General features: G+C 45.3%; 1 protein-coding gene, 1 long non-coding RNA gene and 2 other non-coding genes across 6 annotated transcripts; 1 reads left to right on the top strand and 3 right to left on the bottom strand.

Moving 5' to 3' along the window:
* Window positions 1–352: 352 nt before the first annotated feature.
* LOC144791305 (uncharacterized) lies at window positions 353–120,498 on the top strand. The gene is made up of 10 exons (XR_013602356.1): window positions 353–386; window positions 497–545; window positions 829–962; window positions 1,080–1,169; window positions 11,048–11,153; window positions 73,064–73,170; window positions 98,720–98,806; window positions 107,093–107,214; window positions 119,562–119,645; window positions 120,421–120,498. It is a non-coding gene; the product is annotated as an uncharacterized LOC144791305 (long non-coding RNA).
* Window positions 53,484–363,518, bottom strand: LOC144791304 (diacylglycerol O-acyltransferase 2-like). Of its 3 annotated transcripts, none has more exons than XM_078665970.1 (9): window positions 363,384–363,518; window positions 252,355–252,439; window positions 238,100–238,190; window positions 225,801–225,908; window positions 196,426–196,496; window positions 147,737–147,941; window positions 141,766–141,940; window positions 124,412–124,614; window positions 53,484–53,832 (listed from the first exon to the last, which is right to left on the bottom strand). In XM_078665970.1, the coding sequence occupies exons 2-9, from the start codon at window positions 252,367–252,369 to the stop codon at window positions 53,678–53,680; spliced, it is 1,023 nt and encodes a 340-aa protein (XP_078522096.1). In that variant the 5' UTR covers window positions 252,370–252,439; window positions 363,384–363,518; the 3' UTR covers window positions 53,484–53,677. The 3 variants fall into 3 exon arrangements, with proteins under 3 accessions (XP_078522096.1, XP_078522098.1, XP_078522097.1); XM_078665972.1 differs by having other exon boundaries at window positions 363,379–363,518; XM_078665971.1 differs by having other exon boundaries at window positions 363,361–363,518.
* Window positions 282,932–283,004, bottom strand: TRNAA-AGC (transfer RNA alanine (anticodon AGC)). Its single transcript has one exon. It is a non-coding gene; the product is annotated as a tRNA-Ala (tRNA).
* On the bottom strand, window positions 291,965–292,037 carry TRNAA-AGC (transfer RNA alanine (anticodon AGC)). The gene has a single exon. It is a non-coding gene; the product is annotated as a tRNA-Ala (tRNA).
* Window positions 363,519–407,954: the final 44,436 nt, after the last annotated feature.

The raw sequence follows: 407,954 nt of genomic DNA on the forward strand, positions 1-407,954 counted from the left end.
TGTCTTGGTGCGACAATGGCTCCGTAATGATAAAAAACACATTTTTTGAGACAGGCCTCTTGTCCAGACTGACTGGTTTTCTCAAAATTTGCTCCCCTCTCCAATCCTGAATCCACACTAGTAAAAAGATATGCCACGAGAACGTCTTTTTTAACTCCCTCTCCCTTCATTTTGTTGCGCTCAAGTAATGAATGTATTTTTGGAGCTCAATTAGAAAACATGATTTGTTTTTTGCTTTTTGTGCACCTGTAGTAAAAGGTAGATTTTTGTACAACTACGTATCCCACAATCCTTTGAGGCTTTAACTCGCTAAAAATAGCGCCAATCTCGAGCGGCCGCCATCTTGGATTAACCGGGCGGTAGACTGTGGCGTTTTCGAGAAAGAGGTAAGCCTTTGGCTCTCTTTTTGTCAAAATTGCACGTAGATATAATATGGGGCAGGGACAACAATTGTCAATAAATTGTTTATAAAGAGTCGTTCCTGTTCATCCAACAGGATTGAAAACTCGAGACTTGTGTAGAAAAAGACGGACAAAGAGTTTAAGGTATGCCTAAGTTTTCGTTTTAAACAATTATTACGCTCAGCAGTGTAACAGCGCGTGCTGCGCTTGGATAAAACTAGTTACATGTGTCCTTATGACTTTTGTAGACATTATTTAGCGATGTTGAACACCGTGGGAAGTAGATCATTTGTCTACTAAAAAAGAAAAAAGAGGATATCATCGGACCTTTGGCAATAATACACACAAAGTATGTGATAGTAGTAGGGCCCCTTTGTTTGTCGACCTTGAGCGAGCGAATAATGATAGTTTCACATTTTTTGGTCAGGTCGAGTGTGGCATAACAGTTTGGAATAGGAGCTCACGATTTAGATGAGAGACTGAAGTGCACGGAGAGAATCCACGCCAGTTTTGTAAATAAAGGAAGCTTCCTCACAGCTCCCCTTTCCTTGAAATGATCTGGTAGGTCTACCTGCAGATTGACAGATATAATGTCTAAGTGCATTATTGCAACTGAAATTGAGAGGTGTCCTGACTGTTGTAAATTAAACTTTATTGTTTTCTTTACATCCCATGTAGATAATGACAAAGCCCTGATGAGATTCCGGGATCTGGTTTCCTGGGATCGAAACGCATCGGCAAACTTGAAGGAGCAAATAGTCAACCACAGTATTAATTAACAACATCTGATTCTCAGATATATTGGTTTCATTAATTGAACTCCTCATTGGCTCACTTTGTCTATTCATTTATGGAATTTAAGTGTACATAATGTGTTGTTTTGTTTAAATTGTTTTTGTTTGGGATGAATGATATTGACAAATTAATTTTGATTTAGTTTGTTATATGTATATCTCTAATGGTAATGTACAGTATTGTAAATAGATCAATGTACAGTGGTCTTGTTTTGCATTTATGAATTCTGAAAAAATAATCTCTAAAAATACAAAATTGGATGGTATAAATAAAAATACCGTGTCAAACTAAACAAGTCGTAGTTTTACCTTTTGAAAGAAGGTGTAGTAAAAATAAGGGTGGAGGAGGCATTTTCGTTTTTTCCTGATAATATAAGGTCCAGCCTACCCCATGCCCCTAAGGACCTAACTCCATAGTTTAATAAAGTCCCCTTTGTTTTAAGGCACGCCTCCCTGTCCAGGTGAAAATTTATCGGCCATGTTACTTTTTTTAGGCTAGCTTTTAATTGTGATGCTGTTTATGTGAGAACCAAATTGGGATCTAATTGGAGCTTATAAACAGCATAAAAAAATTTCTGTAGACTAATGACTTTTCTTTTTTGCATACCAGAATTTCTTTCTTCATAAGAGATCTTAATGTATGGGTTTCTCACAAACATTTACCCGGGGCCATCAAGTACGGTCTGTGGTGTAACCGAGGGCTGCACTAATGCCAGCAGGGTGGCGGTATGGGTTCTGGGTGGGTCAGAGATTGTGTAAGGAGGTCTAAAACAATTTTAAATAACCGGGCAAGCACTTCTTTTCAGGTTAGTAAATGCTTGCTCGTTTATTTAACAAAAAATTCTGGATAGTAGTGCTCAACAACTAAACAGCAGCTTCGCCAGAGGGGCCGCATGTAAAGGTCAAGAGGGCCGCAAGCGGCCTCCGGGCCGTACTTTGATTATCAGTGCCTTAATGGGTTTTTTTCACTCCTTGATAAGCATGCGACCTAGTGTACAAACCCTGCCAAGCCCTGGACAAAAACCACTTCCCAAGCACATTTCCAACCTTAAGGCAGCCACTAAAATTGCATAGTTACCAGAGGTGATATTTCTTAACACTCACCCTTGCACCCTTGCATTAACTTTTGGAGGCCCAATTTAACTACTCCAATCGGCTCCAATCCATAGAGCACCGAGGCAGGGATTTTCGCTCAGTAAACCTCTAAGAGGCAGGAGAAGTGTCTTCTGCCAATTGCCCTGTAGAGAGTGCCCAATCCTTTGCCCTGAGACTGAGCTTTGCTCGTGCTATTCCCAATATGGGCCTTATCACTAAGGTTACCACACATTCTCTTCCCCAGAAAGGTATAGAATTTTACTATTTCTTGCTTTTGAGAACCCAGGGACCAAGAAAAGTTAGAATATTCTTCTTACCATGAAAACACATGATTTTGCTCTTAGAGATGTTAATCTTTCAATGATGAGTATCGGCAAATTATTGGAATGCGTGCAGCCGACTATTTAGACCTTTAGGAGTAAGGTCCAGAAATGATACTTCACCCGCATTTAGTAAATAGGCTATTGCTTTCCTGCCAATTCTCAGAGCTGTACCCTCACTCTGTGATCGACGGACATGGAGGTCTGGAATGTACAGAGAAAAGGGTAACTGGGCTAGGAGGCACCCTTGTTTTAAACCATTTTGGGTGTATATTTCCTTAGAAAGGCCAAATTTCCGCCTAGCAGTACTCTGCATCAGGTAGAGAGTGGAGTGCAATGACTAGATCTAACAGGGTGCATGGCATATCCAGCTTTAAGAACTTTCTCCACAGCTGCGATCGATCTTCTTTATCAAATGCTACGGAGAATTCTATAAAGGCTGCATAGTTCACTCCTCCTCTAAGCGGCGTTACATATTTCTCACTGATCAGCTGGAAAGCTGCTATATTATCAATAGTTCCATGATTTCTCCTGAACCCAGTTTGCTCCATAGGTATGATTTTCTTATCTACTGCCCATTCGCTTACCTGGGTCAATAAGCATTTTGAGAAAACTTTGCCCACTGCATCTAAAAGAGCAACCTGATGATAATTCCCTGGCAGGTTTTGATCTCCCTTCTTAAAAAGTGGGACTATAATGCTGCCAGTCCAGGAGGGGGAAACTCTCCTATTCTTATCGCAGCTTTTGAAAACCGGGAACAATGTTTTGCTCCAAATGGTTGCTTCTTGTTTTATAATAGAGATTGGAACTTCATGTGGACACATTGCAGCAGAGGTATGCATTCCTCAGATCGCCATCTCGATTTCCTTTACTGATCGAAGGTAGTGGGTATGTATATCCACTTCTGGTTTGGAAAAATCATCTTCCTCTCCATTTGCCGCATACAGGTTAGAGATAAGTCAATCAACCTAAGTTCCTCAATGGCAGGGAGAAAAGATCATACTTGACCCACAGCGTCTATTACTAAAGTCCAAAAGGACCTTGTCTGTCCCTTAAAAACTGCCTCTCTTAGATCAACCTAGAGCTGGTCGCACACCTCTCTTTTTAGGCTGGCCTTTAGCCGGCTCCTTTGCCACTTTAATAGAGACACAATAGAATCCCTCTCAGGTCAATATAACGCATATTGTTTTCTTACTAGGGCATTTATTTCTCTATTCAGGAAGAGAATCAGGAATGAGATAGACTTAGAATTGCCCTTGTGTGATTTTCAATTTGCACTTACTACTACCTGCTTCAATAAACATACTGAAACTATTCACTTCATCTTCCACCTAGGCATCACATTTGCAAGTGTAATTTCTAATTTACTCTTTAGACCAGTGATCATCCTATGGACCCACTGTGTTCTCTCTGTTTTAAAAAAAATCAAATTTAGATGTAGTCCCATAATACCTCCACAAGCAAATAAGAGTGATGCTTAAGCCCAGGGAAAAGATCAACATACAATGGTTACTGATGGGCGTTTCCATTACCTTTAAGTCGCCCAACAGATAAAATGAAGTACAACCGACCACCACATAATCCAAAATTGCCCCTCCCTTTGGAGATTAATGCATGTATTGTGCAGGTGAGTCCGAGGATAGTCTCACATGTGCAATAATACAATCATTGCTTTTCAGTTGGTCAGTAGGCTGGTACATCACATAGTTGATTCAAGGCAGTCTTAGATATCCTGCAATTTAGATCCCCTATCAGTATTACATGAGGAACCAGTTACTCATCCAAGTCTTTGCTAAAGGAAAAGGCCTTATGCAAAAGTGCATCATATGTTTCATAGGGCGGAATATAAGTATTTACCAGTGTAGTGACAGAGGTATTTGTAATGATTGGGTCTGATTATGACCATTGCCCACCACCATCTCAGCATATTGTAGACACTTAGACATCACTGACTATTGCCTTTGACATGCTTTGCAATTCACATCATCACATAATATAGGGATGTGTAGGCTTGAAGTTCTTAGTGGCAGGGTTTGCCTATTGGCTTTGGCATGATTTTATGCCTTATTTCTATGGTCTTTGCTCTTTTTCGGGCCTAGAGAAATGCCATGTTCTTTTCTGACATGATCTCTCTGGGCAGCTTGTAGGTGAAGGGCTGTGTTTTGGTTTCAACGTGTTGTTCGCTAGCTATGAACCAGAGAGGACCGGTTTCTTATTGGAGGAATGTACTTTTCTTGTGCTGCAGACGCATCAACAGTTCGGCCGGCTGGGGGTGTGTCTTTAGCACAGGGGGTGGTGCAGGAATCTGGTGGGAGGCTGGACGCTTGCTAGAAACTTCTCTGGAAAACCTGCATTCTATATTAGCAAAAGAGTTAGAGGGCAGGATGCCAGTTGCCGGTTACAAGTTGGAGAGGCCAGTTGCCGGTTACAAGTTGGAGAGGCCAGTTGTTGGAGGAGCCATTTGCCATTTGCTATTTGCCATTTGTCAGGAGCCATTCAGCCAGTTGCAAGTTGGAAACAGATGGGAAGGGCCAGTTGGAAGCTAGTTTGTTCAGGTGGAAAGGCCATGGGTAACATCAGATGCTACAGATGCTGATCTGTTGGTGATGGTGGTCTGGTGATAACAGAGAATCCTGATCGAACCAGAGAGATGGGCCCCCTTGAAAGCCAGATATATGGAGACATGGTGAGGTGGTCTAAGAATGTTTTTGTTATAAATGTTTATGTCTAACCATCTTTATTTTTCAGCTTTTATGTGTGTGAATGTTTTGGTGATTGTGATAATGTTTAGTTATTTCTTTCCTTGTCATTCTATCATTGTGTAAATAAAAGACCCCAGATCATAATTTGTCTATATTCTTTGGAATGGGAGGTTAGAATCTTTCTTGTACCAAGTGCTGTCGCATAGAAGGATGGTAAGTTGCCCTTCTTGCAGGTAATTGTTGAAGTGGAAGGTTGTAACATCACCAGACCGGGAAATATAAAATGTAATCCTAATTGGCTATATTCCTTGTGGGAGAAGGTCGGCCCCTTTTTATCCAGTGTCCGTGGAGGGATGGGTGATTCCCCTCTACCGGGTAGTTGTTGATGCGAGAGGGAAACCGGCTCCCAGCAGGGAACAACATTCTGATTCTTGTACCCCAGCCTAGTTTCGAAGGTGAGCATTGATCCTGTACCAGGGTACAGGAAGATATCTATAGAGAGATATCACCCGACAAGGTTGAAGAACTGCACCAGGGTGCAGTAGGGAATCCCAAGGAGAGATTCTCGCCCGACAAGGTTGACCCCACACCAGGTTGAGGGGAAGATGTCTATAGAGAGACATCGCCCGACAAGGTTGATCCTGTGCCAGGGCACAGGAAGATATCTACAGAGAGATATCACCCGACAAGGTTGAATAACTGCACCAGGGTGCAGTAGGGAATCCCAAGGAGAGATTCTCGCCCGACAAGGTTGACCCCACACCAGGGTGTGGGGAAGGTGTCTAGAGAGAGAGACATTGCGCGACAAGGTTGATTTGCTCGCAGGATTGCGTTGTTTCGTGCTGAGTGCGCGTTTTGTCACCGGAAGGTGTTGATTTGCTCGCAGGATTGCGTTGTTTTCGTGCTGAGTGCGCGTTGTGTCACCGGAAGGTGTTGATTTGCCCGCTTGTTGCATTATTGAACATATCCCCCAAGACTATGGCTCCAGATTTTCAGTACTTTTAGTTGTATGCGTGTGGTCATTTGTATTATTCCTTTCTCAGGTTGGTATTTTATGTGTCTATGTGTGGTGTTTTTATGAGTCCTGAGGAGGGCTGTGGTAAATAGTGGCTTGGGACATGATATGTTATTGCTTAGTGAGTAGTATGAGTTCCAAATTGTGCCAGAACCCAATTCACTACAACCAGTAAAAGAGGTGGTACCCCCAAGCTCCCCACCAGGATGGAACAGAGTTACAGCCATAACTCTCATAAGTCATACTCTTAAGTCAGTGGAATCTCTATGACAAACATACTTCAACTTGAATCTATTGGACAAGAGAAATGCTACTCCCCACTTTGAGTGTCCCCTCTTAGAGGGCCTAGCTTTACAATCAAGAATGTAATTGTCTTGGCACTGAAACTCCTCATCACACCATGTCTCCTCGAGACAAATCACATCCACCTTTAGCGAACTTAAGAATTGCAACTTTCCCCTGTTATTCTTTATTCCCACCATGTTCCAGGAGATAACCTTTAGCTCATTGCTAATTACGGGGCAGCAGAGAACAACTGGTCATACCTGCACTATTAGGCAACAAATTCCAACTCTGCATTTTGTCGTTTGCACATTGATCAGAGATTTTTAAGAGTTCCCTGAATGACACCTGTCTACCATTTTTTCTTAGGTGGACTTTCAGCCCCTGGGAAACGGGTAACAGATCGCCAGTAGAGGGCAAAGGAGGGAATCCCCCCTTTCCCCTCTCACCACTCTGGCGTGAGTCCATGCAAACATCCTGTCCACCACTCTCTTCCAACATTGAAAAAACATTGAAAGCCCTGCATTGCAAACTTTAAGAATTTTATAATATCATATTTACAATGATTTTGTGAGAGGTCTGTCCCCTCACTGAATCACAGTTTTCTACGTCCCCGCTTTGTGATTCTGCGATTGGATCTTTCTTCCCTCTCCATTTTTTGTCTCACCCAGAGGCTTTAACTCTGGGTGTGGGTCTTGGCTCACCCACATTTGTATCTTGGCTGGAGCAAGATTTAAAGATAGGGAATACTTCCTGTTCTTTATACTAGAATTTCTAAGCTGAATCCCTAACTGTGGGAATAGCCATATCAGTATCACAGATGTATCTTATAGTATAAATTGGACTTTCAACAGTGGGGGCTTCTTTAGGGGTGGCTTTGCATTGCGGATTTCCTGTTTGGGAATCGAAATCACTTTGTGTATGTGCCTCTTTATGTTCACCCTTTCTGATTGTCACTGAAATCACCTCCGTCGAGGCCATTTGGACAGAGCCATATTTCTTGTCTTTCTTTCCATTGATCAGTTCCTTCAAAAGTTCCGTCATTGTGCCAAGAATAGAGTCCAACCCCTCTACAAATTTTTCCAGCTGATTTAAAATGGAAGATAAGAATCTCTCTAAACAGAGTAGTGAAGCGGAGACGTTTACCTCCTGATCCGGGGGGAGACACAGCTGCTTGTAAATTACATCCAAATCTGGCGTCGTGGATCATTGCGATAGTAAAGCAGAGTGATATGTGTGTGTAGAATAACAACTAAAATAGTTCACTTATTTGTCATAAACGCCTGTTAGTTGGATTAAATCAAAATATCTAAATTTAACTTAGAGACTGCCTTTTCACTTTGAGGTTCCCATTAGCAATCCTTCTAAATGAAGAAAACTGAAGAAATAAGGTGCAGCACCTAGACTTAAAGACAGCGCATAGACTTAAGGCTACGCGCTCCATCGATTTAAAAGGACTGCACGCTCAGGTAGGAGTTCAGGCAGTCCAGACAATCACCACCTGTCTGCATGATCAGATGCCATGTTGATTAAAAAACACTCTTAAAATGACCCTCCTTTCACTTAGGAGGTTAGGGTAAATACAGACTTAGGGCCTGATTTAGATCTCGTCGGACAGGTTACTCCGTCACAACGGTGACGGATAACCCATCCGCCGAAATATAAATCCCATGGAATTTATATTTCGGCGAATGGGATATCCATCACCGTTGTGACGGAGTAACCCGTCCGCCGGGATCTAAATCAGGCCCTACGTGTAGAATGTCCTCCTCTTCCGTATAACATAGCCTGCAGGTGTGTGGATCCACACTCTGAAACCCGGGCAAGGTATGCGCTAGTCCAGGAAAATGACCGAAGCGGAACCTCATAAACTGCTTTTTTAACTGCATGGACCATCCAGCCTCCCAGTAAGCTTGTGGTTTAAGCGATTTATAGCCAGTCAGAATCATCCAACCATGTGATCTACTTGATAAAACCACCTTATCACTGGCTGCCGAACCTTTATTCATTACGTGGTTTATTGATTTTTTTAAAAGACCCATGTAAGGATGTTAGGTTCCATAATGTTCGTATATCCAAGGCATCAATGGCAGAGTCTAGGTACAGTCAGGCAGGAGTATTTTGGCTTTTAAAGATTTAACACCAAAGACCCTTGTTGAGAGCATTGGCTATTGAGGGCTTTATTTTCTGCCAGGTTTAAAGTAAGCTCCCTTTCTGGCAATTGATTGATTACCCAGTGCAAACTCCAGCCTATCTGAGCAGCCGGTTAGTGGTTCGCCAACCTCTAATATCCCTTTTAACACATTTACAACCTGAATCTGAATCTGGATGTACCAACAGTCAGAGGGGACAAAATACCACTTTTTCTGTTTGCAGATGATGCTGTGCAATTGGCCTGTACTAAATTATCTATGCACAAGCTACTTAGAGGCTTCGAAAACTATTGCATGTCAAACAATCTGGTGAGCAACACCAAAAAAGCAACATTGAGAAGTACATATTCAAAATATATGGCAAGGCCCTCGGTCATTTTGACAATTACGATTATCTGGAGATTCGATTTTATGAGAAGTTGTTCTTAGCCAACCAGCTTTTAAAAGCAAAGCAATCATGAGTCAATATGTAAATCTGTTTTAACTATTTCCAACAAATGGGGACAAAAATCCACGGAACCCGCCCTCCACGTGTACCAAATGAAAGCTTTAGCTGCAGGCTCTTATGAGACAGAGCCAAGAGAGTGTAAACGGACTGAAGAAAACCAAGAACCAATTCCTACAAAGTTTGTTACATTTGGGTCCCGGGACCCCTATGGCTTCATTAAGGCTGGAATTGGATGAAGAGTCCACCGAATAAGCTGGCCGCCTAGCTCTGAAGCTCCTCACGTCGACCGACGAACAGAGCAGACTGGAGAAGATTATTTGATCAGTTTACTCCACAGGCGGTCAATATGAGCGTCGGAAGGGAGGGTGAGACACTATTTATGCTGAACTGGCCTTTTGGTGCTTGTTGTGACATTTACTAGGTCTTTTTCTTTTTTTCCTCATTGTGGAGGCCTTTTTAGATGCATTTGGCTTCGGTTTGAAGAGGTTACTTTTTGTCTTGCATTTTCTGCTGTATTTATCCAAAAGGCTCATTGACTTGTTCTGCCATATCCATGGATTTCTTCTGATGCCGTGCACGCCTTTGACTTCCCTGCTGTACTTTGCATTGCTTATTTGAGGCTCACCATGCTACGGTAATTTTTCCCTTGTAACTCTTCTGCAACGCTGTATTTTTCCAGCATTAGAAGCAGGGGTCTGTTGTCCCAACCAGTTATTCTTTTCTATTATTTGAGAATGCTTTCTTGCACGCTTTATAGCCAGAATGAAGACACTCAAGGCATTTCCTCTTCACGCAGTCTCCTGTTCCCGGAAACTTTTGTCATTTTTAAAGTCTGCCAGTTGTCCATTGAGGTGCACTTAATCTATAGCCAACATGTCATCCTCATCCTCTTCTTCTGCTAAAATCAATCCGGCTGCATCCTCGTCTACCCACAATAGAGTTAAACAGGACGCTCCCTCTCCTGCAAAATCTTCTTCTCCTATTTCTCTTGGTCTGGTGCTTGAGGAAATTTGAGCGCTCCGTCCTTTCGTAGAGGAAACCAATATGCGCATTCAGAACTTGAATGACAATTGGTCTCAAATGAAAACCAGAGTCACGTGTTAGTGATGTGCATGATGAGTCTTTAAAAATTGCAGTTTTGGAGAAAGAGGTGACGATATTGAAGGCTTACTCTGAAGATTTAGAAAATAGAAATAGAAGGAATAACCTGTGGCTCTATGGTCTTCAGGAACGATTAGAGGGAATGGATCCTATTTCCTTTTTTACTTCTTTTTTGCCTCAGTTGGTGGGCTTACCTTCCTCCACATACTTGAATATTCAGAGAGGTTATTGTCTAGGTCCTCGCTCTCTTTCATCCTCCTCGTCATCCAAGCCCAGAGGTGTTATCATCTTTTTTTCTGGAATTTACTGATTTACTGAAGGTCCTCAATGCAGCGAAATCTAAAAGGCAACTTTTATGCTTGGGAAGTAAAATGTTTATTTCACAGCTGCCAGGTGGAAGGAGTTCCTGGATCTCCGTCCTTAATTATACTCTTTGGGTGCCTGCTTTGGCCTGTTTCACCTTTGTCTCTTCAATGTGACATTCCACAATAAAACTTCCTCCTTCACTGCTCCTGCAGACCTGCGAGAATTTCTTAATCTTCATTCTTCCAGGTCCATCGAGACTTCTGCTTCTTTGCCAAGATGAATGCTCTTTGTGTTGGAGGGCTCCTCATGCATAATATCCCAGTTTTTGATGTTGTTTTTCATATGCAGTTTTATGCTCACTCTTTTATGCTTCTTCTATGAATATTGTGTTTCTTCGCGGTTGCTGACTAACCTTCCTTTTCTTTTTCAGGTTCCTTGATGTTTTTATCCAGTCATTTACCTTGTCATGTTCCGTTTGTTTGTCGACACGTCTACCCAGTGCTGTCGACTCTTCCCCCTGTGTTCATCCTCATCAGGTATGTTTCTGCAGTCGTTATTTTTGACTGTCTCTCTTTTTTGACCTTCTATTTCCTCCCTTTGATCTCTTTTTTCTTTCTTTTCTTTCTGTTATCTCTTTCGATGTCTTCCTCTTTGATGTATTTTCTGTCTTAAAAGACCGACTTAGTGTATATATATTAACATGTGTTACTTCATTCAGAGCTATTTCTTAGAACATTAAAGGAGTAATTAATCCTATAAAGAGGCAGAGAATTTTATCTCATTTCGCAAAATATTCTCCTGACCTCGTTCCCCTCCAAAAGACTCACCTTTCTGAGCTTAAGGCTTTGAAATTTAAAAGACGTTGGGTGGGTTCTGTTTTTGTTTCTCGTTCCTTAAATAAGAAAAATTGTGTTATTCTTTTTTGCCACAATAATTTAAAATTAGTAACTGGTTCGCTAGACTTTGATTCTGAAGAGAGATGGCTTTTTGTTAAGTTAATTGTTAATGTTATCCCCTTAACTATTTGTAAAATTTTGGGTCCTACCCAAGTTGACTTTTTTATTATGGGCGGTGACTGTAATCAAGTAATGGACCCCTTTATTGAGCGACAATCCCCAGTTAAGTTTATTCCCAAAACATGTGCAAACATTTTTAATCTTTTAAATCTCAACGGCTTTTGGTGGACTCATGGAAATTCTGCAATCCATCTAGTAAAGAATTTTCTTCTTTCTTCTCCCCTCCTTATGATTCCCTATCCAGATTGGATCATATCTTTGCATCTAAACTGCTCTCTCAAAATCTCATTGGTTCTTCTATTGAACCAATTGTGATTTCTGATCATGCCCCTATCATTACAGATCTTGATCTGCTCCCGTTGCATTCCAAATCCATAGATGGAGAGTCAATCATTCTCTTTTACTCAACCCTGATTTTACTTTTTCTCTTTTGGATTTTTCTGAGAAATGTTTGGGTGTCTCTCCTCAATTACTTTAGGACACTTTTAAAGCTTCTGCTCAAGGTCATATCATTGATTTTTGTATCTCGGAAAGAATCCCTTTTACTTGATATCAAACGGTTGGAACATCAATACTATTCTTCATCTACTCCATCTAATTTGCAAGAGCATATTCATACACAATTACAGTTTATTATTCCTCGCGCTTTTTTTTTTCTCGACCGCTACACCGGCCCGAAACACGATCAGGAGACGGATGTATTACCCGATAAAGGAACCTTTTCGCATTGGACTGTGACACATATCATAGTGTTCACTAGATACTGGAAGCTATCATTGAGAATCCGCTGAGGCACTCGTTAAGTTATGTTTGGTATATACTGCTGTTATCTGAATACATTTGAATGTCTTCTCGCCTAGAGGATACAAGAAGTTCTCAGACATTTCAACTCTTGATTAGCCCTGAGGAAGCCCAATTTTGGGCGAAACGCGTTGGCTGTTTTCATCTGTTTCAAGATACTTTTTGAAGATTAAAATAAAATCATCGTATGAACATCATTGAAGGACTACTTCTTGTTTATGGACAGATATTGTGTCTAATACTTTTTTGTACAGTTGTTATTTATGTTGCCTCTCTTCTACTTTTACAGTTTATTAAGATATCTAGAGATAAAACCTCCTCAATTTTACTTCGTAGTAGTGCTTGTTATTAAAATGGTCTTAATAAAATGGGTAAGCTTTCGGCGAATTATTTGAGAATCCATAAGCAGGGTCACATGTTAGATTCAGTAAAGAACGATATAGGGCTTCTTGTTTTTAAAGATTCTGAGATTCTTACACAATTTGTTAAATATTATTGGTCTCTTTATATGCCAGAATCTCCACCCTTGCCTTCTCAGATAGAGGCCTATTTACAAAATTCTTTGAATTCCCATTGGGGAACATAGAGACATCTCATCCTTAAGAGCTGACATTTCCTTACCAGAGATCTTTCATGCACTTCAATCTCTTAAGAAGAACAAATACCCTGGTCCGGACGGCTTCACGGTCAAATTGTTTCTTCACTTTTCTAATCTGCTCCTTCCTAGGCTGTTACAACTCTTTCAGTTTTTCTCTTCATCTGGTTCCACCGGGGGCTCCTTCTAAGGGGCTATTATTTTTCTTTATCCATAAGAATGGTAAGGACCCGGCCCTCTGTAAAAACTACAGGCCTATTTCGTTAGTCAACGTGGATTATAAAATGTCCGCCAAAATTCAAGATCTACGTCTTGAACTCTTCCTTCCTTCAATGATTGGTAAGGAGCAGACATGTTTTTATTAAAGATAGATTTACCTCTGATAATTCTTTAAAAAATATATATGTTTTAAACAAGGCATCTTCTCTTTCTCATCCTCTAGCATCTATCTAAATTGACCGGTCCTTCTTGCTTATATCCCTTGCCTGGCATGTGTTAGATCTCCATTTTTTCCCCTTTATTATTTATACTTGCTATGGAAACTTTCCTGTCCCGTATCAGAAATAACGCCAAAATCAGTGGATTTCAAAATGGAGCCGATCATTTAGCTTATGCTGACAACATACTTCTTTTCATTTCCACTCCTGAGCAATCTGTTCTTCCTCTTCTTCAGGAAATTGATATTTTTTCCTCTGTTTCTGGACACAGAATTAATTCTGCCAAAACTGAATTCATGCCTCTTACTAAGTTTACTTTTAGTCATTCTTCTGTTGCCACAGGGTTTCATTGGAATACCTCCAAAACTAAGTATTTGGGCATCTGGTTTGCCCCTTCCATTAATGATTCGGTTTCGGCAAATGTCAATGATTGTTTAGATAAAGTAGTCAAACTTCTTTCCTCCTTTAAGCCCCTCTTTTTTTTGTTGGGATCGTATTGACTCTATCAAAATGATAATTTCACCTGTAATTCTATTTACCCTTTCAATGATCCCAGTTAATATTCCTGCTGCGTTCTTTAAGAAATTAGATTCTAAACTCTCGAAATTCCTTTGGGTCAAAGATTTATTTTCTAATGACGATCCTCTCTCCTTTTCACAATTTCAACACTTATTTAAGTGCCCTTGCTCCTTTTTACCTAAATATCTCCTTCTGATAAATATTCTTCTCAATGTTCTTCATTCTTTACTAAGTACCTCTCTTTCTTCCTCTTCCCAATCCCCCTGGTTCAGTTCTTACTTCTGTTCCTAAAGCTTCATCTATGTATAGACTTCTTTGCTCTGTATCAAATGTCAGATCCAAAACTAAATTGGAGCTGCTGTGGGAATTGGATTTGGGATGTACTTGGACTCTCCCATTTTGGAATACGGTTTGGGATAAACTCTACAAAACCTCCTGAACAGCCTCTACTTCTCAGTCTTTTTTCTTTCTCTATCATAGACTATAACTTACCCCTTCCTTACTACCTAGATTCTCCATGGACTCCTCTCCTTATTGTTGATCCTGTGGCCACCAATTTAGTGCCAATATGCATATGTTGTTTTTATTGTCCCCCTACAGCTTCATTCTGGGAAAAGGTCAGGTCTCAGTTTTCTATAGTATTTCATTTAAATTATCCACTAACTCCCCAGCTACTCTTTTTGGGTACTCTTTCTGAAAATATCCACTTGACAAGTAGTAGCTTACGGTTGTTAGATCTCATGCTAGCTCTTGCCTTTAAGCAAATTTCTATTAATTGGAAATGTGCATCAAATGTTCCAATATTTTCTATTCCAGTAACTTCTGATATCTAAACTAACTAACATTGTGCCCCATGTGAGAGGCAACATCATTCGAAAGAGGCAATAATTATTGCACACAATATATTCTGTACAACCCGGTGTTGGTTTTTAATTTGTGCATTAATTATCAAACATAAAACCGCGGCACTTGTAATTATGGCCTTAATCAAAAAAACATCCCGAATGCAGTACACTAAAACCCTACATGGCATGTGTGTATTGTCACAACCACCAGGCACCGCCCGGTGGTGACGACATGCCCCGGAACTGCACCTAATGCATCCTCTGGCCAGGCGTTGCCAGAGGCTATATATAAGAAACGGGCTGGGACCGCACTTGGTCTTCTGGCTCACACTATAACTCTGTGTGTGTGTGTGTCATTGCTGTAGTGCTGCCTGCTCAGGCCTAGTACCCAAAGTGAGGGGCCCGTTACACTGGCGATGAGGGTAGGCTAAATCCCACCGGCGACAAGGGCCACACTGCCGCTACTGCACCAGCTCATTAGGCACTGCATTGCCAACTCCCGCTGGCCGCCATTGACCAGTTCAGTGATGGAGTCTGCATAGCCTGCATCGACTCCTAGTCAACCTATGCCGGCGGTGTGCATTGCACGCCTAGCAGAAACTGCATCACCTGGCTCCTGCCATGACGGGCCGCCGACTGGTTACCTGCGTGGGCACAGAGGTTAGAGCTGCACCCTGACCATCGCCAATACTCAGCACTGCTTCTATCCTGCAACTGGCTGTGCAGCCCTCTTCTCCCGGCCTCCTCGCTACTTCACCCACCTCATGTGGAGCGCAGCGGAGCACAACCTTCGGCTGATCTCTTGTAAGCTGCCTGGCCCAGCGTGGTCGCAGAGAACGCTCAGCAGCCCTCTCTTATTTGCACCCCGTGAACCAGGGATGTCATGTTGAGAAGGTCCGATCCCTCCCTTTGCATCTCAACGCCTGATCGCTTCCTCATTAGGCTCCCGGTGGGGCAATCTGTGAGGCAGGCTAAAGTCCGGCTCGGCTGAAACACCACCGACCTCAAGAAAAAAAAAAGAAATAAAAATATAATATCAGAAAGAAATACAAAAACAAAGTATAGGAAAGTGAGAGGGCATGCCAGAAGACGATACCATGTCAAATCCAGATAATGCTAATGCCGCACCTCTGCCAAGATCCTCACAAGACCTGCCTGCTCCACAGCATGCCATAGTTGCCACACTGCCACCCTTCAGTGAGCTAGTGGATCCAGCTACAGCCTCACAGCGCTGAAAAATGTGGATTGGAAGGTTAGATAACTATTTCATAGCTACCAGTGAGTCCGATGGGGCCATAAAGCAGTCTTACCTACTCGATTATGCTAACAAAGAGATATATAAACTGTTTGATCACCTCCCTAACACAGGTGCTGCCATAGACTATGAGGCTGTGTTAGACCTGTCAGCCCTAGGGTGGTCTTTCCCTGTTTTTTTTGCCCTTGCCTCATTTTTTTCCACCTTCTTTTTGTTGGCCCTTAGGTCTTCGGGCACCTTTTCATGGCTAATCTATGTTAGGGTGCAGGTGCTCTCTACTACAAACATGGCTGCCACTGGCCCCTGCTACTGCGGCGTGCTCTTCTAGTGTAGCACCCTAGCTGTCAGGAGCTGGCTGGATCCCCATACAATGTTGCAATGCCAGCCTCCCACCCCCTGTCCATAGGTAGAGTGGGGAAGCTCCTGGAACCTTCCAGAAGAAAGGCAGACCCTATTGTTGCCGCCTTAGAGAGTGGTCACCTGACCTGGGTATACTTAAGCAAGGGAGGGAACTTTTTTTAGTCAGTTGGGGCATCACTGACCTGGGGAACCCATGCAGGAGATTTAGGCGGGAGGGCCTAGTCAGGAACTTATGCCACTGAGAGTGACAGGATTTAGGTGCTGCCTCTTAAGCTGAGTGAGGTATCCTAGACAAGCCCCCTGATCTGGCCCAGCGGTAGGGAACCCCAGGGTCCATCTGCAGTGACTGAGGAAAACTCATCCAGCCTCCAACTCAAACCCCCCCCCTTATCTTCAAGAAACCAACACCTAAGGGCGCAGAACCATCCAAGCGCCAAGAAGACTACTTGCCTTTGACCAGAGACTGCTGGGGGATCGACCAGGTACTGGACTGTGCTGCCCTGCGCACTCCCTGCCTTCATCTGGGCCCATCTTGCCCTACCTGTCTCCCCCTGACTGAACTGCTCTGCTTTCCATTCTGCCTGCAGTCACTGCTGAACTGTGTGAAAAGCGCTATATCCTGCTCCCCTTGTCCAGCGCTGTATCTGAGACTGCCTGTCCTGTCGGGGATCACTGGCCCGGCACCCGGGGAAGCACCGTCTCCCCGCAGAGGGGGCGGAGGACCTGAGGAGCCCCCCTCCGCTCCGCCGCACACCGCGCCTGACACCCTGCGGGCGCCCAAGAACCACCACTGCCCCGTTGCCGCCGCGGGCCGAGTGAGGCCCCCGGGAGGATCAGAAACCCTCCCGCCTACGCCGAGACCAGCGCAAGGGCCCGTGGAAGGGCCGAAGCTACCAGGTAATCCCGGGGAGAAGGGCGGAAGGCCGGGAAAGGCCCCGAGTTCGCCCCTCCCCCGGGAAGGCCCCATTGAGCCCCGAGAGACCGTGTGACCGGGCTTGAGCACCATACCGGGGCTGAATGACTGTGTAGGCCCGAGAGAACAGTCTTAGACGGGATTAATTGACCATGCCCAGTAGGCCGCTTGGGGTTGGATTAACTCCTCGGTCCCCTTGACTGTGCAGGCCTTAACACCACCTTATGCTACGTTAACTGCTCATGCCTGCTTACATGTTTTCAAGCCTGCTGATGAAGTGGTGACATTTCCTTGTACTGAATTTCCTTGCAGGGGCGGGCTTCCACGACTCCTGATGGGGTTAAACTCTGATCCTTAGTGATTTATTCCAGTACTATTTTGATGATCTGACTTTGGTTCTTGAACTCTTGTTATTTACAAGAGGAAATGTTTATATCTGCTTCTTGAATGCTAGTCCATGGTTTATGAAAGCACCCCCTTAGCCTGCTGAAGAGTATAATGCGACAGGCTGTGTTATTTGATGTTTCACTGCTTAAATGAGAATCCTTTAATGAAACGCTTTACTGAAAATGCTTGAATGAACTGCTTTACCACTTTAAAGAAACTGCCTAATGAAATGCTTATATGAAATGCTGATGAATTAATGGCCCTGACTTTGATCCTATATAAAAGCTTCTGATTTTCAATCAAAAGAACTGGTGTGGTCTCCATTATTGCGCCACTTCTTGTCTCAGTGGGTGAGTGTGTTGAGTAGCTGCTTTACACCTAAGCCCCTGGCTGCCTTCCTGCTCGAGCCAAGCTACCCCCCTTGGAGAACTGGCGGTCCCAGTTCTTACATTGGTGGCAGCGGTGGGATCCAGGACCTATAGCTACCTAACACCCTCCAGTGGGACAGAGTGCGCTGCAATTAATTGGACACCTGTGGTGCCTACAAGCTAACTCAATTGCCCACCACTGTCTAGCCTGCAAAGTGTGTAGGGACCTGTGTTGACCCAGCATTGTTGCCTACGCCCTAGTATCTTTCTTCCAAGTTACCTGGGTCCCCACCTGACAAAATGGAGTTCCAGCTGGCTGACCTTGATAGGTACACGGTAGTGCAGTTAAGGGAGTTTTGTCAGGGGATGGGGGTGCCGGTGGGGTCGAGAGCTGTGAAAGAAGAGCTCCGCACCGCCTTGAGGGCATGGGTAAGGGCCCACCCAAGGGAGAGAGAGGATGAGAAACAGGTCACACAAGGAGAGGCGGACACTCAAGAAGACCCAGGCCTGCTCAACATTGATATGTCTGACAATGTATTGCCAGGAAGACGTTCCGGGGCAGGGAGTAGTGTATCCAGGGGGAGTGTGTCGTCGCAGGAGTACGAGGACAGGAGGGAGGAGAGGCGATTGAAGTGGGAGCTTGCCAAGTTAGAGCACGAGAGGGAGAGAGAAAGGGAAGATAAGCAGTTTGCTATGGAGGAAAGGAAGTTGGCGCACGAGCTCCAGCTCAAAGAAATGGAGCTGAGAGCATTACAGTTGGGTGCGCCAGGAAGTCCGAATGGTGGCAGCGTACCAGAGGCTCAGCAGGAGCCCAGATTCTGGTTACCTAATGAGGTGATAGCGAGCTACAGCAAGGGGGATGACATTGCAAGGTGGTTGGAGGCGTATGAAGTGGCCTTGACTGCCCATGGGGTGCCAGAGAAACATTGGGGAGGTGGTTTGTACCGGTATATACCTCCTGACGTCAGGGACACCCTCCTGTATTTGGATAAGGCAGACCAGTTTAGGTATTCCCCCATGAAGGAGGCGCTCATTAAACATTTTGGCCTCAACCCTGAAAGGTATCGCCAGAGGTTCCGTGGCAGCCATAAGCTGTCCACGCAGAATTGGGTGTTTTTTTTTTAGTATGCCCGTAAGGCTCTGGATGGTTGGGTGCGTGGCAGCGAGGTGCGTGATTTTGAGGGCCTGTATAACCTTTTTTTGAGAGAGCACCTCCTGGATAAGTGTCTTCCGGAGCTGCGCCAACATCTGGTGGACCGCAAGCTTACTGACCCCCGTGAGCTTGCGGAGGAGGCGGATACCTGGGTTAGCACCCGGGTGTCACACAAGGGCCCCGGGGGAGATGGCCCGAAAGGCGGACAGGGCGCCCCCCACAAGAAAGAGGGTGGAGATAAAAGAACGGAGTTCTCACGAGGCCCACAAACTAGACAGTTTGGGAGAGGAGTAGGTACCCCACCTCAGACCCGTTCCCCAAAACCCATTTACCCTGATAAGAGTCAGCAGCCAAAAGTGGTCCTGTGCTATGAGTGCGGAGAGGTCGGACACTACAAGGGAGATGCCCAGTGTCGCAAACGACCCCCAGTCCCCACTGGTGGCAAGAGTCCCGGGGTGGCTAGTGTAGCGCTTGGGTTGGAGCTGCCCCTAGATAGGGAAGGGGAGTGGACAGGCCTGACCCTGGTTTCACTTGGGGATAGAGAGATGGTCCCAGTGACGCCCTTACCATCAAATACTGCTAAGTACCAGCAGAGGGTGAAGGTCAATGGGGAGGAGGTGGACGCTCTGAGGGACATAGGAGCCAGCATGACCACCGTAGTGAGGCGACTAGTGTCCCCTGAGCAGGTAGTACCTGATGTGTTCCATCCGGCCGTGTTGGCTGACGGCAGTATGAGCTACTATCCTGTGGCTCAAGTTCCCTTTGAGTGGGGAGGAGTGTCAGGCCCGTTGAGAGTTGCGATCAGCCCTGCCTTGCCTGTGGACTGTCTGCTCGGTAATGACCTAGAACATACCGCCTGGAAGGAAGTGGAGTTTAAGGCCCACACTGAGATGCTGGGGTTACCAGGGTGGACTTGCGTAGTCACGCGGTCCATGGCTGCCCGGCAAGAAGCTCAACCCGGGTTGGAGTCTGAGACAACGGCCCAACCCAGTGCCGGTCCAGAGGAGAGTGTTGTGGAGGACACACCCCGTGTGATGGATGGGGAGACCGCGGAGGTAACCCCGGAGTCCGTGGAGGTAACCCCGGAGTCCGTGGAGGTGGATGTCGTTCCCGTGGGGGACTTGCCAACCCTTGCCGAGTGGCATGTTGAAGGAGGACCTACCCGGGAGGAATTCTGTCGGGCGCAGAAGGAGTGCCCCACGCTTGAAGGCATGCGGCGACAGGCCAAAGCCCAAGCGGTCAACCAAGAGACCGGCAGTTATCACGTGTATTGGGAGGATGGCCTCCTGTACAGTGAGCCTAGGGTTCCAGTGCATGGATCCTCGAGGGCCTTAGTGGTCCCCCAGTGTTACCGGGCCTTTTTGTTGGAACTGGCGCAAGCGATACCATTAGCCGGACACTTGGGCCAGGACAAGACCTTTGCGAGGCTAGTCCCACATTTTTATTGGCCCAGGATGAGAGTTGCCTCTGACACTTATTGCAAGACCTGCAAGACTTTCCAGGCCAGTGGCAAGACGGGGACCAAAGTGAAGGCCCCATTGGAACCACTCCCAGTGGTCTGGACCCCTTTTGAACGAGTCGGCATTGACATCATTGGGCCGTTGGACCCTCCGACCTCTGCGGGACACCGGTTCATCTTGGTGTTGGTGGACCACGCCACTCGGTACCCGGAGGCAATCCCTCTGAGGACCGTTACTGCACCTGTGGTGGCGCGGGCCCTGATGGGGATATTTACCCGAGTGGGATTCCCCAAGGTCCTGGTGTCGGACAGGGGCACAAATTTCATGTCGGCCTACATGCAGGCCATGTGGAAGGAGTGCGGAGTGACCTATCGGTTCTCCACTCCTTACCACCCCCAGACTAACGGGCTCGTAGAGCGCTTCAACAAGACCTTGAAGGGGATGATCCGGAGCCTGCCAGAAGACTTGAGGCGGAAATGGGACATCCTCCTCCCTTGGTTGCTGTTCTCGTACCGCGAGGTACCCCAGAAGGGAGTCGGGTTCAGCCCCTTCGAACTGCTCTATGGCCATCCCGTTAGGGGACCCCTCAGCCTGGTCAAAGAGGGGTGGGAGAAGACTTCGAAGAAGCTTCCCCGTGATGTTGTCAGCTACATGCTGGCGTTCTGCAGCCAGATGGCAAGCTGTGGAAGGAAGCCTCAGACAACTGCTAGCTAGCCAAGCCGTCATGAAGGAGTGGTATGACCGCAACGCTCGGACGGTAGAGTTGGACGCTGGACAGAAGGTGTGGGTCATGGAGCCTGGGGAGCTTAGTGCCCTCTAGGACCGCTGGACTGGTCCGTACGAGATTGTGGAGCGTCGAGGCCAGACCACCTACGTCGTTGACTTGAAGACCCCCCGTCAGCCCCATCGGGTGCTCCACGTCAACCGCCTGAAGCCTCACCATGAGCGATCGGAGCTTGCTCTCCTCATGGTGACGGATGGGAGCGAGGAGGAGGAAAGTGAGCCTCTTCCTGACCTTCTAGCGGCTCAGGAGAAGGATGGTTCAGTGGAGGGAGATGTCCTCTCCCCATCCTTGACCCCAGAGCAACAGAGAGACTGCCGCCAGGTATTGGCGCTGCACGCCTCGTTGTTCTCCCTCACGCCTGGAATTACACATCTGTGTACCCATGATGTGGACACCGGGGACAGTCCGCCAGTGAAAACCAAGTCTTACCGGCTGTCCGAGAAAGTGAAGAACAGCATCCAGGGTGAGGTGACCAAAATGCTGGAGCTGGGAGTGATCGACCCCTCCAGCAGCCCGTGGGCTAGTCCGGTCGTGCTGGTGCCGAAAGCAGCTCCGCCGGGCACCACACCAGAACTTCGGTTCTGTGTGGACTATCGGGGCTTGAACTCTGTCACCAAGACAGATGCTCACCCGATACCACGGGCAGACGAGCTGATTGACCGGCTGGGAGCAGCCAAGTACCTCAGCACCATCAACTTGACATCAGGGTACTGGCAGATTGCCATGGCCGATGGAACGAAGGAGAAAACAGCGTTCTCCACCCCCGAGGGCCACTTCCAATTTCGAGTGATGCCCTTCGGGCTCAAGAATGCTCCGGCCACCTTCCAGCGGTTGGTGAACCAGGTGCTATCTGGCCTGGAGTCCTTCTCAGCGGCGTATCTGGATGACATAGCTGTCTTCAGTAGCACCTGGGAGGACCATCTGCAGCATCTCCAGGAGGTGCTGCGTGCGTTGCAACGCGCTGGCCTCACCATCAAGGCTAGCAAGTGCCAGATTGGACAGGGATCTGTCATGTACCTGGAACACCTGGTGGGCGGGGGTAAGGTGCAAACCCTCCAGGCCAAAATTGAGACCATCATGGCCTGGGAGCCCCCCAAAACTCAGACTGAGGTCCGAGCTTTCCTCGGCCTCACTGGCTACTACTGCAGGTTCGTCAAGGGTTATGGCACCATCGTGGCCCCCTTGACCGAGTTGATGTCCAAAAAGCAGCCACGCAAGGTGATCTGGACGGCTGCTTGCCAGGAGGCATTTGAAACACTGAAGCGCGCGATGTGCACCGCTCCGATGCTGGCCACTCCGGACTTCCAAAAAGAATTCATCGTGCAGACAGATGCCTCAGAGCATAGCGTAGGCGCCGTGCTGTCGCAACTCAACGATGACGGCCAAAACCAACCTGTGGCCTTCATCTCCAGAAGACTCCTCCCTCGGGAACAGCCATGGAGTACCATCGAGCGAGAAGCCTTCGCTGTGGTCTGGGCTTTGAAGAAGTTGAGGCCATACTTTTTTGGCTCTCACTTCCTGATTCAAACCGACCACCGACCCCTTCGCTGGCTCATGCAGATGAGAGGCGAAAATCCCAAGTTGCTAAGGTGGTCCATTTCCCTACAGGGGATGGACTTTAGGGTGGAACATCGGCCCGAAGCTGACCACGCCAATGCTGACGGTCTCTCCCGGTTTTTCCGCCTTAGCGACGAGAACTCCCGAGAGGTTGGGTAGTTCTCCCCTCTTTCGGCTGGGGGGGACGCATGTTAGACCTGTCAGCCCTAGGGTGGTCTTTCCCTGGTTTTTTTTTTGCCCTTGCCTCATTTTTTCCCACCTTCTTTTTGTTGGCCCTTAGGTCTTCGGGCACCTTTTCATAGCTAATCTATGTTAGGGTGCAGGTGCTCTCTACTATAAACATGGCTGCCACTGGCCCCTGCTACTGCGGCGTGGTCTTCTAGTGTAGCACCCTAGCTGCCAGGAGCTGGCTAGATCCCCATGCAATGTTGCAATGCCAGCCTCCCATCCCCTGTCCATAGGTAGAGTGGGGAAGCTCCTGGAACCTTCCAGAAGAAAGGCGGACCCTATTTTTGCCGCCTTAGAGAGTGGTCACCTGACCTGGGCATACTTAAGCAAGGGAGGGAACTTTTTTTAGTCAGTTGGGGGATCACTGACCTGGGGAACCCACGCAGGAGATTTAGGCGGGAGGGCCTAGTCAGGAACTTATGCCACTGGGAGTGACAGGATTTAGGTGCTGCCTCTTAAGCTGAGTGAGGTATCCTAGACAAGCCCCCTGATCTGGCCCAGCGGTAGGGAACCCCAGGGTCCATCTGCAGTGACTGAGGAAAACTCATCCAGCCTCCAACTCAAACCCCCCCCCTTATCTTCAAGAAACCAACACCTAAGGGCGCAGAACCATCCAAGCGCCAAGAAGACTACTTGCCTTTGACCAGAGACTGCTGGGGGATAGACCAGGTACTGGACTGTGCTGCCCTGCGCACTCCCTGCCTTCATCTGGGCCCATCTTGCCCTACCTGTCTCCCCCTGACTGAACTGCTCTGCTTTCCATTCTGCCTGCAGTCCCTGCTGAACTGTGTGAAAAGCGCTATATCCTGCTCCCCTTGTCCAGTGCTGTATCTGAGACTGCCTGTCCTGTCAGGGATCACTGAAATTGCCCCCTCGCCCTGCCTACGTCTAGCGCTGCAAGGCACCTCCCAAGCGCTGGATTGCCCCGGTGCCAAGCGCTGTACCTTGCCCCCTGAGGCGCCTGAGGAGACCCCCTCTGTCATCGCGGCTTCGGCGCCGCACACGCGACATCTTTGAGGCTCCCGGCCTGTCACGTGGCCGCCTGCTGTCGCGCTGTGTCCAGCGCCGTTATTGACCCCCCTCGGCGGCCCCCGATGCCAGGAGAGGGCCGCCGCATTGAGTCTGTCAGGCCGCACTAGGCCACAAGCCTGTCTGGGCCGGTATCACGTGACGGGGGAGCGCCGCCGCGTCATCGGCCGTGCCCCCGCCCAGCCGCGCAGCCATTGGCTGCCAGGAACCAGCCCCTGCTCTCGAGGCCCGGCACCCGGGGAAGCACCGTCTTCCCGCGGAGGGGGCGGAGGACCTGAGGAGCCCCCCTCTGCTCCACCGCACACCGCGCCTGAGCCCCTGCGGGCGCCCAAGAACCACCACTGCCCCGTTGCCGCCGCGGGCCGAGTGAGGCCCCCGGGAGGGTCGGAAACCCTCCCGCCTACGCCGAGACCAGCGCAAGGGCCCGAGGAAGGGCCGAAGCTACCAGGTAATCCCGGGGAGGAGGGCGGATGGCCGGGGATAGGCCCCGAGTTCGCCCCTCCCCCGGGGAAGGCTCCATTGAGCCCCGAGAGACCGTGTGACCGGGCTTGAGCACCATACCGGGGCTGAATGACTGTGTAGGCCCGAGAGAACAGTCTTAGAAGGGATTAATTGACCATGCCCAGTAGACCGCTTGGGGTTGGATTAACTTCTCGGTCCCCTTGACTGTGCAGGCCTTAACACCACCTTATGCTACATTAACTGCTCATGCCTGCTTACATGTTTTCAAGCCTGCTGATGCAGTGGTGACATTTCCTTGTACTGAATTTCCTTGCAGGGGTGGGCTTCCACGACTCCTGATGGGGTTAAACTCTGATCCTTAGTGATATATTCCAGTACTATTTTGATGATCTGACTTTGGTTCTTGAACTGTTGTTATTTACAAGAGGAAATGTTTATATCTGCTTCTTGAATGCTAGTCCATGGTTTATGAAAGCACCCCCTTAGCCTGCTGAAGAGTATAATGCGACAGGCTGTGTTATTTGATGTTTCACTGCTTAAATGAGAATCCTTTAATGAAACGCTTTACTGAAAATGCGTGAATGAACTACTTTACCACTTTAAAGAAACTGCCTAATGAAATGCTTACATGAAATGCTGATGAATTAATGGCCCTGACTTTGATCCTATATAAAAGCTTCTGATTTTCAATCAAAAGAACTGGTGTGGTCTCCATTATTGCGCCACTTCTTGTCTCAGTGGGTGAGTGTGTTGAGTAGCTGCTTTACACCTAAGCCCCTGGCTGCCTTCCTGCTCGAGCCAAGCTACCTCCCTTGGAGAACTGGCGGTCCCAGTTCTTACAGGCTGCAGTAAGGGCACTCAATGTTTGGGCTCACAGTTTAACCCAGAATTTAATCATTTCAAGCTCTACCAAGCTCACCAGACGAACGGTGAGTCAATAGACACTTTCAATGCATGACTGCATTAGCTAGCCAGTACTTGTACAGCTGACAATCAGCCAAAAGAAGTGCTGTCCCAATTAATCCAGGACTGAAGGAACAAGGTATTGAGAGGACTTATCCTAAGACAACCCAATATCAGCCTGGATGATATCCTGATTTTGCAAGGGCTGCTGAAATGTACATTGCGATCACGCAACAACCAGAACGCATGCTCACAGTGAAAATGGAACGCGCTGTTGCTGTGCATACTAGTGGCAAGGCAAGAAAAACAAAGACGTTGGTGCCCCATCAGCCAGGATCCAGCTATGGACACTGCAGCTGCAGTGAACATCCCCTAGACAAATACCTAGCCCAAGGTCGCATATGTTCCAAATGCAGCAAGCGGAACCATTTTGCCACAATCAGTACCTTAAAAGAAGGGACACATGAGTGAGCAAGACCCAGCCCAAGTCAGTCCGACACCTATCCACGAATGACCATGCATCCTTGGGTGCCGCCCAGGTACCTCCCCACCAACAACACCAGCTGGAAGACTCCTCACCCAAAAATGAAAAGGAAGTATTCCTTATCTTATTTACAAATGAACTTAAGCGACACAGACAACCACAACCCACCTGCCTGGTTGACGTCACAGGGTCCCACACCAAGGCACTCATTGACATCGGCGCTTCAGTGAATGTTATGGGAATGCAACAATATCAGCATCTTCAACCAAGACCGCCATTGGTCTATACTGACACCAAATATTCACTTATGGAAGTCAGTCTCTCTTCCGTTAAAAGGAAAGATAATGGTACATTACAAAAAGACAAACTCATAAGCCAGTTCCCTAAATTATTCCAAGGGCTCGGATGCCTAAAAGTCCCACCAGTCAAGTTACACATCGACAAGACTGTTAAGCCAGTCACTCTTTATCACAGACGTGTGCCTTTCCATCTGATACCAATGGTAGAGCGAGAGCTAAGCAACTGGAAAGCCTAAGGGTGATTGAAAAGGTATCCGGTCCAACCCTGTGGGTGTCCCTGATGGTCATTGTTGAGAAGCCAAAGCAGCCTGGCAAAATACGGCTCTGCATTGATATGTGACTTCCCAACCAAGCCATAAAGCGGAAACAACATATCACACCACAATGGATGGCATCATTACTGACCTGAATGGGTCATGGGGGTTCACTAAGCTAGACCTCAGCACAGGATACCACCAGCTACTGCTAGCAGAGGAGAGTTGCTACATCACCACCTTCTTAACGCATCTAGGATTACGCAGATATAAGAGGTTGTACTTCGGGATATTGTCAGCGGCGGAGGTTTTCCAAAATGCCATCAAAGAAACGCTGTCAGGCCTACCGGGGGTCATGAATGTAAGTGAAGATATCCTGATCCATTCTGCAACCACTGAGGAACACCATAGACACCTCCAAGCAGCACTGAACAGACTATCACAGCACCCTCCACTGGAAGAAATGCTCTTTCTTTCAGAACTCTATTGAGTTCTTCAGATACGTCTTCAACCAGGATGGAGTCCACTCAAGTCACATGCTATCAAACAGGCCCCAGCGCCAACAACGGTTTCTAAAGTTTGAAGCTTGAAGGGCATGGCCACCTATTGTGGCCGGTTTATTCCAAACCTAGCGACCATTGCTGACCCTCTATGCACCCTGACAAAGACCGATGCCCCCATGCAGTAGGGCCAGAAGGAGGAGAAGGCATTCCAAAAAGTGAAGGGCACCTTACTGAGCAAGAAAACAAAGGCCAATTTCATTCTCAAGAGACAAACTGAACTCATGGTCGATACCAGCCCAGCAGGCCTAGGAGCCGTCATCATGCAAGAAGTGGAGCCAGTGAAATGGGCACCACTCGCATTTGCTAGCAAAGCCCTCACACCAGCAGAGACCCGATACTCCCAAATAGAGAGAGAAGCATTAGCCATCAAATTGATGTATAGCCATTTCCATCTGTACCTCAGTGGTAGGCCATTCCATGTGGTAACTGACCATCAGGTGCTTGCCCCTCAGCTCTACATCCACCTCCGTGGATCGAGTGCTGGGTCATCCAACTGCAACATTACCACATGGAAATAATTTTCCAACCTGGGGCCAAGAACACGGCTGATTCTCTCACTCAACCCCTGCCTACTCAAGAGCCACCAGTGTCCATCATCACTGAGGAACTGAGCACCACCCCGTGGTCTCAGGTGAGCCTAGCATTTGGGAGGTTCCCAGATGGACACATTACAGCCATAATGGTCAGCAGCTACTTTAAGTTTCCCATCGTTGAGGTGGTAAACTCCACAGCCTTCCCAAACATAGCACCGGTGCTGCGAGAACATTTGCACTGTTTGGCCTTTCACACAAAATAAAGACAGACAATAGACCGACAGTCCAGGGATCAGAGTTCAAAGAACTACTCGACAACCTGAGGATCAAACACCCCCGGATTACCTCCCAATGGCCGCAAGCCAACAGCGAAGTTGAGTGCTTCTTGCACACCCTGAACAAGATACTCAGAATGGCTGTCGCAGAAGGCTCTAATCCAGAACTGAGCTTGCACAGGTTCTTAAGGCAGTAACAAGGGACACCTCACTGCCCCACACAATGGTTCCCATGGTCCCTCATGCTCAATGAAAACAGGCGAGACACCATCCCAGTCTCCGCAGGTTGGACTCTACCTCCATATGGTCCAGCAAATACACAGGCTGGGCAGACTCAAACCAACTCACACACATGTGTACATCGAAGAGTCTGAGTGATATCCTCTGGGGACAAAGAATTGATAGAAGACAGAAGACCAGAGTGGAAGGTTCAAACTCCATTTGAACCCAGAGCCTGAACAGTCATCCGCTCAGATGGTAATATAATCACCGCCTAAAACGGCCAAGAGACAGTAACCAAAAATGTGCCATGGTTCAGAAGAGTGGACTTCCCAACACAGCCAGTCAGAGACAGAGGAACCAGAGAATGAGTGGGAGAGCTCATACTGGCAGCCAGGCTCCGGAGAAACCCGGGCCAGCAGCTCTATCCCTGAGCCAAGTACCTCGAGAGACAATGTTCTCAACATCTGCCAGGGCAGGCAGGAGCCTGAGGATGGTGACAACTGCCCCTCTGGTGTGCGGTATAACCTCAGGCCCAATCCACGTCAAGCCAGAGACTCGGAGACTTTGCATGCCAAGCATGACAGCAAAGTTCAACGCCAAGGTGGGGAGGGATGTAACAACCACCAGGCACTGCCCCCACACTCGTGGTCTCCTGGCTCACACTATAACTGTGTGTGTGTGTGTGTGTGTGTGTGATTGCAGCAGTGTAACACACTCAGGCCTAGCTCCCGAAGTGAGGGGCCCCTTTACATGTACTTTAGTTACCTGATGTGTTACTTTAATAGCTTTACTTTTATTTTGAACACTTATAATTTCACTTCATTGATTTTAAATGTGTGATACTACTTTCTGTGATGTCATCATTATACTAATTAGCTCTCAATCTTGAAAACCCTATTTCTCAACCTATACATCTAACAAGATATCCTCTACATCCACTCTCTCATTTATCCCAAACCCCATACCACTACTATGATCCCCAAAATAAACCTTTCTAGACTCTCCCCTACTCTACCCCTCCTTGCAACATCTGACACCTCTTTTACTATACTGATCCCCCAAAACAAACCTTTCTAAACTCTTTCCTCTGGCTCTTCCCATCTACAATCCCTTTTTACTCACCCAAGAGCCTCCTCCTACTGCTATGACCTCCCCCCAAATTATATATATATATAAAATATTACCTACTGGCGGTCGCCAGTAGGTAGTTATAGTTAGGACCTAGTTACCATAGGAAATTGCGAACATTTCATTGGGAATAACTTTGGCGCCGATTGAGGGATCTGCCGGTAATTTTCCTTAAATTTGCCTCGCTGCGCTCCGCTCCTTCCCTGAAAGTTTTGGGGGGATTCGTGAAGTGGGGGCTGAGAAAAAGGGTCGTCCCAAAACGTGTTTTCCCCATGTTAATTTCCATAGGACGGTCTGACAAGTCTATAGCCCGAACCGCTAAACGGAATTACGCCAAACTTGGCAAAATTGTAGGGACTGGTACGCAGATGTGCCTTTGCTATATTTGGTGAAAATTGCTCCAGTGGTTTTTTTGAAAATTAACTTCAAAAACACATATATATCTATAAGCGCTCTCCGAGCGCTCACAGGTGCGGGTACCGGGGAGCGAACCCGGCGCGCTACGGGAGTGCACGAGCGGAAAGCTGATTGGCTGTTGGGTGTCTGTCAACATTCTAAACAGTCCGGAGAGTCCGCCATCTTGTGTCTCGGTAGAATCAAGACACAAGAGGTGAAAAAGAAAGGGGGATATAATTAAAAGGGGGCAGAGTAGACACCTCCTGACCCCCTAGGTTTTCTGAGGGGGGCCTAGAAGGACCCTGAAGGGCAAAAAAACGTTTTGGTTTTTTTTGGAAATTTTCGCGGGGTAAGCGCTGGGTGCGTTCCCAGATGCGCGCTCCGGTACGCGCACCCTGAGCGCACCACAGGGAAAAACAGTGTAAAAAATTATAGTAAAAAAATAATTTAGAGTGCTTAGAGGTAGGGTAGCTCTGAAAAGAGCTGTTGTGTTATGTGGGTGTTTTTTGTACCTACAAGTAGGTACCAATGTAGAGTCTTATATTCAAGAGGAAAACTCTATTCCCCTCATCTGTAAAATGCACACCATCTCTCCTATAGATGTCTTGCATGTTGTAACGCAAGTTGTTGTGGTAAATGGAACCCATACCATAGTCTCTGAGGAAAGCAGAAACAGATTTATTCACATGTTTCCTTGCTTTCTCAATCTGTGGACAAAATTGGTTGGACCAGTTCCATTTTTGCCTTTGGCATATATTAGAAAATACCAAGGCAGTTTTTGGAAAACGTGACATCAATTGCCCAAAGATGTCCTTTAAAAGCATTTCCAGACCTACCCCAGTCAAAGTGCACAGGTCATTGCCACCACAGTGCACAATTATGAGGTCAGGGTGTGGTAGATGCATAAAGGATTTTACCAATGGTATCGATTGGTGACTTCTCAATCCTCTCTGTCCAATCCATACAATGTCCACATTTGGTAAATCAAGCTTGTAAATATCTCTGTTAGCTGCGTATTTTTGACTCCAGTGGACAAAGCAATGACCCACAAACCAGACGTTTGGCATCTTGAAGGTAGATGTGCTTGTATTCAGATGAGTTGTGGAAATGAAATGGCAGTTTGAAAGTAGGAGTTATGTAAAAAAAAGTGGTTGAGATTCAGTGCACTTGAAAAACAAAAAATGATTGGTGCTTTCGTAACATTATGCACTGAAAACTAGGGTGCATCCTTTTGTTTTTTTAAAGAAGTCATTTCAATGGTTGAGGAAAAGTAATTTCAAGAAACATTGCACATGATTAGCTGGTACATTGAGTGGTCAAACACCCTTGCTGCTTTTTTTTGCAACATAGTATGATGAACTTCTGAACTGTGTGCTGGGTGAGGAGGGAGTTACCATGGTAACAGGGGAATGAGCACTGGGGGGATGGGTGAATGTTATGTGACTTTCAAAGTGTTCAAAAGTACAACCAATTAAAATGTGCTGTTTCTTACTCCACTTCATTAACTCCTTCTCTTTCTTCCTTTGTCCTCTTACTTCTACACTCCCCTTCCCTCATTCTCTCTCTGTTACCCTAATTCTCTCCGTCCTCTTAGTCTTTCACTCCTCTTCTGTCACGCTCACTCCCTATAACTCAGCCATACTCCTACACTCACCTTTTTTGAAACCTTCTCCTTTACTTCCCTTCCTCTCTCTTCCCATCCTTCGCTCGTTCACTGTTTTCCCTTCCACTACTCTCCTTACTCCACTTCACTAATTCCTTGTCTTACTCTCTCTGTCCTCTTACTTCTACACTCCCCTTACCTCATTCTCTCTCTGTTAGCCTCATTCTCTCCGTCCCTTTAGTCTCTCACTCCTCTTCTGTCACGCTCACTCCCTATAACTCAGCCATACTCCCACACTCACCTTCTTTGAAACCTTCTCCTTTACTGCCCTTCCTCTCTCTTCCCATCCTTCGCTCTTCCACTTCAGTAACTGCTTCTGTCAACCCCTCTGTCCTCTAACTTACTCACTCCCCTTCTCTCACTCTCTCTCTGTTGCCCCCATTCTCTCCGTCCTCTTAGTCTCTCACTCCTCTTCTGTCACGCTCACTCCCTATAACTCAGCCATACTCCCACACTCACCTTCTTTCCGACCTTCTCCTTCACTTTCCTTCCTCTCACTTCTCTTTCTTTACACCTTCACTGTTTTCCCTTCCCTCTCCTTACTCCACTTCACTAACTCCTTCTCTTACTCCCTCTGTCCTCTTAGTTCTACACTCCCCTTCCCTCTTTCTCTCTCTGTTAGCCTCATTATCTCTGACCCCTTAGTCTGTCACTCCTCTTCTATCATGCTCACTCCCTATAACACAGCCACACTCCCTCACTTATGTTTCTTTCCTCCCTCATTCAGGGCCTCATTTATGAGAAATTACGCATCGCTGCGTGAAAGCAGCGATGCGTCATTTCTCAGTGCGCTCTCCTTGCGACATTCCTGATTCGTCATATTTAATGTATGACGTATCATGTCGCAAGGAGTTACAGATACGTCAGTATTTCGGACTTATTTGTAAGCGCAAAAGTGACGCATTGCTGGAGTGTGTCACAAAAGTGACGCAACTCCAGCAATGCATCCTTTCACATGGGGCAAGCCCCATGTGAAAGGGCCTGCGTCAGTCTTACGCCTGCTGTGAGGCAGGCGCAAGATTTTGACGCAACGGCGTCCTAAAAGTGACGCAGTGAAATCTCATAGATTTCACTGCGTCACTTCTACGACCCTTCCTTGCGTCAATATGCACCCCTTGCATACATTATACCTGGCGCAGGTATAATGTGGCGCAGGGGTTTACAAAGTGACGCATCTACCTAGATGCGTCACTTTGTAAATATGACTCAACAAGGCGCATTTTTTACACCACTGGTGTGTCACAAAAAGTGACGCACCGGCGGCGTAAAAGTGACGCATGGCCTCATAAATGAGGCCCTCAGTCTTCTACTCTCACTTTTTCTTTCACTTTCTCTGTCTCTTCACTCCCTTACTCACCTTGTCTCACACTCACTTGCCTTTATCCAGTCTGTATCTCCACTCTTTCCTCAACATCACTGCTCTTTTCTTACCCTTCCACACCCCGTTCCTTTACTACATTTTCTTCACTTATCCTCATTCCCCATGTTCACTCTCCTTCTCCTCACTCACCTCCCACACTCACCTTCTTTCAGTCCCCCTACTTCACTTCACTTCCCTTCCCCTCTCGTCCCTTTCTTTACTTTCTCACTCATTTTCCTCTCCTCACTCACTGCACTCCACTTCAGTTACTCTTTTTGATTTTTTTAATATAGCTCTTTTTTTTGAGAATTGTAGGTAGTTCTAAAAAGAACTTTTTTTTCCTTCTTTTTTCGTTTTTTTCTCAACAAAAACGAAAACAGGGAATGGCAAACTGCTCAACAGGAGCAAAAAAAAAGAATCAAAATTAGGGGTGGGGACGGCAGCTGTGATTTTCTCTGGTACGGACAATGTTCATAATACTTTGTTCACCATAACAAAGTAATTCATCACAATCTTTGCATTTGATTGTGATTCCGTCGAAAACAGGCTGAATATTTGGAATCAGCTGTTCTGGTTGCCCCCTCACCGATACAGTTGCTCCTCCAGTTGAAGTAGAGGCACCATCCCTTGGAGCCTCTCGTGCCAGAGCCCTGACACTCTCCCGGGCATACTTCTGAGGATGCCTGCGTTGAACGTGGCGAATCATAGTGGAGTTTCCGAAACTGTACTTCCTTGTGGGGTCTCCTCGGGAAAGTACAGTATTGCAAATTTTGCACTCCACCTTTGGAGCATTTACTTTCTTTTTATCAGCAGGTATTGAGAAACATTTCCATATGAAGTGCTCCTTTACTCTAGGCTGAGGAGCCTCTTCTTCAATGAACCCATCTGAGTCCTCACTGCTACTGGTGGGTCTAGCAGCCATGATAATTCCAAAAAGGGTGAGCAGCTAAAAACAGGTCTTTCAGTCACAAAAGTGAAAGAAGAAGTGAAGGAAATGGGTGAGGTTTTCATTCTTTGTAAAAAAAACTGTTAGCAACCAATGAAAAGTGTTAATTTAAGGTCACATGACTTGACGCGCTTACGCTGCGCGCACCGGATCGCTTTCGGGGGCGCTTACGCGGCGCGCCTGAGTGACGTTTTGGTAGCTTTACGGAAATGCAAAATCATTTTCATTCGGAAAATCAAAAATACTACTTTTATAAACATGGTACTGAATGTCTTACATTACTATTTACTTTTCATACATATTTTTTTACGAACGCAGAAATAGCGCTCTCGCTGCGCTCTCGGGAGAGCTTACCGGTGCGCGCACCCTGAGCGCCCCAAGTCAAAATGATACGGGTAAGCTTACCGGTGCGCGCACCCTGAGCGCACCAGGAAAAAATTATTAAAAAAAAGAAAATACATTGAAAAAATTATTTTAAAAAAATTAATAATAATTAATACTTATACAAAACAGCTAATAAAAAAAACACTAAAAATCGTAGGTTACAAACTCGCTATATAAAGGAATTCGTTTTTAAAAAATCTTTGAAATTCACTGAAAAAAACAGAGGTTTCACAATCGTTATAGTTAGGAATTAGCTTTTAAAAAACCTTTGAAATTCACTGAAAAAACCATAGGTTTCACACTCGTTATAGTTAGGAATTAGCATTTAAAAAACCTTTGAAATTCACTGAAAAAACCATAGGTTTCACACCAGTTATAGTTAGCTGAACATTTTACTCATACAAAACCATTGAAATTCTCACGTTATAGTTAGTTGGACTCACTATAACTTGCGCGCCCGCAATCCACTGCTGATGATGTCACATATTACATCATTCATGACATGGTCAGTGACATCACTGATGACATCTCAAATGACATCACTGATGACATCACTGATGACATCATCCAGTGAATGTGTGTTTCTGAAAAGTAAAAATATGTTTTATATACTGAAGAATGAGTGGATGTATGAGTGACAGGATGAAGGATTTAGTAGGTGCGTGACTGACTGTACTCACTCAAATTACTTTATATTTCACTATCTAATTTTCAACACGAATCCTTTATAGGTTCCGGAGTAGCGTGCCATTCGCCAGAAAAGCGCTTCAATACCCATCAGGGGTAATAGGTGCTAAATTAATGCAAACTTTTCTTCCCCTTCTAACCCTCCGCTATCCTTCTCACTCCAAATAACTGACTAATATCCACAACTCAAATTACTTTTATATTTCACCATACTAATTAACCACTAATCCTTTATGGTTTTCCATAGTAGCATGCTACTCGCCAAAAAAAGCGCTTCAACACCCCATCAGGGATAACAAACGCCTTATAAATACAAACCTTTTTTCCTCTTCTATCTTGCTGTTATACTTCCGAATCCAAATAACTGACTAACCTATCCACCACTTAAATTACTTTCATATTTCACTATACTAATTCAACACTAATCCTTTATGGGTCCCGGAGTAGCATGCTACTCGCCGAAAAAGCGCTTCGGCGCCTCATCAGGGGTAGTAAGTGCTAAATAAATGAAATTACATTTCAATAGCACATATTTCAACTACTTATTCAAAGTTCTTGTAACAGCAGACTGTTACAAGGACTTTGTGGCTGTGGCGATTGTTGCATAAATATAGATTTGCCACATTTGCCACATAATCCATCATCTGCTGAAAAACCTGCTGATTTTGTAAAAAGAAAAATTTCTATCTCAAACGGCTCAAAATGTACTAAAAACGCAGCGGTTTGAGTTTATCTGAGATTATTTGGTGTAAATGGTAATTTTTGGTAGTATGTGTGAATATTGTAAGTAGTTTTAAAGTTATCATTTTTAAGATGTTTAGTTATATTTTGTACTGCGGTATACCATTTTAAGTTCACAGTATACTATGGAACATGCGCATGACAAGACATTCATCATGTGATTGGTTAATGGCTTTGTTTAAAAAAAAAAAAAGGCAGCCATGTCAATTTCAGCACATTTTGTCTACGTTCTGCGTTTCACTGCTTTCTGGGTTAGGGTCTCAGATCTAGGTATGTATTTGGTTGTATTGTTGTTCCCTACCTATTACCACTTTATTAAAGTGTTAATGGTAGAGAAATGTATTTAAAATTGTCTTTACAGCAATTATGGGAGAATTACACATTTAAAAAATATTTTCTTTAAGTAGCACTGAAATTTGTAGGTATTATCGTGATACTCCATAGGCTTTTTTAAAATGTGTTAAAAATAGAAAATACACTGCAGCACACAATAGCTGTAAAATATAGTGTACTAAAGTGTATTTTTTAATTAATGAGCATATTTACTTTTTTAATTACTTTTGGTATGGCAATACTCCAGAGGCAGTATTTTGGTACACCATACTTTTTAAATATTATATAGAAACTTATAAAAAAAAAATCCTTACTATTACCATTTTCATAAAGTGGTAATAGGTAGAGGAAAAATATAAAACCTAATATTTACCTGCAGCTAAGGGCGAAACGAGACACAGCAAACTGTACCTGAAAGCAAAATGGCTGCCTTTAACTTTTTTTAAAGGCAGCCATTAGCCAATTACATAATCACTTATCATTTCTATGTACTGCGGCACTTCCATGAAATACAGTAACATTTTGCAAAAATACTCCGACAGCATATATCACTAAGTTACAATCCATTATACCTTAAAAAACACTTATCCTGCTAACCTCTAACACCCAAACGGATCACCTGCACAGCATAATGTCTCACCCTGCCAAATTTCATGGAAATCAGTTGAGCCGTTTTCACACTACTGCCAATGTAAAAGCCTATGTAAATCTTATTGGTGGAAAAATGTGTTTTGGGACCCCCCTTTTACCTTTCACTCTGTTGAAAAATCACCACAAAACTTTGTATCGTTTGTCAATGTAGAAAGAAGAATAGGCCTGCAAAGTTTCACGGAGATCCGTCAAACAGGCACAGAGTTATTAATCATAAATAATCTGGTAACCCTAATTATAGCTATACTACATATATATCAAGGCAATACCCTTTCAGGCTGAGAGTGCTGTAAAATTATGCAAAAAATAGCAAGGAACTCTGAAGAGTTCCCAAGTTTAGGCGGAGAGCATCTCCTTTAAATGGAGCACTATAAAACACCCCGACACTCTGAATCTGCTCACCTCAAATGTCTGTTTATCTAGCAGAGCTTTTAGGTATAGGATTAGCGAAGTGTCATCCATTCTAAGCTAGAGAGGGACAAAGCTTATTGCCATTTTTACAGCAAAGTCTTTAAACATAGGGTTAGCAAGTACCATCCATGGTTGGCTGAAAATGCCAAAAACCTTTAGCCACTCCAGGCACAGTATTACAGTTTTGAATTGATAGAATGCTATCCTAGCCAACCTGGAATGAATTAAAGCAACACCTGACACATATTTCACTGTAGTTAGTGCTCATCAGAGAGGCACAGCTTTGTCCAGGCATGAGGGAGCACCCATTATAATTCAAGAAAATCCTCTTTCAGCTTTAGAGTTCCTCATAAATTATGTGATCATTTGTCGAGCTTAGAATAGTAAATGGCCTCCATCTGTGCAATTACTATCTTGATATTTTGGTTTCAACATTTAAGTCAATTCATTGTGGGCACTTGATATTCCTTCTGCTATGTTCTGTTCCAGACTACACCCATCTGCAGTTAATCCTGTGATCTGTCAGCCTATCCACCAAGAGGGCGGCTATCACAGCTATCAGAGAAACCTACTTTTTGAAGGCGCTTGGAATATTGGAAGACTTCAGATGAAAAAGTGATGGAATTAATTGAGCAGGTTGTGAAGCTTCACCCACAGTCACACTCACCAACCCCTCTTCACTTTTGTACCCGAGATCTGTGACACAATTAGCTGCTGCTTCCACCTGAGTAATCATTGGGCTCTATACTTTCCCGCTGGGACACAATTCCTTGAAAAATATAGAGTGAGGACTAATTAGCATACACAGTGTGCAGTGACATCACCTGGGATGACATCACCCCCTCTCATACCCCTTCACTTTAATGGAATGTTATAGTCAACACTGAACTGCTAATAGATCTTTGTTAGTGCTATAAAATGACACCCTGGCTGTATGAGCTTTATATACAAAAGGAACAAATAAAATCTAAAGGAGCATTGTAGAATAACATTTTATTTCAATACGTTACTCATGTTTTATGTATTTAACCCCTTGCGTGCTGCCGTCGGCCGACGCAGCCCCGCCCACTCTTCAGAACGCCCGCCCCGCGGTGGAAAAACCGCAGCGGTTAAGGCGCTATATCAGTAACAGTACTTGAAAATGGCTGTAAACTGCAACATTTTGAGCAAGCTGCTATAGGTTACTATATACGACACCTTTAGTGCTAAGCACTAAAAGTGTGAATGGTAAACAGTTCCTTTATAGAATTCTCCTTCTATGCAATTCTCACTGAAAAGAAGACACTGACTCTCTTAGAAGGGTTTAAAAACACCTTGAGGCCACATTATAAATATGTGTGACTGCACTCAGCGATTGAATGAATATGCAAACAGACTTAGTGATGTGTCACATGTTGATGACACCACCCGGCCTCTGGCAAGGAGGAAGAGCGTCTCCTCTCTAAACATAGTGTGGGGGACTCCGTCCACCAGCTTCTACGCCTAGCTTGAGCCCTCCTAAACACTAATCACAGCTGGGATGGGTATTGGAAAGTTTCCTATTCCTCAAGTGAAACAATTAATTTTGCAATTTTTGTGTCTTCTTACCCTTTTTAATAATTTCAGTGCTCTGGTATGGAGACAGTAAAGTTATTTGTTCTTTTGCAAATTACTTCTTCTCTTCTAGCTGGACATTGCAGGTCAATGGGCATCTCTGGAACTCAGAGATTTTCTGACACTGCCCCCACTTAGTTCTGTTGTTGCGATTTCAGTCCCTTTATCGGTGAACAGTTAATATCTTTACGTTCTCTTTAGAATAATAAATATTGGGATCAGCTGAATGCATAAAACAACAATAAACTTTACAGGATCCAATCGCACTGGGGCCAGTAACACAAGTTCTTGGCTCCATCAGGATTACTAGATCTGTGATAAACCTGTGGATGTGGGGTGTTTCACCCTGACACTTGTGTTCAAGAAGTGAAATACAAGGTGAAACAATGTAAAAAAGTATAGAATTATCAGGAGAATTTAGTGCAATATCCCTCTGTGTAGCAAATCTACATTACCCCAGATCTTTTGCTTTTGCCGGACCCTATTTTTGAAGGCTTTGGAACTCTGTGTATTTTACCCATGCGAACCCGGAGCAGAAATACCTGTGCCCGTTTAAACATGTTTGAATTAGCCCATTCCTAATTGTTACATTTAACATGCCTGTAAGCCCCTAGTATATGGTGTAGAAAGTGAACCCTGGGCCTGGACATTAAACACCACTTGTGGACTATTGTCCCATCTACTACAGTGGCATGGCAAAAATATCTTCTGACCTATGTTGTGTAGCCTGACTGCTGTAGTGTGAAACCTGCGGTGCGACCAGTTAAAATAACCCTTTTTGACAAGTAAAAACCTCCCTTTTAAATATTAGCAAGTCACCCCAAAGTAAGCCTCGTACCACAAAATGTAGAGTGTATGGTTTTTAAAAGTTTGGCAAGGGGCAAAAAGCTATTTTCTCTGTGGCAGGCCAAGCTGTCCTATGTAGATAACCAGAGTACAAGGTAAAATACTAATACAGTATCTCAGGAATGAGACCAGCAAGAAAAATAATTATCAACTATTTTTAAAAGTTAATAAAAATCAAATTAAATGGTGAAGGTGGATTTTTAATAAATATTGAAGAAAATCAACTTTTAAAAAGTCTCCTTTCTCTGAAGATTCTGGAGTCTAATTTGCATTAACTCTCCATCTCAGACCTCAAGAAATCTCTTGACCCACTCGCTATGGTGAATCAGATTTTAGCAGGGCAAACTATTTTTAGGGTTTACTGGCCCGTTCTAGCGAGAGAGCTGGAACTGGCAAAGAACTGGGGTTCTGTTCATACAGAAAGTGAATAAGCAATAAAGCAGTCTTTACATTTAATTTTTATTTTGTCACATTTGCTGTGTGTTCAAATATCAGCTTTTGTCTTCTTATAAATGGCTGCTTATTTTATCCTGGTGATTGGTGTTTACTTTTCTTTCTCTGACCTCAAAGTTAGAACATTTCATAAAACCTCCCTTTTAAATATTAGCAAGTCACCCCAAAGTAAGCCTTGAACCACACAATTTAGGATGTATGGTTTTTAAATGTGTGGCATGTAAAACATTTAATATTACCATGTCCCTATGGTGACAAGGGGCAGTAAGCTATTTTCACTGTGGCAGGTCTAGCTGTTCTATGTTGAAGACCAGAGTACAAGGTAAAATACTAATACAGTATCTCACGAAGGAGACCAGCAAGAAAAATTATTATCAACTATTTTTAATTGTTAATAAAAATCAAAGTAAATGGTGAAGGTGGATTTCTAATAAATATTGAGGAAATTCAACTTTAAAAAAGTCTCCTTTCTCTGTCTGAAGTTTCTGGAGACTAATTTGCCTTGGCTCTCCATTACAGGCCTCAAGAAATCTACGCACCCACTCGCTAAAGGCGAATCAGACTTTATCAGGGCAAGCTATTTTTAGGGCCTACTGGCCCGTTCTGGCGAGAAAGCTGGAGCTGGCAAAGAACAGGTGTTCTGTTCATTCAGAAAGTGAATAAGCAATAAAGCAGCCTTTAAATTTCATTTTTATTTTGTCACATTTGCTGTGTGTTCAAGGAAAGAGGTAACATGGCAGCTTGTGTCTTCTTACAAATGGCTGCTTATTTTATCCTGGTGATTGGTGTTTACTTTTCTTTCTCTGACCTCAAAGTTAGAGGATTTCGTAAAGTGAACTGTCTGACAATCATGTAGGGCACACATCATTTAAATAGCTTGTAAAGAAACTGCAGAGATATTTCTAAATGCATTAAAAAAGTTAGGAAAACACCTTTTTTGTTATTCTGTAGTGAGATGAGAGCAAACTTTAATAGGCTTGAAACAAATCAGAATACTTTACTTGGTGATGGCAAATTATAAATACTTACTAAGAGCCGTTTTCCATACATTGTTTGTAAGCTATATAGTTTTATAAACAAATGCATGTCAGTGGGAAAGTGTGTGACCTTTTTTAATGGAGGAAGTCTGTTTGTAAATATCAGTGCACTACCACATGATACTTTAGTAATATATTTATTGAAAGTCAAAGTTTTTAAATATGAACTGAGAAACACCCCTTTCTCTGCCTTTATGACAATGCTATTAGTGAACTAAAAGGCAAGTCAAGGGCCATGTGTACCCTGTGTTGGACATGGCCCTTCTTAGGGGATTTGCCTAAAACTTTTTGGGGTTTTTCCTCCTGACTTTTGCTGATTCTCCTTTCGTGGCCATAGGACTCTGGGCACCTTCCCACTGTAACGCAGTGTGAAAGCGAGCACACCCTTCCTACACATGCTAGGAAGTGGGGCTTACTTGATTGGTTTAGGTGTTGTACCAGTGATTACCCTGTAAAAAAGTACACCACATACCCACGGCAAGCACTGCACTGGCTAATACTGGTACGCAACACTGATTGTGCCACCCACCGGAATAGTGTGCCAAACATGTATCAGGCCTGCCATTGCAGGCCTGGGGGTGCGCAGTTGAGCTTATGCTCAGGTTGGCTTTTCTCACTCATTAGCCAACCCCTGAGAGGACCTTTCACTACCACTAGAGCACCCCTAGGATAAGCCCTGAGGGGTGGATAAAGTGGTAGGCGAAAGGCAGGGCAGATACATATGGATCTTCCATGCCCAGGTAGTGAAGAACCGTCATGTGGGTTTTCCCTCCGTAGGAGGTCGACTCTTCCCATGGGACACCACTGGGGTTTTGCTGATTGTGGCCTAAGGGCGCTGGGCACTTTCCCACTGTAAATGCAGTGTGAAAGTGTGCACCTCCTTCCTACACATGTTAGGAAGTGGTGCTTACCTGATGTTTTTACACATGTCTCAAGCCTTCCGTTACAGGCCTGTGTGTGCGCACTTGCACCTATGATGTGTTTAAACATGTGTCAAGCTTGCCATTGCAGGAGTGTGCCTGTGCAATTGCACTTATGCTCAGGTTGGCCTTTCTAAATCACTGGAAAATCCTGAGGGGACCTTTCGCTACCACTAGGGCACCTCTGGGGTAAGTCTTATGGGGTGGAGCAAGTGGTAGGTGAAAGGCATGACATGTACACGTGTATGTTCCCTGCCAAGGTAGTGAAGAATACCCTTTTTTTGTAGACAAAGTTTATTGATTTGCAATAAAACAGTGACAACCGCCCGCAGGGTGTTGCAGGAAAGGCATGACATCCATCTGAAGATTCAACACAGTGAGATATAAAAGTGCAAAATAATCCTTCCGGTTCGATTGTTATTCCACCTGTTGGGGAAATATGATAATGCACATCTTAAGCCAATGCCCGCCCTCTTCTCGGGATCCGGTAGTGCTTGTTAATGCACGCTATGTGTCCTAAATCCCACTTTATAACCCTGTGGGATTAACAACCAACGACCCCCCTCCTGCCTTCCCAGCCACCTCTAAACTCCCTCCAAACCCCCTCCCTCCCCACCCCCCAGGCATGTCGCTAATACGTCAAAGCATCTGTACTCGAACCTTGGACAATTCAGTCATGTATTAGGGGTGCTGCATCCCATGTTTCCGGTTATTGGTGCCATTGGATGGGATGATGACCATGTCAGCCCGACCCAGGGATGCCCGCAAGGCAACAAGGCAACCCCTGGATCATTCCCCTGCTACAAGGTCCACCTTCCCCGGGTCATCGAGAGTGTCGTCAGTCAGGTGTTTCAACAGATCCACCAATGCCACCCATGCCTGTGCCATCTCCAGCGTTCTGTCATTACCAGTGTGGTTGGCCATCTACAGTCGGAAGGTCCCCTCACAATCTGCCCACTTCACCATCTCCCTATTCCAGCGTGCTGCACTTTGGCAGTTTTTCGTTTTTCAATGATTAGTGAGTTCCCTTTTAGCCAACACCAATCCCAGATCTATGAACTTACTAATAACTTTATTCCTAGCACTGTGGGGGAACAAGTGCAGCAAACAACAACCTGGTATCACTGCTATGTCCCTCTCCGTCACAGCCGCCATCCCATTTATCATCCCCTTCCAGAACTCTCCCAAATGTGGACCATCCCAGAACATGTGGAGAAACCCCAAACCCTCTAGATTGCATCTCGGGGCACGCAGTCCTGGCCCCAAAGTATTCATTGATCTTGCCTGGGGTAAGGTACGCCCTGTGCAGTACATAGAAGTGAATCAATTGGAAGTGTGCATTCCTAGAGCTTTTCCAGGCCCGTTCCACAACTTTCCCCCATGGTTTCTCATCAATGGCCTCACCCAGGTCCTCCTCCCATTTGAGGCGCAGTGCTGTTAGGGGCCGACGCAGTCCCTGTGTGACACGCCTGTAGAGGCAAGTAACCGCCTTGATAGTGCCCGCCGCAATCACCACATACTGACAGGCCAGGAAGGTCTGGGGTTCCACCATCCCCTCACGCCAATGTTTTCTGATAGCTGCCTTCAGAGCGGCATGTAGGAGGAAATCACCTCTAGGGAGGTCGTACCGCTCCCGAAGATCATTTAATGGGAGCAAGGTATTGTCTTTGAATAAATCTCCTACAGTGGAGATCCCAACCTCATTCCATGAACGCAACCTGCTCCAGTCCCCTACATGTGGCAATGCCTCACAAACAACCAACGGGATCTCAGGCACATATGGGGTCCGCACCTGCGCTCGTCTAGCTAGTCTGTTCCAACACTGGCGCACCGTTTGTAAGTCCGAGGGGATCACCCCCACCGGCAGACGCAGCAGCACTCAAGATAGGAAGTTCAGGCCTGGGTCCGGACCACCAGGGTCTTCCGTATTTTTTAACCGACCTGCCATCCATTTCGTGTACCACTGCAGCTGCGCTGCATGATAATAGGCCTCAAAATCCGGCACCGCGAAATCCCATTCCGCCCTGGGTCTCATCATAGTGGTGAGAGCCACTCTCCGCCTCCCAGTAACCTAGAGGAAATCCGTGAGCATTGTGTTGAGTTGAGCAAATAGTGACGAATACCCTTGTGCGTTTTCAAATTCCTATGAGGTTGGCTCTTCCCATAGGTTAACATTGGGGAATGGTTGAAATTAATTCAAGCTGCATTAGTGGTTTGCAGTGGAGCCGCCTCATAGTGTTTCATATCATTGGATTCACAATGACAAACCCTCTTGTGGTATAATGGTGGATTTGTCATTAATAGCTGAGCTGAGAAAGGCCACTTCTAGAAAGTAGGCAATTCTCTGCTCCAAAACGCTTTGTGTGCCTTTTAGCTTGACTCCAGTCCACACTGGAGGCTGGGGGAGCACAACTGTGCATTCCCCAGTGACAGCTATAAAACATTGGGCATACAACTGGAACGACTGACCTCTGCCATTTGAGGGCCCGGCTGGATAGATTGGAGGGAGAGGTTGTAACACTTGGCCTCTGGGACGCCAGATCATGGCCCCACTAAAGATTAAGATCTGCATTCCTCAGCCCAATGACAGACAAGACTGAAATTTAGGGGAGACATCTATAGTTCGAAGGAAGACCACCTGAAACCCCCCCCCCACTTCCAAGGCACACTTCAGTATAACTATTGGTGCCATACTTCAGCAGGGTAGAGATATACTTTTGGGGACGTGGGACCAGACGTCTTGGAACTGCCTGGTGCACACTGCCAGAGGAATCTGTTGTGCACAAGGAGGATTACTTACATTGGAAGGGACCGTGCACCTTTACTGAATAGTGGCTGACCTGGGCTCACTACCTGCTGCTCTGTGGCACCCTGAAGTGTACTCTCCAAGTTCTTGTTGGCTTGCCCCCTGTTCTCTTGTGGAGGTCTCAGGGACATCAAAAACCTCCCAAGAGGGACCCCTACGGTCTACATGTGACACCTGGAGGGCGTTGCCCTCTTAAGTGCCCACATCGTCTGCAGTATCCCAACTGGTAGCGTGGTGTGAGCGTATAACTAAGTATTGGGCCTGGAAATCGGATTGCTTGTGCAGAACCCCAAAAGTACTGCCCTCATCTAAGGAGTGGGGCCCCTGCATCATTTGGGCCTCCACATACATAAGCGACTTGTTGATGATGATCTTATTAACTGATTGCGGGATCCAGCATGGCCCCCTTCGTCGATTGTGCAGCCTCTCTCTCATACAACATGTCAACTGCATGGTCATTGTGTGCGGTGTCCGATTCACAGGTTGCGACACTCGTAGGGAGGGAGTACTGTAGTAGTGCCTCATTCTATTCTACCTCGTGCGGCACTGCTAAACTTGCGCCTATGTGTGACTGGAATTGTCTGATGCGACCTGCATCAACGTGCACCAGGTGTTGTGCCTCATTTCCAGGGAGGTACAGAATTTGCAATTCTTCTGTGTGTGTGAGCGGAATTGTCTGAAGTGATCCGTATTAACACGCACCAGACGTCATGCCTCATTTCCAGGAAGGTACGGAATTTGCGACTCTTTATTGTGTGTGAGCGGAATGTCTGGTGCGACCGTATCAAAGGGCTGTGTAAACAACAAGGACCCCCTGAAAACTAAAATAGTTCTTGGGACAGGGATAAAAAGCACAATTGAAAATATCTTTCCCAAGTAACTTTACATAAGTTTTAAAATGTATGTGAGACTGTCAAACAATTAAAAGAGTTCAAAAGAAAAAATGAAACAATATGTACAAAAATTATTTTATTAATATTAAATAAAAGTCATAATCATGAATCAAAAACATATTTCAATTATAAAACACAATTCATTTTTCTTCGAAATTACATGTGTGGCAATAAAAATTTGACGCGCGTTTCGACACACAACGGTGTCTTCTTCAGGAAATGCCAACAATTTTCCTAAAAGACCAAAATTACAAAACATTTCCGGGGAGGTGCGGAGGAGCAGATTCATGTTCTGTTGTGCCCGGATTGCCCGGGTGATACTTTGATCGACGTGTGTCTGTCTTCTCTTTCCAAGAGGCTCCCCTGCTTCACCCCTTTCATAAATTGTTCCTTTTGTGCCCTCAGTGCGGCGGAACAACTGCCCTCTCCTCAACCAGCTCGACAACTTTGTATTGCCTGGTAGTATTGCCCGGATTGGACCTTGGTGGTAAGAGTAATTTACTGGGCTGAGGAGCGCATCCGAAAGCTGAGTGAGTGTGTGGGAGTGACTGCATGAGCACCGCCTGTTATTAATTTCACAGCACTGCAGTGTTGCTTCACACGTTGATTCCTTGCCAAAAGAGTACTACGTTAACATTGGTATTTACCTGTGCGGCCTTGGCCCACGATGCCGTTTAAAAGTGTTGTAATTATCTGTGTGTTCACATTTTTTATATTGTTGTGATCTGGGGTGCATTGAATTGTAATAATTGCCAGGGTGGGCCTAGTTCCCACAACATTTAGCACTGCATAAGGGTGCTGTAGGGTAAAGTAGGATCTTTCCCAAGTGTGCATACTACTGATGTCATTTTAACACGGTTGGGCCTAGTACTGCTAGTGATATTTCCAAATGTGATTTGTGCCCAGAAATACATGATGTTCATGTTGTGTTAATTAATGCATGTGTTGAATACAAACTTTATTTACATACACAACATGTGAAGTCTCTTTTGTGATGCTCAGTGTATTTACACATTTACACATTGCCTCTGTGATAAGCCTTTCTACTCAGTGCTAAGCTATCCAAGGGTGAGCGCAGGTTATACAGTGAGTGTACTCACCCAACCCTAATGGGAGTGGTAGGTCCTGCCTGGCAAGGACACAACCTCAGCCATCCAGAAGGGCCAGTACCAACACACTATATGTGACTACATTTTTATTTCTACATGTAGTGAATGTTTAGTCTATTAAATCAAACAAAATAGCAGAAATGCTGAACGCACATATTTAAAGGTGCTCTCGTATGTGATAATGAAGAAAAAGTTGACTCAGTGAAATAAAATATTTTCCTATGATCATACAATTTGAGAGGAGTTTCTGGGTTAATTACATGTAGATTGTTCAAGTCACTGGACTTGCAGGACTGTTAACAAGTTTCTGATTTTTCGAGACCTATAGCTTCTCCCAGCCTATGCTCAGCCTTGAATAGGTGTGAACAGGGTGTGAAATTTCTCCCAGGAGCAAAGAATAGGATGACTTAAATGGGCAGAGATGCTCCTCTGAACTCTACAGAATAATCAGAGTGGGGGCTATGGGCATCCCGTGACACCACGCTGTCCAAAGCCACTGACCAGTCTAGTGAGCCCTATGTAACACTTGGGAGGCACTTGAAAGGGAGAGTACAGGGTGCCAAGAAGTTCTTGTGGATCCCTTGTGTGGATGCTGTAGGATCCTGCTTTTGCCTAACCAGACTTATGTCTCGTGTTTGTTGTGGATACCTTGCCTGCTTCAAACTGGATTTTAGTGTTTGATGTAGGAGAACACTGGTGATTTCAGGATGACACTCATACACAGATCCCCAGCCCTCAGAGCTGATGTTTAGTGTATCAGAAGACTTTCACCATCTTGAAAATGCTCTAACATATAGCGTTTTGGGCTTTTTTGCAATAATGCAAACAGGAACTACTTAAAAAGTGGGTAGGGTTGGTATTGGGAATTTTGACCTGATTGGTCTTGAGTCACCCTCACCTCTGGCTGGTGCAAGGCATAAATAGGTCACCTCCAGGCACCAACTTCAGAATACTTTCTGGACCTACAAAAGAGGACTGGACCTGCTGTTTGTGACCTAATAGGAGTCCTAAAGGACTGGAACGCGCCCCTTTGTACCTAGAGCAAAGAAAATGGCTGACCTCCTGTGTGGCTATGGGAACATCACAAGCCACAGGAGGCCTTTTCCCTAAACTACCCACCTGACTAGAGGCAGCTGAACTTGGACTGGACTTTGCTGTCAGAATCTGACTGTTATCATGAGAGTCTCTAAGTACCCTTCACTGAGGTCCTTGGATTCCTTAGCAGTGTACTCCTGTGGTTGAATGGGACTTACAAAAGTAAGTCAGAAGATACAGTCTTTGACCAGGACCAACCTGGTTGGTATATCTGACTCACACTCCATCGCAGTCTGCCTGAGATCATGCCTAGGACCTGGTCTACCGCAACCATTACCTTGCATCGGTGCTTTGTTCTTTTTAGTGCTATTTTCCTTTAAATCTTTAAAAATTCACGTCTTGGGTTCCCCTTATTAAATTTGTGTATACCGGTCATTACTTTGCTACATTTCTCAAACAAACCAATATAATTCCTACAATGTTAATTAAAGAAATGTTGCCCAGAATGTCCAGAGTCTGTCACGGGTTTCATAGGCATTGGAGGCTGCACTGGCGAGTATGAAAATTTAGGCCTTATCAGTAAATTGTTTCAGAATCACTCACTGGCTGTTTTCGGGAAGCAGCCATAACAACACATGCCTCACATCGCATGCCTTTACACTGCGTTGTTACAACGCGAACCATTACATCGCAAGAGGTTTAAACGACTTGCTGTAGGGGGCGCACTGGTTTTGGGTTTAGAATCCAACGCCTTCCCTGCTGTTGCACAAACTGGAGTAGGAATAGTAATTTAAACTATTCTTAAGACCAACGCGCCCCCTACAGCAAGTCGTTGAAATGACTTGCGATGTAATAGTTTGCGGTGTAACAATACGATCGTTGTAACAACCGCGTTGTAAAGGCATGCAACGTAATGCATGCGAAGTAAAAGTATATATTCGCTGTTTTCCATTGATCATTTAATGTAGAGTTCAGCATCAGGACATGTAGACACTATGACAACTATATATGTTACCCTATAGAAACACCTTTCACGCCCTGATTAATTGGGAGTATTTACATTTTTCTTTTTTTCAAGAAGTATTAGAAAGTATAATTTCTATCCTGAGTCCCAAAGAAACATATTAAATGGCAGCGTGACCCACAGCGGCCGTGACACCGGTATTTTATCTGGTGCCTGGACCTCGGCCCTTTTCCTCGGCACCCGGGTGTAAATTTATAGGCCATTCCATAAGAACAACGTTGGCTCATTGTTTTTGAGACCTTGAACCCATTTACAAGAACACTTAGCTCTTGTGCCCGTGTGCAAGATAAGCTGTTTGTTTACAAATTCGTTTCATGATTTACTTAATGGGTCTGGAAAATGATGCAGCCAAGGAAATCCTCAGAGCTTTTGTGTTTTATAAGGCTGTTGTAAAACATATCACTAATAACTAATTGTATGCTACGACTTTACAGAGTACCAGTTGTACCACCACTCATATGGGACAGCCGCTCCCTCATCCTTCTAACTCGGGCTACAGCATGAATTTTCAAGTCAATAATAATCGGAGTCATTTGCCTCATAGAGGCACATTCACACGAGGCCAGGGCAAACATTTCTTTACCTGAGCATAACCCTGCATAATGTGCGGCATTTTACATTATGCTTCTTACGAAAAAATGCCCAAAATTACACGATTATGCCATGTTGTGTAATTTTTCATCTATCGGGGAAAATCCTATCGCAGGAGAATGAGAGTAATGTAAATGTCTAAAATTGGTGCACGGATGAATTTTGCATTAAAAAAAATAGCGCTTAATGCTGGGTTTACAGGTCACTACGGGGCATATTACCAAGGGTGGTGATAGGCAATTATAGCCGGTTTAGCAGCCGTTTTCGGCCGCTAAGAGACGATAATTCTATCGCTCTATTAGCAAGCTGTCGCTAACTGATGTTAGCGACAGCTTTTAGGCGATAGCGAGCGGTTTGGGGCCCGCTTTGCATGTCAGCGATATTTATCGCTAATGACATGCAAAGTGGGCGTACCCAACCTGTTAGCGACTGAAAGCAGTCGCTAACGTTGCTATCGCCTATTAGCAAGGCAGGCGTAGCGATGGAAATATTCCCGCTATTGCCAAAAACCAACGCCTGCTCAGACCAGTTCTTAGCCATGTTATCCAATGGGAGGTGGATAACATGGCTAAGAGCATTTCGTCGCTAATGCGTGAATATCGCTGTATTCTCAGCGATATTCACGCATTTCGCTGCTATCGCTGGATATTTTAGCACAATGGAGAAAAACGTTGCTAATAGCATGTTTTCTCCGCTAACATATCCAGCGATAAAAAAATCATCGCTAAGCCTATTTAGCGATAATTATCGCTACTTGTTGGTAATATGCCCCATAATTTAGACAAGTCTTTGCTAGGTCTTAGGATCAGATGGTCAATGATATCCTTGATGAAATTAGACACTATAGTTGTATTTATAATAGCGGTGAGCAACGATCTGAATGATTGCATAGAACCCCCACTAGTGTTAAAAAAATAATAGGGCCTGATGTATTAAAGAGTTTACCCATTCTGTGTCTAAGGCAAAATGTGTTAATAGATATGGGCCTTAATGAATACTCTCCCAGACCTGAAGCTTTATCAACTTGGACATTTATTTATATATTACAAAATCTCTTTGGCTAAGAGCTTCAAAGTCCTCCCTCAGTGGCTGTGTCAACGAGTAGAGCAAAACACCTCTTAAAAAGTATGTTGAAATGTGTACCGATCCTGTTAAAGCCCTATGTGCCTCATTTACAAAGGTAATCTTACACTTCTGTGTAAGTTTATGATTTTTTGCAATTCACAAAGCAACTTTACAAGTAGTTTCTTTACGACTGCCCGTCTTTATATGTGCAGCGTCTCTGCTCTGAATACAGAGACTCCGTAGTTGTAAAGATACTGCTCGTAAAATTCCTTTGCGAATTGAAAAAATCACAAACCCATACAAAAGTGTAAGTTTACCTTTGTGAATCAGGCCCTGAATGTTTGCCAACTTCTGGTTCCCTCTCACCAATTTAAATCAATGGCTCTTTTGTTATCTCAGGAACATAATCGAGAGTTTCCAGGTCAGTGCTCTAAAAGCTAGAAGCCTATCTGGCTTGTTGCCTGTTTCATATTAGGAGCACCGAGTACTCTTGACCTGATTTTAAGATGCTAATCTAACTTTGCACTGAAGTGCTTCAAGATTACTTTGGTGACATCAAGGCCCTCATTAGAACTAAAGGGCTAATTCCATTTTGGTTGCAAACTCCCATTAGCAACTGAAATGAGATTACAAGTTGAGGCGGGGGAGTATTTACCCATGCACTAATAACTGAAGATGTGTTATTTGCCCAACGGAAATTAAGTAGCATGGGCCACGTGGCCAAGAATGTTTAGAAGGGTAAAATCTGGCAAGTATCTGCATGGCAAATAGTACAACATTGTAATTTACACACCCGGGAATGTGTTCTAGGAGGCTGGAATGTATTCCAGGGTGCACAAATCGGAATTTCACACTATTTGCAAAGAATATATGCTCATGTTGGTATGTGAGCAAATAGATTGTGGTCCGCAATTTGAACATGGGCAAATTGCACATGTACATTTTGTTTCAGATGCAAAAATTAGTTTGTACTCAAAATGGAATTTCCCGCATAGTTGTAATCAAGGCCATTGTCTCCCTCTTTGAGTTTCCACTGTCAACGGAAATATATCAGGATCCTGTTTGTCGTTGATTGTGTATCAACCCCTCTAAGGTGCTCCGAAAAGACTGCCTTAAGAGCATTCTAGGTAATTGACCGATTCATTCAGCAGCCTTGTCCATCAATAGAGCAGCTCTATTGGATTTCCTAACAGGACTTTCCAAGTCTTCATGCCCTCTCTCTGCTTCTTGGGGAATATCAGCGCTTAATCAATACATGGGTTCCATGTATTGCCCGTCTTTGATATGGGTCCTAGATTCTCAGTGCCCAACCGCTAGTCAATCTTGAAATAGAATCCAAGGTCCACACATTCACTTACCTCAGCAGGGGGGGCTTTAGTCAGTACCTCCCACTGGCAGAGGCGGAGAGATAGGTCTTTACAGAACCACCTCAATCATGTTGCCCATCTTATCACATGAAAGGTGAGGTTCTGGCTACGCCAACCAACTCTGTTTACAGTGTGAGGTCCTCATCCCATATGATCAGCTCTTGCAGAAGAGGAATGAAACCTAGCAACGAATCTGATTGGCTGAAGGACGTTCTGTTTTGACTGCACTAAACTGACTTTTTTGGGGATATCGGATTTCGTGACATCACCAGGAGCGCTAGGACTCTCTGACGGCATTTAGCCAGAGTCATTGTACCTTTATATGGTTACCATGCTCCTTACTGGATAGCTTTGTACAACAGGGAGATAGGTCCTGGGACGTAGGGTCAGCTGGACCATATGTAATATTTTGAGAAAAATAGGGCTGACCATACACAGAGCTTATGCCTTCTCCTTATTTGGAGTAACAAATCCACTTTGATTCAAGATTTGTCTGGTATTATTTATTTATACCTTTTTATTTTTGGATTTTAAGGTTAGAAAATTGATTTGTACGAAAAAGACATACCATATATATTTGACATACACTTATTCAAACAACATATACTTGATCACAAAAACATCGTATATAGACAACAAAACATGAATCAGAACATATCAAATATACATTCGCACAATAATTTGTGCAACAACACAAATATTCATTATTTGCACTATCTTTCTTTAAATGAAATGTATTCAACATTTTTTTCTTTTGGCGCCCCTATGGGTCCTGTGTGCCTGCTTTGCCCACTCGGCGGTGTTCGTTATAGCTTCTGAAGGCGGGGTGGTGCGCTCGATGTTAGTAAGAGCGGTCCGTTACCCGATACCTGCTGCTCAAAACTGCACTTCTCACTTGCAGTGGATTTCCATCATTGCGCCATGATGCAAAGCAGGCACACAGGACCCGTAGGGGCGCCAAAAGAAAGAAATGTTGGATGCTGACTGAACTTCGAGTTAAAAGAAGGGATTACACGAATAAGAAACTACGGCAGGGACCCCCGTATAGAATAACTGAACCCTACTAAACTGCGATGACCCTTTGAAGGAAAAAGTCATAAAGCCCTGAGGAGAACACGCAAATTAAAATAGCGAGTTCGAAACGCGTCGGCCAAATGGAGACAAGTATTGGATAAACAGCTAGGAACAATTCGCTCCTTGAATGACTGAAATATTGATTAAGTCTTTTTAGTTTCATTTGCATTGTTTATGATATTGATTTTCTCTCCATCTGATTTTTTCTCCATTGTGAATACATTTCATTTAAAGAAAGATAGTGCAAATAATGAATATTTGTGTTGTTGCACAAATTATTGTGCGAATGTATATATGATATGTTCTGATTCATGTTTTGTTGTCTATATACGATGTTTTTGTGATCAAGTATATGTTGTTTGAATAAGTGTATGTCAAATATATATGGTATGTATTTTTCGTACAAATCAATTTTCTAACCTTAAAATCCAAAAATAAAAAGGTATAAATAAATAATACCAGACAAATCTTGAATCAAAGTGGATTTGTTACTCCAAATAAGGAGAAGGCATAAGCTCTGTGTATGGTCAGCACTATTTTTCTCAAAAACCTTACTGGATAGCAACATCCTTATAAAGTAACCTTGAATATACGTTATTGAACAAATACATTTAGAATACACCCAATCACTGAAAAAAAGGAAAATCAAGATGAGGTCCAAAATATTTTATTTACGCATGCTAAAAACTTGCTATATAAAGCTGAATTATACTGCAAGACATGTCAGCATTTTTCAAACCAGTTCAAATGATGCAGGGATGTTCTGTGTTATTTTTGGCAAGCTAATATTGTCCACAGCATGAGTCTGGGTTCTTTCATAGGTTGGTAATAAATGATGCATCGCATCAAGTTATGGTTAGGGTGTCGATTTCTGATAAACCATATTCCAGCTTGTGTTGTTCAAAGAGCTCGGTCAGCGAATTGATGTACATTTGGTGGTACATTTCAATCTCCTGATCAGAAGGGTCCTCTGTCTTCGGTACGAGTATGGGCTTGCCAACTGCAAAAATAAAGTGCATCGCTATTAATTTCAGTTTCTAATTTAAACATCGATTTATCCATTTTAAAAGAAAAAGAACATTAGCCAAATTGATGAATATCAAATAATTAGATAATTAAATATAGGACTTTTCTGTAGGATCTTATCGGATGCATGTCAGGCGCAAGCATGGTGTATCAGTAAGAACACAACTTTTAGTCTTCTATATGCCTGTCTAGTACTTCTGCTCCTGGTGGAGCTTTTCCCACACAATGTTGACCCTCCCCTAGCCTTAAATCCCCTGTGTTCCCTCACTACCTGTCTTCATCACCCCAACACAGCGAGTGTCATCCAATTGGTCAGCTGGTGTGTCCAGGGCCATAGCAGCCCCTGGTGTCCTCCGCTGTACAATCCTTGACATCACATGTTCGACTACAAAGATACATGCACAGAATTGTTGAGATCTTTGGCGCCTTCAACAATTGAGAAGGAGAATTTGGAGTTTTAAGACTGAAACTGATGTCAGTTTCACGGGAAATCTAAGGATCACCATCGAGATGAATGTTGCTGGTGTTTGCATGCTCGGCATGTAATGTACTGAGATCCCTTTAACACACTGATGACAATCTCCCGCCCTCCTGGTTGTGGAGTATGGAAAGAGACTTTTAGGCTTCATGACGCCTGAAATGGTGGCTTTGGTCTGGATGAAACCTAGGCTGACCAACTACCTATAGTAACTTATGCTTCACTTGTTAAAAAAATATAGTACAAGGGACAAAGTTTTTCTCAGAGTTGCCGAATACCACTGCTGCCTACTCTTGATTACACCTCCTACTTGTTTCTTCCACCACCCTGTACTTCTCTTTCACCACCCTATACTTGCTATCGCTTACTCTCAGTATTGTGTTCTATTTGATGCCTACATTCGCCCCTTGTCACTTCTCAGTCTTCTTCCATCTTTCTCCTTACTCTGGTTTTCTCTCCTTTGCTCTGGGTCAAAACCGGATGATGAAAAATAAGTCCAGATCACGAAAAGTGTCCTGCTGCCCACCATCAAGTCTAAACTGATCTGCCCTTTAAGTGTGGGCTAAGGTGCAGAGCGCCAGGACACTCTGTGGAGAAATAGAGCGCTTCATAAATGCCCATTCATTCAGTCATTCATTCATCAGCAACCACGCACAATCACTAGCACAAGTTGAGCACTGAGAAGCAAACGCAGCAGGGGTAGATGCTCCCTCCTGTATATTTAGTCTCAACCTTTACAAACATATTAATAATGCTGTGAACTCAGTGTCAAGTCCACTTTTAACTGAGTGATGGATGATAAAAAATACTCTCCAAAGGTGTCACCAAGAACATGAATAATTAGGGCGTGTTCTGTTTTCTTACCCAGACTCTGACCCCTTAATATTTCTTTAATGAGCTGTCTTAAACTTCATAGCTTTTCTTAGCAGGCTGTGCTGTGACAATCATTCCACAATAAGGTGTTGACATGCTTTCACAATTATTGCAAGAAAGAGTTCTTGTTTAACAATTGGATAGTGTAAACAAAATATTGCATTACCTCAGCTAGTCTGTAATCAGCTGCTCACAAATAGGTTGCAAAACCTGTATTTCGCCCATCATTTGACTAAACAAATCTTTAAAAAAAACATTTAACACAATTTGCAATCAAAACATATTTGCTGAAGCAACAGCTATGTGAGGCAACAGAATTTTCGGAGCTTTTTCGTGAGGCAACAAGTGAAGAGTCACTTGTGAAACCAAACACTGCATTACCTTATGCAACAATATGGAAAGGGTTTTTTAGATTTTATCTATGGTGTATGAGTGTTACACATAATTTGTTGAGGCTTGCCATACACCATTTTTCATATTCCATGAAAAGAGACATTCACTCGATTTTAAAAGTACTCTGGGGCTTCAAAACCTATACATATCCACTGATTTAAATGGAGATAAAGTGCTTAGTTTGTGCTGGTGTTTGCCGGTGCTCGGGACCAGAACTTAGGTGCTCATTACGATGACAACATCGGCGGACGGACCCACAGGGATTAGAGGGAAGACTGCCATTTCTGCCACGATCAGTGATCCCGATGGGGTAGCGGTCAGAATTGTTATTCCGAATGGAGGCGGTGCCGAGGCAGGCACTGCCGTCGGGATTACGATGCGCCTTACTGACAGCCTTATTATGTCGAAAAGGCTGCCAATGAAAAAACTGTTGGAAACAGGGTCCCCATCTGTCATGGGCCACTGTAAAGTGGGCCCGGGGCACATGTAGTGCTTCAACCCACCTCCATACACCGTGTGCCATGCACCAGATGGTGCATAGCACACGGTGCATGGACATGCAGTAAGTGCTCCTTTTCACGGAAGCTTGTGCTGCCGCCCTTTTCCTGGGCTGCAGCACTAGCTGCCATAAAAAGGAGTATTTTGTGGCTGGCAGGCAGCGGTCACATTGTAATGCGGCCGTCGGACCGCCTCCTGCTTGTCGGGCAGTCTCCTGACTGCCGCGATAGCGGGCAGAAGTCCAACCGCCCGCTATCGGAGTGAGGGCCTTAATTCTTAATACCAGTGTTACAAATGGGGGTCTCTAGTTGTCAGTGGTTTGCACCCTGTCCAAGTAGGGAAACTACCTTCTAACGAGGGTAAGGGAGTTACACACTCAAGAAAAACCCAGCTCACCCCCTTGGTATCTTGACACGAGCAGTCAGGACTATCTAAGAGGCAATGTGTAAAGCATTTGTTCATAACACACACAGTAACACAGTGACAATACTACAAATGGACAACACACCAGTTTAGAAAATAACCAATCGTTATCTAAACAAACAAGACCAAAATGATAAAAGTCCAACATCCATAACTCAACATATCACTTTTAAAAGTTTTAAGCAATTCTGTCCATAGAACTCTTTGGGTGCAGTTGTTTTACACAAAGTACTTGGGGTGCATCAAAATTCATACGGAAAAACAGCTGCAGAGGAGGGAAGCTTTGGAAAACACAGTGATGTGTCGGTTCCTGAGTCCCTAGGGAATTGGTGTGTCAGTTCTGCTGCAAGCAGAAGTGTTGCATCAGTTCTGGACTGTAAGGGGAAGCGATGCATCGGAATCTGAAGACGGTCTGGTGTGCGGGTCATACAGTGGAAAACTTGGTGCACAAGTGTGATGCGTGGAAATATGGACACGCTGGAGATCGAGGCAGCAGCGGCAAACAGGTGTTGCGTCAATTCTTTCAGCCGCGGAGCAGTGATGTGTCGATTCTTTCAGCTGCAAAGAAGGGCCTGCATTGGAGTCAGTGCTGAGGTCTCGGATGTCGCTGGGGTCAGGCTGCAGCGGTTCTTCGGGCCACAAAGAGGTGCTGCATCGATTTCCTCGGCTGCATAGCAACACTGCATTGAAACTTCTCCAGCACTACAGTGATGCGTCAGAAAAACAGGCGCTGGAAGGGCGATGCATCGATTTTGCAGTTTTTGGCAGCAGGAACAACCTTAAAGGGTCCAGAACTGGAATTGGCACCACTTGGCAGGTCAGAGCTCCCAGCAGTGGAGTTCAAGGATGCTCCAGGTGAAGTCTTTGATGGTCCTGAGACTTCCAACAGGAGGCTAGCACACACAAGCCCTTGAATAATCTTCTCAAGCAGGACACAAAGCAAAGTCTATTCCTTTTTCTCTCCAAGACAGAAACAGCAACTGCAGGCCAACCCAGCCAAGCAACAGAGCAAAGGGGAAGTACTCTTCCTAACAGCTCTCCAGCTCTTCCTCGTGGAAGTCTTCTCTTGATCCAGAAGGGTTCTCTCCATTTGGGGTTACAGATCCAATACTTATATCCCTTTTGGCCTTTAAAGTAGGCATACTTCAAAGTAAAGCTTTTGTTATCCACAAGATCCTGCCTTACCCTGCCTTGGCTCCAGACACACTACAGGGGTGCGGAAACAGCAGTGTGAGAGGCCAGACACAGCCCTATTCAGGTGTCAATGACAACTCCTCTTACCATTCTAGCTGAGGAAGGCTCATCAGCCTGGTGATGGGCCATCAGGATATGCAGAGCACACCATAGCTCCCTCTGTGTGAATGCACAAACAACCCAGTTGTCGGTCTAAACCAAACGTTAATTCCACAGGCAGGCAGAGGCACCGGATGATAAAGCAAGAAAATGCCCACTTTCTAAAAGTGCCATTTTCAAACACCCAACTTAAAAACCACCTTTCCTAAACGATGAGTTTTTAAATCCTGAGCTCAGAGAGCCTAAACTCCAAATCTCTATCTCTTCCCAATTGAAAGTTACAATGTTACATGGCAGCTCTAATTATCACCTATGGGAGATTTAGTCCTTACAATAGTGAAAAACGAAATTGGCAGTATTTCACTACCAGGACATGTAAAACACACCAACACAAGTCCCACATTTCACATATACTGCACCCTGCCCATGGACCTACCTTCGGGGTGCCATACATGTAAGAAAAGTGAAGGTTTAGGCCTGGCAAGTGGGCGCACTTGCCAGGTTGACATGGCAGTTTAAAACTGCACTCACAGACACTGCAATGGCAGGGCTGAGACATGTTTACAGGGCTACTTATGTGGGTGGCACAACCAGTGTTGCAGGCCCACTAGTAGCATTTGATTTACAGGCCCTAGGCACACGCAGTGCACTTTAATAAGGACTTGCCAGTTGTAGGAAAGGAGGATCTGCTTTCGTGGTCACCCACACTTTTTGCTGGTGTCATTATGTTTTACTGACTAGTCTGACTGGGATCCTGCTAATCAGGACCCCCGTCTCTGTGCTTCTTCCCTGAATGGGACATGGTGAGTACCTAGGTACACTCTAGCTTGGCTACTGGTGTACCCTGATAAGTCCCTAGTACATTGTACTAAGGTATCCAGGGCATAGGTACACCAGGGGTCTCCCATGGGCTGAAGCATGTATGATGCCACTCGTGAGAGACCACTCAAATTGTGACTACAGACCTGCCATAGCAACCTGTGTAAGCCGGTGCTAGCACCACTTACGACAGATATAAGATTCTTTCTATCTGGGGTCACTGCACTTAACACCTATAAGTCACCCCTAAGGCAGGGCTTTCAATCCTGAAGGCAGGGTGCTCGGTTCTAAGTGCGAGGGTGCCCCTGCATGAGCAGGACACCCCCTACAACCTTCGGAGTCCATTCTCCCGGGTTGTAAGTGCATCGGCCAGTAATATACATAGAGTGGCCATGTGTCATTACACAATGACCATCTCTAAACTGGCTGTAACAAACCCTGTTGTGTTTGGTATCAAACATGTTGGAATCATACCTCCCACACCGTAAATGGCGTGGGAGGTATAATTCCATGCACTGTAAAGCTCCTGCGGGAGGCCCTCAGTGCTCCAGCTAACAGACTTCTAGACCTGGACAGCAAACTGTGGCCGCTGCTGACCAGAGACACAATTCTGCCCTCCTACTCCTGAGCCAAGCTCGAGCAGAGGAAGGCAAGACAATAGGTATCCTGGCACAGGGAGTAGTGACCACCTCCCAGACAGGACTTAGTGTATTGGGACAGGGTGGGGGCGCTTGCCAGTGCCAATCAGACTGCTTGAAGGGCACATTTGGGGGCACATGCATCATTGAGATATTTTGCACTTCTTAATTTGCGAAAAATAACGAATCGCAAATTAAGAATTCCAAAATGCTGTGCATCATTATTTTCGGTATTCATTTGTGATTCGGTAAAAATCGCAATTTTTACCGAATCCCAAATAAATACTGAATTCTTAAGTTAATTTTCGCAATTCCCATTGATTCCTATGGGCCAAAAGGCCCATAGGAGTCAATTGGAAGGCATTAGCAAATTGCGAGTGGCACTTTGAAAATTTCATGGGTGCAGGGGGGGGTCCAAAGGACCCCACCATGCACCCCTGAAATGTATTTTTCGCATCATGTTTCACACACACATGTCCTAAGGACATGTGTGTCCGTAACATGATTGTTGAAAAAAAAGCATTTTCAGCATTTTAAACACTTTTTCCAAATTTACCGAGTGGTTCAATCACTCGGTAAATTTGACACCCTAATTGCAATTTCACACTTTTAAAAGTATTGATGCATTGCTTTCAAGAAATCGCACATCTGCGACTTCTTAAAAGCAATCGCAATTTTAGAACTCGCAAAAATGTTACGAATTCTAAAATTGCTTCATGCATCCCAAAAAGCACTTTTGGAATCGCAAACGGCCGATTTTAAGGAATCGCACCGTTTGCGACTCCAAAAATGCTTGATGCATGTGGGCCTTGGTGCCCTCCTTGCATACTCCAGTCCAAACCAGTTTAGGGAGCCATTGGCTCCCGCTCTGTCGCAAAACTGCACAAAGGACATGGGAGTATCCCCCCACTATCCAGCCCCTCCTCTGGGAGGGACCCCTGAATCATTCCAACGCTTTCCATAGGGTACTTAAGGGCTTACCTGTGAGTGGGTCACTAGATTCGTCGTGGGACAAGATTCAGATCAAATACCAACTCAACTTCAAGTGTCTGGGCACTCTGGACCAAACTGGATTTCGCATTGGGAACCTAGACTGCAACTGGGAAGGCTCCTGGTGTTTCTGGTCTCGTCGTCCTGCAAGTCTCCTGCAACGTCTGTGCTTCATACATGTTCTTCACAAGGCCTATGGACATCCAAGACACCCGAAGAAATCTCCTTTGGAGTGAAGGAGTCACTCCCCTGCATCTGCAGGCATCACAACACAGCTAACCAGTCTTCTGATCCTGGGCTCCCACGGACTCCGAAATGCTCAGCAACACAGGTGGTGGTTCTGCAACTCCCTCGAGGCCTTCACTGTCTTCTCACCGAGGATGAGGCAAGTATCCCTCGTCAGAACCGCCGGAACAGCACCCCGGTACACTGCATCAACTTGCCAAGGCTTTTTGACTCTCTCCTCTAGAGGTCTTTGGGCTCCAAGAAGCTCCAACCTCAAGCATCTCTGACAGCCTAGATCTCCGGCATACAATAAAAAATACAGGGGGTACAGGCAATAAGACAGGGGAAACCACATCAATGATGCAAGGTCTACCAACTGGCACTTGTTTATGACAGTTCATCACATGGTGGCACTATCTCACTATTTTGAGCATAAGTTATAAGCACAGGACCTATCAATTCAATATACATTAAATGTTCCTACAACTTTAGGTGACCTGGGTTTGTCCAGCAGGTGTGATGGCATTAGGCAGTGCTGGCAGGGGCAATGGATGGTTTATTCTGCAATGGCCTCATGTAATATACCCTGGGCTCTGGCACTTATTATTATTATTATTTACAGATCAAGCAGTACCTTGTATATAAACACAAAGACAGAACTTTCAAGTTTCCTACATCTATGAGAGAATAGCTAATCAAGTCCAGATTTTTGTTTAGGATTGTGGGTCCTTCTGATTTTATAATATGACCAACTTGAAATCCGGGGGCATACCTTGCTAGTCCCACTGTAGGGACCACCGACGCTGATTCGCTCCCCTCCGCCGCCGCAAAAGCTACACCAGCGGCCGCAGCGGGAGGGGCACGCTCGCAACGGGACTCCATTTCCCAGGAGCCCTAGCGGCGGAGCACGCCGCCACACCTCAGTCCTGCGCCAGGAGGCGCTACTAAAGGAGGCCAGCCCCGGTGGAGCGGGGGGACCAACTTGAAATCCGGGGGCATACCTTGCTAGTCCCACTGTAGGGACCACCGACGCTGATTCGCTCCCCTCCGCCGCCGCAAAAGCTACACCAGCGGCCGCAGCGGGAGGGGCGCGCTCGCATTGGGACTCCATTTCACAGGAGCCCTAGCAGCGGAGCACGCCGCCACACCTCAGTCCTGCGCCAGGAGGCGCTACTAAAGGAGGCCAGCCCCCGCGTCGCGGGATCGCGCACGGGTTGGCGCCGGGCAAAGGGTGGGCCCTCTGTGGCCCTCAGAGGCCTGAGGCCGACGGGATGGGCCTACCCCCTTGGCTCTCTGTTAAGAAGAGGTAAAGAAAGACTTTTTGCTTTCTTTTTGGTTTTCGGCATACTGACTTTGCCTTTCTCCAAGGACATTTTTCCCTCCCGATGCGTATGATTTGTCGATAACTATTTTGCTTTACCCAAATTACACTATGACTCGCAAGGGGGACAATACAAACAGTACAACGTTGTCCATTGCTGGAGAAGTCGATAAAGGCGTATCTCCCCAGCCCACACAAATAGTAGACTCAGAGCACGCTTTTGCGTGGTTAGACGATCTAAATACCCTGTGTAAATCTAAACATGTTTTAGTGCAATCACCGCTTCCTGCCGAAAGTTCCTGTGTACTACCCGATACAGTTAGCCCCCTGCAACCCCTTCCATTACCTAAAACAGCCAACATTGAAAACACCCAAAGGATTGCATCTCCCCAGTTTTCATCTGCTAAAAGGAAATGTAGTATGGATAATCAGATTGGGAACCAATCAAAATTGCAAAAATTGTGCCCAAGGCCCACAGCTCCACTTAGTAATTCTCCCATGACTCCTGAGGCTGCCGAGAAATCAGCCGTTCTTGCATCTCCAACACAGCTGGATCTATTATCTCTTATTGAACAACTGGTCAGCTCCATTATGTCACCACTAATAGAAAAAATAAACACACTAGGGGACAGGCTGACTGGAATGGAGGAAACCATCAAGTCGAACTTGCTAGCCAATAAATGCTTTAAAACATCTAATTGTTCCCACCCACCTTCTACTCCCAAAGTCCCCAAGCCAATTACGCAAGACAAAAGGGCTCCAACTCAACCAAGAGCCCCTAACGCACCAGCCTCAATAGCCCGCAGAACTTATTCTAAACCAATTTTGCCGCGGTTTACTGTTCCTAGAGCACAGTATAATAAAGTTACTCCTATCCAACTCCCAACTGGAGGCAGCTCCTTTTGTATGTGTCCTTGCGGGAGTACCATCACTTACACCTGGGAAAACCGAGAGACAACATGACCTGCTGAACAAGGTTAAATTTTGGCTGACACAAAACAGACCCCTGCCACCTAACCTCGAGGGTACAATACTGAGTGTCAGAAGGGTGGGTTGGCTGGGTTCCCTCCCAAAAGACATCGATGGTGACCTAGTACTCGTCAGATTTAGGCAGATACACATTGTCCCATATCTGCGTACTTGTGCACCCCAAGTGGGAAACGGCCCAATTTCTGTCTGGGATTTGTATGATTTTTACCCGAGAATGCCGTGCTCTCCCACATCCAGTCTAAAGGCAGGTTGCAACACGCTAATGGGCAGAGGACTCTATGTATCGAGCGGCCGTAGCCTTCCCACCTATATCCATCAGGAATCATTGTTTTATAGTCCTAAGTATTGCAACCCCTATTAATTAATGTTTGATTTAAGCTTAACCTATGAAAAGTACGCTATAATTAATATACTTATCCCCACAGGTCGGGCAAAAGTTTTAACTTGTAGATATTATATGTTATTGCATGTATGTTTTTATCTTTAACTGATTTTAACTGTATGCTTTTATGATTTTAAACCAAAATCGAATAAAGCTATAATGAACTGAACTGATAAACAGCAATGTTGGGCTTGGTTTTTCGGCCGGTTGGCACGCTGGCACTGCCAGATGGGCCAGCTTGAAGAGGCCAGAGCGGGTTGTTAGGGCTCGGCTGAACGCGCGGAAGCGCGTCTCTGCCGAAGCTCTTTTGTCGGCGTGTGTGCTTCCCAGGAGACAATCCTGGCCGCGCGCATCGCCCTGAGGCGATTTCAAAGTGACACGCGCACGCGAACGAGCGCTGCGGCCAGGCGCTGTCTCCTGAGAAGCACACACGCATGCGCATACACACACACACAAGCGCCCACGCACGCACGCACATACATACAGAGACACACACGCGCGCACACACACAGGAGTGCACCCCCCCTCTCCCCCACCGTCGCACACATGCACTATCTTCTTTCTGGCTCCTCAGGTGTGGAGGGGTGTCCGAGATCTGGCTCGGTCAGCGCGCCCCGTTCCTCTCTCCACACACCTCCTCCCCCCGCTGCCGCAATCTCGGGCCATGCAGTAAATCCTGTTGCTGGGTGCGCCTAGGGACGTCCTGCATTGCCCCAGTCCAACCTCTAACCTTGTTGTCTTCACGGGCGCTGCGGCCTCACTCTCTGGCCTTCATCGCTCTCAGGGCTCGTCCTCCCGCTTGCTCCCTTCAAGAGACTTCACCGCCCTCAGGCCACAATTGGGCCCACACATTGCACAGTTTTGGAGCCCCAGGGATCCCGTCAACATCGATCCCCTGGGAGTCGGCCCAGTAACATTTAAGCCGCGGGAGACTGCTGGTCGCCGAGCAGGCTCACCGATATCCTGCATCCCGACTGGCAGATCAGTCCAGCCTCTGCTTTCGGTTTCCGCTCACTCTTTTCCGTCTTGCAGGTCTCACACGGCCTCAGCTCCCGCCTCCATTCCTCAAATTTCACTGTGATTTCGGCCTCTCCGATCTTTCCTTCAGGGTTTAGCATGCTTCCCTGCTCTGATTTTCACTTCCAGTTATGGACTTAAATACGAATGTTGGGCTTTCAGCACTAACGAGCCCGGAGCTCCTCTAGTGTGCAGCCATTACTGTTGGCTCCAGGCCACGCCCCTCCCCGATTTTCAGTTTTTTTGCAGAGAGGAATGATAGCTCCCCTAGGTTACTATTTATTCCTCTCACTGCTCTGAGACCCTAGTCCACCCCCAACCTCTCATCTTAAAAAAACATTTTCAGATGCATTTTCTATAATAGGACCAGGGATCTCTGCCAACGCTTCAGAGTGAAAAGACTACTGACAAAAAGCTAATTTATAGCCTTCCATACTTTCTGTTCTTTGAATATCAAACTCATGCAAAGGCTTACAGAAAAGAACACAACAGCAGAAAATACCTACAGTTAAATACATCCCAGAATAGATAGTATTTTTATAATTCTGGAGTAACAATACATTTGGTTCTATTGCTCACATTTTATTTAGTTTGCCTTACTAGCGTTGCCATCTGAACCTCAGTCACCAGCATAGCATAACAAAACATAGCATAACAACACACAGCATAGCATAACAAAACACAGCACAGCATAATAAAAAAGCACAGGATAGCAAAAGATAGCATAGCATAATTATTCCCAACTCTCCTTATTATTGAGCAACATATGACAGTTTGCAAATCATCTTTATACACCAATTCAGAGTTTTCGGAAAATTTATGCAACTCATTGTCATACACAATGCCAATAACTCAAACTTTAATGCTGCGAGCCCTATTGCATTGTAAATGCTTGTTTTTTTAGTCTTGTCATGGCCCACTTGGCACAAAATATCTGCCCACACTCTAGAATAAGGTTCTCAAACCTTTTCTAAAGAGCTACTTATGTTAAATAAATATCATACAGAGCTACTAATATTATTAGTGCTATAATAGTGACCATGTCACACAAGATTACCAGCAGTGACTATCTCAGAGCAATAGGCAAGTTTGACAACAGTAATGTCAAAATGGCTTTATCAACAGGGTTAATACATAACAGCTATAGCTGCAATGCTCTGGCACCATGGATTTTTAGTAGTAATAAGTCTCAGCAACGCCTCATGATTTACCCTACAAATATCAGCTTTAAGTATATTTTAGGAACTCAGCCATTGTTTTATGAGTTCTGAAAATACACACTTGTCTCAAATACATTCTTTTCAATTTTGGAATACATATATTAAATCAACCAAGCAAAATCATTTACTTTAGTAGGCTAGGTTGCACACTGGCGAGCTACTTACAGATAGCTGGCGAACTATTAGTAGCTCATGAGCTACTCGTTGGAGCCTGGTCTAGAGGAAATGCACAAAGTGTAGCTGTCCCCCAGCCCAGATGTGTATAGAAGACCGGCAGCAGGCACACAGAGAAAAACTAGGAGCAGAGAAATGTCCACTTTCTAAAACTGGCATTTCAAAAATGGTAGTGTCAAATCCAACTTTACCAATAAAGAGGCTTTATAATTGCCATTCCAAAGATATTAAACATGAATTAGCTACTCCTTTCCAATCAGGAATTACAATTTAAAAGGTTTTTCAAGGAATCCCCAATGCTGTCCTGTGGAAGGAATAGGCCTCACAGCAGTGAAAACGAATTTAGCTGTTTGTCACTGCCAGGGCATGTAAAAATTGAAAGTACATGTCCTACCTAATTTTAGTTACACAGCCCCCTGCCCTTACGGTCACTTAGGGCCTACGTTATGGGTGACTTGTGTGTAATAGAAGGGGAGCTTGGCAAGAGGGTTTAAATGCCAAGTTGAATGAGCAGTAAACAGCACACACAGGCCCTGCAATGGCAGGCCTGAGACAGGTTTGAAAGGCTATATGTGCGGTGGCACAATCAGTGCTGCAGGCCTACAAGTATCATTTAGATTAAAGGCCCTGGGTATATGGTATACCACTTTACATCGGACTCACAGGTAAATTTAATATGCCAGTTACGTATACACCAAGGTCAACATGTTTAGGGGAACAGCACATGCACTTTAGCACTAATTAGCAGTGATAAAGGTCTCAGAGATCTAAGATAAACAAAAAGAGTTCAGCAAAAAGAGGAGGAGGAAGGCAAAATGTTTGAGGTGACCCTGCAGAAAGTGACATTTCTGACACCCTGCCACCAAGTGATGAACTTGGGCATATTACCAGCATCCGTGGCATTATTGTTGCTGTTCCAGTAATAGTAGTGGCACCCACTGGCATATTGTTGCCTTAGTCATACAATGGCAACCCATGGAGTTTAATGGATGTTTCCAACAAAATATGGCCTTTGGCACTCAATCATTATTAGAAGATGAGCTCTCCCTGGCATTTAGACAATCCTGTCTTGTGAGTCACTAGCATAAGTGAGCAATTGGTAAAAACGACAAGGCATCGTTTTGGGACCTTATACCTAGATTTACTAAAACTGACAGCTTTCATCTGTGGTATAAATAGAGTTAAAATGTATGCTTTTCTTTGGAGAAATTGACTTTTGATTACCCACAATGGAAAAATGTGCTTTAGGAACTGAATGTGTGTACTAAAGCAAAAAAAGGCATAGTGATATTTGGGGACAAAACAAATGCATTTCCATAGTATATCCAAAGCTAATATTTCAACAATAATTTGTGCTGGTTGTGAGCCGGATGTTGCTGATGGCTTTTCATAGGTGCCAGAAGAACGTGCAGCAGTTAATGATATTTCATTGCCGATGTTGAAACCATATATCATCCATATTTATAAACCTTTTTATGATATTATCATCATGACCACTGTCTGATGCCAGAGCCTGTAAGGAGGGAATTGGAGGCTGTATTTCCCTCATGTCTGCTCTGTTGACCATCTAGGAAAGGGACAGCATCCACACCTGCTTTAGTCCTCAAAGGGAATGCCCTCCATTTTTTGCAATCACCATCCTTTCCGGCACCACAAAGCTCCACTCTCAGCAGGGAAAGGAGTTCCTGCTGAACCTTGCCTCCCAGACCATCCCATCACCGCCAGGTTCAACAGAAATCACAAGGTCACGTGGACGCTTATACTGCTGAGAGCATTTTTACAAGATCAGAGAAAGGTTGCAGTGCAGGAACTAATCTCCAAGAAGGAGGTCCTGGGTTCCACATGATCTGACTTGGCATTAAAGTTACCAAAAACCAGATATCGATGTAGCGTAGGCAATTAACAACCTCAGTTTATAAATCACGCAGAAAGCACGGAGCAGTCTTTTGTTGATACTAAACACTAGAGTTGTGGACATCACTGGTACAGAAACACGTGGACGCTGAAATGTATCCTGTCATGTTGATGCTGCATGTTCATCTTTTTGGCATCTATTTGATTTGATTGGCTAGGAGAAGATTGGGAGTCCCATTTTATTAGAAATATCTCTCTCTCTCTCCAGTTTTTCTCTTTGAGGCACTATTTCTTCCAGACTCTCAGCAGAGAGTAGTTATTTTCTACCAGGCTCTCTTTGCCATTCAAGGATCCATTTTTTCACCCATGAATCTCCAGTACTGCTACCCCCATCTTTGTAAGGTGTGAGGAGAAAATGGCCTTGGAAGTCATCTGGACCCTATGGGTCTTTAAAAGCGGGGTTGAAACATGTGGACTAAAAAGAGGGAATAGGGCCATCATACTCCTCCATACACCACCATTTTTTTTTTATCCATACCATTAGCATCCACTATTTAAAGTGATACCTGGGTATTTTAAGGTATGTTTAACTCTTAGAAGATCCCGGCACATATACTATCCAAAGTTCTCCCTGGAATATGGTGAACCCCATTCTGGATTTCGGGACCAGGATGAGATCCGATGATGAAGCATGCTATTAATAGAGAGGGTGATCGGTCTAACAAAAAAGCGTAGGGTTTCGCGAGGTGGGGAAATCATTCCTTTCAGTTTAGATTGTGGGATACCCTTTGTGTTTCAGCATTACAGAAAGGGCTAAGTCATATGTAAATCAGCCTTGATCCTGCCCCAACAGGAACAGTCCAGACCAAACAGCTAGGCATGTCCCCTCTGAACAGAAGGTGGACCAACAAAGCTGAAACATGTCTGGGGTTGCTTATGTTCACATTCAAATGGGACATAGCTTAATACATTAGGCTGCACTGTCCCTGTTGAGGTGTGGCCAAGACTAATTTGCATATAATTGTTCCTTGCCCACAGTGGCACAGCGAAGATAATCAATACAACGGAATGCTGCACAAGGTAATTACGGGTGACTTAGAATTATCCAAATATTACATCCATCGCGTTTTTGATGTTTTCTTCCTGGAACAGGCTCTTACCAATGTGGATGGCGGTTTGAAGAATGACGTTTGTATGAAGGTTTTAGGTTAGCTAAATTGACTGCATGCACAATTTGTATGTTCAATAACTCTGAATTTGCTGAGTTGTGTGGTCTGTGTGGGTTGAGTGGAATGTTGAAGATTACCTGGATTGCTCCTTAGGAGCTAGATTGGTGAGGAGTAGTGAGCCGGGCGATCATCTTACTTCTACCACGCTATTGCAAGTCTTAGATGGTATGTAGTGGGGTGGGACTTCCTGCTTACAGGTTTAGGTGCCGATAGGAAAAATTCCTTCCTCTGTCACTTACTTTTAGATACAGCTCTGAAGAGTGGGCAAAGAAGCCATGCAACTTCTACATTTCTACTGTTGGTCTCAGCCCAAGGCAAGTAGGGCTGAACTTGTTCTCAGGTCTTGTTTTGGCAGGATGGCGTCCTCGGTGGCTAGTTGGCTGGGGATCCTAATAGTAAATGGGAGGTCAACTTGAGCTTTACCACTCTTTTTGACTCTGACTACTCATGTGTTTGTAGTCTTATTGAGAGTAAAGTGGGAATGTAAAATTGTTCAGATGATTAATATACTAGATTTATTTTGAAAAGAGGGACCCGGTATTTTCTGTACTTTTCTATAGTTTAGATTTGGACGCCTGACAGTGGGATAGGCTACTTCAGGTGAACGTAAGGTGTAAAGGCTAACGGGTACTACAGAGCAAATTTGAAGTGATGCTCTCCAAAGAGAGGATGTTGCCTTACGGCTAGGGCGGTCCATTTCGAAGCTAAAGAACCGCGTTCGAGTCTCGGCAATGACGCTCAACATCCTGTAATTCTGGGCAAATCACTTAACCCCTTCCCTGCGGGGGTAATTCCCCCGCTGTGCTGGGGGGCGTGCACAGCGCCCCGGTGCTGATGATGAGCTGAGCTCGTCATCAGCAACGGTGCTCGTGTGCTGATGATGAGCTGAGCTCGTCACCGCCACGCCCGTTCCTTAGAACGCTCAACACAGCAGGGGAATTATCCCCGCGTGTGGGCGTTCTAACGGCCATGACGAGCTCAGCTCGTCATCAGCATACGAGCACCGTGGCTGATGACGAGCTGAGCTCGTCATCAGCATGGGAGGGGTTAATCTCCCCGTGCCCAACAAAAATGAATGTGTCTGTCTGTAACGCAACTGGTGCTCATGTAAAGCGCACTGATACCTGATATCTTCGGGTCTAGTTCGTGCTATATAATACTCTAAAACATTTTTTTTAAAAACATTTTACAGTGCTCTACTTTGCAAATTCCTGGTCATTTGCTGAAGGATTGTGAAGCAAAAAAAAGGTGACTGGTTTGATAAATCTTCAAATGTGCATACATTCACTGGTATTTTGATAATTTGCATTCTTTTTTCATTTAGATTTACTATGTGCATTTTAAATTGGGTGTCACTGCCAATTTAGCAAAAGGACGGTTAACCATACTAAATCATTAAAATCTTGTTTTACTTCTTAAAATAAAGAATAGTTAATAATATCCTATTCAGACTTGAGTCTGATATATTTTAAGTAGCACTTCCACGGGGAAACGAGCACAGAAATCTGTTTTTTGTCCAAACTCATCAAAGAACGAGAGCAGCACAATGGGTGTTCACGGTTTTTGATAAGACGGTAGTTCATCATCCAACGAACTGACAATATTGTATACTTTAAAAAAATGAGGTAACATCCGTGGTGTTGAAATTGTCGAAATAATTTGCCTTTTCTTGCCGAAATGTCAACTAGGCCATCAAAATGGAACAAGGCGCTTGAATGTATTGTTGGTCCTGCACAGAAAATGCAGAGACACGTAAGGATGTGCTTGTAGGTTCTATGAGCAGAACGCCAGCGTTAGATGGAACATCGGACTGGCACCTTCTAGATATGCCAAGCTGGTAGCCCGCTGTACATTCCGACGGAGGTGGGGCAACCTGCCTCAGACAGAAAAGCTCTGTCGTTACAATCCAGACAATGCTTTTGTCTTCCAATTCACTGAAGCAAGTCTAATATTGAAAGTGATCTATTAATATTTTTGTCAGTTGATTTTGTCAGGCACTTGTCGCCTCTTTTTCCAAGGAAGCAGAAGCCGCCAACCATATGGTCATCATAGAAGGGAAGTAAGTACTTCCTGGGTCAAAGAACACTGAGGCAATGAAAACAACATGAGAACTGTCGCTCAGCCCATCCCTTTCAAAGCCTTGGATAACATGTTTTTGATCTGCGAAAAGCCTTTACAAAGCTGTAGCACTTTCTTCAATAGAAGGTTTGCATCTATAAAGGAAACATCTCAGTCGCCACTATAGTACATCAGTATATAGTGCCTGGCTCCATCAGCCACATGCATCAAGCGATTTTGGAGTCGCAAACGGTGCGAATCGCAAAATTCGGCCGTTTGCGATTCCAAAATCACTTTTTTGGATGCATTAAACAATTTTTTAGAAATCGAAATTTTTTGCGATTTCTAAAAATGCGATTGCATTTAAGGAATCGCATTTTTGCGATTCCTTAAATGCAATGCATGAATGTTTAAAAAAATGCGAATTCGCAAATAGGAGGAGCAAATTAACACGAGGTTGACCCTCGTGTTAATTTGCGAAATCTTTCAAAAATGCTCAAAAAAGCATTTTTGAAAGTGTCATGTTACACACACACATGTCCTTTGGACATGTGTGTGTGAAACTTGCACTTAAAAAAACATTTCAGGGGTGAAGGGGGGGGGGGTCCTTTGGACCCCCCTCAGCACCCTTGAAATGCATTAACAAATTGCGATTCGCAAAATGAAAATCGCAAAATGTTAATGCCTTCCCGTTGATTCCTATGGGCCTCTAGGCCTATAGGAATCAATGTAATGCCATTCCTTAATTGCGATTCGCAATTAAGGAATCACAAATACAGAAAATTAAGAAATCGCAAAAACTTTTGAGATTTCTTGATGCATAGGAATTTGCGATCCCTAAATTGCGATTCCTTAATTTTCGCAATTTAGGAATCGCAAATTCCTACAATGATGCATGTGGGTACATATCCCTCTCCAAGTATGAACAGGGCCACTGGAAATGTGCAGCGGGGAGGAAACAAAATATGCAACAGGGATTACTAAATTATGCGGCAAACAAATGCAAATTATGCGGCAGAATGCAGCACATTTTGTTGTAGTAGAAGATCATTCTTTTTCATTTTTACACGTTAGCACTGTTAGGACAAAGGTTTCACCTTAATAGTACTAGTTTAACACCCAAATACAGAAATATGCAACTGAAAGGTGAACAGTCAACCTTTGTAAGCTGCCTTCCGCTTCACAGCAACAGGTGTAGCCTCATTTCTTAGTAACTTTTGATCTGTTTGAGCTAGAAATATATATTTTGTATAATCTGCAAATTATTCAGCATTTAATGGATTATATTGAAAAGGCAGCAAATCCATAATTATGCGAAAATGCATTGGCTGCAGAATCGCATAATTCCAGTGTCCCGGAGTATGAGGTACCTACTGTCAAGAACCTCACCTGATTTTCTGCAGAAATGAGCGGACAAAGCAAGGTTATGTCCCAACTTCTGCAAAAGACAAGTGAACCCAACGAATAGTTGATGCTATTCTTGTCCAACGGGAGGGGGGAATGGACAGAGAAACAAATGCAGCCTCTGGTAATTGCAATTTCTTGGGGGGCGTCCTTTCACTCGTAAATTGTCTCCAGATTTTACACTTAGAACATAATTACAAGAGATTACCAAAGATTCCATTATAAGTTCCAATCACACTAGATATACCCTAAGTATAAAACAAATGTACCTGACGAATCACCTCTCCCTTCTATGGAGAATTGTAGGGAATTGAGAACGATGGAACCTCAATAAAGAGCAGTAGTGGAGACTTCTGGAATTGATCAAGTACACTCCTACCCTCGATAGGCCACAAACATGGCGAAAGAGAAGTTTCCTGAAATGTAACTAGCAGATTATATCAGCATATCATATAAATAGGGCTCCCGGTTTTATGGTATCTATTGCATTAACATTTTCGAATTTTAAAACTAAATACAGACAGGAAACACATTGTTTTATGTCTGTATTTGTGTGTAAGACTCAGGAAAAACGGAAATCTAGGAGCCTTACATATAATACACATGCAAAGGACTCTGAGCCTTTTGTATGTAATCGTAGCAAAGAGTTAGGAAGATAAACAGTAAAGCAATACATCATGCTTGAATGATAAATGCAAAATAATTATGTAGCCCCATTTGTAATATGTCAAAGTCCTCTACAAAGTTCACAAGAGATGTCCTTTGAATTAATATTACAAGTAATCCTTGGAAATAGGAGATTTCAAGTGCCCATCAGAGTTCAATGAGTATCCAGAAACAAGATAAGTAGGAAATGCACTACACGCGCAGCACGTTACCCAACAGGTGGACTCACTGCCTTTTTCTTGTTTTTATGTCCTTTGCAGGTTTCCTAAACGAAGCACGGGAACCCTCCCGCCGAGCAGGAGCCGACTAAGGCGCTGAACCGAAATCACTGACACGCCAAGGGAATGTAGAAGGATGCGATTCCAAGGTAAGTGACTAAACAGGTAGTTGCAACTGGTGCACAAAAACTGGAATGGAAAGCAACTTCCTGTTGTGCGGCACTCAGCTTTATAACTGCTGAGTGCCTCCTGCAATATGGCCGCAGGACTCGTGGGTGTGCCGCAGGTACGACTGACACCTACAGTGGGATTTTGTAAGCAGCCATGCGACCCCTATTGAACCTGTGACTAATACACTGTTTTAGTAAATTGCAATATTCTGACTCTTTACTTCTCAAGAGGCACCTGTTTTCTCTTCAGCTCTGCTCACATTGTGCACATCATGGTATTGCTGAAGATGTTGGCTTCTCCTCAAATTAACAACTGTGACCATCAACTATTCTGCAGAGAAACACCAAGGCATGATTCAGCTCAACCAATTTAAAATGGAGGACATTCGTCTAGTCACAGGCAATCATTAAAGTTTATGATTCATTAGAGCATGACCAGCTAGGGGAATGGAATAGATATCTTACTCTGGTACACCTCCAAACTGCAATGAAATGCAACTAAACTCTACGGCTGCATGTCCATACACCTTAGATTTGTCCATACAGCACCAGTGTGGAGGAACCATCTATTTACAGTGAAGCTGGCGCATTACATTCAGGGGGGCAAACATGCACTAGGTCATGAAACAGGGGCCTGGAGTTTGGTACACCCACATGCAATGTCTTTTGGCAGGATTTGTGAAGTGGATGTGCTGCCCTCAGTTTGAGGAAGAAAGGCAGACTGGGACAAGACGTTGAGGTGAGGCTAGAAGCTGGGCCTGCTACATAAAACATGACAAAGAAGATTCCACAGATCTTAGACCCACAATTTCCAGGATAAAAGACTAGATAAGGGCAAATGGTTCTCAGGGGGCCTTAGGGCATATAGCAGTAGTGAACAGACCAACAGTTCAGAAATCAGTCCAGAAATCCAGATAAACAACATCATACATTGGGGAACCCTTTGGAGTGCTGTGTGGCAGAAGTGAGGGTAACATATGTGATTTCACCAGTAACTGTTTGTGCTAAACTGAGACCATTATATTGGGGAGAGGGCAGACTGATATGGCTTTGTGGAAAACAGTGTCACAAAGCCTCATCATTTCACTAACCCAAAGCACTCAGTGGCACCTACAAGAACTCACTGCGAGGGACACTGATTTTAGCCACGGATGTACTTAGAAGATCCTTTTCAGAAACAGAGCAAGATTCGAAATGGAAAATGATAAAGGTGAGGAGCAAAGAACTAAGGCTGATTCCTCAAGAAAATGTGTATTCTCCTTGTCTGTTCAGATGGCGAATATCAGAGGGAGACGCGAACCCTCAGTGAATGAACTTCTTACCAATAAACAAAAAAGTAAGACAGAGACCCTCAAAAGACCTTAGCATATCAAGTTGTTGTATATGAATGTGGGACCCTAGTGTAATTTTCCCAATTCATGCCCATATATAGGTATAAATCACCCTATCCCTATATAGGCATAGAAATCATAACCATATTTAGACTTAACCTATGCAGTCCAAATCCGGCATGGCTACTTCCACTAGTTCCGAAAATTCACAACGATTTCTTGGAAAAATCCGCCTTCAGCAGACAGGGACTTCCCCTTGCTTGAATATTGATTTATCCAAGAACTCATGGAGTTTTCAAAGAACTGAGTCTTTGATGACGTTATTATGTCCAACCTTACGTCAAACCAGGCACCTTCAAGGTATAAATATGCCCACACTTGCCCAGTCAAACACACAGTGGTTTGGAGCAGTTCGACTATCTACCTACACGACACAGCTTGCCGCAGCAAGTGCCGAAGGAAGCCGACCCTCCAGCAGACGCACTGAGAGAGACGCTGCCTTTTTTCTTGCCGAGAAATCCAGCTCCAGTGTTTCCAAGCTACCCTTGCGGGTTGTTGGGAAATCGAGTCCTGAGAGAGAGATACCAGACCTCCTTCATACTAAAACCAAGGTATGGAGCTGATTAGACCCTTAGAGAAATCTTGGATAGGTTCCTAACAAAAGAATACTGAAACTAAGCTACACCTCACTTACTTCTTCCCTTGTACTTGACCTAGGTTAGGTACACCGGGGTAGGCGTATTTTAGAAGCACCAGTTGAGTACTTTTAGTCTTTATTTATTAATGTATGTATTTTATGTATCTTATGGCTTAGAAACCATATCATGCTTTTACAGTATTATTTTATAATACTCTTCGTACTGTACGCATTGTACTTTGCAACCAGTATTACGATTGTAGCAGTTCATTTCCTCTGCATGAGAAAGAAGACTGTTCAATAAATACTTTTATTGAAAACGCCCCTCTCTCTATTTCTCTGCACCTCTGGTGAAACAAAGCATGCACGATTGACTGAGTGAAATAACTATCTATTGTTTCCGCGACTCTGAAGATACGTTCTTACCTCTGGAAACAAAGTTGTCATGTTTTAAGCAGTTGTCAGAAACGAATCCCTTCTTGTTTATTCAAGAAACTTTCTAGTGACCTCTGAGCTAGCTGGCACTCGCAATTAAGTCTAATATATTTGATAGAGACCTAGTCGACCTCAGTCCTACGTCTAATCTATAGTATATGTTATTTCAATGCGCAGAGCCTATTGGGAATATAGGAACTACACTATAAGCTGCCCAACGTTTGGTAAGGCGATAATTTAACGCTAGATACTAGAGTAACTCAGTCGTGCTTTTCACACAGACCCCTTTTTCCTGTAAAATACTCCAATAGACGTCTGGAGTGGGTAAAAGGATAATATCCACCAAAACTGAGTAGGACGAAAATCCTATGTATTAGTTTTTGGTTTGTTCAACGTTGAAGGATACAGTGTTCCAAAAATATTGTGCACCTTATCTTTGTTTCCTTGAAACTTGCTCTGCAAACTTTCGGTCAACAAAATGTCAGAGAGTGACGACGAAATGGAGAGAGCTGCAGCAGCAGCTCAGGCAGTTTTAGACGACACAAGTCTCCAACAAAATGACCCGGATGCTATACTCACCCGGTAAATATAAGGAAAACAATCAGTATAAAGCTTATAAATAATGGAGTATCATCGAGAGGTGGTAAAGTAATATCTGTTATAGAGGCACATGAATATCGGCAGACAGAGGTATTCTATTCATGGATTCTGTTTCCTGCAGCAAATCCAGTAGCACACAAGTTCCACCACTACAAAGTAGAGGAACCTCCAGTGGAATACGTTCCTTTTCGAGGACGTTGAAATTCCACTAACTTACTAAGAGCATCAGCTCTGGTTTAAAGGCGCCCTACAACATCAAAATCACATTACCAGGCTCGGTCCACTAGGTAGACCAGGAGCAACTTGGCCGGTATTAGCCAACTATACACCACATCCTGCCATTGAACAAATGACAGGTCCAGAACTGTTAGCTCAGCTAAAACAATTAATTAAAATACATAGACAGTTGGTTCAATATGTCATGCGGACTTTAACAGTCCAACCTGCTATAAAGATTCCACAGCACATCCCTCATCAGGGGAACACAAACAAAATTACACCACAGACTATACAATCAGTCATTGGTAAATTACCTGCAAAATGGGAACAAATCCCGTTCTGGTTAGCTCAAAAATGTACTCAAATAGAGGCAGTATTTCCCGATAGTACACCTCATGAGAAACACAGGATTCTAACAATCTGTTTACCAATGGGGATCGCACCACATGTGGAGGACTGTGACACTTGGGGTACAGTCTTTGCTTCAATCTACACAAAAACTCATGGTGTTCCGTCTATGGCGGTAATACCAGATGTCCTAAGACAGATTTAAAATGAATACGGACCAGAACCTGCCTTAAATCTTGGTATGAAGTTACTAAAAGATTTCAAACAGGTCTTGGCTATACTATTAGCTAACATCAAAGGTGAAGCAGCATCCGTGGCAATCCGCCAAAAACTTAAAGAAACTGATATAACAGAGCAACCTTATGAACTTGCAAGAGTTATTTAAAAATCCTATGACGAACTAGGAAGAGATAGTTTGGGGGGGGGAACCAGTAAAACCAGAACTAACAGAAAATCATGAAAAGGTTTTTACAAAAAATAATCTCACTACTCCTAAAAAGAAGTGGGAAAATAGTAAACAGACGCTTCCTTAAGAGAAACGCTCTCAGTCCAGAGGTAGGTCTCCTCAAAAGGACCCCTCTGAAAAGAGGTAAAACCTCAGAAATAGGGATAATTTGAGAAAACCTGATAGATATCAAGATATTGATACATGTTCCTCTCGTACCTTTCAGACTTCCTCACAGAAATCCGAAAGAAGAGGACAAACAGAACAAAAGGAAGAACGCGTGAAGTTCAAAGACGAACAGCACGTTCCAAAAAATGAGAAAACTCAATTCACCAAGAAGAAGGTAGCAAGTCTAAAGATCAGACATGCAGAAGATCTTGAGGACACAACTCAAGAACGGAGAGTGGGCCCAGACAATGCTAGACAGCGCAGCAGAAGTCACCATAGCTCGCAAGATCCTGATGGATCATCTGGAGACAGTGGACTTGAATGATGTATTCAAGTTGAAACTGCCGACACCAGGGTTAGTGTACCCCATAAGTTATATGAAGTAACACTCCGGATGGAGGGGGACATAAATAGAAAAATAAAAGCACTCTTTTGGGAGAAGCTATCTAAGGGTTATGACATTCTTCTAGCTGAACAAGACTGGCCACCTGAATTTGTCAGGGAGTGCCCACATGGCGAAGAGATAATTATGCCAGCCTTCTCTAATCACATTCCGATGCATAAAAAATACTCCTATGCCAGAAAATGGGCTGTAGCCCAGGCTCCAGCATTATACAAGAATCATGTAGGATGGGATGAGGATTCTCCTCACCATAAAATCCAGTTAAAAACTCAACCAACAATGCAAAGGCAATATCCTGTTAAACAGGAAGCTAAAAAAACAGGTCAGGGAGATTTTAAAACAACTTGAATACCAAGGGGTGATTGAAACATGCACCTCATCTATGAACAATCCTTTGTTTCCTGTCTCCAAGCCAGACAATACATATCGTCTAGTTTTGGACTACAGACACTTAAACTCTTGTTGCAAAACTTTTGCAGTACAAAATGCACACAGTGCAGCACTGATGAATAACATTGTGCGGAAAAAATATAAAACCACATTAGATATTTCTAACGGTTTCTTCTGTCAAAACATTGCACCAGAAAGCAGGTACTTGACAGATTTCTCAATTATGGGGACACAAGACAATTTTGCCGTCTACCCCAGGGATTCAAGAATAGTCCAGGGTTATTTTCAGCCAGAGTAACAGAGTTACTACAAACGTATGATGAAGAGTTATTATCTTATGTCGATGACATCTATCTTACAGACGATGATTTATACATGCACTTGAAAAGAGTGAATACCATAATACTTAAGTTCGCCTCTGAAGGGTACACATTCAATTTTAAGAAATCACGAATTGCCCACCTCAACGTCCTATTTTTAGGATACAAACTTTCAAGTGAAGGCAAAAGCCTAGCAGCAAACTTTCTAGAGAAATGTGCGCTGCTCCAACCTCCAGAAACGCTGAAAAACTTACAGTCAATTCTAGATTTCCTGAATTTTGGAAGAACTTGTGTTCTAAATTATGCAGAAAGGGTTAAACTTCTCTACGAACTAATAAAACCTGATTTCAAACCAACTAATTGGATTCAAAAACACACAGAAATTTTGCGTTCAGTTCAAACAGACATGTTAGCAAAAACACAGTTACAGACACGCGACAACATGCGCAATCTTGTGATCCGAATCATCCCAGGGAGATCCGGATTCACATACCTAACCTTTAATGAAGGTGAAAAGGTACCAATAGCTTACAAATCACACTTGTACACACAAGCTGAAATGAAATTCACTTCAACAGAAAAGATTCTGACAGCGGTTCAAACTGCAGTAGCAATAGAGAGAGCCCTCGCGCAGGGTAAACGCATAATGATTGTTACACCTGTACAGGCCTTAGAGGCTGTGACAAAAGCGAGCATTCCAAATGCTAAGGCTTTACATCCGAGATGGATACAATAAGTTAATTCTCTTGCTGCAACAGACGTTGAATACATTTTTGACCCCTACTTAAAAAAACAAGAATTTCTACAATACGAACACGAATGTCCTCTGCCCACTGAGATTCTGCCTCTAGAACATTACGGATGTATAATCTATACAGACGGATCAGCACAGCCCGCAATTGGGGGCAAACAAGCTTAAAGTGCTGCGTGCGTGATTGTTAAAGGTCGCTGGCGCGAAGGTAAATTTCGACCTATGGTCACAAAAACTCAATCACTCGGAGACTGTACAGCTCAGTGAGCTGAACTACAGGCTTTCAAGATGGCGCTTGAAAATACAGATCGCGAATTCCCCACACTCATAGTGTGCGATTCGTATTACTGCGTCCAATCTTACAATGAATATCTGCAGAACAGGGCTCAAAACGGTTTCAAAGTCGTAAAAGGTGGCACAATTAAGCATAAACTGCTTTGGGAACAAGTAGTTCTATTACAGAAAGAACTACAAAAGACTCATGTGATCCATGCAGTGTGATGGCGTTCACGTTGCAGGGAATTCATTGGCTGATGAAACTGCGAAGGCAGCTGTGCAAACGGCTTCCGTAGCTGCAATCACTCGTTCAAAAACAAAAATAGACGGTGAAACAATATTAGCTGTCAATGCCACAAGCAAAAGCAGCGGAGCTGCGTTACCTCTTAACTATCCACTCGAGTATACATACATAATTGATGCCAACTCCGTTCCTTTTACTCGAATCCCTGGAGTGGGGGATAGGGTAATTCCAAACAGGAATCGGAGAGGTGCTTTGATTCAAGAAGCACATATGGGAGAGGGTCTGACACATCAAGGGATCTCAAAATCTCTAATAGAACTGAAAGAGATGTACTGGTGGCCAGGGATGAATGCCCACATTTACGAATTGGTAATTAACTGTGATACCTGTTACAGAGATCATAGCTTTGAAAGCCACCAGATAACTGACTAAAGTGTAGCCAGCCCAGTACAGACATCACTGTTAGACAGCATTAGACTATCTACACGCAGTCGTCGCAATGGACGAATGCGGTTCCACAACTATTGGCACGATTCATTTGGATGTGGCCTCAGCACTCGGCTGACGCCTGAACTGTTATAAAAGACTTGTGAGTCTTTATCGGCACATACGCAATCGGCACGCTACATTCTGAAAAGGGTCCTGCGTTTAGCTCTCTAGCTTACAAAGAGGCCATGGCCAGCTCGGGCGTTGCATTGCGGTACTTAAGTCCATTCCATCCTGAGGGAAATGCAGTAGTGGAAAGAAAAAAACGTGACATAAAGCAATCTATAACAGCTAGGGTATTAGGCTCGGGTGATGGGTGGGTCAAACATCTAATAAGTGTCCAACGTAGTCTTAATAATCTGCCAAGAAATTCTCTGAGTTGAATCACTCCATATGAATTACTGTTTGGTACTAGAAGGATCATCCAGGATCTTGATCGTCACACTTCAGTGGTGGAACAAAAACCTTTTGATATCAAAGACTGTTTGGCTGTTTTACAGGACTTAAATGAAACAAGAAGAAGTCTGAGTAACACAACACAAAGCCCAACGACCACTGAAGAAAAACCACCTGTCCCAGCAAGACCTGTCTGGATTCCAAAGATTGGAGATCTAGTCAGGGAAAAGGTCGCAGTGAGGAAGGAATTTGGGCCTTCTTACAGAAAACCAGTATCTGTCTTAGCAATCCACGGAACATGATCAGTGTTACTACCGCCACTTGCTGGAAAAAGGGAGAACAGAGTCGTGTTCATCGACCTCGTCAAACCACATCATGTGGGCGATAATAAGTAGTAGGCCCAGTGGACTCCCAAGATGTAGCAGACAACCAAATCTTGCTACAATCCAAGAGGTTCAAACTGAAAGACTTATCACCTTTGATAAACCTGCAGTGAGAACAGAAGGACTATGCAACAAAGCAATGGAACTTGTACCTCTTGAGACCCAAATAACAGTTTGTCAAGAAACACCTGTCTACAATGATATATCCTCTGACTATACTAATATGACAAATGAAGAAACAGCTCCAGCGATTCCAAACAATCCTGATGCTATTTCAACAATTGACAGAACTGCCTCTGGCTATTTCATCAACTTTGATACATTTTCTGAGGATCCCAGTGAACCTGAAACCACGCCAGCTAATAAAACTTTCAAAGAAAAAATATCAGAACTCTTTCATCAACTTGAAAAAACATACCTGGTTTCATCATGGGTTGGATTTTGGATTGTGTTAGGTGTACTATTTCTCCTACTTTCGCTCATTCTTGTTTTATGTTTGTTTGGGAAAGATGATCGATGGAAAATACAGTACAATGGACACAGCAAGTATGAATACTAACTTGCTCCTAAAACCTCACAAATCATCTCATCATGAGCGAAGAGGCCTGTCATCAGTGAACATCACAGCCGTTCCTATACCTAGTGGTATAGCATGGGACACAACTGATTATGACATTTATGGCCCGGGCGAATTTTTGAAGATTCCACACTAATTTAAGGTTTCTTTGAGTGACTTTGTTACACCCAGCACATTTTCTGATGATTGGGACTTTGAGACTGTTAATAACATGATGACAGATTTAGAAATGTCAGCTAAATTCACAAAACATGAATACTTAGAAGGTTCATCAAATTATGAACAAATGTTTTAATCATTATGGTCACCATTATTTGCACAAATCTGAAAACCCTAGAAATGTTTTTACTTATAATCAATGGGAACATTGTCCAACACCGCCAAAAGGCAGTTCAAAAACATTTTATGAAAAGTTCCATACTTCTCAGGGTTTAATGTCACAAATCCAGACACGTTTTATTTCAAAAATATGAGTAAGACAGGAATGAAAAACATGTTGACTAATACTAAACTAATTTATTCTGCGAACTTTTATGCCCAGCTGTCTACATTAGGTTTTAACTTTTGGAAAGACAACATTGAGACAAAAACTGTCTGGGGCACAAAACACTGGCAGGTGCAAGGTTTAGAAGCCTTATTCAGAGCCTGCATTATCCCAGAACAAATAATGTTTTTAAATGACACTGTTCAACAAACATCTTGTCTTCGCTTGGCTAAGATAAAAGATTTAAACAAACCGTCCATACCTAAACCCACACCTGATAGTAATGGAACTAGAGATGAGGAGGTAGATGTAACTAAATTTTACAACAGAACAGAACTAATCCTGATTGGAAAAAATGGTTAATCTGGCCCACAGACACGAATAAATGTCAAGATAGATTCCTGAACAAAACACAAGGGTTCACAGTAACTAGGCCAGATCCAAGATATTCCCAGAGAAAACATCCAGGGATAGTTACAACATACAGTGTAGGAAAACTATGCCTTGAGTGGCTACAGAAATCCACACTTCCAGAAATTAAACAACACTTAACTTTACTTAAAGAAGGAGTTGATTTACGAGACTTCTTACTTGGACCTTGTAAACCACGTCAAAAACGTTTCATATACGCCGGTATATACTCTGCTTACAATGAAGCATGGAAAATCTCGCAATTGGAAACTGCAGAAAGAATACGAGAAATTGATCGTGTTAATTTAGAGAAAGCTCTCTCTGTAGTGGACAATGGGTTAACGACTCTGTCCTCCAGAATCTATTCTTTGGATAGCATTGTATCATCTGCAATTGACATAATAGAGCAGGACTTGCTAATGTTACAACATGGTAAGTCTCAATTGCGTTCTATAATGTTGCTAGGCTGGACGTTACAAAATCTCCGTTCAGGCTACGTGCCATGGCGTCTAATCAACACCACGTCGTTGTTTACTGTATTTAACCTTACAGATAAACAAATCTCTTTGACACAAAGAGGAGCAGGCTATACGGTGCTGAGCATAGAAAAACTGGACAGATTACCATTAACTGTTTCTGAGAAGCCAGTCGTGGAATGGATAATACATGGCACCATCACGATACCAGTGATGATTTTCCAGTTTCAGTATTGCTTAAGACACATACCAGCGGGCCTGTATGAAAGGTTGGGTAAAGAGTACATTAAGTCGACCTGGAATTTACCATACACACACAAATGTTGGAGTGGGGGAAAGGAGGTATTTCTTAGTGGAAAAAATTGTAAGAACTCGCTAAGCGGTATGCTTTTATGTCAAGGTATTAATTTACACGGAGCCTGCGAGGGTTCTTCAAATAACCTTTCTTGCCACCTGCACGGTTCTCCGGCAGCAGTGATAGACTCAGTTTTTAGGCAGATATCCAATGGTAGCTACATAATGTTGAGTGATCACAGCTGTAGTGGAATGATGCCAGGTATAGCCTATCTAGTTAGTGTGTCAGCCAGGTTCACTTGTTGTATGCAAGTATTGTTTCCTAAAAGCAAGACAGACGGGGAGTCGCCGCTATGGCCTTCACTAAATATCTCTTCTATACGAATTGATACTTTAAGCAGAATGAAAGCCATTCTTTTGCAAAAAACTGTGCCACTGACCTCGTCCAGAGAAACGTATGATCTGCAAGTCGCAAGGACTTCTGCGGAGATACATGCCCTATTATCAACGAACTGTCCAATACATTTAGCAGAAATGTTAGGTCGTATCTTAAACATGTCTGATACGAGTGGTATTGTACATGTATTTAAGACAGTTTTTTCGGGACTGTTGGCACCCTTTGAAGCAGTCCTAGGCATTTTTCCAAATTTCGTGCACTCTGTGTTCGGCGGCCTGCCTCTCATTTTGGGACTCGTAGCAGGAATTCTATTTTTGTTTCTTCTGCTCCTATATGGCAAGTCCAGTCACCAACGATACCCAGACTACCATGGAGAATGCTCTCCTAGCCATGCGGTACCGTGATAGAATTACACAGATTCTTGGCTTGGCTCGTTTAAGAGATCTGAATACCACATGGTTTCTTTCGTTCAGACCAATCTGGCAAGATTGCATCTTACCTGTTCTACGATGCCTGCTTTGCGGAGAAGAATGCGTGTTGGACCTTTGTCTTACACTTCCATCAGCACTGCTTACGATGTTGACGCTTTGCTAGGTCCGGTAACGGCTCATGCATCGTTTTGCCCCCAACGGCTACCTATCCTGATGACGCCCTTCGTAGAGATCTCACCAGCAACTACAGCTAATGTTGAGGTACGTGGAACAACAGGCACACAGGTACCATCTACTCCGAACATTGCTAATGCGAATGACGCTGACGGCGATGCTTCTCATCTGTGCACAATTGATCTACTTAATGAAGTAGTTCCACTTTCACCTATTGTGGTAGACAATTTCTTTGCCAGCTTAGACGATTTGATGTTTTCTCCTGACACCGAGAATAACTTTTGAAATTAGCACACAGCGTTCCATGAACTCTGAATTCGCCCTTCGCTCGTCAAAACAAAACGTATAATTCTGGAACTCTATTTTCTCTACTATTTTTTATATGATTTTTTTCCAAAATTGAACTTTTTTTTTGGCACTACTTTTTTTTTTGCACTAAGTAATCTGCTTAAAGTAGGACTATTCAAAGAGAACAAGAAGTCTTTTAATACTTCCTAGAGACAATATTTGACCTTATCCTCAAAAGCAAAACAGTATATTACTTCTGTTATGGGATGGTCTCGAATTTTCTTTTTTTTCTGTAACAAGAGCCATTTCATAAATGTACATTTCGTTATTCATTTAGTTAGTATTAATACTTTGATGCTATATACTTCGTATGAAAACACTATTCTTAAAAGCGTACAGTCACATGCTCATTTATCGTATGCAACCTTATCAAATGCATTTTGTGTATTTTGGGTGGGATTGTAAACACATGCTTTAGATATGTTTTAGTGCTTCTAATTTAGTAATGTTAAACATAATAAAGTGTTGTATATGAATTTAGGACCCTAGTGTAATTTTCCCGATTCATGCCCATATATAGGTATAAATCACCCTATCCCTATATAAGCATAGAAATCATAACCATATTTAGACTTAGCCTATGCGGTCCAAATACGGCATGGCTACTTCCACTAGTTCCGAAAATCCACAGCGATTTCTTGGAAAAACCCACCTTCAGCAGATAGGGACTTCCCCTTGCTTGAATATTGATTTATCATGGAGTTTTCAAAGAACTGAGTCTTTGATGACGTTATTTTCATCATCAAAGCTTTATTTCGATATACAGAATATCATAAAAGCACATAAAAATATAAAATCACAATTCATTAGTAATACATTTAAAAAAGATTACAATAAAAATCATTTATGTTACAATAAATAATTTTAAAAATGTATTAAACTTTAGCAACTTTGTGAAGATTTGTAAATGTAAAAGATTCAGCTAAAACTTAGATCATCTAGTAGCCTTCAGCCTAATCAACCAGGCCCAACTAAGAAATTTGGCCACCCCACACACTAAGGTTGTGCTAGCATCAGCCTTAAGAATTCTGAGTGCAGCGGAGTGGTCCCTGGTTCCAAGCAATAGGCACACAGGTTTAAGCAATTTCTGTCTAGGTTTAGCGTAGGCTGGGCATACAAAAAAGACACGAGGGATATTTTCAATGATACCTTCACAGAAAGGGCAGTCAGGAGAGGTTTGGTGCGGGGGCTTCCACTTACTGGTATAGTCACGAAGGGGGAGTGTTCCCAACCTAAACTGGATGAAAATGGATCTATCTCTTGGTTTCTTAATAAAATCTAGGTAGGACTCCAGACGAGGCTTTAATTTATGCTGTCGAAACACCTCAGTCAGCCTACCTAGGTTTGGGTCCCTCTGTTCTTGATCGTCAACCCATGACCAATAGGCTCGCTTGGTTTCAGCCTTGGATAACGATACCCCAGGCTCCCAATCAGTTGGCAGGCCCGTTACGAGCAGGAGCTTCTTTATGTTACTAATCCAACTAATTTTGTGGGCACCATAGAGGTTCATGACTTCTTTTAAACCATCTACATACCTTGAGAGCTCCGGGGTCCGCCATAGCCCGGCCCAATATAAAAGAGGGCGTAGAGTGGCTAAATCCTTAATAGGTACAAAAGGGGGTGGTGATGGACGGAGCATCTGAACCAATCAAACACTCCCACCCAGTCAAAAGATCTGGGTTTGATCCATCACCGTTCTTTAGCCCACTCTGCCACCCCAGTTCAGACATGGCTATATGCAAATCAGTCTGACCCTGTGCCTCATGGGAACAGTCCAGCCCGAACTGCCAAGCCATGCCTTCCCTGGACCGGAAACAAGCTTCCGAGGACCGGTTTCTGGCATTACAGCCGTCTTCAGCCCGGCTTGCTTGAATCCAGTGGCAAAGTGAGCAAGGGACTCACGTCTGAGCATACCCTGCCACACTTATGGCGGCCAAAGCGGTACTAAAGGGGGTGGTGATGGACGGAGCATCTGAACCAATCAAACACTCACACCCAGTCAAAAGATCTGGGTTTGATCCATCACCGTTCTTTAGCCCACTCTGCCACCCCAGTTCAGACATGGCTATATGCAAATCAGTCTGACCCTGTGCATCATGGGAACAGTCCAGCCTGAACTGCCAAGCCATGCCTTCCCTGGACCGGAAACAAGCTTACGTGGACCGGTTTCTGGCATTACAGCCGTCTTCAGCCCGGCTTGCTTGAATCCAGTGGCAAAGTGAGCAAGGGACTCACGTCTGAGCATACCCTGCCACACTTATGGCGGCCAAAGCGGTACAAAAGGGGGTGGTGATGGACGGAGCATCTGAACCAATCAAACACTCACACCCAGTCAAAAGATCTGGGTTTGATCCATCACCGTTCTTTAGCCCACTCTGCCACCCCAGTTCAATCCTTAATAGAGCGGCGACCCAGATCACTCAAGAGTGGTTTAGTACCCCTCAGGAGCGATACCAGCTCCTTAAAAAACTTATTCTCTGCAGTGACTAGGGCATCAACACAGTCAAAGCCCCAAAGCTCTGCGCCGTAGAGGGCGCAGCCTACAGCTTTCACTGCGTAGATATCCAGAGCAGGAGCAATGGGCTTGGAGGTGGATGCACAATGTTCCCTCCCTAACACTCCAACTACCCTTTTGTGGCTTAGGGCATCAACACAGTCAAAGCCCCAAAGCTCTGCGCCGTAGAGGGCGCAGCCTACAGCTTTCACTGCGTAGATATCCAGAGCAGGAGCAATGGGCTTGGAGGTGGATGCACAATGTTCCCTCCCTAACACTCCAACTACCCTTTTGTGGCTTAATGCCATTTTATCTATGTGTGGCTGCCATTTCATTTTATCCGAAATTCTAATTCCCAAGTAGTCGAATTCTTTTACACGTTCCAATGGCACCCCGTCCAAGGAAAGGGTGGATCTTGACGACCTACTCGGGTTGAAATAGAGGAGCTTGGTTTTTGAAGTGTTTTATTACAAGGCCCCTAAGCTTACAAAACAGGCAGAAACGGTCCAGCAGCTTCTGCAACCCTGCGGGAGTTTTTGATACCAACAGCGTATCGTCCGCAAAGAGAAGTGCGGGGACTTTATCACCCGCCAAAACCGGGGCATCAGCATTGATTTCGAGCAGGAAAGAGACTACGCCATTCACGAATAACGTGAAGAGTGTTGGGGCTAATACGCAGCCCTGGCGTACCCCACGGTTCACAGGGATTTTGTCAGTTTTTTTGCTCCTGTGTTCCCCATCTAATACGGGCATAGGTGCCGTCATGCATGCGTGCCAGAAGATTCACAATGGGTAAAGGAATCCCCATCTCCTCCAGGATCAGCCATAGGCGGTCTCAGGGGACCAGGTCAAAGGCGGTCTTTAAGTCAATAAATGCCAAATAAAGACCGCCTTTGCCAATGGTGACCACCTTCCAGTGTAGGAGTACCAGCCTAAAAGCCTGGTCTATCGTGCCTGTGCAGGCCCTAAAGCCCGCCTGAAGGGTGAGATGATGTTGTTCTTGTCAGCCCAGGAAAAAATCCTCTCCAAGAGTACCCTGCCAACCAATTTCTGCCCCGCATCTATAAGACTAATTGGACGATAGTTGGCAGGGTCCTCCCTGAGGCCCTTCTTGTAGATAGGGATCACTTCGGCCGCCTTCCATGAATTCTGGACAGGTGAACATTCCAACAGAGCATTCGTAAGGCTTACAAAATAAGAGGCCCAGCCTTCAGGATTGGATTTAAAAAGGTCGCCCGGTACACCATCCTGCCCTGGAGCTTTAGCAGGTACTATCTTAGTTATTGCCACCAGCACCTCTTTCTTATCAACTCTAATTAGGGGAACCCCTCTGGAACCAATAGCCAGGGCACCGCTCAAATGCCCTGGTGCTCCGGGCAGTTCAACGCCCCCATAGAGTTTACTGAAGTGCTCAAATCATTCAGTATCTGTAATATGGTTGGGGATTTGGTCCGGGTCACAGCCGTTCGATCTTCTGACTAGGGCCCAAAATAGCTCACCATTCTTGGTTTTACTTGCAGCTCTGAGGTTTTCCCAGTGAGATTCTTCCCACTCTCTTTTAGCTGTTATCATGGCTTGTTTATAGTGCAGTCTGGCCAACCGAAAAGCAACTGGATTGCTAGATTTAATAGCAAGAATCAAGTTGTTTTTCCTCATTCTGCAATTACTGTCAAACCATTTCTGCACTGGCTTGATAGTTATCGGGCTCTTCTTACCTGAAACTACGAACAGTTTGCCAATCTGATCTATAGTATCAGTATAAATGGTATCTACCTCCGCAGGCCCAGCCGCGCCATTACATGCTGCTGAAAGCCTTAAGGACTGCTCACTAAGGATTCCATCCAGTGCACTTAATCTAGTTTCGTCTATGCTAAACTTGGGCCACTTGAGGAATCTATTGCAGTTAGATGGTACAACTCTCTTAGTTACTAACCTCGCACTATCTGACGCGGTATGCTCATTTCTCTGCCATACATCCACTAATGTGAGGGATAAGGGGTTATGGTCACTCTCCTCTGACGGTATAATAACCATGTCCACCACTAACTTCCATGCTCTCCTGTCCACCATTATATAATCAATTCTACTTTCATGCGATACTCTGTTATATGTATTGCCCCCTGAGCATCGGAGATGGTGCGACCATTTAGAGCTCTTAGTCCTGTTTCTATCATGAGGGCGTTCAATTGGATGACAACTGGGGACCATCTCCTCACAGGCGTGAGCAAGAGTGGTGGGATGCCCCATCGAGCATCATCTTCATGCACTCCAAGGATGTCATCTGCTGCCAAAGGCTCAAACGAACAATTAAAGTCCCCAGCAACCAGAACTAAGGAGTCAGGAGAACACAATTTAAGCAAATCAGATAGAATAGCAATGGTGGACGATTTGGCCCCCCCTTGAGTGCCTCTAGCATATACATTAAAGAATTCTCAAGTGCCAGCACCATTCGGGCCCCTAATGGAGAGTCTCATAATATCCAGAGATGAGTAAATATAATGAGTGATTTTAAGGTTAAGGTCAACCCTTACCCATGCCATAAGCCCTCCAGAGGGACGTCCTCGCCCAACCGTGGTAGCAGGTACATAAAAACAAGAGAATCCCTGTTTGTGTAAGGGTTCAAGGCACCATGTCTCCTGGAACATACATATGTCATACCCATCAATAAAATTATTCCAATCCGGTAGTGAAAGCTTGTTTCACAGACCTGCAAAATTCCACGAAACAAGTTTAAGGTTATTAATATGAGCATTAGCGGTGATCGGGACACATGAATTAACACTTAAGTCTTGACTGGTAACAATATTAGTAATCCTCATAGGTTCCAGGGCTAAAGTTGAGGGCTCAGGGCTTAGTGGTAACACAGATGAGTAGGCAGAGCAACCACCCAGAGAGGAAGAGGGACTATTCAACACTCTTACTTCAGCATCGAGTCAATCAACCGCCTCCAAACAGTCAAACCGGTTGTGGTTGGAGATAGGGTCCAAGTGAAGGGTGGGCATAAGCCATCCCCCCGGTGGTGGTCCCCTCCTATTCCCCTGCACCAGTGACCAACCATCTATCTGTGAGGCAAAATGACCAGGGGGATAAAAAAAAGTCAGTGGGAGAGAATGAATAGATGCACCTGCACTGGGGTAACTCCAATTACAAATATGATCAACAATTCTAGGGTTGTTAAAATTGATCAAAATACAGTCGCCCTTTATATTTTTGGCCAGGTGTCCGACCCATGGAACCCTCCGGGTCATAAGTATTTTGCCAACAAGGTGGGGGGGCAGTGGTCTGTTCGAATTTAACCAATGTACAACCCTATTGCGTAATTTAGTGGGGGTTTCCACCTCGCGTTTGCCCAACTCTGGAACCCCAGCTAAGATTACCACAAGTGGACAAACCTCCGGACGTAAATTTAAGATGTTTTCCCTATATTTGGATGGGCAATTGGGATCTCACCACCTATGCTATCTTGTGGTATATTATGTTTTTGTGGTCTATTTATATTAACAGATGCTATGTCCTTAATGGGAGGTGCAACTGAAAGTGCGGGCAAGACCTTGTGGGCTGTGTTTGATACTACTACGTCCTTCTGGACGGCTACAGCCGGAGCCTTATTCCCACGGGTTTTGACTAATAAATTAGTAACTGGGGGTGTATTATCCCTTAAAGGGGGTTCTACTATTCCCTTGAGGTCACGTTCAATCCTTTTTAAATGGACCTCAATGTTAGTCAATCTAACCTCTAATGGAGCTAGAAGAACTCTAAGGGTCTCGTAAATGGCATTTGGCTCATTCGCCGTCACCCCTTCCCGGTTGCCTTGAATCGGCACACCACCTGTTAACTGGTGCACCCCGCAAGGCATTGGAGGATCAACTAAACCCTGGGCGGGGTTTACGAAGGGCTGCTCAAGAGTGATTGGGATTTCTTTCATACTTTTTGAGGCTTTCTTTTTCCTCCCACCAGTGTTATTTGCTAGCCCTTGCTTATTTTTTGGAATTGCCCCCGGGTCTTTCCCACGCTGTTGTCTAGTATTATGCACCTTCACTACCTTAGGCACAATGGGCAACTTTTGGGGGGATAACAACAAAGATTCAGAGGCCGTGGACCGACTATCAAGTGAGGCCTGTGATAAGTCGCAAGAAGGGAGCTGTGGAATGGGGAGTTCTAAGATTGGTGAAGCATCTATACCAACATTTACACCTAAATTAACAGGAGCCCGCACATTCGCAATGTGTCCCATTGAAGACCTTCTTGCAATGGCCAATTCCTGAGAAACACGTCGCTCCATTATTGTGATCCCCTCATCAACAACACAGTTCATCCTTGTTATGAATTGGTCCATGGCTCCCGTGAAATTAGCAGTATCCACTCTCCTCTTAGCCTCCTTAGGGGGCATTGCAGAAAACCCAATGAGTTATAATAATAACCATAAACAGAGTACTCACAGGGGTAGGCCGCATGATGAATGTCAGGGGGGTGGCCCGACCCGGCCTAGTCCGGTCTTGAACGGGCCCACCCTTGGCCCGGGCTTCGCCCGGGCGCTCCCGTGCGCGACTCGCGGGGCGAGAGGCGTTCCTCTCTTTTAACGCACCTCCGGGCGCTCTGCTGGCGTCACTCTCGCGCCACAACCGCCGGGGCACCTGGGAGTTGGAGTCCCTGCGGCGGCGATGGTGCTGGTGCGGCGCGACGAGCGGCGAGCCGTTCCCCTCACGGCAAAATGGTGATAGCCCAAATGAAGAAAGATGAGCCGTTCCCCTCACGGCAAACGGGCAAGTCCTCGCTGTCTCTGTAAACGCTCCCAATGAGCGCTCGGCGCTCCTCTCTTTTAACGCGCCTCCGGGCGCTCTGCTGGCGTCACTCTCGCGCCACAACTGCCGGGGCACCTGGGAGTTGGAGTCCCTGCGGCGGCGATGGTGCTGGTGCGGCGCGACGAGCGGCGAGCCGTTCCCCTCACGGAAAAATGGTGATAGCCCAAATGAAGAAAGATGAGCCGTTCCCCTCACGGCAAACGGGCAAGTCCTCACTGTCTCTGTAAATGCTCCCAATGAGCGCTCGGCGCTCCTCTCTTTTAACGCGCCTCCGGGCGCTCTGCTGGCGTCACTCTCCCGCCACAACCGCCGGGGCACCTGGGAGTTGGAGTCCCTGCGGCGGCGATGGTGCTGGTGCAGCGCGACGAGCGGGGAGCCGTTCCCCTCACGGCAAAATGGTGATAGCCCAAATGAAGAAAGATGAGCCGTTCCCCTCTCGGCAAACGGGCAAGTCCTCACTGTCTCTGTAAACGCTCCCAATGAGCGCTCGGCGCTCCTCTCTTTTAACTCGCCTCCGGGAGCTCTGCTGGCGTCACTCTCGCGCCACAACCGCCGGGGCACCTGGGAGTTGGAGTCCCTTCGGCGGCGATGGTGCTGGTGCAGCGCGACGAGCGGCGAGCCGTTCCCCTCATGGCAAAATGGTGATAGCCCAAATGAAGAAAGATGAGCCGTTCCCCTCACGGCAAACGGGCAAGTCCTCACTGTCTCTGTACACGCTCCCAATGAGCGCTCGGCGCTCCTCTCTTTTAACGCGCCTCCAGGCGCTCTGCTGGCGTCACTCTCACGCCACAACCGCCGGGGAACCTGGGAGTTGGAGTCCCTGCGGCGGCGATGGTGCTGGTGCAGCACGACGAGCGGCGAGCCGTTCCCCTCACGGCAAAATGGTGATAGCCCAAATGAAGAAAGATGAGCCGTTCCCCTCACGGCAAACGGGCAAGTCCTCACTGTCTCTGTACACGCTCCCAATGAGCGCTCGGCGCTCCTCTCTTTTAAAGCCCCTCCGGGCGCTCTGCTGGCGTCACTCTCGCGCCACAACCGCCGGGGCACCTGGGAGTTGGAGTCCCTGCGGCGGCGATGGTGCTGGTGCGGCGCGACGAGCGGCGAGCCGTTCCCCTCACGGCAAAATGGTGATAGCCCAAATGAAGAAAGATGAGCCGTTTCCCTCACGGCAAACGGGCAAGCCCTCACTGTCTCTGTAAACGCTCCCAATGAGCGCTCGGCGCTCCTCTCTTTTAACGCGCCTCCAGGCACTCTGCTGGCGTCACTCTCGCGCCACAACTGCCGGGGCACCTGGGAGTTGGAGTCCCTGCGGAGGCGATGGTGCTGGTGCGGCGCGACGAGCGGCGAGCCGTTCCCCTCACGGCAAAATGGTGATAGCCCAAATGAAGAAAGATGAGCCGTTCCCCTCACGGCAAACGGGCAAGTCCTCACTATCTCTGTAAATGCTCCCAATGAGCGCTCGGCGCTCCTCTCTTTTAACGCGCCTCTGGGCGCTCTGCTGGCGTCACTCTCGCGCCATAACCGCCGGGGCACCTGGGAGTTGGAGTCCCTGCGGCGGCGATAGTGCTGGTGCGGCGCGACGAGCGGGGAGCCGTTCCCCTCACGGCAAAATGGTGATAGCCCAAATGAAGAAAGATGAGCCGTTCCCCTCTCGGCAAACGGGCAAGTCCTCACTGTCTCTGTAAACGCTCCCAATGAGCGCTCGGCGCTCCTCTCTTTTAACTCGCCTCCGGGCGCTCTGCTGGCGTCACTCTCGCGCCACAACCGCCGGGGCACCTGGGAGTTGAAGTCCCTGCGGCGGCGATGGTGCTGGTGCAGTGCGACGAGCGGCGAGCCGTTCCCCTCACGGCAAAATGGTGATAGCCCAAATGAAGAAAGATGAGCCGTTCCCCTCACGGCAAACGGGCAAGTCCTCACTGTCTCTGTAAACGCTCCCAATGAGCGCTCGGCGCTCCTCTCTTTTAACGCGCCTCCAGGCGCTCTGCTGGCGTCACTCTCACGCCACACCCGCCCGGGAACCTGGGAGTTGGAGTCCCTGCGGCGGCGATGGTGCTGGTGCAGCACGACGAGCAGCGAGCCGTTCCCCTCACGGCAAAATGGTGATAGCCCAAATGAAGAAAGATGAGCCGTTCCCCTCACGGCAAACGGGCAAGTCCTCACTGTCTCTGCAAATGCTCCCAATGAGCGCTCGGCGCTCCTCTCTTTTAACGCGCCTCCGGGCGCTCTGCTGGCGTCCCTCTCGCGCCACAACCGCCGGGGCACCTGGGAGTTGGAGTCCCTGCGGCGGCGATGGTGCTGGTGCGGCGCGGCGAGCCGTTCCCCTCACGGCAAAATGATGATAGCCCAAATGAAGAAAGATGAGCCGTTCCCCTCACGGCAAACGGGCAAGTCCTCACTGTCTCTGTCCAACCTTACGTCAAACTAGGCACCTTCAATGTATAAATATGCCCACACTTGCCAAGTCAAACACACGGTGGTTTGGAGCAGTTCGACTATCTACCTACACGACACAGCTCGCCGCAGCAAGTGCCGAAGGAAGCTGACCCTCCAGCAGACGCACTGAGAGAGACGCTGTCTTGTCTCTTGCTGAGAAATCCAGCTCCAGTGTTTCCAAGCTACCCTTGCGGGTTGTTGGGAAATCGAGTCCTGAGAGAGAGATACCAGACCTCCTTCATTCTAAAACCAAGGTACGGAGCTGAATAGACCCTTAGAGAAATCTTGGCTAGGTTCTTGGCAAAAGAATACTGAAACTAAGCTACACCTCACTTACTTCTTCCCTTGTACTAGACCTAGATTAGGTACACCGGGGTAGGCGTATTTTAGAAGCATCAGTTGAGTACTTTTAGTCTTTATTTATTAATGTATGCGTTCTATGTATCTTATGGCTTAGAAACCATATCATGCTTTTAACAGTATTATTTTATAATACTCTTCGTACTGTACGCATTGTACTTTGCAACCAGTATTATGATTGTAGCAGTTCATTTCCTCTGCATGAGAAAGAAGACTGTTCAATAAATAGTTTTATTAAAAATGCCCGTCTCTCTATTTCTCTGCACCTCTGGTGAAACGAAGCATGCACGATTGACTGAGTGAAATAACTATCTATTGTTTCCGCGACTCTGAAGATACGTTTTTATCTCGGGAAACAAAGTTGTCATGTTTTAAGCGGTTGTCAGAAACGAATCCCTTCTTGTTTATTCGAGAAAGTTTCTAGTGACCTCGGAGCTAGCTGTCACTCACAATTAAGTCTAATATATTCGATAGAGACCGAGTCGACCTCAGTCCTACGTCTAATCTATAGTATATGTTATTCCAATGCGCAGAGCCTATTGGGAATATAGGAACTACACTACAAAGTTTCCCCTGAAAAACAAATACCAGATCCAGATAAACTCAACATCATGCCAAACCTTTTACAACAATTCCTTAAAGAGATCAAGATGTAAGTTGGCACTATATATCAAGATTTCAAAGCTTGTTTCAAGGCATTAAAATGGGCTATAGACTCACTGGGCACCCATGTGGACAATCTGAAAAACACAGTACATGATTCCTCAGAAGAACAACATCACATGCGATGGATAATACAAGAGCTATTACATCGAAATACAGAGTTGCAACTGGATTTGGATGATTTAGAAAACAAACCGGGAAAGAACAACATTAACACAAGGTCTACTGAAGGGAGTTGAAGGGCAATGCATCAAGGATATATATATATATATATGTGTCCTCTTTACACTCAGAAACAGACTGGGTGATAACCTCCCCCCACCCACTTATAATGGGTCATGCACACAGGCTTGGAACTGGACACAGCAGTGCCAAGAGTAATGCAGACATTTACACAAGAATACACTTCCCTGAAGAGAAGGAAGAAAGTATGGTGATAATCAGAGCTAAAGGATAAAAAGCAGTGCAAGATCACAAAGTTAACCCCTACCAGCATCTGCCCCACCACAGTGAAACAACCAAGGGAATTTAAACCTAATACTGCTTGATATTCAGATGAAAAGACAGTAAGATAATCATGAAATCCCTCAAAGAAGCTTTGATATGACTTTTATGTAGTGAGCAACGCGGGCAAGTTTAATGGACAAACGTGGGGTCAGGCTGGATCCTCCTCCAGAAGAAAACATTTATTAAAAGATCTGTCCATCTTCAACCACCTCTCTTTTGTCTTCAGCATCCTCTTTTCACTATTTCCTGAATGCACTTTCTTGCATCTCCCTCACTTCACCACGTGCAAACCTGCACTCATATTTAAGCAATAACAGTCAGTATGCTGACAGCGTCACTGGCCTATAGAGAATACTGCCATAGACTACAATGGCAATGATTAATTATGAAGGGCTTTAGAATAGTAAACCCTGCATCGTGTGTCCCAGTTCAGAAAGTTGATTTACTGCCTGGCTGCCGTCTCCTGATTCAGAGCGAGACGGGTCAGGCAACCTGGGATACACAGCCCAGACTTAAATACATCAATTTGTTTAGAGATACGATCGTATCTCTAAATAAATTGATCTATTTAATATTTGTACAGGATTGTGAAGGAACCATTTCAGGGGGGCACAGCCCCAGAGCCCCTGGCTAGCAAGTCTATATCATGCAGCGCAATAAGATATCATGAGAGAAGTCATCTCAGTCATTCACCAAACATCGTTGCCCTTCTAACACCAACACCCAACATACGTCCACCTTTATTCTTCCTTTCATAGTTAGAACCACACTGACTGTCACATTGGACCTCATCTCCAGGGCCCACCCATTAAATTGTAGCCCTTGGCGTCCTACTTGCCGATAATGACATCAGCAGCCACTAAAATGTGTAATACACCAACACTGCATTCACCCACTACGTTGACCTACTGGAGGGTTACCTCACTACCTTTTAAACCTAGATGCGGAAGGCATCTCTCTGATTAAACTCAACCAAGACAGTCTTTGTTTTAATTGTTAATGCAAGTAAGCAACATCAGGTACCAGAATGGCTCCATTAGAGCAACTGGGGCAACTTCCCAACATATATCATTCACATAACTATCTCCCTGGTATTTCACATCTATACCATCCTGAGTTTTGAAACCCATTATTAACAAGAGCAAGATTGCCTGTAAACATCCGTACCTTCTGTGCAGGGTGCAACTATTCTTTCGAAACAATAATTTCACTATATGTGTTCTACTAGGTGTTATCCTAGAGGTTCACCCGACATTCCTTTTGAACATTCTCCATGGTGCAAATGTCTTTGTGAGTTTGATAGAATGACTACACCATTCAGAGATCTGTGTTGGCTCTCTTCAGCTCACCTGTATCTTTTAAAAAAGACCTGCAGCATTGTCTACAAGGCTGTTAACATTGGCACCTGACATACCTGCCATCCAAGATCCAGACTTCTGGGGCCATATTGTAGATATTGGCGCACTCGCCTTGTTAGCACCGAGCGCACGTTTCAAAAGGTGTGCTAGGCACTAACAAGGATAGTGCACCATATTATGTGGAATGCGCTGCTCCAAGGGCTGCCACAAACTCGTGCTGCACCCAGGGCAGGACATTCAAGTGAAAAACTGCGAGACTTTGAAGCAACCGCTCCATATTTCACTGTGCAGTCAGTAACCCGCCTGCACTTTTAAGGGGGATTAGAGATCGTCTTACAGGCGGGTGCAGTGAGTGACTGCACCCACCTGCAAGAGAGTGTCTGGGTGGTTCATAGGACCCCCTTTCCCTCCTCTAGACGGCTGACATCCAGGGGAGTACTGACTGCACTGTCAGTGCGACTCCTGACAGCTTCTTTGCCTCTGCGCCTACGTCTATAATAAAACGTGGGCGCAGAGGCCAAGGGATTCCCTCATTTGCATGCCGCCACGCCCCCATGAAAATTAAGGAACAGCCTCTAGTGATAGCGCTATATGTGCGCCAGCACTTTCTGTATTACAGAAAGGGCCACACAAGCGTCTACGGCCCTTTCTGTAATACTAAAGTGCCCCGGGACGCGCAAAACGGGCGTACATGCCTGTTGCACCTCTGGAACACTCTGTATAATATGGCCTCTGGAGTCCTTTGCAAAACAGACAGGAGCAGCCTCACCATAATATGTGCCAATGGGTGCAGGAAGAATACCAAATTCCAAGATTTCTCCCACAAATGCCAAATGTGTGGACCTCATTTGGAAGATGCTATGTATTTCTTCTTAGATCCTGCATAGTGTCACTCTGTGATGGAGGGGGCATTAAGGCTTTTTTTTGTTGTATTATGACATTGTTAAATCTGATGCATGCCTACAGATTGCTGTTTAGCTAACGTAATGCCGCTGCACTGTTCAGTGTTTATAGTATTATTTAGCTTGAAGAGAATTCAATGGGACATTTATGTTTTTGGGATATTGGGGGTATATTTCACCTGATTTGGATTGTAGTAGAGGAGAATATCGAACACCGTATATTGAAGGGGCAGAATACTGTTACAACAATACAGAGGGACAAACTATTGAAAGATAATTGCACCGAGGTAGGTAAAGATTTACTACTCTTAACCCCACATCGATGTACCTTGTATTTATGTATATCACCAAAGGACATATATATTGAGTTAGATATAGATAATATATAGAAACATATCTTTTGCTATTTTGTACTCCGATATTATTGATATTATTTTAACAATATTCCGTCTCTTTGATATGTAGGACTCAATATTACTAGCCTATGCCATAGATTTGTATTGTTGTTTGATATTTATACAACCAGTTTTCTATGCCCTTGATTTGTTTCGTTGTTTGAGATTTATACAACAAGTTTTCTTCTAGGTATTCTCCATCCAGCATAGTGGTGTACTGTGACTTATGCTGCATCAAGAGGCCTTTTTGCAGTGTCTTATAAAGTTGTTATTTCAGGTACTTGCATAGAGATGGATGATTAGTTAAAGTGATGCTGGTACACTGTACAATGTTTTTAGCGTATTTGAATCTGCAGAATTCATAGTGACATTTGCCTTTTTTACCAACTGGAAATTCATTTCTCCCGAGTTTTTTGATGTTTGAAATATATATATATTCACTGAAAAAACCATAGGTTTCACATCAGTTATAGTTAGGAATTAGCATTTAAAAAACCTATTAAATTCATTGAAAAAACCATAGGTTTGACACCAGTTATAGTTAGGTGGAAATTTTACTCGCACAAAACCATTGAAATTCCCACGTTATAGTTAGTTGGACTTACTATAACTTGCGCTTGCAATGCACTGCTGATGACGTCACATATTACATCACTCATGACATGGTCAGTGACATCACTCATGACATCACTGATGACATCTCAAATGACATCACTGATGACAACATCCTTGTGACAAAGTGGCAGACCTCCTATCAGCATAAAATAACCTTTGACACACACATTCAAAAATAGAAACTAACATTTTCTTAAAAAAGGAGAAACCAATACCAATTACAACAACTTATTAGATAATTCCAACATCTACATACACATCCACTCATTCACCAACAGTTCTATATAGTCACTCATGCATGTACTTACTAATCATATGTACTCATACACCTATACATCCTGTTACACACTAATACTCATCCATATAGTTACTCACACACAAATTCACACATGCAAATAAACTATCAAAAAACCATTTACTTGATTATACTGCTATATACACACCACTACACATACTTCTACAGAAACGGAAACATATTTACTCTCTTAAACAATCAATTATAAAAACACATACTCACTAACCCACCCATACACACAATCATCCACCCATGCAGTCTTGCACACATGCTGTCTTCAAAATACATACAAATAGTGAGTCACTCATTCATGCATCTGTGCTCTAAGTAATATCCCCCACCGAACCATACAGACACTGATACTGATACTCAAAAAAACAACTAATAACCCATATACACACTCATGTAGCTACTCACCAACCCATGCAGCCACTTATACACAAAGTGAGACACAGATACAGATATTTAAATATTTAAACATTACTCGCTAATATATGTATTCACTAAGATACATTTAATAAGTCAGTTAACCAATCAATTTTACACACAAAAAACATCCATTTAGAAATGTATTTGCCCATTTATTCTTCCATCAACCTTTAGATATACATATATAAAAAATATTTATTTTTCAGAAAGATACACATTCACTGGATGATGTCATCAGTGATGTCATTTGCGATGTCATCAGTGATGTCATGAGTGATGTCACTGACCATGTCATGAGTGATGTAATATGTGACGTCATCAGCAGTGCATTGCACGCGCAAGTTACAGTGAGTCCAACTAACTATAACGTGGGAATTTCAATGGTTTTGTGCGAGTAAAATTTCCACCTAACTATAACTGGTGTGAAACCTATGGTTTTTTCAGTGAATTTAATAGGTTTTTTAAATGCTAATTCCTAACTATAACTGGTGTGAAACCTATGGTTTTTTCAGTGAATATATATATATATATATATATATATATATATATATATATATATATATATATATATATATATATATATATATATATATATATATATATATATATATATATATATATATATATATATATATATATATATATATAAGCTCCAGATTGTCCCAAAAGATTCCCAGCCGGGTTATTCAGAACAAATAAGCACTCCCAAGCGTGACAGTTGCTTTAAGCAGGGGTTGGTTTTATTTTCGCTAGACGCGTTTCTGGAGATAGCACTCCCTTCGTCAGTATTTCTTACAAAGCGAACAACAACTGAGTCCTTATCTATGTTTACCCATGAATCATGGACACAAACGACGGACCAAGCACAGGCGCCCTTTGCGCGCCATATTGAAATGTGTAAATACATCAAACAATTAAACATTGCTTTTAACAAATGTCACACCACATTTAAAGCCGTGTATCGGCAAATTCATCATCCCTGTTTTCACCCGCATGATTTCAAAGCAGACTAATAAATAATGTCTGTGTTGCGGTACCAAGATGATTGTTTGTCAATCGGTCCATCACTCTATTCATCATTGATGGACAGATATTTGAAAAATCTCGCCGTGGATCGGCCTTGGCAGCCCAAAAGGACTGCCCACTTATGGTGGAACTAAGTGCTAAGCAATGTACTGTACAAATATTAACAGTAGTTAATGATAGCGGCATCATATACCCAGAACCTCAACCTAATATCTCATAAAACCCATCACATATTGAATCAGTCTTCATTACATCAATTAATATTTTCAAATTCATTACACTGTTTCCTTTCCATATGATTGTCAACCCAAATGTGAGGCCAGTTCTTCCCCCATGTTCAGACCCTTCGGTGCCTTTGTCTCTAAGTCTATAATGTAACGTGACTCAAGTCTTCTTAAGGCAAGTAATCGATTCCCCCCTCTGGGATTTGCTTCTACTCTGTCCAGGCAGAAGTACCTCAGTAGGTTCCTATCACTATTGTGTTTGATCGAGAAGTGGCGTGCCACAGGATAGGTGAAGTCTTTATTGGCTATTGCCCGCATGTGTTCCAAAATCCTCAATTTAACGGGATTGATGGTACTTCCCACATACTTGAGCATGCAGGGACATACCAGGCAATAGACCGCATGGTCAGAATGACAAGACATAAACTTGTTGATTCTTTTCCCTCCGCTATGACCTGGGACTTCATAACTCAAGGTTCTCTTGCTTGCGGAGCAGGCCTTGCACTTCCCACACGGGAAGAAGCCCTGGGCTTCCTTTAGTGTGCCTTGTCGTTTCTCGATAGGTCTTAAAAAACTGTGGACCACTTGGTCACGTAGTGATCTTGCCTTCCTGTATGTTAATAATGGTACATTAGGCATGTCAGGTCCAATAATTGGATCCGATTTTAAGATATGCCAATGTTTAGCCAATGTCTCACGCAATTTATGGGAATCCGCAGAATAGGAAGTAATCATGCGAAATTTACCCTCCATTGTAGAGACTGGTTTCTTATTAAAAAGACTTGAACGGGGAACATTTCTGACTTTTTTTAGGGTTTCTTTTAGAACATGGGGACTGTACCCTCTTGTCTCAAATCTCTCCACACATTCGCTGGCAGCTTCCTCAAAGAATGCATCCTGGCTACAATTGGACATAACGAGTTTGTATACTTGTATAGAGCATGACCAGGGTCTCCGTGCTATTGAGTACTTTCTCAATAAGAGAGAATTGAAATTTGCGATGCATAATAAGATGCTATTAGAGCTAACAGCATTCTGTTTACGCAATAACATTTTTCTGTTTCAGAATGTCATCTACCGGCAGTTGACTGGTACGGCGATGGGTTCCTGCTTCGCCCCCAGCTACGCAAATTTATTTGTGGGCTGGTGGGAGGAGCAGGTAGCCTGGGCCCCCAGACTGTCCACCTGGAGTTCAAAGGTGGTACTATGGAGCAGGTATATTGACGACCTGTTCCTGGTATGGGATGGTACCGTTGAGGAAGCAAAACAATATATTGATGTACTCAATGATAATGAATTCCATCTAAAATTCACTGGTGACATCAACAGAGAAAGGGTTAATTATCTGGACCTGGAGGTGAGCATCAGGGATGGGCACATCTGTACCAATCTGTACCGGAAACCGACTGCTGGGAACAGCGTCTTACACGCGTCCAGTAGCCATCCAGGCAAATTGATTAACAACATCCCATATGGGGAACTCTTGCGGTTAAAACGCAATTGTAGCCAGGATGCATTCTTTGAGGAAGCTGCCAGCGAATGTGTGGAGAGATTTGAGACAAGAGGGTACAGTCCCCATGTTCTAAAAGAAACCCTAAAAAAAGTCAGAAATGTTCCCCGTTCAAGTCTTTTTAATAAGAAACCAGTCTCTACAATGGAGGGTAAATTTCGCATGATTACTTCCTATTCTGCGGATTCCCATAAATTGCGTGAGACATTGGCTAAACATTGGCATATCTTAAAATCGGATCCAATTATTGGACCTGACATGCCTAATGTACCATTATTAACATACAGGAAGGCAAGATCACTACGTGACCAAGTGGTCCACAGTTTTTTAAGACCTATCGAGAAACGACAAGGCACACTAAAGGAAGCCCAGGGCTTCTTCCCGTGTGGGAAGTGCAAGGCCTGCTCCGCAAGCAAGAGAACCTTGAGTTATGAAGTCCCAGGTCATAGCGGAGGGAAAAGAATCAACAAGTTTATGTCTTGTCATTCTGACCATGCGGTCTATTGCCTGGTATGTCCCTGCATGCTCAAGTATGTGGGAAGTATCATCAATCCCGTTAAATTGAGGATTTTGGAACACATGCGGGCAATAGCCAATAAAGACTTCACCTATCCTGTGGCACGCCACTTCTCGATCAAACACAATAGTGATAGGAACCTACTGAGGTACTTCTGCCTGGACAGAGTAGAAGCAAATCCCAGAGGGGGGAATCGATTACTTGCCTTAAGAAGACTTGAGTCACGTTACATTATAGACTTAGAGACAAAGGCACCGAAGGGTCTGAACATGGGGGAAGAACTGGCCTCACATTTGGGTTGACAATCATATGGAAAGGAAACAGTGTAATGAATTTGAAAATATTAATTGATGTAATGAAGACTGATTCAATATGTGATGGGTTTTATGAGATATTAGGTTGAGGTTCTGGGTATATGATGCCGCTATCATTAACTACTGTTAATATTTGTACAGTACATTGCTTAGCACTTAGTTCCACCATAAGTGGGCAGTCCTTTTGGGCTGCCAAGGCCGATCCACGGCGAGATTTTTCAAATATCTGTCCATCAATGATGAATAGAGTGATGGACCGATTGACAAACAATCATCTTGGTACCGCAACACAGACATTATTTATTAGTCTGCTTTGAAATCATGCGGGTGAAAACAGGGATGATGAATTTGCCGATACACGGCTTTAAATGTGGTGTGACATTTGTTAAAAGCAATGTTTAATTGTTTGATGTATTTACACATTTCAATATGGCGCGCAAAGGGCGCCTGTGCTTGGTCCGTCGTTTGTGTCCATGATTCATGGGTAAACATAGATAAGGACTCAGTTGTTGTTCGCTTTGTAAGAAATACTGACGAAGGGAGTGCTATCTCCAGAAACGCGTCTAGCGAAAATAAAACCAACCCCTGCTTAAAGCAACTGTCACGCTTGGGAGTGCTTATTTGTTCTGAATAACCCGGCTGGGAATCTTTTGGGACAATCTGGAGCTTCTGTATTCTACCGCGGACACCAACGCGGTTTAAAGCACCCGCTGAGATGAGTGACTCGTTTTCCTTGGTGTGAAACGGAGCGTGCATATATATATATATATATATATATATATATATATATATATATAATTTCTATGGCAGAATGAAACCCCTCATTTTGTTCCTTTTCAAATTAAATGTATTAAGTGTTACCACTTTATTCCAATCAAGATGACTTCAGGTGTGCCATACTTTTATCATAAGTAAGACTGTTAGCGTTCTAGTTGTTCTTTAGAACACTCTGGTACATTCTGTCATTGGGCTATAGTTGGGCTACATCTGGCTGATATTTGGGCTACATTTGGGCTCTTTTGTCTCTGGTGGCCATTTTGGGAGACTGCATATCAGATTTTTTTAAATGAAATATAAGAGGATTTGAGCAGTCACTCAAAATGTGCCCTAATTTTTCTTTCTTCAGCACTAATCATAATTTCTATGGCAAAATGAACCCCCTCATTTTGTTCCTTTGCAAATTAAATGTTTTAAGTGTTAACACTTTATTCCAATCAAGATGACTTCAGGTGTGCCATACTTTTGTCATAAGTAAGACTGTTAGCGCTCTAGTTGTTCTTTATAACACTCTGGGACATTCTGTCATTGGGCTATAGTTGGGCTACATCTGGCTGATATTTGGGCTACATTTGTTTTTTTGTCTCTGGTGGCCATCTTTGGGCTACATTGGGCTACATTGGGCTACATTTGGGCTCTAACATATATATAGCCCAATGTAGCCCAATATATATTTTTTCAAAGTTAATTTTCGTAAAAACCACTGGAGCATATATCTTGAGACATAGCAAAGGCACATCGGGGTACCAGTCCCTACAATTTTGCCAAGTTTGGTGGAAATCCATTCAGCCGTTCGGGCTAAAAGTGAGTCCAACCGCCCTATGGAAATTAACATGGGGAAAACACGTTTTGGGACCCCCCTTTTATCGCGGCCCCCGCTTGACGGATCCCCCCGAAACGTTCAGGGAAGGAGCGGAGCGCAGCGAGGCAAAGTTAAGGAAAATTACAGGCAGATCCCTCATTCGGAGCCAAAGTTATTCCCAATAGAATGTTGCGGATTTCCTATGGAAAACGATCCTAACTATAACTACCTACTGGCGACCGCCAGTAGGTAATATATATATATATATATATATATATATATATATATATATATATATATGTATATATATATGAGAAGAACTCCGTTTAGTCCCAAATGCCGCTTCGGAACAAAAACGAAACCGGACCCAGATGGAAAGTTGCAAAAGTTTATTTATTCAATCCCCGTGCAAAAACACACGCCGCCATGATATATATATATATCAATGCTCGAAGGTGTCCACCTTTGAGTAGCACGCGAACAGCAGATTGGTTTATGTATAGGTGAGGACGGGGATCCACTCGTAGACGCCGCTCCGTACGGGATCTGCCCGACGCGTTTCGAAGCTCCATATGCTTCTCTTCAGGGGCTTTAACAGAAGCGGTGTGCGCAACCGCCGACCCACTTCCCCATTTTATATATAACACACCCACCGATGGGAGGCTCAAATGAGACTGTGCATTCTGGGAAGTGTGGTCCGGGAAGCACACAATCAAGTCCTGTATGGACTCCACAAGTGGGCCCGTCCTCGATTCCAAGTACGACTGCTGCTTCACTTTAGTGACCCCCCAGGGTACCGGGGTGGTGCATACTCCGCGGCTGGATGGCCGCGTATAAATCAATGTTCGAAGGTGTCCACCTTTGAGTAGCACGCGAACAGCAGCTTGGTTTATGTATAGGTGAGCCCCTGAAGAGAAGCAAATGGAGCTTCGAAACGCGTCGGGCAGATCCCGTACGGAGCGGCGTCTACGAGTGGATCCCCGTCCTCACCTATACATAAACCAAGCTGCTGTTCGCGTGCTACTCAAAGGTGGACACCTTCGAGCATTGATATATATATATATATTTCTCCAAAATGCCCCAGATCATGAAGACGCTACTCCACAAAGGACAGTTTCACAAAACCCTTTATTGCAAACCTTGCAGGAAATCCCTCCATTTCTGTTCCCGACGCGTTTCCGTGTTAACAAACACCTTCTTCATAGGGGGAGGGGGAACTTGGCAAGACACGGACTGTCCTTCAACAATCATTGGAGTGCGATTTAAATAACTATAAATTTGGGGATTTACATAAATATGGCACGAAAACGGAACCTACTGGAAGGCTTAATTGGGACTTCAACACCCAGCATGCCACTTACTGGGAAGTGACTGCGTTTGGAGAAAATGATTGTTGAAGGACAGTCCTCGGATGCTTGATTCCGGTCTGGGAAAGATATGGCTGTTGTAGTTCGGACTGGACTGTTCCCATGGGGCAACAGGGTCAGAGCTGATTTGCATAAAGCCATTATCTGACCCAGGGTGGTGTGGAGTGCAAAAAAACGATGGATTTGGGCCCAGATCTTTTGACTGGGGGAGTGTGTGACATTGATCCACATTCAGTCCATCACTTGTTGTTTTTTGCAATTGCCGCCCTAAGTGCGCTGGGGATGCCCAGACGTGGGTCCCAGGCACTCCACACCACTTGGAGTCAAGCTAGCCGGGCTGAAGAGAGGTGTTACCTCGAAACCGGTCCGGTCCTCGGATGCTTGATTCCGGTCTGGGAAAGATATGGCTGTTGTAGTTCGGACTGGACTGTTCCCATGGGGCAACAGGGTCAGAGCTGATTTGCATAAAGCCATTATCTGACCCAGGGTGGTGTGGAGTGCAAAAAAACGATGGATTTGGGCCCAGATCTTTTGACTGGGGGAGTGTGTGACATTGATCCACATTCAGTCCATCACTTGTTGTTTTTTTTAGATATTATATGGCATCTCTCTCTGGTCTATCATGGGAGAGGTCCCAGGTTCCTGATACCATAAAATGTTTTGAGTGACCCACTTTCTTTGTTTCAGGTTGAAAAGAAGATTCCATGGTAACTAGTACCCAGGAGAACCAACAGGATTCCCTGCATTGGCAACACTGAGGCAACAGAGTGTCACTTTTTTTAATCCCCAATCTGATAGACAACGCCTAGGTAATACTGAGAGAATACGATGCATTGAAAGATTGTGGAGTATCTGCAGTAAGTGCATAGCTTATGAAAGTGAGAGAATTGGAGAAGCGTAGATCATCCATAAAAAGTATATTTTACTCGTAGGTAGTTCATGTAAAGAACAACAGTCAATGCAGTTTGGAGGCCATGAACCTGAACCGATGGAGGGATTCTAATTATACCTTATTGTATTGTACAGTTTGCCTACTTTGCATGAAATAAAGGGTAGAATGCACTACACCAGCTTCAGTGGTGGACAATGTTTATTATTTTGCCGCAAGGCCCTGCATGTATGCTTGCAATGATGTCTTGGACCACATTGCTGAAATAAACAAGATATTTTACGTACAGGGAAAGCAGAGGCACTATTACAGAAAACAAAAGCCTCCCTTGCAATGGTGTTCTGGAATAGTTTTACATGTATTCAAATGTTGACACTCACATTGAGGGTGCGAGTAAGGAAAAAGAGGGCTTTTCTTAACATGTTCTTAAATACATCAATTGCTGATATTATCGAAAGTTGGTGTTGTCCATGCGCAGCCATACCATGAGGATTTGTCCTCATTTTTTGAAAAAATGATAGCAGTGATCCAGCCTAGCCGACGGACTACCTGTCTTAGTCTGGGCTTCTCGGCTCCTGTGCCCTCTTCTCCACCATCATCCTGGGCTTTCACCTTTGAGGAATTCTCTCCTCCTTCGGGAGATGATATTTTAGCAGTCCTAAAATCTCTGAAATCAGGATCACCTATTGACCCCTGTCCAGCGCGTGTTCTTGGGGGGATGGCAGAGGTGGTGAGGCAGGAGGTTACCGAGATCGTTAGCCTCTCCTTCAGGTCGGCGACTGTTCCGGATGACTGGAAGCAGGCCAAACTCTTGCCACTGCTGAAAAAGGTGGGTTCGGACCCGGCAATCCCAGCTAACTACCGGCCAATCTCTTTATTGCCAGGGATGGCTAAGGTCTGTGAAAAAATTGCCTTCCGTCAATTAAACACATTTGTGGAAACATCTCACGCTCTCCACCCTGCCCAGTCGGGATTACGCGCTGCTCACAGCACGGAATCGGCATTGTTGGAAATTTCGGAGGCTATTAGGGACTGTTTGGACGCAGACGGCAGAGTGGCTCTAATATTGTTGGACCTCTCTGCCGCGTTCGATACGGTTCCTCACGAACTCCTTCTGTCCCGTTTATCAGCCATTGGGGTCACTGGTTTGGCTCTAGAGTGGCTGACTTCTTTTCTTTCTCTCCGGACTCAGCAGGTCTGCTACCCCCTTTTTCATCATCAACTTAGCTTCTTTCTACTGGGGTGCCTCAAGGGTCAACTTTGAGCCCATTGCTATTTAATATATACATGACCCTTCTGATTGCTTTGGCCGAACAACTGGGTGCTAAAATAATAGCTTATGCCGACTACACACAGCTGTTGTTCACCTGACCTGCTACGGACTTGGACACTGCTGCCCTCCAGACCTGTCTCTCCTCCGTTTTAAATTGGTTGGCTTCTGCCCAGCTAAAATGTAATGAACATAAAACTGAAATTCTTCTTTATGGGCAGTTTCCACCATATTTTAGAGAATCTTTATGGCCTGCTGTCTTCCCATCCCCGAGTTCTGTGAACATCCCGGCTAAAAATCTGGGGGGGTGGTTTGGGGAAGACCTAAAATTTGAGGCTCACATTAAGAAACTCACCTGTGGCTGCTTTGGCACTCTTAAGGCTTGATGAAAATTCTTTCCCTTTCTTCCCAGAACGGCGAGAGAAACAGTGGCTAGAGCACTTATTCTCTCCCGCCTCGATTATGCTAATGCTCTGTTCAGTGGCTCTCCGGCATACCTGACCAATCGTCTTCAGATAATTCAAAATGCGACTGCCAGACTCCTTTTTAACATCTCTAGGCGGACTAGCGTCCGACACCATCTGCGCAGTCTGCACTGGCTTCCGGTCGCACAACGAATTATATTTAAGACGCTTACTTTTGCCCACAGGGCCATCTACGATCAGGGCCCTTTTTATTTGAGGAAACGGTTCTCTTTTTATCTCCCCAATCGTTCCCTGCGCTCCGCCACTCAACATCAGTTGGCGGTTCCCCGCTTCAAGCGTTCCCGTTTCGGTGGTCAATCCATTTTGGTTAAAGCAGCAATTGCTTGGAACTCCCTTCCTTTGGTACCCCATTCCAATCCGAATTTAGTGCTTTTTAAAAAAGCACTTAAGACCCATCTGTTTATGTTTCTGCTCTCCTCCTTTAACTTCTGCCTCTAGCATTGCTCCCTTCGCGCCAGGATACTCTAGTAGTAATTGAGCGCGCTGTAAAATCCCATATAACATATAACATTTATTATCACTGGGGCTGCACCTGACCTCCCAATGTGTGTGCATCAATTCCCAGGACCAGGGGACACTCTGTAATGTGTTGCTCTAAATGTAGTAGTTTTTTGTTCCACTAAGTTATAGTTCCCTGGTTTCTCCCTTGCCTCACCGCACAGATGTCTGAGCATCAAGCTCAACTGGCCACACTTGCAGTTACAGTATGATTCTCCCAGTTCTCTCTGGGCCCTTACCTTTCCAGTGGACTTGTCAGTAAAAACAATGCAGAGGACATCCAGAAGGGTTAGAGGACACAGCACGGCCTTTCAAATTTAATGTTTGTGTTATGTGCTGTATTCCATTCTAGATTGGAATCTCCAAAGACGTGTGGAGTGTTATGTGGAAGCACAGAACACTGCAGGCTGAGGAACCATTTGAGCTGCCTTCCACAATCACTTAAGAGTAAAGCAGAATATCATAACTAGTGTAGTGTGTTTTGTGCACAATAATTTGGCGATGAGCTACTGTTCATCAGTCTATGAGCTCCCCAGATTGAGTTCTAGACTTCGACATTCACGCTCTTTAAAACCACCAATGAGCAACTCTCTTATTCCCAACGAGAGAATCAGTGGCAATTGATTTTGTCAGGCCTATAGGAGAGTTGCAGAAGTATATTATTGCTCTAATCGACCTTTTCTCAAGATGGCCTTTGGTGGACTTTGTTGACAAAGCAGATACGGATTCTATTTTATGATTTTTGGATAAAGTTTTTATGTCTGAGGGTACTTTGAGAATGGTCTTGATAGACTCAGAACCACATCCCTTTACAACCCTCGCGGAAATGGTATGGTTAAGATATTTAACTGTGTGATTAAAGGAGTTATTCAATCAGCAATTGTCGGTGACTGTGTTTGGGAGATAAAATTGTGGAAGGCTGTGTGGACTTATAGGGTGGAAAACAACAATGAAGCCACAGGGTTGTCGCCTTTTTTAGTCAGTAATCCCAGAACAAAGTTTAACCTAGATGTGCTATGTGGCGCTGGTGTTGAGTAGTGGTCACCAGAGTTGGTATGGAAAGAACTGATGGAAGTAGCCAGGAAAAGTATGTCATATTGTGATAGAAAGCATGGTGTTAAACCAGACGTTTGACCGTATTAATGCTATAAAATATAAACCCAAAAAGAGGCATCCTACAGTGATATCACATGGCTTCCTTCATGCCCCACGGGGTGCTACAAATGTGGGACTTGTAGCTGTCGTAGGTTTGTTGTTGATGCATCAGGAACTTTAATATTTGGGATAGGAGCAGAATATTTGAAAGAAGATCCATCATTAATTGTAACACCAAATATTGCATTTATTTGATTATATGCCTATGTGGATTGAGCTATGTAGGATCAACCAAACGAAAACTAAAAGAACAATAGCATGAACATATAAGAGCATTTACGAATAGGGTTAATCAATATCTGCTGGTCACCCACTTGAATAAATATCATGATCTATTAGCTAAAGACAAGTTAAGATTTGTGGGTATTGAAACTATAAAATTGAATCAGAGAGGAGGGGACATCGAACATCCATTGAGAACCGAAGAAACATTTTGGATAGATAGGTTGAAAATTGTATTGAAAGGTTTAAATACTGATGGGAATTATTTATCCTCCTATAAAAAGGAATTGGTATGCACTGAAAAGGTCAGCATATATTATTTATTTATTTTTTAAATTTATACAGCGCATAGCTGCCCCAGTGACGAGGCGTCCCAGCGCTACCCAAACAAATGACACTGGACCACTCCAATCCAAGGAGGTAGCCTACGCAGGGAAAAGCCAGGTCTTTATGGCCTTCCAAAATGCCAAATCGTTCTGAAGTCCTATAATTGAGATCGTAAGGAAATTCCAGAGGTGCGCTGCCTGGACCTTGAAAGAACGGCCACCAGCTCTGGCTCTTAGGAATCGAGGAATACAAACTGAGCCAGAGTTCGCAGAGCGCAGGGGGGCGATTAGGCACATATTGGACCATGAGATCCGCTAAGATCGGTGGTCCTTGATGTGTCAGAATTTTGTGGGCTACACACAGAGCTTTAAAGTGAATTCTTATAGCTATCGGCAGCCAATGAAATAACATCCAAATGTGGGTTTGTAATTGGATAGAGTATGACAATATAATAGAACTATGATTATGGGAGTGAACTTTTAGTAAGGAATCTATAACCTTAGAAACTGACAATTAACCACATTGAATAGATCAGCTCACCAATTACCGGGAAAGCAGAGGTGAGTTGATGTAGTGTGCTTGCCTGAGGTGTCCTGAAGTTCGATTCTGACTTAGGATTTTGGAAGCAGTGTTTCTTGGTAATACTATAATTTTTTTTGACAGTATTCTTTTTTTTATTTATTTTTTATTTTTAGAGGACCTTTATTGTACATATCTGAGCTTACGCAGCATGTGGCCTACAACCCCGGAGACCGGCCGCGACAATAAAATCCAATGCTGGACAACATTTTGAATTAACACAGCCCTTTAGCCGACAACCCGGGGGTCCGGCGGCCCAGCATAGTAATTAACGTACATCTCTCACACCATTACACCGCAAATCTCTTAGGTCCGTATTTTCAAAAGTGACGAATTTGCTACAGTAAATAAACCAACTAACATAAAGCAAACCATAAGGCAGACACAATGGTTGGAGCACCTCACCCGTCCTGTCTTACTGTAATGGAAGGTCTCTGTGGGCGAACAGGAGATATTGAGTTGTATTCAACACACTCAAGGGGACTTAGCCCCCCGACTATAATGTGGAGTCTAAGAGACATGCCTCGCCACCCCGCCCCATCTGTGTAGCGTGTCTGTAGTGGCTGTCAATCACTCGATGCCCACCAGCTAGCTCCACTCCAGTCTCACCCCTCCTCCTCCTCCTCCCCCGACGACAATGGCTCATCCTCCTGTAGGGGTTCACAGATCTCCCCCCTGAACACGTCCAATTGAGTCCATATTTTGTTCCATTTGCGTGGGCAGGCCCTCGCTGCGTAAACTGCCCTCTCCGTGATCATCACTCTATCCATGTTCGTACACCAGTGTGCCAGCGTGGGTGCCTCAGCCGCTCCCCATTTCTGAGCTATATCTCGTTTTGCTACTAACATACCTATCGTGGCCCACTTTTGCCCTGGTCTGGTTAGATCGTTCGGTTCCCACACATTCAGCAGGCATTTACGTGGCTCAGGTACGATGGACTGCCCCAGTGACTGGGAAATGGTGCGCATTATTCGCCTCCAAAATTCCATTATATGGGGACACTCCCAAATGGTGTGCAAAAAATGTCCCCCCTCTCCACAGCCACGCAGACAGTATGGATGTTGAGCCCGCTTTATGGTGTGTAGTGTCGTTCTTGTGTAGTATACCCTGTGGAGGATTTTAAGCTGTACTAGACGGAATTTAGCCGATATGCCCACCTCTTTCAGAGAGGCCAATGCCTCATTCCATTCGGACTCGTCCATCTCCCCCACCTCCGCCACCCATTTTTCTCTGAGTTTTGCTGTAGGGTCCGGTAGGTTGTTTAGCAACTTTCGATAAGTGAATGATGTTGCCCTCTGTTGCATGTATTCTGTGAGGAGGCGGTCTTCCAGGGTAGAAGCCTCTGGGACCTCCGTGTCGGGTGGTATGGCTGTAAGCAGTGCGTGTCGAATCTGAACATATCTGTACGACTCTGTCACCCCTAACTCATACTGTTGTCGTAACTGCGTGAAGGGTATCATTGTGCCTTTGTCCCACAGATCTCCCACCGTGGAGATCCCAATGTCATCCCACTGTGTGAAACCCTTACATTGTCTCAGACTCCCCAATGCTTTAGTGTCCCACAGTGGGGTGAGCTTAGTGATTTTCCCTATCCACCCTAGTTTAGATTGTGCTGTGTGCCACAGTGTGGTCGTGAGCCTGGTGGGCCCCACCAACTTGTTGACAAGGCTTTTATCGTAAAGGGGAGCCAGCATACTATTGGTACCCAGCTGCATCCTGTCGGCCTTGTAAGCCGGGTCATCTTGGGAGACATGCAGCCACTGATTGATGGGTCTCAGTTGGGCTGCCCAGTAATATAGCTGCAGGTTCGGCAACGCTATCCCCCCATCGTACCAACTCCTGTTCAATTTGGCCTGCGCTATGCGTGCAGGGAGATTACTCCATAGCAGGTTGGACACCAGCGCCGATACCCGCCGAATGTATCCGGGTGGCACCGGATAAGGTGTATTGTCAAGGACATAGAGAAATCTTGGCAGCGACATCATTTTGTAGAGCGCCACCCTGCCCAATAACGTCAAAGGTAGAGTCACCCAATAATTAACATCATGTTTCAGTCGATCCGACGGTGGTTCCAAGTTTTTCTCAAAGAATTCCGCCGGGTCGCGCGAAACATGAATGCCAAGGTATTTGAAGGAGGATCCTGCGATTCCCAGGGGACAACCGGCCGCAAGTATAGGAGGTGGTCCTTGTAATACATACAGTTCGGACTTTGCCCAATTTATAGTGTAGCCTGAGACCTTCCCGTGTGCGTCACACAATGCCAATAGTTCCGGGATGCCAGGGTCCGGATCTGTAAGGTAGACAAGCATGGCGTCAGCGTAGAGCGAGAAGCGGTCCTCCCACCCCTCCATCCAGGTAATCCCTCTCAGCCGTGGAGTCGAGCGTATTAAAGTTGCCAGAGGTTCAAGCGCTATTGCAAAGAGTAGCGGAGACAGGGGGCACCCCTGCCGGGTGCCCCGCGCTAAGGGAAAGACAGGGGAAAGGTGACCGTTTGCCACGACCTGCGCCACCGGGTTGGTATACAACAGCCGGACCCAAGCTATGAATTTAGGACCAAACCCCATATGTGACAGAACCTCGAAGAGGTATTGCCATTCCACCAAGTCAAATGCCATCTTAGCGTTGAGTGTCAATAGGACCGCTGGGTCGGTGTGCGACTGTGCTTTGGCCAACACCCCATGCACCCGTCGCAGATTAAGGGCTGTGTTTCTGTGGGGCATAAAGCCTGACTGGTCTGGGTGTATCAGCTGTGTGAGGTGGGGGAGGAGCCTAGCGGCTAGGAGTTTCGCCAGAATTTTTATCTCCGCATTGAGAAGGGAGATGGGCCGGTAGGACGCACATTCCGCAGGTGGCTTTCCGGGCTTGGGGATCGCTACGATAGTGGCAGTCTGTTGATCTAACGGGAGTTCAGCCCTGCACAAACTCTCAGTGAACATGGCCAATAGGGGCCCACTAAGATGGTCAGACATAGCTTGGTACCATTCAATTGGGATGCCATTAGGTCCCGGTGTTTTTCCTGACTTCACCGGGTGTATAGCTTGTCTGACTTCTTCGACCGTAACATCCGCCTCCAACTCTGTGGCTGCCTCCGGCATCAGTGTTTGTGTAACGACGTGACTGAGTGACGCTTGCGCCGTTTCCGTCGACACTGCTCTATCCGGAGTATATACCTCTCTGAAATGTTCTGCCAGGGCCCTCACTATCCCCTCTGGGCGTGTCTGTGCCAATCCCTCCTTATTGTATATCTGTTGTATCCCTTTAGTGCTTCCTCCTCTCTTGTCCAGCCAGGCCAACATCCTCCCTGCCTTATCGCCTATGTCATACACTCTATGTGCCGTAGCAGTGATTCGCTCGGCAGTCTGGTGTTGCAAGTGTTCCTTATACTGTTGTTGACGTAGAAGCAACATGTGCGACGTTGCTGGCGTCGGGTCTGCCGTATGGGCCTTGTTTGCTTCCTGCAATGCTAGTTCTAACCGGGACAGTTCTAGTTGTCTCTCACGTCTATATCATGTAATAGATGCTATTGCCTGTCCCCTCAACACCGTCTTGTACGCCTCCCATATAACAGCAGAGGACTGTACTGATGCCGAATTTTCTTCAAAATAGTAGTTTGTCGCGTTCTTAAGAGCCTTTTTGACCTTCGGGACCTTGAGATATGATGCGTGTATTGGATAGATCCGTTTACGAGATTTCTCCTGTGGGGATAGGGTCATAATCACAGGAGAATGGTCGGATATTCCCCTAGGATGGATCTCAATAGTATCTACTTGTTGTAGGCCATTACCCAACGTCAGCAAACAATCAATCCTTGACAAACTATTATGGACCGTGGAGTGGAAGGTGTATTGCTTTGCAGTGGGATGTGTGTGTCTCCACACGTCTACTAACCCCATGGCCTCCAGAAAGTTGCGGAAGCGAGAGGGTCCGGGGGCTTGGGACCTGACCGGGAATCTATCTGCTAAAGCGTCAACTGTTGCGTTAAAGTCCCCTCCAATAATTATGTCGCCCTCAGGTAGGGATAGAAGGAAGTCACCCAATTCTGGCAGCTTAACCGAGTGGAGTGCCGGAGGGACATACACCGAAACTACGTTCAAGAGCCTCCCCTCCCACTGTCCCTGTATTGCTGCAAAACAGCCCTGATCGTCGACTTTGGTACTTAGTATTATGAAGGGGAACGATTTCTTAATTAGAATGCCCGTTCCCCTGGAGCCTGAGGTGAAGTCTGAGTGTGCCGCCATCGTGTAGCCTCTCCTATCTAGAGCTTTAGACGCCCCTCCGGTGAGGTGCGTTTCTTGCAGAAGTGCCAGTGCAGGGCCCTGCCTCTTCACTGCATGCATTACTAAACCCCGCTTAATTTTGTCCCCTAACCCTCTCACATTCCAAGTCATAATCCGAAGTGGGGTGACTGTTGAACTAGGCAACTCCCCCTCAGAGGTGCCGGAGTGTGTGTCGTGTGTGTTCGCCATCATGACCATCTGGGTACCTGACATGTCCCACCGCCCATTTGTGTCACCCGTCCCCAAAAGTCGACCTGAGTGTGTGCCGCCCCGTGTGTCTGTTTCTAGCCAGCAAAACATGAAGAACAACTAAACTTCCCCCCCCATACCACCCCCCTCCCTGCCTCCCTACTTAGCGGACCTGAAACCGCCCGCCCCCCCAACTTAGCAGAGTGCTTCCCCCTTCCCTTTAACAGTGTACTTGCTTGCTGGCGTGAAGGGTCCTCCGGTGCAGGCGTCTCCCCTGCCCTCTTTGGAGTCCCCTAGGTCAGTGTCCAAGCGTGATCCCACCAGTCTTGTCGCTGTTACATAACTCATGAGTCCTTGCCTCCATCCGCTTCGAGTTGGTCCTGAGTTGGCGACCGCGCCGCGCCTTCCCCGCCTGATGCCTGCGACCCCGCTTGGCTGTCTCCTCGTTGGTTCCGATTAGTCCTGTCGGGGCGGCGGGCCGACCCACCGCTCTCCAGCCTTCCAGCCAGTCGCGGGCCGCCCCTGGGGTGTCGAAGATCCATACTTTATTATCCGCCACCACTCTCAACCGCGCCGGGAACAACATGGAGTAGGGTAGTTCTTTTGCTCTTAATTCTTTCTTGACCTCCAGGAAGGTTCTCCTCCGACGAGCGACCTCCGCAGTGTAGTCCGGGAAGAAAGCGAGTGTGGAGTTTTGAATCTGGATCGGCGGAGATACCCTCGCCGCCTGCAAGATGGCGTCCCGGTCGCGAAAGTTAAATAGTCGTGCAAGGATTGGTCTCGGCGGGGCCCCCGGTTTTGGCTTTCCACCGGGCACCCTGTGTGCCCGCTCTACCGAGAAAAAGCGCGAGAGTCCCTTGGGCTTAAGCGACGTCTTAATCAACTCTTCCACGTAAAGGTCAGTAGCGCGTGTACCTTCTGATTCTGGAACCCCAGCTTCTCCTTGAGCATTTTGTTCTCTGCCTCCACTCGCCCCATCGCTATTTGGAGTTCTGAGACGTCCTCAACCAAGGATTTTGCGACCACCTCCACCTGTTTCACCCTTTCACTCATCTTGTGAAAATACGCGCGTAGTAGGGTGAGCTCCGTAGCTGTAGACCCCATCGTTGCTTGCACCTGCGCCAGCGCTTTCATTACGTCTTCAAGCGTCGGCTTCTTGGGGCCTTCTCCGTTAGGTGTTTTTCCCGTGGAAGTACGAGGCTCCGCCTGTGGAGGATTGTGTTCATCGTAGGCGAATGTATCCAACTTGGATTGCGTTGAGCTGCATTTTGCGCCTCTGCCTGCCATGGTGCCCCTCCGCTGGTGCCCTTTCGCCACCGCTTTGTTGTCCGGACCTCTGGGATGCACTCCTTCAGTTTGATTTAAGAAGTGCCTTTAAATCCTGGCGCCCCTCTCCTCCCTGGTTTTCGTAACACTGAGTTCTCGGGGAAGCTGCGCAATAATGTATCACAGCTCCAGCCCCCCATTGGTGCGTATTGTACCGGTAGCCGTCGTCGCACAGGAGGTCTCCATAAACGCCCCTCACTTCCACGGAGCCGGTAACGCACGTGGCGTGAGGTAATCTCTCCTTGCTGTCATGTAATTACTGCCAGACGGGACTGTGGGTCCATCAGCTACGTCCAGTCGCTATCGGCTCACACCACTCCACTGGGGGACCTGCGCATCACCTCTGATGCTGTCTCATTGGTAGCCAATATGTGGCCGACTTGTAGTCAGCAGTCCGCCTCACGCTTTGCCCCGGTCTATGTGGGTTACTGTGGGTCAGCCCCACCAGCAGTGGGCAAGAGCAATCGCCAGGTTGGGGACTTCAGCTCCTCCCAGTCCCCCACAGTCACCGTAGCAGAGATGTGCACATCCCAGTCTTTGTTCCCTCGCCGCCGCAAGCCCTAGATCAAGTCATGTGGGCCGTTATTTACTTTGGTATTCTCCTGAAGGAATTTCTGCCGGTTTTAACCTCCGGGTCGCGCTGCGTACAGCTTCAGTCGGGGTGCTTCCGCTGTGCGTGTTGGCCGGGCGCTCCTGCTTCTTTCCGACCGGGGCTGTTTCGGTAGCCTCACTGCAGCACTCTCCGTTGTCACCGTACACGCCGACGTCCAACAGTCGGAGGAGTCACTCGGCAGGGTAGGGATTCCCTGTCGCTTCTTCTTCTGTTGCGGTGCAAGTATGCTAATTGACAGGCACTTCCGGCGGGTCCCCGTCGCGTCTCTCTCGCTTCCGCCCGGTCCCAGGGATCACCACCACTCGGTGCTTCTCGCGGCGGCCAGGCCCTCATACGTCGGATCTTTGTTCGCTGTGTCCCAGCTCACAGGAGGGACCGAATTTTCTTTGGTCGGACTCCGCTCTGTCCTGGACCCAGGTTTCTCCCGTTTGAGGCTTCAGGGTGTCGGATAATTAATCGGATTGTAGTGGGAAGCCGCCTCACACCCGGAGCCTCCCGACTATGCTGCCGCCATACTCTGCTGCTAGCCACGCCCCCTCGACAGTATTCTTTTTTGACAGTATAAATTATTTTGCAGTTTAAGGAATGATTCTACTTATATTTTTTGGGTCCACAAAGAGTAGTGGCACCCTCGAATGGAGAGCTTTTTTGTCTATGTCTATTTCTACATTTCTACATTATGATTATAGCATTGAATCACGATGTGATATCCTTGCAGTTGATATATTGTGTGCAATATATCTTTTGAAATTTATTGGTGAATGTAGAAATATATTCTTTCTGAGAATTCTATTAAAACCGACAGAAAGATCGTCGGTGTAGTGTGATAGAAATTATTTCGTCAATTTCTTCTATTGAAGCATTTCGCTTCTGGGTTGGACCGTATGTTGCTGGGAGTTTCTTCAGAGTATAAAAAGAGAGCAAGATGGCATAACCCACATACACGAGTGGGAGCAAGAAGTTAAGATTGCTGATACGCCAATGTGTGGATTGTTTCTAAGAGGACAAATTGCTGTGGTTCTTTTTGAATGGATTGGTTAGCTTTTGGATATTGTATATTGGACAGCTTTCCTTCTAAAAAATGTATCATTGCAAGCAATGTACTTTTTTAAGGGTGATGTTTTGATGTTTTTGTTCTTTTTGAGAGGCGGGTAAAATCAGGCATTTATATAATTGACATAAGACAGAAACAGAAATGTCATATGTTTTTAATCCATTTCAGCCTGAAGAGAACCAATTGAAATTCGTAGTATCACTATCACTTAGATCAGAACATCATGAAGGATTGGATGACAATCTATAAAAAGTGTTATCATTTCCTTACAGACACCGGAATGGGGCAATCCGTGATCTTTAGTTAAGAATGTCTTCTGCTACACAATGGATGTAATTAACAATAAATTATACCAGGTATGACATAAAATCATGATGACAGTTAATTTAAGGGTCAAGTTTCTCTTGAAAACTATGTCTCAACATATATATTTTTTCAGTCCAAGGAAGTTTTGCTTTAGAATTAATTTGAGATAGAGGGCCTGATTACGAGTTTGGTGGATGGGCTACTCTGTCACAAATGTGATGGCAATCCCGTCAACCATATTACAAGTTCTGTAGGATATAATGGGATTGTAATACAGCGGACGGGATATCCATAACGTTTGTGACAGAGTAACCCTTTCCGCCAAACTTGTAAACAGGCCCATAATGAGGATTACGTTGAAAGCCAACAATAGGGATGCATTAGAGTAGTTGTCTTTCTGCAAATTTGAAATATGACTGGGACTTTGATTTAAATGTGCCTAATAATGTAAGACATTTGGAATTTAATTGATACACTTAATCTCTATGATATTTGTGGGAATTAAGAGAATGATATTTGATCATCAGGGACGTATAAAGATGAATAATTATAATACATCACCATCTTTATTTGCAGTTCATGATTTTTTTAATAGGTATTATGGATATGGAATCAAATGTTAAATCATAGGAAATAACCATTATTCTTGTTCTGAATTTCTTTCTACTTGCGTCGGACTTTGGAAACGTTATATTGTGCTGTTTCTAGTGGAAAATCTTAGAGAACCTGAGACATGAACCGTGATGTTAACTTGATGTTTTTCTATTATAAATCTGACCTTCAACATTATGATTTTAATATACTATTGTTCAATTAATTTTACAGCACTGAAGCAGAGGGTCATGCCGCAAAACACATTTTGGCTGCCTGTATAACAATTCAAATAAAGTTTGATTTTATTTAAATTACATAACCAGGATCAGAGTGGATTATTTTCGCATGATGAGACGCGTCAGTATTATTGCAAACTTCAAAAATAATTGAGATTATCTTCTACCTCCAACAAAGTTGACGTTATGTACAAAGACCGTGGGGGTAGGTCTTGGAGGAAAAAACGCCAGGCCTATCTCTTAACCCCAATCAGTCACTTGGCATCGTATGAAACCAATCAGTGTTAAAGTTGGTGATGGGGGGTCGCACTAAGAAACCTACTAAAGTTTCCAAAAGTGAAAGCCAGTTTTTCCCACCAGAGGAAGCTGTGGAGGTTTTACAAAATGCTGACAGGGTAAGGAGTGGCGAAGTCTTTATAGAATGAGTAGGATTGTGTTCAGAATAGTTATGGAAAGGCTTTAAATATGATTTGAGAGTTGATTTCCAATGGTTGAAAGATGGCACAGGTGTGCAGGCTGAGAAACCATTTGAACCTGCCTTCCATGACTACTGCACTTACATTTTCACACCTGCCAGATATTTCTGCACAATACCTAAGACGTCAAAAACATTCATGGCACCCACAATAACTGCCTTGGGCGTGCAGCTGTAAGTTTTCAACCTATGTGGACCCAAAGAATGAGGAAGGGTCCTCTTCTTTTGCTCTGCCGGCATTTTACTAGATGCATCAATACAGTTTACAAAATATTCCTTCCATGCCAACAACTTTAAGGAAGGTTTTTAACTCCAAGACCAACAGACATGAAGTGGCCTAATCATGACGTTCTGTTGTGCTATGACTGGCACAATGAAACTGTGTAGCACCGCCTTCTGGTTAAATGATCATAAGAAGGTTATAAAAACAGTATTTCTGTTTTTTCCCCCCAAAAAATCCCAACTTATACGTTTACAGACCTCACCTTCCATGACCAAAACAAGAATATTCTCTCTGATCCTGCTGAGGCACTGAAAATATCTGCGTCAATCCGTAATTATCAGTCTTATTAGTAGCACATGCACACACTGATTCAAAATGGCACTTGCGTATGGTCACGCTGTGTGACCCAACATGCACACGTAATGACGCGTTAGCGTCAAAATGCTTCACCCTGCGATTGCAAAATTACTAATGACCCCAAAACCTTCAGAGAAAAGCCCCTCTGTTTTGCAAGATTGTTTTTGAAAATCAAAAAAGTTTGGTGAGCGGCTACCTGAAAACATGGCGGCTGTCAACAAACTTTCAGCATCATCACCGTAGCCACCATGAGACAGCTCCTGTGAACATACAGAGAACCCCACAGGGATGGTCCTCTATCCATGAGAGTAGAGAACGAAATGTCCTCCGCCAACTTGATTTTTTTTTTTTTTTTGTAAACACATTTTATTCACATTTTCAATCACCTGTGTTATTACACCTCAGGTACATATTATACTCAGGCATCTACTGCTTAATGTATGTCAAAAATACAATAATATAATAATAACATAATATGTCCTCCGCCACCTTGATGGACAGAGTAAATACGGTCATACTCTAAATCAGACTTTTAATATTATTTATGGTGGCACCTCCATAAAACCACTTTTTAAGGCTCATAAGGTCCTATTGCTTTTTACTGATCTACAGCTCTCATCTCCCAGCAAGTGGAGGAAATCCCTCTGCAATGTTGTAAAATCTTGGTTGAGGAGAGAAAGGAGACCTTGCTCTCATTGAATAGATCTTTAAGAGAAGCAAATTGGGAGCTTCAAGAGAAGTAAATGAGGAGTGGGTTCCTCCTCTATTTTTCATATTGGGCCTAGTTATGATTTGCATGGTATTTGCTGCTTGGATCCCAGCATCTATTAACGGGCTATGAAAGTTACAGATTCTGGAATGCAGAATAAAATGTGTACCAGGTACTAACCAGGCCTACTGCCTCCTGTTTCACCAAGTTACAGACCCATAATGGGCCCTTTTTCAATCCCACTTACCACCTGCTCAGAGTAGGTTCTAAAAGGAGCAGGGTTTAGCTGCAGGTCATGAGGCGGGTAGGGTGGTGGGGGAGGCGTTGGTGGTCTTTGGAGACATTTGTGAGGCAGGGGTGAGCCTTGCCTCCTCCGCCTGTGGTGCAGATGTAGCTGGGTAAAGGCCATAGCCCTTAGCTCTATTCAACAATGGATTTACCAGGTGCAGTGCTTCACCCATAAAATTAGGTCTATCGACCCACTAACTTCGATCTGGTAACTCCCAACATCTCGTAGTATGGCAGAGAGGTATGCATCTACCACCCCCTAGGGATACGACTTTCACCTCCTTGTACTGAAGTCCACTGAGTTTTAGTAACTACAGAGACTTGATAGCATCTTTGCCACTAGATGAATCCTGTGGAATTGTATCTCAAGTGGTGGACACAACAATTGGCTCTTGAACCCGGTGGTCTTTGATTTAAAGACTGGTGGGCCTATTTCATTAGTGACTTTGTCGTCCAGTGAGTATTTTAGCAAAACGTTGAAGAGTGTCCTCCTAAAAGATGCTGTCAACCAGAATTTTGCAAATGGCAATAACACAGAAGAAGAAGTTGAAGAGTGAAGCCAATCTACAATAAAGCATTTCTAAATGCAATGCTCAGACTAGAGGTAACAATGAATCCCACAGGGCCTACCAACGAAGACAGCAAGAATGTCTATAGAATACGGCAAAATTCACAGTGGAAAAACATGTAAACAAAGGGACAAAGAGCATACTGGAAGAAAGGTACCTAGAAGCATTGTGACACACAATAGTGTTGTCAGCAGCACCTTATGCACCCAATGAGGTGGATAAAATGAAACCATGTGCCCATGAAGTGGAGAAATCCATGACAGAAATATTAATTCCCATAGAGCTGCATGAGAAAGTGGCAATGATGGATTAGGGCCTGAAAAAAGAAAGCGCCTCTCCCAACATTGCACCATTGAAATCCACATAAGCACCAACCTCAGCTATGGTGTTTCCACATGCCTCCTCCTTCTACCGCCACTGACCTGCAGGAGCACCCTCCATGCCCAAACACTGTGGTAGAAGAGAGCAGCACCACACCACCCGCCTGTCGGTGAGCGCTGGAATTTGCACCACAGCGTTCATAGAAGCTGCAGAAATTCTCACAGTGACAAACTTCAGGTACACACTCAGCTGCACGCCCAGATCCTTCTGGCTAGAGGTTCAATTGCAGACTCAGGACATAAAAGGACCCCAATATTGTGAGATCATCTCTCATTTTTTATGAAATGCCCTAAAATACCAGGTTTCTGGGGAAGAAATTTTGAAGACATCTTTAGAGCATTTGAGGGAGAAAAAACCCAATATACCACTTAAAGGGTTTGATGCAGCTAATGATAAACTTAAAATCCCACGGGAAATGGAAAACATGTCATTGAATAGAAGCAGAAGGTTTGTTCTTTGAACCTGCAAGGAGGATTTACATAGTACAGCGACTTGATGTTCAAAGGGCCCAGAAACGAGTAGCTCCTTGAAAAGGTATGAGAGATCAAGCAACACACTAGAAGCTTTTTATTGCCAACTGATTTCTCTGGACATGCCTACATCTTCTACTATTTTGTCTTTAGGCAAGGTTAACTTATACTTCTAAAAGCAAAATGCAAATTAACTTCTATTTAATTTGGTAATCTTACTTTCTGGCATAACTTTATTTTGACAAAACGTATGCAAGTATAGGTGATGAAACAAAAAGAGGCAGAGGAGTGAAGTTTAGCAGACAATCGGATTTAAGGAATATTAGGACATGAAAGGGCAAAGAAGGGGAAAAAAAGTTTAACGCTCTTTGAACTGTACTTATTATCAATCTATTTGAACATTTAAACCTAAAAAAAAATCAATGGATATTCGATACAAATACAAAAATCCACTTCTGACTCTCCTGTGCCTCCCATCTCTCCCCACCAGTAGTAACTGAAAATGAATACAAACCGACAGTAGTGATCGGCCTTCGAAATGGTAAGATGCCTTTGGAAGTGCTTGAGAAGATCCCACGGCCGATGAAGACACACGGAGCAAACCCAATCCATTTCTTAAAGAGACTCTGAACAGTTCTTTTCCAGCTGCCATCTTGAAATAGACACTGATTATAGATTTCATTCTCCCCAAAAGAATACACGGGCACAAGGGCAGTCCTAAAAAATGAGAAAATACTTTATGTTATACAGTGAGAAGCAAATAGAGTATCTTAAAAATGAATGTGTCTCCTTTGCCATTTTGACTAAATGTAAACTACAATAAATTAACACAGTTTTGAAAGTCTAATGCATTTTTGTTGATATGGGATAATAATATGAACAAAAATGCATACAATATCTTTCTCGCTTTGTTTAGGCAAAAACATTTATAACCATTCTTGTGAAAATCTTTGTAAAATCAGCTTGGCTGATACAGATTTCTGTACAAATACACGATTAGATGTATTCCGCCATCGTTTTTGGAGATCTCATTGCGTGAATACTCTTTGTATGCCAGTGGCAGCTCCTCCGCTAAGGCGGAGGAGCGTTGCCCCACTGCGCAAAAAGGAAAAATAAAATCACAATAGCGTATCGTTATTGTCATTTTATTTTTTCCTATTGCATGCAGTCAACTGCCTGCGTGGGACGGGGCTGGCCAGAGCAGGGGAGGAGGAGTGGTTTGCACTCCCAAAGTGCGCATGAACTGTTTGGCCAGCCCTCTTGGGCAGACCAAACAGACATGCGCACTTTGCATATTCCTACCAGGCTGCATTACACCGCCTGGTCAGGAACATGCACAGGCTCCCTGTTACACTCTGAGCGCTGATCCATGGCACTCAGACCAATCGGCTCAGGGCAGCCTGTGTGCCGGGTACTTACTTCCTTCTGCTGCTAGACTGCAGAAAGGAAGAGGAGACAGAGGAGGCTGCGACCAGCCGTTCTGAGGTAAGCATATTTTTTGTTAATTAACCCCCCTCCCCCACCTCGTCCCACCACCCCCATCCGGTGGCAGCTGCTACTGTTGTATGCTTCAAAAAGCTATCCTCTTGTCCCATGAAGGAAGGGAGATTCTTCTCTCATCTAATTTAAGCATGTGATAAGCATGGGTTTCTAAGGGGTAGCGCACAATCTGTATCTAACATTCCTTTGAGAGTCTGTGAGCTATGTGGCTGTCGCCCTGTCTATTCTCAGCACTCCATCACGTGCGAGTCCTCCTAGTTCTCAGCACTGTTGCCAGACGCAGACTCCAAGGGTTGCATGCCGCTTTCATCTGCACTGCGAACTATGTAACTTTCAACCCTACTCTGTTGGAGTATTCTTTTAATGGTCAGCTACGAGTAACCCTCATTTGTTCATCCTTATTGCCTGTCAAATCCCATATGACTGCAGATCATATTTTCACCACCATATGCATATGTCACTTTTTGCAGATCTCATATGCTCCTGGGTTAATTGAAATATTCTAACACTTGCTTGACTAATCTCTTCAGTGAATTCGTAGGATCTTTAATAAAAACAACTTTGTTGCTTCTGTTCCAAATAATAGTGTCGCGATGATAACTATTAATTCAATAATATGTTGAAGTGCTGTTGACAGCATGGGCAATTAAAATAGGATTTTTATGTTTAGATCCTACCGGGCACATGGACACAATCAAATTGGCCTTACTCTGCTCTTTTGCTAACTTTCTTGTAGTGCTTAATTTGAGCTGGTGGTTTCTGGTGCTCGGCACAGTTACTTAATTGTCAACACCGGCACTTTCACAGTTTGCCACATGGTGGTGCTGTTGTCAATTTTGAGATGAGCACAACAATAGTTGTTTGGTAAATCAATATACATTAAAAATGACTAATACCTGCCACTCAACTATTCTTATAGCTTTGAGTGGCCTGGATAGTCTGAATTGTCACACTTGCAGTAGGTGTGTTGGTACTGTGATTAGCAGCGTTGGCAGGGGCAATGGGTGATCTAACATGCAGTGGCTGCCTGAAGAGGGCTCTGGAACTTATTTTATTTTACAAATTAACCACTGCTTTCTTGAATATACACATCTTTACCTTCTAAATGTTTCTACTGTGTGAGTACTTGGTCAGATAGCACATATTGATACCTGTTTCGTATTGTTTTTGCTAAAACTTCAAAATGAATTTAAAATTCCTATCTGAATAAAATATACTGCTTTTATAAGAACATGCCGCATTTTTCAAGAATTGGCTGTACAGTTTTTAACATGAATCAGATGAAATGAATGTCTAAAAAATATACCACAGTGAACTATAGATATTTACATTCAATGCTGTTGCCAGCCTCTTCGTTAACTCTGTGGCTCTTGTGTGAATCCTATGAATACACATTATAGCGTTGTAGAGTGTTGCTATAATGTCGCACACCTCTTGAGGCAATGTCATCTTCTGACTTTAGTTACTTTCCAATCTGTAGGTTTTTATTCAGATTTATGCAGATAGAGGCCAAATATATATGCAAATCAGTCTTAGACCTACCACATAATGAATATTCACTGCTAAACCATGTCCCATCAGCATAGGAACACAAGCAACGTCAAATATGTTTCAACTTTGTTAGGCCTCATAAGTGAGTTGCAACATGAGTGCTACGGCACAGTGAGCTTTGGGACCCATGTATGAACATACACATACCACCTAGAGGCATAGCTTACTCAGTGCAATTCGGGGGCGGGGTGAATCTAAAATGTCCCAACTAAAAAAGCACAGTGAGCTGCAGGGAGGGCGGTATAGCGGTGAGATGACCAGGGTTTGGGATGGACTGTTTCAATGGGGAAATGCGTCAATAAATATTTGCATTAGGTGGGCCTCGGTCTAGAGTGACACATTGGGTGAAAAATTATGGATTGAAATGCTACCACAAGTGAATGCCACTGATTAGACTATTTGAAAACATTCATCCGATCACTTTTTGGATGCTTGATTGGCAGTAGTATGCTTGGAAATCCGAGACGTCCAAGAATACTGTTGCCAATGTTTGTGAATTCCAAAAAGTGGATTTGCCCACACTCACAAAGTTCTTATATGGGTGCAGATTTACTACTTTTTGGTAAATCAGTAATTATATATATTTAAGTTTATGATCCAAAACATGAACAAGTTAAGGTAAAACCTCTTAGTAAGATCAGAACAACAAGAAAAACAGATACAAACATAGCAGATCCAACTCAGGGCCCCACACCCAACTACAAAGCCAAGAATGCATTTTGGCAGTGTCACACCCCAAACACCCCCTGAAGCTGCAAGATTTGGACAGTCCATTATAAAGGCAGTAAGAGTCTTGTTTTCTCTTGTTTCTTTGTATAATTGTGTCTCTAACATCTGTAGTGTTTCTTCTTGTGGAATACTGGCATATAGAGATTTCACATCAAGTGTTACTAGATGAGACTATATAGTAACCTTCAATGTGGAATCTCTACATACATTCTTTATAACGGACTGTGCACATCTTCCCATGATTTTGTTTTTCTTTTTCAAGATTAACTATACTGGAAAGTTATAGCACTTCGATGGGCAGTACATTTGCCCCAGGCATGACAAATCTGTACATGCATAGTTTTGAGTGTGTCCACATATGTCCGATTGACAATTTATAGCAGGCTAATCTTAAATTTTGGGAGACAATAAATCGATTATATCATTATCTAGGAAGGTGACTCAGAATTGCTTCTTCAGTTTACACATAAACACCAGGAATGAGTATATACACATTTTACCTGTGAATATAGCAAGACTCATTTACCATTCCCTGATTTGCTGCTATATCCAGAAGTTGGGTACATTCATTCTGAACTATAAAGAAAACCAACGGCATGAAATTTCCCATTTTTATATGACAGCTTCCATCCGAGAGGGCTACTGAACAATCTACCAGTTGGTCAATTTCCAATTTTTGAAAGAAAGTTGAAATTGTTCTGAGATTGAAAAGTATTAAGGACACGCCAATGAATTGAGCAATAATCTGATACAGAGAGATTAGCTAGCTCACCTTGTCCGCAAAGCAGCTAAGAGAGACAGGAACAACCACAGAGACTCACTACTCGAAAACAACCCCAAACCTACAGCTGACAGAATGGTATTTATGAATACCTTCAGCCATATAAAGAGTACCATCATAAAGGTGGCAATGAAGTATTGATGTATTCTCAATATGGGTGAGAAGGTTCTGGATAAACCAATGTTTGCCTTCAAACTTAGTAGACATCTAAAGGACATGTTGGTACATACTAGACCGTGTGCACTACACAAAGACCATTAAAATACTTACTGGGCCCTTCCAAAAGTGAGAGGTCACTTTCTATGTGGGTCAAGTTCAGTGTATCATCTTACCTGACAAACAATGGAGATTGACTTAGGGCTGACCATACCCCAGATCCTCAAAACCCACACTTACTGTAATGTGAGAGGTATTATATATCTGATTCAATGCCCGTGTAACCTATACTATATAGGGATGACCACCTGAACAATAAAGATGAGTATAACAGAACACTTTAGCACAATAAGATGTAAATGATCAGGCACTAAATTGATTAAACACTTAATTCACAGCACAATGAGAATGATCTACAGTGGAAAGGAATTGATAAAGCTACCTTTAACTTGGTGTCCTATGGTTTGGAAAGCCTGCTGTTTCAAAGGGAACAACGCTGGGTATGTCTTTAGAAAAGGCATATTACAGGATAAAATGATGGCTTACTTTGGAATGCACTATCATAGTTACATATTCAGAGAATTGTTATCTACCCGAAGTTGCCTTCTTCATAAACCTGTATCCTGCTTCTGAATGGAAATTTGTAGAGCATTATGCTTACTTATATTATCTCAATCTCACCTTTCTCTTTTGTTTCACCCATCCAATATGGCAATTACACAAAGACTCTAACATCAAAATATTACAACTGTCATTTCATTGAAAGTGATTAAGAATTTTGATATTCTGGTCAGGAATACGTTCGTTTTTAGAGAGTTCCACAAAACACTCTCTACAATAAACACAAGGCTGTCTTTAACCAACTCAGACGTAATTGAAATACATCACCCTTTGTACTATATTTCCAATTAAGCACCATCTTCTCTCTTTCTCCGACCCTTCTTTGTTTCACTTATCTAATATAGCAATCACACAAAGCCTCTATCATTCAAATATCACAATCGTCATTTAATCACAGGTGGTTAAGAAGTTGACATTCCTGCTCTTTAAAAGTATTTTTCATGTCATTTTTCAGAAAACTTAAGACAAGACTTTTTATAAAATAAATACATTGCTGTCTGAAACTAACATGGATGCATTTACAACACATTGTGTCTTGGACGACATTTCCCATGAAGCACTAGATGTTCTTACGTATATGTGCGTTGGTATGTCTATTACGAGGATACCTGACCTCCTCAAAATGGAGGCTCACTGCTTCCTCGTTGGGCACTCCAACTATGGAACAGTATCGGTCTTTGATGGGTGAATAATAAGAACCCCCGGCCGCACCCCTCCTTTGTGCCTGCGATGGATGATTCTACTTGTATGACATAAGTAGCTAGGAGTCTCTCATCTAATCTGATGAAAGAGAATGTTGTACCCATTAAAAGTTGAAAACAAATTTGTCATTTGACATTACACTTGTAATTGACTTACACAACAAACTCTCACTACTTAAATCGATCAATATATTGCTTGTTAAACGAAGATGAGACAATAACTTTGGTTATTTTTGTTTCTTTTTACATTTTTGTATTTGTAGCCCTACTGTTATAGATTTGCCTTGAAAGTTAGCTCGAGTTGAAGTACAAAACCAAACAATTGTGGCTAAGCAGACATTCTAAAATGTTATGCCGGTGCTTCATGTTTTTTTCTATTTGATCTTTACACCTGTGGTGCTTAGGATCACATATGCATGATCACGGATACGCACTACCAAGGAAGTGTGGTTGTATGGTGTATACCATATTGTTCATGCGTAAAATGTATCTCTGTGTGGTTTTTCATGGTTACGACGCGATGGTGGACCACTTCACTCCTGATATGTGTGTGGGACACGGTCTAGTATCTGCTGAATAGGACTCTATAGATATACTTATTCCTTCCGCTTTGTAGAGTGATATATGATTTAGGTACCAAAGAATGCCAAGATGCTCTTGATAGGATCACGAGTATGACAGAAACATGTTGATCTCTCTCATACTGGGTTGAAGTTTCTCACTTCCCTTTACGTTTTTAATCTATCCCTTGAAGGCACCAGAATAAAGATTCTTTTGAGTGGGACGATGCGTGACGGATGCTCCCAGGTAGTCTAGGCCGAGGGGGCACAACCACCCCGCCGCTTGGGAGCTGGTCCCGAGGCCTGCTACTCGCCGATTTTGAAAGCATCCTGTGGTGTGCCGATGCCCACATAGGCCCTAAATAGGCTCACCCTCCGCAAAGGAGGGGGTAGGGCGTATCTATCAAATGCCCCCTCATTGCGGAATGGACCCCCTATAGGTTCCAAAAGCCTGAAGTATGCCGAGAGTGGGGGGGGGGGGGCCCACCCCCCAGAAACAGCCTCGGCAATGTCGCCTGGGCGATATGGGACCTACCCTGCAAGTGAGCCTACGACCTTGCCACAAACAAGAGGCAGCTGCTGCCCGCGGGACCTCATCCTTCAATCCCCGGCCCCCGTCCTGCTCCCTAACCTCCGAACCCCCAAGGCCTTCACTACTTGCAATTGCGCGAGGCCGGGGCAGGAGCTGGGACGGTGACCCCCACGGGCCAGTGAGGAGACCCCTACTAGGTCGGGGAAGGAGGGGGAATAAAACAAGGGCCGCACTGACTGACCTCGTGGTCAAACGACCTCGTTGCAGAAGCAGCAGCAAACGGCGTCAGGGTGAGGGGACAGCGGACAAAGCGGCCGCTCGGTGGGCGGGGGAGGAATATATACTCTCCCTCGCCCACACCAGGCCGTAATTGACGCGCGGGACCCTCCGGGGTCTCAAAGCGCTAGGCTGCCCCGTGTGCCATCTTGTGGCACTACGGTGGCCGCCCTCTTACTTGTGTCCCCTTGCGGGGATATGTTGGTCGGCCTGCAGAATAAAGATTCTTTTCGCCTAGCACTCTGCACTCCTCACTCACACAAAATACATCCCTAAGGACCATACCCTCAAAAAACACTCCTCAAGAGCTTTTCCCCTAATGGAGGAGTTGCATCCGACACTAGATACCTTTGGTTCTGGTGTGAGGAGGGACGCAACGATGAAGCACGCCACCTTTGGGTGGGTGAGGGTCATCGTCCTAAAAAAAGAAATTGCTTACAGTACAGGGACACACACTTTCATAGTCCCATACATACCTTGCTATGTTTAGTTATACAGGACTCCCCACCAGGTACATTATAAGCAGGTCATTGGAAATATTCCACTGTGCTGCCACAGCATTTTTTAGCAAAATATTGTGTTTGCCGCTTTTGCCACAACATTTTGTTTCTTGCTCAAACTGTTCAAAAGTTACTGAAAATGAAGCAGCATGCCTTGCCCAAAGCACAGGTTGATTGGTCACCTTTCTGTTGCTTATTGCTAATATTTGGACGTTAAACTGGTGCTAATGATGTACAACCTATGTCCAGACAGTGCTACCAAGTGTAGAAATGGGAAAGTAATTCTATCACAGAATGCTTCACATTACGCTACATAATTTGCCTTTCCTTGTTGCATAATTTAGTCAACCCTGCCTCATAATTTGACCTTACCCTGCCGCATAATTGCAGTGGCCCTGATTATGAGTCTATATCAACCTATTTCGGAGTGCTTGCCCTTAGGGAAGCATCTGACCTCTCTATTTTCGTGTAACTCATCGGTGACTTGCAGTATAGTTTCAAGTACATTTGGGGTTGCTTTATCCCATGTATTTTGTCAGTGGTATGGCTAACAAACACTAAATTCATCATTATTGCAAATAACATGGAAACAGAAGTATACTTCATTGTATAACAGATCAATAACACTAAAAGGAAGCATTGATTTCAAGGTCAGAGTGGGGTGTTTCTGACATATGTGCCCAAACTCACACAATAAGTGAATGTGCGATAAGGCCTGTAAAGATATGTGTGTCTAACATTGGGCTAAGAAGGCTGGATACATGCCAGATTTTCAGCATACTGTCCTTCATTTAGATGTATTGCGTGTAGATTTGTAATAAGCGGATATGCTAAATGTCTGGCATGGATCTAGCCACTCTACATGTTGAACCCTTTGGTCTATGGCATGGGAAAACCAGTGCATGATTTGTAAAAGAATAAGTGCTGCGGCTTAAATTTTCTAAGAAACCCGCCAGTGCCACATGTTGGGGTAGCTGAATACCAAGGCTTTCTACACTTTGTCTCACGTCACAATCTTTTTCATTCACAGACATACTCTCCCTGTCCCTATATTACACTCTTGTTTGTTCCTTTTCATCTGAGGTTTATCCTTTTGCCACTGTTTTCACATCTTTCACATCCTGCTTCCATGGATGTCATTTAGGGGTCACCAGAGGTCGCAATTGCGACCCCTTGCTTGCCCCTGCTTACCCTTGGCACTGCCTTTGCGCCCCTGGCCTCCGAGGTGGCAACATCAGGGCGATAAACGTAGGGGTGTCTCGCATTATCAGAGTCAGGCTCTAACCTCGTTTTCTGCTTATTTTTATTACAATAATAGTGAATACTTGGTTTATTATTCACTACTAGTGTAATAAAAACTGGAGCAGCAAGATCTGGATCTTCACTGGCACCTTAGATGAGAAAAATAAAATGGTTTTAATGTATGTTGTGTGGGTGAAAGTGAGTGGTGAGAGTGAGTTTGGCTGGCAGAGCGTCTATATGTGTGAGCATGTATGTTTATATAAGAGATCAAAATGAGTGAGTAAGTATAAGTGAGTCAGAGTAAGAGTGAATTGAAGAATGTGAATGAGTGATTCAGGGCGAGAGTGAGTGCACAAGAGTGGGTGAAAATGAATGAGCGCAAGTCAGTGCTAATAATTGAATGGGCGTGAATAAGTGAATGTAAGTGAGCATGTGTTATGCTTGAAGATCGCTGTTGGAGCTTGCATGCTTCTTGACTTATCGAAGCACCCTTTACAGAATGTTGATACTAGAATATTGGAGGCAATGCTTGCATATGGGATACCCTTGACAAAATGCTACTGCTGGCACTCTGTAGGTAAATTGTGGCATGGAAACCCCATGAAAAAATGCCAGTGCTGGCCTCCTGGAGGAAATTCTTGGCATAGTTGGCCCCTGTGGCAAATTGCTTGTGATGGCACATTGGAGGAAATTGTTGGCATATGGGAAGACAGCTGTGGTAAGGTCATGGGGCTGTCCATGACAAAATGTGGTCCCGGACATATTAGAGATTAACCTTTGACATAAAGGACCTCCATAGTGCAAGAGAAGCAGTATTAGGAATATTCTGGTACTGGCATATTGTATGTAATGTTTGGGGAAAAGGGGCCACCATGACAAAATGCTGGTCCTAGCAATGGAGGTATTTTTTTACATAAGGGGGCACCCATAGGATATTTAAAAAACACAATTGGGTATTGAAGGGTTAAAATAATTCAGAATGATGGGAATGCTCAAAGCTTGGTGCCTGACCGGGACAGCATTATTACTGATGCACATGTTTGAGGAAGCGTAAGGGACATTTTCTCAGTTTTCACAAAAAAACCACTGATGCACTGAGCTACCCAATTTCCCCAACCCTCTGTAAAAGCAGGCATGCCGGAATAGACAGGCACGCAGAGAGGAGTGCATGCATTCAGATGCACCTAGACACATACGGGAGGGACAGGCACACTGGTATACAGGTATAAATACACATACATGCACACAATGACGGACGTACGCTCAAAGGTACGTGAAAATGTGCGTGTGTCTTCATGTATCTGCAAACAGACATCCGCCAGAGTTCAGTTACACAGCTCTCCCTGCCTAAGCATTTACAATGCAACGGTCTCGCCTTTGCCAAAGTTAGAGCTATTGGCATTGTAAATGACAACATTTTTATTTATGTGTTGCTTTTGAAAACAGATAAATAAATGGCATTTACATTTACAATGTCAATAGCTTAATGGTGGTGGATGTGGATGTGGTGGTGGGTGTGCTGGTGGTGGATGTGGTGGTGGTGGTGCATGTGGTGGATGTGGTGGTGGATGTGGAGGATGTGGTGGTGGATGTGGTGGTGGTGGATGTGGTGGTGGATGTGGTGGTGGTGGATGTGGTGGTGGTGGATGTGGTGGTGGATGTGGATGTGGATGTGGTTGTGGTGGATGCGCCTCAAAGCCACCTCTCGCTCCCCGCAGCGCTGTGCCGGAGGTCGATGGGCACGGAAGCAGGAGCTGGGCGAGAGTGCGAAACTCAGAAGTAAAAGCATCCGCCCCCCCAAGGTGCCCTGCCCAGGAAGGAGGAGCTGTGGCCGCCTAGCCATGAGCAAAGCAGAAACTTCGATGTTGAGAGTGTGTGGGGGGGGGGCAAAAGCCAATCAGTGAACCCCTGAAGCCCAATGCTACTTAAATAAAGTATTTCCTTTGATATTAACTAAAGGTCACTGATAACTTGTCCCCTTAACGCAACAGTTTCTCGCGTATAAGCACATCAGACAGCAGGAGTTACTTCGGCATAATGACATCGGAAGGATGACAGGCCGAGTTGGCCTTTCTTGAATTCGAAGGTGTAAGTGCAGATCACATGTAAATCAGGAGCATGAGTTTACTCAATCACCCACTTTATTTAAATAACTGACAAATCGGCAGCTCTTTGCCAGCTGTCCCTCAGAGGAGGTAATTGGCATCAGCAAAAGGCTTCAGGGAAAAATATCCAGCGATTTAACGTTCCGAATAATGGTGGGGGGGGGGAGAAAAACGCACACGATTATTTCAGGTGCATCACCGTTATGCGCAAACATTTTCATGTTAATTTCAAACTAAGCAACGTTTAACAGCAGTACGTAGCTCACAAACTTCGTGCGAAACTGGTTTCTAAGTGCTCTCTGCATTCTCCCTTCAATAGGCAATAAAACTGCTGATGGCACCACTATTAATTGACAGGAATCACACAATGTGCCAAGAATCCAAGACAAAAACTGAGATCTCCCTTGTCGCATTTATAGATACCCAGAAAGCCCATTGCCGACGACACCCTAAAACAGTTTTCTTGAAGGGGGGGTGAGAACAAAATTACCAAAGAAATCTCACCGGCACTTTGGACGGGGTTACCGTTCGTTCAGTGTGAGGTGCAGCTAGCAGGGAGCTGTAATGTACGTGCGTGGGGGCAGTAGGGGGGCCGGGGGCTTTGGCGTCGACCTGTCGTGCCTTGAGGTGCAGCCCCGTGTTCATCTGTGCAGTTTAAAACTGTGGCAAGGTCCCGTGGCTCGCCACAACTTTGTACAGGAGCAAAGGGGTACAGTTATCTAATATCAACAAACACCTCACAGGGTGGGCTTAGAATAGGAACAAGAAACCGAGCAGAGCGGGGAGTGTGGAGACAGAAGACAGAGGAAGACGCCGAGAACAGAAGAGGGTCAGCAAAAAATAAACAAAATTTACCAGCAAGGAGGGTGCAGAAAGCGACAGTTTTGAACAAACACACAATTTATTAGTGTGTTTTTCTACAAGAGGGGCCCGTTGCCTCTCCCGACGTCAGAGAGATTCACAATTAGAGACGGTTCTTGAACACACAGGTTGCCAAATAACTTCAACAGTAATGAAATTCCCTGGGAGGCTGCGCTGCACTGTCCTTCCTGCCTCCGGCGGGCGCTCCGTCCACACACTTCGGTCAAGATGACGGACTAGCGGCTTCAAATAAAGAGTTAGAGACAGAGGCTATCTTAGCCCAGGGGCGGCTCTGAAGTTTGTCGTCACGGTGGGAGACTGGAAGGGGGGGGAGGGCTGGGGTTGCTGGGGACGCTGAGGCTGCGACAGGAGACAAAAGGGTGAAGTTCTGGTATTTTAAGTTGCAATTTGAAAATCAAGGCAGTCTCTTGCTCGTTCCGAGTATGCTGGTGCATGTTTGATGCAGAACAAAGGAACCACCGTCAGCACCGACAAAACCGATAGAGAGGCATAAAAAAAAAGCCGATAATTCTGCTTTCTGGAGAGCGCGGAATGGGGGCACCATGTACACGCAAATAGAATAAACAAGCGAAAGCACAGCGCCCTGTATTTGAGTGGAAGGGTGGAAGCATTGACGAGCGCAGAGCCACCATTTAAAAATAAAGAGAGGAGCGCTCCACACCACCACGTTTCTCCGAGAAAAAGCAGAAATGCCTCGGAGAAACGCCCCGACATTTCCGGACTGGGGGGCGTGTTTTTCTTTCTCTCCTCTTCCCATTGGCTGGAATGTAAAATTCCAGCCAATGGGAAGAGGAGAGAAAGAAACTAAAAAACACACCCCCGAATCCCAAAAAGACGGGGCTTGAACGGAGTGATGCCCCTCTCCTCCAATGGCTGGCCTCCGTTTAGGAAGCCAGCCAATGGAGAAGAGGGGCGGGTTCAAGCCCCACTCTCTGAAACATCAGTTTTCTCCCAGCGAGAGCTGCGCAAGCGCAGCCTTCGCTAGGCGAAACGTAAAAATGCAGTCCCTCCTCTCGCTTTACTGCTCTGACATTTCCTGAGAAAAGAAGGAGTCAGATATCTGGGCTCCTTTCATGTCTTCACACTGTCTCCACAACTAGGCCACAGAGTTCTCCAGGGATCCAACAGGAGGGCAATATTTCTAACCTACACAAATATTACAAAGGGAAGAAAACATTTACTATTCTTACTCCACACCAACTTCCGTTGTCAATAAATTGATATTCGACATTGCGCATACAGTGTTGATGCAGTTTGACATTTCAGCCACAATATTGTGATTCTCACCAACATTAATTACGCAAATGAGGCTACTCAGAAGTGAGGTTACCATGGTAGCTCTTTTCTGGCCAAACCTTCACCCCCCTATTGGGGCTCAAAACATAAGCAGTAAGAGGAATTTTTAAGAGGGGCCATTTTTGAAATACGCATAACTATGCATTTTGTCTAGTTTTTTAAATAAAGGACAGTCAGAAGGTATGGCTTTCTAATACGTGGAGGAATATGGAATATTTCAATGTAGGGCAATAGTTATGTTTGTCAACTTTTTGATGTGGTCACTATCATATACAAGTAATAGGTACTACCCTATCAGTGCAATATTTGTGAGTAAGCAATTACTTAATCTCAAAACTCACTTGGTTCACAATGCGCGTGAGTTTTTTGTCTTTATATATATACATACAGTCTCTTTGTTGTACAGGCATTATAATAATAATGATAAAGCTTCCTTCAGTCAGACCTAAAAATTTAACCAGAGCAATTACGACACACAGAAGCAGCATCTGACTGGAAATCGGGGTAGCAAAGCTGGAAAAGATTGCCAGCCATTCTCCTCTTAGGATCCCCAGAAGATATAGCCGTGGACACTGGGCGGCATGTCGCAAAGGATAGGCTGAACATAAGAAGATTTCTATATTGTGGTGAATTGGGAGCTGCAAACCGCTGTATCAGACTGTACCCCACACGGAGAAGACCGCGACCCGAGGTAAATGAAATGGCGGACTTGAGCAATGTACGCGGAGCGGCGGGGATAATAAACAAGGTGGACAACTGCGCTGGCTGGCGATGATGCGAGATGAGGGGTTATTCATGAGAGAATCCGTCAATATGCGGTGGAATACGAACATGTAAACTGACGAAGTGCCCAATGTCCGCAATATGAGATGTATAAAAGACACACTGTAACAGATGCCTGCAGTTAAAATGCCCGCGCGTTTGTACTCGGGCTGCCGCTTGTAAATCTCGGGGAGAAGTTACTAAGAAGCCCCAGGAGACGTCAAAAAGTTGGCGGACCGACTCGTGAGTGAGAATAGATACCCTTGAGGCTTCGCTCCCTGACTGGATTTGACGAGAGCATACGGCATCCTCCATAATGCTCTGTGAGCGCGCCGGTCTGCGGGGACTCTCTGCAGGGGTGCCGCAATCACTGCTCTGGGCCGTGCATTAACAGATTGCGTCTGCTGAGGTGAAAACTTGCAGAAGCGGAGTGAGCTCGGAGGCGACCTGTGGTGCAGCCGGCGGTCGGCGTTCATGCGGCTCTACCGAAGTTCTGCCCCCATACAACAGATCACATGCTGCAGGACCTGTGAGGCAGATGCTGTGCTTGCCTTGCAAGGAGGCCTAAGAGGAGGTCTTGAAGCTCCCCCCAACGAGATGCTCAAACCAGCAGCGAAAACTCCCTCAACTCCTGAGTTGAAGGCACAGCAGGTGAGCAGACTAGAAGCAAAGACAAACTGCACAGAACCCCTGTCCTCTCACTTAAGACATCCTGGTGTACAAGTGACCCACGGGGACTATGTGCTTGTGCATGGCTGTGCGTGTGATGGTGTGGACATGTACTTGGGTGTTTTCGCATTAGAGCATGTGATTCTATGTATGCTTGTGTTGATGCGCGCAGATGTTTCTGTATGTGTGCTTATGTCTGTGCGTGTGATGGTGTGTGCATGTACTTGAGTGTTTTTGTACTAGAGCATGGGATTGTTTGTGTGCTTGTTCGTTTGGATGTTTCTGTATGTATGCTTGTGTGCACCTTCTGTTCGCGTATGAGAGTGTGTGCGCACATTTGTGTGTGCTTGTGCATGTCTGTGTGTGTGATGGTGTGTGTGTGTGCATGTACCTGTGTGTACGTCCTTGGGTATTTTTGTTCTGGAGCATGTGATTGTATGTGTTCTTGTGTTTTTGGTAGTTTCTGTATGTGTGCTTGTGTGTGTGTGCGTCTGTGCGTGTATAAGAGTGTGAGCGCATTTGTGTGTGCTTGTGCATGTCTTTGCATGTGATGGTGTTTGCATGTGCATGTACTTGGGTGTTTTTGTACTAGAGCATGGGATTTTATGTGTGCTTGTGTTTTTGGATGTTTCTGTTTATGTGTTTGTGTGTGTGCGTATGTGCGCATATGAGAGTGTGTGCTCACATTTGTATGTGCTTGTGCATGTCTGTGTGTGTGATGGTGTGTGCACGCTGGATTTGTTATTCTCTGGCAGCCACTGTCCTGGATATTGACTCTAACTGCCAGATGCCTGACCTTAAGATGGCCACCAGTGTACAGCAGAGTCCCCTGCCTGACCCCAAGATGGCTTCCATAGTGGTCCCCTCCACGTTGTTTTACTTCCCTGGGACAACAATTGGACATTGACCAGACCTTGAACCTATCCTCTAACCTGCTTACACATCAGGACTTAGAACCTGCAGAACTTACCCCAGACTGTAGAGACCTAGCGATTTGGCTGATGCCCGGTGGAGCTACCATATAGCTAAAGAGGAGATGGGTTGTGGACTCCCCCCCCCTGCCATCACCTACCAAGCCGGACCTTGGGCAGATTTTCCCCTCGTCTCTACGTCCTATCTTCCTCCTACCCCTTTACCCTATCCCTTGACGCTTCCTTGCGCCATTCAACTTGTCCCCTATGTTCTTTAAATGTTTTTCTTGATACTTATGTAACTTTTAACTGATGTAAATTGCAACATTATTGTTCCTCAAGTAAAGTGCTCTGTTTCCTTCGGGTCTAGCCAGGCTATATAATAACTCATTAATTAAATATGTTCCCATTTAGTACTCTTTCTCTACTTCCCTAGCTCCTATCCCCTCTCCCCTGAATCTCTCACCTTGCCTGCTAGTCTGCCTAGCCCCCTGTCCTTTGTGCCCTTTGACTAAGCACTCCTTCTCCCCTTGTTGGGGAAAGATCCAATATTTATACTCTGGAGTCTCAGCGAACCAGCTGAGAGAGTCCACTGCGCCAAGGGAGCCACTCACAGCTGAGGAATGGTATGACACCCCTTGCCAAAGCACTCCCTCTCCCCCCTTTTGGGGGAAGGATCCAGAATGTAGGCCTTGGAGTCTCAGAGACCCCTCTGAGAGAGTCCACTGCTTAAAGGGAGCCTCCCGCAACAGAGATAGAGAAGTGATACCACTTCCCCTGGGATCACAGCTTACTGGACTTTGGACGTTGCTTTGACTCGTCTACTGGTTTGTGTCCCCGTCGCCCTTCCCCTCCTCTTTCCATGCTGTGTCCTTTACCCTCCGCTTCTCTTTCCCGCCTTCATTACTTGTCTACTTCCCCAGCTCCTACCCCCTCTCCTGATTCTTTCCCTTGGCCTGCTTTTCCCCTTACGTATTTGTGCTTATTGTCTTATCTCGACCTTACAAGTAACTATGTTGCCATGCTCTAATAAATGTGTAACCTTTGTGACGATGTAACCTGTAACTATGATCTGATGCTCATGTAAAGCGCTCTGATACCTCCGGGTCTAGCCAGCGCTATATAAAACCTTTAAAATAAAAAAAATAATAAAAAATAAACAAGGCTCCACCCCTTCACTCCTTCCCACTCCGCACCCGCTCAAGCACTGCCACTCCATTCCACTACTGCAGCTCTGCCTTTAAGCTTCAAATCATTCTCCACAATAAAACCATTCCCTAGATCAGGGTTCTCCAAAGTCACTCCTGGAAGGCCAAATCCATGCCAAATTTGCAGCGTATCCCCATTTAAATAAATGTAGTTTTCTTAAAAATCTGGCATAGATCTGGCCATCCAGGACCAACTTTGGAGAACCCTGCCCCAGTGGCGGCTGGCACGGATCGGGGGTGACAGGGCAGGGGTGGGGTGAGTTAAAGGAAAGAAAATTAAGCTTACCTCCTAGTCGCGTCTTGTCTCTCCTCCATATTCTCTCCGCGTCGTCCCTCTACTGGGCCGGAACAGGAAGCACACAGTCTCCTCTGACCACTCACAATACTGCAATGCAGCGCTGTGATTGGTCTGAGCACTGTGGTTCGGCTCTCAGCCAGGGAATGGGAACCTGGGCATGTTCTCCACCCAGGCTCTAGTGAAGCCTGGTCGGAGAATATGCAAAGTGCGCAAGACTGTTTGCCAGCCAGAGCGGGCTGGCCAAACAGTGCCATTGTGCACTTACAGAGTGCCTACCACTGCTCCCCCTGCTCCCCCTGCTCTGAGAGCAGAGCAGCCCGCCCCACAAATACGCAGCAGCAGGAACAAATAAAAAGATAATAACGAGTTATTACCATTTTATTTTTCCTTTACTTACACTGCTGAAAGCAGTGGGGCGACCCTCTACCGCCTTAGCGGATCAGCCGCCACTGCCCTGCCCTAGATGCTAAATCACTGTTCCCCTCACCTTTCCCACTGCTCTTGCACTTACCACTGAAAATCTTCATTCTGAACAGCACTTTCTTGTTTGGCATAATAGCCAGCACTATGTAAGTCATGCATACATACCCATGTGTCAGAGCCTTTTTAATGAATCCTTTTCGATTCTTCAGTGTCAGTATATGTTCTTTGCTAGTGCAATTTAAGGCTTCTGCTGCACCCCCTACTACTATGACTACGGCGTTTCCTGTTCCGTTTCTTGATAGAAGGTAGTCAATTGATGAGTTGTTCACAGAACATATACCTGGAAGCAGACAAACAGACAATAATATCTCACACTTAAAGTTCATATGGAGAAACATTGAATTTCAGTGAGTTGTAAATAACATATGATACATACTGTGCATAGCGATACAAAAGGGGATGATGGACGGAGCGCTTTAGCAAATCAAACACTCACCCCCAGTCAACTGATCTGGGTTTAATCCATCACCATTCTTTAGCCCACTCAGCCACCCCAGTTCAGACATGGCTATATGCAAATCAGTCTGACCCTGTGCCTCATGGGAACAGTCCAGCCCGAACTGCCAAGCCATGTCTGCCCTGGACCGGAAACAGGCATCCTGGGACCGGTTTCGGATTCATAATCCTCATCAGCCAGGCTATCTTGAATCCAGTGGCCAAGTGAGCAAGGGACTCACGTCTGAGCATACCCTGCCACACTTAGGGCGAACAAAGCGATACAAAAGGGGATGATGGACGGAGCGCTTGAGCAAATCAAACACTCACCCCCAGTCAACTGATCTGGGTTTAATCCATCACCATTCTTTAGCCCACTCAGCCACCCCAGTTCAGACATGGCTATATGCACGCAGGCCCATGATCCAGGCGTTGATTCTGTCCCGGTTGGATTATGGGAACTCCCTCTACCTTGGAGCCCCATTATCCACAATAAAAAAACTTCAAGTGGTACAGAAGAGCGCTGCAAGATTACTCCTGCAAGTCCCGAGGAGGCAATCCGCTAGGCCCGCCCTTCATCAACTGCACTGGCTTCCTATGGGAGCCAGGATCCAGTTTAAGGCACTATGTATAGCCCATAAGGCCATCTGGAAGACAGGCCCTACCATCCTTCACTCAATGGTAGTACTTTATCAACCTTCCAGATCCCTTCGTTCTAGTAACCAAATCCTAGCCACAACCAGGAAGATAAAAAAAGCTAGGTGGGGTGGCCGCTCTTTTTCATACTCAGCGGCCAAACTATGGAATGCCCTCCCTCAATTAATAAGAGAAACCCGCAGTTTAATTGCCTTTCGCAAACTTTTGAAAACCCACCTATTCGAGCGATAGCCTTGTTACATCTTGGGACCGCTACTTCTTGGATCTGAAGCGCTGCGAGGCCTCCGGGTAGCATGGGCGCTATATAAATATTCTTTCAATTCTTTCAATTCAATATGCAAATCAGTCTGACCCTGTGCCTCATGGGAACAGTCCAGCCCGAACTGCCAAGCCATGTCTCCCTGGACCGGAAACAAGCATCCTGGGACCGGTTTCGATTCATAATCCTCATCAGCCAGGCTATCTTGAATCCAGTGGCCAAGTGAGCAAGGGACTCACATCTGAGCATACCCTGCCACACTTAGGGCAAACAAAGCGATACAAAAGGGGATGATGGACGGAGCGCTTGAGCAAATCAAACACTCACCCCCAGTCAACTGATCTGGGTTTAATCCATCTCCATTCTTTAGCCCACTCAGCCACCCCAGTTCAGACATGGCTATATGCAAATCAGTCTGACCCTGTGCCTCATGGGAACAGTCCAGCCCGAACTGCCAAGCCATGTCTTCCCTGGACCGGAAACAAGCATTCAGGTACCGGTTTCGGATTCATAATCCTCATCAGCCAGGCTATCTTGAATCCAGTGGACAAGTGAACAAGGGACTCACGTCTGAGCATACCCTGCCACACTTAGGGCGAACAAAGCGATACAAAAGGGGTTGATGGACGGAGCGTTTGAACAAATCAAACACTCACCCCCAGTCAACTGATCTGGGTTTAATCCATCACCATTCTTTAGTTCACTCAGCCACCCCAGTTCAGACATGGCTATATGCAAATCAGTCTGACCCTGTGCCTCATGGGAACAGTCCAGCCCGAACTGCCAAGCCATGCCTTCCCTGGACCGGAAACAAGCTTCCGAGGACCGGTTTCTGGCATTCCAGCCGTCTTCAGCCCGGCTTGCTTGAATCCAGTGGCAAAGTGAGCAAGGGACTCACGTCTGAGCATACCCTGCCACACTTATGGCGGCCAAAAGCGGTACAAAAGGGGGTGGCGATGGACGGTGCATCTGAATCAATCAAAGACTCACACCCAGTCAAAAGATCTGGGTTTAATCCATCACCGTTCTTTAGCCCACTCTGCCACCCCAGTTCAGACATGGCTATATGCAAATCAGTCTGACCCTGTGCCTCATGGAAACAGTCCAGCCCGAACTGCCAAGCCATGCCTTCCCTGGACCGGAAACAAGCTTCCGATCTGCCAGCTTGGCAGTTCGGGCTGGACTGTTCCCATGAGGCACAGGGTCAGACTGATTTGCATATAGCCATGTCTGAACTGGGGTGGCAGAGTGGGCTAAAGAACGGTGATGGATTAAACCCAGATCTTTTAACTGGGTGTGAGTCTTTGATTGATTCAGATGCTCCGTCCATCGCCACCCCCTTTTGTACCACATACTGTGCATGGCATACTAAATAGAAGGAGTAAAAGTGCAATCAAAATCACCTTACGTGCTGACACACACACACGAGAGAGAAAACATGACTCAACTATAAAATGTAATATTATATCAGTTAAAAAAAATATCAAAAATATCAAAACATAGAGGAAAAGGAAGGAACTGGAGTGGCTACCGAAATTGGGAGACTGGTTGTGACAATAAACATTTTTTATTTAAAGTTAATTAGCGTACGTTCATTAGCTTTGAATGCGTTTTATGACAGGTAAAATTAGTCATGGTGTGAAGAGATAATGCTGAAGTTTGAATGCTATGTTGAGCTGATCCAGCATGTAGCTGTTTTGGGGTTGTGGCATATGGGTGACATTGAGTTTCAAACTGTACAAAGGACAGGCCATAATTACATTTAAAATGAACTGAAGTAATTAGTGTTTAGGCAGTAGATGGCAAAACCTGAATTTCATAAATACTATAACTTGATAAAGATATGATTTCCCACAACAATACATATTTTGAGTATTTTGTTTTATAAATATGATTATACTTTTGAACGGTTGTGTGACGGAACCACGCATGCATTTACTACGCATACCGTTTCCACATGGTCTTAACCATGCAAGTCTTAACCCCGCATATGCCTTTACCACGCATGCCTTTACAATGAAATATGAGTTGTTAAGGTAATTACATATACGTGGTTAAGACTTATCAGGAAAGTCTTACTCTCCCTGAATCCCTGCCCCCCACTCTGAAACCTAAAACTACCCCTCTCCTTCCTGAAAACCAACCCCCTCCCCAGCTCTAAAAACTTCCCTGCTCACCAAGCTCTAAAAAACTACCCCACCCTCTGCTAAGCCCTAAATACTACCCAACGCCGCCCCAGCCCTAGAAACTTCCACGACCCCTTAGCGCTGAAAACAACCCCGACTCCCCCAGCCCTGAAAACGACCACAACCCTTAAAAGCTACCCCCAGCCACCCCACTTACCCTGCCGCGTCCTCTCCCGATCCTCCCTGTTTCCTCCCAGCAGCAGCTAGACCGTGCACTGCCTTAACCACGGATATGCTTGGTTGAGGCATATGAGTGGTTAAGGCAAGCGTGGTAGCGCTTGCGTTGTTGGAACACGCATGGCTCTGCCCGCATTGTTCCGACTGTTTCCCTTCTTTTGAAGATACCCCCTGCACCCCACATTAACACTTAGATGCTGCTGTGTATCAGGTGTGTCCAGGGATCCATGTGCAAATGAAGAACGCTATAATAAAGCATTTTACAACACTAATCCCATAATGAAGAAACCATACACATTATTTTTCCATTTTGCATTAGGCCAACCATAACAAAGGACTCACAATGAAGAATGCCATTATGTCAAAACTTGGCATCAAACTTAACCGTAAATAATACTCATACCCTGTGCTTCTCTAATCCTAACTCTCTTTCACTTACGCTAACTTAACAACTCACTTAACCTCTTCGCTGCGGCGGCGATTCCGCCGCAGCGCTAAGGGGCGGGGGGGCCGCGCGGCACGCCCATGCTGGTGACGGAACCGCTCCGTCACCAGCCTCGGTTGAGCTGTGCTGATGACGGAGCGGTTCCGTCATAGCCCCGCCCGCTCAATAGAACGCGCCGCGCAGGCCGAAATCAGCGCCGCGCAGGCGTGTCAGAGCCGCTCCGTCATCAGCACAGCGCTACCGCGGCTGATGATGGAGCGGTTCCGTCATCAGCACGGAAAGAGTTAATAATGAACCCTAAACCCTTACCCTTACTGTTATCCCTTTGCTGACTCTTAACCCAATCCTAACACTAAACCTTACTCTTTAGCTAACCCTAGCTCTGACCAATCATTTTACCTAATGAAAACCATATCACACTAATTGCGGCTCACGCATGGAAACACTTCCCACATTGGATCAAAATACAGACAGCACACTTCCAACCACACACCCTCCAAGGTGTTGCATGCTGCTCATGTAGGCAAGCAGTTCAGCTCCCTACATTGGGATAGTGAGAGCTATATAAACGTTGCAGTACAATACAATACCTGCAAATATAGTTTTATGGTTTGAGGCTGGTCTAGATTCACATGCTGCACATTATTCCGCTATCTAGCCGTTGAGTCCACAATATTCTTTGTAAAAAATATTTTTTTACTGTGGGTGCTGCCCATAGGAGGAGTCAGTATGACTCAATGTAAAGATGACTGTGAGCCCACAATACACTAGTATATGACCACCATCTTTGGATTCTTTTTTTCCCATTGTGATTCGATGAGTCACTTCTGTCTCATATATTGTCTTATTGCTGTCTTCATTTGGACTATTCGTCCTCACCTGGGAGGAGGTAGGATAACAAGTGTATCTGGAATATCTGCAATCTGCAAATCTACTGTCATAGGTAAGTAGCTAGTTTCTTTTGAAACCTGAACTGTTGCAGACGCACATGCTTGTGCATCAATTATGCAGCGGTTTATAAGGAGGTATTTGCAAATAAATGTTCATTTTCCCACTGTGTAGTGTTCTGTAAAAGTGTTGATTCATTACCATGTAGCTGCACTATAGATATCATTTAAAGATACTTTTCTTATGTATACTAATGAAATTGATGAAGCAAAGTTATTCCTTGTAAATTGTGCACTTCATTTTGCTTGTAACGTTTTTCCAGTTAATGAGGAACATATCTGAATTGTGGCCATAACCTTTCTAGTGATTGTACCCCTTGTTGCAGACTTCCCAAATAAGTGTGAGGCATGTGATTTAAAAATTGCCTGACTGAATTTGTTTTTATAAATAAAACACAGGACTGTACTTCTAAAATCTAGCATATTATAAGGCTTTTGTGCTGCAGGCAATGGAATTTTAAAGAAAGTCGGCAATCAGTTAGTCTGATTAATATGAAAATATAAAACTAAACTTTGGTAAAAACAAATTTGGATATGTCCTCATTACCACTTTGTCTATATGTATCTATCTGTATTTGAAGTCCTTCTACCTGAGATACAAACTAACATAACCTGCTTTTATTCCAGCAAAAAAGTGTTGTCCTTTATTGCTACTGGAAAACAATTCTAGTGTTTAATGTTCCCCTGGGTCCCCTTCAGAGGCCTAAATAATAAGCATAATAAATGTATGTAAAAAATGTATAAAAGATAATTATTCAAAAGTAACATACATTTTATGCAAAATTGAAAAAATATTGACAACATTCTTAACATAAGTATTTATAGATAAGCCCTTTAACGAGTTTTGTGTTTTCTATTAGGATTACTCATAACTCATGCAATAGTAACCAGTATTTTGTAAAAGAAATTTAAATCAACGTGAATTTTTCACGATAAAAACTGTTCTTTAATTCATTATTTAAACACTTACCTGCTGCCATCAAATAATCCCTGAACAACGGTACGCGGAAATTGCCATTTAATGTTGTCAGAAATGTTTTTATTCCTGGAAAAGCTTTGGAAAATCGAGTTGCCTCCGTTCCAAAATTACAGAAAGCGCCAATGCTCATAATGCCATGGGGATGGCAGGCAAATATATAATTTTGACTTGGGTCGAGGTCCGAAGTTTTCAAAAGCTGGGAGAACAGAGAAATTAAATGCAAAAAAAAAAACAATGTTTACTAAGAGTGAGAAGCACAATTTAATATAAAATGTGCACAATATTTGCAAACAAATATCACCCACCCCCATGACCTGTGCTATATGACTTGCGGTAAGGTGTGCTATCCCATTGTTCCACTTCCTCTTACCAATCCGTAATTTGGACACCAATCCCTAAAATTCTGCCAATCGTTACAGCCGCCTCCATAATGAGGCATACGTAATTCCTCCCCTCACTTTCTTTTTGTCTCAGTTTACTTACTTCATGGTAAGCGACAGTGTCTTTGGCTGGCCACAGGGATTACCTAATTGATGCGCCAAGGCAACTGGAGAATGAGAGCGCACTGTCTTCCGCTTCTTCTGCTGACATACTTGAATCTGAGTTCCCATAGTACCAAATGAGAAGAGACGCCAAAATACCTTCAAGATATATATTCAATCCTCAGCCAAATGAGTCAGATTGATTTCATAAAGAGCCAGCATGGCATTACAGAGTTTACTATGGTCCTGCTGGGGTGTTTTATGGTTTCAGTAGCTCTTCAGAAAGCTTACTCCATATCCCATTTAACCTGATGAAAGATTTTCAGTGAGTGGTCCGAATAATCTGTCCTGTCTGCCTCCATTCTGCTTCACGGCACTACCTATAAATGCCACGACTACCTGCTACCACACCCATATTTAGATAAATAGTTGGTCTGATATCAGTCTGTAAGTAGTCAGCGACGTAACTACCATTCGTGTAGCAGGTACAGTAGCACTCAGGCCCATAGCCCCGTGGGGCCATTGAACACTGACAACATTGTAGTTTACTAACTCAAAAGCAGTCAAAGGGTCAATGTTCCTTGCTCGCATCAGGTTCAAAGGCATCCTTGCTATGCTTGGTATACACCCATGTGTGAATGATTGGATTTCTCATGAACTACTGCCCTATGGAGTCAGCTCTTGTCTATTGAGGAGTTAGCCAACCCATCCAATTGTAGAGAATTGATTGCTGCTTTAAAGGGCCTACAGCATGTTGTTCGACTGCTGATAGTCATGGCATTTCTTCTCAGGATAAACATTGTGGTGAGACTTTATATTCTACGAATCGACAATTCCTGGACACAGTTTCTCATCTGGAATTAGGTGTATTGACACACAAACTATCCCAGGGTTTCTTAATGCATTTATGGCCAATTAGGTATAGTCCCAGGATATTATTGTAGATCTGGTGCCAGGCTTAAATTGAAAAGATAGATTTTGGAGATTGAATTTCCTCTGTATGGCCCTCCTATACTCTGTATACCTCCTATAATTTGTATATCAGTAACTAGCAGTCTTTGTTGGTCGTTGCGAATGCAGATGTTTCAGAAGATTTTATTTTAAGCTCATTTAAGAAATTTAGTGGGTATACCAGACCCCACACAACATTGTCATGGTCTATTGCAAACTGGCTTTAACAGACAACTTCTTTCAATACAGAGATACCATCTACCTGCAAAAGCAAGCATGGTACCATCATGGGCAGTTGAGTTAGAACACCTAATGCTGGATTGTGCTCTAATACTTGTTTTTCACTTTTCCTGCGGTCATCTCTCAGTATCTCTGTGTCCCCTGGCATGTAAGCATGCATAACAGATGTGCAATATTGCATTTTGTCAAGGATCTCTGTACTCATGGTCCTTGTAATCTTAGATCTAGGTCTTTGAATGGGTTGATGTGTTTCGATATGTTGCAGTTATCACAGATCTAATGTCCTGTAGACTTTGAAGAGATCCACAGCGTATTTTGTCTTTTGTTGTTTTGCTTTGTACATGTATGGACTGCTTGGTCCTGGATATTGGATCCTCTTTTGATGTGAAAAGAGGTCTTAAAAATGTGGGTTATAAGTTGGGGAGCAGCTGAGTCCTTCTCAAGTAATACATTTACAACTTTGCGTCTACTAAGAACCACATATCTGGTTGTAGTTAGCTCTTGACTCTCTCAGGGCATCAAGGGAGAGCAATCCAAGACCTACTCAGAGGAGGTGGTGTGGGCTAGTACACCAGATTGCAGGCATGCAACAAACAACTCCCAATAAATCATTGTTCAGTGAGTAAAAAGGAAAGGTACTTTATCACGAACACACTACTCATGGCTGCACATTAATTTACAAATAATACATGATGGCAAGTGGTAATACCTATGATGACACCTTCCTAAGAGTTCACATCTCCAGCGACCTTTGAATCCTATAATCACAATACCGCCTGTTATGTTATGTGAGTTAGCTATCAAAAAGCAGGTCTACTATTTTGTCCAGGTGTCACCAAATTAATAAAAGCAGAACTATGCCATAAAAAACCTTTGCAACACTTTTAAAATCACTCTACCATCTTACAATAACAATCATTAGGGCATGAAATGACTATCCTTTAACTTTATGATTATCAATGAAGTATTGTAATGACCTTCATTTGTAAATATAATGATTCATTGTTATTGTTATCATTATCAATAAAGTATTTTTATTTCCTCCTAAAAACATGTAATGATTCCTGGTAACTTTGTCAGTGGAGCATCTCAATTTGCAATAAAGTACGTGCCTGAGTTTTATTTCTAATTTTATAATTTTATACATGCCGCAAGCATAGCATTTGGACCCACCAGCAGAAGTCTCCACACTTCCAAGAGCTCCAAGAGTGCTTGAAACAGAACATCCTTTTCACAGGGTCATCAATGTAACCCCTGGGAGATTTAGGGCAACATATAGCCAAATCATGAGGTACTCTTGAGGTCTGTTGCATCTCTGGTGACCCTGCCCCAAGCCTATAGGTGAATCATTGGTGGTGCCACATACTGTCTAATGCATCACAAAAAGCCAATATGCAGATGTACAGCCTGTAGGAGAGTAAGATCTGCTTCCATGGTTACCTCCACTTTTTGCTTGATGTGATGCTGTTTTTGACTAGTCTGACTGGGAACCTTCTAATCAGGACCCGTCTATCTGATTTCTCCCTAAATTGTTGTGTTCAGTACTTAGGTACATCCCAGATAGGATACTGGGGTACCCTTATCCCTAGTACATGGTACTAAGGTACCCAGGGCATAGGTACCCCAGGGGCCTCCCATGTGCAGAAGCATGTATTATGTCACTCATGAGAGACAATGCAAAAGGGAACTACAGGCCTGCCATTACCGCCAATGTAAGTTGGTGCATGCACCACTTACTAAAGAGTTAACAATCCTGAAGGCAGGTTGTTTGGTTCTAAGTGAGAGGGAGGTCCTTCATGAGCAGGATACCCCTGCAGCCTACGGAGTCTATTCTCATGGGTTGTCAGTGAAGCAGCCATATATCCTACAGAAAGGACACAGCGTAATTACGCGATGACCATCTTGAAAACGGCTGCAACAAATCCTATCATGCTTGGTATCAAACATGTTGGAATCATACCTCCACACCGTAAACAGTGTGGGAGGTATGATTCCAAGCACTGGAAGAGCCCTCAGTTAGGCTCTCAGTGTTGCTGGTGCCAACCTTCTAGACCCGGACAGCACAAAATGGTTGCTGCCAATCAGAAACTCTGCCCTCCTGCTGCTCAAGTTCAAGCAGAGGAAGGTGGAACAATAGACATCCTGTCACAGAGAGGTGTGAACACCTCCTAGACAGGATTTAGTGTATTGGGACCAGGTGGGTGTGCTTGCCAGTGCCAGAAAGTCTGCATGAGGGGCACATTTGGTGTCCCCATGCATAGCCCAGTTCAAACCAGTTCTTGAAGCCATTGGCTCCCGCACTGGTCAAAACTGGACAAAGGACATGGGAGTAACCTCCCCCTGTCCAAACCCTTCCCTGGGAGGGTCCCCTGAATCTTCCCAACCGTTTCCTTAGGGTACTTGAGGGCTTACCTATGTGTAGGTCTCTAGATTCATTGTGGGATAAGAATCAGATCAGACACCACTTCTACTTCTAGCATCTGGGCACTATGGACTTCGCTGGACTTTGTTTGGGCCTGACTTCATCTCCCTTCCAGTCTTCTGCATTGTGTGTGCCTGTGCATCATACAGGAACCTTCCAAGGCATGTGAAGCATCAAAGACACCTGAAGAAATCTTCATTGGAGTGAAGAAGTCACTACCCTGCATTTGTAGGAACCGCAACTAAGTCGACCAGTCTGTTGATCCTGAGCTCCTCCGGACTACGTAAGCTTCTGCAACACAGGTGGTGGTTTTCCACAGCTCCCAAGGCCAGTCCTGTCCTCTCACCAAGTTTGAGGCCAGTATCCCTCGTGGGGGTTGCAATAACGAAACCCCTGTGCACCGCGTCAACTTGTAGTTGCAAAGGCTTGTTGGCTTCTTTCCAAGATGATCTTTGGGCTCCAGTGTCCCCAACCTCGAGCACCTCCAGTGGCCTGAATCTTCAGTCACACCGCATTGTGTGCATCATGGCCTGCATATTTTGGTGAGCTGCTTGAGGTCTTCTTGCGACTCCAGTGCCTCCGGCTTGTGGGTCCACTTGACGGTCACACTTATTTCTTTTGGGCTCCCCTGATTGCTTGGGCCTGCCCTGACTCCCCTGCTTGTGGTGCATCCCCTGGACCTTGCTGGTCCCAACAATGCTCCTTCTTCACTGCCTGCATTGGTTGCATTTGCCAAGGCTTGTTGATGCTCTCGCCAGACACTGCCCCTCAGCGCTCGACATCCTTCGTGGGACAGCTTGTGCATGGTTCTTGGTCCTCCTCAGTGTTGCCTGGTCCTCATAGCTGCAGAGTCAAGGTCATCGTAACCCATCCTGCAAACACGCACCTCTGGAGCGCATTCATCTTCCAGGTCTTCTGGTAACCCCTGAGTCACATAGACTCTAACCCGACTGTTTGCAGGTACCTCTCATCTAGAATCCATCCTTGGATTCCGACACCACATCACAAGTATGCACCTGGCTTCCCTGGTGTAGGTAACTTGGGTACTAGGGTATCTACTGGTGGGGTGGCTCTCTAACCTTCTGTCTTCCAAGGGGGTTCCTCCAGGGTTCACTGGGAAGGGTCCTTAATCTTAAAAATCCAACTGCGACTTGCACATAGACTTGAACGGAGCACGCGGTCATGTTCACACACTGCACATGCTCTCCGTGGGGTCCATATCTACTTACCTTGGGAGGCTCTGTGGGTCCTCAGCAATTCTACGTCCTCTCGACATCGTCCTGACTCGAGTTGTTGTTGTTATGCCACTTTCTTAATATATGGTTCATCCCCCCCTGGGCCCCCTGTGTATTTCGTGCTATTTACTGTATTTCTTGCTAAAGTATTGTGTGCATTATGTTTATTTCTGTGTGGAGATACTTGAACGTATTAGATAGTATCATATAATAAATACCTATTTTTATATCTATACTGTGTGGTTATTTTTCACTTAATCTATACCTATAAGATTATATTCTGGTGAAACAAGCTGCTTTATACTCCTGCTGGACTAAGCCTGAAGGCTGCTCTCCACAGCTCCCACTTAGTAAGCTTTCTAAGGTTGTCTAAGACCTCTTAAATCACCATAAGGATTGTCTGGACAGGAGCAAGGTGCCCACTTGCATAAGTGTACATCATACACCAGGCCAGCTTCTCACACAGCCCCTCACAAGGACTTACGAAGTACTCCTTGGCCCAAGGCATTCATATTTTATTAGCGGCCTTGCACTGCAACAATGGCTCTCTCCTTTTTTTGTTTGAATATTTTTATTAAGGTATATACTTTTGTATGGAAGCAATGCAGATGTCAAGGATCATAGCAGTTAGTTGGTTATAAGACAACAGTAATGAGCTATGAGCAACTGACGATATCTATATTGTACATCGATTACTGTATCAGTTAACCATTCGTCACCCATACAATACAGCCAGCGCCAGGGCTTGGTGTCATACAAAGCAGCCCACTGCTCAACAGGTAACGATCCCCAGAATGGGTTTAAGCTCTGCCCGGTTGTTCCCAGGTTATAGTACAGTATGACTTATTATCCTACATAAACATAGTTGACAATGGGGTCATATTCAAGCATTATATTAACCCAGCAACAAGAAACCGAAACACCAAAGAACTGTGTGCATCCCTGTGGATTTTCACCCTTACATTCTCAAGTTAATTTAAACCTACCCATCAATGGAGAGGAAAACTTGTGTTGCAGCCTCTCATCTCTCGCCATAACCATCCCATGATCTCACAGGTATCTTTGAACTCATCTGATATGGAATATCTCAAGAAGGAGTTACGGCAAGATGTGGAAGGACGGGGATACTCTAGAGTGTGCTATTAATACGACATGTCGTTACCCCTTTGCGAGAGATGGGTTGGCAAAGGTGGGGCATCCTCAAACATAAAATTGGTGAGGGCGATATATCAATTCTCTCAATAACACCACAGGGAGCTAGAGGCAGAGGGGAAAGGATGTGGGACAAATCATAAATAACAGGGCACACTTGACCTGTCTGCTACCACCTCGGCCCCATCCCACATGAACAGGTAGCCACCTCCCACCAAGGGTGGCCAATAAGAGCACGTATCTAGTGGTGTGCATAAGGCATTGGACTCCTAGAGTGGTGCATAGCAGGAGCAGTGTTTTCTGAAGAGGAGAGGGGCCTCCATTGGTACAACCATCTTCCCTTGCTGGTGGGTTTCCATTTTGCAGGGGAATATCTATTGCCAGGGATCCCTCTTGAAAATCATGGAGTATTGCATCCAAGTAAGTCAAAATGGGGATTGTTTGTAGTCCTAGTGTGTCCTCCGTGCGCAGAGCAATGCTTTCAGACTTTTGGCCCATACCAGCAATAAACGTTGCCAGGCTAGCCGAGAAGGGGGGTCAGGAGCTTTTCACAGTCTTGTGATCAGGTGCTTAGCCACTAGAAAGATCTAGGAAAGATGTGCTCACCCTCTGTCGGAGAACAGGTGTAATATGCATTCCTCCCAAGTGTACGCGAGAACTCGCTCCGTGCAGGTGGCCAGGGAGGTCGTAATGGATCGCCTGTATGAAGCAAGGCCGGAGCAGGACCACCGGTGCAGCAGGTCTGCATTCACCGCATGACATCGGGGCAGGCTGCATCGGTGTAATGGAAATATCGGTTAATCTTATCCGGGGTTAGATATGCTCTCTGTATAATGTAGTGTTGGATTAGGCAGAACCATGCTTTACGGGGAACCCTGATGTGGCTTTTTAGTATTGCAACCCATTCCCTATCTGAACAAGGATGGGATAGGGATGCCTTCATCGCTGTCTCGAGGCAGAAGAGGCGTCATCGTGTGTTGCCACAGCGAGGCCGCAAACCATCTGGTGAGGTGTCTATCCATTCACATCACATGTAAATTTTGCAGTGCGAGATGAATCTGGTGTTCGCTCGACATGTCCCCCATCGGCTTCACAGGTTGCAAATTACCACTGCATATAAAAAAAACTGTCCGGGATGTAGCCCATCCTCATCTACCAAAGGGGGTGGTGATGGACGGAGCATCTGAATCAATCAAACACTCACACCCAGTCAAAAGATCTGGGTTTAATCCATCACCGTTCTTTAGCCCACTCTGCCACCCCAGTTCAGACATGGCTATATGCAAATCAGTCTGACCCTGTGCCTCATGGGAACAGTCCAGCCCGAACTGCCAAGCCATGTCTTCCCTGGACCGGAAACAAGCTTCCGAGGACCGGTGTCTGGCCGCCATAAGTGTGGCAGGGTATGCTCAGACGTGAGTCCCTTGCTCACTTTGCCACTGGATTCAAGCAAGCCGGGCTGAAGACGGCTGGAATGCCAGAAACCGGTCCTCGGAAGCTTGTTTCCGGTCCAGGGAAGACATGGCTTGGCAGTTCGGGCTGGACTGTCCCCATGAGGCACAGGGTCAGACTGATTTGCATATAGCCATGTGTGAACTGGGGTGGCAGAGTGGGCTAAAGAACAGTGATGGATTAAACCCTGATCTATTGACTGGGTGTGAGTGTTTGATTGATTCAGATGCTCCGTCCATCACCACCCCCTTTTGTACCGCTTTTGGCCGCCATAAGTGTGGCAGGGTATGCTCAGACGTGAGTCCCTTGCTCACTTTGCCACTGGATTCAAGCAAGCCGGGCTGAAGACGGCTGGAATGCCAGAAACCGGTCCTCGGAAGCTTGTTTCTGGTCCAGGGAAGACATGGCTTGGCAGTTCGGGCTGGACTGTTCCCATGAGGCACAGGGTCAGACTGATTTGCATATAGCCATGTCTGAACTGGGGTGGCAGAGTGGGATAAAGAACGGTGATGGATTAAACCCTGATCTTTTGACTGGGTGTGAGTGTTTGATTGATTCAGATGCTCCGTCCATCACCACCCCCTTTTGTACCGCTTTTGGCCACCATAAGTGTGGCAGGGTATGCTCAGACGTGAGTCCCTTGCTCACTTTGCCACTGGATTCAAGCAAGCCGGGCTGAAGACGGCTGGAATGCCAGAAACCGGTCCTCGGAAGCTTGTTTCCGATCCAGGGAAGACATGGCTTGGCAGTTCGGGCTGGACTGTTCCCATGAGGCACAGGGTCAGACGGATTTGCATATAGCCATGTATGAACTGGGGTGGCAGAGTGGGCTAAAGAACGGTGATGGATTAAACCCTGATCTTTTGACTGGGTGTGAGTGTTTGATTGATTCAGATGCTCCGTCCATCACCACCCCCTTTTGTACCGCTTTTGGCCGCCATAAGTGTGGCAGGGTATGCTCAGACGTGAGTCCCTTGCTCACTTTGCCACTGGATTCAAGCAAGCGGGGCTGAAGACGGCTGGAATGCCAGAAAACGGTCCTCGGAAGCTTGTTTCCGGTCCAGGGAAGACATGGCTTGGCAGTTCGGGCTGGACTGTTCCCATGAGGCACAGGGTCAGACTGATTTGCATATAGCCATGTCTGAACTAGGGTGGCAGAGTGGGCTAAAGAACGGTGATGGATTAAACCCTGATCTTTTGACTGGGTGTGAGTGTTTGATTGATTCAGATGCTCCGTCCATCACCACCCCCTTTTGTGCCGCTTTTGGCCGCCATAAGTGTGGCAGGGTATGCTCAGACGTGAGTCCTTTGCTCACTTTGCCACTGGATTCAAGCAAGCCGGGCTGAAGACGGCTGGAATGCCAGAAACCGTTCCTCGGAAGCTTGTTTCCCGTCCAGGGAAGACATGGCTTGGCAGTTCGGGCTGGACTGTTCCCATGAGGCACAGGGCAGACTGATTTGCATATAGCCATGTCTGAACTGGGGTGGCAGAGTGGGCTAAAGAACAGTGATGGATTAAACCCAGATCTTTTGACTGGGTGTGAGTGTTTGATTGATTCAGATGCTCCATCCATCACCACCTCCTTTTGTACCGCTTTTGGCCGCCATAAGTGTGGCAGGGTATGCTCAGACGTGAGTCCCTTGCTCACTTTGCCACTGGATTCAAGCAAGCTGGGCTGAAGACGGCTGGAATGCCAGAATCCGGTCCTCGGAAGCTTGTTTCCGGTCCAGGGAAGACATGGCTTGGCAGTTCGGGCTGGACTGTTCCCATGAGGCACAGGGTCAGACTGATTTGCATATAGCCATGTCTGAACTGGGGTGGCAGAGTGGGCTAAAGAACAGTGATGGATTAAACCCTGATCTTTTGACTGGGTGTGAGTGTTTGATTGATTCAGATGCTCCGTCCATCACCACCCCCTTTTGTACCGCTTTTGGCCGCCATAAGTGTGGCAGGGTATGCTCAGACATGAGTCCCTTGCTCACTTTGCCACTGGATTCAAGCAAGCCGGGCTGAAGACGGCTGGAATGCCAGAAACCGGTCCTCGGAAGCTTGTTTCCGGTCCAGGGAAGACATGGCTTGGCAGTTCGGGCTGGACTGTTCCCATGAGGCACAGGGTCAGACTGATTTGCATATAGCCATGTCTGAACTGGGGTGGCAGAGTGGGCTAAAGAACGGTGATGGATTAAACCCTGATCTTTTGACTGGGTGTGAGTGTTTGATTGATTCAGATGCTCCGTCCATCACCACCCCCTTTTGTACCGCATCCTCATCTACCAGCACATCAAATGGCATCAGGACTTCATCCCTGGAGAGATTGCCTAGTGTGTGAAGCCTGCTGCCCACCACATGGATAGCTTAGTAGATGACGAGGCAACCGGCCCGCAAGGGGTACCTAACAAAGGTAATGCTAGGGCGCAAAGGGTGGTCAGTCTTGTGAGATACAAGCTTCTACAATATGAACAAACCACAACTTCAAGCATTATGGAGTCCCGCAGGCGACTACGAGCGCAAGGATGAAACAGTCTATTCAACTCCTAATGAGGCAGCCATCTAGCCACCCATTGTAGCTGGGAGGCAAGGTAGTAGTTCTCCATATTGGGGATAGCTAATACCTCTTGATCTGTGGGCAGATGTAATGTAGAAAGTGCTACACGTCAGCATTACCTATTCCAGACGAAGTCTCTCATATAACATTCAATTGCCTGAAAAAAGGGGTGAGCAATGTAATGCGACAGTTTAGTGAAATAATATAACAACTACGGGAGGACCACCATTTTCAATAGTGCTACCCGACACATGACGATAAGGGGAGCATGCGCCAGAACAACATATGAGACCAAATAGCTGCTGTGGCCCTGCCAAGGTTCCCGTACAAAACATCTGCAGGTTTTGGGTAAATTCTGATCCTGAGGTAGCGAAAGGTATCAGGCTGCCGCACAATGGAAAAGCTGCAGAGTGTCAGGTTAGTTTCAGAGCAAGTGGAAGCGAATGGAAACACACAAGACTTCGCCCAGTTCACCCTCAGGTAGGAGATGGATGCAAAGTTGGACACCACGCATGCCAGGTCAGGCGGAAAAGAGACCCAAGCTTGCGGAGGTAATGGAGAAGATTATCCGCGAAGATGGATACGACATGGGTTTCATCTTCCGGGGGTATACCCCAATCAGTCTTTAATGCCCGAAAGGCAGCTGCTAAGGGCTCTATGGCCAGGGAAAACGGGAGAGGGGACAGCGGGCTTTCCTGGTGGGTACTTCGGCACCCCTGAATGGGATCAGATATGTAAGATCCGTCCTTCACCCTGGCCATTGGTGCAGTGTATAGCAACCGCACCAGGCGAATAAACCTAGGCCCAAGTCCATAATGGGGCAGCATGGCGAAGAGAAATTACCATTCCAGTGAATCGAACGCCTTCTCCAGGTCATGTACCAGACAACCAGATGAGGGCCAGCGGAGTATGGAGTAGGTGGCAATACAGAAATAACGCCGCAAGTTAAGGGAGCTGTTTCGGGCTGGAACAAATCCATTTTGGTCAGAGTGCACCAATGATGAAACCAGCAGCGCCAGCCTTTCCATGTGGATTTCCCCCAGGATTTTAAAGTCTGTGTTTAGTAAGGCTAAAGAAGGGTAAGTAACCTGGGTGATGGGATCCCTGTCTGGCTTAGGAAGGGATATGAGAAGCGCTTCTCTCAGGGAGGGTGGAAGAGAAGAGGCTGACAGTGCTTCTGTGAATAGAACATGAAGATGGGGAACCAGGGTCACGGCGTATTTTTTGTAATTTTCAGCAGGAAGGCCATCCGGTCCTGTGGCTTTTCCAGATGCAAAGGATTTATTGGCTTCGTGGATCTCAAAACAAGAAATACACTCCTCAAGATCAGTGCGCTGATTGGGAGAGAGAGCCGGTAGGCTTATATGGGAGAAGAAGTCAGGAGAGAACTCTGGGCGGAATGTGACTGTGGACTTATATAATGAGGAAGAATGGCGTGTCAATTTGGCATGTATTTCGTGTTGCGTGCAAAGGAGCCGACTGTCCAAGGCACATATGGAGAGGATGGGGTGTCGGGGTGTTCCTGACGTATCAGTCACTCTATCAGATGCCCGGCCTGGTCTAATGTGTTGACACTGAGTGTACAGAATAATTAAGGCAGTGCAGGTGCTCCAGGAGTGCGGCATGCTCGCTATAATAATAATAATCCACATTTGTATAGCGCACAATCCCCCGTTAGGGTCTCTAGGCGCTGGGGGCCGTCGGGAAGATTAAGCAAGCTATTGCCCAGAGTCGCATGGTGTTGGGCTAATCTGCGGCCGGAGCCTGGGATCGAACCCTGATCCCCAGATTCCAGCGTCAGTCGCCCTGGCCGCGGCGCCACACCTCTCCCTCTATGAGCTTTCTCCAGCAGGAGTGCAGAGTCTGGTACAAAGAGAGAGTGGTCCCAGGATGTATACAGAGAGTATAGTTGGGAATGGAAAAATATAAGAACAAATAGAAACAATAATGGAAAGTACGTTATTTAATCACAAACTACTGCATGTTAAATTTTGCACACATAGCACAAATGCACAGATCAACATATCGTGGTGCCCAAGGCAAGGGGGGGGAGGTGAGGTGAGGGTGTAGGTGATGGGAAGTGGTGCAAAGTAGAATATATTTATATACAATACAGGTCACAAGTACTTTTTCAGAAAATATTGAGAGACTGGCTATGATTGGCGCCAGAAATGAAAAGCGCATGAGTGACAATATTTAGGCTATGGCCATGCTTCTAAAGAGAAAGCAGTATTATTTCAAGCTCGGGATAGAAGCTGGTGCGGGATCCGGTTGTCGACGTTTCGACCCCACAAACAGGTAGGGGTGGGTTGGCCCTTACGGGAGGGTCTTCATCAGGACACGTGGGGGTGGGGTTGGGCAGAAGATCTAAAGTGAAAATATTGGAGTTATTAAATGAAGAAGCCCCCAAGGGCTCAAACATATATGGTCACAAAGGTTCATGGTGGGAGAAAAAGAGTCTGGGCATGTCATGGATCAGGTCTCAAGATGCATCATCTTGCGCTCAGTCGTGGCAATAGTGTCATCTAGTTGTTTACAGACGTTCCATATAATGCCCAAGCTGTGCCCCGCATGGCGGCCGTGAAGGCATCCCATTCGATAAGCCCTGCTGGACACGGTACCCGCATTAAGGTCAAAATATCCTAATGCGGCGACCCTCAAGGACTAACAAAACGACAGGCCCTCAAGATCCGCTGGCTGGAGACTCCGTGTGGGGAAGACAGGACCGTCCTTCTCCCAAGCGAGTGTTAATAGCTGAGGGATGTGATCTGAGTGTCTGGGGACTAAGTAAACAATGTGTCATATCGTAGGGAGCAGAGCGGTTGACCCTACTACACAGTCAAGTTGTATGTGTAAGCTGTGAGGGGAGGAATAAAAGGAATAGACCCTCAGGGTTGAGTTGAGGTTTCACCAGAGGTCCACTAGGGGCCAATGTTGCAGCCAGTCTTGTAGTGCATGTGCGTTAGATATAGCCGCCGTGCATAAGAGCGGTGGGAAGGAGCGATCTAAAGTGGTTTGAGAACAGCGTTGAAGTCGCCACCAATGAGCCAGGGGATCCCACTCTAGCGAGAGAGGACACCGGACAGCATGTGTAAGTAGCCAGCCTGATCTGTGTTAGGGGCATATATATCGCACCCAGAAAGACCTGCCTTCCGTCTAGTTGGCCCCAAATGAGCACGTATCAGCCCTCTGCATCAGTCACCACCTCTTCCACTGTGAATGGAGTCCCCTGTTTAACCCATTAGAGCAGCCCCCTGGCGTGTGAGGCGTAGTCCATGACAAACACCTGGCCTCGTCAAGAGCAATCAGCTTTGGCAGCAGCCGTGGCCCGTGCAGGTAAGAGTGATAGGGCAGTGGGGCTGGGTGAGAAGGGTTTCAACATACGACGACGTATAATTCAATTTCCCTCGCCGCTGTTTGTTGAAATCCCCCCAACCCTGCTCCACCGCCCCACAGCTCTTACCTGCACAGGCCGCAATTTGGTAGATACCAAGTGTGTCTCTTATAGGAATGCTATGTGAGCAGAACTGTGTCTGAGATAGGAGTACACCGCATAGTGGCACGAGGGTTTCTGCATATCCCACACATTTATAGGTGAATATATTAGTATTGGTTATAGGGATGGTGCAGTGAGAGAGCAAACCCATGCTGCAGGGACAAGTATGTGTGGGCAGCAGAACAGGACCTGAAAAAGATAAGAATAAATGGGGAATTATATCTTAACATGGAAAAACATTATCAAAGCCGTAGCGCCAGGAGCAACCACCCAAACCCTCTAATTGTTTGTAACAGCCAAGAAGTGTGCCAGCTAAAACATGGGGTGGGGGAGTGTATAGGTTCCATCAAGTATTGCCCTGCCATGCTAATATGCACTGACAGACAACACACATCAAAGGCCTAGTCATTGCAGCAAAGCAGTATATCAGAGAGCCTCCGCCCGGCCCCACTTCCAGAGGAGAGCGCAGGCTTAAGCCAGGCACCCATTCCCTACGGATTCAACCATAGCAAGTTAAGCACCCATATATTCCATAATCAGATGACAAACATTGCTAAAGGACCATATCACAAATAGTGGCAAGCTTAGCACAGTGTTTATATGACGTCATCTGCTGTTTGTGGGGTGACAACCGGGGGGGTGAGCACATCAGGCCGCGACGGCCAGGTGGCAGTGGAGCCATCATCACTGAGGGATTTCGATGACTCTGCATCTCCCTCCACGCTTGAGACGCGGTCTCTTATTGCCGTGGTCATATGTAGGGCTTGCCGGCGCTCCGTCAGTATCTGTTCCAGATCCGGGACTGTCTTGGAGTGAGGGGGGCCGCCCTGTTTGACCTCTCCTGCACTCATGAAGACTGCTCCCCCGCAGTCCTCGCTGACTGGGGCCTCAAAGCAGCCAAGCCATTCTCCTTCGTCCCACACCTCCTCGTGCGAGTCAAAGGAATGCGCATGCCCCTCAAAGTCAGTCAGGAAATAGCAGTGAGTATCGCAGGTCCAGTTTGCGAACTCACCTCTTGACTGCTTGAAAGGTGCTCCTCTGCTTTTGTACTGCAACTCTGTAGTTTGGCAAAATATTTACAGAGGAATTTTTTACCCTGATCTCTGGAAGTCTATGTGCTTCGCGCAGGATGGTGTCCCATTCTCTGTAATTCAGGAGGTGAAATAAGAAGGGCTGCGGCCCAGCACCAGGCGGTGGCCTCCTCGTCGGGACCCGGTGTGCCCGCTATAAAGAAAAGAAGGGTGTAAACTCTGCAGCAGGTAGCAGTGCACAGATCCACCTCTCAGTGTAGGAGACAGCATCCAATCCCTCCTCTCCCTCTGGCAGCCCTACCACTCGCACATTGTTCCTGCAGAAATGTCCCTCAGCGTCCTCCATCTTAAGCTCCAGGGTTCAGACTCGGTCCATCAGGGCCTGGATCTCCATTGTGTGTTTTCGGGCAAGCGGTTGGAGTTCAGATAGTGTAATTTCAGTGTCTTGTACCTTCTCTGTGAGCTTGCAATGGTGTCCATGGAGAAGGTTAAAATCAGCTGTGAGCTTGTCGATCCGTCCCTCCAAGGATGTGCGTGTCAACTCAAGTGGGTCACCTATATCTCAACTGCCTGCAACACCGAGTCCAGTTTAGCGCCCAGTGACATTTCTGCAAAGGGGTCTCCGACCCCTGGCACATCTCCAGTGGGCAGTGCAGGGTAGCCCCATCAGGGATGGAAGCCAGAAGTCCCGCATAGCATAGCAAATGTTTTTTCCAGGCCGCTCAGGCTGCCCGGCCGCCAGTGACCATCTGCAGTCAGCCAGTGCAGTACTCCGCAACGTGACCGTGTAGTGGGCGCATGTATGTCCCAGGGGCCTAGGTCCGAGCCCACCCTTGCACCCCCGTTCACCTAACAGGCAGGAACCTGACCCCACAGGTCTTTGTGTACCTTCACCTGTGGCTCACCAACATTGCGGGGGGAGTGTAGGAAGATACGATGATGCATGGGGAGGGGGGTCCCCCACCGTTGGCCACCTCCACTGTGTGTCCCACTCCGACACGGCCCCAGGGTCTCAAGGTGCTATTGCAAGCGGGGGGCCTGGGCCCGATCACGCCCTTGTGCCCCTCCATATTTCCCGAGTGGCCATTGCTCAGTGTAGGCCACGGTGACGCCCTGCACCGCTACGACAAACAGGCCAGCCCGGGGCCCCGGCCTCCTCATCACAACTGCACATCACAGCTGCTTCCACCACTGCTGTGCCGACCCCATCCTCATGCCCCTGCGCTCTTACCGGTCAACACTTCAGGCAAGGTCAGGCCACAGCATCACACTGCAACGTCTGATGCGGTCTCAGCCAGGGGTGAAGGGGAGGTCCAGAGAGACACCGATCAGCGTGGACCTCTCCAGCCACCTCTCGCATCCGCCATAACCTAGGCCCAATACGCCCCATGGATCACTCCAGCACAGGCTGTCTCAGGAGAGGATTGAGCCTCCCTGCACCACTCCTCCTCTCTCCGTCTACATGTCTGCGGGCTGCGTCAGCAGCCCTCCCTGGGCCCGACCAGGGTGGGGCCGGCATGTGGCTCCGCTGTATGTGAATTGGCAGTTGGACTTCCCACTGGTGGCCGCAACTAGGTCCGCGATTGTCCACCAAGGACCCAGACTCAATACAGCAACAGACAGCCGCTCCTTATTGCAAGGATGAGCTAGTCCTGCATGTCTGCCATTACAAGCCGGAGCAACCACGCGGCAGGCCGGGCTCCTCAGTGCTTCTGCCTCCTAATCCCCATGTCCGGAGGGCCAGCAGGGCAACTAAGAGCAGATGCAGCAGCTGTGCTCCTCAGGGATCAGGTTCGGCTGACCAGAGCTATCAATGTTGTTGTCAGTGCAGGATTACAGGAGAATAATAGGGCATTCTAATGGAGCTGTGTTAGATCACGTCCAACATCTTGGCTGGCTAGCCACGCCCTCCCAACAATGGCTCTCTCCTTCATTTTTTTACTACTTGTGTCCTTGTGCCTCCTCTTTTATTTTTTTTTATCAATTTTGGTGGGTCCGCCTACCCCTTCTATGTGGCACAAGTCTTCTCTCTATGGTGGGGACCACGTGAGAGCCCAAACCCATGGAGACCAGCCAGCTATACCACACACCGATTCACACCCTCTTCTACATTGGCATTGGAAATTGCCCGCAGAACCTATACTCAAACCCACTGTCCATTGTCAAAGGCTCCAGATGCTTCGCGGAGGCTGAACTGCTGCTAATCCCAAACTCCCACTCACTGGTGTTGCAGCGAATTTATCTACATGACCAGCGAGGGGGGGAAAGGGGAAGTGGAGTGAAAAAGAAGAGACACTCTGTTGCTGGCACCCCGGTCAGATTCTGGAATCTTGTACTGCTTCTCCTGACGTCTTAAGGGGGTGTCTAATGCACATAAAAGAGGGGTGGGGGTTTTGAGAACACTACACTCAGAATCATTTTAACATTCAATATTCTACATAGCTTTTATCCTACCAGCTCACTGCAGAGTCTTCGCCTCTCTTCTATATAGAATAAGTAATGGAGTTTGGAGAATCTATCTAAAAGAGAAACAAGCTACATTTAATACATTCTCCTAATCAGCAGAGGAGTTCTAGGAATGCTCAGCTCAGAACTATCCTACCTGTTGAATCTCCAGTGTGAGCTTTCTATTGTCTGTACCTTGATAGGCTTTTATTCTGCTGCAAGTATGTTCAAGCTGTGCAGGCTTCTGAATATCCGTAGCGCGCAAAAAGGAATAAGGAAGGTAAGAAGGGAAGGGAAAAAACATGGGTAAGCGCAATGAAGGGAGGTTTAGCACAGGTAACAGTACCTTACTTCGTAAAGTCTGAAGTCTTCAACTCTCCGGGGTTTCTGAATGGCCTCCAATGCCTCCAGACAGCTTGTACTGACGTAAGTCTCAGAACTGGCTCAAGTAAACCAATTACTGCCACGGAGGTATCCTCAAACTGTCTTCAAGGCGGTTGTTATCTTACAAGTCATTATAGGCTTAGAGGCAGCAAGAGCAATACTGCCTCTGACTGAAATTCCGCTTCTGCTCACTAGCTGCTCTTACGGAAAGACTCGGAAATGTTCGTCTAGGAAATTCCGTTCTACACAGAACGGACCAGGAACTCTCTCTGACTTCTCTCTCTGGAACTACAGGACTAGAGAGGCTTCTCTACCTCCCGACTGATAACTACTCTGGATTTCCGATTCCGTTTCCTCCCGCTACGAAAACAAACGCGGAGGAACGGGCACAGACTTCTCCTCAGGGAACAGTTCAAATTGAAGTGCGCAGCTCGCCAGGCTCGCGCGCCCCACATAAACTAAACCGCCTAGCCAAGCAACTACTAACAACTAACTGGCGACTTTGGCTGCAATCTTAGGAAGGACAGTTAATATTACTGATACTGCCATACGTTGACAGTTCTAGGTTTGATCAGGAATCGAGAGTGCCCAACCCTTCTAGAATTCCCAACTGCAGCCACGACATGTCTCCTGACAGTACCCCCTCTCAACGACCGATTCATCGGTCCTGGCTTGGATGGTTTCTGTGCATGAAATCTTTTAATCAGGGATGGGGCATGAATATTGTCTACTGGCTCCCACGATCTGTCTGCAGGACCATACCCCTTCCAGTCCACTAAATAGTGTAATTTCCCTCTTCGAAACTTAGAGTCCAAAATATCCTTCACCACATGTTCCGGATGACCTGAAACAAGTATAGGATCAGGTGGCTTAGACAATCGTAGCTGAGGAGCAATCGGTTTTAGAAGAGAGACATGGAACACCGGGTGAATACCTAACTTGGCCGGTAATTTTAATCTGACAGTGACTGGGCCCAATACCTCATCAATGACATAAGGACCTACAAATCTTGGTTGAAATTTCCTGTTACCTTTCAAATGTAGATTCTTTGAAGATAACCAAACCTGATCTCCTGCTCTGTATGGTGGAGCTAGTTTTCTATGTTTATCTGCACCTTTCTTGTAAGACTGTTTAGCTCTGATCAGATTGGTCTTTGCTGATTTATGTAAGGAATCCATGTCTTTCATTAAGGTTCCCACTGCAGGAACATCTGAATCAGCATTAATCAAAAATGGATTAGGATGACGATCAAAATTCAAATAAAACAGAGAGTACCCAGTAGAAGCGCTCTTCGCATTATTGTTAGCGAATTCTGCCATCCACAGCATGTCCGCCCAATCACCTCCCACATCTACCAGAAACAAGCGCAGATATTGCTCCAGTTCCTGATTTATGCGCTCTGTCTGCCCATCTGCTTCGGGATGATAGCTAGTGGTCAATCTTCTCTCCACTCCCAACCCCTGTAAAAAAGCCTTCCAAAAATGTGACACAAATTGAGGACCCCTATCGGAGACTACTACTTTTGGAATCCCATGAATCTTGACAATATGTTCACCAAACACTCTGGCTAACTCTGGGGCAGAAGGAGAACCTTTCAAAGGAATGAAGTGACTCATCTTAGTGAAGGTATCCACAACAACCAAAATGGTATTGTAACCCTTACTCCTAGGGAGTTCCACAATAAAATCCATTGAAATAGTATGCCAGGGATGAGTGGGAGTGGGCAAAGGCTGTAACAACCCGGATGGCGCCTGTCTGCTAGGTTTACTTCGAGCACATAACTCACAGGATAAGACGTAACTTTTGACATGAGAGGATAACCCAGGCCACCAGAAGTACCGCTGCACCAAATCCAAAGTCTTAGCGATTCCTTTGTGACCAGCTAACGGATGGTCGTGACATTTCTGAAGAGCCTTCAATTGTAAAGCGGTAGTCGGTAGATACAAGGATTCTTTGTGATACGGCAATTGCTGATGTACTCTTCGATCACTATCCTGAGCTGCCCAATCCTGAATTTCTTCGACGGACAAGCTCTTCCCGACTTCCTCTTGGAAATTGTCAATGGCAATGGTACAAATAATTTTTGAGGCGGGAATGATAGGCTGAGATTCCACAAGATGTTCACTTTCTTGCGTGTCAATGCGTGACAAAGCATCCGCTTTTCCATTCTTGGGACCAGGACGGTAGGTGATCACAAAGTTGAAATCAGCAAAATAAAGTGACCACAGTAACTGTCGAGGAGTCAAAGTTTTGGCGGATTTGAGGAATTGCAAATTCTTATGATCTGAATACACCGTAACAGTGTGTTTAGCCCCTAACAGATAGTGTCTCCAGTCCTCAAAGGAATCCTTCACCGCCAATAATTCCTTTTCAGCAATCGTATAATTTAACTCTGCTGGACTTAACTTCCGTGAGCGTTAGGCCACAGGATGAAGTTGCCCAGTGCTCCGATGCCTTTGAGAAAGTACTCCTCCAATCGCCTGATCCGAAGCATCCGCTTCCACGTAAAAAGGTTCAGAAGGGTCAGCGTGAAGGAGAATAGGAGCTGAAGTAAATTTTTCCTATAACAGATGAAAGGCTTGCTCAGCATCAGTTGTCCATTCAAATCTCACTCCTTTCTTGAGTAGACGGGTAATGGGTACAATGAGTTGAGAAAATCCTTGAATGAAGCGTCGATAAAAATTAGCAAAACCCAGAAATCTCTGAATTTCCTTCACATCATGGGGTGACGGCCAATCTTCCACAGCGCGCACTTTCCTAGGATCCATGACCACACCTGAGGGAGACAAGATGAATCCCAAGAACTCAACTCGTGTGGTATTGAAGACACACTTTTCCAACTTAACATACAGGCGATGTTGTTGTAAACGTTCCAAAACTCTTCGTACGTGTTCGGGATGATCTTGGGGATCCTTAGAAAATACCAATATATCATCCAGATAAATGATGGCAATGTTATCAATGAGATCTCCCATCACATCATTGATAAAATGTTGAAATACTGCTGGAGCGTTGCAAAGACCAAAGGGCATTACACTATATTCAAATAGACCAAATTTGGTACGAAAAGCTGTCTTCCATTCGTGTCCCTCCTTCATACGAACCAGATGATAGGCCCCTCGTAAATCCAGTTTCGTAAAGATCTGCGCCTCCTTTACCTGGTCTAAGAGAACCGAAATCAAAGGTAAAGGGTAACGATTCTTGATGGTTACCTGGTTTAAGGCGCGATAATCAATACACATCCTTAATTTTCCTTCTTCCTTCTTTGGAATGAAAAACAAAGGAGAGGACACAGGAGACTGTGAAGGTCTAATAAATCCGTTTGCAAGATAGCGATCTAGATACTCCTTCAAGTGTTGATTTTCTGCTTCCGTTAACGCATAGATCCTGCTGCAAGGAAGAACTGCTCCAGGTTCCAGTTCTATGGTAGAGTCATACGGGCGATGGGGAGGCAAGTGTTCAGCTTCCACCTCACTGAAGACGTCTTGAAACTCTTGGTATTCCACTGGGATATCAACAGAATTGATAACTCCAATTGACTGCCCTCCAAAAGATAACAGACTGGCTAGCGAGGGAACCTCCGTCCTTTTTGAATCCTGGTAACAATGTTCCTGACAAAAGGAAGACTGCTTCCTCACCGTCCGATTTTCCCAATCGATAGTCGGATTATGCGAGGACAGCCATGGCAAACCTAAAATGAATTGAAATTGCGGGGCATCAGTAAGGTTAAATTGGAGGATTTCTCGATGCCCATCAGCTTGAATTAACTCCAGACATTCATTGTGACTTATAATAGGACCAGATGACAAGTTAGTACCATCCACCGCTCGTACTGGTTCACTTTTCTCTTTTTGAATAGCCCGAATACCCATCCTTTGAGCATACTTTAGGTCACAAAAATTGCCTGTTGCACCAGAGTCCAACATAATAGCCACACTAGGAAACTCATATTCTCTGAATTTCATGGTCATATGAAGAATAACATGTGGTGACATAGTCTGCAAAGTATTCATGATCAAATAAACTTCAGGAGTCGTCTTAACTTCCTCGACCACCAGAGCGACTCCGTCTACTGATGGCTGGAGTCGTTTCCCTTCAGGGGAGTCTTGGGACGCTTGGTACATTCTCTTACGAAATGTCCCGGACTTCCACAATAAAGGCATAATTTCTTCTGCCGTTTTTGCTCTTTTTCTTCTTTATTCAAAGGGCCACGGACAGCTCCAATCTGCATTGGCTCTGCTTCATTACTACCTTTTCCACTGTCCATTTTCATTCTATCCAAACGAGGAAAACTCATTCTCCAATCCTTCCTCTTTTCTCCTTTCCTTTCGGAATTTCGGAAGTCTAATTCTAAAACAAGATCCACTAAAGCAGATAATTCTTTAGGCCGATTGGGTATCTGCGACAGAATGTCTTTGAGCTCATCCCGCAATCCTCTGTAGAACAAAGCTGCTCGTTTCTCTTCAGGCCAATTGGTCTCAATAATCAGCTTATTAAACTGTGTTAGGTAAGTCAGCAAATCCTTAGTTCCTTGACGCAACTCCAGCAGTTCATTGTCGGTGGCCTGAGAAACCCGTCTCCTGTCAAAAATCCTCAAAAACTCCCTCTCAAACTGAACAAAATCATAAAGAAAGGGGTCGTCTCGGGATACCAAAGGCATAGCCCAATTAGCCGCATCTCCGCCCAAATATGAAAGAACAAAAGCTACCTTGGATTTAGCATCAGAAAATAAGTTTGGGCGGCACATGAAATGTAAAGAACATTGGGTCAAAAATAACTGAGCCTTTTGGGGATCCCCCTGAAACCTTTCTGGGGCCGCTAAAGGAATAAGAGGAGAGACTGAATGGATAACCTGAGCCACTGTTTTAGGGTCCGTACTATGAGCGGGAACATGTGTGGAAGAGGACCCACCTGCAGGATTCCCCATGGCCAACCCATCCACCTTCTGAGCTAATACTTGAGTCTCCTGTCTGGACGCCCCTAATTCTTGTTTTAAAATCTTATTTTCCTCACGGACTGCTCTTATCTCTTGCTGGATTCCCTCCCAACATCTCTCCCAAGGCCTTCAAATCAAATCCCTCAGCCATTCTGCCCAGGCGAAGCAAACTTCTTGGGCACTTCAATCTGTCATCTGTCAAAGGCTCCAGATGCTTCGCGGAGGCTGAACTGCTGCTAATCCCAAACTCCCACTTACTGGTGTCGCAGCGAATTTATCTACTTGACCAGCGAGGGGGGGAAAGGGGAAGTGGAGTGAAAAAGAAGAGACACTCTGTTGCTGGCACCCCGGTCAGATTCTGGAATCTTCTACTGCTTCTCCTGACGTCTTAAGGGGGTGTCTAATGCACATAAAAGAGGGGTGGGGGTTTTGAGAACACTACACTCAGAATCATTTAAACATTCAATATTCTACATAGCTTTTATCCTACCAGCTCACTGCAGAGTCTTCGCCTCTCTTCTATATAGAATAAGTAATGGAGTTTGGAGATTCTATCTAAAAGAGAAACAAGCTACATTTAATACATTCTCCTAATCAGCAGAGGAGTTCTAGGAATGCTCAGCTCAGAACTATCCTACCTGTTGAATCTCCAGTGTGAGCTTTCTATTGTCTGTACCTTGATAGGCTTTTATTCTGCTGGAAGTATGTACAAGCTGTGCAGGCTTCTGAATATCCGTAGCGCGCAAAAAGGAATAAGGAAGGTAAGAAGGGAAGGGAAAAAACAAGGGTAAGCGCAATGAAGGGAGGTTTAGCACAGCTAACAGTACCTTACTTCGTAAAGTCTGAAGTCTTCAACTCTCCGGGGTTTCTGAATGGCCTCCAATGCCTCCAGACAGCTTGTACTGACGTAAGTCTCGGAACTGGCTCAAGTAAACCAATTACTGCCACGGAGGTATCCTCAAACTGTCTTCAAGGTGGTTGTTATCTTACAAGTCATTATAGGCTTAGAGGCAGCAAGAGCAATTCTGCCTCTGACTGAAATTCCGCTTCTGCTCACTAGCTGCTCTTACGGAAAGACTCGGAAATGTTCGTCTAGGAAATTCCGTTCTACACAGAACGGACCAGGAACTCTCTATGACTTCTCTCTCTGGAACTACAGGACTAGAGAGGCTTCTCTACCTCCCGACTGATAACTACTCTGGATTTCCGATTCCGTTTCCTCCCGCTACGAAAACAAACGCGGAGGAACGGGCACAGACTTCTCCTCAGGGAACAGTTCAAATTGAAGTGCGCAGCTCGCCAGGCTCGCGTGCCCCACATAAACTAAACCGCCTAGCCAAGCAACTACTAACAACTAACTGGCGACTTTTGCGGCAATCTTAGGAAGGACATTTAATATTACTGATACTGCCATACGTTGACAGTTCTAGGTTTGATCAGGAATCGAGAGTGCCCAACCCTTCTAGAATTACCAACTGCAGCCACGACATGTCTCCTGACAGTACCCCCTCTCAACGACCGATTCATCGGTCCTGGCTTGGATGGTTTCTGTGCATGAAATCTTTTAATCAGGGATGGGGCATGAATATTGTCTACTGGCTCCCACGATCTGTCTGCAGGACCATACCCCTTCCAGTCCACTAAATAGTGTAATTTCCCTCTTCGAAACTTAGAGTCCAAAATATCCTTCACCACATGTTCCGGATGACCTGAAACAAGTATAGGATCAGGTGGCTTAGACAATCGCAGCTGAGGAGCAATCGGTTTTAGAAGAGAGACATGGAACACCGGGTGAATACCTAACTTGGCCGGTAATTTTAATCTGACAGTGACTGGGCCCAATACCTCATCAATGACATAAGGACCTACAAATCTTGGTTGAAATTTCCTGTTACCTTTCAAATGTAGATTCTTTGAAGATAACCAAACCTGATCTCCTGCTCTGTATGGTGGAGCTAGTTTTCTATGTTTATCTGCACCTTTCTTGTAAGACTGTTTAGCTCTGATCAGATTAGTCTTTGCTGATTTATGTAAGGAATCCATGTCTTTCATTAAGGTTCCCACTGCAGGAACATCTGAATCAGCATTAATCAAAAATGGATTAGGATGACAACCAAAATTCAAATAAAACGGAGAGTACCCAGTAGAAGCGCTCTTCGCATTATTGTTAGCGAATTCTGCCATCCACAGCATGTCCGCCCAATCACCTCCCACATCTACCAGAAACAAGCGCAGATATTGCTCCAGTTCCTGATTTATGCGCTCTGTCTGCCCATCTGCTTCGGGATGATAGCTAGTGGTCAATCTTCTCTCCACTCCCAACCCCTGTAAAAAAGCCTTCCAAAAATGTGACACAAATTGAGGACCCCTATCGGAGACTACTACTTTTGGAATCCCATGAATCTTGACAATATGTTCACCAAACACTCTGGCTAACTCTGGGGCAGAAGGAGAACCTTTCAAAGGAATGAAGTGACTCATCTTAGTGAAGGTATCCACCACAACCAAAATGGTATCGTAACCCTTACTCTTAGGGAGTTCCACAATAAAATCGATTGAAATAGTATGCCAGGGATGAGTGGGAGTGGGCAAAGGCTGTAACAACCCGGATGGCGCCTGTCTGCTAGGTTTACTTCGAGCACATAACTCACAGGATAAGACGTAACTTTTGACATGAGAGGATAACCCAGGCCACCAGAAGTACCGCTGCACCAAATCCAAAGTCTTAGCGATTCCTTTGTGACCAGCTAACGGATGGTCGTGACATTTCTGAAGAGCCTTCAATTGTAAAGCGGTAGTCGGTAGATACAAGGATTCTTTGTGATACGGCAATTGCTGATGTACTCTTCGATCACTATCCCGAGCTGCCCAATCCTGAATTTCTTCGACGGACAAGCTCTTCCCGACTTCCTCTTGGAAATTGTCAATGGCAATGGTACAAATTATTTTTGAGGCGGGAATGATAGGCTGAGATTCCACAAGATGTTCACTTTCTTGCGTGTCAATGCGTGACAAAGCATCCGCTTTTCCATTCTTGGGACCAGGACGGTAGGTGATCACAAAGTTGAAATCAGCAAAATAAAGTGACCACCGTAACTGTCGAGGAGTCAAAGTTTTGGCGGATTTGAGGAATTGCAAATTCTTATGATCTGAATACACCGTAACAGTGTGTTTAGCCCCTAACAGATAGTGTCTCCAGTCCTCAAAGGAATCCTTCACCGCCAATAATTCCTTTTCAGCAATCGTATAATTTAACTCTGCTGGACTTAACTTCCGTGAGCGTTAGGCCACAGGATGAAGTTGCCCAGTGCTCCGATGCCTTTGAGAAAGTACTCCTCCAATCGCCTGATCCGAAGCATCCGCTTCCACGTAAAAAGGTTCAGAAGGGTCAGCGTGAAGGAGAATAGGAGCTGAAGTAAATTTTTCCTTTAACAGATGAAAGGCTTGCTCAGCATCAGTTGTCCATTCAAATCTCACTCCTTTCTTGAGTAGACGGGTAATGGGTACAATGAGTTGAGAAAATCCTTGAATGAAGCGTCGATAAAAATGAGCAAAACCCAGAAATCTCTGAATTTCCTTCACATCATGGGGTGACGGCCAATCTTCCACAGCGCGCACTTTCCTAGGATCCATGACCACACCTGAGGGAGACAAGATGAATCCCAAGAACTCAACTCGTGTGGTATTGAAGACACACTTTTCCAACTTAACATACAGGCGATGTTGTTGTAAACGTTCCAAAACTCTTCGTACGTGTTCGGGATGATCTTGGGGATCCTTAGAAAATACCAATATATCATCCAGATAAATGATGGCAATGTTATCAATGAGATCTCCCATCACATCATTGATAAATTGTTGGAATACTGCTGGAGCGTTGCAAAGACCAAAGGGCATTACACTATATTCAAATAGACCAAATTCGGTACGAAAAGCTGTCTTCCATTCGTGTCCCTCCTTCATACGAACCAGATGATAGGCCCCTCGTAAATCCAGTTTCGTAAAGATCTGCGCCTCCTTTACCTGGTCTAAGAGAACCGAAATCAAAGGTAAAGGGTAACGATTCTTGATGGTTACCTGGTTTAAGGCGCGATAATCAATACACATCCTTAATTTTCCTTCTTCCTTCTTTGGAATGAAAAACAAAGGAGAGGACACAGGAGACTGTGAAGGTCTAATAAATCCGTTTGCAAGATAGCGATCTAGATACTCCTTCAAGTGTTGATTTTCTGCTTCCGTTAACGCATAGATCCTGCTGCAAGGAAGAACTGCTCCAGGTTCCAGTTCTATGGTAGAGTCATACGGGCGATGGGGAGGCAAGTGTTCAGCTTCCACCTCACTGAAGACGTCTTGAAACTCTTGGTATTCCACTGGGATATCAACAGAATTGATAACTCCAATTGACTGTCCTCCAAAAGATAACAGACTGGCTAGCGAGGGAACCTCCGTCCTTTTTGAATCCTGGTAACAATGTTCCTGACAAAAGGAAGACTGCTTCCTCACCGTCCGATTTTCCCAATCGATAGTCGGATTATGCGGGGACAGCCATGGCAAACCTAAAATGAATTGAAATTGCGGGGCATCAGTAAGGTTAAATTGGAGGATTTCTCGATGCCCATCAGCTTGAATTAACTCCAGACATTCATTGTGACTTATAATAGGACCAGATGACAAGTTAGTACCATCCACCGCTCGTACTGGTTCACTTTTCTCTTTTCGAATAGCCCGAATACCCATCCTTTGAGCATACTTTAGGTCACAAAAATTGCCTGTTGCACCAGAGTCCAACATAATAGCCACACTAGGAAACTCATATTCTCTGAATTTCAAGGTCATATGAAGAATAACATGTGGTGACATAGTCTGCAAAGTATTCATGATCAAACGAACTTCAGGAGTCGTCTTAACTTCCTCGACCACCAGAGCGACTCCGTCTACTGATGGCTGGAGTCGTTTCCCTTCAGGGGAGTCTTGGGACGCTTGGTACATTCTCTTACGAAATGTCCCGGACTTCCACAATAAAGGCATAATTTCTTCTGCCGTTTTTGCTCTTTTTCTTCTTTACTCAAAGGGCCACGGACAGCTCCAATCTGCATTGGCTCTGCTTCATTACTACCTTTTCCACTGTCCATTTTCATTCTATCCAAACGATGAAAACTCATTCTCCAATCCTTCCTCTTTTCTCCTTTCCTTTCGGAATTTCGGAAGTCTAATTCTAAAACAAGATCCACTAAAGCAGATAATTCTTTAGGCCGATTGGGTATCTGCGACAGAATGTCTTTGAGCTCATCCCGCAATCCTCTGTAGAACAAAGCTGCTCGTTTCTCTTCAGGCCAATTGGTCTCAATAATCAGCTTATTAAACTGTGTTAGGTAAGTCAGCAAATCCTTAGTTCCTTGACGCAACTCCAACAGTTCATTGTCGGTGGCCTGAGAAACCCGTCTCCTGTCAAAAATCCTCAAAAACTCCCTCTCAAACTGAACAAAATCATAAAGAAAGGGGTCGTCTCGGGATACCAAAGGCATAGCCCAATTAGCCGCATCTCCGCCCAAATATGAAAGAACAAAAGCTACCTTGGATTTAGCATCAGGAAATAAGTTTGGGCGGCACATGAAATGTAAAGAACATTGGGTCAAAAATAACTGAGCCTTTTGGGGTTCCCCCTGAAACCTTTCTGGGGCCGCTAAAGGAATAAGAGGAGAGACTGAATGGATAACCTGAGCCACTGTTTTAGGGTCCGTACTATGAGCGGGAACATGTGTGGAAGAGGACCCACCTGCAGGATTCCCCATGGCCAACCCATCCACCTTCTGAGCTAATACTTGAGTCTCCTGTCTGGACGCCCCTTATTCTTGTTTTATAATCTTATTTTCCTCACGGACTGCTCTTATCTCTTGCTGGATTCCCCCCCAACATCTCTCCCAAGGCCTTCAAATCAAATCCCTCAGCCATTCTGCCCAGGCGAAGCAAACTTCTTGGGCACTTCAATCTGTCATCTGTCAAAGGCTCCAGATGCTTCGCGGAGGCTGAACTGCTGCTAATCCCAAACTCCCACTCACTGGTGTCGCAGCGAATTTATCTACTTGACCAGCGAGGGGGGGAAAGGGGAAGTGGAGTGAAAAAGAAGAGACACTCTGTTGCTGGCACCCCGGTCAGATTCTGGAATCTTCTACTGCTTCTCCTGACGTCTTAAGGGGGTGTCTAATGCACATAAAAGAGGGGTGGGGGTTTTGAGAACACTACACTCAGAATCATTTAAACATTCAATATTCTACATAGCTTTTATACTACCAGCTCACTGCAGAGTCTTCGCCTCTCTTCTATATAGAATAAGTAATGGAGTTTGGAGATTCTATCTAAAAGAGAAACAAGCTACATTTAATACATTCTCCTAATCAGCAGAGGAGTTCTAGGAATGCTCAGCTCAGAACTATCCTACCTGTTGAATCTCCAGTGTGAGCTTTCTATTGTCTGTACCTTGATAGGCTTTTATTCTGCTGGAAGTATGTACAAGCTGTGCAGGCTTCTGAATATCCATAGCGCGCAAAAAGGAATAAGGAAGGTAAGAAGGGAAGGGAAAAAACAAGGGTAAGCGCAATGAAGGGAGGTTTAGCACAGCTAACAGTACCTTACTTCGTAAAGTCTGAAGTCTTCAACTCTCCGGGGTTTCTGAATGGCCTTCAATGCCTCCAGACAGCTTGTACTGACGTAAGTCTCGGAACTGGCTCAAGTAAACCAATTACTGCCACGGAGGTATCCTCAAACTGTCTTCAAGGCGGTTGTTATCTTACAAGTCATTATAGGCTTAGAGGCAGCAAGAGCAATACTGCCTCTGACTGAAATTCCGCTTCTGCTCACTAGCTGCTCTTACGGAAAGACTCGGAAATGTTCGTCTAGGAAATTCCGTTCTACACAGAACGGACCAGGAACTCTCTCTGACTTCTCTCTCTGGAACTACAGGACTAGAGAGGCTTCTCTACCTCCCGACTGATAACTACTCTGGATTTCCGATTCCGTTTCCTCCCGCTACGAAAACAAACGCGGAGGAACGGGCACAGACTTCTCCTCAGGGAACAGTTCAAATTGAAGTGCGCAGCTCGCCAGGCTCGCGCGCCCCATATAAACTAAACCGCCTAGCCAAGCAACTACTAACAACTAACTGGCGACTTTGGCGGCCATCTTAGGAAGGACAGTTAATATTACAGATACTGCCATACGTTGACAGTTCTAGGTTTGATCAGGAATCGAGAGTGCCCAACCCTTCTAGAATTGCCAACTGCAGCCACGACATGTCTCCTGACATCCATTCAGGCTGGCACATTCCCCTGGTGCCCTCATCCCCCCAGACACGCACATGGTGGCGGGGACTGCATCTGTTACCGCACCTGTGATCCCCAGGCACTCTAGCTGGTGAGCAGAGTAATTACATTGGCCTAACTGGTTGATTCAAAGGCCAGAATCAAATTAGATGCTGAGCCATAGAAAAATGATAAATCTTGAAGTGCCACAAGGAGTGAAGCTATATGTAAAAATGAATGTCAGATCTGCATTTGGTATCATGATTTACCACTGGATTAGTGCATCATGCTCCTTTTTAGGTCTCGTTGGAGACCTATTGCAGTTTAGTCGGCTCTCAACGGAGACAGGCCTGGGGACGAGCGCTGATTGCACCTCGGGGACGAGCGCCGATTGCACCTCGTGGACGCGCCCCCCCCCTGCACATCTCTTGCTCCACATTCACAGCGGCAGCCTCTCACAATCACACGCGCACCCACACTCACGGAAGCACACACCCACAGCCACACTCACGGAAGCACACACACACACACACACAAACCCCTCCCCCGTAATTACCTGACGATAGTTAGATCTTACCTATTCAGGACTGCAATGGAAGTCCAGAGTGCAATCCCTGAGTGTAGCTTCTCGTTTTTTGTAGCCCCATGCATCCAGAGTAGACTCCTATAGTCTCCTAGGGAACTCCGGGGTGAAATCTGGAGCTCCTTACTGGTTTCGGTTGAGCTAGCGCTGGCAATTCCTGTTGGGGTGGGGTGTAAAAAAAGGCGTCAGGAGCTGGCCGCGCGCGTGAGCGCGTACGGCGCCGGCGTCAGCTTCCCTCGCGTTAGCACAGGACCTGTGCACGAGCCAGCCGACAAGCGCTGTGAACGCATGCGGCGGCGTGCGCTTGTTTTACTATCTGCGTGCCTTTCACTTTCCTTTTTGTTTAACAATGGCGGCCACCACATCATTCATGGGACGCTGCCCTTGAGGTAAGTGACTATTTCTTCGTTGCATTGAGAGTATTTTCACCAGGCCTCTCCCTTGGCCACTTCTCTCGTAGTCTCAGGGTGCCAGGCGGGAGAGTGTTATCTAGGGTCTCTCTCTCCCCCGCTTACTCTCACGCTGTCTCTTGGTACAGAACGGTGAATGTTTCCCCAGGTCTCCCTCTCTCGTCCATGTCTCTTAGTCCTGAGCGGGAGAGTGTTTCTAGAGGTCTTGTTCTCTTGATGTCGGCCGCTCCGTTTCTTCCCTGGCCGCTCTGCTCCCCCTTTCTCCAAGTAGTGGGACTGTGCAGCGACTTGAAGACCGTGGGAGCGCAAACAGAAGAAGCCGCAGTTCTGGAAGCACTGGCCGCTGCAGCTTCCTGAGGCTCTGGAGTCCGGAGCACACAACGCAGTAGCTAGTCCCTTAGAGCCTATGATGCCTAGAGGGCACAGGTATCCTTTAATGTCTGGTGAACACAGGCCTTTTTAGCACCTCGAAGCTATCGCTAAGCAGGGAGCACATGCCACTGTGTTCCTTGAAGCTGCTTTAAGCAAGGAGCACAAACCTTGGACAGCTCATTGAAACCCTTGCTGACCATAAAATATACACCGCTGGAGCACAGGCCCCTTAACCCTTGCGCCAGCCCGGGAGCACAAGCCGCTGCAGGCTCCTTGAAGCTCTTGCTTCCTGGAGAGCGCAAACCACGCAGCTTCTTAAAACCCATGCTGCAGAAAGAGCATAGGCTGCTGTGGCTCTTTGAAGATCGTGCTACCTAGAGAGCACAGGCTGTGCAGCTCGCTCATGCAGACTTCAGGTCCCAGGCTACACAGCTTCTTGAAGGCCGCGCACCTGCGTGAAGTCACGCAGAGAACATAGCCAGCTGCAACTAATTGAAACCATTGCTGCCAAGAAATGACCCTCCGTGGCCAGGCAGCACAGGCCAGTGAAGCCTTTGCTGCCAGGAGAGTACCAAACATTTGCAATGCATTAGGTCTCGCATTTGCAAGAGTTTGAGCTATTGGCATTGTAAATGACAATGCCTTTTATTTATGTGTTTTGAAAACCTGCTAGTAGTGTGTAAATACGCACTTAAACACATAAATAAAAGGTATTGTCATTTACAGTGCCAACAGCTTAAACTCTCACAAATGCGAGACCTGTTGCATATGCTTGATGTTATTTTGGCATAATGCAGTCGCCTAAAGCATGCATGTCCTAGAACACTACTCTTTTCTGGGGATCCTGATCTTGAATAAAGAAGTACATAATAACATGTTTCAATATGGTTTACTTTGCAACACAGGGGCTCCAATAAGAGGTTCGTTTTTGCAACTTTCAACCAAAAGCATAAGAGTTATTCAGTATCTATTGTTTTGTGTGGGTTGCGAGTGGGTGTGTACATGTTCTTGTCCTACAGGAGAAGACAGATGAAGTGTCCACGTCGTTGCCGGTCTGTACATTCTTCATCTCAGTGTCTATGTAATCAGTTTCAAGAAAATCCCTATCCCTGTAAGCATGATACTTTGTCTAAGTACTTACTGCCCTGGTGTTTGTGGATTCCATGTCTTAGTGCAACATCACATCTACTAGCATTCCTGTCCCCATCTCTGTCCCCCTGTGTAAAATGACCAAGATGTTTTGTCTTTGGAACACCACGTCATTGATCTAAGTAAATCCATGTTGGCACTCCTTTGCTCCATTTCCTGCGTCTCCATCTCAAAGGCAGTTACCCACAATCCTAAATAAAGTACATGCCCTCCCCGTCACAGTGTACAAGTGCACTATCCTAAACTGTTCCCAATCGTAGTGTAAGAGTGACTGATATTTAGAAGGTATATTTATGAAGTAGAATGGGAGGCTGCCTGTGTCCGGAGACTGATTAAAGGGCACTGTTTATTTTAAGGGGAGTACGGATACCTGAATGCATGTAGACAACCAAAATAGGTGTTAGCCAGGTTTGCATCAAGTGCATGCTGCCACTTAGATAATCGTGCAGTGCGTCCAGGTACTGGCTGGAGATGAGCCAGCAATCTAGACCGCAAGTGGTACAGGAAGTAACTTACCTGACAAATGAGGCGATATCGGCACCACTGAGGAAAATGCAGACATTTGAAGAACAATCCCTTCATTCCAATGAACCTGCATCAGAACCTTAGGGAACAAGGTGGGAATAGGTCCGTGGGACCACAGTGTCCTGATGGAATACAGTGAATGGTTCTGAAATGCAAAGGCCTTGCAGTTTGCTTATGCATCCATTTGGCATACCAAAAACTTAAGAAAGAAGGCTTCTAGGAAAGCAGCTTCTGAAGAGGAGTGTGTAAGAAAAAAAAACATTGTAAGACTACTCTTGGCTAGAGGCAAGTTTACAAAGTTAAACATGAGAAAACTAAGAAAGGTCAAGATTTATTTTACAAACATGGAAGGGATGGAAGTACCATCCATGGCATGTTCATATGTGGCACAAACCTTTGAAGAAGCTATTTTTCAAGCACTTTCCAATACCGTCACTAGGTGGCAGGATACACGAAGAACGACAAAGCCAGGGCAAGGAACCAACGAGAATTTTAATGAACAGTGTAATATCAGAACTACAGGCATAGCCGTGATCTTCCTGCCTCCAGTTTTGCAGTACTCCAGGACAAGTAACTGAGTTTTTTCGCAGATAACAATTAGTGCTACTAATAGTCTACATTTTTTAGCAGTATTGATTTTAAGTCTGTTCTTCTGATACACTAGCATAATCCTGGTTATGTGAATGCCTAGTGTTCAACGAATCAATCCTTGAACTGTAAAAATGCATTCCCTCACAAAGTGAACAAGTAAATGTCAGAATAGCGGAGCACTGGCACAGCACCAGTTCCCAGGATGGGGAGCGCAGATGCGGAGCAGCTGTGTTATGTTCTGCTTGACTTGGTGGAGGGTTTACGTCAGGGACTTATTACAGAGAGACGATCCGGGGCCAGATTTGGCCAAGCTCTTAAGTCCCAGGGGCCTTATTTATGAAGGCCCTGCGCCGCCGGTGCGTCACTTTTAACATGGGAAAAAGTGACGCATCAGTGGCGCAAGCCTTTCATAAATGAGGCGCCAGTGATCTAAAGCAAGAGAACAAATCTCGTCCTCAAAGTAAACAGCTGCTCTTCAGAGACCAAGAGCCTTAGGCCCTTATTTAATACAGGTTTGCAGTTAGCAAAAACCAATAGAAAGTGTAATACATTGTCTAAATTGCAGAAACTTTTAATTATAAGGGTTGGGCTTTGTAAAAACAAATGCACTTGAGCTGCTTGCTAAACATATTTTTAAACTAATATACGGCAAGATTGTTTTGACAGAATAGTTTAAAATCCTTACAAATGTAGGCTTCGTAGCTTAAAGCATTGTGCGCTCTCTCCTCCTTACTGGCAAGAGCAGTGACTCTAAAACAGGGTTTCCTTGCCCAGAGCCCCGCTTTCTCTACAGCACACAAATGGCCCTCAAGACAATGTGCAGCAGGGCCCTGCCGTGCACAAACTAAACTGATTGGACATGCCCCATGATGAGCTCCTGGTAACACGCCTCCTACCCAATGCTTCAAGTTCCAGAGACCACTGCAATTTGATGTTTAAATGAGTTGAAATCTTCCGACCTTTAATTTCCTTAGTAGTTATTTACTTTTAAAGGCAATGAGTGTGTGGCACAGATGTTAGGAGGTTCGCTTCTTTCATAAAATGCAGCTAATGATGTACAGCAGGTACCCTGAATGCCAGCACGGAGCCCGAAAACACCTGTTAATAAATACCTTAGACTGGTAAAAAACCCTGACCTAAGCCACACACCTGTAAAGGGCTTCATATTAAATGCTGAGGGTGCATTTTAACATTAACCAAGCTAATACAGGATCAACTTTTTCTTAGCTGATTCCTTCAAGACTGGCTCCAAGACAGCTTAGAAAGGCAAATAGCAAGCACAGAAATCAGAGCAACCTATTTGCATACACTTGAAGTAGGGACCACTGAACCAAAGCCTAGCAGATGAAAATCAACTAGTTGGCCTGTGAAGCTTACAGATTGTGAGGAAATCTGAACTCTTTTCTTGGAACTAGGACCCTCTTGGAACGCACAAACCCTTCTAGAGGTTTCGCCCTAAAAGGCCCAATGGTAACTCTTTTTCGATTTTATGCGGAGCTGCATTCCTTTGTGCCAAGGACTCTTGGTTTATTACAAAATATGCCCCACCTTGTCCCGCCAAACACTCCACTCCCACTGTAGGTGTTCTAACACCATAGCAGAAGCCACAGTAAAGTTGTTGAGCAGCCTTTCAATTGGGATAAGAGTTAACCCATGGGATCTTAAAGCAAAACTGGGGGGGAGCCTTGCTAAGCAAACCAGTCTGACTCAATTTTGAGCTCTCATTTCTTCAGATTTCTTAAAGCACTTTATTTGGGGTGCGCAGGGAGTTATGTTTGAATTTGCAGATACCAGGTAGGTGTGTGCATGCTTTCTTATTATAGGATCAAACGCACCTTTTTTCCTCTGCCACTTCATGGAATCTTTTGGCTTCACGACTCTCAGTTTTTCAATAATTAACACAAAAATGTCTACAAAAACCACTCTTAGTCTTCTCGTTCATCTCCTCTCTTGGCACCACCACCCCACTTCCCTCCATTCCCTAAGCCAACTACTCGGCTTCGAGGGTCTGGGATCCATTGCTTTTCTGCAGTCAGCAACTCGATCAATCTTCTGCCAGAACCTTATCTCGCCTCAGTAGTCAAAATTTCCCCTGGAGGTAAATCCCGCTAACTTTGGCAGCCAAGGAAGTGCCTAGGCAATACTGGCGAGTAGCTCTCCATTACCATCCAAGGACTCTCCATCGCTTCCTTCAGTCGAGGATCGGGGGGCCAGCTGCGCCCAGGCTCTCTGACTGCAGTACTTCAATCACTTCTGGTAACCACAAAGGTATCCTTTGTATAGTGGGAGAAAGGTGCCTTGAATGGCACCACAGCTCTGCGAGGACGCTCTTCCCCAAACTGGGGCACCGTGTGTGGGTTGAGGGCAGATATCAGGGTCTGGGTCAGGCATAATGATGCTAGCAGCTCCTTGTTAGAGTCTAACCTCCCCATAACCAGTGTCGTATCCACATCCCTTCCCCCGCATCTTTCCTTTTCATGTCAAGTGCCGTGCCCACCCCAGCGACTCAAGACTACCCCCATGTTAGACTGTACCCAATTGCTAGTAATGGACTCCCACTGGCGCTTAATAGGTCGAAAAACTGACCTACTGATGACCCCAGTTACTCGTTGGTGCGAGAAAGTGACCCTAAGACACACCAAATTGCTGGCACTGGCAAGACCTGCAACCGTAGGCCTGCCCAACCCAGCAAAATGGCCTCGGCTGATCACAGCAGCACTTTGCACACTGTTTTTAGTCACGTCACTACTGTATTTCGTGAAATTCGAAATTACATCAATGGAAACAAGCACCCCACCCCCTTCATACTGAACTGAAATAACCTGCTCATCAAGTACCCAACATTTATTTTCTACTTGTTTTGTGTTGTGGTCAAAGGGTTTAGTCACATTATAATGGGCTAGATTCTGCTGGTTTCCTCCCAGCACCAAGACGTGATTTTCTCACATTTTAACAGAGATATCTCATTTGTGGTTGAGGCTTTTGGTGATATTTGGCTACCCCAGTTGTCGTTTAGATGGTTGTGAGTCTGTGTCCCAGCGGTCTAATGCACACCTTCAATAGTGGTGGTGTAAGGGAGGATTCGAGCGCCTGGATACCCTCTCGGGTGACAAGCAGCGCTCTATAAATGCTTCTTGAGTGATTGACCTCCACGTGTCCCCTTATTAGAGAGTGATCCCAGAGATCTAACTATACACCTGTGTGCTTCGGTCAGAGTAGAAGAACTAGATATCTTTTTAAAGGCAATTTCAAATAACCGTGCCCATTCTCTATCTTAAGATGAACAGTGGTCTGCTGCATCGTATGTTTAGACGTCAGTGGCAGTGTCTGCAGCAAAGCCTGTGCTTGCTTCACATGATGGTGCAGACTAGTTCTGTGCTGCATAGTTCACTCGGCAGCATGTTGCTACGTTATCACGTGCTTAATGCCAACATCTGCACTGTCATCTGTCAATTTGGTCCACCCAAATGGGTTAATTTCTGTACTGGGTGTTCATTCCTTCTCATTTTGTGTAGTCGTTCATCTCCTCTCTTGGCACCACCACCCCACTTCCCTCCATTCCCTAAGCCAACTACTCGGCTTCGAGGGTCTGGGATCCATTGCTTTTCTGCAGTCAGCAACTCGATCAATCTTCTGCCAGAACCTTATCTCGCCTCAGTAGTCAAAATTTCCCCTGGAGGTAAATCCCGCTAACTTTGGCAGCCAAGGAAGTGCCTAGGCAATACTGGCGAGTAGCTCTCCATTACCATCCAAGGACTCTCCATCGCTTCCTTCAGTCGAGGATCGGGGGGCCAGCTGCGCCCAGGCTCTCTGACTGCAGTACTTCAATCACTTCTGGTAACCACAAAGGTATCCTTTGTATAGTGGGAGAAAGGTGCCTTGAATGGCACCACAGCTCTGCGAGGACGCTCTTCCCCAAACTGGGGCACCGTGTGTGGGTTGAGGGCAGATATCAGGGTCTGGGTCAGGCATAATGATGCTAGCAGCTCCTTGTTAGAGTCTAACCTCCCCATAACCAGTGTCGTATCCACATCCCTTCCCCCGCATCTTTCCTTTTCATGTCAAGTGCCGTGCCCACCCCAGCGACTCAAGACTACCCCCATGTTAGACTGTACCCAATTGCTAGTAATGGACTCCCACTGGCGCTTAATAGGTCGAAAAACTGACCTACTGATGACCCCAGTTACTCGTTGGTGCGAGAAAGTGACCCTAAGACACACCAAATTGCTGGCACTGGCAAGACCTGCAACCGTAGGCCTGCCCAACCCAGCAAAATGGCCTCGGCTGATCACAGCAGCACTTTGCACACTGTTTTTAGTCACGTCACTACTGTATTTCGTGAAATTCGAAATTACATCAATGGAAACAAGCACCCCACCCCCTTCATACTGAACTGAAATAACCTGCTCATCAAGTACCCAACATTTATTTTCTACTTGTTTTGTGTTGTGGTCAAAGGGTTTAGTCACATTATAATGGGCTAGATTCTGCTGGTTTCCTCCCAGCACCAAGACGTGATTTTCTCACATTTTAACAGAGATATCTCATTTGTGGTTGAGGCTTTTGGTGATATTTGGCTACCCCAGTTGTCGTTTAGATGGTTGTGAGTCTGTGTCCCAGCGGTCTAATGCACACCTTCAATAGTGGTGGTGTAAGGGAGGATTCGAGCGCCTGGATACCCTCTCGGGTGACAAGCAGCGCTCTATAAATGCTTCTTGAGTGATTGACCTCCACGTGTCCCCTTATTAGAGAGTGATCCCAGAGATCTAACTATACACCTGTGTGCTTCGGTCAGAGTAGAAGAACTAGATATCTTTTTAAAGGCAATTTCAAATAACCGTGCCCATTCTCTATCTTAAGATGAACAGTGGTCTGCTGCATCGTATGTTTAGACGTCAGTGGCAGTGTCTGCAGCAAAGCCTGTGCTTGCTTCACATGATGGTGCAGACTAGTTCTGTGCTGCATAGTTCACTCGGCAGCATGTTGCTACGTTATCACGTGCTTAATGCCAACATCTGCACTGTCATCTGTCAATTTGGTCCACCCAAATGGGTTAATTTCTGTACTGGGTGTTCATTCCTTCTCATTTTGTGTAGTGATCTTAACGCTTCATTGTTTGTGGGGGTGTTTTTCATTTTTAGCTTTGGCATTAAACAAGACATTTTGGTAATTTATCCATTGGTCTATTAATGTGTGGTTGACGTTTTTTTCCACCCACCACATCATACAGCGTAGGGCACAGTCCGCTCACATCAGCCATTGGCTTTTTAGGTCTCGACCTAGCGTACACTGCGCAGCAGTGTTGGCGCAGGCTGAGATTTTATGTTATCTCAGTACTGTGTACTTTAACCCGCCCCTTCTTCCATTGGCTAGCTCCATAAATGGAGGCTAGCCATTGGAAGAGATGGGTGTCAATTACTCTTTCCCCCGGCTGGATGCGATTCGTGGGTGTTTCGGTGTCTTTTTTTAAGTCCCGCTCCTTTTTTCGTCATGGCATTCTGTGGGCGTTTGTAAGCTTCTTAATCCCGCTGTGGGCAGGCCCTGCATGGCCGCTCCCCCCCCCCCACTCGCCTCCCGATTGGTGACACCGCCCGGGCGAGTGGCACAGCCCGCACCGGCCCGAGCCCTGCTCTGATAACATGAACAAATCGGCATTTAGTTTGTTTTTGAGCTCGCGGTGCTCTCAGGATCACGCAATGTGTAGAAGTGGGGGAGCCGAGATTTTACACCGGCTGGATCCGATTCGTGTGCGTTTCTGTGTCTTATTTAGGTCCCGCCCCTTTTTTCGTCATGGCATTCTGTGGTTATTATTCAGTGAATGTGTTCATGTATTTATTGGTGCCTAATTGAAGATGCTGTGGGGTTGTGCTGCATCCTCAGCTCTGAGCTGTGACCGGGCAGTGCAGAAGATTTGAGACCAAGACTTATGCTGGAGCGGAGCCCCTCCAACACACAGTGCCAAAAACTGAGCGAGAGTCAAAAATACCATATGTACTAATCGCTATAAACATGGCTGCCACATTGAAATAGTCTTTCTTGGGTGTCGCTAATTCGAAACATGATAACGCTTATTCAAATCATATGCCCATTAGGGATTTATGTGATCTTTTTTTATTATTTTTCAGCCCCGTGGCAGTACGAAGAAGAAATGCACCATTGTTTCGTTCTTGCAGTTCACATGCCTCTTTTATCATCTAAAATACATTAGTGTTCTTACGTTGCCACTTTAAACATAAACATTATGCCATATTGTACTCTAGTAGAAAGTTCCTTCCTCGTAGCCACTGCCCTCGGTTAACGTACACACATTTATGTTTTGAAAAGATGTGGATGCAGCACCATTTTGTTATTTAATTTGAGAGGTGGCAGTGCTAGCATATCTCTTCAAGTGTAGTCCTGTAAGATATTAGAAAGTCACTGAAATGTGGTATCAGCATTTTCAGCACGTGCTGCAGGCAGAGAGCTGGAGTAGACTGGCTGCTCCCCGGCATAGTTATTCCTCGTAGACTAGAGAAGAACGTGTTAATAAAATCAAGCATTGGCAAAGCCCATAGGTCTGGCGTTGCTTCCAACCTTTTGTTTTTGCGAATGCTTACTTTTTTTGTTGGGTTTTGTAAAACTTTATTTAGATAACCCTTTTTGCTTCATCGATCTTGTTAATAAAAAGCCTACACCGAGCCACTAGTTGCTGAGATTACAGGACCTTACTTTTTCTAAATTAGTGCACATCGTGCAGGAGCTCTCAGTGAAGTTAGCCAATGGCTGAAGTGGGCTAACACGTTGCACTATGCTGTACCAGTAGTGAATGAAAGAAAAATGGGAATGACACAAAATTAGATCAATGCACGAAGGTGACTGGTTTAAGGCACCACTAAGCAAGGCCTCCTTGAATTATGTGGCGGAGGAGGACCAAATTATGCGAGATAGTTGACTAAGTTAGGCAGCCAGAAAAGCTATTGGCAATGTAAATGACAAAGCCATTTATTTATCTGTTTTCAAAACCAACACATACATAAAAAATGTGTCATTTACAATGCCAATAGCTCTAACTTTTGCAAAGGCGAGACCGTTGCATTGTAAATGCTTGTTAGACCTAACAATGGCGAAACTGTGCTTTGGTGTTGATTTTGCCCATAATCTTAACACTGGAAAACCCTCTACATACTTCAGTGAAGTGTTACAGATGTACTTACTCACACTATTAATGCCCACTCATATTATAAGGCCTGAACAATGAAGCTCCAATCCCAGAAGGGTCTCCTTACTGTGATAGACTGCCTGTATGCAGATACTGGGCTGAGTTAGATAGATGTCTTACACACATGTGTACACCAATGTGTAAGCGTGTTAACGTGCAACCAGCCTAGATCCTCCTAACTTAGCTGCACGGCAGGGGACCTTATCGCAGACGTGGTCTCTGGTGGTTATTACTTTCTGTCCATTTCAACAGGGCTTACACTGAGTGAGACCCAGGTAGTAAGAATCACTCACAGCAGATTGATTAAATTGGGTGGAACCCATTTCTCACAAGGCCTTTCAAGTTTTCACTCAAAAGGTGTCAGTATTGTACACCATTTTGTTATGGACTGTGTCAGTTTATTGTTAAGTGTGGAAACACTGGAACCAAAAGTATTTCAGTTGCAAGGGATTTTTTCATACATTTTGAGACATCAATCCCTCAAATTATTTCTTGGGCGCCTGACATTTATGCTCATCTAGATGGATCATAGAAGGAATTGTCGTCACATCTGCTCACAATTATTAGTTGCTGCCTTAACAATAATAAATCTATCATCCCAGTGTAGGTTTAGAATACTTCTCAGTATTCATTAGTTAGGAGGGAGGAGATGCCCCTGTCGTAACTTGTGAAGAGAACTATGCACTCATGATTTGTTAGACACATGCACTTGAGTGTGCGAGGTGCAAAGTGTTCCCAAAGTGAGTGTGGATGTTCCTTCCCAAGGGTAGTCATTTAGTATATCTATGTTGCCCTGCTGAGTCAGAGACTTGTAAATAAACTTTCAGAAAATGGCACTCAGCCAGCTTTGTATATATGATTAGTTCTCAGCGTGAGGCTCACATGGAAGGTTTTGTGGACCTGTTGCCAGTGCTTAATTTGTGCCAGTCATTTCCAGGTTCTCGGCACCAGCCCTTAATTGTCAGCATTGGCTCTAGTGACAGTCCACCACATGGTGGCACTGTCTTTTTAATTTTGAGATGAGCAAAACAACCTTGTTTATTAAGTCAATATACACAGAAAATGAATAATACCAGCCTCGTATGCCATTAGTATAGCTTTGTGTGACCTAAAATAGCCTGAATTGTCCCATTTTTAGGAGTTCGATGGTTGGGTGTTATGGCAGCGCTGGCAGAGTATGACTGATGCAGGCTGCAGTGGCTTTCTAAAAAGGGCCATGGCACTTAATTCTTTTACAAATTAAACACTGCCTGTTGCCCGGGAAGGGGTACTATGAATGTTTGAATATGAGAATACTTAATGGCAGTATACTACATATGCACGCACATTCGGCCTTCACTCATTTCCTGTCGAATATATGACGTTACAACGCATACATTTACAATGCATGCCTTTACAATGCAGTTTTTACATTGCAACATCCTTTACAAAGTATTATTTTACATAGCATGCCATTACATCGCATTTTTAGAAACTACCTTTACAACGCATTCCATTGCATCGCATTATACCTTTACAACGCATACCATTACAATGCATACCATTACATTGCATTTAAGGTAAGTGTTGGATAGTATAAGGGAAAATTACTATTTTAACCCCAGTGAGTGCAACAGTAGGGTAAGTGTTGGATAGTGTATGTGCAAAAATGACTTTTCTAACTCCAGTGAGTGCAACAGTAGGATAAGTGTTGGATAGTGTAGGGGTAAAAAATAGTATTGTAACTCCAGTGAGTGCAACAATAGGGTAAGTGTTGGTTAGTGTAAGGGTACTTTGCATTGTAATGGTATGCGTTGCAATGACTTGCGATGTAATGCCTGCGTTGTAGTGACATTCATTATAATGACATGCGTTGTAGTGACATGCAATGTAATGGCTGCACTGTAATGACATGCAATGTAAAGGATGTTGCGACTGTAATGACTGCTATGTAAAGATAGTGTGATGTAATGACTGCGTTGTTAAGGTTGTTTCCCTATGCGGTACAAAAGGGTGACCAACCGTTCGTAAATTCATTTCACGGTTTGCCTGTTATTTGGGCATCTTGCCCGTTGTCCGTGAGGATTTCTTTCACTGATGCCTTTTCTCCGTAATTATGGGGCTGGCAGCAAGCTGTGCTGTTCCTCTGCGACAATCGATGGTCGGGGCCAGCTCGTACTTCTCTTTGAACTCTAGAGGTTGCAGCAGCCCCTCTCCGACCTCCCTCAATGGACTGGCCCATTGTCATTCTGACTGTGGATGATTATCACATAAACATTGACCATTGGTCAAAGGTGTAGTGAAGCTCCCGCTATATCTCCTTAAGTGGAGGTTTCAGGGCGGGGTCAGATAAAAGTGTTTCTTGGCCCTCTCTGACTTTGATCTTTGGCTCTCAGTGCAGCATAAGACAGAATAACAAATAAACACAGCAGAATAATCACCGTGATGCAGATGTTGGAAGGGGGCTAAAGGGTGCTAGAGTAGCCAAGAAAGGCAACAGAAAGGCAAGTGCACGATTGTCTCAACCTAATATTACCTTATTGTGATGTGTACTTTTGTTGGCTGTCTATTTACTTACTTATGTACTATTGTGTGATCTCCTCTGATGTGTCTGTAAAACGTTCCTCTTGTCCCGAATTTTTATATTGAATTGTGACCTTCTGTCCTGAATTTCTGTCCTGAATTTTGACCCTTTGTCCAGAATATTTACATACACTGTCCTGAATTTGCATCTAAGCCAGTTGCTCACCCTACTGTACAGTTTGGCACAAAACAGTTAGAACAATAGAGGTAAGGAGTCGTGGCGGTGAGTAGAAGGTGCATAAATGGGGGAAATGTGGTTATATAATCATCACACTCCTGAGTACACAAATGTGGAATTGGGCTTTTGGCTTTCCTATAGGCAGGTCATCTCTTTTACTTGCATTTTCCACACACGAATAAGTGCTTTAAAACAAGCTTTGGCAAAGTGACTACATCTGACTCGTGTTTTGAGTAATAAGTCAGACCCACAGGCTTTGTCAGTGATTTCTTTTCATCCTACTGCTGGGTGCGCTGATAAGCAGCAGCTCAGTGGTAGAATGAAGAGAAGTCAATGGGAAGGGTCGGTCATGCTAAATGATGGATGGTCTGATTCAATACTGCATGTCTGACATCTTGTGATATTGCCCCCTTTTTTGAAAAATTCCTTATTGATTTGAATCAATCAACATTCAGATACAATGAATAACCTGTTGCATAGAATGGCCATTACATACAGCGACGGCTTGTCTGCAATGGCGGAGGAACATCGCCCCACTGCCTGGCTCAGAGCTGGCAAATCTGAAATAAAACGATGTTCTTGCAGGGCCAAGGCATGGGAAGGGGAGGAGGAATGCTAGTGCACTCCACTCTCTAAGTGCTCATGTGTGTATGGCCGTCCGTCTCACTGCCGACCAAAACACACATGCACATTAGGTTTTCTCCAGCCCAGCTGCATTGAGCATCTGGGCTGCGGAAACACCACAGACTCCCTGGTCTGAGCAGGCCATCTTTCCTTCCTGCTCAGACCAATCCGTGTGGGGATTGGATAGGGAGTCTGTCCTAGGGGCTGCTGGGACCCATAAAGGAGAGGAGAGGTGGCGATGCTGGAGGATGCCGGCGGCAAAAGGTATGTTTATTTATTTATTTTTGTATATTTTAACCCCCCCCGAGCGACGCCGCCAAGCGACACCACCCGCCTTACCACCCTTTTTTAATTGCGACTGCCACTGATCACATATGCAGTGCAAACAATTCAATTTATCCCTCCTCCATTCGCTCGTCCTCCCTGAGTTTAAATGCCATTTAAACTACATAAGAATGAATAAAACCCTTCATCCATCATTGCACAATAGGATTCGATTAACATTGGCAGATCATTGCATAAGTTCTGAAACATTACATGGGGTCAGTTCAATTAATTTGATATCCGGAGTATATATCAGATATTCAGATAGTAAAAAGGGGGAAACGGCCACTACAACGCGGCCGTTTCAACGAAAAGCTTAACCACGCATGCATTACAACGCATGCGTGGTTACAACGAAATCCTTTACCACGCATACGTTTACTACGAGGTACGTAGTAAAGGCATGTGTGGTAAAGGGTACAATTAAAAAATGGGGGGTGAGGGGGGGTTTCCCCCCCTCAAAAAAAAACCACTAACCTTAGTTAGAGAAGTGCAGGGAATCGGCATAGTAGAGGAAGGAAACTGCCGTTTTTTTTAATTACGTAACACGTCACCACAGAAAAAACGTGGAGAAGGTTATGCGTGAAAATAGTATTCCGTTGTAACGCATGCGTGGTAAAGGCATGCGTTACAACGGAGTTCGTTGTAATAACATATAACCGTAAAAAGGTAACAGAAGGGACTAAATGTCAGTCGTTTCCAGGGATTAGCGCAAATCTCAATCTGCTAATTCCCCCTCAATTTTGTTCATCTGATCAAGCAACAGCAGATTTTTACACAGCAGGGCCCAAATATCTCGAGGCCTAGACCGAGGAGGTGACAATTCAGCATATATGGACAATTGTTCATTGCAGTCGATTAGGTCGGATAGCCAGTCTTTGAATTTCTGCGCTCTTCCATGCTCCTAACGGCAGGCGACTCTACGCTTAGCCAATAGTAGCGCCAGGTCCACATATTTTTGGAAACCCACTTTGATCTCCCCTGTCTGGCCCTTAAGTGCCAAGAGAGGAGTAAGCGTCATAGGCGCAACTAGAGCCAAATTTCGGGGGGAGGGGACAAATTCTTCCAGCAATAGGCAGAGTGGCGATGCAGGGGCTCTAAGAAGGGGTGAAAAAACAGCAAAGCCTTGGTAACAAGTAAATGGTCTTTTAAAGACCTGTGAAGTACTAGGGTGCGGCTGCGATAAGACGGACGCCAGACCGCCCAGCCTATCGCAGCTCAAAAAGTGTCTGTGTGTGTGCCCGGGAAGCTGTCTCAGCCCAGCTGACATACACAACAGGGGAGGCTAAAGCCCTTTGAGCCCTTTGGGCATTGCGCGTCTGGTAAGCGTCAAGTCCTGTCCTACCATATCACTTAGTACAATGGAAACCTCACCCAGAAAGCCTGAATAGGCCCACACATCCATGCAAGATGGAAAAAGTCTACCCCATCCATTCCACATCTGGCTCACCTGTCATCTGGGTGCAGATGATAGCAATGACGTCTAATGGGAGTATAGAAGATTCTGTGAAGAAATGTGCACATGAAATAACCGGGGCGCATTGGCATCACTGATAAGCTTCCAGCTACGCTCACACATGCGCATTTTCAAATTTATCAACATCAAAATGAGAAGCCCAGAGTGCGCACCTACCAGCAACTTCAATTTCCACTAGTAATAATGAAATGAGCAGCAGTTTGTTGCCAGCCTCTGCAACAATCGACATCTGTCAACAGGCTGCTGTGAACAACACAGACAAATGGCTGTCAGAGAAGACGGCAGGAAGCAAATGGGCGGGGAAAAAGACCCAATTAAAATACCAACATAATGTTGGAAAAAAAATACGTTCATGCATCCACCTCATCAAATGAACGCCTATCCAATATTTCAAATAAAATGTCACACTTACTGTTACTCTAAATGCAAACTTAATATCATACTGAATACTAAATGCGAGAGGATGTGGCATAATGGTCAGAGCTGGCGAATTTGGAACGGGGAAAGCAATATTGAGTCCCGACGTTGGCTCAGCAGTCTGTGATTTCAGACAAATCACTTCATCTACCTGAACCTAAAAATGAGGAAGGTCACCTTGTGTGATGAAGTTGGTGATCCTGTAGAGCCTCCAATACCTCAGGTCGAGTTGTCCCCAGGGGCAGTTACTCCGCTATGGTGGAGGAGCATCGCTCGCCCCACTGCTTTTAAGCAGTGGGAAGCAGAAACCTAAAATGATAATAACTTTGCATTATTATCATTTTAGGCTACATCTTGCTGCTCTGCGGGCGGATGAGTGGGCGGGCTGCTCTGCTCTTGGAGCAGGAAGGCGAGGAGTGGTCTGCCCACTCCTAAGTGCGCAATTCGTGTTTGGTCGGCCCTCTGGGGCCTCCTAAACCAGTCATGCGCACTTTCCCTGTTCTCCATGCAGGCTGCATTACTGCATGCAGCTGGCGGTAAGGTTAGTTTATTAAAAAATACATATGTGACCACCCCCACTGCGACCCCCTCCCGCGTGATCCCCAATCCCCTGCATGATTCCCCCGTGCCCAGCCCACCACCCGCAAGCAATGCCGGCTGCCCCTGGTTGTCCCTATACAAGATTGCAAACAAAAAGAAGTGAAGAAGCTGGGGATAAGAAGGAGGAGGAATATGGAAAGGAGTGAGGGAGCAATATGGGTACGGGTTGCAACGAAACCCTAGGGCCTAAAGTCTCACACAGAATTATTTAATAGTTGGTGCCATTTAAAAAAGAAAAAGTGACATCCAGCAAAGTGAAAGGTTCAACAAAAGAATGGCGTGCAGGGAAAAAATTGCTGCTCTTAAAAAAGGTTAAAAAAAACTCCACTGCCTTAATAATTGTGTCGTTGAGGTAAGTCACTTAGAACAAACTTACAGTTTGGAAAAAAAATGCCAATCTGAAAAACATGCAGATCTGAAATAAATGTTGCAAAAAAGAGTTCTCAGAACCACACCTCAAATAGCCAAGGCAAGGGACACAAATTGAACTAAATTAATTCGTACTTTGTCCATGCACCGGAAAAATAGAAGGAAGTGATATCAGTCATATGATGGCCAATTAAGAGGCAGCGACAAAGAGTGACAATCGAGCTTGCAAATGGTAAGTGATAGCGGGGCTCCAAGCCACTGCATACAATACCCCTCGCAGCAACAGCACATGTGCGCTGTTAGACGAGACCTAAAAATGAATGCTAGACTGAAGATAAAAAAGGACTGCCTTATGAACAAAATGCAGGTGTCAGATACATAACTGAAAGTGATAAATGTGTGCTTAGTGACTGGACTTTTCAAATGTGCAATGACCCATCATGCAGAAGAATGATACTTCAGAACAGCCAATAGAAGATGGTGAGAACCTTCTTTGGGCTGATCCAAGATATGATTGACAATGTTTCAAGCCAATGGCTGAAAGGACTTGAGCCAAAGAAGTTGGGAGAGCCTTACCTAGAGGCCCTGATAAGTCTATATTACATTATATCTGTTTAAAAAAACTGTTAGCCTTTACCAGGCCCATTAAAAAAACATGAATCCAAAAATGACACGTTGATCTTGTATTAAAGCTTGCTTTTGAGTATTAATTTTGAAACACCAAAAACAAATCATAAATGTTGTTAAGTGGTCTATCTATCTCCGACTTGGAGCAGCAAGGTAATTCTCTAAGAGAAAACATTTTTACAGGTTTAAGGAATATAAGAAGGCACAATGCAAACATATTCCAGTAATTTAGCTGTACCTTTAAAGTCACAGTGCGGACGAAGCTCTTTACATCAGATTTACTCTTCGGACATGAACGTCATTTTACCAGAGTGGGATGTTTGTGGCAGTGTATAGATGGGTACAGTCATGGCAGAATAACCCAGCTTAGCACGGTTCTTTTTTACATGGCATTCTATGACCCTGGATACAGGCAGGTAGCTGAAGCAGGTTAGGGAATACTTACCATGTAAATATAAAGATTGTGGGCGCAAGTCTCTGGTTGTACTATGCTGACTTCTAGTGTCAGGCCACCTTCATGACACTGTTTAGTTAACTGCATTTAGTACATGTTTTTATTATTATTTAGTGTTCAATCAAAAAAATTTAAAATAAACGATTTTACCTTTACAGGAAAGTAATCCCGAAAATGCTTCCAAAGTGCCCACTTGCTCATCCATTGTGATTTCCTTCCACCTGTAGGGGCACATCAAATACTATAGTTCAGATGTTATTGCACTACTGAATGACATCACACAAATCACCAGAAAGAGATTAGACCAGCTGAGACATTCAGAATGTAGGGCTGAAGAAATCTTAAATAGCTTTAAAAAGTATGCAGTCAGTAACTGTATTCCATATCCTATAAGGAACTACTCCAAAACCCTTGCTGGAAAAGCGTCCTTAACATATGGAATCCATAACTTAGCTAGGACGTTAAATCTTTCTTCTGTTGTTTTTCAGTATTATTCCATATGAATAGTACAAAGACAGAGCTCTGCTGATATATGGTCCTTTTCAATGTAGCCTAATGATGGAATTGATAACAAAAAATAAACTATAATATATATAGAGATACATTTTATGTGAATCTAATTTTATATTTTCCACTTCCTGAGGAAGGATGCTGATAGTGAGCATTGTAGATGAATGTATGCAGCCGTATTTATTAAATTATGTATTTAAACAGTTTTTCGCAAAAAACAGTGGTGATATCGGTAGTGAGTTATTACGCCAGACCAAAATGATTAACCCGCAGATTCTCCTTAATGTATTGTCTCTAGTGTACCTGCATACATTATTTACCCTACTGTTTTCAAAAAGTGCATGCTTGATTTTGAACTACTCATCTTTACAAATCGAGTAGAACCAGAGGCCATGGGGCACATGCATCATTGAGACATTTTGCACTTCTTAATTTGCGAAAAATACCGAATTGCAAATTAAGAATTGCAAAATGCTATGCATCATTTTTTTCGGTATTTATTTGTGATTCGGTAAAAATCGCCATTTTTACCGAATCCCAAATAAATACCGAATTCTTAAGTGCATTTTCGCAATTCCCATTGATTCCTATGGGCCAAAAGGCCCATAGGAGTCAATGGGAAGGCATTTACAAATTCGCAATTTGTTGATGCATTCCAAGGGTGCAGGGGGGGGTCCAAAGGACCCCCCCTGCACCCCTGAAATACATTTGAAAGTGCATGTTTCACACACACATGTCCTAAGGACATGTGTGTCTGTAACATGACAGTTTAAAAAATGCATTTTTTTGCTTTTTGACAGATTTTTGCAAATTACCACGAGGGTCAACCTCGTGGTAATTTGCACTTCCAATTTCAAAATTCGCATTTTTTTTTAAATTGATGCATTGCATTTAAGGAATCGCACAAATGCGATTCCTTAAATGCATTTGCATTTTTAAGAAATGCAAAAAAATACGAATATTGAAAATGAGTTTGATGCATCCCAAAAACGTATTTAGGAAGTGCAAACGGACGAATTTACCGATTCGCACCGTTTGCACTTCCTAAATAGGTTGATGCATGTGCCCCCATATGTACAGTATATTAGCGAATCGGTATTCTTTACAAACTGAATACCGGTCGCTAAATCATATAAATGGAATTTATGGGACCTAATTGGAGTCCTCAAGTTAAATTTGCGAATGGTTTCTAAATCAGTAATTTAGCAACTCCAAATAGTGAATTACAAATAAGAAATCATTATTTGCGATTCGCTATGTTCATCACAGTCACAAATGACGAAGAGTCACAGAAACAGCAAATTGCAAATGCAATTGGCCACCACCTCAATCCAGGTGGTAATCATGTGCAGGCAATAACAAGTGCCCCAGAATGCATCAGAGTGTTTCCAACATGGTTGCTCTGTATGTCATGACAATGAAGTTTTTGGTTGGATTGCAGAAAAGGCGGAGAAGACAGGAGAGGATTTTCATTTCAGACTAAGGGTCACACTGTTTGAACAAACTGAGGAGATATACAACAAGTATAGGTTAAGTAGTGAAGTAATCATAGATCTAATTGCTGATTTCAAGCCTCAGCTTGACAGACACACTTTATGTCACAGCTTTCCAAACTTTTCATGTTGGTGACACACTTTTTGGAGATGCATCATGTTGGGACACAGTAAGGCAGTGTAGCGAGCGAGCCCGAACCACCTTAAGGGAGTTGGGGGGGGGGGTTCTCACTCACTCTGTCTCTCTCTCTCTCTCTCTCTCACTGTCTCCCTCTCTCTGTCTCCCTCCCTCTCTCTCCCTCTGTCTCCCTCCCTCTCTCTCTCTCTCTGTCTGTCTCCATCTGTCTCCCTCTGTCTGTCTCCCTCCCTCTGACGCTCTCTGTCTGTCTCGCACCCTCTGTCTTGCTCCCTGTCGCCCTTCTCCCTCTGTCACCTGCTCTCTGTCTCCCTCTCTATGTCTCCCTTTGTTTCCGTCCCTCTGTCTCCCTCCCTCTGTCTCTGTTCCTCTGTCTTCCTCCCTCTGTCACCCTCCCTCTCCCTCTCCCTCTCTCTCTCTCTCTCTCCCTCTGTCTCTCCTTCTCCCTCTCGCTCTGTCTCCCTCTCGCTCTGTTTCCCTCTCCTTCTGTCTCCCTCTGTCTCCCTCTCTGTCTCCCTCTCTCTCTGTCTCTCTCTGTCTCCCTCTGTCTCCCTCCCTCTCCTTCCCTCTGTCTCCCCCTGACTGTCTCCCACTGCCTCTCTACCTCTGTCTGAGTCCCTCTGTCTTCCTCTGTCTGTCTCCCTCTGTCTGTCTACTTCCCTCTGTCTCTCTCTGTCTGGCTCACTCCCTCTGTTTCCCTCTGTCTCCCTCTCTGTCTCCCTCTCTCTCTGTCTCTCTCTGTCTCCCTCCCTCTCCTTCCCTCTGTCTCCCCCCGGCTGTCTCCCACTGCCTCTCTACCTCTGTCTGAGTCCCTCTGTCTCCCTCTGTCTGTCTCCCTCTGTCTGTCTACTTCCCTCTGTCTCTCTCTGTCTGGCTCGCTCCCTCTGTCTCCCTCTGTCTCCCTCCCTCTAGCGCCCTCCTCCCTCTGTCTCCCTCCCTCTGTTTGTTGCCCTCTTTCCCCCTGACTGTCTCCCACCGCCTCTCTCCCTCTGTCTCCGTCCCTCTGTCTCCCTCTGTCTGTCTACCTCCCTCTGTCTCTTTCTGTCTGTCTCGCTCCCTCTGTCCCCCTCCCTCTGTCTCCCTCCCTCTGTCTCCGTCCCTCTGTCTCCCTCTCCCTCTGTCTCCCTCTCCCTCTGTCTCCCTCTCCCTCTGTCTCCCTCTCCCTCTGTCTGTCTCCCTCTGTCTGTCTCCCTCTGTCTCCCTCCCTCTATCTCCCTCCCTCTGCCTCCCTCTCCCTCTGTCTCTCTCTTTCTCTGTCTCCCTGTCTGTCTCCCTCTCCTTCCCGCTGTCCCCCCTGACTGTCTCCCTCTGCCTCCCTCTGATTCTGTCTCCCTCTCTCTCTGTCTCCCTCTGTCTCCCTCCCTCAGTCACCCTCTGTCTTCCTCTGTCTCCCTCTCCGTCTCCCTCTCTGTCTCTCAGCCTCTCTGTCTCAGTCTTTGCCTCTGTCTGTCCCTGTCTCTGCCTCTATCTGTCTGTCTGTCCCTGTCTCTGTCTGTCCCTGTCTCCCTCTCTGTCTGTCTGTGCCTCTATCTCTCTGTTTCGGTCTCTGTCTGTCCCTGTCTCTGTCTCTATCTCTGTCTGTCTCTGTCTCCCTACCTCTCTCTGCCTCTCTCTCTATCTCTCTCCCTCTCTGTCTCTGTCTCCCTACCTCTCTCTGCCTCTCTCTCTGTCTCCCTTCCTCTCTCTCTCTGTCTCCCTCCCTCTCTCTCCCTCTGTCTCCCTCCCTCTCTCTCTCTCTCTGGCTGTCTCCATCTGTCTCCCTCTGTCTGTCTACCTCCCTCTGACACTCTCTGTCTGTCTCGCACCCTCTGTCTTGCTCCCTGTCGCCCTTCTCCCTCTGTCTCCTGCTCTCTGTCTCCCTCTCTATGTCTCCCTTTGTTTCCGTCCCTCTGTCTCCCTCCCTCTGTCTCTGTTCCTCTGTCTTCCTCCCTCTGTCACCCTCCCTCTCCCTCTTCCTCTCTCTCTCTCTCCCTCTGTCTCTCCTTCTCCCTCTCGCTCTGTCTCCCTCTCGCTCTGTCTCCCTCTCTTTCTGTCTCCCTCCCTCCGTCTGTCTCCCTCTGTCTCCCTCTCTGTCTCCCTCTCTCTCTGTCTCTCTCTGTCTCCCTATGTCTCCCTCCCTCTCCTTCCCTCTGTCTCCCCCTGACTGTCTCCCACTGCCTCTCTCCCTCTGTCTGAGTCCCTCTGTCTCTCTCCCTGTCTGTCTCGCTCCCTCTGTCTCCCTCTGTCTCCCTCCCTCTATTGCCCTCCTCCCTCTGTCTCCCTCCCTCTGTTTGTTGCCCTCTTTCCCCCTGACTGTCTCCCACTGCCTCTCTCCCTCTGTCTCCGTCCCTCTGTCTCCCTCTGTCTGTCTACCTCCCTCTGTCTCTTTCTGTCTGTCTCGCTCCCTCTGTCTCCCTCCCTCTGTCTCCCTCCCTCTGTCTCCCTCCCTCTGGCTCTGTTCCTCTGTCTCCCTATGTCTCCCTCCCTCTCCCTCTCTCTCCCTCTGTCTCCCTCTCCCTCTGTCTCCCTCTCCCTCTGTCTGTCTCCCTCTGTCTCCCTCCCTCTATCTCCCTCCCTCTGTCTCCCTCTCCCTCTCCCTCTCTCTTTCTCTTTCTCCCTCTGTCTGTCTCCCTCTCCTTCCCGCTGTCCGCCCTGACTGTCTCCCTCTGTCTCCCTCTGATTCTGGCTCCCTCTCTCTCTGTCTCCCTCCCTCAGTCACCCTCTGTCTTCCTCTCTCTCCCTCTGTCTCCCTCTCTGTCTCACTGCCTCTCTGTCTCAGTCTCTGCCTCTGTCTGTCCCTGTCTCTGCCTCTATTTGTCTGTCTGTCCCTGTCTCTGTCTGTCCCTGTCTGTCTGTGCCTCTATCTCTCTGTTTCTGTCTCTGTCTGTCCCTGTCTCCGTCTCTATCTCTGTCTGTCTCTGTCTCCCTACCTCTCTCTGCCTCTCTCTCTGTCTCCCTTCCTCTCTGTCTCTGTCTCCCTCCCTCTCTCTATCTCTCTCGCCCTCTGTCTGTCTCCCTCTGTCTCCCTCTCTCTCTGTCTCCCTCTCTCTCTGTCTTCTTCCCTCTGTCTCCCTCTCTCTCTGTCTCCCTCTCTCTCTGTCTGTCGCCCTGTCTCTTTCACTGTCTCCCCCTTTCTCCGTCCCTCTGTCCCTCTCTCTGTCCCTCTCTCTGTCTCCCTCTATATCCCTCCCTCTGTCTTCCTCCCTCTATCTCCCTCTGTCTGTCTCCCCCTGTCTGTCACCCTCTGTCTCCTCACCCTGTGTGTGTTTCAGCCTGGGCAGAGACAGCTTCCTGGACACACACACAGCTGCACCCCAGTACTTCGCAGGTCTTTAAAAGACCATTTACAGCTTTGTTGTGAATCTCCCGGTCCCCATAGAGCAGAGTGTCAGGGAGCCTGCGTTGCTGCAGCGGTGTTTGCTGACACTCTTTCAAAGGAATGCATCTTAATTAGCAGCAGTTATGTGCTAAGTGCCCATTAATACCGGTGTCATCCCGCGACACACCCACCCTTTGCAGGCGACACAGTACTGTGTCGGGACACACAGTTTGGAAAGCTCTGCCTTATGTAGTAAGGCCATCCCAACCCGTGTGCAGGTGCTATGCAGTGTGCTTCTATTAGCGTCTGGTAGCTATTTAGATGTGATTGCAGCAGCTGGTGGTGTGTCCCAGAGTTCACTATTGCAATATTTCTGTGCATTCCTTGATTCTATGTTAATGCAAATCAATACCCACATATATTTGCCTAGAAATGGCCATGAACTGCATATTACCATGCTTCAATTTTACAGGGTAGCAACATTCTCAAATGTCATTGGATGTGTAGATGGTGCATATGTGTCAGTTGGCCCACCCTCCACCATAGAGTATTATTCCTCCACAGGAAAAATAATCATTCTATGATTATACAAGTTCTGTGTGATGCAAAACGTGATCACAGACATAGCACATTTACCTGAGAGCACCCATGAGACTACAAAGTGAAGAGTTCGATGATGCATACATTTTGGGCAATAAGTCTTATGTTATTTTTTTTACATAACATAACCATCTTTTTAAATGTGATGTGTATCAATATACATTACTATTTCAGGTGATAGTGCATATGGCATACGCCCCAAGATAATTACTCTATATATGAATTCAGCCACATGCTGTCAGCGTTGCAACAATCTGGCACATAGGAAAACCAGAAGTGTTATTGGGTGCACATTTGGAATCCTGGAAAGTAAATTTAGATGCCTGCAGAAGTGTGGTGATGCCCTTCAGAACTCTCCCGACTTCTGCTGCAAGATTGTTGCAACATGTGCAATTCTTCAAAATGAAGCCCCAGGCAGAGGTTTAACTGTTACTGTATCTGACTCTGAAATTGATGAGGATGAAGAACAGCTACCACCAGGTCTGCAACATAATGAATTGGGAGCAGCAGAGGGTCAAAGGTGGTATGCTAACATTACTGAGAAATGTTGTTCTGGGTGAGTGAAATCTTGAAAACTAATACTAAATAAAACTCAAAACCATTTTGTGCAGGTAATAAAACATCACATTGTAATTCTTCTTTTTTCAAGGACTGTAAGCATACAAAATTACATTACTTTATGCCACCAGTAGTATATAAACATAACTTGAAATATGGGTTATGACAAACAGGACAATCAACATAAGCACCAGGATATCATCGTATGACTTCCATTTGGTGCAACCAGAAGAGCTGGTACCCATATTTTCACCTCCAGCAGTGCCACGCCTGGTTCCATGCTCACTCATAGTGTCGCTGACAGACATACTACTCACACTAGAGTGGTTCACGCTCTCAGGACGTACTACTTGATTGACACCTACTATCTGAGTGGTTTGTCATCTCTCAGCAGCATTTGTGATCTGGGGCAGTCCACGGGCCACATCCTCGCTGTAGTGTCCCATTTCAACCTAAAGGTTGACATTATGTCTTGATAACACAGATGTTGCATGTGCAAGTTTGTTTATTTCTGTAATCAAGCCTTCCATGTGAGACATTCCCTATCTCTGTGTTGTACATGGTCTGCATTGATATTTAGACATTGGGTCTTCACAGCGTCTGTCAGATTATCAATCTAACATTCATGTGCTGTTGATTATCAGCAAGGATTGTTGCAAAAGTTTTCAGTCCTGCTGTCATGCTATTATCAATATTAGTAAATTTGTAATTAATCTGCTTTATTTCTCTCTGTTGTAGGCGCTGAACTTACAGCATCAATGACACTAATCCATCAAGCACCGTAACATTTTGTGCGATGTCACCATTTTCAAGGTTTGCGGGAGATGGATTGGGGGCACACAGTGATTGCGACGTCTAAGTTGACCCCATTGTTCTTGTGGCCTGGCTACAGGTTTCTAGCTCAGTCTCAGATTACTTCCTGCATCTAAAACATTGGATGACTGTGATTGTACTTGCACTGTTGTGCTCATTGGTGTAAATTGTGGTATTGTGTCTTCACTTTCATCAACAAGTGGCTATTCTTTCTGCATTGGAATATCCACAAAGGCCTCACCTTCAGACACATCAGTCCGATGAGAATGGATATCTGTTTAAAAATGGAATAAGTATTATTCATTGTATTATGGCCTTGTTATACGAGTTTAATTGCATTATGTTGATATAATAACATTTTTGAACTATCATGTGCAAAATGTCATTTGCTTAATATGTATTTGGGTGGTGATTAGAATCTTGTAGTACAGGAGAGGTACCAGCAGTTCAGAAGTGTCAATATTCAGTGGATTCTCAGCCAATCTTCCAACAGTAATCACTTCCTGGATGCGATATCAAACTGGGGCATATGTAGCACTCACTATTTGCGAGACTATTTGCTATTTAGGTATTGCTATTCCCTAAATAGCGTTCCGTGTAAATAACGAATAACTAATATGATCTAGGCCAGGGGTGAGGTTACTGAGTCATTTGCCGTGAACAGAGGAGTGCGCCAGGGTTGCGTGCTCGCACCTACCCTGTTTTCACTCTTCGTAAACGGGGTGGCCGATTTCCTCTCGGCGGTCCCCTCCGACGCCCCTATGCTGGCGGAAGAACATATACCTATCCTCATGTTCGCGGACGATACTCTGATCATCTCCAAAACTCCCAGCATTCTGCAAAAAGCCCTAAGTAGGTTTGAGGACTTCTACACCATTCGGGGCCTTGTAATTAACACGAAAAAGACAAAGTTCATGTCATTTAACGAGCATAGATCATTCCGGGGCAAGGTATACATGAATAATGCTCCTCTTGAAAAAGTCGAAGCCTTCACCTATCTGGGAGTTACGTTACAAGCAGATATGGGGTGGTCTAACCAAATGAATGTGGCCACACTAAAGCAAGCACAACCAACAGGCCGGGATTCTTGCAGCTAAATTTAAATCCTCTTTCTCTAAACCAATTAGCCCACTGATGGAGCTTTATGTTATGAAAATCCTAAACTCGACTCTGTATGGAGCAGAGCTCTGGGGGTTCACAAACCTACCCACCCTAATTGCAGCTGAGAACTCTTTTCTGCGAAAGGTTACCAGTGTCCCAAAAAGTACACCTATGTGCCCATTATTGCTAGACCTGGGAAGGAAAGCAGTAATGGACTTGGCGAAACTTCGCCCCCTTTTACATTGGCGAAGATTGTGGTGCACGGTAGAACTCGCACATTATGCAAAGGGGCTCAAAGATGTAATGGATGCAGATCGTTTCCATAAGGTTAAATGGTTGAGAGAGATTAGGTCGTTGTTGGTGAATTTAGGCCTGAGAGAACTATGGGATGACCCCCACAACGCTCCTTTTCCGTCAAAGAAGATTTTGAAGGAGATTTACTGGGATATGGTTATGGTAACAGTATGTTCTAGTGGTTCAGTAAAGGATTTGTCAGGCTGGTTCCCAGAATTTAAGATAAGGCCGGCATTAGAACAGTACTGTGACATCATTGAGAAACCCCTTGATAGGAAGTTGTACTTTCAGCTGAGGGTGGGTACCCTACCTGTTAGGACATTCACCAGCAAATGGACAGGGACTACTGAGAAAGCATGTCCAAGGTGTCAAGAGAGAGAAGAAACGGTCAGTCACCTGTTGTTTTTTTGCCCACTATATAAGAAACCTCGTGCTATGTGGGTCATACCTATCTGCAAGCTATTAGGCTTTAGAAGGCATGAAGAGGCTGAGAGTCCTTACTACGGATCCAACGCCACCAATAGCAATTGCAGTGGCCAAGTTCTTAGGTTGGGCCTGGTCTATCTGATCTAGGGTGTCTTCCTAGGTCCATCAAATTGATTTTAACTTTAATGTTACCCCGTACCACAAGTTATGAATAGGAAGCATGAAATGCCTGGGGCTTAATGTGATTGTATAACATTGTTTTAAAAAAAATATATATATAATAATATTTTTTTAGATCCACTTGATTTGGCAGTTTTTCAATGTTTAATATCTTTGTAAAATGTTTTTAGGTTCAGAATATTTATACATTTTAAACTGTATGTTGTACTGTATATGTTGTGCTTTTATGACACGTTTGTGGAATAAAGCTATTGAATCAAATTGATCTAACCAATTTCTTACATTCAATATTGGGATTACCTGTTTGCGAGTCACAGACACTTGCATACAGATAATCGCTATTCCACTATTTCATACATATGCCCCCATGTTATGCTAGTTTGAACTAACAATTCTTTTGAGGTCTTGCTACAGACAGCTGAAACTGTCTGCCAAATCTCATCTCATCAATATACACAGGGAGGGGCTGCATGTTAGTCTCATTCAGCCATTATCTTACTTGGGTCAATCTTCTTCAGATACTGTTTAAAAAAACAAGCACGTGTAAAGCTAATACATCTTGGCAGGTAAACCCTATGCCTTGGCCACTGCTTTTTGTGAGTTAGAAAGTGAACACATGCTTCTGCTGTGGCTATCTTGGAATGGGATTTATTAAAATATTATGAATGCATTCAAAGATGGCCACCGTGGATGTTGCAAATCCACAGAGGCTATCTTCGAATAATTTGTAATGTTTAGAGAAATGTTGTTCAAAGATCGCCGCCCTGTATGCCGGGGCACTCATGGCATCCACCTTTGAATGTATTTGTAACATTTTAATAAATACAGTTCAAAGATGGACGTGGTGCACTTGTTTGCATCCTTGGTAGTCCCATTTGAATGGGTTTGCTAAAACAATAGAACCCCCATTTCTAGGTGCCTGCAGTGCATACATGCACACTCACTTGTATGCATCTTGAAATTGTAAAAAAAAACATTTTAAGACAGACACCCGCTGTAGGAAATTTCCACTTTTTCACATGGTCACCCCCACTTTTTGTTCACTGGTACTGATGTTGTTGATTGGTAGTGCACTGGAACTCTGCAAATGAGGCCCTAGTGCCAGTGCTCTTTCCCTAAAACAAAGACAAATGCTTTATTGTAACCCAATTGGCAAAGACTTCAGCACCCCTGTAAGTCCCTGGTAAATGGTACCTCTGGTACCCAGGGCATGGGTACCTGAGGTCTGCGCCATGTATTATGCCATCCTAAGTGACCACACACAAACTGCATGCAGACTGCCATTGTGGGTTGCGTGAAATGGTGAAAGCTATTCCAAAAACACAACATTGCTCACTCACTGAGGACAATGACCAAGTACACTGCATGTACTGTATTTAAGTCACCCCTACAGCAGGCCTTAAAGCCCTAAGGCAGGGTGCATTGTATTACATGTGAGGGCACATCTGTATGAGCAGATATGCCCCTGTGATGTCTAGTTCCATTGGTAGACTTTGCAAGTGATCAGGAACCCTTGTTAAAGGTATGTGCTGGACACTGGCCATTACGAGTTACCCACCTACATAATTGATTCACTGAAAATACTGTTGTTTAGTATCAAACATCTTGTCCTAAAAAATCTGTACTGATGCCCATACAGGATATATGATGAAATGCACCCAGAGGGCACCTTAGAGGTGCCCCTGTACATCTACTTGTCTCTTAGTGCACTGGCTGACTGGTATCGACAAGCCTGGCCCACAGATGAGTTTTTGACCCCCTGCAGGTGAGAGTCCATGCTCGCAGAGGCCTGGAATAATGCCTCTCCGGAGGAAGGTGATCATACCTCCTCCAGCAGGATGTGTTGTGAATTTAGAATATCAAGCCCAGAGGCTTCAAAGCCTCTGCCACCTTTGATATGCAAACCTTGCATCCCTCAGTCCTGGGGAATGCCACCCCCTGCCCTGAGTCCCATTTGGCACCAGAGCAGGTGGGAAATTAAATAGTCAAAAGGCATCATACTTACAGGCTAGGCAAACCCCAAGGTGGGCACCTGTAGTGAACAGTCGAAGAAGGATTTCACCATCTTGTTTTTGGTGAAACTAGGAACTCTGGGTCAGGATTATGACCACTCCTCACAGGTAGTGGTCATATAGGGATTGTAGACACGCCAGGGGTAGGTGCTCTACACTCCCTTAAAAGTCCTTCAGTTCAGTATTTAGGGGTCCCCCCGATACCAGAGTGACATATCCGCCTACCTGAGAACAGAAGAAAGCCAAAGAAGAGCCATCACCACAAGAACTGAAGACTAATCCCAGCCTTCATGCCAAACCTTGCCTGACTGCTGGGACCTCAACAATTACAAAGGTCTGACTTGTCCAAAAGTTGTGCATCGACCCCAAATCTGTTCAGCACTTCAACTACCACTTAGCATCTCCCTTGGGGTGGAGGAGCCATCACCCTGCATCTGCAGGCACCAACCACACTTGTCTGGTACATCATTTTGTTGACCATTGGGTTCACTGAGGGAGAATAACGCCAGAAGGCTGATTTTGTGGTCCTAGGAGGTCAGCTCTGCCCCTTCACTGAGTTTCGAGACACTAGACCCTCTAGGGGCTGCACTGTACCAATACACTGAGTACCGTAACACTTGCAGCAACCAAGACTTGCTAGTGTCCAGTCGGAACACCACCATCTCCAAAACAGACCCGCATATCGAGGGACTTCAGGACCAATGAGTCTTACCTCAAGAGTGGCCCTGCTGTGTTGTTTCAATCCCCTCTACAGGCCAATCGACAACTGTAGACCCTCCAACGCAAGTGACCTGCCGGCCAAAACCCTCTGTCTAAAAAGTTAAGTTTGAAAGTACTTACCTGACTCCGATGATCTTGGTGTCTAAAATTATATAATACAAATCTGTGTTATTTTACTAAATTGGTCTCGGATTTCTTCTTTAGTGGGTGTCTCATTTGAGACTGTGTGTGTACAGCTTAAAACTCCTCTATGATACGCCTGAGCAACTTGACCACACTACTACAAATAGAGCAGTTAGGATTATTTTAGGAAGCCCTGTAAAGCAATGAGTTCTTTTTCCATTGTGTGCCCTTACATTGGCACTACCACATGAAAAACCAGCTTCCTACATTGGCGGCAGGGGTGGGATACAAGACTTTGCATTTGCTGATACCACTTGGTCAATAGGTGATTCCACAAAGAAATCCTCAGCTGACATTAGTTCAAACGTATTTTGAGAATTTGTTGATTTTTTAATTTTGTTAAAAATGTTCTAATCTCAACTGTTGGGGCCTTGTGTTAAGTCCCCTAGGCCATTGTTTTAGAAAATTAAAAAGTGTACTTGTCGGTTAGGCCATAAAAGTCTTTACAATTTATTACCGATTTTCTAAAAAGGTCCCAACTATGCTAAACATGTCTAGCTCAGAGGAGATAGTGCAGGAAATCAACTCACCCTTATCTACAGCTTAGTATGCAGCAGTTAAGGATCCTTTGTAAAGCCAATACAATTACAATTGGCTCAAACCCTACAAAAGCAAGACCCCATGAGCTCCTTGCAGAATTTGATGCAGCCCAGTTGGAAAAAAGGCCTGTCATCCCTGAGGCGGATGTGGACAGTGACAATGAGACTGTAGTTAGTAGTCCAGGGGGTAGCCCCCATCAGAACAAGAGAGGATTAGGACAAAGACAGAAACCTCTGTCCTAAACATGTACCTAGGTATATAGAAAAACTAGGTAATCAAGGTGGATATCTTGAAAGACTAGCCATAAAGGAGCCCTGGAAGCCAAACTCCTGGATTATAGAGAAAGAAAGGGCTGAGATGGGTCTTGAACCCATAAGTGGTGGAAGCAACAAAGTAAATAGGGAGAGAGAGGAAACGTTTGATATCAAAATCCCCAAAGGGATTATCCCCAAATATGTTGAGGGTGATACCATTACCAAATAGTTTACAACCTTTGAGAGGGCTTGTAAAATAAGTAGGTTACACCAGAAACACTGGGCCTCTCTACTGTGGGAGTAAGTCTCAGTAAAGTGCAGGGATAGACTCCTGACACTGGAAGAGGAAGAAGCTAAGACGTATGACCTCATGAAGGATACACTGATTGAGGGTTTTGGCCTCACCACTGGGAGTACAGGATTAAGTTCAGGGAGACTGACAAAATTTCAAGTCAGTCCTGGGTAGATTTCGTAGACTTCACTGTCAAAACACTGGGTGGCTGGTTGGAGTTTCTGGAACTCCCAAGGTTACACTCGAAACATGGGTTGGAGTTTCTGATACTCCAAAGGTTAAATTCAAAACACGGGTTGGAGTTTCTGGCACTCCCAAGGTATACTAGGAACACGGATTGGATAATGAAACTCCCATGGTAAACTAGGACCACGGCTTGGAGTATGACACACCTGCCAAGGTATACAGGCACACTGATTTTGATACAAGGATCACACATGAATTGAACGCTCAAAGGAGAATTCTCTAGGCACTACTGTTCATCAGAGAAAAACAGAGCAATGCCTCTAGTCCTTGTAGAAACATAGTTCAAAGGCCAATATTGACGGAAAGGTCTGGAGCAAGAACAATCAAGTTGAACTAAAGGGACGTCACTGAGAGGAAACTTGAAGACGAGTCTATAGGCTGAGGATGACAATACTCCGGCCTGCTTACTACTGTAAAAGGATACTATGCACTAACAAGATATCAAGTACTTAGCCTAGTATTTTAACTTGTCCTAAGTTTGATGAAGGTCTCTAGGTCTTGACTCAGGGAGAGGAACTGGAGTAGCTGAGCAGGAGGTGGATAGGAAGGATGCGTCGAGGGAGCTGGAGCCAAGGGAATCACCAGAGGGCTTGAACTGCAGCCGGCAACATCACTGCCCTGATCTGGTTGATTCTTCAGGTGAGTGGCAAAGCAGGAAGCTTGCTCCTCTGGTAGCATAGGCCAAGCAAGAGGCTCAGATTTGGGTGTGGTTTATATACAGGTTCAGGGTCCAATGGAAACAACAGGATCACGTGTGTCACATGGTACATGTGGCAATCTAGAAGGTTCTCCAAGACTCCTGAAGAAAACAAGTGTTAGTACACTGGCTTAACCTTACAGGAAGAGCAGGTGCAAACTAACAGATGGAAGCGCAAGGGAAAACACTCCAAGACCCCAGCAACATCGGGAGCATGGTAAGTGTAGGAGAGTAGGGTCTGCTTTCCTATGGTCACCCCAATTTTTGGTTTTTGCTTCACTGGTTTTCGACTTAATGTGGCTGTGGGCCTGCTAATCAGACCCACAGCCTGCTGTTCTCTCTCTAAATTCATATCCATGTACTATTGGTACATCACCAATTTGGTACTGGACACCTTATCAGCCCCTGTACAGTGCACTATAGGTGCCCACGGCATAGGTGCATCCAAGGCCTACCAGGGGCTGCAGCATATCTTTTGCCACCCCTGGCTGGCCATTCAAATCGACACAACTGGCTGTTCACACAGCTGGGGCAAGGTGGTGTACTCACCCCTTGCTTAGATATAGTATAGCTATGTCTAAACCTATATCTGGACACATAGGCGCCTATAAGTCACTCCTATGGCAGGCCTTAACAATTCTGGAGGCAGAGTGCTTGGTTTTATGTGAGATGGTGCTCTAGCATGAGCTGAGCCTGTCTGCAGAGTTCGGAACCATTTCCTTACTGCTGTTCCAGGGTATTGCCATACCATATACTCTTGAGTGCATTATAATCCTCGTGGTTATTGCTAACTTTGGTTTGGCTTTATCAAAACATGTTGTGTAAGGTGTCATACACTTTGGAATACTACCCCCTCGCCAGTTCTGGCGACGGGGGTGCCAATCCACCCTTCTAGAGGGAAAGCACATGTTACTTTACTTAAAACGCGGTTAATCCTAACCAGAGCCTCAGCATCACAAAATGGATGCTGCTGCCCCGACACAAGTCTGGCCTCCTGCTGCTGACCGAAACTTGGCAGGGGAGGACTGGACAAAGGGTTTCCTGTCACATGGAGGTGCTACACCACCCCAGACAGGAGATAGTGGATTGGAGCAGGGAGGGTTGAAAGAAACTAGACACTGCCTGGGGCACACAAGGTGTCCCATGCAAAATCCAGTCAAACCGGTTCTGGGGCACTCCAGCCCCAGCTCTGGCGCGAAACTGGACAAAGGGAAATGGGTGTAACCACCCCCTTCCTGGGTCCCACCCATAGGAGGGACCTAGCAGGAAATCCAGCCCCTTGATTTGGAATAAAGGTAGGAGCTGTGCCAGTGCCTATCAGATTATCCTGACAGAAACTTATGAAACGAAACTCTGGACCCTTCGACATCCTACTCGACGTAGAAGACTGAAGAATCTCCCTTGTGGTCAAGGAGTGACCACCCTGTGCAAACAGGCACCATCCAGCGCCCAACGGTTTGCTTTGTTGCAGTTCCCGCCGGAACTCGAGCAACAGAGACCAACAAGACCCAGCTTTCCCGACTTCCAGCAGCCCAATCCACAGTCCCAGTGAATCTGAGACCCGTGGAGGCGACGTGAAGCGTGGAGCCGGCCATCTTGGAAAAACTACGAAGTGCTGACCGTGCAGCTCCCGAGGCTCCCTCGAAGCTGTGCATTGGGGTTTGAGAAGATCTTCCCTCCACACTCACAGAGTGCTGCGTGAGGCCCTTTTGCATTTTTCTGCTTGATGCGTTGGTTCGGTCGCTTGCCCGTTGGCTAGTGGCCCCAGTACCGACGAACCTTTACATTTGCTCTGCTAGTCTGGTTGCTCCAGACTGGCCCTCGCTCCCCTGAAAAGGAGCAACCGATCTGACCTTGCTGGTCCGATCAAGAAGCGATCTTCTAATCCTGCGTGGGTTGCCCTTGCCAAGGCTTGTGAACTCCGATCTGGAAGCCGACACCGCCAACAGGGAGAGCCTTTGTGGGACAGCCCGTGATTCACTCCAGGTCATCCTCGGTGCCCCAGAGTCCACGTGGCAGCGGAGACAAGCTTCGCGACAAGCACCTGATTGCGCCCGACATCGCCTGGTTCCTTCCTGGTTCCATCCTGGTCACTGGCTTGTGACCCAAACTCTGTCCCCTCTGCTTTCAGGTACTCTACATCTTCGATCCACCCTTGGATCCAACCGGACTCTTCTCTCCTGGCCGCCTGCAGCATCTTCATCTCCAGGCTCCATAGATCTACACGATGAAACCCGACAAACTTTGGCACCTATGCACCCGCTTCCTGTGGGTGAGGTAACGATCTAACACCGGTGCTCCTGTAGTGGTTTACACCTCTAGTGTCTAAGTTTAAAGTGTGGTAATTCTATTCCAGTCGGAAGACTCTTAAAACTGTAACTCGATAACTTTTACGCACCATTGACTTTGCATTGGTGCATGCGTGTGCTTTTAGCGCTGCACCCGAGTCCCGCGGGCTACTCCCGTCCTAACTGCTGTTAGTCCAGTGTAGTCCTAGCAATTCCCAAGGCCCCAGGCCTTACCACTGTTCGTAAAGTGATACTATACCACTTTTTTGATATATGGTTTGAGTGGCCACCGGCCTCATCCATAAACATGCAACTTTCATATGTTAAACTGTGCTTTTGTTTAAACGCTTGTGCTTCTATACTCATAAAGAGTACAGGGGATTATTCTAGTAATAAATACATATATTTTTATAATATATAACTTGTGTGGTGTCCTTTCATTTGATATTACAGGATTGCATATTGTAAAACAGCTGGCTTCACATGCCCTCTTGAGTTTAGCCTGAAGGCTGCTTAGTCCATGCTACCTCTAGGATAGCTTGTCTATAAGGTTGACTTACAACCACCACTATAAGGGATTGTTTGGACTGATACAAGGTGCCCCCAGAATTGGAGACATCATACATCAGGCCAACTTCTCACATTGGTGTGCAGCGGTTGGGATTTGAGCTTGCTGTTGTTTTACCATTGCAATCTTTTTATTAAATTGAAAGATCACATTAAGTACCATAGGTACATATAAACAAAGCTTACATATTTAAGTTCTACTGAACTTAGTAGTTGTAGATAAAAGGGCATAGCACACCCTGCCTACAACTCACTAGCAAGGTACAGTAGGAAAACACTTAGTGTAGGTAAGTGCACCACTTACACCTCACTAGAGTCATGCCTGGCACAAGTGAGCAACCCATTGCTCTGCCTGTGGAAGGTGACCTTACCAAGGCACCCTCCAGCTATGACAAACTCAGCCATAGGGACTTGAGTGCCTTGTGCACTGCAAGGAGGCTGAAAAGGGTCACAACCCTACCATTCCTGTCCTGATAGCCATCCTGGAGAAGGATGATCTTGAGAAAGCTAGTGCAGTTCCCTCAGGGTCAGGAGAAGGAGTGAATCCTCAGATATTGAGAACACCACCCCAGAAGCAGAAGATGAGGTGGTAGACCCTGAATCAGAAGGTGAAGAGTCAGATCATGATCAAGGGGATAACCAGGTACCAGTTGGGAGGCTTAGCCAGATCAACTTGGACCTACATGTAAATGGAGAGGGCCAGCACCTCCCCAGATTACATAACAGAATACTCCCAGGCAATAGAATGGAGAGATCTCCTTCCAGGGAATCTCACCTTTCTAGTGCCTCAAGGGAATCTCAAAGGGGAATGACTTCCCCCCAGAGAAAAGAGCATAAGGCCAGGATGAGAGCTGTCAAACTCCATATAGAGAGGGAAGAGATAGTCCTGGCCCAAGCTAAACTTGCTTTAGCAAGGGAACAAAAATTGAGTGGGTTAGAACCCACTGGTGGCAGCATAATTCCTAAAGAGAAAGACAGGTCATATGATAATAGAAACTTGACAAAGATTGTGCCCCCCTACAAGGAAGGACATGACATCCACAAATGGATGACTGCTCTGGAGAGAGCCTGCATGGTACAGCAGGTTCCTCAAGAACAGTGGGCAGCTATCTTATGGTACTCCTTTTCTGAGAAAGGGAGAGACAAGATCCTCACTGTTAGACCTGAGGATGCTAAAAACTACTCTGTCCTGAAGAGTGCTCTTATTGATGGGTTTGGCCTAACCACTGAGCAATACAGGTTGTTGTTCAGAGATACCCAAAAAGCTCAGACTCAGGACTGGACTGATTTTGTTGATTGTGCCACTAAGGCTCTGGAGGGTTGGCTGCAGGGAAGTAAAGTCTCAGACTATACAGGATTGTACAATCTTATAATGAGAGAGCAGATCCTTAATAACTGTCAGAACCAGCTATTGCATCAACACCTTATTGACTCAGATCTGACCTCTACCCAAGAATTGGGAAAGAAGGCAGACAAGTGGGTCAGAACAAGGGTTAAGCAGAAACGCCAGAACCATGGAGGTGATCAAAAGAAAGCAGACCAGAAGGGTGGGGATAAGAAAGAAAAAGACCAGAAGTCTTCTTTAGGCCCCCAAAATAATTCTAATAAGGAGGGTGGTTCCCAAAATGGAAACAAAAAGAAGAAGAATGATGGCCAAAGAAACCTTGGTGCAATAACTGTAAGTCCACTTCTCACTGGGGAAGTGAGTGCACTAAGAAAAATCCAGTACCTGCCACTGCAGCCCCTAAGGCACCTGCACCCACTAGTACAGTTAGCAGTGGTAGTACACAACCCAAGGGATTAGTGGGGTTAACCCTGGGTACTGAGATGGAGTCTTGCCTTGTCAGATTCCCTACTCAGGCAGTTCTGCTATATGATGTGGACATGTCTGTGACCACTCCTATGAGTCCCAATACTTTGGGCAAATATAGGCAGACGCCTTTAATCAATGAGAAACTGGCTCAGGCCTACAGGGACACATGTGCAAGTGTCACTATGGTGACACCTAACTTTGTGGACCCTGGACAAATCATACTAGGTGAGAACTACCTAGTGACCAATGCTAGCAATGCCGCTACTACACATAGTGTGACTGTTGTTAAATTCTCCTGGGGAGGGGTAACTGGCCTCAAGAAAGTTGTTGTGAGTGCAGACCTCCCAGTTGACTGTCTTTTGGGCAATGATCTTGAGGAATCCTTATGGTCAGAAGTGGAGTATAGGACTCATGCAGAAATGCTAGGGATTTCAGCACATGTCCTTGCTGTAACCAGGTCCCAGGCCAAGAAGTGCCTACCTGAACCTGTGGTGGATCTTAGAACAATAGACCAACCACAACCCAAGAGGAAGAGCAAGAGGGTTAAGGCAGTGCCTTCCCACTTGCCCCAGGTTGAGGATCAGACCTCACAGGAGGATGATTCTGTGATCCAAGAGGAGACTGTCCTGGAAGAACTTGAACCTGATCAGGTTGAGTTTCTGGGGACAGGGGGACCCTCAAGGGCAGACCTGGGGCAGGCTCAGTTAACTTGCCCTTCTCTTGAACCCCTCAGACATCAGGCTGCTGCTGAGGCTGCTGGGAATGCTCAAGGTACCCATAGAGTGTATTGGGATGATGGGCTCCTTTATTTAGAGGCTAGAGACCCCACGCCTGGTGCTACCAGGAGGTTGGTTATACCTCTGCAATTTAGGGGCTTCCTTCTCACCTTGGCCCATGATATTCCCCTTGCAGGACACTTAGGCCAGAACAAGACTTGGGACAGGCTTGTCCCTCACTTTCACTGGCCTCACATGTCAGAAGATACCAAGGAGTTCTGTCGCTCCTGTGACACCTGCCAAGCCAGTGGCAAATCAGGTGGCACCACAAAGGCCCTCCTTATACCTCTACCTGTGGTGGGGGTGCCCTTTGAGAGAGTTGGGATAGATATTGCTGGTCCAATGGATCCCCCAACAGCATCTGGGCACAGATTTATCCTGATGGTAGTGGATCATGCCACCAGGTACCCAGAGGCAATTCCCCTGAGGACCACAACAGCTCCTGTTGTGGCAAGGGCCCTACTTGGAGTATTCTTCAGAGTGGGCTTTCCAAAGGAGGTCCTTTCAGACAGAGGTACCAACTTTATGTCTGGATACTTAAAAGCAATGTGGAAAGAGTGTGGAGTAAACTATAAGTTTACCACACCCTACCATCCACAGTGCAATGGGCTTGTTGAAAGGTTCAACAAGACCCTAAAGGGAATGATAAAAGGGTTACCTGAAAAGCTTAGGCGAAGATGGGACATCCTTTTACCCTGCCTGCTCTTTGCTTACAGAGAGGTCCCACAGAAGGGGGTTGGCTACAGCCCTTTTGAACTTTTGTTTGGCCACCCTGTGAGGGGTCCATAGGGCCCGATTCACAGAACTAACTTAAGACAAAATCCTAAACTTACTACTTTTGGTATTCACAGAAGTTAGGATTTTGTCTTAAGTTTGTCTTAAGACAGACTTAAGACAAAATCCTAACTTAAGTCTGTCTTAAGTCTGTCTTAAGTCTGTCTTAAGACAAACTTAAGACACAATCCTAACTTCTGTGAATACCAATAGTAGTAAGTTTAGGATTTTGTCTTAAATTAGTTCTGTGAATCGGCCCCATTGTGTCTAGTGAAGGAAGGATGGGAGTTACCTCTCAAAAAGCCTAAACTTGATATTGTGGACTATGTACTTGGTCTCCGCTCCAGGATGGCTGAGTACATGGAGAGAGCAACCAAAAACCTGGAGGCCAGCCAAGCATTACAGAAAGCTTGGCATGACCAAAAGGCTGTTCTGACTGAGTACCAGCCAGGGCAGAAGGTGTGGGTGTTGGAGCCAGTGGCCCCAGCAGCCCTCCAAAACAAATGGTCTGGACCCCACACCATACTTGAGAAAAAGCGAGAGGTCACCTACTTGGCGGACCTTGGCACCCCTAGGAGCCCCCACAGGGTGCTCCATGTAAACAGATTGAAAGCATATGTAGACAGGGCAGACATGGGTTTACTCATGGCTACAGATGGGGACCAGGAGGAAGAGAGTGACCCTCTCCCAGACCTGTTATCCCAACACCCTGATGATGGCTCAGTGGAAGGTGTAGCCTTGGCAGACAGCCTCACTGACCAGCAGCAATGGGACTGCAGACAAGTGTTGCAGGCTCATAGACATATGTTTTCTCTTACACCCAGTCAAACTAACTGGTGCACCCATGAGGTGGACACTGGTGACAATCTGCCTGTGAAGAATAAAATCTACAGGCAACCTGACCATGTCGGGGATTGTATAAAGGCTGAGGTGCAGAAAATGCTTGAACTTGGAGTTATTGAGCCATCAGAGAGCCCCTGGGCCAGCCCAGTAGTCCTTGTGCCAAAACCTCATACCAAAGATGGAAAGAGAGAAATGAGATTTTGTGTGGACTATAGAGGTCTCAATGCTGTCACTAGGACAGATGCTCATCCTATTCCAAGAGCAGATGAGCTCATATATAAGTTGGCTTCTGCCAAATTTCTGAGCACATTTGATTTTACAGCTGGTTATTGGCAAATCAGGTTAGCTGAGGAGTCCAATGCCAAAACAGCATTCTCAACCCCCAGTGGACATTATCAGTTTGTGGTAATGCCCTTTGGTTTGAAGAATGCACCTGCCACCTTCCAAAGGTTGGTGAATCAAGTCCTTGCTGGGTTGGATGACTTTTGTGCAGCATATCTAGATAATATTGCTGTCTTCAGCTCCACCTGGGAGGATCACCTGATCCACCTGAAGAAGGTTCTGGAGGCCCTGCAAAAGGCAGGCCTGACTATCAAGGCTACCAAGTGCCAGATAGGGCAGAGCAAGGTTGTGTACCTGGGCCACCTAGTAGGTGGGGGTCAGGTTCAACTATTGGAGAGCAAGATACAGGCCATACAGGACTGGGCTCCTCCAACTTCCCAGACACAAGTCAGAGCCTTCTTGGGCCTGTCTGGGTATTACAGGAAATTTGCGAAGAACTATGGGTCTATTGTGACACTTTTGAATGATCTCACATCCAGGAAGATGCCTAAAAAGGTTCAGTGGACAGTTAGCTGTCAAAAGGCATTTGATGACCTGAAGAAAGCCATGAGCTCTGCACCTATCCTGAAGAGTCCTGACTACTCCAAACAGTTCATTGTCCAGACAGATGCTTCTGAGTGTGGGGTGGGAGCTGTGCTTTCACAACTTAATGTAGATGGTCAAGACCCGCCCATTGCTTTTATTAGCAGAAGACTGACCCCTAGAGAGAAACGTTGGTCAGCCATTGAGAGGGAGGCCTTTGCTGTGGTTTGGGCCCTGAAGAAGTTGAGACCATACTTGTTTGGCACTCACTTCCTAATTCAGACAGACCATAAGCCCCTCTTGTGGCTTAATCAGATGAAGTGTGAAAATCCCAAACTGCTCAGGTGGTCCATTTCCCTACAGGGGATGGACTTTACAGTGGAGCACCGACCAGGGACTGACCATGGCAATGCAGATGGTCTCTCCATGTACTTCCACTTAGAACATGAAGACTTATCTGGTCAAGGTTAAGTTTAATGTCCCTGCGTTTGGGGGGGGGGGTTATGTAGGAGAGTAGGGTCTGCTTTCCTATGGTCACCCCAATTTTTGCTTTTTGCTTCACTGGTTTTTGACTTAATGTGGCTGTGAGCCTGCTAATCAGACCCACAGCCTGCTGTTCTCTCTCTAAATTCATATCCATGTACTATAGGTACGTCACCAATTTGGTACAGGACACCTTATCAGCCCCTGTACAGTGCACTATAGGTGCCCAGGGCATAGGTGCATCCAAGGCCTACCAGGGGCTGCAGCATATCTTTTGCCACCCCTGGCTGGCCATTCAAATCGACACAACTGGCTGTTCACACAGCTGGGGCAAGGTGGTGTACTCACCCCTTGCTTAGATATAGTATACCTATGTCTAAACCTATATCTGGACACATATGCACCTATAAGTCACTACTATGGCAGGCCTTAACAATTCTGGAGGCAGAGTGCTTGGTTTTATGTGATATGGTGCTCTAGCATGAGCTGAGCCTGTCTGCAGAGTTCGGAACCATTTCCTTACTGCTGTTCCAGGGTATTGCCATACCATATACTCTTAAGTGAATTATAATCCTCGCGGTTATTGCTAACTTTGGTTTGGCTTTAGCAAAACATGTCGTGTAAGGTGTCATACACTTTGGAATACTACCCCCTCGCCAGTTCTGGCGACGGGGTAGCATTCCACCCTTCTAGAGGGAAAGCACATGTTACTTTACTTAAAACGCGGTTAATCCTAACCAGAGCCTCAGCATCACAAAATGGATGCTGCTGCCCCGACACAAGTCTGACCTCCTGCTGCTGACCGAAACTTGGCTGGGGAGGCCTGGACAAAGGGTTTCCTGTCACAGGGAGGTGCTACACCACCCCAGACAGGAGATAGTGGATTGGAGCAGGGAGGGTTGAAAGAAACTAGACACTGCCTGGGGCACACAAGGTGTCCCATGCAAAATCCAGTCAAACCGGTTCTGGGGCACTCCAGCCCCAGCTCTGGCGCAAAACTGGACAAAGGGAAAGGGGTGTAACCACCCCCTTCCTGGGTCCCACCCATAGGAGGGACCTAGCAGGTAATCCAGCCCCTTGATTTGGAATAAAGGTAGGAGCTGTGCCAGTGCACATCAGATTATCCTGACTGAAACTTATGAAACGAAACTCTGGACCCTTCGACATCCTACTCGACGTAGAAGACTGAAGAATCTCCCTTGTGGTCAAGGAGTGACCACCCTTTGCAAACAGGCACCATCCAGCGCCCAACAGTTTGCTTTGTTGCAGTTCCCGCCGGAACTCGAGCGACAGAGATCGACAAGACCCAGCTTCCCTGACTTCCAGCCGCCGGATCCACAGTCCCAGCGAATCTGAGACCCATGGAGGCGACGTGAAGCGTGGAGCCGGCCATCTTGGAAAAACTACGAAGTGCTGACCGTGCAGCTCCCGAGGCTCTCTTGAAGCTGTGCATTGGGGTTTGAGAAGCCCCAGCCCCGAGCAGCTTTTGCACCGAAGATCTCCCCTCCACACTCACCGTGTGCTGCGTGGGGCCCTTTTGCATTTTTCTGCTCGACGCGTTGGTCCGGTCGCTTTCCCGTTAGCTAGTGGCCCCAGTACCAACGAACCTTTGAATTTGCTCTACTAGTCTGGTTGCTCTAGACTGGCCCTCGTTCCCCTGAAAAGGAGCAACCAATCTGACCTTGCTGGTCCGATCAAGAAGCGATCTTCCAATCCTGCGTGGGTTGCCCTTGCCAAGGCTTGTTAACTCCGATCCGGAAGCCAACATGGCTGACAGCGAGAGCCTTTGTGGGACAGCTCGTGATTCACTCCAGGTCATCCTCGGTGCCCCAGAGTCCATGTGGCAGCGGAGACAAGCTTTGCAACAAGCACCTGATTGCGCCCGACATCGCCTGGTTCCTTCCTGGTTCCATCCTGGTCACTGTCTAGTGACCCAGACTCTGTCCCCTCTGCTTTCAGGTACACTACATCTTCGTTCCACCCTTGGATCCAACCGGACTCTTCTCTCCTGGCCGCCTGCAGCATCTTCATCTCCAGGCTCCATAGATCTACACGACGAAACCCGACACACTTTGGCACCTATGCACCCACTTCCTGTGGGTGAGGTAACGATCTAACACCGGTGCTCCTGTAGTGGTTTACACCTCTAGTGTCTAAGTGTAAAGTGTGGTAATTCTATTCCAGTCGGAAGACTCTTAAAACTGTAACTCGATAACTTTTATGCACCATTGACTTTGCATTGGTGCATGCGTGTGCTTTTAGCGCTGCACCCGAGTCCCGCGGGCTACTCCCGTCCTAACTGCTGTTAGTCCGGTGTAGTCCCAGCAATTCCCAAGGCCCCAGGCCTTACCACTGTTGGTAAAGTGATACTTAAACCACTTTTTTGATATATGGTTTGAGTGGCCACCGGCCTCATCCATAAACGTGCAACTTTCATATGTTAAACTGTGCTTTTGTTTAAACGCTTGTGCTTCTATACTCATAAAGAGTACAGGGGATTATTCTAGTAATAAATACATATATTTTTATAATATATAACTTGTGTGGTGTCCTTTCATTTGATATTACAGGATTGCATATGGTAAAACAGCTGGCTTCACATGCCCTCTTGAGTTTAGCCTGAAGGCTGCTTGGTCCATGCTACCTCTAGGATAGCTTGTCTATAAGGTTGACTTACAACTACCACCATAAGGGATTGTTTGGACTGATACAAGGTGCCCCCAGAATTGGAGACATCATACATCAGACCAACTTCTCACAGTAAGCCATTGGTTCACGTGTTCAGGGAGTGCTTGCAAGTTCAGGTGTATTGAAATCAGGGGGAGAGGGGAAACTCGGGCATGGAATCACAGCGTGCCATAAGGTGCCACCAGGGGTAGGGTAACATGAGCCCTGTATGTTAGGCCCATTACACAGAGGGGGTTATGACAAAAATAAACATCTTCTAACGTCCTCTCAAACAACCATCAAGATGGGTCTGTTGGAAGGCGCCGGAGGAAGATCGTTCTCTTACCTGGCTGCCAAGACATGGAACTCCCTCCCCATCCACCTTCGGCTGACCCAGGACCATCTCGCCTTCAGGAAACAACTCAAGACCTGGCTGTTCGAGCAGTAGCATACGCCTTCCCCCAAGCGCCTTGAGACCCTCCCGGGTGAGTAGTGCGCTATACAAATGGTATGATTGATTGATTGATTGTTGAAGGAGTTGTCTTGTGTGACACCCTCGCTGCCCAACAGAAAACTGACTTCAGGCAATTCCTGGCACAGTATGCTGAGCTTTTTTCCCTAACCCCTGGTTAGACAACCTGGTGCACACATGATGTGGACACTGGGAAGAGCATACCTGTAAAAAATAAAATCTACAGGCAGTCTGACCAAGTTAAGGAAAGCATCGGAGCTGAAGTCAGCAAGATGCTGGAGTTAGGGGTCATCGAACCCTCTGAGAATCCCTGGGCCAGCCCTGTGGTCTTAGTCCCCATATCTCATTCCAAAGGAGGTAAACCAGAGCTGAGGTTTTGTGTGGACTACAGGGGTCTCAATGCAGTGACCAAGACTGATGCTCAACCTATTCCAGGAGCAGATGAACTGATTGACAGGTTGGGTGCAGCCAAGTTTCTCAGTACCTTTGACTTAATATCAGGGTACTGGCGGGTAGGTCTCGCCCCAGGAGCCAGAGACAAATCTGCGTTTATGACCCCAGATGGGCATTACCAGTTCACTGTGATGCCATTTGGTCTAAAGAATGCCCCAAAAACCTTCCAGAGGCTACTAAACAAAGTCCTGGCTGGACTGGAGTCTTTTAGTGCAGCATATCTTGGTGATATTGATGTCTATTGCTTCACTTGACAGGGGAGCCCACGCTCTCAGAGACCGGAACAATGCCTGTCCGGAGGAAGGTGATTACACCTCCTCCTGCAGGATGGCTAGTGAATTTAGGATATCAATTTCAGAGGCTTCAAACCTCTGCTGCCTTTCATATGCAACTCTGGCTTCCCCCAGTCCTGGGGAACGCCACCCCCTGCCCTGAGGGCCATTTGGCACCAGAGCTCACTACCAGATCTAGCACTATGACAGAAATTTTCTGTATCCAAAGCAAGAAGGGGTTGACTTTAAAGTCACTTTCTAAATGCCAGTTTCTGCCTTTGTGGTACCAATGCAACAAGCAATGCACTTGGCGCCTGAGCCTGTGTAATACAACTTTCTTTGCTACTGTTTCTCGAAAGGAGTGGGGCATATCTAGCCCCCAAAATTGCATCTACTGACACTCAGAAGTACAAGCTCCAATCATCAGTGCTGCTGCTCTCCTTTTAAGGAGTTGCACTGGCCAACACCAAACTCCACAACAGCATCAGGTGACGCCCCCTCGCCAAATTTTTTTGTTAGACAGCTAATCCGTATAATCACCTAAAAGATGTGCTTCCTGATGCCAATCTACTAACTAGGTATTGCAATATGTAATCCCCATGAAATAAAGCTTCTGAGAAGGTGTGGACAAGAGGGGTTCCATCTCACTGGCCCTCAGAGTACTCTCATACAGTGAGGGACATTTCATCTTGGCACAAAAAGTAACCCTGGTGGTATTCCTCCTGTCATTGGATTTGATATGGGCATTTACACAGAGAGAAACACTGCTTTAAATAGGCTTTGCATCTTCTGTGGCACAAATGCTGCCTGCTTGGAATCCATACTTTTTCTTTGTCTCAGACACACTACCTCTTGGAAGGCACATACATGATAATCTACTATGGTGAAATATTGCTCGTGTGGAAGATATTGAAATAATCCAATATGTCTTCCGTTCTTCTTCAGAACTCCGTGTACATGCATGAATTTTACCAATATACTCGAAAAACTGTGCTTTAATGTTGGAGCCATTAGTTCTCACAATTCCACTTCAGGAGCTAGTTTGGGCACATAGTAACTGTATTCTTGTTTAGTAATGTTGCTTGTGTTGTTGTTAGGACATTTTGTATTCTAGTTTTCTTTTGTGAGTCAAAATGTGTGTTGATCTTGCTTGTGTTCCATCAAGTCCATCTCATTGCATCAAAAAATGCAAGAGGTACGATAATGACTACGATACGCATAATTCTTATTAATGCTAAATTTAATAAGTGATGTCTAATCAAAGCCTTTTTGTCGGAAAGAGTGTTTGTTTTTTCTTTGTACAAAGGGCCTGATTGCAAGTTGTGCAGAATAGGGTGAGACATTTACCTTACCCCGTAAATACCATTGCCCCAGAGTGAGGTGAATATTGAATGTGGTGAACACTTCCAATTTCTAGGTTGCTATATGGAAATGAAGCATAAGGTATTAACACAAACTAATTCCACATGTTTTGCCTTTCTTCAGTTGCTTTTCCCCAGAGAAATTTCGGCAGGGTTGACAATTTTCCAGAATCTATCAGTGGAAAACTGCAAAAATATGATTATTATCACTCAACTCCGGTGGAGGCTCCTCCGTTAAGGCAGAGCCACGTCACCCCACAACTCTCAGCAGTGCAAACAGGAAAAATAACATGATAATAAAAATATGTTATTATTATTTTATTATTCAGCACTGAGGCAGTCTAGGGTGGGGCAGAGCAGGGCTAAGCTATTGTGAAGGAGCAGGGAGGAGGAGTGATGAGCACCATAAGTGTGCATGATAGTTTGGCTGGCCATCTTACGACAGCTAAACCGACATGCACACTTAGCATTTCTCCAACCGGCTGTGTTGCACAGGTCCCAGGCTGCCAGGCACTGTCTGAGCTGCAAACCAGGACCCTCAAACCAATCACGACACTGCTGTCATGCTGGTAATACTACTGGCTTAGGGGAGTCTGGCAGCTTGCATGCTGCTAGGAGTTGACAAGAACAGAAGAGGATGGAAGTGGCGGCTGGCAGGAAATTCATGTTTTTTTAATTCTCTTGTGCTGCCCCACCACTTATGTTCCGCAACAGCCACCATTGCTCAACTCATAATTCCAATGGTGTGCAAACTCCTGTTTACACAGTAATAAGAATTTAGCCCTGAACGTAGAGCTAAAGATGGCTAATTGAAAACGAGAACCTGTACTTATGAACCAGAATTGTAGAAATAGGTACGTTAGCAACACAAGTATTAAAGCTTGAAACCTCATTTTCAGGGTACCGGATACAGAAGAGTGCTCAGGCATCCTATGCACATTCGAAACTGAATTCGTTTCTAGAACCTTGAAATTAGACAAAAGTAATATGTTTCAAAAGGAATGTGATTACTGATTTGCATCGGAGAGTCTACATAGTGGAGAAGTGTGGTTCACTGGTTAGAGGAGGCAGACCTGGAAGCAGAAGTCAGCCCAGGACCGGGGTTCAATTCCCGGCTCGGCGGGGTCTTGAGTCCTAAAATGTCCATGGACTTGACAATTCTCCCTCCGGTGCCTACTCGATTTACGGGTTCACATTCTGCGACTCTGGGCAATAGCTTGCTTAATCTCCACAACGGCCCCTCGCGGCGGGATGCCTGGCTTTCACCTTGCGGATACCCTGCCGGGTTTATCTCACAGGGGAATACCAGGACGGGTTCCCTAAGCAACCGCTTGGTGATTTGCGCTATATAAATTCCTGTACATTTACATATCGGAAGATAATTCTATATTTGGACTTGATATACATTTCCACACAAAACAGATTGCTTTAAGCCATCATCATGTTAATATTGTAAATCCACCCCCAAAATTTTTTTGCATGCATAACAAAAGAAGGGTTGCAAATAAAGGTGCAGTAAATCTCATCACTAGATCGTACCTCTCTCAGGTGTTTTCCAATCTGTGATCCACCACAAGCAGTACACAACTGGCAGCGACCAAAGAGGCGTGAACAAGAGGCAGGTCATCAGCAAAACACAGGATGGTGCTTTAGATACAAAAATACTCTTTTAAGCAGAGTGGTTATCACATAAACAACAGTTGTACTATTATTTAATTTTTAAATATGTGAGTTTTATATTTTCTAATTGTGGACAAATAGCACAGTTCTTAGTAAAACATCAAAATTGTTTTCATCCTTTTCAATACTGAAATTGATGAGATTTGTTTTTCAACAGAAAATATTTTCACAACATACAATCTTGGCCTTTCCTGTCTAAAATGACTAATTATTGATGTATTCCTCACCTTAGAATTACCCCCAGGCGTCAGATTTGATCCAGAAAAATAGCAGAGGTGTCAATACAAAAGATACTATTTGTAGGTGTCTCTTTAACAATGTTCATTATCAAGGACTTCCACCAAGTGGACTCTAACTGGTTTGCCAGTAGTTCATCAATTAGACCTAAGCCAAACCTGGTGATTTAAAAATCAAAGATATGCTATCCCGATTCAAAGATCATGAAATATTTCAAACACAATAGTATTAGATGCTATTCATATTAGGACCTACTTATTAAGAGTGAGATACTTTCTTCCCCGTTTCTATAAGGAACCCGATACAAAGGACTGCAAGTTGACAGTGGGTGGGGAAATTGACTCATACAATCTAAATCAGCAGAGGATAAGAGTGTGACAAGATCAGAAAAGACAAGCATTGGGTAAAAAGAGAAGGTGGAGGCTGGACCTGTGGAGACAGGGGGGATAGCTCAGGAGGCGGGACTTCTGGGTCATGAGCTGATGTAAGACGAATGGAATAGGAAGGGAGGGATGGTCAGACGGAAACCTCTGATGTCGGCCAGAAAGCCATTTGACTGCTCATCATAATAAGGCTCATTGTGTTTACTCCCATTTTGCGAGCTATTAAAAAAAAAATCCACCGAATGGGAACAAACACAAGTTTCCTTGCCCACACCGGTGCGAGCAGGCAAACTACTTGTTAGAAATGGGGGTCTCTGGTTGGCAGAGGTAGGTACCTTTGTCCAATCAGGGACCCTTGCTTCTAGTCAGGGTAAGGGGAATACACACTTTAGATAACCCTGACTCAACCCCTTGGTAGCTTGGCACGAGCAGACAGTCCTAGGAAGGGTCTCACCTCTGTCTGGGTCTTGGGGGACTCCCAAGCCAGAATGGTGTTGATCTTAGGTTGTAGGGGCGAAACCTGGCCGCTTCCTACCTGGTGCCCATGTACACCGCAGAACCCTGCCCTATCTGGCACTTGCTGGCCTTGATAGTGAGGCCTGCCTTCTGCAGAGCCTTCAACACTTCAGAGAGGTGTTGCAAGTGTTCCTCCCAGCTGGAGCTGATAACAGCAATGGCATCCAGGTAAGCAGCACTGAATTCCTCCAGCCCGGGCAATACCTGGTTGACCACTCTCTGGAAGTTGGCTGGGGCGTTTTTCAACCCAAAGGGCATAACACAGAACTGGTAGTGCCCCTCTGGTTTTGAAAAAGCAGACCTCTATCTTGTCCCATCAGTCAAGGCAATCTGCCAGTACCCAGATGTTAGATCAAACGTGCTAAGGTACCAGGGATCTCCGAGCCCATGAACAAGCTCATTAGCTCTGGGGATGGGGTGCACGTCAGTCCTGGTGACGGCATTGAGCCCACGGTAGTCCACGCAGAACCGGAGTTCAGGAGTGGCACCGGGTGCAGCAGCTTTTGGAACAAAGACCACTGGGCTAGCCCAGGGCTGCTGGAGGGCTTAATCGCCCCTAACGCCAACATTTTGGAAACTTCTTCCTTAATGCTGGCCCTGACCCTGTCAGTTACCCTGTACATGTTATGCTCCACAGTTAAACTATCCCCAGTGTCCATATCATGGACGCACCAATTGGTGACTCCTGGAGTCAGGAAGAACAGGGAGGCAAACTGTCCCAGCACCTGGCGACAGTCCCTCTGCTGCTCTGGGGTCAGGGTGGGAGAGACGCTCCCTCCATCCACTGACTCATCATGTTCCTTGGCTGACAGGAGGTCAGGAAGAGGCTCGCTCTCCTAATTCATTCCATCGTCTGTAGCCAGGAGTATTGTAACTTCAGAACTCTCAAAGTTAGGTTTGAGGCAGCTCACGTGCAGGACCCTCAAAGGGTTCCTAGGAGTCTGCCAGTTAACCAGGTAGGTTACATCGCTCTTGCGCTCCACCACCTTGAATGGGCCAGTCCGCCTGTCTTGGAGCGCACAAGGCTCCACTGGTGCCATCACCCACACTTTTTGGCCAGGTTGAAACTCAAGCAGAGTGGTATTCTGGTCATACCATCGTTTCATCTCCTCCTGGCTGGCTTCCAGGTTCGCCTGAGCAAGTTTCCTGAAGCGTTGAGTCTGGTTTCTGAAAGCCAGCATGTAGCTAAACACATTTTAACTAACATGGTTTTAATTGTTGTTTTATGTAATGCTTTTATGATATTTTATTGTTGAAATAAAGCTGATTGACTGACTGGCTAAACACATCTTATGGGGTTTTACCAGGAGTTTTCTCCCAGCCCTCCTTCACCAGACTCAGAGGTCCTCTCACAGGGTGCCCATACAGCAATTCAAAGGGAATGAACCCTAAGGATTTCTGGGGGACCTCCCTGTAGGCAAACAACAGGCATGGTAAAAAGACGTCCCACTTACATCTCATGGGTTCTACAAGACCCTTTATCATGCCTTTCAGGGTTCGGCTGAATCTCTCAACCAACCCAATCCCTTGGGGATGGTAAGGAGTGGTGAATTTATACATTACACCAAACTCCTCCCACAGTGACTTCATATACCTGGAAATGAAGTTTGTACCACGGTCAGACCCTACCTCTCTGGGGAACCCCACATGGGTGAAAATCCCTATACATGCACGGCTCACCACAGGAGCCATAATTGTCCTGGGAGGGACAGCTTCGGGGTACCGGGTGGCATGGTCCACCAAGACCAAGATAAACTTGTTGCCTAAGGCTTTCTTGGGTTCCAGGGGCCCCATAATGTTGAAGCCCACCCGCTCGAAAGGGATGCTCACCACAGGAAAGGGTTTGTTGTATGGCATTTTAGGATCCGAGCAAACTTTCCCGATTTATGCCCTAATATAGGTACAATTAACATTGCCCTAATATAGGCATAGAAATCATACCCATATTCAGACATAGCCCATGCAGTCCAAATACAGGCAAGGCTACTTCCACCCGTACCAAAAGGTCACAACGATTTCTTGGAAAATCAGTTTAAGCAGTCAGGGACCTCCCCGTGCTTGAATATTGATTTGTCCAAGAACTCATGGAGTTTACAAAGAACTATCATTCCCTTGGGGTTCTTTACTGACGTTATTATGCCCGACTTTACGTCAAACTAGGCACCTTCAAGGTATAAATATGCCTTCACTTGCTCTAGCAAGACATTGTGGTTCAGAGCAGTTCGACTATCTACTTGACCGACACAGCTCGCTACAGCTAGTGCCGAAGGAAGACAACCCTCCAGCTGACGCACTGATCGAGAAGCTGTCCTTTCTCTCGCTGAGAATCCAGCTCCAGTGTTTTCAAGCTCCCCTCGCGGGGTGTTGGAAAATCGAGTCCCGAGACAGAGATACCAGACCTCCTTCATTCTAAACTACGGTATGGAGCTGATTAGACTCTAAGAGACATCTTGGATAGATTCTTGGCAAAGAAACTAAAACTATGTTACACCACACTTACTTCTTCCCTAGTACTAAGACTTAGGTTAGGTACATTGGGATAGGCGTAATTTAGAAGCACCAGTTGAGTACTTTTAGCCTTCGTTACTTATGTATCTATTTATCTATGGTTTAGAAACCATACAATGCTTTTACAGTATTATTTTATAATACTCTTCTCGCTGTACGCATTATACTTTGCAGCCTGCATTACGATTGTAGCAGTTCACTTTACTTGCATAAGAAAGAAGACTGTTCAATAAATCCTTTTAATGAAAACGCCCATCTCTCTATTTTTTCTGCACCTCTGATGAAACGAAGCATGCACGATTGACTGTCGCATACCAAATGTCCTTCCAAAGGTACGTCATGAGCCAGACCCAGTAGGAATGTCCTGTAGCACGCGGGTACCACCAGCACACGGGCTGCCCCGGGCTCAGCAATCTTAGGCTCACTGTAAAGAAGACCATTTTCCGAATAAATCAAATGTGATCGGACCACCTGCTGCCTGGTCTGCAGCCTGCTGCCGTATACCAACCAGAATAGGGCATTCCATCTGTGCCTTGCAGAAATCCTCCCTGTAGGGACCCCCTTTCTGCTGCCGAAGGGTCAGTTCAGGCAGATCTCCAAGTTTGGCCACTTGTTCCCCTGTAGGTTCCAGGGCATCTCCCTCAGGTTCTGCCTCCTCCTGGACCGTGGGAACTTCGGGGGCTGGTTTCGCACGTCCCCTGCCCTTCCTCTTTCGGCAGGCACCTGGCCACTCTTTCAGGCTCCAGGTCCTCTTGATCACCCTTACTGGCTGCCATTGACCAAGTGGTCACACAGGCCCACTCAGGCAGTCCCAACATCTGTAAATAAGCCTGGCGCTCCACCTCCTCCCACGTTGAGCACTACAGGCCAAGCAGACAGTCAACAGGCATGGACAGACTTACAACGACTTTCAAGGAACTTGAGACCCCTCCCCACTCAAAGGGAACCTGAACCACCTTACACAGGTGCTCAGAGTTGTCTGCAGCAACTACAGGGTGAAGTACATTGCGGATGACCTGCTCTTCAGACACCCATTGACACCTGACAGATGTCACACTGGCTCTTGTGTCTCTCAGAGCCTCCAACCTCCCATTGATGGTCACCCACTGCAGGTACTTTTTAGTGTTATCTGGCAAGCTGGATTCCTAGGACCTTCTCTCTGTCTCCTAACGAGGCTAGGGTCATCACAGCTGGCTCCCCTCCCTCACTAGGAACCCACTCTTCCCCAGCACTACACTAACTAACCCTGGTGACGGTGCACCAGTGGGTGCTGGTGGTGCTTTGGGGCACCTGGGATCCTTCGCAATGTGTCCCTCCTGACCACATTGATAATACCTGCCGGGACCCTGGTTGTCTTGCCTTTCCTTAAGGGGCCATGGCTTCTTAGAACTGGGGGGCTGGGGACCCTTACCCTGGGAACTGTTTTGGGGCCCTTTAGAAAACTCCCTTTGGTTACCCTTGTCCCCCCCATTGTTCTGCTGGGGATCCTGCCCACCTTTGGCTGGGTTTCCCACAATCCCCTTGTGGACCCTGATGCTAGTCCAGAGGTCCACCTCCTTAGCAAGCTCCCTGGGATCAGAGAGCTTACTATCCAATAGATGCTGGTGCAGCTCTGGAACAAACACAGAAACTACTCAAGTGCTTCCAACCAATCAAGTTGTACACCCTCTGGTAATCGGCTACTTTGCTGCCCTTTATCCAACCATCTATTGCACGGTTACACATATTCACACATTCAACCCAAGTATGAGATTCAAACTTTTTAAAGGTCCTAAACCTTTCCCTGTACTGCTCAGGTATGAGCCCATACCTGAGGCATAAAGCCTCCTTCATCTTGGGATAGGTACCCACCTCCTCCAGGGGTGTCAGGGCATCTCTCCCCGTGGCCTCAAAGTGTTTGTACAGGCCCGCCCCCCCAATGCTTCTCAGGGACCTTATGCATATGCAATGCAACTTCATATGCTGCAAACCAAGCATACACATCTCCCCCTTCTGGAAATTCTGTACCACATCCTTGGGTATGTAAACCTTTTAGCCTTTCACAGGCTGTGCGCTGCCACCATTTGTACTGGACTCTACCTGCTTAGTTTTAATGTCCAGTTCCCTCATGCTTAACTCATGGGCCAAGATCAACCTTATCTCTTCTAAAGCAAGAGCATTCTTAAGCTCCTCTGCCTTTAGTCTCATGACCTCTAACTCATGATCTCTGGCCCTGCGCCTTTCCTCTATTTCTTATGGCACCCAATTTCTAGAAGAATGACTGCTGCCAGCCCTAGAGGCTGCTCTCCCACCAAGCAGATCTTGTGATCTGAAGCCATTCTCTGGGGTACGCCCATCCACTTCTGCATCATCTGTCTTCCCGGCTTATCTGGTTCCCACCAGGCCCCTAAGGCCTTCCGTAGCTCCTTTTTCCTAAAGTGGCTTTTTATGGGACAACCAAAGTTTTTGCAGAATTGCCTGAGTTGCTCTACTCTGTAACTGCTTAACAATTCAAAGTCAAACTCCAAATCTGCAACCTCACTTGCTGCTTTACTATTCCGAGACATGATGCTTGGATAAATCAAGGCTCAGAACAAAAATAGAACCAAAATAAAACACAGTATGTGGTTGTGTAGTGGTCTGCACTAAACTACTGATGTACACCAATCACTGTGGGTCAAGTACAAATACAAGTTCAAATCGCTGATCACCAATGTTAGAAATGGGGGTCTCTCATTAGCAGAGGTAGGTAACTTCGTCTAAATAGAGACCCTTGCTTCTAGTCAGGGTAAGGGGAATACACACTTTAGATAACCCCTGCTCAGCCCCTTGGTAGCTTGGCACGAGCAGACAGGCTTATCCCAAAGGCAATGTGTAAAGTATTTGTACTCAGAACACACAGTAATACAGTGATAACACCACGAATTGACACCACACCAGTTTAGAAAAATAAAGTATCTTTATCTAAGCTTAACAAGACCAAAACGACAAAATTCCAACATACAAGTAATAAGAAAAATGACTTTCAAAAGGTTTTAGCAACTGAGCCCATAGAAAACTATGGATTTGTGGTTTCTTGCAAAGTACCTGTTGTTGCGACAAAATTCACCAAGCTAAACAGCCGCAGCGATGGGAAGCTTTGAAAAACAAAGATATGCATCGATTCCTCAGACCTTCGTGGATACGATGCGACAGTTCCGCTGGGCACAGGGAAATGGTGTGTCAGGTCCAGTCTGTAGGGGGAAGCGATGCGTCGATTCTGAGACGACTTCAATCCGCGGGTGATGCGTCGGGGAAAACTTGCCACCAAGGGACGATCATGGAAATCCGGGATGCGTTGGTGAACTATGCGGTGGCGTCAAGCGGAGCTGCGGCAATTTCTTCAGCCCGCACGATGAACACCATCCACTCCGGATCCCCAACCGACCCCTGCCCCCACCACGTCTTCAACAAGGCCGACTCCATCATCGCACCCCAACTCCGGGACGTCATCAACTCATCCTTCAACACCGCCACCTTCCCGGAGAGCTGGAAGCATGCCGAGCTCAGCGCCTTACTGAAGAAACCAACAGCGGACCCCACCGACCTCAATAACTTCCGCCCCATCTCGCTCCTCCCTTTTCCTGCCAAAGTCATCGAGAAGACCGTCAACAGACAGCTTGCAGCCTTCCTCGAGACGAACGGATCCCTCAACCCCTCGCAGTCCGGTTTCCGAGCCAACCACAGCACCGAGACCGCCCTCATCGCAGCCACCGACGACATCCGAGCCCTGCTCGACAACGGGGAAACAGCGGCCCTCATCCTCCTGGACCTCTCTGCAGCGTTCGACACCGTCTGCCACCGCACCCTAGTGCAACGCCTCAGCAACATCGGTATCCAAGAAAAGGCACTGGAGTGGATCATCTCGTTCCTCGCCGGAAGAACACAAAGAGTCCGCCTCCCCCCGTTCCGATCCGAGGCCACCAAAGTCATCTGCGGCGTACCACAAGGATCATCGCTCAGCCCAACCCTCTTCAACGTCTACATGAGACCTCTTGCAGCCATCGCACGCCAACACAACCTCAACATCATCTCCTACGCCGACGACACCCAACTGATCCTCTCCCTCACCAGAGACCCCGCCACCGCCAGAATGAGCCTACACAAAGGGATGAAAGACGTCGCCGAGTGGATGAAGAACAGCCGCCTGAAACTGAACTCAGACAAGACGGAAGTCTTCATCCTGGGACCATCGCCCTCCGCCTGGGACGACTCCTGGTGGCCTCCCGCCCTGGGCACCGCTCCCAAGCCAACAGACCACGCACGCAACCTGGGCTTCATCCTGGACTCTTCCCTCTCGATGACCAGACAAGTCAAAGCCGTCTCCTCATCGTGCTTCAACACCCTGCGTATGCTCCGAAAAATCTTCCGCTGGATCCCGACCGAAACCAGGAAGACGGTCACCCAGGCACTCGTCACCAGCCGTCTGGACTACGGGAACACCCTCTACGCGGGAACCACAGCCAAACTACAGAAAAGACTCCAGCGCATACAGAACGCCTCCGCCCGACTCATCTTGGACATCCCCCGACGCAGCCACATCTTCGGCCACCTGAGGGACCTGCACTGGCTCCCTGTCAGCAAAAGGATCACGTTCAGGCTCCTTACCCACGCACACAAGTCTCTCCACGACCTGGGCCCCAAGTACCTCAACGACCGCCTGACCTTCTACACACCCACCCGCCAGCTACGTTCTACAAGCCTCGTCCTCGCCGCCGTACCACGCATCCGAAGAGCCACCGCCGAAGGAAGATCCTTCTCCTACCTGGCAGCCAAGACATGGAACTCCCTCCCCATCCACCTCCGGCTGACACAGGACCATCTTGTCTTCAGGAAACAACTCAAGACCTGGCTGTTCGAGCAGGAGCGGTCCCTCCCCCAAGCGCCTTGAGACCCTTCCGGGTGAGTAGCGCGCGATACCAATGCTATGATTGATTGATTGATTGATTCAGCTGCGATCCCTTGATGTGTCGATTCTTGCAGCGGCGACAGGAGCGGCATCAGATTCAGCAGCAGCACAGCAATGCGTGGAGATTCCTCTCGCACCACGGCATTGCGTCGGGAAACTGTCGCAAGAAGAGTGATGCGTCGATTTTCTTGTTGTTGTGTTGCTTTCCAGCTCCCAGCAGCAGAAATAACCTCCAGAAGCCCCGCACAGTCACAGGCACTCATGGCAGGTCAGCACTGTCAGCTAGGAATATCTGGGGAGCTGGGGTGAAGTCTTTGTGTTCCTAAAACTTCAAAACAGGAGGCAAGTTCTACTCAAGCCCTTGGAGACTTTCCTCAAGCAGGGGACACAGCACACAGCAAAGTCCTTCTCCTTTCCTTGGCAGAAACAGCAACTACAGGCCAACCACAGATACACAGCAAGGGCAGTACTTCTCCTCAGTTTCTCCAGCTCTTCTCCTTGGCAAAGGTTCTTCTTGATTCCAGAAGTAGTGTAAAGTCTGGGGTTTTGGGTCTGATACTTTTACTCCAAATTGTCTTTGTTCTCTTTGTGCAAGGGCTCTGAGTCCAGTTCAAACCAGTTCTGGGGGCACTCTGCCAGTGCACAACAACATCCTTTGTTAGTATGGGCTTTGGTCCCAGACACACCACGGGGGCGGAGCCAGCATTGTGGAAGGCAGGCACAGCCCTATTCAGGTACAGGTGCTATCACCACTCCAAATGTTGATCAGGCCTATTCAACCTAATGCAGACTCAGCAAGACTCCTGGAGCCACTGCACTTGCCCAGCCCCTGTCACTTCAAAAGCCAGACAGTCAATCCACAAACAGGCAGAGGCACACAGGACGAAAAGTGGTATTTTCAAACTCAGAATGTAAAAATCACCTTTTCTAAAAGATGCATCTTTAGATTCTAAGTTCAGGCATACTAAACTTTATTTTCCTATCTGGTCCCAATGGTAAGTTATATTGATAAGATGTTATAAATTAACTCCCATGCTCTCCTATGGGGACAGATAGCTTTACACAATTGTGAAAAACGAAATTGGCAGTATTTCACTACCAGGACATGCCACACACATCAGGACATGTTCTACCTTTCACATACACCGCACCCTGCCCACAGGGGTAACTAGGGCCTACCTTAGGAGGGGGGGGGATAACATGTAAGAAACTGGAAGGTTAGGGCCTGGCAAGTGGGTGCACTTGCCAAGTCGACATGGCAGTTAACAACTGCGTACAGACACCGCAGTGGCAAGTCTGAGTTACCGTTTCAGGACTGCTCATGTGGGTGGCACAATCAGTGCTGCAGGCCCACTAGTAGTATTTGATTTACCAGCCCTGGCACACTCAGTGCACTCTACTTCGGACTGACTAGTAAATCAAATATGGCAATCAGGGAGAACCAATTATAATAATAATTTAGACAGGGAGCACTTGCACTTTGACACTGATCAGCAGTAGCAAATTGCCCAAGGCATCTAAGCCAGCAAAAACAAAATCCAGCACAGCATTAAAAATACAGGAGGTAGAGACAAAAAAGTCAGGGGAAACCATGCCAAGGATGCCAAGTCTAACTCTATTACGCCCTGGGAATGGACTTCCTGGGACACAGAGTGTGAGCCGGTCCCAGGGGATGGAGGACCCAGGGCCATTTAAGGCTCAGGGAAGGTGGTTATGTAGCCCCTCTATCTTTTTCAAAAAGTGATTGCCCTGGCAGACGGGGTCCCCAAGGCCTTTTAAAGGGGGTCACTGACTCCTTAAAAATATATTGGGCCCAGGGGTATGGGGTACCTGGTGCTGAATACAGCTCTGGAAGGGGGGCTGTGTGACCCCTCCCCATATTTATTAAAGTGGGCCCTGGAGATGGGGTCCTTGGGGCCAAAAATGCCCCCCACCCCCTAGGAGGGGGGTTATGCCATCCAACCATTAATTAAACAAGGCAGCCCCAGGCCGTCATTTTTTATTTTTTTTGCCCTGACCCCTCGGTACTCCCATGGCTCGTTGCCAAAATATCTAATTGTTTTTACATTTTGGCTTCAGGAGGGGTCCTTCTGTATCTCCCCCATGGGGCCTAAGGGGAAAGGTTTACCTACCCTGCCCCCTTATATGTTTTATTTTTTTTAAGTTCAGTATAGGGGACTAAGTACCTGAGTGCTGTAATTGCGGTCAACAACCTTTTATTCAAGTTGCTGGCAATCAATCAGAAAGCTCGCTCCTGCAGGAGACTGACTCCCAAGGGAGCGAGATCACCAAAGGGAAACAACCTCCCTGGGCTAATCAGAACACCCGTTTTTTTAAAATTGGATTTGAGGGACTCTCGCGAGAGTCCCTCATAGCCAACCCTCCAAATATATAAATGTTTTTGAACCTTAAATTCTCAAAAACTACTGAACTGATTTACATCGAATCACAAAAAGCACAATTTATAGACTACGATCTAGCTTCCTGCCAAATTTTGTGTAATTCTGTTACGCAGTTTTTGCGGTAGCGCTTCATAAAGAAGTATGGAAAGTACATGGGGATTTTGTGTTTTGGGGGCCCCATTTTTCCCGGCCCCGGCTTGACAAATCACCTCGAAACTTTTAAGTGCACAAACTAGTCAAAAAGTAGCCCTTTTTTGGAAATTTTCATGGAGATTTGTCAAACAGAGCCAAAGTTATTAGCAACACAAAAAAAGCGTTCCCTATTGAACTGCTGTCCTAACTAACTACCTACCCAGTGGAGACCATCACTGGGAAATACATGTATATCATTGGGTAATACATAAGTAACAAGACACTTGGAAGATTTGAACACATTTTTTTTTTTAATACAAGTCCGGGAAAAAAAGAAAATTGCCCAGCGCTACTTGCCCTCTAGGGATTGTATATTTTCAACAACAAAAGATTCCAAAACTGAGTGGAGAAGACAAGATATATTTAACCATAAACTGTATCACTGACAACAAAATTTATTATAGAATGATAGGTCATCATAATTCATCAAAAGAATCAGACATCAAACATTTGACAATATCATAAACGTTTTCCAAATTTGTGATTTTTACAACATATAGATCTCTATGACATCCACACAGAAAAATCCCATCTGGTTATAGACTTCCAGTCTTCTGAGCCAACTTGTGCTGAGGGAGTTCGCCTATTGTGTGCATAAATCAAATTTCTTCTGCAGTATTCTTCAATATCTAACAATGATTCATCTTAAATAAGGATTTGTTCCAAATTCATTAAATTAGACGTGTTTGGCTAGCGCTGCTCTGAGAATCAGCCTTTCCGCTTGATCTTCACAGACAGAGGTCATAAGCCTGCTTTTCTGACCTGTGCAAGCCAAGGACATGTCTGATTAAATGGATCTGGAACGAATTCAAAGGTTTCCATAGAGGAACTTTGATTGTAAAATAACAGTCACTAAACTAAAGGAACAAGACAATCAATGTGCAGCAAAAAAAAGTGCCCAAAAATAAAAAGGAATATATGTTAGAGATATTTATAGAGATATTGATTGATGTCTGATAATAAAATAAGTCAATTGGACAGTAGATCACTTACCTAAAAAAAGAAATGTAAGAGCCCAATGCAGCGCGCTCAGCAGCTTCAGCTGCTCGGTCCACATGCCCCATTCTTCCTCTACTTTGGATCCCTGTTTTTAGAAAAAAGAATGTACAAATTAATTTTAAAAAGGAAAGTATGACACGCTATGCAGTACCCACCGTGCCACTGTGGCCTCAACAGTAGGACAGTGGACAATTATTGACCACATTTGAATGGAAATAATATCTGTTATCCCTTCGCAGCCATGAGCACCTCGAAACTGCCTTGATGCTGGATGCTTATTTATCTCTGGGTGCTAAATCCTGAATTGTACCACAAAGGGGTCATTTTTACATTTAGGAGACGCAGCGTTGCCCTAAGATTTAAAATTCAAGTGCACAATGATGCAGTCAAATACATGAAACCCGCCCCCGGACGGAGCTATCGACATCAAGGAACTATTTTATCGTTTTTGGTCTTGTCTTAAGTATATACAAATATTGGATATTTTTCTAAACAGGTGTGGTATCCTTTTGTAGTGCTTACACTGTATTACTGTTGGTTATGTGCAAATGCTTTACACACTGCCTCTAACATAAGCCTGACTGCTCGTGCCAAGCTACCAAGGGGTGAGAAGGGGTTATTTTAGGAGTGTAACTCCCTTATCCTGACTAGGAAGAAGTGTCCTATTTGGACAAAGGTGCAAACCCTTGCCTACTAGAGACCCCCATTTCTAACACCCACTCAGATAAAATGTCAGTAATTTACCAGCTTCCTTGTAGAAAAATGTGCTAAATCACATTGTGAATATGCCACACATATGCTTGAACAAATCCACCCCTAAATGGGAAGAATTAAACCACCCTTCCCTCGTTGTCCAACAACAACCGGCACCAGCTCTAAAACCCTCTAGGTTAAAAGCAGACCCAATATCAGCACATAGGATTGTCTTCCAAGGGCTAGGTCCCTAATAATTCAAAGTCCTTGACTTATCTTTACAAAAAAAGCTCCTATATGGTCCAAAGACTGGACATGTTACACCCATTCTCAGTAGACCTCTTACTCCCTACCACCAAAAACAGGCATCTCTTTCCTGGCAAAAACAATCAGAAGCTGTACAGCCAAGCACGTCTCCAAATTTGTAGAGGAAAAAAACTAGTGGGAAATTACCAGTTGGGCGTTAGACCTTGCACAGACATTACTAGCCCACAAAGTGTAGGTGAGATACTACACAGCTTAGACAAAACAAAACCTCTTTATTCATTCTCTTGGACCTCTGGGCAGCGTCTGATTACATCGCGCTATATAAAACTCCGTTAAATAAATAAAATAAATTGTTCGTGAGCTACTCATCGTCATCTTAAGTCAGCTCACAAGGGTTGACGTCAAAGACGTAACTAAGCTGGTTCTAAACATTTGGTCTTCCACAAGGGATACTCCTCTCCTCTTTCCCTTAAAGGCAATTAGTTTGTACCCTGAACAAAAGCTAAACAAGAGGGGATGACATTCTACTAAAGCAGAACCCACAAACTACTGAGATCCGACTGAAGGCACTTCCTTGTTTCTGGTTCCCTACAGGAAAGAAGGTCTCCCATGAAAGTCAATGGAATATCCCCAGCACTGGTCTCAAACACCAAAACTCTGCGATGTTATAGAATGCTACTTAATTCTAGACCTTCAAAATAAAGTGAACAGTTGCAATACTAGCTGTGTCTACTGAGAATCAGAGAATAATTCATGCCTAATGCCAGCCTCCACTTCACAATGCAAGGCTTATCCCTATTCAGAATATACTACTCAAAGTACTTGGCCGACAGTCTGATAGGTCTTCATAAATGCAGAATGCTCAGAGATGCTTGGGCATGCAGAATTATATCAGGGACTCCCTTCATTCACCATTTCACCCAATCAGAATCTTGTTGGTCTGGCTCGAGGTACAGACAATCTTCAAGAAGTTGTGCCTCACCTACAGAGGAGCCCACCACAACACACCTTTATACCTTGTTGCCAAACGATGCATCTCAGGTTGCTTTCGAGATACACAATACTAAAGTGCCGCTCGCAAGCAGTGTGCTTGTGTGGATTTTGTGCTGCCATTCGTGAGGGGCTCACCAGGACTGTGAGGACCAGCAGCCCAGATCCAGCCACAGCTGCGGCCTCTTCCCGGTCGGACACGCCCCCCTGCCTCCTGCTCTTCACTGCTCGCGGCCCCCGCTTTGCGGGAGCTGCTCGCAAGCAGTGTGCTTGTGTGGATTTTGTGCTGCCATTCGTGAGGGGCTCACCGGGACTGCCAGAACCAGCAGCCCGGATCCAGCCACAGCTGCGGCCTCTTCCCGGCCGGACACGCCCCCTGCCTCCTGCTCTTCACTGCTTCGCGGGAGCCGCTCGCAAGCAGTGTGCTTGTGTGGATTTTGTGCTGCCATTCATGAGGGGCTCACCAGGACTGCGAGGACCAGCAGCCCAGATCCAGCCACAGCTGCGGCCTCTTCCCGGCCAGACACGCCCCCTGCCTCCTGCTCTTCACTGCTCGCCGGCCCCCGCTTCGCGGGAGCCGCTCGCAAGCAGTTTGCTTGTATGGATTTTGTGCTGCCATTCCTGAGGGGCTCACCGGGACTGCGAGGACCAGCAGCCCGGATCCAGCCACAGCTGCGGCCTCTTCCCGGCCGAACACGCCCACCTACTTCTGCCCACTTAGCAGTTGATTGCTCCCGCGTCGCGGGACGCGCGCGGGCGTGCGCCGGACGAAGCCCGGCCCAAGGGCGGGCCCGTTTAAGCCCGTTAGAGACCGGACCGGGCCACCTCTCTAACTTTATTGGTTACATAATATATGAGTTTGATGTACTGTGTATTGTTTGTAACTATTTAGTGACTTATTCCGCCCCCCAAAAGATCCATCCTTTGAGTTCACTGGGTGTTTTATCATTTACCATGTCTACACGGGGAAGTCGGAGTAAAACAGCGGCAGTTGGGGGTCAGTTAATAGGTCCCATAGACAGCTTTATTACAAGGGCAAATTAATTCATAGACCAGGAAATCTCGTTGATGGAAAGTAGAGTGTCTCAAGACTTAGCGTTAGCAAAGAGATCCTCCTTGGGCCACTTGGCTTCTGCTAGAACTCCCGAGAAAAGTGATGGGAAAGAGCGGACAGAAATACATGCTGATAGGCATAGCCTTCCTAATGTGGTTGATTTATCAGCTTCTCAACTATCTTCAAACTATTTAACAGAGTCCGATTTGGAAAAGACCCCCGTCTTGGAATTAATTCCCACCCCAGAGGTCATAAGAAGGCAGAGGGGGAGGAGGGAGGGCGCGGTATGGAAAAAAAAGGGAGAATACCAAGTTAATAAAGGTTAATGCCCCTCCAGAGGTAGCAAATAAGCAGAGTGCAAATACGAAGAAAGCCCCTCTGGGAGGCCAGAATAAGCGACGTGCAGAATCGGTAAACAACCCTAGGAAAGACATTCTGGATAAAAGAGATCTGGCATTCACGAGTAATGAGCCAGGGGATCTAAATAACATCGAAAAACTGGGAGAGATTCTTAAATCATACTTTCTCCCGCTAGAAGCCAGACTCCTTTCTATCGAAAATAAAGTGGTCGAAATGAGCACTCTTATTAAGAATCAAGCTCAGGATGGTAGCGTCAAGACTGTGGGAACTACAGCCCCAGTAACAAGCCCGAACTTGTCCAAGGTAAAAAAACACCTATTGTAGGAGCAAACACAAAGTCAAAAAACCTCATATTAACGCAGAGATCTAGTGCTGCAAAACCAAAAGAACCCACAGTCCAGACAAGCCAGGAGAATGTTAGTGTTAGGGCTCCTGCCCCGAGTTGGAATGAAACAAGGAGAAACAGAGACGAAGTTGAAAGACTGGCTGTCCACCTCCCTCCTGAGGCTAGTCCCTTTGTGGTGGTGATGACTGGTGTCCCGGAGTTGTCAGGAACCACAAAGGAACACAGCGGGTCCCTAAAAACAAAGTCCAACACTGGCTTAATATTAACCGACCGTTACCATCGTACCAGTCCAGTAAAATCCTGATGACACGCAGGGCTCCATGGGTGGGTCATGGTAAGAAATCAACACAGGGCGATTGTGTTTTGATTAATTTCGACGATCCAAGAACCGTGGAACATATTTGTTCCTGGCCTACCACAAACAAGAACGTAGGCATTGAAACTAGGCCTCTCTCCTTTTTCTATCCCCCAAGGAATTGTCTTCCCCAAGTCCATGAAGGGAACTGGCACGGTGCAGGCCAGCGAAGTCAGATCGGATTTTGTGAGACACAGAGAGGTAATGTGATCGGAAATCCTACCTGGGATCCATCTTACACAGACGGCTGGAGAGGAATTCCGATCACAAATAGATTTAATTGCCTGGAAATGGTCGATTGACCATCACCGACAAAGAGCACCCTGGACAGCCGCAAAGTGATACCTGATTCTGCTCCACCTGTGGCCACCCGGACAGTGAGTGATCCTCCACTTACAAAGATCAAATTTGTTTTTTGGAATGTGGCAGGCCTCCGCTCTAAGGTGGAGGACTGTAGGGCCCTAAGTCTTTTGGAGAACTACAATATTATCTGTCTCCAGGAGACTTGGGCCACAACTGAACTCCACCTAAATGGATATAAAACATATTTTGTTGCAGCTAGTGCGGGTCCTATGGGAAGGCCTAAGGGTGGTCTAACTATTTTCATTGGGACTACTCTGCGAGGGTTAGAAATATCTGTTCTCTTTTTTGACACAAATTATCAGCTCCTCAGGCTCTCCTTTAATAAGAAAGACATCATCCTCCTACTGAATTTCTATAATAATCTTTCGGAGGAGGAGGTGGTGAGGGTCTTACGTGACCTGTGCGATAAGCTTTTACAACTTACGCTGGACCTTGGCGCTAGAGCTAACGTTAGCATTATCTGGGGGGGATTTTAATCTCCATCCGTGTCCACGTAATGATAGTAACATCTGTGGCCTAGTGGATGAAGATGATGTCCCTATTCCCCATTACATTCATTCTAACATGGGGCAGTGCTTAAACAAACTTTTGTCAGTCTTGGGTCTTACGATAGCGAACAAAGTTGATCCAAATTCATTTCAGTTTGATCCAACTTATTTGGGGCGGGGACACGAAACAACGGTTGACTATGTCCTAATATCAACTGTCTTGGATAACCGAGTCGGGGGCTTTAACACGATAGTTAACACTCTAAGCGATCACTCTGCCCTCAGCCTAGACCTGGTCGTTTCATATCCTCACCCTTCTGTAAAGGCAATTGCAGGTGTATTAAGACAGAACACATTGCATATAAACAAGACCAACGGTTACTCCCTAAGATGGGAGAAGGTTGTCCCCGGGGACATGACTAAAAAGGTCATAGAAGCAGCATATTTCTCATTTGTTAAATGCTTAGACCTGACAGCCACAGATGAGGAGGTTCTAAGCAACTTTGCAGTAATCCTACAAAAAATTAAAGAACTACTTACAATTAAGACTCAAAGTAACCGACACACGAAACCAGGATGGTTTAACCATAGTTGTACTGCGGCCTGTAAAAGGCTAAAGGCTGCGCTTAATAAACCTATTAGAGATCAACCTGAAATAAGTAGGCTTAGAAAGGAATACAAGATCGAATGCTCAAAGAGGAAGGTAGAGCTAAAGCAAGAACTGTGGGAGCAACTCCACAGTAGCTCCATGGAAAAAAATAGCGAGGCGTTCTGGAAGATGGTCAAATCTCCGTTCCTAGTAAAGGATAGTACCCTTCCAAGTATTGAAGTAGCCATAGAGGAATCAGCTTGGGTGGCTCACTTCTCAAAAATATTTCAGATAAATAGCACCGCATCAGAAAACTCGGTAGAGCCTAACCCTAGCTCAGGCAGGGTCATTTATCCTATCTTGCTAGATTTCGAGATTCTTGAGGTACTTCAGGCTCTAAACGCCAGTAAAGATGGGAAAGCCCCGGGACCCGACGGGGTTCCTGTAGATATATTTAAGCATAACATGGACCTGTGGGCACGGTGCTGACCAGGGTGTTTGGGGCTGTAGCAGTGAAGGGCCTGCCGGATTCTTGGTCCAAGTCCATCATGGTGCCAATATTTAAAAAAGGAGACCGGAAGGATGTATCTTGCTACCGACCAATATCCCTATTGGACTCTTTGGGCAAGGTGGTGGGAAGGATAGTACTCGAGCGCTTGCAGCAATGGGTGAATGATGGTGGTGTTCTTTCCGATCTTCAATTCGGGTTTCGGGAGCGTCTAGGGACCACCGAACAGGCCTTAAATGTATCAATGATTATGGGGAAATATGTTTGTGCAAAAAAGGATAAGCTGTACATGATATACATTGATTTGTCTGCGGCTTTCGATTGCGTGTGTCATGCAAAGCTTTGGGCTGTCCTTTCCCAAATGGGGGTCGACGCCTCATTGATAGATTTTTTAAGGGAGCTATATTCAAAGGCCTCTGCTAGGGTGCGATTTGGTGTGAGGGGTGAATTGTCGGCGTCAATTGGAGTGGAGAGTGGTGTGAGGCAGGGGTGTGTCCTGGCCCCCTTTCTGTTCTCGCTGTACACCAATGGATTGGAGGCGGCGATGCTGGTGGGAGGTCAGGACTTACCCCGAGTGAAAGAGCGGCCAATACCCGCTCTGCTCTACTCGGATGATGCAGTCATCCTTGCGCGCACTCCACGTGAACTACAGAGGGCCTTGAATAGATATGTGCATTTTATGGGGAGCTTAGACCTGCACATAAATATAAAAAAGACCTTTGTAATGGTGACAGGATCAGGGAAAAAATGTCCTAAAGACATTATTCTCAAAAATCAAAAACTTGAAACTACGGCACAGTACCCCTACTTGGGAATTTTAATTGATGCAATAATGAATTTGAAAGCTGCAGTTGAGACAAGAAAACATCTCTTCATGAGAGCCATTGTAGCTTTAATTCATTTTTCCCAGAAGTTGGGCAAAAGGCCCCCAGCAGAACTCCTGAGAATTTATAGTGCAAAATGTCAGGCAATAGCATTGTATGGGGCGGGAGTTTGGGCCCATGTTAATATTAGCTCCCTACAAGTGGCAGAGAAAATATTCTTACGTTTTTTGTTAGCGGCACCCAAATGTGTTTCTTCCTTTGTATGCCATACCGAGCTGGGAATTCATTATCTAGAAGATGTGGCAAAAATCCAGCCACTCTTGTTATGGCGACGTATTTGGTCGTCGGAAAAAAATATTTTAACAAGGCAGATTTTTTTGGACTGCATGTCCTTAGATTATGCTATGAAAATTAGTTGGCTTTCCTATGTTAAAAAGTTTATGACCGACATAGGGCTAAGGAAATACTATACCGCCCCAGAAACAAGCAGTGAACTCCCGAAGAAGGACTTGAAAGCAAGGGCATTAGCACACCTGGAAGAAATCCGCCTCGTTAAAGAAGCGAATAAAGTCTCGGTGCAACACATATTGGCGGTACAGATTTCTCCGTCAATTCAACCCTACCTGCTACACGATCTTAAAGTTTTTGAACGTCTTCTTTTGACGAGGTTCAGGCTAAACATATTCCATTGTTTAGTTGCCTTTCCCGTAAAAAACTGTTGGGACAAAAACTTCCCCTTTGTCCTCGTGATGATATGTCAGAGCAGACAACGATTCATACAGTACTGTTCTGTAAATTTTATCATGATCATCGCAAGCTGTGGCTGTTACCACTCTTAAAAACGTGGGGTATCAGACAATGTCGCCCAGCAATGTTGCGTCTGCAGTTCTTAGACTCAGAATATATTTGCTATCATGCGGCTAATTTCCTGAAATGCATTTTCAAACACAGAACAAACCTGTGATAAGTGGAACTGTTCTTAAAATTATTGATTGTTAGCATCACCTGTATAGAATCCATTACTGGCCCTTTTGGAAATCTGTCAACTATGAATTTGTACTGACATATGATTCTTATGATGTATAAAATTGTGTTTTATGTCTGTCACTTTTATGGTTTTTAAAATTTTTTAAAAACCGAATAAAGAAAGAATATATATATAAAGTGCTACATATCAGAAGTAGTCTAAGATTGGATTTTGGCTCATTCTGGCAGGGTGATGTAAGATAGGCCAGCTCAGAAGGGCCAAAGTGTGGGTTGCTTTTTGGTCCTGTCATAGCCCACGCGACCAAAACACTGGCCCACACAAGTTGGCATATCTGGCTGTGCCAGGCTGGCAGACTCCCTGTAAGGCCGGTCCAACACTGATTGAAACTTCAGAAGCCCTAAAACACAAAGTTATGGTAAATGCACATCGGATATGGAATTCTCACCCGCCCTCCATGCGGTAGGTATGGAAAGTGGCTGTCCAATGTGAGTAGGGGGCATATGTATCAACATCCGTGTTTGCAATTCTCAAATAGCGATTTTTGTGGGAATCGCTATTTGGGAATTGCAAAACGGGATGTATTAAAAAAATCGCAAACATTTAGCGATTTCTTAGTATTCCTTAATTGCGATGAGCAAATTCGGAAATCGCAATTAAGGAATACCTTCCTATTCATTCCTATGGGCCAGGAGGCCCATAGGAATGAATAGGAAATAATTCACAATTTGCGGTTTGCAATTTGAGAATTGCAAATTGAGAATAATTTCAAGGGGGCAAGGGTGTCATAAGGATACCCTGATGCACCCCTTAAATGAGCATGTGTATGCGCACATACATGCCCTAAAGGCATGTGTGTGCGCCACATGGCACATTGAAACATGCTAAAAAGTGCATTATTGACAGAAATTGCAAATTACCACCAACTTGAAATTGGTGGTAATTTGCGATTTCTTAAGAAGAAATCGCACAACTTGGGTGATTGATACATAGCATTTAAGGAATCGCAATTTGCGATTCCTTAAATGCTTATGCAAAATTAAGGAATCTCAAATTTTGCGATTCCTTAATTTTGCGATGCGATTTTCCTTATACATCGCGTTTTGTGAATTTTTAGTCGAAAACGCTGCTCTTTTGCGAATCGCAGCGTTTGCGACTAAAAATCCGTTTCATACATATGCCCCTAGGTGTTTTATGCTGGTGAATGTTTTCGCAAATGGAGATGCTGGCAAAAAAATCCAAAATGCAGTAGTCTGGGTACAATTCCCTACTAATCATGTTGGGTTGGGTGCAATAAACAAGAGAGGATGTGAAATCCTCTTCATCTTAAAGAAATGTTGTCTTCTGACCAAATGACTTGACACTCTTCAGTCCTACAGACTACTTTGGTGTTGTTAACTCTCTAGATGCCGATCTGAGAGCCAAACACCGGCTTTGGGAGGAAGGACAACGTGCAGAAGATTTAGCAGCAATAGTAACACAACATTGGGGTCTGCCATTGCTATCTGCTCATTGGAGGTTGTAGTGGGTTGCTGATGATGTGTGATACATTTAAGTTGCTTTAGAAAGCGTTGGTTTCTCTAAGAGAGGGGGTTTCAAGGGTAAAACCCCTTTGGTTTCCTTCCACTTCTGTATGGTTGGTAGTGCAGGACAGGCCCTTTAGCATGAAACCTACAAAGAGAAAGTGGTAATGTGGCAATTGGATCACATTAGCTGTAGGTGATTAGGTCAGAAACATAATGGTTTATGTTTTAGCTCATTTCACGGAATTTGTGTGTCCGTTACGGATATTTGGATGGTGGGTGACTGTATGATGTGATAAGCGGGCAGCATGCATTTGAGCCGTGAAAACAGCCACTTCACTTATATTTTCATAATTATTTTTTTCGATTTACATATAAAATAATGTATTACCATGCAAATGGCCTCTTGTTATTCCAGCATGAAATCTTACATTTTTCAAGCATGAAATTTCTTTTCAAAAGCCTCATTATATTGAATCGTCTTTTATTACAGCGAGCATTCATCAAAAAATGCTGCTTCTTATCATTTCCACTCCATATTGTATGAGCAAGATTCAACACCTGGTGTCAAACAAGCACAGTAAAAATCAATAGGTCTGGCTTTGCAAGTTGGTGGGGTGCTTTTTTATTTTTTATTGCAAGTACATGTCACAAAAATAAAAATAAAGAAAACTGCTACCACCTACCAACAAATTATTTTCGGTTAAATAATGACCAGAATATGTGCTTTTAATAGAACAGTTTGGTTGCTTTCTTGTCGACAGTAGTTCCTACAGCTGGTGTAGAAACCTTTTTGAGTTTGAATGCGCACACAGGAAATTATGATTCATATTGGTTTAACGGAAATGTAAAATTGGCTTTGAATCAGGTCGGGGCTGCAGGTTTTTCCACCAGGCATATTCAACTTTTTTTTCCTAAACCAAGCTCACTTAGCCTGCCTCATTGGAGACAGGAGGGAGTATCTTATTCCAAATCACAGGCACTAGAACCAGTTCCACAACCTGTGCTGAGAATGTGTCCTTGGACAGTCATATGAACAATGTCTTAAACATAGTCAGGTATGACATCCTTCCTCCAGTCTTGCCATGAGGGAAACATTGAGCCTCTTTGTCAACAAGTACAGCACAGTTGTGATAGTCACAGACTATTAGGAAACGTAGGAGACAGCGAGAGACTACATTAAGCGGTTTATTCACATAAGCATCAATTTGACTGCCGGCCATGTTGGAGGAAGGGCTCCTTTAAGGGGTATTGAGCAGTGGAGGCCAGCACAGTTAAGGGTGGTGGGGCTCTGGGGAAGTTAGGCGGTTGGGCGGGGCAGGTTGGGGGTCGGGGTAGTTGACAGACGACGGCATAGTAACATTAAATGAAAAAAAAAACACTTACCTTGCACTCGCCGCACCATCGATGGTGGTTTTATATTTTTTTAAAATTTATATTATTTATCCCATTGTCTCCCTACTTCTCTGATCCCTACCCTCTTACCTGTGTCGGCCGCTACAGATATTGAGCCCCAGAATTGCACATCACATAGAACCTCAAACTTATCAATGTTCCATTTAAGGTTAAGGGTCCGAACTACAGTTCACTTACAGCATTGGAAAGTCGAGCTCCACTGAAGACAAAGGAGCAGCAGTAGCCAATAAAAGCTGGTATAAGCCCCCTGCTTCTCCAGGATTGGTGGATTGGGCAGGGAAAAGAGAGAGACATAGGCTGTGGATCAGGGCGCACAGGAGCATCCCCACCCCCTCCTTCCATGGGTCACATAGGGCACACTATCACTGGAGCCTCAAAGGTGGGAAGGGGGAATTCTGCTCAGCTCCTGGGTCTCCCTGGCTCAGCTGGAGGATGAAAAACAGTTTAGCCAAGCCCAGGGAAGAATTAGAGGAGGACTTCAGATTTCTTACACAGCTGTTGCTGGGTATGTTTAACAGCTAACAGCCATGGCCCTGCACACACATTGAATTGTTGCCCAATCACAGCAAGAGCTGTGAAACAAAGGGTTCAGAGCTGCACTGGGTCTCAACCCGCTCTGTTTCCTGAGAGGCCTTATTTTCTAGTTAGCACATTCTTCCCTCTTGGGGTGAAATGTTCTAATTGGACATTAACAGCCTGCTCCCTTGTTATAGGCGCTCAGCAAACACTGGAGCGAACATTTAATGGCCAGTATCAGTGTTTAATTTGAGCCGGCATTTGGCCGGTGCACTGTATTGGCTCTTCCGACAGCCCACCACATGGTGGGGCTGTATGTATATGTTTGAAGTGAGCATTTTAAGAGAGTGTTTCACAATTCAATAGACATTAACAATTTTTTACTCCAGTTGTCCAGGCCATTTTTAAGCTTTGGGTGGCTGAGAATAGCCAGAATTGTCCCACTTATTGGAGTGTGATGGTTAGTAGTTGTGTTGGTACTGGCGTTGGCAGTGCTAGTAGGCACAATAAATGGTGCAAGCGGCAGTGGTTTCCTTAGATGGGCCCTGGCATATCTTTATAAATGAATCCCTGGCCAATATAGCTCTCTAAAGCAGACTATAAGCCTATATTGAGATTTCTGCAACATATTTTCACCCATATTAAGATGTGAAGGGTGCTTTGGTAAAACATATTACAGTTTGCAGAAACTGAGTATAATAGAAAGGACTTTGTGTTCGGCGCAGCTGGAAGTCATAGACAAACCTGAATGAAGAACATGTGACTGGCAGCCTTACATAGAGAAAGGGTATACTGTTCATACATGAACCTGCTCAGACTACATAGAACCCTACAAAGATTACATACATTTTACCCTTACAGCACATTAAAATAAATGAGGAACACAAAGATCTAAACCAGTTTTTGAGAAAACAAACACAACCAGTAAAAGGTCCCAAAAAAGCAAAAGATTAGATAAGGATTTCAAAAATTAATAAAGAATATGTAACAATTTTGGAAAGGCATTTTATTATGTCTATAGCAAGTAAAGAAATCCTGAGTTTGCTGCCCTCTTGTTGACAAATAAAAAGTGTTTATAAAAAAAAAAGTAAGTAAAGAAATCCTGAACAAAATTAAAAATAGAGGGTCTACCAGGAACTAGAGACCATGCAAGGCTGACCAACAAGAGCTCAGCGTCAGCCTAAAGTTGGAGGTTTGGGCTGGTCGAAGTTTTCATGCTTTACTAGAAGTTGAATCAGTTCAAAGGTTGATCTCCACATGACCCCAAAAAATGAATACCCATGATTTATTGACCTGATGAACCCATATTGTGGGGACAAAAAAGTACAGCGCTGTACAAGGCTGTCCTTGTATTCAGCGAGGTTGCACCTGTGTCAAATGGATGCACCTAGTTCTCACTCCAATGAAATTTACAAAGATTCTCTTTTTTTAAATAAGTCAAGTTTTTCACAACAAATTCCTTCAACTTTTCTTGAAGATGGGGAGCAGGAAATGTTCCTCTTAAAGCAAAAGCAGACATTCTATCTTCTTCCTCTCAGGCTTGTCCTGAGAAGCAGTGGGTGTAACATGGGTTCAGAAAGGGTATAAGTAAATATGTCATTGGTGGGTACTCCCAGGCCAATCCCTAACTATTCCTCATGTGTCCCACTGCCCCTTCACAGCAATCTGATGTCATCCAAGCAATGTGAGATATGCTATTGGCTGGGGTAAACAGACAGACATTTCCGGGGAAACCCATGAAGGTAAACAACCTTCTTGGAGAGTAGCAGCTCTGCAGACCCTACCTAAAAAGTACTATAGCTCCCTTGTGCAAGAAGGGCCTTCCTCACTCTTAGACTAAACATCACAAGGTGGCTTCCCGGGGCACACGGAGACAGAGTCATGGATGTGCCTAGGGCTCAACAAGGCCAAGTGAGAAATGTGTACAACTCAGTCCCAGCTCCAGGAAGTTTCCATCCCATCGCCTTCCCTTGTTGTCCACAGGGGTGTAACACAGGCCCCTGCAACCCCTGCGGGTAAGGGGGTCCTCCAAACCTTCAGGGGACCACAATTGAGCCCAAGATCAATGAATATCTGTGAGACTGAGGGACTCAGAGGCATCTCATCACATTATGCAGGGGGGGCACCATTTTGCATGCCGCCACTGATTGTGCAGAAAGTATCTGCATAATCGAGCTGCAGAACAACTCTGTTGGTTCATCTGTGTATCTTAATTAGTTCCTTTTGCAGCCCAGAGGTCCACCATGCTTCCAATTAACCTGTGATTGGCTATGGTATAAAATATTACATCTCTTACATTTTGGAACGAAGTGAGGTATTTAAAATAGGCTTTATAATTTGGGAGTGTTGTCGCAAATCAAAGATACCTACAAATGTATCCCAACAATGGCTGCCAATTCCTTAAATACATAGCATTTTGCGATTACCAAATAGCGTAAAAATCACTATTTGGTAATCGCATAATGCTTTTTTGATGGATGTGGTCCTGTGATAGCTCAGTGGGTCAATTGGAATGTCTTACTCTCGACAAGTACAAATAGTCAATATGCTTTCAGGAAGGAACGTTTTAATTTCAATTTTAAACAAAGGCTCACAACAGGTCTCCACTGTAAAAACAGTTTCCTAAGAATTATTAAGGTAGTAGATAAATCCACATTGGATAGCTTGAGTCGTTAGAATCGACTAAGATTAAGCGCGAGCAACCCCAGAAAAAGTTGTTTAAATTAAATTTAAAAATACTATCTGAAACCCGATCAACATAATGTGCCACCAAATTTTTAATACCGGTCCTATTTTCTTATTACCATGATAAGTTAAAACATTTTAAATAAAGTGCTTTTTCTATTTAGGTTCGCCTACTTGCTCCTGAATGTTTCCATTCTTTTCATAGCTTCAATAATTAACGCGGATTTAACCCTTACATTGCTGTGAAAGGCCTTAACTCATAGACAGCTTGAGTACCAGTCACTTACCGCTGTGGAGTTCATCTCCTGCTCGTCTGAACATTAGTCTCTTATATGGTCCTTAATCCAGAAGGTTGATTGCTGAATATTGTGCCTGGTGAAATAGAATAGGTACTCAATTTAATTGCTAGCCATCAACAATCCTTGCAAACTCTCCCCTTAAGATTTACAATCAGCATAACATAACACAGCTATTTAAAAAGAAACATATTTTTGATTAATGATAACATTTTAAGTCATGGCATCACTTCATACGACAATGCAAATTACAGACACTTTGATGAAATTCAAGAGTGCACCGGATGCCAATTAATTAAAAGTCCAGAACTGGAAACAATGTCTTGCATGAAGTAGTCCGGTGACCTCTCTACTAAGGTCACGAGCGAGGCAGATTGAGGGCGTAATGTGTCCCCTAAGTAAAGATGGTGACCTCTTTTATTTGTCAGCAGTCAGGTGTGCGTACAAACACTCGCCTCTAATAAGAAAATGTGACAGTCCTAAGATCTCTTAGGCCTGGGCAGAGTTCTACACTGAACTCCACGAAGTGACCAAAAATCTCTGCCGCGCAACGCGGAGTTTCACAAGCGGAGGAGTGTGTTTGGACATCCAGTTCACGTTGATTTTCAGCGCCGGGTTTTTGTCCGGTGCTGTAAAATCAGCACGAACTGCACCATGTGCAGAGCAAGAGGGTGCTGCTTCTTTTCTTGCCGCTTGAGTAGATTTTCTACCTGAGCTGCAGTTTTCTCAAAGCGAACAGAAGGTTTCTCAACGCGAGCACTTGCGAACATCCGCGCTCACCCACATTGAGAAATCTCACCGCCCGTGTTGAGAAATCTCGCCGGGAGGTGGATTTTCCAGCGGGGAAAAAACTCAGCGGAGTGAGGAAAACTCTGCAAATTCAGCGAACGGAGTGGCGTTCACCACGCCGGCCTAAGTAGCAACAGGTTGTAGTCCTATTTATTGCCAGGGATCCTCAGGAAGCCAGAGCAACTGAAGCTTTCCAGGTATGAGCACAGACAAGAAGCCATGCAGCCTTCTCAAAGTGAGAACCTCATTTTGAGTTCAGTGCACGAGTTACAGACGTGACGGATAACCCACGTTTAAAGAACAAAATGCACTTATAATATTGCAGACGGCATATTCGCCACACTTGTGAAGGAGTCACCAATCTGCCAAACTCTAAATTAGACCCTCTGTTCTTACACCAGCACCAGTACTTACTTTGTGCTGGTGACTGCAGGTGGTGGACACCGACAATCCTTTTGGGGACCAGAACCTATTTTACATCATCAACTTAACAACCAGAGCGAAAGAGGGAAAGGTAAGACATGCAGAAAGAAGAGGGGAAGAAAGATAGGAAAACAGTGACAAAGGGAAAATGAAGGGATGGCAAAGTACCTGGAAAAGTGAGTGAAAGAGTCACTAAATGGAGGGTTGTAGATCACAAAAGCATGTGGAAGAATTAGGACTAGGGAACCTTGACATGTGGCAGCCGACTTCTAAGAAAAACTTTGGCCATCCGCACAATTTGTTTTTACAATTGAAGTTTCAGACACTTGCAATTACTGTATACAGCCAAAACCACATCCTTGCAGCTCAACAAGCTCAATTTGAACCGCAACTACTTTTTAATTCAGTCGAAGCCTGGTAGATTTTTTAAAGGATAAAAATCATTCACAACTAATTGACAGCCAGTGCTTAATTTGTGCCGGTGTTTTCAGGCAGTGGGCACCAACACTCATGTTTAGGTCTCGCCTAGCGACGCAGTGCATGCGTTGTTCTCCTTGGCAAGACTTATTGTTGTCGGTTTCGTTGCCGAAGGGAGACAGGAGATGTGCACGTGCCTGTCCACTGGGACAGGCAATGCAGAAGATGTGCGTGCGCCGGGGCAGTCGATGTGCACATGTGCTACTCGGCTGTGGTATTCTCTCATCCCCAATTCCGCTCCCCTTGCTTTCCGCTATGCCCTTTCCCTCACTCATGGAGCGCAGCCAGGCACGCGCATGGCGTCTCTGTAGTACTATGTATGAGGCACAATGCGCGCATGGCTCGCTTTCACTTTTTTATCTGTGGTATTCGCTCATCCCCAGTCTCGCGCCCCTTGCTTTCTACTATGTCCTTCCCCTCACTTATGTGGCACCTTAAGACAAAGATTCTTTTTGCTGCTGCTGAAGAAACACTAACGCACCATCCCCTCTTTCAGATGCGGAGCCCGTTCTCCACCCACTTACGCCTTCCCTCCCTTCGTCGGGCCCCTCTTCCCTCCATTGTGTGCTGGTGCTGGCCAGAGCCCACTTCACTGTTTCACTCTTCCCTTTTCCTGCTCGCCTTGACTTTGTGTTATCCCTCCTTCTCCAGGCGCCCTTTCTCTTCCTTTCTTCTCACCTCTCCTTCCTAACCGGTTCCTCATCTGTTTGCCCAGCTCCCTTCCCCCTCTCGTATCTTTGCTGCTGCCCATTGGTTTCTTGCTGTCACCTCTCACGTGCTTCCCTCTCATTGAACACAGACCACGAGGGCTTCAAAAGGTATCCTGCCCTCGAGTCAGACAATGGCTGGTGACGATGACCTCTGCGCACTGACAGGGTGTTTGGTTAAAGCACTGTTCAGTGACCTGTCTTCGGGGGCGGTTGGGGACAGATGTGATCCAATATGGTTGAATACTAATCGAGTGGGCAGTAGCCTCTTGTTTTTTTTTTTACCACGCTGAGCTGTTGAACATAGAAAGAGTGGTGCAGAAGTTTCTGGTAGGGGACGAATTTGTAGATATGTCTATGTCCATATGAAAACTCAGCGTTATCTGGCATTTTTTGTAAAGATTTTTTAGGCTAATGCAAAGTTTGCTGCCAGTGGCTTGTCGGTTTAATTCATATGACCAATTTTCAAATGAGCCACCTGGACTGAGTCACTTGTAGATCAGTGAGGTAACTAGTATCGGTGACATCGGTCAAATGTCTCTCCTACCACCTGTTTAGTAAGGAAATACTGCCATACTTCGAGGGAAGTTGGGCCTTACTCTACTAGACCACAGTGCCGTGGCACCATTGACAGTTACGCTCATGCCATGAATATATACGGGTGTCTCAGTCACAATTTATTTTGTGGTCCTAATTTAAAATTACCCAAAAAGTAGGATTTTTGGGTCTGCGCTTCCAAATTCAGTTTCACTGATTCAATATTTAATTAATTTCCCCTTCCTGAATTCCAGCCAGGACTACAGAAATGGGATCAGTGTACCTCGGGAACCCTTACATTGTGGGGTCTAGTGGGATGGCAGCACAGAGGGAGCGAGCCATTAAGAGCAGTGTCATAAGGGATGGTATGGATGACAAACAGTTTTATATATATATATATATATATATATATATATATATATATATATATATATATATATATATATATATATATTTTTTTTTAATTGTGCCGCAGGGAAAAATGCAACAAGGACAAGTGTGATAGGCCAGATACTCTGTAGCCTATTAAATAGTCATAATCAAACTTGTAGTTGAAAATGTCCTGTGGGGTTAAGGCATCTCGCTGCAGAGATCTTTGGTGAATATAGCAAGTCTCAAGGTATAATGGTGGTAAAATAATTCTAGTAGTTAAAACGTTTGCTGGAAAGATCTCCGTGCAATGTGGTTATAGATTTCTCTTATTAAACAGAATGTTGGGCCAATGTGCTTGATGTGGAAAACAGTGTGAAACTTTCAGGTTACGGACCTATACTTCATGTAAGACAGCTCAGTGTTTGTGTTGCAGAGATCCTTCTGTTATACACAATTACACACAGGCAGATTCACTTGACATTTTTACATGACTGTGCATAGACCAACACCTCATAAATAGTTTGAAAAATCTCTCTTCCAAATCTCTGTCTATTTTTAGCAATTTGAGAAGTGCCATGCTAGTTGTCATTGTGGGCTCTGATGGGTGTCTGTCTGAAGCAAAGTGAAAGGTTCCAACCGTGATGCTCTGATCTCCAAGACAGGATAGAGGAAGTACAAAATATGTTGGTGATGGGCCTGTAAGTGAGGGATTTGTGTTGTCTCCCTTCCACCTTGCAGGCTGTTTCTGAAAGTGTAGGTGTCGCTGTAAGTGATAGGTGTAACGAAACAGCAACAGGGCGCACTTAGTACAAGTTGCTGGGCCAGCCTGGATGCCAGATCGGGCACAGTAATAGTTGCTGTACACCCTTTTCTTCTACCACTGCCTTAGTGCCCAGTTTGTTAACGTGTGTTTCAAGAGTTGGGGAATTGGGAATAGGAATGTGGGAAATACCTACACACCCATAATTAAGGTATCTACAGATATCACACCCAATTTATACACCTAGCTTTAGTGGCAAAAGCTGCTCATCTAAGTGTGCAAACTAGGTGTCAAAGTACACCCTAATTTTCCAGACATGTCAGGCAATACATTTCTTGACGTACCAAAAGAAGAGTTAAGGTGCATTTTCAGCTTAACCCTATCCCAAAATCAACCAATATCAGCGTAAAATCTACCGGTTTAAATGCACATATGGAAATCAATGATTTTTTTTAGATTTACCTACGCTAAGAGAGTTTTTTTAGGAATCCGGAAAATGAATAGCTTTTCAACAATCCAGCCAGTGTAGCATGTAGGCTCACATTCTAAATATTAATAGAGCATATGTCAAAAGGCGGTCTAGGAACTAATGTAAAAAAGGGTGATGTAACCTCGCACAATGGGAGTTAACTAATTGACACATAGGACTCGCCTCATCGGCACACAATCTCACACTTTCTCAGGGTAGCCTCCAGCTAGCAGCCTGCTAGTCCAGAACAATATTCCACCTAAACAATATAAAAAAGCATTTGCAATGCAATAGGTCTCGCATTTACGCGCAATAACTTAAGCTCACGTAAATACGAGACCTATTGCATTGTAAATGCTTGTTATGGACTGGGAGTTATTTCTCATCATGAGACTTTGACCCAGAGCAATAGAGAAAAGGCATTCAAGGTAGAAAGAAGAACGAGGAAAGAGACATGAGGTGGAGTCAAGTCTAGGCAGCCTTGGTATTAAGCTATCCCAGCATTTCTCAACACCCGTGGCAGGAATTAATAAAAAAAAAATCATGGGCTCCATTCTGTTTTTTTTGTTTGTTTACAAATTAAACACTGAAAGAGATACGTGGCTTAGTAAAGAAAATGGCTTTTCCTTTTAATTAAAAAGAAGCCTTGACATTTCCCCAGCTAAGCAGCCTACCACTTCATTGTGAATCAAATCAAAAAAGGAAACAGATCATAAGGTGGGGATGGGTGTTCAGTGTCGGGACAGTTTCATATCAATCAGTTGAAAAACAAAAACATCATTTAACTGGGTCCAGGAAACCCGGCCAGAGAGTGAGCACGTGAAACCCCGCGTTATTGCAAAGAGCCATAATCCTGTATTTGTTTAATCTGGGAGGCTGTTGGATGCGGTGACTCGTTTAATCCGAATATTGCTTCTCATGCCGGATTTAAAAGGGCAAAGGGCTTGCAATCACCTACTTTGTAATGTCCTCATAACAGAGAACACACTAGTGCACACGCACCCAAAAATGTTTTTTAATTTAATTTTATTTAATCAAAGAATGAAGTAACATTAGAAGCAGATATGCACATAAGAACAAGAGCATCCATCCATTGGACATTAGAAGGAGGGAGCGCGAAACAGACAGAACCCAACGAGGTTATAAATGGCAAGGGTACACAGGCAAGCACAGCAAGGACAGACAGACAGACATCCTAATGGAATCTTCAATAGCGCAAACTGAAAGGTGTCACCACAGATGAGGCAGCATTTTAGCATGAGATGTGCCTATATAGCTATTTTGGTACCAAGTCAATATATTGATATCTTGAGTACCCTCCAGGGTAAAATTTCTCTTTATTCCCTTCAAGCTTCAAGAGATGTTTTTTTTAGATTTGTTTGTAGTGTTGGGCACAAGCAGGGGTTTTATAATACACAGTGACCAATGAGAGAGTGTGCTTGTTGTGTGCACCCTTGGAGCCCTGTGGCATTACAGAAGATGTTGCAGATGCTTGCGTGGCGCCTTCTGGAATACAATTAGCGTCGGGGCACATACAGCACCGGCACTATTTTAAGTGGGCGTTCCTGCATTAGAATGAGGATATGGCCCAATGCTAAGCAGTCGCGGCCGGCATTAATCGCAAGTGGGGGTCACGTGGGGAGGGTGGTTTAATTTAATAATAAATAAATAAAAAACGTACCTGTCTGTCAGCTCGGTCCCGCGTCTTTGCTTCTACTCCTGCTCTCCTGCCTCCGGCAGGAACAGGAAGCAGGCAGCCTCCCTCCCCTCCCCTAAGCCAATCACAACGCTGGAATGGCAGTGTTGTGATTGGATGGGACGGCGCCCAGCCAGGAGCTTATGGGGAGGCCATGTTCTCCATGCAGGATGCACAGTTTCTAGGCTCCTTCTCATAAATCATTTAACCCTGGAGACGGTTAGTGGCATTATAATGGGCTGCTTAAACCCATGCATGATGATTGGCTCAGATATGTACAGGTTACATTCATAGATTATGAAGCCTAACTGATAAAATTGCTCCACACACCTTTTCAGCTCGTGACAATGACTGTGTGTTTACAGTCTGCTGGGCCGAACATCTTTTTTTCCAGGATTGGTAAGCTGTTTCTTTTTTCTCGGCACACATATAAACAAACACATAATAGGCAGACACAATAACGATAAAGACGCCTACAATCAGACACAGACACATTAGGTCACAAACATACAACAAAATACACACACATACTGACCCAGAAACAGGAACACACACAGACACACATAGGCTTACTAGGAGGAAAACGCTAAACAAGTGCCTGAACAGTTCATGCCCACACACACAGACAAGTACACAGGTTCCCATATAATAGGCAACACACAGACTCATCCACATTATTACATGCAATGACAGATCAGGAAACGGATAGACACAAAACGCATGTAAACATATACCAATAAAACCCAGCTACATAAACACACACCTAATTACTGACAGAAAGACTCTCATAGGCACACATATCATGACGCCTATACACAAACACAGATAGATTCAAGCACATATAGACACATGTGGGCTCAGAGAGAAATCAAGAAAGATCCACACATAAATACACAACAACAAAACGAAGCAGAGAACTCTGGGTAGTTCTCAAGTTTAGGTGGAAAGCAGCTCCAGTATAAAGCACTCTCAACGCTAGCGACACTTTAAATTTGCTCACCTCAAATGTCTGCTTTTCTATCAAAGACTTTAAGGGTAGGATTAGCACAGTGCCATCCACGCTGAGATAGAGAGGGACAAAGGGTCAGATGCATCAAGCATTTTTCTCCACGCAAACGGGCCGATTCTACTAAACGGCCCGTTTGCGATTGCAAAAAATGCTTTTGCGATGTATCAAACCCAATTTTGCGATTCGCAAAATGGGTTTGCGATTTGCTATGTGGAAGGGCGTGTTAAGAGCGTCCCTGACAAATAGAGAATCCTAACAGTATGCATGAATGTTTTGTGACCGTGAATACGGTCGCAAAACATTCGCATATTACCACCTACTTCAAGTAAGTGGTAAAACATTCCCAAATAGGAAAGGGTCCCCAAGGGACCCCTTCCCCTTTGTGAATGTTTGTAAAAGCATTTTTAAGAGCAGGCAGTGGTATCATGGACCACTGCCTGCTCTTAAAAAATGAAAAGAACACTTTTTCTTTTTGTAAAGCATCTCGTTTTCCTTTAAGGAAAACAGGCTGCTTTACAAAAAACATTATTGCTTTATTTAAAACTAGCAGCCCGTCCCGACGTTGTCCGGGTATGAAATAGAATGTGTGTAATGTGTGTATTCAGATACGGTCATTCGCGTGTTACCCCGCTTGAGGCCCAGCTGCAGCCCTGGTTGATGTTAGCAGGCGCGTGTCCCCCCGCTTGAGGCCCAGCTACAGCCCTGGTTCATGTTAGCAGGCGCATGTAATTAGTGTAGTGATCCGCCGCCTGAGCCCGGCTACAGCCCTGGCTGATGTTAGCAGGCGCGTGTAATTTGGTTTAATGTGATAGTTCAGTAACAGCGCGCATGAGAGGCTGCAGTAATTGTCCCCGCAGACACGTTCAGTCGCGTGTGCCCCCGCTTGAGGGCCAGCGGCGACCGTCTAACAATTAGAATTGTGTGAGTCTTGAATGATTGTTTCCAGCTGTTCTTATTTTTTTATGACCCACACCAACACTCTTCGGCCCGAGTGCTTTTTAGACGCACCCAGGCCAAGCCACACACTGCGTTTGGCCCTTTCAGACGCACCCAGGCCAAGGCACACACTGCATTCGGCACCCCCAGTATGTGTGAGACAACGGGCAGTCCCCCAAGGGAGTCTTGCGAATGGTTACTTACCACGCTTCGAGGTGAACGCCTTTGTGACACCCCCAGCACACGGCCACAGCAGACAATCTGATTAATGTACGACCCAGATGGCATGAAGTGCGGAACGTACCACACACCCCCAGCATTTGTCACGCCCCCAGCGTGCCCCTTGATGCGGCGCAGTTGCGTAATTGTCGGTTCACATGTCATGAAGGGCGGACACATGCCCACAGCGCGGACTCACGCCCACAGTGTTTGTCACGGCCCCAGCGTGCCCCTTGATGCGGCACAATTACGACTCACATGGCATGAAGGGCGGAACGTACCACCAGCAGCGGTGCGTCCATTGGGGCGTAGGGGCGTAGCCCCACTAAGCCCTGGACGCACCGTGGCACTGCTAAACAAACACATACCACGACGAATTCCTCAAATTAGCGCAGCACGGGAGGGATCACAGATGGTCATGTTGATGCCTGTAATTGGGCGGTCCGGAGTGCGCAGGGGGTGGGGGGTGGGGGGGGCGGGTCTGCTGGTCTGCTGCAGCATGCGCCTTTGCGCGAAAAACACTTTTCCATAGAGAAGGGGCCGGGGGTGCGGCTTCAGCCCGGCCGGGTCTCCAAGGCTGCCCAGGGAGAGTACACAGGGTGACCCCCTAGCCAATCCTGGTGCTGCATGCAGCGCCAGGATTGGCTGGTCCACCGTGCATCCAATAATGGATGTTGCGCGGTGGATCAGCCAATCCTGGCGCTGCATGCAGCACCAGGATTGGCTAGGGGGGCGCGGCGTGGGTGGGGTCAGAGTGGCACGACCCCGGGCAGGAGCAGAAGCAGACGGCGGTGAGACTAGAGCCCCTCATGTGGTCCTGGTCCATGGTAAGGTAAGGTCATGCAGATTATTTATTACCTACCTCTGCAAGTAGCACATGTTACCTCCCTGCATGGTGGAGGCGGTGGGAAGGAGTGTCACTTCACCTAGGGCGGTGGCGATATTCCTTGGGCTCTCAGTAACTCGAGGAGGTGGGAGAGGCGGGCTGCACAGACATGTCTGGCATCTGGAGGACTCCGTGTTTTTAAAACCGACTGAACACGCCGCTTCTTCTGCAGATAATGTGCACTCAGCCTCGCTGCTCTCCTGTTGTCATTTCTCTGTGATTGGCCCGCCCCTCGCTGTTCTGCTTCTTTCTTCTCCCTTCCCTTTCATGCACTCACTTCTCCTCTCCTGTCCACTTACCTCTCCATCACCTGCCTTGTTGATTACCATCTTTTCTCCATTTGCCACTTCTCCTATACCTGAGTGTCGACTTACCTTCTGTATCTGTTTAGTTCAATGTATTTGAGTTGCTTAACGTAGCGTCCGAAGACCTGTTCTAGGCACTACGGCGCTTCAGATCAAGCCGACTTGTCCACCAAGTGGCAGAATGGCCATTTCAAACTAATTAAAGTGTCTGCAGGAGCACTGGGACGAGGAGGGCAAAGTGCAGGGGAGAAGTGTTGAAATGCGAGGACATGGTAATGATATAGTGGACTAAGTCCAAAAGCTAAGCCCCATTTTTCTAATCTTAGAGAGTTCCACCCCTTCTCGTCGTTCATGCTAAGACACATCGCCTCCCCAACATTCTGTACAAGGCAGAGAGATTTTCATTGAAGACATAAACACACACACACAACTGCACACTTTAGTGATCCTCACACACTCCACATGTCTGAAGGGCTGTCCATCACTCACACTGCACACCCACAGAGCTCTCCACCCCCTACATACTGCACATGTCCAAAGAGCTCTGCGCTCGTCAAGAGAGCTCTCAACCCTCACACACTACATATGTTCATTTTTTCGTCCACCACACACTGCACATGTTCAGAGCTCCCCATCCCACACACTGCACTTCTTCACATAGATATCCACCCCCACACACAGGTAATGTCAATAGAGCTACCCAAATATCAAAATAACTCACCCCTCACTGCACATTGCAATAGATCTCTCCTTCTCCACCACACTGCGCATGTCCACAGAACCTACATACTACATATGTTCACAGAGCTCACAATCCCATACACTGCACATGTTTGCAGAGCTCTGTACCCCCACACAATGCAGATGTTCATAGATATCACCATCTCTCACAGAGTGCACAGGTCCACAAAGCTCTCTACTATATGCACTATCTATGCACTATACATATCAACATACCTGTTCAACCCTCACACTCAGTACATGTCCCATGAGCTTTCCATTCCTCGCAAACTGCACATGATCACAAAGCTCTCCATCGGTCATGAAGTGCACGTGATCACGAAGCTCTTTATCTCTCACACACTGCACATGTTCAAAGAGCTCTCCATACTCCACAGAGCACACATGTTAACAGGGCACTCCATTCCCTAGACACTGCACGTGTTCATAGAGCTCTCCATCCATCACACATTGCACATGATCACAGACCTCTCCAACCATCACATACTACACAGGACCACAGAGCTCTCCACGAGTCAGCAGAACTACCCACCCCTAGACATTGCACGTATCCACAGAACTCTCCATCTCACACACACTGCACATGTCACAGAACCCTCCCCCACACTGCACATGTCCACAGAGCTTTCTCCCACACTGCACATGTCCACAGAGCTCTCCCCCACACTGCACATGTCCACAGAGCTCTCCACATCTCATAGACCTTCATCGCCCACACTCCGCATGTGCGGTTTGATATGGAACCCCAGGCCCTGCATATATCCAAACAGAGCTTCCACCCCCACACCCGGCGTATATGCCTAAATATCTCCTATGCATCAGGCTTTTCCAACAAGTAGCTCACAAGCTACCGGTAGCTCTCTAACTACCAGTAACTATCCTGTGCGCAGCCAGAGAACAAAATTAGACACTTCTGCTTGGTTGAAATAATATATGTATGCCAAAACTGAAAAAATATTCAAGATGAAAATCCGAAATAATAAGTTGATGTTTGGGGAAAAATGGTTCTCTTTCCAATATATTTTCCATGCTGATATTTGAGTATTAGAAACCAAACGGTGTTGGGTAGATGTATTACTAATATTACTGACTGGGTGCTAGGAGCATTCAGATAAGGCTGTTATATGTTACCAATACACACGCTCTCTGCATCCCCACATCCTGCACATTTCCAAAGTCCACACAGTGTGTATGTTCCCAGAGATGTAAAATGTACACCTACAGTGCACAGGCTGACATATCTTGAACCCCCGGACACTAGACATGTGCTCACTGCTCAGGGTTGCAGGACCCACGCACTGCACATGGCATCACACTTCTCCATGAGCCATAGGAACACAGCACATGTGCTCATAGATGATCTCCCCAGCACCCTGCACATGTTTGAAGAAATTGATCACACATTGCCCACATACTGCATATGTATTCTGATCTCCATCACTTACTCACACTACTCATGGATCACATATCTCCATGCACCACACACACTGCACACAGGTCACATGCCTGTCCTCTGCTGCTGGCCACAGCATGTAGCAAACATTGGCTCATTTTGGGATCCAGATTTGGGGCTTCTATTAAACCTGACTTTATGGGAAGTAGAGAATGCCATGGAGGCTTGGCAGGCAGCCTCCACTGCTTGAAACTGAGAGGAAAAATCAATTCAGCTGAAAACCTTCTGCCAACTCAAATACAAACTGATAAAAAAAAGAATAAAACGCTGGCAACACCAACCCACACCCTATCCCAATTCTGATTGTGCATAGAAGCATCTAACTAGTACTATTAGAATGATTCAAAACAACAAAATGAAATATATAGGCCATATTCACGTATATGATGTACCTGACCTCAACAGGATCAAATTTCGAAATCCAGAAGTCCTTTCGGAATCTTTACACCACTTACAAAATTCAAGTTCTAAATTGAGTTAAAATGCCTGAATCTTCGTGCCGCAATACCCAACATTCATAGGGCTGATAAGAAGTCATGTGTTTGTTTCTAAAGCTAAACTAAGCTCTACTGCAAACAAACATCTTATAGAAAGTAACTCCCTCAAACCACGCTTGAGGTGCTCTTCATCCGGACTGTGTCAGTCAGACCCGTCCTCGTGCCCGTGGAGTTCCCTTTTGCGGTCTGCCTCCCACATATGAGGAAGTCCTGCAGCTCACACGTGATTGGCAGGCGGTGGCACTGCGCGAGCCATAGAGTAGCGTACCACACCACACGGTGCCCTTCGCATCACTGCAGTGCAGCGTCCGCGGGTACGAGCACAGCAGCCCCCTCTGCACAGCATGGAGAGAGAACCGAAGAAAATACGGGAGGGATACCTTGTCAAAAAGGTAGGCCGGCGTCAGCACGCTTTCTCCATTGTGGCAGCTGGCAGGCAGAATGCAACAGGTGAGACCTGCAGCATTGAAAACACACTGAAGCACACTCTTAAAACATTACAGACATCTCATGACCACTCATAGTTTCCAGAAAAAGCTGAACATTGTAGTTGACCATCTCCACTGGCATTTGTTTGTAGCTAAACCGACCTACTTTAAGGTAGAGGTGGATTGTAATTTAATTATAGCATTACCGAGACAGAGAATAAGCGCTGCCTGTCACGTATTTACTTTTAGATGTCCTGTAGTGGTTCCTAGTTTTGGGGAGAAAGTCTCTACGCACATGTGTGTCTATACTGAGCAAAAGCAGAACTGATTAAGTCCCATTCACAGCCATACAGTAAATCAGCGGTAATGTATTTGTGACGCAAATCCACGTGGTAACCATAATTATAGTATTCCTGGCATTTTAGGCAACAATATAGTTCACCGTTGCATGGAGAAATGTGTGTGTTTTAAAGATGCCATGACGGGCAGAGATTTCACAATCTGCTGTACGTGTACATGTCTATATATTTACACACACACGTGTCCTTTAACACAAATGTCCTTTAACACAAACCTGAACTTTACACGCATGGTGCCTGATAACTTTAAGATTGCCCGATTTATTGCTGAAGAGGGAAGGCTGTGTCCTTCTTAGAAGGGGATTCCTAGCACGAGGGATGAGACCCCCCACGGGCGCCCTTGGTTTTATTGGCTCTCCCACCTCAATACCATGCTCCTGGGCTGATGCCACAACAGGTATACCCCAGGACTCGGCTGCCCGTACATGCCACCTCATCGCACAGACAATACCACTGACTGAATAGGAGCCCAGTGGCCGCGTCCTGCTCATGTTTTTCGCTTAGGTTATTGCTAAACAGTTTCTTTCATCCCACATCTACTCCTGGTGATTTCCTAGATTCAGTTCATGTACTTTGTTCACATGAACTGATGCTGCCTTATAATGCACTTAATTGCTGATCGACCTCTTTGCTCTGTATAAATTATGCTTACTTATGCCACTTTCTGTTGCAGAGTTACCACGTACTGCTTTTCTTTGCTATTTGCTCACATTGTGCGAAACACTTCCTAATGGGCTCATTGGAGATATACCGAAAATTTCAATAAAATATGTGTTAAAAAACTTGCCATTCCAGCTTGACTGCTAAATTTCTGCAGCCCGGTGATCCTTTAATTGTGTCAGGACCCTGGTTAAATACTCAGAGTATTTTTTGGCAAATGATTCTTTTTCTATTTTGCCAATTAATTGAATTCATTGCTTTCTCCTCAACCAATTGCTCTTGCATTCAACAAGCCCTTCTCTAGTCCTGATGACTCTGACATTATATGAGGTTGAAATGTCGTCGACGATCATGAACATAAAATCTCATTCAGAGCTCATCACTTCTTCCACCCATTGTATATCTAGGCTACAATGTGCTGAGGGAAATTGAGACAGGCCCTTTGAGGTCTTCCTAAACCATAGTATCACCAGAGTAGAATCCTCCTTAGATGCCTTTTGCCCGTGGAATCGTTTAATGAAGAACAGCCATGTAACTGTATCTATTGTTTGTGCATTCTTGTGAAAACGTATTCCAAGAAGCACTCCAACTTGTGTCGTACCAAACCTCTCTCCGATACAACAATTAGGAGCCGAATCAATCACCCGTACAAGTATGTCATTGGGAGGACTCATAGGCTTTTAAGATTGTAAGTAAAGAAACACTGCATCAACAGGTAGCCATTCAAGCATTCGCAAAGGAAATAAATGGGTCCGTATATTTGTTGTGAATAGCAGTTGGAGAACTGCCAGGGCCCTCGGCTCAGTTGGGAATTGTAGGCATAGTGTGCAGAGTGCTGCAAGTAGTCTGCTGTACGTGAAGTGAAGCATGGGGGAGATAGTGTCCACTGTATGGAGTGCAGAGGTACATGTGCAGTTTGTGTGCGAGCAGGGTGCTTAGATATATCAAAGTCAAAGACCTGGTAAAATAAAGTGACATGTCACACATATATTCCTCATTGCTTCCCCTGACTTCCCAGCCAAAAGACAACTGGATCCCCTTCCAGCAGTATCTGAGTCTGAAATGTGTCTCTGTTATGTAATGCTCGCCTTAAATTTAGCCTTTACTACTCACATCAGTGGCACCTCCTGTTGTGGTTGTGGGCAAAGTTTTCATAATTGGGTAGCTCATGACTAATAGGTGGGACAGATGCTAGTCTGCATGTGCCATTGTTGCTTGCTTGGCATCAGTCATGGGTCATTGACATCCCATTCTAGTTGCTAAATATTCTAATTTAAAGCTGTGAAAACACAAGGAATCTATTTACTCCACATCAAAAACTGTTTATTGGTAATGGGGTAACAGGCAGTACCATTCAGGACTGTTCAGGAAAATGCAGTTGGCTTGTCAGCACTTGTCCGTCACCAATGCTTTGTGAAGCCTGTTTCCCAACTGCTGTGCAACTTCTTCTACTCTTAGAGCTGAGATTTTCATGAAAGTCTTATAGTCTGAATTCAGCACCTGAGCGTAATAGGACGGAATGTATGAAGCTCTGTGGTTATACTGAATAAGCAGCTACCTATGTTATGCCATCTATTAATGTAATAACTGCACTTTCCCAATTGCTTTATTAACCTTCCTGCTTTCTCAAATTTGCTTGAAAATGCACGAGTTTTCTTCAACATTTTCTTGGGGGGGTAATCCCCCCAAACCCCCCTTTTGGGGTTTGGGCTCGCTCGCTGCGCACGCTCGCTACGCTGCTGTATGGAAATCACTTTGCGCCCCACCACTTTCAAATGTCACCCACCGCCCCTATGTACCACACGCCCCCAGCGTTTGTCACGCCCCCAGCACACGCCCACAGCAGAACGCAGACACGCCCACAAGGGACTACTTTGCTGGCACGGTTCTTTTACCTTTTAAATGTATATGGTGGCTGTCTGCATAGCCTATGTCCTACTGCTGCAACTGCCCTTTCCAACGCTGTATTGGGTGTTGTGATTGGTGCTGTGGCTACTGAGATTACCCGCCTCAAAGGTTTGGGCTCTCTCTTTATAATATTAGTATGGATATGGAGATATATATATATATATATATATATATATATATATATATGTATTTATATATATCCCAAAAACATCCTACACCTGAAGAGAGTGGAGACCACAGCAGGGGAACGAAATGGAAGCTCTTTATTCACACACTTCAGCAAATGCATTTCGGCATTTATTAGCCTTCATCAGCGCCACAAGTGTCCGGGGAAATTCCATCCATGCAACAATACTGTCCTGCTGCTTAATGTAGCCATGTGACCATTACTACGCCTCCAATGTTGGAGACCCGCCCGTTGCAGTTCCAGGCGTCGTCAGGAACCGCAACTCCCAGAATGCAACAGTTTGCCTCCAGGTAGCTAGTGTGCTTGGAATGACAACCTTGTGGTCAGGCGGAAAGCAGGATAGCATGAATGAGACCCCAGACCCTGCTTTCAGTGCGAACAAAGATGCTTCCTTAAGTCCCCTACCGCTCCAGCCCCGAAATCACAGTTCAATTTTTCACGGGGGCCGCAATGTCTGTGCACGCTGCCCAACACGGGAACAGTGTCCTCGCTACCGCTGCAAACTTGCCTGGACTTGATGGCGGACCCAGGCAAAACCAATACCTTGGTGTCGAGAAAAGCCGAAGCAGAAGCCAGAAGAGTCCGGGTCCAATTGTAGAGCGGGGGTCTCCAAACTGCGTTTCTGGCATGTATGCAGATAATATCCAAAAACCTCCTACACCTGAAGAGAGTGGAGACCACACCAGGGGAACGAAATGGAAGCTCTTTATTAACAAACTTCAGCGAATGCATTTCTGCATTTATTAGCCTTCATTAGCGCCACAAGTGTCCGGGGAAATTCAATCCATGCAACAATACTGTCCTGCTGCTTAATGTAGCCATGTGACCATTACTCCGTCTCCGATGTTGAAGACCCGCCCGTTGCAGTTCCAGGCGTCGTCAGGAACCGCAACTCCCAGAATGCAACAGTTTGACTCCAGATAGGTAGTGTGCTTGGAATGACAACCTTGTGGTCAGGCGGAAAGCAGGATAGCATGAATGAGACCCCAGACCCTGCTTTCATTGCGAACAAAGATGCTTCCTTAAGTCCCCTACCGCTCCAGCCCCGAAATCACAGTTCAATTTTTCACGGGGGCCGCAATGTCTGTGCACGCTGCCCAACACGGGAACAGTGTCCTCGCTACCGCTGCAAACTTGCCTGGACGTCTTGGCGGACCCAGGCAAAACCAATACCTTGGTGTCGAGAAAAGCCGAAGCAGAAGCCAGAAGAGTCCGGGTCCAATTGTAGAGCGGGGGTCTCCAAACTGCGTTTCTGGCATGTACGCAGATAATATCCAAAAAACCTCCTACACCTGAAGAGAGTGGAGACCACACCAGGGGAACGAAATGGAACCTCTTTATTCACACACTTCAGCGAATGCATTTCGGCATTTATTAGCCTTCATCAGCGCCACAAGTGTCCGGGGAAATTCCATCCATGCAACAATACTGTCCTGCTGTTTAATGTAGCCATGTGACCATTACTCCGCCTCCGATGTTGAAGACCCGCCCGTTGCAGTTCCAGGCGTCGTCAGGAACCGCAACTCCCAGAATGCAACAGTTTGCCTCCAGGTAGGTAGTGTGCTTGGAATGACAACCTTGTGGTCAGGCGGAAAGCAGGATAGCATGAATGAGACCCCAGACCCTGCTTTCAATGCGAACAAAGATGCTTCCTTAAGTCCTCTACCGCTCCAGCCCCGAAATCACAGTTCAATTTTTCACGGGGGCCGTAATGTCTGTGCACGCTGCCCAACACGGGAACAGTGTCCTCGTCCTCGCTACCGCTGCAAACTTGCCTAGACTTCTTGGCGGACCCAGGCAAAACCAATACCTTGGTGTCGAGAAAAGCCGAAGCAGAAGCCAGAAGAGTCTGGGTCCAATTGTAGAGCGGGGGTCTCCAAACTGCGTTTCTGGCATGTACGCAGATAATATCCAAAAAACCTCCTACACCTGAAGAGAGTGGAGACCACACCAGGGGAACGAAATGGAATCTCTTTATTCACACACTTCAGCGAATGCATTTCGGCATTTATTAGCCTTCATCAGCGCCACAAGTGTCCGGGGAAATTCCATCCATGCAACAATACTGTCCTGCTGCTTATATATATTGCTACCCCTCGGTTCCTTTTTGCCAGAATTTGCAGTGCTCTCTCGCCGGTTCATAAATCCCCGCGGCAGAACGACGCTGCATTTAAATCTACAACCAATTCCCCCAGCTGGGAGAAAAACGGGACGAACTCGCGTTTGTCTTCACTTATGTGCTTTTTTTATTTAATCCTCACAGCATGGAGTTTATCAAGCAGGCAGGCACAAATCTACGCGTTTCGGGATAGCATATCCCTTGTTCACGATCAATTTGGCTCCAGGCTCTCAGTCTCAATATAGTGAATCACATTATTACATCATTTCCTGTTTGATGTTATTTTGGCCCTCGGCCTTCTGGATGATGTAGTTTTTTGCAATTTTTTTAATACTTTTTTTATCCGTCTGCATAGCCTATGTCCTTCTAATGCAACTGCCCTTTCCAACGCTGTATTGGGTGTTGTGATTGGTGCTGTGGTTACTGAGATTACCCGCCTCAAAGGTTTGGGCTCTCTCTTTATAATATTAGAATGGATCAATCACAGGCATGGTGGTCTGCTGATCTCAGCAGGCCAGCATCGCTGGGATTTTTGCGATTCCTAAGGGGTAGCAAATTGCGACCTACCTCATTTATATTCATGAGGTAGGTCATTTGCGACGCAGAAAGTATACTGCACACTTTCATGCATGCCGTTTTGCGATACCCTGATTGCGAATCGCAAAGATTTGTAATTAGGGAATCGCAAAACTTTTTTGGATGCATTTGGCCCTAAGGTGTTCAAGGTCACCTTTCTACTGCAAAAAGCTTTTTTACTCCAGTATAGAGGAAAGGAGTGCCCAAGGAAGAGCACATTTGGCTGCTTCTCCTTCAGGACTACGGACCATACTCCAGTACTGTGAATGTAAGGCCTGCAGAGCATGAATCTGAGGAGATGGAGGTAGCCTGCCTGATGAGGTGAGAACTTCCTGGATTCAACTGAAGGATCATGGAGGCCCAGTTTTAGCAAGCACTGTTTCAAGGGCAGCTGCCTAAAAACAAAGTCTGCCAGAGACTAGAGTGTTGCTACGCTCCCCAGCCTGACCCCAGAGCTTTTTGAGAGAGAAAGAGGTAACCCCATCTTGTGGAACTGTGTTCACAGGGTGCCAGATAAAGAAAGGCGACCCACTAAAGGCTCAGTTCTTGTTCATGCCATATATCTGGATGTAGCTATCCCAAGGTCCTCAAGCACTCATGACGCGGTTTCTTTCAGCTCTAGCCTAGCCTGTCTCCCGCTCAAGAAGGCATGTTGCATTTGGTCACCCTCTATGGAGCAAAGGGGAAGGACTTCAACACCTCTGCACATGAATATTTTCCAGGTGGAGCAGAATGGTGCACTGCAGCAACACACACCAGCTCTGGCGACTCTCGTCATTTTGAACAGGTACAGCACCGAGCGTGGGCTTGCACAACACCTGGGGCAAGTGCATGCAAACCTCTTTTTAAGAGGTTGGTACCTGTGTGCCTTTCTAGAACATAGTTTAGGCTGAGTCTGGGCTGCTTCAAATAATAATTCCCTGAAAGGGAATGGCTACTTTTCAAACCATGCAAAACGAAAACATCAACACACATGCCATTATTTTGTCAATGGCCCCTTACTTTATTTCTTCTCGTTTACCAACTAACTATCCATGGTACATCTTGAAAGCATCACTACGTTGATTTAAGTCTGCAATCTGGACTAGGATTTTCTTTTCAGACCTCATCAGCAGGGCATCAAAGTAAAACAAAAAAGTTCAAAAGTATTTTATGGATTTGGACTTCAAACGAGATCAACAATTATAAAAACAATTAAACATGTTTATATCACATATGGAAAAAATTGAAAAAAGTTTCTAGATAAAAGATTAAAAAAACTTTAGGACATACAAATTCATTCTCCAGAATCATTTGTAGACTAATTAGTTAATCGGTTTCCTATTCTAAAATGATCAAACCATTTCACTTCACATTGAGGGCCTGATTACAACTTTGGAGGTGTGGGAGTGGGGCGCCATGCCACGCCACCTCCCTGCTCCAACACCGCCAAAGCCACCTGCCTGCCAGATTACAAATTTTTTCGTGGTCTGACGGGTGGGCGGTGATATGGTCCCCCGGTGGTGCCTATAAGAAAGGCACTGCGATGGGATCGCCAAAGGCCGTTCCTGCATGGCATGGACTGTGCAGTCCATGCTGTGCAGGAAAGGCAGTGCATCCCCACACGGGGCTCAACATGTGCCCCCCTGCATGCATCCCCATGCACAGGGGCAATAGAGGGGCCTTTACGGCCATTTTTGTTTCCACAAAGTCAGCATTTTCACTGTGGGCTCACCGCCATGGAAAGGCTGGTGATGAGGAAACACGTAATATGCTTGGCGGTACCGCAGTGACACCGCCATGTATATTGCTTCCCTAGACTGCGGCACCACTGTTGGGGATCGCAAATCCCTATCAGTTTCAATGGTTCTCTAGAGGTCTGACCGCCATGCTGGTAATACGCCGGTCGGAGCACTGTTGCGGCGGTCACCAACCATCACTGCACCTCCACCACAAGTTTCGTGGTCCTATGGACTGCCAAACTCGTAATTTTCTTCCCCTAAAGGGAAAAACATTCGTTTTAGAGATGTTGATTGCTTTTTGTAAACCTTCGCTTAATCGTGTAGAGGCTTTAAATTGGTTGGAGGCCTATTGGGTTGAGATCAAATAGCACCATGTCATCTAAAACAATAATAAATGCAAACTAAATGCTATTTGCTGAGGAAAATTCTTGGCATTGGCAAATTGGGTCGATAGAACTTATAGATACAGGGGAAAAGTAACAGAGATAACAGACACCCCTGTGTTAAGTCATTCGGGGTGGATATTATTGGTGTAAGGCTCCTATTTCCTCCCATCAAAACCTTACACCATGAAGTGTCGGGCAATTTGTAGGGCAATGACCAAATCAAGGAGTCCAATGTCAGTAATTTTCTACATAGGACTCATCTGTCGACTTTATCAAATGCTGTTGAAAAATCTATAAAGACAGTATACAGGGTTGGAATTTTATAACTATATACTTACCTATCAGGGTCTGGACAATTGCGGTGTTATCTGCTACAGCGTGTTTGAGTCTGAAACCAGCTTATTCATGGGGGACTATCCCTCTTGTAAAAGTTCAGCCCTGCAATTGCTCCAAGATGCTATGTTGATTTTGCCAAATTGTGGAACACAGCTTTGTTTACTCCAGCATGATTTTCAAAAATGGCCATTCAACATTCAAACTCGTGATAGGAAACATAGGGAACAGAAAAACACAGCCATCGTTGAGTGTCTGCTTCTGTGTAAGGGAGAGTGAAAAAGTGAAAGTGCTTGTGAGAAACAGGAGCTGATAGAGAGAATGAAATGAACAAGAGACGGCTGTGTAAGGGATGATACATGTATGGGAATGTCAAATAGATGTGTGGGAAAGACAAAAAAGGGGTTTGTGAGGGAAAGGACGTGTAAGCGGGAGTGAAATGTGAGCATGTGTTTGTGAGAGGAGCATTTCATTGAGAGGTGAGGGTGTGAAAGTGGGTGTGAGTGAAAATGGGATGGTAGGAGGAGTGTGTGGGACAGGAAATAGGGTCTTTGTGAGAATGGTGAGAGAAGATTTGACTTAAAGAAAAGTGAAAGGAAGGTGTGAGAAAGAAATGTGTGAGATATTGTAGTGAGATGACTGTCAGAAAAAGTAGTGTGTGTGCTGGGGGAGGGAAGTGAGAAGGATAGAGGAAGCAATGTATCAGGATGAACAGAAATGGGTGTGCAAATACAAGTGTAAAAGAGGATGGTATGTGAGACAGAAAGAAAGGTGGAGGGTTGAGAAGAGAAAGTATGAGTCTCATGCAAGAGTTCAGGAGAGCATCTGTAATAAGAGAAGACAGTGTGAGACACGTAAGAGCAGGGCCAATTTTTGGGATACAGAATACTAGGTGGAGGCCTAAACTGCCACCAGTAGGGGGTGCCATATTTCCAGGGAACAAACAGCAAATGTGGTGCCCATGATCAAAGGTGTGGTGCAGAAAACATACTTTGAATGAGAATTGGCTTAAATTCTTGTGCTGGTCCTACATTGTGCAAAGTGAGATATAAGTAGTGGAGTCAAGTAAGAAAGAGATGGCGTATGTGGCAGATAGATGGAGTGAGAGAGTGTAGAAAAGAAGAATAGTGTGACAGGCATGTATAATAGATTAAATTGGGATAGAAGAGGCTAAGAGAGAGTGGCAGCTGTGAGCGAAGAGTGGAGGGCATTGTGTGTAAGAGAACATCGTGAAAAGACAAATGGACAGGGACCAAGAGTAAATGAGAAGAGACTGAGAGGAAAGATAAATGTAAGCCAAAGAGGTACACATAAATGAGACAGAGGGAAAGGGAATAAGAAATAGGGGAAATGTAGGAAAGGAGAGTATGGATTGAGGTAGAGACGAGATGAGATTGAGTGAAAGAAAGAAATAAATATTGTATAGAGAGAGGGGGGTTGAACAGAAAGAAGGGGTAATGGTGGGCTCGAGAAGAAAAGAGAAGTATAGATGTGTATTTTTTTTGTTTTTGCCATTTTGTCTTTTAATGGGCCATACAGGGGCACATGTTGCTCCCTCCATCCCATTTCACACTGCCAGTAGGGAAGGTCACTATCTTTGATGTAACAAGGGCTCACCCTTTGAGGCTGAAGGTTCAATAACAAGTGTACATGTAAATGGCAGCAATTGGATCTAAAGGACGTGACAGCAGCAAGACTGCAGGATGTGACACCAGGAGTTACAGCAGTGACAGCAGGTTTCTGAGTGACATCATCACGACTTAAAGGATGCACACGTGGAATATCACCTACGTGATAATGGTGTCAGAACTCACATGTTCAGTCACTCATCTTCTATACATTCTTCTCAATGATTTACGTATAGGCTCCAGAGATCTGTCTATAACGTCATGTCACTCATGCTTTAACTGCATGTTTTCTGAGTTATGAAAGCTTGTTGTACTAGTTTACAATTTACACTCAATCTGTTTTGAGGTAATGGAGGATTGCACTTTCTGCCTTCTGTGAGAGGGATGCTTGCTTGCTACTGCCATGTGAACCTGTTCTGTGTGGAAGCATGGCTTGCTGTGCTTCTGCACAATTCATATGTATCCTATGATGAGGAATGTTTGCTGTGCTGCTGCCCTAGCAGCACATGTCTTCTGAAGGACTGAAGCTTACACCGTTTCCTCCCAAGATATACCTGTCCTATGAAGAAGGGTTGACTCCACTCTTATTGCCTCATCTTATAAAAAAATAAAGGACATATTGGATGGTATTGGAAAACATGACCAATAAATTGTGGACTGTTTCATGATATTCGATGTCCAATACCAAAACCTACAGTCTTGATGAAGGCGCCTGACTCCATAAGGGAAATATTCGAGCATCGAAACATAGTCACAGAAAAGAGAAAAGGCGGCATCCATTGCTTGCCTCACGTTATTTAGTCTGGTAGTAAAATACACCAACCAAAACAATTTTAGCTCACCTACACACATATGTAACAAAAGGAGAATATAAATGTCAACTTATGGGACGTAACCAGTAAACAATCATACACTTGTTTGCTTCCGAGTGCAAGAGGTTGAAACCACTGTTGAAACATACGACACTAGAAAGCTGAGGGTCATTCGTCCTATGGGTGTACCTGGTTGTTTATTATTCCCATAGGAGGTTTTGCTGGTTCTTCCAGGACTATTGTACATCCTCTATGGTGAGCATAAAACAGACCTTTATTATAGCCTTATAGCCCGCCGTAGAGGGCTATACCGGCTATTAAAGGCCCTCTGCAGCGTTAAAGGCCCCGAGCCGAAGGCGAGGGCCTTTAACAAGGGAGAGGGACTTTAATAGTGGTATAGCCCATCTACGAAGGGCTATAAGGCTATTAGAACATTCTGTCACTAGAGGACAGAATGTTCTAACAAAAAAAACAAAGCCTTTTGGAAGAGTGAGGGGATGGAATCCCCTCAGGCTCCCTGAAGCCTTTGTTCACAGCCAGAGCTGTGAGCAAAGAAACATTGGAATGTTGGAGCTCCAGGCATATACCAGCCATTATAAGCACAGAGCAGTCCATTGTTTTCAATGGAGCTCCCAACATTCCAATGTTCTAATACTTCTCACTCCGCCTTTAGTATGTTAGCCGTCCGTTTTGCACATCAGAGAAAAATGTGTGATATTCCTTTTGATTTTGCCTCCTGTCTTTTATTTATTATGTGTGTTAGGGAAGGTTTGTTGCTGCTTCCCAAGATGTGCCTTTTTGTGTTGTGAATCTCTAAACTTTGCACCGCAGAAAAGACAAATATCGCTGGACATCTTTGGTAATAGTCCAAAGTGGGGTTAGTGACTTTTTCCATATAATATTTGTAAGGAATGCCTATCTTGCATGTCATTAGCGATAAATATCGCTGACATGCAAGGCGATAGAAAAACCGGTTGCTATTGCACGAAAACTAGCGCTAGCATCGGTTAGCGCGAGCTTGATAAAATCGCGATTTTAAAAAACTGAGTTAGCGGCACAAAAGTGACGCTAACGCGGCGATAACTTGCTTGATAATATGCCCCGTAATGTGATCACATCAACACTCCTTTGATAAGCAAATGTGCGCACTTAAATGCAAGAGGTAGATAACACAGTGCTTAATTTGTGCCAGTGGTTTCCGGTGCTCAGCACTGGCACGTATTAGACACGGCCGGTACTATCGATTTCTATCATGGGGAAGTGGAGTTGCAGATAATTTTTTCAAACATGAATACAGGTGGCTGGGTAATGTATTCTTCCTAAGCCATCTTCAGAGCTGCCGCTATTTGTCACTACACCTGCGCCCTGCCAGAGCCTCCCCATCGGATATTATAGCTGGGGGCAGGATCATGGTTGAGCTGCGGCGAGGGTAGGATTACAGCTACTTAGGTCCTGATGAAGAGCCATATGACTCATTGGGAGCGATAAGGGCACGAAACATGTCGACCCATCACACAGCGATAGCCCTCTAGGAACATTGCATCCACGTAGGGCGTCCACATACTTTTTAACTACGCTGGAACTACCTGAACCATGAAAATTGTTTCTGAACAGGACTGCTCCACACTTATTTTAATATCCACTACCTGTGCACTACACTATCTTTGCCCTCTTACCCGCACGCACCCCACGGCTTCTTCAAAAGATCTCTGCCAAAGAGCCCCGTTTACGGTGAGCCCGTCTGGCATTGCAGCGCCGGCCCGACGAGGAGCAAAGCCCAATGATAAAGCATGACATCCTTGGGGGTGTGGGAGGGCATCACGAAGAAAGACCTGTCCTTCCCCTGTCCCCTTTAGGAACTGCATATCCTTTGTAGCTACATTATGATGAGTCAGAACTGCCACTGAACATAACTTGATCTGTCCTCAGCAGGAACTTTAATCACCAGCTTGCGTCACATTTTTACTGCTGTCTGAGGTCGCTGTGATGGGCAATTTATGGGGCAACATCCCAACTGAAATACATCTTGGAAGGATATCCTCATACTCGATGTCCTGTTGAAGTGTTTTCAGTTACGCTGATTGCAGCATTTTATGTTATTGCAATTTCCTTCGCTGTCAGCTCTCTTCAAAAGAAATGTGCTTTGAATGTGATTTAAGTCGCAAATGAGTATAATATACTAGAAACACCTGTTTAGAGACAAACAGTGCCATGCTGAAGTAGGAGGGATCCTCATATTGTGCGGGCCAGGATGCTGCAGGTCATTGAGGGAGACGTTCCTGCTGCTAATTATATATCTGTTATATGTGAGCGAAGCTTGCCCCTCTGCTGACCATGCCGGGTCTGGTGGCTCAGTGGACTAATGCGTCCACTGCACAGGCAAGTGTTTGGCCTCATGGTCACAGGTTCAAATTCTGGCTGGTCCACTCAGCCTTTCATCCATCTGAAGTCGATAAAATGAGTACCATTGAGTTGGGTAACAATAAACATCTGTTATTCAGCGCCAAGATACCTACGGGTGAACGTGCTCTTTACAAATACTTATGTTATGATGTATCTGTTATGTATGTGAGAGACGCTTGCCCTTCTGCTGACCATGATGTATCTGTTATATGTGAGCGAAGCTTTCTCCTCTGCAGACCATGATGTATCTGTTATGTATGTGAGAGACGCTTGCCCTGCTGCTGACCATGATGTATCTGTTATGTATGTGAGAGACGCTTGCCCTTCCGCAGACCATGATGTATCTGTTATGTATGTGAGAGACTCTTGCCCTTCTGCTGACCATGATGTATCTGTTATATGTGATCGAAGCTTGCCCCTCTGCTGACCATGATGTAAATGTTATGTATGTGAAAGAAGCTTGCCCTTCCGCAGACCATGATGTATCTGTTATGTATGTGAGAGACGCTTGCCCTGCTGCTGACCATGATGTATCTGTTATGTATGTGAGAGACGCTTGCCCTTCCGCAGACCATGATGTATCTGTCATGTATGTGAGAGACTCTTGCCCTGCTGCTGACCATGATGTATCTGTAATGTATGTGAGAGACGCTTGCCCTTCCGCAGACCATGATGTATCTGTTATGTATGTGAGAGACGCTTGCCCTTCTGCTGACCATGGTGTATCTGTTATATGTGATCGAAGCTTGCTCCTCTGCTGACCATGATGTATATGTTATGTATGTGAGAGACGCTTGCCCTTCCGCAGACTATGATGTATCTGTTATGTATGTGAGAGACGCTTGCCCTGCTGCTGACCATGATGTATCTGTTATGTATGTGAGAGACGCTTGCCCTTCCGCAGACCATGATGTATCTGTCATGTATGTGAGAGACGCTTGCCCTGCTGCTGACCATGATGTATCTGTTATGTATGTGAGAGACGCTTGCCCTACCGCAGACCATGATGTATCTGTTATGTATGTGAGAGACGCTTGCCCTTCTGCTGACCATAGTGTATCTGTTATATGTGATTGAAGCTTGCTCCTCTGCTGACCATGATGTATATGTTATGTATGTGAGAGACGCTTGACCTTCCGCAGACCATGATGTATCTGTTATATGTGAGCGAAGCCTGACCTTCGGCTGACCATGATGTATCTGTTATGTATGTGAGAGACGTTTGCCCCCTTGCTGACCATGATGTATCTGTTATGTATGAGAGAAGCTTGTCCTTCCGCAGACCGTGATGTATCTGTTATTTATGTGGGAGAAGCTGTGGGAGAAAATTCGTAATTGTGAAGACCAGAAGCTGGGACATTTATACTTTGACTCCGATTGCCTCTGTGGCTGAATACCATATGAACAAGCATTGGCATAGCCAATAGGTCTCGCTTTTGGGACCTTATAAGTATTTAGTTTTGCAGCAAAATATCCTTGTTGCAACAACAGCAACTGTTGCATGACTAAACACGTAAAAGGTCCCAAAGGTGCGACCTATTGGCTATGCAAATGCTTTTTCATATGGTATTCAGCCGCAGAGGCAATCGGTGTCAAAGTCTAAATATCCCAGCTTCTGGTCTTCACAATTACGAATTTCAGGAGTCCCAAACTTCACCATTAGACCCTAGTAAATCATTTTTCTGGTATTTCTGCCATGCATTATGATTAGAAGCAGAAGTAACAGATTGCGACCTAGGACTGGATGTGTTACTTGTATCCAACATGATCACTATAATTCTTTTGATATTAAAATAACAAATGTGATCACTGTCATCTTTACATCATAACACTGCGGAATATTGTGTCTACAGTAATGCTCTGTCAGGGAAAGCATTTCAAGCGGGGATCATTAAAACCAGCCTTGTTGGCAGACCCCAGGTGTACCAAGTGGGGACAATGCAGAGCTAGCTCTATCTGTATTGTTATCCGAATGTCTGCAACAGCAGCTACTTTCACACAGCCTGTCTTGGTCTCTGTTACTAGGCGCATAGGGCAAGTGACTGTGGGACTGAAGAATATAACCACAGGGCTGTTCTTTTGTAGGATAAAGTAATCAACGTTTATGTCATGAAAGTAGCTATAGGATAACGGCCTTACTATCTGCATTCTCGAGTTTCACAACAGGAATACTAAGTTTACTCCAAATTACACCAAAATCTTATAAATGGTGCAAGATTAATTGAGTTTGTCACTAAATATCTGTTTCCTGCCGAGAAGCAATGATCACCCACTTTTAAAATATGTCAGCCCTGCAAACAGTTTAATTGACAAATTAAACGTACTGTAGTATTGTAGGTCCAATTAAAGCTGTGGCAGTTTTTTTGGACTATTTGCTCTGTTTGACTCAGCAAAAATATAGTTGTCATTTGTCGGTACACCCAATACAAGTACTGCAACCATGATAGGTCTGTCACCCCTGTTTCACATTACTAAGCCCCGCAGATCAGTGCTGCACAGAGCGTTTACAAGCCCTGCCTACAATACAGCATAAAATACGTCAGCTACTCACTGAACCCTCAGGAATCAGCATAAGGACAGAGCACTTAAGGGGCGCGCAGCGTTTGTTCCTTGGCAGGGCTGCCATAAGCAAAAGTGCTAACCTTTAGTGAAACAGCAGATAGGAAAGTAATCAAGGAATGAGACTATCCAGGCTCAGGAAGCTCACGCCTCAAAAGCAGCATCATTAGACGTGTGCGTTTCAAAAGTCACCCTTCCGGCTCTCAAATGTCTGACATGACACACAGTCACACGCGCGCATACAGACAGACACACACAAAAGTACCATAATATGAGACCGGCTGACCAGGCTCAAAATTAGAGTCCATGTGACGTAACACTTGGAACAACATTTAAAACAAGGTCTCTCTCGGCTACTCTACAGGGAGGCACCAAATAAACAATTGGTCATGTACAATTATTTCTAAAAGCAGAGAAAAGAGGGAAGCGCCGACAGTCTCATTTACTGACATCCTAATCGTCATACTTGTAAAAGCAGGAACTGCTAGGTATGCTGCCAGACAATTTCAGAGCGTCTTCTAGAACTCTCCTAGGATTCTGTCAATAGTTTAGAATGGAGATCATTTAAAAAAAACTAACAAATAGGTTTACCTAAGCATGTCGACTTGTGGAGCATTCGGATGTCAAATAATACCACTATATGAAGCTATATTAAGAACCCGAAAAAATATTTAACCGGATGAGCATCAGCTCCGATTTTGAGGCTTGCATTGGGCTTTAGGAATCATTAGCAAGATCAAAAAGTTATGCATTTCCTCTCTAAGGGAACAAGATACCCGGCACTACAAAATAACAAGACGTAATATGTGGTGGGCGGTGGAGTTGTGTGTGGGCACGCGTGCTAACTCCGGCTCACATAATACTTTTTTTTTTTAAAAGCCCAGGAGTTGTGTGTGCGTGCGCGCGCTACAAGGCAAAAGTGAAAGCAGGCTGGCAAATGGTGTGCGATGTGCTCGCACCATGACGAGAGAGGGAAGCCATATGGCGCCTCTGCTTGTCATTGTGCGCGTAACCGCACACTCGATGCCAGCCAAAAAGCAGTGGTAGCACTTTTAAAAGCCCACAGACAAAATGTCTCTCCAGGACAGCGCATTCGCTGGATCAGGCGAGACCTAAAAAGCAGGCCTTCCAGCATACTGTTAGAAGCTGTCTGCCTTTTCCTTGGGAAGAGATCTTATCTGGACAGTGAATGGGGCTTAAACAGTGTGAACAGCTTTAGTAGAAGTATCGTAAATGCGTGCAGCCTGGGGAAGTTAACAAAAAAACTAAGTTCCACACAAAAGCAAATGAATACAGTAATTCGGCCCTGGGAACTGATAAGGGTCCCCATTAAAGATACACTAAATACAAGAGATTTCACAAGTACAGCACAAGCAAAACCTAAATATGGCACGTGTTTCAGGCACCTACTGCATAACGAGTATGTGCGCACTTTATATTTTATTTTTCACTTTTACTTTTGTTCGTGCTGTACAGCCAGTGCTATATAGCTCAAATGGGATTGCCATTGGGTCTCAAAGGCAAGAACTATTGGCTTTGCCTATGCTTTTTTATATTACAGTTGAAAGCGGGGTCAAGGGAGCAGGTCAAGCAAGCAGGTGAAGTAAACACCCATTGTCTCATACCTGCCAACTCACAAGGTGCCACAGTGTGACACACTATATCAGCTCCCTTCACATGGTCACACTGTAAGGAGCTGATATCACACTGTGGGGCGGCTTTGAACTGCCAACGTTTGTTAAGGGGTGTGAAAACACCCCAGGACATCGGCACCAGCCTCAGCGAGCTTTTTTTAGAGGGGGGGATGGAGCTTGGGGGAGGGGTGTGGTGGGTTCAAAAGTGCCTCTTGGGTACTTCTTGGCAGTAGGCCCCGCCCCCTTCATGGCCCCTCCCGCCTCACACTATGAGATTGTTCTTCAGGTTGGCAGGTATGTTGTCTGTTGATAACCTTGCTTTTATGATCTCGTAGTGAGCTCAGGCTGGTGTTTTAGGAATGCCTCGAAATGTTTAGGTACATGATGCTTTGCTTCTACTCGCACCTACAAGCCACGACTCGCCGCCCATGTTGCACAGTACGAGGCTTCGATTGCTTTCTAAATGACGTAAACATTTAAACTGAAACTCCCAAAGAACTTGCATGTTAACAGTGGCAGATCAATAATTCATTTTCATTCAATAATTCATTTTCATTCAATATTAAAAGAAATGCCTTCTGGAGAATGCGGGCATCGATCCCGCTACCTCTCGCATGCTAAGCGAGCGCTCTACCATTTGAGCTAATTCCCCGCCTGGAACTCGTGCGTCCTGCATAGTTCTCTCTGACGGTATCAGCTGCTGCGATCAGGTTTCAGTGAAGTGTCTCCCATTCTTACAAGTAGGCGATCATCTGTCAACCAGCAGAGCATGCTTTCACAGAAAGTGAAATACAACAGAGAAACTGTGCTAGACTTTTACTCTCAATCAAAACAAGGGCCAACTATACCGTCTAAAAGCGCAGATGTCAGTTGTGTTGGCTCGGTTTTAGGACGAAGAAAGTATTGTATAGTGGCATTATTGTTTCGCCCTGAAGCGCATCAAAGCCTCGTCAAGCGTAATAAGCGCTATGTGTAGAGGGCTCCGGAGAAAATATTTCAGCATCAAGCAGTTAGGTGTTGCTGTTTTAAAAAAATAAATATATATCTATACTACTATTATAAAGAGAGAACACGCACCTTTGAGCCAGGTAAACGCGGGAACCACAGCACCAATCCACACACCCGATACATTGTAGAAATTGTCAGGGTGTGCAGATGGACATAGGCTATAAAAAATAAAAATAAAACGTACATTAAAAAATATAACTTTAAAAAAAAGTAGTGCCCTGGAAGTAGCGCCGGCCGCGACGCTGCTCTGGCCGTGACGTAGCGCTGGCCGACGTGCGTGATGAGGACGTGCGTGATGACGAGGAGGAGAGACATGGAGCTGCAGTATGAAGTGAGGAGCGCGGGCACGTCATGGCGAAGAGGAGCGGCGGTGAAGTGAAGATCGCAGCTCAGGTAAGGAGGCGGGAGGCGGGAGGCGGGCGGGAGGCGGGCGGGCAGGCGGGCGGCGGGAGCGAGTGTGCACAGAGGGACAGGCGGGAGGAGTGGGGGCGGGAGGGAGTCGGGGCGGGAAGGAGTCGGGACGGGAGGGGGTCGGGGCGGGAGCGGGTGTACTGCCCCCAGCCCCTTTCTGCCCCAGGCAACGCTGGGGCGGGCTGCTAGTATATATATATATATATATATGCCTAAGAGCCAAAGCACGAACGCATTACAATATTTGACAGGTAAATTGTCGAACAAACGCTGAGTAAAAATATGAAAAAGGCTTTAAATTACAAAAAGTGTGGTTTTCAACATTTTGAAGTGTGTCAATTTAGCAAAACAGATAACATCACTGAATTGGGTGATATTTACAACAGAGTAGTGTTTGTAAATATGACCTTAAAAACATTCCTCGCTCGCTCCCCCTCATAACAAAGTTATAAGTGGACCAATAGACAAGTCATTTGTTATCTGGTCCTTACATATGGTCAATACTGCTGTTATAAATAATTCTAGAGTGCTTAATTTGTGGTGGTGGGTACAGGTGGGCCCCGCTTGCGTTTATTTTTAGAAACTGAGGGGCATATTACCAAGAATAAGCGATAATTATCGCTAAGCTTGGTTAGAGGCAATAATTTTATCGCCGTGCTTCGCCTATTTTTATCGCTTAGAAACCTTGCAAATATCAAGGTTTATCTCCTAAGCGATAAAAATCGTCCGAAATGCATGAATATCGCTGTAAAGTCAGCGATATTCATGTATTATCGAGCAAATGCTCTTAGCCATGTTATCCACCTACCATTGGATAATATGGCTAAGAACTGCTCTGGGCAGGCGTTAGCTTTTGGAGATAATCATGCTTAGCGCGATTATTTCCAAAAGTAGGTAATAGGAGATAGCGATGTTAGCGACTGTTTCCAGTCGCTAACATCTTGGCACGCCCACTTTGCATGTCATTAGCGATAAATATCGCTGACATGCAAAGTGGGCCCCAATATGATCGCTATCTCCTACTAGCTGTCGCTAACTGGTGTTAGCGACAGCTAGGTAATAGGGCGATAAAATTATCGCCGCTTTAGCGGGAAAAAGTCCCCATAAAGCGGCGATAAGGCCCTTGGTAATATGCCCCGAGACTGTTTTCGACCGCCTATACTATGCTTTGTCTTTCAAGCCCTTAACTTTACAAGCAAACACAGTGATTTTTTTCTCAACATTGTGTGCAGGAACCCTTAAGGTAATCCATGTCAGTGACGCCTTCACTGTTACATTTCACTCATTTTACTTGATGTTGCTTGGTGTGTCCCTGTTTCCTAAAGGTGTTTTCTTTTCCTAGAAGTTGTGTTTCTGCACTTGTGTTTTTCATGTAACAACCAAGCCTTGTAGAGTGCTTACTGCGAACTGAGTTGCCTCTAGGAGGCAGATTTATGGGATTTTGGTGCACGGCAGCGTCACCTTGCTGCACTACCCTGCGTCACAGGGAAAGGGCAGGAATGTGCCATATCTATGGCATATGGCGCATGCCTGTCCTTTCTCCCTGTGCTGGCGCCGGTTCGGAAGCCTAGCACCAACGCAGGCACCCTTGCACCATGTGCCTGTGTTGTATGCAGGATTGTTTTAGTGCATGAAGGGGCACCTTCCTGCACAAAACCAGTCCTGGAAGGATTGTTCCTTTTTCTACACATATAAAGAGGGGGAAAAAAGGGTGTACCTGGAATCAGTCTACTCACCCAGAGTTTATGTTGTCCACAAAAGTGCAGGTTGTACAGATTAGTGGAAAATACACAACAGTATTACACATTTCTGACAATGCTTCCCATTGTGCCTAAAATGTGTTCATGCAACATGCTGATCTAATCCTTGGACTTTCTACAGAGCACACTGAGTAATGGTAACCTATTTGTCAATTTTAATTATGATTCTATGGGAAGTGTTTGAAGGAATTACACAGGTTTTGAAATATGAAAAAGGGATAAGGGAAACGTTCTAGGAGAGTGAACCCCACCCGTGGCAATTCTCACTCGCTTCTCTTGATCTCTCCTATACAGCTTTTGCATTCTCTATATAGGCACTAGTCTGTGCAAGTGAAAAAAGTGGGCAGAGCCTGAGGGGGAAAGTGGGTGGCAGCTTCCTAAGAAATGAATTGGGCACCTACACTTACGTTCTTTGCAAATTAAACTCTGGAGTTAGAGTAATGTTACAGAACAATTTAATAACCAATACACAAGAGAGTTTATTGAATAGGGCACAGTTTGAACTGAATTTGCATTCCAATATGATGATCAAGAAAATTGAGGCATAGTGAAGTAAGCTAATTTTTTTAAGGTTGCAAACATTGGTCAAGGAGGAAAGTCGGGATTTCAACAGCGCTTACTGGTTACACATTGGGCAATATTGCCACTGGAGTGATATCTTTTACTCTCTCTCATTTAACACCAAATGTATTTTGGAGGCATTTTTACAAGGAAATGACGGAGCGCAGAGCTGCAGCAAATTTCGCAGCACCATTTCCAAAACGCAGGGATGTGCCATCTTTACAATAATATGGCACACCACTGTGTTTTTCATAGCGCCGGCGCTAAAATTAGCTGCCTAGTGCCAACACAGACAAACTTGCACCATAGTGCCCAGATGCCAGCTTTGAAGGGAATGATTATTTGTGTACAGGAAGGGACACCTTTCTCCACATAAACAATCCACAATGGTGATTTGCTTCTTCTATGTGTGCTGCATTCTGCAGCACACACAGAAGTAGCAAATCGCCATTATGTAATGATTGTGTATGTGCAGGAAAGGACATGGAATGGGAATGGTATTTTGCTCTTGCCATGTGTGCTGCAGAATGCAGCACACATAGAAAAAGTAAATACAAGGAGACATAAAAAACATTATAACGTCTTTTATTGCATGGCGTTAGCTTTTGGCACTGCCTCAGATTTACAACCCCTTGTAAATCTGGGGCATCTTCCAAAATCAATGGGTGTTGCAGTGGAACACCCACAGCAACACTCATCGCATGTCCCTTTCACACAGATACCTGTGTGAAAAGGTACCATATTTACAAAGCGACGTTAAGCCACAAAAAGTGTACATATGGTGCAAAAAAAGTGACATTCCAGTGGCGCAATCCCCTTGTAAATATACCCCATGATTCGTTAAGGCGCTAAATAGAATGCTGCGTTACATAAATACGCCACTCATCAGACGTGAAAAGTCTTTCTTAAAAAACTGTATGAAGTTTAGTTACAGGAATACAGGAGACTATGGGGCATATTTATAAGTGGCCATTGCCACCGGAGCGTCACTTTTTTACGCTCTGGTGGTGTACTCGATTTTCAATATTTACACGGTGGTGCTAGGCCACTTAGCATGGCCTAACGTCACCTTGTAAATGTGCCCCTATATATATATATTAATATCAATGACTTCCACTAGAACATGTTTTCAAGAAAGGCAAAACACAAAACAAAGAGGTGTCAGAGATCACACAGCGCTTGGATAGCCCCAGGATGATAAGCAGTCCTATATAAATACTGATTGGTGGATGACTAACACAAAGTTGGCTCTCCTGGTACAAGTCTTCATTGCAACACATCGAAGTGCAGAGTTTGACTGCAGACAGTTCCACAAACAATTTCGCATTTGAACAGCATTAAAAAAATTGAGGTTGAAAGGAACCTTTTTCGATTCTATTTTTGCGCTCATCTTCCACACACTTAGGAATTTTTGTGGTAAAACTCAGTATTGGGGAGGGATTGGGGAAATGCCCAGGCTTCCAACCTGGCTTTTGTTTTGATGAGCCAGTCTCCATGTTTAGATACTGATCAAAACTGACATTAGGCACAATCCAAGCTGCCATTGCCTGGCTGATGAAGGGTAATACACAGAAACCGGTCACAGGATGCTTGTTTCAGGTCCAGGGAGGACCTGGCTTGGCAGTTCAGTCTGGACTGTTCCCATGAGGCACAGGGTCAAGACTAATTTGCATATGGCTGGGTCATCTTTCAATCATCTTTCTTTTCGCAAGAAAATAAAAACATGGCTTTCCCCCGGAAACGAACTAATAACTGAACCCCTTCTTTCACTCTCAGACCTTCTGTGCCGTAGCTTTAAGCGCTGGGATGCCTCCGGGTAGCCATGCGCTATAAAAGAATCATTTTCATTTCATTTCATGCTTGTTTCCGGTCCAGGGAAAACCTGGCTTGGCAGTTCAGGCTGGACTGTTCCCATGAGGCACAGGGTCAAGAATGATTTGCATATAGCAGTGTCTGAACTGGGATGGCGAAGTGTGCTAACGAACAATGATGAATTCTACCCAGATCTGTGACTGGGGGTAAGTGTCTGAAAAGTTTCAGCGATCTGTCCATCATCTCCTTATGTTTACAGTTACTTGCAGTATCATTCCGGGGGTCCCCTTTAGGAGTTAAGGTGCTAGTGGCCCATGGTCCACAATACCACCAGAAGTACAAGTTTATCTGCCTTGGAGTGTCCGGGTGCAGAGGTGAAGGACGGGTTTGTAGTCCTGCGTGCTACACCTTAAGCAAAGAGGGGAGTGGCACCTGGACACAGAATGCAGAGGGGGACTTGGGTATAAGTCTGGGAGCTTCCAATTAGGGCTTAGTTCATGGGTCCTGGGAGCAGGGGGGCACAGTTGGTTGTCGTGGATCCGTGCCAGTGAGTTAGAGTGCAACAGAGTTTAGTCGGCTGGTCCGTGCGTCAAAGGCACTCACAGATCTTGGTTGGGTCACAAAAAAGGTGGAAAAACCGGACAGCTAGGTCACTCTTTGTGCTGGTCTCTGCTGTGCTGACATCTTTGATTGGCTACTTAGTCGTTTTGGCGCTAAAGTCTGGATTGGACTCAAACAAGCTTTAGTTCCTCAAAGCAGCTCAAGTTGGTCCTGGCGTCTTCACACTTGGTGGGGAGATGGCTCTGACATCCTGAATCATGGTGACCTCCTGCTGGGTGGCTGCTGCTTTCGATGGATCCAGTGAACAGCAGAACAGTGAAACAGACTTTGTGGTCAGTGCCTGTAGGCAAGTGGCTCCTCCATTTCAAGGGCAAAGTGCTGGAGGTCCTCCAAGGCTTTTGGAGGATGCACAACAGCAGGACAAGTCAGGTTGTCACAATTGTCAGGACAGGAACAGGTAGGCAGGCAGGGTTTGATGCCAAGGTCCACCGGTAATCCTCAGTTCTTGCTTCTTTGACTATTCTTTGTGCTCTCCTTTCATCAGTCAGACGAATCTAAGTGCCTGGTGTCAATGGGCCACTAAATACTGAATTTAGGGGTGTTAAGGGAAGGGAAGGGTAATAGCCAATGGGCTACTTACCCTTGGGGTCACTCCACCCCTTATATATGACCACTTCCTGAGGAAAGTGGGAAAAACCCTGTGCCAGAGTTCCTAATTCCACCAAAATCAAGATGGTGGAATCCTTCATTCGTGGGGCACATCAGGCAGCTCACCTTAGGGGTATGACTGGCCTGAGAGTGTACCACACCTCCTAATATAGCTAATTTCCCACCTGTCCTGGAGCCAAATGGACCTCAGGACATGGGGTGGCATCTCCCAGTCTAGGGGACGCTGGGATCGCATATCAAAGGCAGCAGGGACTTAGAAGTCCCTGGTTTTAGTTTGCAGATTAATTAGCCAAGTTTTTAGAAGAGCGGTAAACAAATCTATCAGGCTGCAAAGTTGGCTGGATGATAAAGAAATGCTGTCTATGTCATCAGGCGGATGAAACTCTGCATCATATCATCTGTATTTGCCCTGCTCTAGGTCACCAGTGAAGAGGCATGTTGAAAAGGGAATTTAATGCATTACGGATTAAGTCTTGTAGATCAGCACTAATTGAGCCCTTAGATCCAAGAAATACAATGCTTAACATTTGATTGGTACAATTCTAGGACACGTTTAAATCCCTTGCCAAAATAAACCCTCAGACCTATGCGCTGGTCAAGGTGGACGGTTAAGAAAGGTCTTGTTAAGAATCCTTGAAACCCATCTATACCATGGCGGGCTGCTAGGGACAACCTGTGCTTATCAGTCCCTACCCTGTCAGGCTGGATATTTGCGGTGGCGAATGCTGGCAACATAAAGTGGCGGGGCAGTGCGGGGGGAAATAATAATAAAAAAAACTCTTACCTGCCACTGCTGCTGCAGGATGCCTCAGTGCTCCTCTTCTCCTGGCTGCTACACTGCACAGGCTCCCAGACTCCCCACCCAATCCAGACACTGCTCTCATGCTATTACCCAGCATTTACCCAGCATGAAAGAAGCACCACGATGTGGGTTATGTTGGATCTACACATTGTACAGGACTTTTAAAATGTGCCAGTATGTATGATGGATCATAAGTGGCATTGGAGGCTAATATACCACCAGCGTTGTCTGTTACATGAAAATCTAGAGTACATTTTGGGTTTGCAATTCATTCAATTTTGAAATCTTTCTTTCTCTCACACTTCAGTATACAGGTTTAAATTCTTTCAAAAATGTAATATTTGCACCAGTGGGTTTACTTCTTCGATTGGGTGCAGATTTACATGTTTTTTCAAATCCACAATGGTTTCCAGAGCACTCCTGTAAACCTGTGCCAGTCACAGGTTTACAAAAGCTTTTCTGGAAAAGGGTTATGAATTCCAGGGAACAGTATGTAAATACAATTCCATATTTGCACTGTACATATGATACAATTGTATACATGTGAAAATGCCTTGGCATTAGTGCAGTTGCAGTTTTATATTGTTCTTCCCCATAGCAACATTATATGTTCCTGTCTATAAACTTATTTTCCTGTACACCCACTTCATTTTGTGGGTACTCCTTTCCCATCCCACACAGAAATAGATTCACTCCTACGATGGATTTGAGAAAATCTCAAAAGGGCAGAAATCTGAAATGAAAAAAAGTTTGTGAATAACAACAAACTCATATGGTTATGTTTGCTCTTAAATATCAGGGCATCCCCGCCCTGGAACGGCCACTCTTCACCCCTGGGAGAAGGTTTACGCATGTGCAACGTTACATCATGATTGGGCGTTATTGTGAATGGTTAAGTATTTTTATGATTGCAAATTCACTTTTTCTGAATTTCAAAAGTGAATTTGCACTTGAAAACCAAACAATTTGTGTGTATAATTTTCACTTGGATCTGAAAATAGCTTGGTGAATCGTGCCCAAACATCCAATAATATTATCTCATGTGTATTTCAGATGCCTTTTGGAATAATTAAAAATATTTGTAATGGTTATTTTGTAAAGCTGTTTTATGAATAAATGTGTTGCTAAATATGTGCCATGCTATAGCCTTCTCCTATCATACAGTCTTATACATCCCCATTATGTGAAAATTAGAACATTTCGTCAATTTGAAGTCACAAAATCTAAAATAAAAGAGAGGCTAAGACAAACAGCCAATGTTGCTAGAAGAAAAACATTTGAGGGCTCCTTTACCGTTCATCCTCCATCTCAAGTCTCAATTTTTATGGGGCTGCTGCAGCACCTCACACACGCCTATTAACGCAGCTCTAGAATTCCTTTAAATGTGCTTTCTATTTTCTTTTCAAGTATGTACAGATAGGGGCTAGACATACGGCTTTGGGCGATTTTGTTTGTTTGTATCGGCTTGGACCGTCATTCTGAAAGATATGATGTTTAGGTAATTTCTTTAACTTTTTTCTGCCTAAATGTAATGGTTTATAAACCATAATAATAATAAATAATCATTTAAACGGTGGTTCAGTTATGTCTGCGCCATGGACTCCGAAGTCCCCAAGGTGCCTTTGAATGCACTGAAGCGCGCTCGCGCTAGACGCAGCTGCTAAAAGAAGCACGCGCACGCGGGTTTTCAGCTTACGGGCTGTTTTACAGTCTTCCGTTGAAATGGGATGATAGGTCTCCTCTCTTTCCATTCTAGAATTGACCAGAACCTTTGTTTGAATGTTAGATGGACTAGGAAAAAGAACAGATAGCAAATACTTTCGCTGAAAAGTTCAATTTTCGAAGTGATATAAACCATGTACACAGGTCAACGCTCTCTACAGTGAAAGTAGGTCGGTATTTTATCAACATTTTCTAAATGTTGAGGAATTATGGTTTTTTTTTTACTTGGGTATTACTTGTGCAATCCTTATCACATTTCTAAATTAATACACATTTTTAAAGTCAAAGTATTTAAAATGAAGCTTCTGGAGAATGCGGGCATCGATCCCGCTACCTCTCGCATGCTAAGCGAGCGCTCTACCATTTGAGCTAATTCCCCGTCCCATACCAAGCTACTTGTGCCAAGATTCCTTGCAGCGCAACAAAGTCTCCACTAGTGTGGGAAGGAGATAGTGTTTCAATTCTCTATTACAGACACTAAATTGCCCATTAAGATTCATTCTGTCTCCCGGTAAGGCTATGAAACGTTACATTGCGGAAGCTGTGTTTATTTAAATAGCTATTGCACTTGTAAGCATACAGTGCTTACAATTCGTGATGAGGCGTTGAAGGGCATTATGTTCAGTAGCACTACTCTGTGGCAAACAAGGCCATATTTTTTTAAAATATGTCTTAAAAGGCAGCAGTTATGAAAAATAAAAGCAGAGCAACACACAGATGTCAATTAGGCTTGTGTAATGAAACTCACGTTCAATCAGTCCTGCGTTTTTCCCAGTCGCGCTAAGGATGGTGAGGCCTATACACTTTAATTTAGAAACTATACACCCTAGCAGTACTTAAGCAAATGGCTTTAACTTAATCAAAGGCGAGACCTATTGCATTTTCAATGCTTGTTTTTCTGGGAGATGCATGGGGTTGGGGGCGGAGGGGGGCTTGGTGAGGGGCATAGTGCCTCTTAGATAGCTCTCAGCATGAGGTCCTGCCCCCTCCTCACACTGTGGCATTCATTTGTAAGTTGGCAGGTATGCAACAGACAGGCAAGACCTAAAAAAAAAGTGAATACATGGTTATTTCAACTGAACTACTTCTCCCCATTCTGTTGCTTCTCCATCGCACCAGGACACCCTTCTTCAGTAACAGCTAAACTTTATAAAAGTCAAATCAAATTGTATCAGAATGTCCACGGCGCTGGCGCTGTCCCTAAGAACTGACTATGTCCCTTGAGAAGAGTACCTTTTACACTCCTGAGCTGGGTATGCCCCTCGGGACCTTGGTGACATGGCAGTGTCCACCTATTACTTAACCACATCACCCTGTTGTCGTTTTTTATAAAATTAATTTTATATTTAATGCATCGCAAATAAAAGCTTGAATAATCCAAATGCTGTTTCTGAGGTGCAAAAAAAAATCCACATTTGACCATAATCGGCTTACGAAAACTCTGATTGTTGAGCAAAGTAAGGGCTGACTGAAACTGCAATTATGGCAGGGCGATCTGATAAAGTTGATAAACTTTATAAAATCACGAAATTGCACTGTGTCACTTTCCCACTGTTTCACCTGCGGGCAAAATTTGCCTCTAAAATTCGTCTCATGCTTATCAAAACTCCGCCTTCATGCATGCAGCGCCCCTTCTGAAGGGGGAAGGATGAGTGCGGGCACTTTTTATGGCTCATCACAGAAAGGCTCCTATAGCTCACACGTGACGTCTAAATTTGACTCCTCCTTCGAATGAGAGCAGTACCTCTCAGATGCGGTCATTTTGTCCAGATTACATTTTTCCCCTTTGCATTTTGGTACTTGTAGTCCTGTAGTGTGTAACGGTAGCAACTAAAGAAGGATGGGATAAAGAGCTTTGCTGAATGGTGCTTGCCACTGGTGTAAAACCGGTCTGCAAAGCAGATGAGTGTACACCCCCCACCCTCCTCCATTCACATGGCTGCGGATGTCTCTATGCCACCGGCGCAACTATGTTTCAGTCCTAGGTGGCGTGCATTTTGCAAACTTTTGCAAAGTTGTACATTTCTGGTTGCACTACAAATTAAACAGAATTCTTCAGCAGTTAAGTAGTCCTGTGCCTTGCGTGAAACTTTCAGCCTGTGCTGACATTTACCTCACACGTCCAATGTTAGGATGCAAACTACACAACCCAAAATGCAAAGTCGTTGATTAAATAACAAGACCTAGCTGATGGCATCAACGCCCTCGCCCCGCCCCCCCCCCAGGATGAGACTACAGCTCCCAGAATCCAACAGAAGGGACTTAAAATTCCAGGTCTAGGACATAATATTCCAGTGAAATTAACTCTATCGTCTGGTTACCACTCCCAATAACGACTAGTGAGGTGTTACAATAGTGCAGCCAATACCCCTCCCGAGTCCCCCCAAATCTTCCATCCCCATCACATCTCCTACCCCCAGCAAAATTAACAGCTGAGCTACATGTGGCTCATCGAGAATGTGGCATAACAGCCAAAGCTGCCATCTTTGGTACCGCAAAAGGAGGTTCCAGTCTCTGCGTCGGCTCAATATCCTATGATTCTGGGCAAATCACTTAATGTCCAGGTGCCAATGTCCACAAAATCGAACGTGTCCTTGTGTAATGTAACTGACGCTCATGTAAAGCGCTCCAATACTTTAGGTTCGAGTTTGCGCTCTATTAAGCTGCAAAAGTAAAACAAGCATCAGACCTGTGTATAATTTACAACATCAGTAAGCGCCTAGAATCCCTGCTGTGTCTGCCACGGAGCTATCCAAGCAGTTGTGAGGCATGCACCCCCTCGCATAAACAGTGATAAACAGAGGCGCTTGCCGGAAGGTGCCTCGGCTCTGTCAGCACGTCAGACGCATCTCATTGCCACCCTAGGACCCCCACAGATGACACAGAGTGTCCCCAGAATAAATGAAGCTCGGCTGACTCTAATAAGTGACATTGCGCCTCGAATCAAAAGACGTCATCTGGGCACAGACGTGCTGCAGAGAGTTACCGTGTGTTTAGGCGGTGGCCAATGGGTGTGTTATTGTGTTGGGGGGAGTCTCGGGTGATGGATCCTGTCAGAAATGAGGCCAGACACGCTGTGATATATGTATTTCATTCGCAGCCAGAGCTCTTTACTGTATTATGTTCATTGCTTGCGCCTCGTCCATGTGCCGCGAAGCTCGACGCTAGGCGCGAGATCTGGGGCTCACATCCAGTGTGTGATGTTCCTTCTCTTTTCGCCAGGCTCAAGCTGTTGAGATGGGCTGCCGGCTGAGCAAGCCCCCCAAGCAGGAGGCCCCTGCCCGGGGAACATCTACTCCACCATGAAGAGGACTCAGGTGGAAACAAAGACCGACGTGGCCTGCGAGTACTGCTTCATGAACTTCACGACACTAGACACAGGTGAGTGAGGGGGCCGGGGGGGGGGGGGCAGGGTGGGCTGCATGGTGCACTCTTGGCTTCAGAAGTATTGGGCGACAGCCGACAGGAGTAAAGCACAATTCAGAAGTAAGGGGATGATGCAAATAGGTTTCTTCCAAAGATGGGCTCTTGAAACCCTTGAATAGAGTAGTAAGTCCAGGGAGACCACCATTTGCAACAAGAAGTACACACATGAATACCAGTGGCAATCCCCCCGCCCCCATGTCCTTGGCCCCATTTGCGCTCACTCTCCCCAGCTGTAAATAAAGCCCGCTAACGGTAATGGGTGGAGTCTGGGGGCCGAAGTGAGCTTTTTTTTTTTCAAGAGTTCACCCTACTCTGGTGACCCTGCACCCCAAGGACTGGCTCAGAATGGCGAAAGAAAACAACCAGGAGCTTAGTGGCCAAATGCCCGCCCGGGAGATTAAACAAGTGCGTCCCTCCCGAAAACGAAACAAATGAAGAGGATTGCATGACAGAGGATCGCGCCGGAGCTTATCTTTATTGGGCCATGTGTTTGAAACACATGACCCCATGAAGATAACAAATGGCTTACGACAGCCGTAATGCAGGCGAGGCCATCCAAGTGGTACAGCCAAAAAAAGAGAAAAGTGTTCGTCACACTAACCTCTTTCCCAATGGCCGGCACCCGTTTAGCATAAACAGTGACGCTGGCCAATGGGAAAGAGGGGCAGGGCTTAAAGCCCGCTAGTGAAAGCTCCTCAGATCATAAGATCTCGCCAGCGAGACTGCGTATGTGCGCAGTCTTACGCTAGGCTTCGACCTAAAAAAAAGAGTGACGTGGGAGCCAAACAATGATAAGTAAAGCTAAGTAATGGGTGGGCTTTAAGCCCCTGTAAGATTTTTTCTTTTTTTAGAAAACTAGCTTTTGTAGAGAACGCATGCACGCTGTAAAAATATGGGTTCTGCCCCAGCGCATGCCACGTGAGTTTTCAGTTCTAAGTCTTCGTACAGTTCAGCTATGACGACAATTAGCTCAGACTGGCGCCAGGACTTTTCTTTTCCTCTTTTCACTCTAGAATCGGTCTACAAATTATTGCGTAGAGGGAAGCTGGACTATAAAAGAGAATAGCAGAGGCATGGTCGAGGTCCTCGAAGGAAACCCCTATTGCTGAATAATTGTATTTTAACTGGTTTGAAATGTTGGAAGTTTCATGCTCTCTCTGCAGCGCGATTAAAACAGCTATTTGTGTTCAAGTTTGGGAACAGTTTCCTAATTTATTTTATATTCTGTAATGAAGAACTCCAGTGTACATCTTTGAGAATTCAAATAATTTGTAATGTAAACAGTTTTGAAACTGGTATATGTATTCAAAATGTATGGATTGGAGAATGCTGGAGTCGATCCTGCTACCTCTCGCGTGCAAAGGGAGAGGTCTACCATCTGAGCTAATTCCCCGCCTAAATCACGGTTGTGCCAAAGCGAACACATTCAAGCTCAATATAGACTCCAATTTCATAGGAGATTTTGTTCTTTGCGACCCCTTCCTTCTTTCCACCTCGTCAGAATAAACAATTCCTCGTCAGACCAGAGATAGTCCTACCTCATTATATCCAACAGAAAAACTATGCTCGCATTTCTACTTGCAAAACAAAAATAAAATCAAAAGAAGTAACATTGCACATTAACACCAATTCATCTCATGTTAAGACAAAGAACATGTGTTATCCTGTGGCAGCTTTTTATAGCTCATCAGAAACTAACAGATTTCTTTCAGCTCATCAAAACCTTAATCAGAAAAGCGCTACTCGAAGGAATGCGCCTACAGCGCATGCGCCCTAAACAGGCCACGCTTCATGGCTTCAACCTCGTCAATATAGAGAATTGAGCATCTGTGCTCGTTATACGAGGCCTATCTTGTAGTGTAGTTCCTATATTCCCAATAGGCTCTGCGCATTGGAATAACATAAACAGCAGTTTAGACGTAGGACTGAGGTCATCTAGGTCTCTACTGACTATGTTAGACTTAATTAGTTTTGCCAGCTAGCTCAGAGGTCACTAGAAACTTTCTCGAATGTTCAGGAAGGAGTTAACTTTCCTGATTAGACAAGAAGGGATTCGTTTCTGACAACCGCATAAACATGACAACTTTGCTCCATAAGAATAAAGAGTATATCTCTAGAGTCGTGTGAAAACAATAGACAGATATTTCACTCAGTCAATCGTGCATGCTTGATTTCACCAGGAGTGCAGAGAAATAGAGAGACGGGCGTTTTCAATAAAAGGTGTTATTTATTGAGCAGTCTTATTTCTCATGCAAGAGAAAAGAATTGCCACAGATGCAATACTTATCATGAAGTAAAGTGCGTACAGTAAAAGGAGTATTATGAAATAATACTGTAAAAGCACTGATATGGTTTCTGAGCCATATGATACTTTAAAACAGATAAAATATATACATACATAAAATCATTGACTAAACGTACTCAACTGGTGCTTCTAAGGTACGCCTACGCCAGTGTACCTGACCTAAGCCTAATACGTGGGAAGGAGTAAGTAAGTTGCAGTTTAAGTTAAGTTGGTTTTTGCCAAGAATCTGAATCAAGAATTCTCTCAAGGTTTTAATCAGCTCCGTACCTTGGTTCTAGAATGAAGGAGGTCTTGTATCTCTCTCTCGGGACTCGATCTCCCAGCAACCCGCAAGGGTGACTGGAAACACTGGAGCTGGAATTTCTCGGCTGGAGAAAAGACAGCGTCTTTCTCAGTGCGTCAAATGGGAGGGTCAGCTTCCTTCGGCACTCGCATCAGCTGGGCGTCGGGCAAGTAGATAGCCGCTCTGCTCCAAACCACCGTGTGTTTGCTTAAGGCAACATTGGTATATTTATACCTGGAAGGTGCCGGGTTTGACGTAAGGTTGGACATAAGACGTCACTAAGAACTAACAGTTCTTTCTGGACTCCAGGAGTTCTTGTTCAAATCAAAACAAAAGCAGGGGGATTTCCCGGGCTGCTGGAGGCTTGGTTTGTTTAAAGAACGCGTTGTACTTTCTAAGAGTCTATGGGAGTAGCCTTGCCGTATTTGGACTGCAATGGCTGTTACTAAATATGGACATGATTCTTATGCCTTTATAAGGATATGTTCTGTTATAACCACATAAGGACATGAATCGGGGATATCTAATTAGGGTCCTAGATAGATTCACAACAATCTCACCACCGTACATTGAACGAGTGGTCAGGGACATGTTCAGTTCTTCAGGGTCGGATTGGTAAGGGGGCACTCGGGCAATGACAGAGGGGCCGCTTTCGAAGTTCCAGCTGTGGGCTGCTTTTTTGGCAGCCTGGGGGTCGATTTGGGCTGTGTCTGGTTTGTTCAGATGTCACCAGCATCCCAGTGGAGCCCTGAATGGCCTTTCTGGAGGCAGATGGGCGTCAATTACCTCCCTTTTATCAAGGGGCAGAGGTGTCACTCCCTTTCTCTCGCTGGGCCGGCAGGCCAATTAATGTGTGCATACTGAGCGGGGGCCGGGGGCCTGAGCAAAAATGGCCTCACATGTTTTCAGGTGTTTATAATACTTCACCGAATCATTGTTTTGAGGAAAGGCAATTTGCAAATGTGGGCCAATTTTTTTTGGGGTGCCCGGGCCGATTTCTAATCCCAATCCAACCCTGCAGCTCTTCCATTCACAGATAAAGAACACAGTCTCCCTTTAAGAATTTTCCATCGATTTGAAATATTTTCCAGTTGACAGCAATTACAAAAAGAATGAATGCTTAAATGCGTAGGTATCAAACCACGTCTTAAGGCTGGCTTGCTTCCAAATCCTAGTTACTCAATGGCACTCGGGGTGTTGCAACTTGTAGGTCCATATACACTTCCCCCCACTATTGGTATGATCCATACCGATAGTGTGGAAAGTGAAACTTAAGGTCATTGGCATCTAGCCTGGTGCTGGCTGAAAAAACACATCTGGCAGAAACTCAACTTGCTGATTTATGGCCAGTTGGAAGCTGACAGCAGATATATGTCTTTCCTGGTTTACAGCCACCAGATCTACTTTTTAAGACACTGAGGAAATATGCCCAGTTTAAAGCATCTTTAAAAAGTTGCAAACCATTGGTAATATTAGAACTAATTAATAATGTGGGCCACTCCACATGTATATACATATATATTGAGAGGGCCATTGTTCCAGCGTCCTGCTCTTACCCTTTTTTGGTGCTGTCACGTCTTTAGGAAGGAGTATTAGCCACACTGCCCTGTGCCTACTTGGACTAGCTGGTACTTGGCATGGTCACAAAATCTACAGCAGACGGGGTTCAGGATACATGGTTTGTGAAGGGCTTGAGAAGTGATTTTGAGGTGAGGCATTGCATAGCTAACAACATCTACCAAAATTCTTAGTTTTCTGGGTCATAACCAGGGCATTAAGTGGGCCGTGGTCCAGCGGGTGCTGAGCACCAGAAATTCTAAAAAGCAGATGCTGAGACGTGTCCCTATTGGGCTTTCCGTTCTTGCCCTCACCCCCAGGGTGACCAAAAAAAATCTTAACTCTGCAGCAGTACCACCCATCACTGCCTTTGATGTAACTTCAGAGAGATAGTACTTTCAGTCTCATCATTTCAGAACGGAAGCATTTTTAATATTATATACAACAAAGCCATAGTTGTTGCTTATTTTTCTTATGCAACTAACAACCATTGATAAAGCCAATTGTCCTGGCTTCTTGTTGGTGTAATGTCACTTGTGTTATATACCTGGATGCAATGACAGAAGCAGCACAATACTAGTTGGGCTGCACACTATGCTAAGCACAGATTTTTAGCTTATGTGTTTATAAACCACGCCCTTAATTAAATCGGCCACGCCCCTTTGAGAGAACCCCCAGTTTTTTTCATTCCACTTAAAGCCATGGTCATAACCATAATATTATTTTCATTTTTTTTATTAAAGGTAAGAAGTGTATGCGTTTGTTTATTATGTATAATACACAGTGATGGTCTCCAATAGGTAGTTATGGTTCAGCCTCACTTTCCATTGAAAAGGCATTTTTTGAGTTACCTATAACTTTTGACCCCATGGAAGGATTACCACGAAACCTGTCAGTCTACTAACTGTCAGCTAAGCTTCTGCGTGCTATGATTCATAAACATCTGTCCACAGGTAAAAAAAAGTTAAGGAGGGGCAAAAAAAACAAGTGTCCCACTGGAAGTTTTCGGAAATGTCTAGGTTTAGTGAATGCGAGATAGGTCTGTTTCCCTTGGGAGCAGCGTCCCTTCAATGCACTGAATGGAACAATTTCTTTGGATTTATTCAATAAAAATTTCTTCAGTTTGATTCATACGTTGTATGTTTTATTCTTTGTGAGTGATTTTCATGCTTCACATTATTACTTCATAACATCCCGCGAGGAGAGCACTGAACGAAGCACTATCGTCAAACGGCGATGGTAGTTCTGATACTTTTGCACCTCCGAAAACGAACTTTCACGCATTTGTGACAGGAACAAGTCCCATGATGAAGGGCAAATGCCCGAAATGCATTGGGCAGATAAAGAAAATAAACTCGATCATGTTATGAAGTAATAATGTGAAGCATGAAAATCACTCACAAAGAATAAAACATACAACGTATTAATCAAACTGAAGACATTTTTATTGAATAAATCCAAAGAAATTGTTCCATTGAGTGCATTGAAGGGACGCTGCTCCCAAGGGAAACAGCGCTATCTCGCATTTTTCACCCTGAGCACAGGGGGTTTTACTTCAAAGCACCACCCACCATAGAAACGTACTTCATCCTAATCAAACTTGAGTGCGATTTCCACATTCCACTTGTTAGGTTTAGTGAATCTCTCATGGGAGGGCTTCGCGTGGAAGGAATTTTGCATCCGTCTTTGCAAGATGCACAGGACCCACTGAGGAACAGGAAACTTGACACAGCTTTATATATACTTTTGACGATGATTCATCGGATGAACTGAATAAAACCCTGATGAAATCCATTTTCGGGGCGAAACACATTGGCTGGCCTGATGTTGGAGTATTACTGAATGATTCTATAAAAGAAAACTTTGGTTGGAAACAGAGACGTTTTAAGGCATGGGCAAAGTGGGCTCTGGTCCAGGGCCCCAGCCTTTCAGGGGGCCCCTGATAGAGCCAGCTCTGTTCTGCGGAGAGTCTTGCCCTGATGACCTTGAATAATTATTAAACAGATTTTTGTAAATAGCGTTTTCCTTTAATTTATTTTTGTATTCAAGTCTTTTTATTTCAGCCCCGCAAGCGGGGTTATCTTAATAGTGACATGAACACAGCGGTAAGCCTACAACCCTGCTAGGGCCGGCCGCGTCAAACAAAATGCATGGAGGCAAAGCAGGAATGTACAGTTATGTTTAATTTATTTTTAATGTGGGTAATGTGTGAGAGTCTATCACAGACATTTTGCAGACAAATGTTTTGTTTATATTTCATGCAACATCCATAAAAAAGTTTATTTTAGATCAATACCGGAGCGCGCATTATTGAAATGGGAGGGTGTCACAGAGATTATTTACAGTAATGTTACTGAGCTGCTGCTGTGTTATAATATTGAAAACAGGTCACTATCCCTGAATATTAGATGTAAACACATTTAGAATTTGGACCAATGTGGCTGTGTACTGTCAGTGACCTGGCCAAAGAGAGCATAAAAGAACTGAAACGGGATCATAAAATCAAAGCTGTTCTGGACAGGGGCCCCCAAAATACATTTTGCCCAGGGCCCCAAAAATCTTTAAAATGTCCCTGGTTGGAAACACAATTTCATGGCTCCTACTTTATAGATTGTTTGAAGCATTGTGTTTTACATGGAAACATTTTATTAAGTAAATGCTTCAATATCAACACCTTGAACCTTCTACAAAAATATTTTTGGGACTCCTTGAACACTCCCTTTTAGTACAACATTTGTTTATTAAGTATTGTTTCGGAGCAGTAAGGCCGGTAAGGTAAGCAGTAAGGTTGAGTGCAGTATTTGTTGACAATGTACAATAACACCTGTGCGGCTGTCCTTTTTTCTTCTCATATGGCCATAAAAATGCTGGCGATATGAGTAAAATACTGGCCAGGTGGCAATCCTACCAAGAGCCCCCTGGCATTACAGAAGTACTCCATGACTGGTGAAAATAATTTTAAAACTCTCCGAAAACTTCTTTTTCTAGTCTTTTTTCCATTAAATTGTAGTTTTAACACTTGATATGTGTAAATGTTTTAACTAGGGAGCCTAAAATTATAGCTGTGTCCAGGGGCCGAAAAATCTTTAAGATCGTTTTTGGCTTCTGCCTTAACCGCCCCCCCGCCCCCCCCCCCCCCCCCCCTCCCCCCTTACACATGGCACGTGGGTTGCAGCCCCGCTTTGATGGAGACTAACAGACCTGCGACAGAACTTCCCTCGTTTCATTCTGTAACTGTTCTAAAATGTTTGTGTACATGGAAGCTGGACTACGAAAGAGAATAGCCGAGACAGGGTCGTGGTTATGCAAATAAAATCCTAGTGCTGAAAATGTAAATTGAAACTGATATAAACATTTACAGAGCTTCGTACCCTTGCTTTTGTTTGCTTCTAACTGTACATGTCCAAGAAATCAAATGCTTCCTAAATTATATTTTTTTTAAATGGAAACGCTTTCAAAATAATTCATGTGGAGAATGCGGGCATCGATTCCGCTACCTCTCGCATGCTAAGCGAGCGCTCTACCATCTGAGCTAATTCCCCGCCTGCATTTCTATTTCAGAAAGCTCAATGCAGGTGCTAATATTTTGGTGATTGTATTTGGCGTTTTTTGTCACGTTTTCCCTCTTTTCCGTGATGATAAACAGATCATCACCCGCCACCAGGCATCTTTTACACCTCCTGTAGCCCAACAGAAAACTATGCTGTCGCTTAATCCAGAACAAAAGTAAAGAAGTAAAAGTGCCAACTTGCATCAATTCTGACACCTGTTAAGACAAAGAACGTATACTGCCCTCGGTAGCTCTGTAGAATGATCACAAACTAACACATTTAATTTTCAACTAATCAAAACCTTAACCAGCGTCCAGCGGCTCGAAGGATGGGCACCTGCTACAGCGCATGCGCATTAGGCAGACGCTAAATCCAGTGACGAGCCTGAAGCCATGAAACACGGTCTGCCTAATGTGCATGCGCTGTAGCAGGTGCCCATCCTTCGAGCCGCTGGACGCTGGTTAAGGTTTTGATTAGTTGAAAATTAAATGTGTTAGTTTGTGATCATTCTACAGAGCTACCGAGGGCAGTATACGTTCTTTGTCTTAACAGGTGTCAGAATTGATGCAAGTTGGCACTTTTACTTCTTTACTTTTGTTCTGGATTAAGCGACAGCATAGTTTTCTGTTGGGCTACAGGAGGTGTAAAAGATGCCTGGTGGCGGGTGATGATCTGTTTATCATCACGGAAAAGAGGGAAAACGTGCTTAGCTCAGTATTCGAGCCTGTATCACCCGTATGTTGAGCGAGTGTCTTCAGAGACAATAACTTTTATTCGCAGAGAAGGAACAACTGTCTCCTTTCAAGAATTTTAGATCGATTGTAAAGATTTCTCATGTAACAACAATCACAACAAGAACTAACAAAGCTAATAGGTCTCGCCTTTGAGACTGATTAGCTTTACTAGTCGGATTTAGCTATGCTGCACATCAATAATTAAAAAAATAAAGAAATATATAAAAGTATTCGGCGGCCGTGCACATTATATTGCATGGCTGTGAATGAAGCAGGCACATGTTAATAAATACAAGTATTTGGCAGCCGTGCACATTATAGGTATTGCATGGCTGTGATTGAAGCAGGCACAAGTTAATAAATACAAGTATATGGCAGCCGTGCACATTATAGGTATGGCTGTGAATGGAGCAGGCGCCATGTTCACCTCTTCCATGCTCATGACGAGTTGAGATCGTCATGAGCCACGGCGCTCCGGTGCCCATGACGAGCTCAGCTCGTCATGAGCCGTGAAACGCTCGCATGCGGGGATAATTCCCCTGCTGTGCTGACCGTTCCACGGCAGGTAATGAACCTGTGACGAGCTGAGCTCGTCATGAGCACAGGAGCGCCGTGCCTCACGACGAGCTCAGCTCGTCATGAGCATGCGGGCGCTGTGCGCGTCCTTCCCCCCAGCACAGCGGGAAAATAACCCCCGCAGCGAAGGGGTTAATAAATACAAGTATTCGGCGGTCGTGCATATTATGGGTATTACACAGCTGTACATGAATCAGGCGTCATGTTAATAAGTAAGTAGTCCACAAGTGTAAGGAAACTGTAGTTGGCCAGTGCTCCAGGCCTAAAGACGCAAGTGATGTATCGGGAGCACTGGCCAATAAAAAGCCAAGAAATAAAAGTGATGTGCAAGTGATCCAATGGCAAGAGGCAGGCGGGATTACACTCAGTACAAATGATTAATGCAGGTTTTGCAGACAGCGCATACGCACTGATGCTCAACCTAAAAAAACCCCCACTAGGGATGGACACAGAAGCAAAATGGGGGAGACCGGCGGGTGGGTGGGGAAGCACGATGTGAAATGAGGGCGGGGGATGCAACAAGGTAGACAGAACCAACACGGGAGGGGAAGAGAAGAGAAGCAGACTGCGAGACAAAGCAACACATAGGGGAAGAGAATCACACAAACCCCTACCTCCTCAGACTGCAGGGGCCCGTGTCGTAAGCATGCCGGAACCCCCGCCCCCATCTTCCTAAGACATCCATCGATACATGCACCCGGGCAGTGAAAAGTACAGTCCCCGATCATTGAACATGCCCCGCTAGACACCTGAAGGGGGAGCACCCCGCACCGTGCCCAGCCCCAAATAAAACACACAAATACACAAAAAGCACACAACAAAACATTGTCTTAATATTATACGTGCCCCAGCTTCAGCGGCCCGCTACTATGCAGGCCGCCCGGCCGAGCTCCTCTACCATAATGGGGGAAGCAGGCACGAAGGGGGAAAACAGCTCACCTCAGATTCAGACGATCCTGGGCACGACCAACATCGAGGGAAGAAGGACGACAAAGAGGCCGCCTAGAGGGAGGGGGAAGCCTAAGTACCCCGACCCCCCCCCACACCCGGCCGAAAGTGACGAGCCTGCAGCTAGGAGCTGGCGACCTATAGGGCTGCTGCGCTTGCCATCTTGTGGCACTACGGGGTCCGCCCTCTTATGAGGGTCCCCTGAGGAGACGAGTCGGTCGGCCCGCATAGAGGTGAGCGAGTCAAAAAATGACACTTATCAGCCACTAAATGGGTATCAATTTGTCTTTCCTTTATAACCTCAAATGTTAATTCTTTGAGCACGAGGGTAGAGCGAGGGTAGTAGGCAGACGCCATATAACTGCTTGGCTCGTTTTGGGTTTGAGGTTCCAAGAGAACCTCAAGATGAGCCCGAGCCTGATATCTGTCTCGAACCTGGCTCAAGATTTAAGTGACTCACCTACCTCTAGTGGGGCAGAGAATCACCTGACGAGAATGAGGAATACGTGGAAAAATGTGTCACAGAAGCGCACAAGGGAGACAGTTGTACTAAAAGGAAAAAAGTAACACCAAAAAATAAGAGAAATATAAGGACACAGAAATGTGCCATACTTCTAGGGAGGGACGGGAAAGTAAAGCCTACACAAGTCATCAATTAAGAAGCAAGCAAACAAAAGTGACAGGTACAACCGCTTCTTAAGTCTGACTTGCTAACAGTCCTGTGTTATAGCCAACAGCACTAGGCAGGTTGAGACTTGTAGTACCATATAGATAGTGGAAAAAGTGAAACTACAGGTCACAGCATGTAGACTGCATTGAATAACATGTATTGGCAAAAACAATAGGTCTCAGCAGTGCCCGCACTATCACAATTGTTAATGTGAATGTCTTTTAGATAATTTCCTGTAGTAGCCTGTAGGGTTTGTGAGGCAAGCTCCAATGTGGCAGGTAGCTTACAAAATGTAGTGGCCACCCGTGATAGGAAGGATTTTCCATTCATCTGAAATAACAACGTGATTGACAAGCAAAGATACTAACCAGAACAACTTTTTGCAGTAATAAAAAAAAATACAGTAATAATCATATATCATAGCTGAGAGATAGAACATTCCAATGAACAGTGTCAAGCAGTGGGGGCAAGTGGGAGAAGGAAAGAAGCATTAGTCCATACAGAATCAACTGCAGAGGCAGCAAATGGCAAGTGTATGGGTGGGCTGAAGCCCACAAAGTACACACAACATGTCTTTTTTTGAGACAGTGCATTCGCGCCGTCTAGAGCTGAGACCTAAAAATGGGGGTATCTGTACATCCCATGAAATTCAAAACATCCACATATTGCTAAGGGTTGCAGGTGTCACACTTAGCTTCTCAAACCCCAAGGGATATATCTGCTTCACTGCTTGCAGAGCTGTAGTTTCATACTAGCAACCTCTTGCTCTCTGGATAAAAGCAGTGAGGTGGATAACTTTTAAAAGATTGCCCTGTAGAGCAAACCTGATTCCGTCTGACAACCTCAGGTGTCCAATCAAATCAAACCGCTTACCAAACCACTTTTATCTAGAAAGAATCTAAAAACGTGGCTTTTTAATCAATAATTGGCTCCTCCACTCCACTCCCTCCGCTATCTATGCGCCAGGACACTCTAGTTTGAGTAGCTGTGCGCTTTATTAAATACAGTATTTCATTTCATTTCAAAGGCTCATGGGCATGCAATCTAAAAAGACTGCAGCTAGCCTTGATGACCATGTTGCTGGAGGCTCTGGGACCAACCTACAGGGAGCAGTGAGACGTCCCACGTACTAAACTGATGCTAGGTTATTAAAGTTCTAGCAGGCAATTGTAAATCCCAGGTGACTTTTCTAACTGCAGAAAAATGCATACAAAGTATTACGATGAAGTTGAACAATATTGGCATCATGTTTTAAAGAGAGCAGGGAGCTCTGTCCGTAGGTCTGTACTAATCATTATCCAAGTGCTGGAGAGATGATGTAACGTAATGCCTAGAGCTGCCGACTTTGGAGCTGGGGAAACAGGTTTCAATCTCGGCGTCGGCTCAACATCTTGTGTTTCTGGTCAAATCACTTACTCTCCCCGGGGCTACCAAGAAAGGTATGTATCCTTGTGTAATGTAACTGGTGCTCATGTAAAGAACTGCAATCCCTTTGGGTTGAGTTAGTGCTTTAAAAAAACTGCACAAAAAAACCTAGCGAAAGACCGAGAGAGGATGTAACAATAGACAGTGAAAGAACAAGTGAGAGAGCAACATAGAGGGATTGCAAGAGACATAGAGAAATACCGAGGCCGCACGTGCAGAAAACAAAGAACAGTGCGAATAAAAACAGTAGCACTCGTGAAAAGTGACCTTCAAGTAATGAAAAAGTAGTCCCGAAATAAATGCCTTACAATGGTCCCTGTGTATGTTTAGCAGTAATTGGTCACTGCTCTCAGGGAGGGCTAAAGACAGGAAGAGGCATGAGGCATGCATGCCATGGGCAAAGGGGGAGATTAAATAATGGCGTGACGAGGGAGCCAGCAAATGGCAAGCCTAAGGGCGGGCTAAAGCCCACAAAGAACATACAACGGGTCTCTTTTCGAGACAGCACATACACGCCGTTTTAAGGTGAGGTCTAAAAAAACACATCTGGCAGAAACTCATCCTGAAGACCTGTGGTGAGTTGACAGCTGATAACACACAGAAATCATTCACATATATGTATATTCACTTGAAAAAACACAGTTAAAGTGGCATAATAATTAGGTGATGGAATGAGATAACAACAATAACAACTACTGAAATATGCCAGTTATAGCTTAGTGAACGAACGATAACTTGCAAACACATTATGCGTTGCTTATGACTGAGTGGTTTATAGATTGTAACCAGAACCTTGTGATGGCAATATCGGACCATATTATATATGTTGGTTTCTATGTATTTTTTTTATCTTATGTTTATTTTGGGGCAGATAGCTTGAATAAATTCATTTTTCTGAAACAGGGAAATGCTGATTGAAAATAGCAAGAGGAATACTAGGCTCTAATCTCTGTAGAGCGACGTGATCTTTTTAAGATACTTTAAGCTGTTGGTGCAACTAACAATGGAAAATAAATAGAATTACAATGCTTACAATTTTGCTTACAAATTTGCTTGCTTTTCATGAATAGAAAGTTGATTTAAGAAATGACAATGGTAAAACGGCGCAGAGAGGGATGGAGAAAGTGGATATGGAAAATATTTTCTATATTTCACAGATATCCATGAAATATTTCCATATTTCAAAAATCCCCGAAGAGCCGAACAATTTAATAAATAATAAACATGAAATCAGGCAATATATGCATCTCTAATTTTGTTATTACATTCTAATGTTAATATCCCTAACACTCTGTAAGAAGACAGTGAAATGAATGCTCTAATAGGTAACTACAGGTGAGCTGTGATGTTATGAAGCAGCCCCTCCCCCGTCCAAGTGCCATTAGACCCTCACGGGTGAGTAGCCGCGCTTTACAAACCCTGATTGATTGATGATGCTTACTGCCAGTGCCAACAGACAGGGTGAAAAACAGGTCACGGTGTACAATTACAACTTCTGCTTAAACAGTTAAAGAAAAGTAATCTGTTGAGAAAATAAAGAAAAAAGAGGAGACATCTATGTCACCAATTTTGATTTTTGAACAACTAGCATTTATTACACCAAACCAGGACTCTCTCTGTATGCTTCAATGGCTGCAGTACTACAACCATTTTAACCCCTTCACTGCTGGGGCTATTCCCCTGCTGTGCTGGGGGGCGGGGGCGCGTACAGCGCCCCGGTGCTCATGACGAGCTCAGCTCGTCATGAGCTACGGCGCTCCTGTGCTCATGACGAGCTGAGCTCGTCATGACCGTGCCTGTTTCAATGGAACGTTCAGCACAGCAGGGGAATCAGCCCAGCATGCGAGCGTTCCATTGAACGGGCGCGGTCATGACGAGCTCAGCTCGTCATGAGCACCGGAGCGCCGTAGCTCATGACGAGCTGAGCTCATCATGAGCACCTAAGGGGTTAAGGTGGCTTACATTAATCTGTCTATAACACGTTCTTGCAAAAAATTACTAGTTGGATTTTGGTTTATTTTCTCATTATAGGTTTCACATTTCTTCTAAATATCTGCAACAAAAGCAGTGGGGCAGCAAGAGGGGCGGGGGTCGATCCACCCCTGGCTGACCGAGTTTTGGGGGCGGTGGCCTACCCCGGCTCTTAACTGCACCCGTTGCAGGGTCGGTAAGCGCAGGAATTGCCAGCACCCCCCTCCCCCCTTATATTCGGCCACCGTGGGCAACAAATGCATGGACCACCATGGGCGGCAAGAGGCCTAGCTACGCCACTGAACAAAAGTACTTCAAATGAAAAAGGAAGGGCCAATGTGTCTTGGCTAAATGGTAATGGTGTGACCATGTTGTGCAAGTAATAAAATATCCTCTACTATACTACTATACAATAAAAGGATCTAGTAAATCTCCTCACCTCCAAATGCCAGTGTACAGCAAACCGGAAGTTCACAGCATCATTGTGTTGGGGCTTAGATGTTCCAGAAAACGTAAGACTTTGGTGGTTTATAAGTGGACAGAAATCTTCTGTGACAGGTTTCTATTAAGTGTACTCCTGTATCTGTACATACACAGTGGCACGTTCTAGATGGATATAGCTATGCGGGTTTTACTTTAGTCTGTTAGAGGACTCTGTGAGCCCCGTGTCTGGTACACGCTGGCATTTTTTGAGGTCCTGCATGAGTCAGAGAAGTCATGTATTCACAACCCATTTGAATATTTTTTATCTAAGATTAAAATACACATTTCAAGTGTCCTGAAGATGGCGGTTTCCATTACAGTTAATCCATCAGAATGTCTCAACAAGCATAACAAGGCTCATTTCTTGTCTCACCTGGTATTAGAAATCTGTGTGGCCTGGATACCCGATGTTTGTGAGGCAGTTGCAAATATGTGTATTTTTATACAAAACCGTTAAGACTCATAATTATTGGGGTTCTTTTGTGTGTGTCTTATGTCTTAAATAATTATGTGAGCTTATCATTTATGAGTCCTATGTGCACTTGAGTCAGTCCTAAATTTGCCCAGGGGAATTCTATTGTCTTTTCAATCATGCAATCAATCATAGTACTTGTAGAGCGCGCTACACACCAGTGAGGGTCTCAAGGCGCAGAGGGGAGGGGGGTGCTACTACTGCTCAAAGAGCCCGGTCTTGAGGAGTCTTCTGCAGGTGAGTAGGTCTTGGGTCTGCCGTATGTGGGTAGGGAGGGTGTTCCAGGTTTTGGCGGCGAGGCTGGAGAAGGATCTGCCGCCGGAGGTCGTTCGTTGGATGCGGGGGACAGCGGCGAGGGTAAGGACACCTATTCTCCAGACCCCACACAGGCACACTAGTCAGCCTGTGTGCACACAAGCACACCAGTCACTGTTCACTCAGAAAAGCACACCACTCACTGTGCACTCCCAAGGGCATACCACTCTCCCTACAACAACCCTACAAGCTCTCTCTCTACTCAAGGCACACTGCTCCCCGAACACTAATGGATACATCCATCCCTCTGAACTCACACTGCTATACCCCTCCTGCTGCAATCAATAAGATGCACCCTTCCCCTGCACTCACAAAGGCACACTGTCCACCCTATATGCACCGTCACCCTATACCGTACAAACACACAGCTCTACTCTCACTCCAACATGTTCATCCCTCCTTGCTGAACTTACATAGACACACCGTACCCACTGTACGTAGATAGCCTCACTCCTCCTAAGTAGATCACACAGCCACACCCCTCCTTGTTCAGTCACAAAGGTACCACCCTTCTCTTGCTTCTTAGACGCAGCACACCCCTCACCCTTCACTAAAAGATACCGCTCATCATGCTCTTACACAGACTCACAACTCAGCCTGTACTTACACAGGGACATACATACAGGTAGGCCCCTCGCCTTACACTCACAAAGGCACACCCCTTAGACTGCACACACACAGCCACACTCTTTCTCCAGCATTCATGCAGGCATACTGTTCACCCTGCGGTCACACAAGCACGCTATCGCTGTATACTCAAAAAGGCACACTGTGCACCCTGTAACCATCTCCTCACCCTGTACCCCCACTGGCATACTGTACTCCTTGGTTGTATGTCAGAACCATGCAAGGCATTACCATGCACGGCCTTACAACGCATTTTTACAACAACCAGTCTTTACCACTGCATTCCTTTACCACGCAAGTCTTTACAATGAACAAGTACTTTGCCTTTGGGGAAAGCGCTGGATCTTGCAGAGGTATAAATTACTAAAGAAAAAAGCTTAGACAGTGGAACTCTATATATATAGGTATAAATTACTATTCCAACTCCAGTCCGCGCAACAGTAGGGAATGCGTTGGCCTTCAAAGTCCAACCGCGCTTCCCCTATGGCAAGCCGTTGTAAAGGCTTGCGTGGTAAAGGAATGCAGTGGTAAAGACGGGTCATTGTAATGACCGCGTGGTAAAGGAATGCAGTGGTGAAGACGGGTCATTGTAATGACCGCGTGGTAAAGGAATGCAGTGGTAAAGACGGGTCATTGTAATGACCGCGTGGTAAAGGAATGCAGTGGTAAAGACGGGTCATTGTAATGACCGCGTGGTAAAGGAATGCAGTGGTGAAGACGGGTCATTGTAATGACCACGTTGCAAAAGCAGTATGTGGTTTAGACTTCGTTGTAAATGCTGTTTCCCGTACTCCTTGCCCTCAAACAGGCACACTGCTAAGCCTAAACTCATGCAGGTACCTTGCTGAACATAAATTCACATGGGCACAACTCTTACCCAGGGTCGGACTGGCCTATAAGGCTATCAGGCAGTGCCCGATGGGCTGATCTGACGGACTAGTGTGTAGGACATTTTTCTTTTTTAACATTTTTGGGCCGGTCTTATGGCCAGGTGGGCCGTTTTTTATTAGGTCTCGCCTGTCGATGCGCATGCGCATCGAGCTTGCGAGCCTATTGCGGCTTAAACAACCTTTAACTAAGAAGCAAGGAATCGTGGCGATTCCTTGCAGTGCCCGTGACTTTTAAGCTCAATGCGCATGTGCATTGAGCTTAAAAGCGCGTGCACAGCCGCAATCGCCGTCTGTTCCCTCAGCCGCATTCCTCCGACACCTTTTGAAGTGAAGCTTAGCTTCACTTCAAAGGCCCGGCTTCTTAACACCCACATGCCGCTCTCCCCGCTCCGCCCCCTCCCCTGCCCGCCTTGTGCATGTTGCATCATCACACAACTTCTCTTCATGCCGTTCCTGCTTGCAGCTACCCACCCCCTCCCCTGCCCGCCTTTTGCTTCTTAACACCCACATGCCGCTCTCCCCGCTCCGCCCCCTCCCCTGCCCGCCTTGTGCATGTTGCATCATCACACAACTTCTCTTCACGCCGTTCCTGCTTGCAGCTACCCACCCCCTCCCCTGCCCGCCTTGTGCATGTTGCATCATCACACAACTTCTCTTCACGCCGTTCCTGCTTGCAGCTACCCATCTTTCGCTCTTTAATTACCTCTGCTTTTAAGGTCTCACCCCAGCATAGACGAAGATAAGATAAGTAAGCCACTGTAAGCTACCGGTTTACCGCTGCTTGCACCCGGTTCACTGCTGGTGGCATCCGAGCAGGGCGACACTCGCCATTCATTGACGGTGCTCCCTCTCTGCGGTACCTACCCGACTCTGCTTAGCCAGGGCAGAGTTAAAGGCTTGCGCTTGACAGGGCACATTTGCCCTGTGCGTTCTTCAATGCCCGGGGCTTTCTTCAAGGGGTCTGCAGTACACAGTGCTCAGAAAAAAAACTGCTGTGTGGTGTGCTTTATGCAAATTACATGTTTGCAATGCACACATTGTCTTTACAAATATCTTTCTAGTTTCTGGCTTGTTTTCGTTGCTGTGGAGTCTACACGGTGTGAGATTGTGACTAGTGGTCATGCAGCAGAAAGCAGGACAATTTTCACTGAGTGCCAGTCTCCGCAGTCCATCTCGGCGCTCGTAAGTGACCTCATGTGTCCTTGCTTGAGGAGTTTTGTGATGGTAGTCTCTCAGTGACATGCGTTTGATGGTCTCTTCTTCCTGTCTCGCTTCTGTGTATATCTTTCCCGATGTCTGATGGCTCAGTGGCCTAATTTTCAAACTCAGGAATGTTTTTCCCAGTGCCACAGATTCACGTCTTAGTCAGATCGCTGACTCTTTAATTCTTATACCTCAATGTTCCTTTTTTTTAATCAACCTTATGTTTCATTGAACACCTATATTTTAAGCACCAAGATACCACAAAGGGGGGACATGTGCTTTACAATTACACATCACGTTGGCGTGTACAATTTTTTTCTCTCCACACTTCTCTTTTCTTCTCAGACTTTGCAGTCTCCTGCCTGTCCCAGATCCGTACCCTGCATCTGCCCCACTTTCTTTCTTGCTTGCATTTATTGCAGCTCTCTCCGCCCGTCCTTTCTTTACTCATTCGTTACTACCGTGATCTCTTGCTCTCCACCGCCTTTCACCCCCCACTCTAGTAATATCTACTTCTGTTCTCATTCTGTCTATGCTCCAGCACTCACTCACCCCCTCTCCCCATTCCTGCTCTAATTCTTCCTTCCCCCATTTCACTTTCGCTGCTCCCCTCTTCTCTTCCTTTCTCTCCTTTCCTCTTCCTCCTCTTGCCCACCTTCCTCTCCCTAATGCTTCTCCTCTTCTCCTCTTCTGCTCCTTTCTCTCTTGTCCTCTTCCTCCCCCCCCATCTTCCTTTTCTCTCTCCCACCGCCTTTCCTAGTTCCTCTTCCTGTGAATTCTTTGCATTCCTTCCCTGACTGTGCCGTCTGTCCTTGGACATTGTAGTTCTCTCAGCAGATGGACAACCAGTTTTGCAGTCCCCCAGCCCCAATACCAGAATCCTGTGGGGGAAATCCACACTAGGCTGCGTGATGTGGCTGATGCCCAGAGCCCTACCGGGGATTCAACCTGCCCCAGGATTTCCTCAGGAGTCTGAAGGGGACAATGCAGCGGCAGAGCTATTGCATTATTGATTGAGTGGTGATTCAGCCTTGTTTTTCCCTGTTGCCCAGATGTATATAATACACACAGGCATCTGTGAAATGCTGCCTTTCTCCCACGCTGCAGCTGTCTTTTATACAGTTATTATCGCATTGACCACAAGTGACCAGATCATTGCACTCCACAACACAATTCCCTTACACACCACAATTCCCCTATATACCACATACAGCCAGTCCCAGCCTCTTTCACTCTCTCTTCCAACTCTCTCCCCCCTCTCCATTTACTTACACAAATCTCGCAGATACCCCAAGCAGCAGTGCCCGCACTACCAATCCTTCTGTTATGCCACATCTCCCAGCTTACAGATTCGCACTTTCTTTTCCTATCAACGTTTCTGCCTCTTTCACTCTCTCTTACAACTCTCTCCCCCCTCTCCATTTACTTACACAAATCTCGCAGATACCACAAGCAGCAGTGCCCGCACTACCAAGCCTTCTGTTATCCCACATCTCTCAGCTTACATAGTCCTTCGCTCTTTCTTTTACTCTCCACGTTTCTGCCTCTTTCACTCTCTTCCAACTCTCTCCCCCCTCTCCATTTACTTACACAAATCTCGCAGATACCCCAAGCAGCAGTGCCCGCACTACCAATCCTTCTGTTATGCCACATCTCTCAGCTTACATATTCCTTCGCTCTTTCTTTTACTCTCCACGTTTCTGCCTCTTTCACTCTCTCTTCCAACTCTCTCCCCCCTCTCCATTTACTTACACAAATCTCGCAGATACCCCAAGCAGCAGTGCCCGCACTACCAATCCTTCTGTTATGCCACATCTCTCAGCTTACATATTCCTTCGCTCTTTCTTTTACTCTCCAAGTTTCTGCCTCTTTCACTCTCTCTTCCAACTCTCTCCCCCCTCTCCATTTTCTTACACAAATCTCGCAGATACCCCAAGCAGCAGTGCCCGCACTACCAATCCTTCTGTTATGCCACATCTCTCAGCTTACAGATTCCTTCGCTCTTTCTTTTACTCTCCACGTTTCTGCCTCTTTCACTCTCTCTTCCAACTCTCTCCCTCCTCTCCATTTACTTACACAAATCTCGCAGATACCCCAAGCAGCAGTGCCCGCACTACCAATCCTTCTGTTATGCCACATCTCTTAGCTTACAGATTCCTTCGCTCTTTCTTTTACTCTCCACGTTTCTGCCTCTTTCACTCTCTCTTCCAACTCTCTCCCCCCTCTCCATTTACTTACACAAATCTCGCAGATACCCCAAGCTGCCTCACTACCAATCCTTCTGTTATGCCACATCTCTCAGCTTACATATTCCTTCGCTCTTTCTTTTACTCTCCACGTTTCTGCCTCTTTCACTCTCTCTTCCAACTCTCTCCCCCCTCTCCATTTACTTACACAAATCTCGCAGAAACCCTAAGCAGCAGTGCCCGCACTACCAATCCTTCTGTTATGCCACATCTCTCAGCTTACATATTCCTTCGCTCTTTCTTTTACTCTCCACGTTTCTGCCTCTTTCACTCTCTCTTCCAACTCTCTCCCCCTCTCCATTTACTTACACAAATCTCGCAGATACCCCAAGCAGCAGTGCCCGCACTACCAATCCTTCTGTTATGCCACATCTCTCAGCTTACATATTCCTTCGCTCTTTCTTTTACTCTCCACGTTTCTGCCTCTTTCACTCTCTCTTCCAACTCTCTCCCCCCTCTCCATTTACTTACACAAATCTCGCAGATACCTCAAGCAGCAGTGCCCGCACTACCAATCCTTCTGTTATGCCACATCTCTCAGCTTACATATTCCTTCGCTCTTTCTTTTACTCTCCACGTTTCTGCCTCTTTCACTCTCTCTTCCAACTCTCTCCCCCCTCTCCATTTACTTACACAAATCTCGCAGAAACCCTAAGCAGCAGTGCCCGCACTACCAATCCTTCTGTTATGCCACATCTCTCAGCTTACATATTCCTTCGCTCTTTCTTTTACTCTCCACGTTTCTGCCTCTTTCACTCTCTCTTCCAACTCTCTCCCCCCTCTCCATTTACTTACACAAATCTCGCAGATACCCCAAGCAGCAGTGCCCGCACTACCAATCCTTCTGTTATGCCACATCTCTCAGCTTACAGATTCCTTCGCTCTTTCTTTTACTCTCCACGTTTCTGCCTCTTTCACTCTCTTCCAACTCTCTCCCCCCTCTCCATTTACTTACACAAATCTCGCAGATACCCCAAGCAGCAGTGCCCGCACTACCAATCCTTCTGTTATGCCACATCTCTCAGCTTACATATTCCTTCGCTCTTTCTTTTACTCTCCACGTTTCTGCCTCTTTCACTCTCTCTTCCAACTCTCTCCCCCCTCTCCATTTACTTACACAAATCTCGCAGATACCCCAAGCAGCAGTGCCCGCACTACCAATCCTTCTGTTATGCCACATCTCTCAGCTTACAGATTCGCACTTTCTTTTCCTCTCAACGATTCTGCCTCTTTCACTCTCTCTTACAACTCTCTCCCCCCTCTCCATTTACTTACACAAATCTCGCAGATACCCCAAGCAGCAGTGCCCGCACTACCAATCCTTCACACACGCAATGCCACTCACACACGCAACGCCACTCACACACGCTACGCCACTCACATACGCAACGCCACTCACACACGCAACGCCACTCACACACGCAACGCCACTCTTCCATTTGCAAAAAGAAAAATGTCTAACTATTCTATTGCGAGACCTATTGCATTTCCAATGCTTGTTGCTCTTTATTTCATATATATTACCATTTTTTTAGCTACCTGCTTCGTTAATGAGGGCCACTTTTATTTTGGTGCTCAGCCCTATTTTTTGTCCCGTTCGACCCTGCTTTTACCCTACCGGACAAGGGAAGGGTCCAGAATACAGAGTCCTCTGCATATGAGGCAGCTTGGGGTGGAATTGTTTTGACAGGGGAGAAAATGAATGAGAACATGAAGTATTCAAGAGTCCTATGTCACGTGAGAGTTAAGGTTGAGTGAGAGCAGAGAACAGAGTGGGCACAGTACAAGCTAAAACGCTACTTGGGAAAACATTGACTGCAGAAGAACACAGGAAGGAAGAGCACCGGATATGACGGAGAAGGCTGGGGCAGAGCTTGGAGAAGGCGGAACACTGGAAGGGACAACACAAGGCTTGAGAAAGCACAAGATGAGAAAGCACAAGATGGGAGAACACATGAGAGGAGAGAGCACATTAGAGGAGCACTAAGGGTGAAGAATTATTAAGGCTGTGAGAGATCACAGAATCGGTGAACACAGGAGAGGATAGAACAAAGGATGAGGAGAATACAGGAATGGAAGTGTCTTGTTAGATGGATCCCTTGCCTTCAGGTTTTCTTGGCAGTTGTGGCGTGGTACCCAAAGAGGAAAGGTTGGCGGATGATCAACGGAGGACTGCTTTGGGGATGGGTACAGGAAGGGAGAGCACGCCACAAAAAGAAGCAGTGGCGCAGCACAGGCCCCGCAGCACCCGCTGTGCGGGGGGCCGAGCTGCAGGGCCCCCCCCTCAGCACAGTACTCAGTCCTGAGAACTCCGGATTAAATCAGGAGCGGGGACCCCTCTATGTACCTTGCAGGGGGGCAACCTCAACTTTCGCTAAGCCACTGGAAAGAAGGGACAGTAGCAGCTGCTGCGCCGGTGTAGTGGTGAGGTGGGGTGGGGACTGGGGGGACGAGGGATGTCAGGGAGGTGGGGAGGAAGGAGGGGAAACGGATGCCAAAAGAAAAAGAAAAAAACGTAACATCCGCCTGCCGCCCAACGCTCTTCTCTGCCTCCTCTTCTCGCTGCAGCACAGCCTCCCCTCCAGACAATCCTGATGCTGCTTTCATGTTAGAAAGCAGTGTCCGGATTGGCATGACAGACTGGTAGCCTGTGCTTTGCTGTCTCAGCTAAGTGCGCATGTGGGTTTGGCCGGCCTGAGATGGTCAGCCAAACCCACATGCGCACTGATAGCAGTGCTGCCCACCACTCCCCCTCCTGACTGCCCCGCATAGTCCCGCCCCCAGGACACCGCACACACAAGTTGAAAAATAAAACGATAATAAGCTTGTTTTATTATCGATTTTTATTTCAACTTTTGAGGGTGGGGGGACGCTTGAGAGCAGTAGATAGTTGTGAGTCAAGGGTTGGAGAGCACATGGGAAAGGAAAGCACACGGTGAGTTCAAAGGATAGAAGAAAACAAATAGAGAGCAAAGGAAAGGAGAGAGTAAACAAGAAAACACTTGGTGAAAGGGCATATTACTGAGAGTGTGGACTTGGACAGGACAGGATGGAGCACATTGGCTAGGAGAGGGAGGGCTTGTTCGCAGGATGGAAAAGTGGAGAGGGGTGTGGCTTGAGCACAGAATGGGAGCAGGGTGGTGTAGAGCACATGATGGAAGAGCTATGAATGGAAGAGAGCACAGAGTGAGCGATCGTGGACTGGGGACCACAGGATAATCAAATATAAGAAGGAGAGCAGGGTCGGAGAGCGCGCGGTCAGATTGCACAGGGTGCAAGAGCACACAATGAGAGAGCAATGATGGGAGAACATGATGGGAGAGCACATGATGGGAGAGCACATGATGGTAGAGTACATGATGGTAGAGCACATGATGGGAGAGCACATGATGTGAGAGCACATGATATGAGATCATATAATGGGAGAGCCTATGATGGGAGAACATGATGGGAGAGCACATGATGGGAGAGCACATGATGGGAGAGCACATGATGGTAGAGTACATGATGGTAGAGCACATGATGGGAGAGCACATGATGTGAGAGCACATGATATGAGATCATATAATGGGAGAGCCTATGATGGGAGAGTAATGATGGGAGAGCACATGATGGGAGAGCGCATGATGGGAAAGCACATGATTGTGGAGTGCAGAGCAAATTGAAGATTGGCAAGCACCAAGATGAAGATTAGAGAATAGAGGAGTACAGATTGAGACAGTACAGGAGAGGAGTGCACTGGCAGGGACACAAGAGCCTTGGAATGGCAACAGAACCAGATGGAAGAGCATGTGATGGGTGAACACAAAATGGAAGAGGCAGGATGCAAGAAAAGACCCTGGTAGGTCAAGGGATGGGAAACACAGGGAATATGAGAGCACAGGAGAGGAGTGCATGGCATGGAAGTGCACTGGATGGGAGAGTTTATGAATAGTGAGCACAGGGCTAAGAGAGCACGGCAATGACGTTGGTGCAGGAAATATGGAAGAGCGGAGAATGAAGAGCACATGAAGAGGCAGTACAAAATGGAAGAGGACAGGAGGAAAGAGTAGAAATGGGAGGGCACATGTTTAAAGAGCACGAGACAGGAGAGTGCTTGTTGGGGACAGCACAGAATGGGACAGGAGCGGATAGGAGATCACCGATGAAAGTGACCCCAATTGGATAGAGTGCTCTATGGGTAAATAAAAAATAGCAAAATACCAGTGGTTGTCCGTCCTTAAGGGGCGGAGAAGCCACGTCCCCCAGACAGCTAGGGGTTATTCATGTGCTGAATGCACAGGCGCCAGGCTGCCTGAGCTAAACTTTGCCAGGCTGAAGATCTCACAGCCCTGATAGCAAGAAGTCCTCAGTCCGGCAAAGTGCTAGGAGGGCTTCCCCTCATGATGAGAGAGCACGTGAAAGATAGATTCAGACCTAGGCACTTTTAAGCCCTGAAGTGCCAAAGGCCAACAGTGATGCTAGTCACACAGTGGAGTGGTGTCAGCAGTCTCACTGACCCCCAGCCCACTCAGTTATGAGCAAGAGTCTGCAGCCTTCTCTCATTTGCTGACCCGTTACAAGGTCAGCCAATGAGAGGAGACGGCAGTCCCTATCCAGCAAGAACCACCAAGAATTTCCTCCCACCACCAGAGATCACCGCTGCGGTCGGTAAGTTTAAAAAATTTTTTGGTGCATGCGTGTGTGTCTCTACTAATGTATGTGCATTTCTGCAAGCAAGCTGTGAATGGGTGTGTGCATGTGTTTGTGCTTGTGAATGGTGGGTGTTGTAGTATCCTCCCCATCCCGGCAGCATGTAAATGAATCACGGCAAACACGGAACTTGGTCTTGCACGTCTTCATTCTCTAGAGTGTGACTGTTAACTGAAACATACAGAGTTATGAATTTATTAACCACACCCAATCACTTGCATGAATGAATGAGAGAATCTTATATAGATAGCACATGGCTACTCCTGGAGTGTTCCGGATCTTAGGCAATTAAAGACTGAAGTAGAAGCAGGGAACATTGGGAGTCGGTCTCTCCGGAAAGTTTGAATAAATAGGTTTTCAGCTCTGTCCAACATTTAATTTCCTCTGTGATAGATCTCAGGTGCCCAGGCATCTGGTTCCACATGCTGGCCACCTTGACCATAAAGGAGTCTGCACTGCTTTTTAGAATGCGGGACAGAGAGTAGACTGGCGTTACTGGAGTGCAGAGGTCTCCTTGGTCTATATTCCTTTATCCTCTCATTAAGATACACAAGCCCATTGTTGTGGAGGACTTGATGTGTCAGTGTCAGGGCCTTATACATAATGCGTTGCCGGATCGGTAGCCAATGCAATTCCTCGTGTAGCCAAGATACCAAAGCGTGCTTGAGAAGTTTATAAAGTAGGCAGACTTCAATGTTATGAACTACTTGTAAATGCTGAACCAAATATTCAAGAAGACTCAAGTACACGACATTGGCATAGTCCAGCCCAGAGAGAATTAATGCCCTGATCACAGTAATTTGCACCTCATGAGGCAGGAAGTCGAGAAATTTCCTCAACATACAGCAGATCCTAAAGCAGGATTTTACAACTACTGACACCTGGGCAGTGAAATAGAGTTGGGAGTCAAACATAATGCCCAGATTTCTGGCTACTGTTGTTGGAGGGGGCAGGGGAATGCTGTTGGGCCATGCATTCAGCCCAAAGAATAAAATCTCAATTTCGTCTAGGTTGCACTGCAATTTGCTGGTTCTAATTCATTCGAGTAATGCCTTCATGCACTTACAAATTCCCCATCGTAAGTGAGCAGCAGCACTGTATCATCCGGGTATGAAATGACCTTGATTTCAAAGTACTCAACCAAATATGCCAACGGGTCATATAATTGTTAAAGAGAGTAGGACTCAGGGAGGTTCCCTGAGGCACCCCCAATTCAACAACTTTGCTCCTGAGGCATCAGGCTTCATGCAAACCACCTGCTCTTGTCTCTCAAGAAAGGAACCAAGGCAGCCTAAAGCTGAGCCCTTCGACCCAAGATGTTCCAACCTGGGCAGCAAGGTGGTATAGTTCACTGTATCAAATGCTGCTGACAGATCTAACAACACCAGAGCGACATTAAGTCCAGAATTGAAACTGATTTTAATAGATTCTGAGATCTCCAATAACGTCATTTTGTGCAGTGCGAGCTCTAAAGCCAGATTGGGACGGATGTAAACATTTGTTCTCAGTTAGAAAGGAGGTAGGCTGTTGATTTACCACCTTTTCCAGAATGCTACAGAGGCTCGCTAAAGAGGAGGATGTAATCAAGAAAAGAAAAACTTTTAAATTCCAGAGGGACAAACTTGATTACCAGAATGGTCGCATATTTACGTTTTCTAAGAAATACGATCAACCTGAGGGAACGGCCATACCTCCAACAACAGGGACCGGACAGAGCGGACAGATTGGTAATAGTCCCTCAACGTCGGATTCTAATCTAAGCTCGGTACCGGGCAGTGAGTCGGAGAGTGAACAGAGAAATGGTGGCGATGCGATGGGGTTTACCAAGCGGTCGTTGGGTCAGGAAGTGGAATGCCTGCGAAACGACCGCAGACAGACCCTAAGATCTCACACAAGAACAAGCAAAAGCACAACCTCAAGCGCAAGTGGCGGAGGCGGAGTCGGGCAGCAAAGCGGCACAGGGAAGCCACCCCAGAGGGGTCGGGGTCGCAAACGATGGAATCGCCGATGAACACACAAGTAAGCAGCAAAATGTCTATTATCAATCTGTTTAATATCCACTTAACTGCCAGTGAAACCAAAACACTTTCACTGGGTTTGACTTATTGCCCACCCTGCACGTTTAACTATGCGCGCACTAGAATGGACTTTTTTAAATATATCAGGAAACTGAAACTTAAGAAGCTGTTCTTGCTTAACAAATTTAAAGCGCGCACACCATCGCAGGTTGGCACTTTGACTGATTTGGATGGAGTCCCTTGTTTGGCAGGAGAGGTGGGCCTGTATGGGGCTTTGGAAGAACTCAATAGAGAAGGGGGAACTTTGGATGATACCGATACAGAACAACAGTTGATAACAAATGCCCCCGCGTTAACAGATTTTAAAGCTAAATCAACTTTTAACCCGGTGTTAACCTTTGATAACATAGAGGTATTCAATAATCTGGTAACATCTGACTTGAAGAAACTGCATCAGGTGTCCTTGGCTAAGGATGCCAGGAGCAGAAAGTGCAACAGTGCATATGGCAGCCTGATGAAAAAACAACAGGGAGACAACAATGTAATTGTCAAGCAGTCAGATAAAGGGGACAACATTGTCCTATGGCCCAAAAAAATGTACATGGAGGAAGCTCTACATCAACTCAATGACAGGAACTGTTATTGTAGGAGTGATTGGAAGACAGCTAGAGCGGCCTGGGACGGTTTCCACACCAGATTATACTCTTGGAAAGGCATGGGGTTGCTGAGTGGGGATGAACAGAAGTTCTTGAAGTCAAATTATCCAGTAATCCCTGTCTTTTATATGATTCCAAAGGTCCATAAGGATTTATCAAACCCACCGGGCAGGCCAATAATTTCAGCCCGACAAGGTACATTTGAAAACACCTCCCTATACATCGATCATTTCCTGCAGGAACATGTGAGGTCTTTGCCCTCGTATATTAGAGACACTGGGGACTTTTTGGACAAAATTGGATCTGTGGTGTGGCAGGAAGATTACTTGCTGATAACATTAGATGTAACTTCTTTGTACACAAGTATAAATCATGTTGATGGCTGCGGGCGGTGGAACATTATCTGAAGAGAAGGCCGGCCTGTATGCTACAACATAACAGTATGATCAGTGAAATGACAGAAATCTGCCTCAAAAGCAACTTTTTCCTGTTTCAAAAGCAGGTGTTTCAACAACTGAGGGGAGTTGCGATGGGGGCCTGCTTCTCCCCAAGCTACGCGTGCTTGCACATGGGGCTTTGGGAGGAGCAGGTCCTTGGGGGGACCTATGAAAAGACAATGGCTAGTAATATCATAGCCTGGTATAGGTTCATAGACGACCTCTTCATCATTTGGAGAGGGTCAGAGGTTGATGCATCCCTGTTCATCTCGGATATCAACAAGAACGATTTGAACCTAAGATTCACTGGTCAAATTAGCAGTACAAAAGTTACCTTTTTGGATGTGGAGGTTAGCATTGCTAACGGTAGGATAGTCACAGATCTACATCGTAAAGAGACAGCGGGCAACACGGTTTTGCACGCCACCAGTCATCACCCAGCCCACCTGATTCGGAGCATCCCCTACGGGGAGATGCTAAGGATCAGGAGGATTTGCAGTACGGAAGAGAACTGTACTAGAGCCCAAAGTGCAAGTAGGGAAAGGTTTGTGGAGAGAGGGTACTCTAAAGAAATGGTTGAGCAAGCAATGAGACGAGCCAACAAACCACCTGCGCAAGAAGGGAGTTCTAATGATGAATCAACACAAGCACGGGAAGACAAGGAGTCAGGGCAGCCTAGGTTGATAATAGCTTATAGCCGACAGCACAAAGAGATACACAACATAATGCGCAAGAACTGGCAGGTCATCAAGGGAGATCCGGTGATTGGGGGGATCCTAGCTGATAGGCCAGCGTTAACATATAGTCGGGCCAGATCTATGAGCGACATGTTGGTGAGCAGTAGTCCTGAGGTGGCTGAGGATAACTGGCTGGGGAAGAGCAAAGGCTTTATCAAATGTGCTGTCTGCAAGGCATGCAAAATAGGGAAAAGTCGTACTTCCTACACTACGCCTTTCAGTGATGAGGTGAGGAGTATCAAAAAGAAAATCACCTGCAAATCAGATTTTGTAGTTTACGTGTTGGAATGCGCTTGTGGTCTGCGATACGTGGGCAGCACGAAACTGCAGGTCCACAAGCGCATCCTACAGCATCTAAGGGCAATCAATAACAGGGATGATACTTACCCTGTTGCTAGACACGTAAATTCATGCCATGGTGGCGACATTGGGTGTCTCTAATATTATGCTATAGATATGGTTCCACCCCTTTGAAGAGGAGGCGATAGGGAGGCTCGGCTGAGAGTACTGGAGACTCGTTACATCTTAGAGCTCAATTCAAAGACTCCTAACGGTCTGAACCAAACTGAAGACCTACACTCATGCCTGTATTAAAACATGAAATTTTAGGGGGTTGTGCTGATCAGCAAAAATATCTGAACTGTAATGAAGTTTGAGTGTACGATATATACATGGAATAATGATGAACATCTGATGGTCTTTTTAACAGATAATTTTTATGGTGATGGGTTGAGTGTGACTTTTTAACTTCTGGTAAGCAATGGTAACTCATTGGGACTAAAGGAAGAAGTTAAAGGGGTTTAAAGTGCATTAGAAGCTGTCCCTTGGGAAACAGCAGTGTGGACGCAGTGGTGATAGGAGTTGATATGCCCACTTGGGCTTCACTTTTGAGCAATGGTCCTTTAACATGTATTCCTCATCAAAATACTTCTTGGTTTTTCCCATTTGCAAAATTTGCACAGTATATAGCGAATTTGCACAGAATTTATGAAATGTATATTTTATAGTCATGATTTTAACATGCATTATACAAGATTAATTTATTCTCTTAATTGATTTTATATTTGAATCAATTTAATTAATGGGAATACACCGAAGGACGATAGGAGGTTTAAGAGTCAACACGTATTGAAAAAGCAACACATTTTTCTAAGTGTTTGAACTCTTATCTATACGTGTTATCAATCAGCACAGATGGACTATGACTGATGATTGTATGCGCTGAAATTTTACATGTAATGTATAGTGCATTTCTTCCTAAAACCAGGCTGAAGTCTGTTTTTTATATCCACAGGCTGAGGGGTCAGCAGATGACGCACTTGCACTTTAAATTGATTGGTGGAATGCCAGACCATGTCATGTGATCAAGGGGCTGAGGTCCCGAAACGCGTCATGGCGGCGTGTGTTTCTGCACAAGGATTAAATAAATAAAATTTTGCAATTTTCCATCTGGGCCCGGTTTTCGTTTTTGTTCCGAAGCGGCATTTGGGGCACAACGGAGTTCTTCTCATATATATATATATATATATATATATATATATATATATATATATATATATATATATATTGATTCAAAGTTGGCAGCATATTACGCTGTATAATTTCTACCAGCTCTGTTTGTGTTACTTATAAAATGAATGTTTTTGTATTAAAAGAAATATTTTCTGATAAAAAAATGTTTCTCTTGTTTCTAAAGGTCACTTAGTTTTGTGGACTTTAAAATACCCTTTGTTTCTACATTTGTTGTTTCTAGTTTTAGTCGAATTCAGCCGAAACTATCCCAAGTGAAGCATAGTTATTTGCTGACATGTGAGTACCCTGGCTCTTAGGGTTACAGGGTTAACACCGTAGGTTGACATTAATTCCTAAAGAGCAGCGGGAAGCGTGAGAAGTGCGGACTGTTAGCGGTACTTTAAAACTAGGGGGCCCATTAGGATGACGGGCGGACTTTGTCCGCCCGCCATCCCATCGTAGAAAGTGACCTCCCGCCATAAGGGCGGGGGTCCCATGCCTGCAATTAGGATGCGCCCGCCACAGTGGTGGGAGCATCCAGCATTCCTGACATTGTGGGCCCGCCACAATGCCAGGAAGGCATGCTGTGCACTTCCATGCACAACATGGCAGGCACCGCGCAGTGCCTGCCATGTTGTGCATGTAACTGCTGGGGGGTACCATAGGTACCCCCCATGTGGACCCCCCACTCCCCCAGAGTCCCTGGGGGCCCACAACGGGCCCCCCAATGCAAACTCTGCATGCCTGCCGCCACGGAAAGGCATTTTAAAATGCCCATTCTAATATGGCTGGTGGTGTCTGATAGACACCGCCACCATATAGAACCCTTTTCTGCCCGGTCGACATGTCGACCGGGCCGAAATGCGGCGGACGGTCTTTCCGTCCGCCGCGGACCCGCAGCCATAATAATATGGCGGGGGGTCATTCCGGCACGGATGGCGGGCAGATCACCCCACGTCAGGCCGGTGGTGGCTATCGCTGGCCTGGCGGGGGCGATCTGCCCGCCATCCTAATGGGGCCCTAAATATTTTGTAAAATAACCAACATTTTTTAAGAGCTTCAAAACACAGAGAGAGGGTGCGTGCGTTTTAGTCTGTGGGTGCACGTAAAAAATCCCAGGTGAAATCCGATTGACAAGTCACCAAGCCAGGCTGAAAGCACCTGTTCCCAACTACTTACTAACGAATACATTTATTAGGGGGTGGGTGTAACACCCCAAAGACCCCTATGAAGCTATGCCCTTGGGTGTGAGTGAGTGTGCATGTAGATGGAAGTGTGAGTATGTTTGTGCATGTGCGGCCCAACCGGCTCCCGCCCCTCGTATCGGCCGCCACTACTCTCTGTTTTCAGATACACTACATCAGGGAAGTTTGCAGGATGCCTAGAACCATTAGCATAGCCCCCTTTCTGCCCATATGCCTCCCACCTGCAAAGTGTGAGGCAGCGTCCTCTTCACTCTTTATCTGGGGACTCTAATAGCCCTCTACACGCGCCCACCCATAAATGCACCCCACACCAAATGTGTCAATATTAACTGGAGTAAGCAGGGCTCGACACAACCATCTTTTGAATGTGCATGACTGACTTGGGGCTCTATTAATAGTCAAAGACGAAGGACTGCTAGCCTGCTCTAATGAAGGGACTGCTAACAGGAACCTCAAACAAATAACTAATTCGAAGAGGGAACTAATGCTCTGGCCGAGTGTACCGTGTACTGATTTGCCAATGTCACTCCCTGCCAATAATGATGTCCAAAATTGAGGGCTACCCCTTGGGGAAAAAATAAATTTGAATACGACTGCTATCTTAGGTGGGGGGACACAGCTCTTCAGCCAACTAACTAACAAGATTAAAATACAAAGCTCTGTTGATCAACTGGTCACAAGCTCAACAGTGCCTACCCAGTTTCTTGTGTAGGGGAAAGCCCCTATCAGCCGACAGTATGACAAGATTTTCACCTGCATGTAACTAGGTCATTACCTTTGAATGGGTGGTCATCTTATGTGAGGGGAATCCCCCCCACCTTGCCAGTAGGGCCATAATACAAGCACTTCTTCGGTTGTGCCTGTTCAAGATGCATAAGGAAGAAGATCAACAAAGCCTCCCTCTCAATAGTGCTTGTTGAGCCTTTTGTGTGATTACTTGAGAACTAGAAGTAGCTACGCTGCCAAGCCAACCTTAAAACATTTGCAAACCAGACCTAAAAACAATTGGAAGCTAGACAAAAAAATTGCTAGCCAAACCTAAAAACAATTGCAGATAAACATTTCTTTGGTATGGCTTGCAGTAGTTGTTTGCCTTGCTTTAATATTATTTTTTTCCATATAATTCTGATTTTGTATATCTCAACCTACCAATAACTTTGAATATCAAGCAAGTCAAACAGTCCTCCTGTACACGGACCAGAGTACACTAAATATACCACAGGAAGTTCCAGCCGCCAGCCTGCGATTGAAATGCTGCCATAGCATCAAAGGCGTCAGTGACACCAGCCCCGCTCTAAGAGGCCACGAGAATTATAGCCTGTGCACTATGCCATGTCTGGGCATACCCTGCCAACTTAGGGCGAACAAAGCAGACACAAGGAGATGATGGACGGAGCACTGAAACTTTTCAAACACTCACCCCCAGTCACAATCTGGGTTGAATCCATCATTGTTCTTTAGCTCACTTTGCCACCCAGTTCAGACCCAGCCATATGCAAACCAGTCTTGACCCTATTTCTCATGGGAACAGTCCAGTACGAACTGCCAAGCCAGGTTTTACCTGGACCGGAAACAAGCATCCTGGGTCCAGTTTCGGGGTAACACCCCTCATCAGCTGGGCAGATTCCATTCCACAGTTTTTTTGCTTGTGTGACCTTATAGAAGCAATCATATACAAATAAGTCTTGGCCCTACTTAAAGGCTTGAGCGAAGAATACATGCATCCTAGACCTGCGTTGTTCTTATTTGGCCTAATGCCCGAGGTGCAGCCTGAGTCAGTAGATTAAGGTGACCAGTCGTCTCGGAGTTGCCCGGACAGTCCCAGTTTTTCACCAGCTGTCCCGGCAGGTTTCGGCAATTTTACCTCATGTCCCGGTTTTTAGGGGGGTTGACTGAAAAAAGTGAGAGGCACTTTTTGGGTTGTTCTAAAACTGTGCTAGTTTTCAGCTGTTAAAAGTAAGCATTTTAATTAATAGGTATGATGTTGCTTGTAGAAAATACATTGTATTTATTTTCTTAATGCGTCTTCTCTTATTCTATGTTGATGAGAGCTGTCATTCTAACCTGTTCCGTGGATGAAAAATTGTAGCCGTTCTTCTCTTTTTCCAAAATGTCTCGGTTTTTGGTTCTCAAGATCTGGTCACCCTACAGTAAATGGAGTGAGTTACAACTTACTCCCTATTCCTTCCAGCGGCCATGATGGGTATGCTGGATTTTCAAATGGCAGCTTATTCCTGAAGTTAGTTCTTCCTCTATATGCCAAAGCGGTCATAATAAAATTAAATTAAGTTCTGTGGGTCAACGACCGTGCTGTAACCAGAAAGTTGCGTTTGATTGGACTTTTACAGAGTTGACAGACCTTTCACCTTTCTAGAGTGTGTTGAGTGCAGTGAAGTGTGTGGAAATAGTAACATTGTTACCTACAGTGCTACAAAGTCTCAAAGCAGTTTCTACAAGCACTGTAACCAAAAGAAATTAAAAAAACGGAAGGACTTTCAGGAAGTATTTTTGTCACTCAACAGTGAAACTCTGGGTATCTCTATTTTGAGAAATGCTCATTGCTAAATAGTGCAGTTGCCATGTTAGTACTAGGGATGCTTGAAATATGCAAAGTGGTTTTAACTTTATGAATATTGTTAATGGTCGAAATGTCTAAAAAAGGGAATTAAAAACTTCCGCCGAAAGTAGGCTTTTTAAGGGTGAGAGGGGCCCTTCCGAAATTACTATTTTCATAACAATTCTCTTGCAAAAACTTTGTGTCGGAAAAAACACCCCCAGACTCTTTTACGGCGAAGTGCTGGGAACGTGACCAATTTAGCACTTTCATGAAGTTGAGAAGCTTGTCAACTTCGCAGCCATGATAATGATTTAGCAAAACTCTAGGCAGCGCCGCGTTTGCACTACAATCGGCACTGGTGGTGGGTTGATAGAGGGCGCAGCAGCACCTTTTTGACACCAGCCTGTTATCGGTAACAGTCAGCCACGTGCCATCTGTCGCTGATAAATGCCTTAGTAGTTCGAGTCCAAGCTAAGTTAAATTTAAAAGGACAGGATTTCTCGGTAAATTCTGGTTCAAGGCGGCGCACCCATTTTGTGCAGACACTTTCTTCTAACAAAGGATGGTCGTAAATGTTGCACATTCCTTTGGTTTATCGTCGTAGTTAGTTGCACTCCTGCCAGAGGCGCACCTAGAGGCAATTTTCGGGAGGGGAAAAGAACAAAAATGTGTGGGGGGGGTAATTCTTCCAACAGGGGCGGCTCTAGGGTCATGGCGGCCCTGGGCAGGGAGCGTAGGTAGAGGGCCCCGGAAGAGGGGTCCGGGCGGGGCGGAGCGCAGTGGGCAGTGAAGAGGGGGTGGGGGGGGGGGGGGGGGGGGTCAGGGTGTTTGGAAGTGGAACAGAGCCGGAGACCGCCAAATACCTGCCAGGGGCCGCCACACAAATATGTATCCATCTTCATAGGATTATTATATTAAGGATATATATTGGCGTGGTGGCCCCTGGGGTTTGGTGGCCATGTGCAGGTGCAGAGCTTGCACATGCCTAAGGCCGCCCCTGCTTCCAACAATAGGTAGAGTGGAGATGCAGGGGCTCTAAGAAGGGGTGAAAACCGCCTCGTTAAACAGTAAATGGTCTTTTAACGACCTGGGAAGTGCTCGGGTGTGGCTGTGTGTGTGCCCCGGAAGCTGTCTCAGCCCGGGCTGACTCACACGACAGGGGGAGGGCTGAAGCCCTTTCAGCCCAATGGGCGTTGCGCGCCTGACTCCTGCTGTACCCATCACCTTCGCGGTCTTGTATTGAAGGAGCTGGTCTGCACCAAATGCCGCCCTTTCCTGCATGCCTGTGGAGGTTTGGCAGTGGGCCCTGCACCCTCCTGCTGTTCTAGCAGTGCCAATGCACAGATACCTGAACTTGGCTGATCTTATTCCGATAGCTACAGTTATGTTATGTTATGTTAAAATTGACTTATAAAGCGCACGTTCACCAAACGGTTTCTTGGCGCTGCAGGCAGGACGGTAGTAGTACCAAACCGTGAGTGAATATCAATTGCAAGCATGGGAGAAAAGCCAGGTTTTGAGTAGTTTCCTAAATTGAGTATAGGAGTCCACCATGCGCAAGTAGAGGGGGAGGGCGTTCCAAAATTGGGGGGCCAGGGTCGTGTATCTGAGGCCGCCATGTTTCTTCCGTTTGAAGGAGTGGGGGACCAGCAGGTTCTTGTTAGAGGAGCGTAGGTCATGGGAGGGAAAATACAGCTGAGTGTTTAGAGCAATGAAGGCAGGACCACGTCCTGACAGGGCTTTGTGGATGGTACAGCCCAACTTAAACAGACAGCATTGGGGTATGGGGAGCCAGGGAAGGCTTTTCAACAGTGGTTTCACATGAGAATGCTTTGGGTGCCCAAGGATAAGTCTGGCTGCCTGGTTCTGGACCCGTTGCAAGCAATGTAATTGGTACACAGGTATACCAACGTACAGGGAGTTAGCGTAGCCAATACGCGAGATTACCACGGCGAGAACAACTTGGGTCAGAGCTTCGATGGAGAGGAATCTGCTAATTTTTTTAATTCTTCGAAGATGGAAAAAGTATGCTGAGACCACTGAGCTGAAATGGGCCTTCATGGTAAGATCATTGCTGATCATAATTCCCAGACTTTTTACCGAAGAGGCCAGGGCTGGGGGGCTCCCTAATGATGGGGGCCAGAAGTTAGAATTCCACGGATTGACCGGACCACCAGTGAGAATCAACTCTGTTTTGTCTGGGTTTAGTTTAAGTTGATTAGCATTCATCCAATCACTGATAAAATTAATTATGGATTGAAGGTTTGTGATAGATGAGGCTGATAAATCGATGTTAAAGATCAGCTGAAGGTCGTTAGCATAATTGAAAATGACGACCTTTCTCTTTCGCAAGGCCAAGATCAGGGGGAGAATGTACAAATTGAAAAGCCGGGGTGCAAGGGAGGAACCCTGTGGGACCCCACAGGTTAGTTTTCTTTGTTCTGCCCTGAAACTAGCAAGGCGAACAGATTGAGAGCAGTTACTAAGAAAGGAGGTGATCCATTTCAATGGCAGGCCTTGTAGCCCAGCGCTGCCGACACGGTCGACCAAAAGCTGACGATCGACAGTGCCGAAGGCAGCTGACAAGTCGGGGAGAACCAGGGCCTGGGTAGTGCCCTGGTCCAACCCCCTTCTTAAGTCGTCCAGGACTGCTAGGACGACGGACTTGGTGGAATGTTCAGGTCTAAAACCTGCTTGATGAGAGTCCAAATAGTGAGTCCATTCTACAAAAGCGCTGAGGCAGTTAGCAACATGAGCTTCTAGAACTTTGCTCAGGTACGGTAGCAAGGAAATGGGGCGGTAATTACCAGGTACTTGCGGGTCTAGGTAGGGTTTTTTAAGAATAGGGATGACTTCTGCCATCTTAAATAAATCTGGGACAATCCCTTGAGCAAGGGAATTGTTGATGAGCAATAAAGTGGGATCCGGACAACGTAGGAAAACTTCCCAAAGGATTCGAGGGGGGAAGCTATCCGTAGGGGAGCCAGCTCCGACTTTCTTAAGTAGGCCAAAGAAAGCATCTTTAGTGACAAGAGGGAAGTGATCTAGAGAAACAGTGTTTGTGCCACAATATAAAAGCGGCAAAGGGTCTGTGGATTTAGGGATACTAGCCTTAATAGTGACAATTTTCTCAATAAAAAAGTGGTTAAGTGAATCGCATATAGATTGAGAGGGGATGGGTTTTGCAATAACTCAATCTAATTTGGAGAGTTCATCCACTATTGAAAAGATATCCTTGGCTTCATTAGCTGAATTTAGTATTTTAGAAGAAAAGTATTCAGCCTTGGTCAGAAGAATGGTTGGTTTGTAGTCTCTAAGTAGAGACATGAAGATGACCTTAGAAGTGGAGCAATAATTGCGTCGCCAATTGCGTTCCACTTGCCTCAGGGATAGCTTCTTTGCCTTCAGCTCTGTTGAAAACCAGCAATGGGCGTCATGGGGCCTCTTTATTTTAACTTTCTTCAGGGGTGCTATACTATCTCTGGCCAGGTCCAACCAGGAATTCATATTTTTCACTTGAATATGAAGGGATTCCTCCGAGGCAATAGGGGCCGAGGCTGTTAGCGAGGGACAAAAGTCCTCCATATCCACTCGTCTCCAGTTACTAGCTAAAAAAGTTGCCTAACGGAGGGGTGATGTTGAGACGAGCAGTGGGGATGAGGAAGGTGACAAGGTGGTTATCCAACTATTTACACGGGGCAACTTGTAGATGGGAAATTTCCAAGTTGGCAGTCCAAACCTGGTCTAGGTTATGCCCTTTAACATGGGTGGCAACCTTTATATGTTGAGTACAATTCATTCCAACTAAAAGTTCTGTAAATTCGAAAGAGCAGGGGCTTTCATGTGCATCATTGGGCCAATAGTTAAACTCCCCAACAATTTAGACTCTGGAATTATTAACCAATATCTCGGCTATCCTATCAGCCACCAGCTGGGGAAATGTGGGCATGTGGTGTGGGGTCCTGTAAAGTAAAGCACAGATGAATGAAAGGTCATGAGACTCAAATTTTAATTGAAGGCTATCCACTAGGGGGATGCCTAAGGAGACCAAAGAAGTGAATTTGTGTTTCTGGTTGATTATGGCTGCCACCCCTTCTCCAACCTTTCCCGCAGGTCTGTCGGCCTGAAGGATATGGCAATTGTCTGGGAGTGCCGCAAGAATGTCAGGGGCCGACTCCTCAGTCAGCCATGTTTCAGAGAGGAGGAGGATGTCTGGCTTAGCAGCATCCAGAAGGTAAAATATCTCGAGCTGGTGTTTTACCATTGAGCGTGTGTTCAAATAACACACTAGGAGTTCCTCCTGTGCCCGATGTGCAGGACTAGTTGGAGCTGTTTGACATTTATTGTTTAAAGGAGGATTTTGATCGGTGACTTTCAGTGGATTTACAAGACGGAGGTTCCCCTGAGAAAAGATCCCAAGTGAGCTTAATTTATCCTTAGTGCGAGGGCTAGTGGCCACGGCTCCTTGCAGTCGCTTTAATTCTGACTTGGAATAAGTTAAAAAACGGGCATGATGTGTGACTCCTGGCCCCGGTCGGGCTGGGACGGGCGCAGACAGTCATGCCTTTGGCGCACCCGCTGCGAGCGTCCGCTGCGCGAAAGGGAAAGCATATGTTCAAATAGGAGTGCTGGGACTTCGCCCTCTCCGGTCTCCAACCTGGAGGAGGGGAATTATTCAGTAATGGAAGACTACATTATATGGTAGGATTCACCAAATTATGTGGAAAGAAAGGGCAAATTATATGGCAATGTAGCAGATTCAGTAACTATTGTGTCATTTGAACACCTCATAATACTGGTTCTATAAACGTTTCAGCTAATCGGAACGAGTTTAGCACCGGAACACGACAATCACCAATTGAAATGTGACCAGTTAACCTTTTCAAAGGGTCAATCTTTGAAATGTTTAGTATCTGGAAACCTGAAAAATTAGATCCAGAGATGGTGGCTTCTGCGTGAAGGCTGCTAAGTAGTAGGATGAATTACTGAAACAGCTTTATTTATTTATTTATTCAGTGTTTTATATAGCGTGGACCCTTAGAAGGGTATCAGAACGCTTCATCTATACATAGCTTTGAACTTAGGACAGTAGGTTGACATGAACATAGTTAAAAATAAGCGTACCATAAATAGCAGAGTCAATTGAGCTACGAGATCAAATGAAAAAAATACATCAATTTGACAGAGGAACAATTACGTATTCATACTCATATATACAATTCCAAATAACTACCAGAGGTCAATTTATATTACTGGTGTGTGACAGGAAATTAACCTAACAGTGTCTAGGCTACTGTTATTATGGGAGGAATTTGCGCATAAAAAAGGACTTGGCTTCTTTTTTTAATGCAAACATGGACGATATTCTTCTAATGTTCGCGTCAACTCTATACTCACATTAGGTTCATGAAATATACACTCACCTACTCCTTAATCTATCTCATTTACATAGAACCATGTCTTATAGTGCCAGAAAACTACTTGTGGTAAATAGTCCTCCTGTAGGACTAAAAGGCATCACATATCACTTCTGACCCTGAAGGTCACAGGAAGCTATCCCAAGCTACGGCCACTGAGAGTGGGACGTGAATGTCTGAAGCAAAAAAAAAACATTTTGAGGTGATGGCACAGGCTCTGCACTAGCCTGAGTCTCCCAGACCCAGGGCTTTAAGTGGGCCGGGTCTCAAGGGGTCTGAGCACCGGCAGTTTTTTAATGGGGGGCTCGAAACGGGTCAGAACTATCTTTATAGTATATGCTTATAGAAAGTTTATATATATTTTGGTTGCACCATTCTTTATGCCACTCTTGTAGCTGACTCCTGCTTGACCAATTTGGGGTTTATTTGAGAAGCGAAGGAGCATGGCCTTTAATTTCTACTACGTCCAAATGTTGTTGTCATGTGATATTGTGCTCAGAGGTATCCCCCAGGCAGGAAGCCACTCTCTCAAAGGCATCTCAAAGGGTTTCTGGATTTTAATTTTTGTAGTTATGGAGCATGAAAGGCAAGCCGCAGAAGGTGAGTGGGATATGTATGTCCTGTTGAAAGGATTTAAACATAACATTTATAGGAAAAACGGGGAGGGGTTTAAATAATGTATTTTTCTTTTTTTTTGCGTTTGCAGGGTTGAGAAGCTGGCTAACCCATCTTTCAAACTTTTGATATTTGGTAACCTAAATTGTTTGACGTGGTAGTTTACCCATATGGTGAGAGGAGTTGGCCTAACTGCTAGGGTGCTCGACCTCGGACCTGGGGATCAGGGTTCGAATCTTGGTAACGACGCCAAAACCTCCTGTGATTCTGGGCAAATTACTTAATCTCCCCGTGCCTAAAATGAATGTGTGTATCTAGTCCGCACTCCATTGCGGTCGGACTGAACTTTTGGATTTGTCCCGGTGAAGCGCGACCAGATAGCCCCAGTTGGTGCTATTCATTTCTAAGCAGTGCATTCTAATTTAATCTTGCAAAATTCATATCTTATCTTGTGTATGTTGAATTTTTGTCATTTTGGTATTGTTTTAATCAGATTATTGGCTCCTTGCACCATATGACACCTCTTTTACTATACTGATCTCCCTAAACAAGCCTTTCTAAACTCTTCTCTCTGACTCTTCCCCTCCACACCCCTTTTCACTCATCCCAAGCCTCCCACTACTGCTATGACGTCCCAACCCCCCCCAAAAAATCTAAATCCTTCACACGGTTCTTAGGGACTGACCTTTTACCTAGATATGAAACTACATTCAGAACGCGGGATTTTCCCTGGTAAAAACCTCATACATTATGCATGAGGATTCTTGGAAGCACAGCAGGGCTAACATCTCTTATATATTATCTATGTACAAAGTTCAATCCCAACATCATCCTACGTCCGACAAAGTAATACAGCGAGGTAGAGCCCCCGGCGAGACCGATGGGTATATATACATCACATCTTGCTAAGATAGGCAGAGGAGACCAGGACTTCCCGGCTGACACACTGACGAAAGACGCTGAAGTTCCTACATGCAGATACTCCAGCTTGCAGTGGTCTAACATCCCTTGCAAGGTGTCCAACCCCAGACCAGGACCGGGTCCCACAGTCTCTCAATCCAGGTAATAGGGTTGGCTTTATCATAGAGGGATTATTGGCATAACACCTACACGCATGCTAGGTACACTTAGGTAAATCTAGTCAGGAAGGCATCGTAGAAGTACGCTCTTTTATTATCATGTATTTTATAAACTCGTATGTTTTCATGATTCTTGCAAGATGGTAGAAATCTACCATCCTTTTACTTTCATGGTGCTTCTAATAATTTATATCTGTTACTGTCTTGTGGTTGTTGCAGCTCATCTATTTTACACTAGAATAACGACTGTTCAATGAATGCTTATTGAAAAACATCCAAACCGTTTATTCTGTGTATCTCTCTGAGACTTAGTGACTGACTGAAAAGTAGTACACTGTCTCCACGGTCCTGAGGGATCAGGGTTGTCACTGTCAAAGGTTATCAAGAACTATACTCACCTTGGTAAGAGGAGATTCTAGTGGCACTGTGAGCTAGCTGATACAGAAAGGCCAACATACCCAGTGGGGGTGTTTAGAATCAGTATGACAGCAATCCTCCAGTGTATGTCATCCAAGCGCGCTGATCCTGTATAGGTTTTACAGGAACTACAAGACAATGCCGCACCTCACCTATTTGGATGCCTCAGTCCCGAAGTTCTCCACATGCCCATATTGTCAGCGGCTCTATCGCAAGTGCGAACAGGAGCGGGATTAGTGGGCATCCTTGCGGTGTTCCCTGGCCAAGTGTCTATGCCTCCATCCAACAACGCCCCACCGGCACCACACTCGCTGCCGTATAGAGGAGCCGGACCCATCTGTAGAACCTTGGGACAAAACCTATGCCTGCAGTACCTGGATCAAGAACCCCAGTCCATGGTATTGAAAGGTTTTTCCAGATTGATTGCCACATGGGCCTGCTCCTCATTTCAATGTTTGGTCTCGTTTAGGACATGCATCAGATGCCTAAGGTTCATACCAGTATTTCTTTCTGATTTGAAACCACGCTGATCTTCATGGACCAGGTTTGACATGTTAGGCGACAAACAAATGGCCAGAGCCTTTCTAAGTCCCTTCATGTCGGTGTTTATCATGATGAGGGGCCTATATGCCGTTGGGTCAGCAGCATCCCCTTCCGGTTTAAGGAGCATAGAGATCTCACCCTCCCGCATAGTCGGGGGCAAGACACCCTTTTCTGAAGCCTCAAGGAGTCCTTGCATTAATGTAGCCAAAAATGCCTGGTAAAATTCAGGCGGGAAGCCATCACTACCTGGTGTCTTGGCACACAGGAGCATACCATCTCCTCCGATGCTGCTGTCCCATGTTTGGGGATGTCTAGCCCCTCCAAGAAAAGGGAGTAGGTGTAGATGCTGACATTCGGGTCTGCTATATACACGTGCTGTAGGTGTGCGCAGAACACACCCACAATGTCTGCTCTGAAAGTGACTCTGGTGCCGCCGGGGAAGCTATACACATCGTGAGCGGGAGGTAGTGCTCCCTACGCAAAACCCAGGCTAAAAGGCACCCAGACTTGTCGCCTTTGCGGTGTAGCCACTGGCGTTATTGGATACCCATGCGTATGATGTGCTCTTCCCTTAGTGAGACTATGCTAGGTGGGTGCGCTGTCTGAGCATGTGCCAGCAGTTGCTCCTCCTTACCCAGTTCTGCCTGGAGCTGGCTAAGAACCCCACAAGTCAGTTCCATACAGATGCCCCTCAGCACTGCCTTAGGTGTCTCCCATTCTGTGGATCTACTCCCACTCAAAATAATCTGACAGAGATAGTACCAGTGCCTCACGCCCAGTAGGGTACTTCAATATGTGCGCGGGCATCCGCTAAGATCACGATCCCAGTGCTGTGTCCCCCAGCGCGACAGTACAACAAACCGGAGTGTGCTCAGATAGGAAGCGTGCCAGATGCATTATATGAATGCCATTCACTTACTTGCTGGCGGATTCGGGATTCCTTGTTGCAGCTGCCCAAGAGGTGACTCCTGTGGATATAGGGAGACTATTAGGGACCAAGGGAGACTGCCGGAACGAGTGCGGTCACACCGGGAATCAACCTGCTCGCCCCTGGACTACATTTCCCAATGTCCTCGTGGGCGCAGGTATTGCGCATCATCGGGAGCGTCGTGAGGTGCTTAACAACACCTGAGCCCTCACGCAGCGCGGGACGCGTGCGGGCGAAGCCCGGGTCAAGGGCGGGCCCGTCCACACCCGTCGTAGCCAGGAGGAGGCAGGGCGGGGCTACCCCCTTTCCATCTATTTCACCAGCGCTCCACAAGGAACTTGGTTAGTGACTTTTGAAATAATTCCCGGTGCTCTTCTGGACAAATATTGTGACTTTTATTCCATTCAGTATATTTCTCTCCCTCAGGGATTGTATGCATAGTTATTATCCTGTGTCTATATTTTATTACAGTGCTAGGAAAATCCCTGACTTTATTCGAGGGTTGGAATTATGGGGAGGCGTAGGGCATTGGCAACTCAGGCCGGGGCTTTGGGCAATGCGAAAGGTACTGTAACTACCATGGAGGCTTTTCTGTCCAGACTGCATCATTGATAGATAGGGAGATCGACATGGTTCATAAACGGCTATCCAGATCCCCTACCAGTGGCCCCCTATTGCTGCCTAAGGCAATAAATACCCTGCTTATTAATTGCCCTGATAAGTCTGGAGGCCCCGAATATCGATTAGATGGAGGAAACAATACTCAAGAATTAGTTATATTCTCCCCTATTGGGGGGGTCTCAGCGAAACACTCCGGTAATGCCCCTGTCTCCCACTGTAATTGTGGTTAATAGGCAGGAGGCTGCTACCTCACAGATACATAATAGAGATGAAAGCAATAAGGCCAGGAAGCAAAGGGCGGCCCCTCCCACACTGAGTGAGGCCACCAGTGACTGTATTTCGACATCTCAATAGGGGGGAGTTCGCCTATCAAGTGGGAGCATTAAAAGAAAAGGTAACTGTTGGACCTGGGCCTCTTGGCAGGGTCATCCCTAAACTTTTTGCCTTCCTCCAATACTCTCTCTGACCTGTTTTTGTTGGTTTAATGACTCTGGGCACTTTGCCACTGCTGACCAGTGCCAAAATGCATATGCTCTCCCTGTGAAAAGTGTACATGTGATTGATGTCCATGATTGGTTCATTGGATTTACTGTTAGTCCCTAGTAAAGTGCACTAGGAGTGCCAGGGCTTGTGAATGCCAATACTGCTAGTGGGCCTGCAGCGCTGGTTGCGCCACCCACAGAAGCAGCCTTAAAATGTGTCTAGGGTCTGCCATTGCAGAACCTGCGTGCAGTCTGGTACTGTCACCCTGGCTGGGCAAGTGCACACACTTGCCAGCCCCTGAACCTTCCCTTAACTTCATATTAGTCACCCCTATAGTAGGCCTGAGGGCAGGGTGCATTGTAGTGTAAGGTAGAACATGCCCTGATGTGTGTGGCATGTTCTAATAGTGAATTACTGCCAAATTCGTTTTTCACTATTGTAAGGCTACCTGTTCCCTTCTAGGCCAGATGGGCTGCTGGAATTATTACACTCTATAATCCCAGCAGGCCCAGGGAACATGGTAGAAATTCGTGTTTAGTATGCCTGGACTCAGAATAATAAAATACTTCTTTTAGTAAAGTTTATTTTAATATCCTGGGTTTGCAAATGCTACTTTTAGAAAGTTAGCATTTGCTTGCCTAACCATTTCAGCCCGCCTCTGCTTGGATGTGGATCTGACTGTCTGGTGTGTGTGAGTGACAGGGCTGGGAGTTGACAGGTAGTGATTAGCAGGAGGACCCCTTAATGGGTGGTGGGAGTTTCCCCTGAATGATGCATCAGGCTGTGCCCCTGCCTCCACAATGCTGGCTCCGCCCTCCTGGGGAGCGACTGATGACTCAGCCTGCACCTGGCCCAGGAAGGACCGAAGCTTGTCAACAAAGTACTCAGGCCACTCCTGCCCTCTCAATGCCGGCTCCGCCCCCCTGGGGAGCGGCTGATGTGCCTGCCCTCACACTGAATGCAGAAGTCATAAGTACCCACAACAAGTACTCAGAGACTGGAGCAGTTATGCAGAGGCCCCCCTGGCTTGCTAGAACAAAAGAAACTGGGTATAAAAGTAGGAGCCCTGCTCCTTGTAAATTAGATCCTGTTTGTGCCACAAGAGAAACTCTGCCCGAAGAGAAGGACCTGGAAGGACTACAAGGAGGAGTGCTGACTCTGGCCTGTGTCTGGTGCCTTGCTGCCAAAGGAGAGGAAGACAAAAGACTTTTGCTTTTATTTTGAACTTTGTGCCAAACTCTGCTGAAAGATCTCCAAGGGCTTGCTGTTGAACTTGCCCCCTGACCAGCGCTCCAGGAACAGTGAGCGCTACCCCCTGACAAAGGAACCACTGTGGGGAGTTGCTTTCCCTCTGCCCGCCTCACCAGGAAAAGCGGAGCGCGCTGTGACCATCGCGCTCTTCAGCAACGCTCTGGGTGTTGCTATCTCTCCAAGCCCCGTGACTGCTGCCTGCCTGGCCCAGAAGCACCGTGAAGGTCAGCCCAGCTGACCCAAACATCGTGACTGACCCCGAGCCGCAGCTCGCAACGCAAAGAGGAGGTGGTGCCCGTTGCCTGCTTGCACCCGCCGTGTCTGGTGCCCCTGAACGCGCCGCCGCTGTCCGAGAAACAGCTGTTGCGTGGGGTGCCTGAACGTCGCCTGGATCGAGAGAGGCGTGCTTTGCCGATCGCTATCCCTTTTTCGTGTGCCCCCCTGTGCCAGGAAACCTTGAGGCGCTTCCTCAGCCCGGCCCGCGCCGCAACGCCAACCCCCGAGCCAGAGCCGAGCCGCCGCTCGCTCCAACGTCGGAAGGAAGACACCGCGACGCGGATCACCGCGCTGAACTGTGCCCAGGCTGCTTCCACAAGAAAAGGTACTGTGTCCTGCCCCGCGGTGCGAGCATCTGTCTTGCTTCGCTCGCACCGCCCGCTGCCTCGCCTCGCCCCAGGAGCCGCGTGCTGAGCGCTCCCAGGGCCCCCGCTCTCTCCCCCGCCAGCCGCGCACAGCCGTGCGGCGCGCAGAGAGAGGCGGACTTTGATTCCCCGGCCGCCGGCCCCGCCAGAAGCGTGAGGGTGGGTAGACCGGGCCCGCTTTTCCAGCGCGGAGGAGCCGAGGGGCGCAGAGAGGCCCACGGACAGCCCGGGGTGACCCTGGCTGACAAGGAACAGCGCCTGCAGAACCACCACGATACCTTGAAGAGCCTGAACCCCCCTTTTTGTTGTGTGAAAGGGACTTAAAGAACTGTTTGGGAATAACCCTAAACAAAGATTGCTTATTACTGAGAAAGAACTGTGGCAACTTAACCTAAAGAGTAACTGGAATCTGCATTTGAAATAACCAAGACTGTATTTACAAGCCTGCTTGAAATTTATATAAAGAGAATATATTTTTACAAATACAGTTTGGTGTCATTGTGTGGTGGGTTGGTTGTGACGGTGTAATATTGCAAATGTTTAACCCTACATGCCCCAGAGATTAGCCTAAGACTGCTTAAGCCACACTACCTAGAGGGTAAGCAGAGGTTGTCTTGAAGGTAACCCTCAGCCCTGACGAGGAAGAGAGAGGCCCTGATTGTCGCCAGTGTTGCACTGCGCCAACCAGAGACTCCCCCTTCCTACAGTAACACATTAGGCAGTCAAGCCCAAAAAAGTAAATCTAATGCACCAGCAGTTTTATCAACAGTTAAAGGCGCATCACAGATATTGGACACGGCAGTGACAGAACCCCCATTGATAGAAGTCTTAAAATCTGTATTATGCAGTATCCTGGAAGATAAACTTCGCCCAATTCTGACAAAGTTACACAACATTGAACAAAGTATAGCAGATCAGCAGACGGCCATACAATTTATACAAACCAGAAATAGCTCTGGACCAGTTCATCATAACTCACATAAAGAGCCGACAAGGCACACATAGACGAGATACCAGTAAATCGCCAAATTATTTGTGCACCCTCTACTGGCTCTCTTGGAGGGCAGAACGACAGAATACCTGCTGTCCGGACCCCAGGTGGGGTTCAGGTAGTAACTCAAAAAGGTGTAGCATCTAGTGTAGGGGGAACGACTAGAGGCGAGATACAGGGAAACATCACTGACGATCAGCAGAAACTAGCAGTAATTGATTTACCGCCGCAGTCAACACCGCTGGTAGTTGTCCTGGGAAATGTGCCACCTCTCCCTAAGGGCACAAAGGAAAATTTCACACAACTTAAAAATAAGGTCACCCATTGGTTGTCAGGCAACACAGATGTGGGGGCTGCGATCGTGCGTAATGTTATCAAGGTTCGTAGAGTTGCCTGGTTGGGAAACTCGAAGAAATCAAGGGAGGGCAACTGTATCGTTGTGAATTTTAATAACCCTATGTCCATCGAGAGAATTTTTCGGGGGGTAAACACTAACCCAGTAAAGATGGATCATGGTATAGAGATATTACCTCTAGGATATTTTTATAAACCTCTGAATTTAAGCCAGATCAAGCCCAATGGAGCTCAATTTGCCTGGTCGTATAAGCCAGTGAGGTTCCCTAGAATGGGTTTGCTTAATCACCAGGTATCCAGGCACCACATCAGGAACGATGGTTACTTTTCTCCCTTAGTACAGGATTCAAATAGATTCGCAGCTCTGTCAGGGTTAAACGAATGTGACTGACTGAGTGTCAACCCAGAGCCTGCAGATACCTTGGTTTATACACCATTACTGGCTGACATTATTCCCTCCGCTGTTGAAAGTCTGGTTCATGTACCCCTAGAGACACCACTTGTTGAGTCACCTGAGGCTATTACTGAAATAGATTTTATCACCCAGGAGCAGTCAGTATCTCTTTACCCTGTGTTGATGGAGGATCCACCTACTCCTTTGTTGGGGAACAGATCCAGATTAGTAGATTATAACATATTATCCTGGAATATTGCTGGACTGGTGAATAAGATCGACGATCCGATATGGTTGCAGTTCACCAGACACTTCTCTGTGATTTGTCTTCAGGAGACCTGGCTGGTGGACTGCAATCTTTCCCTGGAGGGGTATAGGGCTTTTTTCGTCCCAGCCACTCCAGCAACCAGTGGGAGAGCGATGGGTGGTTTAGCTATATTTACATCTCTGTCCCTGAAATGTAGAATCGAGGACCTTCCTCCCACCCACAGCGACTTCCAGGCAGTTGTTCTAAGGCAAGGTAACTCAAGCCTATGTGTGATTAATTTTTACAACGCAGTACATAGACAGGGGATCTGTAGATTATCTCTGTTACATAATTTTGTTAAGAAGTACTGCACTGCCTTCAGTAATTGCCTTATGATAGCTGGTGATTTTAATGTTCATCTCTGTGGGGACCCAGAATTAACCAATATAGGCGATATGGGGTGTGCAAGTATAGATGGTCTCCATTTTAAGCACTCATGAGGTGGGGAATTATTAAATGACCTATTAGATGATTATGATTTATTTCCCGCTATGCGTTTTGTAACCTCACCTGGTAAACAGTTGGTCCCGACTTTTAAAAGGCGTAATGGTGGCTCATTTATTGATCATATCCTGTTATCATCAAGTATCCAGTCATTATTATTAGGATTCAGAATTCAAGAGAGTATTTTCATTGATCATAATCCTATATGTTTGAAACTTGGAGGAAACTTAATGAAAAAGAGGGACAGGGTGGTAGAACCAGGTACCCTGATACCAACAGATGGAAAGCGCCGACTTAAATGGAACCAAATGACCCCGTCGCTTTTCCATGAAAAAGTCCATGAAGAATGTGCAGTAGAATTTCTCCATTGCGTGGACCCAGATTCCACAGCTAAGGGTATTTTAAATGCTTGTAAGGGGATTGTTTTTAAGGTGGGGGCATTGCTATCAGCTCCGACACAAAAAAGAATAGCTACTAACCCAAAATGGTTTGACCTAACGTGCTCCAAAGCTGCCAGAGAACTAAAAGTTGCTCTGAAAGCACTACCCAGGAATTATCCCCAGATAAGAAGTATCCGCAATATCTATAAAAAAACACTGGCCAAACTTAAGTCAGATTTGAAGGAGGCTACCTGGAGGGAACTTCTAGATCCTCCCATACTACGTAGCAGCTCTAGATTTTGGAGCATTGTTAATCGACCTCTCTTTGAAAGGGAAAGAGCTGAGGATCAAGGTTCTAATATTACAGAAGGGGAATGGGTGTCCCATTTCAGCAATATCTTCTCAAGTATCTCATCCCCACCTCGGTTGCAGCCAAGAGCCCAAGGAAATGTTGTAATCTCATTTTCTAAAAGGGAAGTGGAGGAAGGTATTGCAGGTCTTACTTGCAACAAGGCGCCTGGCCCAGAAGGCATTCCGCCGGACCTTTTTAAATCTAATCCCTCACTTTGGGCATCGATCTTGGTTGCTGTGATTAATGCGGCGGTGAAGGAGGGGTGCCCTGAGTCGTGGGGAATATCAACAATTGTTCCGGTCTATAAAAAGGGAGACCAAAACATTACCATGAGTTATATACCTATATCCCCTATCGACTCTGTAGTTAAGGTTGTTGGAGGGGTCATTTTAAACAGATTAGTGGCATGGGCAGACGAAAACATGACCCTGTCTGACATACAATATGGGGTTCGCCCCGGCCACTCTACCTTGGTGCAGTGCCTCAACCTTTACTTGATCCTCGGAAAATATACTGTGGCACGCCAGGGGACCATCTACATGGCCTTCATGGATCTTTCCTCCGCTTTTGACTGTGTCAATCGGGGGAAGATGTGGCAATCCATGAGGGCCATGGGGGTGGAGGCAAATCTGGTGGATTTCCTGATGGATATGCATAAAGACACCAGGGCAAACATCAGATATGCCCAGGATCTGAGGGTCTCTAGAAATTTTAGAACAGAAAGGGGTGTTCGTCAGGGATGCATCCTAGCCCCATTTCTTTTTAATTTATATATTAACGATTTGGACAAGATCCTGAAAGACACTGGGGCTGATTTTCCATCTGTAGGCCGAAGGGGACTGCCCATTCTGCTCTATGCAGACGATGCTGTTCTTCTAGCTCGTACCCCAAAAAGCTTGCAGATTCTACTTGATACCTTTCGCAGCTTCATGGCTGAACGGGATCTGGCTATAAATAACTCAAAATCCTTTGTAATGGAAGTGGGGTTGCGCCCAAATAAGCAGTTTCCATTTATGGTGAATGGAGAGAAAGTACCTTTAACATCAACTTTCTCCTACCTAGGTGTCTTATTGGACGCCCGTTTGAACTGGGGTCCTTTACTCAGAAAAAAAAGGGGGGAGGTATCTAGGACTAACGCCGCGATTTTTAACTTCGCTAGAAAAATGGGTAAGCGACCCATAGCGGCAATGCTAAAAATCTATCAAGCTAAGAGTATTGCCATCGCTAGTTATGGCAGCGAACTGTGGGGATACACAGGTTTAGAGGGTATCCAAGTGTTAGAAAACTCCTTTCTAAAACAGCTGCTTGGGGTCCCCAAAGGTACTTCGAATCTGGTAATACACGAAGAGACTGGCCTAACTTTTATTAGTGACATTTTGGCCATGCGCCCTCTGCTTTTCTGGCTCAAATGTTGGCTTAATGAAGATCTTGGCCTAACACAGGAGATAGTAAAAGAAACCATGAGCCTGGATCACATGATTCGGATACCCTGGTTACAGTATCTAAAGGTCAGTTTTGAGAAATTGGGACGTCCGGACCTCTTTTTAAGTCCGAAAAATATTACCAGTCAGGATGTGGCTTTTGTGAAGCACTCTTACATTTTGCGTAAAAAATTAGACAGGGACGAAATGAAATTGTCTAAAAAAGCGTCCGCAAGTATTTAATGCTCAAGTCCACCCCAGATATGGAGCCATACCTGCATGGCCCTTGTCGGCTCACAAGCGGTTTTTAGGGCTCGGCCTCCGCCCACTGAAAGTGGGAGGAGTTTCGAGATCCTAATGTTAAAGGAAAAAAAAAAGTATCTCCTAGGGCTTTGGCGAGACACATTCCACACATTCCTTAGTCTGGTATCTCATCTGGCCAGTGATTCGTCTTCGTTGTGGTGTCGTTTTAATAGGCTTGAAGTGATAGGGTAAATGTAGTTATCCTCCGCCATGTTGGGCATTTTTCGTTCGTGTGCGCGCAAAGAAGTACATTAATTATAATTAGGAGCTGTCAGGGTGCCTCCGTAAGTGAATCCAGATGGCCGGGCGCGTTCACCATTCAGCAGCGCTCAGCGCGCAGCTGCTCCATGCCAGGCCGGGAAAGGGCTTCATTAGTTCAAGAACAAGAGTCTGACGTTCTGTCATGGGCTGTTCTTTTAATCTCAGTTTCATTTTTTTTCTGGAATGGTCCGTGGCCGGTGTGAATGGAATTGTTCTCTCGAGTTTATTATGTGTTTCTTTGCAGCAGCTTTTGTTTTCGGAGCTGAGGTAATGAATAGCAAGCTGGCAGGCAGCGCCTTTTAGAACTGTTTGCTTTCTGTTTGAGACTCCTGACAATGTTTTACAAAATCTTTTTTCTAAAAGCAAGCATCTATCGGAAGTGGGAGATAGGAACCTTTTGACTGGTTTCATATAGTTCAGAGATTCACTTTCATTCCTCTTTAAATATCACTCTTTAGGTGTTCAAGGTTTGTGTATTTTTTTTGTACATATCTTAAGACAATCTAAAAGTATTTTTTCAAGATGAAATGCCAAAGCAGCACTATGCAGAGCAATGACATACTACAAGTGGCATACTATAATATTTTTTTAATAAGGGGCAAGACGTTGAAAGCCTAATAGCATTCTCAAAGTTTATGTGTAGTGTTCATAAAAGCAGCAAATCTGGGATAAGCTGGGGGGAACTGTCTTTCGCTCTAAAGGCTGTCTGTCAACAGGTTTCCGCTTTCAGAAGTCTAACTGGAATTCTTCAGGACTGTTTATATGGAGTAGTTGCACTATTGTAGCAAACAGTAAAGCATCTGATTACAGTGGTCTTGGGGGCAGAAAACATGACCGCCTTGCTCCTGTCACACTCACATACGTGTATATGACAATTGTGAGAGTGCAGTTTGAGAGTTGAGAGTGCAGATTGAGAGTGCAGATTGAGAGTGCAGTTTGAGAGTGCAGTTTGAGAGTGTAGTTTGAGAGTGCAGTTTGAGAGTGCAGTATGAGAGTGCAGTATGAGAGTGCAGTATGAGAGTGGTGTTTGAGAGTGCAGAGTGGAGATTGAGAGTTGAGAGTGCAGTTTGAGAGTGCAGTTTGAGAGTGCAGAGTGGCGGTGCAGAGTGCAGAGTGGCAGTGCAGAGTGCAGAGTGGCGGTGCAGAGTGGCGGTGCAGAGTGCAGAGTGGCGGTGCAGAGTGGCGGTGCAGAGTGGCGGTGCAGAGTGCAGAGTGGCGGTGCAGAGTGGCGGTGCAGAGTGCAGAGTGGCGGTGCAGAGTGGCGGTGCAGAGTGGTGGTGCAGAGTGGCGGTGCAGAGTGGCGGTGCAGAGTGGCGGTGCAGAGTGGCGGTGCAGAGTGGCGGTGAAGAGTGGCGGTGCAGAGTGCAGAGTGGCGGTGCAGAGTGGCGGTGCAGAGTGGCGGTGCAGAGTGGCGGTGCAGAGTGGCGGTGCAGAGTGGCGGCGCCGAGTGGCGGTGCAGAGTGGCGGTGCAGAGTGGCGGTGCAGAGTGGCGGTGCAGAGTGGCGGTGCGGCGGTGCAGAGTGGCGGTGCAGAGTGGCGGTGCAGAGTGGCGGTGCAGAGTGGCGGTGCAGAGTGGCGGTGCAGAGTGGCGGTGCGGCGGTGCAGAGTGGTGCAGAGTGGCGGTGCAGAGTGGCGGTGCAGAGTGGCGGTGCAGAGTGGCGGTGCAGAGTGGCGGTGCAGAGTGGCGTTGCGGCGGTGCAGAGTGGCGGTGCAGAGTGGCGGTGCAGAGTGGCGGTGCGGCGGTGCAGAGTGGCGGTGCAGAGTGCAGAGTGGCGGTGCAGAGTGGCGGTGCAGAGTGGCGGTGCAGAGTGCAGAGTGGCGGTGCAGAGTGCAGAGTGGCGGTGCAGAGTGGCGGTGCAGAGTGCAGAGTGGCGGTGCAAAGTGGCGGTGCAGAGTGGCGGTGCAGAGTGCAGAGTGGCGGTGCAGAGTGGCGGTGCAGAGTGGCGGTGCAGAGTGGCGGTGCAGAGTGGCGGTGCAGAGTGGCGGTGCGGCGGTGCAGAGTGGCGGTGCAGAGTGGCGGTGCAGAGTGCAGAGTGGCGGTGCAGGGTGGCGGTGCAGAGTGGCGGTGCAGAGTGGTGGTGCAGAGTGGCGGTGCAGAGTGGCGGTGCAGAGTGGCGGTGCAGAGTGCAGAGTGGCGGTGCAGAGTGCAGAGTGGCGGTGCAGAGTGGCGGTGCAGAGTGCAGAGTGGGGGTGCAGAGTGGGGGTGCAGAGTGGCGGTGCAGAGTGCAGAGTGGCGGTGCAGAGTGGCGGTGCAGAGTGGCGGTGCGGCGGTGCAGAGTGGCGGTGCAGAGTAGCGGTGCAGAGTGCAGAGTGGCGGTGCAGAGTGGCGGTGCAGAGTGCAGAGTGGTGGTGCAGAGTGGCGGTGCAGAGTGCAGAGTGGCGGTGCAGAGTGGCGGTGCAGAGTGGCGGTGCAGAGTGGTGGTGCAGAGTGGCGGTGCAGAGTGGCGGTGCAGAGTGGCGGTGCAGAGTGGCGGCGCAGAGTGGCGGTGCAGAGTGGCGGTGCAGAGTGGCAGTGCAGAGTGGCGGTGCGGCGGTGCAGAGTGGCGGTGCAGAGTGGCGGTGCAGAGTGCAGAGTGGCGGTGCAGAGTGGCGTTGCAGAGTGGCGGTGCAGAGTGGCGGTGCAGAGTGGCGGTGCAGAGTGGCGGTGCAGAGTGGCGGTGCAGAGTGGCTGTGCAGAGTGCAGAGTGGCGGTGCAGAGTGGCGGTGCAGAGTGCAGAGTGGCGGTGCAGAGTGGCGGTGCAGAGTGCAGAGTGGCGGTGCAGAGTGGCGGTGCAAAGTGGCGGTGCAGAGTGGCGGTGCAGAGTGCAGAGTGGCGGTGCAGAGTGCAGAGTGGCGGTGCAGAGTGGCGGTGCAGAGTGGCGGTGCAGAGTGGCGGTGCAGAGTGGCAGTGCAGAGTGGCGGTGCAGAGTGGCGGTGCAGAGTGGCGGTGCAGAGTGGCGGTGCAGAGTGCAGAGTGGCGGTGCAGAGTGGCGGTGCAGAGTGCAGAGTGGGGGTGCAGAGTGGGGGTGCAGAGTGGGGGTGCAGAGTGGCGGTGCAGAGTGCAGAGTGGCGGTGCAGAGTGGCGGTGCAGAGTGCAGAGTGGCGGTGCAGAGTGGCGGTGCAAAGTGGCGGTGCAGAGTGGCGGTGCAGAGTGCAGATTGGCGGTGCAGAGTGGCGGTGCAGAGTGGCGGTGCAGAGTGGCGGTGCAGAGTGGCGGTGCGGCGGTGCAGAGTGGCGGTGCAGAGTGGCGGTGCAGAGTGCAGAGTGGCGGTGCAGAGTGGCGGTGCAGAGTGGCGGTGCAGAGTGGCGGTGCAGAGTGCAGAGTGGCGGTGCAGAGTGCAGAGTGGCGGTGCAGAGTGCAGAGTGGCGGTGCAGAGTGGCGGTGCAGAGTGGCGGTGCAGAGTGGCGGTGCAGAGTGGCGGTGAGTGCAGAGTGACGGTGAGTGCAGAGTGACAGTGAGTGCAGAGTGACAGTGAGTGCAGAGTGACAGTGAGTGCAGAGTGACAGTGAGTGCAGAGTGACAGTGAGTGCAGAGTGACAGCAGAGTGACAGTGAGTGCAGAGTGACAGCAGAGTGACAGTGAGTGCAGAGTGACAGCAGAGTGACAGTGAGTGCAGAGTGACAGCAGAGTGACAGTGAGTGCAGAGTGACAGTGAGTACAGAGTGACTGTAGAGTGCAGAGTGACTGTAGAGTGCAGAGTGACTGTAGAGTGCAGAGTGACTGTAGAGTGCAGAGTGACTATAGAGTGCAGAGTGACTGTAGAGTGCAGAGTGACTGTAGAGTGCAGAGTGACTGTAGAGTGCAGAGTGACTGTAGAGTGCAGAGTGACAGCAGAGTGCAGAGTGACAGCAGAGTGCAGAGTGACAGCAGAGTGCAGAGTGACAGTGAGTGCAGAGTGACAGTGAGTGCAGAGTGACAGTGAGTGCAGAGTGACAGTGAGTGCAGAGTGACAGTGAGTGCAGAGTGACAGTGAGTGCAGAGTGACTGCAGAGACAGTGTGTCAGGGTGCACATTGTGTGAGTGTGCAGAATGAGTGTGCAGGGTAAACAGTGTGTGACTATGCAGGGTGACATTAGGAGTGTGCGGGTGAGCAGTGTGTGAATGTTACGGGGCAGTGTGTGAGTGTGCAGAAAACACCACACACACATACACCACACACAAATAACGCACACACAAACCACACACCTCAGTCTCTCAACACCACACACTTGTCACCACTCAACACAACCCACTCACCACCACACTCACTCCCCAGGCTCACCCCCACAGACTCACCACCACACACTGACCAGCACACAGAAAACAACACACACAACAACACACCCCCAGCCGTCAATGAATGCTTTCACCATGCACAAACACCAACAACCATCATCCATCTGTGCACGCTTTTACCAAGCACACACCCACCAGCCGTCAGTGCACCCTTCCACCAGGCACACACACCTCCAGCCGGCAGTGCACTTTTCCACCAAGCAATCGCAGTATGGTACACTTTACTTTTAAACATATTCATATAAAGCACAGCATGCCACCATTGGTAAAATTACAATTCAACAAACATTCTTCCACTACACACCACATGCACACACTCCATAACACATGGCAAAAAGACATTGGCATTTACAATGCCATTAGCTCAAACTCAAATAAATCCGAGCCCGATTGCATTTCTAATGCTTGTTATTAAATAGTCTCCGACTGGAATATTTTCATCTTTTATTAGCCGTCCCGAGGGGGTGTCACAAAGGACAAGTGTTAGCACCCTGTGGCTGCGACAACTTGTCTCCTCAGGACCTGCTGCACTTCGTGTTTTTATGCAGTTTTTATGATGCCCCACGGAGGGTTTTTTTAAAACCACTTTTAAAAAAGTTAAAATTTAGACAGGCACGTCCAGCACTTTATTTTTTACAACTTTTAAATCCAGATTGTATATCATTTGTGGCTGCTTTTTTTTAAATACTGTTATAGGTACAGAAATTACGTGGACCCTTAAAATCTGGTTAATTTTATTCACCATGAGACCCCTAAACCCCTGATGAGCTTATATGAATTGAATTTTGTTTTAAACTTTTTAAAAAAAAGAATCAGTGTTTATTACATGAATTGGGAGATCTGTACATAATGTATTGATAAGTGTGGTTCCTATATTTTTAAGTATGTACTTCAAACTTTTATGGTTTTCAAATATGCAATTCGAATAAAGTATATTTTGATTTGATTTGATTTGAATGCCATTCAGCCTTGGGAACCCCGCTACTAGCGCTCTGTCCAATCTGCTGTAAGTATTGAATGTGGCAGAGTGATGTGTATATGCTGCAGTCTGGATGTTTCAGATGCCACACATTCATCAACCCTATGTTGGACATGAATGCTCAGAGTGCAGTCACCATGTGTGGCTTTGTGCCTGGTCTAGCCATTGCCCTGTCCAAATAAGGGGCCAGGATACAATTAAGGTCACCCAGCCACAGCAATGGTAAATCAACATCCTGAGTGAGCAGGTGTTGCACTGTGAGGAAGAAGGCAGGGTCGTTGGGGTTAGGGTATGTCCTGCAGAACTTGCAATGCCCTCTCCCGACCTCGATCCTTAAGCGGCTCAACTCCATTCTTATCTCACTCCTGTCGGTGGGTCAGAGCAGCAGGGTGGCACTGGCGACATGGACCAAAAGATTAGAAGATGGGGTGCTTGAAGTACCTCATCTAGACCTATATTACTATGCCGCACACCTTCAACATGCAGCCAGATGCTAGACACAGGTGAGAAGTGGGAGAAACGGTTACTGTTGGATAGGATCGTGGTGGATCACTTGCCAGAGCTATATCTGGCAGCGGTTTGCCCAGACCATGCTGAAGAGGGCCCCATTTTACAGGGAACTTGGGGTATGGATCCTAAAACCGGTCAGGCAATTAATGGACAATATGTCCTTCCAGGGTTGGAGGGAGGGTGTGCCCTTCTTGGGGACTTATATCACGTGGTGACATTCATCTCCTTTGAGGAGGTACTTCAAGAATTTGCACTTGGCCCTGGTCACTTCTTGCACCATGCTGTCCTGGACAAAATAACTAAGGTCATTGGCATTCTAATATTGCAGCCCCTACTACCTCACAAACGCTTGGGGTCTTATTGACCTGCAGCTCGGGACGCTACCTAATAACACTGCTATGCAGGGCTATGCGTGCAGATGTAGCTGGGCAACCACCTTGTGTGTGCATTACATGGGATGTAGAACTGGACACACCACTGACTGATGGGGTCGGGGCACAGGTGAGTGAACTAACACACTCCATCTCGGGCAATGCCCACATTCAGTTGATACACTACAACTTCCTTCATATAACTTACCACACTCCTAAGGACATGCACCGCATGATCTCGACCAGCGCAAACAGCTGCCCTCGCTGCGTAGTCAGTGTTGCTGACTTCCTGCACTTAGCCTGGCACTGCAGCCTGGTTCAAGACTTCTGGTGACAGATGGTCACTGACATAACCAGGACCACACACCTGCATTTAGGCCTTTATCCCCAGTGTTTACTCTTAGGCAGTGTTAAACCACCAAAAGGTAAGAAAATGCTATATCAATTTTACAGCTGGTGTTGCCCAGGCACAGGGTTCCTATCACCTGGATAGGACAATGGGCACCAGAGATAGCGCGATGGCATAAAGATATATTGGAGTGGTCGCTAGTGGATGAAACCCATATGAAGCTTAGTAGGGAAGACAACAGGGTGGCAGATGACCTGTTGGACTGAAGAGACTTGTGCCACGCAATCCTAGATCCAGTGTCGAATGGCGCTTCAACGGACAGCGACGGTGATGATGACGGGGGTAAACACATTGGTGAGGGGCTCCATCTTGGACAAGCTGAAGGGGGAGCAGTTCTGCAGTGTGATTCTGGTTATTATTATGTGGGGCAGGGTGTGCCCAGAATTGCAAACTGTCAAGTCATAATCGATCTATGTGTACTTCGTTTACTACCGTATGCACCACTGTTTGCTGATTGATTTCTATGAATTGTTGTACAAAATTGAAAAATAAAGGTTTACAAAAAAAAAACTTTCTGAGGCAGGTACAAATGTGCCCGTTATCACAACCTAGTTCTGCTGCTGCCAGCCTCTGCCTACCTGATAACAAAATGCCCTTTAAATCGAATATAGGTTAGTGATCACTGGGCTGAAACTTTATTTTGCTGCTCCTTGGCCACCCTGGACCAATTAGGATGGAATACCATACTTGATTAGGTGATTTAGGGAGACCACTTATTATATGGCATACCATTCCCTCAACTGTGCATGCAAAAGTATGTTGCCAGTCACCTAGGACTTCCATTTCATTCTGAAAGAACGTAGGACCAGATGTACAAATATTAAGAATAGTGATTCACAAATAGTGATTTTTATCAAATCACTGTTTGGTAATCACTATCCTTAATGTGCTAAACTTCAAATTATAACATAGCGATTCCTAGTGGGTTGCAAATCGACCTACCTCAAGAAGATTAGCTCACTGTTCGAGACCCATTAGGAATAACTGTACAAGATATACTATTTAGTTAAATAAAGATTTTTGTAATAAAAAAAACACATACAGACAGTCCAGAATTGGCCATCAACAGCTGAAAAGCAAACAAAAGAATGTGTTGAAGCAGAACAGGGAAAAGACAGGCCCAACCCAAGAAATGTAACCGGCGTTTCAGAAGAGCAAGATTCCAGAGTTTCAAGGCCATGAGGAGCATGGGCACAGCAGAGATGAAAGTGCTGTTTGTTACTTTCATTGTAGCAATGGTCATCGTGAAGGTTGACGTCCACAGAGTAGGTGGAGAAGAAAGAATATAGTGAGATATAAATATTTTGTCCTAAACATTGTTTACAAATAAATAGCCCCATTTCAGAAAATAATAGAAAATCTACACCCATTGGATAGTATCCTTGTAAACAATTTCAGGACTCCATATGTCTGTAAGACGATATTGTTGCTATTGCTAACACGAATCTCACGCACAACCACACGTAGCTGCCACACACATTTTTGTTTGGATTGAAGAGGTCATCATTTGAAGCCCCAGCCTCATTCTAAAAATATTTTGAACCAAACCCCCTTATCCTTCTCTGATCATCCAAAAATATACAGTCCTCTGCATTTTAATAGAAAGTTCAGTTTTTGAAAGATTCTCATTTTAACATGTTGAAAGAAAACAATATGTGACTGCCATAATTCTGGAGTCAAACTGGACATAGTAAAACAACATTAAACATTTATGATGTGACTAGATATTTTGCAGTAAACCAGGACAGCATATGTTATATAACCACAGAGAAGTATAACACTAGGTAAATAATCTTTTTTAAACAGTGCGCTTAAGAAAATGGTTTCTACTTGCTGCAAATCACATGTAAAACTAATAATCAATATAAAGGAACTCAATGTATTAGCCACAGAATGGTGAAAGTCTGAGTTGATGTTACTTGGATTGGACCCCATGACCTGCACGAGACACAGAAATGAATCTATGACAAAATATCGACTACAAAAATATCTACCTACCAAAATATCGCAACAAAAATATCGATGACAATAATATCGAGATCCTATCTCTAACAAGGTAAGTAAAAAAATATCGAAAAAAATATATTGATGTCAAAAATATAGTTTTTTAGAAAATATCGTTTTATTTTAATAAAAAAACAATGTAATATAAACAAAATAATACTTATAAATGTAATAAACATAGTAAAAAATGTATTATAATATTTAATATTAATAAATAATGTAATAAAAACTACTAATAATAAAGATATAATACATAGTATATACTTCATTAATAATAACTCTAAAATAATTATTTTAATAACTTATAAATAAATGAAAATATAATAAATTACAAATAAATTTATATACATAAAATAATAATATAAATACCAATTAATAACAATGTAAAACTATTAAAAAAAATTAAATACATTTTGGATAGCGTAGGGGTAAAAATTACTATTCCCACTCCAGAGAGTGCAACAGTAAGGAAAGTGTTGGATAGCGTAGGGGTAACAATTACTATTCCAACTCCAGAGAGTGCAACAGTAGGGAAAGTGTTGGATAGCGTAGGGGTAAAAATGACTATTCCCACTCCAGAGAGTGCAACAGTAGGGAAAGTGTTGGATAGCGTAGGGGTAAAAATTACTATTCCCACTCCAGAGAGTGCAACAGTAGAGAAAGTGTTGGATAGCGTAGAGGTAAAAATTACTATTCCCACTCTGGAGAGTGCAACAATAGGGAAAGTGTTGGATAGCGTAGGGGTAACAATTACTATTCCAACTCCAGAGAGTGCAACAATAGGGAAAGTGTTGGATAGCGTAGGGGTAACAATTACTATTCCAACTCCAGAGAGTGCAACAGTAGGGAAAGTGTTGGATAGCGTAGGGGTAAAAATAACAAACTTATAAATAAATGTATTTTTTTAAATAACAAAAATGTTAACTATTAAATAAATATAAACCATTTACAAATACCAATACATAATTATTAAAAACATGATTAGCAAAATATTTTTAACCCAAAAAATTAATAAAAAATACCATATAATAATATTTAATTACCAATTAATAATTAATTAACAATTATATAATTAACAAAACAAGTAATTAAAGAACATTATTACTTAATTACATTTAAATTACTTCCCACCCTATTCCCCTATAAACCCACAACCCGCTACAGAACATAATTATCAATTAATCAATTATTTAAAATTAATTACCAATTAATTAAAAATAAATATCAATTAATTAAAATTAATTTATAATTCTTACTAATTAATAATTAATTTAACATAATTAAATTACTTCCCACCCTATCCCCCTATAAACCCACAACCCGCTACAGAACATATTTATCAATTCATCAACTAATTAAAATTAATTACCAATTAATTAAAAATAATTACCAATTAATTAAAATTAATTTATAATTCCTACTAATTAATAATTAATTCAACATAATTAAATTACTTCCCACCCTATTCCCCTATAAACTCACAACCCGCTACAGAACATATTTATCAATTAATAAATTAATTACAATTAATTACCAATGAATTAAAATTAATTACCAATGAATTAAAATTAATTACCAATGAATTAAAATTAATTTATAATTCCTACTAATTAATAATTAATTTAACATAATTAAATTACTTTCCACCCTATTCCCCTATAACCCACAACCCGCTACAGTACTAAAATACACATTTTAATTAAATTACATGAAAATAAATTAAATACATAATAAATACATAATGATATACACAAAAATAATTTAAAAATCGATATTAGTAACATCGAAATTATTAACATCGATATTACTGACATCGATATTTCTGACATCGATATTTCAAACTTCGATATTACTAATATCGATATTAAATCTATCGATATTACTTACCTTCTATATTATGTCCCTTCGATATTTAAACTTCGATATAATTGTATATCGATATTTAAATATCGATATTTTGTCTGCATACCACAGAAATCACCTGCAATCACTTGAGGTGTCAATTCCTGCATGTGAAACACAATGCATTATAAGGAATAAAGTACTCCCAAAGTAATGTAATGGTGATACAATAAGTTACCCCATATGTCTACAAACTTAAAAGGCACTCAACTTGCAGCATCATGTCTCTATGTGGTAGGGTGATTGAAAATGACTTGAAATATTTTAATTGAGGAAGCTGGAGTACTTAACCCTCCATATACCACACAAATAGAGAGAGAACTGTCTCCAAACACTGATGATCAACCAATATGCTCATCATTTCTGTATAATGGAGTAAACTATATGTTCTGTTAGAAGTTGTAGACCATGAAGGTCCATATCAGGAAAAGGCCTGTTAAAAGAGTGGCAATGCAAAGCTGTACACAAATTTACAAAGTCAATCAGCTGGATTTTCACAGTGAAATACAGGATGAAGATGTGCTGTGTATGCATCGTTTTCTACAAGGGTAAAGAGAATACAGAAACTCATCGAAAGTCTTACAGAGGGAAAGGATATACGTGCTATGGGACTGGGCTACTGACCAGGTAAAAGTGAGAAATATCATGAGGAGTTAAAATTGCCTATTTTTGAATGGCACAGTGCCAGCTCTTACCAGCAGATGTGCCGTAATTAAAAAAAATAGTACCAGCATTTCTCAGCTTCTTTATATGAGGTGTCACATTCTACAAAGAGAACAAGGTGATGAATAAAATGCTTGAATCAATCTCAGCCAATGGCAATCGCTTGAGCCGCATCCCAATCCATTGTTTTTCACCCATCACATTTTGGACCCAGTCATTTGCAAACCAGCCTTGTCCCTGCTCGAATCAGAACATATCAGCCCGAACTGCCAGGCCAGGTCCTCACTAAAACTAAAAAACACTAACCCAGCCCTTATTATAGTCTCATCTGCAAGGTATAGCTTGATTCCAGTGGCACAGTGAGCATAGGACCCATGTCTGGGCATACCTGTCACACTTAGGGTGGCAACTGCAACAATAGGGTGATGGGTGGAATGCTTGAATTATTTATTGGGCTTGTGCAACAGAGCATTGCTTGCAGTCACCTTTCCAAGGGACCAGCATGGTAAATGGGCAAGCAGTCATGAATCTAAGACACTAATGCTTGAGTGTGGTGCACCATGTGGATGATGTGCAGCACTGTTGGACTACAAAAATACGTCCAGCCAACTCCTTCTAGCATTGTGCGCGTTAAGTTAGTATTTGCGGCACAATTTTGTTTTAGCCGCCATTTTGTACTGTGATCGAAATAAGCTTCTATCTCATAGACTGTCTGTCTCAGCAAAAGCTGCTTCAAGTTACTTCTTTTTATCGTATTCAAGGTTGGATTCTAATGTACTAATGAATAGCTTACTCTGTGTTTGCATGCCTTTCCTCTCTCGTAGCCCTGCTCCCACACTTGGGGGCGCTGAGCTCGAACAAGACGACCTTGAGAGTGTGATAATATGTACCCATTCTGCAGGTGGTAGCTCATCCTTCTGTACCTCCTTTGTTCACCAGTGCCTGAGTTGGAAAATTCCAGCCTGGACGGGGCTTTAGTGTGTTGTAAGATGCCTATTATGTTTTACGAAATGTTCTGAGGTCAGTCCCTTGGCAGCTATCTCATCTGGCTGGTCAGACTGGGTCCGCTGTCGCGCATTACTAATAAAATCACTTGGTTTGTACTCTCTGCTGTGTTCTTGACTCTTCATTTCTTGGAAGGCAGAGAAGTGGTCGCAAGTGGCCCGGGTGGCCTGATTTGGGTCACTTCCTTCAGCACCCACCCTTAACAAAACTAGGTGTGCCTGATCCCCCCTACATCTTTTCAGTCCTAATGGTTACCTGCTGTTTGGGCCACCTACCGCTCCTATACCTGGGTCCTTAGCCGTGTGTCACCTGCGATGTTCCAGGATGTTTTGTCCACAGAAATAGGAAGAGTGATCTGGCCAACAAAGGTATAAACAGCTTACAGGGCAAAGTGATATTCCTACCCACCCTCCTATACTACTGTATTCTTCTCACGTACTGTCCCACCTTAGAGACCCTTCCTAAGCAAGGCCTTTCCCAGAGCTGCATCCCACAGGATACTGTGGGACAATATTTGTCAACCTACAAATTGAGGCACTTTTATTTTCATGACATTCTGGCTTAGGCAGGATTCAGGCAATACCATCCACCCAGATTGCAGATCATTTGCACACACCAGGTAGATTGGCAGCCATACTGCTATTTAATGGGCCTGATTAATGAAAGCATTTTCAGATGTAAAAGTTACTTTCATGACTTAAAATGGTTGACTCTGCACTTGCAAAGCATTCCCAATATATGACCTTACAGACTTAGATCTATTTACACATGCAGAATATTACCCTGTGGTCGTGTAATGTCATGCGGAAGTAACACCCGCGTAAGGGTGGTGAGTGGTCAATCAAGAAGTTATTTGTGAATGTTTATTTATGACCAGTCTCTGACCAGTCCCCTCTCTGGAAATGGGCGTAGATTTACAGCAGTCAAGGGCTGGAATACATACCCTTTAAGGATGTAAAGGGGAACGAACCGCCGTAAACTTCATGTGGGTGTGGGGAAACGGGAAAACGTTATTAGCATTGAGAAAAATAACAGAAAAAGCAGAAAATGTGCAACCGTTGAGTGAATCTCCCTTTCTTCGGTGCAGAATTATGCACCACAAACAATTTTACATTGTGGAAATGTTAACAGAAGAAAATGTCACATGACATTCCAGGAGTCCGCTTGGAATCCTGCAGCTGGCATAGCTCTGCAAATGTAGTCCTGGAAAGGTGTGTGAAAAAAACAATGATACGTTCAAGCAGGTTCTTTTATTTTTTTCTTGTGAACGAGTCAACATTTTTAGGTTTGGTGTTTGCCAAAAACTTCTGATGTTTCTAAAATATAAACATACTAATAGGTGTATTCAGTACACCCTCTTCATCCATTGGTTTGTTGTTGCGTCACTCACATTTTTCTTCCACCCACTACAGCATGCAACTTTGGGAATGGGTCAGCCCACATCAGCCATTGACTATCTTCACTGTGAATGACAACATTCTGCTCTTTCACAAGAAGCACTTTTGCACACGAAGCAATCCACCCTAGTGGTAACTTAGATTTACTAAAAAGTAAGATTTGGGCCTGGCAAAAGGCTTATTTTAAGAAAACAAAAGAGGGAGCTAGGACTCTTGGACAGTCGTCCTCGTCCCAAACAATAATACAAAAAAACAATAAAAAAGGCTTTTTTTGCCAGGTTGAAATGTCAGTTTAAAACTGCAATGGCAGACCTGAGACATGTTGGATGGGCTACTTTTTTTTTTTAACTTTATTTTGCAGTTTTTAGAAATACAAGCGAGGCACAGAGTTATTGATACTTCACAATAGATACATCTCGACCATGGCGGCTCCATATATTCTCCGCTACAACAAATAACAGCATAGTCTCGACACAGTTCGACAATTGCATTTCAATTAGGATATGGGCATTAAACATAACCAGCGTTCGATCAAGATAGCTTCATTAAATTCTCAAAAGTCCGTTAAGTTTCATATGCAATTATAATATTTCGTGTCCGAATGCCCCTTATGTACACAAGCATAATCATGATACACAATAACCCTCTCAGCCTATCCCCGCTGGCTCTTTGCCCTGGCTCTGTTGTGTGGGCAGGGGTTCTTGTTGTGGGGACAGGAAGGCTCGTAATGGGCCCCAAATATCTCTGGGCCTGGAAGACATCGGCACAGTACTAGCATACATATCGCTGTGTGTTGAGCAGGTGGCCATACTTTGCAACCATCCCTTCTTTGTTGGCGCTCTTCGACCCCCCCAAGCTATCACAACTTCCCTCTTGGCCAGGAGAAGGGAGATTGCGACAAATCTGCAGACTTTTAAGGGGAATTGCACTACGTAACCCAATAACGCAATCTCTGGCAGCGGTTCCTAGGGGATGTGAATCATTTTCCTAAGGAGTTTATGGATTTCCACCCAAAAATCGTGAACTCGCGCAGCCCAAGCCAGGAGCGCAAAGTCAGCGTGGGGTGCCTGGCAACGCTGACATGTGTGTGGTTAGGAGGGGTCTATCCTGTGCGTTCTTGGAAGGGCTACTTAAGTGGTTTGCAAACTCAGTGCTGCAGGCCCACTTGTGGCATTTAATTTACAAGCCCTGGGCACAGGTAGTGCCATTTTACTAGGGTCTTACAAGTAAATTAATGTGCCTATCGGGTATAAGTCAAGTCTACCATCTTTTAAGGAGAGAGCACAAGAACTTTAGCACTGGGTTGCAGTGGTAAAGTGCACAGAGTCCTAAGGCTAACAAAAACTAATACAGCAAAAAGGGGAGGGTAAAGGCAAATGTTTTGGGGGTGACCCTGCAGAGAGGCCCTGGTCCAACCATGACAGATTGTACCCCTACCACTAAAAGCACCTCCACCGTGTTTTTAATTCAATTGTATTAATTTGGGGGGTGTTTTGGGTCGGCGCCACAGTTTTGGCAAAACCCATTGAGTTATCTTGGTGCTGGGCTGTAGTGTTAATAATAGGAAGGAAAAGTAGGCTCTGATGCAACTGCTGAAATTTCCCTCAATTCCATTTGATCGGCAAGTTTACTCCTAGAAGTGTGTCAAGCTTCCAATGATCCAGGGAAGGAGGAGATTGCAAAGTTTTTACTGTCACCTCTCCAAAGACTTATAGACAATGGATAAAAACTCGAATTCCTCCAGAGTCTCAATTTTTAAAAATAAGACCAGAAAACTAGAAGTTTGGGAAAAAAACTGAAACTTAAAAAAAACACAAAAGAAAGAAAAAAGAGGAATTCTGGCACCATTTAGAAAACAAAAGCTTTTTCAAATGGATGAGGAAGATGGTTAACTTTAGGGTAAGGCTAATTGTTAGGGAGTGTGTGAGCATTAGGCTAAGAGTAATGATAGGATATACTGGTGGGGTTGTGGATCGGTTCATGGTGTGGGTTGGTCTTGGTTGAGGATAGGCTCAAGCTTAACGATGAAGAGTAATAGACAGGGTTAGGGTTCTGAGTTGGGGTAAGGAAATAAAACCGTACTATTTAAGCAATAGGGGTAGCTCTAAGTTTAAAAGTAGGAATTAGGGTGAGGTTACCTTGATGGAAGAGTTAGATCCTCTAAAAAATAAGATTACCAAATACATAAACAGCTTTACATTTTGATGTTTTGGTTTCTTACTTTCTACCTTTCTGTATCAAAAGTTCAACCTAAATTCTATTTCTTTCACATATTAAAAGTTCCTGATTTTTAACTCTGGTTAGACAAAGACTTAATTTGGGAGATTACTGTGTAGCCCTGGACTGAGCCCCTTGCTATACCAGGAGTAAACCTGTGCACAGAGATTTGATCCCACTTCAACGATTTACGTCATTTTTCAAAAAGTGCACAATTTAATATCCATTCAGCAACACTGTTTGAAGTATTAACAAACAGTTAAGTGTGTTTAATCCTAAATGTACTTCACCCCTTTTTTGCTCCACAAAATGTAAGCCTTTATTTCTACAGTTCTTACTGATTCTAAATTGCTTGGTGATCCCTCCCCGCACGATAATAAAGAATTCAGTGTGTCACATGGTTGCGAGCATGGCACTTTGAACTTTGTTGCTAGCACATAATGTAAGCAGCTTGCCATAAGACACTTTCTAAACCTGTTGAATTTCAGATTGTGTGGTGACATGCAGAAATACTGTTTTCTTGAGATGAGCTCCATCACTGCATTAAACTAATACTCTGCCCCATATTAGCCGATAACCACATTTTTAGTTTGAAATGGTTCAATAAAAAGAGAGCTAGAGAGCTTAGCATACCTTAAACTGCGCATGCAGAAGTTATAACTCTGCTCGGTGACCTGCCTTTCACACTGTCTGATGGTTCTGGTTGAAGGCATTGTGATCTCACAACTTAACTGTAATAAACTATTACAGTAGAGTAGTGTTGTAATCTTCTGATTATAGGCGAGGAGTGAGGGCACAACTGTATTCTAACAACGAAATAAGATGCACAGCAACATTCAGTTATTGCAGACTTCCAAGTATACATTTGCCGCCCTAAACGAGCAGAGGATGAGAAAAGGGGGGCACATGACAGGGACCCCTGGATTAGAGGGGTGTACTACCGCTTTCCTGGCAATCTACTGCATCCTATTAAAACAGGCTAATCCATTAGGAAATACACAGCTAGTGCGTGCAGCGAAATGAACACACTGTTACATGTAAAATATTAGGACGCATCTCTGCAGTATTATGAATAGAATATTATTTATACCGTGCAAGCGTTACGTGCATTTTGTTGCACTTCCTCAAATGCGCATTTTGTTTACATGCATCTGACATTTTTCTCTGTGTTTTGGGCTCTACTTATTCCATCAATTAACTCAGTGTAACGTATCGGCTACTAATAGCCCCCCCCCCCCACACACACACATACGCACATTCTTCTTCTGCCCTTCATCAGTCATCCCACATACCATCATTAAATGGCTGACCTGACCTTTCCATCCCATCCGAAGGCAGGTGCTGGCAGTGGACTATGGCAGTGTGAATTTCCTGTGCTAGTGCTTATATCGTTTTCTGCAGCCGGTGGCTGAAGCGAGCCGGTGCATGCAGCATTGTGGCTGAAAAAACATAGAGGATTTCACAGCAAAGCAGCAGCAGCTGGATGCTACGGTCGGAAGATGTAATCCAGCTTCTGATTGGACAGGCTAGATATCCTTTTAGTGGCTGAATTCATGGCTTGGCAGTGTTTTCATCTTATCAATCTCTCTCTCTCTCTCTCTCTCTCCCCTATTCCACTCTATTTATTGAGGAGAAAAGAAATCTGCTGCTGAACTAAATGCTGACAGTGCACTGCAGTCAGTACGGAAAGGAATAATGCTATCGTTTCTTGCGAAACTAAAATGTCTCCTAATTGGGTTCATTGGGTAGGAAAGGTACATTTTTTCCATCTGAAAAATCCATTCTAAATCATAAGGATTCCCGGCTTTATGGTACTTATTTTTTGACATTTTTGTTTTTCTATATTTAGTTTTTGTATGAAAAAAAGTTACAAATAGTATAGTTCCACATTTATCTAACTGTATACTCAATTTTTTATGTCTGCATAATTTTATTGCACTAAAGACCAATCAAGTGCCAGAATGCCCTTGCAGTTGATAGGGTGTTTTACAAATACCCATAACCAGTGGTTGAAGTGGTGGAATCTGAGAAAAACAGTTTCCCTACGTTTTGTGAAAAGCCAAGTTAATTCCAAGAGCTGATATGATTCAATGAAGCATAAGACAGGGGTCTCCTGTGCTGTGAAACCGAAGGAGGGGGCAGACAGATAAACAAGCCTTCCTGCCAGGGTGCCTGCTTCCCTGAAAGAAATGTAAATGTGCGCAATTGGCCAATCTGCAAATATAAAGGGTGCTTGGAAGCCGGTAATGGCTTTAATTGATGGAATCACTTGAAAATTCTTGATGACACACATTTATTCTTTTTGAAAGGTAATGTAAGGGAGCTACGAGCTAAGCTGTGAAGTGTGTGCTTTTGCTAATGTCTCACTCCTTCCCCGGACTGCATAAAAGCTGTTCAGGTTTACACCATCCTAAAAAAAGAACAGCAGATCAAACTGACAACTTCCAACCTAGCTCCAATATTTCTACCCTGGTGAAGCGCCTTGAAAAATGTGTTCACATCCAACTCTGTAACGACATCGAACAACTCCAACTATTAGACCACTGAACCGGATATGGCACACATAGTGGACGATGCACTAGAAATGCTGGATCAGAGCCAATCATGTCTCCTATTCCTGCAATACCTATTGTCGGCATTCAATACAATTAAGCATGGAAATCTACTAGACCTCTTGGAACACCACATGGGGTTATCAAGAACAGTCCTTAACTGGTTCACCTCCAATCTCCAAAACAGGATCCAAAGAGTCAAGGTTAATCACTCATTTTCACAGACCACTGCAGTCACATTAGGCATCCCGAGGGCTCCTCAATCTCACCCACTCTCTTCAACCTGTTTATGGAGCCTTTTACAGAACTTCGGAGCTCAGTCAACATCCACTATTGCATGTATGCCGACGATACCCAACTTTACATAAAAGTTACCTCTCCAGAAGACATATGCTCCCTCAACACAGCTTTACAGAAAACTCTAAATTGGCTAAATTGGCTAACATCCAATCACCTCAAACTAAATACTCAGTTTGAATACCTACCCCTTGACCCCGGTAGCGACCGTCATTGCTTAGGGGGATACCCATTAATAGCTACCAGCCAAATAGGCACAGATTGTTTAAGCATGAGGAAAGGGGTTAAGACGAGTAGGATGCCCACTTTAAGGTCCAATAAAAGGCAGAAAGCTGACACAGCACAGCCACTACCGTCCCTAACTGCAATTGATAAGATGTTGCAGCAGACGATAGGGGCAGTGGCGTCCGCTATTGTCAACACTGAAAGACGGCTTTCTATTGTACCAACAATAGCGATCCATGACTCTGAGGATGGCCCCGTGGTGGTAATACCAGATGAACCAGATACTAGTTTCTCCCTAACCTCCTCATACGTTGAGTTACCGTGCGCACAGGCAGTTATAAACACACCTAGAGACTCACAGATACCACTTCCAGATGTGTCCTCCTCCCCTAATCTAGAAAAGTCGAATCCAGGCAATTCTACCACTGGAAGGAGGAAAGACACACATGGAAACAAGCCCAACAAAAAGGGGGGGGCCCACCATAAACCTAATCACAACTTGGTAACACCAACAGACAACACCTCGCCCGGCATACCCTGTTGGATAGCTAACATGGTAGCAGATCTCAAGGCAGGCTTGGAAGAGTCCATCATTACCCACATTAAACCCTTAATGTCTTAAATCGACAGACTCACTTCTTTAATAAATAGTAGAGGGACAGGACTAGCTAAACCAGTGACCACCCCAGTCCCACAGGCCCAGACAACGGGAAGACCAAACACATCAACTATCACACACATCGGCAAAGCAGCATCAGATACTAACCCACCAAAACATAAGAACAGGGCAGCACCTCAAGTAACCACTACGTCTAAACCAATATCTTCCCCACAACCATGCCCCAGTAAGAATACTATGCAGACACAAGCAAGCCAAGGACAAGGAATTAACAGTTTGACCGCACGCAAAGACACCATAGGCACTATCCAGAAGGAGAATACCAATTCAGCAAAGAATAACCTCCCCAAAAACCCAGAGGGGAAAAAAAGCCCAATATGCTTTCAAACAATAAATCTACCACCGCAGGCACTACCTTATGTAACAGTTTTAACAGGGGTTCCCCCGCTCAAGGAAGGCAAAAAAGAAAATGACACAGAGTTAATAAATAAATGAGTGCAATGGTTAAGAATAAATAGACCCTTACCACCTCACATCTCCGGGGAAATACTCTCTGTGAGAAGAGGGGATTGAATAGGGAAGGGGATAAAAACCATAGCTGGAGATATTATAGGAATACATTTTAGGGACACCTCAGCTGTGAACCATATTTGTAACATCCCAATGCACGGCTCAACCACTAACATCCACCCATTACATCTATCTTATTTTCATCCCTAGGCACCACAGAGACCAAAACACATAAATAGGGCTCAGAGGAGTAGAGCCCCCCCACTTTGGACAACAAAATAGGTGGGAACAGTGGCAAGCACCATGGCAGGCTCTTTCCTCATACGATCCAGCCATTGCAATGCACGTACATTGGAATAGGTTTTGTGCACTGGACGAGGTGGATTGACTCGCCCAGGATGAAACAAACCCATCTCAACCCGATAGTGGCTCCTTAGAGAAAGGACACCCACAATTAGGGAGTACCACACTTACCCCAGTAGCAGAGATCAGCAGTAATAGGGGTCTCACCTCAAATTCTATATTAATTGAACAGGTAGACCTAAAGGGAAATGAAATCCGGGCAGAGCAAAAGGAAGGAAACACCCAGATCATAACTGATAGATCATTAACACTGGGAAATGTTAGGGGACCCAGTACACCAGGGGATGGCATAGACAGGCCAGGTAATCAGGACGGACTGAGAGTTTTATCTTGGAACATAGCTGGGGTGGCGGCCAAATTTAAATGCCAGGAATGGAGGGATTATATAACCAGCTTCCAAATTATATGTCTCCAGGAGACCTGGGCAGTCGAGCACGGTCAATACACACTGGATGGGTTTAAATGCTTTGTGGTTCCTGCTGTAAGGGCGGCATCAGGAAGAGCAACGGGCGGACTGCTTATTTATGTAGATCTCCGCCTACAAGGGACATGGTCCAACTTAAAATGGGAATCAGTGAATATGCAGACGATAGGCTTTCGTAACAGGGGGCTAAACATTATGGTGATAAACTGGTACAATGCCGTGGGAACAACCATCAGAGCCCACACCATAAAAGAACTGGATGGCCACCTACAGGCACAGCTAGACTCCAACAAGCCCACCAGGAATCCATATATTATTCTTGCAGGAGATTTCAATTGTCATATGTGCGAGAGGTTAAGACCAATTAACAAGGAATGGTCAAGATGCACAGTAACAAACGGCCCACACTTCGTCCATTCTGCAGAAGGGCGGGATATGGATAACCTTATCAATAAGCACAATTTGGCACACGTAATGGACCTAATAAAGGTAGCCAGCGTCGGGGAACCCAATCCAACATTCAAAGGCAGAGGTTGTCACTCCTATATTGATTTCATTTTGGTTTCCCCCACACTCAGAAAATGGATCGGACACTTCAATATCGAATTCAGTCCCTATAGTGACCACAATCCCTTGGTTTTGGACCTAAAATGTTTTAATTTTGAAAAATCTGAGGGTAGAATTGGCACTATGGAAAAGGCCACAGACCAGGGGAGAAGACTAAGGTGGGCCAAGATAAACGGAAATGAGTTCTACAGGAACCTCGTAATAAAAGGCCAAAAACCAATAAATGTGTCCCTCGACGAAAGCATGGTAGGAGAAAGTGTGGTCAGGGCATTCGAAGATATAGCCTGCCTTGTGGATGGACTATTAAAGTCAACAAAAGGACTAAAAACTACTCAGACGCCAAGATGGTTCAACCATGACTGCACCAAGGCACTCAAAGATCTAAAAGAATGCCTCAGCCAGAGACCAAGGGATAACTCCAAAATAGCCCTTAGCAGACTTAATTACAAAAAAGCCCAGAAAGCAAGGAAACTAACTCTGCAATCACAGGCATGGGAGGATGTAAGGGAGGCGGCAGTGAGGGGGGACATGGCTGCATTTTGGAAAGTCATCAATGACCCATGCTTTAGAGATTCGAGTGGGCCACAGATGGTGAATTCAATACTACCCGAACAATGGCACACCCATTACCACAGCCTTTATAGTCATACGGGATCGCCACTGCAGGAGGAAGGAGAAAGACCATCAGTACCTGTTAGCCTAGATCTCTCCCTGACTGAAGTGAAACTCACAATTTCAGGGCTATCAAAAAACAAAGCGCCAGGCCCCGATGGTATACCACCAGATCTTTACTTGAGCAATATTGACTTGTGGGCCCCTATTCTCACGAGGGTCCTGAATGAGGCAGTAGTGGCAGGACTGCCCCGTTCCTGGTCCTCGGCAACCATCGTGCCAATTTATAAAAAGGGGAATCGGGACGACCCACATTGTTACCGTCCCATATCATTAATCGATGTGACGGCCAAGGTCTTGGGGCATGTCATCCTAAGCCTCTTACAAACTTGGGCAGAGGACAATGATATACTAACTGACACGCAATATGGGTTCAGAGAAGGAAGATCAACAACAGACCAGTGTCTTAACTTATACCTTCTGACGGCTAAGTACACCATTGCCAGCAAAGGGGTTATCCACATGGGGTTCATGGACCTGTCGGCGGCCTTTGATCGCGTCAATAGACAAAAATTATGGGCCCTGATGACAAGCCTAGGGGTGGACCAGGGGCTAGTTGATACACTAAAAGCCCTTCATTGGAATACCACAGCCTCAGTGAGATACACGCAAGAAGGATTGAAAACAGAGCCATTCTCCTGTACTAGTGGGGTGCGCCAGGGCTGTATACTAGCCCCATTTCTATTTTCACTATACATCAACAATTTGGATAAATAACTAGTGAAGCTGAGAGTGGACTCCCCCCAAATAGGTCAGCGCCCGGGGCCTGTCCTTTTATATGCGGACGACGCCGTGCTGTTGGCCCGCACCGCACTGGGACTCCAAAAGCTGATTGATGGTTTTGTTAACTTCATGAACTCGCTTGACCTTGCAGCTAACTTGGAAAAATCGTATGTTATGTCAATAGGCACAAGCACCAAAAGGGACTTTGTCCACAAGATAGGGTCCCACAGGCTGGGAAGGGTGAAGTCCTTTTCCTACCTAGGAGTCCTTTTTGACGAGAAATTGGAATTCAAAGGTCTCATTGAAAAACATGCAGCTAAACTGTTGGCATCAACGGGTGCCATAATGGCCTATGGGAGGAGACTTGGTAGATGGTCGCCGGAGCAGATACTTAACCTGTATCGATCAATTGTCTGTTCCAAAGTATCCTACGGGGCTGAAGTGTGGGGTTTTAAGACCAACTATGTGGGCCAGATCCAAACAGAGGAAAATAAGTTCTTCAAAAGGTTATTAAAGGTTCCCCAGAGCACCCCCTCGTATATCACACATAATGAACTGGGGGAATCATACATCGAAGATAGAATAAGGATTAGACCACTTCTGGCTTGGATCAAAATTTGGATCAACCCAGAGGCTAATTTTAGCCGACAAATCATCAAGGACTGTATGAGCCGGGATAGAGGGGGACAGATCCCGTGGTTAAAGTTTGTAAAAGACTCCTTGGAAATAATCGGTTGTAAGAACTTTTTCTCGGACCCTGAATCCATGACTGGTCAGAATAGGACTCAGGTGAAAAAACTCTTTTCTGAATGGATGTCTTCGAAAAGGGCCCTAAACCACTTGGATGCTAGGGTATGTGGAGCAATTTACTGTATATTTCCATTGAAATGAATGGGCACTCCATGACGAGTTACCCTTGGAAAAGGGGAAATCGTCTGTCATGGCGCATTGCCTGTTGAAAAAATCATGCAGAATGGAACCATACCTGGAGGTGATGCATAATGCGCAGGAAAAATTCTACATGACTCGTTTCAGGCTAAATCTCCTACACCATCTACTCGCCGTCCCCGCTGGTTTTACAAAATCAGTGGAGTTGAAGGGTACCTGCGGCTGCGACACTAGGTCTCCGCAGGATACCCTTCATTTTATTTTATTATGCCCCTTTTATTCAGTCCCTAGGCGTAAGTTTTTAGTAGGGATCCTGAAAAAAATGAAGCTGAGACAGGCGAAAGCAGCCTTACTTTTTTTGCAAGAAGCTTCATATCCCCACACTTTAATATGTATAATAAGCTTCATAAAGATGGCAATGAGACTAAGGAACACACGAGAAGCAGTGGACTTTAACAACTTGCAAACCTAGTCCCGGACTCCAGTAAAACCCCATTAATGAACGTGTCGCCCCATTTTTAGGACATTTTATATTTCCTTTTTAACTTGTCTTTTTTAAAATTAATGTTTTTTAAAAATGTATGTTTATCTTTTATGCTCTTTTATGGTATCTTTTGAAGTGCCGAATAAAGGTATTTGACTTGACTTGAAAATACTCAAAAAAACGAATTCCTCCTAATTACCCCACCGAACCAGTCACCTGTCATCGAAGAATATTGAAACATCTTACAGCTCTAACCTGTATTTCACAAGTCATTAATTCAGCAAGATCACTGGGAGTAATTCTAGACAAGACCTCAACATGCAGAAGTAGATCAGTGCCACCACAAAAGGGGCAAATCACCAAATGACCAGTCTAAGAAAACTAAAACCCTTCCTACCCCCCAATGATTTCAAGCATGCAGTACAAGCCCTAGTGATTCTCAGGTTGGACTATGGAAGTGCAACCCTCTCTGGATTGCCCAGATCCAAATTGGCCCCTTTAAGGGCTTCACTCAACGCTGCTGCAAGGATCATCACCTACTCAAAAAGAAACAACTGCATCACCCCTGTGTTGAAATCCCTCAACTGGCTCCCATATAAAGCTAGAATCCAGCTAAAAGTTGCCTGCATGGCACATAAAGTCCTCCACTTCAAAACCCCTAGGTATCTTGATCAGAAACTTGAACTTTCTGGTGGCTCAAGATCTTCAAGAAGCTCCAACAACCTTCTTCTAAAACCACAGAGATTCTACAAGAAGAAAGCTTACAACTGGGCTTTCTCTGGGATGGCACCAAGAATTTGGAACACCTTGCTCACTGAAGTCAGAAAGAATCCCTCAACTATTGCCTTCAAGCAAGAAGTCAAAGCACTCCTTATGAACAAATTTCTTCCCTAGATACTCTGATGCCCTTCTTCCCTCAATAACATTAATGACTAATCTCGCCGGCAACTGCAGTGTTTTAAACTTAAAGCTCCTGACTCTACCCTCCAGTTTCTTGTCACTCCTGATCCAATACTTTTATTGTCTATGATATGTTGGCTTTTATTGAGTTCTCGCCTACCACTGAGCTTTGAAAAGTGCACCCTCCCTTTTCTGGGTACTACTATCTATATCCTGTATTTTTTTTCTTCATGTATGATTTTATTATTGTCACTATGCTGCTCTGTGTAAATTTGTAAAGCACTCTGATACTCGCAAGTATCACGTTTTCACTATAGAAAACTAGCAAATAAATAAAAGACAGTTATAAAAATGCTTCACTAATGGTCAGAGGTAGACAATGAGTCTAATATCCTACATAATGCAATGCAACCAGCAGTGGAGCACAAATGTATGTTAAAAATGTTTCAGAAACCAATTTGAGGAAGGCGCTTTTGCAACTGCAAGGCCCTAATGGCTTCTATTACCTCCAGGACGTTAACAGGTTAGTCCATTATTGCCCCCTGGTAAGTGCACATTCTGGGGAGATCAGTCCTCTCTAGGAAGCCCCCGACCTCAGCGGCACAGCATCTATTATCTCTATAGTATAAAGCTGAGAAGTAGTAATAAAAGGCCTCGAGAAAAAAAAGAACATTGCTCTGTCCTTCTCGTATGGCTGATATTGGGCTACAGGTTTTGCCAGATTTTACTTATCATCATGTTCACACATCACATTTGAGAATTAGTCCAGACACTGCAACCTTTCCATCTGGGAGGGCATGGAACTCCCTGGCCTCTCTGAGTGATTGCAATCCCTCGGGGTCTCCAATCATTCTCTAAAGCTGCCAGAGCTGTGGAGAAGTGTGGCTCAATGGTTAGAGCGGCAGACCCTGATACAGAGGTCTAGCCCGGGACCAGGGTTCAATACCCCGCGTGTCTTGGGCTCAAAAATTCCACGGACCTGATAATTCTCGCCTCTGTGCATATTCCAATCATAGAGTCCCACTCTGCAACTCTGGGCAATAGCTTGCTTAAGCTCCACAACGGCCCCCACAACGCTAAGGATGCCTGGCCTCCACCTTGGGGGTGCCCAGGAGTGGACACCTCACAGGGAAAGCCAGGATGGGTTCCACAGCGGTATTCGTACAAGCGCCTTGAGACCCTTGCTGGTGAGTAGTGCGCTATACAAGTATCAATTTACAATTTTTTTACATTTACCATATACCCAGTTCACATTCTATAGTTTTACTTGCTTCAACTCCTGCCCTAATACTTTGATCCCCATATCACTACCTTAGAGTCCGCCATACAAACATTACAGAATTGTTTTCAAGAAAGTATCTATCTCTAGCTTCTGACAGTAATCCACTGAAGTCAGGATACACCAGCACACTACTCTGTAGTTTCAACAAAAGTATCAGAGATAGACGCCTGCAGAGGGGAATCCCTAGTATTAGCAGATTATGATGATCCACAACTGCTTTGTCTAGGTACTCAGAGTGAAACACTAACACCTACAGGAGTATAGGGCATTCAATGCGGGCTAATCTTGTATACAAATCATCTACTGCTCAGTAAATGGAGTACAGCAGTCATCAGCTATTTTACCAATATTTGGATGTCTGCATCGCTGTGCCAGAGGGGCAACAGGTGAAAAGTAAAAGGGGTGGGTCCAAATAACCCTCAAGTTTGTACTATTCAATCAACGAAAAGGGAATACCTTTAGCAGGACAGATTTGCCCTATGTTTTTGGTCAACAATAACACATGAAGCATGCAATGTGACAATAATGGTATGCATGGCAACTGTACTTGATGGCTTCGGCACAGGCGGTTTCCGGTAAGACTGCCCAGCATCTGTTTCCCATGCTTGCAGACATAAGCAATCTCTAAAACACTCCCAGTGGGTTCACACTCCCTTTTTAGTCCTGTAGAGAACACAATTTGATAGGCCAAAACACATATACAACACAAAATGAGAAGTCCACGCTGAACGTATAAAATTAAAATGTATTTGTGGACAACCCTTTAAACCCTGTTGGATGTTCTGCACACTTATATACTGGACGGCTCAAAACACAGTGGACTATCTTTAGGCAAACATTTCTTGGAATGTAATCTTGGTCGCCTCATGATATAACTATGCATTACATACAAGGATTGTGTTATATATGTGTCAAAGACTTTGGAACCTTTTGATTCAAACATTTGTACAATAAATTGATTTTGAAAAGATGGTTTGTACATTTATGAGATATTTTGGCATTCTGGGTATTTCAAAAGGAGGTATCTATAAACAAGTATTACATTAATATACTGACTCTTTTTTATATGTCCAATAATAGTTCATGTGTTATTGTTGACCAAAAATATAAGGCAAATCTGTCCCTTTTCAGTGTGGCACCATGAACCAGATCAAGAACACTATTAAAGCAGTAAAGCATCAATAACAAGGCAATGGAACCCATTGTCCCATTTGGCTGGTAATTGATGAATGAAAACCATGTTGTTCTATGTTGGGGAGATATAGCCATTGAATGACTAAAGGGGTATCATCCAGAATGTATTACCCTTCTTTGTCTATAAGTGAAGCGTTGACTGTAAATGGAAACACACAGAAGGTGATGGGAGGAATGCTTGCAATTTGTCTAGCCACAGTCAATCACTCGGGTAGCATCCCAACCCATCGGTCTTTTGCTCACTATGCCACCTCATGATGATACATTTGTGAAGTTGTGTCATGATGTCTCTTCAAGAATTACTATTACCCAAATGCCAGTAAAGATCAAGGCCACTGCATACATTATGGCTATTTGTTGCAAATTCCTATTCCAGTGCAACCTCCAGAGCCAGTAATTCAGTAATTTCACAGTACTCAATTTGTTATAACACGCCCTACAACCTTTTCCGGGATGAAAGCTTAAAATCCATATGTTCATCAAAACCAAATAGGCAAATATATATCTCATGCCTAGTAGTGATGGCTGCAAGATTAAGGGGGTCTACAACATCAGGCATATCGTACAGGCTTACCCTACTGCCACTTAAACACACAACACACGAATACAAGGAGGATGCAACCCCTCATCCTTGGATCCTTACTTTAGTATACTCTTACTAGCCTGTCCATTGTCTGCTCACTCACACCCCCTGCTTTAGTGTCATGTCTCTCAAGATTGAGCATTGGAAGACCCTTTGAAATAGCAGGGTCACTTTGAGATCAAGCAAAATACTAAACAAGGTATCTCACACTTCATTTCAGATGACAAAGCCATGGGGTTCTCGGTTTCCAAATCATGTGCTGTTTGATGAGTAACAATGGCAAGGCCTTTTGTATCACTGACGGGTCCATTTGACTTGTAGTCATCAGAGTTCGAGCTCTCTGTAGTCAACAAGTTCACTGTTTCTCGGATTGCAACCGCCACCATCCATGAAGGGGCTGAGTTTCTCACTGGTTGTGTACAATACTTGCTTCCTAAAACGTTTAAACATTCCCACCGCTGCCATGTGGTAGTTGTTCCACCTGATGATTGTTGTTTTTCCTCTCAATCCCACTTAGCTCAAGTTTGCGGGAGGTAAGTCCAGTGTGATTTTCAGCTTGGCAGAAAAAAACAGCACATATTCTGGTCCCATTACTCACACTCTGCCCTTTACACTCTTAAAGGAGGCCCAATGATGCTTCATCAACATAGGCAAATGAGGGACTATCATCTTCCTTCCACTGTCCACTGTGAAAAGCCCCACCTTCCTAGACTTCTGTAATATGAAGGCTAGCTCTAGAGCATAACAATGTGTCCACCACTGGCCTTGGTAGAGAGCTTCTAGAGGGGCCCGATGTGTCCCTTCAAGTGAGAAGGAGGACAGTTCCTGTGGGGCCTCCACCCTTGTCAGCCAATGTCATGTATTTAACCAGGTCCGTTCCCTCTCCCCTCTTTGGCAGACCCTCTACCTGTACTGCAATGATTACAGCCTTCCACTTCTACTCTCTTCTACTACTCTTAGAAAGCAGACCTATTATGTCAGGCTCCATATTTGATACAGCAGGTTAGTTGTCATGGATTGTAGGGCTTAACCTGAAATTAGTCTCTCTAAGTCAATCAGCATTTGTCTTCTCTGAGGAGCCCCAGACTGGTCACCACAGTATCATATTTAGCTCTTGATCTTCTCTAGATGCTGTGATGGCATCCAGTATCCCGTCCAGCTTGTCAGGATTGGTTTTGATCATTGCCTCACCCAGTTCTCTTGCCGTGCTATTGGACATTATTGCCTGTTCTTACCTTGAAGGTTGCTGGACGTTGCTGGGCACATATTGTGTCTGCTTGTTCAATCTGGGCTTTCCTTGGGAAATTATTCTACTTAATATACCTCGGTAACATTCACTGGGTGCAGTCCTTTCCTGTTCTCAGTACAGTAGTGTCCACCTGTCATCACAAGACCCCAGTATCATTCCGCGTTTAGAATTCAGAGGGCAATGTCAAACCTTTTACAAGGTGTTGTTCCTCCTCTGGTTTTCAATGCTTGTCCGCTATGCATTTTCAGAAGTCCCAGGCCACCTCTATAGTCGATGGTGACTGCAATAGATAGGGGGACTTTAAAGGCCACATTGAAGGAGGGCCCTGCGAGAGGGGCCCACACACAGTCATCTATTTGTGTTTCTGACACGCAGCCACTTTGTGCCTTCTGACCCAAGGTACAGAACTCTGTACCCACCTGGCTCCAATGTACCAATGGTGACCCTGCTCCGGAGAGTCAACTCCCAGTCTGTTCATTTGCCCACTAGCAGTCACTGACTGCTCATCCTTGGCGATGGTTACCATAGAGGGGCAACGTCAGCTTTGGTACCTCCATTGGCCCAAACATCTGTAAATTCCCCATCTTCATACTGTGCTCAGCAGGGCGGATTTGACAGACGGGGAGTGACACATCCTCCTTTGTCCTGTATCTGGTCATAGATGGGACACCATTCACAACTGCCTGTGCTCTCCGCTAGCTGTCCTGTTCCATCTTCCCTACCACGTTGATCTTAGCAGGCACAACTGCACCGCTCACTGCGTAGTAGATGCCATCTTCTCACTGCACCGTCCAATTCCAGGTTTGGAACAGTGATCTCCCATGGTACACAGAGTTTCCCAGATTACAGCAGTTTCTGTGTTTAGTGAACACAAGCCTTTTGTAGTGTAGCTTTTTATGGCCAGCCACATGTCCCTTTGCCACCCTTGACTTTCCTCACCACTAGGCACTTCTCAGCTCCTGCCACCATCTTGCTTCAGTGTCAGTCTTCCCTACTTTAGGTCCTTTAAACAGTGCCACTGCATTAATTACCATAGCATAGTGCACACAACTTAAATTTTCTAAGAGGACATTATTTACAGACTGACTTTCTGGCTGACAGATGCTGAATTAAGAAAACATCTCCAGGCTCTTTTGAGACAATTGCAACTTGAGAAATATATTTATTTATTTATGTATATATTCAGTGTTTTATGTAGCGAGGATATGACCCCAGAAGGGTATCAGAGCGCTTCACAGCTACATAGCCTTAAACTTAGGACAGCAGGTTAACATGAACATAGTTAAAAATAAAAAGCGTACCATAAATTGCGAGAGACAATTAAGCTACAGGATCAAATGAAAAAAATGCATCGATTTGACAGAGAAACATTTGTGCATTCATAATCATATCTACAATTCCAAACGACTACTAGAGGTCAATTTATATTACTGGTGTGTGACAGGAAATTAACCTAACAGTGTCTAGGCTACTGTTATTATGGGAGGAATTTGCTCATAAAAAGGACTTGGCTTCTTTTTTGAAGGCAGAAATGGATGATATTCTTATAATGTTCGGGGAGAGATCATTCCAAATTCTTGGTGCTGCACCCGAGACCGCTCGGTCATATGTTCTTTTCTTCGGAAAATGGCAGGTTTCAGTAATAGATCTCCATGGCTCAGAGAAACTCTGCATCCTCCTGATAATGTGATTTTCTGGGCTAGGTACATTGGTGTTTTGTATGGTATCGCTTTGTGTGTGATATATGCCATCTTCAGTTGGACTCTTGCTTCGTAAGGTAACCAATTGAGCGCTTTCAGATGAGGGGTAAAGTGGTCGAATTTTCTGAAGCCTGTTATAAGTCTTGTGGCCGCATTGAGACAAGCTTTTAGTGGGGCCATTGAACTATTGGGTAGTCCTGCTAAAGTTGTGCATCCGTACTCTATCCTTGATATGACTAATGTCTGGACTGCTGTTTTAAGGTCTGAGTTAGTTATGAAAGGTTTCAGTTTTCTGAGGTAGCTTAAATGGAAGTGGGCGTATTTTGCTATCGTGTTGATGTGTGTTAGCATGTACATGTTTTTATCTAGCATAATTCCAAAGGATTTGCTTAAGTCTACTAGCCTCGGAGTAAAGTTTAGCGCAGTGATCAGCTTGGACCATTCCATGATACTCGTATCGCTTTCCTGGGGGGAAATCAGAAGGAATTCTGTTGTATGCGGGTTAAGCTTGAGATGATTAGTAGTTAGCCAATGAATGGTCCTTTTTAGTGGCTGGTTCATGATACTGATCTCTTCCATTGATGAAATCTTGATATAAAGCTGTGTGTCATCTGCATACATGTGGAAGGAGATGTTTGCCTGCTGTAAAATTTCTGTTAGTGGTTCTACGTAAAGATTGAGTAGAGCAGAGGATAGTTTTGAACTCTGTGGTACCCCAATAGGATTTGGGAATGATGTAGATAGTGTTTGATTCACTATGAATCTTTGCGATCTGTTCTCTAGGAAGGATCTAAACCACTCTAGGACTGTACCCTCCAAACCCATCCTTTCTTTCAGGCGTTCTAGTATTTTGGCATGGTTTACAGTGTCAAACGCCGATGAAAGGTCGCGCAGAATTGGGAGAAAGGTTTTGTTGCAGTCTAGTGCCAGTAAAGCATCATCCACTATGTGAAGAATTGCTGTTTCAGTACTGTGATTTGGTCTGAACCCTGATTGGTAGTCACTCAGCAGTTTAAATTCAGAAATGTGTTGGCTCAGTTGTTGTTGTAGAACACATTTTTCCATAACTTTGGCTAGCATGGGAATATTTGTTTCTGTTGCGGTCTGAGGGATTCTCTGTGGGTTTTTAAAGATTGGAATGACTTACCCTGTTTTTAGGCAGTCTGGTAATGTGCATTGCGATAGAGAAGCATTAATAATCTTAGTCCAAGAGGGAATAAGCAAGTGGTTTATTGTAGACCAGCATTTTGCAGGTAGAGGATTATTGAAATGATTGTTTGGTTTTATGGTCAAAATATTTTAGGCAATATCTTTTTTGTCGTATGACCATAAAGCTTTATTTTTAGGCACTTCCAGAGCTGGTTGATAATGAAGCTTAGTTAGAGTGCTCTTTAGGATCAAAGGGATCTCCGCAGCCTTTTTGAGCTCCACTTCCATGGATTTGGCTTTGGCTGTAAAGAAGGAGGAGAATTCTTTGCTGCTGATGTTCGATTTTGGAGCTATTTTCGCAGATTTGGCCGTTTTGTTGGATTGGTCCTTTAGCAGTTCGAAGAGTTTCCTCTGTCTGTTTTTTGCATTATCCAGTACTTTTATAAAGAAGTATTTTTTTGATTTTAGAATACTTTTATTGTAGGCGTTTCTGGCCTGTCTTAGTTGATTTCGATGGGGTGAGGATGGGTGTTGTCTCCATTTCCTTTCTGTAAGTCTGAGTGATTGTCTTTCTTCGTTGAGGGATCCGTTGAACCAAGGGTTTATATCTTTGTCTGGAATCCTTTTGAGTTTCAAAGGGGCTATGTCCTCAATTATTTGCGTCATCGTAGTGTTGTAGTATTTTGTGAGTTTGCTGACATCTTCCAGGTTGTTAGGAGGTTGCAGTTCTTTCTCACAGCGTGCTACAAGATTCTCCATATTGAGCCCTCTGGTGTCATAAATCCATTTTCTAGGTTTGATTGATTGTGAGGAGGTTTTTCTTTTTATGTAGGGTATTTGGAAGGTAATGATGTGATGATCAGACCAGTCGCACTGGATGATCTCGATTGTATCAACAGCTTTTTCCTTAGAGATGATCGAGTCTAATGTATAGCCTTTCGAGTGGGTTGGTAGCTCGCGTTCTTGAACCAGATATTGATCTTTAAGGAAGGGTTTGAGCGACTTGATCGGAGTATAATTGTTGTCTTCCCAATGAAGATTGACGTCTCCTAAGAATCTATCATTGGATTGAGGAGTAGAGTTTGCTGTGATGCTTTCGAGCAACTGATCTACGAACATGGTGTTTTATCCTGGTGGGGTGGTAAAAGGCGTGAAGTTTGCAAATTTGGTTATCTATGGATCCTAAGGACAAACCGAGGTAGTCACAAGATTCGAGGGGGTCTGAATGTACTTTCATATTTGCAATGTCAGATCTATGTATACAGGCGATGCCTCTGCCCTTTTTGTTTAGCCTGTCTAGTCTGACAATGCTGTAGTTCGGGGGGACTAACAGATCAAGGCATTGGGAGGATGATTGTGATAGCCATGATTCTGTTAGGATAATTACGTCGATTTCCTAGTTTAATATGAGATCGGCTATGTCTGCGGCATGTTTCTTTGCTGAACGACAGTTAAGAAGTAGACACACTATGGGTTTCTGTTGTTTGACCCTTATTGAGTCTCGGTTTTCGGGAGTAAAAATAACTTTTTTCAGGTTGTTGGGGTTTACAATTCTGAAGTTAGTCTTTGCGGTTCTATAGAAATAATCTGATCTTCCATTGACCACCCTTAGAAAGGACTCTCTATCTTCCATTTGTCTACTTCTTGTGTAGCTTCCTACTCACAATCCATGGATGTTCATAGCCAATCTTTAGTTATCTGCCATTCTCCGTACTCTAGGGACTTTATAACTCAATCAGAACCAATAACAACAAGCATTGGCATAGCCAATAGGTCTCGCTTTTGGGACCTTATAAGTATTTAGTTATGCAGCACAATATCATTGGTGCAACAACATCAGCTGTTGCATGGCTAAACACTTATAAGGTCCCAAAGGCGAGACCTATTGGCTATGCCAATGCTTGTCTTCACTGTCCTTAAATCCCTTGACAAGTCCATCATGTTGTACTTGACATGTTATGAGGAATTGGCAACGTGCATGTTTCATTGGTAAGCTTGCGAGCTAACTCACGTTTTCAAAACTGTTTACTGAATTGATTTATTTCAAACAACACTGTTTACTGAATTCATTTATTTTAATCCGTTGGAGATGCTGGTGATTGAACCCGGGGCCTCATACATGTAAAGCATGCGTTCTACCACTGAGCTACATCCCCTTCCGTAGTGACGTGCTCAAATCAGAAGTATTGAGGAAACAAAAGCGGCTGTGATCTTTCACACTCCATGAGAGCTAACTGACGCTTTTAACACAGTTTACTGAATTAATTTATATTAAGCGGCACAGTGGTTTAACAGAAATCAATTTTCGGGAAATACAGATATTTAAAAATAAATAACAAAACGTGGAGATGGTGGGGATTGTACCCGGGGCCTCATACTTGCAAAGCATGCGTTCTACCACTGAGCTACATCCTCTTTCGTAGTGACGTGCTCAAATCAGACGTATTGAGGAAACAAAAGTTACAGTGCTGTTATTTCTGAATGGTAGTGAAAGAGACACAGAAAAGCGAGATAGCGTGCCTGGACAATAAAATAATAGCAATCAAGAGAGCGCTCTCTCCCGTCTGCTTAAGAATATGACATAATAATTGGTATCGAGATTTGTTTATCGCATCTCCTTTGCCCGTCTTTTGAAAATAAAGTTATATGAAGAAACACAGCAGCAGATCTCAGGGTTACGTTTCTTTATGAAATGTTTTTCAGTTTGTAGCTTTTACTTAAATTTGAAGAAACGTTAACATATTTTCCTTCAGCGCTTTGCCCGTTTCAGGAGCGCTGCGCTTTATCTACTTGTTCAGAGCGCTTCGAACCAATATTCTTCAAGCACGCTGAAACAGAGTGCACCTTCGAGAAATTGTAAACAAACGGCGCTGTTATTTAATAAAGGCCTAAGGGCATGTTGTGTCAGAGGTGCTGGTGTCTGGAAGCGGCACTGTTACTAAATAAATCAAGGAGCACAGGCATGCTGTGACGGAGGTGTGAGAGGTCTGGCAGGGAACAGATGGCCTGGCCGTGAAGCAGGGGGCGGGGCAGCGCTGGGGAAGCCTGTGGGAGGGTGATTGATGCCTTTGATGTGGGGAGGGAGGAGAGCCTTTTGCGAGCCTTGTGCAGGAGAAATGAACAGATGTCCGTGAGGTGTGGGAGGAGTGCCTGATGCGCGTGCTTGCTGCTGTCACGTGGTTCACGTGAACTTAAAGGAAACCGCAGGGCAAGAAGCCCTTAGTTTCACGAGGATTTTGCCTACTTGAATTCTCGCTCCGCTCGATGCCCTTGCGCGCATCGATAGGTCGCGAGACCTAAAAACCTAGAAAACCAACTCAGAATCAACTGTTAGGATAAAGCTCCAGACACTTTAAGTAGCTCAATGTTAATTGGCTTACACTTATTTTTCTCTCAGCCCTTCCACTCTGCTTTCTCTGCTTTTTTGTAGCTGTCACAAGAGCTTTGTCGGCCTTGAGTCCCGCTGGCAACTTGACTGAAACACTGCTTGATTGGATGTTTTGAACCACATTTGGAACACTCATGTTTGAACTTACTATATCCTCTATTTCAGTGCAACACTCTCCACCCTGTGTCTGCTGGCCCTTGTATTGTCTGCATGCCATACTGGCTGATAGAATACAGGCAGCCCAGTGGCTGTATAAATCATCAGCAAAAACTAGTGGCCACCATCAACTGTAAGCAAAAATCTGCATCTAACTCACCCCATTTCCTTTCGTAACTTCTGCTGATCTGGACATGAACTACTCATGTATCTCATTCATGCTCTCAAATGTATCCAGGGCCTTTCATTTGATATTTAAATGCTTAATGCAAAGATGTGCTCTGGAACTTTCTTGCAATAAACACATATATAAGAAAAGCTGCCATCCAATTTCCAATTGTAATCAACACATGAGGTCTCCTAGATTGCTCAAATCATCTCCATTAGATCCCCCAATTAAACCTCACCTCCCGATTTAAGGCACAAAAACATTATAGATTCCACTTACAATGTCTTTTCTTATATACAGCCATAAAGTGTGCTCCAACAGTGTAGTCACCCTCAACAGCTTCTGTTAATCTGAAAACTTACCGTCAACACCATTTCTACCATCCCTTTCATCCACTTCTCCTTCAACTGTCACCTTCTCTTTTCTGCCTTTTTTGTCTGCCTCAGCATTACCTCCTTCTAAATTCCTTGTCATTTCTATAACTGTAATATCGCCACACACACCTCTTTATCTGTCCCAACTAATTCCTCTTTCACTCTTTTATCTCCGTCTTTATGCCCCATACCTGGTTTCAAGGAGGGCTCTCCTTCTGGGAATTTTCAAGGAGGGCTCTCATTCTGGGACCTTCTTAACAGATGAACATGTTTTTCTTGTTGGACACCTTGCATGCTTCAACCCTCCTCACTGGTATTCTTCTGTCATGTGACCCGTTAAAAATGTCAGGCTTCTTCCTGTTAGCTCCCTTAAGCCCCTTCTGACTCTCAAGCTCTTCTTCCACCCACCATCTCAATTCACCAAGATCCCCACCATCCAGTGGACCATCAGTTGCTTCAATAATCTCCCTTTCCTCAATCTGAACCTACTCCTCCTCAATATCCATATAACCTAACAGTATATCCTCTTCCAAATCTTTACCCCAGGCACTCGTACCCAGCCTTTCACTGTACCCAATAGCACCATCAGAAAATGAGGGATGGCAATCGAACTCCTCTGAGGAGACCATTCTGGATCAACCTTCCTCCTTGGCTGTGAGGTCCTTTGCCCCTTTCAAGTTGAATGCCCGGACCATACCCTCGGTCCGGGTTGAAGTCTCGGAGCCACACTGGATTCTCCTGGCTTCCCCATGCCGACTATGGATGCTTCATTCTTTTTGCCAGGCATGTTTGGAGCTGCACCCACCAGGAAGCAAGAGCCCTGTCAAAATGATGACATTGGGCATGAATGGACTGTATCACTGGAAAATCATATTGGCGAATGGTTACAAAATATAGGCCAAAATTGTTATCTGGACCTTTGTGCTTTCTCAGAAACAGTTTTAATTGTACATAATGTCTGCAAACTAAACAGCCTGCACTATTTCCACTAACAGTTGTTCTGACAAACAAGTTACTTACCTTCAGTAACACTCTTTCTAGAGTGTACTCTGTCTAATCTCAGATCTCTCATCTTAGAATATTCCTGAGGCGCTAGACTGGATCAGGAAAACTTTTATCAAAGCAGTTCTCCCACTTGCCGCTCAGTGATGTAGCGTGGCTCCGGGCTGAATCCACACTGCCAGGGAGGTGACAAAAAGGAGAGGCATATAAATGCCACACGTTTGTGCTGCCATCAGTCTCTTATCTTGCTGTGCCTTTAGACGCAGAGCATGAACAATTTTTGGTACTAGTATGCCTGATACCAACTTTGGACCTTCTTAGATGTAAAAAAATAGGCACTTCCTTGAATAGGGAGGTGTGAGGGCAGTGATGAATATGCAGTTAGATAGGGTACCCGAAAGAACGAACGTTACCAAAGATGAGTAACTTGTTCTTCTGATAGATACTTCTATCTGCACATTCCTCACCTTACAATACATGCCAAAGGACTATCTTTGCAAGTGAAGGGTCTGCGGAGTGGACTCTGGCCAAAACGTCTTGCAGGAACGAGAGGGTGAAACGTCCTTCTGACCTGACCTGGCTTTAAAGGCAGTAGTGCTTTGTGAACATATGCACTGATGCCCATGTTGTAGTCACAAACATGTCAAGGGCAGGTAGTTCACATGCCAACACAGAGGTAGCACCCTGTGACCTAGTGGAATGGATTGCTTATTGGCCACTGAATAGCAGATCTTAATGCAGAGGACTTTCCACTTTGATAGGGTGCTCTTCTACACACTTCTCTTTCTTTACTCAGAAGAACCATATCACCAGTTTATGGTCCACTTGATAATCTTTAGTAGGATCAATATAAAAGCTGAAAGCCATTTTGGGGTCCTGGAAATGGAGCCTCTCCTTCTTTTTTTAGAGTTGAATTGGAATGAAGAACACTGGTAGGGTGATGGAATGCCCACCGTTGAAGTGAGTCACAACTTTTTGCAACAATGCTACCCCAGTCCTCAGCACCAACTTGTCTCAGGTAAAAAAGGTAGTGACGGTCAGTTGCTCACAGAGCACCCGAAGTTCATTCAAGTGACGAGTTGACATAATTGCAATGAGAAAGACAGTCTTTAATGCTAAGAGGTGCAGTGAAAAGCTATGCAAAGGCTCGAAGGGCGTACACATGAGAAATGTAAAGAACAAGTTAAGGCCCCACAACAAAGGCATCACTGATGGTTTGGGAGGAAAAGTGTGTACAACCTTTAATAAATGTCATTAACAGGTGATTTAAAGGAGGGTTGGAACAGCAAACATGAAAATGGAAAAAGAGTTTGCCAAATAAACTTTAACAGTTCCCACTGCAAAGCCTTGCTGGGTGAAAGATAAAAAAGGATGTCTGACAGCTTTGCTTGTAATGGGTCAGTCTTGTGAATGTAACACCAGGCCACAAGTTTATCCCAGGGCCTGTCATAAAAGGATTTCAGGCAGTAGATCTATACAGTCCATTGTGCCCACTCAAGCTATAGAATGTGCAAATTCAAATGGATGACTCTGCCCTTTTGCTGAGACAGGAGTTCCTTGTTAAGTGGTAGCCTGATCAGAGGACGGATACTCATCCAGAGAAGGTCTGGGTGATCTTTTTCAGAACTTATGGCAGGAGAGGTGAGGTGGAAATGCATACAAGAGTCCTTTGTTCTATTCCAACCCAACACATTGCTTAATGAGTGTTCTTGCGGAAACTCCAATGCACAAAACATTTGACATTGCACATTCTTGACGGTGGTGAAAAGAGCTAGCAGGGTTTTCTGGACTATTGGAAAACAACCTGTGCCACCTCGGATGTAGCAAGAACTCGTAATCCACCAGACACTGCCTGCTCAGCTCGTCCGCTCTGGCGTTCAGGGTCCATACAAGGTTGTTCGTACTCTGGAAAATATCCTGGCATTCCAACCACTTCCATAGGTGCAGAGTCTCCCACCCAGGACCCCTCTCCACCCTGCTTGCAGTAGAGGCCGCTACTAAGCGTGGGTAGTGGGGTAGTGGGGGGAGGAGAGCGGATCGGGGGAATACCAAAAATAAAATTAAACAGACTTACATGGGCGCTGCCACGTGCTGCTGCCCCTGCTCAATCTCCTCCACGCCGCAACAGGAAGCTCCCAGCATTCCCTGTCCAATCACAACGCTGCCTTAAGCAGCGTTGTGATTGGTCAGAGCGCCGTGGATTGGCACTCAGACAGGGGCTTGGAGGCTTTCCATGTTTCTCACCAGGCTGTGCAATGCAGCCTGGTGGGGAAGATGCAAAGTGCGCATGACGGTTTGACAGGCCCTCGTGGGCAGGCCAAACCGTCATGCCCAATTTAGAGTGTGCTTTACACTCCTCCCCCTGCACTGGCCAGGCCAGCCCACCCACCCTGCCCCACACCAGACGTTAGTTAATATCTATTTAGTTTTTCTTTATACACTTCTCACAGAGCAGAGGGTGATGCTCCTCTGCCTTAGCAGAGGAGCCGCCACTGGCTGCTTGCTGCAGTACTACATGGCAATGGTGTTGACCTTGAGTACCCACATTAGCCTTCATTTAAAGGACTGTGGGAAAACCTTCAGAGCTTGATGAATAGCCTACAACTCCAGCAGACTGATATCGAAATAGCCCAACACCAGAGACCAGAATCCCATGATCTCCACCTCCTCCAGATGATCTCTTCAGCCCAATGAGGATATATCCGTCAGCTCTGGGAGGAAAGGGAGAGGATCCTGCCACTTGGTCAATTGCTTTTGAGTAGCTACTATTGTATATTGCAAGAGTTCTCGTCCAACACATGGATGGCTTTAATCAGTTTGCCTTGATGCTGGGCCTATACGAACTTCAAGTTCCATTGCACATGCCGCATGTGTCATCTGGCACAGCTGAAGAGGAGGATGCCAAAGGCTAAAAACGCATACACGTCTCCCACTGTGATCCAGGATCGAGCATGAAAGATCAGGATAATAACCAGAATGTCATGCGGTGGAGGGAAAGACTTGAACTTGCTGTGCCCAAGTTTGCTCCTGTGAATCAGTGAGGTGGGACTCTGACTTGTTGATAGTGAACCGGAACCATGTCAAGAGTTCACCGGCATCCGGAGGTGCACCACAACTGACTGTGGAGAGCCTCCCTTCTACAGCCAGTCGAGGTATGAGGTATGAGAATACTGGTATCATGGACCTCTGAAGATGGGCAGTAAGCACCACCACCACTCTTGTGAATACATAAGGGGCACTGGTGAGGCCAAAAGGGAGCACAGCAAACTGAAAATGCTCCTGGTCTACCCTTAAACACATGTAATATCTGTGGGACTGAAGGACATATATAAAAAAATATGTGCCCTACAGGTCCAAAGATACAATCCAGTCTCCCAAGTCCAGAGAAGACAGAATCTAGGCCAGCATGAGCATTATGAATTTGTCCTTCTGCAGGAAGGCATTCAGAGGCTTAAGATCAAGTATATGCCAGAGGCCCCTGCCTTTCTTTGGAATGAAGAAATAGCGAGGGTAACAACCCCCTTGTCCCTCCAACTCAGGAACCCTCTGGATGGCACATTTGGAGAACATCAACCAGACCTTGTGTAAAATAAAGGACAGGTGATCATCTGAAATCCACTTTGGTGAGGGAAGAATATTGGAATGGATGAACCAGAAGAAATCAGAAGCGTACTGATGATTTTCAGCATCGTCTCCTTCAAGGCCTTGATCTGCTGTGGGGTTGACGATGGCCCTGGGAATTTGAGGAACATTGGGACCAGCTGAGGGATTGGTTCATGGAGAGAGACTTCAAAGGGCTGTGACTGACATTGTGAAACCCTTGCACTTTCTCTTTGAAGAAGTTGCAGGTCGGGGTTGAGTCCCACTTTGTTTTCTTACTCTTGAGCTTGGGCTTACAGACGGTCTTTAAGCGTGAAGTTGAGCAGTCTCGGGTACAGGCTCTGGATGGGAAACAAGTTTGTGCCTGTAACTTGGATCCGGAGCGGGACCCACATGAATGCGGTAACTTCTTGTGTGACCAATTTCTGCTTCCTGCCATCGCAGCATGGTTGGAAACATTTTGGGTGGGAACATAGAACACTGGTTAATTTGTTTGAGAAGTCGTTGGAAAAACCAACAGAGTTGGAGGCAGAGCTCGGATCCCAATCAGAAGATGCTGAAAGAAAGGAACTAATGTCAGTGTGCAGAGGTGGCACTTATATGTGAATCCGCTCCAACATATCTGGTGCGTAGTGGTGCAGCAGAGCAGCACAGCACCACCTAGCGGATCCAGCCTGGCACTTGGGGGAATATGCTAAGGTGAGGAATCTGTGATTTGAAGTATCCACCAGAAAGGTAATATTTTAATTCTAATACAATGTGAGTTAATGATATTTAACAGCGAGTCTCTTGTTAGCTTTTTTTCAGGCAGGTTTCAAGTTTTATGAAAAGATGTTGTTCCAAATTGAATTAAGGTTGTACCTGTAATCTTGTGACACACTCCCTATGAATGAATCATACAGACTCCTGTTCTTTAGATTTAGGTATTACTCAAGTTCTGTTTAGTCATAGGGGTTAGTCCTGTGTTGAGTACCTGTTACTGGAACCAAGCATGAAAGATTGTTCCTCATCAGTCAACGGCTTCACCAATATTTTATTGGTATTTTCCAAAACAATCATTGATGCTTTTATTCTAATGGAATTTAGGGGGAAGAATTAAAACCTTTAAAGTCTTGAAACCCACAAACACTAAACTCCAGCATGATTTTAAGGAATTAGAGGAAAGGTTTAGCTAGTTCTTCAGAGATCTAAAAAACCAGCTAATCTTGTCAAACGGAAATCACAAATGAAATGTAAAAAATGATGATTGTAAATTCTGAAGTATGGAATTATATGAATGTAGAATGTACGCTTATGTATAGCAAAATTTAAAAAATACGCATGAATGCAAACTATTTCAAACCATAAATGGCTTGCATATTTTTTTTGCCATGCTCAAATACTGTGTCAACCCAATTGCTACTCCGCTCATTCGACAACCTAGCGCTATTTACAATAACATTTGGAAATTCTTTAATGAAAAAATAGCCAAAATTACAAAACTGAGCTACTGCTCAAGAAAAGCCCTGTATACACAGTGCTCCCTGGTCCACACCCGGTCGGCATACCTTGAAAGAATCAGACAAAATATCAACATTCTATCTAACATAATACCTTTATCATTTGTATAGGATTCCATACCAGTCACATTAATGGAATACACAGAAAGGGTATACAAAATCTTCCTAAACAAATGTTGATGCCTCTCTGTTTCAAATGTTCTAATTTTAGCTAAAGAGAAAACAAACGTCATTCATAATTTTGAAAAAAAAACACACACACTTTACACCAATCTCTATTCTAACAAAAGCACAATATGGGCTATAGGGTAACACACAGATGCCAGTCCCCGAACCCACCAGATATGAAGGGAGAGGACTGACCATATTAATGGTGGCCCCCTACCAGACAGAGGGTCCGTGTAGAACATTACACAGTGCTTCTATTCCTGACAGGAGATAGCAAGATGATAAAAACATCTTTGATTACCAAGTGTTCTTCAAATATTGTAGCCCTTGCTACAGAGTAACAGTTTTTATTCCATGGTCCTGGGGAAAGTCAGCCCACACCCAATAAAGGGGCTAAGTGTTGGGCTAAAATATGTCGACCTGATCAGAGGGCTGAATTATCACCTTATTTATTTTAACAATAACCATCTTGCTGCAGCAGCCTTGGATAAATCACATGGTGAATTGGCTCAAAGTGTGGCAGATTCGTGTTAGGAAGGGAACACCGAGGAGTAGATCCTGTTGAAGGTGAAGACTCATTAGAGTGTGGTCTTTGGAGTACATTCTCGAATTGGTGCATAAGATCTCTACTACCTGATGGATGGACTTCAAAACCAACAGAGGAGAATGAACACTCTGCCCTCATGCCAGTGTAGCGATGAAAGGCGGTAGGCGCCTCAGCCAGACTTTTCAGATGCTGGTCTTCAAAAAATTAGCAACCACGTTACATAGGCATAATCACAAACACATTGACCTTAATTACCATGCAACTCATGCTCTCATCCCAAATACCAAACTCCCACTTAAACAAAGTATAAGAGTACCTGCTTAGACTTTTGCCAAACTTTCTGAATTATTTTCCTGAGTATTCTTAAAAGAGATCTGCGGTCTCACGTGTTGCAATGAGTCAGTGAGTGCTTCCCTTGTTTCAAGAAATATAAACTCTTTATCCTGATCAAGTAATCAGTCTTTTTAATATTTGATTCTCATGATTCACTTTTCAGGATTATCTCTTGATCCTTTGAGAATGGCGCTCACTCAAAATGTTTTCACTTTTTCCAAAAACTATGATCCTTCCTACATTTACAATAAGCTGTTGTCTTCCTAAGAATTCACACACAATAGATCTCAGTGTCAGAGCCCATGTAAGTTTCTTCACTACCTTAAACACTTTAATTTCCTTTTCTCCAGGTACATTCAAACAAACTCTTTTTTTTCTCAAAGAAATATCACTAAGTCTTGGTCTTCTGGGTTTTTATCTTTTAAGAAAACATCTTTCTCCTCAATAGAGGCTTACCTTACTCCCTTTAAATCTTGTGTCTTTTCTCTTGAGGAGTGCAACTATTTTTTTGGATGTAAACTTTATAAATGTCAGCTGAAGCAGGGTGTGGTCTCTTTTATTGTGGTGCCACACACAGATCCAAAATGACTGCCAGTGTTCCAAAACCAAAGTTTGGTCTTTCACTGTAGAGGTACGCCCCGATCCACTGGCAAGTGAAGCATGGTGTGGTCCACTTCTATTGTGGAGCCACATCCAGATCCAAACTGCCTGCAAGCGCTCCAAAGGTAGGACAAAATGTAACCAGGCCTCTGCAATGGGCCAGAAATGTTGTAAACCTCATTGTGGTCTCGGGCAGGGATGGCGAGTCAAAGCCCCAGTCTTCATTCCAACTGTCTCATGAACCATGTCACTGGCTGTGGCATATAACACAGGGACAATATAAAGATAACAGGTCTACCTGCATCTCTGTACATATTGACGGGAGTGTTTACCATAACCTCTTTAGCTCCTTCTACACCACCCACTCACCATATGACCCCAAACTGATTCTAAAAGCTCCCCTGGTGCACAAGGTTGTAGCCCTCTCCCATGGGTGTGAGGAGGAGCCCTATGATGAAGCATGCCACCTGGCTGGTGTGTGAGAATGGGTGAGAGCTTTTGCCCTATAAAGGAAATCCCACATTTCTGAATACTACTGGGTCTTTCACATCACTCACGATTCCCCTTATCCACAGGATACTTCTCATTTTCTACAAATCTTTATACTTCTGACCTTAGGAAAGGACATGGGAAATTGCATAAACAACTCCCAAAACGCAATCCAACAGTGGCAATGCATGCTTCCAGAATCCTTTGACATCTCAGAGATTTTGATACTGGCGGTCATAAAATACACAGTACAAGTAGGCCTCAAGAATGGCTCTAGCAGACATATTTTTTTAGGTGTTGGGAATTGATACCCCCCCTGGTTCACTTTTTAGCACAGACGCACAGTAATGCGATGGGCAGAGTGAGATATGGGGCGAATGGAGAACTGTCATCTCCGCTCAAAATGAACTGCGGAGTCCGTCAGGGGTGTGTGTTAGCCCCTTTCCTTTTCTGTTCATACATACATGATTTGGAGAGCTTTCTGAATAAAGGGGTGATCGACGTACCGAGGGTGGGGCAAATAAATCTCCTGGCACCACTATATGTGAATAACTGTGTATTTGTGTATTAATTGCTAGAACAGGTGTGGGGCTACAATCCCTTGTTAATAGATTCAGTGAATTCATGAGTGAGCTGGGCCTTAAGACTAACACTGCCGCGTCACACGCCATGGTGGCAGGGAAAGCACATTTAAAAAAAAGATCTTTTTTCATTAATAATGACAAATTATCCCAGGTCTCAAATTTCTCCTACCTAGGCATCCCTTTTAATCAAAAAGGGTTATGGGCCCGCCCATCTCGTAGAAGTAAGGAGAAGGAGCTTAGAAAAAATGCTTGAAGCCCTAATGACAGACACTACTTGATGTTCAAGGAGCTTTATTAACACACTCCTTCCTCCTCCCTGTCCCTACTCTAGCTAACCCTTTCCTGCTCGTGCCCCGCCTCTTCCTCCACCCCATGACTCCACCCACACCCAGCTACTAGAATGCTCAAAGACATAACATCTCCCCCGTTGTTAACAAAAGAATGAACTAACTTTATGCAAGTTCTTCAATCAGTCTTTTAGGTCTGTGAATGTTCCTTCTCGGTCGCAGACTCATACCGCCAGCATCCAATTCAGCTTCAGTCTGCTGATCAAGTCTTTGGATTGTGCCCACTTGACTGGGTCCTTGTGTGTCCGGTATGTCTCCATCTTGTTCAAGAGCCTCCTTCAGGCCCGGCGTGCATTTTTGAAAGTGAGACACATTTCTGGTAATCTTTCTCTTGTCAGATGCCGCAGTGACCATGATGCCCTTTTGTTGGGTGATAACCAACGGTTCGTCTTTGAACCTGCAATCTGTCTTGCGGGATTTTTCTTGTTTGACCACCACACAGTCCCCCGTCTGCAAGGAAGGAGACTTGACTCGCTGTCGATGGTCCGCATATGATTTCATCTTGTTCTTATTGGTGCGATCAGCAAGAGCCACCTCTTGGTGGACATGTGTCGGAGACAATGGTCGCAGAGCACCTTCCCACATCGGGATTCTGGTTCTGATGGGTCGCCCCAGCATGAGAGTGGCCGGGCACTTTCCTGTGGTGGCATGTGGGGTAGTCCGGTAGGCTCGCAAGACTTCGTTGAGGGCAACTTGCAAGTCCTTCTTTTCAAGCGTGGCTTGTTTGAATGTTTTCTTCAGAGTTGCCATGAACCACTCAATAGTGCCATTAGCCTGTGGCCACAGAGGCGTGACCTTTCGATGTCTAAAGTTAAGGTGTCGTGCCAACTCACTAAACTCCTGGCCATTGAAAGGAGGACCATTGTCCGTTTTGAGTTCCTTTGGGACACCCCAGGCGGCAAACACCTCATCAAGAACTGCGATGGTGCAGGAGGCATTAATGGAGGGCACGAATTGGGCTATCGGAAACCTTGAGTACTCATCCATGATAGCCACCACATACTTGCCCGATTGAAGGGGTCCGTAAAAGTCCATGGCTAGTTCTTGCCAGATTCCATTTGGTAGTTTAGTCATTTGAAGCGGGACCGGGGTTGTTCCATGGCTGACTAGTTGACACTGGGGGCAGTCTTTGAGGGTGGCCTCCACCATGGTATCAAGCAGCGGGAACCAGACTCGCTCACGGAGATTTCTTTTGGTTGCAACCACTCCTCGGTGACCTTCATGAGCCAGGTTAATGACTCCTTGTCATAACTGCCTCGGGATGACAATCCGATGGTCTCTCAGGAGGAGCCCCTCCGAGGTGGCAGACAGCTCTTCACAGATGTGTCTGAACGCCTGCATTTCTTGGCGGACCTGAGGATCGGTCTGCTCCTCCTCACTGTCGTGTCTCCATCGATGGGTGCGCAGTTAACGCATGACTTTCTGAAGAACGCCATCTTGGGCAGTGGCATCCTGGATTGCCTCTAAGGGAATGGCCTGAGGTCAGGCTGATCCTACTACAAAATGGATGTATTCTTCAGCAATTGACGGAGGCAAGGCCTGGGATTCCTGAGGGTGTCGGGACATGTAGTCCGCCGGATTCACCCCTTTCCCCGGTTTGTGTATGATTGTGTATGTGTATTCCTGTAGGCGCAGGCCCCAACGTTCTATCCTAGGTGTCATTTTGGCATTAGGGTTGCCAAATATGGTGACCAACGCCTGATGATCTGTTATCATGGTGAAATGCTTGCCATAGATGAAGACGTGAAAGTGCTCACAAGCCCAGACAACTGCGAGACTCTCCTTCTCTGGTTGAGAATAGGCCTTTTCTGTTTCAGTCAAACTGCGACTGGCGTAGGCCACGATGTGCCGTTGATCATTGTCTTTGTCATACTGGGCCAAGATGGCACCCAGACCTACTGGACTGGCATCCACTGTTATTTTAGTCTTTCTCTTGGGGCTAAAGTATGCCAGATTGTCTGCAGCCTCAACAGCCTGTTTGATTTCCCGGAAGGCCCTCTCACATTGGGAACTCCACACAAAAGGTTGTCCTTGCTTGGTGGGAGCTCTCAGGGGATGACTGATGGTGGCATAGTCTTTGATATATCTGGCTCAATAGCTCGCCATGCCCAGAAAGGAACGAATGTCACTGACATCTTGGGGACTCTTGGTGGCGTTGAGTGCAGTCACTTTCTCCGGGTCAGGCTTCATGCCGGCTCCCGAAAACACATGGCCAAAGAACTTGAGAGTGGATTGGTGGAACTCACACTTATCTTTATTGAGAGTCAAGTTGGCCTCCAGAAGAGCATGGCACACTCGATCCAACGCCTTATCATGCTCCTGCGTGTTTGACCCATATACCAGGATGTCATCACTGTAATTCAGCGAGTTGGGTATGTGTCTGATGGTCTGCCGAATCATTTCCTGAAAGATTTCAGCTGCTGATGAAATGCCGAAACTTAGGGCCAGATGTAGGTAATCCCCGATTACCGATTCTTAAATACCAAATCATACCGATTCGGTATATAAGAACTGGCAATCGGGATGTAGGTATATTTACCGAATTAATTACCGAATCGGTATGATTCGGTAATTAATGAATCGGTATTTACCGATTCCGTAACTGCCATTGATTCCTATGGGCCTTGTGGCCCATAGGAATCAATGTCAATTACCGAATCGGTAAATACCGATTCGGTAAAATGACGGAATCAGTAAAATTACCGATTCTGTAATTTTAGATGCCCCTACATCTCAATATCCACATACCAGTCGGAAACGGGCGAAAAGCGGTATTTTCGGCAGTTTCCGACCGGTATTTACCTACCTACATCGGGCCCTTAGTCTCTTGTATCTAAACAAACCTAAATGTGTAGCGAAAGTCGTTATATATCTTGATTTCTCATGGAGTTCCAGCTGGTGATAGCCCTTGTTCAGATCAAGTTTGGAAAATACTCGGGCTCCATTCAAGGCGGTTATCATGTCACTCAGGTGGGGAACCTGGGTGACGCTCTCTCTCTATGGCAGTATTGGGAAGTCTCATGTCTACACATAGGCGCACTTTGTCTGGAGTGCCTTTCTTTGGGACTATGACAACAGGAGACACCCATGGCGTAGGACCCTCTGTCTTTTCGATAATGTCAGTTTGTAACAGCTCCTGAATTTCCTCCTCCACCGCTTGCTGAAGATGAAAAGGCACTCGTCGAGGGTGTTGAGCCACAGGGCGCACTTGATCATTGATGTGGAGGCAGATCTGGCATTTGTTCATTTTGCCCAGCCCAGTAAATAATTTGAGGAACTTGCGGATTAAGTCCGGATCATCACGGACTCTGTAAAGGATCTCCACCAGGCGGAGAGGATCCGCCGTCGGCAGGCTGAGGAGGCACTCCGCCTCGGGACCTTCAATGACATGGATATATGCTGTCACCGATTTGTCTTCGTGTGTGAGAATTGTTTCGAATTTGCCCAAGCATGGAAGTGGTTTCTTCGCCATCCAGGTGAAAACTCTTACGTGTGCTGGGCTCAGGAGAGGTGGTGATTTCATCTTGTTATATTCTGTCACGGGTATGTAGTTCAGGGATGCCCCACTGTCAAGCATGAACTGTGTCGCATGAGTCCCCACTTTTATGTCCAATGGAGGATACCTTTTTAGTTGATCAGGGTCTGATACCATGCAGACATATTCATCAGTATGATTAGACTCTGCCGACGTCGATCTGGACTCTCTCGACGGTGATCGTTTTGGTGACCTTCTGGTCCACTGAGATTGACGAGAGTCTCGGCTGGAGCTGGATGATCCAGAGGATGACATCGCCCGGTCTTGCACCGCTTTGGCGTGATGTCTTCTGGGGTCGGACTGCCGCCTGTTCATTTCACCTCTCCTTTCTTTGTTATATGTTCCACACATTGCTTCAAAGTGGTTCTTGCGCCCACACTTGTGACACTGTTGACCCATCGCTGGACAGACGTCTGAATGCGGATAATCGTATCCACATCGATAGCACTTTCTAGACCTGTCCAATTTCTTTGCAGGTTCGGCCTTCTTGGCTCTCCGGCTAGACTCATAGCGTCTGCGTCCTTTGTGTTGATGACGAGAGGCCGGTCTGGACCTTCTCTGCTGTTCACCTGACCTCCTGCGAGTCTTGGTGCTGGGGCGTCCAGAAGGCTTGTTCTTTTCTCTCGCTTCTTCCTGTCTCCATGCACTTGGCGTGTTCCTCCGCCTGATCATGTACCCTTGTCATTTCTTCTATATCATCAAGGTTATGGCTTTGTCTTAGCAACCTCCTCCGGAGTGTTTCGGAGTGACAGCCTTCAATCACTCGCAGTCGGATAGCATCTTCCATTGAAAATGCATCAAAATTGCAGTACTGAGACAGTCGTCGTAACCTGGAGATGAAGGGGCTCATCATTTCTTCTTTGTCTTGACGAGCTTGATGAAAAACATATCTCTCATAGTCCACGTTCCTCTTGTGTATGAATTTCTTATCCAGCGCTTCTTTTGCTTTGGCATAAGTCCCTTTGTCATCTTCTGGCAGCTCTTTAATCACTTTACTGACTTCTTTGCCAACTAGATTACGCAGTGCAATGAGTTTCTCTCTATCTACAGTGTCCTTTGAACCTTCAAGATAGTCCTCGAAATCTTCTAGCCACTCCTGCCATTGAGGGCCCATGCTTCCGCCAGCCACCAACATTAGTGGTTCAGGGGGATGCAAGTGTGATATTCGAGGTTCAGTCGAGGTAGCCACGGCAGCATGGCCATTCTCTTGCGGTGGATTCGACATCCTTGAGCGTGATTGGCTACGTCACCTTTTATTTTACTGGTGCCAGTCGTTTTGTCGAAACCCATTTTAAGGTATCACTGCTTGTTTCGCATTTACCAATGCTTGTTTGCGTTTGCCAATGCTTGTTTTCTTTCACCAATGCGTATTTTATTTCATTTGTCAATGCTTGCTTTTGCATTTACCAGTGCTTGTTTCGCAGTTACCAAGGCTTATTTTGCATTTGCCAGTGCTTGCTTTGCATTTACCAGTGCTTGTTTCGCATTCACCAATGCTTGTTTACATTTGCCAGTGCTTGTTTTGCATTTACCAGTGCTTGTTTCACATTCACCAATGCTTGTTTGCTGGAGCCGTGAGCCGCCTGACTTCAAAATGGCCGCTTCCCATTTGCACATAGGGATTGTCCTGACTTCAAGATGGCCGCCGCTAGTGAAATCTCGGCTCCCGCGAGATTTTAACTTCATTCATTCTCCTCACTCCGATCCAGCTACTGAGACTCACCGGATCGCCGATCTTGTCAGCAGCACTGTAGCAGCCGCGCTCCACTTGCTTTCTCTGGAACTTCTTCACGAAGGGGTCACGGTAGGCTCGCGATTCTGTCGCTTCGCTCGCTGTCACTTCCGACGTCTTGCCAAGTTGCACGCATCTGGGGTGAGCTCCCGTTTTGGCGCGAAGTGACTTCTCGGCAGCAGACTTATTTCAGCACTCACTCGGCAGCGCTCCACACGATCGACGGATCATGGAGCTGTCACAGCTGTCGCTGGCCTGGGTCCTCTGGCGGCGATCTTCTCTGGGGGCACACGTGTCGCGACGGCGACTACTTCTCGGTGCTGCCCAGAGACAGGGCACTCGTTTCCTCAATGTGGAGATGGCAGGTTACTTCATCCCACCCTCGTTGCCAGCTGTAGTGTCGTGCATGCAATAATGACAGACACTACTTGATGTTCAAGGAGCTTTATTAACACACTCCTTCCTCGTCCCTGTCCCTACTCTACCTAACCCTTTCTTGCTCGTGCCCCGCCTCTTCCCCCACCCCATGACTCCACCCACGCCCAGCTACTAGAATGCTCAAAAACATGAAATCCAGGTTCAGCAGGAAGCTTGGGTCTAAACCAATTAAGACCCTCCTCAACATATATAACGCCAGGTGTTGTGACTTTGTACAGGGCTGGGGTTTTGGGTTTCTGTAACTTTTCAACGCTACACACTATTGAAAATGTTTTTTTCAGAAGATTAATGTCTGCCCCCCCAGCCTGCCATGCAATATTTGTTTTAAGGTATTGGGGCAAATTCCTCTAGTATATCGAATACAAATTGCCCCAATTATGTTATGGCACTCGATCTGGGCAAATGAAGAACCGGCCCTTAATCGAGCCATGATTCAGGACTTCTTAAAGTGTGACGATGTACATCAAATACCATGGCTTGGTTGTGTTAAGACCCAGCTGGCACTCGTAGGGAGGCAGGACTGTTTTACTAACCCTTATCTTATTATCTCCGTTACCAAACTCCAATTAAAGAGAGACTTTTTACATTCTTTAATGGAGCGTAGGGAATCCGTGGAGGATAGTAAAAAGCATGTAGCCGATTATTTACCCTTGGTTACCAATGATGGAACTGAGCCATATCTTTTGTAACCTTTTAGTCAGTCTAAACAATTTGAACTTTTAAGATTTAGATTTGGCATCGCTCATTTCCTGGTGTCGTACCCTAGTAAAACTTATCAGGATGCCCATTTGGTTCCTTGCCCCTGTGACTGTAACTCAAGTCAGAATAGGATGCACTTTCCATTTTTTGTCAGCTATATGACATTCCACACAGGGAATTCATTTTACCACTTTTGAGGGTGTTGAATATCCCATTCCACCTTCGGCTGCTTCAAACAGAATATACCTGTGAAATGATATATAGATTTATCTCTGCCGCATTGACCTGGATGGTCCTGATGTATCCTCATGAACCTTAAGTATGCTAAGCTGGTTTTTTTCTGAAATGTATGCATCAAAGATACGTTGTATTTTGTTTTTTATCTGAGACTTTTATGGTTTGACAAAAACCTAATAGAGTTTTATTGATGATGATGAGATGGTTCCCACCCTTCTTGTATTCAGAGCTCAATTTTTTAGATGGAACATCAAACTCCCCATCTTTGCTTCTCACATGTGGAGCATCTTAAGGGTTGTCAGTCTCCTGCAATCGTCATGCTTGATGTGGAACTTGCTAGTGCGTCACATTCATGAGTCCGGGAGTTATCTGTGCATGAAGGTTCCATCTGCAAACACCATTCAAGAACATAAAACCTTTCTTACGAACCTTTAAAGCTTAAAGACACTCTTCTCATTGAAACAGAAATCCAGAAAAAGTTTCTTCTCCTCCTCTCTGGAAAAATGCACTTGTACATTGTAACATGTGATGAGGAACTGAAGCTCATGGACATCTTTCTAACCTTTCCCTCAAAAACCGCATCCCTTGCATTCGCCATCACCTTTAATCAGACCACTCAAGATCATGTAGCCAACATTACCAAAACAGCAATGTTCCAGCCACGCCTACTAGGTAAAATAAAGTCACTTGTGGTCACTGACTTCCTTCACTGCGGTTAAACCCCAGTCCTCTGACATCTCAATAATGGAAAAGCTCTCTGCGCTTCTAAATGGTGAAAGCAAGCAAGGCAGAGGACTCATATTTTTACAAAGGCAGGTATACCTAACAAACTTAAAAAATAAACAGATTATGTAGCAAGTGTTTTAGGAAAAGTGCAGTTAAACAGCTAGTACACCAGGATTGGATGTTGGCAGACGTGAGGGTTAGAACATCAAGTAAGGGATACAGAGTGGATGTAATTTTGGATAATAGGATAATAGGGTTTACAGGCTTTAAAAAATATCTACAAAGCATTTAACTCAAAGGAAAGTCACTGCATAGTAGAAGACATACTTTTTGAGCGGTGTTCAGCCAGCTAATGGAGAACGGGGTCCTCAGAACAATCAAATAAAATAAAAACTTAAAGCTAGGTAGAGTGCCAGGCAATGCTGCCTTTCATTCCAAGATATACTGTCTTTGAAGATATTCTTGTCTCATTTAATGGTAGAGGTTGTTTGTGACCGCAACGTCCAATAGTAAGCTACAATGTTATGGGACAGTGTTGAAAATCTTATTTCCTATAGAAGTCACAGGTCGGGCAAGTCCTCCCATTTTTGCCCTATTGCTATCCTAAATACATTATATTATCTTAGATTGTCAAGTAGGTGGCTAGTTCGTAACAGTACATGTTAGACAAATTGTTATCATTCTAGTTTTAACCACTCCAGTATCAGGCAATTGCTGAAAATAACAAATGACAATCCAAACCTACAGTGGCTCTGTAGATGGGAAAAGAGCCTTCAACAGGGTTACCTTTTTACAGAAAGACCACCTGAAAGGATTGGTTTTCCTGCACCCTTCTCTAAATTTGCAACCACAATATATAATAATACAAAAGCAAATGTTATAACTAAGGGAATGATTTACAAGAGATTAAACTTAATCGGGACAGAAAACCATAAATAGGGCTCCCGGTTTTATGTTATTTATTTTTTTGCCATTTCCGTCTGTATTTATCCATATTTATTTTTTGGGAATTTTTTCTGTATTTATCCACATTTATTTTTGCCACAAGTAAAAGGCGATGCTATAGCAAGTATTTTTGCACATTTATTTAAATTGACAATGCACACATGCGCTCACTTAAACTAGCGATATGTTGTGGTTTTAGCAGTGCTTTAAATGGTCCAGTACAGAGTAATTTGAAAAGGAGAGTATATGTGCTTCTCAGTTCTGCTATAAAAACACTTTAGGATAGAGCACAAGCACTTATCATGAGCAAACATGTGCCAGCGCTTCTGTATTTCCATCTAAAGCCAGCTAGAAATCTGCCTTCAAATTTCCATGGTTTTCACACAGAAAGTATGTAAGGTTACCTATATTGGTGGTGGTGTGTTTATGTGTAGATAGACAGACAGATAGATCCCAAGCTACACGCCACATGCCCTGAAAGTTACTATCTCCGTCTAAGGTTCACTGACTGAAAATAGATGCTAAACCATTCTAGGGTGATCCCAGTGAGCAGAATAAATTGTCTCCTATTCCACTCCATCCATGTTTTCTCACACCCATAGCAAAGTGTTCTATGAGACTTTCATGCCATAGAAATGTAAAGTTAATATTTATATATATATGTACTGAAAACAAAGTTAAGAAAGTCATGGGGGTGGTACAAAATATTAACCAGAGGAACAGCTATTGGTGGTGCAGCAGTTGCAGGGGCACCGGAGCATTGGGGCCCCACTGTACTCCACTATAGCTGCACTTCACCGCCCAAACTGTGGACCAAAAGGGTTCCCATTTCCTTCTTACTTATGGCAAATGTGCTACGCCACTCACTGCTTATTCCTGTGTGGGCTCCATATGCAGACATTCTAGTGGGGGGAGGTGTGGCATAGGGTTGATGATCTGATGTCTGACAGAGCAGTGTAGGAAATGTGCAGTGGTCGTGGAAAGCTCAGCAAGGGAAGAGACTCTCCTGTCCTCTCAGGAACCGGAGCCGGCTACATAGGATAGATCTGTCAAGAAATGCAAAAATACCCACCCACCAGCACTTTTGTGCATCAAAAATGATACAGTACCTCCTTATACGAGGAAAAATCATCTTCATTTAGGTTTAAAAAAGCTGTGTGTCAGGATGCGCTGCTGCAGCACTGTGAATTCAAGTGCTTAAAACGTGCACTGTACGTGTTACACCTTAGACTTACTGTATGGGGTCCTTAACTGCTTGTATTACACTACATCTCCCACAATGCATTGGGTGGGGATTAGGTTGTGTGCTATCCCAAGCTGCATTCAGGAAGTATCAGATGACATCACTGCCTTTAAAAGAAAACCGCCCCGCTCCCAGGTTGGTTGGTTAATGCATACAATGGCAACATATCGAGGGTGTTGGACTGCAAATGCGTCTAGCCAACTCCTTCTAGCATTGTGCGAGTTAAGTTAGCATTTGCGGCACCATTTTGTCTTTAGCCGCCATATTGTACTATGATCGAAAAGAAGCCTCTATCTTATCAACTGTCTGCCTCATTGAAAAGTTGCTGTCCAGTTACTACTTCTTCTCGTATTCAAGGCTGAATCCTAATGCACTAATGAATAGCTTATTCTGCTTTCACATGCCTTTCCTCTGTCGTAGTCCTGCTCCCACACTAGAGAGCGTTGAGCTTGAACAAGACAACCTTGAGAATGTGATAACATGTATGTACCCGTTCTGCAGGTGGTAGCTCATCCTTCTGTGTCTCCTTTGTTCATCGGTGCCCAAGCTGGAAAGTTCCAGTCTGGGCGGGTCCTAAGGGGTGTTGGAAATGCATATTATGTTTTACCAAGTGTTCTGAAGTCAGTCCCTCAGCAGCTATCTTGTGAAGCTAGTCAGACTGGGCAGCGCTGCAGCGCTATACTAATAAATAGCTTGGTTTGTTTTCTCTACTGTCTCACTGACTCTTCATTTCTTGGAAGGCAGAGAGGTGGTTGCGAGTGACCCGGGTGACCCAATTCAGGTCACTTCCTTCAGTTGGCGCCCAAACAGGGACCCACCAGGTGACACATCCTCGACCACAAATGGGTGCGGAGGACGGGCGTGTTGAGTCGGATCGGGGATCCCCACACGATAGAGCTTAGTTCTTGCAGCTGCTCTGCCTGTCTGATCAGGCGGTGCCTCACCTAGAGGTCATCCCAGCTAGGTACTGAAAAGGCGAAACCCATGGATCTGACCGTTTGGTCCAAAGAGTCGGCAGTGGAGAATAACTTTGTTTGACCTGTGTGCACCAAGTGAGTTTGTCTTGATTCTTGGTAAATATGGCGCCATTCTTGAATAATCTTGGGTTTGGTCTGAAGACATTTCTTAGTTTGCTTGAACTTGGTAGGTCTGCGGACCGTTTAGGTACAGAGTGTCTGCGGACACTGCCAGGCAACATAATGAATTTGGCTTTCTCTTGAAAAAGCCTGGGGCTTGAGCCTGTCTACTTGGTACAGACTGAGGACTGACTCTTGGTTTCCTTTGTTTGATGCGGTCTGAGGTCCAACTCTTTTGATAAAAATAAAAAAGTGAGAAAAAGGGCGGTAGTATATTTGCAAGTTATTCGTCTGGCAGGAGTAGTGAAAGGGTCTTATATTAAGATGCCTTGTTTGAGCAAATTGTGGTGTTTGGGGTGCCATTGTTGCTCTGCTGAGGCTCGACTCAAAGAAAGGCAGCCTGCACCTCCGGAAGGCACTCCGAATTTTTATATGCGTACCAAGCACAGCATTGCCCTATTATTTTTAGTACATTGTGGCACAAATATACGGGAGACAATGCCAAGCTGCAGTGGCCACTGACAGGTACCTTTGATGAATAGAAACTGAATTTCTTGCAGGATAAATTGTTTGCAAAACGAAGTAGGCAGTTGATGTTTGATACTCTTCAGGTATGGCAAAAAGAAGCAAGGCAAAAGCGCCTGAAAGCAGAAAAAGAGGCCCGAGCGGAAGATGCAGACAGTAACTCAGAAAGCAGTAGCATATGATAGAGAGAAAATAGAAAAAGGTATAGAGTGTGCTAATAGAAAGTTTCGATTGCAATGTAACAAATCTTATGTCGTCCGAGAGGAAGGCGATACATTCGTGGAGGAGCTGTTAGACGCTCGACCTCCACCTTCCTATGCCCAGCAGAGAATATACCCTGTTGTCCTGACTTCTCAATCTTCCACCTCTGGTTCTTCTGCTCTTGTCCTGGCTGCTTTGGCTACGGCACCTCCTGCCTCTTCTCTAGCTTCACGTACCACGGATGCCATAACTACAAGTCTTCCTGCTATGCCTATTGTTTCCTCTTATGCTCTCTCTCCATCCCTCACACCCTCAACGCAGCCATTATTAACGTTAGTGCCTGCCTCTTCATCCCTTGTGCCTTCCGAAAATGTCTCTTCCCTGAAATTGCTGAGTATGGGGATGCCGGTGCATGGCAGTCCAACAAAGGGCCGAATAGAAGTTATCCATGACCAGAAAAAAGCTTGTAGCACCACTAAAAACAGAAGTCCTCATCTTAGGTACATCCCCCTCGGCATGGGACGACTCTTGGTGGCCGGAAGCCCTTGGAAAAGCACCCATCCCAACAGACCACGCACGGAACCTAGGCGTCATCCTGGATTCTTCACTTTCTATGAACAGACAAGTCAGCGCCGTATCCTCATCCTGCTTCAACATTCTTCGCATGCTCAAAAAAACATTTCGCTGGATCCCCACCGAAACCAGAAAAACAGTCACCCATGCTCTGGTCACGAGCCGACTGGACTACGGAAACACCCTCTACGCAGGTACTACTGCTAAACTCCAGAAGAAACTCCAACGAATCCAAAACGCCTCAGCCAGGATCATATTAGACATCCCGCGTAACGAACACATCTCTGATCACCTGAAAGACCTCCACTGGCTACCCGTCAATAAAAGGATCACTTTCCGACTGCTAACCCACGCACACAAATCACTCTACGACATCGGACCAGAATGCCTCAACTCACGTCTGTCCTTCTACACCCCCTCCCGCCAACTACGTTCTTCCAGCCAAGCCCTCGCCACCGTACCTCGCATCAAGAAGACCACCATGGGAGGCAGATCCTTCTCATACCTGGCAGCTAAAACATGGAACTCACTCCCCACTTACCTTCGCCTTACCCAGAACCACCTAGCATTCAGAAAGCAACTTAAAACGTGGATATTTGACAAGTAATCCTTCTCCCCTCCCTCAGCGCCTTGAGACCCTCTGGGTATGTAGTGCGCTATATAAATTCTTTGACTTGACTTGACTTGACTTCAATCAATCAATCAATCAGCAATTTGTATAGCGTGCTACTCACCCAGAAGGGTCTCAAGGCGCTGGGGGGAGGGGTCTGTTACTGCTCGAAAAGCCAGGTCTTGAGTTGTTTCCTGAAGGAGAGGTGGTCCTGGGTCAGCCGTAGGTGGATGGGGAGGGAGTTCCATGTCTTGGCCGCCAGGTAGGAGAAGGATCTTCCTCCAGCGGTGGCTCAGCGAATGCGTGGTAATGCGGAGAGGGTGAGGCTGGCCGATCGTAGCTGGCGGGTGGGTGTGTAGAAAGTGAGGCGGCTGTTGAGGTACTTTGGGCCTATGTCGTGGAGAGCCTTGTGTGAGTGGGTGAGGAGTCTGAACGTGATCCTCTTGTCGACGGGGAGCCAGTGCAGGTCTCTCAGGTGGGTCGGGATGTGGCTGTGGCGAGGGATGTCCAGGATGAGTCGTGCGGAGGCGTTCTGTATGCCCTGGAGTCTTTTCTGTAGTTTGGCGGTGGTTCCCGCGTAGAGGGTGTTCCCGTAGTCCAGTCGGCTGGGGACAAGTGCCTGGGTGACTGTCTTCCTGGTTTCGGTGGGGATCCATCGGAAGATCTTACGGAGCATGCGCAGGGTGTTGAAGCACGATGACGATACGGCATTGACTTGTCTGGTCATCGAGAGGGAGGAGTCCAGGATGAAGCCCAGGTTTCGTGCGTGGTCCGTTGGCTTGGGGGTGGTGCCCATGGCAGGGGGCCACCTGGAGTCATCCCAGGCGGAGGGAGATGATCCCAGGATGAGGACTTCCACTCTTGTCCTGGCTGCTTAAAAATAAGCAGTCTGAACAAACCTACCATACAGATTGGCTGCTGTCTGAGTTTTTCTAGCCAATTCCTGGCCTACATCTCCACAAACTCCTTGATGTGTGGAAAGAAGCCTTTGAAACTGGTCTTAAAAATATCATCAACCAATAAGAAAAGCGGTTATTGCAAGGATTCCTGAGCCAGATGAACATTATAGAGTCTTTGCATCATATATGCTCCGGTCTATGAGCAACGCAGATGTGAAAATCTTGAGAAAGGTCTCTGCTGTTAGATTTCTGAAGGTTATCTCACCATTAATGCATCAAACCAATCAGGTATTATCCACATTATGCAAGAAAGCATCAAAACCAATCGGGTATTAGCCACAAGTATAATGCTCTACTTCAAGTCCCTGTCCACGTACCCACATAAACACTTTAATATTAGTGAAGAATACACTGTCGCTTTGGTAGGCATCAACCCAGCTTTTGATAAAGAAGTGGGGTGGGGTGTGATTTATTTTAGGTGCTGGAAAGACAGAACTTGAGCTACTACTTTGTGAGCTTGATCAGACTGCTGTATGCCTGCAAGAGAGCAATAGTATGGAAGTAAGTGATTTTAGACGGTTCAGAGTTGGAGCGAGGTACCAGACAATAGTGCTCTCTGTAATTGGAGTAGAAGTGTTAGCTAGATATTTGAGAATGGACATGGTGAACTGGGGTGTACACATAGGGAACATGGTGCACATAGTGTCAGTGCATAAAAATAACATGGTTTCCTATTTAAGGCTCCCAGTGAAAGTTGTAGCTCAGGTGCTCACCATTCTAGATGCTTATCTGGATTTTGCACACACTGGTCTAAGTCAACAGGAGGGATGATACGAAGGACAGAGCACAAAAAGTTCCCGACCTGGGGTTCAAATAGCAGGATAGTCATTATGCATAGAAGTTGCAAAGATGTGAAACTCAATAATGGAAATGGCAGAAGGAGTGTGCTGCTCAATTTGTTGACCATACAGCGCCAATCACTGGTGTCAGTTGGAGTTGATCAAAATGGTCATACTTAGTAGATACTTCTAGGTTTTAGGGTCTATGCTCCTGCCAACCAAGCCACAGTTTAAGAACATTGACTGGATGATGACTAACTTGGTCTGCTTTAGCAAAACACAAAAGTGATGGGAGGATTGTTATTCCATCACTGGTAACTACTCAGGCCGTATTCCAGTCCATAATTTTTTCTGTCCAGTATGTTACTCCAGACAGAGACCAGCCACATGCCAATCAGTGGTGGTCCTTCTCCAAAAACAAAATGTCAGCTCAAACTACCAGGCCAGATCACTTCCAAATGGGAACACAAGAAACCAGAGATTTGTTTTGTTCTTTTTGGCCTAGTCAGTGAAGTGCAGCGTTAGTCTTGTGATGCCACGAGCGCTGGACCAGTAACTGGGCATAACTGTTGCCATTAGGGCATTACACTTCGAATAATAAGAAAAAAGTGATTAACTTGGTCTGGGCAGATTCTTGCCCAAGAGAAAATACATAGAGTAATGGCCCTCCCAAATCTTTTGTGATTTTACTTTGCTTCAGTACCTGAGTAGGTTACTAAATGATGTTACTAAGGAAAAACCCATGTTGCAAGTTGGCTTTGAAGCACCACTTATTCTCAGGTAGGCTTGGATTGGCTTTTTTGGTTTCCCAGATATTCCTAGTATGGCATTGGAGGGTGAAAAAGGTCACAATGATGATTCACTTCTCAAGAAGTCAAGCTGTGTGGCCCATTGGATTTCTACAAGCTGAAATGGGAGACCTGTATCTTTCCACGGATAGAGAGAGAGGATAATGGATGACAGATGACCTTACATCTGGCATAGGGACATTTTCCAGATATTTGCAGAAACTACACAGCATTATAGAGTACTAGTGGTGTGATTTCTAGTCTAAGCTAGACTGATGGCGGCTGCTCTCTTAAACCTGGGAAGGATTTCCAGGAATACAGCCTGATACTACTATATTTATGTCACTAACCCAGATGTTCGGAGTCGACCATCAGTTCCCATACTCCAGCATGCACTGTGTGATGAGCGCCCAAAAACCGTGACGCAAGGTGCACAACAAATGAGTAAGGGACACTGGAGGCCTATTGGCAGATGCTCAAAGGGACAGGGTGCTTCGATATGATAGGAGTGTGACAAGTAACGCCAGGTTCCTTTTTACACAATTTGAGCTCCTTCACAGAGCATGCCTTGCTCCAGTGGTTTTACAAAAAAAAAACTATCCAGATCCCACAGATGTCTATTCTATATGAGGCGCAAAGCAAAGAGTATGGTATGTTTGTTTCAGACTAAAGATAATGAACAGGGTGGCTGCACACAAACAACAATAGATAGATTAGTCAACCTTACATTAGAATGGTGTACAATAGGCATAAACCCACATCCTATAATTTGTAACCTACAAATGAAACCGAGTGATATGACAATTGAAGAAGACTCCACGGACAAGAACTTGATATTTAGGAGGTTTATTGTTAGCCAACTACAACATGAACCTCACCCTCGCCTCCTCTCCATCAACTGTCCCCTTCCCAGCTCACCCTAACATCCCATGATCCAATTACTGTGACATTTTGGTTTACAGTAACTACACAGGCCAGGACTGCCATTACCCCAAATTAAAGTACCCAGGCTGGGACTGACATTACCCCACATTATAACACACCCCTTTCTTTACACAAATATGTAAAACACACCCATTGCATTCAACATCTTACCAAAATGTTAAAATGCCTGACAACAAAATTGTGAAAGAAAGTACCTACACAAAAAAGTTACTCAACATACATATGACTGATAATCATA

The sequence above is a fragment of the Lissotriton helveticus genome, chromosome 11, assembly GCF_964261635.1.
Source record: "Lissotriton helveticus chromosome 11, aLisHel1.1, whole genome shotgun sequence".
Taxonomy (NCBI): domain Eukaryota; kingdom Metazoa; phylum Chordata; class Amphibia; order Caudata; family Salamandridae; genus Lissotriton; species Lissotriton helveticus.

Bases quoted from the DNA above. Each gene is read 5' to 3' on its own strand.
- LOC144791304 (XM_078665970.1), bottom strand. The intron at 225,909-238,099 runs GTAAGTGATCTA...TTGTATCTAAAG, and splicing joins TCTTACATTTCTTTTTTTAG to CACCATCCTGTGTTTTGCTG. The intron at 124,615-141,765 runs GTATGTATGCAT...CTCATTTTTTAG, and splicing joins AAAAAGGCTCTGACACATGG to GACTGCCCTTGTGCCCGTGT.